General features: G+C 39.1%; 12 protein-coding genes and 1 long non-coding RNA gene across 21 annotated transcripts; 8 read left to right on the forward strand and 5 right to left on the reverse strand.

Moving 5' to 3' along the window:
• The first annotated feature begins 7,832 nt into the window (after nt 1-7,832).
• Nucleotides 7,833-147,770, forward strand: LOC134532749 (monocarboxylate transporter 7). 2 transcript variants are annotated; one of them, XM_063369563.1, is made up of 9 exons: nt 7,833-7,931; nt 107,007-107,328; nt 110,542-110,685; nt 129,243-129,448; nt 130,430-131,194; nt 132,138-132,363; nt 136,605-136,780; nt 139,994-140,216; nt 143,730-147,770. In XM_063369563.1, exons 1-9 carry the CDS (start codon nt 7,896-7,898, stop codon nt 144,131-144,133), a joined length of 2,502 nt encoding a protein of 833 aa, XP_063225633.1. In that variant the 5' UTR covers nt 7,833-7,895; the 3' UTR covers nt 144,134-147,770. The 2 variants fall into 2 exon arrangements, with proteins under 2 accessions (XP_063225633.1, XP_063225632.1); XM_063369562.1 differs by lacking the exon at nt 7,833-7,931 and adding an exon at nt 38,367-38,817.
• Nucleotides 147,771-179,992: 32,222 nt separating this feature from the next.
• On the forward strand, nt 179,993-269,595 carry LOC134532750 (monocarboxylate transporter 3). Of its 2 annotated transcripts, XM_063369564.1 has the most exons (10): nt 179,993-180,217; nt 234,986-235,282; nt 241,824-241,967; nt 250,430-250,615; nt 251,261-251,483; nt 254,433-254,721; nt 261,732-261,951; nt 263,938-264,177; nt 265,794-265,919; nt 266,935-269,595. In XM_063369564.1, the coding sequence occupies exons 1-10, from the start codon at nt 180,199-180,201 to the stop codon at nt 267,087-267,089; spliced, it is 1,899 nt and encodes a 632-aa protein (XP_063225634.1). In that variant the 5' UTR covers nt 179,993-180,198; the 3' UTR covers nt 267,090-269,595. The 2 variants fall into 2 exon arrangements, with proteins under 2 accessions (XP_063225634.1, XP_063225635.1); XM_063369565.1 differs by lacking the exons at nt 179,993-180,217; nt 234,986-235,282 and adding an exon at nt 236,553-236,560.
• Nucleotides 269,596-275,346: 5,751 nt separating this feature from the next.
• On the forward strand, nt 275,347-298,287 carry LOC134532752 (aarF domain-containing kinase 1). 3 transcript variants are annotated; one of them, XM_063369568.1, is made up of 10 exons: nt 275,347-275,985; nt 284,675-284,852; nt 286,485-286,574; nt 287,565-287,768; nt 288,962-289,120; nt 289,269-289,427; nt 290,367-290,633; nt 293,014-293,211; nt 294,668-294,810; nt 295,197-298,287. In XM_063369568.1, exons 2-10 carry the CDS (start codon nt 284,718-284,720, stop codon nt 295,384-295,386), a joined length of 1,545 nt encoding a protein of 514 aa, XP_063225638.1. In that variant the 5' UTR covers nt 275,347-275,985; nt 284,675-284,717; the 3' UTR covers nt 295,387-298,287. The 3 variants fall into 3 exon arrangements, with proteins under 3 accessions (XP_063225638.1, XP_063225637.1, XP_063225636.1); XM_063369567.1 differs by lacking the exon at nt 275,347-275,985 and adding an exon at nt 281,676-281,825; XM_063369566.1 differs by lacking the exon at nt 275,347-275,985 and adding an exon at nt 282,182-282,348.
• Nucleotides 298,288-300,637: 2,350 nt separating this feature from the next.
• LOC134532754 (epoxide hydrolase 4-like) lies at nt 300,638-309,420 on the forward strand. The gene is made up of 6 exons (XM_063369572.1): nt 300,638-301,088; nt 301,549-301,673; nt 303,940-304,215; nt 305,975-306,126; nt 306,842-307,093; nt 308,703-309,420. The coding sequence occupies exons 1-6, from the start codon at nt 300,870-300,872 to the stop codon at nt 308,876-308,878; spliced, it is 1,200 nt and encodes a 399-aa protein (XP_063225642.1). The 5' UTR covers nt 300,638-300,869; the 3' UTR covers nt 308,879-309,420.
• LOC134532753 (solute carrier family 35 member F1-like) lies at nt 307,416-328,520 on the reverse strand. 2 transcript variants are annotated; one of them, XM_063369570.1, is made up of 12 exons: nt 328,024-328,520; nt 326,523-326,638; nt 325,913-326,109; nt 324,470-324,617; nt 322,579-322,735; nt 320,355-320,568; nt 319,381-319,404; nt 318,892-318,995; nt 315,753-315,793; nt 312,996-313,093; nt 310,716-310,965; nt 307,416-308,990 (listed from the first exon to the last, which is right to left on the reverse strand). In XM_063369570.1, the coding sequence occupies exons 1-10, from the start codon at nt 328,500-328,502 to the stop codon at nt 313,029-313,031; spliced, it is 1,545 nt and encodes a 514-aa protein (XP_063225640.1). In that variant the 5' UTR covers nt 328,503-328,520; the 3' UTR covers nt 307,416-308,990; nt 310,716-310,965; nt 312,996-313,028. The 2 variants fall into 2 exon arrangements, with proteins under 2 accessions (XP_063225640.1, XP_063225641.1); XM_063369571.1 differs by lacking the exons at nt 307,416-308,990; nt 310,716-310,965; nt 318,892-318,995 and having other exon boundaries at nt 313,055-313,093.
• Nucleotides 310,402-311,738, forward strand: LOC134532755 (hemolymph lipopolysaccharide-binding protein-like). Its single transcript, XM_063369573.1, has one exon. It carries the CDS (start codon nt 310,588-310,590, stop codon nt 311,536-311,538), a length of 951 nt encoding a protein of 316 aa, XP_063225643.1. The 5' UTR covers nt 310,402-310,587; the 3' UTR covers nt 311,539-311,738.
• A 2,010-nt stretch (nt 328,521-330,530) lies between the features above and the next one.
• Nucleotides 330,531-333,848, reverse strand: LOC134532756 (mitochondrial intermediate peptidase). Its single transcript, XM_063369574.1, has one exon. The coding sequence runs from the start codon at nt 333,645-333,647 to the stop codon at nt 331,440-331,442; it is 2,208 nt and encodes a 735-aa protein (XP_063225644.1). The 5' UTR covers nt 333,648-333,848; the 3' UTR covers nt 330,531-331,439.
• Nucleotides 333,675-343,774, forward strand: LOC134532757 (ras-related protein Rab-39B). The gene is made up of 3 exons (XM_063369575.1): nt 333,675-334,183; nt 334,299-334,408; nt 337,089-343,774. The coding sequence occupies exons 1-3, from the start codon at nt 334,076-334,078 to the stop codon at nt 337,525-337,527; spliced, it is 657 nt and encodes a 218-aa protein (XP_063225645.1). The 5' UTR covers nt 333,675-334,075; the 3' UTR covers nt 337,528-343,774.
• Nucleotides 343,775-350,743: 6,969 nt separating this feature from the next.
• LOC134532758 (tRNA (guanine(37)-N1)-methyltransferase) lies at nt 350,744-358,332 on the forward strand. 3 transcript variants are annotated; one of them, XR_010075177.1, is made up of 4 exons: nt 350,749-351,078; nt 351,268-352,746; nt 356,343-356,475; nt 357,861-358,332. XR_010075177.1 is itself a non-coding variant. In XM_063369577.1 (3 exons), the coding sequence occupies exons 2-3, from the start codon at nt 356,356-356,358 to the stop codon at nt 358,047-358,049; spliced, it is 309 nt and encodes a 102-aa protein (XP_063225647.1). In that variant the 5' UTR covers nt 350,971-351,078; nt 356,343-356,355; the 3' UTR covers nt 358,050-358,332. The 3 variants fall into 3 exon arrangements, 2 of the variants coding, with proteins under 2 accessions (XP_063225646.1, XP_063225647.1); XM_063369577.1 differs by lacking the exon at nt 351,268-352,746 and having other exon boundaries at nt 350,971-351,078; XM_063369576.1 differs by lacking the exons at nt 356,343-356,475; nt 357,861-358,332 and having other exon boundaries at nt 350,744-351,078; nt 351,268-353,082.
• Nucleotides 358,333-359,476: 1,144 nt separating this feature from the next.
• On the reverse strand, nt 359,477-372,383 carry LOC134532760 (PI-PLC X domain-containing protein 1-like). Its single transcript, XM_063369578.1, has 6 exons — nt 372,277-372,383; nt 369,521-369,715; nt 368,211-368,445; nt 364,881-365,105; nt 363,196-363,491; nt 359,477-360,820 (listed from the first exon to the last, which is right to left on the reverse strand). Exons 1-6 carry the CDS (start codon nt 372,344-372,346, stop codon nt 360,471-360,473), a joined length of 1,371 nt encoding a protein of 456 aa, XP_063225648.1. The 5' UTR covers nt 372,347-372,383; the 3' UTR covers nt 359,477-360,470.
• A 10,562-nt stretch (nt 372,384-382,945) lies between these two features.
• On the reverse strand, nt 382,946-439,097 carry LOC134532761 (palmitoleoyl-protein carboxylesterase NOTUM). 2 transcript variants are annotated; one of them, XM_063369581.1, is made up of 12 exons: nt 439,023-439,097; nt 404,545-404,679; nt 403,630-403,724; nt 399,988-400,040; nt 399,357-399,452; nt 398,911-398,971; nt 395,334-395,498; nt 390,838-391,118; nt 387,795-387,933; nt 386,482-386,643; nt 384,153-384,322; nt 382,946-383,593 (listed from the first exon to the last, which is right to left on the reverse strand). In XM_063369581.1, exons 1-12 carry the CDS (start codon nt 439,041-439,043, stop codon nt 383,328-383,330), a joined length of 1,644 nt encoding a protein of 547 aa, XP_063225651.1. In that variant the 5' UTR covers nt 439,044-439,097; the 3' UTR covers nt 382,946-383,327. The 2 variants fall into 2 exon arrangements, with proteins under 2 accessions (XP_063225651.1, XP_063225649.1); XM_063369579.1 differs by having other exon boundaries at nt 384,138-384,322; nt 439,023-439,085.
• On the forward strand, nt 383,098-386,168 carry LOC134532762 (uncharacterized). The gene is made up of 2 exons (XR_010075178.1): nt 383,098-384,362; nt 385,784-386,168. It is a non-coding gene; the product is annotated as an uncharacterized LOC134532762 (long non-coding RNA).
• A 15,750-nt stretch (nt 439,098-454,847) lies between the features above and the next one.
• LOC134533514 (ABC transporter G family member 20-like) lies at nt 454,848-479,665 on the reverse strand. Its single transcript, XM_063371037.1, has 15 exons — nt 479,556-479,665; nt 478,980-479,139; nt 471,523-471,677; nt 470,519-470,720; nt 469,266-469,400; nt 468,771-468,857; nt 468,193-468,302; nt 465,500-465,716; nt 464,797-464,974; nt 461,089-461,204; nt 459,251-459,321; nt 458,502-458,590; nt 457,881-458,057; nt 457,091-457,177; nt 454,848-455,209 (listed from the first exon to the last, which is right to left on the reverse strand). Exons 1-15 carry the CDS (start codon nt 479,651-479,653, stop codon nt 454,995-454,997), a joined length of 2,097 nt encoding a protein of 698 aa, XP_063227107.1. The 5' UTR covers nt 479,654-479,665; the 3' UTR covers nt 454,848-454,994.
• Between the last annotated feature and the right edge of the window lie 54,843 nt (nt 479,666-534,508).

A 534,508-nucleotide genomic window follows, 5' to 3' on the forward strand; every position in this document is an offset into this window, starting at 1 on the left:
GCCTGGGGTTACACGGCGGGTTGACGGCTGGTTGGGTGGCGCCGATGATGGGATGGGTCTCCTCGACCTCTCGACGCAGCTGTTCGGCTGTCAGTAACCACACCGCGTTTGGAAACGGCGTAGGTATCCGTTTCTCCGCTCTCGGAACCCAAGCTCATAACTGGAATTTATTTATTCCAACTTTGAGCATGTAAAAGATCCATCCTCACTCCTTCTTGGGTTTGCCCTCTGGAAATAGTTACCAGGGGAGCGGATGAGCACGGCCCTGTAGAACATTACTTATGCTTATGGTAACTGCTTATGCTTATGTAGAATGCTTATGGTAACTATCTGTATAATACCTTAGATGTTACAGTATGAATTTAAAAAAAAATTAATGTGAGGGCTATCGAATGTATGTTGCATATATATATAGAAGCATTTTATACATCATAACCGTTGTGGTAGGTACTTTTCTTTGTCTCCCCGGTAAAGCCCGCATGCTTATCATAACGCGATATATTTTGCTGTCGCATCGCATCGTTCGCGTCGAGTCCGTCGCGTTATTGTGACTCCAGCGATATTTTTTTTGGCGTGTAACATCTTTATCTCTCGGTATACGGCATTTAGTGGGAGTAGTTTCGTGAATGGAAAGGAAGGCGCATGGAACGTAGGGGAAGTCCGGGCAAAGCAAATAACTTAATTTTAAACTAATATCTGCATGTCACTAAATAACTCAGGTGACTGAAATTTGTTGTGTTGATTCGTTGTTTTATGTACTATTAAGTTTTGCCTAAATTAAATTTTATTTTAAATTATACATTGTTTAAATTATTTATTTTAAAGTATCATACACATTATTCGCTTTGCCCTTGTATAGGTACAAAGCGAATAAGAGCAAAGGGCAAAGTGAATAACAATGATATAAAAAACAATATTAAGCAAGTACAATGTAGCTACGACTTGACAGTTAAAACTTAAGTAGAAAGTTATTTCTCTTGTAAATTGTTTTTTTTTTCCATAAACAATATAGGCTGCAAAGTAACTTTCTTAATGTTAATGTAGGCCCTATTATTTATATTGCAATATAAAAGCATAAAAGTCCCAACTAAAGCATATTCTGAAATTCTGTTACACTTTAAAACATCATGCTTGGGATGTTGCAGCGTTATATTAAATTCTGTCACCTCACTCACACTGACGACACAAATATTGTCCAGTTCCACAATATGAAGTGCAGGACTCATGACTCCAGAGTTTGCACAGAGCACACTGAATCCAGTCTTCTGTTGGGGGATCCTCATATGGTGCTTCACATATTTGACAACTGTATTCTGATTCTGTGCTTTCGACGTGTTTTTCACTCTGCTTCAGTATCAACAATTTTTTCTTTGCTGAAACGTGAAGAGTAGGGCATTTTTTAGCATTTTGTTTCAGTTTAAACTTTTGGTAGACCTTAACTGGAGTGCTAGTCAGTACTTCAGCTTGCTGGTATTTTCTTTTTCTTGTGTTTTGCTTGCGAGATGCAGTTGGCAGGGGTCTAATGTCTCTTGGACTAGTCCTGAAAGCACCAGATGGTCCTGCTTCACCTTCTAAAACATTTGAAGTGCCAGGGACAATGCTGGAACAATAATTGCTATGCACTACTGATACTCTACTACCATTTTCATTTGCATTTCTGTCTAGCACTAAAGCAGGAGCATAATATTCATCACCAAATATATTTGGGTTGTAGGGCCACAAGCCAGCAGACTTGAATCCGCTTACAACATTCTGTGTTGAGGCAGCTTTCAAGTATGCTGGGGAAAGCATTTTAGATTATCGTATTGGTTGATAACTCTACCAACATGGTTCTTCTGAAACGAATTTACTTCTTGTTCAAAGTATTTCTTCAAAGGCCCGTAAACAGCTCGGTCAAGAGGCTGCATTTTGTGAGTGGTGTGTGGAGCAAAAGACACAAAAACCACATTATTTTCAGTGGCAAACTGAAGAGCAGGGTAAAATTTGTGTGATTCGTGGTTGTCAAGCAAAAGCAGAATTTTTTTTTTCTGGTTTAGGGCGGATATGTTCAACAAAGAATTGCAGCCACTGCAAGAATGCTTCACCATTACTCCATCCATTGTCTGTGCACGTTGCTTGTGTTCCTGGTGGCGCATCATCCAGCAGTCTCTCTTGCATGCGCTTTCTAGCAAAAATTAAGAAGGGTGGAATGAAACCTCCAGCAGCATTACAACAACAAATCACTGTAGTAAGTGTTCCTCTTTCTGCACTTGAGATTATTCCTACCTGTTTCTTTCCACAAACTGAGAGAATTTTAGGGGGTTTGTTGTCGTCTGGATGCCTGTTTCGTCCATGTTGAACAATGTGCTTGCACTCACATTATATTTCTCCATCTGGTCCCATAAAATCTTGTAAAACCTATCAACTTGCGGCTGATTAAAGCCCCTTGCTCTAGCGATTGTTGTCGGTTCCGGCTGTCTGAGCGAAATTTCAGGATGCCTTTACTGAAATCCCATAAGCCACTCATTACCAGCACTACGATTCTTTTCCCAGTTTGATGGATGAGCTATGTTGTTCTTCTGGGCGAAGTCATATGCTAGTCCGATAAATTCACGTCTTGTCAAACCGTAAAAGATGCTGTCCATTTCTTGTATATATTCTAAAAGTTCAATTTCTTGTTCATCTGTGAATACAGTTCTGAACCTACCAAGCCGCTTTTTGCTTGAACCTGACTTACAATGTCTATAAAGAGTTGCAAAGGGTATTCCATATTTTGTAGCAACAGAATTTATTGAATTAACTTCACATTCTTCCATCGCTCGTTTCATGGTTTCCTCCGACCAGTTTCCTTGGTTGGTTGTTCTCTTGTATTTATACACCAACTGTGGACAGAGTTCATTTTGATATAAAATGTCGTATACTGATTGTATGGTGTAATATTTATGAGCATTACGGAAACTATGAATTTTTTTTAACTTATTATGAAAACACATAGGCCTAAACTTAGACTTTTTTAATTCATTCATTTAGTGCGAGTTCCTACCACAACTGTATGCTTGCAGTTATAACATTATGCCAGTAAACTAAAAGTTTAAGAACAACAAATATGTGGTAGGATAAAAAGCACTGGAAGATGAGTGTTTAAAATCTTAGTATAAAATAAGTTTTGTATAGAGTAAAAAGTTCCTGCTTCGTAATTATAATACTTATATTTTATAACTCGGTTTTTATACAGTTCAATATTTACATGTTAAAGAAATTTAACCGTTTTTTACATACAGAGAATAATATATAATTTACAAAAATAAAATGAATTCTAACATTGTCAACATTCCACGAACAGCAGTTTCTTTCCACTGTAATTTTCGGTGTTATTCTGCTGAATGATACGACATGCACACTCGGGACACTTTAAATATCACTATGAATCATGTTTGTATAACAAAATTGTTGTCAGGGCAAAGTGAATAGCTAATAATATTAATCCGGGCAAAGTGAATAGCTACTCACTTTGCCCTATTCACTTTGCCCGCTTTGCAGCCATTACAGAACAATGAGAGTAAATAAAATTTACTGACACGTTACTATTTACGTTATATGCTATACATGTAGGCCATTGTATGGGTATCATATGATACAGTAATAATTATTCTGTCGTTAAAACTTCTTGAGTAGTTTTAAACAACTGACCTTTGTAAAATCTTAACAAATCTGGCAAAATCTTTTGTAATTATCTGTATGCGCCGTTCCTGTCGATGTCCATCTCGTACCGAGTTCCTTCGAGGGCCGATAGGTAGCTCCACCTCCTGGGTGAGTAGGCTAGTGCCATCTGTTGTCATTCAGTTAATACTGCCTTTATTCGTTTTACCCGGCCTATTCTCTTTGCCCGGACTTCCCCTAATTGTTTAAGCAGGGTGCTGCATCTCCCAACCAAAGTTCACAAATCCAAAGGGAAAAGTTATTATATTAACTGCTTAGGGTATTTTAACAAGATGGGCAGTATTTTAATAAAATTCCTTGTCGAAAATCGGATCCAAAGCCGGAGATTAGTATTTTTTCAAGCCTTTATAGAATGAGTAAAAAGTCGACGTAACTGCTCCAGCAGCGAATTCTAGAGACTGGTGCGTTAACTACGCCCGATTCGTATCCAGAAATGTAGGTAGTTGAAAAAACACATTTTTTAATATTTTTATCATGCTCGGCATTATGTTTTATAGAATTTTACGTTAAATTTCGTGTCACAGTTTCATATTATAAATGTATGGAATGATTTTGCAACATGGGAGGCTAGATGTTGCTCATCTCTATAGAGACCGAAAAAATTCGCGGATTCATTCGGCGATAGGCTAGAATTCAAATACATATACCTTTATAATGATTTTACTATTGGCTCACTGTTCATCTGGACGAATTTCAACCAGTTAAAAATAGGGACCGGAAAAATTCGCGCGTTCAATGACCTCTAGGATGAACTTTATAGTTCTACGTACACTCGGTCAAATGTCGCCCTTTCATTGGCTGCTGTCTTGTGAAGGTGTCCCAATGTAGCAGCCTGTGATTACACAGCTTCGGTTGAGTGTTTCTCACTGGCCCAGGGTCATCCACAGGTGAGTTGTGAGCCAATAGCCGAGGCAGCACTGAGGTATAACTATATGAATTTTAGGCTGTCGTTGAATGAATCCGCGAATTTTTCCGGTCTCTAGTTATAAACCCTCAACCAAAGAATGAACGAATCACGGACAAGCCAGCTGAGACGACTTACAAGTCAGCAGCCAATGAACTTGCGTTATTTGCCCGAGTGTACAGGGGAATGTGCAGTCTATCCTGAAGGCCATCGAAACCGCGAATTTTTCCGGTCCCTACTCGTCTCTGGCGAGTACTGAAAGACTCAACCTCACACACACACACACACACATATATATTTAATCGCTTCTTGATCGGAGATATGCGCTTCCCTTACGTCCATTTCGATGATGGGAGAGTGGGTCACGTGTTTGCGGGGAGAAGAGGGAAGGGGGAGAAGAATGTTCCGCGGCGTCCTACGACTTTTTATGATTTGTTGGAGGAAGGAGGGAGGGGGGGGGGGTATGGGACGACTGACGCCTTCCAATGACGTCAGAGACGCGGTCCTGCTCGTAAACTCCTCCTCCCTCGTCGACCCCTGCGCACAGCCGACAGGTGGGTCAACGAAGCGCGTGAAGAACGAGTCACCCAGCCGACTGTCGGCGAGTGATGGCTACTCCTCGTCTCCTCCGACAAGCATCTCCCGCTGATCACGCCGAGTCCCATTCTTCTAGTGACTAGCTGCGGTCACTGGCTTCGCTCGGGTTGAACAATGCCAAGTTCCAACTATTCTTTATGTCTTACATCTTAGCTCTCGGTATACGGCATTTGGTGGGCGCGATTTCGTGAATGCTACATAAGTAGAGACCTGAAAAATTCGCGAATTCATTTCGTGCTATGCTAAAATTCAAATAATTATACCTTAGTGCTGCTTCTGCCATTGGTTCAATGTCAATCTGGAGGACTGAGGTCCAATTAGAGTCCCTCACTGATAGAAGTGTCGAATCACAGGCCACCCAGTCGAGACGACTCGCAAGTCAGCGGCCAATGTACAGGTGGCATTTGCCCGAGTGTGCAGAGGATATTGGAGTCTATCCTGGAGGTCATTGAACCAGCGAATTTTTCCGGTCTCTATACATAAATAATAGAAAGGAAATGTGAAACAACCTCGATGTCTCCATCTGTGACGGATGGCGCGAACCAAAGTTCACAAAGACAAAGTAAAGATTCGTAGTCTTAACTATTTAATGAATTTTTAACAAAGCGGACAGTATTTTAATAAAATTTCTTGTAGAAAATCAGGTCAAAATCCGGGGGTTTACTAATTTTTTTTTCAAACCATTTCGCTTTTATCGGAGCAGTTTTATTAAATAGTTTTAAAATTTTCTGTCTGCAAATCGAATGATTTGATAGTTGACGTGACTGCTCGAGCAGCGAATCCAAGCGGCTGGTGCGGAAACTACGCGTGATTCGCGTCCGGAAATACTTTTAAGATTTAAAACTTAAACAAAAAATGTCATGACCACTTTTAAGGTGTAAATAATTGTGGTGTAAATGAAACGTAAAAATTCAGACGGAGGTTACCAACTACGGGCGTGGGCCTCGGGATAACTAAGCTTGCAGCCATTACTGGCGGCAGCTTTGACCCGGGTCATGACCTTTCGATTGCCAGTGGCGTGGTAGCGAGCCGTTACGTTACCTCTCGTGTCGGCCGCCGCAACACGCTCGCCTGGGTTACAGCGACTCTTCGGGAGAGGTCGACCTTCGAGGGCCCGCCGCGAACACCAGGTGAACGTCACGGTTTTTGCATTGTTTTGAATACCTCCTTAAAGCTCTGTCTCGCACAGCTTGTTTTTTTTGTTTTTTGACTTGACAACGTCTAATAAATCGATGAACGCCGGCTGCACGCACGAAAAAGTGTCCCGTTACGCACATTGTCCCGTTACGCTGTGTCCCGTTACACTCATTGTACGCTTGCGCCGCATCTATCTCTCTTCCACTCGATTGGAACAACCATCGATTTGACTTTTTCGAGGCACGTTAAACTTGAAACACTCCCATTCGTTTCCTACTTTTCCTATCATCGTCCTATCCTTAACAGAATAACACAGATTGGAAGAAGTTAAATAGCAAACACGTATAAAAGTTAAGGTTAAAATAATCTGTTCGTTAGAGTAATAAACATATTTGAATTAATAAGTGCAAATAAAAGTAAATTTGTCAATTAAATTGTAGATTTCATTTCACTCCTTGTTTGTATCCATACAAAATAGTGATAATTCAATAAAAATGATTCAATTTTATTCATAAAAGTATGCAATCATTTCATCAATGTTTTTTTTATGACGTTGTCACGTTAAACTATCGTCCGTAAACCGACTTTACAGACAACCAATTTTTTTTGTATAGTTTTGTCATTGCTGGTATTTCGGGGGTTCACCTGTAAATTCACGCTGAAGCACCAGCGAGCGTCGCGCTTATCATCCCGCCTCACTAACACACACACACACGAACAATTATCCGTCGCGTCCGTCCGTCCGCCATTCGTCCGCGCTCACTGGTGATTCCAGTTGAACTGAGATTACAGATCCGCCCTTAGCAAACTGCAAACACAAGACGCTTTAAGCTCAGGAGTCTCGACATTTTTAATAGGTAGCGCTGCAAGCGAAAAAAAAAAAAAAAGAAAGAAAAAAAAACAGCAAAGCAGTAACTTGCGCACGCATAAACGGTTTCCGTTACTCTTTGATTGTGACCTTGAACCAAAAATTCTACAACGCCTACAATTGACACTATTAGAAGTTATAGGCTAGAGAGACATGTAAAATTCGCGGATTCATTTCGCGATAGGATACAGTCCAAATACTTTTGACATTATTTTGCTTCAGTGATTGGGCCACAGTTTATCTGTAAGGACTGGGCCAAATTGAAAAAAAAAACTTCAACAGAAGAATTAGCGAATCACGATCATTCCAGTCAACAGGTTGTTACGAGTCGGTAACCAATCAGCAGATGTAATTTGCACGAGTGCGTAGAGGATCATGGAGTCTTATATACTTTAGGGATTTGAAATCGGGAATTTTACAGGTCTCTAGTCATAGCTGAGTGTTTGCTGTATCCAACTGAGCCAGTGATGAGGGCTGAAGAGGTGTACGGTCCGAGAAGGAAAGGCAGGCGCCCCGGCGCGGCGCTCTGCTAGGTCGGGCGGGCGGCAGGTGCTTCACAGGGCGCGAAGTCCGCCAGCCTTATCAGGCCTCGCGGCGTCTCGCCGAGAGGCGCGCAGTGAGAGAGCAGCAGCCGCGACGGCCGGCACCGGAGGGGGGTCGTCTCCGTGCTTCCCCGAGGGCTGCCCCGCCATGAGGTCCAGGCCGCCGTCGTACGTCCGGGTGCAGGTGAGCGGGACACCTCCGGCGACATCCTCGTCAGTCCGTCAGTCGGCGCTCGCGCGGAACCGTCCCTTCGTCTTCCTTCCTTCATAGTTCCATGACTAGAGACCCGGAAAACTCGCGGGTTCAATGACTAGGGCCATGAAAATTTCGCGAAAAGATCCCGAGAGTAGCTGGAAGTTAAAACACTGTAGCATCGTCTGTGTTTCGTGATTGGGTGAGTTACTTTGAGGTGCATGTCGATTGTTACAACAACCAATCACACTAATTCAGTGTGGAAGCAAACTCGTCCTTAGTGGCTCGTGCAAACAAGGCAACGACTTCTCTTGCAGACGGCCGCCAATCACAAGGAAGAAACCGCTGGTGTGGGTATACCTTGTTGCAGTCTAGTAGGCGTTCAGAATTTTTCGCGAAAATTTCCTGCCCCTATCCAATATCCTCCACACACTCGGGCAAATGCCAACTGTTCATTGGCTGCTGACTTGTGTGAGTCGTCTCGACCGGGTGGCCTGTGATTCGACACTTCTATGAGTGAAGGGATTCCAATTGGCCCCCGCAGTCCTCCAGATTAACATTGAACCAATGACAGAAGCAGCACTAAGGTATAATTATTTGAATTTTAGCATAACACGAAATGAACCCGCGAATTTTCCGGGTCTCTATTCATGACTAGGGACTGGAAAAATTCGCGTATGCAGTGATGGCCAGGATAGACTCCACGATCCTGTGCATACTCGGGCAAACGTCACCTGTTCATTGGCTACTGTCTTGTGAGGCGTCTCAATTGGGAGACTCGTGATTCGATAGGTACTGCTTTGACTGAGGGTCTATAACTGGCCCACATTCCTCCAAGTTAACAGTGAACCAATAGCAGAAGTTGCATAACAATACTACAATTTGCATTTTAGCATGTCGTGAAATGAATCCGCGAATTTTTCCGGTCTCTATTCATGACGTAGTTAAAACCATCAGTAGGGACTGGAGAAATTCGCGGGTTCAATGACCTGCAGGATGAACTCCATAGTTCTACGTACACTCGGTCAAATGCCACCCACGCATTGGCTGCTGTCTTGTGAGACGTCCCAACGTGGCAGCATGCGATTCGATAAAGCTTTGGTTGGGTGTTTCTCATTGGCCCAGAGCCATCCAGGTGAGTTGTGAACCAATGGCAGAGGCAGCACTGAGGTATAACTATTTGTATTTTAGCCTATCGCGAAATGAATTAGCGAATTTTTCCGGTCTCTGACCATCAGTCGATGTCAAATGTTAAATGATTAGTCAGAATAAAAAAATATATCACGGCACTGAAGAACACAGTGGAATGACAGCGACGATACAGTTGTAACAACAGGAGAAAATAAACTGATAAAATACAACCCTCGGACAACACAGCGGTGCACAGGCGAACACAGAGATGAAACTGAACGGATGTTTTGGACAAGAAAACGACGACGGCACAGACGAACACAGTAAATGCTTTCCATGATAAAAAAAAAATGCGATGTTTCGGGAATTGAAATCTGTTTCCGTCGTCAGGCACAAACGGACGTATCACTCCTAGCAGAGTGGCCGGAACACTCCTTCCTAGCAGAGTGGCTGAGTGACACGACGGGAATTCCTCGAAGCGAGCTCGTTCAGTAAGCGGTTAGTACTATAAAGTTTTCCCTTTGGCTTTGTGAACTTTGGTTCGCGCCATCAGCCACAGATGGCAGCACCGTGTTTGTTACACATTTCCCTTACATTCACAAAACTACTTCTACACACCAATACATCAATACATAAATAATTATTTATGCGTGTCTTGCTAATCTTGTTTTTCATTAGTCTGCTTTTGTGTTGTTTATCACGTCACAGTATTAAGCTATCGCCGTCTGAATGTGTGTTGAAGCACCCTGTCCTGTTATAAACGACTTGAAAGCACCGTCTATCCTCTCTCTTATTATATTCTCCATATGGTTTCAAAATGTGTGAAAGACCTATACAGCCTCCTGAAAAGTGTTCGCATCTTAGAAAAGAAATATAGTGTTTCGCAGTAGTGTCACATTACCAACGCGACTTTAATCGTCCTATGAGAATAACACAGTTTTTAGTACGTTGCTGTTACAACCGTACAGTATGCACCTTAGTTGTAACAGAAATCTTCTAAAGTAAAAAAAAAACAGGATGAAAATCATTTTAAATAACGTAATATGTTACTAGTGAAAAATAATCGTTTCTTCAATCAGCTATTAATTGCGAGCAATTCGAATTCAATGCAGACATTAACTAACACTATGTTTTAAATGAGAAATAAATCAATGAACTAGCTTATCAGACGTACAGTCTTAGGTAAAAGTGTTCATGGCAAGTAAGTAAAATTTTTGTGTTTCGGCTGAACTTAAATTTAAATGTGCCCAAAGTTACGAAAATAATTAAAGAAATTATTTCTAAACAAATAATAACTTAAATATTCAAACAGACAAATAATGTTAAAAAGGTTTTCTATCGTACGATATCACATTATGTTTTCAAAACAAATTACAACCATACATTCTCATTAAAAAATTTAATATATAATTGATGCTTGTGTTATATAAATCATGAAAATGAAATTGATTACATGTAGTTAAAATCTTAAGGTTAAAATATATTTAACATTGAAAGACAAGCTCTTAAATAAGATAAATTCGGGTTTTCAAGTCTGTTATCATAAAAACTCGCTTGAACATCTATATTTAAATCAAGCCTCGAGTTGAAGTAATAGGGCCACGAGCAGAACATAATATTTATAATTGCAGCCAGAAATCTCAGAAGTACTATGTTAATTTTTATTTTATTTAGATAGCAATATTATTAGAGACGGTTAAAACGCAATGTTAACCAGTTATAATGCGATATTACCGGACATGGCCTATACTTAGGGGTATGCAATTTTATTTATTACGAAAATGATTTCGAGACTGGTTGAAATTCGTAACACTGTAGTATTGTTTGTGTTTCGTGATTGGGTGTGTTTCTTTCAGTTACGTAGGTATCTACTGCTGTCAGCACACCGATCACAGTAATTCAGTGCGGATGCAAACGCGTCCTGATTGGTGCGGTCAAATTAGGCCTCGCAGACGGCCGCCAATCACAATGGGAAAAAAATTAGCTGTTGTGGGTATGCCTTGTTGCAGTCTAATGTTCGTTCAGATTTTTTTTTTTGCCGCGAAAAATGCTGTCCCTGCCTATACTGTTAAGCAACCACCCCGATATTTCCTGGAGAAAATTTCAGTTGACCACGGAAAACAATAATTCCCCGACCAGGATTCGAAGTCCGGGTCTTGCGGAATGTGAGTTCAAGGTCTCATCACTGCGCCGTTCGTTCGTCAAAATAACGTTCTAAGCCGCAAGAAGACGTTTTCTGATTGCGTCTGCTTGCGGACTGTAAGGTTGTCTTCGCCGTCTGAATGCAGTGGTAAACTCCGTTCCAACAGCAGATTAGTGGACTCGACAAGTTGAACAGCACGTAATCTGCCCGCTTCCTGCGGGAGACCTTCTCCTTATCTCTGGTTATCAACCGCAGCAGACAGAAGGCCGCGCTTCGACTGCACTGCAGTCATACGTGCGTCACGTGACTGTGGGAGGGAGGGAGGGAGGGTGAGTGAGAGAGAGAGAGAGGGGGGGGGGGAGAGAGAGGTAGCAGGGAGAAGGGGTGTATGCGCTTGCGCAAGTGACCCTCACCCTTCCCTGGAAAGCATGGCTCTATGCGCTGTAGCGATACTGTGGCGTCAGTGGCGTATCACGATGTACCACGCACCGCCCATGCGCGGTAATATAGCGCATCTCATTCTGAGATTGCAGTCTGCATTTCATTAGGCATTTAGGTACTCTTTTCCAATGCACGATTTCTGTTATCAGCACTGAGCGCCAAGGTTGCAGACACAGCTTTGTAATATAATGAAAATCTGTTTAATATATCGAAAAAAAAAAAAAAAAAAAAATTGTCTTTTGTAAGGTAAAATTTGGAATGAGAATTTTGGAAGATCATTTTCCTGGTGTATTTCATCAAGAACATAATCTGATAAATTTCCTGTTATTATTATTATTTTTATTTTTTAAGGTGATGTGATTGAAAGACATCATCTTGATTTCAATCATTTTTGTTAACATTTTGTTGATATGATTTAATTTTAAGAAGTTTGGCTCGTTTCAACAATGCACATACTTTCATGGAATGCCCTGTTTTTGATAGTGTCTAACAAATAATTTCTCCTGTGAAATAATAATTGGTGTTTAGCATTTAATATTTTTTTCCCTGTAAAAATGACAACTGTAATACTACTTTCAGTAGACACTATTTTATGGTCTTAGAAAAATCAAAAAAATATTATAATCAATTTTTTAAAATTATAATTAACAACGGTATACAAAAAATACTTAATTTTAACAACCCTGTCAATAGTGAATCATTTACTCAGGACTGCATAAATATTAACCTGAGTTGTTTTTTTTAGGGTTTTGGAAAACCATAACGTTTTATGAATAGTATACACTAAAAATAAATAGTTTGAAGGCGAAGTCTACATACGAACGGTTACTGTATACCACATGATTTCATGCTTTCAGTACATGCTAGGACTGACAAAAAGAAATTAGCCTTTAATTTCATTAAAACAAATGCCTTGGTACAAAGAAAAACCTTTCATAAACATTAAAAAAAAAATTTTAATCAAGTGCAAAACACGCAATAACAGACGTAAAATAATTTAAGATACAACCCCCTTTAAATTTCCAGTGAATACTCCCGTCATGTTGTCGATCCTGCGGAGACGGCAAAGGAACCGCCGCATTCTTGTCCGCGTGTGTTAGTTGGGCGAACGACACAGGAAGGGTTGACGTGATCACGTGTCCTGGGGAAGAAGAAGGGTTTTGCCACGCACTCCGCATCGGAATGGGCGTAAGTAGTTCCGTCGCCCTTGGATCATTTCCCCCGCCCCCCTTCTCCATCAACCGCGACCCACCTTCGACAACCTTACCCCGGCGTCCGCGCGGCGCCGCCAAACGGCCCTCCGCAGTGTGTCAAGGCCGCGCGCGGCGTGCATGTGTCTGTGTGTGTGGGGGGGGGGGGGTTGGAGGGGGGCAGGGGTGCGAGCCCCCCCCCCTCCCCTCCCCCAGACCCAGCCCCAGGGACACCGCTGCGCTGGGCAGGCACCGCGGTCGATACCCGACCCGACACCTCCTGCGGACGCACTGCCATCTGGAAGTCGCAGACGCTAGCCGCTGCTGCTTCCAGCGCCGTACCTTTGAATATATATACTGTACAGAAGTCGCGAGTGGATAGGATTTACTCTACGTTTTTCAGGAGCGTATGATGAGCAGCTTGGGAACTTCACCGCTGCAGTGCGCTGCCGTAACGCCCTGTATCGTCTTAGTTGTTATTTACACGTTAGAGTGCAGCACTGTCGCCCGCTGTAATTCCCCGCACCCCCCACCTATCATCCACTGCAGCTCAAGGTCGTTTAACGGGTGGGGGAAGGGGTGTTTGAAGAGTTCGACACTTGTCCGCTAGGGACCACCACAAGTCGATGCCCTGGAGATGGTGGCGATTGCGGCGGTGAATTAACCAACTACCTCAAAACCGTATTAGAAATTTAAACCTGGGCTGGCGACTTCTATACAGTATATATATTCAAAGGCCGTACAAGTACATACTCTGAACTGGCGCGCACTCTTCTCGACGTGCGTAGGACAACAATGAGATTCAAGGGGTCGTTACCACAACGCCCAACGTACAATAACGCCGAATGCCAAACTGACCGCAACGCCGTCAGCTAGAAAACTGCTGTGTACCACAACGCCGAAATACAGTAACGCCGAAAAATGTTGCTGCGGGGAGGGGGGGCGGGGGCACAGGAGCAAAATGAAAAACAACTGAATTAATTTGTGTGTGTGTTTCTTAAATGTATCTTAACGCCGAAATACCACAACCTAACCTAACCTAGGCTAGACTAACCTAGCCTAACCTAACCTTACCTAACCTAACGTTTTTGGCAGTCCTGCAATCACATTTTTCGGCGTTAATGTATTTCGGCGTTGTGGTACGCAGCCGTTTTCTAGCTGTCGGCTTTGTAGTCAGTTTGGCATTCGGCGTTATTGTACGTTCGGCGTTGTGGTATTTCGGCGTTGTGGTGCGTCCCCAAATTCAAGCGGAAACCAATACACGCGGCAGTTAAGTGAAGACAAAAAGGTGCAATGCAAACGCCCTTTATTTAGTGCCTTCACGTATCTGTACCGGGAGTTTCACGTCTCAAATTAATTCTGGAAAACATTCGTTTTTAACCATTTTCATTCTCCTAACAATACAGTTTTAAAACGAAACACGGAAACAGAACAACTCACCAGCCCTCGGAGTATCCTTTTGAGTGTAATTTCGTAAGCATACACAACTCTGTATCCCGAACAGTTTTTAAATCACGTGGTTTTGCCAGAAGCTCTGCCCACCGAATGTGTATGCCGTAAAAAATTGTTTTAACGTGTAGTAATCAAAATTTACCCTCATTGAAGCAGATATCACACAGTTAGATTTTCAAAAACCACATTTAGTGTATATTTTTAGTCATTGCAGTCATTCCCCAAAAATAAGGCATTAACAAACACAATGATCCCACAGGGGAAACGTTTATTTTTTTGTAGCAACTAGTCACTTTTAACTTCCAGGCATTCCAGAAAAAAAATCATATACTATGCTCTAACGTATACATATTTTTTTAAAAAATTAAACCACAGAAAATAGTTATGGCCTAAAAGAAGTTACAGCCAAGTTTCTACGAAGATCCAATTAACTTGAACTACAATGTCCGCAAAGTCCTGTTTGTTTATTTGAGGCGCCTTCTTCGCCGATCAGTCCTCGAACCGACTGCAACTTGTCGACGGCGGCGTGGCAGCCGGCCCGCCTCGGCGACCCCCGGAGATGCAAACAACGTAATCGCCCGTGACGCTCCGGAGGTAAACACCGAACACGCGTCACCCTTCGACGGCGCGAGAGGGGGAGGGGGGGAGGGGGTGTGGAGGTCGACGTCCGACGACCTCCGCCTCCGGCCAGTGGATCAGTCGACCTCTCGCCCCACCCAGTGGCCCAAGGGGGGGGGGGCACCAGGGGCAAGTGCCCTCCCTCCCTCCCCTTCCGAAAAACCAGTTGTCTGCTACATTCATATTGCCGACAAAAATGATTGTTTCTGAAACCAATAATTTTTTTTTAATATAATTAACGAATTTCTTGTAGAATCGTAAAATCTGGTGGTTGGATGTTACGTGTAGTGTGAGTAGATTAATAATACAAATTTAGTAATTTTAAGACATTTTTTTTTCCTCTGGCTACTCTGAAATCCTAGAGTGCCCCCTCCGAGGTGAACCTCTGGATCCGCCACTGGCCCCACCCCACCCCTTTCCACGGAGTTCTCCCGTCCGAGAGCTAGGAAGTCCCGGACATCGGAGTTTATTAACAAAAGAAAAAGCGGTATCAGGCTCCGTCATCTTGAATTTTCTAACATTTCTCCCTGCGCTCGCTTTTGAACTTTCGTGTTTTTTTTTTGGGTTTTTTTTTATATAAATTTTCACCTTAAATTTACGAAGAACGCTGGTTACAAACAGGGCCATCGAGAGAAACCAAGGCCCGCGGACAAAAATTACGTCTATTTCCCCCCTCCCCTTTCCCCTTTTTTCACAACACTGTTATTCAATGTATAACTTTCAAAAACCCCACAGTTAAAAGAAAATTTCAAGTCTGTAAACGTTACCGTGGCCATAACTGTAATCGTGATCTGTGCGTATCGCATTAAGTACTTGTAGAATTGGCATATTTTCGTCCTATCGGTGAAAAACCCAAGCATTAAAATATATCTTAAACTCAACTGTCCCCACCCCATTCCTTTTCACCAATCAGACGGCCCTGTACCAATTATTAAGGTATCTTCGTCAATTTTACGGATACCTTTTTTTACATTTACGGGCACTGAAAAAACTGAAATAGTACACGAAATCGGCAAGAACCGTCTTGGAGTATAAACTAAGCATTCAAAAACTTGTCAAGTCCACACCATAGCCACTCCTCTGCCACACCCGTGCATGTCTGCCGTGTTCACAACGGAACACAGAACTCTGAAGTCGAAACACGGTGCAGTTTATTTGAGGTGCACTCTCCATCGGAAAGTAGTCTACGTAAACTGGAAGTAATTTCCAACCAGTGTTTCTAAACGTTTTGGCGCGACATGGCGTACTACCTGGCAATCGGCACTTTTTGAAGACAACGCTCTTAGACTGAAGTATTTATCATGGAAGTTGTAACCACCCTGAGTGAACTAATCAGTTGGTCTCTCCAAACAGGTACAGGCTTGTAGCCTGTTGGTAAGTTACGGCTGAAGCATGTATTTTTCGCTTCAGCTTGTAGAATAATCCATGATTCACGATTGATTGATGCCATTTCATATAGTCGTCTACTATCGGCACACGAACACTCGAAGCTGCGAGAACAATGTCGTCCTAGTTACGCCACACCACGCAACAGGGCTCTGGAGGCCTGCCGAAGCCTCGAGAGAGACACAGAGAGGCATCAAAACTCCTTCAGAAGGCTTTGGAAAAAGGGCAAGGGGTGAGCTAATGGAGGGTCGTTGTACTTGCCACGGAGTTAGGCATTGTTAGGAGACGACACGCTATGACGTAGATGAAGTCCCGTTTTAACCTCACCGTCGCCATATTTTCCGCTCAAAATAACGCAGAAATCGTGCTCGATAACGTATGAAGGCTGTAAGTATTTTTAAATTAGAATTTAAATAAACAGTCACTTTCATAAAAAAAATAGTCATTTAAAACTGTTTACACAATGCAAACACTACACTTCAGCCAATGTTTTGGGCGTCTAACCAATATGGCACAACAATTAACTGAAGGAAAAAAAAAACGGCGTTACACACTTGCCATGTAATCGTGCAGGGGTGGCCACTCCCTGAGGCCTGCGCTGCGCCCGCTTTAAGAGTGAGAAGGGGTGTCCCTATGTATCCCGCAGGAAAGCCCCGAACCTGCAGGCCGGCCACGTCCTTAGCAGCCTCGCAACAAAACATTCACTCTAAAGATCTATAACTAACAACGACCCTTAAATTATAACTTGATGTTTGAACTCGCTCCCACTGTTTGTATAGAAAGCTGTGCCGTTAGTTGTTTTTGTCTCGCACAGACGTGATGTGGTGTGGTTGCAGAGCCTACATTAAAGATACTGTGAAATCATGTAAACGGTTTCCTAGCCCTGGATAGCTACATAATAAAAAGTTATTTGCTAAGCAACCATAAAATGATTTTACAGTATTTTTAATGTAGCTATACTTACCTAATATAACCAACCATCCACAATGTTTTAAAGTATTTAAAACGTAGCTAACCTATCCTAATCGACCGCAAAGTTTAATGCCACACCGGTTCATACAATGAGATAAAACGGAATAAAAGTGAGCATGAACTTCGGGGAACTTCGGGTGTGGCTCTCTCGTGTGTGAAATGAAGGCTTCCCGAGGACCGAGGCTGGGGAAGATGGCCGCCTGACGAAGCCAGGCCGAGAGCACACGGCGGCAGATGGTGCGCGGAGGGTCTCCCCTCCTCCTGCCGCAGACAGACACACAGCTGCTCGGCGCGGAACGCACGCAGCCCGCACCAATCAGAAACAAGCCCGGCTGCCCCACGTCCCAGCAGCGGACACTCAGCGAGCGCTCTCGCACCAACAAAGTGACGCGATAAAAAAAATAAAAAATGAAAAAAAAAATTTAAAAATTGATTGTCTGTAAAGTCGGTTTACGGACGATAGTTTAACGTGACAACGTCATAACAAAACATGATGAAATGATTGCATACTTTATGAATAAAATTGAATCATTTTTATTTTAATAATAATAAAAGAATAAAAATACTTGAATTTATACTAGTAATCAGATTTTTAAAATGCAAGAATAATTAACCTTTATTGCCGAAATTGTTGTTGTAATAAGCAATGAAAACCACATTAATTTTTCATTTCACTTTATAAACAGTCGAGTGGAAGAGAGATATATGCAGCGCAAGCGTACAATGAGCGTAACGGGACACAGCGTAACGGAACAATGTGCGTAACGGGCCTTTTTTCGTGCGTGCAGCCGGCGTTCATCGATTTATTAGACGTTGTCACGTCAAAAAAAAACAATACAGAGCTGTTACATAATTGTTTCAAATTATCTCAAATTTCACAAGAAAAAAAAAATCTTTGGTTTAAAATATGGATGTGCCCATCCAATCCTCAAATACCATCACACCCTTAGTAATAGAAGTATTCGATATTCGAGGAAAAAATTCCCAAGAAAAATTTCAGAGTAAATAAAAAAAATAAAAAATTCAACAGTGATAACCTATGAAGTTTACTATGTCAACATTTTTCCTTCATACCTATCCTGAAACTATTACAATATGTTGTATTGATTCTAGGAATTTTTTTCTTCGTGAAAAGAACATTTAAAGGGGTTAGATGATTCAGTGCCCTACTTAATATGTGCAATTTCTTGTAAATTATTTTATTTTTGACCCTTGACATTTAGATTCGGATTCGAGGGGTATATTCGAGGTGGTATTTCGGAAGTGAATTCGAGAAAATTGGGAATTACAGGCGAAGAAACGTCGCCATATTGAAAATAGTTTTGTAGGTTATAATTTGGCAGAATATGTAAGTAACATAAAAACTAGTAAAATAATTTTCAAAGAATATTTAATTGGAATCAACCAATTTATTAAAAAAAATTGTTTTTTAAGGTAGTTTCAACATATATACCTACATGCACATATCTACTGATACGTAGCTTACGAAACAAAGATAGAATCTTGAAGTAGATTGATTTGGATTCTTGTTTCAGTAATGAAGTGAACAAAATTACTAATTTGAGTTCAACAGATTTTTTTTCAATGAAATTTATTTGTCGAAAATAATATATATTAAGTCAACATTTTGTATAGCGCGCTAAATAAGCTTGTATAGGCCAAGACCTGTACAAGTCCGAACTGGTATAGTACCCGAAAGGAGCGAGTGAGGTATGCTGGGTCGAGAGCACATGCGTGAGGACTTGAGCCTGGGTACTTCTGCGACACCCGCAGAACGTGCTCCGATTAGAGGAGTACGTCCTGTTCGCGCCAGGGTTGGCGACGACCAATGGCGATCGACAGCCATAGAGTACCGATTACTAGGGGCATGCATTTTTCGCGAAATAACCTGATCCCTAGTTAGACTGCAACAAGGTATGCCATTGTTCCCTTGTGATTGGCTGCCGTCTGCGAGAGAAGCCATCGCCCTGTCTGGCCGGGTCATTCAGGACGAGTTTGCTTCCGCATTGGATGGCTGTGATTGGTGCGCCGACAGTGGACATGCGCCTGTAATAAACCCAGCCAACCACGAAACATAGCTAATGCTGCAAAGTTTTAACACGCAGTTGGTCTGGAAATTGCTGCTGATTGGTTACCGACTCGTAACACCTGTTGACTGGAATGATCGTGATTCGCTAATTTTTCTGTTAAAGATTTTTCATTGGCCCAGAGTCCTTCAGATAAACTGTGGCCCAATCACTGACGCAAAATAATGTCAAAAGTATTTGGACTCTATCCTATTACGAAATGAATCCGCGAATTTTACAGGTCTCTACTTATAAATTTTATTTACATTTATGTACATGTGTATACAAATGACACAAGTACCTACACTATACTCTTTTGCCAAGATTTACATTACTATTCTGTATTTATTCTTAGTTATTATTAGCAGTTATTTGAAATTAAAGTAAAATTTAAAAAAAAATTGTTGCAGTAGTTTTAGGAACATAGCTCAACATAGTTTTAGGAGCTCAATTTAGTTTAAAAAGCTTAGCTCAAAATAGTTTTAAGAGCATAACTTAATACAACAACATGTAAACCTCTAGAGTTTTACATACTGTTATATTTATGGCATAGTCGGTGATGAGTTTGTGTGAGTGAGGGGTTGAGAGAGTTCGTGTTTTCCTCCAATGGTAGGCGAGTGATCGAACTTGTTAGGTTGTAATTTTAATGAGTCGCATATTTTAATGTAGGTACTAGTCGCTAAAAATATCAAAACTTCCTGCACTGCGACACGGACTTACAGTACAATGTCAGTTATAAAAGCAAGAAAGTCGTTTTAATGTTGGGTTCATAAAGAATTTGCCACAGCGAAGCTTGCACGCGTGGTCTGCATTCTTGCTTATAGTCTGTCCCACGCTTACTGCACAGTGTAAATGTGTAACACTGTTGCCAGATTGGTACTGCCCGGCTGTTAGCATTATTCTTATTTTATACCAGCTTTCATCTGAAAGAAAAAAAATAATAATAATTCAAGGCTAAACATTTGTTATTTCTCAGGATAAACTTTTATAGCAGTCAGTTTCTACTAATTGTTAGACATTCCATTGAAATATGAGCTATGCTCAAAACATCAAAAAAATTAAATAATATTAAAATATATAAAAAATGGTTGAAAAAACAGTTGACACCAAGTTGGCGTCTTTCAATCACAACTCAATAGAAATATAAAATTTAAATAATTATCAGATGATGCTCTTGATGACACACAACAGGAAAAGAGTATTTTCAAAAATTTCTCATTCCAAAATTTTACTTTACAAAATAACATCTTAAGAAATTTTTATTACATTACTAAGTTGTGTCTTGAACTTTAGTATTCTATGGAGTACGTCTGGCAACAGAGCACGCCGGGAGGAGGACAGAGCTAATGGCAGATATCGTGCATTGGAAAGAGACAGAGAGAGTATGAGACGCGCGATGGTTCAAGTCCACGGGGCAGAGCGGCGGCGGGGCGTTCGAGGACATTGGTGTTTGAATAGTGATAATCGAAGGATTGAGCAACTGTTGTGCGCGCTTTATCAGGCGGCGCTATCGACCTCTGTAAATACTGGAGTAGTTTGTCCAAACCCTCCCCCCCCCCCCTAACCCCCCTCCCCCCCAAGGAACAGTTAAGGACGGGATCATCCCATGATTCACGGTTGTGTGCAAGGGTTCCTCAACATCAAGTCTTGTTTGGTGGAAAGAAAATGAACGGGCGTTAAATTAAAATACGTGGGCTCTCCTTTGAAGGCCACGGCTTCACGTCGAAAAAATTGTTCATAATTACAGAAAGGATAAGTATCCAACGTAAATGATTTTGCGTTGCCCGAGCTGAACACAGGGTTATTAATTTTTTTTTGTCCACGAGTTAAAGCAAAATGGATGGTGCTATATGGCAGTGTGGTAGACATAGAGAAATGACACGCAATTATTGCTGTCTATGACCTATGATTTTCTGTGTATCCATGGCAATCGGGTTAACGGTTTGGAAGTTGATGCGCTGCAGCGCCGTCTAGCGGCGAGTTACAAAAAAAACATACACCATAAAAAAAATTTAGATGTTGTATATAATACATATTTATAGATTTGTATTTATTTAAATATATATTTATTTTATATATAAACTATAAAAAAACTAAAAAAAACAGCTTTTATCTATGAATGAATTAAAAATTTAAAAAATCAACTTTTAAAATTAAGTTCTTTGTCCAACAACCAAATAATGCACCACAACTCTGTGTAACTAAAAGCGTGGGTGCTTGATATCATTTGTCTTAAAATTTTTATCACTATTTTTTTAGGATGTAGTAATTACGAAATATGAATATACGAAATTAATAACAGTATAAAATAAAAAATTAAAATGGGGAGCTTGATATAATTTGTCTTAAATTTTCTATCACTAATTTTATGATATAGTCATTACGAAAATTTTAGAATATATTCATTACGAAAATGAAAGAAGGTAGCGCCCCACGCTTTTAGTTATACAGAGTTTTGTGCGTTATTTGACTGTTCCGCAAAAAAATTAAATTTAAATTTTATTTTTAGTTCATTCAACGATAAAAGCAGTTTCTTTCAGTTTTTTTTAAACTATAAGTTTAATAAAAAACTTTAATTTTAAAAAAATGAATTTTAAAACACCTTCTTAGCGGGACACACAGAATTAAAGCTGGTAATGGGAATTCAAAAGGACATAAATACATACGTAACATTTTCTATGCGTCAGAAAATTATTATTATTAGGGACCGGAAAAATTCGCCGGTTCAATGACCTGCAGGATGAACTCCATAGTTCTACGTACACTCGGTCAAATGTTACCCACGCATTGGCTGCTGTATTGTGAGACGTCCCAACGTAGCAGCCTGTGATTAGATAAAGTTTTGGTTGAATGTTTCTCATTGGCCCAGAGTCATCCAGGTGAGTTGTGAGCCAATAGCATGGGCAGCACTGAGGTATTAACTATTTGTATTTTAGCCTATCACGAAATGAATTCGCGAATTTTTCCGGTCTCTAATTATTATTATCAGAGCGATTGCCCTCCCTTCTCCTTTCAAACAATGAACAAACGCGTTCTATCAAAGAAACTGTCATGGCAGCCCTGGTTTACACGGTCGCAGTGTCTCTTGAACAACTTTATACGAGAAGTGGGGTAGAGGATTTGTAGATGGTGCTGTGTTCAGAGCGTTAGACACGAATTTATGTGCGTAGGTACCAGATTTTCTGCCCCTCTCAACTCAGGAAACCCCAGGAAAGGGTTTTGAGTTGAATTAAATTAAACTCGTGGTAATTGAAGGAGCGGATATCCAAGGACGCGAGCCTTGAGTGTTCGTCTCAAGCCACGGGCGTTAATTATTCGCGAGTTGAGGGAGGTCGGGCTCAGGACGAATGGATTCCACCGAGCGCCTTAATGGACGGATGCCAGCGGTTTAAGTGAGACGTCAAGTGTTCCAAGTGTTCTGCGCTCTTCGCTGTGTCCTACTTCAAGTCAGTCAGCGAGGAGGTCGTTTATTTATCTGCGCACAAACGCCCAGGAGATAAACCAGTGGCGTTGAAGCCAAGGAAGTGGAAGATATCTGCGTGATACGTCCCTCCCTTCCTTTCCAATTTTATACATAGTAAAACACGTTATAATAAAGTTAAATAAATAAGCATAATATAATGCCAAAATTGCCATTGAAATAGGTACTTAGATAAACATTAAATGTACACCAATTGTAATGGACAAATTTCTACCTCGTGGACTACCCCGATGTTTGGTCGTTTGCATTTCAAGTTTCATCGAGTAATCGGTCGTGGATGCAAGACAGTGCGCTTTTAGGTCAGGACCAACTAGTTATGTGCGCTGTCATAATTGAGGTGGTCTAGTGCTATGAGTCCCTTTTTTTCCAAGAATATTTTAACTGAATCATTTAAGGGTGTTATAATTGTGCGACCAAAATCATTTCGACTTTTCAACTCCGGCAAAAAGATATTTTTTGTATACTAGTAAGTTGTAAGACGTCCGTTGAAAAATGATTAATATAACAAACACTTTGATTTAATATACACGAAATATTTATAAAAAATCAATTTCTTATAATATTATGCAAATGATAATTATTTATGATATATGAAATGATAAAAAAATAATGAAAAATGATTTTTTTGTTTTAATGAAGAACCTCTCGAAAAACTACATTGCACGTTAATTGTCTCTGGTCATTCAGTAATCTTCCTTGCTGTGGATTCTATTCAATACACACCCAGGTTGACAACCATATTGGCAGTGCGATTCGTATGAAGGTGCTCAATTGAATGGCATTATAATGCTACAATGTGCCTTAACATATATTCGTGATCAATTTAATCATATCATTATCACTGGAAAATTGACACAACAGTGGTTGGTATATTCATATTTGCAAGTGGAGGCCAACGATTTAATTATATCAAATATATGTACGCGACCAAAACGTGGCAAATTAAACCACGTCAGGCTACTTTATCACAGAAATATTCTGAAACTATCGGCCTCGTCAAAACATGACGCTATGCCCCCATGCATGTTATCTTTGCGCCATGGACTTGGCAGCAATGATAGGAGGAACAAGTTAGCATTGAGCGATGAAAATGTTACACTGTAAGCACATGAAAAAAGAATTCATATAGCGTTACAGAGTCAGTAAGTCAGTGATGAGCTTATTTATATCATTATTTATTATGTCGTGTATGGATACATCTTTATGGGGTACGATCATTTTAATCAATCTTGAAAGAAAAGAGTTCGTCTATCTATATGTCCATTTCCCCCAGAAGTTCTCAACTGCATTATCCAGCAATGTTCAAATTTAAACATTTGCTACGTGTAGGAATTGTAAGGAGACGGCTCGCTGTGACGTAGTTGGTCACTTTTTTTTTTACCTCACCATTACATTATTATAATTCCCAAAACATTGCTGGAAATGATGCTTGACCATGTCTGACGATTTTTAGCAAGCATGAATTAGAATCTACGTCGTTAAACACAGTCACGTCCATAAAACATAGTTATTTGAAACTTTTTCCACAATACCAACATCACACTGCAGCCAGTGTGTTTGGCGTCTAGTCGACATGTTGCAGAAAATGGGTGAAAATCTGTAGGATTCCCACACGCATAGGCGTGCCTACAGGGGGGGGGGGGGGGCAGGTGGGCCATGGCCCCCCCTAATGTAATCACTCAGATCGGCATTTTCTCTAATGCGTTCGTTAATATTCGTATATTCCTGGCACTGTGACACTCAAACTGTGTTTCAGTGTTGCAGCATGCTAATAAACAATATTTTTAAACATTTTATCGTTCTGGAAATACAGCCGCCTTAGTTTATTTAAAACATGAGGTCCCTTAAAATGGCCAAGCAAAAAAAAATCTTTTAGGAGGTTTGTTAAAGTTCTGTTGTCTGAATTGCTGTGTTTGCATTCTCTAAAAAGAAGTTCATTTCAAGGTAGATCTGGACTAAGCTATTGGAAATTCGAGGGGGAAAAATGTGTAAGTACATTTTAAACATCGTATATGGAAAAAAAAATATATTTTCAAGATTGTTAAAATTATACAGATATAAATATTAACTAGTAAACATATCTCGTTGATACTGCACAAAAATATAAACAAGTCAATGAGTGAATGTATTTAGGCTATTTAACATTCTAAATTTAGCTTCTGATTTAAAAATTTAGCAGGGCCCCCCCTAATAGAAATGTCTGGGCACACCTATGCCCACACGGTATTACGTTTATCATTTTCATTTTACATTAACGATTTTGCAAGCACAAGCAAGATCCCACAGAGAGGGACATTTTGTTTTATGAAAGATGTTGGGGAGGGGAGGGGGTGTTCGTCCCTCCATTCCCGGGATCAACGCCCATGGCGCAGACCATGAGCTGAAGAAAAATAGCTCCACCCGGTTACCACCTAATCATGGAGACATGGTCACCCCATGGATGCAGCCCAATCATTGAAGTCAGTCAGCAGTAGAAGAACTTCAAGGCTACTAATGAATCCGCGAAATACTTAAAAAAAGAGCCATTAATCACCTAAGACCCCGCTTGTCTGCAGTGCGTCTGGAACCGACGCCAGGAGAGACGCCAGAGGGTCGTTACCACAACGCCGAACGTACAATAACGTCGATTACCATAACGCCGAATGCTAAATTGACCGCAACTCCGACAGCTAGAAAACTGCTGTGTACCACAACGCCAAAATACAGTAACGCCGAAAAATGTTGCTGCGTGGTGAGGGGGGGGAGGGGGGGAAGCACAGGAGCAAAATGAAAAACAACTGAGTGAATTTGTGTGTGTTTCTTATATGTATCTTAACGCCGAAATACCACAACCTAACCTAACCTAGGCTAGCCTAACCTAGCCTAACCTAATCTAACCTTACCTAACCTAACCTTTTGTGGCAGTCCTGCAATGACATTTTTTCGGCGTTAATGTATTTCGGCGTTGTGGTAATTAGGCGCTATGGTACACAGCAGTTTTCTAGCTGTCGGCGTTGTAGTCAATTTGGCATTCGGCGTTATTGTACCTTTGAATATATATACTGTATAGAAGTCGCCAGCCCAGGTTAAAATTTCTAATACGGTTTTGAGGTAGTTGGTTAATTCACCGCCGCAATCGCCACCATCTCTAGGGCATCGACTTGTGGTGGTCCCTAGCGGACAAGTCTCGAACTCTTCAAACACCCCTTCCCCCTCCCGTTGAACGACGTTGAGCTGCAGTGAATGATGGATGAGGGGAGCGGGGAATGACAGCGGGCGACAGCGCTGCGTTCTAACGTGTAAATAACAACTAAGACGATACAGGGCGTTACGGCAGCGCACTGCAGCGGTGGAGTTCCCAAGCTGCTCATCATACGCTTATGAAAAACGTAGAGTAAATCCTATCCACTCGCGACTTCTATACAGTATATATATTCAAAGATTGTACGTTCGGCGTTGTGGTGAGTCCCCGACACCAGCCAGGGTTCGAGAGGTCAGGAAGTATCGCCGATGAACTGACTGTGGTCCGCTGCGCGCGCGCACGCAAGCACACACACGCGCGAGTGCCTGCGTTCCGTTTCCTCTCCGATAGGCGTTTGTTTACGAGCAGGGAGCTGGTAGCGGTCTTCTTCCGGTTCTGCGGGAGCGGGGGTCCTTTCGACCAGGAGTTCGTTCGAGCAACAACAACGAGTTGTGTCCACAGTCTCCAGTTAGTTTAAATTGGAGGAAAAAAAAAAAAAAACTTGGAACTAATATCTGGTTTAGTGACCTTTCTCTGCATTATAGAGCAAATGATGCCACGGGCACAGAAAAAAAGAAGTTCTGTACTCTTACAAAATATTCCATTGGAAAACATTTCCCAAGAAATAGTTTTTAATGCTGCAAGAAATATAGTATTGTTACTTTGAAAATAACACATGGATATGGTAAATAGTACTGAGCAATTCTTACTAAAAAAATTGGCGTAAATCTGGCAACAGGGCACGCCGGAACAAGAACAGCGCTAGTGGTAGAAATCCTGCATTGGAAGGATAGAGCACGTGCCCATTAAAATTGCACGTTGCAAACTAGGTGGCGAGTCACGCTACACCTCCAACCCAATTGCGATGCGGTCAGAAGGGCGAAACTGCAACAACATTGTAGCATTGCAGCAGGTCTCCGGCTGCGAGGGAGCCAGGGGCGCAACTAGGGGGGAGCAAGCGGGGCATACGACCCGGGCGCAAAGCTGTGGGGGCGCCGAAATCGCTTGCATTGTAATTCCTACTACAACTGGTAACTGGTAAAAAGTTTTTTTTAACTTGCATGCCAGGAATGTCTAATCTGATTTACAATATAACGTCTCAACATATTTAATGAACAAGTCTAAGTGATTATACGGACTACTTTATGGACATAGTGGGTTCATTCATGGAAGGTACAGAAGCACAGAAACTGTTACATGTAGGTATGGAAAATGCTTAAATGCTTTATTGGTGTGGTATGTGCAAAAAAAGAGGGGGGGGGGGGGCGCATGAATCCATTCATGCCCCGGGAGCCAGAGACTCTAGTTGCGGCCCTGGAGGGAGCTGTGACCTGCGCGCTAGTCGGACGGACGAGCCCAGGCGAAATTTCTCGTTTCCGGCTTTCGGGGGGTGGGGTTGGTTCGGCCGTTGAAAGGGGGTGGGGGACGTCACACCCCGCACCCCTCGTCTAAACAAGTCCGTCTCCGGCGGGGCGAGGCTGATTGCAAACGTCCTGCAAACACGGAGAGGCAGGAACAATATCTTTTTTTTTTTTTGACGACGCGCGTGCTCTTTGTTTACCAGCCGGAGGTACATCATCGCCGCTAATGAAGTACGAGGACGGTAATTATCATAATCGAGGGAAGGAGTTTATGGGACAGGGAGGGGTAGGAGCGGAAAACAAAACACCACACGAACGCGCGTTTCCTGGTAAACACAGTCGTCGACTTGCAGTGACAGCTACTGGCTCGATGTTTTGGCAACGGAAACGTACTGGGACAAGTGCTGCAAGAGCCCCCTTACCCCCCTCCTTGTTTTTTTTCTAAAGCTACTCATTAACCTAGTTCAAATGACGGATGTGTGACTCAATTTATGGCCGACGAAAAATTAGAGGATAGCCTTCTATTTAATCACGAATTAGGACATAATTGTAAGCAGTGGTATTGTCAGCACCCAACTTTTATAAGTGATACTTTTTATCAGGTTCTCAGATCGCCTATAAATGCGTTTTAAAGCATATTTTAAAACGTTTCCGGTGGAGGACCCCCGGACCATTGCTTGTCTGAAGTGTATTCTATACAGCTTCCCCGCCCCCCCCCCCCCCCCCCCGGCCCAACAAAAATAAAATCAGGAACAAGCCTATAAAGAATTTATTATCATAGCTTCCTTATAGCTTCCACAAACCCTGGCTGCACTTGGAGCCGCTGCCCTGAAAAACTCACCGATCGGTTTCGCGATAGGCTAGAATCCAAATACGTTTGCCCTTTTACTGCCCCAAAGTTTATCCGAAAGCCTCTGGGCTAGTGAAAAACCTTCACAAAAGGAGTATCGTATCACACGCATCCCAGTTAACGACAGGTGTCACAAGCCAGTAGCCAATGAGCAGATGCAATTTGCCCGAGTGCATAGAGGATCGTGGAGTCTATCCATGAGATCATTGAACCCGCGTATTTTTCCACTCCCTGTTCCTAGTTATGTTTACTAGATAAATAAAGCGTATCAGCATATGCTTTAGCAATTATTATTAATCAGCGACTATATGGATTGGCTTTTAAATTCCAGGCCCTTTTCAACCGGGGATTCAACCATGGGATTAGGTTTTATCACGTGGTTTCCCATCCGTATGAGCATGCATATTTCGCGAAAATATTCCAAGACCAGCTGAACGTTAAAACACTGTATATCATCGTCTGTGTTCCGTGATTGTATGAGTTTCTTTCAGTTGCAATTTCGCAAATTCAGTATGCAAACCTTCACTGTATTCATGATTGGACCGCAGTTATTTGGACACGCCCCTCTACGACCGTGAGCCAATGACACCCAGCTAGGAGAGAAGTAAGAGATCAGGCAGTGTAGATTAAAATGTTCTCGCTGAGAAACCAGCCAATGGAAAAGCAACATAAGGCCTGACGCCTAACGAAATCGCGAAAATTTTCGGGTCTCAAGTTCTTAATTTAAATAAAGGATTATACTGTTTAAACTGAGTTTTACGTAGTTTATGGCCAGAAACAAATGGTCGGTTACAAAATGTTCAGATTGGCTGAAATGCACTTAACACGGGGGATGAAGGTTTAAGTCCATACACAAAATCCGTGTGGCGAGACGTGACGATACAGATGATTGAGCTTTACCTTCAAAGATAGCGAAGTCGTGTGACACATTCCCCAGGGGGACAAAAAAAAGCGGGACAAACAAGATAAGTTGTTGGAACTTTCCACGATTAGTCTCCTACAAAACTGAACCACTGCACTGAAATGTTGAGCGACTTAGTGATGGGTACATGAATTATTTTTTTCCGGGGGTAAGGGAAGAAGGTTTGAAAAAAAAAATGGTTTTAAATAATACAATTTGAATTTGCGTATTAAAACAAATTGTTTGTCTGTAAAGTCGGTTTACGGAAGATAGTTTAACGTGACAACGTTGATGAAATGATTGCATTCTTTTATGAATAAAATTGAATCATTTTTATTGAATTATCACTTTTTTGTATGGATACAAAGAAGGAGTGAAATGAAATCTACAATTTAATTGATAAATTTACTTTTATTTGCACACATTAATTCAAATATGTTTATTACTTTAACGAAGAGATTATTTTAACCATAACTTTTATACATGTTTGCTATTTAACATTTTCCAATCTGTGTTATTCTGTTAAGGATAGGACGATTATAGGAAAAGTAGGAAACGAATGGGAGTGTTTCAAGTTTAATGTGCCTCGAAAAAGTCAAATCGATGGTTGTTTCAATCGAGTGGAAGATAGATAGCTAGATGCGGCGCAAGCGTACAATGATAGTAACGGGACAGCGTGACGGGACAATGTGCGTAACGGGACACTTTTTCGTGCGTGCAGCCGGCGTTCATCGATTTATTAGACGTTGTCACGTCAATAATTCATCAAAGCCAAGGGATATTTCGTGTGTGGTTTGTAGTTCCATTACTGTAGAAAATTTTGTACTTTTTACAAGGAAAATTCCTTGGGTTTTAAAAGTGATATCGTTGGCAACTGGGTTTCCAAGGACTATCCTTTAAAAGTACAAAATTTATTTTACAGTGGCAGGTATTGTATCAGCTCACCTCGCAACATACAAATGTAACGTATTGCTTTCAGTGAGATATGCATATACTTTCAAAACTTCAAGGAGCGATCCCCCCCCCCCCCCCCATCAACACCATCCCTTTATGTCCACTACTGATGCGACCTGTAGATGTTTCCAGACGAACGAGCAGTCGAACAACGGAAAAGAAGAAAATGAACAAACAATTATTTTTTCCCCTCTAAGCTAAAACTTTTGAATCGGGGAAATCGATACCAACACAAATCCCTACCATTGTGGTTTTGCGTTATTTCATCAGAAGTTGGACTGTTTAAGCAAAATCGAGACCATTTAGATTCCCTGACCTGGGTCACTCATCACCAATTCTGTACTTTTACAAAAAATTCCTTTGGAAACCAGCTGCCAAGAAATAGTTTGTAATACTAAAATGAATACATTGTAACTTTGTACAATACATGGCTATGGTTATTTTTTGTGTGTATATATATGAATGTGTGAGTATATATATAATACGTTTTCCGAGATAATAATGGGTATTTATTATGATAATTGGCACATAATTTTATGTTTTAATTGATGTTTCATTCGAGCATATATTTTTTTTGGAAAAGATATAGACTATTCAATAATTGGACTTAATTTTGTTTTATTATGCTTATTAATGTGTGCAGTTTTACAAATAACTATAACTTTTTGAGGTTCTGGGACAACACAGTGCATATCTGTCCGGGTAATAATCCGAACCCGGTATTACAAATATATTAATGTAGTAATAACATAGTTTGTTTGTTAAATAATAATTTAGGAGGAACAACATTTCAACAAAATATGTATTTAAACCTAATAATCCCACTTGTTTGGTCTGCAAAACGGTTTTAAGGAGCTGACACACTCACAACTGTTTGTCTCCAACTAATTATATTTGACAAGAGAGTGGGAGGAAATATGGCTTAGATCTTTCGCCATCAAATAAAGTTGGACATAAACCTCTTTATTCGCTCATGAGTTCTTCGCTGTTTCAAAGATTCGTTGTGATGGAAACAGAGGCCATTTCTGTTTTCGCTGGACAGGATTCTCATTGGCTGATTCCGTGCAACATTCAACATGATTTATAACTAGAGACCTGCAAATTTCGCGGATTCATTTCGTGATATGCTACAATTCAAATAATTATACCTTAGCGCTGCTTCTGCAATTGGTTCACTGTTAATCTGGAGTAATGAGGGCCAATTAGAGACTCTCACTCAAAGAAGTGTCGAATCACAGGCCACCCAGTCGAGACGACTCACAAGTCAGCAGCCAATGTACAGGTGGCATTTGCCCGAGTGTGTAGAGTGTAGTAGAGTCTATCCTGGAGGTCATTGAACCTGCGAATTTTGCAGGTCTCTATTTATAACCTGTCCTATGTGCAAAATATTTGATGGAAACTTAAGTAATCCAACTTGTAAAACAACATGAATGCGCTGGTGACGTTTTCGGTGACTTCGCAAACTTCCATTATTATTAGACCTATTTTACTGGAAGGTGTTGGAAGCGCAAGTTTGACAGGGCCATTAGACAAGCATTATTTTAAAATCAACTAAATTTTCCAGTTACGCCGTAAACAGAACAATGTTTAGTACGTGCAAACTGACTTTTCTTTCAGTGTACAGTAGCGAGCAAGCCCAGCGCATCTTACAACACTTCACACAGCTTGTACTTCAGGAAACAATGTTCACCGCCTGCGGTCGAATCCTTGCGGTATAAGAAATGCGACACAGAACGGCAGAAGGGTTTTCACCAGAAATAAATGAGGTCATCAAGAGGAAGAGAAAAAAAAAGGGAGGGGGGGGGGGGGGTAAATTCTCAGAAAAATCTTCCATCACTCCGTCCAGTGTTCTTAGGCGTACCATTATAATGGCACTTGTACCATTACTGAACCTTGTGTACCATGTACTGTAATACAGATATTAGGAATTAAGTTTTATTTTTTTTAATGAAAGGAAGATAAAGAGTATAAAAATTACTTTGAAAAATTGTTCGAATCGTGTAAATTAACGATAACACTTTTTTCACAAATTTTCGCAAGTTTGTTAATCTGGTGTTGTGGGTCGATATTTTCTGGACTATTAAATAATTTCTACGTGCGTGTTAGTTGAACAAAAAATAAAATAAATAAATATATATATTTTTTTAAATTTGCCATTATTTTAAGCTACTGTACCAAAACTGTGTAGCAATATACAACAGATTTCGTACAAACGTACAATTTTAGTGCCAGGTTACAATTACTCCGTAAATCCCGTACTGTGATAGGACACCGACGATATAACTGCCCCACGCTCTGAGTTCAAACGCCTTCGACGGAACAAAAAAGAAAGAAAGAAATTTGATGTGTTTGGTAAAGGGGAGGGGGGGGGGGGAAGTGGAAATGCCACGTCACGAGGGAGGTGACGAGTCGCTTCCTTCGCGCGGAAGAGTTCGTCGAAACCGTCAGCAACTCGCCGCGGCCAGATGGTCGGTGAACCGGCCTCTCGTCAACTCTTGTTAATTCGTCTGATCTGCCGCGCGCAGCTCTCCCTCCTCCCCTCCTCCACCCCATAAACCCATGTCCTTAATTTTCCCTGCGCCCGAACACGTGACGACTGTCTGGTCGGCTTCGCGGGAGCCGAGGACTCTTCCCGGAGAACTCTTTAACTGGAACCGGCGACCGGGAAAAAAATTCTCGGCTTCGACGACTTGTAGGATTATACTCTGGATCGGTCCGTGGAAAAAAAAAAATTGGTTGTCTGTAAAGTCGGTTTACGGACGATAGTTTATCGTGGCAACGTCATAACAAAACATTGATGAAATGAATGCATACTTTTATGAATAAAATTGAATCATTTTTATTGAATTACCACTATTTTGTATGGATACAAAGGAGTGAAATTAAATCTACAATTTAATTGATAAATTTACTTCTATTTGCACTCATTAATTCAAATATGTTTATCACTTTAACGAAAATATAATTTTAACTATAACTATTATACATGTTTGCTATTTAACTTGTTCCAATCTGTGTTATCCTGTTAAGGATAGGACGATGATAGGAAAAGTAGGAAACGAATGGGAGTGTTTCAAGTTTAATGTGCCTCGAAAAAGTCCAATCGATGGTTGTTCCAATCGAGTGGAAGAGAGATAACGGAACAAAGCGTAACGGGACAATGTGCGTAACGGTAAAATGAGTCATCCTTTTTCGTGCGTGCATTTGGTATTCATCGATTTATTAGACGTCACGTCAAAAATTGAGCTAGTCTTTCAGTTCTCGCCAGTGATGTGTAAACACTACTAAACCTCGGTAACGAGCCAAACTCACGTGTTCTCGTGTTGATCTTGTTTCAAATAAACTTAAAATACGAACTTCGGACACAGAGCGTAAACCGTTGCTTGGCACCATCAAACGCAGCTGGCAATTAGCGGCAAGAAACAACCGGAAATGTCAAAACTGTTGGAAACCGGCTCCGATGAAACTCCGGCTTTGTGCCTGCTTTTCGACAAGGAATTTGATTAAAATACTGCCCATCTTGTCGAAATGCACGATATTGACTATACACGGGTTTATGCTGCTACAAGCGAATCCGCCATCTTTGTGACACATTTCCGTTCATCGACTTCCGTTACAGTCTCACAAAATGGCTCCTACCAAATTCCATATACCGAGGGTTAAGATGTTTATACATAAAAAAAATTATTTTTCTTTGGTCATTGTTTTGCATCGACAAAAACGTAAATTCATTTTATTTTTTCTCTCTAAAAAAATTATGTCTAGTGACTATATTGAATGATTCCTAAAGACCTTTGTACATTCGGGCCGACATCATTCGTTCATCAGCCGTTAAATTTGCGATATTCTTGAGAAAAAAAACGGGTAACGGAGGGAAAAGATCTAGCTTCCAGAAACTCTTGTTTTTTTCCCCCTCCGGAAACCCGTAAACGTAATATTATCCGTTGTGAACTGAGATTTGAGGAGTCAGCACCTTTAAAGACTCCCTTTCCTGCTTTCTTGGATCCGCCACTGTTCTGCGGACGAGAACACGTTGTCCGCTGCATTTACCTGGAACGTCAACTGCACTTTCCAGGCCCCCAGTGTCACGTAGAAACTCGTCAGTCAGCAAAGGCTACCGTGCGATGTGTCACATGTTAAGGGGCCCGCCTAGTGTGGGATGTACCTGTGTTAGCGAGGCGGGAGGATGAGTGAGACGCTCTCTGGTGCTTCTAGCGCGGTGTCGCTGCTCGAGGTGGGTTTACACCATTACAATCAGTCGTGTACTTATGATACGACTTTACGCCAAAACCCAAAATTTTCAGTACTCTCACAAAACATTCCTTTTGGAAACCAGTTGTCAAGACATAGTTTGTAATACTGCAAGAAATATATTTTAACTTGGGGAATCCTTCTTTTCACAGACGAGAGAGTCAAACGCCCGATCGTGCATCTTCGGTTTTTTGTTTTGTTTATTGTAAATAAATATGGCGGTGTTGATAAAAGGATACTAATGGTCAATTACGTTAGGTTAGCTACATTATAAATACTTTAAAACATCGTGGACGGTTGATTTGGTTAGGATAGCTACATGAAAGATACGGGAAAAAAGCATGAACTTCGGGGAACTTCGGGTTTTGGCTCTCTCGTCTGTGAAAAAAAAGGCTTCCCTTTTAACTTTGTACAATCCATGGCTATGGGTATTTTTGCTTATATAAATTTACGTTGTTAGAGGTAATTTATATCTCATTCAAGCAAAAACAATATTAAACCATGGAAAAGATAATAGAATATTTAATAATTTGACTTATTTTGTTTTATTACGCTTATTAATGTGCACAGTTAATTCTGGAAAGCTATTCAGGGAACGGTTTTACAAATAACTTATAAATGTCCGGGTAGGAATTCGAATACAGTATTACTGCGAACACTATTTTGTAGTGATACAGTTTTTTTCATGTAAATTACAAATATCTATGATTTAACATGAATATTTCTGTTCCATTTACAACAACAAAATTATAGTGCATGTAATTTGGTGGAATGGTTAATGATTGTCGTGTAGGAGTTTTGACGGGCAGTAGGCGAATCATATATTGACTTAAGATTTAACAGGGATGGTTATATTTTATATTAATCCTTCAGAATTCGCTGAAGCACCAGTTAGATAACAGTAGAATGTGTTGGCGCGTAATAAATTTTCCTTGGGGAAAATCAAGGTTATGGATATAGTACAAAAGGAGTATGAAATGCGAAATTATTAGCATCATGTAAAGAAACTATAGTTTACTTAGAATAAATTTGCACAAATAATTATAAAAATAAGTTCTGATGGGAATCTTTATTTTGTTTTGTGAGTTAGAAAATTATAATTTTAAGGAATTTCTGGTTTATTTGTATTGTTATACGCATCTATAAAAATGTATTTACAATTCACGAATATTCATGAATGGTGGCTTAAAATAAATGGTATTGGCATTACATGATTTTTTTATTTAAAGTTAAATATTTGTGATTCCATTTTGAGTACGAATTCTAGGCTACAAGCTGAAATGTTGCAATTATAAGGTTCAATCGTAGCCTTGTGTTTTTTTTTTTTTTTTGTTTTTTTTTTTGTATTTCAAGTAGGTTTATAACAGATTCCACCCTAGATAAAAATGTTTCGTTGAACTATCAGACGGCAACGATTTATAACCTGAATTCACTTCAAGATACAGATAACAACAACTAAGAAATACAAAAATTTTAGCTTACATAACATGCTGCATTCTCGCACGTTTTCATCGGTTGGACTCAACGACCACTAATTCATTCATAAACTGGAAAAAACCCGATATTACTTTACCGTGTGCTCATCAGCGTTTAGGTTAAGTTTATAATTGAAGGTTTTCACGTGCTGTCATCTCGTCATGCACAGGAAAATAATGAGATCTGAGCAGTAATCGTTAAAAAAAATTCTATGGCGGAGAAATGAAGATAAAGTTGGAAAGCAAGTGACTTTCAGTCAAATACACTAGAGACTGATACCGGACAGCTCCAAGATTTTTGTGTGAAAATCTGGCGTTGTTTTCACGTCAGTCCGATATATGGCAGAAGATATGCCCAGTACGAGCGACACAGCTGTTTAATACGTATGGTACCAACATTATGACAACTAAAAAAACTTTCTTATCTCTTAAAAAAATAATTAAAAAATCATACAGATTTTAGAGGGGTGGGCGGGATAAAGCTCCAGTGCTTCAAATTCCTTAAAAAAAAAGTTAATCGTTTTGACACCAGATAATTATAGTATATAATTAAACGATTTATCTATAAAATATCGTGTGGTCGCACTTCTTGCCACTAGGTTATTTCTCGCACTCTCGCATGTGTTGTTAGTATAGAGCTATCCGGTGTTAGACTCTAGTGTATTTTCTCGAGTTCTGTCAAGAATCTGTACCGCGTGTTTCTTGCCTAATAACAGACACACATATACACTGAAAAAAAAAAAAAAAAAAAAACGTGTATTAGATATTTTCTCTCTTCGAAATATGGAAAAAGAACTACTCATCCGCTCTCAGCGTATTATTAAACGCTTTTCGTAAACAAACACCACTCTGATATATTGAGCAGTTTTTCAAATCGCGAGGTTTTTTTTTCTGGACTCCGTGTGCACATGTTGTTTGTTGTTGTTTTCTGATTTTTTTTTTCCCCGGTGGGCGGCAGCTGCCACTGGCTCGGCGGTTATTCAAGGCCAGCAAGCTCTGCTCGCGTATCACGGGACAACTGACTGCCCGACCAGCGCGACATGTGCCAGCAGGGCGTGGTCCACGCGACAGTCACTGAATCGCCTTCTTTCCCAGCGGCGGGCGCAGGGGGAGAATTGAGGGAATATCTCCCCCGTCATTTTATAAAAAAAAATAAAATAAAAAATAAAAAAATTGGTTGTCTGTAAAGTCGGTTCACGGACGATAGTTTAACGTGACAACGTCATAACAAAACATTGATGAAATGATTGCATACTTTTATGAATAAAATTGAATCATTTTTATTCAATTATCACTATTTTGTATGGATACAAAGAAGGAGTGAAATTAAATCTACAATTTAATTGATAAATTTACTTTTATTTGCACTCATTAATTCAAATATGTTTATTACTTTAACGAAGAGATTATTTTAACTATAACTTTTATACATGTTTGCTATTTAAAATCTTCCAATCTGTGTTATTCTGTTAAGGATAGGACGATGATAGGAAAAGTAGGAAACGAATGGGAGTGTTTCAAGTTTAATGTGCCTCGAAAAAGTCAAATCGATGGTTGTTCCAATCGAGTGGAAGAGAGATAGATGCGGCGCAAGCGTACAATGAGCGTAACGGGATACAGCGTAACGGGATACTTTTTCGTGCGCGTTCATCGATTTATTAGACGTTGTCACGTCAAAAATCAAATTCGAACGGATTTAATAGTGTGCTTATTAAGGGAGATATGAATTTCATCGTCTTTCAACTTCGGGTATATTCCACCCATCCAGTAATGTTTGGTCGTATAGAAAATAATTTCGGCCGAAAGTTATAGATATTATTTTTTTTTATTTTACAGTGAAAATTAATGTTTTTAATAGTGTACAAGGTATGGATATTATGATTTTTTAAAATTTAAAATATATACCCTGTTTTTCAACCCTTTGCAGCAATGGTTCGTGTTATCAAAAGTGTTTCATACACAAGTTTTAGATAAAAATATAATATTTACAAAAACTTCGAACGAATTCGAAAGTGTTCCTACTAACAGAGTTATGATTTTTTTGTCCTCTAACCCTTGTTTTTTCCACCCCTTGCAGTTATGGTTGGTCGTATAAAACATGTTCTTAGACAAACATTTTGGCATTACTCCTGCGAATTACAATACATTCAAATGGATGTGATGTTCCTCATATTATGGGAGTTATAGCGATTTTTTTTCTGTTTTTACTATAGAAACATTTGCAGAAAGTCGCACCATAGTAACGGCTACAATAGATAGTATTTATTCGAAATCTATCTATAACCAAGGTATGAAATTCCCTTTGTGCTTCTCGGCGGAAAAAATACTCTTTGCGACCAAAGAGCACGGACACGTCAGGCTTCTGGCCGCGCCGCGCTCCCATTGCTGCGCTCTCTCGACGAATGCCGAACTCACCGCGCCAGCCCGTGTTGCTACCCGGCGCGGCCGCCAGGCTTCTCTCCCCTCCTTCCACCCCCTACTCCCGCCGCCGGCCGCAGCACGCAAACCCGTTATGACGTCACCGCCACGAGAATCTTCCGGCCTTCCGCCCGCTGGCTGGCCGCGATTCGCGTCGTCGTTGTTTGCGTGAGGGTGCGACGCTGCCAGTTCTCGCCGGGCCGTCGCGGGGGGTGGACGAGCGCGCCGTCTCTCTCTCTTTCTTCCTCGCATCGCGCGCGGCTCTGCGTTCGGGGACCCTTGCATAAGGGCCTCCGACACCACCCACCCCCTCCTCTCCCCTCCCCCCACGCTTGCCGGTAGAGATGAGTGTGCTTAAAGCCTCGGTCGCTAGCCGCAAGGTTAGGATACACGACAGGGACTCTTGAAAGCTGACCACGCTCACCGGGCGGGAGCGCGAACTAGGAAAGTAACGCGATCGGAAAACACCGTTCGTTTCAACGTTTCTGGCAGCTCTCCCCCAAGATGTCGCGGGTGTCGCTGAACAAGCCCGTCGCCAGGAGCAACAGAGTGCGGAAGATCAGCAGGGTGAGTGAATGACCTCTTTATTGATCCCCATTCCCTCGGCTTCCTCGTGTAACGGCCAGGACGTATCGCTCCTTCTGGGACAAAAGAAAGATGGCTTCCGCTTTGATCAGCTGTTCTGCCATGTTTGGTACCGTCGTGGAGAGAACGGCTGGTATTGTATCCCGTGACCGCTTAGTTTATTTCTTTTGGCGAAAAAAGAAAAAAGATATGACGAGTACACGCTTTTTGGAATCAAACATGGCTGTTTTTTTTTTTTTTTTGAAACGGTGAAGGCGAGCGCGAAAGCGAGCCGCGTCGGTAACGAAAGAGTCGCCCGCGCGCATGCGCGGCTGTGGGCCAGCTGATCGCATGGCCGCGTGCGTTCCCTTGTCTGCGCCGTGGTTGGCGGGGGGAGGTCTTGGCGGGGGCTGAGCTGAGTGCAGCCAGACACCTCGGCGTCGCCTGTAGTGACTTGGCGATACTGCAAACAAAACAAAAAAAAAAAAGTAACAGGCCAGGGGTGACTCAGCGAAATTTAAACTTTGCCAGATCGCGAAATAGAAGCGTGTTGCTATGTGGGGTGATGCAGCGACTGTCGCTTTTATGACTGCTCGTTGCTCAGCTTCAACGAATCAAATAAAAAAAAAGTACTAAACATACCTTTTTTAAATGGAAAAAGTAATCTACAACCTATTTGAAAATTAATTATCGTTTATAACCTATAATATAAATACTCGTGAGACGTTAACATTTTATTAGGCTGCAAAAAAAATTCAAGTTTGGTAAAAATTTAAAAATTACTTATTATTTCAAAAATTGCTAACATTAAAAATGATATTTGAATTGGTAGACTGTACTGACAAAATGATAACGTCCTTCTTCCTACTAAATTACGTATAATTCTTTTAAAAAGGAAAGTTACTAAACATTACTATTTTTTTAAAAATTGAAATTATTACATTCTTAATGTGTAGTGAAATATGACCACTGTATATTACTTTGCTTTCATTTTAGCACAAAAAAAAAGTTGTTTTAGTAAGAATAATTCCTAACATACTAAATTTTGTATGATGATTCAGTTATCAAGAAAGTAAATCAGGTGGCTAATGAACTGTAATAAGAGTTATAGTTTGGGTGTTAAATTTTTTATTGACCCTCCTAGACAAAGAATATGAAATACATATTCATTTTTTATTCTATTCAATCATAGCAACAAAAATCATTTAAGTTTAATTAAATTTACTAGGATCTGTGTGAAATTTCACATATCCAGCTTTGATGGTTCTAGATAGCCATTATTACTAAGTGCGAGGTTTTGAAGTTATGCTTCTTTTGGAGCGTTATGAAAAAATGATGAGAGTGAATTTTTACGATTTGCGTGCACCATGGAACGAAATTTACACAGGATAAAAAAAAGGGTAGCCTACATACAAATAAAAATTATATGTGCTTTTAAATAAAATACTTTAGTGATTTATATTGAATACTGGTCTATATCATTAAAAACATTTATTTATAGTTAGTATTAGTGAGAGAAATTGTGTTCATAAACTTTCATAAGTGAGGTATTGTTCCCGAATGTATAATTTATTTGCAGTATAAATGATAAATTATTATATTATATAATAAATAATTAAAACTTTATATTAAAACAAAGATTCAAGATATTTATTGATTTCCATTATTAATTAAAATTTATCTAGGTTGTTTTACTTCATTAAAAAATTAATTTACAATTATATTAATATTTAGTACGGAGTATTTATTAAAAATTTTAATTTGTTTAAATTTGTACTTAACTAACAGTATTTATATTTTTCTAGTCCATTTATTATATTTCTCATAATTATTTGCATGCAAAATTAAAGTTATTTTTTTATCACCCCAAATAGGTATAACTTATAACGCGTGTACTTATGTACAAGCACCCCTTTTATATGTACTTACATTATAAATGCCGAAAATTGAAGTCGATAAATTTAGAGAAATCATATATAAGATGAGCCCTGAAAACTTATCCCCTTCCATTTATTCAGAGGTAGAAAAGTAATCATTTTTATTCAAACTCATTCACCAAATTTAATTTATATATACACACGTCATATTTAATTTTAACGAAGTATACATATTATGTATTCACTAATTTTTACATATGTTTTGGTGGATGCATAGATACTCCTAGCCTTCATTGGACGAAACGTACTTCTTCCTCCACTTTTTTCCTCTAAGTTAGCTTTTAAGCTAACACGCATCGATGGAGCAAGTTGTCGCAGTGGTAAGACGTTGGATTCGCATTGAGAAGTACCAGGGTTCCAATCTCACTCCGGTAATCCTGTTTCCAATTTCTCATGCACAAATTCCTTACACGCGATTTGTAGTATACTAGGATCATTGCTGTCTGACAAGTCGTTAAGCTCTCTCTCTCTGTCTATCTAGACACACATGCGCTTTAATTATCACATCAAGTAATAAAAAAAATTATCATAATTAGGTGTTTATAGAAATGGGATCTCATGGTTATGAAAAAAAAAACAAGTTTTTTTATATCTCCGGTTCCCGTCATCGTAGTTAGATAAAATATACACCAGTCTTTAACTCTAATCATAAGACTTTAAACACAATAGATTTCATCAAAATCGGTCAAGGTGTTTTTTGTGCGATACTCGAACAGACAGAAAAATATTCAATAATAATATATAATTTCAATATACAAATAATTAAATAATCAACTATTTTAATTAAACTTATTTAAAGGAATAAATACATTTGAGTTATTATTTGAGTATATATATCATAGATGAGGATGGGCATAGTCGGAACAGCCCAGCAAACGAACATACCTACCATTGCACTGTGGGCGCATCGAAGAACACGATACTTTATTGATATCAACACGCTAGCAGAATATCTTAGGCTGTGCGTTTTATTTCGACCAAAGTTAGATGTGATCTTTTGACTGGAATAAATTTGAACTGAACTACACTTTTATACGGCTGGCCTTTTGGCAGAAAGAAGTATACTGATATTTAGTTATTGTATAGTTTATTGTTTATTTTGTACTCATTTCTAATCAACATTTCAAAACTGCTCCATAACATTACCGGTAAATGTTACTATTCATCACCTTTTTTTCCCTTCTATTTTTGGTTAGCTGTGGCCTTTTGAAGGAAAAAAAAGTTATCTTCGGATTAGAAGTTTCATTACACCTCTGCGGCTGCCTTCGAATACCTTATTATAGTCCTGTTTCGGCCCTATGTGTGTTTATCCGAGTACTTACAGCACGTTACGTTCTAATATTTTGATTCAGCGTGTTAAAGTGACCCAGCATTATATTACCGAAACTGCAACATTCGTTTAGTCAGTACATGGGCGCTATGGATTAGTCGTTCGCCGATTTCAATAGAGTAGGTAAACTGAACAATCACTTTTAAGTGAGTTGGGAGTTTTTTCGATGGTTTCAAACTAATTAAAATAAAACCGACCAAATGCGAGTGGGACTCGTCTATATACACATACCTAGAGGCGGACACAACTACGAATCTTGGGAGGAGCGATTTGGGAAAGGACCGAGGGGAGGGAATTCGGATGACTGCAGTGTTTTGGGGTGGTAGATTATGGAATACCCCCTAGTTAAATAGGAATCAGAAATTTAGCTCCTTAGGCCATTTTAACGCACTTCTGACATCCTGAAAAGTAATTTTTTTTATGGACAAGGTTGAGTTTACCCACGCTTCGCTCGGACAAAGCCAGTCATCTCCTATCAACGCGAAACCAGAAGTACCTTTTGAAGGTCCAGAACTTTCTGGAACATTCGATGAGATTCTTGAACGTTCTAGAGCGTTCTGAAGAATTATAGAACATTTTCGAACCTTCTGGCAGATTCTATAACATTCTGGAACATTCTCCAGTCCATTGTTGATATACCCTATTTTGCCACTCATGTATACGAACCCGACCCCCGCAGTTTCAAACAGAAACCTTCTTCCTGGATGGGGGATGAAGAGCTACCACGCTATATAACCCCCATGGAGCTGCGTAGGTGGGTTGCGGAGTTATAGCTGCACGCAAGAACAAACAACGCTTACATTTACTATATGTTGATTTGTCTTAAAGTTATTGTTAGTTATGGGGATTCCCATAGGACTACCAGTGCACATACCTACCTAAATAATTATCTCACGTAATAACACATATCTCCAGCCTTTGAGTTTGGTTTGCAAGTATTTTTGCCCCGTATTGCTCTGTTAAATATTTTCACCTTGATTTTTACGAATACTACTTGTTACAGATTATGCAGAGATCTTAGTAAATTTACGGATATCATGCGGTTACTGAGTTTTATATCTTTAAACGTGAACTCACTAGAATAATTAAAAGTATTTAAAAAATACATTCACAAACTAATATCATCTACAAAAAAAATTGGTTGTCTGTAAAATCGGTTTACGGACGATAATTTAACGTGACGTCATAACAAAACATTGATCAAATGATTGCATACTTTTATGAATAAAATTGAATCATTTTTATTGAATTATCACTATTTTGTATGGATACAAAGGAGTGAAATGAAATATACAATTTAATTGATAAATTTACTTTTATTTACAGTTATTAATTCAAATATGTTTATTACTTTAACGAAGAGATTATTTTAACAATAACTTTTATACATGTTTGCTATTTAACTTCTTCCAATCTGTGTTATTCTGTTAAGGATAGGACAAATATAGGAAAAGTAGGAAACGAATGGGATTGTTTCAAGTTTAATGTGCCTCGAAAAAGTCAAATCGATGGTTGTTCCAATCGAGTAGAAGATAGATAGATGCGGTGCAAGCGTACAATGAGCGCAATGGGACACAGCGTAACGGCACAATGCGCGTAACGGGACACTTTTTCATGCGTGCAGCCGGCGTTCATCGATTTATTAGACGTCACGTCAAAAATTCCTGTCTTTATGTTTACTCTGTTTGAAACGGGACACAGAATTCGAAAGTCGGAACACGTTGTAGTTTCTACGAAAATTGTTATCTGGCACTACGAAGTACCCGTCGTTTGAGGTGCATTATTCGTTGGAAAGACCTAAATTAAAGAGGCATATCAACGCATGCCGAGCCATTAGCTAGTTCACAATAATAAAAAACAAATGTTGCTCAACCCCAACTTCAAAGACGTGTACCAGCCTGAGCTCTTTAGACTAGCGGTTCCCAAACGGTGGGTCGCGACTCGATCCTAGAACTATCAGAAACCATCGAATAAACCATCATAAAAGATAAGAAAAATCGTAATAAATCGAATTGTATGCAAACACATATCTGTTGTTAAATAAATAACTGTTTTGCTACAGAGTGCTTATAGGTATTTTGTCAACCATTTTCAAATCAGAACACAAATTGTTTATCAATAATCAATAGGTATCATCTTTAAAAAAATGTATGTATATAGATATATGCACTATATGATGGTAAATAATATATAGGGTAAGGTTGCCTATTTCCGTGATATCCCTTATTCCGTGATATTTTTTTGTTTTGTCTCTCAAGATCAAGCGAGTAGCAGTAGATAGTTGGGCCAGATCTCAAAATATAGCTCGCGATGTTCTCTTTCGTAGGGAAGAGGCGGCTCTTCGTTCGCGCGTTTTTTTTTTCATATGGTGCACAGTTGTTTGAAGAGTGGGTACTATGAAGCAATTATACTCATCATTTATACAACAGTAGAGTGAATTTTGTAATGAAAACTTAAATATACATATAACTGCCTTACGCTTTTAAGGATTTAATTTTCAATGTTTAAGTGTAAAAAGTATGTGTAGATTATTGTAGAGGGCTCGTTTTAAAAATATGTATTTGCTTTCCCGTTTCTCTTTTTTATTTCGTTTTTGGGCAAATAATTTGGAAGCACAAACTAAAGCATGGGAGTAACAAAATTATTTCATTGTTGAAGTATGTTTAATCAGTGCCTGTTTTTTCTTGAAACATGTAAATATATATATTTTTTTAATGTAGAACAGAATATTTCATTTATCATTCTCAAACTACAGACTGTTCATCAATTAAAGACACTTGATATCAGTCGTGTCCAAAATATATCCTTCAGTTTAGCTGTTTTTAGTTTTATTATAATAATAATTTTGTTTTAGTTGCTTTACAGTAAGTTTCTTATTTTACAGCCCGATAATGTGTTTATTTCAGTAGGTAGTCCTCGTTCAACAATGGGCAAAGAAAATGGTAAAACCTGTTGATCGTCTGGAAGTAGGAGGTCGAAGTGCTAAAACAAGCCCTGCAACTAGCTGTCAGAAAAGTTCTTCAGGAAGAGTGGACAGTCTAGAAGGCGTCCAAGCACTATAAAGTGCCGTGGTCGACATTTAAAGAAAACGTTATGAGGGCCAATGAACATCTTGATGGGAGGAGTGATTTTAATCTCGATGTGGTGTAAGTTGGTGTACCATTCGTGCTTGAATTATTTGATGTAGAATGTAAACTTGCTAAGTATGTTGAACGTATGGGGGTCATTGGTTTCGGATTGACTGTTTTTGAAATCAGGAAACTCGCGTATGAAATAGCCAAAAAAACACTGGTAAGCTGAAAGGTTTAATGCAGTTAAAGAATCTGCGGAAAATAAAGCGGTATAGGGGGTTGAAACGTTAAAAGGTTCAACTTCACTCTCAGGCGACCTGAAAACTTATCTAGTTATCGTGCATCATGTGTCAATCCTGTGTTAATACAGGAATATTACAATTCTCCAGAGAAAGTGCTGCTTGAACACGATCTTTTGGATTCGCCTCATAGAATTTGGAATTGCGATGAAACCGGACTTATGTTTGTAACATCTGGCAGAAATGTAGTGACTAGTGTTGTAGAAATACGATCACTGTGTTAGACTTGTAACACTTTATTTGGAGCATGTATTTTGTACTAAATATTAATTTTTGTGTGTAAATAGTACTTGGGACACAATTGTGACAGAATTGCATTTCTTGGATGTGTTTTATATATTTTTTCAATGTATCACGGAATTAGGATACCACTATCACGGAATAAAGGCACCTATCACGGAGTTAGGAATCCATGCTGTGTTAATTTTAGAAAATTATTATGTTGAACTGAGGTTATATAAATTATATACTACAGCATGTGTTAACTGGCTGTCAAATAAACTTTATATAAAAAAATTGTTACACCTATATAGTCTCCCAAGTAGTTCAGTAAATTCATTAGAAATAACTTATCACGGAATAAGGCAACCTTACCCTACATAAGGAAGGGATACGATACAAATAAAGTTTTCTTCTCCACCATCGACCGATGGATCGTGGAGGTTTCCTATAAGGAAAGGTGGGTCGCCAGCTGTAAAAGTTTGGGAACCACTGCTTTAGAGTAGACCATAATTGCATAGAGGTTTTCATCTTATTTCTAAATGATGAACCTGCAGCCGAGGTTTGTTCAGTACAATTCAGAGCCATTGTGGTGTACAGCACTAACTAACGCGTGTCATGCGCATCGAAGAAGCAGTCGTTGCAGCACACGTTATCGGCTGCATCTGGAATCGATGGTTTCCCATCTGGAATTGTGGACACGGACCGCGGAACTCGGGCCGCGATACGCCGTGCGTGCTCCCGGAGTACAGTTGCGTCCGGGACGACGTGGCGACGCGACGTACAGTCCGCGCCGCGCCGTCGCGGTGCCGTCTCTGCGTTCGTCCCCCCCCCCCCCCCCCGCGTGTTCGGGGGAGCTTAATTGTTGCCCCTTGGAAGGGCAGCCCATCAGGATATTTTTAACAGTGGTGTTTTTGAAAGGTTGTCTGAATTGTTGCCCATTGGATGGGCAGACCATCAGGATTTTTCTGACAGTGGTTAGTTTAGGTTATGTTAGGTTAGGTCAAATTTACAAACTAACCACTGTCAAAAAATCCTGAAGGGCTGCCCATCTAAGGAGCAACAATTTAGACAACCTTTCAAAAACACCACTGTCAGAAAATTCCTGAAGGGCTGCCCTTCCAAGGGGCAACAATTCCGACAACCTTTCAAAAACACTACTGTTAAAGATATCCTGATGGGTTGCCCTTCCAAGGGGCAACAATTCAGGATTATAAAATTACGAAAAAAGACACATTTTAAGATACTGGAAGGGCTGCCCTTCCAGTTGCTTTACAAACTAACCACTGTCAGAAAAATCCTTAAGGGCTGCCCATCCAAAGGGCAACAATTCAGACAACCTTTCAAAAACACTACTGTCAGAAAAATCGTGATGGGCTGCCCTTCCAAGGGGAAAGTTTTCAGGATTAGGTATTTAAACACTTAAAGAAACATGTTTTCAGAAATTGGATGGGCTGCCCTTCCAGTCGCTGTAACGATTTGACTTTATTTTGTTGTATCCAGCTTTGTACGTGGGTATTTAATACTGGAAATATATATTCAGGGAACTGTTTTAACTTTTAAGAGGTACTGGGACAGCACAAAGCACGATTGTTCGGGTAAGAATACGAACCCAGTTTTACTTCGAACATTATTTTTTTTGTGTAAATGTACAAATTTGCAAATATCTGTAATATTAAATTTATTACTTATGTTCCATTTACAAAAATAAAATGACAGTGTACCTAGACGTGAGGCGTTGCCGTCGTTGGTTGGTTGCCCGCGCGCGCGTCGACAAAGTTGAGTTCTCTAGAATAATTTGATTTACATTTAATTTAGTAATTGGTTACAACTAGAGATGTAAGGGGCAAAATCTTCCGCGCAAACTACAACCACATGTTTTATAATTTTTTTAAAATACATTATTTATTATTTATCTTCTAAGATTGGTAAAACCAACCACGATTCGTTGGTAGAGAGTAGCATGGGTCCTACCCAAATCTCACATGTTGAGCTAGTAGAAACGAAATGTATGTTTTCATTGGTTATTTTTGTATAAAAAAATTGATAAAATTTAATTGTGGGTCTAGATCGTTGGATCTTTTCCTGGATTTTCTCAAAAATACTTGCCCAGAAATAATAACACATCTGTTTTCAACAAATTTTAAAACTAACAAAGTTCTTCCTATGCCAATTATCTGGCTTGACTCAAATGTATCCATGTGTTCGACTTCTTGTAAAAAAAATTTGCCATAAAATGCGTGTTACTGCAGCCATTATTTTCACACTGCGGCAAGTCTGTGTGAGTTACTCAATAGTATTCGGTTGAACAAAAAACAATTTACTCGCATTTCAGTCGTATGTTGGCGTCCAAACGAATGTAAAATATTTATTCAGTAGGCCTAAATAGCTGTTTTGAAATGTTTTTAACCGTGGCAAATTAATTTTGTTAAAAAAAGTTCACACATTTATTTCGCAAAGTGTTGCTTGCGAAGTATATCCAAGGTCGGCACTTGCAGGCGTGCCTGTTAGGTTCGTGTTTTGGAACGGGTCGCAGGAAAGTTGCCGTGAACGACTCTCAGCTCCGTGGGTCGTTACTTTCACCGACGGGGCGTTATGTAAGGTACAAACTTGTCGGAGCGTTGTGTCTCTGCTCGGCTGAGAGAAGCTGTGAACAGTGGCTTGACGTACCTTAACGTCCGCGCAATTTTTGTTCAAACGTTATTGCTAGAGACCTGTAAAATTCGCGGATTCATTTCGCGATAGGATAGAGTCCAAATACTTTTTAACATTATTTTGCTTCAGTTATTGGGCCACAGTTTATCTGAAGGACTCTGGGCCAATGAAAAATCTTTAACAGAAGAATTAGCGAATCACGATCATTCCAGTCAACAGGTGTTACGAGTCGGTAACCAATCAGCAGATGTAATTTGCACGAGTGCGTAGAGGATAATGGAGTCTATACTTTAGGGATTCGAAATCGCGAATTTTACTCTCAATTTTATTCTCAAAAGTAAGTTTCTCTGGTAACCATTCACCAACCGTCACTTGCAAAGCATCGCATAATGTTCGTTCACCAACCGTCACTTGCAAAGCATCGCATAATGTTCGTTCACCAACACTGACAAGTCATTGTGCTGTCCGCAGAACCTAGGAGCCGGCATGTATGCAACAATGGTGCGATTAGCGGGCAAGGACGTACAACTGCACTTGCCTTAACTGTACAACACGAAGACACGCACGCGTCATTACGGAAGTGGTTTAAGCGCCAAGCATGGTATGCTATTATTTACGATCGTGTGAAACTAACTCCTTCCCTCCTCCTCCTCTCCGAAACGATTTTTTTTTTTTTTTTTACTACAGCGTCGCCTTCTCCCTCTAGCCCGTTGCGTGAAAGACAGCTGCCCCGGGAAAGCGACTGCTGACGTAATGTTCCCGCTGGCAGATGTCATCGTCCCGAGGTCGCGTTCCGACACTGACGGACGGGCCCTGCCCCAGCTGTCCAGTGATCGCAGCGCTCCGCGCGGCGGCTACGCTCAACACCACAAGTCCTCGGGGTCGCGAAAGAGGCGCTGCTTGCTCTAAAAACGTCTTCTTCTCTAATGTGCTCGTCGGGAGTTTACACATGAGTAGGGACCGGAAAAATTCTCGGATTCAATGACCTCTAGGATAGCCTCCATTATCCTCTGCATTTCTCAAGTAAACACGCGTGTTCATTGGGTACTAAATTGTGAGGCGTCTCCACTGGGTAGCTTGTGATTCGACGCTTCTTTGGTCGATAGTCTCTCATTGGCCCAGAGAGCTCCAGTTAAACTGCGAGCCAAGAGCAGAACCAGCAGAATTGTACACATGTTTGAATTTCAGCCTATCACGAAATGAATCCGCGAATTTTTCCGGTCTCTACACATTAGACGTTTCGAGATCGCCCTGATATTTATTCCATCCCCCTTTTCCTCCCTTCAGTGTGTACCAGAGCAACTTACTTTTGAGAATAATTAAATTTTAATCACGTGTCATAACGCAGACTCTGTATCGGCGTGATTTAGACATTAGAGACACCATATTTGTTTCAGCAGTTTACAGGCTGTAATGATTTTTCGCCGTTTGATATACAAAATTTGATTTCGTCGAAAGATTTTCTGAGAATATAAAACTAGCGTTGTAGAAATGAATTCAATGTTAAGGGTCCCGCCTAGTCAGGGGTGTAACTGATAGTGAGACTGGAAGATGGGTGCCTCTAAGCGCAAGGTTGTGGACTGGCGCGCGGTCTTCTCGTCGTGCATAGAGCAACTGTGAGATTTGAGCGGTGACCATAACATTAGGCGGCGGAGAAATTAAGACAAAGTTGTAATGGGCGCTTTCAAGAATCTTTACCGGCAGTTTCATTTCTTAAAAATTATATTCTTTAAAAACGCGTTTGTCTTTTTCACTCTCCTAAAAATACATTTTAAAAAAGAAATACGGAAACAGAAATACACGTCCACCCTCTATGTGTTCTTAAATGCTTTTCGTAAACAGACGCCACCCTGGTAGCGGGAGCATTATTGTTCCCAACCTTATTGGACAATAAAGTGTGATGTGTGGTATGGGGACGAAATATGGCTTTCAAATGGTGTTTAGAATTGAAATTTTTTTCTTTCATAATGTACCTATGCAACTTGTAATAACTATCAAAAGGCGCTATTTTTGGTCTTTAAAAAAATCAACAATCTGGTAAAGTAAAAAATATCGATAGTATACGAAATAATGTTAAGGTTAACAAGCTGGGTGGTATCAATCTGGCAACTATGCTGCAATCTACGAGTGAGACAGACTGTACATGCCTGCCTCCATTCGGACCACAGTTGTTTCGAACGGTCCCAAGGTGGACCAGTGACAAGCAACAAACAGACACAAGAGCCGTCGAGCCACAATTCGGGTCAATCGCAGGACTGGGATGCCTTCTTTCGGAGACAGTGGCCGATGTCAAGATGTCAAGGTGTGCCTGCGTCGGCGAGGCTGGATGCTACCGCGCGACGCTCGCTGGTGCTTCTTTGCGGGGTGCCAGCCCTGTGCTGGCGCGCTTGGAGATACTGCCGAGATTTGAGCGGTAACCGTAAGATTATCTGGCGGGGAAATGAAGATGAAGGTGTAGTGTAAGTCGTTTGAGTGCTTTCGAGAATCTTATACCTGGTATTTCATGCCTTATATATAGAAAATTTACTAAAAGTGATGCGTGTTATGCAATTTGTGTGTATGCATGTATATATATCATGCCTTTAATATATATATATAAACACACATCGCATTACACGCATCGTTTTTAGTAAATTTTCTATTTCTTCACGCACGCAGACACGTCGTCGCTTCGATCAGACGTTGCACAACAGCACTAGTTCGCGCGAGCGAGTGACGTCAGGGGTCGCACCAAGAACACACGTACTCCGGTGATAATCGGCCTGTGACACCGGGTGTCCGAAGTGTGGGTGCGCGCTTGCGTTACACCCAGCGGCCGGTGGCGTATCGTATTTTACGTTTATCCGGCAGGAAATCCGAGTCTCTTCGTGAGCTTCTTGTTTGCTCTTCCTTTCTCGAATGCTACGTTACACCATTGGATGTTTTCAGAAGCGACACCCGAAACGACTGACAGGCGATCCCTTACGTAGAGATCGGAACAGTTCGCAAATTTATTTCGCGACAGGTTGGAATTCAAGTACGTGTAACTTAATCATCCTTCTCGTCTTTCCGTCGACGAGCCGAGCGATTCACACTGTTCCTCACGACAGTCAAATACTTTTAAATTCTAATGCCGCCAACAGACTATAAATCTTAAATACTGTTAAATGTTTATATTGTGTATATATGTATTATATTGACGATCATGACAGTTAATTAAGCACTTAATAAATCATTATTTTTTTCGCTCGGTATTTGCTAAAATATTTTCAGTTATAAAAGAGCCTAAAAATCTTTAAGATAGTAAAGGTCGCCGGCAGTAGGTTATTCCATCCGTCCATCCGTCGAAAGTTATAGCTTAGTAAGATTTTGACGGACCGACGGATGGAATTTTCCGGGCCATCTGACTATAGTAGGTTAAAAATAATTAACCTACAGGTGTATTAAATTCAGAACTTTTTATTAGTAAATTCATGTTTTAGAACGCTTCCGAATATATCTCAAGATAAACTCGCTTCATGTTCAGTTATATAATTTTTGAAAAATCTTATAATGCATTTCCTCAGAAATCATTATCAAATATTTGATCAGCGGCAAAGTTTTTTTTTGCTGGATTAGGGGGGGGGGGGTGTTAAAAGCGTGAATAGAGTTTGTTTTTAAAAGCAACGCCATCTCAATTGCTCCTACAGTTCTCGTGTCCACAGCTCTGAAGACGTGTCTTGTATCAGCGCGCAAGAGCACGCTGTAATTTGAGGCTCTTCTCTCCTCTGACTGCTGTCGCAAGAGGAAACACGACCGGTGTGTTTGGAGAAGTGAGGTTCCGTCCCGCGAGCAAGTTCAAAGATAAAGTTCTTCCTCGGTTCAGCTTATTTCCTTCGACACGCATTTCTGGATGCCAGTCCGCCAGTCAGTTCCGTGTCTGTTGGTGACGTGGTGTTTTGACGGGTTATTTATTGACACAGGTGATTTTATTATCAGCCTTTATGTGGATTACATAAATGTAAATTATGGAAGGAAGAACACCAAAAAAGAAACTACTTTTGTAGTCTATAGTGAGCGCAAGATTTGTTTTCAAAGTATTTGACTGAACTATTTTTTTATATTTCTATCATGGTGAATCAAAGACGTGCGGTAGTGCCCATTAGCCAAGTCTGTCAGGTGCTGAAAAAAAAACCTCTCATCGACCACAGTAATCGCATATCAAATCGTGAAAAATATTAACACAGTGTGCAGGTATATTAAGCCGTAACGTAGTCTTTTTTCTCTCTCGTTAAATACAGGTGTGTGTACTTGACATGTGAGGACCGTGTTTACTCTGGTGGAAGAACTCGATCTGGGTAGCCCGAGGGTAGCTGTTTCGCAGAAATTACGAAAAAAAAAAAAAAAAAATATATATATCGAGTCTTTCATTATTCGCCAGTCATGCGTAACATCTAACCTCGGGCACTAGCCAATTCACGTGTTCTCGTGTTGCAAGCATACACTTACAATTACGAAACTCGCAGAATTAACGCAGAAGTATTTAAATATAATGCCGGGTGTTATAAATATACGCAAAAATTGTGTTTTCAAGTGCATTTCTGGATGCGAATCATTCCTATTTTTCCGCCCCCGCCGCTACAATTCGCTGTTGGGATTGTAAAAGTGTCTTCCGCCATCACGCGCTGAGACCAGCACGTTCGCTACGTCGACTATCGAACTATTCTAGTAGCAGAAACAAATTTTAAACTATTATGAAACGGCTCCGATATAAGCGAAAAATAATTGAAAAAAATACTTAAATCCAGCTTGGGACCTGACTTTCGACAAGGAATCTGATTAAAATACTGCCAATCTTGTTAAAGTTCATTATACAGTTACTGCGATGACGTTTACCTTTGTCGTTGTGAACTTTGCTTCGCGCCATCCGCCATAGATAGAAGACCCGTTGACTCAACAGCAACCTGTTACACATTTCCGTCGCATTCACGAAATTACTTCTACCAAATGCCGTATACCGAGAACTAAGATATTAAACATAAAAAAAAATCGGAAGTCACCGTTTCTGAACCATGCACTTCAATCAGCCTGGTGGCATTATCAGTTCACGGACTTCGGCATGATGCGTGGCGCTGTTTATCGTTTCGCTGCAAAATGACCACTCCCCCTCTTCACTGCCCCAGCCCACTTCTGTATATGTTATCAACAAGTTGGACTCAACATAAGCAGTTTACATTCCCACTAGCTGGTCGGCTGTACATTGGCTGGCTTTTCTGTTTGAAATCGTCCTCGTAGAATTCGGAAAAAAAAAGTATATTTTAGCTTATTATTAATAGATTGGGAAAATTAATGGTTTATTTATGTCTAGGATAGACTCCTATAACGCTTGGACAAGTGTCTTCTGTTTCTTGGCTACTGATTTGTGTGACGATTTAACTGGGTTCCTCATTGGCAGAGGTGGTGATTTTTTTGTTAAACAGTCTGTTTGCTTACTGGATTGCATAATGGTATTTCTGCGTCAGTAATTTCTGCTTTGTGATTGGAGCATGAAGAGCCAGTGCATTATTCGGCCAGGCCATTCAGAACGCGTTTTCTTCCGCACAGAATTGCTGTGAATCGTGTGCAGACAAGTCACGCGACACAGGCAATGCTACAGTGTTTTAACACACAGCTTGCCTCGAAATCGTTTCGCGAAAAACCACTGGCCCTACTCATTGCATTTGTTAAGAGTCCACATTTAATGTTGACCGATAAAACAAACAGACCAATTTATAAGTATTAATTGAATTTTAGCGTTCCCATCGCGAAATGGAACCAATAATTTTATTTCCGGGCTTTACTGCAATAGCGCTTGAATTATTAGTAGGGCCATACGACTTCTCTCGCAGACGGCCGCCAATCAAAATGAAGAAACCGCTGTCGCGGATATAACTTGTAGCAGTCTAGTACGCGTTCAGATTTATTCGCGAAAAATGCCTGCCCCTAATTATTAGTGTGCCAATACCTAGAGACCTGAAAAATTCGCGAGCTCATTTCGTCTTATGCTAAAATTCAAATAATTATACCTTAGTGCAGCTTATGTCATTGGTTCACTGTTAATCTGGAGGATTGAGGGCCAATTAGAGACCCTCACTCATAGAAGTATCGAATCACAGGCCACCCAGTCGAGACGACTCACAAGTCAGCAGCCAATGAACAGTTGGCATTTGCCCGAGTGTGTAGAGGATTTTGGAGTCTATCCTGAAGGTCATTGAACCCGCGAATTTTTCCTGTCTCTACTAATACCTCGAGACAGTCGTATTTCTTGAAAGTGTAATGCGTAAAGATATTTGTCAAAACAGAGTATAACATCTTTACTCCCATGATTTTTGAGTGAGAGCTGTTGTCAAGCAAAAACCACAGACGTTCATTAGTACGACAGCACCCTCATTTTAATATGCCTAGCCACTAGCAGAAACAGCTCCCAGCTGCGATATTAAAAACGTAGTCTATAGGTAGAAACCCAAAAATGCAGCAGATTCATTTGGTCTCAAGTTAGACTGCAAACCTTAAAACCTTTTAGTATTAAGCTGGAGTTATTTTGACACGCCCTTCTTTGGTTGTGGGGAAACAAATACGTAGTGTTTAATTATTAAAGTGAGCGAATCATGTGCAAACCAATAAAAATATATGTTATCCACAAATAAATCAGCCAGTGGTAGACTTGTAAGCGAAAGCTGTTTCCAAACTTTCACGAATGTAAGGCATCATACTGATGCCTAGATAGATACCACACGATTTCGCAGTGTATATTTCCCCATCAGGCTTACTATTAGAAGGATGGTAAACTGTTCACTGTCTACCACTTGACGTTAGACGCAATCTCCGTCTTTCATTAAACCTCGCGGGATTCGCATCCCCGATTGCCTAATGATCACTATTGGCTCGAGGCCTTTTAGTTAGAGACCGGAAAAATTCGCGAGTTTGGCGAATGTCAACTGTTCATTGGCTGCTGACTTGTGAGTCGTCTCGACTGGGTAACCTGTGATTCGACACTTCTATGAGTGAGGGTCTCTAATTGGCCATCAGTCCTCCAGATTAACAGTGAACCAATGACAGCTCTAAGGTATAATTATTAGAATTTTAGCATAAAACGAAATGAACCCGCGAAATTTTCAGGTCTCTACTTAGCTATAGCTAAGAGGCGTACACCAGACTTATAACGCACTTTTGACCAGTAGAAGGTTGTCGATTTAACTCGGGCTCATTGTGTGCATATCGTCGGTTCGTATACGCGTGCCGTACGAGGGGATCGTTCTCGACTCATTGGACGTGGCGCAGGCCGGGCGGCGCGCCCATTGGCTGAGCAATGAGGCGGCCTGATTGAGAGCGACCAACCGGCGACGCTCCGTACTTGCGGGAGGCCCTAGATGCATGCATTGGATTGGCGGGAAGGGGGGATTACCGCCTATCGTCTCGGCCAATTTAAAGAGCAGGAGGTGGAATCCCCGCGCATTGCTACAGGAACCTGCAAAGGGGGGGGGGATAAATATTTAATGACCTGCTAAAATGTGTATAGGATGTTTTTTTTTTTAAATTCTTCCGATTGCACAAGCGTATAAAATTAACATGAGTAAATATACAAACTTAGGGAGAATTTTAATGCCTAAATTTATAACAACTTTTAATTTACCTTTTCACACGTACAAAAAAAACAGTCTTTATATACAAACTGCTTGGTCACACTGTCGAGTGCCCTGAGTAGTAGACGGCTCGCTGCCGTAATGCCGACGGAAATCAAGGGCTGAACAGTTGAAACAGGCTCACATTTGTTGAAACTGAGAACACAAAAAGCTTTTTTTGACGTGACGTCTAATAAATCGATGAACGCCGGCTGCACGCACGAAAAAGTGTCCCGTTACGCACATTGTTCCGTTACGCTCATTGTACGCTTGCTCCGCATCTGTCTCTCTGCCACTCGATTGGCCTATGCGTCCGAGGAGAAGAAAGACAGCGGCAGCACACAACTTACATCTACACGTGAACTGTTTGGTCGACTGTTTATAAAGTGAAGTGAAAAGTTAATGTGGTTTTCATTGCTTATTACAACAACAATTTCGGCAGTAAAGGTTAATTATTCTTGCATTTTAAAAATCTGATTACTAGTATAATTTCAAGTATTTATTCTTTTATTATTAAAATAAAAATGATTCAATTTTATTCATAAAAGTATGCAATCATTTCATCAATGTTTTGTTTTGACGTTGTCAGGTTAAACTATCGTCCGTAAACCGACTTTACAGACATACAATTTTTTTTTTTTTTTTTATGTCGCCGTGTGGTCGCCATCTCTATGCGTTCCGACCGTGCGCGCTGCTGGCAGCTCCAGCCGTCCTGTCACGCCGCGGTGGCTGGTCGGCGGGTCTGCTGTCCGCCGGCTCACGGGGCTGTCCCGTGACGAGAACGGACGCGCGCCGTCGCGTCAGGGGGGGGGGGGGGGGGGGGCGACCGCTCGGCGCTAGTTGTGCGCTTCCCGCTGGTCTCGCTCCCAAATCGTGGCACTTTTCCTCTCTCTCCCCCCTCTTAAATTTATAAGTAGAGACCGGAAAAATTCGCGACTTCATTTCGCGATAAGCTGAAATACAAATCGTTATACCTCAGTGCTGCCTCTGCTATTGGTTCACAATTCACCTGGATGACTCTGGGCCAATGATAAACACCCGACCAAAGTTTTATAGAATCACAGGCTGCTAGGTTGGGACGTCTCACAAGACAGCAGCCAATGAGTGGGCGGCATTTGACCGAGTGCACGTAGAACTTTGGAGTTCATCCTACAGGTCATTGAACCCGCGAATTTTTCCGGTCACTTGTTATAAGTCATTTGGCACTCTATAAAAATAATGTGTGAGAGAGAATTTTTTACGACGCGCGCGCAACATGCGACAAAATTGACAGGATGAAACAAAAATAGGCTACATACAAATAAGAAATTATGTGTGTTCTTTTAAATAATGTACTTTAGTGATTGAAATTGAATACTGGTCCATATCAACATAAATTTTTATTTATTGGGAATATTAGTGATATGAATTGTGTTTATAAACTTTTTTAAAAGTGTATTTATATATAGGATGTTATGTTATCGTATGTATAATTTATTTCTATTATAAATTCTAAATTATAACAATATTATTTGATAATAATAATACAGCATATTTTTATTTTGATTATTAATTTAAATTTTATCTCGATTATTTTACTAAATCGAATAATTTTATACACATTTTCATATTAATATTGAATACTAATAAATAATTTAATCTTATTAATTTGATTGAATTTATTCTATACCAACCTTATTTATAATATCTCTTCGGGCCTTTTATTATTTGATTTCTATTAATTATTTAATGCAAAATTAAAGTAATATTTTTATCATGCTAAGCAATTATAACTTCTAACGCGCGTACATAAAAACAGGTAAATTTTTTTGTATCTTATTTGGTCGAGCATTTGTTTTTAATCCTGCGATCATAGCCACATAGTTTCGTAACTAAAACGTTCTATATAATAATAATTAAAAAAAAAGTATTTGTATATTATCAACATTTAACTCTTAGAATTATAGAATGATTAAGTATTTTATGTGAAATAATCTGATCGCTCATTAGACTTGGTTAAGGTATGCCTGCTTTAGCGATCGTTCCCTTGTAATTGGTGCCCATCGTCCTACTTAGCCGGGCCATTCAGGATGCGTTTGCTTCTGCACGGAATGGCTGTGATAGGTGTGTTGACAGCAGACACGAACTTGAAATGAACCCAGCCAAAATTCGAAACACAAACACACCACTGATCTGTAAATATTTTCGTGAAAAGTAAATGGCCATATCACCATGACGGAAGTTTTAACTGCGACAGTAGCCAGGGAACATCAGGCAGAATCCTGTCTGGGAATCCCGCGTGTAGTGGCGTGAATAAGCGCCGTTATTCTGGATGCTTTCGAGCGTCGGGTCGGTCCGGGATGACGCGACACGTTACGACCACTCCAGTCGGTTCCAGAACCACTGCCAAGGGTATAAAAGCGGCGACGCCGGCCTCAGCGGGAGTTCAGAGAGTTCCTTACAGGCGAGTTGAGTGAAGTGCGAGTTCGGCGAGTAGGACGAGAGACACCCCCCCCCCCCCCCTCCACCTTAGCGAGCGGCGCAGGCGCGGAGCGACGGGACCGTGAGAGTGCGACCGAGTGGCGCGAGACTGTGTGGGTGTGTGTGGACGGGTGCGGGGTGAGGGGCGAACCACTGTTGAGCCTAGCTCCAGTGAGGAGTGTCAACTGTGAACTGGACATATTATGTGTTGAGATATTATTATTAATTAGTAATGCAGGGGTGCCCACAAGGGGGGGTAACGACGCAGACTGCGTCATTAAAATTTCAGGGGGGGGGGGTGGTTGAAAGACGAGAAAAATGTATATATTATTTACATAATTATAGCTTCAATGTGAAAATACGTTTCTGGTGCTTTGATAATCGAAAGGGATCTTTTAAAATCAAATTGGCAACCCTGCACTTTCCTCAACCAAAGCAGTTTGGCATCTGTCGGTTCAGGATGGAAATATTACCTGATATGACCAAAATTATTATTAGAAAAATCAGTTTTAATTAATGCAAAATGTGATAAAATATAATACTAAAAAAGTATAATATTATAAAATAATTGAGTAAATCGTTAAGAAAATGGCATAAAAAATTTCGGGGGGGGGGGGGGGGGGGCATCATTAGGTTAGCGGGGGTGAGTCACAGTGTTTGGGGTACTCTAACCCGGTGTTCCTCTTGCACCGCAAGCTTGGCTTTGATCCAGCTGCGCTACATATGTCGGCTATCGCCATCCCGCCCTGCTCCGTGGTCCCTAGGAGTCGAGAGTGTGTTTTGCCGCGCGCGTTGCGAAATGTGTTTCCGGGCGGAGGTGCCATTGCGTAAGCGCGCATCTCCAACTTCATTGGTCGATGCCAACCAGGTGCCGTCGCTTCGAGACAAGAGCCGCGCGGGCCGCTCCTGTTGTGTGACCATCTCGCAGCGGGTCATTCTTATATCGTGTCTGGATAGTTCTGTTGTTTGTTAACTGGCCGTGCACTGTCAGAATTTGCAGTGAATTAGGGATGAAGTGTTCTTCGAAAAATTTCAAACAACTGAACCTTCGTAGAAACTACGACGTATTTCGACTTCCGAGTTGTACGTTTCGTTGTAAACAACGTTAAACACACACATTGACAAAATAGGAGTGTTCTTACTGAGAAAACCACTAGAAGAGTATTTTAACATATAGATATACTTAAATAAAATCAATTGCCATTAAGAATAGATAAAAACAATCACTTTTCTAACCTGAGAACTGTGAATACGGAATATTAGTTATATTTTACTTGAGAACGATTCACGTTTGCTGTTTATGTTTTATTGATTAAGTAGTTGTGAAATTAGGCCCATATTTTAACTGCGTCAACGTCTACGAAATCATTTAGAAATACTCAAATGAGCTGGTTAAGTGACAACATATCAGAATATTAATTTATGAAAGCCTTGTAATCATTTTATGTATATTTACTAGAGGAATATCTTTTTTTCCGATTTTATATTTCTTCTTATTTTGAAATGCTTGTTTGTCCGTGAACAGATTAATAGCGAGGTCAATGCAGACGGCCAAAAGCAACGCTACAGCAGAGCGACAATGTGAAAGGAATTAGCCATGACCTACAGTAAGGAAGAATCCTACCAATTTTCTAGAATTATTTCAGGAATAAGCAGAAAAAATCGATGGGGCTGTATCGGGATACGCGGTCGTTGGTTTCGCGTGAAACGTCTATGTCAGCGAGTCGCTTTTAGTGTAATGGTTTAAATAAAAACAATAAAAAGGCCGGTACTATCATTACCTGAAATTCTGGTGATGCCAGTATGAAAATGTATCATTTAATTTGACATATCCAACACTACTTAATTTAAGATTTTGTAAACGCCTATTTGTAAACAGTTGTTTGAATAGCTTTCCAGTATTAGCTGCGCAAGTTAAGCACAATAAAGCAAAATAAAGTTAAAAGTAATATAAAAAATTAACTTTTCTGTGGTTTTAAAACCAAATAAATAAAATGTTTATATACATAACTTCATTCTTGTTAGCACACACATATTTTAACTAAATACACTCTTTTAATATCTAGCATTTATTTCAAAATAACTTTACCACCGACAGTGCAAGCTCTTACATATGTGTTTACTAGTCTATATTTATATATAATTATTGTACAGCGGAACTGTAAGTTTGTTTGCAGGAAATCGACTAAAAAATTGCCAGGCAAGTTATACAAATTATATTTCACGGTTATGAAATTACATAACTAATGCTGAACGAACAACATAAGAGCACACAAATTAGTTCTTACTGAGGTTAGATGTTACTGCACGTACTGCACGTGCTGATGACACACGAAACTACAGTAAACTCGTGGAATAACATCATATCAATGTTAAGAAGACTGCAAGTATCCGCTCTACCACTCTGGTTCTGGGGTAGAGCACCTGCCTTATGACTTGTAGGACCCGGGTTCGCGCCCCGGCTCCTCCAAGGTGGATTGCCTAGACAAAATGGTGGCATTTTCTCTGGTAGGAATACAATCCCTTGTAACAAGTCAGGCTACCAAAGAAACGGTAGGTGGAACAGAAAAAAAACCTTCCAGGTGGCTTCCAATTGGGGAGCCCGTTTCTTTTCTTGGGCTCCCCATGCGGTGGCCATTCCGGGGGTTTCTCCGGGGGAACGGAGTTTGCAAAAATATTTTTTGTAGTTTTGAAGCGTTTTAGTTTTTAGTAACTGTAGCATTATCATTCCACCATGTTATAAACCAACATATATTTTATTTTGCTTTTGTACATATTATATTTGAATTGTGTATCAGTCAGTGAGTGGTTGTATACCGATGGTGTGTGTTCAACCATTTATCAGTATATATTTTCTTGAAGTATTATTGATATTTAAATTTTAGTCATAAACTATTGACCAATACCATTGTTATTTAGTATTTTAGAAGATTTCGAAGAAAACTATTTATAGGCACATAAATTTTATTCCTAAAAATATTTCTAAAAAAACCACGTCTTTAACACACACACGCGTATTTTATATATATTGTATTTATTTATATGTGTGTGTGTACTAGTATAACTTCCAGATATAAATAAAATATTCTATTTATTTCAATATGAGCAAACCCTTTGATACTTTCAAAAACAATCTTATGATTAAAAAATTGTTAATTAAGCAATGCGTGGTATATATATGTTTTAATTATCTTTCAAATAGACGCTTTTCAGGCAAAATTTGCAAATGAAATTTCATGGTATTAGGTGTTCCGCAACGTAGTAGTTTTACTCAAATACTCTTTAATATTTAATAAATGTGATTCCAACTGTAACCAGAATTTATCAAGAAAATATACTGATGAAAAAAAAAATATGTTTGTGAAACTATTCAACAAGATTCAAGTTAACAAACGTTATTGTATAACCTTAAGTAAAGGAATAAATCAATTAATCAGAATTATCATACAGTAAGTAATGACATTAAACGTGGTGTCCTCTTTTAAGACCGAGTTATATTGGATGCCAAGCTTTTTTTCAGCAACATATACTTATTAAATTTATAACTTTCTCTTCATAAACTAATTTTAATTAGAATAGAGTTAAAAGTATGCTTAAATTAATATTTAAAAATTTCAGACATTTTAATTATTTTGAATATGCCACATTCCTATATAAACTATTTGCAGTATGTATTTATTATACGTTCAATAAGTGAAGTACTTTTTATAATATATTTTATTACCTTTTTTGTTGGTTCAGACATAATACAAAATTAGTGAAAATTTTAAAACCATTAGTAGTCTAACTATAAAATGTGAAAAAAATTATCTCTTTTTGAATAATCTAGAAACATTCATCGGTAAAAAACTTTTGCAATCTACACTATTTTAGTTTCTGTTTAAGATTTTTGTGAAAACCAAAGCAATCATTCTTTATCTATCTGTGTGTTGTGTTGTTTTGACGTTTTATTGCGTGTTTTTTTGTTATTATTTTATGTGTCGTTTATAGGTGCTGTAAGGCACAAAAAACTGAATTTCAATTTAATCTGACAGTTTTAATGAAGCAGAATAATATGCTACGCATAGTAATAATTTTTATTTCCTAATATAAAAATACTTAAATTTTAGCACGGTTTATTTTTGAAAGACTACCCACCAACATTCGATGTACGAGCCTGTGTCTCCCCTAGAGCGCCTGTGCTGTTTGACCTGTGCCTTCTACACTACACAAAAAAATTATTCCTCGCTATACAAAATCTTAAATATATTTAATATGGATATTAAATTACATAAGAAAACCCTAGAATATTTGCGTTGGATTTGCACTCATTAAATATTGATCTACAATTATTTTAATTATTCCATTGTGGAAAAATGTGAATTGTATGAGTAAGGCCGTTTTCCTCATTCCGTAGTATGTATAAGAAATTTTGACAGAATTCCCCTTCGTCCTTTTACAATTTTTTTTTTTTTTTTACAAATCGTAATAAGAATACAGTGCTGCTCGCTATAATACATTTTTGGAAACATTTATTTCTACTAATGCGCGATCTATGCGGTGATTTGTGATTGCAACTATGACAGTCAGAAGCGTTATCTGTAGACTTTGAAGTTAACCTGAGAAACAGCTAGAGGGTTGACAGCGCTACCTACCGAGTATTCTATACACTACTTCGAGATCAAAACAGTTGTACGCATTCCATGAAGTTTATAAGAAAATATGGCATAAATATGTCTCGTTATGACAGTATTCCGGGCCCCCGTTCACTTCTGTCGCGTGCTCATACAGCTCTACTTAGAGCCTCGCCTACCCGGGCACTCGGGTAAAAAAAAAAATAATCGCAATTTGAAAAGGATCAAGATATCAAGAGTTGTGTCAGTTTACGAAAAGCATTTAAGAGTTCGCTGAGGACCGATAAGTAAGAGCGTGCCGATTTCGTGAAAAGATTTCGATACTAGCTGAAAGTTAAAAACACTATTGCATCGTCTGTGTTTCGGGATTTGGTTAGTTTCTCCCCGATACATATCGATTGTAACAAAATCAATCACAGTAATTCAGTGCGGAAGCAAACGCGTCCTGAATGGACCGGACCGATAAGGCAACGACTTCTCTCGCAGACGGTTGCCAATCATCACAAGGAAGAAACCACAGGTGCGGGTATACCTTGCTGCAGTCTAATGGGCGTTCAAATCTTTTCGCGAAAAATGCCTGCCCCTACCGATAAGTAGGATGAAGTTTTTAAACTGTATTTTTAGAACATTTGAAATGGCTAAAAGGACGTGTTTTCAGGGTATTTTTTAGGCAGATTCTGGACAGGGACTTGCATTACACCTTTATCGTCATTTGTCCACCATGTAATTATCCGGTTACCGCTCAATTTTCGTAGTTGGCCCATGCATGACGAGAAGACTGCGCGTCAGTTCAGAGCCTTGCGCTTACAGGCGATGCTGCGATAGAAGCACCAGCGAGCGTCGCACTTATTATCCTGCGTCACCAACACATGTACATCCCTGACGAGGCGGGCCTTCTTTGACCTCATTCTCTCTCATACACTATTCGTGCACAGAAAAATAATACTTTCACCAAAGTTTCCTTTGGAAACCAGTTGCCAAGAAATAGTTTGAAATACTACATGGAAGATACTGTAACTTTGTAAATGGTCATACTGAGTATTCCTCACGAAAATTGGAGTATAATTTTATATTTTAATTGATGTTTCATTCAAGCAGATTTTTTTTGGAACATGGAAAAGAATCGAATATTCAATCTTTGGATTTGTTTTTATTGATATGCTTATTAACGTGCACAGTTAACACTAGAAAGCTAACGAGGAAACGGTTTACAAATAACGTTATGCTTTATATTGTCCCAGTGCCTCCAATAGTTAAACTATCGGGGAAAGCATCCGAACCCAGTGTTACTGCCAACTCTTAATTTTGTAGTGGTACAGCTGTTTTTTTTGTAACTGTACAAATCTACAGGTATATGTAATTTTCACAAATTTACAAAAAAATATATATATTACGGCGTGTAAAGTTAAAGGGACGTCTTGGACATAATATAAACGACAGGCTTATTACTGGCTTGCGACAGCCACACGTAGCGCGACTCGTCTGTGGAGACGTGATGAAAGTGTGCGCTGACGCCGAAGCACGGTCCTCTAATCAACTGTTTACTGCTCAGAGCAGAAAGTTCCGACGACCAGCCTTCGTGCTGGATGCCTGTTTCACAGTCCACTAACACGCTCTCAAACTCGCAAAGTGTCGTTTCGTTAAGGTTATAGCCTAGAAGTAGCCAGGAGGTGGCATGTTGTCCAGAAGGAGGAAAAAAAGGAAAACCTTTCGATAGTGATAAATTTAGATACGGAAATATCTCGCTTTAATTTAGTCGCAAGTTATAATGCAAACCTTCACACACTCGCACTGTGTTCATTATTGGACCACAGTTATTTGGACACACCCCTTTACGACCGTGAACCAACGATGTCCAGCTAGGAGTGAAGTAAGTGAATCAGGTAGTGCATATTAACAAGGCTAAAAATGCTCTCGCTAAGAAATCAATCAGTAGGAAAGTAAACATGGGTTGAGCACACCTGTGACTTTAAATTCTACCCTGATGCCAGGCGAATTTGCGAAATTTCCGGATCCGTAGTATTAGAATTTAATAATTTCGGGAAAAAAATAAAGGAATAGTCGGGGTTTCATAATATACGGGATTATAATGAAAATACACGCTGTTCAAGATACGCAAGGACTGGGAGAATTCGTGGGTTCAATAAACTGTGTGTGTACACACACACACACACACACACACACACTGCACGTTCCCCTTGCATAATCGTGTAAAAGTCGGTTGGCTACTGACTTGTGACATGGTCTGCCCGTGTTTTGACTTTTTTTTATTGCTGAGGGATTTTCATTCGCTCAAAGTCCTCCAGATGATCTATGAGCCAATACTTGTAGCAGCTCAAAGGAAATGAATCAGCGAATTATCCCGGTCTCTATTTATTCATATATAGGTGCTTCATGACTGATGAGATTACTTATAAAATTAATGAAATAATTATTGATTCATGATTAGTAGAGACCGGAAAATCTCGCGGGTTCATTTAGCTTTTGCTATAGGCTGGACGACTCTGGGCCATTGAGAAACCGTCAACGAAAGAAGAATCGGATCACAGACAAACCATGTACGTAATCAATGAACTGTATGCGTATAAAAGAGGACAGTGTAGGTCATGAAGGTCATCGAAACCGCGAATTTTTTTTTTCCCAGTGCATGATGGTAAGCTAGTCCGGCGCTACAGTATATACGTGTGTTAAGTTTATCGTGTTACGGCAGTGTTCTGGATGTTCGCCAAGGCACCTCATCTTGAGCAGAGCGACCCCGACTCGCGGCCTCGCGAGTTGTTTTCCCTCCGCCCCTGTCCGCGGTACCTTTTGGGGGCGCGCGGACAGCAGTTGCTCGTGTAAACTGCGAGCATATGGAGCGCCTCCCCCCTCCATGCTTTCACCTTCCTTTTCCCGTGTTCGCGGCCCGTAAATTTCGACCACCACCACACCCCCCCCCCCCCCCCCCCCCCGCGGGAAAACGGATCGCTGCAACAGGGGTCTGAACTGTCCTGCGCGTTATGCGGCATTTATTTTGTTGAGGGTTTTCCATTGGCTTAGAGTCCTCCAGATCAAGCATGAGCCAGTAGCAGAAGCAACACAAAAGGTGCAAGAACTTAAATCTTAGCCTACCACAAATTAATTAGAGAATTTCACAGGCAGGATTCGAGAACATTCGTACTTAGGATGTTACCATAATTATGGGGACAGCAATGATGACCGAAACGTCTACTGAAACATTCGCCTTGGAAGCGGCTGAATCCCACAAGCCAAGAAACTTAAATATTGCAAGAAGTCGTTTCCAAAATAGTTGGAATGCACTATACATATTTAGGTACAACAATCAACTTTCTGCAACTCTATAAGGGTGGTGGTATTCCAAGATGTTCGGGTAAGGTAGCGAATAAGCGATTGCCTTGTTGGGATACGACCGTGACCTAACTCGCGGGCCGTATTCCAGAACGTGTCCAAACCGAATCCCAACAAGGGAACAAACGGTGTCCTGTGCGAGGCTAGAAACTAGTTTCAACGCACTAGCGGACGTTTCGCAACCGTCGATACAAATGTTGCGGCAAAATACTAGAGATAGCAGCATCATCGCACAGAAATTGACTCGCCTTTCTAATTTTTCAAGTACTTTTTAAGTTGAGTTTATTTCTTGTTATTACCATTAAAGTGCACAAAACGCAATCCAGGATAGTGTCTTCATCATAAAGCTTCATTTGGCACACCAACAACACGCATGGTACGCCCCCCGATGTTCACAGAATTGTCTACATAACGAGTTGTTAAATGTTGCCAGACGCGGGTGCGCCTTATGGACGAAAATCAACGGAAAAAAGTGAGCTCTGCGCATGCGCGGAAGTTCTGGGGAAACAAATAGGTCACGAATAGGACACCAAAATCCGTTCCCTAAAAATAATAAAGGACTGGCCGTGTGCGTCGGGAATACGGATTACGTAGGGACACCTGTATTTCGCGATTTCATTTCATGTCAAGGTATTTCACAAAACACTGTAGCTTTTTCTAAGAGTCATGGCAAATTGTGAGGGTGCAGCAGTACGGTGACCACATTCTCATTGGCCCCGTCAAGAGCGGGACGACACCTCTCCTCGACCTCAGCCAATAACCACAGGAGAAAAGCTACAGTATTTTGTGAAATACCTTGACACGAAATGTATTCGCGAAATATAGGTGTCCCTACGGATTAGTGTACAGGTGTAGCATATATTCAACACCTGAACCCTTATTTTTTTTGTCGGTATTGGAATGCCGGTCTAGTTGTAACGCCGCGCCGTGAAGAAATGACGGGTAAAACGTGTTCCGACGTGTCCGCGCGGCATGGAGTGTTTCCGCAGCCCCGGGAAGTGGTGTGCTGGGCGCCTCCAGGCGAGGAGACCTAGGCCCGAGGAATAGCCGTCACACGCGCGCCCTAGGTCGCCCGTGCCTGGGTTGTTTGCAGAAGCCCGCGTGTTTGTGTTCGCTCACCGCCGCGATACCTCCGCCCTATCTCCCCGCCAGTGTTGCCAGGCGTAGCACACAAAATTCGGGTACACTTACCTCAAAATTCGAGTACTTACGGGTACGAGAATTTCTTATTTCGGGTATAATTCCGGTACACACACACACACACACACACACACAAAAAGATTAAAACATAAATAAATAGCCATCTTCTTAAACAAAAAAAATTTCATATATGACACAATCTCATAGAAAACTTTTATAGTTTCAAGGCCCTTGTGAAGAATATTAAAACGTGTGGTTTTGGCAGAACGAGGTGGAAGGGGTAGATTAGGTCTCAAATAAAAAAAAGGATAATTTAGAATTCAGGAACAAATAACTTCGATAATATTATAGTTTTTAGTTACCAGTTCAATTATATTATATGATAAAAAGTAAATTAAAATGAATATAAGATCTTTAAAAGCATTACCTATATATATAACTTTTCCTGGTACAGTGAAGAGTGTTTCACACCCAACTACCCCTCGTTTTTTAAACAATACCAGACCCTCTTAACGCATGGCTATGCTACTGCTTCTTTTTATGAGTATTACTGGTGAACAAATGGGCATATAATTTTTTTAAGATTGGTTTGTAATATCAGTTGATATGTACTATTTTTGAGAATACTGTACCTTGGTATCAAGCTTTCCGAATGATTGAATGCTTTGTGAGAGAATAGTACCGTCAATTTTTGTAGTATTAAGACTGCTCTCTCACTTACATTACCTCTGTGTAGTTCTTGACCGTGTGTTTACACTCCGTAATTTTGTAGCATAAACAGGATAAAATTTGGTTTTTTAAGTGTGTGTTTTCTTGTAGTTGACATCGCTTTAAACACCAAATTTTTTATTGGGGTTAAATTGTAATTATGTACATAACTGTTTATATATACACTCGTAAATCGTGGTTTTAGAAGTGCGACAGACTTTCGCAAAAAAAAATTACACAAATTTTTATATGACACGTGTGTTTAACGATTTATAGAAAGTTCAGGGATTATTTGTGGGAAATTCAGTCATCAAAAGAGAAATCGTCTCCAGCAGTGACATGTAGTTGGTTTGATGTCTGTGGTTGCAGGTCTGCATAAACATTTGCATTTGTCGATTAAGTGAAATAAATATAAATATATAAATAGCCAAATAACTCGGACGTTACATACGTTTACCAGGCAATTTCAATTGAAAAAAGACTCATTGAATAATTTAATTCATGTAAACCATGCACAATTAAAAACGCAGGAGTAGTAATACCTACATAAAAACAAGTAACTCAATCAAGTGGTTCTACACACGAAAATATTTCATATTCACTATTAGTTTACCTGTAAATCCCCAATATATTCCAAGTATGTTGGGTCAAACTTAACTCTAGAGTTATCTCACAAAAATTAGCTAAAAAAAGTTACTGTTATAAAACAGAAATATTTTACTAAAATAATATAGTTAGAATTTTTTACTATTGATTTTTTCGTTTTCTAAAATTCGGGTACATTTGCGTACCCGAGCAAGTCTTCTCGGGTACCAGGTACAGACACAGTATTTCGGGTATGCGTACCCGAATTCGGGTACGTCTGGCAACACTGCTCCCCGCTGAGCTCGCGCGCGATTGGCCGACACCTCAGCGTATCGCGTCCGCCTGATCCCTGTAAACTCACCTTACGATATCTTTTTTTTTTTTTGCCCACGGATGTTCGCTTTTAGCTCATGTTGTTTTTTCGTTATTTCCGCGATCCTCTTACAATCCTTTTTAAAAATAACATTGCTTTCTGGTTTTCAATTAATACAGTTCTTGTTTGTTATTGAAGAAAAAAAATTCAAGAATGCAAAAGAAACCCTGGCGAACAGATGGACCCAACGTTGAAACCAAACAGGTATTATGGGCAACACGCCGACAGCACAAACGAACACAATAAAAACGACAGCAACAATAATTTTTTAAGTTTGACTGTGTTAGTCTGTGCTAGCGTCGTCGTTTTTTCTTCTTCCATAAAACCGGTTTAGTTTCATCGTTGGGTCCATATTTTGGTTTTATGTTTTTATTTTTGCAGAGAAACCTGGAAATTTTGAAAAATAAACTTTTTTGAAACAATTTTTTTTTGCCAATCTGGAGTTTAAATTTCGTTCATGGTTTTGCTAATTGGCCTTAAATAATTTTAAATATTCTTTCTTGATAAGTCATACTCGGGTTGGTTTTTTTAAAAAATTCTAACGTTTAAACTCTGTTGAAATTGCGTCATTACGTGAGGCAATAAATATTTGAAAGTTTTTTTCTAAAACGAATTGAAATCATAAAGAAATTGATTGACCAGTACCACCTGAAATGTTACGCTGGCTACTATTTAGTTAGTTGTTGCTTTTTCCCATAATACTGGACGATGCAGGATAATGTAAGTGAAACGGGGTCGGTGCTGGGCCGCAGTCCTGGGGAAGCCTTCTTTTCACAGACGAGAGAGCCAAACACCCGATCGTGCATCTTCTTTTTTTTGTTCATTGTAAATAAATATACAACTCATGATAACTAATGGTCAATTAGGTTAAGTTAGCTACATTATAAATACTTTAAAACATTGTGAACGGTTGATTTGGTTAGGATAGTTACATTAAAGTTTCTGTGAAATCATGTAAACGGTTTCCTAGCCCTGGATAGCTACATATTAAAAAGTTATTTGCTAAGCAACCATAAAATGAATTTACAGTTTTTTTTAATGTAGATATACTTACCTAATACAACCAACCTTCCACAATGTTTTAAAGTATTTTTAATGTAGCTAACCTATCCTAATCGACCGCAAAATTTAATGCCACACCGGTTTATACAATGAGATAGAACAAAAAAAAAGCGAGCATGAACTTCGGGGAACTTCGGGTTTGGCTCTCTCGTCTGTGAAAAGAAGGCTTGCCAACGTGAGTATTCGGGTCTGTGCAATATAGAATGTACATCGTGAGTTCGCTTCGAGCCTTGGCCGAGGACGGACGCGTCAAGCGGAGCTGCGAGATTCCAGGAACAGCCTGTTTGCTCGCACACAGGCCAGGTGGTATTCCCAGGTTTTTTTCTAAGAAGTGTAAGCGTGCAAAACAACCCGGGTTGTAGCTAACCCTACAGCCTAGCCACAACCCGGCTTAATACCGGGTGCGTGGTCAGTGGGTGTTAGTGCGTTGTAGGGTGTAACTAGCGACATGACTGACCAGTTAAGTGACGAGCAGGTGATGCAGGAGTGCATCGATGTGCCCCTGCCGAGCGACGACGAACAAGAAATGTCTAGCGACGACGGCTTTACAACAGTCGTCTCAAAAAAACAAAAAACGGGAGGAAAGGACGAAAGACTGCGCCCCCCACTGACGAACCCTGCGATCGCAAGGCAGCAGGCCGAGCGACTTCGCAAGCAGCCCGTCAGAAGGGCAAACAACTCGGCCAGTCAAACGGCCGCCAACACGCCCGCAGGTTCGAGCCCTGCCCCGCCAAACCCTGCCCCTCAGGCAAAGAAAATGCAGGTGAAACCCCTGTATGTATTTGTTGATTCTGGCCACAGCTACCCGGCCATTAAAAGAGTGCTGGATGCAGCACTGCAGGAGCGCTGGTCGTGCGTCAGTCGCGGCCATGACCAGCTCATGATTCACACTGCCACCGTGGAGGAGTACCACAGGGCAGTGCGTGCACTGGAGCAGGCCGGAGTGCAACACTCTGTGCTGCTGCAACGGGACGAGATCCCGAAAAAGTTTGTGTTTTGTCGAGTGCATAGCAGCACCGACAAACAATTCATTCAGGCCGAGTTCGCCGCAATGGGTCTTCCAGTGCAGAACTTCTGGTTTCTGTACAACAGGCAGACAAGGCAGCCTATAAATAAGTTAGTCGTAGAGCTCCCGAAGGCCGTAAATCCAGAAAGGATTTACGACCTGAAGTCATTCGGAGGCCTCAGCATTCGTGTTGAGGACTATCGACACCCCAAAGGCCCCCTCCAATGTGGCAACTGTCAGAGGTTTGGCCACCCCGCAAAAGGCTGCAGAGCCTCCCCTGTGTGCCGATGGTGCAGCCAAGGGCACAAAACCGAGGTTTGCCCCCAGGGAGGTGACAGGACGAAGGCAAAGTGCGCGCGATGTGAAGGCCCGCATTGCGCCAATTACAGAGGCTGCATGGCCTACAAGAGGGAGAACTGGCGTCACCTCCCGCAACAGGAGCGGAAAGACAGAGAGCTGCAGTCCAAACGCGCATTGCGCGAAAACAAGCGAGCAACAGCCGCGGCTCAAGTCCGCCCACCCCCACAACAAGCCGGCCCCTCAGGCTACTGCCCCCAGCCCCCAAGGCAGCCGTGGCGAGCCCCGAGCTACCCCGCCCCCCCGCAATGGCAGAGCCCTAATCAATATTCAGTGCTGAGCGATAGGCATGAACTGGAGTATCCTGTCTTGGCAAACCCACCCAGGCCTAGAGGCCAGCCCCTGCCCCAGAGGCCCCCGAAGAAACACCATTCGGGGCACAAAAACGGTAAAGGCCGGGCGCAAGGTCAAGTGACGGATCAGCCAGGTACTAAGGCGCCACCCAACTCCACCCCTCCCCCCAGTGATTCCAAGAAAGTCGCGCCTGGGCAACAACAAGCCAGCCCGTTGCAGACTGACTCACCAACAGTAATGCCAACTGCTTCACCGCAGCTAAATCCCGCGGAGAAGCCAGCGATGGACGCGAGCGACTTTCTGAAGCTCGTAGGCCAATCGGATGCCCTTACACAGGACCCTAACCTGGCACACGTCCTGGAACCAATGTGCATTTTAATGGCTATTTGGTGTAATCCGTCCAAGTCAATAGAGGACAAAATAAAAGCCACCACGGGCTTCGTGACAGCATTAGCGGCCAGCTTTAATGCCGCACACCCTTAATTTAGGTTCTGCCATTAATACTACCCCCGTAGACAGTAGATTAAGTACCATCCTTTACTGGAATGCACGAGGAATTAGAAATAAAATAATCGAATTTACCGATCATTTAATTAAACATAATATTAGAATCGCGGCGATAAACGAAACACACTTAATTCCAACAGATCGTCTAACTATCTTAAATTACACTATTTATAGGCGCGACCGCGATACCAGAAGTGGAGGGGTTGCCCTACTAATCCACAGAAGTATACAACATAGTGAATTTCATTTACCTGAATTTAATAAATTAGAAGCTGTGGCAATTACTTTTAAAGTCAATAAACAACAAATTGTGCTTATTTCGATGTATGCACCACCGGGCAGGTCACTAACTGAAAACGAGCTGGACATCTTATATGGCTCAGCTCCCACATTCCTAGCAGTCGGCGATATTAATGCCAAACATAAAGACTGGAACTGTCGGAGCAATACAGCCAATGGCCTACTGCTGCAAAGACACGAGTCTAACAAAAATTATCAAGTACATGCTCCCTCAGAGCCCACTCACGATAGCGGAGTACTAAGGCACAACCCCGATATTTTAGATATTGCATTAAATAAGAGAGTTCAAACGGGATTCGAACTCAGAGTCTTTCACGAAATGTCGTCTGACCACTTTCCAGTACATCTACTATTCGATGACGTGGACACTGACATCAGTCCTCCGAGAAAAATTAAAGACTACAAGAAAGCTGACTGGAGAGGCTTTCAGACGTATTTAGTCGATAATTTGCCTGCAGCCGATGCTGCCAACTTCAAAACAAAAGATAACATAGAATCAGCAGTCACTGAACTTACAGTTAAAATTCAAACTGCAATTAACTCGTGCATCCCAGAAAAGGTGGTTAGATTTAAGCAAGATGAACTGCCGGTGTATATTAGGGATTTAATTTCTCAGAAAAATAGATTAAGGCGCGAATATACTCGACGTAGGCAGCGCGACATTAAAGCGAGAATTAATGAATTACAGAAAATAATTTCCGATGAAATAACTCTATGGAGGAGCAGCCAATGGGAGACGAAAGTCTCTCAGCTACAGGTGCAAGATGGTAGCACCTGGAGTATGACAAAGCGATTCCTTCATAAGATAGATAAAATACCTCCGCTACAAACACGCACTGGGTTCGCTTTTACACCGACAGACAAAGCACAAGCCTTCGCGAATACCCTTGAATTAGCCTTTCAACCTAATATCGAACCCTGTGACCCGCAATTTAATGCCAGAATATACAGAGACCTTACAATTAAACTTAATCAGCCTTTAACCTCAAAACCTTACTTAACTCAATCTCAGGAAGTTAAACAGGCTATCAGGCGTATGAAACCACGTAAGGCACCGGGAAACGATGGCATTCAGGCAGTAGTCCTTAAGAAACTGCCCGATGAAATTTTGGAATACCTAGCTCAATTAATAAATGGAATACTTAAACTACAGTATTTTCCATCGCAGTGGAAAGAAGCGAATGTGATAGTTTTTCATAAATCCGGAAAAGATAAGACACTGCCCCAAAATTATAGGCCCATTAGCCTGCTGAGTACATTGTCAAAAGTAGCTGAATGCATAATTCTACAGCGACTAAATACTCACATTAAAGAAAATGACGTACTGCCGGACGAACAATTTGGTTTTCGCAGCGCGCATTCAACAACGCATCAACTGGTCCGTATTACAGAACAAATAATAACTGCGTTCAATCAGAATAGCTATAATCTCGCAGCGTTTTTGGACATAGAAAAAGCCTTTGATAGAGTACTTCATGAAGGCTTAATTTATAAATTATATAAAACTGGCTTCCCCGATTGTTATATTAAATTACTGGCCTCGTATTTAGAAAATAGATCGTTTAGAGTCACGACAGAAGGAGCACAGTCCGATTTAAAAATAATTAAAGCAGGAGTCCCACAAGGCAGCATCTTGGGGCCGGTTTTATTCAATATTTATATCCACGATATGCCTAAGCCCGCACACCGATCAGTTCAGTTTGGCTGCTACGCGGACGATACGGTATTGTTTAGCAGATCTAGTATTCTAGAACTCGCAGCAGACAGATTACAAACCGCGTTAAATTCAATAGAACAGTGGTGCACAAAATGGCGAATTAAGGTAAACCCTACTAAATCAGAAGCTATAGTTTTTACGCGTAAACATCTCCCGCCACTTGAAGATAGACCACGACTAACACTTTTCAATGAGCAAATTCCTCACAAAAATGTGGTTAAATATTTAGGCGTACACATGGATAGGAAACTACTATGGCGCGATCACATAGAGGCGAAAAGAAAAACAGCTTTCACTAGGCTCATGACCCTCTACCCCGTCATGAGCAGACGTTTAGGTAGCTCTGTTAAAAACGGAATAATAATTTATAACGCACTAATAAAACCAATAATCACGTATGCAGCGCCGGTGTGGGCAACAGCAGCGGAATCTCACTTAATCAAGCTACAGAGAATTCAGAATAAGAGTATTCGTATTGCGACAGATGCGCCTGTGTATTGCCCCGTAAGGGCTATGCACAGAGAGCTCAAACTCGAACTTTTAAAACATTATTATTTCCGAACTGCGCAAAAATTCTATGATAAATGTGCCATAAGCAGAAACCCATATATTTCATCACTGGGCGAACAAGATCCAGAGTTGCATGGAAAATATAAAATGCCAAATTCAATCTTGGCTCACAGACCTCCGTAGTGTGCTGTGGCTGGCTGAGCGATCGGCCAATCAGTCTCCCGCGAGTTGAAACTTAAATTATAGACATTAACGAATAATTTGCTTATTCAAAATGGTCCGAAGCACGCAGGTGTAGGTTCGGCTCCCGGGAGTTCACTGCCTGTTGTGTTAGGGCTGACTCCCTATGTACGATGGGCATGGCCCGCCTGGCAGGCTTCACCTCCAGTGCCGGTTGTGTTTCTGAAAGACATGGGATTTTGAATTACAAGCTTGCAACAATGCCAGAATGCGAATAGGTCTTGACTTAATCACCTGTAACTTTATACACCGACAGTTCCTCTATATTTAACTAGTAGTATAGTAGTAGATATTAGAGATTTGTAAATTAGTAATAAGTCCTAGATACTAAGTAATAGTCATCAAAAATATATATTTCTAAAATAATAATAAAAAATCTAAAAAAATAAATAAAAAAAATAAAAAAAATATATATTTTTAGTTCTTATTTTAGTTTTATCTTAAGCACTGCACGTCCATCCCTGAGTTGGGTGTTTGCATATTTCGTAACGAAATGCCTAGTTTGTAAGTCATTTATCTTTTTTCTGTTTTAGTTTCTTAGTTTTTTAGGTGCTGACTGGCGGCGGAGTGAGTGGTCAGTGCAACCACTCACCACCAGGGGCGCTCGCGTCCCTGGTCACTAAATCCAGTCCTGGATAAAAAGCAAAGCGGACTACGAGTCCAAGTTCCCAACCCCCGCATGGTAGACTCTTTTCTACTCTGTCCAACGCTTCATCCAGACCATCCTCTGTCTCCTGTAAACTCCTACACGTAATGCATGCCAATTTGCATCCCGCATGAATGTGCCCAGGGTTTTCCCTGTGTCTATGCAGGTTTTACCTGGGCCCAACCTATCTCTAGTTATAGTCTAGATTTAAGAGTGAGGGGAGTTAGTCATGGCGCCAATCGCTGCCATGGCTGGCCAATCCCCTCCTAGCACATGATGCATGCGACCCTCTCCTTGCATGGCTAATCCCAGCATGACTAGGCGTATAGGCTTCGGCCTGAGACGCACCTAGGTCCCTCCCTAACCCGGACCCCTCCAAAATACACTTAGTTTTAGTTAGGTTAGGAAAAAAAAAAAATGTACATCGTAGGCTTCCCTCCCCGCGGTCCTGTCGGACGACGGAGCCGCGTGACTGCTAGAGGTGTAAAAGTAAGGAAAAAAAAACGTACCCGTATGTATTCGTTACTATAACAATCAGTACTCGTTACTTCTGATACCGCATAACATGCAACGAATCGAGTCGTATTGCGTACGCGTACAGTATGACGTCGCGTAAATAATAATAAATAGAATATATACAATTAACAATATTTGATAATTAACAGTTATTGTTAACCAAGAAACAATTAAATCTCATTAGAGCGGCTTTATTATATTATCTCTTTTGAGATAATAAAAAAAACGTTAAAATTCGCGATACTAAAAAACAAAAACGTACATATTTCTAATTTGTAAAAAATACTTTCTTTCGTTGTTTCTGTTCCAATCTCAAACTTTGTCTACACACACAATACCTTTAATAAACAGTAAAAAAAACTTGGACGACGAATTTCCAAATTATGCTTTACTTAATAAACAAACATCGTTCTTGGTAACGTAAATTCATCGAATATGCGCGCGCATGCGTGAAACGTACGAAACATGCGAGTAACGAAATGCAGCCGTGTGTAACGTTTCGTTACTCGTATATAGACGGCGCAACCCGTTACTCAGTAACGAATACATACGGTTTGCTACAGCTCTAGCTGACCGCCCTCCGCCGCGCCGGAAGGGACTCGCGGACGTGTACCGCAGCTCGTCCCGAGGGAGGACGAGTCTCCCCGATTGCCCCGCTCGTTACGCCTTCACCCGTCCTCAGCTAATCGCCCGCGCACTGGGAGCTGCCGTCATCAGTGGCAGACTGATGGTTCGCTTTAACTGCCGTCCTGCTAACAAGGATCTCGCGCCCGGTCGTCCGGGAGTTGCTCTGCTTCCGGGTTGTTGTTGTTGTTGTAGCCGCGTCCCAGGGCGAAAGGTTTTCGCAGACGGTTTCGGTTCGGCATTGCAGTCGCCGGTTAAACGTCGGGGAAACATTAAATTTTGCACGATTTACAAAACCCACTTATGAGGATTGGCGTGACCCTAGTAGGATGATACCTTGAGGATGGCGACTGCGAGGTCGACCGAAACGCCGGTGGAATCTTCACATTCGACGCGGCCACAACCCAGAAGCCAAGAAGCTTAAAAGCTTCTTGTCTGTGAGATAGTTAACTTTGGACGAGATTGATTGGTCTAGAGTGCCACCTGTGGTAGCCAGAATTTTTTGGATCAGTACATAATTTACTGCCACCTTAAAGCTGTTGCGATGTTAACAAATTATTATTTTTTTGTATTCCGAACGAAGTCAACTAATATGTAACTATATTGAATATGGTACCATGCCTAACATCGTACATAAAATTACTTTGGAGTTCAAGACACGCTTCGTACTTCAATTACTGTTGTTTGCGCTTTACTGATAAGTTGATAATAATAATTTATTTTTATTTTACGCTTGATTTAAAGTTGAAATATCAACCCAAGGGCTGGGGAAGTGGAAATCTTTCGCCTGGACTTACATAAAACCAACCGTCGTGTCTATCAGGAACAGAAACGATGAAATTGCGAATATGAGTCGCCAATAACTAAAAATCGGTAATCGCACGCTTATACATCGTCCATTAATCTGTCGGCGTTCACAATTATCTACGATGCTATAGAACGTATCATAGGTCCATTAACTGCAACGTGGAGGCCTCTACTTTTAGCCACACTCCATCGTGAGCTCTCCTACTAATTAATTTTTTTTTGGCTGTCAAAAATATTTTGTGTAAATTCCCCCTGCTAAATATTTTTTTTTGTCGCAGTACGTGTTTTGTTATGAGTCTTGGCGATGACACTTGTTGCATATAATTCCTACGAAACATTGGTTAGTGCAGTAGCGACCAATTAAAAGCAAGAAAATCGCTGTTCAACGGTTTGATAAATATAATTCAAACAAGTCAAGTTAACACAATCTCGCAAAAGTTTTGAATTGTAATTTATCATTAATATTGTTGTTGCTGAGAGAGTGGAAAAGGTGGGGGGGGGGGGGGGGGGGGGTGTCCGTAGATATTGAAAAGACCAAGCAAGATAGGTACCCATCTAGATTTTTTTAAATATTTGTAATTGGCATAGACCTGAAAAAGTTTGCGGTTTTCATTTCGTGATATTATAAAATTCAAATAATTACCTTCGTGCTCCTGTTATTGGTTCATTGTTACTCTGGAGGACTGTTGGCCAGTTAGAGATCTTCGGTCAAAGAAGTGTCGAATCACAAGTTACCCAGTTGAGACGCTTCTCAAGTCAGCAGCCAATGGACAGGTGACATTTGTCCGAATATCGCGGAGTCTATCCTGGAGGTCATTGAACCCGCGGATTTTTCCAGTTTCTAGTAATTGTTCCACGCTATTTATAGTTTGGACCACCCTTCGTTACAGTGTTCCTGCAAGATATTTTTTTCATGGTCATAGAACAGTGCTCGGTGCGCACCCAGAGTCTGGCTGGCCGTGTGGAAACCTCCAAGTCCCTGGGACGTGCTAAGTGAGCTGCGAACCAGCCTCTCTTCGTTGTGTTTTCTCTATGGTGCCTGTTATCGCCCCGGTGTTGACCGAGTATGCAGGCAAAGTTCGCTGGCGACCGCGGTGCCAGCCAGCTGCTCTGTTTCCCCATTGGCTTGTGGGTTGGTGGAGTTGGGGGGGGGGGGGGGATACAGGCACATATTCAATATTCACTGATAACCAGGTAGTAGCTTAGTCTGACGAGTCGTGCGCAACCGACGGACATCCCCCCCCCCCCCCCACCTCCCGGGTTGGACATTCCTGTCGCGTGCGCCTAGTACGTGCACGCCCCGACGACGTGGCCGCCTCGGCTCGAAGACTCCCGCTAGGCGACGTGCGGAGCCCAAGGAGGTCGGAAACAGTGGAGTTGTCCGACCTCCTTGGCCAGGCCCCGAAAAAAAGGGAATGAATGTGTCCATCATAAAAAAATACGTTCTTCGAATGATTCATGCAACGGGGGGATTTTGATTTTAATACAATTTCTTTGACCTACGCCATACATTAACCCACAGAAAACAACCCAAAATCAGCTGATGTCAAACAGATAAAACCTAATGAAGAACCTAAACAGGTATCATGAACAACACAGATGAACACAGTGGGCTAACAACGAAAGAGACAGTTTGAACTGTTTTATCGTAGCAAACGTACTGTGTTCGTCTGCTGTCGTCGATGTGTTGTCCATAATACCTGTTTAGGTTTATCGTTTGGTTTATCTGTTTGACATCAGCAGATTTAGGTTTTTTTTTTCTGTGATTTTAGGTTTTAATTTTTAATTTTACATTTATGACTTTTTCCCATGACAAACAGTGCAAAACTGCAGTAGATGGTTGCGACAAGGCATGCCGAAACCTCAGCCGGGCTTATTTTATCACTTATAAATATTATGTTTTGGTGCCATTCGCGTAAGAACAAGCCTCGGTCATGGTGTCTTTATAATCCTTAATCTCTGGTGCCTTCTTGGCTCAGCAGATTCCCGTGAACCCTGATAGCGTCTGTTATTCGCCGGTGAGTATCGATCAAGGATCGACCTGGCCCTTGTGCCGCCGTGCTGAGGTCAACGGTTGGCTTTTCTTAGAACCTGTTCAGCGAGACTGTATCCTCCCTTGCGGCTCGATTCGCTGCCTTATTTTGCTGTGTGCATATAGATCCAAAAGCTGGCGTTGAGTAACGACGTTTCTCCGCGTGGACTTCTGCCATGAACCTATGAAAAATGTATATTTGATAATAAAACACCCATGATAAATTTAAGCCGCAATTTACCGCAGGTACTGCGTGTTTTTTGTTACTACTCGTTTTTCTAAGTCAGAGTCCAATTATCTCCAGCCTATATACGTATGAGACTCCACGGTCCTGTACATTGTCGGGGAAAACGTCTTACGCTCATTGGTTGCTAACTTGAGAGAGTTCTTAGCTGGGTTGCACGTGATTCAATGTTTCTGTGGTTGAGCTCAGCGTCCTCCACAAAGGTAAAAGCTGGCAAAATGTAAAATGTTTTAATTTTAGCCCATCGTGAATCGGACGGCGAATTCTTTTTAGTCCCTAGTTATACTGCTTTGTTTATAGATTAAATACCGGAATAGCTTTCTTTCTAGTATCCACTGAGGCCATCAAAAATTGCTGTGAAAGAATTCAACGTTGGAGCTTTTTGGGAGTACTTAGTGTTTAATGGCGTGTAATACCGTATTCAGTAAATTATTGGACTTGATGCTTTTTTGCAGGCTGGGTTTGTTTCCACACAGATCGGATAAATTGGTATGCTGACAGTAAACATGTACTTACCGGAATTAAACCGAACCAACGAGTTACAGTCAGTGCTACAAAGGTTTAACAAACACCTGGTCTGGAAAGCTGTTTGAGAAAAGTACATGGTCCTACTAATCACTACATATCTGCAGAATTAGCTTTATTATATGTAAAGACAGGCTGGAATACATACTATTATAAAACTGCATTCTCACTGGACCATAAGTAGGGACCGGAAAAATTCGCTTTTTCAGTGACAATAGACCGATAGACAATAGACCCCGAATTATTTGTGGAGACCGGGAAAATGCAATGTTTGCTGCCAAGTCAGGAAAAAAAAAATCATTGAAATGCCTGCATTTATCCGTTACCTTTACTCTATCGGTCTTTATAAATGTTTTAAATTTTAAGGTTCTTAATGAAATTTAAGGACTTAAAGGCCCTTATTCAATTAAAAAAGATTTGAGTACTTTTCAAGGATACTGAAGAGGCGTACGAACCATGAAAACCTATAGGACAGATTGCACATTCCCTTTGCTTGATCGGGTAAAAGTAACATGCTCATTGGCTGCTGACTTGTGATACAGCTGAGCGGCTTGCCCTTGATTCGACATTTAATTTTGCTGAGGGTTTTTAATTGGCTTAGAGTCCTCTGCGTGAACTATGAGCCAGCAGCAGAAACTTCAGAAAAGTTGTAAGAATTTTGGATTTTGGCCTATCGCCAAACTAACACGCGGATTTTATCCTGTCTATAGGAATATATTACGACCGCGCAGCACACTAGCGGCAGCCATCCAGACCACAGGAAAAACACCGGCTGGTAAGGTGCCAACGGGACGAAACGAGACGGAAAAATCGTAAATACAATGTATAAATATTAATAAAAGGAGTTTAAACTTAAAGTGGAAAAAACGAGTCTACGTGACCTTGTGCGGAAGACACGGCGGGTACACAAGGTCGGCTTACACGCTTTCAGTACGCCTCCGTGGCTCGCGAGCGCTGTAATGTCGCTTTTACGAGATGACTTACATTGTTTACAGATATTTTATAGTTATGGGGCATGTATTATTCGCGTAAATATCTCGAGACTATATCTGAGAGTTAAAACACTGTGGCATCGTCTGTGTTTCGTGATTGGATGAGTTTATTTCAGGTGCATGTTAACTGTTAGCTGTTATCTGAAGATTTCTACAAATTAAGATTCCCAATTTTTTTAGACGTTTGAGGAACACGCTTTAGGCGATATTCAAACACACAAAAAAGGTTAACAATGAATTACAAAAAAATTAATGATGCCATAAAAACCTAGTGTTATCTGCTGCACGCAAAACTCAGGGAAATATTCACAGGGACTGGGGAGAATTCGCCTCTAGGATAGGTTACATGGTCCTTTGCACAATCGTGTAAAAGTCGCATGTTGATTGTCTGCCTGCTTGTAACACATCTGAACGTCAGTATGTGTCAGTGTGTTGAATGTTTGACCACTAGATGTAACAGTAAATTATCGGTTAAATTATTTTTGCTTGATACAGAGTGTAATTTTTACCTACACAGCTAATGCCAATAACATTTATTTATTACTTTTGTCGGTGAACTCATTTTTGCATAACACCGTCCAGTTAAGGTAGATTCCGTGAATTCCTTGCCGCAAAGCTTTGAAATGTACTGGGGAAGAGAGAAAATGGGGGGGGGGGGGAAGTGAGATATTTCGCAGTTTTGGTGCTGCCACTCGAATAACGTGCTAAACCTACCCGGGGGGGGGGGGGGGGGGGGGGCTTCTGCGGCCTAGCGGACGCTAAGCACTCGACAAGTGCCTCCCGCGGCCGAGAATAGCACGCGTCCAACACTCAACACTGCCTGCCGGGGTCCGGGTCGCGGCGGACAGCCGCAGCGCCCATTCGCAGGCACACGCACTTCCACGCCGGCTGTGCGTTGGAAACTCTGCAGCGCCGTCTGTGCTTCCGCGGGGTCGGCTGGGTTCATAATCAGTAGGGACAGGAAAAAATTCGCGGGTTCAATGACCTCCGGGATGAACTCCATAGTTCTACGCACACTCGGTCAAATGTCACCCACTCATTGGCTGCTGTCTTGTGAGACGTCCCAACGTATCAGCCTGTGATTCGTATAAAGCTTTGGTCGGGCGTTTCTCATTGGCCCAGAGTCATCCAGGTGAATTGTGCGCCAATAGCAGAGGCAGCACTGAGGTATAACTGTTTGTATTTTAGCCCTATCGCGAAATGAATTCGCGAATTTTTCCGGTCTCTAATAATGAGGCACACGTCCGCTGTCGGCACGCCAATGGCAGCCGTCTTTTGCGGCGGGCAAACTCGTGATAATATGGACCCGGCCAAACGATGAGCAACGGCTTCTCTTGCAGAGCGGTTCGCCAGTTAACAACGGAGCAATCGCTTGGGATTGCGCATAGCTTGTGGCAGTCTTTAAGTGATCGAACAGATTGTTTCGCGGTAAATGCACGCGCCCCTTATTGGAGACCTGCGCGATTATCCGTTTTATTTCCCGGCACGAATAGGAACTCCACATACACACACACTTGTGAGAAAATAAGTAGGGGTCTGGTTAAATTTTGCTGTTCCGATGACACCCAGGATAGACTACACAGTTCCCTGTTGCATGCTCGGGCAAATAGCGTCAGTCCGTTGGCTGCTGACTGTTGAACTGAATCAGCAGGTTCGCCTGTTATTCTGTACTTCTTTGGTTGAGGATTTCTCACTGGCCCAGAGGCGTCCGAATGAACGTTGAGACATAGCTATAGAAAAAAAAAAAAGCAGCTTGAATGTATCTCAACGTCATCAATGGTCGGAGTCGTGTTCGTAATCGCGCAAGCTTCTTCCTGCAGTAGTCTCCACGACCTTCGTTAGTTGTCGTGTCTCGTTCACGACGTGGCCCCCACATTGGATTACGGGTCCCCCCCCCCGCCCCCATCACCACCCGTGCTACATTATAATTGCGTGGTTATTTCTTACCTACACTCTTTTTAGAATTATATTTAACCGGAAAATACAGCGTATGATTATGGCTATTATTTTGTAAGACCAAAATAAGCTTTATTTATAAAATCTTCAATATATATTTTCTAGTTTGTAAAAAAAATTATTATAGTGTATTATTTAAAAATAAACAGGACTGCGCCCGGGCCCCCTCCAGGCCCAGGGGTATACCCGGCCCCACCCTTGTGGGGACCATGGTTCACGATCAGCCCGCCGGTGTCCGTGTACCCGGGGAATTTTTGCCCCCCCCCCCCCCCCCCCCCCCCTTAAAATCCTGTTTTGCCGCTCCAACCCGAGACGTCCCCGCTAGGCACGTGTGCTGGCGCCGATCGGCCCTCTGTGACGCTTGTTCTCGGGCGCTTCCGCCAATGACACGTCGCTCCGCCCCCGCCTTCCCGCGCGCACACACGCGGCGCGCAGAGCGCTAGAAGAAACCACGCTGTCGGGAAAACTGCTCGACATATCGCAAGTGTCGTCTGTTTGCGAGAAGCACTTGAGAATGCGCTGAGGATGTATGCGCTGACGATTATGTAGTCATGATTCCGTATCTCGTTTTCTTTAGGAGAATGATAAAAGGACTAAAACGCGTGTTCTTTCAGAATAATCTCTCTACGGACACATGAAACGCTGGGTAAATATTCCTTGAAAGTACTCGAGGGCCTAGCATAACACCCGTTTATGTATTCATTCATCACGGCGTACAATGTTACGGTCACCGCTCTCGAATTTCACGGTTGTCCGATGCACGTCGCGTAGACCGCGCGCCAGTTCGGAGCCTTGGTACTGTACTGTACCCGCACCCGAGGTACCAGAGAGCGTCGCGCTTATCGTTCCTCCTCAGCAACACGAATACACCCCTGACTAGGCGCCACATATTCACTTCCCTTCCTCCAAACCGCTTCCAGAAACCTACTATTCACTATACCGCGGTCAGGCGCCCAAATTATCTCAGGTTAGATCTTTCACACACACACACACACATATATATATATCACGTAAATATTCGTTCTTTATTTTAATTCTGTGGTTTAGGTTTCGTTCGCATGTGTTGTAACTAAACTGAAATGTTGGTTATGCTAGGTCCGTTAAATAAATAGTTGCATAAAATCTTTCTTGAAAATAACCACCGAAATTCTCTCTCAAACTGTAAGGATAATTTGGGTGTAACACTAAAAAAAAAAAATGCGAATGTTGGGTTGGATCAGCGGTTTTAAAAAATACTCCAAAATCGTGAAAAATTATGACACTCGCAAACTTTTTTTTTTCTTGTTGAATTGTATTAATTCCAGCCGCGAAGCTGCGCGGGCGAGCTGCGAAATCGGGAATGTTCCGGACGGACCGAGGCCCAGTGAACACGCCGCTGTTTCCGCCCGTGAATTATTCAGGACGCCGCGCGCGACGCGCCGGCCGCACGCGAACGACGGCATTACACGAGGCCCGGCGCCGCGACGCCCGGCGTCCAGGCGATTAAACAACTCCCCTGCCCCTCCGCGCCCGCGCGCCCCGAGTCCTCCCTCGGTTCCTCGCTTTGCTCCGAGCACCACGCGACTCTCTCCCGCAGACAAGTTCGTGTGTAACTAGTAGGGACCTGAGAAATTCGCGGTTTTGATGACCTTCTGGATAGTCTACACACTCCTCTGTATACTCGGGCAAATAACGCCAGTTCGTTGGCTGCTGACATGTGAGTGGTCTCAACTGGTATTGCCCGTGATTTGTTACTTCTTTGGTTGAGGGTTTCTCATTGGCCCAGAGTTGCGCAGCTTAAAGGTATACGTGGATGAATTTCAGACTATCGCGAAATGAATCTGCGAATTTTTCCGGTCTCTAGTAACTAGGGATGGGGCCTTTTAAACCCTCAAATACCCGTCAAATCCTCTGCTTTCGAAGGATTCGATATTTGAAGGAAAAAAGATTCCAAGTGTTTTGTGACGTGTAATAACTTCAGTTGTTTCGATGATATAATTTTCCAAGATTTTTGTGGATGTTTAATAACTCCAGTTGTTTCAATGATATAATTTTCCAAGATTTTTGTGATGTTAAGGAGCCTCCCTAGTAAATTTTTTTTTTAGCGCGTTGGGCTACTGGCCACGTGTTGCAGCTAGTAGATGGGCGGAGCGAAATACGTCATCTTGCGAAGTGGTGGGGGAGACGGCCCGGAGGGTTTGACGGGAAGGTTCTCTTGTCATCGTGTCTGCTGGAGTCCAGTTGCTGCTCGTACCCGCAATTTTCCAAGGTTTTCGTGACGTTTAATAACCCCAGTTGTTTCAATTTAATAATTTTTCTGCAGAAACAAAAAATCGCGGTGGTTGTGAAACGTATTTCAGTTTTTTTAAACATAATCCAGACAGTCGGTGTACCATCTTGAACACTTTCTTTATAATTTACAATCTAATTTTTGTTTTGCCCGAACTTCTGTACCAGACTTGGGAAGTGGAGAAAGGGGTCTTCAATTTGTTTTGTGCTGATGGAGTCGATCTGTCTGACCAGAAATGTCGAAATTGTAACTTAATGGGTCAGACAAGTCAGACAGCACCATCTGCATCTGACGGCATGAAAAATATTCACCAATGAGAAGCATCATAAGTACAAACAAACAGTTAAATCAACCTGAGATAATTATTTCTAAACAAACTTTTTAGTTGTACCATTTCATTTCGTCTTGGGCAAAAAAATTTTTTTTAAATTTGTTTCTCGTTAAGTTGTTTTGAAACGGAGAACGTAGTACCGGAAAATGTAAATAAAACTAAAAACGTGCGCAGTCACAAAAGTAACAGGTTTGGGCCCAATATATTATAAACTCTTGATTAAATTACAAAAACAAAAATCCATTAATCCATTAATACACATTACAATTAATCTCTATTTTTAATAAAGCTCTCACGTAAAACTCTCTCTCTCTCTCTCTCTCTAAATATATATAGAGAGAGTGAGTGAGTGAGATGAGAGTGGTGTTCTCTTCGTATTATTGTGAAACCAGATGCAAGAGACAATTGGATGTGTCACACTGCAACAATACACCTATCAGACGACACGGTCAGACACGATCAGATACGCGAATCTACTTCCACTTGGGTAAAGAGATGATGTCATGGTGTTGACGTTCGAGTTCCAAGAAATAAACATTTGCTCTTACATATTTACGTGTTGTTTTCTTCGTATCATAGCAGCGGTGCTCACAACGAGAAATTTCTGCCCTACCTCGCGTAAGTGTAGTACAGCAAAATTTACGGACCGTTCAATAAATTATTCACTTTATGTAAACGCAGCGTTCTTTTTAAAAACCTGGAAGCACAACTGAAAAAAAAAAGAAAAGAAAATTAGCCATAACAGTAGGTCCTGCGGACAAGATTTGACTGCCATGTTTTCGAACCTACTGATTCACAATCGCGCATCGGACGGACGAGTGCTTGGGAGACAGGTCGTGCGCATAGAAGGGAAATGAATATATGTTTCATTTCTGTTATGAACGCATGGCGCAACAACCAATGAGAGTAGAGCAGGAAGCCATTTTGGCGGAACTAAAGAACTGTTTATATATTTAACAATAATATTGTGGCAAAAAATTGTCGAGATATTAGAATTCTCAGGCGTAATTCCCGATTAAAAAATTAATTGATGCTGTTACTTATAAGTCACTAGCAAAAAATGTAAATAATGATAATTTGTCGAGATTATAACGAACTAAAAAAAAGATATATATAACCCTTATTTAGTTATATGTTGAAAAACTGTGCTCAAAACACGCACTTTTTTATAGTATTTTCACTCTAATAAAAATATTGTTTTCGAAAGTCGGGAAAAAAACTGCTCACCCGCCTTCAGTATATTCTTTAACGTATTTCGTGAACAGACATCACTCGGATATGTTGAGCAGTTTTCAAATCGCTCTGCATATCCCAGTTAAACGGGTGCTTGTGTGATTAGCGGAAGGATACATTGCGGACATGAAGTAAAGCAAGCTTACGAAAAGTGCCTAGCTGACCGTCACGGGATATCTTAGACTCTGCGACTGTGATAAACACAAGCTACCAGTTATTTATTACATTGAAGGAGTCGCGGTGGGATTTATTGCAGTGCTGGAGCTTGCTTCGGCCGCCGAGGTCGTGGTGAGTATTTCAAGCAGTTGTGTCATCATGAAACTGAACAAGCAAATAACTTGTACTCCCTCTTTGAAGTTTCAAGGTCTCGTGGAATATGCCGTTCCGCTACTGTTTTTTTTCCAAACATGTTACAACGACTACGTGGGCAGATTAAAATGAAGTATCTTTCAAATTTGACAATACTTAAAAGTAGCACTAATTTCTCAGACTTCACTTAAAAATAGCACCAGTGGTAGTCATATCCCAGACGTCACTTAAAAGTTACACCAGTGGTAGTCATATCCCAGATGCCACTTAAAAGTTGCACCAGTGGTTCTTTCCCAGACGTCACTTAAATGTTACACCAGTGGTACTCATTTCTTAGATGTCACTTTTTTTACGAACTCTTCCAGCCACATTGGGTTGTTTACAAACAGTGGCAGAATAATACGTGGACCATTGGTACTACTTTTGTATCTGTCAATTTTTTTAGACAATTTTCATGACACCGACTGTAGTCAAGACGCTTAATTGATAACTCAAAGGTCCCTGGTTCGAATCTCAAGTGGGTTGGGAATTTTTCACTGGGTTTAAATTTACTTCCGGGGTTCAGGACTGAAGCTTTATCAGGTTTGAAAAATCTAAGCATGAAATTGATCTCCTGTTGCCATCCGCCTAGCTATACAGATACTGTTTGTCCCAGAAGTTTGTTTTTGCCTTAGCTTAGCTGTAAAGTAGTGCATAAAAGAATTAAGGCATAACAAAAGTATTTTTATCAACTAAAAATGTAAGGTATTCTGGATGTGGTAAACCAACATTTGTGAGCTAAATCAAGTGCATGGCGGAGCTAAATTGCTAGACTATCTGTCGTGAGGAAATTATGTTACAGTTTAAACTATTGTATGATATAAAACCTGAATTACAACACTTCCTAAAAATTGGAAATACGTTTGGTTTTATCATTTAAGTTACATTAATCTATTTGTGGATATGTGATTTATTAGTTATTTTACGTAAGATATTTTTGGTTATTTGAGACTGATTTAATTCAGTAAATTGATCTTAACGGGAAATTCTACTGACTGGTAGAACAGAGAATTTGCACAAATCTGTGTTTAAATTTATGAACTTTACTGAATAATGAGTGGAATTAACCGGTAATTCAATGAAAATCCTTTACTTATGATTCAAGGAACTTACTCAAACGGTAGCAATGCACAGATTTAAGTGAAGACCTTTTTAACAGTTTTTCGATAATATTTTACTGATTTGGAACAGTTTTAACTATTAAAAATCCGTTGTGTAGAATTCATTGTAACTGTAAGCCTATCTAACGTTGAATTTTTTTCTTGCTAAGCGCCACTTAAACTCGTGTTGCAGACTGAAATGTTCTTGTCAGCCGGAGAACGTTCTGGATGGTAGACATGGTTTCTTCTTTCTTCGTGATGTGTACAGAAACCAACATGGCCGACTTCCTGTTGGCGGATGTTGCCCGACAGATGACAACGCCAAAGGCCGGAAGTGGAAAAGATACAGTGTCAGGACGGTATCGAATTTGGGGGGGGGGGGGGGGGGGAGAATCATCGAAGATATTCTTGCAGGAACTTGTTTTCCTCCACGCTCATTAGCTTTGGTTTCTGGAGAATATCGGAAAATAACGAAGGGAACCATATAGGGTGGCGATCGTACATGAAGTAGTAACAATATAAGATGGCATGATATCAAAACACGAAGCTCGGTGAATTTATATACCACTTTTTTCGCTCTCATCTGTGACTTATTGATTGAGGCCGGAAAAATTCGCGGTTTCATTTTGCGATAGGCTGTAATCCAAACACGTCTACCTTTTGCTGCTTCTGTGATCGGGCCACTGCAGGACTCTTGAGTCAGTGAATAACCCTCGACCAAATAAGTGTCGAATCGCAAACATTCAAACTAACAGTTCTCAGTAGCCAATGAGCAGGTGTAATTTTCCGGAGTACATAAAAGATTGTGAGGTCTATCTTAAATAGTCATTAAAACCACGAATTTTTCCAGTCTATACCTATTGATAGATAGAGACAGTGATTTTTCGCGAAAAGATTTATAGGCGATCTGTGTGTTAAAACACTTATTAGCATCGCCTGTGTTTCGTGATTTGCTGAGTTCCTTCCAGGTGAATAGCCTACTATAAAGCACACGAATAACTAGAGACCTGCAAAATTCGCGGATTCATTGACCTCTAGGATAGACTCCACAGTCCTTTAAATACTCGCGGAAATGACACCTGTTCATTGGCTATACTGACGCGTGAGACGTCTCAACTAGGCTGTCTGTAATTCGGCACTTTCTTGGTTTAGTTTTTCCCATTGGCTCACAATTCCCCGGATAAAATGTGGACCAATCGCAGAAGCGGTGCGAAGGTATAGTTGTTTTGATGCTAGCCTATCGCGAAATGAATCCGCGAATTTTGCAGGTCTCTACGAATAACACAGCAATTATCTGCGGCAGCTAACACGTTCTGAATGACCTGGCCGAATAAGGCAATTGCTTCTCTTGCAAACGGCCGCTAATTACAAAGCAGACATACCAAAGCGGAGATACCATAATGCAGTCTAGTAAGCGAACACATTGTTTCGCGAATAATCACTGCCTCCATTGATATTCACTTAGTCGCAAGTTAGAATGCAAACCATCTGTTGCACTGTGTTCTTGGTTAGACCGCAGTTATTTAGATAGGCCCCTCTACGATCGTGAACCTTTGACGCAGAGATATGAGAGAAGTAAGCGAATCACATATTTCCGACTAACAAGAACAAAAAAAGATACTCGCTAAGAAATCAGCCCACGGGACAGCAAACATGGGTTGAGCGCATCTATGAATTTGAATTCTGCCCTAACGTCAGATGAATGTGAAATTTCCGATTGTCTACTTACTGACGTAGACAAAACGGTGCTTTTTTACATTTGTGTGGTGGTAGAAATCAGGAAGATTCCATCGTGGATCCGATAAGCCTTAAGATGGGGTCTCACATGCCATGTAATTTTTCATTTTATACTATTAGTCAGGGACTATATCTGTGGATTTAACATTATACCTCCCGTGGATTTGCTGTTTTGTCGCAAATATTTTCAACTGCGGATATTTAGGACGTGTGATGTAATTGCTTTAAAAAGCTCAAGTGATAACAATATAAAAACTTGCGTGACATTTTACACCCATTAGTAAATATCTGTAGATAATATTTGGTACAGAACATCAAATCACGATAGGTATAGTGAGTAATGGCGAGAAAATGAGGAAAAAAATTTACAAGGCGTGTCGGATTCCACCTGAAGTTGTGAGAATATTTCATATTTTATTTTATTATTGAAAATAGATCATCGTTACATTGCAGGCAGACTGACAAACAATCATTTTTTTTAAAATTAAGAGCTATTTATAAAATTTTAACTCGATACCTCCTTTTAATTTTTTTGTTCTACCACAGACATTATTAAAAGATATTCGCATAGTTTAATACTATGGGTGTAAAAAAAAAGCGTTAAACTAAGTGAATATCTGTTGAAAATATTTGTGGCAGGATAACGAATGAAAAGGGTGTATCGAGTTAAAATATTTAGCAATGGCCTTAAAAAAAGTAATAAAAAAATCAGCATGGCGTGTAAGACTGAGCCATAAGCAGGAAGTTTCTAATATGTAATTTGTGTGAAGTATCCTAAAGAAAAACTGAAATTAATTACAAGCAAAAATTCACATGACATTTAATTATTTTGTGTATATTGTATGCTCGGCAAAAAAATCTTTTCACGTCATTTTTTTTTCTTCGTTGAGTTGCTTTCTAATCCTCATTATCCCCAACTCACCCTCCTTCCTCGTGCCCCGGCTAGCAGACGATTCGCCGATACAAGCTTCCAGCTCGCCGTAACAGACGCTGCATGTTCTCGTAACCCCCTCGGCAAGGCTGAGACAGAATACACCGCAGTGTTGATAAATGGCCCCCCGCGCCTGTTAGGAACTACCCTTTTTGGCCTTTTGTGGGGAGGGATATGGGGGGGGGGGGGTTATGGTTGTAGAGTGGCCCGTGCTGACGAGCTTTAGGGGGAGAGCTAAGCGCCGCAGGCCAGCGGTGATGGATGATACAGAGTTCGCCGGGCGAAAAGTTCGGCATCCCAAAATCGGAGTTTTGATGGCCGCACGCTGTAATTCGTCAGTGTCTGCGTGCTTCGTTGTATCGTGTTATTTATTTTTCCTCATACATATTTCTTTCAAGACTGGTCCTCATTGGTTGCTGTGGTTCACTTCCTTACGTTTCCTTTTTACGTCGGAGAGGCGAGCATCGCACGGTTCAACGTTGCACTACGTATCTTACCAGCTGCACTTGTTATTTCTTGTCCTAACTGCATGAACACTCCAGAGCTAATTCAGGTTACGGAAAATAAATTCTGCAGGATTCAAAATATTAAAAAAAAATTTCCGACTTTGTAAGTGCAGGGAATCGAATCCGTGGCTCTCAACGCATCAGCCAAAAAGTCGTGACAAAGCATACCAATCGACTAGGCATCCCCCAAATTAAATACTCCCTTTTATATGAGTAGGGCCACAACTGATTTCGCGTTTCATTTTTAGCGCCAACTGTTTTACACGTAAAACACCCAACTGCCTCACACGTTTCATCAGCGCGCTCGTAGGCCATCACCGAAGTAAGAAACTCTTCATTATTTTGGATGGATCTGATATGATTGGACGACGTTGCATTGCCCAGTTCATTAGTGGCAGCTCAGGTTTGTTCAGGGTGTCTGCAAGGGGGGGGGGGGGGGCGGAAATGGATGGTATACAAATTATCAGTAGAGACTGGAAAAATTCGCGGATTCATTTCGTGATAGGCTAAAATTCAAGCATGTGTACAATTCTGCTGGTTCTGCTATTGGCTCGCAGTTTAACTGGAGCTCTCTGGGCCAATGAGAGACTATCGACCAAAGAAGCGTCCAATCACAAGCTACCCAGTGGGGACGCCTCACAGTTTAGTACCCAATGAACACGCGTGTTTACTTGAGAAATGCAGAGGATAATGGAGCCTATCCTAGAGGTCATTGAATCCGCGAATTTTTCCGGTCCCTAATTATCAGTGTCAAGCAGATTTACTTGTTGAAGACCTCTATATGACTTATTGTTGAAAGTGCTTCCCAAGACTACTAGTATTGAGCGTCTGAATTATGTTCAATTGAATGTTTTTGTATTACCACTGCAAGTTTTGTGGCGGTAGCAAAATTATTTCATTGAAATTGGGGGTAGTATCACATCACAAAAAACAATAATGTGTAAAATAAAGGCGAAACTCTCAATTATTTCAATGAAATAATTTTTATACATACATAAAATTGCACAATAATTAACAATGATAACAATTTTCTCGCTAAGAAATCAACCGATTGGAAATTGCTATAACACGTCACAAAAAAATGTACGTATTCAATAAATGTGTTACTGTGTTACCTGCAGTTATTTCCAGTGAAGTAATTATTATGCTACGGTGACAAAATTTGCGAAGGTTGTGGAACTTCAATCAGTCAAACATTATCCAGACGCTGTGTGTTTCCCATTGAATACCTTTATATATTGTTTACAATAGAACAGTTGTTGTTCAAAGACATGCCAGCCTTTGGGAATTACTTTAGACTGTAAATAGTTTGGATGTTTTCGACTCATTTTTGACGTGACAACGTCTACTAAATCAATGAACGCCGGCTGCACGCACGAAAAAGTGTCCCGTTTCGCTCATTGTACGCTTGCGCCGCATCTATCTCTCTTCCACTCGATTGGAACAACCATCGATTTGACTTTTTCGAGGCACATTAAACTTGAAACACTCCCTTTCGTTTCCTACTTTTCCTATCATCGTCCTATCCTGAACAGAATAACACAGATTGGAAGAAGTTAAATAGCAAACATGTATAAAAGTAATAGTTGAAAAAATCTGTTCGTTAAAGTAATAAACATATTTGATTTAATGAGTGCAAATAAAAGTAAATTTATCAATTAAATTGTATATTTAATTTCACTCCTTCTTTGTATCCATACAAAATAGTGATAATTCAATAAAAAAGATTCAATTTTATTCATAAAAGTATGAAATCATTTCATCAATGTTTTGTTATGACGTTGTCACGTTAAACTATCGTCCGTAAACCGACTTTACATACCAATTTTTTTGTGGTGATGAGCACGCGGCGCTAGTTCGAAAGTCTTCTCGTACGATACGCCTGTGAAGGTGGGGGCCGGTGGAAGGCAGAGGCATAGCTCGACCCTGTCTGGCGCGCCAAAAACCACCCCCCCCCCTCCCGCGGGCTTGGCGGTGCCGCTGTGCGGGTGAGATCACCGACCCTGCCTCGCCCTCCTGGCCGCGGCCAGAGCCAGGATTGCCACACACCGCAGCGCGCCACGTCCCCAGGTGTGCTTGCTCACGAGAAGACTAAGATGTACATCCAGTTCTGTCCCTGCCCGAACGCGCCCGAATATTCACCTTCGGCCAACCTCGGGGATTTGTTTTATATTTTTGCGCAGGAAAAATGAAACTCAAATATTACAAGTGGTCGGTTAGGTTAGCTACATTAAAACACTTTAAAGCACTATGGACGGTTAGTTAGGTTAGTATAGCTACATTAAAATAAACAGAGAAATATAAATATATATAAATAAACCGGAGGTTGGCCGAAGGTGAATATTCGGGCGTGTTAGGGCAGGGACAGGACTTGATGTACATCTTAGGCTTCCCCTTGCTCACAGCCCTGGCTTCGTTCCTGTCTGCGCAGCGGAGCCTTGCGGGGGGGCAGAGATCGCGACGAAAAACAAAATTCGCGGGTTTTTAATTTTGCGATAGGTCGCAATTTCAAAGCACGTCTGCCTGTGATGATCTGACAAACAGTTAATCCAAAGAACCCCGAGCCAATGAGCATCCCAGACAAAAAAGTTCTCATGAGTCACCAGCCAATGAGCAAGGTTTTATTTAGTATTTCGGAGTCTATCCTGGATGCGTTTCTCATGTTGAATGTTTCCACCACAATGTGTTTGTTTCAGGATAGACTGACTATGCAAACGTACACTCTGAACATTCACGCCGATGTCACTTGTTCATTGGCTTCTGCCTAGTGGGTGCTAGTGATTCGACGCTTTTTTAGAGGCGGGTTTGCTATTGGCTCAGAAGTCTCCACATGAACTTATGGGCGAGTGATAATAGAGTACTACTATGTGTATATAAACCAGTATACAACAATATTTTAGAACATATTTATATTTGTAATGTTATAGGTTTTATATATGCTATTATTTTTATGTAGTATAGTTTCGTACTTTTTTATATTAAAAGCATACAAAATTTAAAATTGTGATAATGAAGACAAAACGAATGTACTTTACGAGACAAAAGAAAAGACTACTTAAAATATATAAAAGTCAAAGAATCTCAAAGTTGAATCAACCTACTGTAGGGATTATAAATACAATTTTTTTTTTAAATAAAAAATTCTCAAGATCTGTATAAAAAGGTTTTGTGAAGTAGAGTATGTGTAGATTTATACTCAGTTCATTCAGAGTGGGATACTTAATTTTTAACTTTATAATAAATGAATATTATTTCTTTACTTAGCAATTATTGCAGGTACAATTTACAAGCTTTTAAATATCACGTACTCTTAGAAATTTTTAAACGTTCATCGGGTGGTGATTACGTAAATTTCCAATGTCACTTTCTCTTGGACCAAATGTTCAGGCCCAGACGCTCCGCTGTATTGCTCCACGTGAAGCAAACTGGCTCACGCCACTGGAGACTTGAACCAGCATGGCGTTTGTCTTGGCCTAAGCCGCGCGGTGTCGGAAGAAGAAGAAGAAGTAAAAGCAGTGGGAGGGGAGGCGGGCGGAGCTGGGACGCTAATCAAAGACCTCTTGCGACCCAAGTCATTTCGGCCGGGGGGCGTCGCGACGTCTGGCGAGTCTCCTCCGAAGCCTGGATGCTTCGCCAAACCCCGGACTAATTGGCCGAGGAAGGAAAGCTGCCAGTTTCCTGGTGGGGGGAATTGCGGCAGTGATGATGCAACCAGGACTGTAATTGCGAGGGACATGTGGTAGTATAGGTAATGCGTAGGTTTTCCGCTATAAGTACGGTAATTTTGACATTATATAAATTGTTTTGCCTAACACCACGTGTTTCAATTTATTTTCTTTCAAATTTTAATAAGTTAAACCAAAGTTGTATTCGTTACCGTTCTAACTTTTGAAGTCTTCTTACCTTTAAGAGGTTGTGTAAGGACTGGAAAAAATTCGTAGGTTCAGTGCCCTCCAGGATAGACTCCACGATTCTCTGCATACTTGAGCAAATGTACCCTGTTCATTTGCTGCTGACGATACTTCTTTGATTGAGGATTTCTAATTGGCCAAGAGTCCTCCAGAATAACACTGAACCAATAGCAGAATCAGCACAAAGAAAGGTATAATTATTTTAAATTTAGCATGCCACGAAATTGATCCAAAAGTTTTTCCGGTCTCTAATTAATGGGATTTCCCGGATGGTAAAGCGTTAATATTGAAAATTAGTATCATCCGTTCTTGAGTTGGTACCAAAATCTTTAAATAAATCATTATATATTTAATTTTTTAATCAAATTTAGTTATGTATTTTGTATTAAGTTTTTAAACACTTCTGCCAATTTTTTTAAAATTTTATTTCTCAGTAATATAATGCATGAAGGGTAGGTATCCTTAAAATGTAACTGATTTAATTTTAAGGTGAAGTTAAATGGAACTGTATTTAATTTTGTGTGAGCCTACATTTTAGCCGTGCATATTTAAACTATTGTATTGGTACCTTTAATAATTTAATTATTGTTGCTTGAAGCACAGTTCTCATGTTCGACTGAGTTGTACTTTTGAAAACAATAACTTTTTTTTTTTGGTCACTATCCCTAGCCTAGGGGCATGTATTTTTTTTCCCGCGAAAAAAAATCGCTCATTAGACTGCGACAAGGTATGCCCGCGCTACTGATTGTGATTGGCGGCCGTCTGCGAGAGAAGCCATTCGTCCTGTTTAGGTGGGCCGTTTGCTTCCGCACTGGGTGGTTGTGATTGGTGCGCTGGCGATAGACATGCGCCTTAAATAAACCCTGCCGACCACGAAAAGCAGACAATGCTATACAAATTTTAACACTGCTAGTCTGGGAATATTTTCGCGAAAACTACGTGGCCCAAAGGATATTAACACCCGGTCTTTGGCCCTTGGAAGGATTTTTTTTGCACGAGTGGTAAATGCCTTGAGACCGGAAAAATTCGCGGGTTCAATGACCCCCAGGATAGACTCCAATATCCTCTACACACTCTGGCGAATGCCAACTGTTCATTGGCTGCTGACTTGTGAGTCGTCTCGACTGGGTGGCCTGTGATTCGTCAATTCAATGAGTGAGGGTCTCTAATTGGCCCTCAGTCCTCCAGATTAACATTGAACCAATGACAGAAGCAGCACTAAGGTATAATTATTTGAATTGTAGCATAACACGAAATGAACCCGCGAAATTTTCAGGTCTCTATAAATGCCCGACACGGCCGGGAATCGAAACCTAAGATCGTCGGCTCGTTGTCCTGAAGATCTGGCCACGGAATCGACTGGGAAGAACTGTATCTCCCGTGAGACGAGACCTGCTGGCGGGGAGCGTTGCCGACAAAGACCAGGCATCTCGCCACGCGGATTCTAGGAACAAGATGGTGGTGTGGGAAGGGGGGGGGAGGGGTTGTCTATAATTACGGAGCTGCCGGCGCGCAGGTGAGCAGCCGACACTCCCCAGAGGAAAAGTACCGAAGACCGCACCACGAGGTTGCCTACATCTGCGGTGAAAAAAACTGTGGGACAGTTGTAACAAAATTACCGTACACTTTTCCCCAACTCCCCCCCCCCCTTAAAAATTGTACCATTAGTAGGGACACCTGTATTTCGCGAATACATTTCGTGTCAAGGTATTTCACAAAATACTGTAGCTTTTCTCCTGTGGTTATTGGCTGAGGTCGGGGAGAGGTGTCGTCCCGCTCTTGACGGGGCCAATGAGAATGTGGTCACCGTACTGCTGCACCCTCACAATTTGCCATGAATGACTCTTAGAAAAAGCTACAGTATTTTGTGAAATACCTTGACACGAAATGTATTCGCGAAATACAGGTGTCCCTAACAATTAGTAGGGCCAAAATTTCCAGACCAGTTGTGTGTCAACACTTTGTAGCATTGTCTGTGTTTAGTGGTTGGCTGTGTTGTCTTGTCAGAGCACCAATCTCAGCCATCCAGTGCGGAAGCAAACGCGACCTTAATGGCCTGGGCAAACAGGCCAATGGCTTCTCTTGCAGACGGTCGCCAATCACAAGGTAGCAAATCGCTAGCGCAGATATACCTTCTTGCAGCCTAATGAGTTATCAGATTATTTCGCGAAAAATACACGCCCATAAATGTATCGTTCCTTCGCTTCTATAGTGCGGAAGGCAGCGGTGAGCCATGGCAGTATCAACCTCGCTGCTGCGTAACTCCCGCAACAGCGCGATTAGCAATTCCTCCCCACACTCATGCCCCAAGGCCAACCAAAGGTGAATAGCTTATTCCCTTATTCCCCGGGCAATGTGTGAGTACCATTATAAAGAACACCAAAAATTTAAGTGCAGTCAACATTTACTATCAGACCTACCTAGTATTCCACGTATACATTGCATGTAACACATAAATGCCCTATACAAAAAGAAATATATATAAAACTATAGTTAAACAAAAAATCTAAAGTTTTTATTTTGTCCTGTGCGCGCACTTTCCCGTTTGCTCGCGGCTTATACGGTAGTCCTCATGATAATACGTAAACGTACTTGAACTGTGTCCGTGCACTTCATCCAAATGATGACTATGTGGGACCGAGTGACAAGTTCATTAACTTCTTTAAGTTCATTCATCCACTACAAAAATTATTGCCGGTCCTGAAGAAAGTCAAATTATGTCGCGAATCACAGTCTATTTTAACATTTAGTATTTCACAGCCCCGGCCTTCGCCTATTCTGGCTATAACAAGTATGTGCGTCGACTCCTTACTTTTAGCATGTTGAGTGGGGCCCCAACTGGTGGTCAATGCGCCTCCGCGTCACTGCCACACCGCGGGCCAGACGGTCGCACCGAACCATCCTCCTGCTGTCGAGTCCGGCTTGCAAGTCCCGTACCGCACACTCGCGCGCCACCGCTGAGCGCGTCACTCGGCTACGTCACCATCGAGCTTCTTCGGCCGTCCTCGGGTACACTCGAAACAACGACACGCACACATGACTAGACGGCCGTTGAGCAAACGGATTCACGTTCTTAGAGTCCTCCTAATGCAATTAAATAAAAAAAAAACTAAAAAACATAACTGAATAAAGAAATAACAATAACCAAATAATTAAATTATTAATTACAAAAACAGTTACCGGAAACGGTAACAATTCCCAGGTAGGTGTCTGCGGAATCACGTTTATCCTTCCCGTTTCATAGTTGTGATATTGCAAGCGCAAGCTCTTTCAGTAAGTGCTTTATAAAACCAGGAAGGGGGGGGGGGGAACTCTCCTCCCCTCCTCTCTCCTCACCCGGGATTACCGCATTCAGTTCGCCTCAGTCGTGACATATCAGTAGGGACTGGAAAAATTCGCGTTTTCGATGACCTTCAGGATAGACTACACAGTCCTCAGTATACTCGGGAAAATAACGCCTGTTCATTGGCTGCTGACTTGTGAGTCGTCTCAACTAGTTTGCTTGTGATAACGATACTTATTTTGTTGAGTGTTTCCCATTGGCCCAGAGTCGTCCGGATGATCAGTGAACCTATAACAAAAGCAGCTTAAAGGTATGTGTATTTGAATTTTAGCGTATCGCGAAATGAATCCACGAATTTTTCCGGTCTCTACATATCAGGGACTGGAAAAATTCAATAACCTTTAGGATAGACTCCACAGTCCCCTACACACTTGTCTATACATTTACCGTCTATAACCTGCACTTTTTTGACAGTGATGAAACCTTAAATGGGTGTTTCAACGGACTTTTTAAGGCATGAAAAGTTCTACACACAACATTGTAAATGTTATTAGGAAGTATAAGGAGCCTTTATCTTTGATATTCCACCTAAAAATGATAGGGTCGGCTCTAAAAGTCCCATAGAGGCGCTTTACCGACCCGAAATAAACTCACCCATTCACGAAGCACAGACGATGCTACAATGTTTTAACTTTCAACTTGTCGTGGACATTTTGTTTTGCGAAATATGCATGATGCCCCTAATGATAAAATTATCACTGGTTTTTTGCGCTGTTATTGGAATGGAATGAACAATTATCGTACGCCAATTTCACGCAAACACATGCTTAATTACGTGATTGTTCATCAGGGGGAAGGTAAGGATATAATGACAGGTGGTGTTGGGGGGGGGGGGGGAGGTTAGGTGCTCTGCCAGTTGTGCACACGAAGTGGGTCGTGTGCAGATGTGCCGTCGTGGAAGTGGGCCCCATCAGGCTCTCTCAGCCAGCCAGCCAGCCAGCCAGCCAGCCAGCCAGCCAATATAGCCGCCGCTCAGCTGTTTTCCTCGGCTCCACGTGCCGTTAATTATAGACCCCGGGGGGGGGGGGGTGTCCCCCGCAGTGTTGCCAACTGACTGCTGGCTGCTCCGTACGCCCGCGAACAACTCGGGTGCTATTGTCTCCTGTCCCTGGAGGTACCTCTGTTGCTGATCCGAGTCCTCGGTATACGGCATTTGGTGGGAGTAATTCCCGCGAATGGAACGGGAATGTGTAATCACATCTGAGTGACGGTTGGAGTGAACTTAAGACCCTAGAGACCAAAGGGAACTGTTAAACGAATTTTAACAATATGTACAGTATTTTAATAAAAATCCCTTGTCTAAAAATCAGATTCAAAGCCGGGGTTTTGTGTATTTTTTCAAGTCTTTTTCGCTTTTATCAAAGTGGGTACATTTCGCAATGCAAATCAAATGATTCGATAGTCGACGTAGCTGCTCCGGCAGCAAATTTTCTAGCGGCGGGTGAGGAAACTACGTGTGATTCGCGACACGAAATGTAGTTTAAAAACACAATTAATTTTTCGTTAAATTTCGTGTCCGAGTTTTGTATTTTAAGTGAATTTGTAACATGAGAACACACTAATTTGCTAGTTACCGTGGTTACATTTTTACAGATCTCTGGCGAATACTGAAAGACTCGATCACGGTTTTATTTTATCATGGACTTGCTATATGTGCCATATCCGGAAAAAGTTATAAACGTTGAAACTGGTCTGGGAAAGTCGGGGAATTCACTTGAAATCCTGGAGTGATCATGGAAATTCCCCAGTGATGGTAATTTGAGAGGAAAATGTCATGCTGCATTCTGACATCACACAGACAGTTAAACATTTATTGTCCTGATTGTGTATTAGTGCATAAAATGGCGCATGTAAGATTCTGTTTGAATTCGGGTCAGCTGTGTGGATGGTGGAGGCTGGATTATGTTTTATTTCTTTCAAAAATTTGCTAAATAGATAAAATTATTTTAAACGGTTGTCTGGGTAATGTATAATCTTGGAGATGGAAATTTAGAGAAAACTCAGGGAAATTTTATTAAAGATTTGCGTGGACATCCCATGTATGTATGTATGTATGTATGTATGTATGTAGGAATGAATGTACACAGACTTAAACAATGGAATGTTTTAATGTGTTGTTAAGAATTAAAAGACAACTTTCAAATGTGTGTGTATAGATTCACACGTATATAAATGTTCGTGTCTGTTTCTGCATTCGTTTATCACTTCCTCTGTTATTGTGACAATGATGGGCACGCACAAAAACCACTATTTTTTGATAGTTGATGCGATTCGGGGTAGGTTGCAATATTAAAAGCATCTGATTTAAAGAATGGATAAAGTAGTAGTACAAGTAGTACACTCAAATAAAAAAAATATATTATATGAATTTACTGATTTTTACACAGCGGGGTAAAACGAACATACAATGCAACTGCAGTATAATAAAAAAATTGCATGTGAGCCTTAAACCATCACGGCATTGAATATAATCTAGTCAGCAAAAGTTGTTACCATAAAACGGGATGAATTGGAACAGTCCGCTCAAAGACTCTTTAAATACGAAATTCTCCAATCGATATCTCTTTAAAAATTTTTGTTGAATAACGTTTAAAAAAATACGTACATCAAACTAAAGAATTTTGTGTGTTAAGAATCATTGAGCAGACTTGTTTCTGTTCATCACTATTTTGCGACAACATCGCTGCCAGGAGCGTTCGGCTCTTTTTTTGCGACTTCTTTGGCGAGGGAAAGTTATTCGTCTTCTTTAGTTTTTGTTTTGCGCAGCGTGATTTTTAACGTGAATGCATGCATAAATGTTATTCAAAAATATGTCTATGGATGTTATAGGTTATATTCCTCTATGTCTGGCCGCCTGTAGATAGACTTGAACGGTTCCATTTCTTTATTCTCTGTGGTTTGTTCTGTGGGCTCGCCATTTGCAGTGATCGTTTTGAAGGTTTAGTCAGAAACTCGACGCTCCAGCGAACTGTGCGGACGATGCGAAGTGCGTTGGCCTTGTTCTGGGTGTTGATGGCCGTGCGCGTGACGCAACAGCCTGCGGCGTCCGCGGCCGTCCCAGACCCGGGGGAAGCCTCCAAGAGCGTCGGCAACGCTTACGGGGACTCCAAGAGCGGCGGCAATCCTGACGAAAGTGGTAGCCACCCTGGTGAGGGTGAACAACCTGAAGAGGGCTCCAAGAGTGGTGGTCCTGATGAGAGTGGTAACAGCCCTGACGAGGACTCCAAGAGCGGCGGCATTCCTGACGAGAGTGGTAGCCACCCTGGTGAGGGTGATCACCCTGAAGAGGGCTCCAAGAGTGGTGGACCTGTTGAGAGTGGTAACAGCCCTGACGAGGGTTTCAAGAGTGGTGGACCTGATGAGAGTGGTAACAGCCCTGACGAGGGCTCCAAGAGCGGCGGCAATCCTGACGAAAGTGGTAGCCACCCTGGTGAGGGTGATCACCTTGAAGAGGGCTCCAAGAGTGGTGGACCTGTTGAGAGTGGTAACAGCCCTGACGAGGGTTTCAAGAGTGGTGGACCTGATGAGAGTGGTAACAGCCCTGAGGAAGACTCCGAGAGCGGTGACCACGCTGACGAAAGTGGTAACTATCCGGGTGGGAGTGGTAACCCTGACGAGGGCTTCGCGAGTGGTGGACCTGATGGGAGCGGTAACAGCCCCGAGGAAGACTCCGAGAGCGGTGACCACGCTGACGCAAGTGGTAACTACCCGGGTGAGAGTGGTGACCCTGACGAGGGCTTCGCGAGCGGTAACAGCCCCGACGGAGACTCCAAGAGGGGCGGTAACGACAGTGACGCGGACCTCGGGAGCGGCGGAGCAGCCCTCGCCGGGAAGAGGGCGAGAGACCCTGAAGTCGCCGTCAGAGAGGTGGTCGTGCCGAGGCAGGAGGAGGCGACGGAGGCTCCCTCCGACGGCACCGCGCCGCCGTCTGTCGGCGCGGACATTCTGCTGCTGTGCCTCGCGGCCGGCGCCGCGGTGCTCCGACTCGGCTGAAGACAGCGTCGTCTTCGGACAAGCCAGTCGAAAACAAGTCGACACTCTACGTTGAAACATCTTTTTTTTTTTTTTTGTGGGTGTTAACAATAAGCAGAGTAAGCTGTTAAACATTTTTTCTTGTTTTAAATCTACAATGGATTGTTCTATTGCGCTACAATATGGCGTGACTTCTGTTTTACATTCATAATGAATCAACCACATGCCTCGCGGTTGTAGGCAGGTAATTAGCAAGTCCGGTCTGTTAAAATGTGTGTGAAGTGTAATAAAGAAGAAGTCGGTAGAGAATAAAAGTGTTCTTGAATTGATTTCCAGAACGTATTTTTAAATGTTCAACCATGCATACAGAAAGTGGATTTTAAAAATTACATTTGTATGTTGTTAGTTTTTTTTTTTTGCATGACATTTATAATATAACTAGTCCATTACATGCTCATATGCTAAGTCCTTTTTTATTTCGTGTTTATTTAGGCACACGTGTTTTATAATGTGTTATTGTGACACGTACTCATCTCTTGTAAATTTGAATTGTAACGACGAGAATTTAAATTTACTGCTGATTTTGTTCTTTCTTTGTTTAATGAATCGCAGTTAAGGCTTGCGTTATCGTTTCTAAAACTACGTTTTTCACAGGATTAGAACTATAATTCTGCGCGGTCTCAGAAGTGAACATTTGCTTCATATTTCTCAAACAAATATAAACAAATTTGTCAAATTATCAGGAAAAAAAAATTTGCTTTAGGTTTGTAATGATATTTATCTTGAGTCTGATTTGTCTTCGAGGCGTAGAAAAAAAATGTTCTAAAAAAAAGATTCCTTTACCAAGAAATATAATGTAACTTTTTAAAATATTGTAACTATGGTTATTTTTGCATATATACGAGAGGGGACAAAAAAAACGAATTTTTTAAATAAAAAATATTTATACTTTTTTTTTACAAAATACTTTCGGTGAATTTCAAAGTATTTTCCATTAGATGCGATGCCTTTGTCAAGTCTTTTTCCCACTGTTTGAAGCACCTCAGGAACTCTTCAACTTCGATATCCTCCAGTGCCCTGTTTTCACGTAAATGTACAGAAATGTTCAAATATCTCTAATTTAACATTAATATTTCTGTTCCATTTACAAAAACAAAACACTGTGCGGCATATTCATCAAATACTATGGTCACACAACTGTACAGAACAGATAATTTGCGTGTGCTGTTTTCGAGGATACCTGCATCAGGATGGCGGGACCGGTGCTCTGGAACGCGAGCTTGTGTCTCTCTCTCTCTCTTATTTCGTTATAAATGGGTTCTTTTGATAATTTTTAATGTTTTTTTTTTTCATTTTAATTTATTAAATTACATTTGGGTACAAATAATTTAATTTCTATTGTATCGAGTGATTTTGTGTCACCTCGCTCCGTCGAAACAGTTCGTAACGTCCGCAGAGAGCGAAGGTGCGCATGCGCGCGCGGAGGGTGTCCGAGGCCTGGGGCGCCTCGACGACGCAGCGGGGCGGAAGGCGCGCCGAGACGCCCGGAAATAGTCCCTCGAGGTCGCGGGATCCTCTCCTTCGGGCGCCGCCGTCGTTAGAGCGAGGTCGCCTCCCACGCGTCATGTCCCGCCATCGTGGATGGTATTTAAAAAAAAAAAAATTGGTTGTCTGTAAAGTCGGTTCACGGACGATAGTTTAACGTGACGACGTCATAACAAAACATTGATGAAATTATTGCATACTTTTATGAATAAAATGGAATCATTTTTATTGAATTATCGCTATTTTGTATATTGATACAAAGAAGGAGTGAAATGAAATATACAATTTAATTGATAAATTTACTTTTATTTGCACTCATTATTTCAAATATGGTTATAACTTTAACGAAGAGATTATTTTAACTATAACTTTTATACGTGTATGCTGTTGCACGTATTTGTGTTTATCTGTGTTATTCTGTTAAGGATAGGACGATGATAGGAAAAGTAGGGAACGAATGGGAGTGTTTCAAGTTTAATGTGCCTCGAAAAAGCCATATCGATGGTTGTTCCAATCGAGTGGAAGAGAGATAGATGCGGCGCAAGCGTACAATGAGCGTAACGGGACAATGTGCGTTACGGGACACTTTATCGTGCGTGTAGCCGGCGTTCATCGATTTATTAGACGTTGTAACGTCAAAAGAAAACACTCGTCAGTGGCCGATGCGTGCATTACTTACACGGACACAGCGTGAAGCTAGCTGCATTTTGTCCAGCTGTCGTAGGGGCGGGTACAGGACTGACTTCTGGGAGGGGCACCGGATGTCTGAATACCCCCTGTCCAAGTACATAGGGGAATACTAATAACTTAGTCAAGATATTAGATCCAGACCAAGTTGTCAATAGTTATACATCCGTCTTTAAGAAGTGTACCTACTAGTAGTATTATAAATGTGAAAGTATGCTTGTCTATTTGTTCTTCTTTCACGCAGCAACGAAGCAACGGAACGACATGGGTTTTTTTTCACACAGAAAGTTTATGGGCCGGAGAGTGACATAGACTACATATAATCATAGAATAATTCCATCCCTAATGAAGTGAAAAAAAAGGGGTAAAGTCAGATTTATAATAGAAAATCATAGGTAGGTCATAGACACACAAACAGTAAGATTGTGTCATTTCTCCATGTCCGCCACATGGTCATATAGTAAGGTCTGGCAACTTCCCATCCTTCTCCTTGGCGAAACCCATCCGCTAGCGAACTAAATGCGCTAATAACAGTTTAGTTTAGAACTTCAATAGATGGCGTTCTTGAATTTGTAACGCGCTATCGTTTCGTGCGTCCCGTCACATCATGACTAGGGCTTACCTGCCTTCCCACAAAATGAATCTGAAGATTGGCGTCCCGGTTTTTTTACTGTATCCACGATTCACCGAGAGATTGTGCAATCGATGGGAATTTAAAATTAAAATAAAAAATTTCCCGTTTTTCAAGTGTACGTCCTACAGACGTGGAACTAGCTAGTGATGTTCCTTATGATACGTTTAGCCCAGGGGGCAACGGGCGGGTATTTCAGCTAGTTTAATATAAAACTAGCTTAAAATCTACTTCGTAAGTGTTGTTATCCATTTTTTTATGAAGTGTAGGGATTGAGAAGTGCAGACATTTTTTTTAAAGGAATTATTTTACAGTGGTGATTGTTAGAGTCCCGGAAATTTCGTGGATTCCTCTGGCCTCATGATAGAATTTAAAGTTATATGTGTGCTCGACCCATGTTTACTTTCCCATTGGTTGATTTCTTAGCGAGAACATTTTTATCCTTGTTATTTGCCACTACCTGATTCGCTTACTTCTCTCCTAGCTGGGCATCGTTGGCTCACAGTCGTAGAGGGGCGTGTCCAAGTAACTGCGGGCCAATCATGAACACAGTGCGAGAGTGTGAAGGTTTGCATTCTAGCTTGCGACTAAATGAATGCGCGAAAATTCCGTGGCTCTAGTGATTGTTTAGCGACGGGAACTTTCGGTTCAGCTGGCGTGAAGTGCAGTTTCCAGCAGTGTTGTCGGAATGTTTGGTTCGTGTACCGACGCCCCCCTGGTCGCTGTTGCAGATTTCTCCAATAAATAATAAAGGCATATTTCTATTGCTTCGTTCCTATATGTAATCCCTGTTAGGGTATAATAAGAGATTTATCAATCTAGTAATAGTTTTATCTTCAAATCATATAATCTTTATATTAACTTATTTTCAAAAGGTTTATCGGGGTTAGTGAGAGATTATATTGACTTGTCCCCATAGTTAATGTTATATGCATATTATATGGTCGCTGTTGCAGACGGAGAGCGAGTGCTCGTACTCGGAGCGCGAGGAGAACGCGCGGCTGACGGCGGCGGGGGCGCAGGACGGTGACGGCTGCAGCGCCGCGGGGGCGGACGACGAGTGCCTGTCGTACTGCGAGTACCACGACATCCCGCCGCCCCCGGACGGCGGCTACGGCTGGGTCATCGTGTTCGCCAGCTTCATGTGCAACATGATCCTGGACGGCATCGCCTACACGTTCGGCGTCTTCCTCGGCGAGTTCGTGGTCGCCTTCGGCGAGGGGAAGGGCAGGGTGGCGTGGGTCGGCAGCCTGCTGTCGGGCATGTACCTCAGCGCGGGTGAGTCCCAGGGGCGTGTGCTTGTGTCGAGATGCGTTGTGACCAGGGGCGTAGCCCGGGGGGGGGGGGGGGGGGGTTAGGGGTTCAAACCCCCCCCCCCAGCACCAAATCTTTAATTAATTTCTTATTCATCACTCAAACAAATTTCATATGAAAATTAATAAAATTTTTACCATTATAGTATTTAAATTTAAGTACCGAAAACTGCTAAAATAGCACTATTTTACACCTTAAAATCCAAATTTTCCCGGATCCCCGGGCCCCCCGCTTGAATACGGGGGGGGGGGGGGCATGCTTCTTAACACCCCCCATACACAAATCCTGGCTCCGCCACTGGTTGTGACTAGTCTTCAATAGGCACGTTTTTTTATTGGTTTGGTTGTATCCAACGTCCTGCATGGTTTAGAACCTGTCATATACGTAGAGACCGGAAAAAATTCGCGGATTCATTATTTCGTGACAGGCTGAAATTCAAACACGTGTGCAATTCTGCTGGTTCTGCTATTGGCTCGCAGTTTAACTGGAGCTCTCTGGGCCAATGAGAGACTTATGGACCAAAGAAGCGTCGAATCACAAGCTACCCAGTGGAGACGCCTCACAATTTTTAGCACCCGATGAACACGCGTGTTTACTTGAGAAATGCAGGGGATAATGGTGGCTATCCTAGAGGTCATTGAATCCGCGGAATTTTTCCGGTCCCTACCTACATGCAAAATATTTGATGGAAACTGAAGTCATCCAACTCGTCAAACAAACATGGCTGCTCTAGTGACGTTTATCGGTGACGTTGTAACCCTCAGACTTTTATTTGACACAACGTAATTGGAAGGTGTTTAGAAGCGGTAGTCTGATAGCGTGGCAGGGCCTTATTCCGTCTGGCGATGGTGCCTTATTGTGTGATGTGAAGTGACAACGCTTTGCGAATTATTTTTCATGCTTTTAGTCGCAACGTGACGTAGCATGAACAGTTAGTGTGGGGCAAAAAAAAAAGTGTCTTGTTTTTATATAAAATTACATTTTGGCTAGCAAAATAATATAAAAAAGGGATAAAAGGGTATTGCTGCAATTTCGTTAGAGTGACTTTTAAAATTTATGTTGTTTTTTTTTTTCCCTTGAGAACCTCAGGAAGGTTCTTGGAAAGTGGAATCCTGTAAAAGTCATGATAGTAATTTGAGGGGAAAATTTCATGTTCCAGTCTGCCATCACCCAGACTGTAAAAGATTTTATTTTTTTTCGGTCGGTGTTAAGTCAACTATGGGAAAGGTTGAGCCTGTATATATGTTATTTCTTTCAGAAAATCGTAAAATTTATATACTGTAAAAACTTACTCAACCTAACTTAATTGTGGTAGGGAATTTGTTTAACAAAACTAACCTAACCTAAATGAGCATTGACCAACGTAAGCTAAACTATCATAAATAAACTATTTTTTTTACCTAATGTACCTCCCACATATAAAAACATATTTCATTAAAAAATCTTCCATCTAAGCCTAACAGTTCCGTCATTCTGAATGAGTAACTTATATCCACAATTACCGTCCTATGTTGTGTGCAAGGTATGCTAGGTTTAAAAAAAAGAGGTTGGTTAGGTTAGGCTTGTTTAAAAACGTTCTTTCCTGAGTATGTTTGATTAGGTTATGTTTTGACAATTTTAAAGTGTTTAAATTTTGGTTAAATAGTTTGCAATACATTATGTTTTGCCATAGGTTATTTTGGGTTTGTTAAATCCAAAAGTAGTGATTCTCTACATTAACCAATAATAGTATCAAATATTTAGTTATACAATTAAATTTTTTTATTATATAATGTACTTACAGATGCCTTTTTCCGTTTTTTTAGAGTTTTGTGTTATTGAAGTATGACAATCATCATCACACACAATCATCGTCACACTGTCCATCTCCTTGAGCAGTGAAACGTTTTTCCTCTGATACATTTGTGGATGCATTGCTCCCTGTTTCAGGTACACCCAAACTTGTTATAGTTGGCGAGTCTTTCCCAATTATGTCAAGAACAATGTTGTCAATGTCATTGTACTTGGCATGTGTTCCACCTGCTGCCCCAGTTTGTTTCGCATTATCTACTTTGTTCTGGAAATAAAATATTTTAAACAAATGATAGTAATTTAAATTTCTTCAGTTTTCAGTTCAATATATAAATATGGCAAGAATTTACTGTAATTCACCATAGTTGCTCGTCTCAAATTTGGCCAAAACGTGTCTCAAAGATTCCCAACCCTTTTCTTTATTTTACTGCTCCAATACTAACCGCAAAATCAAATATTTGCTTCCACGCATCACTTTTATCCTTTTTTTTTTGGTCAAAGTATCACTAAACTGTCAGTACAAGGTATCCTTGTTCTCTTTAATTTTTTGCAGTACTGCCGATTTCAAATCTTTACTACTCGTGCACTCTCCATTTTTCATGTGAACAACTTGTGAATAAAACAGGAGACTTGTGAAAAGTTGATACAAGCTAACCAACTTCTACAAGTTACGAGACTTTTTGACGTGACAACGTCTAATAAATCGATGAACGCCTGCTGCACGCACGAAAAAGGATGAGTTATTGTCCCGTTACGTACATTGTCCCGTTTCGCTGTGTCTTGTTACGCTCATTGTACGCTTGCGCCGCATCTATCTCTCTTCCACTCGATTGGAACAACCATCGATTTGACTTTTTCGAGGCACATCAAACTTGAAACACTTCCATCCGTTTCCTACTTTTCCTATCATCGTCCTATCCTTAACAGAATAACACAGATCGGAAGAAGTTAAATAGCAAACATGTATAAAAGTTATAGTTAAAATAATCTCTTCGTTAAAGTAATAAACATATTTGAATTAATGAGTGCAAATAAAAGTGAATTTATCAATTAAATCGTAGATTTCATTTCACTCCTTTGTATCCGTACAAGATAGTGATAATTCAATAAAAAATGATTCAATTCTATTCATAAAAGTATGCAATCATTTCATCAATGTTTTGTTTATGACGTTGTCACGTTAAACTATCGTCCGTAAACCGACTTTACAGACAACCAATTTTTATTTTTTATTTTTATGAAACACGTCTCCCAGAACTTGTGACTTGTGAACTTGTGACTTGTAGCTTGTAGGTTTGTAACTTGTAATGTTGGTGAACTAGGGGCCAGGTGTCCCGCGGTCACAGAGGAGGGTCCGGAGAGAGGGGGGGCTTGTGCTGCCCGCAGGTCCCGTGGTCAGCGCCCTCACCAACAAGTACGGCTGCCGCCCCGTCTGCATCGCCGGAAGTGTGCTGGCGTGCGCCGGCTTCGTGCTCAGCACGCTGTCGCCCGACATCAACGTGCTCATGATCACCTACGGAATCATGGGAGGTCAGCGACCACGTCACCTCATCCCCCCCCCTTAAGGGGCCCGCCTACCCGGGCACACATACGGTGTGCAGAGCTTCAGGAAAAACAACGCGATTTCAAAACTACTTAAGATATCCGAGTGGGGCCTATTTACGAATAGCATTTAAGAGTTCGCTGAGGACCGAAAAGTACTTTTAATTTCGGATTAAGTTTTTAAACTGTATTTTTAGAAGCGTTAAAATGCCTAAAACCCGTGTTTTCAGAGTAATTTTTAGGCATAAAACAATCAGTACAGATTCTTGAAAGCACTTAAGGGGCTTGCATAACACCTTTATCTTCATTTCTCCGCCATATAATGTTACGGTCACCGCTCAAATTTCACAGTTATCCTGTGACGACGAGACGAATGCGCGCCAGTTCAGAGACTTGCGCTTAGAGGCTACACCGTGCTGGAAGCACCAGCGAGCGTCGCGCTTATCACCCCGCCTCACTAACACACATACACCCCTGACGAGGCGGGCCCCTTAACCCCGCTACAGCCAAGTGTGTGTTTTAGCTGGGTGTCAGTCACGCAGAAAGGCTAGCATGCATGTGTAGGGACACCTGTATTTCGTGATTTCATGTCAAGGTATTTCACAAAACACTGTAGCTTTTTTTCTAAGAGTCGTGGCAAATTGTGAGGGTGCAACAGTACGGTGACCACATTCTCATTGGCCCCGTCAAGAGCGGGACGACACATCTCCCCAACCTCAGCCAATAAACACAGGAGAAAAGCTACAGTATTTTGTGAAATACCTTGACACGAAATGTATTCGCGAAATAGAGGTGTTCCTAGTCATGTGTAGAGACCTGTTAAATTCGCGGATTCATTCGTTGAGAGGCTAGAATTCAAACACATATACCTCATAGATAATTTTTCTATTGGCTTTCTGTTCATCTTGGCGAAACTCAACCAATTGTAAACCCTCAAGCAAAGAAGGATCGAATCACAGATAAACCTTACCAGCTGAGACGACTTACAAGTCAACAACCAATGAACTTGCGTTCTTTGTCCGAGTGTACAGGAGAATGTGCAGTCTATCCTGAAGGCCATCGAAACCGCGAATTTGGCAGGTCTCTAGTCATGTGCTTTGTTCAGGCGAATGGCCAGCCATTGCAGTGATTGATGCCATGACTAACTCCCCTATCTTAAACTCTATACTGTAACTAGTTAAGTTGGGCCCAGGTAAAACCTGCATGGACACAGGGAAAACCCTGGGCTCATTCATGCGGGGTTGAATAGGCAGGTTCAGTGCAGGACAAGGAGGATGGTCCAGGAAGTTCCAACCATGCTGGGGTCGGCGGCTGGGGGGGTTTGGGCGCGTGTGGGTTGGTAACAGTGGCGCGTGCGCCCCTGGCGGCGGGCGACTTCATGAGAAGCCTACGATTCACTCGTCCTTCTGGACATACCCGAATACTCACGTTGGCAAGCCTTCTTTCAACAGACGAGAAAGCAAAACGCCCGATCGTGCATTTTCGGGGATTTTCTATGTTCATTGAAAATAAATATACAACTCATGATGACTAATGGTCAATTTGGTTAGGTTAGCTACATAATAAATACTTTAAAACATTGTGGACGGTTGATTTGGTTAGGATAGCTACATTAAAGATACTGTGAAATCATGTAAACGGTTTCCCCCTAATAAATACACCTGTTGTGGTACGGAAAAAAAAGCGAGCATGAACTTCCGGGAACTTCGGGTTTGGCTCTCTCGTCTGTGAATAGAAGGCTTGCCAACGTGAGTATTCGGGTATTTCCAGAAGGACGAGTGCATCGTAGACTTACCGCGACTTCATCCGTCACCCAGCGGCTGCCAGTCAGCGCGCGAGCGCTTAAAACTACGCAAAGGAAGACGGTGTATGAACGCATGCAAATAATGCTGATCGTAAGTTAAATTACGTCAGTTAATTGCGAACTGGCGCATCGGGTCTCACTCCAGAAGTGATTGAGCGGCAGGTCGTCTGTCGCCAGTAAAAGGATACGTCCCGCACGCCTCTTCCGCTATTTACAACTAAGTACTCGCGCGCACAGTAACACGTCCTAGGCTCGCAGGTATGTTGCTTGTACTTATGCGCGCGCTTTACAAGTTGTGTTTACTTGGAGTAGTAAAAAAAAAACTAACTTCAATTTTGCATGCAAATTTATGAAGAGCTTGATTAAAAATATTTTCATGAACATGCGCCATTTTTCTACTAGTGTATTTACACTTCGTTTTGTCCCAGTTTCTACAATAGTTACATTTATTTGTAACCCGTTCCCTGAATAGCTTTTCAGTATGAACTGCGCACATTAATAAGCACGATACAACAAAATGGAGTAAAATGGTCAAATATTCGATTATCATTTCCATGGTTTAAAAAAAATGCTTGAATGAAACATCAAAATAATAAAGTTATGCGCTAATTTTCCTAAGAAATGCCCAGTATTTATCTCGAAAAACGTATTTCATACATGCAAAAATAGCCATGGCCTTTTCTTGAAAACTGGTTTCCAAAAGACATCTTTTGTAAACATACTGAAATTTTTTTTTCTCTTCCGTACAGTGACACGTCTTTTTCTTGCGACGTTCAAGTTCGCAGATATGTCTCGCGCTCTTTTCTGAAAGTTTGCTAGGAGAGAAAGAAAACTCACTAACGGGCCCGCAATTCAGCTGCGGGCCGTGAGTTGAAGACCACTGCACTAGGAGCCCGTTTACCGTGTTCATTCTGCGGTCTGTGGTCCAATTTCCGGAACGTTTCTCCATAAAGATCTGGAACACAGCACGTGTCGTCCAGGCAGAGTGTTCACAAATTTGGATTATCCCCCCGAGACCCGACTAGCTTTGTCGTGTTTTCCCCCCTCTTTTTGTGGAGCCGGCGAGAGGAGGAGATGACGAGGGAAAATGGGAAAAAGAAAGAGAGAGAGAGAGAGAGAGAGAGAGAGAGAGAGATAGATGTCTGGGTATTCGAGGAGTGGCACCAGCGACGCGAAGCACTGAAGCAGTTGCGTAGACACCGCGGAATAAAAGCGGACTGGGACCCCGCCTGTTCCTGCTGCATATCTCGCCGCTACATCGCGGGCCAAAGTACCAGCCGACCCGGATCCCTCCTGGCGGGACAGACTGCGCGTTGAAGAGCTCAGTTCTTCTGCACCCCCCCCCCCCCCCCCTTACTACATCGATGCGTATAAAAGGAAGCTAGGGGAAAAAAACTACGTGATACGCAGCAGACTTGCAGCGGCGATGATACGGACGAATGACGTGTATAGCTGCAGTAAGAACAATTTTTTTCCCCTTCACAATTCAAAAGTCTTTATTTCATCACATCATGTGTACATTGCACACATTGGGAAAGTGGCACCCCAGCACACAGTGCTCTTTTGCCAGTAGAAACAAGATTCAAGACGCTTTATTACATGATCAACAAATACACATACGACATACAATATAAAGAACATTTACAAGGCTCTAAGTATAAACACGAAGGAAAAAAAAACAACGTAAGACCGAAGCCTTTTTTTTGGTGGGTGGAAAACAGTTGGCGAAGGGCAAACATTACTGGAATTATTCTTAATGACGTTTAAAGTACAGGAAGAAGCTGATTCGATGATTAGTTCAATTATCTTGTTTATTATATTCAATTTTTTTTTGTTTCAATAAAGAGCAACTAGTTGACGTGGCTGTTACTGGCGTCTAATGGCACGTTCTTTGATTGATTCTTGAAACGGGATATGTTGATATAAAACGATATTTTTTTCCCCCATACCTACGCCTGTTCCTTTTTTTTTACAGTGCATATCACAGAGAATTTTCACGGACGGACAAAGAAATGAATATACAGACACACATAAAACCTGCCAAAATCAGTCGATGTCAAAAGTTGGCTTGTTTTCTGTGTGTTTGTGTATTCATATCTATATCCGTTTTTTGAGGTTTCTCTTTGACATACAGTGTAAACCAGCAACGGGGTGTGTGTAAAAAAAAACTTTTTTTTAATAATTGATTGGCTTATTTATTCAGTTAGAGGAAGGCAGTGGTAATCCCTTGCAGAATCACCCTGCCAATAATCGTACAGCAATATATCTGCAATATTATGTATGTAGGTTTGCTGTAATGTTATTTATTATGTATTCGCTTTTTTTAAAATCCGGGATGGGAAAAGGAAGGGGGGGGGGGGGGGGACCCCGCTGGCCACGTCTCTGCCAGAGTTTGCAGCGGACCGCGCGACCACCCGCGATCTAGGGGAAGCCTTCTTTTCACAGACGAGAGAGCCAAACGCCCGATCGTGCATCTTCGGTTTTTTTTGTTCATTGTAACTCATGATAACTAATGGTCAATTAGGTTAGGCTAGCTACATTATAAATACCACAAAACATTTGTGGACTATTGATTTGGTTAGGATAGCTACATTAAAGATACTGTGAAATCATGTAAACGGTTTCCTAGCCTTGGATAGCTACATATTAAAAAGTTATTTGCTAAGCAACCATAAAATGATTTTACATTATTTTTATTAATGTAGCTATACTTACCTAATATAACCGACCATCCACAATGTTTTAAAATATTTATAATGTAGCTAACCTATCCTAATCGACAGCAAAATTTAATGCCACACCGGTTTATACAATGAGATAGAACGAGGGGGGAAAAAAGCGAGCATGAAGTTCCGGGGAACTTCGGGCGTTTGGCTCTCTCGTCTGTGAAATGAAGGCTTCCCGCGATCTAGCCCAACCAAGCTGGACGAGAACCCCTCGCGTCGCCCTGGTGGCGAAACCACGAACTACGCGGAGAAAAAACAAACAAATAAAAAAACCAGTTTCCCCTGGCCGCGTGAGTGCGTGTACGAGGCCACGCCGCCACCGCTCGGCAACATTCGTTTATCCCCCCCCTCCCTCTAACACTCTTCTTCTGTAATTCTTCGCTGTCTACACTTCCCCCCCCCCCCTCCACAATCGCTTTTCTGTTGCGGCGGGTCCCGATGACGTCACCAGCGACCTCGCGTCGGACAAAGAATCGCGTCACTTCAAGCCGCGGACTTTCCCCCCCCCCCCCCCTCACCCCTCTAACCCTGCGAGTGTCGATATGCAGAAGTCGCGCGGTCGTTCCGAGGCTTTCAACACGATTTCCTGGACGTGCGTCATTCCAGTTTTACACTTTTTTTTTCCTTTGTGGGATAAAATTCATAAATGCAAAATAAGAAATTATAAACGAAAACATATAACCTACAGAAATCAGGTGACGTCAAGGTATTGCGGACAACGCAGGGGACGACAGCACTTGAAATATCAGACGGCGCAAGAATTCCGTGGAAGGAATTTCTAGTCATGAAAACAAAATAACAGCAGCACAGACGAACACATTCGGCTAACAACGACGAAACAGTTTAAACAGTAACAGTAAATGCATACAGACAACAAAACCCGAACAGCGCAGAAGATATACGAACACAACGACGAAGATAACCAGATATTGTGGATAACACAACAAGACCGTCGAACAGTAGTAGGTTTCCTATGACAAAACAGTTGCGACGTTTGCATCTGTTCCCGTCATCAGGCCAAACATTGCTTGGATCATTTAAAGAACGTATTTTGAGAGTGGCTAACACATTTTCTTAATTTTTTAAGGGATTTTTTTTCTGAAATTTTAACCCAATACCTCCTTTGCATTTTTTGTTATGCCACAAATATTTCCAACAGATATTCACCTAGTGAAATATCATGCGAGTAAAAAGTTGCGATAGTGAGGATAACTACGTAGACTTGCGTGCCTTTTATACAGCCATGGTTGCACTAACTGAAAACATGCGTGGCAGTGCAGCAAATGCAGTGGAGGTACCGAGTTAAAATTTTGGAAATAGCCTTTAAATAAAAGTAATGACTAGAGACACGAAAACATTTGCGAATTCATTTCGCGATAGGCTAAAATACAAATCGTTATACCTCAGTGCTGCCTTTGCTATTGGTTCACAGCTCACCTGGATGACTCTGGGCTAATGAGAAACACCCAACCAAAGCTTTATCGAATCACAGGCTGCTACGCTGGTACGTCTCACAAGACAGCAGCCAATGAGTGGGTGACATTTGACCTAGTGTACGTAGAACTATGGAGTTCATCCTACAGGTCATTGAACCCGCGAATTTTTCCGGTCCCTAGAATGACAAATAAAACGGAACAAATCAAATTGACGTGTGAAGTGGAGCCTTAAGGGCCTCGATAATGCTCAGTTTGTCAGTTATGTCCGGGTGAAACTCCGGTATTTTTCTTATTTTTCTTGGAAGAGTTTCCCATTGGCGGATAATGGAGGTTTCTTTCTTTCTTTTTTTTGTGTTCAAGAAACTTTCAACATCATGGGGTGTGGACAGATACATATTCATTCTCAGAAATCCCACATCGATTACGTCATCTGAACCCTCATTAGACTGTAATAATGTTTGCCCGCGCTAGCGATTGTTCCCTTGTGATTGGCGGCCGTCTGCGAGAGAAGCCATCGTGCTTCCGCACTGGATGGCTGTGATTGGTGCACTGACAGAAGACGTGCACCTTAAATGAACCCTGCCGACCACGAAACACAGGCAACGCTAATATGTTGTAACACACAGCTGGTCTGAAAATATGTTCATAAAAAAATACGTTACCCTAGTCATATTCAATATTATTTATATGTTATGGAAACAACGAAACTTAATGACACGTTGGCTGTGCATTTACAGCAGATTTTTTTTTATGAACTCCAGTTTGGTTTGCTTCAATTAATATTTTTGGATGTGCTACAAAAACCTTTTTACCCCCCTTGACAGTCAAGAAACAAAGCATTCAAAGTTTGCAGTATCAAAAATATAAATCGTGGTAATTATTTTAGTTTTTTATTCATTTAAAAAAAATAATGGTTTAACTCATAACTGTATAAGTTTATCAATTAATGTGTAAAATATAGTATTCGGCGTAACCTTGTTTCGCGTTTGCTTTACTTTTTTTTTTTGCATTCATGAAACTGTGATTACTGAGGGGGTGTGCCTGGAAGTTGGCAGCACTGCATTAATATGGTACGAATATGACGGACGTTCTGAAAACAAATTTCGTCATATCCCCCCCCCCTCCCACACACACACAAGCTGTATCACTGAGCGAGAAAACTCGTTGCTGTAATAAAAGACAATCTCGCCAGAATCCACGACGTGTGGGGTTGGCGAACAGAGGAGGAATGACGCATGCGCAGAGTGCAGAATAACAGAGATAAGCACAACCAGGCTCACACGAGTGCAGACCAGTGTTTTTGGGGAAGCCTTCTTTTCACAGACTAGAGAGCCAAAACCCGAAGTTCCCCGAAGTTCATGTTGTTTTTTTTCGTGTCTTTAATGTAGCTATCCTAACCAAATCAACCGTCCACAATGTTTTAAAGTATTTATAATGTAGCTAACCTAACCTTATTGACTATTAGTATCCTTTTATCAACACCGCCATATTTATTTACAATGAACAAAAAAAAACCGAAGATGCACGATCGGGCGTTTGTCTGTCTCGTCTGTGAAAAGAAGGCTTCCCGTGTTTTTGGGCGAGACGCGCGCCGGAAACGTGGTCGCATACGGAAGTGCGTGCTGTGGGACAAGTGTTCCAGGATAATAGCTTCAACGAGCTGTGAAAAACTTCCTGAAATCGCTTGGCAATGGATTTTTATCAGGAGTTTTTTTTAAAATTGATTTCGCGGCACGACAAATGTTTTCGTGTCGGCGGCCACAAAACAGCCAAACGCGTGTATTTCATGGCGTTTAATTTTTTCCGTTCGTGACAAGGTTTCACTGTAAAAAAAAAAATAAGTTTCGTCACTTGTATTTGCAACGTCCCTCGTAGACCCATGTTACGTCGGTCGAAGTAACAATGTCGAATCAGACGTTGACGGAAGATGACAAGGCATATCCGACGCACCAGCCAGCGAAAACGGCCGCTGATTCGGGCCGTATCAGTGGAAAACTCCCAGTGATGTAAACACAAAGGGATTGTTTGGAACAGTTGGCAGAGGCTAGTGAAACGATAAACAATCTCCGCGCTGACGTAACATCGCACAAGGTCATCGAGGAGTCTGCATTATTTATGTATGCGTGCATGATTAATGGACACACTGAATACTTCAATTTAGATGACTATTATTTTTGGTCTCGTCCAGACAGTTTACTGTATAAATGGTTTCTAAAGGTTTTGGGTAGTGAGTGACCTTACGTGTTTGTTTACTGGGCACGCGTTATTGCGTAATCAATTAAAATTACGCATGCATAAGTATGTGACTAAACTGTATTCCATAAATTAACATTATATGAAAAAAAAGATATAAAATTGACTATCCAAAATGTAGTTTTTTTATAAACCTTTCCCCTCTTCACTCGTGAATTAAAAACGTTATAGCTAGAGACAAAAAAAACTTTCCAGGAATAATCTTGTGATACCTTTGTGTCGCTTGTCTATTGGCTCGTAGTTTATATGGAGGTCTAAAGCTAATGAAAAACTTTCAACAAAGGAAAATGTCGATTCACTAGCAACCCAGTTCAGATGTACCACAAGTCAGCATTTAGTGAACTGGTAACTGCTGCGCGATTATTAGGACGAATCATCCGCCAATTTAAGTATAAAAATATTAAAATGTAATTAAATGCTATCCTAAAACATAATAAATATTAAAAGATAATTAATATATGATACTTTCTTTCTCTCACACAAATTCATTCAGTATTTCCCTGGTTACGTGTCTGAATTTAGAGAGCCAATTTCTTTTCAATAAGGTTTTTTTTTTTTTTAATATTATTGACAAATGTTGAATTTCAAATTCCCCAATGTGTAGTGTGGCCAAGTGTACTTGCATGTCGGAAGCTGGTGTGGGTAACGACCACATATCTGAAAGACTGGTAACGCAACGTTGTTTTTTCTGTACTCGCATACAATCACCGACCACGCCGACAAATGAAGTAACGCGAATGAATGTGCGTGACGATAGAATGTATTTAAATAACCGATTGTCAGTGGGTTTTTTTTTAAAGCTCGAACGGAGGCACTAGATAACTGCCACTCTCGCTTAGTAGAGTATTATTAATAATAATAAACATCTCGAGACTTGTTTATTGCCAGCTTGCCCGATACATTTTCGAAACGCTGAATTTATTTATTTTTCGTTAACGTATGGAATATATTATACCTGCTAGCATTAAGGTGGTAACACATTACCGTAAAAATCCCCACTTGTAACATTATTAAATAATGATATATTTTTAAACTATTTATTAATTAAATTAATATATTTAATTACGTCATGATAGTTTGAATTAATATTTAAATGCAAGTATTGACGATCTCTATGAATTGACAAAAGAACTGGCTATGTAGGCCTATAGTGGCGCCATCCATCGTGCCGATGTGTGCATGCGGTGCTGCTTGAGTCGCCGCGCGCTGGGCGCGGGACCGCGATGTCGGGGCGCGAGGCGGCGGCGGGCGTCGAGCCAGGTCACGTGCCGGTGACTCGCTCCAGCGGCACGTGCCGGTGCCGCCTCCGAGCACGGCGGGCGACCTCGCGTCTCGGCGCTCGTTCTTGCTCTGCTGTGATACGCTCAGGGCGGTATTCCCAGAGGGGCGACTGAAATGCTTCCCCTTGGAAGGGCAGCCCTTCAAGATTTTTCTGACGGTTAGTTTGTAAAATGACCTAACCTAACCTAACCTAACCTAATCTAACCTAACCACTGTCAGAAAAATCCTGAAGGGCTGCCCATCCAAGGGACAACAATTCAGACAACCTTTCAAAAACACCACTGTCAGAAAAATCCTGATGGGCTGCCCTTCCAAGAGGCAACAATTCAGACAACCTTTCAAAAACACCACTGTCAGAAAAATCCTGAAGGGCTGAAGGGCTGCCCTTCCAAGGGGCAACAATTCAGATAACCTTTCAAAAACACCACTGTCAGAAAAATCCTGAAGGGCTGAAGCGCATGGGCGTAGATCCCGGGGGGGCCAGGGGGGCCCGGGCCCCCCCTGGAATTAATGGGCCCCTCCTTGGGGGGGCCCACTTCGTGATTTTAAAGTTAATGGTGTACACAACATATATATCAGATTATTATTTACAACGACGACAGACACTTTGACATGCTTTATATTCCTACCTTTGAGTTACGTAGTTATTTTCCCCTACCCCTTCTGCGAAAGCCATGGTATGGAGTTTTCCAGTGAGAACTTTGAAACCCTTAATTACTAGAAACCGTTCAGGGTAGGGTTCCGTTAGCATTTCCTCCCCATTGATACCCACACTACCTTGTCCTCTGAAACGACAGTATTATAGGTTTCAGGTAGTCTGTTTTTAAAGTGGTTTTGCTCTCGTGTGCGCCAGTCTTCTGCTTTCTTGGCAAACATCAACATGGATAATTTCGTGACGCGGAAGAAACGGAAAACAGAATCTGATTCTCACCTGGTAAGCTTGATTGTTTTATAAGTAGTGACTATTATTTAGGTAATATATTTTATTTAAGTGATTATGTAACGTTATTTTTTCCAGTAAATAAACAACTTAATACTTAAACAGTAATTATAGCAGAATTTAGTTTATTTACGAACTGAAACTTATATACCATTACTGGAATTTTTTTTAGCTCATCTCCATTCTGTAAGGCTAGCTGCTCTGTACGTTACATGTGAATATACAGGGAATAATTTTTTTCCTCGTCAATATGGAATTTAAAATCACTCCCCTTTTATTATCAAACGATAATTTTCACAATTCATGGCCGATAATCACTTTATAACATTTGTTATTTGATAACTGCAACACTGCACGAGTAAACAAAAGTAAGATTGAGAAAGAAGTATTTAAACGTTACACATCCGTATTTAAGTTAATAAGGAAGCAAACGCGTCTCTTTAATAACTAATCAAGCGGTATATTTTAACTAAATAATATTCACTGCCAAAATACTGATTATACTAAAAATAAGCCGAGAAATGTATGTGGTTCAATTAGCTGTAGGATAAATTTCATAGTTCTATCTACGAGATTTTTTATTTGTGGCATTAAGTTTTTTTTTCTTTTTTACCTGGTTGATGCCTTTACTAAATAAAAGAGTCTTTAAGGGTTTTAATATGATTCGATCGTTCATTTGATGTTGATCCGTTTATTAGCTTTGGAGCTTTGGATTTTTACGGCGCATCAAAAACTGTGAACAAAGAATTTCACGAACAGCATTTGAATCGCAGTAATTATGTGATGTGGCATAAAAAACCTGACAAAGTGTGAGTCGAACTCGCGCACGAAGGGTTCCGTACCATTAGGTTTGTTTGACTCGAGCTCTCTCGTGCTCCTCGGGAGTTGAAAGAGTTGGGAGCAAGTTGAGCTGAGGGCAAAAAGAGTCGGTAACTTTTAATACACGAAGAAAACGCGATTTTTTGTAAAATAATGATGGCGGAAAATATAGCAGACATCGTGATGAGAAATTTGTTTGAAAATGAAGATTCATCTGAAGATGAAGTAGCTATTGATTTACCATATATTGGACTACAAATTATGAGAGAGCTTGAAGGTAAAAAAATATATAAATATTGCTTTTTGACTTTAAACCGCCTGTGGTATGCATAAGCTAACCTGTACTAGGAAACTATTGCAAATCTTTTGATTGTTAAATAAAGGACGCCAAATAAGTTATATTGTAATGTTTTTCCGCTTCAATGTCGTCATCTATTAAAATATTACCGTCATCACCAAATGTAGCTTGATAACATATAGACTCCATCGTGAAAGTCGCGCCAAAACAACCAGCAGACGACTTGCCCTCGCAACTCTTCCTGGAGAGGAGGAGCATCGAGAGCATGACCTGAGTGACCTGAGAGCAACTTGCCCCCGCGAGTAGAACGACCTTCCGCCATACTGCTTCCGGAAAAGGGCGCCCCGAGAATTGACAGGTCAAAAAGAGACCTCGAGTCAAACAAACCTATTATCTATAAAAACGGCAAAAAAAATCATGTCTGTTGTATGGGATTGGGAGCCCCTCTTAAATATTTATTTTATTCTGTTTTAGAATTTCTTGTTATAGCGGCAACAGAAATACATCATTTGTGAAATTTTATTCTGTTTTCACGTTTGTTGTATGGGATTCCCCTTAAAAATTTGTTTTATTTTAATTTAATCATTTATTTTAAAGTGAATATATAACTAAATATTCTGTGAATATTTCAAGCGTCTACCTGTTGCCGTTTTCAATATCAAGCAAAAACGAACAAAAAAATCACGTTGGTTGCATGGGAGCCTCCTTAAATATTTATTTTACTATGTTTTTAGTATTTGTGTCTAACTATCACGGTTCATGAGATACAGCCTGGTGGCAGACGGACAGACAGACGGACGGACAGCGTTATATTCACGTATATTATTTTAATAGATTTTTTCATGGATATTTTATGTATTTAGGTTAGCAAATTATACAAACATGTTTGAGAGATCATTTCTTATAGTCATTAATTAATAATTACTAAAACATATGTTGCTCTGCTTTATTGTTAATATCACTTACGTAAAAATAAAGTGTATAACATACGAGCTTATCATCCAGAGAAGACTTGTTTCGGTTGACCTCTAGCGCAAAATTCTTAAACCACAGAATTCACGGGCGCGCCCATGCCTGAAGGGATGCCCTTCCAAGGGGAAACAAATTCAGCGCCCCCTCCCCAGACGCTCGGGTACCCCTTCCTTGTCGGGACGCGACCGTACCCTCAACCCAGCGTGGCCGTATTCCGGAACGTGCCCGAACCGAATCCCAGTGAGGAAACAAATCGGCGACAGTTTCAACAAACAGATGTCCAGCGCGAGGCCAGCATTCGAGCGGACGTATCGCAACCATCGATACAATTGTCACGGCAAAACAGTAGAGATATCGGCTTTTTTTCCACGAATAAAAAGGCGGGTTATTCTAATTTTCGCAAGTACTTTTTTTAAGCTTACGATTACCGATTTCTTTTTACGACCATCGAAGTGTGCAAAATGTATTTTAGGATAGTTTCGCCCCTGCTCGGTCGTTAGTAGAAACCTGTAAGATTCACTGAGTCGGAGCCGGACGCCCGAATGAATCTACAGAATTGGTACAGTTACGTCTTTTAGTTTAGTTTGTAATCATCGCTAAAATTCTTTTTTGTTTTTGAGAGTAGATTTTATCACGTCTTGGTGATCTTGAATAAATTTAAATGTTTGCTATGTTATGTGAGTTACATAAATAATACGTAAAAATTATTCAATTAAAATACTTTTTTTTTTTTTTTGGAGCGTAGGTTTGTAGCACGTCTGTAGAATGAAATGTTGGGTAGGTTAGGTCAGCGACTGTTTTAAATTACCTACTCTATGAAGTCTTGCGAAATGGTGTGCGGGTTTTTTTTTTTTTTTTTGCTCCGACCGCGAGATGTAGTAACGAGCGAGCGGCGAAACTGCCGTCTCCCCGCGGGGCGCAGGGGGGCGCACCGGGCTGCTAGGGTCGTCGAGCACCCTGCGGCCCGTCGCTTGGGGGGGGGGGGAGTTCGCCCCCTCCCTCCCCCCCGTCTGGGGCGGGGCGGCCGGCCCCTGCAAGCGGGTCAGCGCAGCGCCGCGACTTGCGAAACCCCTGCCCTCCCCGCGTGCACAGACACACCGCGGAGGCAGTGCGCGGCGAGGGACTGCCTCCTTGACCCGCCAGAGGCGCCGTCGTCGCCGCACCTTGCGTCACGTCTAGGGTTACCAGACGTCCGGCAAAAGGAGGACTAAAAGGAGGACTTGTCCTCCTTTTTATGTATTTTTTTGCGTCCGGCCGGATTTTCCTTAATGCTCCAAAATGTCCGGCTTTTTTATAAATTGAGATAATTCCTGCAGTTACACTCTGGGCAAAGCGCGCGCTGTCCGCTGAGTCATCCCACTAGTAAGTAGTTCTATGACAGCTTGACAGGTAGCAGCACATGCAGAAGCACGTGTTTTTAATATGCTGTATATGCGTAGTTTGTTTGATTCTTTATACTGAAACTGTATTAAATGCCAAAACATTGCAAAATATTTCACTCCATTGTAATTCATTCGTGGCTTTTTAAAATATATATATATATATATATATATATATATATATATATATATATATATATATATATATTGTCCTCCTTTTTAGTGAAATGCCCTCCTTTTGCGAGGTGAATGTCCTCCTTTTTTGTTATCAGTGTCTGGTAACCCTAGTCACGTCACGTCTCGTCGAAGTGCAGTCGCGTGTGGTCGTGTTCTCTGAACGATCTCTACAACGGCGAAAATTTTAATTTAATGCGATTTATTGGGCACAAACACCATTGCAGTCTTGCTCTGTTCGCCACGGGGGAAAAAAAAATCGCGAATGCAGAATAAGAAATTAAATTAAAAAAAAAAAAATTGCCTGTAAAGTCGGTTTACGGACGATGGTTTAACGTGTTGCACATCGGTTTGGCGGTTCAACTTGATATTAAAATTTCGAAATATTTTTTTAATTCTCTTTTGTGTTTCTTTTTTGTTATTGCACTTTATTTTGGAAAAATGGAAAAATAACCAAAAAAATTAATTAATAAAACAATAGTTTGGTTAAAGTACTAAATTTAATAGCTACTTTTGAAAAAAACCCGCCTTAACTTATTTAATATAATAGTAGATTCATAGGCCAATCGAGTGGAAGATAGATGCGGCGCAAGCGTACAATGAGCGTAACGGGACAATGAGCGTAGCGGGACAATGAGTCATCCTTTTTCGTGCGTGCAGCCGGCGTTCATCGATTTATTAGACGTCACGTCAAGAACCTTGGTTTGAACAAAGAAATGTCTCCACCCGCCCCTTCGACCCTGGTAGTACTTGCAAGCCTCCGTGAGACGTGAGACGGGCAGGCGAGCCTCCCAGTGGCAGCCCGCACCGCCCGCGATGACGATGGCCGACCTGCGTGCTGGCTTGGCTCTGCGGGGGGGTGTGGGAGGGGGAGAGGGTCTCCTTCAGGGAGCAGGTTCGCGCAGCCTCCGGGGAGGGTTTGCATAACAGGTTCGTGCCCCGCATGTCGGTCACGTTCAGACTCGCTGGCGCCCCGCCAGACACCCCCCGTCCGCCCCGCCAGCACTTGCTTCAACCCTCCCCCGTTCATCCTCCCCAACCGGCTAGTGGCGGTTAATATACATATTTATTTATTTGATATTGTGATCGAAACACAGGAAAAAAAAAGGGGGGGGGGAAGAGACCTAGTTTACAATTTTCGATGTGAAACTTCTTTTGCTGCGGGGGGCTACAATTTTCGAGCGTTACGAAAATTCCGATCGCATGAGGGGAATAGTTAGGTACGTGGTGAATGAGGGTACTGGCAAGGAAGATGTAGAAATAACGCAGCATACCTACTTGTAGATTTCCGTGCTTGCTCACTTGCATACTTGCTCTCTTGCACACTTGCACGCAATGCATACTCTACCTTGTACACTTCCACACTTGCGCAATAGCACAATTTAGCGCTCGCGTAACTTGCAATTATTTTTTTTTATCTGCGATCTCAGCCGAAGAGAATTAGGTATGTTTCCAATACCTAATATAATATATGATAAGCAAGAAGTTTTTCACTTCTGTTGCGCGTGGACTCCGCGCACATGTTTTTTTGTTATTAATTTTGGTGTGATTGTGTGTGCTGGGGGGAGGGGGGGGGGGGTTAAGCCTGCTGACCGGAGGGTTCAGCGTGGTATGGAATACCTCACAGCTAAACGGAGTCCGAGATGTAGAACAAAAAAAAAAATCAGGACAGTTATTTGTTGTTCTTAGATGGTATATAAATTGGGTTGGAAAAAGGATTTTTTGGGGGGGGGGGGGGTTGGGTTAGGAGGTAGGTCGTCCCATGGACTCTTCCACAGGACCGCCATTATCATAAAAAAAATAAAAAAAATAAAACATTCATTTTATCGAGGCAGAAGTTTGCTCTTGAATTTCTCGCCAGTAGCCCTATCGTCACGCGACAGTTTCACTCGGTGTTTCCCACTATCAGTGATATATATATACACACACACACACACCTGTGGGTATTTCCTGTTCTTGCGATAGCGTGGCCCCTCGTACGTGCCAGCTGTCTACTGTTCTCTACGCTCCTCTAGTGAAGCTCTTTCATTTCGTTTCGGCCGGGAAAATGTTTTGACGTGACGTCTAATAAATCGATGAACGCCGGCTGCACGCACGAAAAAGTATCCCGTTACGCACATTGTTCCGTTACGCTGTGTCCCGTTACGCTCATTGTACGCTTGCGCCGCATCTATCTCTCTTCCACTCTAATGTTTATAAAGTGAAGTGAAAAGTTAATGTGGTTTCCATTGTTATTACATTATTACAACAACAATTTCGGCAATAAAGGTTAATTATGTTTTAAAAATCTGATTACTAGTATAATTTCAAGTATTTATTCGTTTATTATTAAAATAAAAATGATTAAATTTTATTCATAAAGTATGCAATCATTTCATCAATGTTTTGTTATGACGTCACGTTGAACTATCGTCCGTAAACCGACTTTACAGACAGCCAATTTTTTTTAAAGGAGGAATTTTCATCGCACTGTCAAGAACATAAAAAGGCTCAAGAATATGAAACCTCCGCCAGTGTTCTGTGCTCCTGAGGTTTGGGTTCATATCGGAAGGCGGTCACGAACCATTACTAAACAACGTGGCTCTGTTGTTGTTGTTCTAGCTAGAGACCGGAACAATTCGCTGATTAACTTCGTGATATGCTGAAATTAAAATAATTATACATTGGTGCTGCTTCTGCTTTTGGATCACGTTCGATCTGGAAGACTGTCGGCCAATTAAAGAGACCCTCAATCAAATAAGTATCGAATCACAAGTTACCAAGTTCATACGCCTCACAAGTCAGCAGCCAATGAACAGGCTGAACGTTTGCCCGAGTATGCAGAAGGTTTCGTGGAGTCTGTCCTGGAGGTCATCGAACCCACGAATTCTTCCATTCTCTAGTTATAGCCATAGGATCGGATTGACGCACCTCTCAACGCTTTCCTGTTACTTTTTCCCTTCTCCCCGCATGCATAGCATTTTACAGTATGTTTCTCAAGCTCTAGTGTTTTTAAATACTGGCTGTAGCATTAATATTTGCCTCGGGGTTCTGTGCCCCCGGAGGGCCCCGATTAAGTTTCAATATTTTTTTTAATACTCTGGTTACCCTGATAGTACGAAAATTACAAATATATTGTTAGTAGAATTCATAGGAAACTTTATACTAGTATAATGAAGTAAACGCAGATCAGGTTCACTGCTATGACCACAGTAACGTTTATAGTTCTTTGAATGGTTCTTGCAACGGGCATGATTGTTTTAAGATGTTATTTTAAACACACGCCGTTTCCATAAATAATAACGGTCAAAAATATAAATATTTAAGCACACAAATTAAGCCAAAGTTACAAACATGGCACAGAAAATTCCGGGAAAGGAAAAATTAATACAGCACAGGTAGACACGATGCGAGATATAACTAAGAACAGTGAATGACAGAAAAAATACCTCGAACACAGCGCCCAACGATGTTACTAAACAGATATTATGGACAACAATATGACGAGAGCACAGAAAGTAGTCTTCCTAAAATTTCTTATGTTAGACAGTTTACACAAAAAAAAACATTTTCTGTACTTTTACAAAAGATTCCTTTGGAAACCAGTTGCCAAGAATTAGTTTGTAATAATACAATAAATTTATTGTATATTTGTACAACACATGGCTATGGTTATTTTTGCATACATGAAATACATATTTGGAGATAATACTGAGTATTTCGTACGAAAATCGGCGCATAATTTTATATTTTAATTAATGTTTCATCTAAGCATTTTTTTTTTAAACTATGGAAAAGAAAATCGAATAGTCAGCAGTTTGACTTTCGTTTGCTGTACTTATTAATGTGCGTCGTTAGTACATGAAAGCTATTCAGGGAACGGTGTAGGTACTGGGTCTGGAACAACACAAAGCATAAATGCCCGGTTAAGAATTCGAACCCAGTTATGCTGCGAACACTTTTTTTTTTATATAATGTTCGCAGGCTTGAAGTAGCTTGGCTTCTGGGTTGTAGCAGTCTCCTTGGCGAATAATTCACCGACGTTTCGGTCGGCATTGCAGTCGCCATCATCAGGGAGCAGTTAACCTACTTTTTATTTAGTGATAAAGGTTGTTTTTTTTGACGTGATAACGTCTTATAAATCTATGAACGCCGGCTGCACGCACGGAAAAAAGCATGATTCATTGTCACGTTCCTCCTGAGCCGAGCGTGCAAGAACCGGCCAACCACCGTGCGAATAAAAAACCTTCTATAATATCAAACAGTTTAAGGCGGTCTTTTTGACTAATTGTTCGTGATTATATTTTAAACAAATATTATTTAAATTAAATTTTCAAAAACTGTAAATAATATTTGAAAATTAAAAAATTAATGTTTTCTTATGACGTTGTCACGTAAAATTTTCGTCCGCAAACCGACTTTGCAGACAACAATCCACGTGAACTGGAGTGTGCAGAGCAGCGTGGTCGCCGTGTGTCCCTCAGGAGTGGGCTTCGGGCTGATCTACCTGCCGGCGGTGGTGTGCGTCGGCTACTACTTCGAGACGAAGCGGTCGCTGGCGACGGGCATCGCCGTGTGCGGCTCGGGAGTCGGCACGTTCGCCTTCGCGCCGCTCGCCACCATGCTGCTGGACAACTTCGGATGGCGCGGCGCCAACATCATCCTGGCCGGCCTCATCCTCAACTGCGCCGTGAGTCTCTCTCTCTCTCTCTCTCTCTCTCTCTCTCTCTCTCTCTCTCTCTCTCTCCTCTCTCTCTCCCCCCCCCCCTCTCCGACCGAGATCGATGCTATTGTTTTCCGGGGAAATGTGAGGCGTTCATTGGCAACCTTTAACGTCCCGAAATTCCAAAGTAAATGTTTGGCAACCTTGACTTTTTTTTGAAAGGAAACCTATTTTGGGCGCGATGATGGGAGCATAATTTCGAGGTCAAATTCCAATGCATAGTAAACGTGAAACTTTTTTTGTGAAGAGTTTCCGACGCGAAAAGGGCGTATGATAGGTTGCGGATTTAAAAGTGTTGTAAAACACTTACAACCCCCCCCCCCCCCCCCTCCTTCCTTACCGATCGATGCCATTGTTTTCTTCGGAAATCCGGGGAAATGTGAGGCGTTCGTTGGCAACCTTTAACGTCCCGAAATTCCAAAGTAAATGTTGGCAACCTTGATTTTTTTTTCAAGGGAAACTTATTTTGGGCGCGATGGGAGCAAAATTTCGAGGCCAAATTCCAATGCATAGTAAACGTGAAACATTTTTTTTGAAGCGAAAAGGGCGGATGATAGGTTGCGGATTTAAAAGTGTTGTAAAACGCTTACAACCTCCCCCCCCCCCCCTCCTTACCGATCGATGCTTTTGTTTTCTTTGGAAATCCGGGGAAATGTGAGGCGTTCGTTGGCAACCTTTAACGTCCCGAAATTCCAGAGTAAATATAGGCAACCTTGATTTTTTTTTTTTTTAAGGGAAACTTATTTTGGGCGCGATGTGAGCAAAATTTCGAGGCCAAATTCCAATGCTTAGTAAACGTGAAACATTTTTTGTGAAGCGTTTCCGACGCGAAAAAGGGCGGATGATAGGAAGTGTTGTAAAACACCTAGAAAGATAGTCACATATTGTTCAAATGTTTGATGCCGTTGTTGTGGCAGCTGGAGCAAAGGCGCGCTGGTTGGTGTGCAGGTGTTCGGGGCCCTGATGCGCCCGCTGGAGTTCCCCAAGGTGTCCAAGTGCAAGCCCTTGCTGCAGCGCATGGCCGAGGAGAAGCGCCTGCAGATGGAGCGCGGCTCGATCGGCGGCTCCTACTTCATGGTGCAGCTGCCCGACGGCACCATGGAGCGGCGCATGAAGATGCCCATCAACTTCGACCCGGGCGTGCACTCGAGCTTCAACCTGGACCAGATGGTGCCCGGCACGCCGCTCACGCCCGTGCCCACCGTCGCCACCCTGCCGACCATCTGCGAGGTGAAGGTTCCCGAGAACAGCGGCTCGAGCGGCGCCAGCAGCGCCGGCAGCGGCGACCTCAAGAAGGAGGGCCGGCGCATCGAGGACCTCAAGGAGGAGGAGGACAAGAAGAAGTCCGACAGCGAGAAGGAGAAGGGAAACAGGGAGGACAAGGAGAAGGACGAGCACGAGGAGCGCGAGAGGAAGCTGAACAAGGAGAACAGCGAGTTCACGAACCGCAGCAACATCCCGCGCAACGCGTCCCAGCCGGCGTTCACCACGCACGTGCAGGGCCTGCCCAAGAACGGGTCGGTGCCGTTCTTCGACCGCATCCGCAAGACGAGCGCCGGCGAGCGGTTCCGCCCCACGCTGGACGCCATCAAGGTGTCGCGCTCCAACGTCAACTCCAACGGCGACATCAGGAAGTCCATGCACCTGCGGCTGTCCACCTCTTCCTACATCGGCGGCAGTCGCAACAACAATGAGATGTGGTCCAAGACAGATGTAAGTCCCACCGTTGATGTTTGTCTCGTCGGACCCAGTGGTGGATCCGCCAGGGAGCTCGAGAGCCTGCTCTTTGTGACCCCAACTCACAAGCGCTTCTGGATCCACCACTGATTGGTCCCTTGTCTAAATTCACGGGAAAATATATGGGTAGAATTGTTTATACACCTATAAAATTAAATAGGTACTGGAGTTTTATAGATGTGTATACACACATGCATGCACAAATATTTGGTATTTTAGGATCATAGACCATTTTTATTTCATTTCATGTCATTCATATGTCTTTAAAACTCGTCAAAGTTGAGGTTATTATGTACAGACACACAGGAAGTGATCTTTTTAGTTTCCTGTGCAGCAGGTGTTAAACAAGGGCATGATGTTGCAATTGGGTGAGTATTACCACCAGAAATTCATCCTCAGAACATTAATCTTGTGGACCATAACCTCACTTTTTGTTCGTTCCATGCATGTAAGAAGTGTATTTGATAACATTGCAGCATTTTCCAGATGGCCATTGGCTTGCACGTACCAGTTAATGGTTAATGAATCATTTCATTGTCAAATGGTGAAACTCGTAATTGCATTGGTCCACTCATATTTGATACGTGGTGTGTGCACAGATCTGGTTTATTGTAACTTATTTTATATTTGTGCTAATATTACACAGAGCAGTGCTCATCAAAATCCTGGTGTTCATGCATGGTTTTGCTAACCATGTTTATAATTATTCAATGCAAAACTTGTAGGTGTTACAGGTCAAGACTTCAAAAGCTTGCTAGTTGTTACTGTACAGCCTAAGAAATGTTAAATGGAATTTATAGTTTTTAGTTTGTAATGATATTGTGTAAAACTTCAAGTTGATAGTTTTCTCAATGTCTGTGTGTCGAGTTACCTCGTGCACGGGCGGCATCCAGTTAACCGACAGGGTGGATTGCCGCAGATGGGCGACAACGAGAGTGTCATGTACAACTCGAAGACCAGCATCCCGAGGGAGCGGCGCGAGATGGTGCGCCCCATGTCGCGCAAGGACATCTTCTACTCGGGGAGCGTGATGAACCTGCCCGAGTACAAGTCCCAGAAGTCCCTGTCCAGCTACCGCCAGAGCATCGTGTCGCTGCCGCGCTACGCCCAGGAGCGCTCCGACTTGCCAGACGTCGAGAGGGGGTGTAAGCACCAGTTGCGCTCTGCTGTAAAGTATACTTTTGTGCTCCCATAGCTGCAAACTTTATTGGCTCTCTTTAAAAAATTACGCTCTCTAGGTTACATTTACGTACTTGTTGTTGCAAACAAGATTAGTCGTTAACAGACATTGTGTAAAAAAATTTTTATTGGCGTAGCTGTGTTCATAAAGTTGGGGGGGGGGGGGGGGGGGGGGGACAAATAATGATTTTGATGTCATGTAAACCCATTCCCCTCCTACTAAGACGGGGGATCCGGTGGTCCTCCACCGGAAAATTTTGATTTTAAAAGTGCAAAATAGCGCTTTTTAAGCAGTTTTTGTATCTAACCATTGGATACAACAATGTTAAAATTATTATTGTTTCTTTAAGATAAAATTTGATGAGTGAAGAAATTACAAATAAAGTTGGGCAGAATAATATTATAAAATAAAAATATTACGGTCTAGAAAGTTGGGGGGGACAGTCCCCTCCACCCAAAAATTTCAGGGGGACACGTCCCCCCCTGTCCCCACCAGTTCCTACGCCCCTGAATTTTTTACAGAGAAACATTTAGTGGAACTATGTACAGTTGAACCTACATATTTTTAGTTCATTACATCATCATAACTATTAAATTTAAAAATAGAGGTAATTAATATTTTCTAGAAAATAAATTTATAATACAGTGGTATTTATAACTGCAAATGCATGCTATAAAGTTTTTTTTAATGAAAACACTACAGTGTGACTGAAATCTAGTTATTTTTAAAGTTGATCATTCACATTACATTTCTCATTGTTGCATATTGGCAAGCAAACAATCAATTCCTTTAAACTTGTAGCCTTTTTCTCAAGAACCGCTTTTCTGTGTAGCCATTTTAATATTTCTTCAACAATAATTCATATCAGTTTAAAAAATATTTATATTTCTTCATGGGATAGTGATTGTACCATTATATCATAGACTCTCCTATTATCAAAGTAATAAGGAACTATATTATCTACCAATATGGGCAGATTTTATATCTGCTTTCAAGGAAATAACTTTCATGAATTTGATTGTTTTGTGTTTAAATAGCTCATATTTGAAAGTAGCTATTTTAATAGCTTATATTTGAGAGTAGCTATTTTAATCTTAGAATTTCAAGGGAATGTACTTGGCAACAATTTTTAAGCCTTCTTTCATATGTGATTGCCTATTTAAGTAATGTACCAGTAAATAACAGCAAAAGAAATTAAAAACGATGATGATGATGATGATAATGGTTGCAATACCATTTAGTCATTTTAAATACTGTTTTTTTAAATGATAAATATAAATTTAAATAGTACAAATTTAATTAAAATTCAAACTGCATTTTATCTTCCTAATGACCTACAGTAATGACAACATGTACTCTACCTTACTGTATGCCTTAAAACAATGTTTAACAAAAGTTTTGTCTAAATATATGCATGCAGTAATTATACATTTATTAAGTACTTTATGCTGAGATATGGATAGAGAACCAAAAATTCATACAGTGCAGTTTTGTATTAATTTTGAAATTAATATTTAGTGTTCAGTGCATCTGTAGTAGGTTTTGATAGTTTTAAGTCCAGATATTGTCCAGCTTGACCAAGGGCTATCTTAAAAAACTGTTACAGTCATAAGTGGTATGACTTGATCTATGTCTAGTCACCATAATATACTAAGATTTTCTTCTTTAAACCTGATGTCCGTTTCTAAAATGGTCAGAAACTGACTTGTCATCACAGTTATACCAATTATTGGTAAAGCAAACCAGCAACCAGGAAGTGTTATCACAGAACCCCAACAACTTTTTACCTTTTTTTTTTATACATAAAAACAGCTTCTTTTTTTTAAATAAATATTTGTTATTACACATGATGTACTGGTACCTATCAGATGACCACAGATTTTTCAGAATGTGTGAATTCTACAATGAGCAAATTATACAAGTTTTAATGAGTTAGGATATCTGTGCTCCCTTCCAAAGTTATCATTTGGCATTTTGCTTATTTTGTTTTGATATAAGTGGACTTGATGGTTCAGTGAAGATTACTCTTTAATCTGGGGACAAAAAAAAAATCTATATAGAGTACAATGATATTATGAAAAGTGTTAATAAGCTGCTCTGTGGCAAGAAAAATATCTGAGAAAGCTGTATTTAGGACTACAGCCACCAGGCAAATTTGGCCCATCGTTCAAAACCACTGACTCATCTGACTCCATATCAACATCAGAACCATTAGCATATCCACGTCCATTACCAAACAATTTTTAGCATTCTCCGTCGCTTCTCTTGAGGTAGATGGCTGAGGCTCGCTCGAGCACAAATTTTGCACCTCATTTGGGGGCTCGTTTTGATCCACTGGCTTTTTCTCTCAGCTACTTTTTGCCTCGTTCAATACCTACGACAGTCTGCATTTTTAATTGCTTCTGATCGTGCAATTTCACTTGTTTTCATTCTTTTCTCCAATATTTTTTTTCGCTTAGGCATTTTGCGATTAATGGCTTCAAAACCACAGTTAGTAACTTTAATATTCCACTCAACTAGCACCACTCAGTGCTCACATACAATCAACTTAAAGTTTAAATCATGCAAATCAGAGTATTACTTTCAGTCTCTCACTGATTTCAATTAGATGCTCTTCACCAATGCTCATTACGTCATCACTGCAAATCTTAACTGGGTGTGTTACACTTAACGACCACAAGCAAAGTCTGCTTTACTAAGAGATATTTAATTCAATTCTGTAGCTCTCATATTTTACGAGTTTTTACCCGTTGGTGAATCCTCAGCCGAAGTGACACCCAACCCGAGATTAAAGACATTCATATTCCTGTTGGAAATTCATGTCAAAACACAAGAGCATTACTATTTAAAAAAACTCTCTGCTGTCAAGTTGTTTACGTGATTGGTATCTCTTCTTCAGAAAAATAATTATGTACTATAAACAGATTAACGAGTTGCAGAGAAATTGCTTGCGATCAAGTCGAGAAATGTCCGAATTCACCCGAAGAAATCTGATTGCAATTGACTTGATCGGTGCCAGCTGACAGAATGTGCTGAACCATGTGATACTGAATTAAAGAGTGCCAGCTGTATTTCACCTCATTTCATTCTCATGATACAACAGCCCAATTTTGAATGAGACTTGTTTTTGACTTGGACTTAGATTGGCACTTTATATGCTAAGATTCTCAAATTAAAAGGACAATTATTATGCAAGCAGTAAGATTTGCTGGAGTAAAGCAAACATTTAAATAGAATCTGAATGTAAGTATATTCCAGTAATATAAATTGTTATTGAATTTAATGGGTGGACTCTCCATCACAGACAGTTCCGCTAATCGGAACCCTGTCTGGATCAGTGAAATACCGCTTTAAACGGAATTTGCCATAAAATGCAGGTGATGACGTTTGAGATGGTAAAATTAATTTTTTTTTTAATAAATATAACTTTTACTGCATCTTAATGTTAGTTTTAATACTGTTGTTTACATAGACATAATACATACATAGACCTAACTTTTTAGCCTACAAACTAATGTAGGATTAAAAAAATAAAACCTTAATTGTGTGTGTTTTTTGTTTAAATATTATCTGAATTAATTGATAGACAATATATTACAGTTTTATATTTAGTCTAATTTTGTTTTTAAGATGAGTATTTCGGTGTTGTTTTTATTTTTATAAGAGCAATTTTTTAATATGTACTCCACCTAAATACTAAATAATGGTAAAATTTATATGTTGTATTTTTATTCTAAAATAATTTGTGTTAAATTGGTCTAAAACAGATACATTCAGAAAAGTAAAAATAATTTAGCAAGTATTTGTTGGTTTAAATGTGATCCTATAAGAGATGCACAGTAAAACCAATGAAACTTAATTTTTTTGATCCATGCACTACGGTACAAATTTTTTGACTGGAAATAAAAATATTCCTTGAATTTCGAACATTAAATGATTACTTTTTTTTATGATTTGTGTTAAGTTTTGGTAAAATGCTACTTAATTCCACGATAGAACTTGCATTTCGGCCTTATGGTTTTCGGTGTTATTTCGGTTTAAATGTGAGTCACCGTTCGATCTCGGCCCTGTTGATGGATGCCCGGATCGGCAGGACCCCGCTGTAGTTAAAATGCCGTGGCAGCCACCACGTGTTGGTGGCGCGCGTTCTGCCGGGTTGTCACCCCTAGCAGCGTTGCGTGCAGCTGCCGCGTCCCTGGGTTTCAGCCGGCTGCTGCCCGTGCTTCGCGCTGCCCGAGTCGTTCCGCTCCACCCTGGCCACCATGATGGACATGTCGCTCCTCAAGGACCCCGTCTTCATGCTGATCAGCATCAGCAACCTGTTCGGCATGATGGGGCTGTACGTGCCGTTCTTCTACCTCGTCGACGCCGCCATCAAGGACGTGAGTCCCCGCCTTCGAGGCCCGTTGAGGGGGTGGTTTCCTCAATTATTTCGCTGTTTTGTCCATTATTCTGAGTGACTTCACAACACAAAATGATCTATTGATTTAATAAGCATTATTTGATTTAAAAGTTTTTGAGAAACTTAAAAGGCCAATTTCTATGTCTTCACTAGCATGAAATAACAGCATGTAATCATGTTGTTTACAGTTTTAAATTAATTGTTTGTGTGAAGCCTATGACATGTGTTGCTTCATTTTTGTTGTATATCATTAACTATTGATTAAAGAAATTGGTTTTTCACCACAATTCTACAAACCTGAATCATCAAGGTTTTGGAAAGTTCAAATTTCTATTGATTTGTGAACGATATACAGAAAAATTAAGTGATACATGTCAGGGGCTACACGCAAACAATTAATTTAAAACTGTATACAACACAATTACATGCTCTTAGTTCATGCTAGGGTTGTCATACAAATTGGCCATTAAGTTTCTAAAAAAAAAAAAATATTAAATTATTATGTATTATAATTATCATCAAAAACACAAAATTATTGAAGCAAAATAATTTAGGATACTGACCTCTTTGTCACGATAAGGTTTCATTTCCACAATCTAGCTACTTATTAGAGTATTGCTTTGAAGCGAAATTCACACTGTGCTGGCAAAGAGAAGAACGCGGTGTGAGAGAAAATGTACTAAAAAAGTTACAATGGTGTTGTATTTCTATGTCTATGTTTTTTTTAAACATAGAGTGTGAGTGATTTAAATCAGTATTTTGGTAATATGCCATTGCCAGTGAGCACTGTTTGTCATAGAGAAAACCCAAAGAACAAACAAAGAAAACTGAATACACAAATACACAGAAAACAAACCAAAATCAGCCGGGTGCAGGTGTTTTTAATATTTTTTGTATTAATTATGTTTTAGTGAAAATTTTATCAACATAATGAGTGTTGCATGTTATCAACTACAGTGTAAACTCTATATATAACAACACTTAACGGACTGAGCATTTTTCGGCTTTATTGGTCGTTAAATGGAGAGAAATAAAAGATATCATTTTACTATTCTATAATAATATGTATTTACTAATATAGTACACATTTTACACAAGAACATTAATATTCATACAATTAATAACACTTATTGTGTAGTCTGTTATCTTTGTCTGATGTTTTTTGCTGCTCCAATATTTTAATTGTATTTTCTTATGTTTCTTCTTATTTTAATTATATTTTCTTCATTTTTCTATATTGTAGACACGGTAGAGCAGCTAAATCCAAAGCGTCTTCCAACATCACTGATCTTTTCTCCCGCCTCTATTGAGCGTATTTATAAAATGTTTTCGTCAATACACAAACATTTTCGTTTACTCGCCATGTTTACAGTTCGAAAGTCTGTAAGCAACTGCGATAATGATAACGTGTAACAACTTGACAAAAGTCTAGTGACTGACCTAAACATGTGCAAGTTCATCATACAAAAACAAAAGACAAAATTTCTTAGTATCTCCGGAACATCAATTGAAGTAAACATGTGCTAGATATTAAAGCAACAAAACAGTAAACAAAAGACCTCCTTGTCTAGCTCAAAATTCGGCCTGAAGTGGACATTCATTAACAATTGCAAAAATCATTTGGGCGCTGAAAAAATCTTGTAAGCTCCCAAAAATGTTACTATTGTCGATTAGTTTATTGAAATAATGTCTCTCGGACACAGACTGATATTAACATATTTTTATTAATACTCGTAGAAAAATCACAATCATTGTGGCAGCCATCTTGCTACCACAAAAAAATAGTACATGTAGAGTATACAAATCTTCGCACATAACTTCGTCATAGATTCCAAAACCACTAACTGTTCATAGGTACCGAAGGATGAATATTTGAGTATACATAGTTTGTAGATAAGTCCCGTAGTTACACACTAACTCACGGTACGAAACCGAAAGACTACGTCCTTGGAACAATGGTGCGATCACTCTGACATTGCTGTGGGCAACACCTGCGAACTGTGGTCAAAAATTCTAGACAAAAGTTCCGAAAGATGAAAATGAGTTTATGATAAAAGGTAGCGCCCGGACCACAGCTGCGAAATTCTCTCTTCAACCAAAGAATTATCTGCTTTCGTGAGCCCTTACCTGACCGCGAATCTTTCGAAACCTCATTCAGACAAAGACTGCCTGAGGCTATTGTGCATTTATGTACCACCTGGAGGAAATCGACTGCCTCTTAGGCTTAGCCAATCACAGCACATCCCTCACAAACCATAGCAGGATACAATTTCTGAGCTCTCCTAGCAACGTGTTTTTGGCAAAGTGTACAAGAAAAAAAGATCACGAAAACTATTAACATTATTTTCAGCCAGTCACAAAAATACCTTGACAAATTACTAGCCAATACGGGCGCATACATAGCAACAGCCGCCCGACATACTCCAACACTTTTTCTCACAGCTACAAACACTCTGACCCTCTCTAATTATTACGCAACTGGCCAAACTATTGCATCAGCTTACCTTCAGATAAGGATTATAGCAAGGAAAAAAAAATTCAAAATAAAATTATGTTAAAATGCCATTTACGTACAAAGCAAACCGAAACAATACCTACAAAATATGTTAAATCACATAAAAACATAAATTTACAACCAAACAAATAAAAACAAAGCCTAGAAGCTTATTTATTACAAAGCAAGCAAATCATCAGAATAACTTAAAATCATGAAATAATTTAAACAATGATTATAAATCATATAGCGAACAAAGGATTACTTCTTAACAGCAATAAAAAGCTGTTATTTAAGTATTATCAGCAAACCTAACCAATGTATTGAACATGCGAAACAACTTAATAAAGCGTTACTTAAACCATTTAATAACCGGGAAGGACATAAGCCTGGGTTGTTACAAAGTAAATACATTGTCCGTATGAGGAAAATTTTGGAACTTTGAAAATATGACTTATAAGCTGGTAAACATTATAGGCAGGAACATTATAACAGGGCTCTATTGTGAGGAGGCCCAGTAAAATTATTTGCCTCCAGGCCCTTACTTTTTTGTCGACGACCCTGGATATAATACACTGGCTTCTTAGGCCTTCTTTTCTTATATTTCTTTTCTTTCGTACTTCACTTCAGAATCACTGCATGAGGTAGTCGTGTTACCGAGTCTTATTTTCACAAGGGTCACGGTCCTGTTGCTCGCAGGGCATCGACCCAAGCGCCGCGTCGTTCCTGCTGTCCATCATCGGCATCACCAACACCATCGGCCGGGTGGTGTGCGGCTACATCGCCGACTTCCCGTGGATGGACTCCCTGCTGCTCAACAACATCTGCCTGCTGCTGAGCACCGTGGCCGTCGCCTCGACGCCCTTCTGCACCACCTACACCACCTACATGATCATGGCCATCTTCTTCGGCATCGCCATATGTGAGTGCTCTTGTCTCCCCCCCCCCCCCCTCCATCCACCCCGCACCCCGGTCCTTTGGGCCGGCGACCACCCGTGGTTCCTCGAAGCTCCTGCTCTGACGTCGTCTCTCTACCCACAAGTTGGTTGTATTTGCATTTACCTGTCATCACTGTTGAGTGTTGATAGAGCCAAGATTCAGTGGCAGTGGTTCTCGAAACCTTCTTTTCAAGTAGATTGCATTTAACATTGTACAATATTAATTGTAGACGAACCGTAAACCAATTTCTGAGAAATATGTCATGATAATTAACGCCTTACAAATATATACTGACGGTCAACTCAAGATTTGTTTACAAGCCAAGGTTGGATAAAAGAATGACGGTCAGGCGAGGGCCAATTAAAATTTTCTATTACAATTTTTAGAACATTAATTTAGAATTGATATATTTAGTACATTTTATTTTTTGTTCAAAAACACCCTTTTAACTATAGTACTGCAGTAAAATAACACTTTAGTAAGTTTGGAAAACTATGATTAGGAATTACAAGAAAATATAAAATTATTTAGTGTTAAGGGTGGTTGGAGTAAGGGATTGGGGGAGGGGGGATTTGTGGCTTGCTGATATGGCCAGTGTTACAAACAGTAAAAAAACCTTTATAGCACCTGTTCTGAACTAAATCAAAGCTCAAGCAAAACCTTTAGTGTTGTTCAAATAACACTTAATAAAGATGTGTTAACAAAAAGAGCGGTATCCGTAATGAAATGGTAAATTAGAGTAATTACAATTATTTTTTAAGTAAAACTTCTTTGCTGAAGGGGCTACAATTTTTGAGCATTACAAAAATTCCAATCGCACGAGGAGAATAGTTGGGTACGTGGTGGGGGAACCGGCAGAGAAGGAGAGTGCGTCAGCGGCGACGCCACTCCAACGCATGTGCTAGCGGTCGAATGGGAAGATGGTAAAAAGGAAAGGGGGATATGTACGTAGCGTAGCATGCTATATGCTAGTTGTACGGCCGGATGGGGAGATAGCAGGGGAGAGGTAGAAATGACGCAGCAATGATGTTCTGCTTGTGTTTGTCTACTCCTCAGTTTTCGTAATGGCTATCGATTGACACTACCATATTTCTTTTATTTAGTTTAATATATCTACAATTTATTTATTCATGTGGAAAAAAAATATTGGCTTGTGCAATTTATACATAGCATTATTTTTTTTCATTTGAGATCATATCTGGATCCTAACTATCCTCAATTATCTTTTGTTCAATAAAAAATAGTAATAATTTATCTCTATATATATCTAATGAGCAAGGAGTGTGGACCACATGCACACTTTTTTTTTATATCTAAACACACATTTCTCTGAAATACCACAGGGCGCACCTGGAAATCTTCTTGGGTCCATCATTTAAAAACCACTGTTTTATGGTGTTATAAGAAAAAAGAATTGTCATTTATAAATACATAGTGGATTTTGTCTTTATCATCATTAAAAATTACATTACATGATATTTATGTTTGAAGCAAAATTGCATTTGTCCACTCTTCAAATAAATGTCATAAGACACATAAAATGTGTACATAAAACAAGGCAATATTATATTGATGAGAGTAAACATAAAACTTCTACTAAAACATACATTATTCTTCAATAATGTTCCATAGTTTAAGAAAAAGTTATAAATAAATTAAAAATAACTTTTTTTTAAATTCAGTGTCCAAGCCAAGATTTTATTGTTTTATATTTTGACTAGCTTCATTGTGAAAAATTCACCATTTAATTTTTATCTTTTTTTTTAGTTCCTTATGTTTCAATTAAACTTTTAGAAAGCTGTATATAAAAATTAATTGTGTTCATAAATAATCATAAATACGTAGGCCACCTATTGCCAAAACTATAAAAAGGAACTAATTTGCAGCAGACATTACTTTTTCTGGAGTTTTATTTAATTAATTTTGTGTAATTTTTACGATCCCTGTTTAAACTCGTTACACATTTAATGCAGCCTGCATAGACAACTTTGCTTGTTATTTGCTTTTTTTAAGGTAATGTTAGATTTTTTAGGTTTCAGGGGGTAGGGGACCGTATGCCTCTCGTTATGTCTAAATTTTATTTCATGTAGAGAGGAGGTAGATATCGCACATGGTTCCGTTTAGAAGACCTGGGAATCGTGAATGGAGAACGCGATCAGCGAAACGCGGGGAACGGTGCTCGGCTGGTCAGACGTGTGTTCTGGACGAGGCAGGCGCTGATCCGGGAACGTGTGTTCCAGCCGGCTACATCTCTCTGACTGGCTAGTTAGACGTGTGTTCTGGACGAGGCAGGGGCTGATTCGGGAACGTGTGTTCCAGCCGGCTACATCTCTCTGACTGGCTAGTTAGACGTGTGTTCTGGACGAGGCAGGGGCTGATCCGGGAACGTGTGTTCCAGCCGGCTACATCTCTCTGACTGGCCAGTTAGACGTGTGTTCTGGACGAGGCAGGCGCTGATTCGGGAACGTGTGTTCCAGCCGGCTACATCTCTCTGACTGGCCAGTTAGACGTGTGTTCTGGACGAGGCAGGGGCTGATCCGGGAACGTGTGTTCCAGCCGGCTACATCTCTCTGACTGGCTGGTTAGACGTGTGTCTGGATGAGGCAGGGGCTGATCTGGGAACGTGTGTTCCAGCCGGCTACATCTCTCTGACTGGCTAGTTAGACGTGTGTCTGGACGAGGCAGGGGCTGATCCGGGAACGTGTGTTCCAGCCGGCTACATCTCTCTGACTGGCTGGTTAGACGTGTGTCTGGATGAGGCAGGGGCTGATCTGGGAACGTGTGTTCCAGCCGGCTACATCTCTCTGACTGGCTAGTTAGACGTGTGTTCTGGACGAGGCAGGGGCTGATTCGGGAACGTGTGTTCCAGCCGGCTACATCTCTCTGACTGGCTAGTTAGACGTGTGTTCTGGACGAGGCAGGGGCTGATCCGGGAACGTGTGTTCCAGCCGGCTACATCTCTCTGACTGGCCAGTTAGACGTGTGTTCTGGACGAGGCAGGCGCTGATTCGGGAACGTGTGTTCCAGCCGGCTACATCTCTCTGACTGGCCAGTTAGACGTGTGTTCTGGACGAGGCAGGGGCTGATCCGGGAACGTGTGTTCCAGCCGGCTACATCTCTCTGACTGGCTGGTTAGACGTGTGTCTGGATGAGGCAGGGGCTGATCTGGGAACGTGTGTTCCAGCCGGCTACATCTCTCTGACTGGCTAGTTAGACGTGTGTCTGGACGAGGCAGGGGCTGATCCGGGAACGCGTGTTCCAGCCGGCTACATCTCTCTGACTGGCTGGTTAGACGTGTGTCTGGATGAGGCAGGGGCTGATCTGGGAACGTGTGTTCCAGCCGGCTACATCTCTCTGACTGGCTGGTTAGACGTGTGTCTGGATGAGGCAGGGGCTGATCTGGGAACGTGTGTTCCAGCCGGCTACATCTCTCTGACTGGCTAGTTAGACGTGTGTCTGGACGAGGCAGGGGCTGATCCGGGAACGCGTGTTCCAGCCGGCTACATCTCCCTGACGTCCATCATCCTGGTGGACCTGCTGGGGCTGGACAAGCTGACCAACGCGTTCGGGCTGCTGATCCTGTTCCGCGGGGCCGCCGCCATCGTGGGCACGCCGCTTGCGGGGGCCGTGTTCGACGCCACGCAGAGCTACTCCCTGTCGTTCCTGATCGCGGGTCTGTTCTTCCTGGTGTCGACGGCGACCAGCTTCATGGCGCCGGGCGTGAAGCGCTGCATGGCGCCCGCCTCGCCGCCGCCGCTGCCCGACGCGCTGGCGCCCATCGACGAGGACGAGGAGGAGGACCAGGGAGCCGTGCCCGAGATCGTGGAGACAGGCGCCTCGCCCATGGGCTCCGCCGTGCGCCAGCCGCAGGAGATCAAGCAGATCGAGTCCGTGCTCTGAGCGCCATCGTCCTTCGACTGCCGGCAACGCTGTGTCCTGAACAGCTGTTCATGTCTCACGTTCCGAGCTTTAGTTTCTGACGTCATTTTTTTCAAACTGCGACGCTGGAGCCACTGTCCTTCTCGTAGCTGCCGGCCGGTGTTTAAACACGTGGTTTATTTGCCAAATTTCATCTTACTGATAGTTATCAGAATTACTAAGTTACTACTTTTGCATGATGATTTTTACCATTAAATAAACATATACTTATTTGGTGTGCTAGACATGAATGATATTGTGTTCCACTAGCACAGAAATAAGAATTTCAGTGTTTTGAATATATATATTTTTTTGTTATTGTGTATGTAACTACTCTGTATTTGTTTGTGTTTCTTATAAATTTTTTTTATGTTAGTTGTATTTTTTTTTTGAAATTGTTTAATTTGTTTAATGTGTATCACTGACTTTGATTTCTTTAATTTCTCTTTATGCTGATATTAATTAGATTTTATGCAAACTGATGAATTGTTTTTCTTGGCATTATATGCATAAATGTGTATGGGACTTTTTTTTCTCTCAAGTGCAAAGCTCAAGTGCCATATAGTCTCTTAACAACTTTGGTTCTTGTTTTGCATATTTTCATTCTTCCTCGTGAACATGAAATGAAAAGCCAGATTTGAAGCAAAGAGTGTAATTTTTGACTCTGACACATTTTCTCAGGATTTTACTGTGAAAAAATGGCCTTGCAATCGTTCCAAACATGGCAATATATTTGTGATATAAAAAATGGAATTTAAGAGTTTTAGAACCTGTTAATAACAACAAACACTGTTACAAAATACCATCACTATGATTTGAAAGACTTTGTGATTAGTGCGGGTGATAAAGTTTGAAGATAATTGCCAGGATATATAACAATTCAGAATGATAAATACTTTTAGGTACACAATGAAAATGTTTATGTCTGTGCTGCCCTCACTTGGTGAAGAAGTGTGAAGAGTATTAATAATGTGATACAGTGAATACATTTTGCTTTCTTAGAAAATTTTTGGTAATGTTTTTCCTTCATTAACTGTGATAATATTCTGTACGCAACAGAACACTTTGTGTCAGTGTAAGAAACAATAGTGTATGAATTGTAGCCATCAGATCCAAGTGAAACGAGTCTGTCTATTTTGTTACTGTACAGAGCAAAACTGAGAAAGATTTTTTGTAAACCCATTAAGTCTCATCTGTTTGAGATAACCTGATTGGATTAGAGAAAGAATTTAATGGAAAGTATTGTAAAACTAACGAATTGAGTGTCTGACATGTGCACTCATAAAAGATTTGTAGCGCTGGAATTATTTGTGAATGGCCACGTACCCTACATAACGTGAGTACAAGTTTTTTATTGTGCTTACAGCAATATGATTCATCAACCTGCTGTAGAGGTGCTAATAATCAGATCGTGAAGGTTTTAATTCATGTGTTCATAAGTTGCAGTATATTTGGACCATATTGATATGTTGTAGACTTTGTGTTAACTTTGTTAGATTTAGTTTAAATGGGAAAAAATTTGCCTAGCAAGTTTTTTCCACTGTTGTAAAAGAACTTGCCATTACATTACTGTTCACTCAAGTCTAATTTTGATGTTTGGCTTTACACATGCATCCTTGTTAACTGATAATAACTGATAACTATATTTTAACATGAAAAATCTCTCTTGAAATAAATTTTACTGTTGATTTCATCTGTGACTCATAATTTTAATAATTGTGTATTATTTTCCAATTTCAAATGAATGAAATTTTGAATCAATAAAATGAAACTGGCTCATTTTATTGAATTTTAAAATAATTTTTTATATAATAATTAAGTTTTGAGCAGAAAGGAATATTCTTGTCTATACAAGTTTTGTTCTTGTTTATCACTTTTCCCGAAACTTTTAACAGTTTTATCTGTGTTATGTACTAGTTTGCACTCACACAAAGTAGAAATGCTTTGATCCATTCAGAAATGTCATAGCAGGTTCCAGTATAGTTTTCATAAGAATCAGTTTAATGTACTCTAAGTTTCATGACAATACAGTGTTTAAAATTATGTATTGTTCAGTTTTAAAATTAATATATAATTTCTCTTGGATATCTTACATTATTTTTATTATGTAGAAAAATTTTAATTATAATATTTGAAAGAGATTCTTCTCGTAAATTTAAAATGGTTGGGGAATGATTAAATTGTAAACACATAATGAGAAAAAACCTCATTATATGTTGTTATTATTTTACTATAAATACAAAATTTGTCAGTAAAATAAAAAATAAATGTGAGAGAGTGGACATATTAATAATGGAAAAAAGAACATGAAACACAAATTATAACAAATTTATTTTGTGAATGTTTACCAGTCTCTAAATAACTAGTTAAATTGTAGCTGAATGAATAAAATTTCCACCAAGCACGTTTCTTTGTAGCATTAAATTAACATAACACAATACGGTCGCAGTCAATATCTTGTGACAAAATCACGATGTCTCTGTACACTGTACACATTTTGGGGCCAACATATTGCAAAAAGGAAGTACATAAATTTTGCCATAAAATAAATAAACTCACAACAAAGGATTGAATATGGCTTATAGTTAATTAATTTCTATTTTAATTTCAGGGTATGCAATTAGTTACTTACATAATTTGTGACTAATTCATGCAATTAATATCTTCACAGTGCAAAACTTGCTGTCATTAATTCTTGAATAGTGTGCTGATGGTTATTGTTAGTGCTCATTTTATGAGTTCTGCATGGTAAAAATACATTTGGAACAGCGAAGTGCATTTAGTGATGATCTAACTGTACATATTAAACTATGTAAACTATAAATTTGGTGGTATTTTCCATTATCTTGCACTGTCCACAGCTGTGTGTTTTAGACTAGGCCATGAAATGCTGTGCTACACAAGAGACCCTTTAAAAAATTGTTTTAATAACTATAACGTTAGGAAATGTTGTCCACGTTATAACTCTCATATAAATTTCAGAAATGTTGAGGTATTTAGTGGTAATAGTTGTGTGTTCATAAAGTGTAACAATTTTTTTTTTTTTACTTCTATTTAAAACATTTTATTCCATACGAATGCAGAAGCTAGTTATTTGAAATATTTTATTTTCTCTGATGTATTCATTAATTTTTTTTACTAGAAAAAATATATGTTTTAAGATATATAGATATTCTGGTTTAATAACTGTAGATGCTAATGCTATCTGCAACTCTGGTACAAATCTTGAAATATTCTTTAATGTTATGAAGTTAATTCATAATAAACACTTTTGAATAGAAATATTTATAGCTATGCATGTACAGAAGTGATGCCAGTTCTATACGCAGTAAAACCACTTTCAAAAGTATTTTCCAGAGCTTCGAGATGTATTTTATTAATTGATCTCATTAGATAACCATACTGTAGATTTTTTCATTCTTGAGTTGGGTGTGTTATCTACCATGATAAGCGACCATGACTATAAAGTGGTAATAAATGGAAACTAAAAAAAGTGAATTGGATTTCATGGCAAAGGTTAACAATACAAACACAGTATTGTTTTATTTATTTCTAGCTAGTGAAAGTTGATTTGTTAAACAGAAATTTGTCATGAGTGCAATAAAAATGTCTTCTTGTATTTGCAGTTTCCTTCTTTCTTGGTCACAACATTGTAATATTTTATAATTTTTATTTTTTGTAAATTTTATTTGCAACTCTGAAGTCATTTCCCCAAAATGTTTTGTAAGCCATCAGTAGGAACCTGACAAATTGTTTTCTCAATTCATTATATACTGCCCTAATCAGAATGACCGAATTTCAGGGTTTTTCTAAGTGATTCATTCAGATCTCACAAGGTATAACCTGAGGCAAACATGAAACTACGCCTCGAAACAAGTTTTCCGTGGCGAATCTGAACTTTGCCGGTTCACTTGGTTGGCGACGGGTGTTGCCCTGATGCCACGGCAGCTGGTGATGCTGGCGCACACGTTCAGTATGCGTCGAGACGGCGACGACACAGCATCGGAAGAGCACTTTGCATTCTCCGTTTCGAAAAGTGTTGAGCCAGTGATAACTTCTCAGGGTGAGTTCCGACTACATCACGGCAGTGGACTGACCTCCCACCGTCCGGAGTGTTCGACGGTTGCACCAGCAGTTTGAAGAGACTGGTTGCTCCCGTAAGGGAACATCGACTGATCACCCCTGTGTGCCTGAGCAAGGCGCGAGCATCCTGAATGGTGGGGTCGCCCCCCACGGCCACCAAGGCTGCCTGACCTCAGTGGGGATTCGTCAAAGACTTCCTCCATGTGCCTTCGGGGGAAACTGCAACGCTGCATCGCAACGCAGTGGTTGCCGAATAACACCAAAAATTCTCGCTGAAGTATGGTACAAGTTTGTCTACCGTATGTGTGCATCCTGTTAAGGGAAAATTAAACATTTGCGAAAGGTTAATAAAAACATGGCACGTATACTAAAATACACCCAAAGGTTATATCTCCATTTGTATAAATGTTATAGGCTTGTGATCTGACGAATCATTTAGAAACATCCTGTCTTACAGTCCCAAAAAGACACAAAAGTCACCTAAGATGACAAATAGTTTAAACTTAACCTGATATTTAAATAATATTGCATTTTTTTGTTGTATACCAGATCTTAAATTACTCTTGGGATAATTATTTCACCATGGGGCAGATATATAAACGTTGGTAGATATTTGCTGTGTATAAGTAGTAATTACATGTGGTTATGAAAAACTTGGAAAATTTAAGAAAATGTAAAATAAAATAAAAAATATTTCTGCGATCCAAATTTCAGTTTTCAGATGTTTGGACTTTTTATACAAATTTTAAACAGTGCTGCTGTGGTTTTGCTACCCAAAAAAAAAATCTCATTTACCTATAGATGTACCAGCATATATACATTAATTTTTTTTTATGTTCTTTAAATGATTCAAGCAATGGGGAATTTTGATTTAATACAATTTCTTTGACATTCACATTTGCAGTTTTGCACTGTTTGTCATGGGAAAAATTTGACAATGAAAATTAAATAAAAATGAAATCATAAACCCACAGAAAAAAAAAATTCCTGCTAAGATCACCTTTGCGATTATAGTTCAAGTAGCTGGATCATATTTAGGCGGTCGATTCGACTTGCCGCTCCACTATACCACAACGTGAAACGTGATTGTAACTGTAATCGTTCCCATGCCTACATTCTGCAATTAATACATGATATAAAATTGTAAATATAGAACAGTGGCCAGCAGCAACTTCCTGTTCGAGTCCCGGCGTCATGACACATAACAGTGTTCGAGGCTCGCTAGCTCAGACGTCGCGGGCGAGTCCGTTGCCTTGATGTCAAGGTTGTGGCTATTGAGAGGATAGCTTATAGTGAATTGTGATGTTATATTACTTGTGTGCTAAGGCAATTGACGACTAAACAAAAGGGAATGGATAATTTACCTTTCATAGCATGAGAGAATTGTTACTTATGTTTACCTCTACAGTAAGTAGGAAGTTTAAACAATACAAAGAAAGGGAATACAACAAATTTATTGTGCAAAACAAATTGAGTTTGTTTAATTGTATACAGCATTCAAATTCACAGGTTACACTAAAAGTTTATAACAGGTACAAAACTGTGTGTGTGCGTGCACGTGTGTACATATTCACAGCCATATTAAGACCAGTGTTGTTAAGTAACGAATTACAAGTAATCGGATTACTTGTAACGATTACTTTTCAAGTAATTTATACTTGTAACGAATTACATTTAAAAAATGTAATTTGTACTTGTAATCGGAATACATAATAACAATTGTAATCGATACATTAAGGTAATCGATACTTTATATTTACTTGCCGTTACTTTTATTCTCGGAACGTATAATGAATACAATTAAGAACAAGAAGATCATACACTTTTGAATCAGTAAAGTTTATAATTTTACGCTTGTAGTGCTACGATCGTATGCACAACATCTATGATCAAAAATGAAGAGCCATAGTGACTTGCAGGGTCTCGAACATTACCCTATCCTAAAATCTGCATTTTTTAATTTAACACATCGCTGCCCACAAGTGCTCCCATTGAGCGTCTTTTTAGTGTTGGTAAAGATGATTTTGCCATCAAGAGAGGGAATCTATCTGATGAGAACTTTAAAATGCAATTGTTTTGTAAGGTCAATTCCAAAATTTAAAGAGTGTTACTTTTATTACAGGTAGCTACTTGAATGAAGTCTTTTGATGTTATTCAAACAAGTTTGTCCTCAAATATTATTCATTTAATTAAAGATAATAAATTTAATCATTACATGAAATAATTATTTTAAACAAAACATATATGTATGGATGATTATTAATTTAACAAAGTGTAAAAAAATTGAATCGTAGGTCAGTTTTAAAATGGTAGTGGAAAGTAATTGTAATTGTAATTGTAATTTTACTGATTACTTCTATGTAAAGTAATTTTTACTTGTAATTAGTTACATTATCACCACAGTAATTGTAATTGAGCCCAATTACTTTTTCCGAGTACTTTTAACAACACTGATTAAGACAAACATAAATTGAATACATGCATACCATAAAATTTTTTAATCCTTAGCAATATCTCTCCTATGATCAATTTGTAATTTAAGAAGCATTGTTTAAACCAAACACAACATTTTTTTAATGAATTTCATAAACTGACACCACTAGGATATTTTGAGTAGTTTTTAAATGTTGAGTGTTGGTCACCAATACTTTGCAGCATTTAAAAATTTGGTGTTAGTGCATTTATATTATGGAACTGCTCAAACATGTTACATTAACGACCATTGAGGGGTAGATATGATAAAGACTGTGCATAAATGGATTGTGTGTAGATGTTACAACAACAATTTACTTTCATATGGATGCTGATTATGGTAGGTACGATAGCTGAGGATTTTCTTGTTGCTGTTCAGGAGGAGAGGAAACGGTAATGGATAGCATGAACGGATGTCATAGTAGGTGATGTACACAAAGTAAGTGGCTCGGATTTAAGTTTTGAGACGTGGAACGTATTTTGTACAGAGGGACGTGCTTGATGGCCGACAAGCTCTTGCGTGTGGACTCCTGCTGCAGTGTTGCTGTTGACACTGCCTATCAGTGTTGACACGTCAACAGCCTAGCTGTAGGCCCAGCTTGCTGCAATGTGTCCTCTTTGTTGCGATGGCCTTCGGGATGTCTCTCAATCTCCCGAGTGCAGCATCGCATCTCGAACTTGCTGGGTTTCACACACCGTGTGGATTTTTTTTTTTTTAATTTTCTTGTCATTTCTATTATTTAATGGCTATTTATTATTTTTGGCACTACACCCCTCTTGAAAGACTTTCAACAGACTTTTATTAAGTATAATTACTGGGGGGAAAAATGTGCAAGTGATAATATTAAAAACACAACTTTTTAACACTCATTATATAACTCTCAGGAAATATCTGTTGAAAATATTTGTGACAAACCAACAAATGCAACAGTTGCGTAGTGTTGAATTTAAAGAAATAGCCTTTACTTAACTAATAGCAATGACGAAAAAATGAAAAATCAAATGTTTTAAGACATAAAACATCGGGTACAGGTTCTTGAAAGCACCCAAGGTACTCCTGGCTAGGCGGGCCCCTTGAGAACATTTTACGTAATGAATTAATTATTGTTAACAGTTCCCATGCCCCGAAGTTGGGATCCAAGAGATGATGAGGGGCGATGAAATAAGTACACAGCAGGGGCGTAGCAACCGGGGAAGGGGGGTTGTCCATAACGACCGGACCCCTCCCTCCCATTAAAAAAAAAGAGAGAATAAGAAAATTTTAGCAACCTAGATACATAAGGTAACAAGATATTATTTTGGAAGGAATATTGTAATCCTTACCAGAGCGCTGCAGTAATGTAGTTCCTCCCCGTTATAGCCCGTCTTCTCTCATACACTGAAGCGTCAGGAATTGTTTTACCCAGTAGTCTGCACGTAATGCCGGTTTGCACGCGTGTTTTGTTAAGCATATTAATTTCATACATACTCTACCGTGTGTGTTTCACGTATTTAATAATATGAGGTGTTTTGACTGAATCATCGAACAATTTACTTAAAAACAGAGTATAAGAAGGATTAAATAAAAAATCGAACTAAAAAACTACGTCGTGTAAAACGGTGGGATTCCAAAAGTCCACTGTTCCATAATAGTTCAGTGTGACCATTAATTATCTTCTTAAAAGTCAATTATAAAGATATCTTTCTCATAAAACGTGATATAAAAGTTGCACTGGACACACTCATTCACGAACTCCTGCCTACTGCCTTAAACGTAGCGGTGTGCCTGGGTGGGGGAAACGGAACTGCCCCGAGAATACACACGGGCCACTTGCGGAAAACCCGGGTTCGACCCCGCTGAGAACCGAACCCGAATCGCCTCGGAGGGACGCAAGGGACCTGACTTCTCCACCACCTTCAATAAGGTCTACGAAATCATATGAAAACCAAAACCAATTGTGCTGGATATCATCATGAATATATCTAAAAAAAATTTTTCATACCACGCCGAATGGCGGCATCTCGTATTCTGTCCAGACAGGGTCGATATGCCCTCATTTGAATGTCCATGAATTATTGCATTTCAAATCGAGGTTTCACCACTCCTATTTTATTTTCAGGGATCCCATACCCATACTCTCTTACTTTGGACAGTTTCCCTGAGTTATCCTGCTTGTCCCCGTCTTATAAATCAAGACATCATAATATTAAACTATATATAAACTCAGTTTTAAACTCGCGACCATAAACTCGTTTCCCGCACAGTACGCAGTTTGCAACTGTTATTTCCATCAAAGTTGTGAAGTGTACGTTACCTTACATTCGCAGTACCTATACTAATATAGTTTATTTATAAAAATATTATCCTTAATAACTGCAATACTTCTCAAGGGTTAGACGGCACGTTCATCCAATGTTGTAAGAGATACTCTCACCAGCTCGACCCCTGAAATCATAGTGTGGGGAGTCGTACTACTCCTGACGTCACACACGGAGCAATTGTTTGTGTGTATATTTTTCATATATAAATAATGTTAACTGTTGAATTATATAATTCACACACAGCTATAAATGTTAATTAACCGCAAATGGCCAAGATAGTCCAATTTTTTTTATGTCGGCAATAATTATACGCAACATTATCCGAACGTTTACGTAATTAGCCAAATACGAAGAAGAAGAAAAAGTCACGAGCAAGAGGGTGTCGCTGTCGCAAACTCTGACCTTGTTTTCAAGTCTTTGGCCTTCGCTGGGTCCCTGACGTCACGCTTCAACAAACAGAACAGTTAGGCGGCTTCGCCCGTCGGAAGGTCACTGAACAGCCTCTTTTGAACACTCGGAACAACAGAGATGGAAAACATATGTGTTCTGCGCATCTTTTTTGTAGGTTCTCTATGGAAATGTTATAGTCTGGCCAGGGAAGGTCGCCTCCTCAGCATCACCGATCCAGTCCGAACTCACTGCACACGCAGGACTTGACCGGAAACGAAAGTGACGCGGATGGGAGCTCCAGATGGCCGAGCGATTAGGAAATAAAATTTTTTTGTCGTGGCCCGGCCATTAAATAAGTCTTCAAGTTAACGGAAGTTTCCGAGCAGTGGTTTGTTTGGCGCAGCGGCGAGAACTCACAGAGCGAGGGTCGCGGGTTCGAGACCCCGTGTCGAAACTTTGTTCATTCTTTGGCTTCATTTTTTTAACGGTACTAAAGCCACAAATGTGTTTCATTTATTTGCATTTTCACAAAAGTCACAGGGTGTCATTGTTTTAACAGGTGCATATCTAACCAAGGAAAATTTGGAATTGCGAATAACTTTCCAAGAAGGAACTGGAATCAAAGCGTACAATAGGAATTCGTATATAAAATCAGATACTTTTATCATCACACAGTTGATGAATTGCGTGTGCTGGGGTGATATTTACAACTAAACTACAATTCATTCTCGTAAAGTTATTCGCAATCACAATAATATTTCATGATTATGCGCCTGTTAGCATAATTTCGGTTTATTTATGGCGTAAGTATTGTGAAAATGGAAAATAAGCCGAATAAAAGACGTTTCAGCGCGGACGTGTGATCCTCGCATTTCGAATCCGAGCTCTTGCCGCTGAGCCAACCACTTCTTGGAAATTATGACGACATGAAAAACTTGTGCATTAACCGATGTCAGATAAAAACTTTTATTTCCTAAACCCTTGGTCATATGGAGCTCCCATCCCTAATGAAGTCCTACGTATACCGTGAATCCAGACCTCCGCATGTGAGCTACGGAACTAGCCCCAGAGTTGGCAGTTCTCAAAAGTAGTTCCAGTGGTCTTCGCATCCTTCCGCCACTGTCGTTCCGTGTTTGTAAACAACTCCCTGTGGTTGTCAGTGATCGTAAAAAAATACCATTTAACCAGAGGTGCCCACCCCCCCCCAAACACTATGACTCACCCCCCCTAACCTAATGAATCGCACCCCCCCCCCCCCCCGAAATTTTTTTATGCCATTTTCTCAATGATTTACTCAATTATTTTATAATATTTTACTTTTTTAGTATTATATTTTATCACATTTTGCATTAATTAAAACTGATTTTCTATTAATAATTTTGGTCATATCAGGTAATATTTCCATCCTGAACCGACAGATGCCAAACTGCTTTTGTTGAAGAAACTTCGGGGTTGCCAATTTGATTTACAAGATCCCTTTCAATTATCAAAGCACCAGAAACGTATTTTCACATTAGAAGCTATAATTGTGGGCACCCCTGATTTAACAAGGGAAATACTAGGTAGTTTTATGTATTTTCTTGAAGTATTATTGACGGTTAAATTTTAGTCAGAAACCTTTGTTTTGTAGTAGGTATTTTAGAAGTTTTTGACGAAAAAAATATTGCATTTTAAAACCAACTGTTCTCTTAGGAATCATATACTGTGTTAGTAGTCTGCGCTATCATCGTTGTGGTTTTCAAAATAACTGTTTTTTTCGCTCAACTGTTGCTTACGGTGTTCGTTTGTGCTGTCATCACTGTTTATTCACATCTCTGGGTTCACCTGTGCGTCTCTTTTTTCAATTTGTATCTGTTAAGTTTCATCGTTTGCACCGTAAATGTTCTTTGTAAATGGAACAGAAATATTCATGTAAACTTACATATTTGTTAATTTGTACATTAACATTAAAATAACTATATCACTACAAAAAAAAGTGTTACGGTTTATGCTTCGTGTTGCCCCAGTACCTCCAATATTGAGTTATTTGCAAACATTTGTTTCAATAGCTTTCCAGTATTAGCTGCGCAAGATAAGCACGGTAAAGCAAAAGAAAGCCAAAAGTAATATAAAAAAATAACTTTTCTGTGGCTTTAAAACCAAATAAATAAAATGTTTATACAATAAATTCATGCTTGTAAGCACACAAATATTTTAACTAAACACACACTTTTAATATCTAGTATTTATTTCAAAATAACTTTACCATCGACAGTGCAAGCTCTTATATATGTTTTTACTAGCCTATATTTCTATATAATTATTGTACAGCGGAACTGTAAGTATGTTTGCAGGAAATCGACTAAAAATTTCCAGACTAGTTTTACAAATCATATTTCACTGTTATGAAATTACATAATTCATGCTGAACGAACAACATAAGAACACATAAATTAGTTCGTTTACGTGGTTAGATGTTACTGCACGAGTTGATGACACACGAAACTACAGTAAACTCGTGGAATAACATCATGTCAGTGTTAAGAAGACTGCAAGTATCCGCTCTACCACTCTGGTTCTGGGGTAGAGCGCCTGCCTTGTGACTTGTAGGACCCGGGTTCGCGCCCCGGCTCCTCCAAGGCGGATTGCCCAGAATAAATGGTGGCATTTTATCTGGTAGGAATACAATCCCTTGTAACAAGTCAGGCTACAAAAGAAACGGTGGGTGGAACAGAAAAAAACCTACCAGGTGGCTTCCAAATGGGGAGCAAGTTTCTTTTCTTGGGCTCCCCATGCGGTGGCCATTCCGGGGGTTTCTCCGGGGGAACGGAGTTTTGCAAAAATATATATATATATATATATTTTAGTTTTAAGCGTTTTAGTTTTAGTAACTGTATCATTATTATTCCACCATGTTATAAATAAAGCTCAAACCAACATATATTTTATTTTCTTTTGTACATAATATATTTGAGTTAAGTGTGTATCAGTCAGTGAGTGGTTGTATACGGTATACCGATAGTGTGTGTTCAACCATTTATCGGTATATATTTTCTTGAAGAATTATTGACGTTTATATTTTAGTCAGAAACCTTTGTTTTGTAGTATTTTAGAAGTTTTTGACGAAAAAATATTGCATTTTAAAACCACATATTTTTCTATCGTCTTTAACACACACTTTTATATACATATGTGTGTATAAATCCAGATGTCAATAAAATATTCTATTTATTTCTACATGAGCAAAGCCTTTGATACTTTCCAACATAATCTTATGATTAAAAAATTATCAATTTTAGGCCTCGTCAAGCAATGCGTGGTATATATGTTTTAATTATCTTATTTGCAAATTCATGGTATTAGGTTTTCCGCAAAGTAGTAATTTATCTCAACGACTCTTAAATATTAATTTAATTATATTCCAACTGTAATCAGAATTGATCAAGAAAAGATGCTGATGAAAAAATAATTATGTTTGTGAAACTATTCAGCGAGATATTTCAGCTGTCCGGATCTGATTTTCAAGTTCACAAACGTCTCTGAATTACGATATCATTTATTGTATAACCTTTAGTCAAACAACTTATTTAATTAATTAGAATTATCACATAGTAAGTAATGACATTAAACGTGGTGTCCTGATTTAAGACCTTCGAGTTATATTGATGCAAAGCTTTTTTTCACCAAAATGTAGATAATACTAAGTATTAGCAACACATGGAGTTCTTTAGGTCTTATTAAATTTAAAACTTTCTCTGCATCAAGTGTTTTTATAAGAAAATAATTGAAAGTATGCAGAAAACGTTCTTAAATTAATATTTAAAAATTTCAGTCATTTAAATTATTTTGAATATGCTACATTCCTATATAACCTATTTATTAGACATTCAATAATTTTTCTTGGTTCAGACATAATGACTGTTTAAATTAAGAATTCCAACTTGCAATTACAGAATTGGTTACTCTTTTAAAACCATTAGTAACTATAAAATGTGTAAAAATTATAACTCCTTTTGAATAATCTACAAATATTCATTGGTAAAACTTTTGCAATCTACATAATTATTTTGTATACATAATTTTAGTTTCGGTTTAAGATTTTGTGAAAACCAAAGTAACCAATTGGTTAACATGAACTTTATCAATCTTTATCTATCTGTGTGTTGTGTTGTTTCGTGTTTTGTCGCATTGATGTGTATCATGTGTTTTGTTGTTAATTTATTTTGTAATTCGTTTATAGGTGCTGTAAGGTCAAAATAGACATAAAAATAGTGATCAAATAACAAAAATTTCGATAGACTTGAATTTTGGTAGAGACCTTGGGTACAACAGTAGAAATAAAGTGCCAAAAGTCCCCATATATCCCAGGTGTGCTAAAAACGTTATTCAAGTTCAAAAGTCAAAATGTTCTGTTTTTGGATTTTTCTCAAAACCGGTAAGTTTTATCAAACATATAGCCCAGACTAAAATTGTATACTATAAAATTATCTACAAAATAGCTTTTATAATGGCGATATCTTAGGAATGGTGATTCTTAGGGAAAAAAAATTGTTTAAAACAATGGGCTATATTTTTTAAATATCCGTTGGATACCTTCCACACCATTACTTCATGATTGTGTGAAACTGTGGTGATTTTATACTTTTATAATTTCATGTGTTTATACATTCCTAGTATTTGTATAGTTAGTTGTGGTTCTGTGTTTTCGTTTCGCATGAGTTAAAAAAAATTAAAACAGTAAATGTTAGAAACACGATTGCTACTGGCAATCGAGATAGACATTTAGGTTCATCTTGCAAAGTCGCGACTTGAGCCAAAGGGAAGTAAGTATTCTTCCATTTATTTACCTGACTGTGCGAGCGGGCCTTAGCTCACATTGTCCGGGGACGCTTTCAGCAAAGCTATTCCCTTGTTGATGTGTGACATGTCGGTATACGGCATTTCGTGAATGGAGCAGAAGTCGCATGGAACGGAAATGTGTAACCACGGTGCTGCTACTTGTGGCGAGTGGCGGGAACCAACGTTCAAAAAAACCAAAGGGGAACTTAAAAGTATGAACTGTTTAATGAATTTTAACAAGATAGGCAATCAGTACAAAGACGGATCCGTTTCATTAGGACCATATAATTTTAAATTTCTGTCTGATTCAATAGTCGAAGTTGTTGGTCCGGCAAACGAATTCTAGCGGCGGGTGCGGAACTACGTGTGATTCGCGTGAAGAAATGCAGTTGAAAACACAATTTGCACACACACACACACACACACACACACACACACACACACACACACACACAAACACACACATATATATATATCATGCTCGCCGGTAATTTATAAAATTCTACATTAAATTTCGTGTCCGATGTGTATTTGCAACATGAGAACACATGAATTTGCTCGTTACCGAGTTTAATTGTTACACATCTCTGGCGAGTACAGAGAATACTCGCTAACATATATATTTATATATATTTTCAAATCCCACTCTCGAAAAAATTCCTGGATATCTGCCTCCCGCAGGAGTGTTGGTCTGTCCCCTCCCTTCTCGGGCGCGACCAAGCCGTAACCGGTAGGTTGCGCAACGGTCATCTTCGCTCGCCATACGGACACGTCTGCGACCTTGTCGCGTGCCCGCTGTGGATTACGTGAGTTGCGGCGCCTCGCTCGCACGTGGCCCGGACTTCCAGGGTTATCACGCCTCGCCATCTTGCGATACCGCGCACAGCAAAGCTTCCGTGCTGAATATTTTTCGGTTTTGACTTGCCATGGGACTCAGCTTTGGCTACTCGTTGAAGTCAGCATTAGTTTATTAAATCAGATGTTGACAGTAATTTTCCTTTTAAAAGTCAAGTATGCAAAAGTTAGTGTAGTATCAAAAATTAAAAATTCGTTTTTAAAGGTCAAGTGTGCAAAATTTCATTAATCTCGGAGTAAAATCTTTTAATTTAAAATATTCGGTATACCTTAATTATAAGTTGTTAATCTAACTTATGCTAATACGGTGGTTAATAGGAAATAATAATATCACTAGGGTCGTTATTCTGCGAAAGCTCAGGCAACGCCGGGAAATTCAGCTGATTCTAAATAAACATAGTGTATTTTCAGCCTATCACAGGATTTTTTTTCATTTATGTGTTCAGATCTTCCCAAATACATCTCTGAACAAAAATAAACATTATTTTGCAGCTCATGTAAGCGCTAGGTACAAAAACTATCGTTTGGTGATTTGCATAAAGTAGTGAAACGGTATTTACTTGAGTCCTGAACTAAAAGGGAAAATAATTTCTCCATTAGGAATTTTTTTTTCTGAAGTGGTGGCCGGACTTGGAACCGATGCACGCTGGCGACTACCGGCATCTTAAGGCCCTGCCACTCTGTCATATTTTAGTCTCCGACTACATTTGACAACATAATTCGAGGGGAAATATTAGAACAAATATCATTTAGAATTTTTTCCACCAAATATATTTGGACAGACAACATCAAACATATTTTAATTCTTGTCACACTATCAAAGTTTAGTATTGGTCACAGCTAGTTTATATTTTTTAAATTGTAATCATATTCGAAATCAAAATAGTCAGTTACGTTATTAAATGGAAAATTGGAATTTTCTTATGATTTAGTGTTTTCTTAACAATTAAAATATATGTTAATTTAAATGTTATTATAACTCATTACATTACTCATTACATAATATTTGATTTTTACTTATAATTTATTTTACACAGGTACTACGTTCATATTATAATTATTTTAGTTTCGCCTAATTCACCTTTTAATTTCCTTTGCTTTTCGCCATTTTAAAGATTTGTTGTGGTGGAAACGGACGCCATTTACGTTTTTGTTGTGCACTGTTCTGATCGGGCTGATTTGTTTTAACATCCAACATTTTTAGAAACAGCACAATATACAAACTATTTTATGGAAACTAAATCAACTTGTCAAACAAACAGTTGTTCTCAGTTACAAAACTCTATTGGAAGGTGTTGTAAGAAAAAGTTTTACAGAGTGACAGAGCCTTTTAAAACGGGGATCCGGGACGAACAAGAAGAATAGGGTTCGTCATCCGATACGAGACATTGTCCCAAACGGAACACAAATATTTGGAGTGCCTGTCGTTTTTGTCTTGTTCGTTGCACCGGGCTCCGATCAAGTTGAGTTCGTGTGATCCCTTTAATGACACTTGACTTGCATCAATCTGGCGTTCACGTCTCGCTCCACGAGCTATTATTATCAGTGCAACAAAAATCAGTCACCAGTATTCACCAACAAACAATCGTCTTTACAAATGGAATGTAGTCGTTCGACATTCAAATGAATGACTAACCCATGTTTTTTCATAGCGCAGAAAGGCTGCTCGCTTGAAGGAAAAAAAAAAAAGGAGTGAGAACTCTTTAAAGTGGTTCCCCTTGTGGCAGTTTGAAAACCCGATCTTAGATTATCATATTGCAAAGCTGCTGAAACCGGTTCTTTATCGAACATTGGTGGCTTCCAATTATAAAAAATAACAAATAAATTGGCTTTTTAATGAAACGCCAGAGAACGGGATAATTTAGATTCCAAAATATTTTAAATTCTTAAACGGGCGTTTAAATTTTACTCAGTTACGAGTAGGTATATTTTACAACGTTATTAAAAAAATAAATCCCTCAGTTGACCGCTGCTCAAATCTATACCTGAGAAAGAGCCACAGAAAGTTACCGACAGCACATAGCCCAAATTTTGGTCAATGTAACTACGAGATTCATGTGAATATATAACGTGCCAACTACATTCTCCTCATACCGTTTCATTTCGCGATAGGTTATAATCCAAGCCACAGTTAATCTGGAGGACACTGAACCAATGAATACACACACACACACACACACACACATATATATATATATATAGTGGCCCAAACACAGAATCAGCAAAATGTAAACGTGCTTGGATTTTACATATATTTATATATATCGAATCATAATATTCCCAGATAACAGTCCTCACAAGTCAGTAGCCAATGAGCCGGTGTAATTTTCCCGAGTGTATAGAGGTTGTGGGTTATATCCTGGAGGTAATTGAAAACGCGTATTTTTCAAGTCTCTAGCTATGGCCAGTTCCTTCCCCGGTTTTCCCTACGTAGTATTCATGGTATGCGTGTCCGTCTCTAATACCATCGTTAGGGCCAAAGATTTGTCGAGTAAAGATTTCTATACAAGATGTGTGTTAAAACACTGTATCAGCGCCTGTGTTTTCATGGTTGGTTGAGTTTCTTCCAGGCGCATGCCCGCTGTCGCCACACGAATACACCAATTTTGTGCGGAAGGCAAACGTGTTCTGAATGGCCTGGCCAAATATGGTAAAAAAATCTTGCAAACGGTCGCCAAGAAATGTAACGCCCTGTACGGATTTTCGAAAGCACTCAAGATTACACATTTATGTAAATTCCCTTCGCCCGTATTGGTATGGTTACCGCTCAAACCTCAATAGTTGCCGTACGCACGACTGGAATACTACGCCCTTGTATCGCGCTAGAAGCAACAGCGAGCGACAGTACTTATCATCCCGCCTCGCTGACACAGATACACCCCTAACTAGCTCCGCCCACCCTGGCACACACACACACACGGTGTGCAGAGCTTCAGGAAGAACAACGCGATATCAAAACTACTCAAGCTATCCGAGTGGGGTCTGCTTACGAAAAGCATTTAAGAGTTTGCTGATGGCCGAAAAGTTCTTTTGATTTCGGATTAAGTTTTTAAACTTTATTTTTAGAAGAGTTAAAATGGCTAAAAAGCATGTTTTCAGAGTAAATTTTAGGCGTAAAACAACCAGTACAGATTCTTGAAAGCACTTAAGGGACTTGCATTACACCTTTTTCTTCATTTCTTGGCGAGAAGACTGCGCGTCAGTTTAGAGCCTTGTGCTTAGAGGCGATACCGCGCTAGAAATACCATCGAGCGTCGCGCTTATCATCCCGCTTCACTAACACACATACACCCCTGACGACGAGGCGTGCCCCTTAAGCGAAGAGCGAGTTGAGTAAAAAAACTCTTCTCCTGAAAGCCTCCGCGGAGATATTTGTCAAAGCGAAGCGGAAGAGTCGCTCGTGGCAGGCGAGGTTACAGGCCCTTTCACCGCGGACGCCCGCACGAACTGGGGCGCCGCCGCTTGCGAAAGTGACAGTTGGGGGCGAGCTCGAAGCCCGTCTGTCCCCAGCCCACTGACCGCATGCACGTATGTCCCATTCTCGCTCCTCCTGGTCCTTTCTCGCTTTTATGATCCCTTCTCGCTTTTCTGATCCCTTCTCGCTTTCCCTGGTTCTTTCTCGCTTTTCTGATCCCTTCTCGCTTTCCCTGGTCCTTTCTCGCTTTCCCTGGTCCTTTCTCGCTTTTCTGATCCCTTCTTTTTTATGATCCCTTCTCGCTTTCCTTGGCCTTTCTCGCTTTTCTGATCCCTTCTCGTTCCTCCTGATTCCTTTTCGTTACTCCGGGTACTTTACTTGAGTACCTATATGTTGGTTTTAAATGCTTGATATTTTTTATGGTTAAAATAAATTGATATACTGTTCATACTTTATGCATACTTAGCTGGTGAAAATGAATTTTTGAAATTTTTGTGCATTATGGGCAAGGAGAACCGAACTGTATAAATTACTGGAAATTTTTGGGTTTAAAGGCAATTCTGGTGGCTACAGCGTGATATAGTTTTTTTAATTCTTTCAGAAAATTTTATTTAATATTATTTAGCCTTTGAAAAAATTAAAAAAAAAATTAGGATTTTAAAAGGTTAGGTAATTTTTTTTCTGAAAGAAATTAAACCGTATCTCAAAGTAGCCAGTAAAATTGCCTTTAAACCTAAAAAGAAAAGTTTTAACTTTTATTTCACTCTTATTATCCATTCTGCACGTAAAAGTTAAAAAAAAATTGCAAATTTGCCAGCTAATTAGGGCATGTGGTGAAAGTTCATCTGCTCAGAAAGTCGGCAGGTTTACCTGTGTGGTGTATTACTGTAAAGTAATGGCCTGGAATGGGTCACACACAACTCCCCCACACCCTGTAAGACCCACATCTCGGAATGCAAGTCATACAAGTGACCGCGGACCGCTGCGAACAGCGCTGCAGCCGGCTACTTTGTCCTCGTTCGCTTAGTGGCGGCGACAAGTCAAGGTCGTGCCGGTCACAGCAGGGGGAAAGTACTGCAGTCGACATGGACTTTTATCCCCCCACCCCTCACCTTCCCCCCCTTTCGCTGGCAGCGTTTCAAGTTTACAACATATGTGCAGAGGCAGAAATGATCGCTCGACACGATGAAACAGTTATTTCGAAAGTTGCAACAATGTTAATACTTGTTTCAGGGGGGGGGGGGGGGAATTAGTTTATATAAAGGTTTGTACACAGAACAAAAAAATTCTGGAAACCAGTTGTCAAGAAATACGTCGTAATACTGCGAGAAAGATGTTGGAACTATGGTTATTTCTGCATATATGAAATAGGTTTTACGAGATAATACTGAGTAATTCTAACGAAAATTGGTGCATTATATTATATATTAATTAATGCTTCATTAAGCATAAAGTTTTTAAAACATGGTAAAAATAATTGAATTGTCAATTATTGGACATTATTTTGTTTTATTATGCTTATAAATGTGCGCAGTTAATACTGGAAAAGCAATTAATGGCACGGCTTACAAATGACTTTAACCATCGGATGTACTGGAACAACACAAATCATAAATGCCCAGGTAAGAATAAGAACCCAGTATTACTGCGACCCCTAATTTGTAATGCTGCAGTTGTTTTCGGGTAAATGTAGAAATTAAAAAAAAAATTAAATTGCATGTTACTATTTCTGTTCCATTTACAAAAAAAAAAAATGCTACAATGCAGTGGCCCTGAGGTTCCACAAATACAATACGATGATCTTCGCATAAAATATGTTGTAATCTGTGGAATTTTTCGAGCCTGAAAGTTCGTTGTCTATTAGGGTACATGCGACAGTTGATCTCCTGACCGCCATGAAAAAAAAAAAACGTATCTGCAATATACCTCTCACGCCACTTATTATTGTTGTTTTAACTGCTCAAGACTGGAAGTTTTTTTTTATTTGTGCACTTATAATAGAATGTATGTAACATATTTTAAGTTGGTGGACGTCATTGTGTGACACGAATGAGATACAGTGACTTGAATTTCTTAGGCACGGTATACTTATGCCGTAAAGTGGCCATCGACCTACAGTGTTCTCTTTGAAATCATTAAACCTTTACTTTTGTGATCATACAGATGCCTCATATTTTTCCTCTTAAAAAAAAGTGTCAGTGTTAATTTTTTTTTTTGCGAGAGATTGGCACAGTTTAGAACTTTCGTAAACCAGAACTTTTATTTATAGTTCGAAAATCTTGTAAGCTTGATGAACCAGTCCTATGCTAGAAGATACGGGCGTGATGACTCAGATCTGGTGGTTCTAATGAATTGGTTCCAACATGCATACTGTTACGAGCATGCCAGAGGCGAGGCCACGAGGCAGGCCAGCGGCCCGCTAGTCAACCAGCTGGCCCGTTAACCCGCAACGATGTCTCACTACCCCCTCCCCCCATTCCACCATCCACCACGGTTTCTCTGCGGCTCTGGAGAGGTCGGCGCGTTCCCAGAGCCCCGCCTGTGCGAAGTGGCGTGACTAGGACGCCATTGTTCTGGGAGATTCGGGCGCCAAGTCGATCCTGATGACGCGACGCTTCAGAGGAGTACGAAACCATTCCAGAAGGAGGCTGAGGTGGCGGTCGAGTGAGTGATGCGAGGCAGTGAGTTGGGGCAGAGGTGAGCGGTAAGAGACGAGCAGTTGAGAGAGCTACTGTCGAGCCAAGCTCCGGTGGGGAGAGTAAAATGTGGACTAAACGAAAGAGTGATAAATTTGTAAACAGATATTTCAAAAGTGTTCTAATCTTATTAATTTTGTTAATAGTAGTTAATAAATAAAACAATAGTTAATTAATTGGGCTCTACTTTTCGAACATGATTTTCCACTGTAACAGTAGCTGCATACGAATAAAGAATTTGAGGGACTAATTTGAAGCAATCTAATACGGGGTAAAGGTTTTTGGCGCCTAAAAATCCACGAGTGGCCTTGAAAATCGCATTTGTCATTAGCAGTAATTTTTTTTCAGAAAGTTCATAGTTTTTTTTTATATACGCGCCCATCGTTGCTTTGGACAAACAGAACTGAAACTGTCGAGCTCCCGACATAAATTTTACGCAGTCTTCTACAATAAGCGTCGCTAGCCACGCCCGCTTATCTACTGCAAACACTCGAGGAAAACGAGAAACTAGTATCATCCACAGATAATGTCAAACGTATATATAGTCTGGTGCAGCCGGCTACCATGCAAAAGAGTAACTGTATTCCAGCAAAGGTGGCTAAGCCGTTGAAACATAAATTTTAAATGAACAAACTGAGGCAGCCGTTGGTGATGTCAGTAACATAGGCCACTGTTTAATCTGTACTCGAAGGTGAAAGTAATCAGCATATCAGAATCACGTGTAAAGTTTAAGTTAAAGTTAAAGTTTGACGCCACACAGTATTTTAAAATAAAACGATCTGCCTTTAGTGTTTTGCAGAATTACTTGAAGAAGCATCACCATGCAAGTGTTACGGACACTAAAGAAACTCAATAGTACGTTTCCTCAAGACACTTTCCAGAAACTCATATTAATTTAGCTTAGATTGCGTATTTATTTCAGAAAGTGGTGCAGTTCGGGTACTATTCCTTCTCTTACGCGTAACCACTCAAGCTACACATTTTTGCTTAGGGTTTTTGCACTCCTAATTTTTCTACACAGTTAAAATTTTTTTCCTTATATTTACGAAGAACGCTTGTTACAAATGATACAGGGATATTCGTCAACTTACGGTTATCTCCGTTAATAAACGGGTACTCAGTTAAATTTTTTTTACATAATTCTTCTAGAAAAATCTTGGTATGAAAACAGAACGTCGAAAAATTGTTCAACTGTACAGCAAAGAGACATCCCTTTATTCCACGCGTGTGTTTACCTTGTTTACAACACAGCACAAAACCAGGAATAGGAAAATCGCTGTAGTTTTTTTTTTTACAAATAATCATTTCCCTGAAATTACGAAGAGCTATTCGTGTATTTGAAGTTCTTTATTTGTTTAAATATCAGTAAATTTACTTGAATTTCTAATGGTGTACGCGTTACAATGAAATTCTATAAGAAGAAGAAAAATAAAGACTGGGAAAAAATTTATTCACAAAGACAAAAAAAAAACAACTATTTACCAACAAATGTTTCAGAACTCCATTCACACTCAGTTTTCAGCATCGACCCTCGCAGAAATATACGTGACTTATGTTGCTTGGCCTTTTGGGTTCACAGTAGGTAACTCTACCCTGATGATGGCGAGTGCAATGTCGACCGAAACGTCGGTGACATATACGCCTTGGACGCGGCTGCAGCCCAGAAGCCAAGCTACTTCGGAAAATGGCCGCGAATGACTGCGATCTTTATTATACAGGCTGTCCGTGAAAGACTGCACGTTTTTTTTTTTTATCATATAGAGAATAAATTTCTGAGACAGGAAGTCTTTGCCGATTTTTGATCTGACCCATAGGTAATTAGTAATTCATTAAAATAGTTAACCAATGATGAGAGCGCTCTAAGAGAAAGAAGAAGAGTGGGGGACTGTGCTTACCGGGAGAGAGAGAGAGAGAGAGAGAGAGAGAAGCGCGAGGTACTACTGCTTACTGTCTCTCACGGCGCGCCAAGAGTGTAAGGAGACAAGCAGCAGTAAGCGAGCATGTGAGCGCTCATCATTGGTTAACTATTTTAATTAATTACTAATGTAATTACCCATGGGTCAGACCAAAAATCGGCAAAGACTTCCTGTCTCATAAATGTATTCTCTATCTGATAAAAAAAAAAGTGCGTTCCTTCACGTAACTTCACGATATCGCCAGCTTCTTGTGTGATGAAGGCAGGCCACACAATACAATAAAATATAAGTTCCAAGGCTTTTTATTCAATAAAATTAAATATATAATAGCACGGATATTCAAGGTGATTCCAGGCAATTTACGTCAAGTAATGCTACATTATCGGTACTTAAACATTAAAACGCTAAATATCTGTAAACCCGTTTATCCTGACAAGCTTGATAAGCGACATTCCGCAGTAATTCTGGAGGACACAAAAAACCCTAACTACTATGTTGATGGTGCGAGAGGAAGCCACAAGCGTCTCAGCACGAGAACAATTAGTGCAGTGACGTCATGTTGGCAACGCACGAGGTCAATTGCAATGCATATTAATTCCCGGCGACACACGCTAATTAGCGCCGTGTATGGACGGGAAGTGCCAACGCGTCGCTTGGGCATCTCGTGTCGCCATGACAGCGCCGAGGAGGCTTAACTCAGTGAACATGTATATAACATACTGTTACGAACGCGAGAGACAAGACCGCGATGCACGCCAGGTTCGGAGCTGGCAGGCGGCCACTGGAGTCACGCGCCGTCCATTGAAGCTTTGAATATATATATACTGTATAGAAGTCGCCAGCCCAGGTTAAAATTTCTAATACTGTTTGAGGTAGTTGGTTAATTCACCGCCGCAATCGCCACCATCTCTAGGGCATCGACTTGTGGTGGTCCCTAGTGGACAAGTGTCGAACTCTTCAAACACCCCTTCCCCCTCCCGTTGAACGACCTTGAGCTGCAGTGAATGATGGATGGGGGGTGCGGGGAATGACAGCGGGCGACAGAGCTGCGCTCTAACGTGTAAATAACAACTAAGACGATACAGGGCGTTACGGCAGCGCCCTGCAGCGGTGAAGTTCCCAACCTGCTCATCATACGCTCCTGAAAAACGTAGAGTAAATCCTATCCACTCGCAACTTCTATACAGTATATATATATATATTCAAAGATTGAAGTAAGGCATGCCACACGTGCCTGGCCGGATTACCCCCTCCTCCCTCCGTTCCCCGCGCATCGTCCACCTCGGACTATCACTTCAGCGGCCCGGGAATTCTGGGCTTACACAGGCCGCCGCGTGGAGTGGCGTGAACAAGCGTCGCCATTCCTGACGCTTCGGGCGTCGAGTCGTCCCGGGATGACGCGACTCTTCACAGCTGCTCTCGTCGGTTCGAGAAGGGCGCCACAGGTACTTAAGCAGCGACGTCGGCCTCCGCGGGAGTTCCGGGCGAGTTCCGCGAGTTCGGAGAATTTAGCGAGTGAAGGGAAGTGTGACAAGGGCGAAAGGGCGAGAGACTCCATCGAGAGTGGCGCGACGCGGAGCGACGGAATCCAGAGAGACTGTGTGTGTGTGTGGACAGGCGCCTGGTAAGGGGCGAACCACTGTCGAGCCTAGCTCCAGTGAGTAGTGTGCGAACTGCTAGAACTTGACATTGAGTGAATTGCGAATAAACTTTTTTTAAGTGCCACTTACTGGTGATTGGATTTTTTTAGTACAATTATTCATTAGTAGGGACCCGGAAATTTCACGGATTCATTTAGTCGCAAGCTAAAATGCAAACCTTCACACTCTCTCACTGTGATCATGATTGGCACGCAGTTGTTTGGACACGCCCGTCTACGACCGAGAGCCAACGATGCCCAGCTAGGAGAGAAGTAAGCGAATCAGGTAGTGCCAAATAACAAGGATAAAAATGTTCTCGCTAAGAAATCAACCAATGGAAAGTAAACATGGGTCGAGCACACCTATAACTTTGAATTCTCTCCTGAGGTCAGAAGAATCCGCGAAATTTCCGGGTCTCTATTCATTAGTAATATAAATATTAGTAGTTAATAAAACTCCAATAAAACATAAATGGGCTATCCCTTACGAACCCAGTTTCCCCACATTAAATTGTAACAATACTTTGCCAGTTAATGAATTAGCGATTACCTCCCGTTTAACGCCGAGATCGTTTGTTAGAGGTGATGAAGGTTGAGGCGAGAGAATGGAGAAGCGAAGTAATGCATTGGTTGGAGGGGGGGAACGGGAGTACCTTGAGAAAAAAAAACACCGGTTCACGGCAACGTCATCAGCTACGTCTCCCACTTGCAAAAAGACCGGTGTTCGAATCTTGGTGCGAAACATGTTCGCGATAAATAAATAATTCTACCAATGATTTGTAGCCAGCGCCGCAATATTTTCGCATTTTATTTGCTCCAGGTTAGACTCAAATGTTTCGTACGCAAATAAATCCCATAAAGAAATATATAAATTTATTTTTGTCACTGGGATAACACAATTAAGGTACCCTAGCTTCAACCCCGACAACAGCAAATAAACTTAAATATAGTTGCTGTGTTTGCAATGAACTATTGTAATGTCAGTGATAAAATTCGCGAGAATACTGTCACACAGTCTTAACCTCACGCCATTTCCAAGGTTGGTTGTGATCGTGACGTTGTTTAAGCTCACAGTCCACGCTCTTCGATGCACGTTTGTACACAAAAGTTAAAAAAAAAATAAAGAATAAAGCGGCGTAGAGACAACAGGCCGTGACAGCGTCACATGTTGTTTACCGAGTGCCACAGTTGCCTGCGAATCACGCGAACACAAAATGGACTTTTGACGTGACAACGTCTAATAAATCGATGAACGCCGGCTGCACGCACGAAAAAGTGTCCCGTTACGGTGTGTTCCGTTACGCTCATAGTAGGCCTACGCTTGCGCCACATCTATCTCTCTTCCACTCGATTGGAACAACCATCGATTTGACTTTTTCGAGGCACATTAAACTTGAAACACTCCCATTCGTTTCCTACTTTTCCTATCATCGTCCTAACACAGATTGGAAGAAGTTAAATAGCAAACATGTATAAAAGTTATAGTTAAAATAATCTCTTCGTTAAAGTAATAAACATATTTGAATTAATGAGTGTAAATAAAAGTAAATTTAATTAAATTGTAGATTTCATTTCACTCCTTCCTTGTATCCATACAAAATAGTGATAATTCAATAAAAATGATTCAATTTTATTCATAGAAGTATGCAATCATTTCATCAATGTTTTGTTATGACGTTGTCACGTTAAACTATCGTCCGTAAACCGACTTTACAGACAACCAATTTTTTTTCCTAGGCACGAGGATTTCCCGAATCCCGTTCCCACCCCCCTCACCTACGAGGACACTCTGGGTGACTGACAGCTCACGCGTGCATTCGCCCTACCCCAGCACCGGGTCCCAGAGCAGGCCTGTGACCGAGGCAAAAAAATATTTCCTAACCTAACTAAAACTAGGTGTATTTTGGAGGGGTCCGGGTTAGGGAGGGACCTAGGTGCGTCTCAGGCCGAAGCCTATACGCCTAGTCATGCTGGGATTAACCATGCAGGGAGAGGGTTGCATGCATCGTGTGCTCTGTTCGGCGATTGGGCAGCTACGGCAGCGATTGATGCCATGACTAACTCCCCTCACTCATAAGTCTAGACTATAACTGGAGATAGGTTGGACCCAGGTAAAACCTGCATAGGCACAGGGAAAACCCTGGGCACTGTCATGCGGGGTGCAAATTGGCATGCATTACGTGTAGGAATTTACAGGAGACAGAGGATGGTCTGGATGAAGTGTTGGACAGAGTAGAAAAGAGTGTACCATGTGAGGGTGTTGGGCACTTGGACTCGTGTATCCAGGGCTGGATTTAGTGACCAGGGACGCAAGCGCCCCTGGTGGTGAGTGGCTACACTGACCGCTCACTCCTCTGCCAGTCAGCACTGCGACCGAGGCGGTGACGTCACTCGCGGGGAGGGGGGAGTTATTCACCCCCTCACACACACACACTGCTTCACGCGCTTCACCCGGCTGATTGCCTGATGGCCGTTGCCAACCCCTCTGTCTCGAGGGACACCCTTCCGCTTCACGGCACGTTCAGGACTTAAGGAATTCTTCAAACGGGGTGAACCGACGGAAAAGAAAACGAACTGAATTGATTCTTCTCTTTACTCGCTGTCACGTTTGGTTGATTTGTGCCATGAACTGGAATCAAGTCCGATGTGGCTTGACTCATGCGCGAGGGAATGTACTTTTTTTTTTTTACGAAAAGATTTCGAGACATTCCGTAATGTCCCGTTACAGGTTGTCTATTTATGTTTAGCACTGTTAAAATGGTAGACATTTGAGTGGCTGAATTTTACAAAATGTTATATATATATATATATATATATATATATATATATATATATATATATATATGCCAAAGTGGCATTTTGAACATTTTTTCAGTGCCAATTAGGAGAAACAAATGTAATAAATAACGGATCTTTTTTGTTTAAAGGCAATATGAATGGCTACTTCCTGATAGAGTTTAAATTTATTTCAGGGGGGAAAATATCTTACTTGTCAAAAGTCCTCACAATATTGAAAATTAAAAAAAAAAAGAGATTTTTTTTCTGAAATAAATTTAAATCATATCACGAAGAAGTAAGAAACATACTTTTAAACTTAAAATGTTTCAGTTATCTATGCCATTTAATTCTCATAATCGATATTGTTCAGATTCTTTCGGTAAAAACGTATCCACCCATTTTCACGCGTCTTTACAAATGAATAAATGAAGGAAAGTCAGGTTATTATTTCAGTATTGAAATGGTTGTCTGTAAGCTGGAAGAGACAGCTAAAAAAAAATTAGCATTTGATGCTTTTACTTATTTTTTTTTTAATTTTTGAGGGAAAATTCAGCATGGATACGAGATATGTATGGTTGTTGTGTGGGAATTTGACTGCCGGTTGGCGACACTGAAGCGCTGCGGGGCAGATGGGAAGCCTTCATTTCACAGACGAGAGATATACACCCGAAGTTCCCCGAAGTTCATGCTCGCTTTTTTTTTTCCGTTCTATCTCATTGTATAAACCGGTGTGGCATTAAATTTTGCTATCGATTAGGATAGGTTAGCTACATTATAAATACTTTAAAACATTGTGGATGGTTGGTTATATTAGGTAAGTACCTATAGCTACATTAAAAATACTGTAAAATCATTTTATGGTTGCTTAGCAAATAACTTTCTAATATGTAGCTATCCAGCGCTAGGAAACCGTTTACATGATTTCACAGTATCTTTAATGTATCTATCCTAACCAAATCAACCGTCCACAATGTTTTAAAGTATTTATAATGTAGCTAACCTAACCTAATTGACCATTAGTTATCATGAGTTACAATGAACAAAAAAAAAAAAACGAAGATGCACGATCGGGCGTTTGGCTCTCTCGTCTGTGAAAAGAAGGCTTCCCGGGGCAGACTGTCCGCCGGGGGTGAGACGGGAGGAGGGAGGCTGTCAAGTCTCGCGGATCTGTTATAACCGTCATGGGGCTTCGCTCTGCGACTGAAGCGCCTCAAGCACAGATTGCTGTCGCCGGCGGAGGCCTGCACCTCTACGTGTTGTAACTGGACACAGAAAAAAAAAATCCTTTGGAAACCAGTTGGCAAGAAAACAAATATTTGCAAAAATTGGTGCATAATTTTTTTAAAATTTTAATCGATGTTTCAGTCAAGCATACAGCTTTAAAACCACGGAAAATATAATCGAATTTTCAATAATTGGACTTAATTTTGTTTCATTATGCATGTTAATGTGCGCAGTTAATAATGGAAAAGGTATTCAGGGAACGGTTTACAAATAACTTTAACTTTTGGAGGTACTGGGACAACACAGAGCATAAATGCCCCGGTAAGAATCCGAACCCCGTATTGCTGCGAGCACTGTTTTTTAGCGATACAGTTTGTTTTCGTGTAAATGTACAGAGCTACCTCATCGACGGTGCTCTACCTCCAAAGCCAACGCAGTTTATTTTATGGAAAAATTTTGAAAACTAAAGTTTGACAGTGTGAAAGGGCCTTAAAAGACAATAGGTTTATGGTTTGTTGATGTCACGCTGTGGAACATTTCAAATACCTAAGGCCATTTTGAAATTTACAGCATATTCAATGAGTTACGTAACGAAGAACCCAGCGACCTTGCCGTCGTACAAGTCACGACTGTTTACTACAATCAGCCGTGGTTTCTGTGTAAATAGTACGAGCAGTGCTACACGTACGTGTCAGAGAACGACTGAGATCCCCCCTCCCCTTGCTTCACCGGCATATTTTTGGTAAAGAAAAAGTACGAGACAAATAAAAAGCTTTAAAAACGCGTTAAGTTCAGCGTCCTCGCACTTCAGACGGAATTAGAACACTGTTGGCAGAGCTTAAACGAGATTATTTTGTTCATTGCGCTGACACGAAACATGTCCTCGGAATAGTTCGTGAACTGTGAGTATTTATATCTTGAAATTTACAAGCACCGTAGTCATAAGATGATAAGCGTTTAACGTAGTACAGTATTGTTTGTTGGCGAAAGTACGACGGATACCTTAAAGTATATCGCGAGGTACATAGCAAAACTCACTTGTGAAACAAAATTAATTTTTATTATAATATGCCATAGAAATAATAACAACAAAATGTGTTAAGTATACAAGAGAAATTAAACTAAATAAATTATAAACTTAAAAAAAATATTTTTTGAAAAATTGTTATCAAAACAGTTTTTTTGAATCTAAAAAAATATTTGTTAGAACAATACGTTACTGTTGAACATACAAAACTAATGAATGCTCTACTCTGTGTTGATCATAAAACGGTAAACAAATGGTTTTTTGCTTATTTATTTTATTTATTAGCTGATACACCTCGTTACTATATATGTGTTGTAGAATGTACTATTTTTTTAAGTGTTTCGAAAAATATTTTGGAAACTATTTTCCAAAGCTTAAGTATTTGAAAAATTTGCTTTGAAAGGGCCAGTCTTGTTTATCTCAAACAGCACTGAAATACGAGAACTTATTTTGAACTGAGTTTTGGGAATACGTCGTTCTTTCCTAAAACGCCATCCATGCCGATAAGTCTTTTTTTTTTACTCTTGTGTCTAGATTTGCATGCATATTTGCAAAATTCCCTTATCAAAGATTTTCTCGTAAAACAATAGTGTGATAAAATACTATCCCCTCTCTTCCTTATAGTTAAAAAAATCATTGACAACTTACCATTATTGATATATATGATTAAGTAGATACGAAATGGATCTTTTATGTGACGATATACCTGATGACCGAAATCTGTTTTACTGTTTAATGACCTCTAGCATTGTATTATGGATTATTTGACACTTATAAAATTACTACATTCCGGCAACAAACACAAAAACGTGTAACCCATCAGTAAGGTTTTACCAAGAAAAACGGTACAATGTGGCAGCAGCAAATAAACAAGTGACATATTTGGTAATGGAAAATAACACGACTTCAACATGTCTATAACAATTATATGTAAAAACTATTAGCTACTAGGGACAGGAAAAATTAGCGGTTTCATTTTGTTATTGGTTATAATCCAAACACTTTTACCTTTTGCTGCCCCAGTGATTGGGTTAAAGTTAATCTGGAGAACTCTGGGTCAATGAATAAACCTTTATAAAAGAAGGCTCGAATAGCAAGCATCCAAGTTAACAACTCTCAAAGAATCAGTAGCAATGAACAGGTGTAATTTTCCCGAGTACATAGAGGATTGTGGAGTCTATCCTAGCGTATTTTCCAAGTTCTCTATTCATGAAGAGTAAGCAAGAAACTAAGTGATTGACATAGTACTCCTTACACCTTCGTATATTAATGCATCTTATTGTTGAGTCGAATAGATGGCTTTGTCAATACCAGCCACAGTTACATTATAAGCTTGCTAAAACACAGGTTTGTTAGTATCAAACCGGTCTTCAGTTTAAAGAACACTTGTATGAAAAGAAAAATGTATGTGATGTAATGAATACACGCACATCAACTTAGTTTTAACGAACCGAGAGAGTTATGTTTCCGTTTAGGCACTGCGAAGACTGTGAGGTTGTTGCAGGTCTGGTTTTAGCCAATTTTTCCTTCCCCGCCAAGGCCTCGGCCAGTCACTGTTGAAGGCCTCGGTTCCTTGCGTCATAAACACAAATCATGCTGGGGAAAAAAGAAAAAAAAAATTCCGTTGACTGTCGGTGGTATGGAAGGCCGTTTCCCGCCGAAACAGGAGCTTCCTAAATTGTCAGAATAAGTTTATTTAAAAAAATTAAATATAGGTATAAATCTCCTGGCCGTGTTTTTTTTTCGGATCTCAAAATCATTTTAAATTGTTATTTTATTTTCTCCGCGACTGTAAAGTTCAAACTCATTGGCTGCCGTTTGTTGCGGAAACGTACATTGTAGAAGCGATAGACGGATAGTAATAAACAAGTTGTTGTTAGCGGCAGAGATATTTCGCGAAAGAACCTGTTCGCTCACTAGACTGCAATGTGGCATTTATGCTTCAGAAATTTATGTTTCGTGATTGACGGCCGTTTGCAAGAGAAGCCGTTGCCTTACTTGGCGTTGGCTTCCGAGCAGATATTTGCTGTGGTTCGTGTCCCGACAGTGGGGCATGAATCTGGAAGAAAATCAACCACTCACAAGACACGGGCGGTGCTACAGTGTTTCAGCACACGGCTTGCTCAGGAATCTCTCTGCGAGATGGCCCTAGCTGTGGGATGAAACTGTTGATACCAATACGTAGGGACCGGAAAAATTCGCGAATTAATTTCGCGATAGGCTAAAATACAAATAGTTATACCTCAGTGCTGCCTCTGCTTTTGGCTCACAACTCACCTGGATGACGCTTGGCCAACGAGAAACACCCGACCAAAGCTTTATCGAATCTTAGGCTGCTACGTTGGGACGTCTCACAAGACAGCAGCCAATGAGTGGGTGATATTTGACCGAGTGTACGTAGAACTATGGAGTTCATCCTGGAGGTCACTGAACCCGCGAATTTTTCTGGTCCCTACCAATACAGCGTCTCTCGGTTCATATTTCTCCCTCTCGAGGAAAAAAAACTTTCTGTTTCTCTTTTAGAATAATAATAAGCTGCTGATTGTCGTATTTCTTCGAGTATCACGGTGTCAGTTGGGCGTTCGAAGCAGATAATGTGGCGTCGGTACTTATCATCTCTTCCACGTTTTCAAAGTGTTGCAACGGCGCGGCTTCTGAAAGACCCGTTCTTCAATGACACGGAGGCGGAGACGGATCACGGAAGCGGAGACGGATCTCACGGAACTTAGTATATACCTTGGCGCAAGCGGACCCGGAACCGTACGGATTAGCTCGGCAATGCCCAGCTCTTCCGTCTACGCTATTCCATACGACCAATAGAAGCCGCGTACAGTTGAAATAACGTGATAAATTGTTTCTAGTACAAGAATATATATAGTGATGTATCATTACTTTGTGGTTTATTCAATTATTACAAAAAATTATATTAATATAGTTATAAATCCTAACCGTGATTTTTTTCGGATCTAATTTTTTTTAAAATTATTATTTTATTTTTTCCGCAACTGTGAAGTTCAAACTCATTGGTTGACTTTTGTTACGGGTATGTGCATTGTAGAAGCGACAGACGGATAGTTAAACGTTAATTTATTGCGGATCCGGTTTCTTTTCTGTTTGTTACGTTTCCCTGCCATTGTGGAACAGTCCTAAGGCCTATACTACTACGGCACGGAAGCGGATCGCTTAAACGGGATGGATCTCCCGGAACATTTATCTATCGCGTCTGCTGTTTCCACAATTAATGGAAAATTAACAAATGGCATCCAATGAGATTGCATGTCAAGGTAACGTATTGTTAATTTATGTAATCATCATGAATCGAGATTATAGCACGAGCAGAATTTAAATATAATATAAAAAATAAACCACAAAGTTATAATATAATTTCACTTGAAACAGTTTTTAACGTATTTATATCATAAACAAACGTTCGTAACATAACATAAACATATGGTTTTTTTATACTATTTGCTGTATGTTTAATCACTTTCCTTTTTATGCATATCTATGCTTAATTTTTAATTACTTTAAATTAGTTATGGGAAATCTTTTGGATAGTTAATATTTGAACATTAAGTTAAAATTTTAATTTATTCTCTTAATATTTAGTTAACATATGCTTATATCATGCTTAATTTTTAATATTCCACTATTTGATGTAATTATTGCAGAAAAGTGGTTAAGTGTAAGAAAAGGCTTAACTTCGCCACCAATAAAGACGATAAATAAATAAATAAATAAATAAATAAACAAATAAAATAAACAAACATGGTTACCACCGCAGCTTCTGTAGGTCGCACGGAGCGACGTGAACGGAAGAGCCCAGCGCTGGTGGGACCGTCTCCGTATGCGTGCCGTTGCGGAAGGTCTGTTACGAGAGATCCGTCTCCGTTTCCGTGTCATAGAGGCGCGGACCTAAGAGGCGAGACGGTGGACCGCGAGGGTCAACAATCTGCCCTCCTGGCCGGCGGCCCGTAATGCGTGGTTGGGGGGGAGAAGGTTGAGGGCGCCTGCGATGGCCGACCTTGAAGGTCGCTGGAACCACGCCAGGCATTCCGCACACCGCGAGAGCTTCTGCACGGCGGCTGCGCTGCTACCAGACCACTGGCCTTCTGTAGCTAATCACTAGAGACCTGTAAAATTCGCGGATTCATTTCGCGATAGGATAGAGTCCAAATACTTTTGACATTATTTTGCTTCAGTGATTGGGCCACAGTTTATCTGAAGGACTCTGGGCCAATGAAAAATCTTTAACAGAAGAATTAGCGAATCACGATCATTCCAGTCAATAGGTTTTACGAGTCGGTAACCAATCAGCAGATGTAATTTGCACGAGTGCATAGAGGATCATGGAGTCTATCCTCTAGGGATTTGAAATCGCGAATTTTTCCGGTCTCTAGTAAAAGGTCATCATGGGAAACTCTGGCCAATTAGCACTGGCGAAGCGCGAGAAAATTTACTGCATTGCCTTCAAGCTATATTTTACACTCCACGCCGCTTAGATAGCCACTGCCGTGAACTAGTTTCACGCACTTAAAAACGCTGGCACACTCCACGCCGCCAGGTTGCGCTGGCTTCACCAGTCTCGCGTTCATCTTACCAGTATCCCATATTGTTGCTATCACAAAATTTGCCCTGGGTTTCAGCGTATGCCCCACAACAGAAGTGACCGGATTCATTTCTAGCTGGGCTAAAATTCGCGTACGTTTATGTCAGAGACCTGAAAAATACGCGTTATTTTCTGATTCCAGATTGGACTCCATAAACGCGTCCGTAATCAAGTCTATGCCGTGTGTTCATCGGCTACTACCACGTTTAACCACCTGTCCAGCTCGCTAATGATTACTACAGAGAGACTGGAATAATTCGCGGTTTCATTTTGTGATATATTTATATTATATTATATATACATTTATGATTATTTGTTCTCAATGATTTATCGTAAAAATAAAAGCTACAACTCTTAGAACAGACCCTGAAAATGACTTTTAAGATAATGCATGCAAATTTAATTTTTCTTGTCTTCCTCGGAAATGTTTTAACGTGCGTGTTTGTATGTAGCGGTGGAGGGGAAGGAGGGGGGGGGGGGAGGATTGTTGTAGATGAACGCAGGGTACAAGAACTCTCGTGATTCGAGGAAATAAGAGAAAAACAAGAAAAAAAATGTTTGCTCGACAGGTGAGATGATTTTGTGGAAGCTGCGTTGGGCGATGCCTACACGCTCGAGACTTGGCAACGCCGCGTCGTGTCGAGTGGCTCCAGCACTGGAAGCCTACAACTCACGTATTTTCGGTTCCCTGCAAGAATTTCCGAAGATTTCCGAAGTTTTGTGTTTTGGTATTAACGCCACTTCAGCCGCTAAATCAGAAATTTCCAATGAAAACAAGCATGTTGTGACTGACCTAACCTAACATTCGATTTTTTTAATTTCAATTTTTGAGAGAAATCCGAAGTTTCACGAACGTGGTAGGGAACCGAAACTATGTGAGTTGTAGGCTTCCCCTCCAGCACACGTCCCCGCGACACCCGACCGGAGCGCAACTCAGGGATGTTAGACAGTGGCTCAACGAACCTGGTACAGATGTCACTAAAAGCTGGTATCTGAAGAAAAAAAACTGGTACACTCCAAGATCTTACTTTGACAAAGATCCTGTAGGTTTTGTTTCATAGATTTTATATATATATATATATATATATATATATATATAATGATATTTATATAAACTGCTTTAATACGATATATACTATGGAAACATAAAAGGTTACACAATTGTCAACAAATAAAGTATGATAAGGTTGGTAACCTATTTTTTATTCAATCCGCACGCCATGACGGCAATACGGCATGGCGCTGTGATCAATTTCTACAGAACTAGCTTCTGAAATTATAAGATGGCCATAAAAACTTTAGCACCTAGTATGCATGGTTTCAATTAAATTAGCACTTAAAAATTTCTCTTAAAATGCAGTTTTATTAAACGTATACAGATGGAATTATTAAAACGCAACTATTCGAATTATTCGTCCACGCCTAATGTTAATTGTTAATGCATGGCGCATCGCGTATGGTCGATGTTCAAAGTTGGTATTTCTGCATACCAGCACAATTTATACTTGGTACATGGTACAAGACCCTGAAAAATGGTATGTGTACCAACAAGTTGGTACGTCTAACATCCCTGGCGCAACTGGCGGTCAACAAGCATCTCAAACAGGCGGCACGATCGCTCGGCGTCGTAGTACGCGCGCCCGCCGCGAGGGGAGCCCGCGCGCGCGCGCGCGCCATTGGCGGCGGCGGGAGCCCACGTGACGTCACGACCGCAGCCGGCGGAGCTGCGTGTCGCGTGCGCAGCTCGGCCAGTTGTGCCACGCGGCTGTGCGCGCGAGGTCGTCTCCTCAGCGCGGCGTCTCCCTGGAGCCACGAGCGCGGAAGATGCGGGAACTACGTGAAGGTGCGTTCAGTGCGACACTGTTGCTCTGCGCGGGAACACGTGTATCTCGAAATACTTAGCATGTATCATGCCTACGATTTTATTTCATGACATGCCAAAAAATAAATTTGTACACGTGCTGTTTGTGTATTGACACACTGCACGTTTTTTTAGTATTTAAAATAACACGTGCCTGTCTTCAAAGTTAAAACATGTATTTTACTTATAAATTAAAAAAAAAAAAACACGGGACTTGTCTTCTACTGAAGTAAAAGAGAAAATTTTTAGCTACCTAGGCTAGTCCAAGGAACTTTTCCAAGTTTCCTCATTCCTGTTTTTTTCAGTTTTAATATATTGTGAAAAAATTTACTTTATCGTTGCACAGTTTTATATTACGTAGTAGAGTGAACTATACGTAGTATAAATGTGGCTCGAATGTCGCCTTCAAGTATATAAATTTACGTTTGACGCAGACTTACAAAGTAAGATGGTGAAATTACGGCTCAGTTTTGATAACTTTGTTACAACTTGAATAAATGTGTTGTCACAACTTTTTAGTAATTTAGTAAAACATTAAAATCTACCCCGACAGAAGTTGACTTTGGTTTCCACCATGCCTACTGCGTTTTTTTTTTTGGTTCGTGATAAGGGAAACACATGGTTTTGTAGTAACCGGGTTTTGGTTGAATTTTGAACATAAAATCAGATTCCTGTGATGGATTAGTTGACCAATCGCCTTTGAGATGGCGTACATTTAAGTAAAATTAACGCATATCTGTTTAAAACCATAACTGTGTGTTGTGTGTCCGCGTGTTATATAACTGTGTTTACAAGTTTTGCTTCTCACTGTGACCCTATTGTAGCCAAACGGTTTACTAACAGCATACTGGAATCCCACAACCCACATTCCAAAAGCACGCTGTTTACAAAGCGACAATCAAAGACGGAAGACGAAGCTGTTATCTATAAACAAACAAGCTGCGAAAGTGTTGTTTGTTTTCGTTTGCTCGACATTCACTGGCCAATTTCACGTCCGAGGGTTTTTGTCTACTGCCGGCTGGGATAGTCATAGCTAGAAGCTAGAGCCATGTGATTCTAGCGAGAAAAAAAACCTGAACGCCCATTGGTCTGCAATAAGGTATGCCCACGCCAGCGGTTTCTTCCCTCCTATTGGTGACCATTTGCAAGAGAAGACATTGTCTTCTTTAGCCGGGCCATTCAGGATTCGTTCGCTGTCGCACTTATTGCTGTGATTCGTGTACCAACAGTTAACATGTACATGGGGAAAAAACTCAACCAATCACGAGACACAGACAATGCTACAGGTTTTCTACTCTCGGCTAGCTTGGAATCTTTTCCTCGAAAAATACATGGGGCATATATTTTATGCGAAAAGATTTCGAGACTAGCAGGAAGTTAAAAACACTGTTGAATCGTCTGTGTTTAGTGATTGGTTGAGAATCTTTAAGATAAATGTCTGCATCCAACTCGCGAATCACAGTTGTCCAGAGCGGCAGCAAACGAGTCCTGAATGGCCCGGTCAAAAAAGGCAACGAATGGCTTCCCTTGAAGATGGCCGCGGGTGTACCTTATTGCAGTCTAAAGACCGTTCAGATTTATTAACGAAAAAACATATGATCCTATTAATGAATGACTAACGCTTAAGAGAGTAAGGGAGATAAAATAGAGTTAAACGAAATAGGTAATAGGTAGGGGCAGGCATTTTTCGTGAATAAATTTGAACGCCTATTAGACTGCAACAAGGTATACCTGCACCAGCGGTTTCTTCCTCGTGTCTGGCGGTCGTCTGCGAGAGAAGTCGTTGCCTTATTTGGCCGAGCCACTCAGGACGCGTTTGCTTCCGCACTGAATTACTGTGATTGGTGTTGTAACAACCGACGTGTACCTAAAAGAAACACACCCAATCACGAAACACAGACGATGCTACAGTGGTTTAACTTTCAGCTAGTCTCGGAATCTTTTCGCGAAATATGCATGGCCCTAGTAATAGGTAACTGGGAGTGTTGTCTGATAAACGATATTTCGGATAACCGATCATTTTCGAAAAAAAAAAGTTATTAGGGTTATATTAGCACATTGAAACAAATAAACAGTGATGACAAACACAAATGTGTATGTGTTTTGTACTACAATGCTCACACAAGAACTAATATGAAAACAAATTGCAGAACACAGAGGAACACATAAACACAAGAACAACGAAACAAAGAATCATTTACGTAAGAGGAATAAAATTATCAAAGAAATCTGCCTGCACTGATAATGCTTGCGGCCGCGTGCGGAAATCCTGGCGTGCAAATTCGCATTAGTTTTGCTTTCTGGAACGCGTTCGGTTAACCGGTCGTTCGGTTGAGCGAGTTTCGGATAATCGATTCTCCACTGTAGTGCCAAAGTAGGATTCAAAACACTGTAGCTTTTAACAAGGCGTAGAATTTTTTTGAGACGAATCACAAATTTTAGTAGTACGAGAAACCATTCTGATTGGCTCTGTCTAGTGTGACATTAGCTTCCTTCATCGGGCACAGCCAATAAAGATAGCATATTTGCCAAAAATGAACATAGTGTTTTGAAGACTAGCAGTTTGTAAAATGTTTCCTGCGAAGTACAACTGTCTCTGCAGTTCTAGAACACACGTGTCAATAAAAAAAATTAATAATTACTTTTGTTTGCGGTGTTAGAAACTGCACTTTCAAAATAATGTGATTATTGTGGTTGGACCCATTTATTTGCTTTGGCTTGATTCCGGCATAACAGGCCGTCAAAATGAGGAGGGATGGGGTAAGATCAATTTCCATTGATTTTCTTTTCAAATTCCCGGGCCAACTTTGATTGTATAACCAGTTTGTGTGCGTTATACAACTGTGGAAACCAGCAAAAAAAACTTCAAGTGTGTCACTACAACCGATAAAGTCAGGAATAAACTTACAGTGAGTAACCACAACGGATTAGGCCAGGAAAAAAAATTACAATGTGCCACCACGGTAGATTAAGTCAGGAAAATATTCCTAGTGTGTCACCACTGGCCCCATTGATAGGTTCCCAATCATTCCACCACTCCCCTCTACGACTGTGGGCTAATCAAGTACCAGCTAACAGTAGAGAGAACGAGTCACATAGACCCAGTCAGAAGGGGAGGTTCTACAGTAAGAAATCATCCAACAGGAAAGCAATTGAGGATAAGGTATGCATAGGACTGTTCATTTTAGTCTGACGCAAAATGAGTTCGCGAAAATTCGGAGACCAAATGAGTAGGGCCAGTGATTTTTTTTTTCGCTGAAATATTTCGAGGCAAGCTGTGTGTTAAAACACTGTAGCATCGCCTGTGTTTCGTGATTGGTTTAGTTTTTTTTTCTGTCCGCACATGAATCACAGCAATTATCTGCGGAAGCAAACACGTTCTGAATGGCCCGGCCAAATAAGGTAATGGCTAGAGACCCGTGAATATCGCGGATTCATTTCGTGTTATGCTAAAATTCAAATAATTATACCTTAGTGCTGCTTCTGTCATTGGTTCTCTGTTAATCTGGAGGACTGAGGGCCAATTAGAGACCCTCACTCATAGAAGTGTCGAATCACAGGCCACCCAGTCGAGACGACTCACAAGTCAACAGCCAATGAACAGTTGGCATTTGCCCGAGTGTGTAGAGGATATTGGAGTCTATCCCGGAGGTCATTGAATCCGCGAAATTCACGGGTCTCTAGTAATGGCTAAGGGCATGCAAATTTCGCGAAAAGATTTCGAGACTAGCTGAAACTTAAAACACTGTAGCATCGTCTGTGTTTCTGGATTTGGTGAGTTTCTCACAGATACATATCGATTGTAACAACACCAATCACAGTAATTCAGTGCGGAAGCAAACGCGTCTTGAATGGCCGTGACAGATAAGGCAACGACTTCTCTCGCAGACGGTCGCCAATCACAAGGAAGAAACCACAGGTGCGGGTATACCTTGTTGCAGTCTAATAGGCGTTCAGATCTTTTCGCGAAAAATGCCTGCCTGCCCCTAGTAATGGCTTCTCGCTTGAAAACTGACGCAGAAATACCATATTTCGCGAATACATAGTTTCGCGAAATATCACAACCTCTAAAAATTAGGAAACAAATATGCACCACAGAACGACACCACGAATGAAATATTTATCTCAATCATAAATAAAAAAAAATACATTTTGTTGTAGTCTATCCGGGGGCAAAAAGTATTTCGCGCAAATTGCCATCCCCAGCAATAACCGAGGAAGTTAAGGCCCCAGCCTACACGGGCATACATTCGGAGTGCAGAGCTTCAGAAGAACCAGCACGATAAAAAAAAAACACTGCTCAATATATTGGAGCGGGGGTCTGTTTACTAAGAGCAGTTAATAATACGCTGAGAGGTTGTTTGAGAAGTTCTGTTTCCGTGTTTCGGTTTTTAAACTATATTTTTAAAATAGTGTTCTCAGAATAATTGTAAAGGCACGGAAAACATCTGTAAAAGATTTCTTGAAATCACTCAAAATGGACTTGGTTCACTTCCCCGCCATATCACTTGATGGTCGCCGCTCGGAATCTCGCAGTTGTCACGTGCACGACGAGAAGACTGTTCGGAGGAGACACCGCCGGTGCGCGTCATTTGACCCAAAATTCATATCTCCTAAACGTCACTTGACCTAAAATTAAAAATAATCATTCAGTCATTTGATCTAAAAGTCATTTGACCTAAAAGTCATTTGACCTAAAAGTCATTTGACCTAAAATTCATATCTCCTAAACGTCACTTGACCTAAAATTAAAAATAATCATTCAGTCATTTGATCTAAAAGTCATTTGACCTAAAAGTCATGTGCCCTAAAAGTCATATCTCCTAAAAGTCACTTGGCCTGAAAGTCATTTGCCTTAAAAGTCATATCTACTAAACGTCCCTTGTCCTGAAAATTTTGCCCTACTAGTCATTCGACCTAACAGGCATTCAGCCGAAATTCATTTTAGGTGGAATGACTTTAGGGCAAGTGGAGTGTACTCGACACCGCGCCAGAAGCGCCGGTGAGCGCCGCACTCGCCGCCTCGCTAGCACCAGTCACTCGGTGGCTGGGTGGGCCCGTTTAGGCCCCCGCCCACCCGGGCACACACGCGGTGCGCAGAGCCGCCGCCGATCCATCATATTGCCATCCGGGGCAGTAAGCGTGGGCGAGGCCAGAAACCGAAGTTTCCATAACTCGCCAAGTGCATAGTCATTCAGGTGCACCCCACACTGGTGAAGAATCGTTTGAATCGACGGCGGGGGTGCGTGTGTCTTGTGGGATAGGTTTGGCACACGGGCCTGTGTGTGCGCTGGCAGGTTGTGTATGGTGCGCAGAGCTTCAGGAAAAAAACAACGCGATTTCAAAACTACTGAATACATCCGAGAGGGGTCTGTTTACGAATAGCGTTCAAAAGTTCGCTGAGCGCCGATAAGTTCTTTTGATTTCGGATTAAGTTTTAAAACTGTATTTTTTAGAAGAGTTAAAATGGCTAAAAACGCATGTTTTCAGAGCAATTTTTTAGGCGTAAAACAACCGGTACAGATTCTTGAAAGCACTTAAAGGAACTTGCATTACACCTTCATCTATATTTATCGGCCATATATAATGTCATGGGCACCGCTCGGATTTTCACAGTTGTTATCCTGTGACGACGAGAAGACTGCGCGTCAGTTCAGAGTCTTGCGCTTAGAGGCGATACCGCGCTAGAAGAATCAAGGAGCGTCGCGCTTATCATCCCGCCTCGCTGACACGGATACACCCCTGACGAGGCGGGCCCCTCAATCGTCGTGTGCATGCAGTGTTGTTCTCGGTGTGGACGGTGGGCGTGGTCGCCTACGTGGGACGTGTGCCACACCCCCTCCCCCCCCCCCCCCCTCTGAGAAGTCGTCGGTTCTCCGTGGACCGGTCCGTCGTAAGTGCCTACGTCCGTCTGAGCGAAAAACTTTCTCCCGCCGCGGGAGGTCACGCGCTGAAATCCCCCCCCCTCCCGGCTATTATAAGAGGGGAAAAGGGGTGGGAGTTGTTGTGACACTCCCTCCTCTCCCGCTTACCCCCCCCCCCCCTTACTCCAACCCACCAGTTTTTGATTACACGCCCGATTAGCTCGTTCTCACTAACATCATCACTTCGGCAATAAACCGCTGGAGGCGGCTTTGGGTAGTTTAGCTGATTTGCGACCAAGGGGAGATAATATGCTAATCTTATTCGATACAGCAGACTACTTCAGTAAACCATGGAAATTATCGTTTCATGTCGAGAAGAGAAAAAAAAATTGTTTACGTCTGCTGACACCACAACATTTTATTAAAATTGTTTTATTAAGTTTGCTTAAAATGTTCGCCACACAGGATTATTTACTGCGAGAGCAAATTTATGTGCATTAAAATACTGATACTAATGTTTTTACGGGGAAAATTTAACCCTCGAATTACATAATGGAACTAGCAACTATTAAGATAATGACAATGAAACAGTAAATTTACATAAATTAAACAATTATATTCATATAGAAAGTAATAAAGCTTAGTGAATATTCTATAAATAAAACTAAATGTAGGCTAATCTGATTAATTTTTACTGTGTTGGGTATTTAAACAGCAAGAAAGGTTTTCAATTTTTTTACATTTAGCCTATATATTATATGCAGCCTAAAAAAGTGTGCAAAAGAAACACAAAACTGATTTTATTATTTATATTTTTATTACGAAGGATTCGGCAATTATTGAACTTAGCAGTCAAAACTACAACTGTCAGATACACACATAGATCGAACATAAAACAATTTATTCCTCTTTGATTAAATGGTGATGTTGGAAAACAATAGTCAGGTCACAAAGTCATTATTTTTTAATTTTTTTTCAATCCATATAAAATATAAATTGGAACATTGAACGCACCAGGTTGCCCCCGGTTATAGGTTTCAAGATTTTTTTTTTAATGCTTGGGTTCACATTTATATAACAAAAATTACAAGTCTATTAAAAGAATTAATATGAAACCTTACAAGTAATGCGACACGTACATATCACGTTTACAGTTATGGCTACTCTAACGTTTTACAGTCTTTAGTCTTGGGGTTTGAAAAGGAAGGGGGGGGGGGGGTCGACATAATCATTTTCTCCTTTAGTTTTTCTCAGTGGCTCTGCAGGAGTGTACAAATAATTTCATTTCGTAAAAGGGTTGGGGGGGGGGGGGGGGCAGAACCACTTTGCCCGCTGTTTGTTTTCAAAATGTTTTCCTGTTGTCGGTGGAATTTTATTTAATTTTTAATTTTATTTTTAAGATTTCAGGGGAGGGGTTAAATAAACCCCCTCCCAATCCAACACACTGCGTGCGTCACTGGTCATCGTCAAACATCACGTGACGCTTTTATTTTACGAACACTGACAACCACATGATGAAGTTGTTTGCAAACACCGTGGACAGAATGACAGAGGCAGAAAAACACGTATAGACCATTGGCATAAGTTACACGAAGTAGACCAGAAAACCGCGTCCCTCACCCGTGTTGTGTGACGTGATCCGCGCAACAGCGCTGTGGCGCCGTCGCGGCCGACTAGTGAACCAGAGGAGCAAACATGGCGCACGGCCGTGCAAACACTAGCCAGCTGCGCCTCTCAGCTCCGGTCTCTTTCGAGTACACCGCAGCGGCTGAGAGGTGGATGGATTCACAACTGCTGGAGGAAGGGGGGGGGGGGGGGTTATGACAGTAACACTATATGGCGGAAAAATGAAGTTGAATGTACAATGAAAATACCTTAATTGCTTTCAAGAATCTCTATCGGTTGTTCCAAGCTTTAAAATGATTCTGGAAACACGCGTTTTTACCCATACCGTAATGAATTCACAGGGAAAGCGCTCAAGCAATAGAAAGAAGAAAATGAAATAAGCGATGTAGCAAGCGAGCACGGGCCTTGAGCGGGAACACATGTGCGGGCAACAAGACGGAAAGACAAAAAATAAAAAAAAGAACCGAATAAACCGGGGTGGGGGAGAAGGAGGAGGGGGTGGGGGGTAGGGTTTGGTATTAATAACTGTATCCTGTACCGTTTATCCGCTCTCCCAGCAGGCGGCGATCAAGCCGCGACGCCTGCTCGGAGAACACGTTCTTCGACAGTGCGGGGTTTACAGTGACGTCACTGCACCGCTCGACAGCTTCGTCTGAAACACTCGGTGCGCGCGCATCGAGACGCCTCCAGCCTTCCTTTCCCTCGAGTCCGCGAGAGTTGTCGTCGGAACTTGCAAGCACGCCGATTACAACTTTGCAATTCACGCCAATCCTAACTTGTGTGTAGGGGCACGCATTTTTTTCGCGAATAAACATGAACGCGTTTCAGACTGCAAAAAGGTATACCCGTACGATTGGTTTCTTCCTTGCGATCGGCAGCCGCCTGCGAGAGAGGTCGTTGCCTTGTTTGACACAGCCACTTCAGGACGCGTTTGCTTCCGCGCTGAATTACTGTGATTGGTGATGTAACAGTCGACATGTAGCCTGCATGAAAAGAACTCACCCAATCAGGAATCATAGACGATGCTACAATGTTTTAGTTTTCAGCTGGTCTCGAAATCTTTTCGCGAAATATGCATGCCCTTACTTATGTGGTTGTAACTGGTGATAGTTCCAAGGTCTGTGTTTTCTAACCAATGTCAGTTTAAGTTGCTCTTAAGTAATCATTATCCAAGTTATGGTGTTTCTGTGTTATTTTCTAATTTTTGGTACTAAGTTGATAATTTTTTTTTTTAGGTTATGATGGTTCTAAGTTGTTATTTTTGAATTTATAATAAATTTACGTAGTGTGTTTCAAAGTTACGATCGTTCTGGCAATTTAAAGTTATGAGCATTTTTGTGGGAATTATAAGTTATGACTTCTTAAGATGTGAAATAATAAGTTGTGATAATTGCCAAGAATCAGTAATGAAGCGGAGGAGAGGGGGCGAATTCTTTCCGAAGATTAAAAAAAAAATTATGAGAGTTCACATTCCACCCGCCACCAGAGATATATGTCTTAATTGCATATGCAGCTCATATCACTCTTATAGGAGGTGGGCAGGTGCGTAGCAGTGCAGTTCATTATGGTCGAGTCCAAGATAATTGTTTGTTAGGATTAAAGACACCAAGACGCATTTTTGAATGAACACAATTTGCAGATCAGATTTGTGAACTACTTTGCGGTTCAATGCTGTAACGAGGGCTTTTAAAGTTTAGTGTTGCCACGACCTCTGCTATTACGTATCTGACACAAATTGCAACATTACTAACGAAAATACGCGCACAAAATGCTGTCAAGAGCATCTACGAAACGTGCATTAAGATAAAAGAAAATATTATACAGCAGAAAGAACAAAAAAAGTCAATTGAACAAACAAAACACTACATGAGAAATATCAAGCTTAAGGTAGAGTGATATAAATTAAAAGAAACCTTCTTGGTTTCAACAGTTTTTAAGCCATAATAATTTTTTATTGCTAGATTTTAAAATTTTTGGCTTCGTTAAAGCATGATATACATTTTAAGGAATGATTAAAGTTAATAATGACTACCTGATATAAATAGTTTACTCTGTTAAGTTACGGACGTTTAGAATGTAATGTATTTTTGGAAATTACTACAACTGTTATAACACCGTTCAACGACACCACCCTATATATGGTCTTTGTAAGTTTCTTACTGTCTGGTATATTCTTTAACGAAGGCCAATGTTCAATATTAAACGATAAAAAATAACATGGCCTACGTTTGTTGATACTAATTTACTTCACTATCTATACTGACTAAAAAATAAATTTTAATTTTTAGTGTTATTAACTTTTGTTGTTGATGTTCTGTAGTAGTACAAATGTCTGGATTTTTAGTTCTTAAGCTATTGGTTTAGGTTAGTTAAGTTTATGAAATATGATTTTTGTGTAAATGGTGTAGGACTATGGTTAAGTGTAAGATGAGGCTAAAAGCCATTAAGTCAGTATATATAAATAAAATAAATGTAGGGTTCATAAATTATGTTCACTTGCATGCCCTTATACAGATCAAAAATTCGTGCGGCGACAACAAATGCAAGGAACCAGCCGTCAAGCAACAGCAATGACGAGGAAATGAAACAACCCACTCGGGCTGTGAGGACGGTGTCGGCTCGGCTGGACAGACAGGGCCGCTTGCTTCTTCTTCGTGAATGGCATTCCAGAGAGCTGCTCGGGGCGGGCCCGTGGGAACACTACCGTCTCCCCCCCCCCCCCCCCAGTGACCTCGCGGCAGGAATGCTGTCCCTGGGCCAGGAAGGGGCGCAGCCCCGCCTCCCTTCCCTGGCGCCACACCGCTCGCTCGCCCTTGCAGCCTGCCGGAACACGAGGGACCGAGTCGGGAACGCTGCAGCAGACCGAAAATCACTAGACCCAACAGTCTCTAGACCGAACAGGAACCAAACCGAAAGGCTCTAGATCTAAAGGTACTTACTAGACCGAAAGGCCCTAGACAGGAAGGTGCTAGATCTACAGGTACTAGACCGAAAGGCACTAGACCGAAATACATTAGACCGAAAGGCAATAGACAGGAAGGTGCTAGATCTAAAGGTACTAACCCGAAATACATTAGACCGAAATGCATTAGACCGAAAGGCACTAGCCAGGAAGGCGCTAGATCGAAAGGTACTAGACCAATAGGTACTAGACCGAAAAATTGGAAAATGTATTTCGCTGGGAATAGATACGTTTTAACTCTGGCAACACGCAGTTGACCTTAATGCACCAGACCGAAAGGCACTAGAACGAACAGGCGCTTACCGAAAGTTGTTTCTCCGAAATTTCGGTAGTTTGACTTTTGGTCTGTTGAGTGCCAACCACGTGGCGGCTTATAGTTTTCGTCGCTCTCCACTTCCACGAATACGCGAACATCGAACTCAACTGCCTTTACAATTTTCCCGCGTTTGGTAGCACCGCTACCTGTTGGGAAACATACACTATTGTTAGAGACCGGAAAAACTCGCGAATTCATTTCGCGATAGGTTAAAATACAAATAGTTATACCTCAGTGCTGCCTCTGCTATTGGCTCACAACTCACCTGGATGACGCTGGGTCAATGAGAAACACCCGACCAAAGCTTTATCGAATCATAGGCTGCTACGTTGGAACGTCTTACAAGACAGTAGCCAATGAGTGGGTGATATTTGACCGAGTGTAGGTAGGACTATGAAGTTCATCCTGGAGGTCATTGAACACGCGAATTTTTCCGGTCCCTAACTATTGTCTGTGTCATGTAAGTTTCCCCCCCCCCCCCTTCAAATTTGACGGTTTCCAAAGTATTATCAATGGTCTAAGCATCGTTCAAGTGCGGCTCCAGAAAAGCCTCTTTCGAGCCCCAACTTTAATTTGTATTTTTTATTTTGTAGCGTTGATTTATGTTAACTCGAATATACTTAAATCCGTGTTAAACTTTTCTTTCGTCAAAGGCCGTATACTATTTTGAGACCATGAATTTTGCAGATATTCCAAGCTTATCTCTGACTTATTTAAAATCATGTTCTGCAACTGCGTCATTTCTTTGTATGATAGCCCCTTTCCGCCCAAAAAAAAAAACAAACAGTGAAGTCTTCCTGGAGCCACCGTTGATCCTTCTGCCCCTGTTTTCCTGTCAACAACTTGGTTTCAACCATGTCATGTGGTGGCCGGTCTTCTAAAAACAATAAAATCACGCGTTGCTTTGCAAGTGATGGTTAGCGAATTGGAGAACTGATAAGTTAAAAAGACAAGTTAATGTGACGCGGACTACCGCCCTATTGAATGAGATGTTACCTCGTTATAACACCACCTCTTGTCTCTTTGTTTCAAGATGGACTATCTTCAGTTACTGATTCAGTGTTTTCTAGCTTGTTCTTCAAACCAATTCGCAGTAACGAAACAAAACTTTCGCGTCGCACTGCAGCGCACGGGGTGTGCCGAGTGGATACGTTACCAGGAAGAAGTGGGTTCGAAGTTCACGCTGGAAACCCCCGCGTCATTGCTTGCACGAAAGGAGTAAGTTCACAATTTAAAAAAAAACCAACACAAGCGAGTGCACAGCAGGCCATGCTCACGACTTGTACGAAGTCGGTTCACGACTGAAATATTACTGTTAAATTCAGCCAATGAAATTTCGCGATTTATCTGACATCTGTTGGCAGTGTTAGCATTGAATATATATAACTTATAGAAGTCGCGAGGGGATAGGATTTATTATTCCAATTTTCGGATCCAAAACTGTGGTAGTTGTTAGCTCCGCCGCTAGACAGCTCTTCTTTCCACAAGAGGGTACTCGTAGTTACCAGCTTCCACGACAGGGCGCTGTAGCGTCGCTTTTTTCAAGGTCGTGCGCGTAATTCTCTGTCTCACTCTATCGAGAGGCGGTGCCTTTTGAGGAAATCCGAGCGCTTAGATACGGGCGGGCGCAACTGAATTGGAGGAGTACGGCCACCGAAAAAAAAAAAAGTGCGGTTAAAAGATGCCAACATCAAAAATTAAGTTTTAATTATAAGAAAACTACAGAAATTTCTTAAACGTAATAACGTAAAAAAAAATACTGACATTCGTAGTTCAGAATTTATAAAATGTTGTGTTAACGGAGTGGCGCATTGAGTAAAATGGCAAAACATAATTTGGAATAATTCTTGACAACGTTGAATGATTTTGGTAGCTATGAAACAACTATGGCTGCGATGACTGTTCAAACGCGTGCACGTGTTGTTATTGGTAACTGAAACTAATGGTATGATGTCATACTTTGTGGCTATGCAGTTTATAAATTTTTTAACATAAGATGAAGCATTTTTACATAATGTTTTGGTTGTTTCGTAATTCAAAATAAATAATCTTAAACGTTATATGGTGAATATTCCCAGTAACGAATGACCACAAAAAAAATCCATTTTGCCAACATAGATCTGAAAAGTTAACGATTTACTATGTTAAGTTGCTTATAAATAACGCACATTTCCCGGATCTCCAAAGAAAATAAGAGTTTGTGTTATAGCATTGAGTTGCCACTCTTTATATTCCTTGCTTTGAGGTTAGATACACAAGTTATGCCCGTAAAAACGATGCGCAAGTATTTTGAATACAAATATATTTTATTTTAATAACCGAAAGGTAAATATTATTTCCATGAAATATAATACAATTCTTTAAACACAGACAACATATAAGAGCTATTTTTTGTTTATTATTTCATCTGGCGTGATAAATATTATATTTTAAAAACAGTTTGTGGATTTTTAATATAAAATCAATATTTATTTATGACATCAATTTAAGTTGTTCAAAAAATTCACTTTAGTATGAATTCAACCAAATTCATGTTATTCAGGGCAGAAAATTAGAAACTACCAAAAAAAGATTATTTACGTTGCTGTTTTGTGTAAATCTGTGCACGGACTTAGTAAGTGATATATTTATAATTCCTAATTTTAGCAACCCATTTTAACACAAGATAAAAAGGATTTTATACTAAAAATTATTATGTTAAACCATTAATTAAAAGGAAACATGTATGAATAATCTATTTAAATTTGCATTTGAACAGTGAATATTATTTTGCAATAATAAATATATTTTATCATCGTATATTACGGATGAAAAATTTGTATTTCCATCTAATCCGAAGTATTATGACACAGTTAATTAAATTGCTTTACAAGTTTTTATTCACATGAAAATCATTAAAAATTGGTTGGGAAGTTATATAAATATACAAAAACAAATCATTATACATACAATTTTATTATCTTAGTGGATTTAAATTAATGGTGTCCCAGTGACTACTGCGAAGAAAAAAGTCTTGCGAAAGGTTTCCTCGTAATTGAAATTCGTCAAAAAAAATCTATCTCTCATTTTTGGTGACATTTCTGACAAGTGGTACGATGAAATTTGAGATTGACAAATGAATGTTGTGAAGCAATAAACAAAATATCACATTCGTGAACTACAAAAGTATAGTTGTTTTTATTTTATAGTAAAAGTGTATCTAATAACCCGTGGCTTTGCTCACGTAATTTCCGGGTATTGCTGATATTCTACCATTTTAAGTAAAGTATGTATTAAATTCCAAAGATTATTGAAGAATTATACACAAAGAACTGTCAAGTAAAGAACATATTTAATAAATAAAAATATTTTTACGACTTATTTTTAATTAGTTTAGCGTAAGCCTATTTTAACTTTTATTTAAAATTAAGAACCTACTTATTTTCTATCTCCCGGTTTAGTGACTTTGAGAATATATTTTTCCTTGAGAAATCTCAACTCTTTTCCATCTGACGAAGAAGCCAATTAAAAAATAAACTAAGACTCGCGCACTTATTGTATGTTAAGACTGCCATCGTTTTAAATTACTGTAATTTTTTTAGTTATAGTCATGCTTAGGATAATAAACATAATATGTCTTATTACGCATACATTTCAGTATTCATGAAACCAATGCATTTTTTTTGAAATGTAGAGCAGTTACCAAATTTCTTATCTCGCATATTGATTTTTTTGGTATGGCTAGTATTACTTAACTAAATTTTTGAATTTTCACTGATGTACTCTTTTCCCCTTTCTATGTGATTTAGAAAATATAGCAATATACGTAAACCAATTAAACCAAAATCATCCTGAATTTTTATTACCGAAAAAGTTAAATACAAAAAATGTTAATATGCGTATTTTAATATTATATATATATATATATATATATATATATATATATATATATATCTTGCCAATACTGATTTAGTGGGTTCCATATTTTTTTATTTAAAAAAATAATATCTACCCCTTTTACTACTTAATAGATAACATTGAATAAGAGAAGGTTGTTTAAGGTATGTTGATTTTCCTTGCCAATATCTAAAAGTAAAGTTGTACAAACGCGAAATATAGTTTAAATAAGTATTTTACTTTTAAAATAAAACCATATTTTGAACGGAACACTGACTATTGGCCCAATACAAAGTTTTAATAGCTAATTTTCACTTCATTGGGTACAGAATCCCATCATTCAGTGATTTCCGTGGCTAGCTTCTTTTGGGATTTCATCATTCTCAAACGACGGTAAGGGAAGCTCCTCTTCAAGGTCGCCTAACGATGCTGATAAGACCTGCCGGGTAATTTGAATCGTGGGTCTGGGATTTTCGCAGGGGGGGGGGGGGGTGAAGGATGATGTCACGACTGGGCTGGTTAACCTAGTTCTGCCAAATACCGCCAGGGGCGTATACGGCCGATACACAGCGATGAAAGCGATCGCAGCGGCGGAGCTTGGAACTACAACAATTCTTCTGAGAAACCGGACAGAAAATTTAACCTGGGCTCGCGACTTCTATACATTATATATATTCAATGGTGTTAGTAAGTAACTAACTACGTTAATACACAAATGATTATCCCGTGACATCTGACCAGCGATTTGTGAGCACAGTTTTTCAACATATAAACAAATAAAAATGTTTAGCTAACCATTCTAACCACAACACATATTTTTTTTAAAATTTTTTTCTATTGACTCATAACAAATAGCATTAATTAACGTCTCGACATTTTCTTACCACAGTATTATTGATAAATATAAACAATTCTCTAGTCCCACCAAAATGACCTCCTCCTTTACTATCATTGGCTGTGGCGCCATGCGTCCGTAAACAGAAATAAAATATATTAATTTCCGTTTAAAAATCACCACCATCCTATACGCTGTTGTGTCTAAGTATGTTGGAAAATATGGCGGTATAATTTTGTGCGCACCAAGAGCGCAAAAAAGTAAATGCAATACTCTACGAAATGATATGGTCTTTACTTATGCATTCAAATGCTTATACTTAATAATGGTGTTACCGATAAACTTCGGCCGCAGGGTCGTTGCTTAAAAAAAATAATAAAAAAAAGTAGAAAACGAATGTATAACTAATGATCTAAAGTGCTTCTCAAGGTTGGTATACGGCATTAGGGGTGGAGGAACAACATTTGAATTGAAAATAATAACCTTAAGAGGCCACTCCAGTGTTTCAGGGGCACTACGCAACCCGCGTTAACTTCATAAGATTCAATGCTATTTTCATTTTGCTTATAACTAATTAACTAATATAGATTTAGAAATGATGCTTGCTTGATATGTAAGACAACGATGCTCTTATAAAAGCCCCTTTCTTCAAAAACGTGCATAAATTATGGTTCAAACCTAGACAATACACTTATGCATATTAGTAAAGATTAGTATAAAACCATAATTTATGCACTTTTTTGAAGAAAGGGGCTTTGATAAGAGCATAGTTGTCTTACATATCAAGCAGCATCATTTCGAAATCTATATTAGTTAATTAGTTATAAGCAAAATGAAAATAGCATTGAATCTTATGATGTTAACGCGGGTTGCGTAGTGCCCCTGAAACACTGGAGTGGCCTCTTAAGATGGAAATACACATTTCTACAACCACCGCGAAACCTGTCGCTGTCGTAAATTTCATTTTTGAAATAATTGGGGTAGCAAAACGTCAGAAATTTGTATTACAAATAAAGTCGCTTCCACCCCCCCCCCCCCCCCCCCCATCTAAAATTATTTCAACGAAATCATTTTACGACTGCGACAAGTTTTGCTGAGATTGCAGCAATTTGTACAAGTTAACATTATCCAGCATGCTAGTCCATAAATCGTATACGCCCTACGTACATATGTTTTCAACTTACGACTTACTTCCGTGGTGGTGGACCTGCAACTGAATATTTTGTAGGGTCGAATTCTGACTCGTCCTGTACATCAGCGTATTAGGCGAGTGTTAATAAAATGGACAGGATACATACGGTCTAAGCCTGGAAGACACCTGGAATAATTCCTGCTCATTTTGAAAGTGTTTTCTTCCAGGACGACGGCGCTGACGTGCAGGATGAATTAGAGACCGGAAAAATTTCGCGAATTCATTTCGCGATAGGCTAAAATACAAATAGTTATACCTCAGTGCTGCCTCTGCTATTGGCTCACAACTCACCTGGATGACTCTTGGGCCAACGAGAAACACCCGACCAAAGCTTTATCGAATCACAGGCTGGTACGTTGGGACGTCTCACAAGACAGCAGCCAATGTGAGTGGGTGATATTTGACCGAGTGTACGTAGAACTATGGAATTCATCCTGGAGGAGGTCATTGAACCCGCGAATTTTTCCGGTCCCTAAAGATGATATAAAACTAGGGGCAGGCATTTTTCGCGAATAAATCTGAACGCCTATTAGACTGCAACAAGTTATACTTACACCAGCGGTTTCTTCCTTGTGATTGGCGGACGTCTGCCAGGGAAGTCGTTGCCTTATTTGACCGAGCCACACAGGACGTGTTTGCTTCCGCACTGACTCACTGTGATTGGCTTTGTAACGATCGATATTGACCTGAAAGAAACTCCCCCAATCACGAGACACAGACGATGCTACAGTGTTTTAACTTTCAGCTAGAGCCTCGGAATCTTTTCGCGAAATATGCATGCCCCTATATAAAACACACGTGGTGGCTGGGGAGGTGACGGAGGGGGAGGGGGAGGGGAGCGACCACGCCGACTGGCCAGTGTTTGTCGCGGTCAGTCGGGCGTCGGGCGACGAGTACAACCGCCGACACAATCGGCGCGGCCTTGACCGCCAGCGCGCGCGCGCCGTGGGTCTCCCGGGAGGAAGACGCTACGCGATACCCCAGATATCTCGCCATTGCGAAAAAAAAAGGGCTCAAATATTCCCCCCCCCCCCCCCCAACCCAAATTACACGCTCGGTTTATCTGTCGGTTCACAAGGATCACGGTCGGAGGAATAAACTGAACGGTTCATGTGCTGTATTTATAGAGACCGGAAAAATTTGCGGATTCATTTCGTGATAGGCTGAAATTCAAGCATGTGTACAATTCTGCTGGTCCTGCTATTGGCTCGCAGTTTTAACTGGAGCTTCTCTGGGCCAACGAGAGACTATATCGACCAAAGAAGCGTCGAATCACAAGCTACCCAGTGGGGACGCCTCACAGTTTAGTACCCAGTGAACACGCGTGTTTACTTGAGAAATGCAGAGGATAATGGAGGCTATCCTAGAGGTCATTGAATCCGCGAATTTTTCCGGTCCCTAGGTATTTACGATAGCGCGATTGCGGCGACACATCTACGACGTCAGCGCGAACAAAATGGCGGGACGCGACAGACTTCCCGTATATAAATATATTTTCCATTTCCATTCGATCGGAATTTCGTTTTCGAAAGATGGTTAAACTGGCGTTTAACTACTAAATTTACGTGTTAAATCACTGAAAATGTGTTTACTTCCACAGCAAAGTGATAATTTTTTTTTTGTAATTAAATGTTGAATATCAATACAGTGTTCGCATTAAAACTGGGTTCGGATACTTACCCTGGCATTTATGCTTTAGTGCCTCCAATAGTCAAAGTGATATGTAAACTGTTCCATGAATAGCTTTCCAGTATTAACTGCGCGTATTAATTGCACGTTTAAAACAAAATAAAGTAAAAATTTTGAATATTCGATTGTAATATTTTAACGGTTTGAAAAAATATATGCTTGAATAAAACATCAATTAAAATATAAAATTATGTGCCAATTTTCGTAGAAAGTAATCATAGCCATATAGTGCGCAAAGTTAATTTTTTTTCTTGGCAACTGGATTCCAAAGGAATCTATTGTGAAAGTACAGAATTTTTTTCCCCACTACAGCAGCACATTACTTGGAACTAACACAATTTATAACTACTTACATGACGGAAAACTGGTATAAAATGTGATAATTCTCACTCATTTGTTCATCTCAGTTGTTTCTCAGTTGTGTTGTTTCAAGTCGTGACAGTACCTCCTGTGTAGAGCAAGTAGCGCGTGTATTGTCGCTGCGTGTGTCGCTTGTGTCTGTGGTTAGCGCCGAGTCGTCGACGGGTCTGGCGTATTTGCGGAAAATGTCACCGCCTCCGTCGAGCCGGCGACGCCTGGGCCTTTTTTGTCGTCCAGTGCGATCTGCCCCTTTCCATCGTCAGCGAACTGCCTCCCCGTCGCACCATAGTGAAGCTGTGTGTTGTTATACAGCGTGTCCATGAAAGAAATGTCCCAGACAGAAAATGTAACAGTATCAACTGTAAGCGTTGTAGTATGTTGGTTCAAGGTCAGAAATCAGGAAAACACAAAATACAGTTTTAGATAGGCGCTTGCGCGCCAATGCTGCTTTGCTGTTTTCTCGCTTGCAGCGCGAAAGAATGGCTCTTTCTCCCAATTAGTAAGAGGACGAACTTGTAAAATTTAATTTGGCAACAGGATGGAGCCCCCCTCCTCATCGAAATCTCTTTGTACGAGAGTGGCGTAACGTCCGACCGTTGGATTGGTCGTAATGATCGAGACGAAACTTCATAGAATAAACGTGGTTAATGAATTTTAAACAAGATGGGCAGCATTTTAATAAAATTCCATGTCCAAAATCAAGTCCAAAGCCGATGTTTGGTATTTTTCGTTTTTTATCGAAGCTGTTTCATTGTACAGTTTAACTTTTCGCTCTTAAAATATAAATTTTCGATAGTCTACGTAGCTGCTGCTCCGGCAGCAAACTCTAGCGGCGGGTGCGGAAACTACGAATGATTCGCGTTCAGAAATGTAGTTTGAAAACACAATTTGCTGACATTTATCACGCTCGGAATCATTTCAAAGAATTCTGCGTTGAATTTCGTGTCTGAGTTTCGTTAGCACAAGTGCGTTTGTCAACATGAGAACACGGGGAAGCCTAATATGATCATCAAGTTCTGTCCCTGCCCGAACACGCCCGAATATTCACCTTAGGCCAACCTCGGGTTTATTTATATATATTTATATTTCTCTGCTATACTAACCTAACTAACCGTCCATAGTGTTTTAAAGTGTTTTAATGTAGCCAACCTAACCGACCACTTTTAATATTTGAATTCATTTTTCCTGCGCAAAAATAAAAAAAATCCCGAGGTTGGCCGAAGGTGAATATTCGGTCAGGGACAGAGCTTGATGTACATCTTAGGTTTCCCGAGAACACGACTTGAATTTCGCTCGTCACCCAGGTTAGATGTTTACACATCTCTGGCGAATAATAATAATAATAATAATAATAATAATAATAATAAAGGAATTATGTGCAGAAAACGCGAAAAACTATAAATGAAATAAAGGGTAGTATTTTTGGTTGTTAGGAGATAGAGTTGGCAGTGGCCGGGAGGTTGTTCTCCTTGAGGGTGGAGGGGGGGAGGGGGGAACCGGACGCCCTTCAACCGACGAGTCCCGCAGGATACGCGCTCCGGGAAGCGCCGTGCGTGACACTGCGTGACACGCACCTTCTCCCCCCCCCTCCTCTCCCGTCCGAAAAGGAAACTGGCCGCTCAGCCCAGCCTCCGCCGTGTCCGGCGGCGGTCAGGGAGCCACAGGCACACATTGGAAAAAAAAAATTTCCCTACTTTTACAAAAGATTCTTTTGGAAACCAGTTACCACGATATACTACGAACAAGTTATTGTAACTTTGTACATCACGTGGCTGTTGTTATTCCTGCATATATAAAATATTTCCTTCTTTTTTTTTTCGAGTTAATACTGCGTATTGCTTACGAAAATTATAATCGTAATTATTTCAAACCATGAAAATATATTCGAATACTCAACAGTTTGACTTTATTTTGCCGTGCTCATTAACGTGCGTTGTTAATACTGGAAAGCTTTTCAGGGAACGGTTTACAAATATCTTTAACTATTGCGAACGCTATTTTTCATGTAAATGTAGAAATTTACAAATACATGTACTTGGAACATGAACCCACAAGACTAATCTTGGTACATAAGAAAAAAAAAAATTTGAAAACTGGTTAAGACTCATTCGTAAAGCCACTTATATCTTCCTCGTATGCGTTTACCGTGTTTATTCCGGAAAAAAAATTATGGGAAGTGGAAATACGGCGTAGTTTCATCTAAGATACAGTTACCTGAAATTATGAAGAACTATTTATTTTTCTGAAGGTGAATTATTCGTTGAAAAGTCTCGTAAATTTACTGTAATTCGTAACAGTGTAGTTCGACGCCGCCCTTGGAACAGTTCTGCGGCGTTAACGGAACAATACCCGTCAATGTAGACAGGGGTGGCCACAGGGGAAGAAGGGGGAATAGGCGTGTGTATATATATCCCTACCGAAGTTATAAAATAAAATGCGATATCTCGACGAAGACAGTATGTTGCTTTGGTTGATGCCAGGTGAGTGGTTACAACACCTGGAATCACGAACCACACCTGCAGTGACGAATGCTGAGAATGATAATTGATGTAACTGTCTAAACCCCCTTTTTGCTGACGTAATTTTTTCGAACACAATTTTTTTAAATTTTTTCCCCCTTCAAAATCCCCTCCCGAAGTAAATTCCTGTATTCACCAATTAATATAGATCATGAACAGAAAAAAAAGTTGTATTTGGACCTGAATTCCTTTTTTTTTTTGAAAGTACAAATTTTTGCAAAATTTAAAAAAAAATCTGTAAACCCGTGTCTTCTGTTCAGTTACAAACATAGTAGCAGTGCTGTTACGAAATAACTTTTGTATTATGTAATACAAAATTTAACAGCATTTAAATTGTAATTTTACAAAAAAAATAATAATTTCTTACCAAATAAAAAAAATTGTGACGTTAAAATATTGTTCTTTACTGTGTTCCTAATATTTCGTTGTTCATAATCAATCGTTACGTTTTGAGTCTTAAAAAAAGCTACATACTTCGTTTTCACCACAAAACATTTGGTAGAGTGTATACTATCAAAACTACTTTTTTTTTTTTTTTTTTTTTTTTAGCACGCATTGGAGATTTTGTTTTTGTAACTATCCAGGGATCTTCGTAAGTATACTGATATATTTAAGTATATTTGCGAGTGCTGAGTTTAATTATTGATTACGAACTCACAAGAATAATTTGATTTAGGAAACGAAAAAAATAATGAAAATATTTTTTTGGTAAACTTTCCATACAATTTGGAACGTTAATCAATTTTTTTTTTTTTAATTGTAATACCTCCTTCTTGCGGAAACCTGCAGATCTTACAGGTCCGAAGTCACACCGGTGATTTTTCAATGCACAACTTTGCGCACTAGGCGTTTTCTTTCGTTAGGAAGACCACAGGTAGGCGCTCTTACAATCACTCCTATATGAATGGTTGATAGAAATACTTTGTAAAGGAGAGTGAGTGATTGCATTTCCGCGCGCACGGTACTCACGCGATATCGTGTTCGATAAGCTATTCGCTCCAATTTTCATTTCTGCAAGCAAACTGATACAGATTTTTTTTTTTAAATGGTGGTGCTATCTTAATGAATATCGGTACCTGCCGTGTTTTACCTCGTGGAGTTGAAAGCAACAGGGAGTTTTATCAGCCGCGTAGATTATTAGTACGCTGCTACTCGTGTAGATAAGATACAGCGTAGACCTTCCGAGCCCCGAAAATCTCTACGTTGACCCTTCCTCGTCAGATCTCAAAAACCGGAGACAGCGTTGCATTAAAACTGCTGTCACGTATTTTTGAATTAGCTACTTACAGGGCCGTGTACTTTTCACGGAGAAATTTCCAGACCATCCGTGCGTTAAAACTTTGTAGCGTTCCCTGTGTTCAGTTGTTGACTGTTTTTTTTTTCAAGTACGGGCCTTCTATCGGCACGCCAATCACAACCATCCAGTGCCGAAGCAAACGTGTTCTGAATGGCCTGGCCAAATAAGGCAATGGCTCCTCTTGCAAACGGCCGCCAATCACAAAGCGGAAATTACTGACGCAAAAATACCATATTGCAGTCTAGCAAGCGAACAAATTCTTTCGCGAAAAATCATTGTCTCTGGTTACGGATCTACAAAAAAATAATTATTGGACCTTGAATGTATAGCCTATAGGATTTAGGTAATACAACAGCAAAAGCAAGTTTGGTTACTGTACTGTGTCAAATAGGTTTTTAATTGTGTAGTTTAACATTGTAACTCAGTTAAAAATATTTATTTTTATTTTCTGTGTTTCCATCGAACCTTGAACACTATAAAATTATTATATCTATAAATACAGCCAGTGAAGTAAAACGTGCACTTAAGGTTACACAGGGTTTGATAATATTACATTTAAAATTTTCACATAAAATGTGAAATATACATGGTTGAAACTACGTTGTGACTGACAATGTTCTTGCTTTTTTTTTACGAGGGAATTGGGGGAGAGGGAGGGTGATAGTCACAATTTATGCCCCGGGCGAAAGAAACCCTAGATCCGTCCCCGATCACTAGCTATGCCTAGGGACCGGAAAAATTCGCGGATTCAATGACCTCTAGGATAGCCTCCATTATCCTCTGCATTTCTCAAGTAAACACGCGTGTTCATTGGGTACTAAATTGTGAGGCGTCTCCACTGGGTAGCTTGTGGTTCGACGCTTCTTTGGTCGATAGTCTCTCATTGGCCCAGAGAGCTCCAGTTAAACTGCGAGCCAATAGCATAACCAGCAGAATTGTACACATGTTTGAATTTCAGCCTATCACGAAATGAATCCGCGAATTTTTCCGGTCTCTAGCTGTGCCCTTCGGCAAACAATGGCAAACCGAAGTTAGGATGACCGGTATTCGAAGCTGGGCCGCCTCGGCGGGAGTCTCAGGCGTCTCACAAGACAGCCAGCAGGCAGGTGGCACTTGTCCGGGAACGCTCGCAAAGATCCACGGAGTCCCTGAGGTCACTGAACCCGCGAACCACTTGCAGAGGACGAATATCGCCGGTACACGATAACAACTACGGGCATGTATTGTTTGAGAAGTTATCTGATCGCTCACCAGCCTGCAGTAAGATAATGCCCGCGATAGCGCTTGTTTCCATGTTGATTGGCGGCCGACAGCGAGAGAAGCCGTCGCCCTGTTTTGGGCCGGACCATTCAGGACCCGTCAGCTTCCGCTCTGGACGGCTGTGATTGGTGCGACGACAGGAGACGTGCGCCTGAAAATGAACCCTGCCGACCACGAATCACAGACAGTGCTACAAAGTTTCAACGTAAAATTGGTCTGGAAATCTTTTCGCTGGAAATACACGGCCCTAATAACAAATAACAAGGAGTACATTTTCGGAGTGCGCAAATGCCGTTTCCATATTCCAAATTCCCTGTGATTCCAGCTAGGAAAAATGGACTAGAATTTTATGCAGATGAACGTAAGAGCAAATCGAATATGGTTAGATATGGGGAAACTTGGTTTTTCTCTTGCTGTCTGGCCGACCTCAAGAGTGACATAATTTATTTTGATAGAAGAGTTAGTTTTTCCTGGACGCTATACCATGAATGGTCACTGTAGTGAGTGAGGACATGGACGATTTGCACAGTGGTTAGACTTGAGCGATAACACGCATAACAAGCGCTGTCTGTCTACAATTCGTGCTAATCGTAGAAGTTCATAAACCAGAGCTAGGGGGAGGGCATACCTGTCTGTGACTGCATAATATTTAACTTGTTGGTTTGTGCATATGCGGTGAAGTTACACTGTTATCCAGGGATCTTCGCAAATCTACAGGTACTAAGGTCACTTACTTTGAACATGAATCTGCGACAGTAATATTATTTTATTATTAAAACATTAATAAACTTGTAAATACTACTTCAAAAGCACTCATATTTCTTCAACGCGTGTTTTCTCACTCAAAACAAAATTCGGAAGTCGAAATACGGTGTGTTTCTACGAAGGCTCAGTTAAATGCCAGAAATTACGAAGAAATCTTTTCTTTTTTTTAATTTGAGGTGGATTTTTAATCGGAAAGTCCGTAAATTTACTGCAATTTCTAACAGTGTAGTAGCGATCGAAGCAAATTGTCACGATCACAGCTATTGTACTGTGGGAATCTCTATCTTATCTACTCAAGGAATTTCTGTTTTCGCTCTTTTCTTATTATTTTTACAATTATCTTAATAAATGTGCTACACACCTTTCCTAACTTTTAATTTTCAAAAAAATTATATAAGAATTTTTTTTAAAGCAGCTAATTGAAAACTAGCTCGCAGATGTTTTTCATGTGGACGGGACTCAAATAATTCTTCGATGCATAATCAATGTTTGGAAGCAAGTTTTTTTAGGTTTTGGAACCATTCATTTGTGGCTTTCCTTGAAGTATCGGCTTGCTTTATTGCAGCTATATTGAAAGACGGTCAACATCTGAAGTCCTAATCTTTTAGCACTCGTTTTGTTTATTTTTTTATTGTTTACATTTTTTATTTTGTTTTCACCGTCAGCTTTGGCACAATGCACTAGGCTTGCAGTTGTCAGTCGCCGTTAAAGACAGCTGAAGCATGGCAAGAAGCAAATTCGGGCTCCCGTCTCTCGCTTCCACCGACGGACGTGGAGCTGAAGCCAAGCCAAGGAAAGACTTACATACGTCGGAGAAATATACGTCGGAGAAATCAGCACCGGAACGTACCGTCCAACTGGGCTGCACTCGCTACGGGATCCCCGCAGGACGTGTTGGTAGGGACCGGGAAAATTCGCGGATACAATGACCTCTAGGACAGCCTCCATTATCCTCTGCATTTCTCAAGTAAACACGCGTGTTCATTGGGTGCTAAATTGTGAGGCGTCTCCACTGGGTAGCTTGTGATTCGACGCTTCTTTGGTCAATAGTCTCTCATTGGCCCAGAGAGCTCCAGTTAAACTGCGAGCCAATAGCAGAACCAGCATAATTGTGCACGTTTGAATTTCAGCCTATCACGAAATGAATCCACGAATTTTTCCGGTCTCTACGTGTTGGTAATGTGGTCGGCTGGTCAAGGCTTGTCCCCTGGGGGGCGGGGAGGGGGCGTGTCCCGCAGCAGACGACGTGTTATCAGCGACCACGCGCGCAAACCTCGCCCCTAAGCACCCACGGCTGTGTTCCGCACACAGCCTACACGCGACGTCAAGCTTCACGTTGTTACGTGGTTCCAAGGGGGAAAAAATCAAACCGGACAGCTCTATATATGATATCAACACAGGCGTGAATAGGACAAATAAACTAGTGGCATGGAGTGACTCTTCAATATGTTTTTCTTAGTAGTTAGGTAATGTACTATCTGGAGACAAACATTTTTCACTTCTATTAATATATTTGAAGCACTGGAGGTGTGTGTATGTGTATATATGTATAAATCTATATTTGCCATCTAAACAATTAATGTCTGCAAAAATTCAACATACAAACACAAGGGGTCCGGCTAGTCGGGAGTGTACTAGTGTAAGTGAGGCGGGATGCTAAGCGCGACGCTCGCTGGTGCTTCTAGCGCGGTGTCGCCTCTGGACTGGCGCGCAGTCTTCTCGTCGTGCACGGGGACAACTTTGACATTTGATTCACAAAATGGAATGTTGACCCCTAACATTATATGGCGCAGGAATGAAGATAAACGTGTCCCCTGAGTGTTTCCATGATTCCGTACCGAATATTTTTTTTAGCCTTAAATTTATTCTGAAAACACACGTTTTGGCCATTTGCACTCGCTTTAAAAATGCAGTTTCAAAACGAAATCCGAAAACAACTAACTTATCCGCACTCGGCGTATTTTTAAATGCTGTTCGTAAACGGACACTGCAGTTCTGAAGCCCTGCACGCCGTATGTGTGTCCAGGTAGGCGAGGCCCTTAAACTGTGAAATTTATTACTGTCTCGTATTCGTGTTTGGATTTCACCGTCGCCAATTCAGGAGGAAACAAAACTTGTTTCCTCAGAAACATCGCCGTTCGTCTTGTCATGCTGCGCGGAAATTTGAACTGGTTCTACGACCATGGCCGCTCTAGGCTCGGGACTCGTCTTGGCGTGTTAGTGTTTGCAATAATTTCGCGTCTGCGCACACGATCACTTGTTACGTACATGTTTCCAAGCGACTGAGAAACAACCGCGAGAAGAGCGCAGTCTCTCGTAGCAGACAGTGTATGTAGTCTGTGCCGTGTTTCGTGTCCCGTATTGGACGGTTCTCGAAAGTAGCACTTGTGGTCTGCGTATCCTTCCGCCAAGGTTGTTCGGTCAACAGTGTTTTAAGTATTCGGCAAGCCCCCTGCCTACCCGCGCACACACACGGCGTGCAGACCTTCAGAAGGAAAAAAAAACCACGCGATTTGAAACCTGCTCAAGATATGAAATTGTTTTTCTGTTCACGAAAATAATTTAAAAATTCGCCAAGGGCGGATGGGTAGTTCTGTTACCGTATTTCGTTTTTAACTTTATTTTTAGAAGAGTTAAAATGGGTAAAACGTGCGATTTCGGAATATCCTTTGGACATGAAAAATCCGGTACAGATTTTTGAAAGCTCTCAAAGGAATTGCGCCATACCTTTATCCTCATATAATGTTATGGTTACCGCTCAAATTCCATAGTTGTCACATACACGCCTCACTAACACATTTACACAACTGACTGGACGTGATTCTTCTAAAAGTGTCGGTTGGAAAATGGGTACCACCGGTGCTATTTTTGAGAACTTAAAAAAAAGAAAAATTGTTACAAGTTACGTGACGCAGACTATACCATCGTGTAGAGGCTATCGCCTACGTATGTATAACTCACCGGGTGTCAGCTTGCACGACAACCCCTCTGCCCCTTCGCCCGATAACGCAGATCGCTGAAGGATCGAGATCGGAGTCGTGCAGATCTTGTATATGAACGGACGTGGAGTATTCAGACATTTCTTACAAGCATTAATTCTCGATGCACTCGTCAAATTTACGGATACTGAATTTACCTACTTCGGGCATGAACTTACAGTAATTCATCTTAGAATTTCAACAAAACCTTAACGCCTTTACCAATAACTTTCTTCAGAGCCATAGGGTGCGAGCACGCCTGAATATAAAAAAATCCAGAACTGGATAAAAAATATGAAAGCGGACATTGTGTCCAAACCTCCCTCGTGGTAGATAGACTCTCTTCTACTCTGTCCAACTCTTCATCCAGACCGTACTCTGTCTCCTGTATTCTCCTACACTTAATGCATGCAAATTTGTTCCCCGCATGACAGTGCCCAGGGTTTTCTCCTTTATCAACGAAGGTTTTACTCGGGCTCAATTTAACGCAGTTTTAATAAAGTTTTAAGATAGAATGTTTAGTCATGGCTTCGATCACTGCCATCTCTGACCAGTCCCCGCACAAAGCACACGAGCATGCGACCCCCTCCCCTCCTACGAATACTCTTTGTTTTAGTTAGGATAGGAAAAACAACTTTCTTATTTTTTGACGTGCACGTGTATCCCTGCGTGCGATGGAATGCAGATCTCACGATGGATCCAGTTATCTTAAGCTAGTAAGAAACATTCGTTTCTTTATAAAAAAATGTTTTATAGATGGGAAGGGGAAGGGGAGGATATTTTCACGAAAGGGTGGCCAACGTTTGCATTATCAAATGGTGAGTGAAGCGCTGTTTTCCTTCAACTAATTGTTGCGCCATGCTGGTTAGACGCCCAAAACATTGACTAAAGTGTACTGTTTACGTCGTGGAAACAATTTTAAATGAATTTTTGTTTATGAAAGTGTTTTTTTAACGACGGAAATTCAAATTCATACTTACTACCCTAACCATCATCAGAAGTTATCAAGAACCATTTCCTGAATGTTTTAGGCGGAACAATATGGTGATGGTGAGGTTAGAAAGTGACAATTCCTAACTCCATGATTCTAATTAATACTTAAATAATTAGCATGGCGAAAAGTGCACTTTAATAACTTTCTTTATTCTATAGAGTGCACACACATACTCCCTGACTTCTTACCTCCATGATTACCGTATACCTACAACCTCCTTGGCTTGTGTTGGCGCCTCTCGGCTCTCCGCTGCGTCTGTTCTCCTTGGCGTTACGTGGTTTGCTACGCGCGGCATCCTAAGGGTAGAAACACACATACAGCGGCGCGGCGCGGCGCGACGCGGAGCGACTGCCGCTTTGAAAACAAACTGTCGTATTAGCATGAGTATTATCATACAGGCAGCGGAGCGTGGCGGCGCGGAGCGGAGCGGTGCGTAGCGGCAGTTGAAGAAACAAATCATTTTGTTTCTTGCGAGCGGCAGGAGCGGCAGAGCGATGGATGTAGAGCAGCTAATTGTTGAAGTGTTCGCCAGAAAGCCTTTGTGGCAAGTGAAAAATTGCCAGCATCACAATCGAGGTGTGATAGATAAATTGTGGGGAGAAGTTGCATCAGCTTTGGAGTCTGATAGTAAGTACACTGCAATCATATTTTGTGTAAGCTTGAAAGTCGTAATATTTGAATAATTTTTTATGTATACCTATCTGCACTAAACATTACATAATAAATAAACGGTTTCTTTGTAATTAGTTAATATTAGGCATATGTAAGTACGTTCACATTATAAATGCACTGCTTAGATAAAAATTATGTCAAAAAGATTTTACTCTTCCGCAACAATTCATTATAGTGCAGTGAGTGAAACGCATACGTTTGTGTGCAAACCATTGCCATTTTCCACGAGTAAATTAAAAGTATTATTGCCTTTTTTGACTGAATATATTCTAAATGTTTGCCTTTAAGCATTACACTGAGTTAACATATAAGATACATGGTTGCATACATTTAGTTGTAGGCAAGACAGCAATTCCTTCTTATTTATGTACTAATGGCTGCGGAAACGTACATGAAAAGTTTTCCAAGTGGAAAAAAAAGATGTTAATAAAAAAACATTAAATGTTATTCAATGAGTTATTAGTTAGCCTACCCCTATGTAGATTGTTTACAACACTTTTTAACATTGTTTGTTAACAGCATATTTTTTGTAATTGCCTAGCATATTTCGACACAAATATTAATCTAGGTGTATGTAGGCTACCTATAGTCAACCTACGTATTATATATTGTATATAGATACCTCGAGTATACAGGGCATTTTATGACATTCCAGATAAATATAACGAATGATTCGTGCACTGTACATTGTACTTTGTTGAATTATTTTATAAGAGCCTATGTGACATGATGTAATCTTTAAACACTTCGCGAATGTAAAGTGAACGTCGGGTTGCTCTGTTATTTCTTCTGTTTCTTCTCTCTCTTCCGTTATCTTCTTCCTGGATTGAAAATTGACTAACTTCCTTGAAAGTAGGATCATTTTCGCCGTCTCTTTCTCTCACAACATTGTGAAGTACACAAATACACTTAATAATGTCAATAGCTGTTTCTACGTTCGTTTCGATTGCCTTACTTAACACTCTCCATTTGGCATACAATAAGCCAAACGCACACTCAACACATCTTCTCGCTCGAGACAGACGATAATTAAACATATTTTCAGCAGGGCCAAGATGAGTTCGGGGAAATGGGCGTAAAAGGTAGGGTTTTAGAGGGTACGCTTCATCTCCAATCAAAACCACAGGCAGTTTCACATTTGAGTTTGGAAGTTCTTCATCGGGAGGCATGTTGAATGTATTGCTTTCCAGGCGCTGGTACAATGCTGATCCTGAAAATGTACCCCCGTCGCTTTGATTTCCTCTTCCTCCTACTTCAATAGATATGAATCTGTAGTCTGCATCAGCTAATCCTTGCAGTACAATTGAAAAAAAATGTTTGTAGTTGTAATAAAGTGAACCACTATGTGGTGGACATTTCACCATACAATGCTTACCGTCAATTGCAGCTACACAATTAGGAAAATTCCAGCGGTTCCAAAAAGCTCTTTTGCTGGCATTCAATCGTTCTTGTGTGGGTACAGGCATGTGAATCGGAAACAACTGAAGCCAGATAGCTTTGCATGTGTCTATAACTATACATCTTACTGTTGAGGCTCCCATTCGAAATGAAAATCCGAGTGATCTGAAAGAAGCGCCGGTTGCTAAGAACCTGTAAGAAATCAAACATTTTAGACAATTTTGACATTTTACATTGTTACAGATTATGCTTATCATATGCACTGCCATTGAAAAATAAATTATCTCAACTATATGTTTTGGCTGCATGTAATGTAAATGTGAAAATTATTGCAACAGAAATATATTTATTCGTCTCATACTTTCTTTTTTTTTGGTTACAGCAGAAGAATTGCGTAAGAAATGGAAGAATTTGAAAGACCGATTCAGGAAGGAGCTGAGAAAAATAAGAGATAAGAAGTCAGGTGCTGATGGGGCTACCCAACAGGAAAGTGACTGGCCATTTTTTCCATTGTTGCACTTCTTACGGGATCAGATGACTCCAGCACAGATGAGCGGTAATTTGCAAGAAATGACAGCTTCTGAAATCCATGATACAGCAGGAAACAGTGATGATGAGGGAGGACAGGAGACACAAGTACGGTTTGCAAGTGAAAGAACAGTAGATCGACCGCAAACACCTCCAAACACGTTAGTTCGGACACCAGATACTCATGAGCTTGTTCGAAAAAGGAAAAGAGACAATTCACAGGACGTGGCCACGCAGAAGCTCTTACAAATAGAGGAGAAAAAACTGGAATTCCTACGAAAGGAAAACGAGCAAGAGAAAAATGATGACTACCATTTTTGTATGAGCATTATTCCACATATGAATAACTTCACCTCGCGACAAAAATTGCGTGTGCGTAACAGAATTCAAAGTGTGATTATTGAAGAGTTAGATAAAATAGAAGGCACACAGACTAATCAAGGTGGGCTAACAGGATACGTGTACGGGGAGGACGGTCACTATACACAATTACCAATTCACAACAACCAGTCATGCCTCCCAGGACCTTCTCATATTTAAGTTGTTGAAGTTTTTAGCATGGTTGCAGTGTACAACAATTTTTTATTTGTTTTAAATATCAAGCAGTGTTTTTATATTTATAACTAATGACTATATTTAATATTTCTTTGTGAATTCCTGGTTATAATATGACAACGCAATTGTGGTATGTAGGTATCTATGTAATGGTATTTCACGTTTGATTTTCTTTTAAACGTAAGTAGTAAAACTTGATTTACTTTGTTAAGGCATATAATTTTTTTTTTGTCGTTCTGTCCCTACATAATGATTCATTTCTTGTCACTCCACATGAGTAACAACGTTAATTGTTTCAAATAACATTTATTTAACAAAGAAAAGCAAGAACTGTGCCATACGAATAATTTGAACCTATTGAAAATTTGTGAGATAACACTTAATAGTTAAAGTAAAAATAACGTCTTAATCACCTTATAGTTACCACCAATCTTTCTTCAGCACATATAGGTCTCCTCCAGTTTGTTTCTTGTTTCGTAATAGTGGAACCGACTTGATCAAGTATGTACATAAAAGTTTCCAGCGACATTCTCATGTACTGGAAAAATCTGTCCGGATGTCTTTTCACTACCGCGAAAAGGTGATGATATTCACCATTATAACATCTACTTTCACATATTTCATGTATCCACAATCGTCTCCTTTTTTGTGTTAATACATTGTACTTCAAAACAGTATTTTCAACGAGAAACATACGGCGACGCACCTTCGACAGCGACATTATGATACCAATGAATAGGTGTGTGATTGCACTCCGCTGTGGTCTGTTCTGTCTGGAACACTAGCGCTGCTTGCCGCTTCGCTGCGGAACGCTGTCTGTGTGTAGCGCCGTCGCTGCGCCCCGCCCCGCCCCGCGTCGCGCCGCGTCTTGCCGCGTCGCGCCGCGCCGCGCCGCTGTATGTGTGTTTCTACCCTAACGAGGCGAGCGGTCTGCGGCTCGAGTTCGAAAACCGATCAAGTCGCAACGCACGAGGTGGTAGCTCAGCGACCGCGCGATGCCAAACGACAGTTAATTCTGGACTCACAAAAGCGCGACAGTCTCGATGTGATGGACGCAACGCGACACCATAATGTCATAAACGATTACACATCAAATGTTTCTTGCCATTTCATATGCAGCCAAACATACGACAGACATCAGTGTTTACAGGATTTATTTTTTCAGTCGACATGTTTGATCGAAATGCATTTAATTATAGTTTAACATTCAAACTCGGAAAGATCGCATTCAAAATTAAACGAATAATAATATTGTTTGTTACAAATACACCAGTCCCACCATCATTCGAAAAAAAAAATTGACGCTAATTTTTCGATAACGTCGAGCCCGCGATGCGATGAAAATATAAGACCTTTATAAAAGGAAAAGCTGTCACACCCGCGAAATTTTGTAGCCCTGATGTCACTGATGTGTAGAAAGTGATTCGTTAGAAAATAATTTTATTCGCGTCGCGTACATCGCGCTATTGCGATTCCAGCATGATTGGTATTCGTAGATGGCACCAGCGTACGCATGAGTGCTTATCGGTGGCATGTCTTTTTAAGGAATCAGATTCAAAACTGGAATAATAAAGAGACACCTTTTCCACCTGAAGCATTGTTCTTACTTATCTTATCGTTCTTGTCGAGTTCCCTCTAGCACACGCTGAGTTTTTTTTTTGTGTAATTAAAAAAAAAATATTATGTTCCTAAATTACAGTCAAACACTCTTCGGTGTTCTTGGAAAGATGATTTGACGTTTGAAAAACTTCTTTCGTACTACGGCACTACTTTCAACGTGCGATTAGGGCTGAGAAATACTTTTCGCGAAAAACGTTTTCCAGGCCAGCTTGTGGTAAAATCTCGTTGCATTGTCTGTGTTCAGTGGTTGGCTGTGTTGTCTGCTGTCAGCGCACCAATCAAAGACGTCCAGTGCGGAAGCAGACAACGTGTACTGAACGGCCCAGGCCAAACAGGGCGATGGCTTCTCTTGCTTACGACCACCAATGTGAAACAATCGCTACCGCGGGAATATCTTGGTGCGGTCTTACCAGCTATCAGATTGTTTCGAGATATGACGTGCCTCTACGCACGATGACCAGTTACGAGGCTGGCTCGAGTCACAAGAACATGACTAGAGACCTGGAAATTTCGCGGATTATTCTGACCTCAGGATAGAATTCAAATTTATAGGTGTGCTCGACCCATGTTTTCTTTCCCATTGGTTGATTTCTTAGCGAGAACATTTTTATCCTTGTTATTTGGCACTACCTGATTCGCTTACTTCTCTCCTAGCTGGGCATCATTGGCTCACGGTCGTAGAGGGGCGTGTCCAAACAACTGCGTGCCAATCATGAACACAGTGCGAGAGTGTGAAGGTTTGCATTCTAGCTTGCGACTAAATGAATCCGCGAAATTTCCGGGTCTCTAAACATGACCGTCGAGATGATTAAGCGGTGGTTCTTTTTCCTTTGCTGTCCCGCGGTGGGGAGGTGCGATGGCGGCACGAACACAGCAAGTGAAGTAGCTCTTGGCTTCTGGGTTGTAGCCGTGTCCTTGGCAAATAATTCACCGACGTATCGGTCAACATTGCAGTCGTCATCATCAGGGAACAGTTACCTACCATTTTGACACGGCTACAACCCAGAAGCCAAGCTACTTCGGACAATGGCCGTGAAAGCCTGCGAACATTATTGACAGCAGGCGAATGTTTGTTTCACTGGTGAAAAAACCCCAACACAGGGATCGAGCTCAGGACATTGGGCTAACCAGCTACGAGTCCTGACATCTAGGCCCCCACACGTACGGTGTACAGAGCTTTAGAAAAAAATTAAAAAAAAAAACACGCGATTTTAAAACAGCACATGTGTTAGCTCTCGGTATACGGCATTTGGTAGCAGTAATCTCGTGAATACGTCGCAAGACGCGTGGAACGGAAAAAGTGTCCCTCAAAACGGCTCTGCCATCTGTGGAAGTCTCAGAAATCTCGAAAGACGGCGGACCCGCGCGATTCATCCGTTTATATTATCTTCCGCGAACATCGGGGTATGCACTGAGCCAATTATAATGGTATAACTATCCTTTAATACTTTATGTTTAAATTTACAGTAATAAAAATAAATGACAACTTAAAAAAAATGCATTTCAACGCTGAAAGGTAATAACATAAAATAGCAATAACTTAAAAATTTATGATATATAAGTTGTTTACAGTCATTCTTAATATAAATTTTGTTTCAAAAATCTTAATTTACTCTTACGAAGCCGGGTACTACAGCTAGTATCGTGTATTTCACCAGCAATATTTGAAATAATTGTCTATTTGTATGCTTTAGGGCAATTTTTTTTTTTCGTAAATATTAACTATTTATTCGGTTTACTTTTCAATAATTTTCTTACACGTAGCATTTTTCATAGAAGAAAGAGGCTCATAAAAAAACAAGAATGGCAGACTTGTAATAAAATACAGTTTGTAAAAATAAAACAAACTAGCAGCACCGTCAGCGAATCCAATTAAAATCAAAGGTTTTTTTTTACTCACAGTGCTAATAGATTACACCTATTGGTTGGCAAAGTTTGTTGTCATGGCAGGAGACACCCAACAGACCCGCTGCAACCGAAATGAAGGTATGTCGACATGATTTCTGAAGCTCTATTTTCATTTTCGAATATTTTTATATATCCGTCACAGTTTCTATAATGCAAGTAAACTAACTTTACGACGTAACATCCACCAGATGCTAATTGTGTCTTCTTAATAATTTAATTAATTTTAACATTATAATTCACACATAACCTAAATGGTAGTAGCATTTGCTAAGAAGTGTGTTACGGCAAAACAAATTTAACGATGGCTTGCAAACAATTGCAAGGGGAAATATTTGAAATTTTCTGGTGAGTTATTGCAAATACGTCAGCACAAACTCCGTCATATTACAGCTCGGCTTTTCCGCAAAGTATAACTACAATTTCTAAATTTTTTTTTTTTTTCAAACATTAGAGACGTTCCTGTATTTATTCTGAAAACAGATTTTCTGAATTATCTCGCGTCGCGGCTTTTCCGTAAATAAAATAATAAAATTTGGAAAAATACCTTTTTCGAACACCAAAGTCATTCCTCTATTTTACGTGTAAACAGCATTTCTTAATTCCTACTAGTGTCTGAGAAATTACCGTTTATAGTTCACATTTGACAGCCTATGCAGTGAAGCGGGCGCCACAATGTTGTGTTTTAATTGCGTTGCCGATCCTGTGGTTTTCCATACATAAGAAAGTGTTTATTTTTGATTTGAATATTGCAACGCAATATAACGTAAAAAATAACTAATATATAGGTGTGTGTGTGTGTGTGTGTCCCTACTATGAATCCAAACCCTAGGGTCAACCTTTTTAGCAGTACGGAGGTGCGAAGTCCCGACATGTTAGTGCGATAGCGCGTTACCTGACTTATAAAAGGAATTGTCATTGCGTGTATGCACGATGACTAGTTACTCCATTTTCTCACCAGAATTCCCTGCAAACGCGTATCCATTTCTACGTCTGGTGTGATTGGTGCATCGTTTATTTTGACACGCGCCAATGGTCATAATTTAGGCATCGTTTGAACGAATAAAAAGTGTATCGGTGATGGATAGAGACCCTACCATATCTTGGTGTATATTGGACAACCAGGCGAAACTTCACAACACTACGCATGGGCGTAGACCCCGTGATCCAGCCAACCACGTAACACAGGCAATGCTGCAAAGTTTTAACACACATCTGGTCTGTAAATCTTTCCTTCCAATATTCATGATCCTACCCATACTACCTTAGTAATCACTAGAGACCTACAAAATTCGCGGTTTCGATGGCCTACAGGATAGACTGCACATACCCCTGTACACTCGGGCAAATAACGCAAGTTCATTGGCTGCCGACTTGTAAGTCGTCTCAGCTGGTTTGTCTGTGATTTGATCCTTCTTTGGTTGAGGGTTTATAACTGGTTGAGATTCGTCCAGATGAACAGTAAGCCAATAGCAAAATTATTTAAGAGGTATATGTGTTTGAATTCTAGCCTATCACCGAATGAATCCGCCAATTTTGCAGGTCTCTAGTAATCACTTTTAATAAGAAAACAGTTTTGTAGATGAACGTAAATGTTCGAGTAAAAACCCGTTACTTTATACTTGATATAATTAACCACATCCCAATGCTAAGGGACTGGAAAATTTCGCATGTTGATTTACCAATAGGATGAACTCCACAGTATTCTACGTACACAAGCACACGCCTGTTCATTTGCTGCCCATTCGTGAGATGTTTTAACTAGGATGTCCTCGATTGGACAGTCGTTTGTTTTTGAAGGATTCAAAAACTTGCGAGCCGATCACAGAAACAGGCCTAAGGTAAATATGGTTTGACGTTTAGCTTCCCGCGAATTCGAACCGCGAATGGGCTAACTCATCGCGAAAAAATATTTTCGCGATAAATCATTAATTCCCCCAATTGTGGAAGTGTAGCTAGCGCCGCGCTTATTTCGCATTTGGTCAGGGACTGGCGAAATTCGCGGATGCACAATGAACTTTAGGACAGACTCCACGTTCCTCTACGCACTCGGACAAACGTCACCTTTTCAATGGCCCGCTGATTTGTGACACATCTGAACTGGGTTTCACGTTGTTCAAGGTTTATTTTGTCGAAGGTTTTTCATTGGTCCATGGTCCTCCAGACGAACTATGAGCCGACAGCAGATGTTGCACGAAGGCAGAGCCCGAACACCCCTTATTCTCTGGGCCCGTATCTAAAAATACTAGAGCCCCACAGATGTAAACGGCCCGGAGCCATGAAAAGTCCACGGCCACAGCTGGAAGCAAGCCTGTTTATACCGTAACGACTGACTGAAGGAAGACTGCTCTCGTCCGGGTAAAGTTTCTTTATTGCATTTATTTTATCATTTACACAATTAAAAAAATCAGTACTTGGTCGGTTAAAATTTTCCTCGTGTTATTACACAGTACAAAAAATAAAATGTTAGTTTAGCACTGAACCTTCAAACCATGCTATAGAAATAACACCGTTAGAGAATCTTAACGAATAATAAAAATTCAATGAAAACCATTCAATAAATAAAATAAGTCTGATCAAATTACATATATAATGTATGCCTAGAGACCTAAAAAAAATACGCAGACTCATCTCGCGATAGGCTAGAATTCAAATACATATAAACCTCTAAGCTGCTTTTGCTGTTGGCTCACTGTTCATCTGGACGATCCCGGGCCAACGAAAAAAGCCTCAACCAAATGAACTGGCGTTATCTGCCCGGGTATACAGAAGAATGCGTAGTCCATCCTGAAGGTCTTCGAAACCGCGAATTTTTCCAGTCCCTAGTTACGTCGCATCTCATGGATCATCTTAGCAAATATTGACTTGAGGGGGGGGGGGGGGGTCGCACTTCCCAAGTTAAAGTGGCGGTGAGTCAGCAGACTGGAGGACAGCCCTGTCCGACGCCCGCGGCCCTGGAAGCTAAGAATATCCGCGGAAAAACAACAGCGGCGGGAATGTCTTCCTCGAGGCTTCACTCCCCTCCCCTCCTCCATCAACCCCGTTCCCACCTTATTCCCCCACTCCTTCTACCGCTTTCCCCCCACCGCTATCCAAACCCACTAGCGTTCTTCCCCCTTTAGGAGACTCGCCTGCGCGCAGCCGAAGGGAGCGGTTGTGCCGATGGCTCGATGCCCTGCTCGCGACCGCAGCTCACACAGCGTAGTACTGCAGCTAGGACTTTTCAATGACAGATGGTGGCAATTTCTCTAACTGACCGACAGCCTTTTACTGGCGACAGGTCGACCTGAAGCTATGTCACCACTCTGGAGTCTAGTCCGACGCCACAGTTCGCGACCGCCCCACTTACACGATCATATTACACAGCCACAATGAGTGCTAACTGGCAGCACGACGGGAAACGGCATAAGCCGCCCCCAAAAAGACCAGACCTGACCAAACCAATGCGGACTAAAAGTCCAAGTGCCCCACCCCTTGCATAGTAGAACTTCTACCACGCCCCACTCTTCTTCCAGGACCATCCTTCTATTCCTGTAATCCACCTGCTTGTAATAATGCATGACCTTTGCATCCCGCATGTATGTGCCCAGGGTTTTCCCTCTGTCTATGGAGGTTTTACCTGGGCCAAACTTATCTAGTTTTAGTCTAGAATTAAGAGTGAGGGGAGTTAGTCATGGCGAAAACGTCTGCCATGGCTGGCCAATCCCCTCCTAGCACATGATGCGCGTGACCTTTTCTGCATGGTTAAAAACCCGCATGTTTAGAGCGTATAGGGCTTGCCCTGAGACGCACTTAGAGTCTTCCCTACCTAGACCCCTCCCTTACACACTTAGTTTTAACTTAGGTTAGGAAAAAAAAAACGTTCCCCCTTTACAACTCATTACCACCCCTCCATACATTCCCTCCTTTACTCTACATTCCCTCTTCACCCCACCACCACATTCACTATTCACCAATCTTCTTCTTCTACCCCATCCCCTCCTCTTCCAAAACCAGTGACTCTCACTAAGTAATTCTGCAGGACACATTGTAGCCGATTAATGCGTAGAAGTTGAGGCTAGAGCCTAGCGATGAGGGACTGGATAATTTTTTCAACCGATCTCGGTCAACCTGCAGCTCTATCCACTCCTGAGCGTAGCCCGATGCACCAGCTCGCGAGAAACATATTGTTACCTGACATGTCACATTAATTAAATAACTCGTAAGCTTGCGAATTATTAATGTTACCAAATAAAAAAACATTTCTTAATTTTAATGTTTAACTGTATAAATTATTTTATAGGCGTACACAAATAGGCCTACCTTTTTTTGCCCTTATAGTTTAGTATAGGCTGGTTGGCAGCCTGGCGGGAAACGACACTTAGTTGGCCCCCGAACAAACCAGCGCCCAACCCCCGCATGGTAGATTTTTTTCTACTCTGTCCAACTCTTCTTACTGAACCATCCCGCTGTTACCCGTAACCAACATGCTTGAAGTTAATGCGTGAAATTTGGCATCCCGCATGTAAGTGGCCCAGGCTTTTCCCTGTGTCTGCGAAGGTTTTACCTGTGCCCAACGTATCTACATTTCAGACTAGAGTTAAGAAGTTAGGGGAGTTAGTCATGACGCCAATCGCAGCCATGGCTAGCCAATCCCCTCCTAGCACTTGATGCATGCGACCAGGGCCGGCGCGTCCATATAGGCGAACTAGGCAACCGCCTAGGGCGCCAAGTAGCTGGGGGCGGCGCAGCACGACACATAACAGCTGATATCATATGTTTAAAGATTATTGAAACTAGATGAAAATGGATTTTTGTAACAATTTGGAATGTTTATATTGATGTAAGTAAATTATTTAAAGTCCACGGTGACCTGTTTATGATTTGTAATAAGTACAAAAGTAAAGATAAAAACACAAGCCTGCTTACATTTGATTGTTGACAAAATATTATGCTTACGTGATGTATTTTGAGGCAAGGAAATGTTTTTTTGGGGTGTCCGGCCGGGGGGGGGGGAGGGGGGACATTAAGGTTTTTCGCCTAGGGCGCTAATTTACCTTGCACCGGCCCTGCATACGACCCTCTCCCTGCATGAATAATCCCAGCATGATCAGGCGTGTGCCTGAGACACACTGTCTCCCTCCCTAACCCGTAACCCCTCTCAAATGCACTTAGTTTTTAGTTAGGTTAGGAAAAAAAATTGGTTGTATGTAAAGTCGATTTACGGACGATAGTTTAACGAGACGTCATAACAAAACATTGATGAAATGATTGCATACTTTTATGAATAAAATTGAATCATTTTTATTGAAATATCACTATTTTGTATGGATACAAAGAAGGAGTGAAATGAAATCTACAACTTAATTGATAAATTTACTTTTATTTGCACTCATTAATTCAAATATGTTTATTACTTTATAACGAAGAGATTATTTTAACTATATCTTTTATACATGTTTGCTATTTAACTTCTTCCAATCTGTGTTAGGACGATGATAGGAAAAGTAGGGAACGAATGGGAGTGTTTCAAGTTTAATGTGCCTCGTAAAAGTCAAATCGATGGTTGTTCCAATCGAGTGGAAGAGAGCAGATAGATGCGGCGCAAGCGTACAATGAGCGGGACACAGCGTAACGGGACAATGTGCGTTACGGGACACTCTTTCGTGCGTGCAGCCGGCGTGCATCGATTTATTAGACGTTGTCACGTCAAAAAATATCTGCAGGACAGGAATAGCCCCGGGAGGGTCAGAGTCGCTCGCGTCAGGGAAGGGCGCGGACGTGAAGAGTAGCGTCGGCCACCTGTTGGTCGGCGTCTTCCCTCCTGCACAGTGGCACGTAAACGGAGACGTGTCGCGCGAGCGGAGACGGATCTTACGCAACAGAGTTTCTACGACAGCACGCAGATTACGGATTAGCTCGGACCAGCGCTGAGCTCTTCCGTTCGCGTCGCTCCGTGCGACCAATAGAAGCCGAGTAGGCTACTTGGCTGCGGTGGTAGCCATGTCTGTTTACGTTATGAATACTTTGAGGCTTATTTTAATCATATTTACAAATTTTCTGCCCGTGCTATCATCTAGAATCATAAAAAAATATGTATTTTAAATTAAATTAGCATTTCGTAACCTTGAAATGCAATCTCATTGCGTAGAGACCTGTAAAATTCGCGATTACAAATCCCCTAAAGGATAGACTCCACGATCCTCTATGCACTCGTGCAAATTACATCTGCTGGTTATGGTTACCGACTCGTAACACCTGTTGACTGGAACGATCGTGATTCGCTAAGATTGTTCATTGGCCCAGAGAGTCCTTCAGATAAACTGTTGGCCCAATCACTGAAGCAAAATAATGTCAAAAGTATTTGGACTCTATCCCATCGCGAAATTAATCCGCGAATTTTACAGGTCCCTACTCATTGGTGGTAGTTTGTTACGTTTCCGTGGAATGTGTGAGCAGCAGAGACGCGGATAATGAAATGTTCCGGGAGATGCGTCTCCTTCCACGCGCCACTGTGTTTTCTTCAGGCGAGTTCGGACACGTCCTGAATCTTGGTTTCGCCCGCCTCCCTCCCCCCCCCCCAAACACACCCGGACGGGCGAGGGCCGGTGGTGCCGAGGACCGGAAGTGGCGGCGGGAAGCGTGGCGCCGCCGGAAGCGATAGGAGCGGGGCTCGCCGCACGGCCCCTGGCTGTAGCCGCGGGGCGCTTGTCGCGTTCTTCCCCCCCACAAGCGCCGCGCCGGTTTCCCGATGATTCGTCTGGCGAGCGTCCGCGTCGCGGTCGTATTGCGTCTCGCCTTCGAAAACTAACGGTCCTGTTCCTCCTCCCCCCCCCTTCCCCCCCCCTACAATCTCCCAGACATTCAATGGCAATGAGAGTTGGAACGTTAAATTTGAAAGTATGGGAAGGAATAATAATCTCGGTTGCTGGGTGGAGGGGAAAATAGAGATATATAGAGATAGAGAGAGAAGGGAATATCCCCCCCGTCTCCCGGAGTTAGAGAAAAATTTGCAAAATATCAATGCAGGTGGTTTTCTATCTGTTAAACACCTGCATTTTCAACTGTTAGAAGCCGCTTTGCTTACGACTACTACTATAGGATCATATGTGTGTTAGTTTCCATAGATACGAAAGTATTTTTTTACACGTGTGTTCAATAATTTATTTTATTTTTTCAATTTTTTTCAAAAATTCCTTTAAAAAAATGATGTATCCGCCACTGGGAATAACCATCACAATTCTGGTCGAGTGAGGTCACATTCCTAGACACCTACACGCAGCATCTCTCTCTCTCTCTCTCTCTCTCTCTCTCTCTCTCTCTCTCTCTCTCTCACACACACACACACACACACACACACACAATTATATATGTATAGATGGAGAGGAAAATGGGTTAAGTCAGGGCCTTCCCCTCCATACTGTATTTTATTTGCTAGGACAGAATTTTCGCGAGGAAAACTTATAAAATTACTTAAATGTATTTCCGCGACTCAATTAATCAGGAAAACATTCTAAATATGTATATTTTTTTGCTGGATGTTTAATAATTAAAATTTCACGTATAGCATACATCTGGTGACAACAAAAAAAAAAACACAAACTGAAAATACTTTTTTTTTTGTCGAACGTCCGATGACCTATTCCTAGATTAAAAAATAATTGCATGTAAATGCAGATACCCAAACATGGCACGTGAAACCTTATGGAAGAGCAAGAGCGAGATAGAGAGGTTACGTTTTAAAGGACAAAAGAGAGTATGCGCTAGAACCTTCCAAGTGTTAGGAGAAAAGGCTTATCGGCCGTGATAGTGACTGTAGACCTATGTATTTGATGTCGGACTAAAGCTCAAAGTTCTCTGTTTACTGCACCAATATGCTTTTTCCATTAGCTGATATCACTGCAAGAAATGTCTTGTTCTTTTCAGTGTGATGTGATTGGTTTTACTTCACCGATAAGTGGCTGATAACTGGCTCACGGTCGTGGAGGGTGTGCCACAAGAACAGAGGTCCAATCATCACATTAGTGTTAGAAGCATAACATTCTGCACTGTGAATTACTGATCGGACGAATCTACGAAACGTACTTGCCTGGGTGGTGTTGATTTAATCGCGGGGAAAATTGACTGTTTCTTAGATCACGTCTACAAAAAGTTTTTTTCCAATTAGCTCTGATCAGCGAGAAAAGCTGCTGAATTGATAAACCTATCTTGGTTTGCCAGAAACTACTGCGCCACTTTAGAAAATAACTGATCGAACAAAAAAAATAAAGGCAAGAACAAGTTTATAATAATGTGCAAACTATCTCGACACAGTAATTCGTTTTTTAAGATTGATCACCGCTTTCCAACCTATCGGATTCCAGCTCGCAATTGCTATTCGAGTCATCGGGTGTCCAAACCGGTCTGATCCGAATCTACATATCTGTTCTCATGAATTTAAATCGCCACTGATGAAGTAAAAAATTGTAAATTTAGAAAAAACCTGAAATTTACGATAAAACGTCACACATTCTCCAAATAAATATTCCAGATTCTCATAATTTTAAACTGCAATCGCGTTTTAAGCCTACAGCCTGCATCTGGTAGATGTTATCTGGATCCCTCGATGATCTCGAGGTAACGTAAAGCGCTAACTACGCAAAAGATAGTGCAAAATCTTTTCGTGATTGTTCGAGTGTCTTTCAGGTGCAACTGTCGGCAAACCAATCGCAGCCATCCAGCGCGTAAGCAAACGCGTCCTGAATGGCCAGACCAAATAAGGAGATGGCTTCTCTTAACAGAAGACCGTCAATTACGAGGAAGTTACTTTCAGTCTAGCGAAGAAAAAAAAACTGCATAAAATTAGAGGAGATGAACCATAGTGTTTTTTTTAATGATTATAAGAATACCACACAGAGATAGAAATTAGTCCTCTAGATTTTTTGGTTTTAGTAAAATTGTCCCTCCCTATTTATTTGTTGACCACCCCTGGTTCAGTCAAATGGGGACTGGGAATTCTCCCACCGCACCGGTTGTAGCCGATGGGAAAAGAAGTGAACCAAACGCGAGAACAGCTTTTCAAAGTTTAACAAGCGGTTGAAAGTTCCAGCTTGTTTAAAACTGGTACATTAGGTACGTCTCGACAACAACGTCATCAGAGAAGTTAAAAAAAAACAACCGCATACATAAGGGATGTCGGAGAAGCAATCGGACATGATTCATAAGTAAGGAACCATCCCAGCGGGCGGCACTCAAATTGCCCGATGTGTACCCGAGTGGTGTTCTAAATCGACACGCTAGATACCGCTACTATAGATAGCTAGTTCTTTCGAAAATTCATAGAGAGCGTTAACTTTTATAGTTAAATAATAATTGAAATGTTTATAAAGGAATAAAATGTATGAACTAAAAAAATAAATGGTAGTATAAATCATAAATTATTTAAAATTATTGTTTATTAAATGTGGTTTTCTTTAAGGTAATGTGTTACCAACTGATCGCTTCTTTAATAACTGAGGACAATGAAATTAGCAGGTATAACACAGTCCATAATATCAAGTAGAACTGTTATTATAACGAGAAAAAAAAACCTTTCAGCGTTCTTAAATTCTATCGAGCATCCTGGGAATAATCAAGTATTGAGGAGTTTATTATTATTATTATTATTATTTAGAATTTACCATGCAATGAAACTGATAGAGTTATCTAGTGCCTCCGTTCCTGCTTAGAAAAAAACCGTTGACAATCAAATTTTTTTTTCAATACATTCAATCGTCACGCACTTTTCGATGGCGTTAATTACGTTGTGGATTCAAAGATGGCAGTGTAGTAGGTGGTTGCATGCGGGCACAGAAAAATAAACAACGTCGAGTTGCACTCTTTCAGGGCATGTGGTCGTTGAGCCAGCCCTGAGTTGCCTGGAGCGACTGGGAAACCGCAGTTGACGCGTCTTCCGGGACGCGAGGCCAGTGTGTTACCGATGTCCCGCTAAGTTACAACCGTCTCCGCTGATCAGCCCTCAAATATTATCTTTGAAAGATTTGTGCAATGGGAGTGCATGACTTGATGTAGGCTTTTGGACATACGCCATTGCTTAGAAGAAAACTACAAAAAAACACAAATGACAAAAAACACAAATTAAGCAAAAAAATTTCTGTTGTCAGGATTTAACGCCACACAATACTCCACAAAAGGAATATGGTCAACAAACAAAGATAAACAAAGAAAAATGGACTAACAGAACGAAAAAAAAACCCCACAAATGATGACAGCACAAAAATACCGAACCCAAAAAATTCAGCACAACAGTTGAAACGAGACAAAAACACAGCAAAACGAAAATACGAAACAAACACAATAGTTTTCCGAAAACAAAAAAAAAAAAGAGAAACGAAAAAAAAACCCACAAATGATGACAGCACAAAAAATGTTGCCGACTTGGAGGTAGCCACGCGGTTCGAAATACAGCGACGGTAGGATCCCCAGCCGCGACGCCCGACCCGCGAGAACACAAACAGCCTTAGCAACCAGCACACGTGGGTTATGTAACCCCGTGCGGTGGTCGTAATTCATCACCGCGGCATTGTTCCCGATGGACAGGCGTGCCGCGACTTCTGGCGGCGAGGGGCGAAGTGTTTGACGTGTTTGTTCGGTCTTCTTATCATGACAGATTGCGCACCTAGTGATCCCTGCTCTGGGTGCGATCAACTCTGCTGTAAATACTTCGCTCTACTTATCAACTGTGTTGATAAGTTCCCCTGCTAGTTCGCCCTCTCCTTAAATCATGTTGGTGCAAGTATCGGCATGATGGGGCTACCGGAGATCAAAATGATAATTTTATACTGTGATATACCTTTTAGTGATCGTTAAGTGCATCATGTTTTGTCCGCATTGTTTTCCCTGGAGTGGTTCGGAGAATTCTCGTCCTATATGTGTCATCGGTGTTTATTTGGACGTTAAGAATAGGCACTGAAGGCGACCTTTTGTCAGATGGAACTTATTTGTGGACATACGGTCGATCATGGCCGCGATGGACGAGCAAAGACACCCAGCTTTCAGAAAATAACAATTTCCTCCTCCTCCCCCCCCCCTCCAATGTTCAGCATCTTGCAACAATCGATACATCGCGGTCGCGCCCTTGACCCGTGCGATTCGAGTCGCAATCGTCGGTTGGCAAGCAGCCATCCGCTCTGCGACACGCGGGAAGATTTCTCTCTCCCCCCCTCCTTCCACCAACCCCTTCTCTCAATAACCTTTTCTTCCTCGCACGCAAATTTATGTATTGTCCACTGCTCGTCTGTCAAGTTGGCAACAGTCCAAGGCTCGCGTTGGGCGCGTGCGTGGTGTGTGGCTGGCTCTGGACGATTCCTGCTCGGCCTTTATCAAGAAATATTTAAAAACAGTAAACTACAGAAGTAAATTTTTACGTATTCACCAGTTGTTGGAAGTCAAGAAATTTACTTTCACTGCGTTCTTCTGTACTGTTCTTTTTTCCTGGCTAAATTTTTTTCTCGGTATTCTCTGTGCTGTCCAGGCATGTGCAATTTTTCCATCGGCTATCTGCTTGTTCTCCGTGTGTTTGTGTATTTATCTTTGCTGTCCGTTCTCGAGGTTTATTCTTTGACAACCAGTGCAAATCAGAATGAAGTATTATTTATAATCAAAATATTCACTTATAGTTAGTTACAATGATGCAATTATGCCAAGTTATGGAAGAAATGCATAAACTCCGGACCCTATTCGAGAACGTAAAATTGACCCAGAAGTACGCGTTGCCCCAATTTTGTTGGTAATATCATAGCGGGAAAGACCTCCCCTCATCAGCGTGACCGACTCGTAACGCTAGAATCACAATAGCGTGACAGCAAAATATCGCATTATTTTGAACATTTTTTTTAACCACGCGAAAAACAAGAACAAACAACTAGATATAAAATAATTATTTTCATTGCATTCTCACTATATATGTACAGGAATTTTATTTTTCCGAATTGACATTAAATTTGGATTTAGCAGAATTTCTTCAAAACATGACGATTTAATGAGTAAATAGTAAACATTGATGGCTGGTGTATATGTATTGCGTACGTACGGCCCAAAAACGTTTTATATTCTGTACCTCGGAGGCATAAGACACTATTTCCACTTGTGGGCAAAATGCACTTTTAACCATAAACTTGACCACAGTTTGACGTTCTTTCTAGTGGCATACAAATTTAAGATCTGCGATGTGTCAAAATTTCACATTTTTTGGGTATAAAATAGTTAAGTAAATAGGCGAGGGACTATTTAAAATTCCTTAAACGGCTCTCATGAAAAATATGGTTTTTGTGACATCGTGTCTTATGCCTCCTAGGTACAGCTATAATCGGTTTTTATAATTTTCTGTTATAGAAATTAAAGAAAAAACACACGCAGTATAGACTTAAAAACATCCGCGATGGAGTCAGTTGTCATTTTACCACTTTATGTTTATTTGAGTATGCGGCGCTGTTAATTTATGTGCTGGTTTCAGTTGAATATTTTTTGCAGTGTTTCACAGCAATGCATCATGAAGTGGAATTATCAGCAATCGATCAATAATCATGCGCCAGTCATCCACGATTTACGTACTTAAAACACATTAGATAAAATTGATCTCATTCTTAAACACAGCTTTCCCTGGATTAGATAAATGTTTCAATGGTAAAAACGAATGTATTGCTGTATTTTATAACCAGTCGCAAGCTGTGACCACTAACATAGCCCGTTGTGATCTAGTTGTAACGTTTTCGACTTAATATTTCCTAGCCAACAGTGCCTGTCTATTAAACGAACTGTCCCAGTTAACTACTTGGGCATTCGTTTATATTGTTACAACGGTGGCGTAATCTTAAAATTCCACGCAAGAAGGCTTGCTAACGGAAACTGTCCTTGTTAAATCTGGGTCACGACAGATCGAATTAATGAAGCTATAAACTAATCATTTCTCCCCTCCAAACATACTGAGTCATAATAATCAAAGTATTTTATTATCATACTAGTCGTAGGCCTATGTCCGATGGGATTTCCCAAACTTTCATCCCCTATTTAACCCCCTTAGAGGATGAATTTTCAAAATTCCGTTCTCAGTGCTTACCTAAGTAATATAAGGAACTCCTACGCAAATTTTCAAGCTTCTAGTCCTATCGGTTGAAGATGTGCGTTGCCGCAGTCACTATTAAAGTTTTCTTAAGTAGATGGACGCAGCGCCAACACCATTTCGTGCCCATATGTTAGTATACATATTATTACTCGATATTTCCCGCGATGAAAACGGATAAAAATGAAAAAAAAAATGCTTAATTAGTATTTACGGTATGTCGTATGAACGTACGAGAATTCTAACATGGTGGATGCGGGTTGAATGTTTCACCGGAGCGCCTCGTGCCAGCTCGCTCGGTCCTGGCGCCGGGTACCGGGGTGTCGGAGTGCAGGCACGCCTCGCTGCCAGAGCGCAGAGCCAACACCGACTAGATTTCAAGTCGTTGTTGGGAGTGATCACGCGAGCTTCGTGCTGGCGCCACGGCGGCGCCACGGGCACGATGCGATGGAAGCGACGCGAACCGTTAAATAATCTCCCAGCCAATCACGTTCGTCACGTTTGTCTTTTATTTCCGTCTTGTCGCAGGTATGACTTTACCGAAATCAGCAGAAGAGAAATTTTTTTCGCTTTGTAGTTAGACTGGTGCATTGGTAATGCCATTTACATTACTATTAGTATACCTTTAAAGTTTTTTTTTTTTTTTTTTTTTTTTACGAAATTAATCTATGAGATTTTTTAAATGTGTGCACGCCCAGTGAATTTTCTTTTCCCGAACGGACGTTAAAATTGGGCTAGACAAAATTGCTTCCTAACACGATGATTCAAAGAATACGCGTAACCATTGATGGCTGTCGTATGTGTAGTGCGTACGTAATCCTCAGAAGCATTTTATAAAGCTATGTTTTGCACCAGTGTCGAAGTACGAAATATTACACTCGGGCACGAAACAGGGCGGTGATCCTTCAATTAGTGTAACCTGTCCTTTCATGCCAGCCCGCGACCTTCAAACGTCGGGCTGTTATCGCGTTTGAACAGCGTTTAGTGAGTACCATTGTTTTGTCCCTTCTCGTCTTCAAGCCAGACAGACGTCGGAGCACGGTGCGAGTGCAACACACAACTTATAACACGTAACTTAGAAACGCACAACGCCAAACCACATAACTTAGAAAAACACAACTTAGACAGAGGTGCCCACCCCCCCAAACACTATGACTCACCCCTCCCCTAACCTAATGATAACCCCCCCCCCCCCCGAAATTTTTTATGCCATTTTCTCAATGATTTACTCAATGATTTGATAATATTATACTTTTTTAGTATTATATTTTATCACATTTTGCATTAATTAACACTGATTTTCTAATAATAATTTTGGTCATATATCAGGTAATATTTCCATCCTGAACCGACAGATGCCAAACTGCTTTTGTTAAGGAAAGTGAGGGTTGTCAATTTCTTTTACAGGATCCCTTTCAAGCTATAATAATGTAAATAATATATACATTTTTCTCGTCTTTTAACCACCCCCCCCCCCCCCTGAAATTTTAATGACGCAGTCTGCGTCGTTACCCCCCCTTGTGGGCACCCCTGACTTAGAAGTCATAACTTAGAGTTCTAGAAAAATCCATACAACTTATAACTGTCATGAGTTATAAAGACATAACTTAGAAACACGTAACTTACTAACACATAACGCCGAAACACACAACAAAAAAAATGTGATAACTTAGAAAATCATTACTTAGAACGATCGTTAGTTATAAATACACAACTTAAAAATATCGTAATTTAGAAACACACAACGTTGAAACAAATAACTTAGAAGCATCGTTACGTAGAAACACGCAAATTAGAACTATTGTAACGTAGAAACGCACAGCTTATAAATGTCATAACTTAGAAAGCGCAACTTAGCACAGGCATAATTAAGAAAAAATTTCTAAGTTATGATAGGTTTAAATCATTATTTTGGACATACGTCATTACTAATTTGCACTGTATGCCATAGCTAAAACTTGAATAATGGACAAAAAAAGATGAATAAACAAACATACAGAAACAAGCCAAGTAAAGCCTATGTCAAAAGTTAAATGTAAAGACAGCACACAGAATTTCTCTGAAGGAATTAGAACACACGAACACAGTGGGCTGATAACGAGGATACAGTTGCAACAACAACAAAAAACTAAATACAGACACACTACAAGTATGGACAACCCAGCGACAATACAGCGACGTCTGTACGAATCCATGCGAGCCCTTGTCGGGTCCACAGCTGACACGCGTTTTATTACTCTCGCGTGACCGTCTGCAGCAGAACACCACTCGGAAGCCGGAAGTAAGCGCACTTTAGACGAAGATCCATTTGCACGAAACTTAGAAAAACCGTTAATGTGTATTGGGAGCGTTCTTCGATAAAAAAAAAACCCTTCTTAAATCAAGAGTAATTTATAAAAAAAAAATTCTGGTTTATTTTAAATATGAGGAGAAATTTTTAAAGCTTCTGTTTTGACTGTTTAAGCAAAACACTGTTTTTACACGCTTTATATTATCTTCACCTGTATGTTTGTAACCGACTCCTTTGGGTGCGATTTTGACCCACTTTAAACGGCCAGATTTCATTCAATCTTTGTATATTTATCGAGGACCGATGACCATACACTAATTTGATGAGATTATTCCATTATTCAATTTTAAAAATAAGATTTTTGTCAATTTATATAATTTCACAAGAAAGAGTTTGCACATGAGCAAAATGGTTTTCTTTACAATGTGCGAACTCTTTTCTTTCAGTTTGTCTTTGGCGCGATATAAACAAAGCCTACTAAATATTGTGACATTTAATTAAATGAAAAGTGAGAATGGGTTATGATTATTGTGAACAATATACTTTCTTGAAGAGAATAATATCTATATTTGTAAAAATATGAAAAAAACCCTGAAATAAGGGCTTTAAATGTTGTTTCTTTCGTTGAATAGAGAAACACAATTACGTATTTGTTTCATTTTACTAATTAACCAAGAGTTAAACATTATTATAAAACAACATTTTCTGCAAATATTTCACGAAACACGGAAAAATTGAGGTTTGATTTTGCTGTGAAACCAACAGCAGATGGGAAATCAAACACCATATGCATAACCTCATTAGCTACACCTGATGGGCAGATTTTTCAAATTCCACTCGAACACCAACCTGCAAATCTACACCAAGCAGTTACAAATACCTACTCCAAACTATGCCAAGGTCAGTAAATCATGAAATAAAAGACATCAAACACGGAAAATATGGCTAAGTTTGACAGATGATATATCAAAACCATATTTGGATAGAGAGCAAAACTTACAGTTTAAGGATTTTTACCTGGAAGGAATTGAGGAAAAAGAAGTGCTGAATCCAAAGCTAGTGGATCAAATAAAAAATTGGAAAAACTGTTAGAAAAATTTCTTGAAGAAAAAAACTATATCTGAAACTCAAAATTTAGGGAAAATTGCAAAATATTTCATGATTGAGATATTCACGGGCAGAAACTCAAATTCTTACCAGTGGATTAAAGATTTCAACAAAGAATGTGAACGTTTCCTAATCAAAGAAGACAAAAAGAAAATAGAAATTTTAAAACATTTCTTAGAATACTCCAGTGTAGCTTGGTACAACTGCATGCAAATGAAACTTACAGTGGAATCGGACTGGAACAAATGGGAGAAAATTTTTAGTGAGACATTTGCAAACAAAGGATGGATGGTCACCCATCAGATATGCTGAATTAGAATAAACATCAATGGCTTCCCGAATATATTGATTTTCATAGCAGGATATTGAAATTATTGAGTACAATAGTTCTTCAACACGCTATATTGGATATATATTTTAGAAGCAGCCAATATCTACTCAAATTCACTTTAATAGCAAAGTCATGTAATAAACAAAAAATTGAGCCACATCTAGAGACACTTCTGAGATAAAACAATATTTATCGATTTTATTTTAACTGCAGCCAAAATCTATTCAAAACCTTCTTTAATAGTAAATTGATGTAATAACTATAAAGTTTTTTTACATTGTTATAAAATTTCTTGCATACGTCAATAAAGAAAATCACTTTAAAATATAAATAAACCAAACTAAAAAGTAGAAAATAAATAAGAGTTAAAAAAACTAAAAAACACGCTTTATATAGAAAACCAAACTAAAAAATAGAAAATAAATTTTAATAAATTTGAATTAAGAATAGTGTAAATTTTTTTAATAAATATAAATTAATAATAGTGTGTATAAGAAAAAAATGTATTCTATTTAAAAAAAAGCGTGGGATCAATGGTGTTAATAGTTATAAATATTTCATTGACATATATGAGTAGAATAATTATAATTTCAATAATATCTTAAAAAACACCCCACGCTTTTTTTAAAAATAAAATACATTTTTTTATTATTTACACTATTATTAATTTATATTTATTAAAAAAATTTACACTATTCTTAATTCAAATTTATTAAAATTTATTTTCTATTTTTTAGTTTGGTTTTCTATATAAAGCGTGTTTTTTTAATTTTTTAAACTATTATTTATTTTAAGTAAATTCACCAAGCATGGTAAATATCTAAATGTAAATCGGTTACACTTCTAGTCACATTAATGTATATGATTGCATTGGTGCTACACAGGTACAAGCTCATGCGGTTAAAAGACACTCCGTATTGATATTATACTATAGAGGTTTTAAATATACAAGTTCGGTTGCTGAAGTTACAGAGGTTCGAAGAATGTTGGATCTTTATACTTAAAGTGTGCCTTGTATGACCCCTATGGCATGCATATAGCATAACGCACCGAGTATGGTTTTTTGGTATGTGTTAGTGCGTAGCCAAAAGTACGATCTGAAAATCGCTTTTGTAATAACATTTCTACAGCGAATGTAAAAAAAAAAATGCACACGTAACTAAACAAAGTTAATTCTTGAAACTGTACGCTCTGGATGGAAGAGCAGACTACTTGTATTCTGAAACGAAAATAAGCTAGTAAGTGGAGCAGTGTTTGTACAGTCGTCTCAGTGAAGTAAAGTAATTGCTGGTAATTGAAAAAAAACATTGGTGTTGTCGACCGAACGGAGATGAAAAATAGGCTCGTCTCACTCGCTTTAAATACTTCGTGGGATGTGAGTTTTCCCCGCTTGTTTTTTTCCCCCCCAAGGCAGTGTTTTTATGATTCGTTTTTAACGACCCGATAGATTATCTCGACTAGCGTAATTAGGCGTAAAGTGATACAGCAATACCAAATGAGTGTTGTTGATAGAAACAAAATGTCTCGAGTTAGGGTAGGTTCTTGCTGCGTGCTTCTGCATGCCGGTGATGCAAGGAGACGTGTTTACACAAGTGTGTACGAGAGGCCAGACGCTGTTATCATAGTTGGGTCCCGTCGGGTGTGAACTTTGCCACTGGACCAGAACACATCTCGAAGAGACTGGTTCAGTAGAGACCTCTGCTTACACACGCATGGTTCACGCACCAGTTACGCGCATGATCCTCTATTTTTAATTCACAACTGATAAACTCTGGTGGGCTGATAACACTGGCAGTAGAGTAATTGCAAAAGTTTCCGAAGACTTTCCTCTCCATGAATTTGCGTAGCATTTGGCGATAAGTTTAGACATAGTACCTACTTGTAACTGCTTTGGGATATCGGGATAAATAAATGAAACAGAATTGTTTTTTCTGTTATTTCCTAATTTTTAAATAATACCTATATTTTATTCCAATTTTAAAAATTACATAAAAAATCCAAATTAAATCAATTTTTGTCTATCTCTTCGTATGCACGAAGAGATTAAACAAAAAAAAAATCCTGTTGCTATTGACTTGAAATTATAACGTTTTAGATAGTAACACCGGAATTTATTTAGTTACGATTTAATTTGTGCTACTTATATCAAACGGCTCCGAAGATATGATGACAATATTACGCCAGCAATTATTTCCGCGAAACACAATACGGAGTTTTACGTAGCCATGGAGGGATATATGTACGTAGCGTGTTCTCGAGTTCGCGATTACACTAACTAATTTGTTCTTGCTAACAACGTGAGATTTGTCAAAATGCGTATTTTTTTTTAGTGTAAATACATTAATCTGTGCTTGATTGCATTAAAATTTATGAAAAAAAACAACATAATTTACATAATTATTTTATATTTAAGGCTAGTTAAGACTAGTATTATTTGAGACAGAACGTAGTCTGGAATCACAGTGAGAAAATCGAACAATAAATTACTTAAACAGGAACAACTAAAATTCGTAAAAGAATATTCATTCTAATTCAGTCCACGGGGACTCATGTGTGGTCTCAATATTGTGTAGGATTTGGCCATATATTGGCGGAGAAACATGTTTTACTTGATTTAACACCGTTTTCTCGCAAAATCACACTTTTTATTGCGGGGAAAGAAAGGATTGCGTGATATTGGCCGAGACTGCTACTCCTTCTCCCCCACGAGAGACCGGATGACGCTGTGTGCAGGCAAGGCGACGTACGGCTCGGCGCCGCACCTGCACGAGCGCAACGGCGCGGCGCCGGCGCGACGCAGCGACCCCCCGCCGCCCCCCGACCCGGCGCCCGTCTACGCCGTGGTGCCGCCCGACGGCGGCTGGGGCTGGGTCGTGGTCGCCGCCTCCTTCTGCTGCAACCTCATCGTGGACGGCATCATCTTCACCTTCGGCGACACCTTCCTGGAGCCGCTGGCGCTGCACTTCGACGTGCCCCAGTCGTCCGTCACGCTGGTGGGCTCGCTGCTGGCCGGCTTCTACCTCATGGCGGGTCAGTGCTTCCACCTCTGCCTCGTGGCGGGTCAGTGCTCCCACCCCTGCCTCATGGCGGGCCAGTGCTCCCACCTCTACCTCATGGTGGGTCAGTGCTCCCACCCCTGCCTCATGGCGGGCCAGTGCTTCCACCTCATGGTGGGTCAGTGCTCCCACCTCTGCCTCGTGGCGGGTCAGTGCTCCCACCCCTGCCTCATGGCGGGCCAGTGCTCCCACCTCTACCTCATGGTGGGTCAGTGCTCCCACCCCTGCCTCATGGCGGGCCAGTGCTTCCACCTCATGGTGGGTCAGTGCTTCCACCTCTGCCTCGTGGCGGGTCAGTGCTCCCACCCCTGCCTCATGGCGGGCCAGTGCTCCCACCTCTACCTCATGGTGGGTCAGTGCTCCCACCCCTGCCTCATGGCGGGCCAGTGCTTCCACCTCATGGTGGGTCAGTGCTTCCACCTCTGCCTCGTGGCGGGTCAGTGCTCCCACCCCTGCCTCATGGCGGGCCAGTGCTCCCACCTCTACCTCATGGTGGGTCAGTGCTCCCACCCCTGCCTCATGGCGGGCCAGTGCTTCCACCTCATGGTGGGTCAGTGCTTCCACCTCTGCCTCGTGGCGGGTCAGTGCTCCCACCCCTGCCTCATGGCGGGCCAGTGCTCCCACCTCTACCTCATGGTGGGTCAGTGCTCCCACCCCTGCCTCATGGCGGGTCAGTGCTCCCACCTCTACCTCATGGCGGGTCAATGCTTCCACCTCTACCTCATGGCGGGTCAGTGCTTCCACCTCTACCTCATGGCGGGCCAGTGCTTCCACCTCATGGCGGGTCAATGCTTCCACCCCTACCTCATGGCGGGTCAGTGCTCCCACCTCTGCCTCATGGCGGGTCAGTGCTCCCACCCCTACCTCATGGCGGGTCAGTGCTCCCACCTCTACCTCATGGCGGGCCAGTGCTTCCACCTCATGGCGGGTCAATGCTTCCACCTCTACCTCATGGTGGGTCAGTGCTCCCACCTTTACCTCATGGCGGGTCAGTGCTCCCACCTCCACCTCATGGCGGGTCAGTGCTTCCACCCCTACCTCATGGCAGGTCAGTGCTCCCACCCCTACCTCATGGCGGGTCAGTGCTTCCACCCCTACCTCATGGAGGGTCAGTGCTTCCACCCCTACCTCATGGCGGGTCAATGCTCCCACCTCCACCTCATGTTGGGCCAGTGTTTCCACCTCATGGCGGGTCAGTGCTTCCACCCCTACCTCATGGCGGGTCAGTGCTTCCACCCCTACCTCATGGCGGGTCAGTGCTTCCACCTCATGGCGGGTCAGCGATTCCACAGAACACTCATTTGGAAACATATAGAAAGAAACTGTAACTTACAACACACAGTTATTTTTGTGTAGGCCTACATGAAAACCGTTTTTCGAGATAATACTGAGTATTTCTTACGAAAATTAACTCATAATTTTGTACATTAATTAATGTTTCATTCACGCACAATTTTTTAAAACCATTGAAAGTATAATCGAATATTTAATAATTTGACTCTATTTTGTTTTATCATGTAGTTTATGTGCACGGCTAATACTGGAAAGCTATTCGGGGAATGGCTTCCAAATAACTTTAACTTTTCGTCGCATGTTTTGTCGCCAGACAAATGCTTCTCGCTAACAACTGTTCGTAAGAGATTAAGGTAAGTCTTCATTCCTAAAACGTTTTGTTTGAATAATACTCTTTCGGTTTTTATGCAGCTGGGAAATGCGTAAAACATTTCTCCGTCGTTCTGTATTCGTAATGCATTTTTATTGGCAACCTCGGTTCACTGCAAAAACAGTATTGTGTTCACTACAAAATATTTCGAGAGCATGCGCCATAAGTCGTGATGACAACAAAATAATTTTGTAATGTCCAATAGGTGGCGTATTATTGTCAGTAATATTTGGTAGTGTCCGATAATTTGCATATTAGTGACAGTAAAATTTGGTAGTGTCCGAGTGGTGGCTCACTAGCGACAGTAAAAACATTTTCTGTAACAAATATGTGTTTCTTTTTCACCACAAATATTTTTTAGGCTGTTATTGATTAAATATGTTACGGCAACCACAAAACAGCGTGAAATTTTGGTTGGATCACCAATATCAGCGCGAAGGTGCCTGGGATTTGAATTCCGGAGGCACGCATAGACACTACTTAAATGAACTCTGCGTTAAATTTCGTGTCCGAGTTTCGTTTTGTAAGTGTATTTGTAACATGAGAACACGTGAATTTGCTAGTTACCAAGGTTAGATGTCACACATCACTGGTGAGTGCTAAAAAATTCGTTAACTTTTTTTTTTTTTTTTTGTTTTTCTTGACGAACCTGCAGCCGAAGTTCTTCGCTAGAATTTCGACACACATTGTATAATAATTGAGATTGATACTGTGAGCGTTTTCAATACTGTCGATAGCGCCTTGAATAGGGTCCGGTGTGGCGTCTCGTTGCTCAAAAGGCTTCATATAGCTTTGCATTCAGTTCTCGTGGGTCCAAGAGTCTCTGAATCTCTCAGAAAAACACCATCGATTATTAATTTAATTTTGAAATGCCGCAGGCTTTCCTGCGGCGCGAGACGATCTGTTGGACTGCGCGTGATCATGTCGCAACTCTCTCTTCTTGAAAGGAAGTAGGTAGTGATGGGTCGTTCGTTAAAGATTAGTTCAAAAAGAACGAATCTTTGAGAGAACGAAATCTTGCGATTCGTTCGCGATGTAAAGAACCGGCTCTTTGAGAGCCAGTACCTTGAAAGATTCGAAAGAACGAAAACGCGGAAAGAACGAGAGAACGAGAGAACGAGATGAGAGAACCGGTCACGCGCCCGGTCTGATTCGTTCGTAAAATGATTCATGACGTCAGGAGTCTGAAGAATTAGTAATCACAGCGTGCGCATGTTCACAAGAGCAAACGATAACTGATCAAATAAAATAGGGTAACATGAAAAGTATCTATACCTGAAAATGTCAACTGTTAAGTAGTGGTTTAAAATTGCTTTTTCACATTCACATACACAAATTTGGAAATAAAAAACTAAAAAAAACAAAAATAAAACCGTATGAATTAAAAATTAACAGGGAAAGTAACTACAAATGTTCACACTTACCATTTTTGGGTTAATTAATGTACTTCATTTGTTTCTCTTCATACTGAATTGCAGTAGTATTAAATTTTTGTCTTTTTTCTCTAAATGTGTTGGTCTACATGTAAACACTTTACTGTCCCTAGAGTGTAAATAGCCTATATATTAATATTTGTAACTTAAAAAGTAATAAAATATAAATAATCTTGTTTCATATACGCAACTGTGATTCACTGGCTACGGAAAGCAATGTTCAAATTCAAATACAAAAACACGTACGTAATACTCTAAAAGATGAACGAGTTACGACACCTGATAAAAGAGCCAGATCCCATACACAGAAAAGAACGAATTGACCGAGATGAACGAATCGTTCTGAACGAATCATCTCACGGAACTGATCCAAAAGAACCGATTCGGTCAAAAGATCCGTTCTGCCCATCACTAGAAGTAGGCCGTAAAGATAAAGCACGCAACGACGCCGTACAAGTTATCGATTTATAACTAGTTCAAACAAGTGTCACACTGGAATGTCTTGACCTGGGTATTTACGATAAACGTTCTTAGCTGGTAAATGTATAGATCAAGCATATTTTTAGATGACATTGCAAATTTTAATGGCTTGACGTAGATGTTAAGGAGGTAAAGCTTCTCTATGCTGGCAAAGGAAAAGAGTATTTCAGTAGAGAAAACGGTAAACCACAACGTTGAATTGCATCGCTTCGGGATTCGATGCTGTTTTGGGGCTTGTACGGCCACGCCATTTGGGAAAGTTGAACTGCTATTGTTAAGACGTTAAATAAAATCAACGTATTTAAATAAATACAAAGTTGAATGTGATATTGATATTTTAGTAGTAATAATTTTACCATGCAAAATTTATACTAATTGCGATAAATTAATAACATAACTTACTGTGAGTTATTATTTTAGTTACCAATATTTATTAATTTTAAATGCACGTATTTATCTTGAATATTAAATAACCAGGGGGAATTCCCGCGGTACACCGCGAGAAGGGTAATCACAACGCGAACAACGCTCATAGAAGATAAATATATAAATATATAAATACATAAATACATAAATACAACTGTCCTTAATTTCTCTGCTGGAATGGTCAGACGTTACCTAACAGCCTTGGTCATAATTCAAATAAGGTAATGGAACATCGACCTTATGTGCATGAGACAGAGCGATGATGGTGCTCTCTAGGAACAAACAGCAGAAATAAATATGTCGTTATCCAATATGACGGCCTCCGACAGAAAAAAAAACAATATGGCGGTCGTTACGTCATACAAGATGGCGACCTTCAGCAGACGGAAACAAGATGGCGTATATGATGTCAGAATAGAAAAAAAAAAATTGTGGTGTCAGATCCAAGATGATTTCCATGACATTAGAATTCAAAATGGTGACCGGAATGGAAAGTGCAACGTTAGAGGATTGGGGCGTTAGATTTCAGGATAGTTGAATTAAAGGTGGTGGCCACAACGAAAAGTGCAACGTTCGGAGAGTGGTACGTTCGATTTAAAGATGGCAGAATAGAAGATGGCCGCCGGGGTCTAGGTCGAAAGTCAAGGTCATCCAAGATGGCCGCTGTGAAACCAGAGTTCGGTCGATCATTGACCGGCATCTTCACTTCACACCGATACCAGGGCCAGAAACCCCTTTTAAATACCTACTACTACTACTTGAAAAAATACGAAATCCCGGCTTTATAACTAAATTCATTAAATTGTTAATACTAAAAGTTTCCCTTTGACATTGTGTACTTTTGTTAGCGCCATCCGCTACAGATGGCAGCACCGTGGTTACACATTTCCGTTCCTTGACTTCCGCCGCTTTCACGAAATTCCTCCCACCAAATTCCGTATACGGAGAGCTAAGATGTTACACATCAAAAATCACCTATAAGAGTTAAGAGAGATCTTCATTTTCTATAAAAGAAAACTGCCAAGGAAAATGTAACTGTCAAACTGCTTAACGTCTTTCATAGTCTCTTAAAATGTATCATGTTCGCAGTATTTATAGCTTCTCTTGCTCGAATGGTTCCAAATTATGTTAGAGATCGTGACCAGAGCATCAAACAGGAGTCAGTTTTTTTTTTTACTCTCACGTGGAAATAAATATTTACATAATGAATACCAGTTTTCAAAGCTGTTTGCTTTCACCGCGAGAGAGCTCGATCGAAGTAGATTCAACTAGCACGGACAGTGCGAAGTGAAGATCGCGGATGCAACCTTGCATACGAACACATTGAGTTTTAAAGTATTGAAATGTTTGTTTAACCAACTCTGCACACTAACTGAGTTTAAGGCACAAAAAAAAACCTGAACTAGTCTTTCAGTACTCGCCAAAGATGTGTAACATGTGTAACGAGCAATTGTATGTGTTCTCTTGTTGCAAATACCTTTATACAACGAAACTCGGACACGAAATTCAACGTGTAATTATTTAAAATAATTCCGAGCGGGTTAAATATACTACAATTATGTTTTAAACTACATATCTAGACGCGAATCACTCTCACACGTCAGACTATTGAATCATTCGATTCGCAGAGCGAAAAGTTAAACTAAATACCTAATATAAATCCGATAAAAGAGAAAAAGATTTGAAAAAAAAATACTAAACCACGTATTTGGACCTGGCTTTCGACAAGGTATTTCATTAAAATACTTCCCACCTTGTTAACATACTCTAAGCAGTTAATATAATAAATTTTCTCTCTGGCTTTGTGAACTTTGTATCGCGCCATCCACCACAAGTGGCAGCACCGTGGTTACACATTTCCGTTACATGCGACTTCCGTTCCGTTCACGAAATTAGTCCCACCAAATGCCGTAGATCGAGAGCTAAGACGTTACACATCAAAAACACGCCGGGGTTGCGTAAATTGGTGAGTAGTATAGTAAAGGAGATCCGGCGCCAGGTTCCGACCACCATCTGACGTCACGGCGACCATCTTGGATGACCTTGACCGTGAATTTTTCAAAAATTGCCAAAAAAAATGACTCAAAAAATTTGTCAACAATTCGTCCAAAGATCCAATTAGTAGGAAAATATTCCTCCAAAAAATCTAAAAAAAAAAAAAAAAAAAAAAAAAACAACTCAACATTCAAAATTTCCCTATTTCGAGGGCAAAATTCCCGTTTTGAGGGAAAATTTCCTGTTGTTTCACCCAAAAATCCAAAAACTTGAAATACTAAATGCCTCAAAATATAATTGCCTTAAAAAAAACCATCGAAAAGACTCCAGTAAGCCACCGCTAAATAACGTTATAATACTTGTGTACTGGATACGGTAGAAACATATGTATTAAATATGAACACTGTTTATACACAAATGTATTAATTAAACAGAAAACAGTGAGGTCAATTCTGACCTTGACGGCGAACTTGGAATGTTTTGAAGTGCCGGATTGTGACGGGGATGGTGTGCCGCAGGGCCCTTCGTGAGCGCGCTGGCGAACCGCTACGGCTTCCGGCTGGTCACCATCGCGGGCAGCGCCATCGCCACGGCCGCCTTCGTCGCCTCGCTGTCCGCCTCCAGCCTGGAGCTGCTCTGCCTCACGTACGGCATCGTCGGCGGTGAGTTGGCGTCCCTGCTCGTCCCCGCCGGCCCCGGCGACTCGTGCAGTTCCTCGGACATGCGCCACTGCAGTCGATACTATTCATCTGTGCTGTTATTATTATTATTTTTCCCCCTTTGAAGTGAAACATCTTTGGGCACGATGGGAGTAAAACATCAAGGCCTAACTTCAATTCAACGTTTTCATGAAACATTGTCGTGAAACCTTTTTTTTTCTTCCTAACCTAACTAAAACTAAGTGTATTCGGGAGGGGTCCGGGTTAGGGAGGGACCTAGGTGCGTCTCAGGCCGAAGCCTATACGCCTAGTCATGCTGGGATTAACCATGCAGGGGAGAGGGTCGCATGCATCGCGTGCTAGGAGGGGATTGGCTAGCCATGGCAACGATTGAGGCCATGACTAACTCCCCTCACTCATAAGTCTAGACTATAACTGGAGATAGGTTGGGCCCAGGTAAAAACCTGCATAGACACAGGGAAAACCCTGGGTGCTGTCATGCGGGGTGCAAATTTGCATGCATTAAGTGTAGGAGAATACAGGAGACAGAGGATGGTCTGGATGAAGAGTTGGACAGAGTAGAAAAGAGTCCACCATGCGGGGGGTTGGGCACTTGGACTCGTGGTCCGCTTTGCTTTTTGTCCAGTACTGGATTTAGTGACCAGGGACGCAAGCGCCCCTGGTGGTGAGTGGCTGCACTGACCACTCACTCCGCTGCCAGTCAGCACCTAATACTAGAGAGGCAAAAGTGAATAACAAGAAATGTGTTACAATAAAATAAACATGCCGCCTTGCAGGGCTATTATCTGAAGAGTATTCTATAAATTGAAAACACTGGCAGCGCTGATTGAAAATGCTCCCACAGTGACCGACTTAGGGACAGACCATGCAAGGTCAAGGGACAAATCAGTTTTAAAGCCTGTGTCTTGTTAACTGGTCTATAATTTGACATTTCTCAGAGGTAGTACAAGTTTTCGCTATTCCCCAAACGTCTCTTGCAAATCAACACCTGATGTTTGTTTACTAACACCGACAACCACGCTAAGTTGTTTACAAACACTGTTGATGGAACAGAGGTCTTTTTTTGGGGGGCGAAGTTCAGGCGATACAGCTTTTCTTGCGCTTAACCACATAAAATGATTCTCTGCGATTACATTGTATATTAAAAACAATAAAACATAACCAAGATATATGTGATGATTAAGTAGGTAAAGTGATAGAAAACAAACTTCAATGCTAACTAAATGCTCAAACATAAAAGTTTAACAGCGAACGAATTTACATGTAGTCTAAATCAAAATCGTGCACATCCATACACCTGCTGGAACGTAATTAAAGACCAAAAGTTGATCGTTTTTAATATAAGATTATATGAGAGTGTTGCATATACACCAGGCATTAGTAGCGGATAAATATATTTGTGTGTGTGTGGGGGGGGGAGATTAAAAATAGATATAAAAATAATTTTTATATTAAAAAAAACTTTGTTTAGAACATTCTTAACACGCGTCACTGCTTTTGCGGTTTGTAGTTCCAGGTGTCGTAACATTTCACCTTGCACCGCCCGAAGTAACACACTGCCTTCGACTAGATCACGCGGGTTTTTTCCCCTCGTAACTTCAAGGGGGAGGGGGGGATATGTCCCCACCTGCACACCCGCGCGCAGAGTCGCGCAGACTGAGTCACGTGACACGGTCCGTGGAGCGCTGCCGGGGTCGCTGACCCCGGGGGCTGCGCGGGTCGTTGACCCCGCGGCGTCCCTGGAGCGGGGCAGTCACGTCACCTGCAGCCAATCAGGTGGCGCGGAAGATCACACCCGTCCGCCCGACAAATTCTTACAAAGCTTTGACTTTTCGACGGACGGTCGGACGGATGAAATTACCTTCCAAGATGTCAGCAAGCAGTCGCCGGAAACCTTTACTATCTTAAAAAAGGTGAAGTTTGTTATTTCGTTTGGCTGTTTACATTAAATAATTTTCAAACTTACTTTTGAAAACGTTTTTTAAGTTTGATGTTTTGATACAAAAAATTGTCCGAGGCATTGAAGTGCAAGAAAATACGTACGTAAATCGGAAAAACAATTATATTAATAAATATCAAAGCGAAAAAATAATAATTTAATGATTTAAAAGTGCTTAAGTTTAATGATTTTCAACCTTGACGGACATGAGGATCATTGTGAATTGCTGAGCAGGTTAACAGACGGACGTATTGCAGGATGGACGGACATATTACAAACGGTAAACCATACTTTATTTTTGAAATACAACCTGACTCTTATTGCGATCTTTTTTTTTTTTTTTGCTCTCAATCTTTCTAACAGTAACTTTTAGCAAACCATATTTAATGAAGAAAAAAACTATCAATTTATACAATAAATTCTACTGTACTTTACTTTTTTACAATGCCTTTTACTTTACTGCTACTGTATAACCTATAATATTTTTGCAATGAAAATATCTAGCCGACAAAACCAACTCCATCGAATTCTGTCAAGTCGTTTGCATTATAATATTGTTTGATTTTGCATTCTCTACATTCGTGCATGATGTGACCTTTCCTATCTCTTGACCGAAATGCAAAAACGTTCCTGGCCCAGTTACATCCCCAGAGAGAGAAGCGTAGGGGGCTCATAGACGCTGATGAATCCAACAGTAAATAATTTTGTCGGTCCCTCCTCCCCATTACTTAACGTACAACTTCTCAAACCCTACAAATTAAAAAAAAAAATTAAAAAAATGCAAACGCTACCGGGGTTGTAGTTGTAACAGTAGTCTGCGCGTATCGTGTAACTTGTAGGGTTTCCGATGTAGTAGTAAGACTTTTAATTTTTGTTCAACTCTCTGTGTAAACTCTGGCAGCAAAACAAAACAAAAAATCCTCGACTTGAAACTCAGCTGGGGCCACCTGACACCTGGGCCCTACCCCCCCCCCCCCCCAAACCTTCCTGGATCTATTCCCAACCGTCACTTGCCTAGCGGCGCGGGATCTTTACACTATCAACAGATAATTAATTGATTAATCAGTAGGGTGTGATGTAATTTCACGTTAACATTTAGTCTGATTTTTTCAAAATTTAGAGTTTAATATTTTAATCTTAGCAAGGTCTTATGTAATCTTTCATGATTTTTTTTCCACTTGAAAGAGGCAATAACTAGGTATTTTGTAATTTAGAAATAACCTTAGCTTTAGTAGCAATTGGTTTACTAGGCTGTGCAGCATGTTAACATTACGTTTTTTCTGTAGAGATGGATGTGGGAACAGGAAGCAATTTGCAGATCGGTCAGTAGTTCGACAGAAGAGATATTTTGTCAGAATATGCGTTCGTCGGAACAGGAGCGTTGCGTGGCACGCTTTTGTCAGAACGGAGACTGGCAAAGATGGCGTATGGCACCAAGAGGTTTTCAGGCAAGCGTTTGCCAGAGTAAATGTAGTGAATGTTAGACAAGACTCGACAAATATGGCGTAGGTCCACATTTAAATTAAGACAGGCATTTTGCCAAAATGGGCGAATAGCGTAAAATTTTCCCCGTAAACGCTCACGAAGGGCGTTTCACAGAACTTAAAGTTTCTGGACTAGACTAGACATTTAGCAGAACATGTGCTATATATATATATATATATATATATATATATATATATATATATATATATATATATATATATATATATATATCTGTTTGTGTGTGTGTGTGTGTGTGTGTGCCAGAATTATTATTGGCTGCACGAACTTAAAACCAGAAAACTAAATGGAAACGCAGTTAGTTCATCTTACAGGCGTTGTTTACTGCAAATAACACAAACGTTTTGGAATGACCGTCGAACAGCATCTACACTTAGAGAAAGGTTTGTTTGCCTCAACAAAATATTTGTTTGTATATAGCGAAATAAATATATTTTGTTAATTTAAACAAATATTTTGTAGTAGGAAAGATTCTGTTGACTCAACAAAATTATTTGGTCAACTCAACTGTATATTTGTTTAGGTGTAACAAATCAATTTTGTTACTTACCAAGTTTGGTTAAGCTAACAAAATATTTTGTTACAGCAAGTAAATATTTGTTTCGCCATGTACATATAAACAAATATTTGTTTGATTCAAACAAATCTTTTTCTCTGTGTAGCTTTCAAAAAATCATACCTAAAACTGACGCTCTTTTCAGTCACTGCAAAATATAAACATTATTATTCAGGAAATATGGTAGCTGATAAATATATATTTTACAACTCATAGTTTGTAAATTTTGTAAAAAGAAATAAATCCGATATTGCTGAGTGCAGTATTCCTAGGTATTGACTTTGGAACAGACCATGCAAGTTTAACAGCGTCAGGAATACCAACTGCAGTCAGCACATTGTGCAGGAAGAAACAGAAACTATTACCATTCGAAGACACGTAATTTTAAAAAGTGATAAATCGTACGTCCATCCTTACAATTCACTTTAGGGTATGCCCGTTTATAAAGCTTTCGAAATATTTTCACATGAAAACAACAGCAAGGTCTTCCTCAGTTTTCTTTTTCCATCATACTTTAACGTTAGTAAATAAGCACCCATCCTCCAGTGGTAGGTCACAAACAAGGCCTATGTTTGTCTTCAGACTCGTACAGGCGTTGTTTGTTACTGATAGTGCGGGTGAACCAACTTGTCCTACGCAAACAGTTCGCTTGCCAAGATAAACGTGGAACGCAGTTAGTTGGTCATTTGAACTGACAGCTGTTGCTTCTGCTGTTGGAACGTCGACACTAGTAAAAAATTTATTTTTTTGATTCAGTTTTTTTCATCTTTCTCCTCCCGGCCCCCGCCAAATTATTTTAATAATATGTTAATAAGTTAATTTTGATGTACATTTAGTGGACGTTGACTAAGTCCAGATGTAGGCCTACGCTTTCTTGGTCAGTCACGGGCAGCCCTTGAATTTGGATGATACACGGCATTCCAAAAACATCGGGGTACAAAGGCCGTTTTCACCATTAAGCCAAGAATCACTTCATAAAAATTAACTGTTAAAAATACTTTAATCATATAGCATTATTATTGCGAAAAAAACTTCTAATATTGTAATTGAAATATGCGACTGGATGGGGTTACAGCGACTGAATTTTGTTCGTTCAAATTAATTTCTAGTACGAGTGTTTGCCAGCGTAACCAAAATTAAGGGAGCCCGATACAAAATGTGAATGTGGTATGGGTGTTTGTTTAGCCAATATGCAAGTCTGACTGTAAATCTACTCACTCGCTAAGACGTCATGAGGTCAGTGGCGAGGCGTGAGGTTTACATGAGGGGAAGCAACATTTCCGTTCACATGAATACATGATGGGGGGAGGGGGGGGGGGGTCCGGGGGCCCTCCCCCGGGAAAATATGGATTTCAAGGTACAAAATGGTTCTATTTAAGTAGTTTTCTTAACTGAACATTGACTATTCCACAAGTAGAAAAATTGACATTTTTTTTAAATAAATTATTTTTAAAAAATAATGTTTGACTTACATTATTCTGATTGTAAAATACCTACTCTACATTACTTATATACAAAGTGGGAGTGTAGTATCATCGATATCTGGTACAAAATATATAAACAGACAACACATGGCAAAGTAAGTACTTAAAATAAAGAGAAGAACCTATAAAAATGTACTACGTACTAGAATAGTAAAAATTAAATCTTGGTATTTTTCGTACCAACACAAAATAAATTATCTTCATACGTGATCAGAAACTCTGTTAACTGGTACGTGTACCAAGAAACTGGCACGTCAATCATTCCTGAAACGCCACGATTTTTTTTCCTAGCCTAAATTATTCTAAGTGTGTAAGGGGAGGGTCCAGGTTAGGGGAGGACCTAAGTGTGTCTCAGGCCGAAGCCTATACACTCTACCATGCGGGTTTTTAACCATGCGGGACAAGGGCGCTTGCATCGTGTGCTATTGGGGTTTACTGGCCAGCCATGGCTGCGATTGGCGCCATGACTGACGCCCCATTGGTCGCCTAGCTTAAAAGATAGCTAATGTGACCCAGGTAAAACCTGCATAGACACAGGGCTACCACTGGCTCCAACAGGGCCCCAACTTAAAGGCGCCGCCATCTCTTCCTTCAAAGTTACGATGCTGTTCAGTTCCGTTGCGCGCGCGGCAGATCACAGCTCCGTAATTTCCAGCCCGCAGTTCGTCTACACTTCGCATCTAGGGCACATCGAGCTCACCCAGTGGGGGATCCAGGATTTTGGTTTGGGAGGGGCTTGTCCCAGCTGAGGCTAGGCTTTATCAAGGCAAACACTAAAACAATAGTGGACCCAGATGCTTTGGGGGGGGGGGGGGGGTCTGAGCCCCTTAGCCCCCCCTCTGGATCCGCTACTGAGCTCCCCTGCGGTGCCTTCGCCGACGGAACTGCTTTCTGCCACGCGCCGAGCTGCATTCAGGCTACATTTCACCCCGATAGCCGTAATAACGACTCCACAGGCCGGCCATTGGTCCGCGGACTGCTATTGGTTATTCACAGTCACCCCAGCGAGATTGCAACTCTCGAGCTGGGATCCCGTATCCGCCACCCGCGGGACGCGTACGCCCACAAATCCCCCACGCACTGCCAGCCAACAGCCCGCGGGAGAGATGCGCGCGCCCCGAGAGACGACCGCTGACTGAAACGCGACGATTTTTTTTTTCCTAACCTAACTAAAACTAAGTGTATTTTGGAGGGGTCCGGGTTAGGGAGGGACCTAGGTGCGTCTCAGGCCGAAGCCTATACGCCTAGTCATGCTGGGATTAGCCATGCAAGGAGAGGGTCGCATGCATCATGTGCTAGGAGGGGATTGGCCAGCCATGGCAGCGATTGGCGCCATGACTAACTCCCCTCACTCTTAAATCTAGACTATAACTAGAGATAGGTTAGGCCCAGGTAAAACCTGCATAGACACAGGGAAAACCCTGGGCACATTCATGCGGGATGCAAATTGGCATGCATTACGTGTAGGAATTTTCAGGAGACAGAGGATGGTCTGGATGAAGAGTTGGACAGAGTAGAAAAGAGTCTACCATGCGGGGGTTGGGCACTTGGACTCGTGGTCCGCTTTTATAGTTGTCCAGTACTGGATTTAGTGACCAGGGACGCAAGCGCCCCTGGTGGTGAGTGGTTGCACTGACCACTCACTCCGCCGCCAGTCAGCACCTAAAAAACTAAGAAACTAAAACAGAAAAAAGATAAATGACTTACAAACTAGGCATTTCGTTACGAAATATGAAACGCGACCTCGCCACCTGCCCTGCCGAACTGTGGCGGACATAGCCGAAGCAGTCGGCGGAAGAATTCCACCGTCTGCTTCGGCCATGTTCGCTTCAGTTCGGTAAGAAAGCGCTACCTTCGTAGCTTCTACCACGTGTTTTTACAGCCAATCCCCTCCCTGAACATTTGTACCATGCCACCCCCCCTTCCGAAAGGAAACTACTGCGGCAGTCTTCCTGCTGAAAGCGGTCCTACCAGCGCTTCTAAACCTAGCAACGCTTCTAAAACAGCATGTTTTGTGTGTCAACGAGTTCTTTTCTTATAGCGCACAGCGCACAGTACTGGGTCCCAAGAAGATAGTGTAAAAAATACATACACCTAACGGCACGAGCCAAAGTAAAATACTATTCTGAATAAAATATTTATATAAAAAATACAATGTCTGGAAACTGCCTGGGCAAGCACTGCTTGCCTTGCTTGCCCTGACGAGACGCCACTGCATGAGGTAAGATTAAACTTGCAATGACCAAAATCGTCTAGCGCCTTGACCGCCCTCGTGTATGTAACCACGCTGTACAGTGTGTAATGCGGGACTACATAACACGCCAGGCGGCAGAAAGACTTCTCATGTTGAAGCGAGTGTCTGCGAACCTTGAGGTCGTGGGTTCGAGTCACGCCTCGGGCTAAGCCCTTTCGGGAAGTTATTGACCTGTAAAATATTTGAATAAATTATTAATCTTTTCGATTTGAGCTCCTTTAGCACGCATTGCTTTCCAGCCTATGTGACCACTTCAGAATAATTGATTAGCTCCTTCTTAAAGTAAAAACGTTAACATATAACACTTCTTGCGTTTGATTATCCTAAGTATAAGTATGAACAAAGCGCCAAGCTAATTCCTTCTTTAAAAATAAATCACTGCAATATATAGATAAGTATCAAACGATAAATATACATAAAAACACTTCAAATGGTGTGAATGGTGTTTATATCCTGACAACAGCAATTTTTTTGCTTAATTTGTGTTTTTTTCATTGGTGTTTTTTGTAGTTTTCTTGTACAGACATACCTGTGCTTAGCAATGTTGTATGTCCAAAAGCCTACATCAAGTCATGCACTCCCATCGCACAAATCTTTCAAAGATAATATTAATTATTTGCATGCAAAATTAAAGTAAGTTTTTCTTTATGACGCCGAGTCGCGAAGGCATGCTCTAGCGCAGGGTGGCCGGTGGCTTGTTCCGCACAGGGATCGGGTTCGGCATGATCTACGTGCCGGCGGTGATCACGACGGGCTTCTACTTCGAGAAGTGGCGCGCCATCGCGACGGGCATCGCCGTGTGCGGCTCGGGCATCGGCACCTTCATGCTGGCGCCCGTGGAGGGCAAGCTGCGCGACCACTACGGCTGGCGCGGCACCATCCTCATCCAGGCTGGTGAGTCCGCCCCCTCGTCCCATCCCTCCTTCCGCCCCGTTCACCCTTTCTCATCACTCCCCCCCCCCCCCCCCACCTTCTCACCCGCGCCGCGTGCAGGGTGAGTCATGGGGAAATCAGACCAAAGTCAAAAGACAATCAGAACAAGGTCAGGGTAAATAAGGCAGAACTCAGGGAAAACCGGGCCAAATTCGGGGAAAATCAGGTGAATGTAGGGAAAATCGGGTAAAGGGTAGGGAAGTCAGGGCTAAAGTTAGAGAAATCTGGTAAAAAAAAAATTGTCAAAATTAGAGAATTCATAGGAAATCACACACAAAAATGTAAGGGAAGTTGGTACTGATCAGGGAAAGTATGAGGATTTATTTGAGATCCTGGATTATGGACTTTATTATACCGGCTCATTTCATTTTCATGTCATTAGAGAAGCGATCTGGTGCTAACACGTTACCGTATTAAAAAAAATAAACCCTTTTGACAATAATATTAAATGATAATTTATTGTTTTTACTACTGTTTATTATTTAGTTCATGCATTTCTTTCCGTCATAAATATTTAAATTAATTGATACTTGAACATAAGTGTTGACGCTCTGTGTGAGTTGACAAAAGAACCAGCGTGGAAGTGAGACAGCACCTGGGGCGCAGGGCTGGTGCTGAACTGCGCCGTGTTCGGCTGCCTGTTCCGGCCGCTGAGGCCCGTGCCGGTGGAGGCGGGGCCCGAGCTGGCGCCGCTGGTGGCGCCGCGCGACGGCGAGCTGCGCAAGTGCCACTCGCAGGCGAGCGTGGCCAGCGACGGCCGGGCGGGGCGGCGCTCGGCCAAGACGCACAACAACAACGCCTACCCCACGGCCGCCGAGGCGCTCGCCAGGTGACCGCAGTCGGGGCGACTCTTAGGGCCGTATTCCAAGACACAATAATAACGGTTTAGATGTTGAATATGCAATATCTGTACCCCAACCATATTCCAAGTGCACGATATGACACATCCAATCCCTTATTTTTAGGGCACTGTTTTTTGGTGTCCTATCTGTTGCCGATTTGATCCATAACTGTATATATATATATATTTTTTCCTTTTTAATGAACTTTAACGGAACTTTTACGATTACAATTTCTCCCCTAATATCTTAAAAAACAACAAACATAAATACGGCCAAAAATTCATCGTTTATTCATGTACAACCAAAATTAAATATTTTAATTCACATCATAATTCCATGGTTTTAAAAAATAAGCTAAAATTACGATGGATTCCACGAAGTACAACTGTTTATAGCCTCGCACAAGTCCTCGTTTATTAAAACGGCTGCCGATCTGATTCCTAACAGGGCTTCAGTTAGGACACGTTTTGGAATATGACCCGAGAGTTATGGTACGGCAGTTGCCCAACAAGGCAGTGCATATTCGCTACCTTACTCAAACATCTTGAAATACCGTCCTTACAGTGGCGCGACACGTGGCGCTATCTGTTGGGTGGGCTCGTAACTACTTGCAAAAACAACTCGGAATAGAGGTTCCAATACAAAGTTTTAGGTTAGTGACACAAGTTAATAATGTTAATTTATCTACTTGATGACTAATTGTTTTTTAATAAAATTAATTTCAACTGTGCGAAAAACAATGCTGTTTTGTAATTAAAAAAAGTCATGTTTTCTATATAAATGAGTAGGAGATGCGAAAATTTCTAGTATGCCACATCATAAAATATGTAAATATCAAAATTGATTGAATTAATTTTCACTGTTTTTTTTTTGCCTGATAATAGCTTATGCATTACTTCTCACAATCAATGTAGCTATGTTAGCAATATATTATGAAAGCTACCATCTAGCGGGCGGGCCCAAAACTACTACAAAAAAACTAGGTCTTAATCTCAACAATTCGAGTTTCTCCCCCATGGACGCAACTGAATTAGGCGGAATATGGCTACAAAAAAAACTGTGCGGTTCAGATATACCAACACCAAATATTGAAAATATAGACATGAAAAAAGTATCTCAAATATAATTTCTTAAATAAAAAAAGTAATATTACAGACATTTATTATTTCATAATTTATGGGATGGTCGATGGTGTATCAACAGAGTGGCGTACTGAGTACCTATAATGGCAAACAATAATAATTTGTATTTTTTTTTGTTGACATTGTTGAATTATCTTGGTAGTAATGAAATGATGTATTTGTTTCGCAATTAAAACTGAGGTTATGGTTTTCAACACCCGAAATTTGTAGTTATGCGGTTTTTTAATTTTTGAAACAAAGTATAAAGTATTTTAACATTGTTTTTTGATTGTTCCGAATTGGAAAATAGATTATCTGAAACATCAATGGCGATTATTTCCAGGAACGAAAAAAAAAAAAAAAAAAAAAATCAAACATATTCTCTCGTTAAGGTAATGACTTTTGAGTCGTTAGGTAGCCGATAAATAACTCACAGTTCGGTGATTCGCAAATAAGATAAGAGCGTTAGTTATAGCACTGAGTTGCGACTCTATCTTCCTAGCCGTGTGAGCGCATGACGTATAGTCGTATTTGTCGTGACGTGTCCGTCAGCTTTAGGCCACACCGGTGTCCGTGTTGCCGCACGAGAACTGACAACCACTTTGTGCTCATTCATACATTCTCGCCTGGGCTCCGTAGTTGCATGCACGCAGGCTTTCGGTGCTGGGATAGGCGTCACAAACATGTCGAAGTCAATGAAACTGTCAGCGAGTCAATGATGCAAGAATTTGTTGGTCAAAAAAAAAAGTGGTGTGGTTCGACAACCGGCGTGGTCACGTTCGTAATTTTCACAAGTGTGAAATATGGCGGACGTTGCCGTTTCCCCCAACAATTCATTCCATCAACGTTCCAATACCATAATTTCACATTTCACCGTCTCCAATGACACCGATGTCAATTCAATCATTCAGTCATTTTACCCAGTGCTCACTTATAGATAACATTTAGGTGTTTTTTTTTTTTTCGCGAAAAAAAAAGTTTATACGTGAACACTCGTTAGACTGCAATTTCTTCGTTGTGATTGGCGGCAGTCTGCAACAGAAACAACTGCCTTATCTGGACGGGCCATACAGGACTATTTTTATTTTATATTATAGATGTGAATTACTCACGAATGTTTAAATTAAACGATTCACGTAGAACGTACAGTATTGAAAAATCTGCAGTATAGCTGGTCCCGAACGTTTTATCTGTAACTACATATATACGAGTTAATGGCGCCAGACGCGGGTTCGCCGTATGAAACGAAATAAAAGGGAAAGTGAGCTCTGCGCATGCGCGGAATACAGGCGACAGATAGGTCACGGATATGACACTTACAAATGAGGTACCGTACCGGGAATACGGCTAGGATACAGGTGTAGCATACTCAACCACCTTTTTTGTGTCTTGGGAGTCCGTAAATTCACTGTGGTTCCCAGCAGGGGCGTAGCCAGGAGGGGGAGGGGGGGGGGGTTAGGGGTTCAAACACCCCCCCCCCCCCTCTTAACACCAAATCTTTAATTAATTTCTTATTCATCACTCAAACAAATTTCATATTAAAATTAATAAAAAATTTTACCATTACAATATTTAAATTTAAGTACCGAAAACTGCTAAAAATAGCACTATTTTACACCTTAAAATCCAAATTTTCCCGGGGGAGGACCCCCGGACCCTCCGCTTTAATACGGGGGGGGGGGGGATGCTTCTTAACACCCCCCCCCCCCATACACAAATCCTGGCCACGCCAGTGGTTCGCAGCAGTGCGGCAGGCTGGTGGTGACTTCTGACGACGTGTCTGGAGCTTGGGGGCGGTGTCGGCCGCATGCGCAGGAGCTCGCGGTCGCTGGCCGGCTCGCACCACGCCGACGAGGCGCTGCGGCCCGTGGAGGAGGAGGACGGCCGTCGCGAGGACCACGAGGACGAAGACGACGCCGCCCGCGCGCTGGTGCAGCAGCAGCAGCAGCAGCACGGGCCCGCGTCGAGGCGCGGCTCGCGGCGGATCCGCACCGCCTCCGAGAGCAGCGGCGGCGGCGGCGGCGGCGGCGGCGCCAAGCCCTTCTACCGCGACGACATATTCTTCAGCGCCAGCCTGGCGCGCCTCCCGCAGTACACCTCGCAGGTACTCAAGTCACTAGCGCCTGTGCTGCAAATAGCACCGTAGTCCAGGGGCGTAACAACAGGGGGGGAGGGGGGCCAAGGGTATTTTGCCCCCCCCCCCTTCTGAAACCATGAAGTGGGGGCAAACGGGGGCAAAAAAAGTGCTGTGTAATTCAATTTTTAGATGATAAAACTGCTCAAATAGCACCATTTTCCACGTTGAAATACAAATTTTCCCGGGCGAGGATTCCCGGACCCCCCGCTTCAATAGGGGGGGATCGATGATTCTTTATAAAAAGGTATATTGCCCCCCACCCCCTTTTGGAAATTTAGTTGTTGCGCCCCTGGTAGTAGCCTACATACACCATACACTGTCATTTTTTTGAAACAATTCAATTTTCAAGTGTTACGAAAATTCCGATCGAATGAGGGGAGTAGTTGAAGTACGCGGCGGAGGAACTGGTAGAGGAGGGAGAGTGCGTCAGCGGCGAACGCCACACCAACGCATGCTTAGCAATCGAATGGGAAAGACGCCAAAGAGTAAAGGGAGACAGGTACGTAGCGTAACATGCTACATGCTGGTTTTTAACGGCCGGAAGGGGAGAGGTAGAAATGGCGTAGCAGTGATGCTACGGAATTCTCGTAGCGCTGCTTGTGTTTGTCTACTCCTCCGTTTTATTTTTATTTTCTATTCGAGATCATTCCAGGATCCTACTGTTCTCAATTAATATCTCTTGTTCAATAAAAAAAATACTAATAATGTATTTCTATCAATACCTAATAAGCAAGAAGTTTCACATTTGTCGTGCGTGAACTCCACACACACAGATTTTTTTTGTAAATGGTACAGAAATACTCATTTAAACTTACAGATGTTTCTAAACTTGTAAATTTTCATGAACACAACTGTATCATTACATCGTAGTGTTCGCAGTAACACTAGATTCGGATTCTTACTCGGGCATGTATGCTCTTTGTTGTCTTAGTATGTCCAACAGTAAAGCTTTTCTGTGAACCGTTCCCTGAATAGCTTTCCAGTATCAACTGCGCACATTAATACAATAAAATAAAATAAAATTGTTCAATATTCGTTTATGGAGGCTCATTTTTGACCCGCAAAGCCTAAGTGTTATTTTTCTTAACTTAGCAACCTAAAAACTATATTTTACATATAAGCTATGAGAAACAGGGCCGTAACTAGACTAGTTTCCACCCGGGGCAAGAACTACCTTTGGTGCCCCCTTTTTTTCAAACCAACCAAACCAAAACCTTTCCCAACACCACCTCATGTTGCAACCACAAATTAATCCCACTATTCCAAATATTTTTGATTCTACTTAGATGGCAAAAAAAAAAAAAATTAATTTGTAGTTACATATTTCATTTCTAATTCATCACAGGTATGATGGTATGTGAAAAAAAAAATGGTTTTTACATATTTGACTATATACATGTGGGTATATTTCAATACAAATAATTCAGTTTATCTGCCCTCCAAACATTTTAGTTGTGTTCTAACACTGTGATATTCAAGTTAATATCTATAGTGATAATCACTCTGCCAGTTTAGCGCCCCCCCCCCCCAAATGCGACACCCGGGGCACAAGGCCCGTCTGCCCCCCTCTAGTTACGTCCCTGAGGAGAAACAAAATGTGTTAAAAAAAATCATTTTAATTGTGGTTTCAAAATAACAGGGTAGGCTTACCATTATTCTGATTATTGTTTTTTTTTTTTTGCGGATTGGTGGTGGTGTTTGTGTGTGTGTGTGTGTGTGGGGGGGGGGGAGGGGGTCAGCGAATCGCAGGCTTCCTGTGTGTTGGTTCACGACCCAAGTATGCGAGCAAACAAACTCGGCGCAAACAACTTGTCAGCCAGGCGATGTTGGCCGGCATGCCGCACGCGAGTTGTGCAAACAGTCTTGTGTTCTCATCTCCTAAGAGCTTCCTCCGCCCTCTGTCGCCCTTGAGGGCCCAACACATTCTCTTATCCTAACACACGCTTCCCGCGGGCGAGACCCTGGGAACTCCTCCGAGTCGGGGATTGTGGCTGACGTAGTTTTGAAAACACGATGAAGTTAGCAGCTAAGACCGGTCTATTTTTGAGTTTTTTTTTTATTTTTTTTAAATTTTATTCTTCAACAGGTCAGTGATGATTTATGGTAGGGTATTTTCCATTACGAATGTGATCTGATGTGGATAGATAGTTTATTATCTTGAAATTTAACGGTTAGCAAACAAATATTTGTCTAAATATAATATAAAATAGGATGTTGGATTGGTTGTTGGATGTTGGTGGAGGGGGGGGGGGGGCGGGCGTAACTGTACAGGTGGAATATGGCCACTAAAAAAACTATGCGGCGAAGAAATGCCAACATCAAGTAATTTAACAAACAAACATTATTAGTTCAGAATTTATGGCGAATTGAGTACATTTGCGAACTTGGAAAATCTTTTGACAATGTTGAACTATCTTAGTAGCAATGAAATAAGCATGGCTGTCATGTGCACATGTACTCGTGTGTATTTTTTTTTTTTTTTTTGCAATTGAAACTGAATTTATGATTTCCAACACTCATACTTTGAGGCTATGGAGTTTTTAAGTTTTGAAACAAAATGTAAAAAAAAATAACTTTAACATAGTCAGTGGCGTAGCGTGCCATCTCGGCGCCTGGGGCGGGAAACCCATTTTGCCGCCCCCATTCTATAGGTGCTTAATTAAAATTAAATTTCACATACAATGAGGTACCTTTTATTGAAGTTAAAATAGGATGAGCGGTTTTACAAGCGGATTCTACGGGCCTTATGAGCAGCGAAGTCAGAAATAACTTTGTCAAAATCAATATTAGCAGCCAATTCTTGTTCAATCGACAATATAGTCAAGTTTGATAGTCTAGCGGAGTTATGTTCTTATATATTTTTAATGCCTTTTTGGTAATTATATTTAATTTTCGGAGCTCCGAAGTATATGATCAAATTATAATTTTTCGGGGGAATTGTTAAAGTATTTTTTTAGTATTATTATATAGCTATTTTTTATAAGTAGTAATAGGTTATGTATTTTATGATGGATGCACCGATTTGTGATGAAACGATTTTATGATATATATATATATATATATATATATATATATATATATATATATATATATATATATATATTAGGGTGATGCTTAAAAGACCAAAAAAAAATTTATTTTTATTTTTGCTGTAGTTCACCCCACCGTTTTGTTCTACCTGATGAGAGAAACAAAATATATTTTTTTCAATTTTTTTGACAATTTTTAGGGGTTGCTACCAAGCTTTGAAGTTATAAAAAATATTGCAAAATTAAAATTTTTCAAAAAAAAATTTTTTTAGGGAATTAATATTTTTTATCACAACCCAGTTGTTTGTGATTGTTCAGCATAAAAATGTTATTAAAACCTAATTTAAATACTAAAATTATCTCAATTTGGTTTTTAATTACATAATAAAATAACTGGTAAATGGTAAAAAAAAAACACAATTTGGCAAATTATTATTTTTCTTTTCTTTTCCTTACAAATTTATATCAAACATGGTCTTGTAATACAGTGATGAAATTATATACATATTTTAAGTATATATTATGTGTCTGAAATTATATATATATATTTTATATTCTTAACGAAGAGTATAATTTTTTGTTTTAACGTAATGATGCAATAAAAATACGTACAGACACAGTCTTTTGAAAACTATTCAAATCAAACCTAACCAACTGCTATAGTCCACTAGGCAGACAACAATGTGGATTTTTTGTAGTCTGGATACTTCTGCCTGAATGATTTTACAAGTAATAAAATGTACTGTTTCTGGTATTCATTAGGAATAAGAATTTTATTATATTCTTGTATAAGGGACACTCCTCTCTCTGCAGTATCATTTACTACCTTGAATGACTTCACTATTTCTTTCATATTGACATATTCTTCGTCTTTATTCCAATCTTCAATGTTTTTTTCAATAAACTTTGAATCGATTCCGGCGATGGAAAAGAATCGTTTTGTTTTACTGCTGACAAAATCCTTCAGCCCTTTCTTATTAATAGTGTCCAGGTCAACAGTGATGCGCTTTGGAGAGAATTCAGCTCCTTCTTTATTCAGTGCTTCTACCATTTTTTTCTTTGTTGTATTTGCAACGTTATCATCAAAAAAAGATAGAGCAATCAGTTCTTCAGAAATGTACCATAAATGGCCACAAATTTTGTTCAATGCCTTTTTTGCTAAAACACTGTTGACTTCCTCATATTTCTTTCCCTGAAACTAAAACTGGAAGACGATCGACTACTTCCTGTCCTGTAATATCTTCTAACATTTTCCCATCCCAGTGCACAGTTAAAGGTACAGCAGCTGAAAACTCCTTTTTTTATATATTCTGCTATGCTCTGTCTGCATTCAACTCGCTGGCGGCGTATAGAAGAAAAATTTAGATTATATTTTGTAGGATCACGTCCCAGCCGATTTAAAGTGGATGTAAGGACAAGAGCTGCTTTGCGATCACTTATTTTTGCAACATCCAAGCTTGTAGTCAATTCTCTGTTAAGCAGATTTTTTCTTTCTCTTTTCTTTAGTCCTATGTTTTGTATTTCCCCAGATTTAGATGTTGAAGGGCCCTCAAAGTCACTGTCGTAATCATGTGAGGATTCATCATCGGAAAAAATGCTAGGAATTTCTGATTTACACGTGATTGCCTTAATACTATCACATTCTTTTGCCTTAAGCACCTCCATTCGAGCCTTTTTACGCTCTTGCTCTTCTTCCTTCTTGGATAGTTTCTTGTCAATGCCACCTATTTTCCCTGGACGTCCTTTTTCACGCTGCAACACTAAAAAGTCTCTATCTTCTTGAATTTGAATCATTTCCAGTGCCTTTACATGTGCTACATCAAATAAGTAATCTAAATTGTAATTCCATGTTTCTTCTTTTAGTCTTAATACTGCTGATCTTTTAGATTTGTTCTCTTTATTTTTCTTCAGATTCTGCCACTCTTTGAATAACTTTTCTACTTTATCAACAACATGTATTTGCTGTCTGGTAGGTATCCTAGCCTTATTCCAAACGGCTAGCAAATCTTTAGAGGTCGAATAAGCAGCTTCACGAATCTTTTGCTTTACCGTTAGATGAAAGTATGGTATGAACGAACGTTTCAGACATCTGTCCGACCAACCATATTTCTGTCTTTTTCCTTGTAGAAATTGCAGAGTTTTTACTATGTTCCATGGTAAATACTAATAGTTATAAAATTAGTAACCATAAATTATATGACTTTTCAGTTTAAATTCATAAATTTGCAGCATACATAGATAAAAACTTTTCAAGTAAATAATATTTTTTATTTTGTTGTGTAATTATTTGGTTTACTATTTAAACAATGAATGCAAAAACACTTACTATGAATTCACAAACCAAAATCACTTTCAATAACCAACTTTAACCACACACTCACAATCATAATTACTTTTAAAAACACTCTGGATAAGCTACATGAACAACTGCACAGATCAGACAGGCACACTGCCCAGACAGGTACTGACAGGCCACTCACACATGACCTCGGCTGTGGGTTGGTTGGAGAGGAGTAAATGAGGGATTTTGAGGAGGGGGAGGGGTGATGTGGCTTGGAGGGGAGGCTCAGCACGACAATGTTCCCTTTAACGTGTTAAGTGGTGGTTGGTTGCTCAAGTATTTTAAAATTACTTATTTCCTTATATTAAAAATTCATGTGCTGCAATATTGGTAATTTTATAAACTTTAAATGCTGGTAGCGACCCCTAAATTCACTTTAAATAGAGCAAAAAAAAATTCTAGACCATTTTACATGTGGGAGAATAAAATGAGAGGGTGAACCATTAAATTTTTTAACCTTCATTTTTAAGCATCACCCTAATATATATATATATATATTAAATGTTGTCATATAAATTTTGTGTCTTTTTAACTTGCTGCCTCCTCTCACTGTTCACAACCTTATTAGTATTTTTTAAGCCTGCTATTAGTTTGGGTTTTAATATTTTTTTGGGTTTACCTGCGCTCGCGGTACGGGGCAATATAGGAGTTTTACTGTGTCCCGGCTTGCGGAAGTTGTTTGGTTTGCCCTGGGTTAAGGTCAAACTTTACAGTACAATGCGTAGTACTAAATTCAATGAGTGCGAAAGAGAGGCATCGACACGGGCCGACGCGTGAAACAAAAGATTTTGTATGAGTAATTAACATAATAAGGAGTGCCGCTCAACTCGGCACGCGCGCGCCGGGCGGCGCGGCGTGATGCGATGTTGCTGTTCGTATGTAAACAAACAAACGTTATAAAGAGCTCTGTCAGTGATTTCGCAGTTTTTATTTTAAATAAATATTAAAAAATAGTTGGTACGCAAAATTTTAGATAAAAATGGAACATTATAGTGTGTCTGACACATGTAATGAATGAATCATAGATCAGATCTCAACCCACTTCACTGGCGACCCGCCCCCGCGGGCTGCCGCCCGGGGCGGGCCGCCCCCTCCGCCCCACCCACGCTACGCCACTGAACATAGTGTTTTGGTTGTTCCGTATTGGAAAAATACGTATGGTAATCTGAATCATTTATGGTGAAGCAACGAACGAAAAAGAAAAAAATCAAGGTAGCCAACATTTTCTTTTCTTGAAAAAATAACGACTTTTAGGTTGTTAAGTTTGCCGATAATCATGCAGGGGGGAAGCCTACAACTAACGTAGTTTCGGTTCCCTGCAAGAATTTCCGAAGATTTCCGAACTTTTGCGTTTTGGTATTAACGCCACTTCAGCCGCTAAATCAGAAGCTTCAAGCATGTTGTGACTGACGTAACCTAACCTAACCCTTTGATTTTTTTTTTTAAATTTCAATTTTTTGAGAGAAACCCGAAGTTGCACGAACGTGGTAGGGAACCGGAACTACGTGAGTTGTAGGCTACCGTCCTGCAGGGTTGTCTGATTTTCCTAGAAAACAAAAAGAGCGTCGGTCGTGGCACTGAGCTGGTGTTGGTGGTCTCGCCGGCAGACCTCCGTGTCGTACCACGTGTCGGTGACGCGGCTGCCGACGACGCAGGACCTGGAGGAGCAGGAGGCGGGCGACGGCCGCGTGTGCACCGAGGCGCTGCGCCGCACGCTCGCCACCATGCTCGACTTCTCGCTCTTCAAGTCGCCCACCTTCCTCGTGCTGGCCGTGTCCGGCTTCCTCACCATGATGGGCTTCTACATACCCTTCATGTTCCTCAAAGGTACCCCTTCACCAGGGCCGGCGCGTCCACACAGGCGAACTAGGCAACCGCCTAGGGCGCCAAGTAGCTGGGGGCGGCGCAGCACGACACACAATAGCTCATATCATATGTTTAACGATTATGGAAACTAGATGAAAATGGATTTTTGTAACAGTGTGGAATGTTTATATTGATGTAAGTAATTATTTAAAGTCCACGTTGACCTGTTTATGATTTGTAATAAGTAAAAAAGTAAAATAAAAAAAAACCAAGCCTGCTTACATTTGATTGTTGATAAAATCTTAGGCTTACGTGATGTATTTTGAGGCAAGGAAAATTTTTTTTGGGGTGTCCGGCTGGGGGGGGGGGGGGGGTGGCAATTAAGGTTTTTTGCCTAGGGCGCCAATTTACCTTGCACCGACCCTGTCCTTCACCCTTCCCCTGGCCCCCTTCAAACTCTTGGCACACGGAAGTTGCGTGGAGCGGAAATGTGTAACCACCGTCTGTGGCAGGTGGCGCGAAACTAAGTTCACACTTTATATTACCACTGCGTACTGAATTTTAACAACGTGGGCAGTATTTCAATTAAAATACCTTTTTCGAAAATCATGTCCAAAGCCGGGAGTTTAGTTTTTTTTTTAAAGCCTTTTTTCGTTTTTATCAGAGCCGTTTCATTATTTAGTTTAATATTTTGGTCTGCTAATCAAATAATGAAATAGTCGACGTAGCTGTTCCGGCAACGAATTCCAGTGGCGTTTGCGGAAACTACGCGTGGTTAGCGTCCAGAAATGTAGTTTATAAAATATTTATCATGCTTGGCATTATTTAAAAGAATTCTACTTTAAATTCAGTGTCCAAGTTTAGTATTATAAGTGAATTTTTGCAACATGAGAACACATGAATTTGCTCGTTGCTGAGGTTAGATGTTACAATTCACTGGTGGGTACCTACCGTAAGACTCACTCACATTTTTTTAAAATTTATATTTGTACAGTTTATTTACATTAATTTAAGTACTTGTGATTTTATATGACTTAAATGTGAAAAAATAAGTTACATCCTCTTAAAGTAACATCATTTTAAATTTCACCCGGGTCAAATTTAAAACAAAAAGCCAATGATGACTTAAAAATACAAAATTTGTCTACATGCAGAATTAAAGTGAACTTTGTGTGCTCTGTTCTTAAACAAATTTAGATTTTACGCTAGGCTAAATTTAAGTATATTAAGTTTTGGTGGAAAAGAGTGCTAGGAGTGAAGTGTAGTTTCTGCCCCCCGTACAGAGATTGATGCCCCTGCCTGAGTGTGGGGACATAGCCAGGAGACAGGTCCTTGGGGTCCGGACCCTGCCCTTCCAAGATTTTTATATATATATAAATTACAGCAAAGTTACCACATCATATTACAGATTGATTAATTTGGAATGACTATTGTAAACCTTAGTGGGAGCTGCAATACTGTATTTCCTCCCCATTACAGTATAGCCCGATATGCCTCATACACGAAAGCCACAGTAATATAGTTTCCACTTAGTCTAAATTTAATGCCAATTTGCATGTGTTGCTGTAAGTGTGTCTTTCATACAAACATGAAATGTGTGTTTAATGTACCAAATTTAATAACATTAATAAAAAATGTATTCATTACTTGTTTTAACGAAATCATCAAACCCTCTTGACTTAAGAACCAAATATTAAAAAATAATTAAATGAAAACCAAAATATAAAATGCTCAGTTTTTTTTTTTTGGACAAAATTATTACTCAAATTTCTACGTGTAAGCGTTGGAGTTCTAAAAGTATACTGTTCCCTGTGATTTTAGTGTGATATTTAATTTCATTTTTTTAATTTCACCTACAAAGAACACGTACTCAAGAAAATGATATGTATCCCCTTCTTCACAGAATCCTGGTGACAGGCATGGCCGAGTGTTGGTGTATTCGTTGGAAGACGTCCGACCACCGATTGCACACTCACAGGGAGGGGGTGAACTCTTGACTGTTTGCAGAACGGGCGGCGAAGAGCGGCATGGAGGCGACGCTGACCATGTTCCTGGTGTCCAGCATCGGGATCACCAACACAGTGGGGCGCGTGCTGTGCGGCCTGCTGTCCTCCGTGCCGGGCACCAACACGCTCTTCATCAACAACCTGGCGCTCACCGTCGGCGGGGTGGCCACCGTCCTCAGCGGGCTGTCCATGTCCGCCGGCTACCAGTTCACCTACACCGTCGTGTTCGGCCTCGCCATAGGTGCGCTCCGCCCCCTTCCCGAGGGAAGGCCTACCCCGGTCGCGCCTGCTCTGGAACGACCAGGCGTGGTCACAAGCGTGGTTAGACCTCTCCGAGCTCTATTTTTAAATTTTTTTTGTGACGTGACGTCTAATAAATCGGTGAACGCCGGCTGCACGCATGAAAAAGTGTCCCGTTACCATAATTGTACGCTTGCGCCGCATCTATCTCTCTTCCACTCGATTGGAACAACCATCGATTTTACTTTTTCGAGGCACATTAAACTTGAAACACTCCCATTCGTTTCCTACTTTTCCTATCATCGTCCTATCCTTAACAGAATAACACAGATTGGAAGAAGTTAAATAGCAAACATGTATAAACGTTATAGTTTAAATAATCTCTTTGTTAAAGTAATAAACATATTTGAATTAATGAGTGCTAATAAAAGTAAATTTGTCAATTAAATTGTAGATTTCATTTCACTCCTTCTTTGTATCCATACAAAAGAGTGATAATTCAATAAAAATGATTCAATTTTATTCATAAAAGTATGAAATCATTTCATCAATTTTTTGTTATGACATTGTCACGTTAAACTATCGTCCGTAAACCGACTTTACAGACAACCAATTTTTTGGAAGGTATATCTATGTTTACTTAAATATTTAAATTCATGTGTCAAACTTTTCTTTAATCAAAATTTTTAAGAAATTATTAAAGTTCAGTATTTAAGACCATGAATTTTAAATATTTCAAGGTAAGTCTCTGACTTTTAATGTCATGTTTTGCATCTTGGTTCCAGTAACCTTGTTGTCTGAAAGGGGTGTCCTTGTGTCAGATCCAGTAGTTGTGATATTTTGCTGAGTTGTTTATGATGTTGGCTGAATGAATAATCCAAGTTTTCAAACTCAAGCACTGAATGCAAAATTGTCAAAAATTAAAAAAAAAGTTCAAAACCACAAAATTTTCTAATTCCATTCGGTTTTTAAAAATTTTAACCCTGGACTAGTTTTCGATGATGACAACTACGCATACTTTTTAAAGTAGACTGAATTTTCTACAATTTGAGCTTATAACTGTCTCTGTAGATACAATAGTTTCCAAAATACAGCATTTCTGTATTTATAAAATTTTTTAAAATCAGTAATTTTCAGCAATAATTAACTATTCGGATCAATAAAAATAAATTGGCAAGTGTTTTATTGTTTGCAAAATGTACAATCATAATGTAAATTGAGTTACTAACAGTTACAAGATAAAAAAAAAAAAGTAAAAATTATTCCAATCTTTTTTGTACACACATTTTGGTACATATTCTTTGTTAAATAAATTACATTTATTGAATTTTCTGTATTAAAAGATTAGGTTTTTGTGATTTGAGTTAATTTATTGGTTATAACGTTATAAGTGCTGATTGATTTCATGATTTTAGTTGCATTTTGGTTCTTTATGGTGGTATATTGTGTATTGACATGGTTTTTGGTGTTATTTAAGGTTTATCGCAATTCACCATATAATCTTGTCCCTAGTCATTACTATAAACACGTGGTTTTTTGGAATCTATACACACTGCCTTTAAATGTTTTAAAGCTTGAGGCTTAGTATTTGTCTAAGAAGTCTCATTTATTTTTTAGCATGCTTCGCATCACTACGTTCGATCATCATTGTCGACTTGATGGGTCTAGACAACTTGACAAATGCCTTTGGCCTGCTGTTGCTTTTCCAAGGAATATCTGCAACTGTAGGATCTCCCATTGCAGGTAATAATTTTGTCTTTTCTGTGACTTGTGTTTTGAGACCAGAGTTTGGAAAATGGTGAGCCAAAATAATCAAGACATGATTATTTTGCGTATTCTTTCTGCTACAGGCTAGACCCAACTGTCGTGTGCATTCTCGCCCTCCTGCAGCATGCTGATTGGCCACTGCCACAGTCGGGGGCATTTTATTTGCTGTGCTGGGTTGCACATGATTGGGTCACACTGCTTCTTCATGTTATTCACTTTGTTTCGGAATGAATATACGAAGCCCTAGTGCCTTTAGAGATGTTATGTGTTACCAACTCTTGTGTTTTGCTGGTTCTGTAACCACAAACTTTGGGACTCGTCATTCCTGATGTGAAATGTGACCTTAGGACAGAACAGTAGCAGAAAGTGGAAATCGGGGTAAACAGGGGTGCTTCGAGAAAACTTTATGATTTCACTATTGGAGTTCAGTCGACCTTGAGGAAGGACTGGCGACATGTTAGCAGACACATTTACATCCTTAGACAGGGACGTAACTAAACATTTTTCCACCCGGGGCAAGAACTGATCTTAATTTTTCCCCAAACGAATCAACCGAACAAAACCTTTCCTGACAATACGTCATGCCACCACCACATATGAATTCCACTATTCCAAATATTTTTTATTCAACGTAGATGACAAATAAATGTTTTTATTTGCAGTCATTGCATTTGTAGTAAAAGATGAAATACCAAATTAATTCTAAGATATTTAATTGACAAATAATCTAAGAGTAGCATGTTTGGAAGAGGGCTTTTGGGGCTGAAGCCCCTCTCTTACAATTGCAACTTAACACGGGGTGGAATGAAATTTTCAGGGGAAAACTGGGTAAATAGTTTTTGAACTCGATCCGATAACGTCAAAGAAGCAAATTTCATGTGTAAGCACATATCATGTGCCTGCGTAAATATGCATTTGTGTGAGAGTGTGCATGAGAAATTGCATGTGAGTAAAGAGTAGAGTAACCATTTGTGAATTTATTTTACCACAGGCAAATTCAAGGAAGCTACAGGGAGCTATGACGCAGCGTTTTACATGTCAGGATCACTCATCCTTGTCTCGGCGATCTTGTGCTACCCTCTCAACAGGATAAACAAGTGGGAGAAAGAAAGAGCAAGTGGTCGGAAGAAGGCAGAGTGCATATGAAGAGAGTTCTAAGCAGGTCATGCCTATGACCTGTAACTTTTGTTTCGTGGACACGAGAAGTCTCCTTGTTAGTGGAGCTGTGATATGTTTGTAAGTTCTCAATGCTTTTGCACCGGTTGGATGCCATCTCGGCGGCACGACTCTACCTCGCCTGTTTAGCAGATAAAGTGAAATATTTTGGTGTTGGCCTTCTAAGCTAGACATGTTCATTTGTATGAAAGGAACAGCCGTGGATTGATCAGACTGATAAGTTAGAATTCATTGAGGAATATTTTTATGGTGTGCTCAGAAACAAAGTAAACATGTCTTCCAGCAGCCATTTTAAGAAGGGTAACTTAAACATTCCATTAATTTCCAAGATATGTTTAGTCAAGTGATAACTTGTCTAGGTACGTGTAAATTTTCTAGTATGAAATGCTTTTTGTGACATCTGAATTGTAAAGAACTTTATAAAAAATCAGAATTTATAATTTTATAATATAAATATGTTCAAAGAGATTATAGAGTGACTTAGGGACTGAAATAATTCTGACTAATGCAACTAATGGTTGTCTATCTTGCAGACATTACACACATTAAGTACTTATTGAACTTTGTGTAGGTACTATAGTTTATTAATATTTTGGTAATATGCTGAGGTGATATTTATTCATGTTATCTTGCAAATTTGTTGCATGTAAATAGCATAACAGAAATCGATCTTATATTTATGAAAACGTTAACCTAATATTGTTGACATATTCTAGTCACATCAGTTTGAAAGAGAAAGAAATAAATATTTTTGACCACAGGTTAAATATAATACATAGGTAAAAATCAATAAACTATTTTAATCTGTGGAGTTTTTAATTTTTTTTGGTGCAAAAATTTGTTAACATTAGTACAACTTATGTGTTCAAAGTGTGCCATCATAATATGTACAGAAATAAAATTGCAGTGTTAAAAAATAGTGAAAATTTTTTGTTAACATAAATGGTTGAAAAATAACCTACCGGTTATTTTATTGTCTCTGATTGTAGGTACCGTACATATATTATTTGGATCTAAAAACAGTAAGAATGTTCATTTCTTGTGTGTGCAAGTTTCTCGGTGTGTAAAATGTGGAAATACCTATTTCTACAAAGTATATTGCGTGTGTATCATTTCCACATTGCCTATTTTAAAATGATTGCCTGCAATTATTAACTCTTTTCTTTTTTTTAAGACTTTTAACATCATTATGGTGAAAATTTATGTTTGATCTGTGTTAGCTCTACAATAATAGGCTATACAGTTTTAATTAATTACAATTTTAATCCCAATATAATATAAAATACAATACTACATTGATTTAAGACAAGGCTAAGATTTAAGTATGTACAAAATGTTAGGAGGAGTCATTAAATGTGTTTTAAAATGTTTTAAAAAACTCACACAATGACTTGTCATTAAGTAAAACCAGCATGAACTTCTTAAGAACACAACAAAGTTATTTCTTTAAAAATATCTCCCTGTTATTTTATGTCTTTGCAGAAAAATTACCGTAAGTGTTCCGTTACGTAAAAAACACCATAATTTTGGAGTTTCCTTAAGAATCGAGGGCGTATTCACAATTCATTCTAAATATTATTTCCATAAAGGTTGGTTCAGTTAAAGAGCAATCAAATATTTATGGTGTGTTTAGCCTTAGGAAGGACAATTTTCCCTCAAAGTTGTCCTTTGAAATTTCCTGCAATTCCTTTGTACATTCACGTTTGCTGTCTTGGAGAATGTGTCTTATAACAGACTAAACAGTTAAACGGTCATAGGTAAAATTCACTGAACAAAGAGTTTTGCAGAGAAACCTGTACCTTGTAATATCAATTTCTAATATTAACTGGCATAAATTTACGATGCTCACCACCAAAGACATAGTAGATGCTATGCTCTCATTTATTAAAAGCATATTGAAAGGAACTGAATTCTACAGAAGTGTTCAATAAAGTAGCTATTTCATTGTTCCAAGTTCTGAATGAATTAGCTCACTGAGTGTTACACAATCATGTACAATAATCTGCATGCTCAAAAGGTATGTCGGCCTATTAAACTGTCATAAAAATAAGCTTATCACTTTTTGAGAGGAGGAAAAAAACATGATTTGAGAAAGTTACCTATGAAATGTACTTCATTAGGTTCAAGAAGGGTTAGTATCCTATAGTTACAACTTTATTTTCAATTTATAACCCATTTTAATTAGAATAGTTAATTTTTGTACTTAAATAAAAAATATATATAAATCGTGGAATGTTTAAATCTGATATATTTCAAACATGCATTGTATTGCCTATAATTTTATGTTGTGAAATGTTTTAATGTGAACATATTTTTGTATGTCGCTTTTATGAATTACATAGTGTTGATAGACAATTCAATAGATGTTACAATAATTGTATATAAAATGGATTTTAAAATGTTGTTATAAACAGTTTAAAAAAAAAAGTTACAGATTAACAGAAATATTTTTTACAATAAATTTGTTGCTTCATTATGGAAATGATTTTTATTTCTTATAACAATGAAACCCAGTTAAGTTATAATAACCCATTGTTCGTTACCAAAGTCTGTACGATCAATCTTGCCAGAGGTGAGTTGTGCGCGAGGTGGTGAAAGTCTTGTGAAATATTGCGAGGCCGCTCACACATGAAACACAAAGTTAGGCAGCAATATTCATTCAAAAGTACAGTTCAATTATCTTAATTTTGGGGCACAGGTTTTCTGAATGTAAAACTTAGGCTCTCAGCTTTAAATTATATCTGTTTGGTAGCTTAATATTTTCGAGCATTTAGCTGTTTATGAAGAATTCATAATAAAATTACAGTGTAAATCACTTTTCAGCAAAACAAACATTATGGGATCAAAATTAAAAGAATTTAAATTTCCTATAAGTTTTGAAAAATTCTACCATAACAAGAAATGTGTATGTACCTACTAAATGTTTCATGAAACCCTTAACAATGTATTAGTGGAAAAAGCTTCTGACAATGTTTAATTTTCTTATATTTTTCCTTGATCTATGAGTATGACTAAAAAGTACATCAAAAGTGTCAGTTAATTATTTAGATAATGTGTCACTGATAAATTATACGTTATTGTTTTTTAATTCTGCAAAAAAAAATCGTGAGCAATTTGTGAAAAATGTAGGTACCAAGTAGATGAAGAATGCATGACAAAAGAGCAGTCGGCCCCCCTCGCTCTGACCAAAGGGGGTAGCTCCTTACATCAGGAACCAGTAGTGGTCAAAGATTAGGAATTGGGCAGTACTACACAACTGTGTGAGTTGAAAAAAAGGCTTTACAAGCTGCTGGTCAAATTATACTTATGCTGGGAAAATTATACTTAAGGCGCCCGCCTACCTGGGAGCACATCCCGAAATTTCACTCGCTGGCTGAGCGACCTTGCCGGGCGACAGTGGTCGGTACTGGAACTAGGCGGCTGCAGCAGTGTTCGCACAGCGGGAGTGCTATCCATTTCCCCCCTCCAAAGGAGAGTCACCACCGTAGTAGGGTGTTTCCAAACCACCAGTACTTCTGCTCTCACGGCGGAAAGAAAGACAGATGATACCGCGTGCATGCTCCTCTCTCCACCCTCTCCCCCTTCCAGCTTCCACGCCACCGCTCCTTGGTTGCAGACGGAGCTCTTATTCCAAGGCTATCCATTTCATTTACGTCTCGCGAGGACCTTTCTGATTGTTGATGTATAATCGTATGAGCTACATGTAGTCAAGATGCTAGATTATGAAGCGTACGGATGTCACAGTTTCTCCAAACATAATAAATATTATTTAATAAAATATACATTTCTCCTTTCCAAAGAATAATGATATGTGTAGTAAATTGGTGAAAACATGCAATAGGAAGGACAAATTCTGTGTAAGTGGAAGCAAGTTAAATAAATTGTGGTTTCCTTCGTAGATGAGTTACTCATATTAGAATAATCATTTTATTTTTGTTTATTATCATCAATAGTAGGTTATGTTCACGTCGAGCGATATATTTCGTACAAAATATCTAGTAGTTAGTTATAATAATGAACTCTTTCATAGTAAAATATTATTCATTGCGTCGATTTGCGTAATATACAATAGAAAAAATACAAATTAACATTATTCAGAACCTAATAGTTGTAAGTACAGTTATTTTACATATCCATGAATGTTTTGAAAAATGATATTGTAATCATTTAATACATTTCATTTATTTTTAACACAGTGTAATCTTGTGAGTAATTGAAAACATTTATAAGTGTATTCATGTGTCATTTATCCTATATAAGACAAATACCGTTGCTTTGTTAATACAAACAAAAGGTACTATGTGTACTAAATTCAACGAAAGCCCTTCAATATTGTAATTTTATTACAAGTTATCATAATAAAAATTTAGGCGACAATATAAACAACATAGATAAAGGTAAAACTATAACTTTTAACACAAAAGTTTTAAATTAAATATGGATTAATAAAATATAAAAAAAATCGTTTGACAAAAAAAGGGCCCAAAGTATCTAACTACAGCAACAGCACTTGCGCGGCTCTAGTTTTTATAATTCAATCTAGATATTAGCTTAAATTTTCCTAGTTGTATCAACTAGTTTTTAAATTTAAGTAAATATTAGTTTAATCTATATATATTTTTTATGAATTGTAATATAGGTGTCTCGGCATTTTACTATTACCTAGTTGAACAAGTTTGCTAAGATTGACAATAGGCCTACGCTCTAACAAAAATTATTTATGATTGCCTTTCAAGTGTAAAAGACAGTCGAATCAATATAAAATTAACTACCAGAACTAGTTATAACAAACAAAAAAATTTAAGTGGACAAAATATCATGACACACCCACACACACCTACACACACCTACACACACACACACACACACACAATGATCGCACTCAAATTATTAAACATCAGTTTCAGTTCAGGACTGGTGTAAATTAAGTTACTGACAATATCTTATTTTCCGACGTGTATCATCGAGTATTTTATTAAAGAATCGTTTTAATTTAAAATTTATGGATAAACAATTTTGATCACGTATTATCTTTGTATTGCGAGCGAAAATGTAGCATATTCCTGAGACTCGCACTGCATCAAACGAAGTCCGCTTACCCGCGTGAAATGGGCTATCACAAACTCGCAGCTAATAGTGAATCGTTTTCAATCATTACGGCGGCATTAATAAATTTGCCATTTTTTTTTAAATTTTATATATTTACATTGAAAGTTCGAATGGAAATAAAATGTTGTGTAGATTTTTTTTAAAAAATTCATCAGCTATACAATGTTAATTTTCTAAGAAACATACCTATTTGAGACTGCCTAGAACATATTTGTATTTTTATGCTGTAATTTATGAGAAGTTTACTTAAAAGTAACCTTAGTTCAAACAAAATATAAAATGCTTTTGTATAAGTTAAGACATTAGTATTTATAAAAAATTAAATTATTTATAACAAATACATGAAATAACAATATGTATAAAACATGTCCACAACAAATATGCACACAGGGGAAAGAGCGAACACACCAAGTTCATTACTCAGTTGTAACAAATGTAACGGAATTAAACAATAAGTACAGAAATGTAATATATGCAAATGTTTAGTTAGAAATAAATCATATGTGACTATGTCTTGAAAATAAAATTCCATACTTCAACAAAATACAATTTGTCAAGAAACTTTTGTTTCAAAACTGTGTACATTATTTTTTTTATGTCATGCACAGGTAATCCTTTCGGCTATTGCGGATCCACAAGTTCAGGGAGCATAAATTCTATGTAAAAGTCGTTTAACTTTTTTACCATTTTTCCTTCCCAAAATGATTTACTTCGCTCAATTTTTTGGACAAGCATGCCCAAGGGAGTCCACACTACGAAATAACACGTCTGTCTTTGAGCAATATGCATTTTTCCCTGTACTTGATACATATACCTGTCGTCTTCTTTCAGGCGTAGTTCCCCATTTTCAAGACGACAGAATTTTATTTTATTTTGTTGTATACCCTCTTCTGGAGTAAGGCGTGATTCTGAAAAAGGGCACTTCACCTCGACAACTGAATCTTCGCCAATTAGACCATCCGGGGTAGCTGCTAACCAAGGCATCTCTTGGTCAACAAACAATCCTGATGCTGTAATCGTTTTGCCGAGAGTTTTTTCTAGCTGTTCTAGGGCTATAGGTTCTTTGGCCAATCCGTATTTTGTAGCGAACGATCCTTGAAATCTGCTTTAAATTAAAGATATAAGAGTTTTTGATCTTGGTGTTGATGATTTAAATTTACAAATACGGCCGAAAGAAGATGCTGTTAATCGTTTATAACGTTCTGCCAACCAAAGCTGAGAGTTAATTTGAGCTGTCGTGTTAGCCTGAAGAGAATTTCTTTCACATTCATCAAGGCTAAGTTTTACCAAAAAGTTTTGCTTTTGTCTTTGGAATTCTTCTTTAGTCATTTCAGGTTCTGCATTCACATTGCCATAGTGACAATCTGGCCCAGTCATTACTAATCGCCTACGTTTAATTTTTTTCGGTTTTTCTTGGAGCCGCTTTCTCCTTTTTTCTGCAGATCTTTGTTTGTTCTGTATGTTGCTTAACACCATATTATCAAAGCTACAGTCAAAATTTTTACTGTGTCTACTTATTCTTGCTACTTCTGAAAACAGGCGATTTTTATAAAAAATACGACGCCCCTGAATGATTGCTCGTACTAGTGTGGTAGATGTTTCAGGAACTAATACAGTTGCATTTTTTCCACTTATTTCTGTAGAGGCGGGATACTCTGACAGGCCATTGCTATTGACTTCACTTGCTGGTGATAACGGTAGAACACTAACATCTGATTCATCCCAATAATGGTCAGGTATGGCAGCGTGATTTACTTGACTTGTAGTGGACAGGTCACTGTGCACGTTACTGCTCTTTGTAGGGGTTGTCACTTCAAATGACACATCAGGCCAATGAGAGCAACCTGGTTGAGTGTTTTCCAAAGAAAATGTTGTCAGTGTGGTTAGTTGGATGGGTGATCTGAAACAAAATGTTTGATAACATATTACAGCAGTTGTACAGCAGTGTCAAATCTACATTGTTATTTGAGTACGAAGCACAGAAAGATCTCCTTTAATGGACTTCACGACGCAATGGGCTATTTAGAGAATTAATGTAAAATAAATTAAATTCAAATTAAGTAAGCTTGGAAAGATGAAGTTTAATTAAAGTGTAAGGTGCGTATAATGAAAGGTTAATGTTGTCTGCGTGACCTGCGTGATAGGCAGACATATCATTCCTTATCATACAAAATATTTTATAATCATTTTAAATTAAATGACGACATTATAATAATTAATTAAAAAGGTGAGAAGAAACCGCAGCATCTGAGTACATTCCAAATTATAGCTGTAGTTTAAGCACTACCAATCTTACAATTCCAGTTCGTATACGACATAAGTATTTAAAACTCAAGTAAGCGTTCGTGTGTGGACCTAAAATATTATATATCTACTTAATTGTGTTGAAATATGTTATATCATATTTAAAAAAATCATCAGTTTTGTTTTCTAAGTAAATGTTTCATTTGTTTTCCTTCAAATTGTTTTAATAAATTCATAGACTTTTTAAAATCTTCATCTGTTCTGCCCCTTACTTTGACTCGTGAAAACCCCCCTGCTAATTTTTACCCTCACACATCGTAACAAATTCAGCGTCAAGATCTCTCATCTCCAAGAAATACAAATCTGTTTACTTACCCATCACGCGTCTTCGCATAACTGTTGCCACAGGAGTCACCCTGCAGATCGTCAGTGCAAGGGATACACGGATTTTCCAAAACTGCTGTTTTTGCTCCATCACAGTTCTTAATTTTCTTGAGATCTTCTGGCTTTATTAATTTTGTTCTGCGCCAAATAAAAGTTTAGGTAAGTTTACCACAAAAATTTAAATGAATATTCAAATTGTAAGTTTTCCTGTACTTTCGGACAGATTTATTATAATATGTAGTATAGGTAACGTGACCATACGTCCTACTTAGGGCGGGACAGTCACGCTTTCAGGCTGTCTGTCCTGCTGTCCCCAGCGAGGGCAAAAATTCCCCGCTTTCGCAAACAAAATGATAATTCAACATACCTAATGAACAAAATATGAACAATTGACAAAACACAGTTAAGTGTCGCAGTACTGAAAGCCATTTTGATTACCAAGACTAACATCAAAAAATCATATAATGAACTTCATTCCTACTTGAAACTAGACCCGATATTTTGAAACAGATTTTTTCCGCCGACAAAAACAAAACTCCCTAGACGTATGATGTCATGTCATAAAGGTTTATTTGATTTATCAGCTCAGCTGGCTTAGTAACTCAGCTAACATGGAAAGCTGGAATCACAGTGCCCCGACGGCCCCGACACGACAGGCCCGAAAAGTTCAATAGCCAATTAAATACAAGCTCGCCGTGACGTCACCCCGGCAAAATACGCACCCCGAGGGCCAGCAAGGAATAGATTATATTTCTAATTCCGTCGTGTCGTACTGCCCGACAGATAAGAAAACGCCAACGGAAAAGAACCAGTACAGAACTAAATTTCAAAAATATTTACCTACTTGGTGAATATTTTTGCTGGAAAGTGAAATTTCGTTTTACGTGTTGATGAATTTAAAAATTGGTAGCTTCCCTTCGTCTGTTTGCGGTTAAAGACGTTATTTTAGAATCGTGAAGATTGGATTTAAGAATGGACGAGTTCAACGAAGAACTTCTAATTAGTAAAGTCCAAGCTTATGCTATTTTGTATGATATTGGTGTGAAGGACTACAGAAACCAGCCAAAAAAAAAAAAAAAACCTTGCTGGGCTGAGATAACATATAGTTTTTCGGGAGAAGAAGTTGACGGTAAGTTAACTAAATATTTATCAGTTCTGAATGCAGTTGCTTCGAGTTTTTGGCTTGGTTATTTAAAAAAAAAATTGTACTTTTTAAATTATTTGTAATCCACATATTACCATTTGCCGAAGGCCAAATTGAAAATCGTCGGGTTATTTTTGTCGTGGTATTGTGACCCTACGCTTTTAAATCTGTCGTGCTGGAACGCTGAACGAAGGTTTGTCGGGCCTGTCGTGTCGGCCTCGTCGTGGTATTGTGACTCCAGCTTAATACAACATAAAGTTATGTAATAAACTCTATCTCTATCCTTCTTTACGAAATTCTGCAGACATTCTGCTCTGACGGAAAAAAAATAAATAGCTACATCGATTACCAACAGTGGACGTCTCTAATCTAAGAAATAATTCTAAGATATTTTATTATCCAAGCATAAAAGCTATGTGGCAGAAATTAAATTCTGTCCACGCAGTACTGAGAACATGAGAAAATTTAGTTAAAGTTAGTCCGTTCGCAAAACATGTCAGTTTTTACCTTGAAGCATTAAAATAGTACATAATATATATTTAAAATATCAAAATTATTTTTAAATTGAAGGAAATGGAGTTTAAAATTCACGCCTTGTTTATGTTTATGTAATAAATATTTTAAATACCTATAATGTTCAATATCCAATTCATGCCGTTACCATTTATGAGCAAAGGTTTCCTGGTTATAACTTACTAACGATAATGAATTTACACGTACGAGTTAAAGAATGCGTTCCATTTATTTACTGATGCATAAAAACTTTTATCATCGACCTTCTAACTGGTAAATAGCATGTAATAGCTACGAAAAATTGCACTGTAAATTGGTTTCAGTTGTTTGTTTGTATCGTGGTGAAGATTTACCGTCGCAACTACGCGATCATTTGGTTTCGTACCATTTTATCTCGTTTTTAGCTTTCACGCTCTTGTATCTACATTGTGAGTTGTATTGACCTAATACATATACAGTACAGGTTTAAAAAGGAAAATTTTTACTACTGGCATCTTCTCTTACACAGTTAACGAAACATATACATCCATCAAACGTGACGCATTTAACATCACTCGAATTTTGTTTTATTTAACTTCCTACATTACGCCGGTTAAACTAGCGAGAGGATTATATTATTTACTAAACCTTAACTTACTGCTACTTGCACGCCTCTATTCGAACTCAGAGCCTATTGCTCCCGCGCCATAACCGACTACGCTATCAGAGACCGTCTGTGAACACAAAAATGAAGTTATAATATAAAAATTAAAAATAAATTAGTAAACACAATAGTAATAATGTAAAATTATACCTTGTGCCGTCGAAATATCTAACTTTTCCTTTTTTCCAGATTCGTTTCTTCCGAGTGGCGTGTAATCTCAACCTTGATTTCTTTCCCTTTCTTCGTTCGTCGTCGACAGCTTTCATTTTAAAACAAATATAACATATATATTCAAAGGAAACAGCTGAACATAATGATGTAAAATAAAAACAATCCGGCCACGTCCAGCGACTCCACCCCGCAACTGCGCTTGCTTACTGCACGCCCTGTGTCGAGAGTGGAGGGGGCATCAGGCGCGCCAACCTGACTCATCTTTCACCTCCCCCCGCGGAAACGAGCCGATTGCTGTTCTACGGCTGAGAGCGCGCCACGTGATGGACTGCCAACAAGTGCAAAACATGCCGCAGTAATACAAGTGCCTCTCGGAATTCAATGCGGTGACCCTATAATTTTATTGGTGTATATTTTGTATCAAGGTCCATTGCATGTCTCTATATTAGTGCCACATAGATCCCGTGAATAGTTTGTAAGATACTGCAGCCTGAAAACCCCGTTTTTGGCCATGTTGAGGGATTCTAAAATATGTTTTTTATATGAATAATTAATTTCTAATAAAAATTAAGCCTATACCTGAAGTGTGTGTTCTTTTCGTACGGAAACCAATTTCGAAAATTTTCCATAGCTTTCTGTAAAAATGTGTATTTCAAACACACTGCAATGTTGTACACTTGCTAGGTAGGCGGGCGCCTTAAGATACTTATTTACTATCTTTATCAACAGATGTTCCAACTCACATTGCAAAATTTTACTGGCTAATATTTATCATGTATACCATCCTAACCTTTGGTGTACAGCATTTAGTGGGAGTAATTTTGTTAATGCAATGCAGGGGCGCAACAACTAAATTTCCAAAGGGGGGGCAATATATATTTTTATAAAGAATCATCGATCCCCCCTAAGGGTAAGGGGGTCCTCTCCCGGGAAAATTTGTATTTCAAGGTGGAAAATGGTGCTATTTAAGCAGATTTATTATCTAAAAATTGATTACACAGAAATTTCTTTGCCCTCGTTTGCCACCACTTCAAGGTTTCAGAGGGAGGGGCAAAATACCCTCGCCCCCCCCCCCCCCCCCACCGCCCTTTTTGCGCCCCTGAATGGAAGTAATGCAGTGAAAATGTGTATTAATGGTGCTGCTATCTATTTTCGCTGAATCAGGTACAAAGTAGTGGTTTAGTAATTTTTTCTAGCCTTTTTTTTGCTAAGATTATAAAATTTACTAAGATTATAATATTTCTGTCGCTAATCAAATAGCAAATGTGCTGTTTTGGCAGCGAATTCTAGCGGCGGATGTGGAAATCAAGTGTGATTCGCATCCATAAATGTAGTTGAAAACACATTTTGCATATATTTATCACTCTAAGCATTATTTCATTATTATTTTAAAGAATTATTCATTAAATAAAGTGTTTGAGTTGCATATTATACGTATATTTGCAACATGAGATCACATAAATTTGCTCATTACCGAAATTAGGTGTTACACATCACTGGCGTGTACTGAAGGACTTGCTCATATTTTTTAGTACTTTTGTAAGTAGCCCTACTTAATTTCGTGAGTAACCTAAATAGATAGTTAAAATTATTTGATTTTTTTTATTGCATTTGCCATCACACTTGCCTTTGTTGCTGAAACTACAGGAATAGTGGGAAGACTGCTGGTGGATGTTTGAAATGTATCTGGGAGGGCACCAGTCTAGCTTGCAAACAAACCAATTATGGTTGGGTGGATCATTAGCCCCATTGTAGTCCACTAGGTTCGAGGCTGTTGGATGTTGCTTAAGTTAATTATTAATACAGGTACAGACTCCCTAAATAACATAGAGGGCTGATTGCTGCCTATCGTAGATTGCAAAGCACTAAATTAAATACGTTTAGAAGAAGACGTGGATTTAATCGCGCATTATTGTTTGTACAGTTACAAAATTTGTGCGGACAAATTACAGTAACACTTGAAAAGTCAAAAAATGTTGCACACTCGTTAGTTATGAACTAGAATTAGACCTGCGGCAGTCTGACTGGGGCAAGGTAGTTTTGATTTGAGCTGGAAAATCTCGTAATTTGCTTAATTAAAGAATCAGTTATTCTGCTAAATATGCATCATGAATCAAAACAGGAATTTACAACACGAGCCATGATTATAACATAGGTTTTGCTGGAATAAATTACATTTGAGGTGGGTAGGCATATGCGCGGCTTAATTAGATGAAGTTCTGTTTCCTGAAGTTGGCCAATGCCATAAGAGATAAATCACGCTGCGGGCGAAGTTAGCGAGGGCCGGGTTATGCCCTGCACTGTAGTAAATGGTCCGGGGTCACATGGGGAGTATGAAGAGAAAAGATTTTAGATCTATGAAACATATTTACCAAAATGACTGAACACATACTTATTCTGTTTCTTTGACCATCTGTCAACCATATCAACTTCCCCTTTTCCTACAAAATTTGATGCCAACACCACTGTTTTATTATCTACCCATTTTACTAAGGTTACATTTTCCTCTCGATTTATGATTTATTTAGAGTAGCCACTGTCTTTCTTCATGGCATCCTTGTCTGGTGTCAATGGAGGATATTTGAATCTGTTAACCCTGACTGTTCCAGCTGCATGAATCTTCTTTTCTTTCAGAATTTGAAAGAGGTTGTACGTGGAGAAAAAATTATCAAAATAAAGTTTGTGGCCATGTTGATTTTCAATACTTTTCACCAAATGTAGCACCACAGATGCACCAAGACCTAGCTCCTTCAACTCTATTGGATCGATTTATGGCATTGATCCTTGGTAAATAAGAAAATTGTATGCTAAGCCAGACTGTCCACACAAATAAAATATTTTTATCCCCCAAGGACAAGGTTTGCCTTTAACATATTGCTTCAGGCTAAACCTGCCTGTAAATGGGACAATCTGTTCATCAACAGAGAATTCTTCTTCAGTTTCTGACTCAAAACTTCTTGAAAGAATTGAGTCATACAAAGGTCTCACTCTGTAGACCTTATCTTTGCATTCAACAGGCATTTCCAAACTATTCACTATGTGTAAAGTTGACCTCAACTCAAAGAAGCGGTCCCTTGACATGTTTTATAGAAATATATTGATTCCCAGTGCTTCATCCCAAAACAGTGGTGCTCTTGGAAATTTCAAAGTTCCTGTACAGCTAAATGGAAAGCAAACAACTTCTGAATTTCCTCCGATGATGTGTTTGAAACGTGTTTTGTTTGGTTGCACTACGTACAAATTGGTCATCTCTGCCATTTTTTTCAAAGATTGAATCAGGCAAATATTGGTGATAATATCCCACAGGTGATAATAGTTCATTCACATCAGCAGTGCCAGAAACGTATGGTTCGGGCAAGACTGAAATTGGTTCACGGGAAAATGCAATGTTTTTCTTGTTGATGATTGTGAACTGTGAAGTAGTCTGTTCATTTTCATTGCCACCTGAATGGCTTGTGGATGTTTCATCTACTGAGTCATCAAGATTGTCTGTTTGTGTAGCATTCGCACTTACCCTACTAGCACCAACACGTAACTGTCTAGGGGCAACCACCGCAGGAATTTCATCTTCTAAACCCTCATCACCTGACAACCACACATCAGAAATTTCTCCACTCAATAACACATCCAAAATTGAACCAGCATTTTGAGTACATTGTGAATGTCCTTCCATTGAAATAAATACTAAACTGTCACAATTACAAATAGAAAACTTGAAAAACCACTTCTTATTATTATAGGTTATGATTCCCACATGTTAAGTCCACAAACCCTGGTTTTTATTGTTCAGAAAGGTATGAATAATATGAGAGAAAATATTTTGTCACAAAATACACAATAATTAAGTATTTTTCTCAAATAATTTAGAAAAACCTGGAACTTGGTGGTTTATTTTAGCATAGCAGCAAATATTGTTGATATTCTTCTACAATATTTGATAGCAGCTTGAGCTTCCCCAACCTTTTAAATTTTTTTTGCCTCTTAGTAACCACCATAGATAACAACGAACGATAACATTGTCATCGTACACTTTATTTACTCTATGTTGTCATCTATGCACTGTGTTCAATCGTACACAACAGGCAACAATTGTTGGAAAATAATTTTTAAATAATAAACAAGAGAAATTTAATGTGTACAGTTGTACACAGTGCGTCCGAAAGGATTTTAAATTTAAAAGTAAATAATTAGTTTAAACAATAAAGACAAAATTGAGACTGCCTGTTTCTTCTCAGAACTACTCCATTTATTACTATAGGCTAATTTGTCATTAGGATATACAATTGACGGTATGAATTAAATTAGGAAATTAAAAGGAGGATTAGGAGCAAACAATACACAGCACTGATAGTTACTTGCTTATTGAGAATTATTGTTTTGGACTAGGGTGGCCACCTTTTTTTTCTATGGGGCGGTTGGATTGGACATTGGAGGGTGCCATCCGCCAGTGGGAATTGGTACTGGTAAGATGGGGGCCCGAGCTTAATTACTACAAGAGGTATGAACTATGAAGTCACATTAAAAATGATTAACTATTGCCAAAATGCCTCATTACTCTTTTCTGTTTTCATTTTTCACTTATATGTCCTTGGCATATTGCATTATTGCGTTCTTTGCGTTCTTTGCGTTGTTTACAATGCATATACCCTTTAAGAAAATGAGAAATATATAGGTTTTCAATAAACATGTTGTTGGAATGCAAATATAAGTTGAAATAAAGAGTTTTAAAGCTGCTTTTATGTACATGCTGAATTCCCCATTATTTTGTTTTCTTAAAGGATTTGACATGTGTTTGTAGGCCCAGCAAATGTTAAGTTCGAAAATTCATCACTCCTAGCGATTTTGTGCATTCTTGTACGGTCAAATCTGTGCATTGGAATCTGTGTGTACATAAATTATTGAGGTTAATGTTTGAGCATGGTAATTTAGCGAACGTCAGCGGTGACTTTTGTGAAATGAATTCTTGTTAAAGTGATGTGGTTTTTTTTATTAAAATTGGGTTGGATCAGTAGAACAATGAGGTAATTATTTTCACTTTAATTCAGTAAGGCCGCTGCAGTTGGGCACAAGCCCGGTGTTTAGAATTTTAGTCTACTTTTCTCTTAACTCTTTTCCCACACTCCTCATCCAACACATTCCCCCACTCATTCATTCTCTCAGTGCTCCTTTCCCACCTTTTGACCCCTCGTCATCTCTAGACACCCAACGTCTGTGAAATGTTAAGCCGTTGGTAAATATTTACTTGGGCGGTATTTCCGAAAAAAAATGTTAAAAATCCGAAAATACCTTTATTTTATGCTCTTCAACTTCCTCCTTTCATTAAAATCGGCGGAGATTAGAAATTCCAAATACTTTAGGAGATATCAATTTTTAAATTTCTTCATATGTAGTTGAGCGGTATTTGCGAAAAAAAATGTTAAAAATCCGAAAATACCTTTATTATATGCTCTTCAAATTCCTCTTTTCATTAAAAGCGGCGGAGATTAGAAATTCCAAATACTTAAGGAGATATCGAATTTTTAAATTTCAGCACAAAACCAGCGCATTCCTGTGGCGTGCGTGCACCATTGTTTCTTGTTTACGTACGAGTATCTATTTTTTTATTGGATAATAATGTCACGTGATTGTTCGTGATAGGCCAGAATTCAAATGAACTAATACGTGATTATTTAGTTCAATTATTGTTTAAAACGGTGTTTAATTACCGCCTCCAACTTAGGTGAGTTTTTAACGTTTCTAATTTTAAAGTCTTATTTGTTATTTTGATATTGTTGCGCAAGTAATAAGTAACAAAAAAATTTACGTGAGTTGTTACTGTACATCCTTTGTTACGGGTTTGTTATGTAAGGTCAGTTACATTATAAATAATTTAAAACTAAAGAATAATTAAAATTAATTCACATTATTTTTAATATCACCTTAGTTTGAAAGTATTTATAATGTAACTGACCTGACCTAATCGACCATTTTAGTTTACTGTTCACCCTCTGTCCGGGTTTGTTTGGTCAGGTCAGTTACATTATAAATATTTTAAAACTAAACAGCCATTAAATTTAATTCACAAAATAATTTTTAATGTCGGCTTAGTTTGAAAGTATTAATAATGTAACTGACCTGACCTAATCAACCATTTTATTAATTACGCATTCACAATTCACGTATTCATGAACACACTGCAAAATAACAAAAATGGCGCCGCTCGAATGGTTCCACAGGTCTTGTATTGCAAAATTAAAAAATTCGATATCTCCTAAAGTATTTGGAATTTATTATCTCCGCCGCTTTTAATGAAAAGAGGAAGTTGAAGAGCACATGATAAAGGTATTTTCGGATTTTTAACATTTATTTTCGGAAATACCGCTCAACTACATATGATGAAATTTAAAAATTCGATATCTCCTAAAGTATTTGGAATTTCTTACCTCCGCCAATTTTAATGAAAAGAGGAAGTTGAAGAGCATAAAATAAAGGTATTTTCGGATTTTTAACATTTTTTTTCGGAAATACCGCCCAAGTAAATATTTACCAAGCCGTTTTTAATTCATTCACCGTCAAGGATAGGTACATTTTTCTTATTGCTATGTCAATATTTATTATTTAAGTATTAAATGCACTTCTGTACTTTTTTTTGCCCTTTCTGTGTCTTAAATGTACACACAGACTTTTATAACGGAGCGAAGCAGTGGAAGTCATCAACGGTCTCAATGTGCGGTGTGTTATATCGTTTTACATTTATTTGCTTGTATGCTGTATAGTCCTCTTGTAATAAAGCTTCTATTAATTATATTTCAGTGTGCTTTTTACCTTGTAAAGTTATATGAACTTAAATTATGCGGAGCCAAAAATTGCATAAATTTTAGCAGGTGATGAAAAGAAAAATCTACATAACATTAAAATAATGTACACATTAATTAAACGTAGTTACTTTCGGTAATTATTCCGTCACGTATTCAAGTTTATCCCTTGATCTTGATTGCATGATCATTTACATATTGATCAGACTATGGTATTCCCAACATGATGCTTGCTGTTTTAATTTAGTACATCAACAGATCCTGGGCAAACAAAAACTTGAATATCACAATACAACAAATTAGGCTGTCAGTCTTTGTGGAAATGTTTTTTTCATATTCAACTTTGTATTATAATGCATCGTTATAGAACAAGTTTTTGTTATGTCCAGGTTCTTCTAAATTATGATAGATTAAAACAGCAAGTATCAAGTACCACAGGATCAATGTATATAGGATCATTGATCATGTCATCAGGATGAAGGGATGAACGTAGATATGGAACTTTTACCTTGCTTTCCGATGTTCAAAAACTGCAATCTGTGTAATCATGTAGGAGTTTCTTCGCCCCAACGGCAAGCAAATAGAAGTAAAGAGAGATGTGGACAACACGAAGGTTGCTCAAGCTGGGCGTGGTCGCTGGCGCGACCGTGGGCACAGTGTTGTCGCTAAGGGCCAACCAGTACGACGTCAACTCGATTGGGATCGTTCGGCTGGGCAGAGCTGCAACCACGGTAGGTGCTAGTCGGAGGAAGGGTTTATTCGGAGACTACATTCTGCGAGTGGCTCTTTGCCTTAGGCTGTGCTTTTAGTTTGGTAACTACAAACTGTATTTTTTTTTTTTCGGTGTTTTGGTATGTTTGAATCCAGATGCATCTGACATTCACTTGTTTTGCATTAGTGGCAACACTGCAGTGTTGTCGCTACCGCAAAAGTGAGATGTGGTTGTTACTAAATTTTGTTAAGGGCTCCGCCAACCCGGGCACACATACGGTGCGCAGAGCTTCAGGAAAAACAACGCGATTTCAAAACTACTCGAGATATCCGAGTGGGGTCTGCTTACGAAAAGCATTTAAGAATTCGCTGAGGGCCGAAAAGTACTTCTGATTTCGGATTAAGTTTATAAACTGTAATTTTAGAAGCGTTAAAATCGCTAAAACGCATGTTATCAGAGTAACATTTAGGCGTAAAACAACCAGTACAGATTCTTGAAAGCACTTAAGGGACTTGCATTACACCTTTATCTATCTTCATTTCTCGTCCATATAATGTTATGGTCACCGCTCAAATTTCACAGTTATCCTGTGATGACGAGAAGACTGCTCGCCAGTTCAGAGCCTTGCGCTTAGAGGCGACACCGCGCTAGAAATACCATCGAGCGTCACGCTTATCATCCCGCCTCACATACATACACCCCTGATGAGGCGGGCCCCTTAAGTTGATGGCCCTTAGATTTGAGTCTTTATAAATCTGACCAATTAAATAGGACCAAAATAACAAAAAAAAAATTCAAAGAAGTATAGCACTTAATTCGAGAGAGAGAGAGAGAGAGAGAGCGAGCTGAATTGTATAAATATACACATTTTTTAAATTTTATAACGTAAATATTGCTTTAATTGGAGTTAAATTGTAACAGTACTTTGAATAAGTGGTTGTTTGCTGGAACTGTTCATATGTTTCAAGGCTGTAAATATACTTCAAAGGTGTTTTATACAATATACAATTAATTTATGTAAGTATGTTGTTTTGAATTAATTTTGATTGAATTCTCCATCCAACTCAGATTTTTGTTCATCCCGGATCAACTCCAATCCCATATGATGTGACTGTAAGAGTCAAATATTTTGTATAAACATACGTACTTGACTCCAACATTAGTATTTTAAAAGTAGTATGTTGATTCTTTTCACCAAGAAAATATTAATAATTTAAAGTACGTATTATAGCTATTTACATAGGCTATACATAGTATTTTTGTCGATTGCCTAGGCTAATTTTTTATTTAGTCAATTTACATTCATATTGTGTATGATGTGTAAATGTATAGGCTATGGAAAAATGTAATTATAATATACATTATTCAGTATATGAGCATAATATTTGTTGTTTTATTAGTACAGTATGTGCAAGTTACCTGTTAGTAACCTACATTTCATTATTCATTTTTTGCCATGACAGCCAAACTAATATTTCAGTTACTCCACAGTATATTTATTTCTGTGAATATGTGCAAGTTTTATTAATGTTTACACACTTATATTAGTAGTAATAGTGATTAACAAAGTCTCATTTTAGTATCTTGCAACTACAGTAGTTTTGGTAATGAAAATGTACTGTACTTAATTAGCTTTTGATTTTTTACCCAGGTATTTGGCATAGCTTTACACTACAAAACAACTCTTTATGCAAGTAACCTTGATGTCTCTTCTCCAGAATACTTGCAACTTAAATCAGAGGTAATGTATTTTGCTTCATATCCGTGTTTGAAGTCTTTTAGTAGAATTTTGTCTGTATTGTGCGATGCTATAATCCAGCTTGCCTAAAAAATATGTGTACTTACATTTGAAATGACCCATCAAATTGTGTTTATTAACATACTGACACAAAGTAAATTACTCAAATTAATTAATTGGGATTTTACGTTTCTTCTTTCAGAATGACTACAATTATAATAATATTGTCAATAGACACAATTTAATGGTACATATTAAAAAAAATACAGTATGTAAAAACAAAAATGAATAATTATAACTCATGATAAAATATGGTATAAAATATTTAAGGTTAACATTTTGGGTGTTATCAATCTAGCAACTGTATATTACTCTGTATTGCAAAGTAAGCGCACTAATGCTAACGTGAGCAAAGGAGTAAATTTTGTATACATATTTTGGTCGTCTGGTTGATGAGATAGCATTGCATGATATAACTTGGTGGCTAGCAGCAAGAAAAAACTGGAAAATTTGGATTTTTCAGCAACTGGGAAAAATCTGGGAATTTCTTAATTAGTCAGGAAAATTTTTAAATAAAGAGGTTTCTGAAAAATTAGAGCTACAGCAGAAATGTATTTTTATTTGTACTGGTTCCACGTACACACCCTTTTCTTCCCCCTTTCCAACCCTTGTCTAAATTTAAAAAAAAAAAAAAAAAAATCCTTCCATTCCTTTGACAGCGTGCATTCTTTCAGTGTTATCAATATAGCCTGTTGCAGTAGTGAGGTGTGGTATAAGCTTATGCGTTGTGATTTCGAACGTTAGTTTTTGGTAGTTATTGTCCGTAAAACTAATTTGGTGGTCAGAGAAGTGTTTTTTCCAAGCTTGAAAAAGTCAGGTTGGCTAGCCACCCTGTGTAAGTCGGGGAAATGGGAGCAGTCAGCCATGGCCTGGCGTGAGCTCGGGAAGCCGTGGGTAACTGGGCCCGGGTGTGGGTGTGGCTCGGCGGGGCAGGTCCACCGGGCGGCCGCGGGGAAGCTGCTGGCGCTGTGCCGCACCAACAAGGGGGTGTACATCAAGGTGGGCCAGCACATCGGGGCCCTGGACTACCTGCTGCCCCAGGAGTACGTGCAGACCATGAAGGTGCTGCACAGCCGGGCGCCCTGCTCCAGCCTGAAGGAGGTGGAACAGGTCCTGCGGGAGGACCTGAAGCGAGATGTGAGGGCTCCCTCTTCCTCCCGGTGGTGCCGGAGCCCGTCCTCGCGTGCCTGGTAGCTTTTCCTCTCCTTACCTAACAACCTAACTCGCATTCAAAACCCTTTATCTCACCATATGGCTGGTCTCTGGCAAGGCTAAACCATCTTGCCTTCTCACATTTCGCAAGGCAGCACAGTTCTCTGTGCCGACGATACTTCGATACTAGTGTAGGGGAATAAGGTAAATGATGTCGTACCAAAAGCTAATTTAATTCTTGGACATTGATTTAAATGTTTTGAAGCTAACTAACTTGTCCTAAATACACCTAAAATTAACTGCATGAATTTCAGAAACATAATACGCTACTTTTATTGTATAAAGTGATAATTTTTTTTCTTTATAGTTACTTAAAATTATCTGAACCCATTATCATGTATGTAATTTACAGTAAATGTTTGTGAACGTGTACTGTATTTGAAGGAAATTAATGTATTTGTAATTTTTTTTTAAATTTATGTAAATAGCAATGCATGAACATATATATATTTTACACTGTGAAACTGGACATGTTCTATATCCTGGATCCATGTGGGATCCACGGAATGGAAAAAAAAAATTCTGCAAAGAAAATTATTTTACTTTATTTATATAACAGTGTTTAAAATTTGCCTCTAGCTGTATAACTGTATTTTGTGTATATAATTTCAAGTTAGTTTTTTAGTAGTGCAAAATTGTAGGATAAATTTGCACCTTCATAAATATAAGACGTGAGACCTCTTGGATGTAGAGTGGTACAACCTTTCTTATCCACACGTGATCTCAAAAAATTACGAGACCATATCATAAAGTGAATCATGACAGATACAGAACACCCACACCATTGGCAGATGTAGTAAGTTGTCAGTGCAACAGCAACACAGAGAAGCCTTTTTAAGCTCTTCAAATTTGCATTAAATTCTCATCTTTTGCCACAAAATATAGCAAGAAATTTGTCTGTTTAACAAGTATGAATTCTTGTCCCTTAGGAAACTCAAATTTCTTAAAATTTATGGAATCCAGAATGTCTTAAACCCAGAAAATAGTAAAACTCTTAATTTATTATTTCTGTTAGAAGTTATTTTTGGGAAACAAATGAAAGTGAAAATTTAGTAACTGTTATTATTGCTCGAGAAGACTAAATAATTTTTATTGTGTTTTTTTTATTTTCTTTCAAGCCACTGGAACTTTTTGATGAGTTTGAACCGGAGCCTCTAGGAACTGCCTCACTCGCTCAAGTCCATAGAGCCAAGCTGAAGGATGGCACAGTTCTGGCTGTGAAAGTACAGCATCCCTACGTGAAAGGAAACTCTATCGTCGACATGAAAACAATGGAGGTGAGTATTATGTGCAAAGTTTCGTAAGTTCAAGAACTTATTGCATAAAGTTGAGAAGTACTGTGCTCTTTTTCCACTGGTTTATTTGTGCAGGCAGCCTACTAGGAATATTTGAAGCCTTCATAATTGATAGTCTTCTTTGTGTTAGGTTCTTGTAAAACTTGTGGCGTGGGCTTTCCCAGACTTCAAGTTCCTTTGGTTGGTGGACGAAACCAAGCGGAACATCCCGCTCGAACTTGACTTCACACAGGAAGGGCACAATGCAGAGAAATTCAGAGACATGTTCCAGCACTTCTCGTGGCTCAAGGTCAGTATCCGAGTTTGCTGTTAGTAACCAGCTAGAAGGCTTTTGCCATGTGGGAAACTTTTGAGTGTGTGTGTTCTCATTTGTAGATCACATCATCTACTTCTCTTATCGGCAGTTTGTAAGGCAGTTTATTAGAACAAAAGCACCAAATAGTAAGATAAGGCAAGAACACTGCATACTTTTGGGTCTCCTTGATAGCTCAGTTCTCTGTTCACAATCAGGTTGTTCTCATAGTTTGCTGCGGTGGAGATGAACTATTTGATATGTACTGGTAGTTAGCCTATTCTCTAAGTATTTGCTTGCTGTCTTTACTTTTTTCCCCCCAGTGCATTTCCCTTCTCTAGGGATCCTCGTCAAGCTCATGTTTTTTTTTTAAGGTTTGGTGGATTTGTGCCATCCCTAGGCACTTGTCAATTCATTAGCAATGTTTTAACATCCAAGTGGTTCAAAACACCACTAGATACTTGGAGGTCCCATCATCCTTAGCCTGTCATTAATTGGCTGTGTAATGTATTTTTGATGTTAGTACCTTATTTATAATTTATTTTTTCGAATTTATATGTGTGTGTAATAAGTTTTGCTTGGTATTATGTCTGACCTGCATAAATATTTTTAACTAGATGGTATATTGATGACCTTATCACAGCTGTGATGGTTTCTAGTAAATATAACTATAAAGTAGCCCATCACCCTGCTTTCCCACAACCATTCTTTTTTTAATGGATTAATATTTTAATGAATGTCGCTATGTGAAGGCTCCAAAAATTCAATACTACACCCAAACCAGACATTCTACCAATATATTTGTGAATATAATTTGCATAATCTTTTCGTGAAGTGTATTAGCGGTAAACAATTATTCACAGTTTAAAATCATCACAACGTCCACAGGATGTAACTGAATGTGTTTGTAATTGCGGCGCGGGTGTGACGGGGCAGGTGCCGAAGATCCACTGGGAGCTGTCGACCAGCCGCGTGCTGGCCATGGAGTACCTGGAAGGGGGCCAGGTGAACGACCTGGGCTACATCAGGCGCGAGGGGATCGACCCGTACGAGGTGTCGGACAAGCTGGGGCAGCTGTACTCGCAGATGATCTTCCTGCACGGCTTCGTGCACAGCGACCCTCACCCGGGGAACGTCCTGGTGCGGAGGGCCACGCCCGGCCCGGGGGCCGAGGTCGTGCTGCTGGACCACGGCCTCTACGCGGTATGCTGGCCGTCACTCGTGCCGACCGTTTGCACAGTCCGTCAGCTCGCAGCACGCCGTCGTAGTTTCGCAAATCACTGCTGCCGTCCGATGTTGGTGTGGGCTAAGCAGTTTAATCCATATAGGCAAATAATAGTGGTGTTTGATCTATTTGTATTTGTCTCCGAGCACTCGTATGCAATAAATTGGCAGAATTCAAAACACTTTTAGGAAAAATTTTGTCTCTTAATTAAATTTTTTTTTGTTTCTCAAATCTTGATTTTTATTCAAACATTATTAAAATAAGTGTTCTACAAACAATTAAAAAACCAAAGACTGCCGGAGTTTACTGGCATTGCCATATAGTAAATGTTTTGGAGGTTTTAATTTAATCCGTCTGTGCGTCCGAAGTTGAATCTTTATGAGCTTTGGACAGACTGACAGATAGAATTGTTCTGACTATCTGATTGGCTGCAGGTAACGTGATTGCCAGAGGCTATGGACTGTGCTAAACCCTGCTTATGTCTACAATGAAACCTCTTTTTTTATACTTCTCAGGGTACCAGGAAAAAAATTTTGCTACTAAATACAGGAAAGTGGAAAAATTTGGAAGTTTATACTGCATTAGCATTACTGTATGAGACCAGAGAGAAATGTAAATAGGAATGTAAAACCGGATCTCTGTAGTCGGTGAATGCATGATTTATCAGATGTGAAGTTTAATATCTCTCTTTCTTTGTGTGTGTATGTGTTTACGCGCGTGCGCACACACACACACACACACACACACACACACACACACACACACACACACACACGCTCGTACACGTGTGAACAGCCCCTAGGGAACTGTAAGACCTGCAGACTTGAAATTTGGCAGGTATATTTATTTTGCTATTTATACATCCAGTAAGTAAAGATTTTACGAACATCAGCTTCCAAGGGTTGTTGAGGGGGCATTAAAATTAAAATTTCCTTTTTTTGAATATTGCATTGTTTATGCTTTCTGCATCACCGGTGATGATAGTTCATGTTCAGATCTTAATCAGCTACGAAGCGGAATTGTGAGGGCATTAATGATCTAAATTTTTCATCTTTCAAGTATATGTCCTACAGACTTGACATGATGTGTAAGTCCAGGCAGCGCCGGCTAAGTGAAAGCTCATTGTGATAATTTTTTTTAAGAAAAATATAACATTTTCGAAACAAAAAAAACTTTTAAGGGATTTTCCAATTTGTTTTGACATCAATATGTCCACAATAATGTATTTTAGGACTATTTTCTCATTGGTAATACATACAAGAATAGCATTTCAGTAAAAACTGAATGCAATTTAATACAAAATTAGTGTGTGTGAAATGTTGTTTACTGTTTCTTCCTTTTATTACAGTCACCTTTAAGTTAAAGGGAAAAACACCTGGAATATATGCTTCAACTCTTGTTACTGAATACAGTGAGGTTTCATTACAATATATCTTTAAAAAAAAGTTTTGTTACTTAATAATAGAGTACCTTATACTGAATTATCACAAATGTTAAACGTACATATAAGGATCTGGAAATTTATATTTGCACGAGTACTTTTAAGTGGGAAATAATATTTGCATTCGGCTATTCGTCTGCTGAAAACACACCTAACTGCAACCAATGAGATTGTTGGAAAATGTTATGACCAACACTGTTGTAACTAGTGATGTGTCATTCTACTTTTTTCCAAGGTTCTCGGTTCGGTTCCGGTTCTTAAAAATTCGTACTTGGTTCTAGGGTAACCACCAAAAAATTTCCAGTCATACCAAAGATACAGAAGAATCGGTGGAACCGAGAACCGGGACTGACCCATCACTAGTTGTAGTGAAGTTACCTGCGTGTATTAAAAATAAAGTTTAATTGCTAATTTGATAATACAGTACAAAATGTGTGTATGTTTGAAGTTCAAAAGCCTAGAATAGTATCTGAAGTTATGAAATACAATCTTTAAAATCATGGTTACGATAAAATTTAGAAAATAAGTAAATTATACATCATCACTAATCATGTTAAATATTGTTCTTGAAAGAATTTTTAGCATATTTAAAATGTTATCAAACACGAACAGTGGTGGATCCAGGATTTTGGTTTGGGAGGGGCTTGACCAAGCTGAGGCTAGGCTTTATCAAGGCAAACACTAAAACAATAGTGGACCCAGATGCTTTTGGAGGGGGGCTTGAGCCCCTTAGCCCCCCCCCTCTGGATCCGCTACTGAACACGAATACCACGGCAGCCGAATACTCTGCTGCTGTTGGTCGCGCAGAGTAACGTAAAAGGAAGAGATGGGAGGTGCCCAGGTGATGCGTACCGTCCCTGTCTGCATGCGTGTCATCGGCGAGACGCGTGGCGTTGCAGCAGCGCCTGGGCCCACAGGTGCTGAGCAGCGACTTCAGGTGCGACTACGCCAAGCTGTGGCTCAGCATCCTCGACTCGGACAGGGAGGGCATGAAGCGGCAGTGCGAGAAGCTGGGCGTCGGCGACCTGTACGGCCTGTTCGCCTGCATGGTGGCCGGCCGCACCTGGGACGCCATCGTCTCCGGCATCGACCGCACCAAGTTCTCGTCCACCGAGGTGCTTGTTGGCTGGGAGGAGTAGGCTGGATCCACCGGCGCTACGTCTTAGAGCCACTGCGTTTCTGGTCGTTTTGTGTGATCACCACACCGACCCCCCTGGTGGACGTTGCGTTTGGCTGCACTGCCGCATTCCCCTCCCTTCTTCACGTTTGGGTGTTGCTCATTATGACTAGGGACGTGGTTTGGATCATAACGCACATCCACGGGAACGCCAAGCACCTGTTGTAGTCCTGGTGTGGTTTACTTCACACTCCCGCGAGAGCAAAAAAAGCAAGAAAGTGCAGCCTGTTTCGTTTTTGTCTTGTTAGCGTACACCTTTCATCTGTGAGATGAGAAAATCAGCATTAAAGATGGTAGACAGTTATTTTTTTTGTATTAGCTCAATTGCTGATAAGTCGTGTCAAATATAAATTAAAATAATTAAATGAATTAATAGTGTTACATGTTGTCCTAGAGTGTAGGACCTAGACAAACAGAAAGTATGAATATAAGGTGAGTCAGGTAAATGAAAGTCTACACGAAGGGTTGTTTCTTTATAAGTGTAAGAATATACATTTTCAAAACTATCAAAATATATGTAGCAGTATGTCACATTTTATAAAGGATATTTTTAGCTAATTTATCTAAAAAAAAAGTGTTTATTTTGATAATAAACTAAAAAAGCATTTATGCTGGAAATTAGCAAAAAATAACAACTAAAGTGTAAATTAGCAAAAAAAATAATAGCATCTATAGCAAGGTGATAATTTTTTGGCCCTTGTTAATGACTGTGTAAAGAATGTTTTGTAATATATGGAATATAATATTTATTTGACATTGTAACTGTGTTAGCCTTTTCATAATTTAAAATCATCTCAGACCCTTTTGAGTGTAAAAAGACTAGAGACGAGTTAATGGTTTTATTTTTAGTCCAATTTCTTTTTTAAAACAGGGGACTTTGGTGTTATTGTTTTTATAAAACCTGTTTTGTAATCCTTACTGCACCAAAATAGTGGTAACATTTATATATTTTGTTTTTTTTACAATAATATATTTGTAATAAATCAGTTTGCAACTGATACATTCAGATATTCAGAACATTAAAAAATAAATAAGCGAGCATTTGTGATTTAAAAGTGATTCAATAAGAGATGTACAATCAAACAAATTAAATTAATTTTTCTGATCCATGCACTTTGGTACAATTTTTTGACCCAGAAATGACATTCCTTGAATTTCAAATATTAAAAATTTGCTTTTTTATCATTTGAATTAAGTTTTGGTTAAATTCTACTTAGGTAATTCAATGATATAATTTGCATTTCGGTGTTATACAGTATTTTAACATGCTTTCAGTTTTATTGCAATTCACCATATAATCTTGGCCCTAGAAATGACATGTAGACTTGCACACAACAGCATGTGCTCAGCACTTTCGGGACGGTGGGTTAGAGACGTGATTTGTGTGTGTGCAGAAGGAAGAGTTCAGCAAGCTCATCCCATCCCTGCTGCCACAAATTTCGGATGTTCTCAGCAGGGTCAACAGACAAATGCTGTTAATCTTGCGGACCAATGATCTCATGCGAGGCGTGGAGCACACGCTCGGAACACACTCGAGGTTTGTATTCGCGACCTGGCTTGATCGGGTTAGTCTCCGACGGCCAACATCTGGCCGACGTATTGTTTCAAGTTGTGTGCGGGTTTTTCTACACTTGAAGGAGGCCACAATGGCTGTGTGAGGGCTGAGTTTTTTGGGACAAAGTTTTTGAGCAGTAGATAAATTAATGTTTTATCATGAATGCAATTTATGTATAACAATGAATGACCTCGATTCAAAGTTAGTATGAGACTCAATTATTCAGTATTAAGTTGTTATGTTCAAGCAAAATAATAAACCAAATAAAGCAACTAAAGACAGTAATAGTTAAACACGTTTCTATTGTAGGTAGCGAGTGTATGTTGCTGATGCTTTACACCTAAAAATGTTACAATTGTCTGTTTCAGGAAAGCTTCGTTCTTGGTGATGTCCAAGTGCTGTATTCGCAGTGTGTACGGTGAGCGTTTGAAGGAGTGCTCATCGTTTGTGGCCCGCTGGATGACCCTCCTGGCCAGGAACTGGGCGCTGATGAAACTGTCACTCTACTACGCTTTCCTCAGCGTACGTGGCAAGCTGTCCGTCTCCTCGGTGGCGTAGCGGCCCTCCCTGTGACCAGAGCGTCGCCCAGCTCGCAGCACAACGACCTTGCCTTCCACCGACCCCGGAGCTTGTTTCAGTCACAACCGTGGCAGTTGTTTTGTATATATTCTAGTCAAAGTTATTGACTGCAGTTCATTTTCAGGAAGGTGTTAAATGGATGAACAATATTTAATTTGTTAACTTTTACCATTTATACACATTTTTAAAGAAAGTTATACAGTGAATTCTCTCTTTAATGTCACCCTCATTCCTCATATGTACAATTCGATATGACATACAAAACTGCCAGTCTTTAGAATTGCAAGCGCAAATCAATGGGCATCGTTAATATAATGTAGGGATTTCGTTATCAATACTCATGTTAATCAGTAATATGTTCATATTTATATCACATTAGAACTATTTAACAAAGTTTTTTAGGTCATGGACATTACTTTTAGTATTCTTAGTTATTTACCCCTTTATATGGTAGTATCCAATTTTTTGGTATTATCAAATACTTTATAAGAGAATTCACTCTAACTTTTCGTTATTTTAGTGCCAAGAAATGTATTTTATATAAAAAAAAACTTTATGCTACCTTCTGTGAAACAAAATAGTTGAAAATTAGTATATGTACATTAGGTTTTGTTATCATCTGCAGCTGTTTTATTACCATTGTTTGTTCACACTTTGATAGCAACAGCAGGTTATAAGAAGTGCCAGACATGTGGTTGTTATTAAAGGTTGTATTGTACATAATAAGTTTATACCTTTACTACTATTCATTTTCCAATAGAGTATGAATTTATGATTAAGAGACAATGCTACAAACATCAAGGGACAGTGTTCGACGTTCTGTGGTAATCCAAGTGGTGGCACAAGCTCTTAAATAGGAGTAGGAGTAGAAGGGGGTTGGGACCATTCAACCCCTCAAGCCCCCCTTGGAGCCACGTTTAAATTTAATTTTGATATTGTTAAGTTGTTTGAATTAATTTTCATTTACTATTAAAATAATTACCTCTTGACACTTGGTAGTCAAACAAAAATGCTTTAAGTTTTTTGAGAAACATATACAATGAAGTGTATATTAACTAGATTAATGTAAGAAATAATGAAAATTGTTCGGCTACTTTTTTCTTTTTTTTTTTTTTATAGGAAATAATGGTTTACATATTTAGAACAGTAGGTAACATGTCATATTGAATTATTGTGAAATTATGATGAAATGTTAATTATTCAAATTACCAGCTTTGCTTTCATGTACAGAACTGCCATAGATATGCAAAGAGACATGAATGTTTAATGCATATAGAATGTGACTACATATATTACGTATATTTTATTACATTTTTTAGAAATTTGTGCCTTATGTTCTTGCATCAATAGTCTCTACATATTGCTAAAAGTGGCAAAAATGGGTCCGAAAAGGATAGCCCAATTAATTAACCAGTTTTATTTATTAGCCAAGATTAACTTACCATATTTACTAGGGGTGCACAAGTAGCATATTTTAATGTAGAGTCGAGTAGTGCAAAAACTAGAGTTTTTTTGAGTTGAGTTTGAGTAGTCAGAAATTTAATTTTTGGCATTTTTCTTTTAAGCTCAACTAACAGAACAGAAAATAGTGGCACACAAGTACTCATTGAACATAGTATCTCGTGATTGTTTTTTTTTTGTTACTATCATAGTCCCTACCTTCAGTATCTATATGTACAAAATAATTTTACAACTGTATAATTTCATTTAAGTTAGCTATTTGAATTTTCATTACAAAAAGTTTGTAAGCAACTACTACCAATTAATAAAAAAATAGAATTAACTCTTTTAAATTATATTACGAAGCACAAGGACTAAAATAAGTTTATCCAGTTGCATCGCAGGTGACTTTAAATTTAGAATGTTGATTTGGAACATTAATGTGAAAACAAATTTTTACACTGACACTATCATTTTATTGCTATTTTAAATATTCAAGTTCTTTATTGCCCTATACAATATACGCCCAGTACAAGAATATTGAGGGTGTACGTGTGATGATATTGTGCTTGTGCTCTGTGGGTGAGGTAGTATTGCAGTAACATTTAATTTCCCAATATATATTTTGGTTGTTTATGGTAACTGTGGTGCATGTGTGGTAGTTACTGTGCTTTTGCAGTAACTGTGGTGTTTCTCTATTAACTGGAATACTTTTTATGGTAATTATTTTATGATAACTATTGTGATTTTGTGGTATCTATGGTGCTTCGTCCATGGTTTTTTTTGTCAGTCGTCGTTCAATTGTCTCTACTTCATGTTTACGTGCGCCATTTTTATTTTAAGCCAGGCGGACTTTAAATTAGATGTTTATTTATGTGGTTGAATTTGGTTTTAATTAAATTACAACAATTTAAATGTCTGTCCACAAATTAACCACACTTTCATTAAGTCCGCAATTGACTCTCCCCACTAGAGCTCGGCTCAACAGTGGCTTTCTCTACTGCTCGTCTCTTACTGCTCACCTCTGTTTTGACACACTGCCTCGGTCTACTCACTCGTCTGCCGCACACCCAACACAGTCCCGGATGCTTTGGTCCCAAATGCACCAACCTTCGCAACTCCATTACTCAATTTCCCGAATTTCCCCATTATTCCAGAAAACATTCCGAACCTGACATCACCTTCCAAAGGGCAGTGGCACGACATCACGTAACCTGTCAAAATTGTGTTTTTGCCATATCAGAAACAAAACTAATTCCTGTTAAACTAAAAAATAAATGAGTAATTGATTTAGTTTTATGTAAAAAATATGTGACCAAAATAAATATTTGATGAGTTATTTTTATCTATTTTATTGACAACATTTAGTGATTGAGTTATATTTTTAATGTAAAAGTGTTTGTAAATTTTGGATTTAAAGATTAAAAAACCATGAGTGTTTTAACTGTTTTATTGTGCCTTTTTAATTTATATGTTAAAAGTATAGTTAAAGTTATTGGATCATGATTCTCGAGTGAGTGAAATGCAGTGGTGATTGATTAAATGTGTAATAAATGAACTAAAATATTCATTGGTGCGGCCATATACGGTCTGTGTTGGGATGGCTGCGGGGCTAAAATGAAATTGATTTATGTTACACTATGGATGAAGATTGATCAGTGCAGACAAAGGTGATGAGACTGCGGTGCAGTATAGCGTCCCTCCTTAAAAAGCACAGGGTCTGAACTGCCAGGAACTGCTGCCTGGGCGGGAGAGACCTCCGCCAGGCGTTGGTTTACACAGGAAATGGACATCAAATCTAGCTGGATCTACATCACGTCTGCATAAGTACAAAATTTTTTTACGTTCGCTTTCATACTGATTAAAAATTATATGACAGTTTAAGCTGTATTATATAATAAAATTCTGTAAATGAAAACACAAAACCCTTTTATTAAATCATGCAGATCGACTGTCGACACGGCGGTTGTTCATCGCTCACGCCCACTGCTCTAGCTTGATGTGGTTGTGTTCGGCCCGTTGCACTGCCCTACCCTTCATACAGATGCCTGGTTGAGGCACCGACGTAGCATAGTGGACTGTGGGTCAAGAGGAAGCGCTGCTGGCCTGTGTCAGTATAATATTATTAGCAATAAAAACTCTACCTACGTATGTACTTGGTTTTTGGATCAACTGTGCTACAACTGTTGCCAACAGTCTGCTGTGTGGGTCGTGATGGCACTGATAGTGAATTAGGTGCCAATTAGCCTATTTTTGTGTGATGTGTTGCTAGACCACAGAGTGAGACACACTTGGAACCTCGGTGTGTAATGTCATCACGTGGTTAGTACGCAGTAGGGGTTGTACACCAAAGAGTGTCACCCAATGGGATGCCACTAATGTCGAATAACTCTGTTTTATTATGTTATATGTGATGTTTATTCAATAATATACTCTGCTGCTCCTTGAATGTAGCCTATCTCAGTTAAGAGCTGGAGCTTGCAGCTATGTGATTTGTCCAGGTCAAACACCAGACGACCCCCAAGAAGAATATTTGGTGTGGACAGTTAAACTGAAAGCTAAACTGATTAATTTGTAGTGGGCTAGCATTTCTGGTACCTAACACTAAAGACCCTCAGCCCATGTTAATTAAAACATCTCAATGCAACATGTATCAAAATTGCCCATAAAATTACCCTTTAGGCAGTTAAGGCTATTAGGTGAATAGCCATGTGGACACACAGTATTTGATACCTACTAAAAGTCTTTAGTCTGTAGTATTTAAGACTCTCCGCCTCAATGAAATGAGTCACTAACTGCATCTGCTAGTGGGGTGAAACCAATAAAGAATTGGCGAGGCAAAAATAGATGGGGTCAGGGCTATCCCTGATGCCCGGACAAGTGAATAACATTGACACGGTATGGTCTCCGACAGAGTGGTGGAGATGTATCAGACATCTCTCGGTAGTGTTGCTGTTAGTTGTCCGACACCAATTCATTCGGGAAGAGCAACCTGCCATAGGAAGGTGAGTCGTGGACCGTTTGACTCTTGTGACTTACCGAGGGACGTCATAGGCGCTGGAGAACAATGCTGTGCAACCTAGCCTGAACACTCACCAACTCAAAGTTTTGCAGGTCCACGGGTACGCTTCAAGCTTGGCTAGACACACTTATGTGAAAAATCATCTTAACAGGATGACTGGGTGAAAACAATACACATTAGGTAGTAGTCACATTCAGATTTAATGTTATGATAAGTACAACTGCACAAACACTCCTCACTCTTTGATAGAATGTTAATTCAAATGATTGCAATGAGATTTGCTCTCAGAAACATTGTGACTAGCACGCGTCCATGAATGTTGGTTATTTGAAGAAAATGCCATAGTCGGCTAGTCCCGTATGCGTGGTACTTGCCAACATGCCCTAGGGTGCGGGGTTTAGATCCCCGCTCACAAAGCATAAAACATTTGCGCAGATCTCCAGAAATAAGAGGAAAAAATGTTAAAGAAATTCTTAAAGAACAATGGTGTTTGCTTATCAGTTAAAGCAATGATTGGAAGTTCTGTAATGCTACATACCGGTGGGTCGCGCAGTATTGGCGCAAGGACGCTCTTCTGCTCCATGGGAGCGGAAGAAGTCATCAACACAAACGCAAATTTTTGCGTACAAGTGACGTGAAATTGAAAAATACCTAAAGTACTATTAGTCCATACCATCTTGGATTTTTTTTCTAATATTTTGCTTTATTTTAAGTTTTGTTTAGTTATGTTTTCATGGTAGTAAATAAGTGAGTTCAAGTCCATAAATTATGCTCCAAGTAAATATCTCTATCTCTTATCTATGGCGTATGTCAAAGTCGATGACGATATCAACTCGTGTGTTTGCGTTTTCCTCTCTGTTTTCCGTGTACCCGTGTTTCCTAACTTTGTGCATGGAGTGAAGTCGTGACGTGTGGACATTGCTCGTGGGTCACTCGATTTTTTGTGAAGTTCGGGATTAGAGGCGTAGGTAGTTGACTTGTTGGATGCTGAATTTTAAAAATGTTTGCTTCTGACGAGCAATGTATAGTGAATATTTCACCATGGGAAACTTTACAAATTCACGCCTTCTCTTTCTTGTGTGGCTTATGGGTTGTCGTGAAAAGTGCCGCAAAGTGGGGTTGGAAGTCAAAAAACAGTGGTCATCAGCAGAAAAGAGACACACCACCACCGTGTTTGGTTGACACATCATTAGGCAGTCATTTATATGTCAAATTAAAGGTAATAAATAAGCTACGTTTCTGTTCAGAACATGATTTGAAATTTGAACACGCTGTGGTCACATGTCAAGAGTTGTGTGTTACTTCTGTAGTAAATACATTTATTAATAACAATTCGAAGAAATTGCATTAATTAAAATTTTTCTTCAGAGATTTTATTATGTTGTGTACTCAGTTAAGTGTCAAATGGGGACATACGTGATTTAGTTAATTTAATGGGTATTTTACATCCTGATTCGTCAATTTAATCAATTGAGCGATTAATCAGTTTGGTGGCTTTACTGAAAAATCACTGGTTTAGGCTTTTAAGACAGTATTAGTAAACCTTCCACCTTCTCTTCTAAAGTATACATTAGCTATTATAAGCAGTTACCAACTGGGTAATATGTTTTTAACTACTAGAATTTATTTGTCATTTTGAAAAAAATGAAATTGTGTACTTCCATTGACATTGTTTTCAGGGTGTTAAGTTACATTATGTTGAAAGTGGGGACAGGACAAGCCCAGTTGTATTGCTGCTACACGGATTCCCAGACTGCTGGCTAAGTTGGCGGCACCAGATACCCGTCCTAGCAGACCACTTCAGGTAGGGTTCTCTCAACTGTCTGCTAAACGTCCAGCCAGATGACTGCAACAATGTTCCGTATCACGTATCCAAGTGAATCCCTTGATCCTGTATACATAAATCCTGTGGTACACGATGCTTGCTGTTTTAAGTACTTGCACTGGTCCTGGACCTGTAATATAAAAATTAACCATAATTGCAAGTTGAATACAAAATATAATTCCTCAAGACCTGACATAATTTGTTTGTACTATGATATATTTGTTATGTTCAGAATCTGTCAATGTACTAAATTAAAACAGGAAGCATCATGTACTACAGGATCAAGGTATTTGGTTACATTACACAGAACAATAACCCAATGTTGTTGGGTATAGCCTGTTTGGGTGATACCTCATAGTAGCTGCTTCTGGGAAATTTGGTGAATAATAACTGAAGTGATAGCTTGGTTAGGTTAAAAATATTAATATATTGAAAGGTTTTCCATCTGCCATGTTCAGGACCACTTTCATAGCAGATTAGCAGAAATATCTGTAGTTTTAATGGGGATGCCAGAGTGAAATTAAATCAGTAGGTACAATGTTATTTATATCAGGTTTAACTAGCTACTTTATAGGAAGAAAAAAATATAGGTCTGTGATATTATGGTGCATCTGTAATTCAGATTTTGTCTTAAAAAAATTATCATGGAAATATAACTCACTAGAATACAGGAAACATTAATGAAATGAAAACTACAGTCTAAATAAACTCTGAGCAGACTAACAAAGGTCAGCATCACAAGGTCAACAGCCAGAATCCACTTGGAAAAATCTGAATGTGAGCGGGTTGATTGGTGCCGGAATACAGAACTGAAACGTAAACCATGGAATTGCAGATTTAAGACCTTATATTACTATATAGAATCAGTTCAAAAACATTTAAATTCTAAGATTCTATGTACGTATAATTAATGTAGCTGACCTAACTTAAACATTTTACTTAAATTATTAGGTATTAAACTTGTTTTCCAGATGCCATTTCTCTTTTTATTACTGCCTAGGGCAATTTCAAATATACACTGAAGTGAGTTGTGCAGCATATCAGCATTTTAAATATACTTTGGAGCACCCTTAGTACCTATGAAAAGTACATTTTTAAGTTAATCCTGATAGGTTGTATTTAAAACACAATTTTCGTGGTTCAAAGTGCAGTAGGCTTATACATGAATTTATCATGGAGCTGATAACTATTGTGTTAGTAGTTCAAGGTTCACTTAATCTCAGTGTGGTACTGTTTTATAGTTTTTAGGTATTCTTGGAACTTATTTTGAATACTTCTGCGAGAAACCTAGTGTGTAAAATAAGATCGCAGTAGGGTATGTGCATTCCTAAAGTGGAATGAACAGTGAATTAGTGCTTTTATATTGGTTTGATCTGTTTGAAGCTACGCTTCAAAGCTAAGTTATCCTTGGCCACTTGTTAGAGATCTCGAGAAATTGCTCAACAGTTAGGTTAGCTGCAAGACGATTGCGGCAGAGCAAGGAGGCTAAACAGACCTTTATAGGTGTGAAAATATAGCGAGAAGGGAAATGTGGAAGGGAACTAAACAGTAGGGATGGTTAGAACAGGGAGTGAAACAGTTATGGGCCGAGGTAGTAAGTAGAGTGTAGGCAGAAATGCAATATCCTTAAAAACTCCTTAATAAAGACTGGTAGTGTGCAAGTAATAGATAAATGTGGGTATTTTGATATTCTGTTGTTTCATACTTGACAGCGAACAACACTTTGCGATGTGCATACAATGGCAAATATTGGGCCACATGATTAGATTATGTGCACAAAAAAAATATTTGAAATTGGCTTTTTTGTATTTTGTATCTCACCTTTTTCAATTTTTTCTTCTGTTTTTGATTGCAAATCAAGCCACTCAGCTTCCTGGAGCAGGAGTAAAGTAAGTGCAGTACACCTGTCTACCTGCTGCATTTGTTCTTTAATTTATTATTTAAAATAAGAAATTTGAAAAATAATCTGCACTTTGCATTTCTTCCACTCATGGTCCGGGAAGCCAAGTTTTTTTAGCAGTTCAATATCACTAAAAAAAAAATTGTATACATAGTCTGAAATAATGAGCACACCTTATGGAATGATTACCATAGGTTAGAAAAAAATCCCAAAAATTATGGTTTTTTTAAAAATTTATGCAATTAATTTAGATCATATTGATTATGTACACCTAGCTGTTAGTAGTAACAGAAGTAATATGGATTAGATTTTTAAGCTTTTGTTTGTGAATTTCACATTTCTCAGGGTGGTAGCATTGGACTTGAAAGGATTTGGTGATTCTGACAAACCAGCATGGAGGAGTAGCTATCGTGTCGACACACTGCTGGAAGAGCTGAAAGACTTCATTGGTGCGCTGGGAGTGAACCGCTGCACTGTGATCGGCCATGACCTGGGAGGCCTATTAGGGTGGTACCTTGTTCATCGCTACCCGGAGCTGGTAGAAAAGTTTGTTGCAATATCGTCTCCACATCCGAATGTTTACTGGGGCAGCCTTCCTTGTGCCGGTACTTTCAACAAGCGGTAAGTCACACAAACTGTGTTGCTCAGTATTGCTGGATGACGGTTATTATCTTGGTGTGAGGTGCTTCCGAAAATAAAATAAATATCGGATACAAAATTTTATTACTTCCTAACATTTTTGCTATTCATTCTGTAAAACAGCAAAGCTTTAATTATATTATTTCATTACTTAAGACAGAATTATTTTCCAGAAGGTAGCTTGTTCATGTAAAAATATGTTTTACACAATGTTGAAAACTTTAAAATAGACGTTTACATGTTGTGAATGGTTGTAAGTCGTGGCGAAGGTAGGTTATTTAATGTATCTTCATATTTCTTAGAATTAGTGACCGTTTGATTTTATTAATGTTTTTCCAACTTTCGATGTTCTCATGCTTTGCTGATTATTGCAGAAAAGAAAGGTATTATGTATCTACATTAATAAAAAGTATTCACATTAATGAATAATGAATTCTATGTAACTAATGTAGCTGACCTAACATAACTGACTATTCATGAATTTATAATATTTTATATTACTACAAACTACAATGCCATATAAATATTAATTTTCATATTTTGATTTTATTTTATACACCTTTCCCCTAGATAGCAACTTTTTCTAAGGTAAGGAAACATAATTTTTTACTATGTTCGTAGTATATATAACTATATTGTCTCAGGATTAAATTAATGATTTTTTTTCACTAAGCCAATTCGTTGCTTTTCGGGCGGAGGTTGGGTCATTTTGGATCTAGAATGTGGGTCTCTGCTATGCTGAATTTTACCGGCACATGTGGCTTAATGGAGCCTTGGGCAGCTGATGGCGCTTTTGCATCATGAGCTCCTGAGAATTTAGTGCACAGTCTGGCTTGTATATGGCACAGCCTATCTCGCTAGTCTGCGCAACTGTTGTGCGCAGGTGACTGCTTTTACAGGATATCGTAGATAGGCTCCAACAAGACATTCCTTCCACATCTCAGAAAATTTATTCGGGTGATATTGAAGACTATGACGTACTTGAAACACCCAGAGAAAAAGTCAAACCAATGGAGGCAGTGGACATACTTATAACCTTTTTTGAGCATGAAGATTTTGATTACCACCATGTCATAACTTTAAGGAATATGAAAACAGAAATAAGAAAGGTTGTTTCCAAAAGTAGAAAGCAAAACTTTGTAAGATTACTTTACTTAAACGTAACTAGTACATACGTATGTACATATTCACAGAATTGTTTGTTTAATCAAGGCAAGTTATTCGTTAAATTGCAGGAACCTATGGATATCAAATTGTCAATATAATTAATATTTTTCATCAAAACTGTGTCTTTTAGGTCATTACAAATAATTTAATTCATACATATTTTTCAAAATTAATGATTAGTGTCGGTAATACATGTACATTTGTTTTGTATAAATTACATACAAAAATTTGCTGTATTGTATAGTATAATCTAAATACATTTGAATTTGATTATTTGTAATTCACTTATCCTTGATGACATTTCCCCCCATTACTCCGGTTAATCAAGGTTCTACTGTACTTTGTGTGTTTACAATTTCCAATTAAGGAACTCCTTTAAAAGAATTACAGAGCCAGTATAATATAGTACAGTTATTACCAGTTAAAGGTTGAGCTGGCAAGGCAGGGAAGAGAAACTAGTTTATTGTTTCTGTTGCTCACTGGTATAACAAGAAATGACAATACATTTTAGTAAAATTAATAACCTGCAGTTGGTTCATTTTGATTGCTAACTTGAATTTTTTTCCTGATGTAGTTGGGTCCAGTTTAGCCAGCTGCCATATTTACCAGAGATGGATGCTTTGAAGGAAGATCTGAGCATAATAAACCAGTGTTTCAATCATCTCCACAAAACTGGCAAGACGGAGAGCTACGTTGAGGCGTACAAATATGCATTCTCTCGCAAAGGTAAACAAGCTTTCGTTAACTGTAAAATATCTGTATGAAGTTGGTACCAGAGTCTTCTAAAAAAATGTACGAAAATGCAGGGCCATCAAGTTGGAGGGCAAAAATCCCCGCAGCCCAGGCACAAAGGGACCTTGGTTGAGTTTTGGGACTTTATTTAATACTTGGTCTTAAGCCTGATTAGACAAAAATTTCAAGTCTGTTGTTGATATAATTTTTAGGAAATCTCACATTCAAGATTAGTTATGGCAATGGCAATGTTTACAACCATAATATTTTTGGTATTGTGGAGTTTAACATTTTTTTCATTAAATAAAATTATTTGCCCCGTGCCCTTGGTTTTCTCGATGGCCCTGCAAAAGTGTAGCGAAATTAATGTTTTATAGTTCAAAAGAATCATAAAGTTGTGTGGAAAATATTACAGTAAATTTAGTGGACGTATGGAATACGTTTTTCTATAAAGAGGTTCGTTGCTGTGTATTATTGATGACTAATATTGAATTTATAATTTCATAAAATCAAACAACTGATAGTGTATAATAGCATTATGCGTAGTATGTAATAATATTTTCTTTCAAATTATTTACATAAATTCTTTCAAAGTCAAGTAAGTGCCGTGGCAGTAAGTAAGAAAGCAAATTCCGATAACTTGAATTATTTTACCTGAAATCATAGTCGTTCTCCGTGTGTGTTGTGTGTTGACACGTGTGTTTCCCAGAGGACTGGACGGGGCCCATCAACTACTTCCGAAACCTCCCCTTCAAGCGGGTGCACACGGACGGGGAGCCCACCCTCGCGCCGTGCCTGCTGATTGTCGGCAACAGGGATGAGTTTGTGAGCCTAGAGAGCATGGTGAAGTCCACGGACTACACCTGCAAGTTCCTCTTGAAGATCGTGGACGGGGGCAGTCACTTCCCCCACCAGGAGCTCCCGGACGTGGTCGACAAGATGCTCCTGGCGTTCCTAGTGGGTGAGTGGTTGGAGGATCCCTTGTGACAGTGGGCTCTCAACGCAAAGTACCTCGCTAACACTTTGAAGACGAGCAAATTGTGCGCTGTTTTTAACGTGCCGTACGTTTGACTACAATATTTAAAAGTTTAATTTTTTTAATTATCAGTAAATAAATATATATAAATATGCTACATGGTTACCAAGCTTAAAATTGGTTCTTTTGTCATGTTTTACAGATTAATATCTTGGATTAGTCAGCAATGGTAGACAGTGTGGTAATATATTCAATATTTATGTCTATATAGCTAACATGTGCTGATTGTCATAATAAAACACTCCGCTCGTATCACGTATATATTTCAGAGCCTTACAAGATATTTAGTAACAATTCAGTGTTAAGTACTGGCATTATTAAGTATTTACGCTGTGAGGTTTTCCAGGTACATTGTAATAAGAGTTCACTTTAAGTACAGATATGCATTGACTTAGGAAACTCAACGTAGGGAAGACCACCGTTACAAATGTTCTTGAACTGGTGCAAGCTTGAGCACCACATTTTGGTTGTTTGTTTCTCTGTGTGTCTGAAACCTTGCCCTAGCAGGACTAGCTTGGCTATTGGGGCAAATTCTTCCTGCCATTATGAATGTAAGCTTTATTACTGTCCACTCCCCTTCTGATTAGAGTAAGTCAAAATATTATGCACACAGTAATTCTACATGCATCTACAGTGTGCCAGAAATATGTGCAATATGTGATGATTACTTAAAAAATTTTATAATGCCAATGAAGTACAGTGCAAAATTTTTTTATTTATAATAGCATGTTGCTATGAGCCAGGACTGTGATGTAGACATGGGTATTTATTTGCGTACTCTATTAAAATGATCAAAACTGCCTTTTCCATGCAGTTTTAAGTAAATATTATATATTTTAAAAATGTTTACTTTTGGGAACTTTTACCAACTCTTTCTCTCTTATTATATTAAATCATAAGAAAATAAGTCAAAACATTAAGATCATTTTACTTTTATACATGTGAATTACTAAATTTATGATGACATGACATGGCATAATAAGGCAAAATATTGGGAATGCTATTAGACGTTCTTAAGCCATTTATATAAAATCCAGAAATTCAAAAAGACACAATATGTTTGGATAGGGACCTTAAATATTCCTGATTTCACCCATTATCACAAGTTATATTGTGTGGTGAAGTTACATTTCTTAATAAATAAAGTTATCAAAGAATATATAGTATGTATGTAGCTTTCAAAATCCTGCATTTCCTATCAAGGGCTTATGAATCTGTATTTAGCCTCGAGTTCTCTACATTTCACCTGTTTACTCATTGTCATCACAATCAGTTTTATCTTTCCTTTAAATGATATTTCTATTACCATTCAACTTATCACAAAATCTTAGCTCTAAATGCTCTTGCCCATCTTTTTACTATGTCATTCTTCAAACACATAAAGTCCACACTCCATTTATTTGTTGAGCCAGTCATTGTGTTACTAGTTCTGGTCTCCTTTCTATTTCATTTTAAATGCAGACTTCTGTTACACGTATTTGTCGAGCAGAACAGTATTCGGAGCGGTGGACCGGAGTCGGTGCGCGTGTTGCAGCTCCGCCGATTCCCGCCCAGCGGCGGGAGAAGTCCCCGTCGAAGAGCCTGGTGAACCGGATGTTCGGGGCGGTGAGCTCGACGGTGAAGTACGGCAACCAGGTGCTGGACTCGGTGCAGCGGAGGACGAGCGTGGTGGTGCCCCTGGCCCTGCAGCTCGGCCAGGCCCAGAGCTGACCGCCGGCCACCGTCGTCTCGCCCGGCGTTTTGGACCCTCGTCGCGAGTGTGTGTCTGCAGTGCGTTGCTGCGCTCCGGCAATCGAGGAATACTGGAGAGTTCGTCAGTCAACTGCACAGATTCACAGGACTCTTGTCGGAAGTATTTCAACAGACACATGGGCATCTTATTTGTAGTTCTAGTTGGGTGAAAATAGTTTATAGTTAAGATAATTTATTACCATCACATTCTATAATAAAGAGTTCAGTTATTTTATACATTTTATTATAATATACAAAATCTCAAATGTGTTACAGTATATTTTAATGAATCTCTTTGGTAATATGATTTGTTAGTAATAAACTGTATTTATATTGTGTATTAATTTTTCTTTAAACTTAGAAGGTTTTTAGCTATATGTACACGAAAAATACAAAGAAAAATATATAAATGCCAAATACTCATATTAAGACTGATGTTGATAAAATTCTGAGAATATTATTGTACGTTGTTTTACAAACTATAAATTTGTTGATACAAATAAAAATATTTATATGTTTCAGTCTTTTTTTATTTTAATGTCTTTCTTTGTGCTTTCATTGTTTAATATTATCTCATTTCACAATAATTTAAGATGAAATATGTGATAGGAATATAAGGTTTTGCAATAAAACAGAACGGATTTAATAGTGTACATGGTACAGAAATTATGAATTATTTTTTTAATTTTACCCTTTTATTTTTTAAACTCCTGCAACAATAGTTCCCCTTATGAAAAGTTGTTTCCAGCATACAAATTATAAGATAGGTATACAAACAATTTGAAAGGTTCTGATAGTGAGCCTAGTAAGGGATTTATGATTTATTTTATTTTAAATTCTACCCCTCATTTATTCAACCCCTTCCAGCAATGGTACGTCTAATAAAAAAATTTTTTTTTCAGACAAAAGTTTTAAATGTAACTAATAAGATTAACACACAATTTGTATGAATTTGATTGTGCCTACAAAGGAAGTTAAGATTTTTTTTGTCCTCCAACCCTCATTTTTTTTACTCCTTGCTGTTATGGTTGGTTGTATCATAAATTTATCCCTGCAAAAGATTTTGGTATTACTGCTACGAGTTATAATACTTTGGTACGGATGTGATATTTTCCATATTATGGGAGTTCCAGCGATGTTTGTTTTTGAAAATAAACCTTTTTCCATTTCTACCCCTTTAGTCTGATATTGCCCATTAATAAACTCTAGGTGAGAGCAGTCACCAGAATACTGTCCATGTCCTTCCCCTCCCGACAGCAAACAGTCTCTGGCTTCTCTCTCTCTGTCTCTCTCAGGGAGATGAGTTCATTTTTAGAGTACTATTAACTTCATTTCAGTTTTCCCTGCTGTATTGACTTCGATACACATCAGCTTAATTTATGGTTTATTGCAATACACCATAAAATCTTATTTCTAGTGATAACTAGAAATTCTTCAGGGAAACATACATTTATAATTTTCAATAATTGTTTGTAAACAAAGAAATTCTATTTTAGGTGCATGCGAAAAACCGTTCCTATTCAGGTAAAATAAGTAATTTATTTGAGAAGAAAAACGTCAGAAATTTTCATCGCAAGAATAATAAGGTAATGATTTTTGTATGTATTAACTTTTAACCTTGTAGCAATATCAAAATATAATTTAAGAATGTTTTGTTTCCTGTTTTGCATAAGCCTGTTCGCTAGACAATGTACAGCTGGATTTACCGGCATCACACTAACTTCAAAGCCTCATCTACATATTCCATGAATAATCAGTGGGTCAATCCACGTCTGGTTGTCCCCGCTAAGCTGCTTCAAATACTCTCCCTACGTACACAGACACGCTGGGTGCACGCAGGTGGAGTCGAGATGACGACGATGGCTGTGGTAGCGGCGTTTGCGTGCATGCTGTTGCTGTTGGCGGCAGGCGGACGTGCAAATCACGCACTGCACTGCCCGTCGCCCGCCCGGTCCCCGGTCGCCAAGCTGTCCCTCCTCAGCTTCCGCGGTCCGGACGGCGAGTGGACCTCCCGCCTCAACCTCACCCGCAACGCGCTGGGCGACGCTCCCGCCTGGGACGTCGACCTGGAGCAGGAGAAGGTGTCGTGCGGGGAAGGAGCGGAGTACGTCGTGACCCTGCTGACGCTCGCGCCGGTGTCTGCCTCGCAGACTGCCTTCAAGCCTGGCCCGAAGAACGTGTCTGCAGGCGTCGAACCGACGCAACGGACCGAGCTTCAGACGACCACCCTCAAGCCAGGCTACCGACAGGTGCCGGGCGTGGGCATCTGGAAGCTACACGGGACGGCCAAGACGTGGGAGGAAGCAAAGGAAGTTTGTTCCGAGGAGGGCGCTCACTTGGCAGTCATCAACTCTGAAGCGGAGGCAAAGTACTACAAGAGTATCTTGGACGACCACCAGAAGTTCAACCACAGCTCCGACGATCAATACATTTTCCTTGGATTCAAATACTCTGTGTCGGACAGTAAGTTTGTGACTGTCCAAGGAAATGAGCTTGCAAGTGCTGGTTTTGTCGTGTGGGGTGCTAGTCAGCCTAACAATATGGGTGATAATTCTTATTCTTGTGGCGGTATGGACAGAAGTGGAAAATTGCATGATTTACGCTGCCTTGCAAAGCTTGGGTTTTTTTGTGAGCTGTAAGTAACAGTATGTCTTCACTTTTATACCTGTAATAGGGAGCCTGTTTTAACTTACGGATTAATAATGCTGTTCCAGAAGGTTTTTCTGCTTTTAAACTGAAGAGTTCTGCAGTAATTCTTAATTCTTCATAAAAGTTTTCACAAACACACTTGTTTCCATGTAATGGGAATGCTTAAATACATTAATATACAGCTGAAAAATTTGTTTGTGTGATTCTGTCAGTACTGCCTGCAGTGCTTATCCATTTGTTCAAACTCTGCCCCAATTCATAAAAAAAAAATTTGGGGGCTTGGATTCACCAGTTAAGTGATTTTATTATTATTTATTATTAATTATTATTATTTATTATTAATTATTATTATTATTTTTGGATAGTTTTCAAATCAAAAAATGAATTGCGGATGGTTAACCACAATTATATTAGTAGGCAAAAAGTTATATTAGAATATTTGCCAGTATATTTAGAAATAGCAGATGAATTACAACATACATCTGGAGACAAATTTGGCTACAAAAAACAAAGGCAATGCTTAGAACATTCATCCACAGAAATTGTCCTTGGTAAAAAATAATGCATTAAAATATATGTGTATTTGCAGGATTTAGTTGCAAAACTCCTGTAGCAAAATACAGTTCAAGCCCATTCCTTAGATATTCAAGGAATCTGCTAAACTATATTTTTATGGCCAAATACCACATTTTGTATTTTGTACCAAATTGTGTCTTCAGATATGTGTTGTATTTCATCTGCTGTTTCTAAAGAGTCTGGCAAATATTTAAATTGCAGAGAATGGATATCAAATTTCTTATCTAATTGTTTAATTAATTATTAGCTATGCTTAGTATTACTTATAAAAAATTCCCAAATTTAGTCAATATGGCAATATCCGGTAACAAAGTAAAACCACTAATCCCATTTTGTTTTACTGCAGATATGATACAAAATATTTGATAAACTTACATTTATATTCAATTTAAATTTACATTGCCAGTACAATTTACTAGATTCCATCAATTTTTTTTTAAAATATATATTTGCCTTTTTTACTATGTATTTAAAATAATTTCTTAAACAAGGTCTGTTTTTAAGTAGAGAAATATTTTAAAAATAATATATGTATTACTTTATATGCACCATATCTTACCTGCTGATATGAAAAGTTACTTAAATTAAGATGTTTTATGAAATTGGTTCAATAATTAAAGAATAATTTCAGTTTTAGCATACATGCAGTTTATTTAAAACAAAATTAAAAAAAAAAGTAGGCCTACTTAAAAACATATTTCAGTTTTAATTAATTAAAGACTTGCTACATAAAAATTAACATCATTGTAACTTATGAAAATGGCAGTATTACAGCAAAGACATAAATGATGCTTAACTTTTAATGATACAATTATTTTTTCCAGCCACAGTAAAATTGTACAAGGCAGCAAAAATACGAGATCAGTTTTACCTCTAAAATTAGACTAAAAATATATTCGCTGAGCTAGCAAGTAGGCGCCAGCTTGCCGTGCCGGCTCTGGCGAAGTGGTGTCGTCTCTTCAGGTGGCTCTGAAACTTTCACAGTCTTGACCTAGTTCAAAATTTTAAACAACACGAAGTAGGTAATAACGCACTTTCTAAACCTGTAACAGGGAGTATTTATTCCCTTTGCACCCATTTCCGTGGGTCAGTGAACATGAACCTTCCTCGCACCAGGCCTGAGCTGTGTGGACAGCAGACTAGGAGTATGCGAACATTTATTAATAATATGGAGAATAAGCTCGAAGGTGTGAATTTCGTCTTGAGCAGCTTGCAACAGCAAGGTTTAGACTGTGCTCGAGTGAACTTTGAGAACAAGGAAAAACATTTGGGATAAAAATGATGTCACATATCAGGAATGTGTATACAGAGGGCATGAATCAGATAGCTATGAGATGCCTATCTGTCAGTAACTTACAGACTTGCAGTAAACACAACAGTAACCGCCAGACGAGGGGGAAGTTGTGGGTACAAGTACCTAGCGAGTGGGGAACTCTGTGGGCAAACTGCCTTGTAAAGGCTGGGGTTCACAGCAACCACGAACAAGTCGTAGCAAGACTCGCTGCCAGCGAGTGCGTGGTTCAGCACAAGATTCCACAAGGCACTATAAGATACCGATGAGCCCTGAGTGAGTATCGTCTACCAGCGAGAATCCAGACTCCATCGCACCAGGAGAACGGTGGACCCACACTGAAGACAAACACCGTCGAGGAGACGAGTAAAGACACCCTTTGGAGCCATGCATCTTGGTGTAAAGATCCTAAAGCCATTTAAGATTCATGTAGAGGAACTCGTCAGTAACAAGTAGCCATTCTAGCATTTTAAACAATTAAACTTAGAGTGACGCTTGTTAAACTATTCAGTTTATGTATTTTTGAATACCATTTCTAAATTTGTATAGTATTACTTGTGACTTCATAAAACTAGTGATGTGCGAGTCTCGGCATCATCGAGAACGAGTCGAGACAGAAATTTTCTCGATCTCGTCTCGAGATAAATTTTTTGGCTCGGAATTTTCGAGAATTTTGTAAACAAGAAATAGGTTAGGTAATATAATATATTGAGGCAGCATTTTGCGTTGCGTGTTGAAATAATTAACATATCTTCAACGTAACGTAGATCGAATAATATAAAATATACTTGTTACGATAGTATACACGATAAATTATTAAAAAGTTAAAAACGAACAACTTCCGTTCACAAGTCACTACATGAAACGGTAAACGTAAACAATGAATTGTGCTGTGGTTATCACATTAAATTACAGAAGAAAATGATTATTTTCCGTTAATAAAACCAACATTAAAGTTAAAAATAAATCATTTTCGGTATCAATATCAAGTATCAACGTAAAACGGTACGGTAAAAAATAAAAATATAAATATGACTGCAGAATTCTTCCGCGATTGCATTTTGTTTTATGGCCTTAGGTTATACATACGGCCAGCAGTATATAACAAGCAACATGATGTTTAAATTGCGGTCCGTATCGATAGTGACATATCGATAGTGGTGAATGTTCAGACTTTCATGATCAAGTACCGTCCATGGCTCAAGGAAACTGTATAGACTATGGAGTCAATAACGTATGTTTACATACGACAGTAGGCAAATAAACTGTTGAGTGTTAAGGTAAAGTTGTAATTGCAATTGCAATTGTGGATACGTGATAAAATTATTGAATAATTATGTATGTTTGTCAGATTATTGAGTTTTACTTTTTTGGATCATATTATCCTGTTAACTAAAGTACAGATTTCTCGATCTCGACTCGATTCTCGAGAATTTTTAAATTGCTTTCTCGATCTCGTCTCGAATTCAAAAAAGTCTTTCTCGCACATGCCTACATAAAACTGTACACATTTTACGTGAACACCAATATTAATATTCGTCTAAAACTAAAGTTTAGCAGTGAAAAGTGGCGTTCACATTTAATCAAGACTTTTTCCGTCAGGACAAATGAATGAGGCTCAGTATAGTGAGGAAACTAATTAAATGCTGGTACGTAATCAATTTAGTGTTTTTGGCATTCATCCTCAGATTGCAGAGAGAGTGGTCTACTCCATCAAAATCTGTCTGAGAGTCCATGTGAAACACGAATTGTGTGGTGGTATTTTGAAAATTAAGAATTATAACATCAGAGAACAGGCCTGATGTGTTGTTGGTTCAGATCCATGTGCATTCCTTTAAGTCATCATGCTCACACAGAAACAAACCAATCCACGCACTGGCCACATTCTTTGTCGTTGTGACCAACAATACTACAACTACAGATTGCTAACTTCGTGTGTGAATTTTCAGTCTTTCTTAAAAATAAATTTCATGAACAGAGAACAAATATATGCTAACAGTGAAAGGCCTTTAATCCGGCAGATTTCTTCTGGTGGATTCCAGCTGTCGACTTAGGCCATCAGGTAGCATCTCTGCGCTGCCTGCGTTTTTAGTTTGATAAGAGTTTATCATTACCGCCAGTTTCCATTTCAGTGCAGTGTCCTGTTTTCTACCGGGTTATATCACACACTTGGAATACCTGTAAAAATTATATTGATAAATAATCTATCAAAATCACTAATCTGGCATGGCTGTAGTCCTGAATGCCCCAGATTAGAACTCCAGCAGTTTGTAAGGGGTCTACGGAATGAAATGAATAAATAAATAAAATAAAATAATCAATTTAGTAGACAATTACCTCTCAAAGTTGAGCTTCCAGATGATGAATCAGCTGGAACACTGTAAAAAAAAAATTTTGAGATATACTTTTTTGTTGCTAAAAAAAATACATAATGTTAATAAAAAAAATTTAAAACTTCGGTTAAATGGCTCAATTAATTTACTTTTTTTTAAATTGGAAATTTAAGAAGGTTGTGCTGTATGTATTATTATATTAGGTAGGTACTGACGTTATAAATTCAGATAATTCTCCATGAGGTAGATGCAAAGCCACATCTGATTACGAATCATCCCAGAGCAGGATGTAAAGAGGTTATATTGGGTGAGGCTGAACCTTGTTCAAGGTGGTAATATCGACCCTCAGGACCTCTAAGACAGTTTAGGTCGACTTTCATGGCCCTTAAGACGATTTTGGTCCGCTGAGCTTTCAAGTCACACGCACGAGTGCAGTACAGCACGACATAGGAACATTCCTCCGTACTGGTACTCTGATTGATTATGCTCACTATCCCTAGCTGCAGCTCTGCCAATTGACATTCTGCTGTGACCGAGACTGGGTGCCGTCGAATATTCTGCGAGGCCTGCACTCTCTTTTTCCAGTTAGCTTTTGATCACAGTGGTGTAAACATTCTGCATTCTTTGTTGTTATGTCCCTGTGGCCGGTCTGTCACATACAGTTTTTTAAAAGTACAGTAGAGTCCTGCTAATCCGAACTAATTAGGTCGGAGACCTGTGTGGATTACCACATTTTCGGATTAGCCAAATCATTGCCGTAATACAAGAGCATGTAGTAAAATACATCTCTACAAGCATTAAGTTATCCCGTAACACAGACTAAAACACTTTTAAAAGCACAAAATCACTAAACGTGCTGATAATTGGGTCAAGACATCAAAAATAATTTCTAAAATACAAAAAGTAATTTTTTTGTTTATTTTCACACTAAACTGGTTTGGATTAGCTGTATTTTAGGATTAGTGGGACTCTACTGTACTCATTTTACATTAAATTTGAGTCCAAACATGACCACATGTTTGCTTTTCAGTCTGTTTACATCTCTGAACAAGATGCTTCAGTTAAGCGAATCGCAAGTGTTCTATGACCACAAATATCAATGTTAATCATACAAATAGCTTGAAAACATACTTACCGTATTTACTCACGTAAAGGCCCCCTTTTTTTTTTCCAAATTTTCGACTCCAAAAAAGGGGAGGAGGCCTATATGCGAATTTGGAGGAAAAAATAGATTTTTCTTTTTTTCAGGTATGAAAAACTAACATTTAATAAAAGCAAAATGAAATACTGCCACAACTTATTTAAATGCCAATTAAATTTTGAGTAAATGAAACAGCTGGAGGAATGACTGGCAAGTCGTGCGTCTTTGTTCTAATGAGGGAGGGTGGGGGAGGTAGCGACGCGGCATGGGGGAGAGGCAGCGCTGCGGCAGGGGGGGGGGGGAGAGGCAGCGCTGCGGCAGTGGGGGGGGGGGGGGGGAGAGGCAGAGGCGTGGCTTAACCTCCCTCCTGCCAGCTAGCCAGCCAACCAGACAAAGGAGTGTTAGAAATACCACTTCCCTTCCTCCTTCACTTCCCCTCTTATTCTCCGACAACACTGCACATCAACACAAGCGCGCGAGTCCAGCTTTCGCTTTCTTTATCTTTATGTCGTTTGAGATACGACTAACTGCGTACCTCTGTCACGCCTCACGACAGTCCTACTGAGAGCGGACAAACTATAATACCAGTCTCTGTATCACTGCCGCTTACAAAATCACCTCCCGCCGCTCACAATACATGGCTTGCTGTTTGATGCATGCCAAGCTGCCCTGCCCTCAGATAAACCCAGAAAAACACGTTTTTAAATTTTTTCTCCAAAATGTTAACAAAACAAGGAAGGAGGGGGGGAGGGGGGGGCGTATACGCGGGCGGGGCCTTTACGCGAGCAAATACTATTACTTATGGCATGGGTTATGGTGGCTGAGTGGTCACATCACTCAACTTCTGGTTTGATTCCCGGTACGATCAAACCTGGGTTTTTTTTGCCAATGGTACACCGTGACGGACATTCCCCCTACCCATTCATTCTGACAATGCTCCATTAGCATTTAATTACATTTCATCGTCTCTGATGACCTCTGCGTTGACCAGACAATTTCATGATTTCATACTTAACTATGTATAGGAAATAATTGTACATAATTACAATGACAATAGTATTACATTTTATTCTAAACCTTGTAATTTAAATAGGTTATTACTTAGCTTAATACAATCCCATGCAATTTTTATTTCTGTGCACAATTTTATTTTACTCTATTACACGTAAATTGTATAAAAATTTTGAACCTAATCTTAAACACTGAAAATGACTTGCTATTGGCTACAGTCGCATGACGTCATGGCACTTGCTGGCTAAACAATTGTCATCTTTCTGGCATTAGCCATGACATGACAGTATGCAGACTACTCGCTCACAGTAAAGTAATGATGAACTGTAGGCATTGGGTAGTGATTTATACTATGAATAACCAAACACCAGTTATAAACTGAAAGGAAAATAAATTTTGTTAATGTAACTGTAAAAAAAATATAAAACTGTGATACTTATAATAAAAATTATAAGGAATCTATAGTCCTAGCAATAACTGATGCTTAAATTTGAAAAATAACACTTAAATCTGGCACTGTATTTATACTACTATTTAGGTTCAAATTTAGAAACGTGGTGCATGGCTGCCGCCTAAAACTATTTGAAAACAATGCTGAACATCTATGCTTCAACTAGGCTTGTGAGTGCTATCATCAGAGTGGAGCTTCTAGGGGCCTAGTGATGTGGTGTTTTAAGCAAAATAGAAGATCCTTTCACTCTTGCCACAAAAATTTTCTGGCAGTTGTGAGGTGGCCGCTTAAAATACTGAAAGCAGACGTGTCTTTCGGTCATGAGAAGATTGTTGACGCAAAAACCTGAATCTACTTTCCCCAGTTACTCACAAGTCTATTGGAATGAAGTAAACAAAGGATTTTCGTAACCGTTTATGATGACTGCGGGCAACAGGTAGTGGCAAGAAACACAGACACGAGACTTATAAAGTTATAGAAAAGTAGGTAAAGAGCCTTCAGTAACCACAGTCACGTTTGATCTGCAGTGACGGTAGTCACCTGTAAATATCTGCCTGCTCTGACAATATCGAGGTTCTCCTCACAGAGTACACCAGCAACCCAGTCAGCACAAGCGCGAGGGACACGTACTGCTTGCTATCCATCTGAAGTTGTAAAGAAACACATCTCATTTATTTGTACAGTCCATAACTCTATATGAACCTAATTGTAATAAGTAATCTGATTCCACGGCCCAGTAGTCGAGATCATCTGCAGTTACTCATCACATCACGCACTTCGTTTAACTGCTCTTTGCCCACAATACAGCCACTGGCTTTGTTAAACTCAACTAATAAAATGTCTACAATATTTTTTAAATGCATACTTATAAAATTGCTACAAATGGAAATTATGAGTTGAGGATAGAAAGGCAAATACTAGACCATTAGTGTGATGGTGATGGCATGACTTTGCCAAATTAACTTAATTTAGTACCTACCCACATTACACAAAATGTGCAAATAGTACTAATACGTTAGTATAAATTACCTTAAATTCATACAGCACTTGAACCTGCAAGCAAAAAAAAAAAAGAAATATTGTAACATATGCATAACTACATACACTGTTTGGATATATGCAAAACAGAACTTTACTTTAAAAAAAAGCAATCTGAGCAAAAAAGTCATTCATATCAAAATATAAATATGTACTGTATATGTAACTAAATGGCAAATAATTCATCATAAAAATTGGAAAGATTTTATGTTTTGGTCTATACATTATATATGTGTGTGTCCCTACTAGACAAACTTATTCTACACAGCTTTTTGTTTTTCTGTTTACACACTTTTTATTACAGCTGATCTATGCTTGTTATCTGTTTGCGTGCTATTTTATAATGAATAATACATATTTCTTTAATGCAAATTACAAGATGTTCTGTTTTTATTTTTTATTTAATGAAAAGTAGAATGTATTTATGCAAAAACATATTAATGCAGCAAGTATGCACAGTAGCAAGACATTGGACTCTTATTCAAGGGGTCTCGGGTTCAAATTCCCATTCGGCCATCCTGATTTATCCGTGATTTCCTGAAATGCTGGGGTAGTTTCTTTCTATAGATCTTGGGTGACTCCTTCAACAATATCCCTGATTTGTATTCTGTGTTTCCATCTCTAATTACCTCGCTAATGAGACAACATAGCGAGAGAGAGAGAGAGAGATAACATTGTTTTGCATTGTGCCATTTGGAACGAGTGCGCAACATGATTCAAGATGAAGTTATTGTGGCGTGGTGGCCCGATGACCTGGCTTCTGCAAGGTTTGAAAGGTACCACGTGACACTGTGGCAGCCACTGACGGATGTCACAAGTGGTGCGAGAGGGACCTCACGGCAGGAGCTCCTCAACACGGTGTTGCGACTCCCTGGTGGCAGAGAGACTCTCGCTAAAGGAAGCGGGCCTGGCTTCACTAAAGAGCGAGGGAGAGGGAAGGACAGCGACGGGCGAGTGAACCTCACGGGCTGGTCCCCGGCCGAGTGCAGGAGCCGGCAGAGCAGGAGTGACGCGACGGGGAGGTAGACACCGGCGGTGAAGAGGGAGAGCAGCAGCGCGGCGGCCCCGCCGTCCCCCAGCACGGCCAGCGAGAGGCTTTGGAGCGCGGCGAGGGCTGCCACCTGGGCCACGGCCACCGGGAGCCCGTCCTCCGCGCGGGGGAGCCCCACGAACAGCCACCTGCGCAGAGGCCCGCGGGACGGCAGGGTGGCGGAGCGAGCTACTGACACACCGCCGCCTGCCCCACCAGACGGCGCAGCTACGGCTATTAGCGCAGCTATTTAAATCACAACCTCGGTATGAGAAACAAAAAAAATAACTGTGTAATTTAATTTATACTATGTAACATTTGGTAATTTCAGAGATGAAGAAAATGTATGAAAAAAAAAAAAAAAAAGAGGGCCTCTCCCTTCTAGCTACTGCTGCATTCCATATAGCAAGCATTAAACTGTCTGCTCAAAATTGTCTTGGTACGAGAAGACACTGATGCCTCCATAGCAGAATAATTTATCCTTTACCCAGCATCCACATTTGTTGTGCACACAGAGGAAAAGAACCAAGCAAATAACTACACCAAATTCTACAGCTTGATTGTGGTCTTGAATTTGTCAGCTGTCACAAGGAAAAAATATTTCGTACCATACTAGATTTGAAAAAAAAAAGTACTAAATTATAATTTGTTATGGTTTTAACAATTTAGGAAGTTATTATGACATTGCAATGCTCTAACTTAAACAATATCACACCAAACACACACATACATTCCATAGTTTTTAAAAATAATCACGCTTAATAATAAAACATATTGGAGTTACTGTAATGATATTATATTAAAGAAAAAAAGTTACTAGATCTGTACTTGACCACTAAAAAACTTATAAAAGTACTAGATCTAGTACGAAAGTACTAACTGTGGACACCCTGAGTGGCCTCTGCCTGCAAACAGAATCCAGCAAACTGCTGATGTTGAAGTGAGGGTAGTATGAACATTTAGATAGTATACAGTACCTTGAAAGTAGCAGAATGAAAAAAAAAAATAATCAAAGAATTATCTTATGCCGAAATGCTGACTGCAACATTTACTCCCATCTGCCTTGAAACACAGACAAGAACATGTGCAATGTATTTACAATGCCACTGCTCTGTAACTGAATTTGTTCAGTAGACACAGACAGTTTAAATATTATTTCTGATCATTTTCACTGCTCTGCTCACGCCATTTACTGATACTGAACAAAAAAAAATTAAAAAAAAAAACTGCAATTGATGACTGGGTGAAAATAATTCCTACCAAACAGTTTATTACTACTGCGACCCGAGATACAACAGAATTCAACAACTTGTTTTACTCAAAAGAAATTTCTGCATAGCTGCCAGGAATTCATCCTTGCAACAAACATACTAATTCCATTTAAAACCACTTCCATTCTATTATGTTCCAGACAGATGTGATATACATCAACCATGAATCTGCCCCTCTATATAAGGCTGGTTTATGTTACTACATATTTTTATTTTTTTCAGATACTAGATAAATGTCAAATTGATACCTATTTGTTTTAAAGTGCAGCAAGTAGGTTCCAAGAATGTTAATATATGGCGGCACTATACAGCTTTATGAAATTCATTTCATACTGATTAGATAGATGTGTACGTAATTTAGTTTATGAATGGCACAGGGACTTGATGATAATGATTTTTTACGACAGAACAGCAGCATATCCTATTGTAGTCTTAGAACAGCAACCTGAAGGGTTTTGTGCAGCTGGTATTGGGGCAATTTCCAGACTTTTCCCTGTCTGTGGGGTGTGTGCTCTCAGGGCCGGTGCAAGGTAAATTGGCGCCCTAGGCCCGACACCCCAAAAAAATTTACCTTGCCTCAAAATAAAATACATTACGTAAGCCTAAAATTTTGTCAACAATCAAATGTAAGCAGGCTTGTGTTTATTTTTTTACTTTTTTACTTATTACAAATCATAAACAGGTCACAGTGGACTTTAAATAATTACTTATATCAATATGTATAAACATTCCAAACTGTTACAAAAATCCATTTTCATCTAGTTTCAATAATCGATAAACATATTATAACAGCTGTTATGTGTCGTGCTGCGCCGCCCCCAGCTACTCGGCGCCATAGGCGGTTGCCTGGTTCGCCTGTACAGACGCGCAGGCCCTGTGTGCTCTTACACTTGAAGGGCGGCGAAGATGGTCCCGAACAAGCCGAGTGCGCCCAGCAGCTCCGCCCAGTGCCACACCTTCACTGCGTACTCCTCCGAGACGACAACGGCGGAGCGAAGCACGGCCCCGGCCAAACCCAGCACGATGCCCCGGGCGTTGTCAGACCCTGTGGATGACGATGTCCCGGCACCCAGCCCCGTCCACGCAGGTTCTTCTGCCACAACTGCCTCGCCTCGTCAGGAAACAAACATGTTTGTTAAACTGGCCAGATGTGCATAGCAGCTGTGGCAAGCTTCCGAGAGTCTTACCACGATTACATGAATGTTTTGAGCAGAATTATTTTATAGTGTCATGCATGCATCTTGTGGCAACTTCTAACCAATCATTTAAATACAAATGGGTAACATATGAAAAAATTACTATATTGGTATGTAATCCATGAGTTTCTCAACTCTCTCTCTCTCTCTCTCTCTCTCACTCTCTCACTCTCTCTCTCTCTCTCTCTCTCTCTCTCGAGAGAGAGATAATAAAATCCAGAGAATTCAAAAAGTACACAATTATATAGAGAAAATTTGTGGCATTATAATAAAAAAATATGGTAACAAAGTTAAGATTAGTGCTGTTCCGATACTGATACTGGTATCGGATATAGGCTGATATCAATGTATCGGAAAAAATACTCTCAGAACTTAGGATTTTTTGAAAATGTTTATTTGTATTAGTTTTAGAAATATTTTATTCTCAAATTGAATTATTTTAAGTACATTTTTAAAGGCAATTCAGAAAAACTATTGACAACACTTATGACACTGCTATAGGCATCTTTCACTCCAATTTTTCTGTAATTTAAGGCTACATGTACTTGAATGTTGTAGTTGTTAATTAGATAAAAGAGTAATTTGTTTTGTGCTATGCACAAATTCTATGGTGCAAATTTTTTTTATCAACAAAAATCCTTTTAATGAAAAATTTTATTAAGGTACTGACTTATTACTTAGAAATATTCATTTCCTGAGACTTGTACTGTGTTAATATACAAAAAGGTATTGAATTAGTTTTTTATCCGTTATAAGATCTGTTAAAGAAATGTATTGATAATTGAATTGATTTTTTTCATCCTTATCAACCATCATTAATGTTTACCTAATAAATAAGAGATCCAGAATTTTCCATAAACTTGCCTAGATTTTAGATTTACAAGAAAATTAAATTTCCAAACATATTTATAATAAATTATGTTTCAACTAGGTACTTATTTATAAAGTGTGGCCAGTAATTATAAATTTTGATTGTAGTATCTATCAGGTATTGGTGGTGGTATTGGAGTATTGGTATTGAAAAAGGATGTATCTGAACAGACCTGTTTAAGATATAATCATGGGCAACCTGGCTAGTATCTTTCCTTGTTTATAACTATCATCCACGAATAATTCACAGTTGCTTTAATTTGAAACTTAAGTAATAAGTCTTGTAAAAAAAAAAAAGTGTGAGCGTGAAGTCCACACGAGATAGAAGTGTAACGTCTTGCTCATTACATTATTAGGTATAGCTGAGGTTGCAGATAAAAAAAAAATATATGCAAGTATGTGAGTGCATAATTATGCTATCGTCCAAGAGTGAATGAGTGCAAGTGGCAAGTATGCTAATGTGCAAGCATGCAAGTGTGAAAGTATGCTGTGTCATTTCTACCTCACCCCAGCCGTCTCCTCCTCTACCTCCTTGTACCTAACTATTCCCCCTAATGCGATCACAATTTTCGTAACGCTCGATAATTGTAGCCCCCCCCTCAGAGCAAAGACGTTTCACTTCGAAAATCAAAACGGTGTTCGAGCTTGTTGAAGATGCGCAACGCCGGCAGCGAAACTCGGTTCCCCCAGGACACGCGCGGCTTGACCGTTACCTCCCAGCTGCTGGAAGTTGGCCCACGCACTGCAGGCGAGACCCGCGAAACACAGAGCGGCTCCGAACAAGTGCGCGGGCCTGTAGTGGACATCCAGCGCCCTGCAGCTGATCACCATGGCGGCGGGCACGGCCGCAGAGCCCAGGAGCTGCAACAGGTCGGCGCAGTCTCCGGTGTGACATCTTCCCACTAGCATTATCTTCGAAAGATTCGTGCGATGGGGGAGTGCGTGACTTGATGTGAGCTTTTGGACATACGCCATTGCCATGCACATGCATGTCTGTAGAAGAAAACTACAAAAAAACACAAATGACAAAAAATTAAATTAAGCAAAAAATTGCTGTTGTCAGGATATAACTCCACACAATACTCCGCAACAGGAATATGGTCAAACAAATAAAGAAAAACAAATAAAAATGGACTAACAGAACGGGAACCCCCCCCCCCCCCACAAATGATGACAACACAAAAATACCGATCCCAAAAAATTCAGCACAACAGTTGAAACGAGACAAAAACACAGCCCCCCCCCCCCCCAAAAAAAAATTATGTTTTTGTCATTTGTTTTTTGCAGTTTTCTTCTACAGACATACATGTGCATAGCAATGGTGTATGTCCAAAAGCTCACATCAAGTCATTTTCCCACTAGCTTTGGGGGAAAAAAAATCACCCCATGTATACGAATTGGTCACATACCTACTTTGGCAAATTTGTTAGAGTAAGCACATACTTTTTTCTATTAGTTTTGAAATCAATCCTGCCTTTGATGCAGTCAGGGCTATCGTGCAAAACCAGGCAAATATTTTTGTCTGCCTTCCTATTATTTAATGCACAATTTAAACACACTTATAAGGGTTCCTGTAGACAGGAAAAATCTGAAAAGTCTGGGAAATAACAGATTTTTTTTATTGGTATCTCGAAAGCCTTAAAGAAAATACGGAAATAGACAAAATATTGGTTACAGAACAGTAGCTATCATTAATTTTACATACTATACTTGATACTTTTAATCATAAATTTGTGAGCCATTAATAAATGGATACAAACAACGGTGAAATAATTTCAAACACAATAAAATATCAAAGTTTGATTGAACAAATATATTTGTTATTTTTCAGACTAGTAGTTGTCCTCACAACTCCTTTAACAGTGCTAACTGTTTCTTGTAGTATCTTGCCACATTGACTGATGATATTGGGGAGGAAAAAAAAATTAGAATGGTCAGAGAAAACAGGGAGAAGCCAGGGAATAAAGAGAAGGAAGAGTGTGGGAAACCTGCCTATGTAACTGATTTATGAAACACGGCATCCCTTGGGCTGAATTCGGGTACCGCCTGATATCTTTCGTGGGGTGTATGATCCGGGACGTGGGTTACAGATATCGTAAGTTAGAAGTAGTTATTTTAAAGCATACCGATACACTATATGACAGAAGCACAGGCACCTGAACACTGTGGACACTCGTGTAGTACGCCGACATGGCAGAGAGGTAACGTGCTTCCACGTCAGTTAGGGCCAGCAGCAGGTAGCACCAACACCTGTGGCGCATGGCCGCCACGATTCCAGTGCGACGTGGATGAACCACTGCCCACGCCATGTAAACCAGGCACAGCAACACATACTGCGCCACTATTTTGAAACCTACAATCACACATAACACTCTTCATCACAGATTTTAAATAAAGGAACACAAAAATGAAGTAGTTTCTTTACTATTAATTATGGTTGTGCAATTGACATTAAAACATTGAAACCATTAATTTTTTTTACTCTGGTAAGAAAACTAATATTTTCGAGTTAAAAATGATATTCAAGTGCCTTACAAATGTTACTTAAAACTTATTTGTAGAGCAAGTTTGAAACAACATGACCATTTTGCTGGCATATACGTGAGCAGGCAACCTCCTCTCCCCCTTATGTAGTCCGAGCACATAAGGTCTTTTAACACTTAAAAAGAAAATCCTGATTAAATAAAGGGTTTTAAAATGATGGTTGTTTGGCAAATGAACCTTTGTAATCAGCTGGGAAATGCAAAGACACTCGCGATCACTCACCGAAGAATCCAAATGCGGTGTGGGCTCTGGTGTATTCACACCGGCTATCGACGCCACCGCAAACAGCCGCCAGCAGGGACACCACTTGCCCCAGCAGAAGGCCCCGCCACGCCGGTCTGCAAGCACAGCCCTTCAGCTCCTGCTCCACTCAGTGGCGTAGCCAGGATTTGTGTATGGGGGGTGTTAAGAAGCATGCCCCCCCCCCCCCCTCTGTATTAAAGCGGGTGGTCCGGGGGTCCTCACCCGGGAAAATTTGGATTTTAAGGTGTAAAATAGTGCTATTTTAGCAGTTTTCGGTACTTAAATTTAAATATTGTAATGGTAAAAATTTTATTAATTTTAATATGAAATTTGTCTGAGTGATGAATAAGAAATTAATTAAAGAGTTGGTGCTAGGGAGGGGGGGGAGGGTTTGAACCCCTAAACCCCCCCCCCCCCCTGGATAAGCCCTGGCACCACTATGACTTGCATACAAGATTATAAAACACTGCTGCACGAATACAATGCCCTACGACTCCAGTTTATTCGCTTGTGATGACGAATTTGACACTAAATAAAAAGAATTAGACGTGTCCATAATTTTAACTGCATTACACAATTTTTTTTTTAAATATGAAACAACACTATAGTAATAAACAAGATCTCAAATAAGATAAGATAGAAAGATTAGTTTTTCACAGAATATGTATTACTTGGATCCCAACACTAAAGAAAGTAGTACCTATATATTTTAACAAGTTGTACTTAAAACATGTGTAGGAAAGGTCACAATATATTTGTTGTACTTCAACATTAAGATTAATTCCCACTTAGAAAGAAATCACTTATTTTAGAAAATTCAGAGTTATTTTGTCATGTATGGCTTTAACTGTAAAACATTGGTAACGAAGCAACTACTCTGAGATGCAGATGCTCATGAACATGGGTATCAATCCCTGAGGGGAGAGGGGGAACAGCAGTGCCTGGCCCCCCTTTGGGATTCAAAGGCCACTCTGCGAGGGGGCCCGCTTGCACTTGCAAAATCTTAACTGTGAAATGGGAATTATAATATTTTTCTGCCCCCCCCCCCCCCACCCCCCTGGGAGTTCTATAGATTTTCGCCCCTGCACATGGGTTTATTTAAACCTACAAGATGATTCTCGCATGATACGAGCGGAGTTTGTCAGTTGCCAATTGTACGCTAATCGGGCAGTAAATTTCCTTAGTATAAAATATGTTTGCTTGCACTCCATTAAACTGTCACCTGTTCCGAGATGTTTTTTTGAAATACACGACTGAGAAGAACAAATTGTAAATTTTTTTAAACACGTTGCATGCAGAGATGAGAATAAATATAAGACATTTTAAAAGTAGCTAAAAAAAAGGTCAGTCCTGGAAAGTGCTGTTAAAACAGGATCGGATCCACGCAGTCAAGTGAACGTCTGCCAGTCTGCACAACTGTAGCAAAGGTGCGGTACCTCAAGGCAACACGAGCACCATTCATTGCGCCGTGCGCACGTACCTGGGAGAGACTATGTACTTCCAGACACTAGGTCTGTCTGCAGTCGAGACATCAGGAAGCAGCTGGTACGAGCCGGAGACGAGTTTTGCCGTTCGACACGCAGCTTCGGAGGACACGGCGGACAGCTCGGAGGTGTCTATCTCCGTGCTCGCGTCGGACCCGTCCCGGCTCGAGGAGGCGTCTCCGGGCACCTGCAGCCTCCAGCGGTCCGCGCTTGGCGCGTGCGTGGGGAACTCCACCAGGGACAGCTGTCTGCGCACGGCGTGGCCGCAGTCCAGGGACGAGCGGCGAGACGACCCCGGGAATCCGCGTGCCGAGACACAACATTGTGTTTGGACGCTGGGCGTCGAAAACCTTCGCGAGAAACCACCGTTTTTGGGAACCGTGCAGCAGCAAGCGTTCATTTTGAAAGTAACTGTCGCCAGAACCAATAAAAAAAAAAAGTCAATCCGTTGGTGCAAGAATAATTTCCATAACATATGCTGCTTGGATTAGAGGTTCATATATAATGCAAATCTCATATCAGCTTACGATAGTGACACAAATACACACACCAGATGTGCTCTTTGTACAAATGGCTTGGGGATTACATGAAAAGTAAAACACGTAAAAAAAATTACACCACCTAAAAATTGGTGATACAATGATTTCAATAAACTCAAGTTATTTAAATCACAACCTCGTTATGAGAAACAAAAAAATAGCTGTGTAATTTAATTTATACTATGTAACATTTGGTAATTTCAGAGAAGAAGAAAATGTATGTATGAAAAAACACGAGAGGCCCTCTCCCTTCTAGCTACTGCTGCATTCCATATAGCAAGCATTAAACTGTCTGCTCAAAATTGTCTTGGTACGAGAAGACACTGATGCCTCCATAGCAGAATAATTTATCCTTTACCCAGCATCCACATTTTGTCGTGCACACAGAGGAAAAGAACCAAGCAAATAACTACACCAAATTCTACAGCTTGATTGTGGTCTTGAATTTGTCAGCTGTCACAGCCTCATAGGTAGCCTTTGCGGATAGGAAAGAAGCAATGTACAGCTTGGAGCCATGCGTCGTACATAATACAGATAAACATCACGTCAGAGTACAAACCAGATATTACTCTAAGGGGCTTGGCTACCAGCAGTAATTTTGTCTATTTGAGAGCATTTTTATCACACGTGACAAACAATGAATGTTTAATTTATGTACCTGCCATAATTAGGTGGTCTAAAAATTTACTTTCATTATGTAACAACCAAAAAATAATATTTAAGCAGGTTAATACTAATAAAAAACTACTTTGACCAGCATTTAAAAATTTTGTATTGATTGTCAATAGAAGCTCATAAAGGTGGCATCCCTATTAATATTATAAATGTGAAAGTGTGTGTGTCTGTCATTCTTTCACACAGCAACGAGCAACCGCTCAACATAATTTTTTGCATACAGATAATTTATGGGCCAGATAATAAAATTATGAAATTCCATCCCTCAGGAAGTGAAAAAGGAGTAAATTCAGTTTTATAATAGAAAATTATAGGAGGTAAGTCATAGACACACAAACATCAGTTTGTATCAGTTGTCTATGTCCGCCACACGGTCATACAGTAAGGTCTGACAACTTCCTATCCTTCTCCTTGGCAAAACCCATCCGCTTAGTGAAGCTCACGGCTGATAGCCAACGAGAGGCTCTTAACAATAGTTTAGTTCAGAACTTCGTCAATATATGGCATTGCTTTGAATTTTTAACGCGCTATCGTTTGGTGTGTCCGTAACGTCTTACCTAAGGGTCACCTGCTTGCCCACAAAATGAAGTTGAAGATTGGCGCCCCGGTTTTGCTGACGCATAGCCTTGATGCACTGAGACTGTGCAATCAACGGGATTTTAAAATCAAAACTTTTAGTTTTTCCAAAGTATGTCCTACATACTTGAAATTCTGTAGTGATATTCCTTATATTATGACGTGTTTAGCCCGGGCAACAACAGGTACTCCAGCTATATGTCAAAATTGTATAAAACAAATGTTAGTGAAAAATATTGAATTTTTCGAGATGTATGTACTCTTCTATAGGATTCATGACTTTCCAAAAAAAATTTTTAATTTTTTTTTTTGCAGAAATTACAATTTCACTAATACTGTATATGTTGTGTGTGTGTGTGTGTGTGTGTGTGTGTATATATATATATATATATATATATATATATCCCCCATAACATAATTTCCTCAGACTTTGGAACATGAATACAGTGCATGAGACCACAGTAATGTATAATGAAAAAATAAAAATACCAAAAATCTCATCTCTGAAGTCCCTCTGAGATGGCAAAACAAATACTGGCTCTTCCCAAGGTTGAATGGGTTTCGCATGTATCCTTGCAATTACTCCTGTGATTCCCTTTCAACTCTTCATTCTTCACATCCAACTTCATCTACATTTCCTTCTCAATTTCTAATGAAGAAAGCATGTTTGATGAGACAAATGGCACATTGATCATGGGTACTAGAGAAAACAATTCAAAATCATTTTAATTATTACAGTTCTTTGTAAAATAATTAAGAACAGTTCTACAAAAATAAAGTTCCCTGGGGCATAAAATAAATAATAATTTATTTGTGCAAGGTTTAATTAAAACATTACAAAATTTGAAAAATTTGTTGCTTTCATATCTTCAAGAAAGCATAACAACCACGAACTTTCTTTTGTAGAAAAAATGTCCAAACTTTTCTATTATAACAACAAACTTCTTTCTATTTTACCACAGCAATTAACTAGAAAAATAAATAAATAACATCTGCCAAAATTAAAAGTTTGTTCAGAAAAATGTCAGTAAAAACACAATATGTAATTCTTCTAAGTCTCTGAAGCGATTAGGTGAGAATGAGAACATTCCAATTTAAAACTGATTCAGTTCAATCTGCGACTGTCATGGTATGTAAATTATCTTTATATCTGTACATACAGATTTTGTACACAGCATAAAAATTTTTTGTTTAGTAAAAGATGTACCTACATTTGAAAAAAAAATGTTTAAAAACATGAGCAAACTGCAACAAGCAAACAGGAACTACAACGAATATATCATCCTTTCATAAGGATGTTACAGCTGCATTAGCAATGCAAACATGAAAATGAGAGCTATAGAAAAAAATAAAAAACACCTTTTCCGCAAACTAAGGCCAACATAGTAAACAGACGTATTGCAGTCTTTAATAAAGGCTGGCTGGTTAAAACATTTTTCAGAATACTTATACTACGAGAGCATAACATTCAAGTAAAAATGTTAATCAAACACTGCATTATATATATGAAAAAAAAAACTATATTGACTATTTTATAAATAAAAAGACAATGCTACAGATTTGTACAAATTTTCAGTAGGGTGATCACATTATAGTACAATACAGATGTATTCTTGAGAGGGCTACGTTAGCGTCTTAAGCGACTCAATCTTTTCTTTCTGCCGGTGGATTTCGTTGATCAAGCTTCGAGATAGGTTCGCCGGGGTGACCTGCTTGCCCAGGAAGTCTGCCACGAGCTCGTGCTCCGGCTTCCCGCCGCCGTGCGCGAGACACTCCCGCCTGTACCGCTCCCCTGCGGCCCTATCGAGCGGGTCTCCCTCGAAGTGCTGCTGCCAGATCCACGAGGCCACTGCCTGCGACAGCAGGTACGCGTAGTACTTGGCCCCGTAGCCCACCAGGTGGGAGAACCTCTGGTACCACGCTGTGCCGGGCACCGGCGGCACGCTGTAGTACTGCCTCTGCAGGGAGGACATGGTGTCAGCCGGGCTGCTGCCCAGCGCCGACGCACCGTGGTACTCCTGGTCCAGGGCCGAGTAGAACGCCTGCGCCTGCATGTCCGAGGCTGCCAGCAGGTGCTTCGAGCTGCACATCCTGGCCAGCATGCCCGCCGGCATCTTCTCCCGCGTCCGGAAGTGGTGGGCGAACTTCCCCACCACCCTCGGGTCCATGGAAAAGTACTCCATGAGGATGGACGGCACCTCGGCAAAGTCGGTGCTGCACCGGGTCCCGGTCACGTGCTGGTACTTGGTGCGGCCCAGCATGGAGTGCATGGCGTGCCCCATCTCGTGAAACAAGTTGTCCATCATGGCCGGCGTCAGCAGGCTCGGACTGACCCACGTCGGGGAGGGCAAGTTCAACATGAGGACCACGACCGGGTTCTGGTAGCTGCCGTCCCGCAGCTCTCTACCGCCTCGGATGGTGAAGTGACAGTCCTGCTGCGGTTTGCCGGGACGACCGTAGAAGTCGCAGTACACGTGTCCCAGCAAGCCCTCCGTTTCGTGAACAACGGCCAGTTTGTACACGTCGTCCGCCCACGCTTCGCCGGGCTCTACCTGCACGTTCTCCAACGAGATTCCGTAGATACGTCTCAGCAACAAGTCCAGTCCTTCCATGCAAGCCCCGAGGGATAGAAAGTGAGAGTAATCTGCTGTTCCTACTTGCAACCAATCCTGCTTGGCTTTACAGCCATAATATGCTACGTCCCATGCACGCAGATCATCTTGGACACCATCAGCTTGTTTCATTTTCCTCAAGCAACTATAATCTTTTTCAGCTTCTTCTTTTAATTGTTTGCAAAGGTTGTCTAAGAAGTTAAATACCATGTCTGGAGATTTCGCAATACTTGATTTTAAAGCTCTTTCACCGTACGACCGGAAGCCACATATCTTTGCCAACTCGTAACGAGATGCCAGTAAATCTAAAAGCACTGATTCTTGCCGTTCATCTGGACTAAAATAAACCTTATACGACAGTTCACGAACGAACTGGTTAGGTGACTCTGCAACCAAGCCAGTTACCACAATTTGGTTCCCACTAACTGAAAAATGTTTTCTAAGGTGTTCTGGGATAATTGTTTTGGAGAAAACTCGGGGGGAAAGTGCACCGGATACAAACTGCTGACCTAGCTGGAGTATTGCATCATTGAGCTGCACAACCTGATGTCGTTGATTTTCAGGAAGGTGAATCCCACACTGCTCAAAGTCAAAAAGAAACAAACGAGAAACATGATCATCAATTGACGTTGTTGGAATCTTGTCTCCATTATCAACTACATTTCTTAGTGCTGCATACAACTCATGATTTGTGTTAAGCTTTTCGACAATGCCACTGATACTGATGCAAGTATCTTCTGCTGCTCTGGCAAATTCTTCTCGAGGATCTGCTATCCTTATAAATTCTGCAAGATCTGCTACCCTACATAAGGTATCAGACAGTTCATCAAATAATTCAACCATCTTACGTTTCCTATCGGACTTACAACATTCAAATACAAGATTCTGGGCTTCAGAGATTGCTTTATTTTTGAGCTCATAAAAACCTTCGGGACAACAAAGTTCGGGAATACCAAACAAACCAGTGTTATTAGGTGAAAAATTAAGGCTCATTTTACATTTTGGCCTAGTATTGAACGCTGATGCTAAAGGTGTCCATGTACTGACAGACAATCTTAAAATACTGCTGCCTTTTGCAAAACAAAGAGTAGGAAAAAGAGATTTCCCCAATAATGTCATTTTTACAATATACGAAATAACAGTTATAATTTCTTGACTAGAAGATACCAAATAAACAATATATACACCCGAGGTTATGTTGAACAACCACAACAACATACGTCATGCTCGTCATGCTGTTGTGGTTTTAAAAACAAAATTCAGGGAGGTCAGAGATTTTCAATTGTTCAAGCCGTACTCGTAAAAGTAAACACGGTAATATTCTATTCTACCATTTTAAATACCGCTTAACATCGGTTTACCATTTCCCATCAGATCTGTCGAAATAAGATATTATAATATTATATTCACAAGAATTTTTTCTCATCACTAGTAAACAACGGTAGTGAAGCTATTTCCAATATCAAAACATTATTTTCCTGATGTTGGCTAACCTTATGACATTCGTCATTGTCAGCTGATCTGAAGAGGTTATGGTACGGAGTAATGCGTTGTTTTGTGGAATATTAGCGCTTGGCTGAACTAGTGTGACCATGTCAGATATTGAAAACAGTAGTTTGCGAAATATCATTTAAACAAATTTTAAAATGGTTGAACCTATTTTTGACTATCAGTTTCGTCTGATACTTATAGGCGATAGTACCGTGGGAAAAAGTTCACTTCTGAAATATTTTACAGACGGCAAATTTGCAGAGGTTTGTTGCATGCTTTTGAAAGAACATATATTTTTATAAAAATCTGTCTTGTTTTTTAATTATATCATGATCTTGCCTTGGTTTAATCAATGACTAATGGAGTTATTCATCTTAGCTTTCAGATCCAACAGTAGGAGTTGATTTCTTCGCAAGACTAATTGAAGTTAAAGATGGTACTCGTATTAAACTACAGTTGTGGGACACAGCTGGACAAGAAAGATTTAGGTAATTTTGTTTTTGTGTTTTGCTACATGTTTTGTGTAGTAATGAAATTGCCATTATTCATGCTCTTTCCTTAAAAGAGCCAGCATCATAGTAGGTTTAACTCATTATTGGTTTCGGAAACGTTTCTCTCCAACCAACGACATGTACATAATAAAGATATGAAATCTAGATTACCATCATTCTCCTTCCCTTAACAAGTCTTAAATAACTTTTCTGTGGTTACTGTGCAAGTGGCAAAGTTAAGTTTGCACTAGCGATTCTGTAACACTTTGAATTATTCTTTTCAACAATTTTCAAACACTTGTGACAGTTGGAAACTTTATTGTTATATTAGTGTTAATTTTATGTTATTTATTTATTTATCAATGAGGTTATTTGTTGCCACAGTACTGTCAAGTTAGACAGACGTACATATTTTTTTCACAAGACTATCAATTTAATTAAATACATGGCAATCTCTATAGATTTTATCTATCACAACAATGTAATGTGCTTAGAGAAATTTTAAAATTGTTCAACATATACATTTACTAAAACATACATTTTTACCAAAAATCTTTGAATTTGTACTTGTTTTTCAGCAATAGAAATTCAATAGTTATGTACAGAATGAAAGTAATCTTTTCTGCAAACGCATTTTGTCTTTAGTAAAATTTACACTTGAAGCTAGGTGGCACAGTGGTAAGCCGTGGAACTGTCTTTGATAATATTCTTACATTGTGGCTTTCACATAGTGCAGATGGGGATCTGGGAACGTGCCGAACCCTCAAGACACAGAAATCTCTGGGCTAACGGCAAAGTGCTGGGGAAGAGGGTAGCGAAACACCACTGCTTATAGGATTAGATGCATAGTAATAATGGTGGGATATGAACTACCTGCATTGCCCCCCAACTGCAGGCAGGCACGCGGACTGGATGTCCAGCCGACCAACTAGAGTTTTTATTTTATTTTCTTAAATTCAAAATTAGTAAAACAACGTTATTATTCAAATAAAACATTATTTAGTGTTTATAAGGTGGTATGAATTTCAGGTTCTAGATTGTTATATTTTGTCTATTTTTAAGAAAGCTGCCGGTATTTGACGTGTATACATGTTAATTTTGTTTGTGAATGTGGAATACATAAACATGCATCTTATAATGATTTTACAAATTGGCTATTGTGTGAATTTGCGATATTGAATATTTATTACAGTATTTCATCAGATTCATGGTAAATTGCATTTACTTTCCCCAATAATATGATTATGTTTCATAATGATTTTGGAAAAGTCTATTTTTTTTTGTAGTTTTACAATTTTTTTGTCATGTGCAAATTTCCACAAAGTTTGTGTGTTTATTTAGTGTGATTTTATTCTAGAATGCTGGGCGATTTAGAGATGCTAAGTGTTTTCATGTTTAGATGATTATAAGTGGCTTTGAAATCAGAAAAAATTAAGCATTTGAAATCAGAAAAACTCGTAAATATACCTACAAAATGACATTAATCGCATAAAATAGCTGCTCTCGCAAACGATTAATGAACATTTTCTCAAATGAGTTTAAGTTTTATACTTTTCATAAGCTTCCTATTGAAATTTTGCCTTTTAAGAAACTATGTGCAATAAATAGCCTCATTTTGATATTATTTCTAAATGAATATTACATTGTTACCTGCATTGTTTGAAACCTCAGGTTATAAAGTGAACATTTATGCAAAAATATATTTATCCAAGCCTTTCTAATATGATAAAAACACCTGTTACTATGAAGTTTTTCATCTGTTAGGCCTTATTAGTATTTTTGCAGTTTTAAAATTTGTGAACTTTTATTTTAACTTTGTGTTTGTGAATACCTACTACTAAGTTTTGTATTATCCTGTACAGGTTCATTCACCCAGTGGTATTGGATATGTTGCATTTATTTTATTCAAAATACTAGATACAAATCACTGCAACATGAAATGATAAATACTGGTACACAGTGTCCAAAACTGACACAAACATGTTTCACCAAAAAGCTGCATTCTCTTAACATGAGGATAAAAAAAACTATTTGTAATTAATGGTTTACCTTGTGATTGATGTATCTCAAAATACAGAAATCATTTGTAAATCCCTTTAAACCTTTTTGTAGTAATAAATCAAATGATTTCATTGCCTGACTTGCTGTTCTCTTTTGCTCCAACATTGATGTTAAGCGCTCCTAGTGGCATACACACAAAAAAACATGTCTAATGTGTAGTTGTGGACCCAGAGACTGTGAAAAACTTTGTGGTGTTTGTAGAAAAAAATCTGTCCCCAAAGCTTATGCTAACTAAACCATCAGGCATAACGTAAATATTTTAAAGCTGCAGGATTGCAGAATGTGTGTTAAAATTAATAGATAAAATAATATCTGATACAAACTCTTAGAAATCTATATATATAAAAAAATTAAGAAATGTTTTTATTACATGTGTGAGATTTGACTTATCAATTCGACAAGGCAAAACAACTCAGCCTCAGTATCGTAGCAACTTGAAAAGTGTCTTAAATTTGGAATAATTTGTAGATATGTAAAATGGAAAAAAAAAAATTATATTTATTTGTTTTAAAAGTAATGAACAGAAGAATCTGAGGTTGAATAGTTACATTTTATTTTTAAACGTCGTCAATGTTTAGCTTCACTGTCCTCTCTAACGTGTCGGCGCACGTGGCAGGTCCATCACGAAGTCGTACTACCGCAACTCGGTGGGCGCGCTGCTGGTGTACGACATCTGCAACCGGGCGAGCTTCGAGCACATCCCGCTGTGGATGATGGAGGCCAAGCGGCACATCGACCCGCACCGGCCCGTGTTCGCGCTGGTGGGCTGCAAGCTGGACCTGGCCTCCGCGGGCGGCCGGCGGGAGGTGTCCCGGGACGAGGCCCGCTCCTTCGCGGAGCAGGGCGGCCTGCACTTCGTGGAGACGTCCGCCAGGACGGGGGTGAACGTGGAGGAGGCGTTCCGCGTCGTCACCCAGGAGATCTACGCCCGCATCCAGTCGGGCGAGTACAAGGTGGAGGACGGCTGGGACGGCATCAAGACGGGCTTCCAGCGCGCCAGCGGGCTCGACTTCAATCTCGTCGAAGCCGAGGCCGAGAAGTCCACGTGCTGTTGAGGTTTTATTGTTTTTTTTGTTGAGCTAATGTTTTTTTAATTGCAATGACGATTGTGTGTAGATATTAATGTACTGTGTGGTAATTATGGTACAGTTCATAGACGAGCTATTGTTTCGTATGTACTACATGTACATAACTATGTGAATAAGAAAAGACGATGCTCCTTTTACATGATGTATAATTTCTTGTAGAGTGCCTTTCCTACACATCAATTGAATTCAGATGTCGTTCTCTTCTCTAGATTCTTTTTTTTTTTCTCATGAAACATTTTATTTGGACATACACTGTTCAGTGTGTTCTATTGAGTTTTAAGTAAACATTTCTGCAATATAAATGCTATAAAGTAATCCTTAAAAAGCTGTGTCATAGCAGGTCCAAACGTGTTATGGATGTGAAAGACAGAATAAAGTTAGTCAAGCCTCATTATTTGATCTCTTTTGATACTAAGTCATAATCACTTTCTATTCTGCACGCAGCAATTCTGTGAGCTTAGACTCTTACAATACGCTACAAACCTGTTCAAAGTGTCCTGTTCAAATGATCGCTTGCAATTATTTTTCAGTGACAGTTGGGAACGAGCGAGAAATCTTAATAACAGTAACAATTAACTTAATAACAGTATGTTCCTATGAGGTGGAACCAATATAGCCTTTTTTGAATTATCAAAACATTTCCTCTTTTACATCTGAATCAGGTTGGATCCATTGCAATAAATAGCTTCTGTGAGATTGTTTGACTTGCAAATGACCTACAGTTGATCGGCATTTGGCGAAGCTTCTTGAGTTAATGTTAGTTATCTACCTATGTATTTTTAATTTATGTGTCCAAAAAGAGAAAAAAATTTAACTTTCCATCCAAGTTTGTCATGTTAAAAGATGAGTATGTGTGTGTGTAGTTGACTTCATCTAAAACGTTTTACAGGAATACTCTACTAGTCATTAATTGGACATTCTGTGCATAATTGACGGAATCTGGAATTGCATTGTCAAATAATAACAAACGTTTGATTTTTTTTAATAATAAAGTGAGACTATGAGACTAGTTAATTAAACAAAAATTCAACTCTATGAAAGATATGTACTACATTGGTACATACAAGTTTCCATGATCTTAACATTAATCGTCATCAGCGTTTAAAGTTTATTTTGTACCTTTGTTTTGAGACCATGTAATATGTTCATTTTAATTCGGTCATTTTGCATGAACCTTTTAAGATGGTTTTGCCTTTCTTCAGCTCTGTGTAGGTGTGTTCATCACCGAGGTGAAATACCTCTTATTTACCATTGCAAATTGTTAAATTCTTTTGTAATTTTAGTTATTTTTAATTATTTCACTCATTATTCTAGTTTTATTTACATCATTCAAAAGTATTTTGTATGTAATTTCTTAACCATTTTGCCTAAAACAAATTATTTGAAGTTGTCTTTGTGTTCTTTTTTTACTCTCCTTTTAGATAGTACGTGAGTTGTTACGATATGCAACTTAAAGCCCATTACAGATATACAGATTTTGTTTTATAAAGTAACAAATATTTTTTTAGTGTGTAAATTTTGCTTAACTTTGTTAGAAGTTAAATTTTTTTCTATGTGATACTTGCCAGAAGTGTACCTGACTAGAGACTACTAAAAGAAAATATTTAATTCATATTTGCAAATGTTTATATTTAATTTGTTACTTTAAGTACATTTTTGTAAGTGACAACATTTTTAATGTTCATTGGTTTTAAATGAAGAAAAAATAATTGGTTACATAAAGTTGAGATTTTTGGTAGTAGCAACAAGTTGCTGTCAGGTACCTCGTTAATTTGTTTAGCGATTCTTATAGATCTTTTATAAACTCCCTTAAAAACTATACTGGTTAGAACATATAGACTAAATAATATATGAATATTTTATATTAATTTGTCACACAGTTTAAATTAACGAATATAAGCTGCTTGTGTGTTTTAATTACTAAATACATATACAGTTACAAGTGAATTGATCTTAAATTAAGCTACTAGTGATGAACATAGTGTTAACTAGGTCGAACGGAAGTAGCTGGGTAGTAGAAGTTTCTGAACATCTCCTAACAATTACAGTTACATCTTTGAACAAAGTAAAATACTGTATTATTAAGCTGCATGTGTGATTATAATAACTTAGTGTACTCTATTATTTCTTATTTAAATTTTTTTATAAGAATAAAAATTACTTTTAGAAGGTGCTTATAATGTTATACTATAAATCTATGTTGAACAGATAAAAAAAAAAAAAGGAATTCTTTTTAACAATGTTAGCTGCAAGGAGTGAACAAATTTTTTAATAATAGCATAAACTGTTAGTATCATTTAGGTTACTTTTTGTGTGTTTTATTAAGCCATTTGATATTTTAGTTGATTGCAACAATCTTTATCCGATTGTAGCAGTGCTAAGTAATCTTTGACTATCTGGAAATTTAGTGAGATTTTATAGCAGAATTATTTGACTAATTCTGTTTCTTTCGCGGTTAAGTTATACTGTAGTGCTCAAAACAAGGTTATTCACAATCTGAGAAAGTATAGCATCTTAAAGTTTAGTCAAAGAACTACACAGGAAAAGTCAACTAACTAAAAGCCAAAGAGTGATTTTGGACGAGTAGCAGAAACATTTACATCTCTTGTACTCGTTCAGAACTGGCCTAGAAGTTATTTTTTTCCGCCTTGTTGAATTGACTGCCAATGTCATGAATGACATACGCATGTATTAATGTAAAAATCTTAGAGGGTGTGTATTTTTCCTTAATGCTAATGTGTTTTTCAGCCCTTGATGTAATTTTCTTTGAGAAGTTTATGATGTACGAAGAGACTTGATGCATATTTCTGGTGTGGTAAATGGTGAAGATTGATCTGGTCGAGTTAACTCTGTAGTTGACTGTAAGCAAATTGTTTAGTTCAACTGACTTAAAAAAAAAAATGTTGAATGAAATCTATGTCTTTTGTCACTGGTACCTTTCTTTTTATAAATAAAACTTCTGAAAATTCCTAAAAAATATAATTGATTGGAAACTATTTTATAAATATTGGCTGCTTGTCTTAGATTTTACATGTCCATCAATTTTGAGGGAAACATCATTAAAGAATTACATAATTGTATATGTCATGTTATATAATAGATTGTGCTGATTTATGTAGAAGTTGCGCTTATGAAGGAAGTTGTCACAAAAAGTAAACAACGAACAATACTTTGCAGTCTCATGAAAGTATACTAGCTGTGTCTCAAACTGCCATTGACGACTCACTGGTAGGTCTGATAGCTAAATGCAACTGTATATAGCTATATAAAATAAATAATTTTTATCACTATTGGGTTATGGTTGAAAATTTTGGTAACTTCCACCCTGGTGGATATTTAATGTAAGTCCTTTTCAAAGATAATCTTATGGAATAGTGATATTGTGAGAATTATTAGATAATACATATCTAATTGTGTGTAAATATTGTATGTATTATATGTATTTTGTTTGTATATTGGAACAGTTCCTTTTGTAGAAACAATATTTTTTTTTGTTTGTCAGAATGGGAATCTGCATACATGACTGTTTTGGAATCATGTGTTAAATCAAATAGTTGAGTAAATGATTAGGATTTAAAACACTGTATCTCACATGTAAATTTGTGCAACATTGTAGTTTAAGCCCTGCTACGCTGTAATGTTTTATATTGCCTAAAACCCAGTGTACTTCATTCAGCAGCTAGTTCATACTCCCAGGATGTTGACGATAACTGTCATTCAAGGTAAAAATTGCAGCAAGTACTTTTTTCCCCCCACATGATGCATTACTTGAACTGTTTGAAAATACCTGATATAATTTTTGCTTACCGTGCTCTAAACTTCAGAAATGTCTTAGCTGTGCTATTTTAAAAAAGGGAATAGTAAAGTAAATGCAAGAGCAGGATTATGTTGATTCATAGAGAAAAAAAAAATATTAAAAATCTTCCCAGAACCCTGAAAAATTAGTGGAAAATGTGAGGAAACACTTGCTTCAGCCACTAGTCTTGGCAGCATCTCGGTGTGTGCTGAAACATGTTATGGGATTATGCCCATACATGCAGCATACTTAAGTATTTACATGTATTGTACAGCACAGTTACGACTTGTTAGCTTCTACTCCAGTCACTGATTGTAGTATTTTATGCTTGTGGTTTTCCAGTGCCACTATTTGCAGAGTCAATGTTGTCAGTTGAAAAATTAAAAAAAATTTTTTTTATTGAAATTTTTTTGTAGCCATAGTAAAGCATGTCCCTAAATTGTGGTTGATATATAGTGATCTGATCTGAAAATTGTGAAATTTTATATTTAAAAAAAAGGGTGGTGAGTTGGTTAAATGCCTAGTTTTTATGGTTATTAATTACTAAACCTGTGCGAATATGCCAGTTTTCGGATACGAACACGAATAGTTTATTATTTGTATTCAATTCATCATCAAATACTAACACTTCAAAATAATGAATATTTAATTGCCTACAAATATTTGACATAGTATATCTCGTGAGTTTGTCGTATAACAACATTCACTGTTGAGGTTAAGTCATTTGTGGGATGTAAATACCCACTTTTTGATGTTTTAATGGACTTCATAATCAAAAACAATAATTCATGTTTTAAACATGCAACAAATATTCAAAGATTTTCCACTATTATCTCCGTAAACAGTAGTGAAAAATCGTGTGAATGATTAAAAACACAGAATATTTGTGACATTTAAAATTTGAAAACAAACTATTATTTGTATTTGCCATCGCAACGTATCAGTAGTGGAAAAAAAAAAATTATCGTAGACAGCCGTGGACTATAACATCACAAATCACTGACACACTACCATGCAACATGGTAGCAACTGACTTGCTGTAAGTTATATTACAAAACATATGTTGAGACTCAAAAATAAATTAAAAATGTAAATAATGTTTTCAGATTTCAGATGAAATTAGCAGGAATTGTGTTTATACAGTTAAATTGACTGCCGTTAATGAAAGCACGTGATTAAACTACGTTTTAAATATGTTATTACAAGTTTATTTAATCACAAATTAAAAAAAAATAATTATGAAATGGATTGGATTTCACAGTATTTTGCAGTTCATGAGAATTTTTTTGGATAGTATGCAGAATAGCAGATTCTGTAAATTAGGCAAAAAGTAACTGAATGAAAGGTTTGTTGGTTAGGTTAACTGTATTTTTTCTTTAATTTTTTTTATTTTTAATATTTGAACAAACATCTTATGTATTATTATTGTATCTGACTTAACCTAATCAACCTTTCACTTCAGTATTATTTGTCTAATTTCCCAGAGGACACAACACTTCACATATGCTTGTTCTTTTCCTCTGTATTTTATTTATGATGCGAAAAAAATTTTTTTTTAAGATATTCTAGTTCTCAATCTTACTATTTGAATTCTATATTTGTATTTGATTCTAACAAAAAAAAACTTAAATTTGCACAGGTCTAGTTAATACTGTTAATTTATATTCAAAACACAGCTTATTATTTAACAGCCCATAGTTCATTGTACATTTAAGACAGTTACTTATCATTTAACATACCATGCACTTCAATATTTGTGTAATTCTCAATAGGATTAATATAAGGGGAACAGATGGTCTGGAAGTTGTGTTCCAAATCTAATGTTTGCAAAAGTGTTTGCCCAACAATTCAATACTTAACTGCACCAGAACTGAACTCTTAAAAAAGAGTAAAGTTATTTAGAAAGTAATTTACACCCAGTTTTAAACTGAACTTTTTAAAGTGGTAGAGAATTTGTATCAGTAGGATAGGATATGAATCACAGGTCATCGTAAAATGTCTACGTGACGTAATTTTTTCCCCCCTTGTGAGCCAGTGCTGGTCGCTGGACCACAAACCAAAATAATGCAAGGTCAAGTGAACTGCCTGATGTCATAAGTAATTCATTATATAAAACTGTGGAAAGGTGCCAGAAGAAAATTGGTTGACTGAAGTTTGTTAACAATGAAGACAAATTTTGTACTTGAAATTTTATAAAAATATGTTGTGTGTCGACATAGATATGTAACTGTGGAAACTTATAATAACTCCCTACTATTGCATTACATTTCTTCATTTATTAGAAATTCATACAATAAATGAAGTTCTGATAGTGTGAAATTGCTATCGAGATTAAAGTTTCTTCTCACCATTATATTTACATGTACACTACCTGATTGTGTAGTGTTTTGTCAAATACATTAAACAAGCTTAAAGATATTTATCATGGCTTTTTTTTTTGTTTACCTTTTATTAGTTCAAATTCACGTGCACTTTAGTATATACCTATTGTACAGGTTAGAAATACACACTAATCTTCAACTACTTTATGTTCTGGAAACAGTAAACCTGTTATTTTTAACACAATTTTTTCTTCATAATCTTATATCAGAATAAATTATATCAAACTTGTCCTTTTTGGTGCTAATTGTCTAACATATCTTCCATTTATTATCTATTTCTAGTACTCTTCCACCTGAAATTTTTATTATCCATTTTTAGTACGCGTTAGAAAATTTTTGGCACATTAAGTACCTCAGTTCAACGAATAGGAATCGGTAAAGCAACCATATAGAAAATGTACCTGCAGACTAGGTCTGTGTAATGCTAGTTTTTTTTTTATGCGAAGCGAATATCAAAGTGAACGTTTAAAATATTCTGGAAGCATAATTATTGTTCTTGGTTAAGCTGTATTACACTTATTTTATTAAATACAGTTTGAAGTAAAAAGAACCCTAGTTACACATTTGTGATGTTTGAACTCATTAAGGACTAACCAATTGGGCTGTATGTGATCTTTATTACAGCAAAACTTACAACAACAAAAAACTAAATATTTCTTTAGGGTTCCAATGTTTTAAAGCTTTGCAACAAATATGAAGCTTCATCAGATGCGAAACTTTGCATCATAACCAAAGCGTCAAATAAAACGAATAGCAAATTAGCTGACAAAGTCGAATCAAATATGAAAAAAATTTTGATTTATTCAATTAGTCGAAGCTTTGGACAGCATACTGCAGACATGTAATTCAAGGAGAAAAAAATTATATTTTTATTTTTCATAAATATGAAAATTTGACATTCAAGTTCTATGCATTGTAAAAGGAAACAAAACTATATTTTTACGTAGAAGATAAAAGATCATCAAATACTTTTCACAAGTTGCTGAAAACTTAAAATATGGCATTGGTCTCCACTGCTATTTTTGCACCTGCCCTGCCTCAAGACAAAGTATGCCGTGACAGAAAAACAGTAAGACAGCTCATCATCAGAAGACACTGACCAATGCGAACACTACCTAGTCTACCAACTGCCACATCACAGTGTTCCAGAGACAGTATTTTACAAGCTGAAAGACAATAGCCATGTTACAGTACCATATAGAGGTACATTACATCTTGAACAAAAATGCAAAGTTATCATAAAAGCATAAAAAGAGCAAACATATACTACTTACTACAAAAAATTCACATATGTAAGCATGTTGGGTTAAAAAAAATATTCAGAAATTACAAGTAACAACTTGAAAATTGTGGTGTTATACAGGCCTCAGTCAGACCTAGGCAAAAAAGCTGATCTTAAGTATACAGTGATTTGAAAAATGTATACATATGAAAATACAAACCATCACTGGATTAATGAGTAGGGGAGGTTGGAGTTAACTGGACCGGAAAATTTCTTTCCTCGTTATTTTGCAGAAATAATGTCAATTCTTACAATTTTATTTCATGAACACTAACATACCTATGCACACCAGCTTTAGTATTGTCATTGCACATTTATTTCTTACCCCATTTCAGAAAAAAATAATAAAATAAATTTCGGTACAGTTAACCCCAGTGGGTGGGATAACTGGACCACACATTGGGGTTAACTGAACCATTTGAGTGAAAGGGTAAACATACAATCTCATAGCTTCAAATGTAACATATATAACACAAATCATTCTAAATTGAGTTAATTATTTAAAAATAACCAAAGTAAGGTCAACTTTCTTCAGTTCTAGTGGACACTGAATTTAGTTAGGTACATCAATTGGGAACCATATCATGTTCTTGTAACGAGCTCTTGTGCCATGCATTGGGCTAGGTAGCTAAGCAATTACTTCGCTCGAAGCAATGAAGGTCTCTTCTTCATTTGCAGCTTCAAAATTGGTTGTGGAGACAACCGTCTTGTAAAACTGAACTGGAAGTCCATCATCATACATTTTCACAACTTGAGCAACATAACTGCGGCTGCTAGTTGGAGTTTTGCCTTTTACTTTAACCACAATAGTGTCTCCACTTTGAACTGATTCAATATCTTCATCGCTGTTGAACAAATCATCAGAAGAATCAACATACTGTAATTGATCAGGATCTTCTGAGTCGCTGCTGCTTTCTTCCAATATTCGACGTGCTCTGTATGTCTTGACTTCAGTCCTGTTTCGTTTTGTTGACAATTTCTTTGCTGCTCTGTTGTTTGCTGCTTCCTGCAGCTGTCATTTTACAGGTGTGTCTGTGAGGACAGTTGATTTTTCTTTCCTTCGACCTTTTTTTGTTTCTCCTCTTTCAACCTTGGGATATGGCCAAATGTCTTCAGGAGACCGAATTGTTGATTTCAGTTCCTCAGAATGAGGCTCAGTATTCCCTATGTTGTCATCTCTACATGTGCTGCCACTGGTCTGTGTCGCGCGCTGGGCCGGAATGTTCGGTGGGAGTGGGGTTTGTTGGGCCCCTTTGTTTGCTCACTTCGTCGCGCCGGCCTGTCTGACCCTAATCCCCTTTTCCTGCGCAAGGTGGCCGTCCCGTGTCCGTGCTGTGACTTGGTGTGGACGAGAAAAAAAATGAACAGATAGATGGGCTAAAAAAAAAATGTTTCTTTTTCGTGAGAGTTTTTGTAAAATGAAAGTGAAGAAAATCTTGATTTTTCTTTCTTCGCCCCACGGAGCGGGCGCCAAATGCCGTCGTCCGGGTTCTTGTGTTAAGAGTCCGGCGTGGTTCCTAGCAAGAAGGCTGGTTTTTAGTGAAAGTGTATCCGGGAGGGCGTCAGGCTAGCTCTGTGTCTAACCAAAAGTTGGGTCGGTGGGTGCGAATGCCCCTGCGTGGCCCGCTAGGACTGTCGGCGGTGGTTGCGGTTGGAGGGATCCCTGGCTATTGATACGTTACAGGCCCTGCACAGCATAACACGCTGATTCCTGGCTGAATTAGGGAGGTTCACACAATAATACACACAAATTCGGTTTTTTACTGTCGGTGACACGTCGCGCACGGAGTGTGCGGAGTGGACGTTTAATTGGTTCGAACAGTTACAATTACAGTTTACACTTACACAATGCACATTGAATTACCCTACGAAATTACATTAAATTAACACTGGGCGCTCTGATGCGCCGTCACTAATCTTAAACCCTCACGCCAGTCGAGGTTAAGGGGGAGGTCGATTGGAGGCGGCCAATCCCGAAAATTGCTAAAGCAGCGGTACCCGGGTCCACCTGTGTGGACCGCGGTTCGCAGTTAAATTAGTCTCAAGTCCTATGCATCGTTGTTGCCGTTGCCTGTGCACTCGACGATTATCAAAAAGTCATTTGTGGCGGGAGTCGGCCCGTACCGTATACTGAACTGCCCCGCGTAAACTTAAGTGCGGGGAGTTTATACATAAGCGGCTGGGTTAGGCCCTAAACCGTAAAAAGGACCGGGTACGCAAGGGGAGTTTAAGCAATGAAAAGGATTTGAATTAATGACTATAGTTACCAGTAGTGAATTTCATTGGAGACAAAGGATGATGACTCCCCGTGGAATTCACGTCCACCCCAGTCCGCGATTCGCTCGGTACTGGCGTCTGGCCTTGGCGCGAGGGGAGGTCTCAGCGTCCTCTCGCGCCCAAGTTTCTAAAGTCCCGTTATTCGGAAATTATTTAATTAACAAGAGATTGAAAGCGGCTCTAAATTCGTACATTAAATAATAAAGATTAACTTAGTTTGCAGATACTCTCTAAGAATTAGATTTAACAAGTTACATAAATTAAGTTTGAATAATACCTACGAGTCACACCAGAGACTGTTCGTCACTTGTTGACTGCTCCAGTGGCGAGTTATACACAAAAAACGGGGAGATCATAATTACGTTACACAATACTCTAATTAATTTAGGCTGAAGGCCGCAAGGGAGACACAAATGTATTCACATAATTTCACACGTGAGTGACCCGGGCACTCCTACGTCGCACTTTCCTTGGGCGGGGTTTTTAATAAAAAGTGGCGTTACCATTAAATTATGTCTGATTTCTAAAGTACTGGGGTCGAGGTGGCTGATTAATTAGGGCATGGTCCTTTATTCTACCTGTTGCTCCAGTGCTCACCTGACTCAGGTGCAGTGTTGCCAGGTCTACCACTCACCAAAGCAGGAGATTGAACAGTGACAAAACAGTAGAAAGAAGTAGATATCCTAAACATATAGCTTTCCTTTACAATTAATTTAGTAAACCTATTTTTACACACATTTACTTTTAAATTAGTAAAAAAAAAACTTATTTCATACACATTACATATTAAGATACACAAACCACAAGAAAAAATTTTTATTTTCACTGACCATATAAAAAAAACAGATGAAAACAAAAAGTTGCTTGTAGCCTGCTCCTTATTCAATTACCAAAACGTCAGTCATCATTATTATCATCATCATCATCATCATCATCATCATCATCACTGACATACATTTTGTTTTGAACTCTCTTAATTATTGTACTAGTTACATCAAAAGAAAAGCATTCGGATTTAGAAACTAGTCTCTTGGTGTGTAACAGACCGCATACTGTCTTTGAAGATAGCCTGTTCCTGGTTTTCGTTTTCATCAAATTCACTGCTGAAAACATTCGTTCCGCTGTAGCACTCGAATGGGGTAGACTCAAAAGACTCCAAATAAATTTGGCTAGTAGAGGAAATACCTGGTTGGAGTCTGCGTATGATTTTTTACGGACACTATCCCAGAAATCCTGTATTGTGTCTTTACTGCCACTACTACCACCTATTTCCGTATTACATAGCAATCGCCATTCTGTATCAAGTTGTTGGATCTCATTTTCTTTTATTAATCTTGGAAACAGGGAAGCCAATGGTGCAATAGATTGACAAGTTGATATTTTAGTAGGATCTAGCACTTCAAGCATAGTGAAAATAGGATCATTGAAAGGAAAATGATCTGTAATCTGTTTCACAGATTCAATGTAGAAATCTAGGCAATGCAATTTGATCAGTTTCACATGCTGCTCAGAAAGTTTTTTTTGACAAAGAAATATTAAATTTTGCCCCAAAATAGACATTTTCTAATGGCAGAAAAACTCTAGAATCTTTATAATCAACTTTATCTACATCTATGGATCTTACAATTTCTATTTTAACAGAGCACTCGAGGAGAGTTTTTAATACAGAAACTACACATGGCCTCAAATTTTGAATGTGTGGTTGCTCACTCTGCATTTTATTGTTCAGGATATTGAACATATGCAAAACAAACTGAAGAAATCCAAGATACAATTTGTTGAAGGGTGATTTTATTTTTGAAGAATGGGATCTGATGCTAATAACTTACCTTCAAAGGCAGCCTGGGTGAAAAAAAGTATGAGGGCATCATACTGCTCCAAAACCCGAGATTCAACTAACTCAAGGGATAACCATCTTGTCTGACTTGGATGCAACAGCTTATGTGGCTTTACATTCACAAAACTTTGGAATTCTTTAAAGGATTCAATACATTTAGAACTTGAATGAAAATAATTTAAAATATCACGGACCAAATCTTCTGGTTCCCTTGGAAGCTTCGCACAAGCATATGATGAACACAAATGGAATGAGGTCGGGCATGTCGTTTTTCAAAAGAATATATATAGAATGACTTTTACACATCATTACGTGAGTGGGAAAACGAAGAGTTGTTTAAGGGTTGGTTACAGTCTAGCAAGAAAGGATGCGGTTTTGCATATTGTAAGTCATGTAACTGTGATATGAGAATTGCTTCTGGAGGTAAAGGTACATTAATTAGACATGTAGAGTCTGATAAACATGTGCAATGTGGGAAGGAACTTGTTGGTCAAAAAATGTTAACTTCATTTACATCTGAAGCAACCAATTTAAGTGATCAAGTCAAAGAAGCTGAAATTTGTCTTTCTGCATTTGTAGCAGAACACAACATTTCATTTAATATAATTAGTCACTTGACACCCCTTATTAGATCAGTTTGCCCTGATTCTGAAATTGCAAAAAAAATCAAGTTTGTACTTCTGAGAATACTTCACCTCTTTACTCATAGCAAATCATTAATAATAAATTCAGCGTTATCAAAATCCATTCGTGATAAACGACTGCACACTTTGTCCGTGACACCACATCGTTCAAAATTATTACAGGCGACCGCGAGACAATAATAGAAACATAAACGGTTTCACTTCAAAGCACACAAATCTGATGACTGATAAACCGAGTACCGACAGGCGACAGTGACACGACATGATGATGACACTCGACAGACGGACAAGACGAGTCACGAGTTACGACTGACGAGAGCTCTATCTCAAATCAAAAGGATGACTGGGAGGGGGGGGGGGGGGAGGACTCCCGGAAAACGAAACGCTCATGCCACAGCCACACACCACTAACGAGGGGAAAGTCCCTTGGTAACTATCAGAGATTCGATTTAAATATATCTCGCAGTATATCGATATATCGCAGTCTGACACTAAAATTTGAACTGTTACAGGCTAGAAAACTCAAGAACATAAAAGTATACACTTTTTAGTTAAAATTCAAGCCGTTTTTGTTAATTTTAATAAAAAATTTGTCGAGGCAGGAAAAAGCAGTAGATTTTCTTGACTTTTCGCTTTTTAGCAGTAGAACAGTAGATTTTTTAAAAAGCAGGAGATCTACTGTAAAAACAGTAGACCTGGCAACACTGCTCAGGTGGGCCATGGCTAGGGGTGCGTTCCGTTAGCGGGGTCGGATACTGGCGGTTGCAGGTCGGGCTTTAAGGTGGCCTTTGGTCGAACGACATCAAATTAGTGTTGTGCTTTTCGCCATTTTTTGGATTCGTTTATTGAGACGGAAACGGACGTCCTTCCAGTTTTTGCTAGACACGATTTTGATTGGCCGATCCATCCAACTTCCATATTATTTTAGAACCCGTCCTTTAGGCGAAATATTTGATGGAAACTCAAGCCATTCAACTTGTCAAACCAACATGGACGGGCTTGTGATTTTTTCGGTCAAAACCCTCCAAATGTTTTTGACACAACATATTTAAAAGTGTTGAAAGAAAAAAATTGACAGTGTGACGGGCTTTTATAAAACCTAAATGATGTGGCGTATGGTTTGTGTGTAGGTCGTAACATATGCACTTTATAGTTTTAGGTGTACACAAGTGCAATCCTCTGGACAACTCTAGTCATTGGTTTGAAATATATTATAATTCATTTATCCATGGTACTTGGAAGTTGGAAGCTTTGTTTTGTTACACACATGAACTATTTTAGGTTATATCATAAATTCTTGAGTAAGTTATAGTTTTTTTTTACATTTACGTCTTTGAGGTGTATTTACCTAATTTTTTTGGGACATGTAGAATCGTGTCTTTATTCCTTACAGTAATATTATTCTCACTTATTAGTATATTTTATTGATAAGTTAGGGTACCTTGTCTTTAAGAATAACCTTCCATAAAAGTTTTTTCTTCTTCTTTTAGTCGTAATTGGAATGAAGAATTTGTTGATTTCACAAGGAAAATATTTTTGGCCATTAATTTGTGATACACGGTGGGTTGTCAGACAGCCTATAATGACGTCGTCAAGCTGTGTAGATCTGGAGAAGCTGCTTGAACCACCCTCTTCTGTTCGTGGCATGAAGAAATTGAATCGTGAGTTGTTTACAAAAAAAGTTAATATTCCGTGGTTGGAATTGGAATCATCAAAACTGGATAATGCTAGAAAGTACTTAAAGCCATATTTGCTGAAACTGCCTAAATTCAAGAATTTTCACTCGATTGTAAATGGCAGTGATGTAAAAAGTGACACTAAGGTTTCGGGAGAGCGTGCTTACTTAAAGAGAGTTGCACTTCAACCTGTGTTAGTTAGGTCGTTCGAGTCCATTCGAGAAATTGACAGAGAACATTTGAAAGACTTGAACATCACCAAAGAAAACTTTTGTTTTAGTGAAATAAATTTAACATATGAAAACTGGAGAGCAGATCAAATTCTGAATGCTGTCTTGCCAGAAGAGAAGGAAAAAGTAACGAGTTACTCTTTGGTTGGTCACATTGTTCATTTGAATTTGAGAGAACATGTCCTGGAGTATAAAAACATCATTGGAGAAGTCCTGCTCGATAAAGTTGTAAATGCAAAAACTGTTGTTAACAAAACTGACATGATCGATAATACGTATAGAAACTTTAAGATGGAATTACTGTGTGGGGAAGACTGTATGGTAGCAGAAGTAAAAGAGAACCATTGCACATTTAAGTTTGATTTCTCAGCCGTGTACTGGAACCCAAGACTGGGAACTGAGCATGAAAGAATTGTAAACATGCTCAAAGAAGGAGATGTATTGTACGATGTGTTTGCGGGAGTGGGGCCATTTGCCGTTCCCGCAGCAAAAAAACGATGTTCTGTTCTTGCAAATGATTTGAATCCAGAGTGTTGTAAATGGCTGCAACACAATATGAAAGTAAATAAGGTTGACAGTTATTTGCAGCTCTTTAATAAAGATGGCGCAGAGTTTATTCGGGACAATGTTAAAAAACACATGCTTTTTACATGGCAGGCTGAGAGCAAGTATCCTGACATTGCAATGCATATTACCATGAATCTTCCCGCATTGGCAGTTACTTTCCTGAAAACATTTGTTGGTCTTTTCACACTTGAAGAGATTGGTTCAATAGAAATACAGAGCTTGCCGATCGTCCACGTGTATTGCTTTGTAAAGGACGAAAAGCCCTTGGATGCAGCCAGAAGATTGGTCGAAGATAGTGTAGGTGTTGACTTGGGCAGTGCGGTGAAGGATGTGATTTTGGTTAGGAATGTGTCTGTGGGGAAAAATATGATGCGTGTGACATTTTTGCTGGAAAAAAATCTCCTGTGTAATGTTGGCCAGAAGCTTGGAGTCAGAACTGCCGAGGAAAATGTGTGTGGGGAACCAAACCACAAGAAACAGTGTCTGGGAGTGAATGGTGAGAATGGTATTTGAAAATGGGTTCTAGAATAGTTCAATTTTATTTGATCATAATAACATATTTTAATTGGCTATTTACTAGCTTAGCTCCTGGAGTTTTAGGGAATTTAATTTGTTTGATTTTCTTAAGAGTTTGCATTTGGCATATCAATTCTCTTTGTTACCCAAATAACTGTAGGCACAGCTATTCGCTACATGAGTAGCAACATGTCATACTATATAATGTCTCTGCAAGAAATGCATGTTGCACAGTTATAATACACCAGCATGGTTTAATGGACAAAATAACTTGAATGAGAAAATAAAACGATACCAAATAGATTCACTTCTAAAACAGAGTTTGATCTTGTGGGATTAGTCACTATAGCTTTTGTAGTTCACTGCTGCTTAGAAGTCCTCCCACTTGTCACACCTTTTCCTATTAGTTGCCATTCCGTGTGGGAACAATAATTCTGATGTTGACTTTTTGTAGACAAGTTTCCAAATTATTAAATGTAATATTTGCACTGTAATGTGTATTAATGGCCTCAATTCACTGTTCTTGCCAACTTATAAAGAATAATCTAGGTACTTTAAATTATCAGGGAAGAAGAAAATGCTTTAAACTTTATATTATGCAATAAAAATTGTCTAAAACAATGATTACCTAAGTTAAAATTTGTAATTTTGATGTTTTAAAACAAAATCCTCTTTTTCCACAAGGAACTTATATACCCAGAGTATTTTATTTTAAATTAACTTGTGAAATAATCAATACATGCAACTCATCAAAATAACTTTGGCATTTTGTGAATTCAGCTTATCGCTGTTAGATGTCAGGTACAAACATTGACAAGGTGTTAAGTATGTAAAATACATGGAATATTATCAGTGATAGCTGAGACTGAGTTCTCTGTGGCATTGATGGTGTGTACATGTATTTACCGTTAGTGAATATATTTATTTATAACTACATATAACTTTGGGTACATGGAGGTAGTGACAAAATTTTCGGTAGGTAGCCTATCGAATGTAAAGAAAGCTCTTGCGCTATTTTTTTTCATTCCTTAGGTAAATATTTACAATCGCGGTAGATGCCAAAAAAAATGCTAAAAATCTGAAAATACTTTTATTCTGTGCCCTTTCACTTCCTCTTTTCAAAACAACCGGCGGAGGTAAGAAATTCCAAATACTTTAGGAGATATCGAATTTTTAAATTTCATCATATGTAGAGTCGCGGTAGGTGCCAAAAAAAATGCTAAAAATCTGAAAATACTTTTATTCTGTGCTCTTTCACTTCCTCTTTTCAAATCAACCGGCGGAGGTAAGAAATTCCAAATACTTTAGGAGATATAGAATTTTTAAATTTTCATCACAATACCTGTGAATTCAGGCGGCCACCATTGTTTCTTGTTTACGAGACGTAGGTGAACGACTACATTGTTGCTTGTTTAGGAGTATCTATTAAAATCTGAAAATTCTTTTATTATAGTTATGTTATGTTAGGTTAGCTACATTAAAACACTTTAAAACACTATGGACGGTTAGTTAGGTTAGTATAGCTACATTAAAATAAACAGATAAATATAAATATTAATAAATAAAACCGAGGTTGGCCGAAGGTAAATGGTTCGGGTGTAATCGGGAATGGCAGAACTTTTTGTGCGTCTTGATTTACCGTTCGTGAATGCCTAATTAATTAAAATGGTCGATTAGGTCAGGTCAGTTACATTATTAATACTTTCAAACTAATCAGACATTAAAAATAATATAAATTAATTTTAATGGTTGTTTAGTTTTAAAGTATTTATAATGTAGCTGACCTGACCTAACAAACCGGGACAAAGGATGAACGGTAGGAACTCACGTAATTTTTTTACTTATTACTTGCGCAACAAATAAAACATTAAAATTTGAAAAGTTAAAAACTCAGATACGTTAGAGGCGGGTACATTCCTTTGCCATTAGTAGAAAATGATGTAGTCGTTCTACCTACGTCGCGAAAAAAAAAAATCATAAACGTAAACAAGCAACAATGGTCGGTTCACATACGCGGAAAAAAATCATACTCGTCTCGTAAACAAGAAACAATGGTGGCCGCCTGAATTCACAGGTATTGTGATGAAAATCTAAAAATTCGATATCTCCTAAAGTATTTGGAATTTCTTATCTCCGCCGGTTGATTTGAAAAGAGGAAGTGAAAGAGCATAGAATAAAAGTATTTTCGGATTTTTAGCATTTTTTTTGGCATCTACCGCGATTGTAAATATTTACCATTCCTTATTTTATTCACTCCCGTACCCTCGTAATATATTTTGTAAGATTGTAATGAGAGAATTCCTCACACTACTGGACAGCTTGTGCTTTCTGCTGAGGATATAGGGAACCCCATTGTTTTGTTGCCTTTGTGCCTCAGTGGGAAAAGTAAGGTTATAAGCCTGAAGGCTTGGTCTCACTCACTGATTTTTTAAAATTAATTTTCTTGTCATTACTGTTAATTAAGGGGTTTTCTTGGGAATTTATTCTGATTTCTCTCTTGCATTTGTTGTTGAGTCACAAATGTTCTCACCAGATATTTACAAGGGTCATTCAAATATAAACTGGAAATTTTTTACACAGGTTTATTATTAAATGCCTTTTTTTTCTACATAGTTTCCTTCAACAGAACTACATTTTCACCATTGATAGGAGGCTTTTTGATCCCTTCATGTAAAAAAAAAATGAGGTGGTTGCCCTAATAGCCAATTGTTCTATCGCAGCATTGTCTAAATCTTTTTTTTACCTCTTAATGCCTCCTTCAGTGGACCTTTCACAAGCTCACGGCCGACCTAAATATTATCTTCGTTGATGCTGGTCGTTGGACACCATTTATGGCTTTGATTTTCCTCTTTTATCATGGCCATTTCAAAACTTCTGGGTCAAATCAAACACACTGGTTTTAGTCAGAGTAGCATCTCTGAGCTGTGCTTGGAGTCTCTTCTAAATTTCACTCGATTTCACACCTTCGCTGGCTAGAAAACGAATTATAACACATTGTGCAACTGGCGCTGATAATTCTTTTTCGCTCATAGCGATACTGAAATGACAGATTTTATTGTGAGGGCCATGTGCATGTATCCCCTCTCCATTCTCCCGCCACAGATTCTCTGGCCCGCTGCACCGCTTACGTCACTACTTGAGTCAAATGAACCAAACTCTGGTTTATATTTGAACGACCTTCGTATTCGAGCTGTAAAAGATCACTCAAGTGATCAAAGATATGAACACTTCCGTGATTTTCTACTGCTCTTAGAAAATATTTCGTAAATATCTTTTGAGAAAGTGAGACACACAACATAAGAACCATGATAGCTATCATAATAAGTTAACAGGAAAAAAGCTCTCAAATAATAGAAAAGTCAAGAAAATGTAACCAAAATTATGTATGGGACTGAGCCTAAAATACAGGCCTGTGTGGTAGCTCAGTGTGACAGTTTTTCTCATGAGTTCTCAAAGCTAGATTTTTTTGTGAGATCAGCCCTCACCTGCCACCTCGCAGCTGCTTTAAAGGGGGTTAATGTAACTTATCCTCTGCTCATCGTTGCTTGTTCATCGTTGCCTTTTGCCTTGTTGCAGCCAACTGCTGAAAATGGGGAAGAATAAAGGAGGCAACAAGCATAAGCCCGTCAAGAACGTCTTCAAAGTTGCGGGTGCCAAAAGCCTGAAGATAAAGAACAAAGCAAAGGCTGTCTCGGGTCAACTGAAAAAGGTGAGTTAGCACAGTTGCTTTACGCTATGTTTACCTGAAAATACAGTGCTTATTATTTACTTGGTTTTTCTGAGAGATAGGTTGCGTGAAATAGTGCTGATTTTTCGTCTCCGCCATTGGTAGGGTCAAGATATGGCGGGTTGCAATAAAACAGAAATAACGCAGAGATGCTTCTCAATACACCATGTTCAAGTAAATACAACCTAAAACACCAAAATTCATTTGAACAAAACTTAAAAAGTAAATTAATTTTTTTAATGTATTGAATTCAATGAATATCATTTATTTAGCTTGAAGTTTGTAACAAAATGGATCATAAATTTATTTATTTTTTTACTTTGATTGATTTTTAATTAGTAACTCAAGTGATGTTTGATGTTACCAAGGATGTACTTCAATTAAAGCCTTAATACATTTTAAAATTTTGTTTGCTCATTTTCAACATTTAAATGTGTTATCTTTTGTATGTGCAATTTTTAGGGAAAATGCTGTTGCAATTTTTGCGTTCTGATGAAATGATAAATGCTCATTCAGCAGTGAGCTTTATCTTCATTTATATTTACCATAGCTCAAATATTTGCTGATTTTGTATAAAAGTTTTAGTGCATCATATTCACATGTTTACGTTGGCTTAAACAATTGGAGAGAGAAATTTCAATAATTAATGGCTTCTAAAAACTGATGATAGTAGCAAGCGGAAGGAAAGTGTTTGGAGGGCCATTGCTTCAAATGCACTATGATACCAATATGAGCTTCTTATTATATCAAAGATATGTGAGACAATGTCTTGCACTTATAAAATATTAAGGGGACCGGTAGTGGAGTGGTCTGATCACTTTCCTCCCACCAAGGCTATCGGGTTTGACTCCCGGCTGGGTTGAACTTGGAATTTTTTTTCACTGGGAAAACATGGCTGATGTTGCCGTAAGCCAGTGAGTTTTCCTCAGGGTACACCCGTTTTCCTCCACCAATTTATTCTGTCAGTATTACGTAAATATTAATTTGGACTTGCATTTCAAACAGTTCCGTTAGGATTTTGGGCACATCCATTTTGGCAGTCATGGATATTTCACTATTGACAGCACGAGTTGCTGTCGATCCTGCTGCTCTCTCATCTGCTGCAGGCGAATTGCCAGTCTGTTGATGTAAAAAAAAAGTTAACCAACAAACAAACATGTGCTGAACGTGGAGACAAAATTTAATTATTTTATTCATAATGCTGAAATATATATATCGTTAAGTATCACTTGGAAACTATTCCGTATTAACCATTGAAAATAGTTACTTGGTGATTTTTGCGAAACTTTATTCAACAGTTGTAATGATGGAAGCAGAGTGGAGGATGTGTGTTTTCTCAGAGAAATACATATTTTTATTGTAACTAGTTGAACGAAGTGACTCGCAAGAAGACTGCCGAGGTGGACGGGCAGTTGGCGGCACTGCGAGATGAATTGCTACAGCAGACACGCCCAGTGATGAAGAAAACGGACGTTCCAGCAGCAAAGAGAGAGGACCCAGTCACATGTCCTGACCCTGCAGAAACTGCGGACAAACTGTGTCAAATGAAGATGTGAAGTGCTCAAACAAATAACGTGTTCCATTCCTTGGTTTCTGATTTTGTTTGTCTGTTGTTGCATTATCTGAACACATTTAAGAGGACTTGGAGAACCCTGTTCTCTCTCATAAACTTGGAAAAAATTAAAAACTTTTATTGTTAAAAACTGTAATTTTAATTTAATGAATGATGATGGAGACTGTCATATTCATATTAAATAATTATGTGTACATTCGGGTTAGCTTTTACTACTTAGACGGTTGATGTTATTATTTATGGAATAAATCAAAACTCCTTGTTCAGTTTTGTGTACTGTCTCATCTCATTTGTCAGCTGAAGGTTTTAAGTAAAATTCTAAAAAGTTACATCTGATGCAGTTACAGTTAAAAATTACTAATTGTATAGTTGTACTAGTTATGTAGTTTATCACATTTTGCAGTGCGCTAATAATTCTTTAGTACCAATATGTAGTAGTCACATTTTTCAGTGTGCTAATAATACCTTGGTATCAATTAGAATAAAAGTAATTAATATGACCACACCTATATAATTATTACAGTTCTCATAAATTAAATGGGAGATGTATGCGTAGCATTACATCTGAGTGTACCAATTTTTCAAATATAAATACATCTATATCGTACAAATTGTTTTGAATGAATCCTGATATTTTGTAATTTCTATGAAATTCCAAAGTATGCAAAAAAATTTTAGTTTTTCCCAGCATTTCGTTTAAGCTGGTTATTAACTTAGTAAAGTTCTGTTGGGTTGGGTTTTATGGTATTCACTCCTACAATCTTGAATATTGCCATCTAGTATTGTGCATTAGAGTTGATAAAAAAAAGGTATTAAAACAAAGTAAAACATTATTTAGTTTGTTTGTGGTTTTTTTAAATTCTGTTAAAAGTTGCTAAAATTTCTCCTTGAACATGTAGTCAATTTAGATACTAATTTACCAATTCAATATTTCATCTATAAGTTAAATTTAAATTTTCTGCTTTGGACAATGGTCAGCAAAATTAGAATGGCTTTCATTTTACACACTTTGAAGATAAACTGTGATAATCCTTGGGAAAATGTAGAATTTATATCTTTGAATGTTTTTAATGATCCTTTTCCAAAGTATTAATTTGTTCTATACATGTTTATTCGGGTTTCATGATTCAGTTGTGGTAACCTGCATATTTCTTAGCCTTTTCCTATCGTAACTGCTTTGATAATCAAGATCTATTTTTGAGTAAAGGTAAAGCAGAATAAGGTATTTATTCATTCTCTCTGGGAATGGCTTTTTAAATAAAGTAAGTGTATAGAGCATACTACCTATCATAGCAACTTATTTAGGGTGTGGTGTGTGTTCATTCTGTTAAATAGTTTTGGAGTAATTCATGCAGAAACTAAAGGGTTTTCCTCCTTGGAAATTATCTTATCTAGATGAAAATAAAATAGTTTTAAATTTTAGTTCACAACATACTTTATTATCATGCTAATTTTTATTCAAAACCATTGAATAGGTTTTGCGGTTTGCTGGAACTAATTTTCAGACAGACAAAAAAATTGTGGAATTATCTGTTTGCCTTTTTATCACTTTTTGTTACCAAATCTTCCATTATTTTAAGAATGTATTCCATGTACAGATACAGTTTCATTATAGATTTATTGTATTTATAGAGTATAGGCATAGTACAATTTTGTCAATTGAATCATTCGTATAAGGTTACAGTTGCTGTACGTCAAGTACAGAAGTTTAAAAATTATTAGATTCAAAACAAAATGTTTAAATTTTTCTAGCTTTCCTTAACCTGCATAGAATCACTCAGCAGTGTAATATAAACCAATTTAGTTCATTGAATACAAAAACCTAATGTACTGTCTAATTGGTTAAAAAAAAAATGTTTTTAGACTGCAAAATTTTAATTTTAGAAAAAAAAAATATATTGAGTCTAATAATTTTTACACCTTCTAGGATGATCATAAATCAATTACAATTTTAACCATGCATAACATTATTGAAATAATTACATACCTACATTATCTGTAATAGTTTAGGAGAAAAGGATGTTATGCACACAGTACGTGTATTCATGTGCAAACTTATGGCTCAATCTTACACACAAAAATTGTGGTTATATCATTTTCTTGTCATTACTATTATATAAAAAGCTTTTTCTGTATATTTGTCATGAAAACTTGTTTTTCATTACAAATATTTCCACCATATAGTTACAAAGTGTTATCTCACAGGGGTAAAAAGTCATCCATGTGTTAATAATTATTAATTAAGATTAGTTGTGTCACATTTTACATCTTGCAAATACATTATGTTTTATTTGTATCTGGTGAAAAAATTATGCAACCAAACATATTTTGATGAATGGTTCTCGAAAAAAGAGTGACAAGAAAATGAAATAACGAACGGAGCCGTGAGCGACGTCCAGCGGGCTCAGCGCTCGCCGGACGCTCTCCTGAGGTTGGCTTCCACCGCGACGCCGACGATGTCGTTCCCGAGGAAGAAGTCCGTGGCCACGACGTTGGCCTCGCGCCACCACAGGCGGCGGAACCAGGCGGTGACGTTGCGGTTGACGGAGTCGGCCATCTGGCGCAGGCTGCCCGACTGGCGGAACATGACGTCGACGGGCGTCGGCGTGAGCTCCGCCATGACGGCCCACAGCTCGGAGTTGGCTCGGTGGCCGGGCGACTTGCCCATGACCTGGCGCAGGTAAGTGCCGAGGTCGCTCGGCTCGTGCTGGTTGCCCCACACCTGGGTCAGGGGTGGCCACAGCCAGGCCGATTCTGAGAACAAGGACAGTTCAGACCCTGCTAGTCCAGACATCTGCTTCAGTTCATGGGTCTACTTATGCAATAGTATTAAAACTAGTATTAAGCTGTAGTAAAGGGTATTTAAAATAAAAGTTATTAATTTAATTGAATATTTGCATATATGCATATTTGGTTCATGTTCTCTAATATGCAAATAAGAATATTAACACAAAAATATGAATATGTACAGCTTTATTTTTAAAAAAATACGAATACTATATTTATATTCATAATTGAAAATATAACTAAATTCCTTAAAAAAAATTTTTTTTGCAAATACGTACATATGTACAAATACAAATATAAGCATCACTAATAGCCACCATTTATTCTTTATACAAACAAGTGGGGCATTGATATTTGAGAGATATCCTGAAATTATTTCTTTACATGTCTGAGCATTTGTAAACTTTGTTCCAAATTTTGTGTATCATCGCCGAGGATATTAAAGATCTTAGTACACCGTACAAGTGAGGAAAACTGGAGAAAGGACCAGCCCAGCATTTTAATTGTTGTGATTTTGGAAGACTGGGATACCAAAAGCAGGACGAACTGGAATCCAAACCCGAGTGAATGCAAGTCCAACCTTTTACCTTGCTCGATTTCAGAGGAGGTACAAAACTTTGGGAAATAAAACCCCCAATCACAAGATTAAAAAGCAGTTATGCTGACCATTGTGGTGCCAGGGATTATGTTTTTTTAGTAAACAAACATTATTTTGTAGACCTTAAACACAGCCATATCAGCATTTTCAGGCTGCTTTATCTGTGAACAAATTAATTGAATGCATACAAATGAACCTGTATTGGACCTTGCAATAGTGTATTTGTGAGTCCTGTGGAGGTGAATCTAATCCTAAACATATCGGACGAAACAATTTGTAGGTCAGTGGGTTATCCAGCCAAGTCTTTGGCGACTATCGAGGAAAAAACTCATTGCTGTGTCATTTCTAATTTTTTGTTCAAATTTTACGTTCTACATGCTGTGAAATATTCCGAAGCAATTCACTTTGCCGATATTGTGTATACAAGTCAGTTATTTCTCTTATTGACTTGGACTTATCTATGAAGATAGAGTTCAATCATGGATTGATCCGTATATTGAGATTGAACGCTTGGAATGTGCATTTTGTTTTCTTTGTTGAATTGGGGGATTTATGTATATTTGTAGGTGGTCACAGAATCGAGAAAAAATTAGTGTTGGCAATGAGAGCCTTTGTATTGTTTTCCTGAAGTGTCGGTCAGTGTAGGTCACTAGACTGTGGTTGTGCAATTTAACAAGATTGCACCAGTAGGACGGATTGTCTCTCTCCAACCAGCTAGTGTAGTCTAGACCTGCCAAGTAGATGTGGCTGGTTGAGTTGTTGACGGCTTGTCAGTTTGCGATGTCCAGTCTTCAATGAGCATTTGTATTGTTTTCCTGAAGTGCCAGTCAGTATAGGTCACTACACTGTGGTGGTGCATTTTAACAAGATTACACCAGTAGGACGGGTTGTCTCTCCCCAACCAGCCAGTGTAGTCTAGACCTGCCAAGTTGAGTTATTCGTTGAGTTGTTAACGGCTTGTCAGTTTGCGATGTCCAGTCTTCAATGAGCATTTGTATTGTTTTCCTGAAGTGTCGGTCAGTGTAGGTCACTAGACTGTGGTTGTGCATTTTAACAAGATTACACCAGTAGGACGGGTTGTCTCTCCCCAACCAGCCAGTGTAGTCTAGACCGGTCAAGTTGATGTGGCTCGTGGAGTTGTTGGCGGCTTGTCAGTTTGCGATGTCCAGTCTTCAATGAGAATTTGTATTGTTTTCCTGAAGTGTCAGTCAGTGTAGGTCACTAGACTGTGGTTGTGCATTTTAACAAGATTGCACCAGCAGGACGGGTTGTCTCTCCCCAACCAGCCAGTGTAGTCTAGACCGGTCAAGTTGATGTGGCTCGTTGAGTTGTTGGCGGCTTGTCATTTTGCGATGTCCAGTCTTCAATGAGAATTTGTATTGTTTTCCTGAAGTGTCAGTCAGTGTAGGTCACTAGACTGTGGTTGTGCATTTTAACAAGATTGCACCAGCAGGACGGGTTGTCTCTCCCCCAACCAGCCAGTGTAGTCTAGACCTGCCAAGTTGAGTTATTAACGTTGAGTTGTTGACGGCTTGTCAGTTTGCGATGTCCAGTCTTCAATGAGAATTTGTATTGTTTTCCTGAAGTGTCCAGTCAGTATAGGTCGCTTGACTGTGGTTGTGCATTTTAACAAGATTGCACCAGCAGGACGGGTTGTCTCTCCCCAACCAGCCAGTGTAGTCTAGACCGGCCAAGTTGATGTGGCTCGTTGAGTTGTCGGCGGCTTGTCGGTCTTCGCGCTCACCTTTAGCGACCTGGCGGTCGCCGTAGGCCACCACCAGCCGCCGGTCCTGGCTCCAGATCTGCTCAAGCGTGGCGGAGCGGAGGTCGGCGGAGGAGGGCAGCGCGTACGGCCCCAGCTCCTGCTTCAGCAGCGTGACGAGGCGGCGGTGGCGCCCCTGCCGCCCGTAGAAGCCGACCGGGAAGCGGTGAAGGTCGAGGATCACCACCTCCCGCTTGGTGGCCGTCAGGAAGCGCTTGATGTCGCGCAGCACGGGCAGCAGGGGCCCGATCCTGATGAGGTCGTGGTTTATCCAGAACCTGGGGTGGACACACAAGCATTTGAAGACAACGCTTGTGATGGTTTTCCACCAAAATTTAACTTAAGTTAGAGCTAAACTTCTTGTTGGTATTGAATCAGAGAATTTGGAATTGGTCAGGGAATTTGGGGAATTTACTTGCAATCCTGGAAAAGTCGTGGAAATTCTCCAATGATAGTAATTTGAAGGACAATGTGATGGTTCAATCTGCATTCAACCAGACTAAAAGCAATTTTTGTTTTTTTTTTTGAATGAGTTTTCGTGAATAGTCATAAACACTATTATATTGGTGTATGCAAAGTTATATTTGAACTAAAGCAGCTGTGAGATTGGTGGAGGTTGGATTTTTTTAAATTACTTTAAATATTCTTCATTGAGTTTTACATAAAACTTAAATTTGTATATAAATTATTTAGAAATTATAGTCAGGGAAATTCATTATTTTGGTCATGGATCGTCAAGGAGATTTTATTACAGATTTGTGTTGGACACCCTGTTAAGGGATACATGGAAGGTTTTAAAAATAGAATGGAGCTTTGACTCATTGGCCCACAGCAATGTCTGCCACGTTTTCCTTGTGAAGTGACTCCACGTCTGTCCATGCCAGGAGTCAAACCGGATCTTCTTGGTGGGAGACCAGTGGTCTAACAACTGAACCACTGTGGCTCCTAAAGGGACTTGAAGCTGGCCAATCAAGAGCCAGCGTGCCAAAGCAGCGAGAAGGTATTGCATTGACAATGACATATACTTGACTACCAAGGCATTGGCGTCTGTAATGAGGGATCGGCCAATTGGAGTGATCTTGTGGCACAATCAGCCAGGGTCGAGTGAGGATGTTAATGAAGCTGTCCCTGATGTCAGTAACAGCATTTTTGTCAGAATTTTCTCTTGACGCCTGCCCATTTGTTCGCGGTAAGCCAACTTTTAAGTGCTCATTTGAAAATGGCGTGCTTCATGCCCCATTGTACAAAATAATTTCCACTTATTCTGTTGTGTGTAACCAAGCACAAATTTACAAGGAGAGTGTACAAACCTACTGAATGAAGGAAAATATGTTTGCCACTTTTTTCTTCAACATGCCATTTTTTTTTACCAGTCATTCCACAGCATGCACTATTCCGTTATTATTTATTGCTATTGAATCACTGGATACAATAACCCTATACTTCCACGTCCGTATGTTTAAAAAGAGATTTGTGTGTCTAGAGGTCCTCACGTGGCACCCTAACTCCCTCCTGCCTTATAAACTAGTACTTGTGTGCAACCACACGAAAGAGAGAAATCCTTAAAAATTAAATTCCCGAGCAGTATCGTCTCTAAACGTGGAATGCAAGCGTGGTGGAAGCTCGAGAGACTGCACGCGACACACGTGCTCGCGGGGGGCAAGGACCTGTGGTCGGCACCGTGCGTCTTGTTGAGGAAGGGGTAGTAGGCGACGCGCAGGTCGAGGTAGCGGACCCCGTGCACCAGCTGGCCCCACACGTCCGTGTCCTGGGTGAGCAGGTAGCGCGCCAGCGTGTCCCGCCGGGTGAGCGTGGGCCCCTGGTGGTGGCTGGCGGAGTTGTGCGTCCCGGGGATGAAGAGGGAGGTCAGCGTGGCAGACCCCAGCACTTCCCTGCACTCGGGTAAGGCATTGAACCAGTGGTGTCGGACGTAATTCATCCGATGCGTCAGTTCGTAAATTACCAGATATATCGGCAATCGCTTGCCTTTTTATCTGTGGTATCGAACAAACTCACAGGTATAAAATATGCAAGTACAGTACACTCCCGATTATCCGCGAAATTAAATGGCAGGGCCACCGCGGATATTGAAAATCGCAGATAATCCGCAAAAGAGCCAAAAATGGGAAACAAAAAAAAGGAAACTTTACTTAAAAAAAAAAACCAAACATTTATGTACAGTAAAAGTTACAATTAACAGTAAAAAATTTTAAATGATGCTAAAATTTTAGCATTTTACTGAATAATTAACATACAATACATTTCAGTAATGTAAACATAAAAGTGCTCAACGATATGACTAGAAACAAAGTGCGACAGAGACAAAAATAGCAACGCATGACAGCCTACTGCGTGAGTTCCGAGAAGGCCTGTGGCGTTTCACTGTATATTGCACACAATACTCTCGTCAGTAGAGTTTAAATTTGCTCACGTGTAATAAAATACAAATTTACACACTGTATGTGCTGTATTTTTTCGTAGCAGGCGCGGATAATAGGGAGTTTACTGTATAACCAACTGTATGCAGGCAGACCCTGATTTCAGGCAATTATGTTCTGGGCAGATAAGTTTTAGTCGCCCTCCTTCATTTTCCAGTTACACATAACATTTTACATCTTCAAGCTCATTTATCATCAGTTTTAAAAAAAAGCACATTACGCAACTAAATACTAAGGTTTTTCAAAGACATAGGCTGCTTGTCTTTGTTCGTATTTAAATTTAATAAATGGTTGTTGCAGTTTTATACAGCTGTTATAACTACTGTGATAAAACATGAGTTATAGTATACTGTATATTGTTAAACAAGTTTTTAATCTATTTCTAAAGTATTTGTTTTAAGGCATAATATTTTTAAGCACGTTGCAATAGTTAGTATAAACTAACATTTCCCCAGGGACTGGAAGTAACGCGCTACTAGTAACGACGTTATTTGTAACAGTTACTTTTTATGGTAACGATCGTGGTAACGCAATATATTAAGTTTTTAGTAACTGTAACTGAATTACATTTTTTCGCCTTAAAGTAACGATAATTGTCGTTACTTATTGCGTTACATTTTTTAAATGTATTTCTTATGAACGAACAACGATTTGTTGATTTTTTCAATCCCAGAACGAAAATCCCGACAAGCATTATTATTTGCGATGGTATTGCTTGTACTTGTAAAACTGCTGTTGGCTAGCCTGCGCTCGCATTTTGATTGTCATGTGATGAGGAATAAGAGGATTTCTTTGGTTTAAATAAGAGGAGCCCAGTGGAGGATTCTGGGGAACAAGAGCTACAATGGTTTTTGGAGTGTAGGAATAAGGACATTTCTTCACTAAATGACTATCCTCAAATCAAAAAAAACTTTTCATTAAGTTGAACACAGCAATGCCAACAAGTGCTGCAGCTGAAAGGTTGTTCAGCTGTGCAAGTTTAGTTTTACGCCCAAATAGAGGCAATTTAAGCGATACAAATTGTGAGAAGCAACTGCTACTCAAGATCAATAAGCAGTGGTTAAAAAAGTGGTGATTTGATATCAGTGTTATTGTTTTGTAGTGTGAACTTATTACTAAATGTAATTTAAGACCTAATTTAAAAGTATTAATTTTTAATAAATATATATCTTTACTAAACACAATATGTTTTATTAGCTTTTAATTATAACAATATTACGTATCACATTTTTAGTTTTTCACAAAGTAACTGTTAAAGTAACTTACAGTTACTTTTTACAGATCTGTAACTGTAACTGGTTTATTTTCAGCAGTGTAACTTGTAGTTGTAACAGGGTTACATTTCCAATGGAGTATTTGTAACTGTAACTGAGTTACTTTTTAAAAGTAACTTTCCGGTCCCTGCATTTCCCCTTGACTAGTATGTCCATGGCAAAGTCATATTTTTTTTGCACCTCAAATTCTCACGCCCCTCAAAAACTGACGCTCTGGGCAAATGCTTGGTTGGTCAATTTGTAAATCAGGTTCTTTAATCTGTCAACAATTGAGCAGCTCAGGTTCAAATTTTTTTGGGTGGATTCCAGTTGTTCAACTTGGCCTCCAGGTTTCATTACTGGCTGCCGGATGTTTTTTAGTTTCCTCAGAGCTGAATATTACTGTTATTTTGCATTCCAGTACAGTGTTTCCTGTTTTATAATCGGTTATATTTAACATTTCTATAATGAAATGAGTTTTTGAAGAAGAGCTCTGAATCACAGACAATGGAAATACAAATTGTTTTGAAAACCATTGTACTGAATGTTAATTTTTTTTGGTATTCACTGTAACACTATATTTATTTGAGATAATCTGGCAAAATTGTCAATCCAGCAAAATTTTAATCTAGCATAGCTTATAGCTTGGTCCTAAAGTGCCAGATTAGAAACCTTTCACTGTAATATTTGAGGAATGTGTTCAGGGTTGTAGCTAGGATTTTGTGAAGGAGGGTGCCCAGTACAACCAATATATCACTATACCAGTTTTATGTGTGAGTTTTACTTATAATTGAATTTTAAAAGAAAATTATTGTCATATACTTAAATCTCAAGCTTCAATGCTTACTCGTAGAAATTTAAGAAATGATTTTACTTGAGAAAATAAATTGATTATTTCATACTGTGGCTTTCATTTAATTGTTTTAATACTTTACTACAGTATCACATGTGTAAACCATTGTTAAATATAGGGTTCTTGGAAAAATAATTTCTGCCGTTTTTGGGTATGAGGCATGTTGGGGAAATGTGGAGGAAATACATTATTGGAGCTCACTAAGGATTACACTAATCCTTCCACAATAATATATCTGTAATCTTATGTATGTAAATTGCTGTAATTTTATCATGTCTTCGCCTGTATTTTTTTTTTAATCCGGGAAGTGAGTGGTCCGGACCCGTAGGACCTTTCCCCTGGCTACGCCACTGATGTGTTAAAATTTTATCCTCGCAGGGGCGCGAACATAGTAATTTGTCAGTGTGCCGACATCACAGTGGTCTAGGGTTCCAGGTCTAGCTGCCCCCTTGCCTGTTGTCGCCCATCCAGGTCGGGCGTATCTTGAAGCAGGCGGACTGCAGGAGGGAGTTGTTGCGAAACGAAGCGACCCAGAAAGGGAAGCAGTGGTCGCCATCGGCCCGCGCGCTGTCCGCGTCTTCCTTGTTCCACCCGCCAGGGTACTTGGGCAGCCCGAGACTCACGTTGGTTTTGTAGAACCCTTCAGGCAGGTCCTTTGTGTCCACTCTCACCAAGGGCTCGGGCCTTTCTGAAAAAATTGCAGTCTCAAATTACAAATAGGTCCATTATTAACTACTTCTTGGCTTTTGATTCGAGACCACAGCAGAGGATCTCAACCTAAAAGCATACACTCAGGATTTAAGTTTTTATGGGGAGAAGGTAAGTTGCTGATTCCAAATAACTGTGTGCGGAGTATTCTTCTTTAAGTCAAGTGATTGTAGGAGAATAAATACACATTTATGTTTCAAAATAACAGCTTATCTATGTTTTGGATCTTTTGATTTTCAAGTTTTTCTTAACAACCAATGACCTGTCATTTGAATGCCGTAAGTAATCAATTTCATCCGAATATGAAACACACAAACTTAAACACACATCAATATTATCAATTTCGTCCTTTGAATAATTCTTGTCTCTTGGACGATATAAACAGACTGTCTGTACACTCCGTTCAAGATGAGGTGAGACATTTTGTGACAAGTGCTGCAAGGAATACCTATGTAGATTTTGACAGCTGAGCATTGTGAACGTAGTAAACAAAACAAACACAGTTTTCGTGTAGTGCCAAACTAGCTAAACAAATTAAATAATTATGTTCAGTGGCATAGCCAGGATTTGTGTATGGGGGGTGTTAAAGAAGCATGGCCTCCTCCCCCCCTCCCCCCCCTGTATTAAAAGGGGGGGGGGGGGGCCGGGGGTTCTCCCCCGGGAAAAATTGGATTTTAAGGTGTAAAATAGTGCTATTTTAGCAGTTTTCGGTACTTAAATTTAAATATTGTAATGGTAAAAATTTTATTAATTTTAATATGAAATTAGTTTGAGTGATTAATAAGAAATTAATTAAAGATTTGGTGCTAGGGGGGGGGGGGGGTTAGGGGTTCAAACACCCCCCCCCCTCCCCTTAGCACCAAATCTTTAATTAATTTCTTATTCATCACTCCCCTGGCTACGCCCCTGATTACGTTACAGAAGTATTCAGCTGCTGGAGTCTGATGGTTTCTTGCAGCACTTGTCGAAAAGGCCCTGTTGTCTTGGGTGGAGCGCAGGAATCGCGGCCGGGGGTCTCGGCCCGGGTGTCGGCGAGGCTCGTCGAGTGTTTGTACCTGGGTGCGTGTTGGAGTGCGGGTGCGCGCCGAAGAGGGCGATGGAATCGGGCACGGCCTGGGGGGGACAGCCGGAGGCGTCCCAGTTGAGCTCCAGCTCGCGGTCCACCAGCCCCCGGCCGTGGGGGGCCGGGCGCCACAGCGACGAGACCGTGATGAACACGCGGCCGCAGTCCTCGGTGCCGCCCACGAGCTCTGGCACGTCACGCGGGGCGTCAGAATACATACTGCCACGCTACCACTCAAAACAACCCGGTGAGTCTGGGCATATTTAAATTCCTACAAATAATTGCAGGTGCACCGTAGTTAAATGTCTGAGAAATATGTTGTAATGATTAAGTCAAATGTTAAAGATACATACTGATGGTCAACTCGAGGCTTGTTTACTAACAGCAAAGAATGACTACAGTGACTACATCGAAATTACATTTTGAGCAAAATTTTTATAGAGTCATTCAAATAACACACAATGATGATGTGCCAACAAAAAGCAATTGAATGGAATAGTAGAGTGGCAATATATTATATTTTCTTATCTGGCCACTTATTTGTCTGGAATACCACAGAGTGCACCCCAGAAATCTTTTAGGGTGCTCACTTTGAGAACCACTGCTCTAGCCCCACTACGTTCAGAAAACTGCAAGTCTATATCTCAAGCCCTCTTTAATGGGTTTCACTATTGTCACTTAGCATTATATATCTGTAGCTTCAAAATAGTGTGATAATTATCACCCCAAACCAAATGAGCTGTTGCAATATTAAAACATTGGACTCTCAGGAGGACCCGGGTTTTTAATGCTGGTCGAACCGTCATGATTTCAGTTTGCAGTGATTTCCCGAGTTCACTCCAGGCAAGTGCTGAGATGTTTCTTCACAGTGTGCCGGACCAATATCTTTCCAGTTTCCCTCAACTGTCTGGAGTTTTTCCTTCCAATGAACGTGTTGTCGACAAGATGTAAAAAACCCACTGTAAGCAAGCATTAAATTTTCACCCAAAGGGAGGTTAATAGTTACAGAAAATTAATTTTTTTTAATTACCCTTGTATATTTATATTGCGCATCTTAAAAAGTTCTATCTGGTTGAAAAATTGTCCAGAAAAAAATGCTTGTTGAATGTTAGTACTGTAACAAATGTTTCTTCATTGATTATTTTAAGCTCTGTTTACCCTTGAGTTTTCCTTCAAGCGTAGCTAATGATATAGATATTACAAACAGGATAACGTTATTTTAATTTTGTTACTAATCTAACAATATTCTTAAGTGCTCAGCTTAGCTTTTTCAGACTTGAAAGTCACTAGTCAGGAAGCCTGCAACTACAAAGTGGTAGTCCCATGGGAGAGCCAATGAGGGTTCTCCCCCTCCCTCCAATCCAATTACCCCTATTCCTAAAAAAAAAAATAATTTGAGATATAGAAATGACTTCTCAAGACTTCAGAAATGCATAAAAACAGCCTAAGTGTCAATTATATTTCCCAGTTTCTGACCTCCTGTTTAAGTATTCCATACCTACCACCCAAATTGTCTGAGGTCATCCACTGTCCCACAAAATTGCTCCTCCCAAAATTCGAAGTTAGGTAAGTTCGCCCTTGCTATCACAATTCGCTGCTCGTGACAATTTTTTATGTTAAATATTTTCATTGGGCACTTTGTAGTTATGTGTTATTTATAAGTACATGTGTGTAAAAAAGTTTTTTTTTGAAGTGATTGATATTTCTTTGCTGAGGGGGCTACAATTTTCGAGCGTTACGAAAATTCCGATCGCATGAGGGGAATAGTTAGGTATGTGGTGGGGGAACCAGTAGAAGATAAGGGTGTGTCAGTGACACCACTCCAATGCATGCACTAGTGGTTGAATAGGAAGACAGCAAAGGAAGGAGGGTAGATACGTAACGGAGCATGATGTATGCTAGTTATAACGGCTGGGAGGGGAGAGGTTTAAATGAAGCAGCAGTGATGCTATGAAATTCTCATAATGCTGCTTGTGTTTGTCTACTCTTCAGTTTCTTTAAAGGCTAATGATTGACACGACCATATTTATGTTATTTAATTTAAAGTAGGTATCTACAATTTACTTTTGTTAAAGAATTATTGATTTGTGCAATCAACTGTGTAAGTATCATTTATTTTTATGTGAATAGTGTGGTTGAAAATGTAAAATAGAATTATGAATTTAAGTTTAATTTTTTTTCCGGGATTAGAACATTGGTTTAAAATGTCAAAAGTACTTATAGACTTGTGATATAGACTTTATAAGTGTAAATTATGTTCGATTGGAGTGTTTTTTAAAATTAAGATCTTACCCGCATATTTATTGTTGTCAATTTTTCTCTCTTGTTCAATGAAAAAAAAAAAACTAATAATTTATCTGTATCTAAACCAAATAAGCAAGAAATTTCACTTCTGTTGAACATGAACTCCACACACACACACACACCTTTTTTTTGGAAGTAATTTGTTTACAAAATTTTTAATCTTAACTTTTAGTTGTGTTTATTCACTAACTTATTAACTCACAAGTTGCAATAGTGATGTCATGCTTTGAACACAAGTGCATTGGGATATTTTCAAATTGTCAGCATGCTCAAGCAAATCTTTTAGATGTCTACAACTGAGCTTTCGTATGACATCATTTTCATCTGATCGGAAGAGATCAGTTATGCTGCCCATTGTATTGAGGCTCTTGTTTCTGGCTGCGGCGTGTATCGTTGTCCTAAACGTGCATGATTAGTGGAAGTGTCTGCCTGTGGGTTACTTACTGTGCGTGAAAGCAAGCAGTGGTGTGAAGCCAATCAGGAGCGCTCCCACCATCTGCACTCCGGTAGACATCTCTCCGCACTCTGATGGGCGTCCCCCCTGTTAACAGGTCAGGATTGGAAACTCTGTGAATTGGATAATGGTTCCCCCTCCCCCCAATCCCTCCTTTCCCCCCCTCCGCAGCTTCCTGTGGCTGGGCTAAACAAGGCAGCGCCAGCTAGCGTATGATAAACAGGAAGCGCCGTGGCTTCGAAGGGTCGCGAGTCGGGTGTAGAACCCCGCCCACGGCTATGCAGCCTGCGTCTGGGCTCGCTGCGTCTTCTGTATCTCAGAGTACCTGTGCAGTACTTCAGTGTGCTTGTTGTAATTCCGGACACTTGCCAGACGTGTCTTGCAGTCCGAAATCATTTCAAAATGGACTTCAATTCCATTGTGACACTTCCGAATAATACCCCACAGCTTGTGTGATCATCTCTCTACGTTAACTGTTAGTCAAATTTAAACATTTTCAGGATTATTTCTATTTCTAACTATAATTAGCAATATTATATTTAGAATTACTGTACTCTACATTTATTAGTTATCTAGTTAACATATTCAGGTCCTTGCTCAAGCCTCTGCATAGTATTTTAATAAAATAACTCTAACAGACTTTTTCATATAATGAAACAATTTTGCTAGAGTGAAAAAGATAGTGTTTTGGTTGTCACTAGATGCCATGTGCGGTATTGTATTGTGTGTGAAGCTGCTTTGCGCGTGCTGCATCGTTCTCTGAGAATTACTACAGCTTTGTGCACCACACATTTTGTTATGGTGAAGGTGGTGATAATATCCCGTGTATCTACCAAGCAAATGTTAAGTACTTTGGTATATATTATCCTGGCAATATGATAATATGCGAAGATTGCCTTCCTCGCTTTAAATTATACAAAAAACATTGGTCATGGCCGCCACACGCATCAGAAGTGCAACTTCACTCATAAGAGGGATAGGAAATTTTTAGGGCACTCTAATATTTGAAACACTTCTAATCATGCATTGAAAGTAGACTTTTACTCGTGTCTGGCCATGTTTTCAATGGAATCTGAGAATGAATAAGTGGGTTTATGATAGTGAAAAATATGATTAATAATCCTATTGGAAATCAGGTTTATTCATATTAGTTAGCATGTCATATTTGAACTTATCCTGTAATGGATGATTTAAATTATTTTTATTACAGATGAAGATACTAGTACGAAAAGCATAAAACTACTGTTTCATTCACTACAACTGTATCAGTTAATGATAGTGTTTAATTTTTTTTTTTTTTTAATGAGTTGAAAATATGTTTAAATATGTAATTGCTAATGTTACATTATATTTTTTAGACATAAGTGCCTTAGACAAAATTTCTGGTAATTTACTCATCTTCCACGAATGTTGTGTTGCTTTGGAGTTAGATTGTGCCGTTTATTGTTGTAAACACAAAAGTAAAGCGCTTACGCAAATACAGCTAGCAGAAATTGTGATTTTCTTTTCAGATTCCGATACAAGGATGCAAATACCAGCAAATAGAAAATTGTTTGATATCACTGGACAACCAACCATAGCTGCCTGTTTATGGTGATTCGCCTGGCATTCTTACTGACATTGATGAAACGTCCTATAAACTTCTGTTTTTTTTCTCGCAGGTGTCACAAAGAAAATGAGGATTGGAAACCAATTAATTCGTAAGTACCAAATAGAACAAAATGAAACATGCAAAAAAATTGTAGCCAGATTCATTTAGCAGCATTTGACTACTGCCAGACTTTAGGAAATATAATAGTTCTTTGCTAATGTGCTTAGTAAAGAAGCCAAAGAAAAAATTTATTACTCTAATGACAACATAATGTATTCAATTTTTGATTGTGTGTATGATCCTTTTATAAAGGACAATGTGATGTACATTTTAACCGAGAACGTGACTATTGATGAAGGATATGTCTTTTTTTGGGAGTGTTTAGATTTCCATGTTAATGTAAATAATAAACATCAGTGTATTGCAACACCAATAGAAAACAGTAACTACTAAATTGTAATGTTAATACTTGCAGTGCTGAAAGTCTGGAAAACACTATTCGGAGTCTTGTTCGGAACTTGTCACAATTATTTTGGCAAGGCACACACAAATTACGTAGACAGATTTTATACCTCTCCATCCTAATAATATTAAGTACTTTGGTATATATTATCATGGCAATATGATTATTTGTGAAGATTGCCTTCTTCGTTTGAAATATAAAAAACACATTGGTGCGTTGATACCACACGTGTCAAGTGCAACTTCTCACATAAGAGGGATGGAAAATTTTTAGGGTTCTCTAATACTTGAACCACCTGTAATCATGCGTTGAAAATAGATCTTTGTTTACTAGTGTCTGGCCTTGTCTTTAATGGAATCTAAGAATGAATCAATGGGTTTACAATAGCTAAAATATGATTAATAACAATAACCCCTTTTGGAAATGTCTACACAAATTGTCATAATTTTAATGCTAAGAGCGGATCCAACCTCAGAGTTGAGCGTTTAGTTGTGAAAGTAGGTGAAAGCATGCAAAAGTATGAGACAGTATGTAAACATTTACAAAAGTATTTTAAAGTATATGAAATCGTATGCTCTTATTGCCATCAGTAACCCCGCACTATAGAGAAATATTTGTGTATCGAGCAATCGCTCAATGGCTATCTCTCTCTTTTCCCCCTCCATAGCAGCATTAGAAAGTAATGCAAACGATGAACACGATGATCTGTTACTGTTAGGTACTGTTAGTAAGTGTAAACTCTGAAGTTTATTATCAAATAGTGAATATTTAAAGTTTTAAGGGTCATAATTCACTGAGCTATGAACACACTTTAAATCCCAAAACAGATCCATAAAGTCCTTTCTTACCACCCCTCCTTTTCTAATGAAACAGTTTAGAATTTTATAGTAGTCGTACCATATCCCTAATTAAAAACTATGAAGTGATAAGGTGCTGTAACTTTGCCCAGTCAACTCCTTTCATACAATGATCTGGGCTATGCCACTATCATAGATTGAATAATTTGAGAGAGACCTAAACCAGTTTGGCAAATTTGAACTTTTATTTTAAGAGTTACTGGGATTCCACGTATCTACTGATTGCAGTTGTATTAAAATTTTTGAAATCAAAACTTACCTGTGATTTTTTTTTGTATAAAAAAAAGAACATATTTTTTAATGATTTTTTTGAAAGTGTTTTTTCTTTATAGCAATAAAAAAATTAAATATAAAGTATAAAGTGTGCTCAAAAGCCTATTGTCACAAATTTAACAAGTGATTTCTTAACATGACACATGTATGCAGTCACAATTAATTAACTCAGTTGATACTGAGTAACTAAACATAAGTCTAGGGTTCTGTAGCATGAATACGAGTGAACATTTAAGCATTTTATTATGTAACCAAATCTAGCTGAAATGTCCTTGTTATTTTGCAGAGTATAGGTAACATTCAGGTTATGTTGTGAAGTAAAAGTACAACTGCATAAAAATATCCAGTTTATTGCAAACTTTGCCACAAATTGAACAAAAGTTTATAGAAATCAGATTTACACTTATGATTAAATTTGTTTTTATCCGAGGTAGATAAGTTACAACTGCTTTGTAAAAGTTGTTTTGCAGTTCAAAATAATAAATAAACATTCATTTACAATCTACAGTTTACTAGTACAATTATTTACAGATGAAAATGTAATACTACATCTATTTGTACATTATCATACTATGCTAAGACCTTTTTTTTAGCCATATTTCACGTCATATATATCCTGTTTTATTGTTTGTTGCTAAACTACGTATTACAAATTTTATTTAAAAAAATTTAAACAGTGTTTGAAATTAATTATTTTAATTTTATTCATCCAAAAATTATAAACACTACTTTTTCAGAAGCATAGACAAACCAGGGGGAGGGGGGATATATCTCCTCTCTCCCCAAAATCTTAATCTTCCGAAATGAAATTCTGTGTAGGCTTCTGCTACTGTTGGTGGCTTCAGAAAAAAATAGATACACATAATAAGTTGAATCTATTTTAAAAATGACTAGATATTTTTTGAATTATTGAAGGATTTGATTTAAAATATATAGACAAAGCAATTATAATTTAAAAAAATTGGGTAGCTAGCTCATATTATTAAAAAAATAAATTTCAAAAACAAAATATTTTTTTTTGTGACTAATACTTTTATTTTAAAATGTCTTAAATATGATAAAATGGCTGAACAAAAATTTTGGGCTAATGAGAAGTGAAATAAGTCCCAATTAAATTCTCATAAATTATTTGATGGAAGTTCAGGTGAACTGGTGAACCTTCACAGTTTATAATTGTACATTAAATAAATATGCATATTAGGAGATGGTCCACTTAAATCATGTGGAAATAATCTCTGAAAATTTTAACTTTCCAACAAAAATTATTTTGCAATATTATGCGAATATTTGATCTATTTAATTTTACTTGATATAAAAAAAATTATCCTGTGATACAAATAAGCTGTAAGAAAATTTGACGTAATGGTTCTAAAATTGATTCCCTAGATCATTATTTGTTGACATGCTGCACTAACTAGACTTAAGATATAAAAAAAATGGTAGTAGCATGCAAATTTAATTTAGATACATCTTTTAGCTTTTCTGGTTCTCATGGTACATATATTTGAGAAAAAGTTTAGGATATTTTAACTAGGTCACTAGTAAGTTCTGGTTTTCAGTTGCTTATCTTAATAAAATTTTAAATTTATTTTATTTTTGCTTGAGCCAATGAATACATAAGTAATGTATTTATTTTCTTTGTAATAATATTGGGAAATCAGTGATAATCACTTATCAGAACTAGGTTAAAATCTTAAAATTCAAAGTATACATTTATTTTGGTATATTTTGTCTAGTGTTAATAATCTACATATCAGTAGCATTTAGAGACCGCAACAGAACTTATGTAATTGTGGTAAAACTATTTAAATATTTCCCATAGTCTTGAAATTTCATGTTACTGTAACACTTTTTGACAAATGACAGTGAAATATGGCCATTAACTCACTCATTATGGGTGTTTTAACACATGTGAATATTGTTTTTCAGTTAATTTTTGAGTCACTAATATCATTACACAATATTATATTGCTGTAGTATGTGACAGACAGTACAATTAGCACAATTATTTAACAAGTAACTTTCTTTGAAATACGTATAATGTATTTTATGAACTTTTACTTAAATAAAAATGAATGGGATATCTTGAAGGACAGAGAAACAGATTTTTTTTTAGATAGGTACACAAGAATTTCATGAATAATGGATTCTACTGTAAATTGGTTTTAGTAAAATATGAATCACATAACCAAAGTCTGGGAAGTGTCTGTGACTGGTGCACGTTTACACCTAGAATAATTTTTACATGACTACTTGCTGCCTATATATTAATATTTACATATTGAAAACAATATATAAATAATGTTAATGGCATAGCATACTAGGTAGAAAACAGTTGGAGTCTAATGTAGTCCAACTACACATTAATACGTTACCACTTAAGTTAACTGCCGCAAATAAGTAAAGAGACAAAAGGGTCACCATGGATGTAGAAACATCCATTCAAAAATAACTAGGTTATGTTTGATTTACATCAGAATAGAAGCTATATCGGTATGTCATGAATCTGCTCTGTTTCAAAATGGCTAACTGTACATATAAATAAATTATTTACCCCAAGAGCTACAACATTTGAAATACACATGTTATAGCACTTACCAGGGCCATCGAGAGGTTGAAGGGGGGCAAAATCCTTGGGAGCCCAGGCTCTAGGGAGGGCCCGGGTAGTTTCGAGAATATTTTTAATGCTTGGATTTACCCTGATAGGATGAAATTTACAAGTATATTGTTAGTAGATCTCAATATAAACCTTAAAAGTAATGTGATACGCACAGATCACGTCTACAGTTATGACCAAATTAACGTTTACAGTCTATTATATTATTTAACTGTGGGGTTTAAAATGTTTTAGATTAAATCAAAATTATTTGTTCCTGGGCCCTTGGTTTCTTTCGACAGCCCTGGCGTTTACAATAAATATGCTTTAAAAACTTAAATTGTAGCACTGACAAAAAAACTATGCCCCCTCAAAACCAGGATAACCTACCAACTCCATGCATTGGTTTCAACACAGATAGCTATGGGAAAAATAGTAGTTATTTATAATTTACATACTTGCATGTTGTCAAAGATACTCTTAAATTTACATTACAACACACATAACAGTTCTTTCGTTAGTCCAACTACTGTAAAATATTGAACTAAGATTAAGTAAAACATGATTGTACTCAAGTTTAAAGAACATTTCATTAAGTCTTCTAGCTGGCTAAGGTTTGTAACAAATGTGCTCTGTCTCACGGTTTGAAATTAATAATCTCTTATTTCTCTCTAACATTACTGGATAGAGAAGCAAGATTTACTGAGGCATTGCTCCATCTCGAGCTAGAGAGTGTCTTTTTTTTTATATAAACCAATTTTTTTTGCTGCTTTTCTATTTAGACACCTACACTAGTGATAACTTTGGTGTTTGTGTAAATTTAAATTGAAATATTTGCCTGTATTTAAATTAGGTAATATTATTTAGCGGTGGCCTTGTGTGTGTTTCGACTTGTAAACTTTTACTTATTTTAATTTTAGTATAATTTTTGGCTCGTGCAGTAATGCGGAGAGTACCATAATTACGTGGATTTGTGGCTGTTCAGTGTACCTATCGCAAACAAATGGGTAGGTGAGGTTAAACTATGGGACTAATGTATCATAATTTTGGTATGTTGCATCAGCACGTGCGCAAAGTATTGGGGTGCGGGCTGGAAGAGCGCTGCCTCAGTAGAGTTCCTACCACTGTTGGCTGAGCGGGGTGCTCAGGTGATGTGGACTACGAGCCTGGACGAGCAGAGGAAGGTGGCTGCCAGCCCGCCCTTCCAGAGCTACGGACTATCAAGTAAGACCAGCTCTGATGTTTCACTGCATCATGCGCAAGTCTGTGAACGAAGTCATTTTGGCCCATTAGGGATGTAACATATACGTGGAACAGTTAAAACATTTTTTGTTGCCCATAATGTCAGTTACTGTAGATGAGTCAATCTCTTATTTGCAAGCCGTATAATTTTTTTTTTTAGCATTTCGAGTGTGAACCACTCCAATTATTTGTGCCGAGACTGAATATTTAGTTTGCGTGGATCTTTACATTACTGCTTGGCTCAGTGCAGTAGTGTGCCGCGCAAGCTAAGCGCTCAACTTCACAGCAATCACGCACAGCTCTCTCTGCTTGTGCGAACATTTGACCAAGGCAGCTACGCTGCTAGGGTAAGCAGGACTTGCAAACACCACAGGTCTCTCAGCACGGCCCTGCTGCGTCCAAGACGAAGAATAACTTTTTCAGCTTGCAGGACTGATTTCGCAAACTATTCGTTACGTTCTGTGGACGAGTGTTTTCTGCTTGAATTTTGTTTAGATAACGAACAAGAAGTTTGTCGAGACTTGCAGAAATGACACTTAAGTTCAGGAGTTTAAAAGTTTCGTTAAAGAACATTAAAACTTTTTGCTAGTGCTCACACACAACCTCTGCACAGGTGGAGGAATATTACATGTACTGGGGCATTTTTGTTGTGTCACTCATACTTGTGATATATGCCCAGAGATTACGAGAAGCAAATACGTTTTTCACTGTTACAACATGGTACTCCCCGAAGCCATTAAAATCTCATGAAAACTTTCATAGTGGGACATTTAAGAAATTCTTTTAGATTTAGCGGTATTCTTAATAATACCGTTTTGGTATTGTTTAAGCAAACTTTAGAGAACTGTGCTTTGTCAGGATATTTATATTTTGCGGAGAAATAGAATGAAGCCCTGTTATTTATGAAGTTCCTTGGTAATGTTTCTCCCTGTTTTTTTTTTTTTTTTCAACTGTAACCCGAGTAGAAGTTTGGAATGAGTTTAGGTCACTTAAAATGTTTTGCATTTTAGTATTTCAGTTTTGGCCGTCCTACTCACAGTGGTGTAGGGGGGTGGGGAGGGGGGGGGGGAGGGAGTTACACTATGAGAAAGACAAGATTTTAAAACTTATAAAGAACAATATGGACTTATGTTAATTTAACACTTACTTTGAGAAAAACAAAACACTTTAGTAACACATTTAATGGATACAAAAGTCTCAATTCTTAAGTGAATTAGTCCAGGAACTTGAAAATGTTCATAAAAAAATTAAACACATACGTTTCTGCGGTTATCATTTTGTTTGAATAGATCTTAAATAAATCACTATCATTTTTTTAAATCTTAAAAAGAACATCAACCCAAGTTTTCTTACCAAATTTTCTTGGTGAATTTTCTGGATGGTTTTACATTGAGTGTGTACTTGCAGTCAGTTACCTATACTTTAAGGAAAAAGGAAACAGTAGCCTACCGCGAATGATAACACACAAGGAACTGCCACGGAGGCAAGAATGCGAGCATAGTAGTTAAGACATTGGAAGAAAAACTACCTACTGTAGGTTATCACTGGTTTCATTTGTAATCTTTGTTAGCCAAGTGAGTCTTGTTGGTTTGTTGCTTGTATGTGCAGTGATGGAGGATAAAGTTCAAAGTTTTGATAAGATTCCAACACAAGTTGTGTGTAAAGCATGTTAGTTTTGTACTATGTTGAAATTTCAAGATAAAAAATGAAGCATGCATATGACATAGTGCTTAGCATTTAAGAAGATATGAATTTTTTTGTTGCAAAAATTATAGAATTTTTTGTTCTGAATATTTTTGCTAGCATAAATATATTTTTGACTCATTAGATGGAGCTTGCTAGTGTTTAATTCTGCATTACATAGGCATGCAACTCATCTGCATTTAGACATAAAAAACATTAATTAGTATGTACATCTTGATACCATTTGATGATATTTATATGTAGTAGGAGCATAGTGAAATTGTGAGTATACTTGACCTTTACACTCACTGTTCACCTCAGTCCGCACTGATCTACATTTACCATGCACAGTAAACCCTCACCCCCTCCATCCACATGTTAATCTTACACCAGTCTTACATTAAGTCTATTAACTTCTACTGTGCTTTGGACAGATTTACGCACTTAACTCAAACCTAACTGTATTCAATCATTTTTATTATATTTTCACTTGTTTGCATGGAATATATTTGTACATTTGAGGATCCTGAATGGCAGTGATCACTGAGGTTTCACTTCAGCCACTGGCATGGCTCAGTCTATGAGCACTTAAGTGTACCATAGTGTGTAGGTAGCATTGTAGCTAGTTGCTATGGGTTTAAATAATCTACCTTTGACAACTGTTTTTATAAAATGTCCATACTCTTTACAAGTATCAACTGATGTTATGTAAATATTTAATGACTAGAAATCAAACATGTTTTTGACTTTATATTGTTGTAGCATTTCCACGATACTGTATAACAATAAATAGGAAATTGAAATCTGGAGAGATACTATGAAAATACATAATAAAATCTGGTGTGTCCTAGTATTACGTAGTTTACTTTGTAATTTGTGTCTAAAAAAATGAATTAGGTTGGCGAGGCCTAGATATGCACCCAAATCCTATGGAACGTGAGTCCTGTGAGATTAAATCATTTTCTTGTTACATATTAAAGTTATGTACCGGTACCTAACAAAAAAAATACTGTTTAATTTAAAACATATATTTATAGTTTCTGGGCATTTACTAGTTTTGTATACCTATAACCCATCACAAACTGGATATACAGCAGCTCTTACCTGCAGTTTAGCATGAACATTCTATGTTTTCATACTTAACCGTTTTGCAGGTGGCAAATGTCAATACAATTTCTTAGGAACCGTACAGGTTTCCAGAGTCTATAAATTCAGGGATTATGAAGTAGCCCCTTTGAGCTGATCACAGTATTTTTTTTGTGCTTTACTAGAAGACCACACTTGAACATGACAACAAACTGCCAGCGAAATATGGCTCACAAATAGTCTGTATGTTTTTAGCTGTAAAATCTAACAAAATGGAATACTTTTTGCAAAAATGGGTTTTTTAAAATCTTTTTATAAATACGTAATATTTTTTTAACCTTGAGTTAGCTTTCACACATTAAAAACCTTTTTAGAGGTTATGTACTATGTTCTCTTTAACTTTGTTTGATTCTCTTAGCTTTTAGTTTTAACCAACTCTCAGCACCTTTACACATTGTATGATCTGATATTTGTTTAGTAACTGTATCAGTTATCACGTTAAATTTTTCAAGAAAGCTAATTTTTGTGGGAAGCCTACAACTCACAGTAGTTTCGGTTCCCTGCAAGAATTTCCGAAGATTTCCAAAGTTTTCTAGTTTTGGTATTAACGCCGCTTCAGCCGCTAAATCAGAAGTTTCCAATGAAAACAAGCATGTTGGGACTGACTTGAACTAACCCTTTGATTTTTTTAAATTTCAATTTTTGAGAGAAATCCGAAGTTGCATGAACGTGTTGGGGAACCGAAACTACGTGAGTTGTAGGCTTCCCAATTTTTGTACTACTCAGTAATATCTTTGAATATATATACTGTATAGAAGTCGTGAGTGGATAGGATTTACTCTACGTTTTTCAGGAGCGTATGAGCAGCAGCTTGGGAACTTCACCGCTGCAGCGCGCTGCCATAACGGCCTGTATCGTCTTAGGTATCATTTACCCGTTAGTGCGCAGCACTGTCGCCCGCTGTCATTCCCCGCACCCCCCATCCATCATTCACTGCAGCTCAAGGTCGTTCAACGAGAGGGGGAAGGGGTGTTTGAAGAGTTTGACACTTCTCCGCTAGGGACCACCACAAGTCAATGCCCTAGAGATGGTGGCGATTGCGGCGGCGACTTCTATACAGTATATATATATTCAAAGGTAATATTTGTTGTTTATATAAAAAAAAAAAAAAAAAATTGTAAGTACAGAAATAGGTTTTCTAAAATGTTGACCCGCACATCGAGGAACCCCGGTGGATGGCGGCGCGCGCGTCAGTTGGCCTGCTGCGTCAGCAGGGTGAGCAGCTCCTCGTGGTCCATGTTGTTGAGCGTGTGGATGTCGATGCCCAGCGCGTTGGCCACGCTCGCCATGTCCAGCCCGAACGACTTGAGCAGCTCGATGAAGTCCATCTCCTCGCCGGTGAAGGGGTTGTGCAGCTTGGGGCAGGAGTGGTTGCACTGCGGCCAGGAGCACCGCTCCACGTGGCGGTACTGGCACTGCACCGACCGCTGCTCCCGCCGGCGACTCCCCTTCCTGCCTGCGGGGGCCAGACACACCCCGCTCGCTCACGCCGTTCTACCGACGCACACTTTCAGCTGAAGACGCTGACACAACCAGGTGTATGAACTAGGAAATACATTTTTCACATTTTTTTTAAGTTAAAAACATACTGTCGATCATTTTGCATAAGATAGCTTAAATTTAGAAGACTGGTGTGCATTTATATTTGTTAAGTTGATTGTGCTCTTTTTTAAGATTTTCAGCCGAGATGCAAATTTTTGGAGAGAAAAAAAATCTATTGTAACCTTCAGAGAATGTTTGTACTGAGAACTTTATTGTACTTTTAGAGGCTAGTGATAAAATACACAAATTTTAACAGTTTGCAGAATAAAACTTTTTTTGAGCTAGGCAGGGCCCTTGATGAGGTTTTTTAATTAACAGCATGTAAAAAAAAAATGGGTGGTAGCATTTAAAAAGCAAAGCCCTGCCATCTGTAGTGTCGTGCTAGCTCTCAGGAATTTTTCACCAGCCGCGTCATAAAATCAAGTGCGGGAGCAGGAAGGTCAGTTGAAATAACCAACCTTTTTTCTTTTTACCCCTGTTCCTTTCCGGCCTGTTCTTGTTCCTGTTGCCGTTGTGTTTCTTCCTGCGCCGCCGCCGCCTGTCGTGCCTGCTGCCGGGGGCCGAGGTCGCGTTGGTCCGGTAGCTCATGCGCTGCAGGCTCTGGGCCGCCGGGGGCTCGTCACCCAGCATCGGCACCGCCAGCCTTGCAGAGACGGGACAGATGCTATCACCGGTGCCTTTCGGTCTGTTCGTCAGCCCATGTGTATCTCACTGATGCATGGATCAGTTAAACTTTCACTGGTGTAGCCTTCATTCCAGTCAATATCATTCTTTAGGGCTATGAAAAAAGTTACATGTTATAATTTAAAAATTATATATTTATATGTATTATATTTAGAACTTAAAATTATCAGTATATAAAATATATATAAAAAAACAGGTTACCTGGTTAAGGTAAAAATAAAGTTAAAATGACATCTTAGGAAATGACAAAGTGTGACTGAAAAGTTTAAGGCTTTGTCTCTCCAATTACTTTTCATAAATGCTGTTTCTTAAATTTGAAATCAATTAAACCTTTTATTTGTTGTCCTGACACAGATATTTTCAATAGCAAGTAAGTCTTCGTAATTATTATCACTTGTGCAAATATTTACATCCATGATATTACTCTAAAATATTTGTGGCAGAAAGACGAATGTAAGAAATATATTAAGTTATAATTTTAGAAATAGATCTTAAATAAAGGTAACAAATAAAAACAGTGATTGCGTGGAGGTCACGTGTGACAGAAGTGAAACTTCTTGCTTATTATATTATTAGGTTTAGAAAACATAATACACTTTAGCTGAGGTCACAGATCAAAAATATATCTATGCAAGTAAGCGAGTGCTAAATTATGCTATTGTATAAGTTTGAAAATATGAAACCATGCAAGTGTGCAAGTATACTGTGTCATTCCTACCTTTCCCCTGCCGTCTCCTCCACTACCGGTTCCCCCACCCCGTAACTAACTATTCCCCTCCTCTCTCGGTTCCCCACCACATGCCTAATTATTCCCCTCCTCTCTTTGTTCCCCCACCACGTACCTAATTATTCCCCTCCTCTCTTTGTTCCCCCACCCCGTTCCTAAATATTCCCCTCCTCTCTCAGTTTCCCCACCACATACCTAACTATTCCCCTCCTCTCTCTGTTCCCTACCACTTACCTAACTATTCCCTTCATGCAATCCAAATTTTTGTAACGCTTGAAAATTGTAGCCCCCTCAGCAAATAAGTTTCACTACAAAAATGTAGGGGGAGGGGGGGAGAAAGAAAAAAAAATTCATGTCATGCAAGTTAGAACTTTAAACCAAACAATCTTCTATAGACACACATGCCATCCAGTGGAGAATCCAGAGGTTCACTCAGTAGGGGCTTTCATCAACTGTAGTGTTGGAGGTTATTCACACTTAGCCTGCTTTTATGACTAATGAAATTGCTGTATTTCAGTGTCGAACTGGGTTTAGGTTATATGTACATACCAAACACTAGCCTCTTTGCCAAAAAAACTGTTTTTAATGCTGCAACAAAATTATTTCAAAGGACTTTGTACCTATACATTGTTTGACTTTTAGTAGTGTTCTTTATATTGTGACAATTATGAATTTGAACGACTGATGTTTCAGGGTGGTCCCACTCCGAATGCTAACCTAAATTACTGCATTTGCAACAGGCTCTCATCAATGAAGCAAGAAGGCACAGTTATAAGTAAAATGGTCTCACATTTCAGAGGACTCTAATCCAGCCATTCATTTCAGTTTTTTTGTTTTAGCTAACCCAAAATCACTCCAGGCAAATGCTGTGATTGTCACTTTCTACTAAGACTTTTTTTTTCCTTTTTTTTTCCATCTTTAATAACCTTGGTTCTTGAATACACTACTCAAACACAGTTCTGCTACACCCATTTATCTTGCTAACATAATATGTACAATTTACAGGTTTCTGGCTCAGTTTTGGTAAGGTCTGTACAGTAAGATACGTGTTTTAGTAAAATAAAGTGTGTATGTACTTTTATTCATTGTTTGCATTAGAAAGTTGGTCATGTGTTTGCACATAAATACAGGTAGTGCAAAACTTTAAGTGGTTTACCTATATAAGGCAATCTGAAATCTATGATGACCTCTAGCAGAATATGACCACGAATGTAAGACGAGCTGAATCCAAAATGATCTCAACTATAAGACGTTCTCGAATCCAAAATTTTCTCAAATGTAAGACGAGCTCGAATCCAAAATGATCTCTAATTTAAGACGACCTCTTTTAAATCCATGATGAGTGACACACTCGCATGTTTAAACCGTGGTTGAAGAAACTGTGCGCTCACCTCTCAGGTGTGCCGGCTCTCATGAGGCTGAGCTGCGCCTGGTAGGGCTGCTGCTCCCAGCAGTGCAAGGCCTGCGGCAGGGACACCTCGTTGATCCTCACCTGCAGCCACTCCTTCTTGGTGAGCACGGTGTGCGAGATGCAGGACGCAGCGAACACCGCCCTGCGACACCGGGGCACCCGCCTTACAGCGACGTCCTCTGGCAGGGTTCAGTAACCATGCAAGAGCATGCGAAACAAGCAAGTCGCAAGCAGGGCCGTTCAGTGGGGGGTACAGCCGGGTGGAAGCATGGGGTTCGAGATTTTTTGCTGCCAGAGTTTACCTTGATAATAGGGGAAAAAAAATTAAGTCATTGGAAACCATACATACTATGCAATTCGCGCAGTTCACGTTTAGAAATATGGCCATGGTAATGTATAGAGTCTTTAGATTTTCGTTAAATTTTGGATTTTTGAAAAGTTGCACATTAAATATTTGGGGTCAGGGGGGGGGGGGGGGGAGGGAGGGCACTTAATAATTTTCCCTCGGGCCCTTGGTTTCTCTTGATGGCCCTTCTCACAAGACATTGCCAACCGTACCTTTTACTTGAAACTGTAATATCTTGCGGAAAGTATTTCATCAGGCTTTTTATACGAAAAAAAAATGTAAAATATTTTATAATTTGATTTATAAGCGTTATTTTTTTCCTTTGCACGATAGTCTAATAAGCAAAAACCGTAATGTGTGTGATATGAATAAAATCATGCCTTCTATAGCCTACATATTTCGATTGCATATTAAATTTTTTTTGGAAACACTTCACTTAAAATGTAGTAGTAGTAGGATACGCAAACCAAACGCCACAAGTTGAAAGTTGGCCTATGCTTGCGTTACGTTTTTACTTCTAGAGTAATTTATTAACATATCTTTAAAAACATCTTTATTTAACTGTTTGCATCATTAGAAATCTTACACTATGCGTGTACAATCCTGCACAAAGATATTGGACACATGTTATACGATAATGCAATGTTAATGACGAGAGAGACCATATTTTCTGAAACTTTATTAATGACTCTGAAGTGATTGTAACTGGTTAGCAATCTTCACATGTAAAAAAATAAAATGCACGGAACACTTAATTCACAAATATGAACATGTGTACATTTATTAATAACCAGAGTATAAAGAATGAGCAATCAAGAAATTATTACTACATAAATTGTGACAGGCAGTTCGAAAAATCACCCCCATCCATCAACATTTAAACATGCCCTCACATACGAGCACACGCGTCATATTTACGTCAACCAAACAGATCTGTACTGACTTACGATACATTTTGGAATGAGTTCCGAAGGCTGTCGCCCATCTTGTGGATGTAGTCCCACTGCTGCTTGGTCACGGGTGCGCCCACGTTGTCGGCCGCCATCTGCGCCTCGTCGAACAGCCATTGGAACACGAACAAGGGAGCTGTGGAGACGAGACAGACAAAACACTGTGCACCGCGACCATCTTCGATTGTTTCAGTACGGTCTTTGCGTTGTTGATGTGTAACGTCTTAGCTCTCTGTATACCTACAACATTTGGCAGGAGTAATTTAGTGAATGGAACGGAAGTTGCATGGAACGGAAATTTGTAACCACGGTGCTGCCATCTGTGGCGGATGACGCTAACCAATGTTCACAAAGCCAAAGGGTAACTTTATAGTCTTAACCATTAATGCAATTAAAAAAAAGATAGGCTGTGTTTAAATTTCGAAAATCAGGCCCAAAGTCAAGTTTAAGTTTCTTTTTTTTCACTTTTATCGGATCAGTTTTAATAGTTTAAAAATGTCTTCTGTTTCGTGCTGCCATCTGTGCGTGATTGCGGCAATAATTCAAGTAACACATAGATAATATTTATTTGCATGATGAGAACACTTGAATTTGCTCGTTACTGATTAGATGTTAACACATCACGAGCAAGTATGGAAAGACTCACTCACATTATATTTAAAGGTTGATCCAGATTTGGCATTCCGGTCGGGCAGGGAGCAAGGGAGATAGGGATTTGTATAAAAACTGCAGGATGACCATAAAATAATGTCCCAGTTTCAATGTTGTGTTATAACAGCTTAATTTAGACTATTTACAACAAACCACTCATCAAATTGTAAGTAAAACAATCTTTTTTTTTATTACAAACGTTCGATATGCGCACCTTCAGTTATACGGCACACATCCAACCTAAAGTCCAATTCACCCCACATTTTAGTAAGTAATGGAGTAATGGAAGCAATAGCCCCTTCAATTGCGTGTCTCAACTCTGGAAACTCATTGGGTAGCGGCGAAACATAGACACAATCTTTTATGAAGCCCCGAAGGAACAAAAAAAATTGCATGCCATTATGTCGGGTGAGCGTAGAGGCCTACGAAAAAAGGAGCTCTGTCGTCTCGCCCATTACAGCCAATCTCGTACAAAGAGACTCCAATGGGGAGGGGCTCCATCCTGTTGCTAAATGAAGTTTACAGGTGCACCCTCTACTAATCGCCATTTTGCGTAGGTGGCGCTGCAAGCGAGAAAACAACAAAGCAGTATTGGCACATGCGCCCATCTAAAATTGTTACATTTGCATGGCCCCCACATACGATTACGGGCCCTGGACCCAGGATCAGAGTTGGGCCCCTTCCCCCTCCCCAATTTTACAGTCACATGCTACATCATAATTGCATGGTTATTTATTACCTAAACTCTTTTTAGTATATTACTAGCTGCCCGACCTGGCTTCGCACGGCTATACTAATGGAAAAAAATTAAGCCACATCTCCCATTTACAGTAATGGTAAATTAAAAAAAATTCAGTGAAAATTTATTACAATGCTGTATAATGTACCGGAGAGAAAATGAATAGCACCGATGGTTTCCCGACTCGTGCACGCAACGTACAACTAATGTGCCCGTACTTCGCTACGGCAGTCTACAGGCAGATCACTCTTGCGCCGCTCATTATACATGCCCCTCCTTGTGGGTACGCCACTGCCGCGCGATGCCCATTGCCATGGAGACGCAGAAGGCATGAACAATGCAAAATCCTGTTCTCATGCAGACAAAGTACCCACTGTTGCCTGGTTTTAACCACCCATGGGATCTAATTTTCGGAAAATGTCATCCTGCGTAACATAAGGAACATTACTGTGAAGTTTCAAGTCTGTAAAATATATATATACTTGAAAAAAGGGCAATAAAAAAACAAATTAAACACAGGAAAAAAACAATAGTTTAGGTTTGCGATTTAAAGTGATAAAATGTATTTAAATACTAATTGAACTCTTATGAGGGTACTGATTGCTTCGTTGTTAATATCACATGGGTGTTTTTTACTTGAATGGGGAAAATTAAGAATGATAAGGCATCTAGTGCGTGGCAACAATGTTAATAGGCAATAGGAAATAAACTTCTAGCACCTGCGGCATTGTCAACACACACTTCTTACGTGTACTGCATGTTGTATCTAACCCTCTTCAACGCATTTGATTCTAAATTGGACTTTTAGTAAGGATCCCTAATGTTATTGACAATATAGCCTATAGCCTTCCTCGATAAATGTACTACCCAACACTGAAAAAAATTTTCTAATCGGACCAGTGGTTCCTGAGATTAGCGCGTTCAAACAAACAAACTCTTCAGCTTTATAATATTAAGTAGAGATTTAACCTGAAAATACAGGGTAGGCCTATAATTATGGTTACTATTTTATAAGAACAAACTAAGCTTTATTTATAAAATTATTTTACTTTAAAATAACACAGCGAGTACATATGTATATTTGTTTCACACACTGAGATAAAAATGAAAATAGTTACAGAAAAATAAATTTATAATCTATGTAAATCATAGACACTGGCTACAAAATAAGACTACTTAACTTAATAACAGTTTTTCGAGCTTTCTTCGGCCTAAAATCATCAATTACATCAAAGATTCGTGGCCAATTAATTTTCAATTGCTAAATTATAATAGTTAAACTTTAAAAAATAAACAGGCCTTGGCTGGGCCCCTCCAGCCCCACCTTTGGGGGGGAAGCCTACAACTCACGTAGTTTTGGTTTCCTGCAAGAATTTCCGAAGCTTTGCGTTTTGGTATCAACGCCACTTCAGCCGCTAAATCAGAACTTTCCAATGAAAACAAGCATGTTGTGACCGACCTAACCTAACCCTTCGATTTTTTTAATTTCAATTTTTGAGAGGAATCTGAAGTTGCACGAACGTGGTAGGGAACCGAAACTACGTGAGTTGTAGGCTTCCCTTTGTGGGGGCCATGTACAGTTGGTACTATTAAAATTGATACCCGGGTCATTATTTGTGTTTAGAATGAGGAACAGAGGGGTTAACGCACCTGTGAGCGTCGGGTAGGAGCGGTAGCCGAAGTAGCAGCGCCACGGCTCAGCCGGGTAGCGGTGGTGGCAGTGCGGCGACACGCGGCCCTGCCACAGCTCCAGGCCGCGGCGCACGGCCTCCGTGGGGCTGAGCAGGCGCGCGTCGCGCGAGTAGGGCGCGCGATCCAGGAACCAGCCCGAGTCGGAGGCGCCGCGCACCGCGATGCCCCGCAGCCCCAGCTGCCGGTGCAGCAGCTCCGTCACCGGGTCCAGGTTCACGATCACGCCCGTGCCACCTGCGCTGCAGCGAGCCCGACCGACCTTCCTACCTTTCTGCCTTCCTGCCTTCCTGCCATCCTGCCATCCTGCCATCCTGCCTTCCTGCCTTCCTGCCTTCCTGCCTTCCTGCCTTCCTGCCGTCCTGCCTTCCTGCCTTCCTGCCTTCCTGCCTTCCTGCCGTCCTGCCTTCCTGCCTTCCTGCCGTCCTGCCGTCCTGCCTTCCTGCCGTCCTGCCTTCCTGCCTGCCTTCCTGCCTTCCTGCCTTCCTGCCTGCCTTCCTGCCTTCCTGCCTTCCTGCCGTCCTGCCGTCCTGCCTGCCTGCCTGCCTGCCTGCCTGCCTGCCTGCCTGCCTTCCTGCCTGCCTGCCTTCCTGCCTTCCTGCCTGCCTGCCTGCCTTCCTTCCTGCCTTCCTGCCGTCCTGCCTGCCTGCCTGCCTGCCTGCCTGCCTGCCTGCCTGCCTGCCTGCCTTCCTGCCGTCCTGCCGTCCTGCCTGCCTGCCTGCCTGCCTGCCTGCCTGCCTTCCTGCCTTCCTGCCTTCCTGCCTTCCTGCCATCCTGCCTGCCTTCCTGCCTTCCTGCCTTCCTGCCTTCCTGCCTGCCTGCCTTCCTGCCTTCCTGCCTGCCTGCCTGCCTTCCTGCCATCCTGCCATCCTGCCTGCCTTCCTGCCTTCCTGCCTTCCTGCCTTCCTGCCTTCCTGCCTGCCTGCCTGCCTGCCTTCCTGCCTGCCTGCCTGCCTTCCTGCCTTCCTGCCTACCTTCCTGCCTCCCAGCCTTTCTTCCTTTCTTCCTTCCTGCCCTCCTGCCCTCCTGCCCTCCTGCCTACCTTCCTGCCTTCCTTCCTACCTACCTTCCTACCTTCCTACCTTCCTGCCTTCCTGCCTTCCTGCCTTCCTGCCTTCCTGCCTTCCTGCCTTCCTGCCTTCCTGCCTTCCTGCCATCCTGCCATCCTGCCATCCTGCCATCCTGCCTGCCTGCCTTCCTGCCTTCCTGCCTTCCTGCCTTTCTGCCTTTCTGCCTTCCAGCCTGCCTGCCTGCCTTCCTGCCTGCCTTCCAGCCTTTCTTCCTTCCTGCCCTCCTGCCCTCCTGCCTTCCTTCCTTCCTACCTACCTTCCTGCCTACCTTCCTGCCTACCTTCCTGCCTGCCTTCCTGCCTGCCTTCCTGCCTTCCTTTCTGCCTTCCTGCCTCCCAGCCTTTCTGACTTCCTGCCTTCCTGCCCTCCTGCCTTCCTGCCTTCCTGCCTTCCTTCCTGCCTTCCTGCCTTCCTGCCTTCCTGCCTTCCTGCCTCCCTGCCTCCCTGCATTCTTGCCTGCCTTCCTGCCATCCTGCCGTCCTGCCTTCCTGCCTGCCTTCCTACCTCCCTGCCGTCCTGCCGTCCTGCCTCCCTGCCGTCCTGCCGTCCTGCCGTCCTGCCGTCCTGCCGTCCTGCCTTCCTGCCTTCCTGCCTTCCTGCCTTCCTGACGGTTGTTTTCTGGTTGGCTGGGCCACCCAGACTGCAGGGTGCATCCTCTGCACCAGCCAATCAGACTTAGTCTACCTGATCATGGCAGCTGCAATGACTGCCTAAACGTCGCAAGTCAATTACCCTGACAAGGCCTACAACCAGAAGCCAAGAGAATGCAGACAATAATTTGATTTCGTAGATTTTACTGCTAACTTACTCTTGTAGCGGAATAATTTGGTAAAGTTGAATCAAGAAATCAAATAAGGATAATCGGGGGCAAACTGAAAGAAGAGAATCAACCGGAGTATTCCAGTTTTCATTCCGAGGTCCCAAACCACGAATAATGTGGGATTGCAGCAGCTAATTTTGCAGACCAGCTCGTCCAGGGACCTTTTAAACTCGTTTGCAGACGTCGGAGGGGCACCTTTAGTTTGCATTAACCGAGTATCGCAAGTACATCGAGTGAGATACAGCGTAAATACAAGAAAATACTTCGAAGAAGTAACACGTTTCTAACAGCCTTTTTTTTTTTTTTTTTAAAGTAAAAACCATTTAAAGATATCACTAATCTCTTTTAAATACTAAATATCGATTTGCTGAGTTTTATTGTTAGACTGCTAAATGAATTCATACTACTTGGGATGCCTATTTAAAGATAGTCATTTTGTTTGGTTCATCTGAGTAAATGTTATATGAAAGCACTATGAACTCAGATTTGTTTTGATAGTTAGTTTTGCTAAGCTGTAATATAATAGTTTAATGTTTAGAGTCCCACACAGTCTAATCACTTCGTTAATTTAAGGAATTTTTCATTATTATGTTGCATTAACCAAGATTCAACTAAAGAACCTGGATCTGTGAGAATCATTTTTTTATTGTCAAATTATATTTTGATTTCAAGTTTTGAATATAGTTAATAATTTTGACCCTCCAAATATAATTTGTTACAACATTATGTTCACGTGTTGGATTTTTCAGATAGTTATAGCATTATTATAAGTCTGCTTTAACTTGTTTATTTCAGTTAGTTATTCAAACATATGCTTGAAGGTGTAAAGGCATCTATAAAACTGCAGAAAAGGGAGTTTTTCAACAGTAAATACACATTTTTCCTTGTTTTCAACAAGGTTCTGATTAAGAGTATTCTTTTAACTACACACAGTTATTACAGAATAATACAATTAATTTTTAGCATAAATATATTTAAAGTAACTGCATGTGTGAAAACTTTACCATTCACAAGGGAAAAAATAAAATGTGAAATTTGTGACAGCTAGCCCCTGTCTCCCCTACTGACATACTCCCATTTTTTGTAAATCACCATCTATAAAAAAATTTATAATACCCACCAACGAAAGGGAATAATTTGAAATAAAACAGCAGGCAAGTTGGTTCTATCGCCCCCTCCCATCACAAACCAAAACGAACCCAAGAGAAACCTCAATATTGATCTGGCGTGACAGAATTTTTCTAAGAAACCATAGCGTAAACCAGCATTGTCGAATGTGTACGAATCTTCCCTAATGAAAGCATCATTCAAAAAACTTATTGATCCAAAATATCATCATGATGTTGAAATATTGATTGGTTTTGGTGAATAAATTAATGATTATTTTTTTTAATATGTGATGCTATCTAATAATTTTTAAGTCGTTAGGTTATAAATGTTTACTTTAGATTTAAGAAGAAGAATGCTTGTTACTGATTGTACAGGGATCTTCGTAAATTTGCTGTTACAAAGTTCTTTTACTTTGAGCAAAAATCCTCAGGTTTGACATCAGATAATTTAGGCTTGTTTTCTGAGGGTTTATGTATTCATTTTTATTTCTTATTCTGCATTTACGAATTTTCCCCATGCCAAACAGTGCAAAACTGCAATGACGTATGCCCAAGAAATAGTGTTAAATAAAAATCGTCAATTGTACGAACCATTTAAAGAACTTTTCAGCCTGTGTCTCCACCACTTACAATTACCTTATATCGGTATCAGTGTGTCTGCGGACGGTTAAAAGATCACGCGGATTTGTTACCACGATCCTGGCGAAGAGCGACGCTATCGGAACCCGTTCGCCAGCGTCGACTCTTGTAACTGTGAAACAGGCTACCTCACACCCTGCGTAGGTACGTTGATTGTGAAACTGATTCTTTTTTTTCCTAACCTAACTAAAAACTTAAGTGTGTTTGGGAGGGGTCCGGGTTAGGGAGGGACCTAGGTGCGTCTCAGGCCGAAGCCTATACGCCTACTCATGCTGGAATTAGCCACGTAGGGGGGAGGGTCGCATGCATCGTGTGCTAGGAGGGGGATTGGCCAGCCGTGGCAGTGATTGTTGCCGTTAACTCCCCTCACTCTTATCTCTAGTCTAAACTACTAGTTAAGAGGCCACTCCAGTGTTTCAGGGGCACTACGCAACCCGCGTTAACCTCATAAGATTAAATGTTATTTTCATTTTGCTTATAACTAATTAACTAATATAGATTTCGAAATGATGCTTGCTCGATATGTAAGACAACAATGCTCTTATCAAAGCCCCTTTCTTCAAAAACGTACATAAATTATAGTTTTATACTAATCTTTACTAATATGTATAAGTTAAATGTCTAGGTTTGAACCATAATTTATGCACGTTTTTGAAGAAAGGGGCTTTGATAAGCCTATTAAATCATTGTATCTTATGATGTTAACGCGGGTTGCGCAGTGGCCCTGAAACACTGGAGTGGCCTCTAGGTAAAACCTGCACGGACACAGGGAAACTGTGGCACCGCTGAGGGAAACTGGAGCTCGGCGGGTTGGCTCACCTGCTCCCGGCCAGCAGGAGGGAGGTGGCGTTGCGCAGGCCGAGCGGCAGCAGGTCCTGGACCACCTGCCTCACGATGGCGGCGCCCATGAAGCTGAACCTCACGTCTCCGCCGGGGCGCGTGCGCGACCCGCTCCACGAGTCGCTCGAGCAGTACGGCACGAACCTGCGCCACAATTACCTTCAGCATAGCAGATACCCCATACATACTTCTTTATTGTTCCACGTAAAATAACAATTAAGCACCCTTCTTTTCAGTCAATTCTATAAGGATTTTTTTTCTCGTCTAAACTGTGTTTTGATATGACAAATAGTTTACAAAATATTTCGTTCAAAACGGTTTTTTTTTTTTTTTTTGCAATTTTCAACCGATATTTTTTACAGATTGTTAATAGCATTTCAAAAAATATATATTAAAAAAACCATATGTTCTTTTGAGTATTGCTCATTGTTTTATGGGATGACTTGTTATTAATAGCGATGAAGAGTTAATTCAAATTGTTTTTTCTGTGAAAATAATTATTTTTTTTTTTTTAGCATTGAATCATTTATTGGTCAGATTGGATACAACTGTCAATGTACACTAATTTACAGCCTTAAAAAGGTCAAAAAAACAGTAAAGTAAAAAAAAGTATGTTAATGCATAACTATGGATGGCATATATATATATATATATATATATGTATATATATATATATTAATGTTAAACTGAGTGGCATCTATCTATCAACAGAGGTCGCCATACACACTGAACTGATATCCAAGCGTGAGACAGACTGCAGTGACTGATAATGTAGTGAATTATAGCTTAACTCCATGAATGCTTAGGAGTCATTAGAGGCTATAAAGAGCATTGGGATGTGAACGTAGCAATGACTAAATGCGCGGGAGGGGGCACGGCACGGCACGGCACGGCACGGCGCTCGGAAACATCCGCCATGTTCCCCACTTGCAAGAAATCCAGACTGACCTCGCCCCTCCTACCCCAAACGTTTTCCTTGCTCCCTAACTGAAATTGGAAGACGTGGCTTGAATTCGTACAATTTGTACGTACTTAAGGCTCGGTCACACACATCATGTTGATTATTTTTTTTTTTTTCGTCATTACTTTTGTTTGAGGGCTTTTTCTGAAATTTTAACCCGATTCATCCCTTGAAATGGTTTTTCTGCCACTTATAGTGTCAACAGTATAATATCATAGGTGTAAAACGTTGCGCAAGCGATGATAACTGCGAAAACTTGCACGATGTTTTACACCCAAAATTTTACGCTTGGTGAATTTATATTTAAAGTATTAGTGGCAGAACACCAATTACAAATTTTTTTTCGAAATTTCCCTTAAATAATAAAATAAAAATTTGTCGTCTGTAAAGTCGGTTTACGGACGATAGTTTAACGTGACAACGTCATAATAAAACATTGATGAAATGATTGCATACTTTTATGAATAAAATTGAATCATTTTTATTGAATTATCACTATTTTGTATGGATACAAAGAAGGAGTGAAATGAAATCTACAATTTAATTGATAAATTTACTTTTATTTTCACTCATTAATTCAAATATGTTTATTACTTTAACGAAGAGATTATTTTAACTATAACTTTTATACATGTTTTCTATTTAACTTCAAGATCGTCGAGAATGTTTTACGCTTTTTCGCAATTACACATTTAAGACGAAGTTTGTTCGTCGTGAAATTAAACATAGAATTTAATAAAAATGCATTTGCAGTTAATAAAATAAGTTTTAGTAAATTTAAGAAAGAATTTAGGCTTTTATCTCCAACCCAGACGCTCGTGGTGCGCTGAGGCCGAGATCAAAATTTGTCGAGAATATTTTACGTTTTTATGTCTTCCAGTGCTCAAAATGATATGCAATTGTGGCCCCGGGCACGAAATTTTATTTATAATTCATAAATAATAACACCCCTCGCGATAAACAGAGGAAAATATGTATTAACGAGTGCCTGGTTGCAGCGGAAGCGGGTAGATAGCGCGATTCGTTCGGTTCGCGTCCGTCACCATAGATTGCAGCACCGTAGGGGAATAATATTATTTCGTTTTTATAATACGATTTTATAACAAATACGCATCCTAAATACACCAAACGTATTTATAATGTGTTACAATATTTTTTAAAACATTGTGCAAGATCCCGGGTGTAATTAGAATTATTATGTAACTGTATAACACCATTGCTCGTACAAAAACGTATTTGAAAATTCAACATTACTTTTAAATAACCGTACCGATTGTGCTGAAAATCGGTGGACGATCGTTATATTACATAATATTAATAATTCAAACGACGAAAACATGATTGAAAAGTCAAATCGATGGTTGTTCCAATCGTGTGGTAGAAAGATGCGGCGCAAGCGTACAATGAGCGTAACGGGACACATCGTAGTGGGACAATGTGCGTTACGGGACACTTTTTCATGCGTGCAGCCGGCGTTCATCGATTTTTTAGACGTCACATCAAAAAAATCAACATGGCATGAGAAACCGAGCCTTATATGTTTATGAAACGAAACCACAAATTAATTAGGAAGCGCGAATTTCCAGACCATTTATTCGAACCTGTAAGAGTGTTAAGTCGTGTGTTGCTACCACTCTGGTAGCAACGTCAATCGTCGCGAAACAATTTCTGGATTCCTGGCAGGTAGGCATTTCGCAATTCGCGCAAGAACTTCATGCTGCTTAATCTTGAGGTCAGGTCGCCCTTGTTAAGTTCTCAGTTTCTTTCAATGATAACCTAATTAATTACTGCCGTTTTATTTATCAGCTAATATTTAAACCATTTAAATATGTGTCTACAAATTAATCACTCTTTCATTAAGTCTACAGTTTACTCTAACCATTGGAGCACGGCTCGACAGTGGCTATCTCTACCGCTCGTCTCTTACCGCTCACCTCTGTCTCAACACACTGCCTCGCACTACTCACTCGTCCGCCGCACACACAACACCGTCCCGGTGCAACAATCCTCGCACACGCAGCGCGTCACTCGCCGCCCGCTATCGCTCGCCAAGGGAGGGTCGCTAGCCCTCGTCACTTCACTAGTCTCGCACTCGCTCGCCGGTGTCGCCACCTGCCTCTGCCACCCGCACACTACTAGCCGCAGGCCGCCCTCCGACTTGAATACCTGCCAAGTCCCGACCTGGAGAGGTCTTGAAGCCCTACAAAGTGTCGTGTCGAAGCCCCGAGAAAGATGTCGTCCTAGGTACTCCACTTCACGCAGACGGGGCTCTGGGAACGTGTCGAACACTCTAGAGACAGGAAGAGGGACGGGCGCTACCTGTCAGGGAGGTGGGGCTTCCCTCTTGGACCCGCCCGCTGGCCGGCGCGCAGGGGCCGACTGGCCTGTCTCTTTGTCTCATCTCTGGTGTCCTCGTAACAGTTCTTTGGAATCTCATCACATCTTGTGCGTGTGGCTTTCCCATCTTTAATGTCAATATTCCTTATAACAAACAAGTTTTGTTTTGACCATGTTTTGTTGTTTTAAAATAATAGTTGCTTAACTACCATTAGAAAATTATGTTTCAGTGACATATGAAGAAAGTATTCTACTTACACATGGTTCGCATCCCACCAGAAGGGGTTTTCTTCAGGATTTGCTGAAAGGATTCCACCAACTATAAAAAAAAGGAATATAAAAAATAAAAATCACATATAGAAATAGTACATGATCTTACTACGAAATTGATATGTTATTTTATTTCATCACGGGGAATACGATAAAAATGTGCTGGATTGGCTAGTACTTAAATGAGTACCTACACATTTTCTTAAAATTGATAGTGTAAGCTGAAGAACCAAAGATTTTTCTGGAAACAAAGGATTTGCTTCCCGAATCAAAGATGATGCAATTATTTACTCTCAAATGTTTAATATTTTACATAATATTTTTATTTCATCATAATCTTTTTCAAATAAGACTGATTTCACAATGCCCTACAATACTACTGGTGAATACTATAATGTCCGTGACAATAATTATCTTTGTAATAATGTACTAGCCTGTTTTTGTATCCGCCCATTGCTTTGACGTCATCAAATGGCGTAGTCTCATCCAGCGATTGTGACAACTTCGTTCATCGTAACAGTACCATCCTCCTGAAAATATACCACAATTTTACGAAGAGTTTGGGGAAAAACCATTTTTTTATTTGTATTCTTGCATGGGTGGTTACAAACAATTGCTGGTATTCGAGCATCTGCATTCAGTGGAATGGGGTTGAAAAGTTATGCATTATTACAGTGCATGAAATAAAATATTGGAATAGGGCAATATGGGAAACTGGCCAACTTTGGGTAGTTAACATCCGTTGACTGGTGTTTAAATTTTTATAGTAATAGTCAACTGCGTAAAATAAGCAGTTCTTTTTTTTTTCGGTGGTAAGTATTTATCGGACTAAAACAGTATAATAGCTTAGTCAGATATTTATATCCCCTAATATCCCATAATGTGGATAAATGACTAAAATGAAATAATAACACAAATTGAACAAGTCAATATTCTGGTGCCATGATAACCATCCATCACTATCACCATAATTATATTTTTCCTTTAGTTGGTTGTATGCAAAGGCATCGCAAATAATCACTTAAGAACTGATTTGTACGAAGAAATTAAAGACTTACACCATACCTTCAAGAAAGATAATCCATTTTGTACTTGTTTGTGACCGCCTCAAGTAAAATCTGAAACACACACAGCTATTTTAGGGTACGTACTTAATTACATGAAAACACTATTTTGTGATTTCTATCTATGCAAGGATATATTTGCTATGTGTATATAAATACACACACACACACACACATATATATATATATATATATATATATATATATATACATATATATATATATACATATATATATATATATAGAGCTTTACTCTTATTTAAGTGTTAAAACTATCATACTATTGACTATTGAGTCAATTTAAATTATTAGTAAAAATACAAAATTACACACGCAAAATAATTTATGGAACTAAAGTAAGAGCTTTTTAATCCGAAATTATTTGGTTGGGTGAATTCTGTAAACCGGCAAGTTTGGGTTCAGATTTTTTCAGGTTTGTTGGCCATTATTGCCAAGTCGCTGGCTGCCCGCGTTTTAAGGTAATTCAGTGTTCATCGTATTTTTTCTTGCCATAGGGAAGTTTATTACAACTTGTTTGGATAGCATGTACATTAATATATATGTATCTAGCTATACACGAGGGATATTAGTAAAGTAAAATTCGTTTTGTCATTAAAAAAAACCGCGAGAAAAAAATTTTTATTGACATTTTTAGTTTACTACAGACCTACTTTACATTTTCACATAATCGCCATTCAGTTCCAAGCCCTTTTCGTAACGCTGCACCAGTTTCTTTAAACCAGGTGCACAGAAGTTCGCCGCCTGGAATTAAACCAGTTGACAATCGTAATTCTATAATTTTTGCTGTAATTGTTTAACCACATTTAATTAAATCAACCAAAATGACGCCCTTTTCATCCCAAAAATAAAAAATAAATAAAAAATTGTAGCCATCATTTTCCGACTCAAGAACGGAGATTCCGGAGACGTTAACTAAGCGCCTGTAGTCAGGCTACACGCTTTGCGTATTCAAAGTCCATGATGCCTATGACCAAGGCGTCACGTTCCATTCCCAAACGGCGAGCTTCTATGGAGAGAGGTTAAAGAAACTGGGTTTGGAACTGAATGGCGATTATGTGAAAATGTAAAGTAGGTCTGTATTAAACTAAAAAAAGCCAATAAAAACTTTTTATCACGAGTTTTATTTTTTAAAATGACTAAACGAATCTTAAGCTGGACTCCCAATCATCCGTTTCATCCGTCCGTCACCCGCCCGTCCGTCAATTTCGGTCCGTTATTTTCTCTCGGCAATTATTACCGACTCTCAACCATCCGCCATCCGTCCGTCCGTCCGTCCGTCCGTCACTATTCTAAAATATCAGTGCTACAACTTTCCGCTACATACTTTCTCAATTGTAGGTAAACGTTTGGTGAAAATAATTTACTTGGGATAATTAACTTTTGTTTTTATGAATGTGATAATAAGTTGACAGGTGGGAACCGTGCTTTGACAAGCGGATTAAACAGTGGCCGTCTTAAAAATAACATTAGCCAGCAATAAATAAAATTATGCTTTTTTTTTATTACTGCGTCAAAGGAAACAGAAAGAAGCTATTTCAATCCAGGCTTTTTCCCTCAGTTGCTTATCCCGATAGTCTTTGCTATATATATTATACAAATGCTGGCTTTCCCGGACGTAAGGTATCAGCATTTCTGCCTAAAAGCTCATTCTCCTAAGCAATCTTTACCGTTATTATGACAATAATAATCGGTCAATACGACACAGCCTTCTATAAGGAACTTGTGGTGGTTTTCTCCGTGTGCTTATATTGCAAATTAAAAAAAATCGAACACTGTTTTCGGAAAGTCGTATTGAAGACGATCGACTTAACAAGGCGGTGGACCATCCGTTGGTCCGTCAAAAGCTAAAGCTTGGCAAGGTTTTGACGGACGGACGGACGGACGGACGGATGGAATTTTTCGGGCCATCTGCAGGTCACGTGATTGACGGACGGACGGATGAAACGGATGATTGGGAGTCCAGCTTTACTTTACGAATAGCACTCGTATAAGCGAAATACCACTCACTGACAACACCAGACCTAAAATCTTTAAATTTGGCAGATATGTTTCTTACGCTATACAAGCATTCACTAAGTTATGATTTTAAGGAAAATTATCTCCCAAGGGGGTGAGTTATGAAATTTTAAAATTCGATTCAGTTAAATTATTAATGTACCTATGTAACTAGCAGTGAGAGAAGAACGGGTGCATCAGCTAAAGCGCACCTAATCCTTACATTGCAGTGTCCGTTTAAACGGGCATTTACTTTCTCTTTCCAATGTACCATTTATGCTATTAGCTATGTCCTTGTTTCGGCGTAGACACAACTTTTGTTTGAAAATTGGTTTTATTTATCAGAAAAATTGTATTTTGTAAGGTAAAATGTGGAACGAGAATGTGGAAATAAATTTTCCTTGGTGAATTGCTTCAAAAGCATCGTCTGATAATTTATTTTTATATATATATATATATATATATAATTATTTCCAGGAAGATGTAACAAAGATGCCATCTTGGTTTCAACCGTATTTATTAACTTTTTGTTTAAGAAGTTTGGCTTTTTTCAGCATTGCACACATGGAATGTATTTTTATTAATAGTAAGTGACTTTTACAAAAATGATCTCCTTTGAAATAATCATTGGTGTTTTGCATTCAATTATTATGTTTGTTTTTTCCCTGTAAGATTGACTACAACGGTATTAATACTGTCAGGAGACACCATTTTAAAGTTTCGGTAAAATAAAATAACAAAAAAATTAAAAAAAATGTATTAAAATGATATAGAAAAATGCAACTAAGATACACATGTACATTTTTGTTTTAATCTGCACCACACGGTAACGACTGCAAAATAGGCAATTTGACTTCTAAATGTACCTAAAAGTATAAACTTGAACGAAAATTGTGTGGCTAAAAATCATGACAATATTTTTAGCTTCTATTATAGGCTCATCATTAAATGCACTATTAGTTGTCAACAAAAAAATTGGTTTTCTGTAAAGTCGGTTTACGGACGATAGTTTAACGAGACAACGTCATAACAAAACATTGATGAAATGATTGCATACTTTTATGAATAAAATTGAATCATTTTTATAATAAAAGAATAAATACTTGAAATTATACTAGTAATCAGATTTTTAAAATGCAAGAATAATGAAACTTTATTGCCGAAATTGTTGTAATAAGCAATGAAAACCACATTAACTTTTCACTTCACTTTATAAACAGTCGTCGAAACAGTAATTAATTTTAAAAACTGGCGTTTAGCTACAAAGTTTCAATATAATTATGAACAAGTTTTCATATAAATAAACTGTAATCAAACATCTATCATGAATTATTTATGAATCACCATAATTTTTTTAGTAAATTGTAACATAACCTATTATTACTGCACTCGCCGACAGCGTAACGGGACACAGCGTAACGGAACAATGAGCGTAACGGGACACCGCGTAACGGGACAATGTGCGTAACGGGACAATATTTCGTGCGTGCAGCCGGCGTTCATCGATTTATTGGACGTTGTCACGTCAAAAAGACATGTTTCAACAACCCGGGTGGTACCAGTGTTGCACTGTGAGCGTGAAACAGACTATAGGCACGCAGGCGGACATAGGGGGCGGGCACCTCACCCCGCAGGCGAGCCGTCGTTGCACGTCACGTTGGCCACGGACAGCTGCGCCCTCTTGAGCACTCGCTGCTCGTCGGCGGCGCGCGGCTCCAGCATCTGCGGGGGCAGGCAACCAGTCCACCTCTCAAGGCACTTTCTGGAACTGCACTATCATCCCCGAGCAAACGTAGCTAGGCCTACACTCGGCAGCGAATGATGACAATTCAGATCCTCGATGTAAATTTGTTTCCATTAAAATCATGGACTCATTCATTCGTGGAGGATTCATTCATTCCAGATAAATGCAGCCATCATGCATGGTAGATACATTAATGGTAGAATCATTCATGTCAGTCATCCTTAGTATATCATTATTTCGTTCATATATTCACCTATTCGTTCATTGATTCATCATTCGTTCGTAGGTTAATTCATTCGTAGATACATTCCTTCGTATATTAATACCATCGTAGGTTAGTTATATCGTACATTCATTATATCGTATTCATTCTATCATATATTCATTTGACCGTATTTTCATTTGTTACTTTATTCATTCAATTAGTTAATTTATTTGTTTATTTATTCATTCCTACGATCGGTCGGTTGTCGGACGATGTTGGATACACGCATTAACTACCAGTCAATGTGTCCTCCCTCTATAAAAGTAATGGCAAACCACCACTAAAATGTAATTTAAACAAAAAAAGTAAACGATCCCAAAACTTAAAACATATTAAGCTATACTTGTGATTCGTTTAAAACATAAACAACATCACTATTGATTCTATAATCATACATCTTTTAATAAATTACATCCGCTATCTGGCAAGACTAAGAGTGTACTACCAAAACCCGAAACATTGTTTTTTTTTTAAGTTGTGTGCAATACAAAAACATTGATCGTTTACAAGAAATGGTCAAGTGTGCGACCGACCTTCATGAACCTCTGAATGGTGCTGAGCGGCGGGGTGCTGTACTCCGACACCTGGTTGGAGGCTACACCCTCGGTGCTGAGGTGCTGCTGCGACCTGCTCACGGTCGCGGCGACCACCCTGAACAGCAGTACCACCTGCCGTGAGAAATTCACTCTTAAGGGGGATAGGGGCGTAGCCGGGGGGGGGGGGAAGGGTTTAGGAGTTCCAAACCCCCTCCCCCTCCGTTAGCACCAATTCTTTAATTAATTTCGTATTCATCACTCAAACAAATTTCATATTAAAATCAATAATTTTTTTACCATTACAATATTTAAATTTAAGTACAGAAAACTGCTAAAATAGCACTATTTCACACCTTAAAATCCTAATTTTCCCGGGGGAGGACCCCCGGACCCCCCGCTTTAATACGGAGGGGGGATGCTTCTTAACACCCCCCCCCCCCCATTCACAAATCCTGGCTACGCCACTGTAAGTGAGTACTTTTCTCAACCATCTTGCTTTTTGCAAATTCTGCGGTTTATGCCCCACATGATTAAAACTGAATTCCTAATGTAACAACTGTTTGTTGCCTGTAATTAGTTTCATAATTCAAATAATTGGTAATATAGTGGTTTTTTTTTTGTTAACTTTAAAGGTTGATTTATGTTTCAACTCTAGCGTGAACTTAGTGGTATACAGTTTTGTAATTAGCTTCCCCCCCCCCCTAAAATTGTTTATTTACAGTTTTACCATTTATATATTTCAATAATCCCTAAAAATAAAAGTTTACCCCAAATACTTGAAAACTGAGTTTTAAGAGTTTTCGGAAAAAATTTTTTTTTTTGTATATTTTTAACTAAATCATAAAACTAAACCGTTTTACGTGAATTTCTGCCAAAAAAAATCTGTATACCCCCCAATTAAATGCTCTTGATTAATTTTAGTGTTAAAACATAAATGTGCCCTTAAAGTTTATCAAAACATTAAAAAAACACTCGCAAACTTTATAAAATCGTTATGAACATACAATCATGGTTAATATGAATTCAATTCAAGCCACGGGTAAAATTAAATTGAAATCATAGAAGCAAAATAATAAGGAACATACCCCCTTAACACTCCTTACATGGAGGGGAAGAGAGATACAGACATTAGTTTTAAGGACATAAATTATACATATATGGGCACGTTATCCATAATTTAAAACCTAAATTTTTAAAGCTTAACACACAATTTCATGCACTGCTATGTAATTTGATGTGTTTAGGATTTTCCAGTAATGCATTCAAAACTGTAATTTTATTATCAATACCTAGCCATGCTATAACAATTTTATAATTTGTTGTAATGTGTGACCTGTGTCTTAACAAATGCGAATGTTCAAATATCGACGTTGAAAACTTTTAAGGCACAATGAAACATGTTTGAATTCAAAATCACAATGGTCTCACCACTTTAAAATATATGGAGTCTTATATTGTCACCCTTAACTAGGGGATACTTTCTCAACTAGAGCCAACTCAGAGGCGCTCATCACTGCAATACACATTTTTCATTAAATGGAACAGAAATATTCATGGAAACTGACATATACTGTATTTGTAAATTTGTAAATTTACATGAAAGCAACTGTATCAGTACTAAATAGTGTTCGCGGTAATACTGCGTTGGGATTATTACACGGGCATTTATGCTTTGAGTTGTCCCAGTACCTCCAATAGTTTAAGTTATTTGCAAAACGTTCCGTTATTAGCTTTCTACCATTAACTGTGCACATTTATGAGAACGGTAAAACAAAATAACGTCAAATGGCTGAATATTCGGCTATCTTTTCCATGATTTTTAAAAATTATGCTTGAATGAAACATCAATTAAAATAAATAAACATGATACGCCAATTTTCGTTAAGAAATAGTATTATCTCGGAAAACTTATTTCATATATGCAAAAATAGCCATAGCCATATGTTGTACAAAGTTACAATATCTTTCTTTTAGTATTTCAAACTATTTCTTGGCAACTGGTTTCCAAAGGAATCTTTCGTAAAGGCACAGAGAATTTTTTTTTTTATTTCAGTGCACGGTCACAGAGAATATTGTCCGTCATCGAGTCGTAGGGTCGAGTGCATACAAGACGCGCCAGTGGAAGTGAACCTTATCGCCCGGTCTCCCCTCGCACGGGCGGGGGCCCGAGAATAGTCCTCGGGGAATCCTGGTCATTAGCGCGTCGCGCTCGTATGTCGGGGGTCACGCGATCACGCGTCACTCAAATTTCACATTCGATCAGAAGGCACTGAATTAGTGCTCAGGTGGTTCGGAGATCCCGTCGCCTCAACCAGGGTATGCCCTCGCATGCATCTTACTGCACTGATGCTGCGTTTAGGACGCTTTTACTCCGCTTATGGTTCGTTATCACGCTTCCGAATACCTACCACATTATGCTCTGACGTGCAGTGTTCGCTCTGTGGAAACAGTAATAAAAGACAGGATTTCGTAGCAGTGCCTGTGTTGGTGAGGCGGGCTTCATAAGTGCGACGCTTGCTGGTGCTTCTAGCGCGGTATCTCCAATAAAGGACCCCCCCCCCCCCTTTCCGACACACACACACACACACATACACACAAGATCAGTTCGGACTGGTCAGCTCGAACTGACGGTTAGGATTGAACTGAGGTCCCCTGCACACACAATCAGGCCAGGTGCTCTGCTCGGGCCTAACAGTTAGAACTGACACTTTGGACTGAACGGATGAAGTCTCCCAAACGCACGACCAGTCTTGTGGTTGCTGTTGCTGTTGGATGTATCGTTTTATCGTAGAATATGCTGGAAGAAACTTTGGTTGCTGTTGCAGTTTTAGCTAGAAAAAAAAATAGCAGAAGCGACCTAAGAGTATTAAAAAAAGATGTATGCCACGACTCTCAGCTGATGGACTGACGGTTTGGACTGGCGAGATGCTGTTCCCACACACGGCAGTTTACAGTCCATCAATTACAACTAGTCAGTTGACGGTCTTTGCACACACACACGGTAGTTCCGATCGTTCAGTTCGGACATAATTCTGAACCGTCAGTTCTGACTGATCGCGCGTGGGGGTCTTAAAAAGCGCGAGGCTCTGAACTGGCGCGCAGTCTTCTCGTCGTGCATAGGACAACTATGAAATTCGAGCGGCAACCATAATATTACACGGCGGAAAAATGAAGATATAAGTAGAATGCAAAAGTCCCTGGAGTTCTTTCTATGATCTGTACGGGATGTTTCAAACCCAAATATTATTTTGAAAATACGCGTTTCAATTCTTTTACCGTTTTATAAAAAATTATAGTTTAAATACGAAATACGGAAACAGAACTGCTCATCCACCCTCAGCGTGTTATTAAACGCTTTTCTTAAACAAGACACTGCTTTGATATCTCGAGCAGTTTTCAGATCGCGAGGTTTCTTCTGTAGCTCTGCACATCGTATGTGTGCCCAGAAAACACACTTCGACCATTACTACGATAAAATCTTAATTGTCTAAAATTTCCATTTAAACTATATAATAGGTATTTTATGTAGTAATATCTTACGTTTTATTATATATTAAGGTGTAATTACTATTTTAAAATATATAAAATTAAATGTATTACTTTATATCCATGAAGTATGATGTCCACTAGAATTTACACCATGTTCTCACACATTTAAAGTTTGATAAACTCCAAGTAAGTATCATTGAGATATATATTTTCCACTTCAGTTGTAGGAAGTGACTGAAAGGGTTAGCCGCTGTGCATAACCACGTGACGTCAAGTCCCATCGAAACCAATCAAACCATCGAAATGAAAGGGGGGCGGGGCTCCAAGAGAAGATTTCTTCCGCACGTACAGGACTCTTGTGGTCTCGGAGGGGTCAGAGTTTCTGTCGGGTGGCCGGTTTATGCGCGGGGTGAGATTCCTGGTCGTTCTGGACGGATACCGCTCTGTAGCTCCTTCCAACCTCATTCCTTTTTTTCCTACCCCTTCCCCGCAACCCAACATCGTCGACAGGGATATTTTGACACGTCTCCACACCTGTCAGATGCTCGTAAAGTGGGGGAGAAAGAAAAAAACGTTCCTCGACCATGCCGCTCCATTTTAAAGGTTAATTACGTAAATTATGTTTTTACGAGGTTGCACATGGTACACACAAAAGGAGGCCGTCATTATACGCGATAAAAATCTAGGTATATTCCTCCTCGCGAGGTGTGTAGAAAGTCGAGGGGGGAAGGGTTGGGAAGGGGGAAGAAGCGAGGGCGAGATAATGTTGAACCGGCGCGGCGGTAAGGGACGAACGAAGATTGTTGTGTTACATTAATTTGGTTCGGCGAGAAGAAGGCATGGAAGAAAAGAAGTTGGATGGTTCCAAGGAGGAAGGGGGTGTGTGGAGCGGCACGGTAGTTGGTGGTTATTGGGGAAGGGAGAAGAGGAAGGAGGACGTAGAAGGGGGAGGAGGTTGTGAAGGGGGGAAAGGGAAGTGGAGGGGGGACAGGAGGTAGCGAGGCAAGGCGAGGCGCGCCGGGCCATAAATCTCGCCACGAAATGGGCTGGTGTCGGTCAACACGGGCGCAATCACCGCTGTCAGCGGGGCCGGCCCCGCGCGCGCGCGTCGCCGGCGCGTCTCAGGGCGCCGCCATCTTGGATCACTGGTTCCTTGCAGCGCCGCAGTTGGATGCGCGCCGGCTCTCGAGGCGAGATGACCCGAGCTTAACATGCGTGTGAATTTGCATCCCTTTAATTGCTATTAAATATGCCGTAGTCAATGAAAGTAAAAGTAAACTGTCAATAATTAGTCATTAAAAATGATTGCAATAGCCACACGATTATTTTTAGCGCGGTTACATATATTATTAATTAATTTTACACTTGAGGTGGTAAAACGAAATGATTTTGGTTTTATTTGATCAACGGATGTTAATCTGAATCAATAATTCTGAAATATCATTCATACGCACTAAACATTTTAAATTAATGTATCAGTAATGAGGTGAAAAAGGGGAAGGTTCAATGTTCATTATTCTATAAATACAGCATACGTAAATGTAAATGTGAAAGGAGGCACAATCTACATTTAATATAAATAGGCATGCGTTTCACCATTTTGTTTTTCAAAATACGCTCCCTCATGAAGTGAAAACAATGTGAGTTGATTTCATCAAAGTAAAAAATATCTCTGCACGCACTAAATGTCGAGTTTTAAAATTGGCACACGTAATATCTATACTAATATTATAAAGCTGAAGAGTTTGTTTGTTTGTTTGAACGCGCTAATCTCAGGAACCACTGGTCCAATTTGAAAAATTATTTCAGTGTTGGATAGTACATTTATCGAGGAAGGCTATAGGCTATATTATATTATCAATAAAATTAGGGATCCTTACTAAAAGTCCAATTTAGAATCAAATGCGTTGAAGAGGGTTAGATACAACATGCAGTACACGTACGAAGTGTGTGTTGACAATGCCGCAGGCGCTAGAAGTTTATTAAGCGAAATACCAGTCACTGACTCACTCATCACGAGATCTCTAAAACTATACACCCGACTGACTTGAAATTTAGCAGTTACTCATTTTGTGATGCAGACGCTCACTAAGAACGGATTCTGCGGAAATCCGATCCCAAGGGAAGTTTCGGGGGCGTAATATTTCAAATTTCCAGTTTTTGGTAGGAAATCACCATGGCAACGGCTGTTGCTTTGTTGATGCTTCATTCATCTCTACGAGAAAGACTATTTAATTGTTAGTGCAGTCTTCATCACCGTTGAAATTTTGCGGGTACTTTAAATATAAAAAATTGCCCTTTTTTTCAAGTATATATATTTTACAGACTTGAAACTTCACAGTAATGTTCCTTATGTTACGCAGGTTGACATTTTCCGAAAATTAGATCCCATGGGTGGTTAAAACCAGGCAACAGTGGGTACTTTGTCTGCATGAGAACAGGATTTTGCATTGTTCATGCCTTCTGCGTCTCCATGGCAACGGGCATCGCGCGGCAGTGGCGTACCCACAAGGAGGGGCATGTATAATGAGCGGCGCAAGAGTGATCTGTCTGTAGACTGCCGTATCGAAGTACGGGTACATCAGTTGTACGTTGCGTGCACGAGTCGGGAAACCATCGGTGCGATTCATTTTCTCTCCGGTACATTATACAGCATTGTAATAAATTTTCACTGAATTTATTTTTATTTACCATTACTGTAAATGGGATATGTGGCTTAATTTTTTTCCATTAGTATAGCCGTACGAAGCCAGGTCGGGCAGCTAGTATATGTATATATGTAGGCTTGTTTATTTCCACTTTAGAAATTCTAAATTTAAATGGTTTTGTTGTGAATGAAATCCTATAGACACCTTACAATTTTTTTGTATCTAATGCTTCAGTAAAATCGTATGGAATAAATCCCATATTTTTCTTACACTGTTACAATTTTAGAAACATTTTGAAATCTGCGCGAACGAAGCCGCTGGTGACGAACTAGTAGCTAGATATACAAATGCGTACATAACTATGTGCGCGTCAGATTTATATAACTAATTTACAACTTAATGTATCTAATCGTTTGTACGTTAGAAGCTAGACGCTCGTAACAGACTCGGCAAGTCATCACCGTGTATAAAGAACTTAAAACACACAAGTGAAATCGTTTAGTTAAAAATAATTTTCAAACAAAAAAAATCTCTATTAATCTTTGGTTGGATAATTTTCTTTCCTCTGGTAGATTTTGATCGTAAATTTATTTTTTATATAATATTGAAACCAATTGCTTTTTTTTTAAAAAAAAATTGCATTTAAAATAGTTAAGATAATATTTTTATGATTATTTTAATGATAATGGTTGCTGAAGTTAAAATACAGTTTGTAGCGTAAATAGACTAGTAACTCACACACACTCTTTAGTGCGTGATAAATTTCCTAACTGTAAATGATGTAAAAAGGTAAAAAAAAAATAAATAAGAATAAATTAAAAAAATTGGTTGTCTGTAAAGTCAGTTTACGGACGATAGTTTAACGTGACAACGTCATAACAAAACATTGATGAAATGATTGCATACTTTTATGAATAAAATAGAATCATTTTTATTGAAGTATCACTATTTTGTATGGATACAAAGAAGGAGTGAAATGAACTCTACAATTTAATTGATAAATGTACTTATATTTGCACTCATTAATTCAAATATGTTTATTACTTTAACGAAGAGATTATTTTAACTATAACTTTTATACATGTTTGCCATTTAACTTCTTCCAATCTGTGTTATTCTGTTAAGGATAGGACGATGATAGGAAAAGTAGGAAACGAATTGGAGTGTTTCAAGTTTAATGTGCCTCGAAAAAGTCAAATCGATGGTTGTTCCAATCGAGTGGAAGAGAGATAGATGTGGTGCAAGCGTGGGACAATGTGCGTTAAGGGACACTTTTTCTTGCGTGCAGCCGGCGTTCATCGATTTATTAGACCTTGTCACGTCAAAAAACTGTAGGTTTTATCTCGCCAAAACCGATGCAGTTTGAATCAGGAACGACAGTTAACGGACGAAATGTAAACAATAACCACCTGGTATCCGAGCTTCTATCGCGCCGACCTGCGTCCTCGTACGGCGATGTGGAAGCGACGGGCGCTCTGGACGACCGGAGAAGCGGGAAGAAGGCCCTCTGGTGGTCGTTGATGATGATGATGACCGCGGCAACGTCGTTAAGCGGGCCGGCATTTTATTTCATTTTTTTTTATTTTTTTTTTTTTTTTTGGCGGTGGTCATTACGTGGCCCCGCCCACGCGCGCGCGCGCACCAGGGGGGCGTGCGTGTGATAACAAGGCGGCGGGCGCCCGTTCGAGTCGCGGCTCTGTGATCATCGGCTTCTACTCCTTCCGATCCCCCCCCCCCCCCCCGCCGCCGCCGCAACGAACACGCCTTCCAGCGGGCCGACGCGACGAGCCGGTAGACGGAGCAGCGCATACCCGCCAGCCTGCGCGTGCGCGCGAGTCGGCCGTTCGTTCCCCATTCTGCCCGGTCTTCTGGAGCACACCTTCTTGCTATACGTTGGTCCCCCGAGCTATACGCCTTTGACAGTATGCGGTTGTGCGTGTGTATGTACATATAAATTTATATATATATACTTATAACTTTATTGTAAATCAGAAATATAAATATAACACTGAGGGCCTGGATTATGTTTAATTCAATGATATTCTAAAATTACCGCCAATTTTGTCGCCGTGGTGAAATAATTGGGTGTGACACACCTTGCTGATAACCCGCTTAGTGGACTTTACAATTCGATTTTTGATAAAGAATACTTTGTGGCTCGTTCTTGGAATGTTTCTTTCAATGGGGAATGAAATTAATTTAAATTATTAATTTCACGGACATACGCCATTTGCTGGTTTTCACCGGCTGTCACAGAAAGGACAACAACGAAAATGAACTCATAGACGCGGAGAACAAAACCAATACCAACTTATTTTAAATGTTAGGTGCCTGGACATCAGAGATAGTTGCGTGGAAGGAATTGAGTCCAAACGGGAACGCGGCTGTAGCCCGAAAATCACTAGACCGAAATACACAATAGACCGAAAGACACTATTCCGAAAGATACTAGTCCGAAAGACACTAGTCCGAAAGACACTAGTCCGAAAGACACTAGTCCGAAAGACACTAGTCCGAAAGACACTAGACCGAAATACACTATTCCGAAAGACACTATTCTGAAAGACATTAGACTGAAAACTTGAATATTTATCTCGCTGGGAATATGACTTAACTCTGCAACAGGCAATTAACCGAAAGGCACAAGACTCAAACGGCACAAGACTCAAACGGCACAAGACTCAAACGGCACAAGACCGAAAAGTCAATAGGCCGGAAAAGTACTGGACCGAAAAGGCACTATCCGGAAATGCACTAGGCCGAAAGCAGTTTCTTCGAGATTTCTGTCATGACTTTCTGTCATGACTTTCTGTCATGACTTTCTGTCATGACTTTCTGTCATGACTTTCTGTCATGACTTTTTGTCATGACTTTCTGTCAAGACTTTCTGTCTATTGCCTTTCGGCTACCCGTTTGACATCATTCCAGAACAATACAGTGTGGTGTGGCGGAACACTGAACTGCTCGCCGAGACGGCCGGCAGCTGGGGACGAGGGAAGGTCCGCGCCTCGTCGCTCGACCACTGGTCCACTGGTCCACTGGTCTGGTCCCCCGCGCAGGGGGGCGGGGCGCGCGCGCGCCAGAGATCTCGGGGGGAGAGACAGCGCCTGTCGGACGCTGTCATTAGTCAGCGGAGGTAATGACGCGCACCCCATTATTTCTCGGGCCACGGGCCGTAACTTTAATTTCACGGCGCGGTCGGCGGAGGGAGTTGCGCGGTAGCAGGCCCCAGTGACACGGCGCGGGGAGCGCGGTTCGAGAGCCGTCTAAGCGACAGTCGCGGCGGCTGGGGCAGTTCTACCTAGGGACACCTGTATTTCGCGATTTCATTTCATGTCAAGGTATTTCACAAAACACTGTAGCTTTTTCTAAGAGTCATGGCAAATTGTGAGGGTGCAGCAGTACGGTGACCACATTCTAATTGGCCCCGTCAAGAGCGGGACGACACCTCTCCACGACCTCAGCCAATAACCACAGGAGAAAAGCTACAGTATTTTGTGAAATACCTTGACACGAAATGTATTCGCGAAATACAGGTGTCCCTAGTTATACCTGGTCACAGCTGGAAGCTCCTACACCTTCCTGATAAAAAAAAAAAAGGAGGAGCAATCCCCACACAGTTCTGGTTATAAAACGGCTCTGGAATGTTTAAACAAAGTTCTGTGGGCTGACTCCCAAACTATCCTGTAAGGGCGTTGATTTGGGAGGGGAGGTTAGAGGATCAGTCGGTGTCTTCGGGTTGGAAAACTTTGTCAGGTCGAGTGGACACGCGTACAAGCATTTCGCGAGGGAAATGTGATACATTCCCAAACGACTGGCACAATTTCTTACGCATAGATGGGGTAACTTAACTTGCAACTTTTAATACGTTCTTTAAATCATTCAAGCAATGGGGAATTTACCATTGCAATAATCATTTAAAGAACGTATCAATGCCCGGTATTGACCCGGTATACATAGTAAAATTCTGAAAGTGGAAAAGAAAAGGATCCTTAAATCTCTTTGTTCAAATAACTTAAGTTCCTCTGCAGATGTCGCAGCAACTGTGTCATCCCCAATGGACTAACCGTAGCGTTGGCCAGTACTGTTGTTGTTGAAACTGTCTCCTCGTTGTTAGCCCTCCGAGTTCGTCTGTGCTGTTATTATTTTTTCCATGACTAAATTCCTTTCACGGAATTTTTGTGCTGTTTGATATTTAAGCTTGAATGTGCTCGTCTGTGCTGCCGTCATTGTGTCGTCCGTAATACCTGTTTAGGTTCATCGTTGGGTACGTCTGTTTAACATCAGCTGATGTAGGCTTTTTCTCTTTGTGTTTTTAAGTTTTCATGTTTTTATTTTGCATTCATGAACTATATAGGACTATATTTTTTACGAGCCTGTTTCTAGGAGCCGGTGAATCCTATATGTAATACTCCTTTCCCCCCTTCCCGCCGTTGCAGGTAAATTCTTAAAAATAAAATAATATAATACGCAAGTTGTGGCTGTCTAAGGAAACTTAAGTTATTTTTAAAACACCTCAAAATTTTGGAATGAAAAGTTTTACTGATAAAAGGTAGATACTTTTGATCAAGTCCTCACGTGGGTTCAAAAAGACTTCACTTAAATTGTGCGTACTCGGTGGCCATAAATAGAACCATGCGTACATACAGTAATTTTAAGCTGGTTAATGAGCTGCAGTGTTTGAAAGTGTGTATGTGTGGGGGAGGGAGGGTATTGTCCAGCCCTGACTACGCCCTGTCTGCGGCCGTGGGCCCTGGACTTGGACCGCGCACGACACGGCAACTCTCGACGGGGCCGTATAGGCGGGAAGACGACGAAGACGCCGCGGTGTCCGCGGAGGTGTTGGTTTGTGAGAGGGGAGTGGAGGGGGGGGGGTTGGAAGGGGGGAAGGGGGGAAGGAGGGGGAAGCAAACGCGTCCGGCGAGGAAGGGTTTAATAAACGTGCGCCACGCGTAATAAGGAGGTCAACACTCATTCATAAAGACGCGGGGTGCTCTCGCTTGTCGGTTGGGCGCTGGTGGTGTGAGGGAGGGAGGGGAGGGGGGAGGCGCACAGACGTACCGGGCGCCGCAATCAAGTCTCGACTTGCCCCGCGGGCTGGGCGAGCAATTACTCGTCCGTCCGCCAGGGATCGGCCCAAGCGCTTTGTCCCTCTCTCCTCCTTGGAGATGAGTTAGGTGTAAAAGGAGGTTGGTGATGCGACGTAGGTACGTGATTAAGGTGGATTCACAATTGAAAAAAAAAATAACGAACATATTATTTTAACTATAACTTTTATACATGTTTGCTATTTAACTTCTTCCAATCTGTGTTATTCTGTTAAGGATAGGACGATGATAGGAAAAGTAGGAAACGAATGGGAGTGTTTCAAGTTTAATGTGCCTCGAAAAAGTCAAATCGATGGTGGTTCCAATCGAGTGGAAGAGAGATAGATGCGGCGCAAGCGTACAATGAGCGTAACGGGACAAGTGAGTCATCCTTTTTCGTGCGTGCAGCCGGCGTTCATCGATTTATTAGACGTTGTCACGTCAAAAACGTGAGCTAGTCTTTTAGTATACTCCAGAGATGTGTAACATTTTGTTACACATGTGCTCTCGAGTTGCAAATAAACCTGTAAAAATGAAACTAGGGCACGAAATTTAAAGTAGAATTTCTTTAAAATGACGTCGAGTGTGGTAAATACGCGAAAACTGTGTTTTCGACTACAGCGTTCGCGCCATTCGCTCCGTACTGTCGTCTAAGCGTGAGACAGACTGTATATACTCAGCGACGCAGCCGTAAGCCCGGAAAGGGGGGGGGGGGAGGTATTTACGCCGCAACCCCTTGTACGCGCGGGGCGACATGTGTCATGCGGGGGAAGGAGGGGTTGTAAGAGGACTCTTCGCTTCTGCAGCCTCGTCAAACAAACTACCAGCTCCCCCCCCCCCTCTTCTAGCGGCCGGGAGAGCGCGCGCCCCGACGCCATTTCTTCCACCGCACGTGCTTCTCATGCGACTGCAAGCCTGGGCTGCTAGGGAACAACTGCGCATCGAACTACATGCGATCAACGAACGGCCTGCTAACAAACCTGACAAATTAACTTATTCGAGAAGTTGGGCGGTAGGTGTGTCTCTGCTGTCCGCCACCTTGTACGTCGGCCATTTTGTGTGACGACACAGTCGCCGGGTGTTTATCTAGAAGAAATCACCGAGTAGAAACCTACAACCGCCCCGATAAAGATTCTGACAAAATTTACTTCCATCATTCTCGATAGACCTTGCGTTGTGCGTTTTAAGAAAGGCAGGGGAAGAACATTCAGCCAAACACACGCTGCGGAAGTTTTAGCCGCAGCTGCAGAAACGCATAGCCTCACAACAAAGCCTGCTGATGTGTCATCATTTTCCAATCCCTATAGGTATTCTTTATCGCTGGCAGCCAAGAATTAGACATTAGACTGTGGACAAGGTGCACTAGAAAAAATAATTTTTCTTTTGCTAGTAAAAAAAATCGAGGAACGCATAAAATATATTGTCATACTGTAAAACTTCCGCTCCAAACATATTCCAATAAATGTTGTCAAATAATATCGAAGTGTTAGAACGACTTAGATAACGACACTAGCGCAGCAATGATATTTTGACCAGTTGGATGACTTGAATTTCCATCAACTATTACGGTACATATGTCTGGTTCTAAACAACGTGGGATTTTTTGACCAAATCAACCAACCAGAATCGTGCCCGGCGGCAAAATAAATGGCTCTTATCTACTTCTTAATTAATATTTAAAATGGCGAATGGCACGCGGGAGATTAAAGAGATTCTAAAGGTAAAAAAAAAAAATACAAGTGATTTGCCCAGTGGCGAATCTAAAGGTATCTGAGGTCAGGTGAATGTAGTATACGCTGTTTGAAATATTATGTTATTCCCAGGAAGCTTTCGAGGTTAATCTATTATACGCGTGTATTCGGAATTGGAACGAATACATTGCAAGAAAACATTTTTTTTTTAAATTAGATTTTGGCTATCGCGCGTTTTCCTACAGGATTTCTTGCGAAGGACATTGTTCATGAAAATCTTAGGTTTTATAAATTGTGACACTTATGAATTTAAAGAATGACTACGCGTGTCCACTATACGGACAATAACGGTGTCCCATTATTTGAGACAGAAATTTGTTTGTTTGTTTAAGAGTAGATGTTCTCCCTCTGTGAGCTGTTTAGATTTCTAAATATATTCCGCCCTTGTTGATTGATTCGATTAAATGGCAGCACTACCACATCACAAGACTGGGTGGAAACATTCCGTTTTTTTTGCCGAGATCAAAGTCGGTTCACGCCACTGAGGATGTAGAGAAGTGCGACGTCCATTCTACACACGTTCTGTTATTTTCACAAGTAAACAATGCGTGAGTTCATTGACAAAAAAAAAAAAAGACATTTCTATAATTGGACGCATTTGGGAAATAAGGGTACCAAATGCCATGTCTTGAATTTGAGATCTTGGTTAAAACTATTTGTTTTTTAAATGTCAATTACTTTGAAAATGAATTAAGAAGAAACAAACGACCCCAGATTATGCGGCTGTGATGCAAGTGTAAAATTTGATTCGCTAAGTTTCGTGAACTTGGCTTTAGACCAAGAAACGCGTGCCTTTGTTGTTGGTTTCTGATTGCGCACCTGCGTTTAATTAGGTATAAGAACTAATTAACCTTGTGTCCACGATTGTTTAAAGATTATAAACGGTTTAAACACAGTCAAGAATGTGAAAACTGCTGGGGACAGTCATTACGACAGTCATAAATCTTCCGGGCTTGGAGCGTCAAGTATTGCTGTGAAAATCGCAATGGACTCGTCTGCCACAAGATGTATGTATTCTGCCATGTCCACCTCAGCTGGCTAGGTTAGCCTCTTGGGGGACACAACAGGGAAGCCCTCAGGACCTTAGGCTCGATGACATTGTTCTGTATGTGTAGATAAATAAATAAGCAGGGAAAACATGCGCCGACTGGCTCATCACTTGGCTCTTACAACCAACAGATCTTACCAAGAGGATGACTAGTTAAATAACGAAAGGAACTGATTTTATATATATATGTATATATATATATATATATATAAAATACACACATACTTCGGTTCAGACCATTTTTATTTTAAATAATATCATGCACATACTTAACTTACAGATATCATAAATGAATATTTTAGTTGACAATATTCGTTCGTAAATACAAGCAAGCAAGGGGCCCCGCAAGAGAAAGTAAACATTAAAAAAATTATTATTAAAACATGGCTGGTTGACCATAGTGGCAATTAAAATAACAAGAGCAACATTTAAAATATTTAGAAGATAAATTAATTTTTATTTTGTCACTTAAGTTGATTATTAAAAAGAAGAAAAGGTCCTTTCTATTGATGGATTAATTTTTCGACGCGATGATAGTTTTGCAGAAGTCCAAAACATGCTTGAGGCCGAAAGAGAATTAAATAAGTGACTTTCCTGAAATAGTAGGCTGCGTCCCGGTGCCAAAAGAGGATGAGAAAGGCTCACTCCAGTCCCGTACTTAAGAGGCCACTCCAGTGTTTCAGGGGCACTACGCAACCCGCGTTAACCTCAAAAGATTCAATGCTATTTTCATTTTGCTTATAACTTATTCACTAATATAGATTTCGAAATGATGCTTGCTTGATATGTAAGACAACGATGCTCTTATCAAAGCCCCTTTCTTCAAAAACTTGCATAAATTATGGTTTTATACTAATCTTTACTAATATCTATAAGTGTATTGTCTAGGTTTGAACCATAAGTTATGCACGTTTTTGAAGAAAGGGGCTTTGATAAGAGCATCGTTGTCTTACATATCAAGCAAGCATCATTTCGAAATCTATATTAGTTAATAAGTTATAAGCAAAATGAAAATAGCATTGACTCTTATGAGGTTAACGCGGGTTGCGTAGTGCCCCTGAAACACTGGAGTGGCCTCTTAATGGACTAAACAAAGCGTGTGTCGTGTCACGCCACACAAGGACCGCTAAAAGAATTTGAAATTACAAAAAATAACAAATATAAGACATTGGCCAAAAATAAATACATAACATGATTCCGGCGGAATAAAAAGAAAACTCACCCAAAAGGCGGCAACCGGTAATCAATTCACCGCATAATCCAGCGGATTTATTCAGTTACAAAGTATTGCGATGTTCACATAATGGCTGACCGACAAAGAAGAAGAAAGGGCAATGTAGGTCTACTCTTAAGAAGCTACACCATAGATAGTGACACAAGATGTCAAACATGGTAAACAAAAAATTAAACAATACAGCTTTAGTTTCAAAATGACCAATAATACATCTAAAGTAATTAAAAAGTTTAAGGTATTTAAATATTAGTTTTAAAAAAGTTTATTGTCCATACATATATTTAGATTAATGTTTTTTCATATATATCTTGAATCACTTCACTTTAGATTAAAAATAAACTTTACAAACTTACATTAAGATATAATTAGATAAAAAAACAAAGGAATTATTTTCAATCTTCACAAAATTGAGCCTGCATGATCAGTTTGCAAAAAAAAAAAACCTCATGAAAACAGGTTGAGTACATGCAACGTTAGGAAGTGCAACGGCACAGTATCTGTTCTTACAGGAAATATTTATTTAAGATTTTTTTTTACATACTGTATGTCATAATAAACCACGGAATTTTCTGTTTATAGCTATTAAGTTTTGACTTCGGCGGATTTGGGCTTGTTTTATTTTGTGTTTATATATTTTTTGTCAGTTATTGAGGTTTATAATGACATACAGTGTAACCAGCAATAGTGTATGTTCAATAAATAAATAAATTAAATGTGTCTGATTGGAACCTTAAGGTGTTAGTCACTTAAAAATTTTTTTGCATCTTACATTTTGTATTTCCCCCCTCTTATTAAAAAATTTTTAATAAACAATATATCTGTATTTGATAGTTCATAAATGGTTTTAACCATTCAATAAGTGCTATTTTAATGGTTTTGAGAACCATAAAGGTCAATAATTTATGTTTCAATCCTAGCATGTACAATTTAGAATTAACCGCTTGTATGTAGCCGTTTTCATATAAATATTTTTTTTTTTTTTTAGGATATCATCCGTAAGTACGTAAAATTTCATATTCCCAGAACCCTAAAAATCTCAGGTGTGTAGGTTTTTTTGAAAAAAAAAAAAAAAACTTTATTAGGTTAGGAATTATACCTATATTAAATATAAAGAGTTTAAAGGCTACATATAAAAATATCCAATTCAAAAATGTTTACCACATGATTGGATGCTCATTCGCATGCTACTATTTAAATATAAATTTGCATATATTTATCAAAACCATTAAACACTTATTAAAATGATTAAATCTTCATAAAAAATATTTACCATAATTTATTATGAAGTGAATTGAAATTACATACAAAAACACGAATTTATAGAAGCATAGTAATTTTTCCTGCTGAAATAACCAGAAGTAATAAAACAAATTAAACTTTAGGTCATTGTGAACGCTTGAATGGTTTCGGGGAGGAATTTCGTCGACTTCAGCCATATTTTATTATATTTCACAAGTTAATTTGTTACAATTAATTAAACATGAAACATCGTACAGAATACTTTTTTTTATTTCCCCCTCATATACAAACGTTGTCAAGGCGATGGTTAGCCGACCCACGTGACGCAGTTTGTTGAAGTAGGGTCCTGTGTTAGAATCCTTTTGCAGGCGTTTTTAATTGTAAGATAAGATATAAAGTTCAGTTTGTTAGTCATCCTCCTGGGTTTGCTTCACTTTTCAGGTCACTATTTTACATTAACTTTTAAACTTACTACATTTTGTGAGAGTATAACTAGGAAAACTAAATGTATTAGAGAACAGATTTTTAAAAATTTTTTTAAAGGGAATACTACCTACCGTCTAATAATTCATGATATGGTTTGAATTTCTTAAAATATATAAAAAAAAATTAAAAACACTTTTTTTCCCTAAACTAAATCTAGTTTGTAAAATTAAATTTTTTTTTTCTGAAAGAAATTCAAATCATATCATGAATTAGCCAGTAGCATTGTTCTTTAGATCCATAAAGTTTCAGTTCAGTAATCCATTTAGTTACCCTTATTATTACTACGCCCCCAAAACGTAATTTAATGCATCTTTGGCTGTTCATTATGCAAAAATGTATAAAATACAATAATATGTTTAATTTTGTAAAAGCTAAACCACTCTGAAAGTCTAAAAGTTTAGTAGTGTTTTAAGTAAATATGAACTGAAATGGAACCAACCTCCTTAAAAATCCAAATAAGATCAAAGGAACTGACATTATTATTATTATTCCGACTCATTATGTGTAACATAATTAACCAGATTTTTAATTATATATAATCGAACTTATAATTTATGAATATTTATTAGTCTTTTTTTTGTCCTTGTCATGTGTTTGTCATAACCTTGATGTTAATATTTATATTATCCTGTGCTATGATTAGCTATATATATATATATTCCTGTATGTACTCATTGTATTAATGGTTAAGTGCATACCTTTTAAAGGCTTTGGTTTTTGGCAGGCCATCAAATTCCAAATAAATAAATTTTCAAAAACATGTGAGTGAGTCTTTCAGTAGCCCCACAAATGTGTATCATCTAACATCAGTAACGAGAAAATGCATGTGTTCTCATGTTGCAAATACATTTATAATACGAAACTCTGACACGAAATGCAACGGTGAATTTTTTTTTAATAATTCCGAGCGTGATAAATATATATACACAAATTGAGTTTTAAACTGAATTTCTTGGCGCGAATCAAACGTAGTTTCTGCACCCGCCGCTAGAATTCTTTGCCTGAGCAGCTGCGTCGACTATCGAATCATTCAATTTGGAACACGAAATTTTAAACTGTATAATGAAACGTTTCCTGTAAAAGAAATAAAAAAAAGGAACTCGAAAAAAATTCTAAATCCCGGCTTTGGACCTGATTTTCGCCAAGGAATTTCATTAAAATACTGCCCATCTGGTTAAACTTCATTAAGCAGTTAATACTGTGAAGTTTCCTTTTTTTCTTTGTGTGAACTTTGGTTCGCGCCATCCGACGCGGTGGTTACACGTTTCCGTTACATCAGGCGACTTCAGTTCCACTCACGAAATTACTCCCACCAAATGCCGTACACCGAGAGCTAAGATGTCGCACGTCAAATAATTACAATGATACTAGCTGCAGTACCCGGCGTTGTCCGGGCTAAACACATGGAGCTTTATTGTCTGCGAGTTAACGCAAACTGGATAGCGCTATATGACAGTGTGTTGGACATAGAGAAATGTCACACAATTACTGTTTGTATGTTTATGATCTATGATTTTTTGTTTACCCGTGGCGATAAGTTATTTATTGTTAATTATAAATTATTAAGACCATTAATCGAAATAAAAACAATCCTATCTCTCAAGTTGGAAAAAATTACACATAAATGCCCATTTTCATCGAAATCGGTTGACTTGGTGAAGAGTTCACTGGAAACAAACATCAGGACACTGGATTTATATATATTAAGATTTTCCATACTGCGCTAGGCACCGGAGCCCAGCCGAAGGCCTTGGCCGTGGTGTTGGGGGGGGGGGGGGGAGGGGGAGGTCGGTGCCCTTGAACGAAAGAGGCACGCGATGACGATGAAAGGGCACACGACATCAAAGGCGGCGCTGGAAATGACAGAGGGAAAGCAGTCCGCCAGAAGAGACCACGTGATCCGACCATACGGCTGAAGCGAGCAAGGGGAGCTACAGAAAGGAACGAAAGGAAAAGTGGTTGTGGAGAGAGGGAGGGGGAGGGGAGAGAAAGAAGTGAAATAAGGATGCCATTATGTTCCAGAAGAACACAGAACACCCTGTGTTCCGAGACTACCTACTACCTATAAGGACGAAAACGTCTTCTAACGATGACCGAAAGAAAGCGAGCTTGTGTTGGGAGTTACTGCTGTTCTAACCGACGAAGTATTTCCTCGTGTTGAAAGAGAATATGTAGAAATATGTAGAAATACTCCAAGGTGTACTTAGAAAAACAATTTTTTTTCAATAGCTTCTTCTTTTCTTCATAATTATATTCTTCCGAAAGTAAAGGAGTAAGATACTCCGCCATCTTGAAATCGTCAATATTTGTTTTGAATTAATTTATATGTTTTAAAATATTTATCCTAATGATGGCATGATGAAGCATAAATAAAATCTTTTCATGCTTTTTTTAACGCTGTTATTGTCTGAATAAATATACTACACGATCTTACGTGCAATCATCGAGTATAAAAAAAAACTCATGTATTTTGCGAAGCCGTTTCAGATTACGTAGGGGACTAGTCCACGAATACCGACTTCAACAAGAGTGAAAATCTAGATTTCATGTTTTATATAGCCATAAAAAAGCTAAAATTAAAATTAAATAATTCATCTGGAATTATGTGGAATTATTTTTTGTATGCTTCAGCATTTGATCAATGCCGCTCGAACATGAAAATAAACTTGCTATATCCCGTGCTGTTGAGTGTTTATTCCCTGATGCAGATCACTGCTTCCAATATCCCTAACAGATTTCACAGTAGTTTGCCTGGAACTTTGTGATTTCGAAGATAAGAGTGAAACTAATTCGAATATGAATTCACTTGCGAGTAAATTCTTAGTAGTTTATTATTTCTAAATTTTCAAAACAAAACTGTGAAATAAAATACTTGGATTCAGGTAAACAACTGCTTCTGTTAGCAGTAGCTGACAAAATAATTCAAACATTAGACACTGAAAATTTCGACAGAAGTAAATGAGGGAAAAATCTGATCGAATGATTCATCTGCCGTGCTGTGCGCGAATGTGGTTCGACTTGTGTGCTGCTTGCTTGCTATCGCGAATGTAGCCTATATAGGCTTAAGTTACAAGTGAGGTTACGTCGCCAAATCTAGTTGGTTTCAAGTGTACCAACTTACCAAACTTGTCACACAAAAACAAAACTTTTAGCTTGTCGGTGACATTTTTTCAGACTACGTGCCTGTCCGTGACACGTTTTGTGATCACAAGTGGGTTATTTGTTACAGGTCGTTACTTACAAGCCTTTTACCTTTGTGAAACGGGGCCCCAAGACGACAACTTTTCCACCGCGCTTCTCCGGACACCAACGGACTGGAACATTCCACGGGGAACCCGGACGCAACCGGCACAGCCTTCTTTTGTCGGCGTATGACAGGCGGTGAAAACGGACACTGCGCGAAGAAGAAAAAAAAAATGGGTATAAAATATAAAACTTTCCCCCCACACGTTCGTGTCGTTTCGTCGCCCACGCTCGCTCTTCCGCGAGGGTAAACGACCGTTCCACAAGGTGGGCAAAAGGGGGGGGGGAGGAGGAGAGGGAGGAATTATCACGTTATTTACGTCGTCTCTGGCGGCGGAAATGTCCGAACAAACACGAGTAATTACTTCTGAAGATGTCGTGGAGAAGGAAAGGAGGGGGGGGGGGGGGTGGAAGCAAGCACTTCCCCTACTTCACCGCCGCCCCCCCTCCGGTCGCAGGGGAAAGGTGTGCGCGTAAAACGGACAGGTCTACCTCCATCTCTCCCCCCCCCCTTGCTCAAAACCGACGGAGGAGCTTGTACGTCTCGCGACACAGGGGCGTGTGGCGCAACCAAATCACCGGGCGAACCCAATTAGGCGAGCATCAAAGGGAGCCGCCGCCTCGCTTTATCTCGCGTCCAAGCGCTCGAGAGACCATCCAGCCGTCTCTCCCTTTCTCTCTCTCTCTCTCTCTCTCTCTCTCTGTCTCCCTCCGCCCGTGTGTTGCTTTCTTCCTGCCGCCGCGTCCGCGCTGTCAGGGCGCTAAATTAACTCTGAGAAGGGAGGCAAGACCCCGGGGGAGTGGGAGGGGGGAGGGGAGTAGGTAGTTCCGCTCCTCACGAGCGTCCCGCCAGCGACGTCTACGTTTGATTCCGCCGACCACGTGAGGATCTGGACAGCCGCGGCTGCCGCCTGACAATCCCATTAAAAGAAAAAATTGGTTTTCTATTAAGTCGGTTTACGGACGATAGTTTAACGTGACAACGTCATAACAAAACATTGATGATATGATTGCATACTTTTATGAATAAAATTGAATCATTTTTATTTTAATAATAAAATAATAAATACTTGAAGTTATACTAGTAATCAGATTTTTAAAATGCAAAAATAATTAACCTTTTTTTGCCGAAATTGTTGTTGTAATAAGCAATGAAAACCACATTAACTTTTCACTTCACTTTATAAACAATCGAGTGGAAGAGAGATAGATGCGGCGCAAGCGTACAATGAGCGTAACGGGACACAGCGTAACGGAACAATGTGCGTAACGGTACACAGCGTAACGGAACAATGAGCGTAACAGGACACTTTTTCGTGCGTGCAGCCGGTGATCAACGATTTATTAGACGTTGTCACGTCAAAAATAAATAAATAAAAATCATTCCATGTTTGAGGGATCACACTATTAGTATTATTATAAGAGGCAGAAAAATCATTTTTTTTATTTTATGTGCCTGAAAACTGTTGAAATCAAGATGGTGTCTTTCGTTTCCTATCTCTCCCCGTTAGGCCATGTACGATTTCACGTGAAGTACATACTTACTTGTATGACCCTTGTCCCCGGAAGTGTCATCACGCGAGCGCTGTCCGAACCGGAAGTGAAAGTATTAAAGTCTGCAAATTAACGAATCTGATACTTCTCGCATACTTCGACTAAAAAAAAGTCGCCATTTTGAAAAAAAAAAGTTTTGTAGTTTATACCTGATAAAACATTTAAGTAATTGAAATAATCGTAAAATCATTCTCACTTTAGGTATATTTGAGTTGTATTAATAACTTTATTTAAAAAAATTTTTAAACTAGGTATTTATAAGGAGTGTCACTACGAATCAAAGATAGAATCATAAAGTAAATTGCCGTAAGTTCGTGTGACACTTCTGAAGTACCTATTACATTTACTAATTTAAGCCTAACATTTTTTAAATTTAAATTTAATACAATTTCACGGACATACGCCATTGAAGTTTTGCTCAGTGAAAAAATGCAATGGTGGAGTGTGTCCAAAGAAATCGAATCAAAATTTCTGATTGCATGAATCCTTTAAAGACCGTATCGTTTTTATGGTAATATTTATTAGTTGGAGATAGTAAACACTGTGAACAAACTTTCGGCTGGCTAAAACCGTTTCTAAGACACCGAACATTGAACCCGCCCGGATCAGACAAGTTGCCAACTCCGCAAAGGCAAGCGAAGTACAGTACACTCCCGATTATCCGCGAAGTTAAGTGGCAGGGCCACCGCGGATAGTGAAAATCGCGGATAATCCGCAAAAGAGCCGGAATGGGAAACAAAAAAAAAAAGGAAACATTAATTTCAACTTAAAGTTCTAAACATTTATTTACAGTAAAAGTTACGGTTAACATTAACATATTTTTAATGATGCTAAAATTGTAGTATTTTACTGAATAATTAACATTTCAGTAATGTAAACATAAAAGTGCTCAACCATACAACTAGAAACAAAGTGCGACAGAGACAAAAATAGCAACGCATGCCAGCCTACTGCGTGAGTTCCGAGAAGGCCTGTGACGTTTTACTGTATACTGCACACAATACACTCGTCAGTAGAGTTAAAATTTGCTCACTTGTAATTAAGTACAGATTTACATATGTGCTGTTTTTTTTTTTTCGTAGCATGCGCGGATAATAGGGAGTTTACTGTACGAGAGATCGCAAGTGCACAACTGCGTGCTTTTAATTCGGAAGCAGTTAAAAAAAAAAAAAAAAAAAAAAAAAAAAAAATGCGAAGGCCCATTGGTTTCCGAGAAGTTGTCGCCACCACAGCGCGGCTTTTTTTTCCTCTTCTTCCCGGTAGCTGGGGACGCGCTGTTCTCGAGAAGCGGCTGCTGCGAGACGCTCGCTCCAGAGAGAAACAGAGCCCGTCGTTCACGGAACGCGACTCGGAAAGACGCGGATTTATTCTGCGATGCGCATTCCACACCCCGACACGTCGCGTCGGTTCGCAATCTGGGCGCGGCGGCCCTGAACACGTTAAATTGCGCCAAGCACTCCGTGCGGAAAGGGGGGGGGGGAAGAAAGCCCAATTCACTCAGTATATAGAATGAACGAGTTGGGGGGGGGGGGGGGAACGCGACTACCCCGAGAAAGCCCACCCGCAACGTCCATCACATTTCCACGTGAGGAAAATGGCAGATATTTCGACACTTAACACTCTGAAACCAGCGGGTCAAAGAATTTTAATCAACTTTCAATTCTTACGTAACTCTCCGCTAAATGTGCCAGTTATTTTTTTAAAACGTTTTTTATGCCAATTTTTATTCTTAAAACAATCGGATCGATATCGCTGAGTTCACCTTGAACTTCCAACTACTAGCATATCGACAGTGTGATAAAAAATATAACTTAATCAAACCAACAATTGGCCGGCGACAACGCTATGCGATGCGATCACGTATCTATACATACGTGTCTGTACACATATTTGCACATGCATTTGTGTAACTTCACGTAACCACGCAGGCTGCATGAACATGCACATTCGTGCCTACTAGTACATTAGTGGCGGACACAGGAATTTATTTTTGGGGAGGGATTAAAAAAATTGAACTAGTGTATTACAAAAAAAAATTGGTTGTCTGTAAAGTCGGTTTACGGACGATAGTTTAACGTGACAACGTCATAACAAAACATTGATGAAATGATTGCATACTTTTATGAATAAAATTGAATAATTTTTATTGAATTATCACTATTTTGTATGGACACAAAGGAGTGAATTGAAATCTACAATTTAATTGATAAATTTACTTTTATTTGCACTCATTAATTCAAATATGTTTATTACTTTAACGAAGAGATTATTTTAACTATAACTTTTATACATGTTTGCTATTTAACTTCTTCCAATCTGTGTTACTCTGTTAAGGATAGGACGATGATAGGAAAAGTAGGAAACGAATGGGAGTGTTTCAAGTTTAATGTGCCTCGAAAAAGTCAAATCGATGGTTGTTCCAATCGAGTGGAAGAGAGATAGATGCGGCGCAAACGTACAATGAGCGTAACGGGATACGTAACGGGACACTTTTTCGTGCGTGCAGCCGGCGTTCATCAAATTATTAGACGTTGTCACGTCAAAAACTTACATTACTATTTACATTAACACACTGACACGTGGACCTACATTAGTAGCAGTAGGCGGCTTGGCTTCTCACACAGTAACAACCTGTATTCACTGACTTCCCCCCCCCCCCCCAATTGTTTGTATCCGTTCCTGACGCATAAATATCAGTGCTTTATACAACTATAGGTATCTAAAAATACGTTTAGTACCTATTCGTACATAACGCATATCTATACGTACCTACTGAGGAGCGAAAATCTGTAGGATTCGCTGGGGAGAAAAAAATGGGGGGAGGGGTAGGTACAGAGACTGCAGTACCGAGGGACCAAGCGACTCGTAAAAATTCACTCTCATAATTTTTTATATATCATAACGAGCCTAAATAAGAATAACCTGAGAAATTTGAAAGGGTATTTCCAGAGCCACCCTAAAACACCAACCCCCACCCCACCGCATCGAGGAATTCTGTAGCTACGTGAATTTTATTTTGACGTCAACACGTCTTTAAAATTGTTTTCATAATGGAAGGCAATTAGCAAAAACGAATAACAAAATCGGGGTAAACAGTTGGGTGTTGCAGCTACATATCTATCATCTCCACCCAAAATTTAATTGCACCACTGGATAAAAGAATTCGTTACGCTAAGTGAGGATTGCGACGCAAAGCGCGCGGTGGAGGGGGAAGCACCGCCATTTTGAGGTCATTTTGCTGCGTTTAGTGATTTCTACACAGTGCAAAATAATTGGATCTTAGTTAAATCTAAAAACCCATATGTGCAATTTTACTCACTAGCTGCAGTAATTAAATATGTACGTATGTTCGAGTATTCTAACCGAGGTACATTGATCAAATTATATTTTCTAAAACGTTTGGATAAAATTACCGAGATAAACTGTAACACTTTCACAACTTTGTATACGTAATTTAAGTAATTATTTCTTTCAATGAATGGTGTGGGTCTATGTATATTATTTTTCATACACCGTACACACTACTTTTGATCACTTATTAAAAATTATCATAGCTCAATTAATGCTAGACAAGTATTCCAAAATAGCCGTCAATTTAAAAAAAAATGGGTGCGTGTACTTATGTACGCGCGGGAGAAGTTATACGTCTTTGGCATCATTCAAAAATAGTTTTTAATTGCATGCAAATAATTAATTACAATAAAATAATAAAAGGGCCGAAAAAAGATAGCCAACACAGTCAATAAAGTTCAGTTTAAATTTGAAAAATTAAATAAATAAAATTTAGAGAATAATAAATATACATGACATAATTTGTACTAAATATTATAAGATACTTAACTTTAGATATTTATTATTGATTATTTAATATTTTAAAGAAAATAAATTTAATAATAAATTTAAAAAAATAATTTAAGTTAATTAATTTTTTAAATACTTATTATTTTCTTAATTTAATATTCACTTTTCATTTTTATCAAAAAAGTTTTCATTAAATTTGTTCATTTATTTTTATAAATATTTATTATTTATTCAATTTAATAATAAATATTAAAAAATAATATTTTTATTTGATGTTCGATTTTAATTTTTATCACAAATTTTTATTATATGTTTTATTTAATTAATTTCTTTATTTTGTATATATTAAATAACCAATAATAAATATTTAACATTAATAATTTAATAATATTTCGTAATAATTATATTAAATTGTAATATTTTAATTTATATCAATAAATAATACATACGGATAGTTAACCTCAATTATATTGGAGCACTTGAAAAAGTATAAAGGCACAATTTTTTTTCACTAATATTTACGAATAGTAAATAATATTAATCAAAATATTCAATTTAAATCACTACTGAATAAAATTTATTAGCACATATAAATTCGCACTTGTATGAAACTAAAACACGTGTTGTGAATGTAGAAACTAGAAACATGTGGATAAATATTATAAATATGAAAACAGTGATCAGAGGCGACGAGCGTGCCAACATGGGCGACTAATAGAGGTTCTATTTCTATTTCGTTGGTAGCTTTTGTTCGAGACTTAATGAGTGGTTTAGCGGGCAGCTTCAACCTGTTAATTTTGTGTTACAGTGATGCGCGCGCATCTTAAAATTTCACTGTCATCATTTTTTCATAACACGCCTAAAGAAGTATAACTTAAAAAAAAAACTACCGCCGAGTTTTGAACCACGGCCCTTCAGCATATTGACCGCGCAGTATAACCACTGCTCTTACAGAAGGTTACGAGGAAAATGTGTATTATATTTGATGTAATACCAAAATAATGTGTGTTTTTTAAACCTTGGTATTTACTATTTACTATGACTATTTTAGTTTACCAAAATAAATTCCATGGTAATTTCACTATAATAAAGTTTCATTTGGCACACCAATACGTTTGGTATGTCCCTTAATGTGGGTTTATGTTCATACACGTGGGTCCGCCATTTTCCCGTGAAAATGTCGTCACATGGTGCGCGCGCAGCTTCAACCTGTTAATTTTGTGTTACAGTGATGCGCGCGCATCTTAAAATTTCACTCTCATCATTTTTTCATAACGCGCCTAAAGAAATATAATTTAAAAAAAATGTCTGGCTACAGGAATTTCTGTAGACAAAATACCAACATGTAACCAACGTGATAAAACAATAATTACTGCAACACACAAACTACTTTAATTTTTCTTACGCCAAAGAGAATGTGTTTTTTTTCTTCCAGTGGACGTAATGTGGTGATAATAATAACAAAAACCTGCTTTAGAAAAGCACAATCCTGTTTATTAATAAAGGTACTCTAAGTACACTTTACGTCCTCTGTTTATCAGTTTCATACGGGAAAAATTTTTTTGTACATGTCTGACCTGGCAACTTTTGGATTGTGTCCATAAATTTGAAAAGCTGAGAGAAAAGCGAATCCAAAAAAATAGGAAGACTTACCGAACAGGAAATTCCCGAAAGCGAGCGAACCTTAAAGAGCGTCAGGACCAGAGTAACGACAAATTTTAACTTGAAGTAGATAAGCGATGAATAATGACTAAGAGATGAATGATGGCTTCAAGAGTGCTGCTGGCAAAAAAAATATTTTGTGTTCGAGTTTTCCAAATATAAACACAAAAAAAAAAAAAATCCAAAAATGTGCTATGGCTCGCTTCACAGTACTGGGTACTCTCCATTTTCAATTTAGCATAACGATTAAAGAAATGATCTATTTTTTATGGCGTTTGATTTTGCTGGATGATTATTGCTTGCGGAGACAATCAAGAATAGAAATGTATGTAAATATGATGAAAAGTTTTAACTACATATTTCTTTTAGTTGTTTACAAAATAATTCTTGGATGGCATAAAATTATATTTATATATTACACAAATGTTTGTCAAAAAAAACACTAATTAAGTTTCTCTGTATGGCCGTGATTTTTTCACACACATACTTTCAAAAACAATTTTACTATTATTTTGAAACAAAAACTACATGTTTTAAAAGTTTCTAAACTTTTGATGTCTGCAAATAAAATATTCCTGGAAAAACCAATAAGATAGATGAGAAGTTTAAAGTTTGTAATTAATCAAACTATACAGTTTCTTCAGCACTTGGTTAGTTACCATTTGGCCCTATCTTCTGGTATTGCCAGGGTGAGTAAAGTGATTAGTAATAAAACTTATATGATTTATATTATTAATGTAGTGAATTGATTTTACTAGGGAATGATATGTGCAAATCACTACTTGCAGCTAGTGGCTTTCCGTCGAAAAAAAATTAATGGGATGTCTAAACAAATCTTCAAATAGCTGTATTACCTGGTTTTCTTTGTCATACGTTAGTGTTCAAATAAGCATGTTTGCTTTTCTGTTGATTGCACTGTGTGTCCATTTGTGTATTTGCATGATCATTTATTAGAGTATGTGCTTATAAAACAATCTTTGCAAGGTATTTTAATAAAATAAAGCAGTTGTGTAAAATGTATTCTTTTGTTTAAAAAAAACTTTTTATGAAAACCATGCTAGTTTTAAATTTATACCTCACAGCGGGTTCAAACATTTTCAAAGTTATTTAAATCGACGTTCATATTGTCGATAAATAACCTATCCAAAATGTTCAACCTGATTGGTTAGAAACATTTGTACAGACCTGGCCTCAATCAGAAGCCAAGAAGTAGTAGGTGTTGAAGTAGCCGATTCCAAAAGATTTTAGGTGTCGTCGATGGCTCCTAAAGCTATACATAAAATCCATAAAATAACGTCCCCGTTTCAATGGGTTATTATAACAGTTTAATTTATTCTATTTACAACAAATCATACGTCAAATTGAAGGTAAACTAAACTGGATTTCTAAAAATGTTGAATATGTGCCTTTAGTTATGCGATACACATCCAACCTAACACTTTGGTTAACCGGTACAGGTTAATGGAAGCAATAGCCTCTTGAATTCTCTGTCTCAACTATGGCAAATCATTAGGTAGCGGCGGAACTTTAGACACGATCTTTTATAAAGCCCCAAAGGTGTCAGGTAAACGTGGAGGCCATTTATAAATTTAAAAAAAAAACTCTTTACAAAGATATTCCAATGGTGAGGGGGCTCCAACCTGTTGCCAAATAAAGTTTACAGGTCCACCCTCTACTACTAGGAGTGAAGAACCATTCTTTCGCGCTGCACGCGAGAAAAAAAAAATACAAAGCAGTATTCGCGTACACGCGAGTTACTTATTTTTTTTAAATTGTGACCTTGATCCAACACTCTACAACCATCGAAGTCGATAATTTAAAATTGTTATAACTGGGACACTATTTTGCTGAATTATCATGTTGTTGTTTCCCGCTGAGTGCTCAAGACGCGGGTATTCGAAACGTCGAGAAAGAGAGAGAGAAAGAGATAGAGAAAGAGATAGAGAAAGAGAGAGAGAAAGAGAGAGAGAAAGAGAGAGAAAGAGAGAAAGAGAGAGAAAGAGAGAAGAGAGAGAAAGAGAGAGAGAAAGAGAGAGAGAAAGAGAGAGAGAAAGAGAGAGAGAAAGAGAGAAAGAAAGAATAAAATAGAGATAAAGGAGAGAGAAAAAGAGAGAGAAAGAGAGAGCGAAAGAGAGCGTGAGAGAGAAAGAGAGATAGTGGTAGAAAGAGTGAGATAAAAAGAAAGAGGGAAAGAGAGAGAAAGAGAAGAAAGAGAAAAACTAAGAGAGAAAAAGAGAGAGAGAAAGAGAGAGAGAGAAAGAGAGAGAGAAAGAGAGAGAGAAAGAGAGAGAGAAAGAGAGAGAGAATGAGAGGGACAAAGAGAGGGACAAAGAGAGGGACAAAGAGAGGGGACAAAGAGAGGGAGAAAGAGAGGGAGAAAGAGAGGGAGAAAGAGAGGGAGAAAGAGAGGGAGAAAGAGAGGGAGAAAGAGAGGGAGAAAGAGAGGGAGAAAGAGAGGAAGAAAGAGAGGGAGAAAGAGAGAGAAAGAGAGAGAAAGAGAGAGAAAGAGAGGGAGAAAGAGAGAGAGAGAGAAAGAGAGAGAGAAAGAGAGAGAAAGAGAGAGAAAGAGAGAGAGAAAGAGAGGGAGAAAGAGAGAGAGAGAAAGAGAGAGAGAGAGAGAAAGAGAGAGAGAGAAAGAGAGAGAGAGAGAAAGAGAGAGAGAGGAGTCAACGACTCGACCCAGATCCGCGCCGATTGGCGAAGGGGGCGTGGCGGCGCATCGACCAGTCTTCTCCCTCTAGCACGTGACAGCGCCGCCGCAACCAGAGAGCAGCTCTGCCCGCGGCCTTCCGGCGGCGGCTGCCTGCTCCGCGTGAAACACGAAAACACGCTTAAAATGAAAGATAAAAAGAAAAAAAAACCTCCGGGGCACATAAAGCCAGAAAATGCTACGTTGTAGTACGTGTTTACGAAGTTTTGGAGTCCATTAAAATGTCGTCCACCTCGCTTAGATGTGTTCTCCAGCAGCGCCGGGTGGAAGCAACTGAGGACTCTTCTCACTTCGACACCGGCTTGCTACAAACACACGGCGGACTTCACTCCTGTGGTTCAGTTCAGTACTTGGAGAGTTGTGTAAATATTACCAAGACAAACTGTAACACTTTCACAACTTTGTATACTTAATTTTAAGTAATTATTTTTACAATGAAGGATGTGGGTCTACGTCTTTTATTTCTCATCGACCGTACACAATCCTTTTGATCACTTTTTTTTTTCAACATCGTAATTCAGTCAATGCTAGAAAAGTCCTCCGACGGTTCATTTAAATTTTCCATGCCACTAAATTAACCGACCATTAAAATAAAATATTATGTGAGAGCAGTCTGGCTACAGGAATTTCTGGAGACAAAATGCTTACTTGAATTAGTCTTACTCGGTTCAAGGTCGTCGTCCATGGGCGCACAATAAAGATAACAAGAAAAAAGAAATTGTTACAATTTCAGCCAAAGCCATAGTACACAAAAGTAACTGCTAAGATGAACAAAACTTTTCATTAGCTACAAGTACTTCAGGAAACTAGTTTGTTTTGTCAAAAAAAAACAACCTATTTACCATATTTATAAGGTTGCTTACTACAAAATAAGCGTAATTAAATAGTTTTTAAAAAATACCCATTCTTGTCTTATTTGTTGCGTCGCTAAATTATTTTATCTTTAGATTTTTTTGTTGAAAATATGGTATTTGATACGAAAAAAAATTGCTATTTTGTAAAGGAGGTATCGTACAAGAAGTAAAACATTTCAAAAACTATATTTACATCCCTTGTTGATAAATAATAAACAATAACCAATAATCATTAGGACAATAATCGTTTTTTGGTGGAAACCTAACAAAAACTAATAACTCGAAATGTATGATTAGTTGTATGATATTTTTATCGTTATTAAATACGACTCGTTTGATTTTGGTTTAAAGGTTTACTTACAGCATAGCACATGTTTGAATAGTAAAAAAATCTGGTTGCAATGTTCACACTTTACTAGCAGTCCAGCCAAAAAATTATTAGTTACTACTGTGTATAATAAACAGTATTTTGAAGATCTCTACATAATTGTGGAAAAAGTACGGCAATCCATACTAAACAATGGTCATTCGTACATAAACTTACCAAGCTGAAAATTTAGCATTAAAATGTAACAAAAACAAATTGCAAATGAAAATAACTGTATTTTTTTCAATACTCATGTACACAAGTTAACATTTTATTCAATAGAAATGCAACTATTGCAGTTTTAAAAATAAATTTCTGTGTTGATGTAAAAAAAAAGTAGCGCGAGTTACAACACTCCTTTAAGAAAACTTGAAGGTAAGCTATCTCTTGTCGAAATTATTACCACACTAAACACTCGCGATGACATACCATCCGTAGCAATTATTCGGAAACTAGTTTAAATGTTTATAGTTGCATTAACAAAAATCTAGGCATGTACTGTTTGTTGCTGGTCTCACGATTAGGCCTCTAAAGTTACAAGGGGCAGATGTGTTCCTATAATTCTCCAAACAACTGAACACATGAGACAGTTTGTGCCTGATGTCAGTTACCGAAACATCGCAACTGTTTTGTCACTGTCTCTTTCCCTCTGTGTTCGCCTGTGCTGTCATCGTTGTGGTGTCCAGATCACCTGCTATGCATCGTCGTTGGGTCCGTCTGGTCACTGTGTTGTCCAAGGTCCGTTTTTGTCTTCATTTACTGTTCTTGTTGCAAATGTCTCGTCATTTTACGCCCACTGTATTCATCTGTAGTGTGATATTTTTTTGCCCGAATTTTTTTTCCTCCTAATTCTTTGTGCGGACTATACATTTAACCTTTTTGACATCGGCTGATTTTAGCTTGTTTTCCGTTTTGTTTTTGTGTTTTAATCTTTATCGTAGCTTATTAAGGTTTCTCTTTGACATTCAGTCAAAACACAATGGCGAACGTAAAAATTTTTTTTAATCCTCTCTAATGCAAATATCATCCTGAGAACGTAACTGAACACCAATTAAAAAAAAATAGCTCACACTTAAAGTTTAAAAAACGTGTTATCTTGAAATTTTAAAAACAAACTTAATACGATTGCTTAGAAATTGTCTACTGTACCAGTCTCTAGAGTAAAAAAAGGCTTATCTTCGTTACAATTGTTTTTTTAATGACTACTAACCTTGATTTAATTTATTCTAGGATTAATTGAGCACCCATGCCCAAGAAGAGACTTGAACCGACAACTTATCCACTCTTAATATAAAAATGTAAAAAAAAAAAAGTTATGTGAAATTTGATTGAAAACTGTTCAAAGTGCCCCAATATGAATCAGTTAGGAACAGCTTTAACAGCTTTCTAGTGAAATTTCACTTATTCGCAGGAGTCTAAGTTTTATACTTTGAGTATGCGGATAGCAAGTAGGCTCGTTGAACAGTTTGTATGTTTACTTAATTCGCTATTGCAAACCTTGCCAGGATGTGTAAAATATATTATTTTTTTGTGTTCAATCAATGTCACACGATTGTTCATACAATGTCAGCACTGTTTCTAATTTTTCTTTTCTTGATGGTACAACTGCAGCTCTCACACGTTTACAAACGTGACAAACCAAAAATATGTTTTTGAGAGTATGCAGACCTAAACGAAGCTTTGTCTGGTAAAAAAAAAACTTGTTTAAGCTCCGTTTATGATTTAACAGTTTATAAATTTTAAATGTTTGGTATGTTAGAAAGTAGAAAGTATTTTTTCTACTTGCAGGTTGCAGTTGGGAAGAGTTCAGCTGTCGTTTTGTTAACCAACGAAATGAACGTGTGGACTATTTGCCTAAGCAAATAAAACAATATATCGTCATAATTCGTTACACAAATTAAAATATCCAAAAAACAAATTACTTTACGTTCCCAGGAGATATTTCAGCTACGGTTTATCGTTAAATTCCACTACAAATATGAATTCAATTTCGAATAAATACATCCCAAACTGCGCCATAGAGAGAACCAAGGCCCGATAGCAAATACTTTGTTGGGGCCCCTTCCCGTTGTATAAAAAATTAATATTTAAACACTTGATAAGGAAGTTTTAGCAGATGCATGCGCATGCGTACAGATCGTTACTAATAAACAAAGGCAGAATCGTAAAGTAAATATTCATAAACTCGCGTGACACTTTTAACATCATGAGTTAAAATTTACTCATTTCAGTTAAACATAATTTTTACAGTAAAATTGGTTGGAATAATTAATAAACTACCTGTTCATCTCAGTAATACAGTTTGAAAAGGCAAAATATGGAACCCGTTTGTATTGTTAAGTAAGGTTGGAAGTACACAACCGCGGACTTGAATTAGGATTAGGTGCCAACAGTTTTCCAAGTATAACAGTGGGTTTTAGTAGAATGATTCATAATTGTATAGTCCCTATGTGTAAAAACTTGACATATACTCATTTATCCTTGGCAGATAGAATTTGTTGTTGTACATAATTAAATCATTCAATATTAGCTCTTCATTTTTTTCCTTGAAATAAAATTCTATAAATAAGATATTTATAATCTAGAGAATAATTTACTTGATCTACACCTGGCAACTGATGTTCTCCCTGAAGTACACATAACGCATAATGTACACAATGCAATTTATAGTGGGTGGGTTGCCTATGTATATATATATATTTATCTTCTGTGTCAAAAAGAGAATAAAGCATATGTCACATAACCTATTTCGTTATCTTAACGAACGCATATACATATGCACAGATTTACTGATAAAAATAGTTTGTGACAGTTACACTAAATTTTTTTTTTTGAAATCTCAGCAAAACCACTTGTTAATGACAACTAAGTTTTCCTGTTGCTAATAAGCTACATACTTCATCAACGTTACAGATTTTATTATTTGTATTTTGTGGTGATAAAAAAAAGTTTTCTTTAACAACGATGTATCAGTGGATCACACGAATCAGTAATTATCTTTTAAAAACAATTTGCTCATTTTTATAAATTTTGAACCCGATTTAAGCCCAAAATCATCGCTACTTTCAGCCGACATCTGACATCTGGCGGCAGCTCAGGACACGCGTTGACGAGCTGTCCGACCGACGAGACGACGAACCGGCGTTTAAGCAAAGCAAACACGCGCATTATTGAAGCCCCGCGGAACATTCAAACACACACTCGACGAAGCACCGTGTTTGCTTTTCGGCCCCGGAGTGTGGTCAAAGGCGCGTGCAAACAAGAGGAGGAGTAGGTAGTAGTCGCGGGAAAGGTTGGCTCACCTGTACGACGCCGGGCAGCATCGATGACGGGCTGGCAGGGGGAAGCGAGGCAGACGCGGCGCGTGCTAGCACACGACTGGAAACAGTCCCGGCGACCAGCGCGCGCACGTGGAGGGGGGGGGGGGGGGCACAGGTGAGCGCGGGAGATGCGCGCGCCACCCCACGGCGCGAGGGGGGGGGGGGGAGGGGGAGATCCCAGGCAGCAGCTGGCTTTAACGCAGGGCGGCCACTTCAAAGGACCACGTTGTTTACATAATAGTGGTCTAAGCAAGGAGGCCCCTTCCCCACTGCCACCCCTCTGCCCAGGCCTCCCCCCACCAGACCAACCCCCAACCCCCCTTTGGCGCTCGGGCACCGCGGAAACAATATGAGCGTAAGGCGAAAAAGGTGGAAGAAGGGGGGGGGGGGAGTGATGGGGGAGAAGTGGGGTTGCGTTCCTCCCTTCCCTGCCCCCTCTTCCTCCTTCACTTTCGCTCCTCCAGCCCCTTCTGCCCCACTCACCCTCCCCTTCACCCACTTTCGCGACTTCAAAGAGCCGAAGCCGCCGCTGCCAAACCAGCTGCTATTCAGTCACTTCCTAGCTCGGGGAGTGAGGGGCCCTGTCGCCACGGGGCAACAAGCGGCTATGTCTGACCGCCTGCACCTTACACAAACTGCTGAGGTAGTTTTGCCGTTAAAAAATAAAGCTGTTAAACTAGCGAGAGTTGAATTTGAAAGTATGATCTCTGACGAGGCGCTGTCCCTCTCGCTAATCTTGAGAAAATAGGGAGATAACAACGAAAAAAAAAAAAAGACACCATCTAGAATTAGACAGTGCTTTTTATTAATGCGTTTGTATTTAATTATTGAAAATTTCCCGTCTTTGAAGCAGAGAGCACACGTACGTAAGTTTTTTTTTATTTCGCTAAATGTCGACGCCTTTTTTTGCTGGCGACCGGGGGCCTGCCAGCTCGCGATTTAATTAATTACACGTCAACCAATCTTAGAAAATCAAAATTAAGTTAACTTGAATTTTAGTATCCCAATAATTGTTTTCTTTATTCATAAGTTTCAGGAACTCACTGGCAGCCGGGTGGGTGACGTAAGTTCAGTGGCCCGCCACCAGGGCGCATGCCCTCATGGTTATGTCAAATTCACAAACGGGTGGGTACGAACCTAATGCGAACGCAAGCACTCAACCATTGCACGGTAGAACATTCTCTATAGTCATGTACTTAACCTGCTGTTTTTAATGCATCACTCATTGCACCTCGCACGACTGAGCCCAGGGTTTTCTCTCTGTGTCCATGCAGGTTTTGTCCTGGGTCCAACTTAACTAGTCATAGTCTAGGGTTAAAATTAAGGTATGGAGATAGACATGGCATCAATCGCTGACATAGCTGGCCAAACGCCGACTAAAGCACACGATGCAAGTTACCCCTCCCGCATGATTGAAACCGCGCGTAATAAAGGCGTGGTATGTGCTAACCCGGACCATTCCCAACCCAGTACACTTAGAAATATTTAGGCTTAAAAGAAAACAAAATCGGGAATGGTTCGCACGTTTCCCCCCCCCCCCCCCCATTTAACCCTTGCACATTTACCCCTCTAAAACCACCCGTTTTTTTTAATTAGCCCCATAAAAAATTTTAAAAGGTTCTAGAAAAGAGTTTTACAGTTAATTTTATTCATCACATAGACATACTCTGAATCTTTAGTTATTAATCACCTATTTCCGATTTTTAATTAGGAAAGCTCTACTTTGATGCGAATAAAACACCCGACCAATGAATGAATATTGGTGTTTAACATTTCGTTGAAATCTGAGTCGTTAAGAGACGATAGAGGGCTGATGGGATAATAATGACTGAAGGAATGGGAGGGGTGAACGGGAGTGCCTCGATGAGAAGCCACCGGATCATGGCAACGTCCGCTACGTTTCCAACTTACTTTCCCGCCACGTGTACCACTTTCAAGGGCGTGACCCTGCCGGGATATAATAACCAAAGCTGTCGTAAAATATTTGACGTGACATCGTCTAGTAAATCGATGAAAGCCGGCTGCACGCACGAAAAAGTGTCCCGTTACGCACATTGTCCCGTTACGCTCATTGTACGCTTGCGCCGCATCTATCTCTCTTCCACTCGATTGGAACAACCATCGATTAGACTTTTTCGAGGCACATTAAACTTGAAACACTCCCATTCGTTTCCTACTTTTCCTATCATCGTCCTATCCTTAACAGAATAACACAGATTGGAAGATTTTAAATAGAAAACATGTATAAAAGTTATAGTTAAAATAATCTGTTCGTTAAAGTAATAAACATATTTGAATTAATGAGTGCAAATAAAAGTAAATTTATCAGTTAAATTGTGGATTTCATTTCACTCCTTTGTATCCATACAAAATAGTGATAATTAGATAAAAATGATTAAATTTTATTCATAAAGGTATGCGATCATTTCATCAATGTTTTGTTATGACGTCACGTTAAGCTATCGTTCGTAAACCGACTTTACAGACAACCAACTTTTTTGATAAACTTTGATTAGCATGCTTTAGTAGTAAAGTATGTAGATCACCAAAGTAGTGAAATATAGCTATTTATTAAGAGCGCTGTACCTATAACAAAGTTTATAATCTCTTTCCTGGAAGACTCCGCACGTCTGTAAACGTTTCGACGTCTGCTGATCGTCAAAGATTGAAGATGGGAAGATTTTTGTTTGCAATCAATCACTGTCAAACTTCTTCCATTCAGTTGAATAGCGTGCTATGTCCTAATGAGAGAAAATGTCAGTATCAAAATAGAAATAATATTATTATTTATTAGGTATGATTATTAAATAAATAATAAACATTTTTGTGAGCTAAACCTGTTGACTCCAATATTGTGACTTTCTGTTTAAAAATATCTTTCTTACATACTCTAAAAAAAAGGTCTTATTTGTAAAATACAGCCGAAAAAAGTTATACGATACGTAATGAAAATATTTGCGTTATGTTAACAATCGGGCATTTAAGGTTTTTGCTATCAGCTTACAAGATTAGCATTTGCATTCGCAAATAAATTGCTGGTTTACAAGGTACCGGAGAGTTTATCGGTTTTAAGACATTTACAATTATCTATTTTTTTTATAATTTTAGCACGCTGTGGGAAAAAACTCAATAAAATACCTGAAGTTGACCTTGACTAGCTGCTTTAAAGATTTTCTCCTATGAAATTTTTAAGAAAATCAGATTTTCAACAACTGATCTTAAATGAAATAATGTAAATGAATAATTTTATATATACAAACATAATTCTGCAAAATCACTGTATATCTTACAAGCTAACAATCCTTCTACAAATGGCATGTTATATTAATGCTGGAATCAAAATACCTCGACTACCACGACTTAACAGCCCTGATACGACGGAAAAATTAATAGCCGATTGAAAGCAAGGTAATTAAGACGTCAACCCAACGAAAACGCAGCCCCAACAGTCCGAAAACAAATAGGCTTTAATCATAAATTATTTCGTGTCAGGCTGCGACAAATTTTATTAACACCTATAATAATTCAATCATTAAAGCCGATATATTTCAAACGAACTTAGAGAACTCTAGTATTTGCCCAAAAAAAAAAAAATATTATTCTGTGGCTTCGTTTAGATGATTTTTACAATATAAATATTTTAAATTTATTTCAATTTGGAAAAATTTACCTAGCCACATTGTTTACACGGTATTTACTAAATGCTTGTGCCAACATTTTATATGGTTAAATGGCATACTTGAATAACATAATTAATATGTTTCAAACACAATACTTTTTAATTCACAGCCTTTATGTTGACAAAAAGCATTTTTGATTTTTTTGCTTATTTGAAATATAATGCAATTTAAATTAAATTAAAGTTCAAAGTAAACTTTATATTAGTGAAAATATCCTGGAATACAGTTTGTAAACAGATATGATCGCAACTTAAAAAATACTTATAATTGATTAGTCGGGAAAATAGTGTTGGGACAAACATGGTTCTCTAAAGCATTACGAAAGTATTTTCAAACATTAAAACAAATTATCCTGAAACATTTTAAAACAAATTTTATAACATTAAGTATTTATATGGATTTTTTTTTACTAAACGACAGAAATTAATCTGTAAATACTTCTTACAAACAAACCTTATTGAGCTGATTCAACATTTAAGATTCAACAGTAAAAATTTAATCACGAAATTCATTCAACAAGGCAGGCGTCGAATATATGCAGGCTAAAAATTTGTTGTGTCTCTAAATTATGCGTTATCTCTATATATCAGTGTTTACTAAGGGTTGTCAAAATTGTAATGTCAACTTTTTAAGGTATTTTTTTAAGTTTCCGTTATTTATTTTTATGATATAAATGATAACTTAAAGTATTAAAGTATATACTATTATAAAGTTTAGTTTGGCACGGACCAGTACACGTAGCACATCCCCCTATGTTCACGAAAGTTAAGGGGGTGCCTCCCATTTCAGGTCATGATTTTATATTTATATTAATCACTGATAAATTTTTAGACTTTTTCAATTGTTTAATTTTGACGAAATGAAAAATATAAACAGCGCATACTTTTTGCCTTATTAGCTGCCAAAGTAACATTTTTAACGTTTTTGGTTTGTACAAATACGGAGAATTTAATTTATTGCAGAACTGAAACCTTTTAAGGTTTAACTGTAATGCCACTAGCTACTTCATTATACGGTTTGCATTTCTATCACAAAACCTCATTTCATGTTTCTTGGCTGTCAAAATCGTAACAAATTTGAGAATTTTGAAATGCCAGGTAAAATTAATTAATATTTTCTGAAAGAAATTCAAACCATTTTTTGAAGTAGCCAGTGGCATTGCAGTTAAACATAAAAAGTTTCAGTTCTGCACTAAATTAAATTCTCCTTATTTGTACCACCCAAAAATGTTAAAAATGTAACTTTGGCAGCTAATTATGCAAAACGTATGCGCTGTATAATTATATTTTTCATTTCGTGAAAGTTAAACAATTGAAAAAGTCTAAAAGTTGATCAGTAATTAATATAAATATAAAATCTTGACCTGAAATGGAAGGCACCCCCTTAAACATGTACGGATGAATCACCGCGGGTCCACTATCATTTCCGAGAATTCCGAGACTTCCACAGATGGCAGCACCGTGTTTACACATTTCCGTTCCAATCGACTTCCCGTTCAATTCACGAAATTACTGCTACCAAATGCCGTACAGCGGGAGCTGAGATGTTAACACGTCAATGAACTGACGAATCACGCTGCGCGTATCAAACCTGCCATGAACTCTGCTACGTTGGAGTTTACACGCACACGTGAACTGCAGCAACAATTCAATTGGATTTGCGAGTCCTGCTGCATCTCGTGTTCGTCGAAAAGGGAAAAAAATCACCTGCAAAAAAAATACCTTCTTTTCAATTGCACCATGCTCTCTGTAAAAGCCACGATGATAAATATAATTTCCACGTTTTATGTTTCTTGACTAATCGTCGGTATGTCCTCACTAATCGAAATTGTAATTTCAATCAAACAGAACCAACCCTCTTTACCAAGGCCACACTTTAACGACTAATGAATCATAAACCGACTGATAAAAAAAACGGAAATTCTATAGTCTTTTAGATTTCTCTTCTTTCTGGAAACAATTTCTGGATTTCCTTGCGGAAACCGCATGTCAAAATGAGCCTAGTATCAAAGCGTTGATCACGCAAATTCATGAGAATGTAAGAAAAAAAAGTATGTACCTATATGAGTAATACGACACTCATTATTTAAATTTTTTCATGTGGCCAACAATTTAAATATCATAATCTGAAGATGTTGAGACACGGAACTATGATGCGTTCCAGTTAAACTTAATGCTTATTATTTTTTTAAATCAACTTCTGATTATCATCCCTGTCCACAATTGCAGAATGAACCTTTTTCCAATTTTCGAAATATTTAAACAGTAAACGAAAAACACGCGGCCAGGTTAACTGAAATGCACCTACAACGCTCATCAGCTCATCGCCGAACTTAAAATGTGTGCGAATATAGGACGTTAGTTGATCAGCGAACGCAAGTGCTGATTTCAAAAGCGTCCTAGATTAGAGCGAACGCAATAATTCCGTGTTCCCTTCGCGGTGGAGTTAAGCTGTTGTCGCATTGAATACTCTACGGACACCCGCCTTCCCCCCCTCCTTATCCTACCGCCGTGCGAGGTTTATAAGCGGTTCAACTTTTCTTAGCGATTTGATTTCAAAGGAAACATTTTCCACTTGAAGACGCCGTTGGCAGAGGAGAAAGGGGAAGTGGGTGGGGGTGGGTGGGGTGGGGTGGGGTGGGGTTGGGGGTCGTATGTCCGTGGTGCGGTGCTTGGGGGTTGGAAGTCCCCCACCATTTCCCCCCCCCCCCATCTTCCCCAACTGCGACCCCACCTCGTACAGTGGAGCACTCTGGCGGTCGTTTGAGGCACGCCGCGGCCGCCACAATGCGGAGCAATTACAAGGGCAGCTCCCTCACTTCATCTGCCGCCGCGAGGTCTCGCTTTGTGCCCCGTTTAACCGGCACGCACGCACACGCACGCACGCACGCACAAAAAAAATGGGGTGCGGCTGTGTCATGGACACGGCCGTGTGTTGTACGCGAATACGTGGACGTAACATGTAATAATTTTCTATACAAAAATATATTTTATGTATGTTATAATCATGTTTGAACACTAATAAGTCCTACGAGGTTTCCCATGTTTTGTTTATGATAGAACTATTTCCGTTCGTCGGGTTCAGGAAAGAAATCAAGTAAACAAATAATTACCGTGTTATAAGTTTATGTGTTAACACTACACACACACACACACACACACACACACACACACACACACACACAAACACATATATATATATAGTCTATATATATTCACTGTAACTATTTTACACTTATGTTTTATGTATTGAACAGCTTATGTGTAGGGCATTATTATGTTATTATCTTCATCGTCTTTATTTGTGGTGAAGTTAAGGCCACGCGCCTTGTCTTATCATCAGCCACGTTTAATTAACACTGCATGTTACAAAAGAAAGCAATAAGGCATAACATAAAAAAATGGATGCGTATACTTATGTACGTGGGTTAGACGTTACACTTACTTGGTTTAATAAAAAATCATTTTAATTTAGCATGCAAATAATAGAAATATAATAATAAATGGAGTGGACTGATATTAAAAATAAGCCTGGTAAGTATAAATTCATTAAAATTATTTTTTTAAATAAATACTTAGTATTTAATCACTTCATGGTATAAAACAAAGTCGCTACCCGCTGTCTGTCTGTCTGTCCCTATGTATGCTTAGATCTTTAAAACTACGCAACGGATTTTGATGAGGTTTTTTTTAATAGATAGAGTGATTCAAGAGAAAGGTTTATATGTATAATACATGCATAATATATTAGAGAAATACTGATAATTTTAGAGGTTTCTAATGTAATGTCGTAAATAAACACATTTTATTTTGCGCTTACATTGCAAACGCTGGCTAAACCCTACGAGATAGATCATGTGATTGATAATTGTTGATTATCTTTTGTTTTTAGTCGAACGAATAGTAAATAAAATATTTTTTTATTTAATTATCGAAAATCGTAGTTTAAGGTAAGGTATTTAAGTTCAAAAAAGAACTGAATAGAATAGGTAGGCTATCTTTTGTTGTTGATATTTGTTGATTATCTTTTGTTTTTAGTCTATATTTATATTTATAATAATATTTAGTATCAGCATTGCACCCGTGCGAAGCCGGGGTGGGTCGCTAGTATTATACTGTTAACACATTTATACAATTAATTTAGTAAAATAATCGAGATAAATATTATTAATAATGAAAATCATTAAGTATGCTGAATGTTTATTCTAATTTAAATCATTTTAATTCTTTATTTGATAATAATGTAATAATTTAAAATGCAAATAAATAATACATACGGGATCATAATCTCACAAACACTCCCATGAAAATGGCCAGGCTACTAAACCTTCCACAGACACTCCCTGCCAACGACAATGGAAGCTTACAAGCAATTTGACATCGTTATACATATGGGAACATAACCTCACTTATATAAATCCACTTGAAAACGTTTATAAATACAATTTTTATCACTAATATTCACAATATATAAATATTTTTTATGGTATGAGACAGTATTCAATATCAATCAATTAAGTATAAGCTTTAAAAGCACAGATATAATTTTTATTTGTATGTAACATTTTTTTCATCCTGTAAAAATAAATTTATTTGCATCGAAAAAATCTCTCATAATTTTTTCATAAAGCGTCTAAAGAAGTGTTACTTCAAAAACTTGAAAATAAAGTATTATCTATGATAGAAAACAAACTTTAATGTTAGCTTGATATACAAGGATGAAAGGTAAACAGAAAGCTAGCTCACGTGCGAACTCTAAATTAGCATATACCTTCTGGAATGTAATTAAAGGTTGAAAGTAATCAGTGTCAACATAAGATAACAAGAGACAGAATTAGACTAATACCATTTACTCACGCATTCTTACAGTAGATAAGTCGCGAGGTGATAATGCTGTGTAGGTGTTCCGTAGATGCTTCTTCAGCCGGTACTTTAAGGTAGCTAGGTTATGAGATTGGCTTGTCGTCTGGTCTAGAGTCTGCTACTCGTGGCTGCTATAGATCATGATGAACTCTGGGACGAATGTACGTGGATTGCTGCTAGCATGGAGTTATTGTGGATCGTGGCTATGGTAGCTGTGCAGGTGATTTAAATGGGCCAACAGATAGCGAGGAGATCCAGGCTGGCGAACACAAAAAAAAAATCTGTACTTTCACAAAATATTACTTATTATGAAAACCATTTGCCAAGAAATATTTTGTAATACTACGAGAAAGATATATAAGATTTTGTAACTTTGTACAACACATGGCTATGGTTATTTTTGCATATATAAAATAACGTATTTCGAGATAATAATATGTATTTATTACGAAAATTGGCGCATAATGTTATATTTTAATCGATGTTTAATTAAGAATATTTCTGTAAACCATGAAAAAATAATATAATATTCAAACCATCAGACTTAATTTTTTTGTAACTTGCATATACCTAGTGTGCGCAGTTAATATTGGAAAACTATTTGGGGAACGTTTTACAAATACGTATAACCATCGGAGGTAACTGGGACAACACAAAGCATACATGCCCTGGCTAGAATCCGAACCTACTACGCATAGGTACCTGCGAACACTATTTTGTACCGAGTTTGTTGGCATCGTGATTTGAGGTCAAAAATAAATCTTACACGGCAATTTCAGAACTCCAGAAGCCGCTTTGCTAGTTTATTCCGCCATATCATCTGAATGCTTGTTAGATTGCAATGAGGTATATATGCCTGCGCCAGGCGGTTTCTTCCGTGTAATTGGTGACCGTCTGAAAGAGAAGCAACTGAAAAAAAATTAAAGCTCCTTAGATTAAATTCGGTACAAATATCAGCAAGGTTTTTAGATACAATTTTTTTTGAAGTGAAACTTCTAATGCGACTTCCAACAAGGTTGCGTCAAAAGTTTAACGCTCCTGGGGAGGGGGAATAGAAAGAGACAGAGCTTGAGTTTTGCTATTGTAAGGAACTAAGTAGAGAGTAAGAAAAAAATAAAGATCCTGACAGTTTGTAGTGTCGCCATATTTGTTTCAATTTTCAATACCCTTTTTGTATAATACAATTTAAATTGCAGAAAAAAAAATCATGTTTCATAGACACATAAATAGTGAGTGTGTGTCATTTCTCTATGTCCACGAGGTCTCGCCGCGTCAATTTTCTCCTCGGGGCGAACCCGTCCGCTTAGTTAAATAAACAGCTTTTATCGTTGAATGAGTTCATGATTTTATTTTAGTTTGATTTGATACAATATGATTTCACAAAAAAAATCAATTTCTACCCCTTCATATTTTCATTTCCACATTACGAAGTTTCACTTCTTCCGCGCGGAGGGACTCAACACACTTTTTTTTTTTAATTTGTAAAATGAGCTGAACGGAAAAATATGCGGTGATCTGAAACGACGCCTTCCACTCCTGTACTAGGTATTTTTTTTTATAGTTTGAATGGTTAACGGCTTTCGCCCACAACCAGAACTAAATCATTCCAATCTTTATCATTTCGTAGCAATCATATCTCTTACTGTAAATAAACATCCATGCCTTACCCGGGACTCGAACCCAGAACCCCTCGCACCGTAAGCCGGTGTGCATCCGACTACGCTACGGAGATCGGCGCTCCTGTACTAGGTTTGACCGACGTCTGTGTCTGGCCCTGCCGCTGGGAAGAAGGGGACCCCCTCCCTCCCCAGCCAACCCCCCGCGACGACACTGCTATTTCCTCGCTATGGAGGGGTGGGGGGGGGGCCGTGGGTAGGGGAGGGAGGTACAAGCGCGATGGTCCCGCGGAGATAGCCCCGCCCGGTTCCTCGCCGACAAACATCCTCCTTCCCCCACTCCCTCTACCCCAGAGGCGATACGCATCTCGGCCGCATAAATACAGCCATTCCTTCGACTTTCCCCCCATTCCCCTCCCCTATCACCCCCTGCCGTGAAGCCCACCTGAACGTCCGACTTTACTGCCCGCCGCGTGGCGTGTGTGTGTGACTTTACGGCGACAAGGGGGATCATTTGTATACGCCCTTCCTTCTACCTCCCTCTCCCCTCACCCTACCCCTCGCGCAGGGGGGAAAATCAAAGAACTTTGTCACAGATCCCGCCCGAAGGAAGTGCACTTCTTTTTTTTTTATTTTCCGGAGCTACCGATCGAATCATTCAACTCGAGGGGCAGGGTTACGAAAATGTTCTTAAAAAAAAACCCGTCGTTATCATCTATGGCATGTCTCACGCTTAGAGTGCAGTACAGAGAAAATTGATCCCGCTGTTGCCAGCTTGATGCTATCCGGCTTGCTAATAATATAATTCTTAATTATAATAAGATTTAATATATTTTACATTTTACCTTTCGTTGATTTCACAGAACAACGAGGAAGATATAGAAAGAACTACGACTCTTACAGTTGAAACTGAAAAATTGTTTTTCTATCTGTTTGGTGGGGCCCATAAAAGGTATTCATTTTTTTTCTTCATAATTTTTTATGTAATATATAAACTTACTTCTCAGAACAGTTTTACTATCAGTATAGATAAGTAGGATGTAATGCATATTAGGCGTGTTAAAGTACGCCACCTTTTGGTCGGTTCCCACAACTTATACACTAATGTAAAATTGGCATAAATAGCTTATGCCAGCATATACAGTATGTATGTGGCTGAACTCGACCTACAATCTCGGCTAGGTACAGGTCCATCAATAAAAAAAATAGTTTAAAACATATATACGATTTATTGCCTTTGAAGTTGGCACTGAACAACTGGGTTATTGTAATAATAGATGAAGTAAAAAAAAAGAAACAAAAAAAGTCTGGATAATATTTTATTGAACATTTTTACACCTACTGCAAAATTTGTCGCTATAATAAAACGATTCCATTGAAATAATTGAGTATAGCACACTTATTTTACCTTAATTTGTTTTGAGAAGCGGAAGTATAATGTGATATTTAAAGAGCCGGATATTTAATCCACATGTCAAAACAAACTTTTATTATTGTTGTGTTTTTTCTTCAAAATATCTTCAAATGTATCTCGCTCATCAGCTATTGCCCCTGATTTGTAGCCGCTTTAGATTACTGGGTGTTGTGCGTATTGCGTATCTGCTAGGCGTTACAGTTTTTCCGTTCTAATTTTATTCTAGCAATTCTCTTAAAACTATAGGGGTTAAAAAAGATACCACAGTGTGTTTTTTTTGTTCCATTCAAAATTATCTGGTAGCTTTGTGGTTATTGCTTTTCTTTTACATTTTAAATACTCACTATAGTATTTGTAAAAAAAATAACCAGTTGTTCAACTTTAACTTAAAAACAAAAACAAGTCTGGAGAAGCACTTCAGACGATGAGTCGTGTATACATATATATTCAATTCATTTTTTCGAGATAAAACCGCAGCCGAAGTAAGTCGGTCGAATTCAGAAGACACATTCTGTAGAAAATTTTGAAGCACATACACACCAACCTGAGTGAATTTCAATAACGTCCAGACTTAAGGATAGCAAAGAAAAGCGCACAGTGAAAGTGAAAATAATATAACCTTTTTCTTTGACAGTTAGTATAATCGTGAAATATCTAAAGCAATTACCGTAACAAAGAAAAAAATAAATTTGTAAACTGAAAAGTGAGAGCACCAATAGATGTGCATTACCAATAGATGTGCGTTGCTAATGTTTTAATGCCATATTAAATGTGAAAAGGCTCTCTTTTCCTCAGATTTAAACCAGGGACCTCAGTGCCTTTAAATACCTACGTGCTTTAAAGGCATAAATGGAAGTGTTTTTCCAGATTATTCTGTAGCAGCCAAAAATAATGCACGAGCTCTTAGCAAGAGAATAGTATAACACATTGGCGTAGCCAGGATTTGTGGTAGATAATGTCCGAAGGAAACTATCAGTATAAATTTTTGCTAAGCCTGTTTCTGGGGATCAGGAGAAAAAAAAAAGGTGGAAAGTGTGCGGGGGGGGGGGGGGGAGAGGCTGTTATGAAATACCCACCCCACCCTACCACAGATAATCTATGAGATCCTTCGAAAAATTTTTTAAGGCTGTATGAGGACCCTAAGTTATTTTAAATAACCTTGAAATTCTTAAATAAAAAGTGCCACTTGTGACTATGTCCTACGAGATTGAAGTCAAGGCTTCTCTATAATAAATTGTGCATATTCATGGGCCATAAATTGAGCCATGCATTAGTTAGTGATTATATAAGCTGGTTAATAATAATGCCCCCCCCCCCCCTCCCCAAAATACCCCGAGGGCTAAACTTCACCCTTGATTGATAGAGGATTATTTTTGCTGGTTACGTCTATGCCGTGGTCCGTGCGGTCGCGCCAAGAGGCCACGCACGGAAACTGGAGGGTGTCTCACGGGCGGAAGGGCCACAAAGGGAAAAGGAGACGCTGGAATGCGAAAGCCAGGCGAGGACGGGCCACAGTGATCCGTCTCCAACTGACAGCGCGGCAGGCTCGTTAGCCCCCCTCCCCCCCCCCCCCCCCACTCCCCAAAGAGCCGGGGAAGGCATCCGTCAGTGCCCCGCCGGCGCGCGGATAAAGACGCGCCCCCGTCTCTGGCACTGCGCCCATTGAGGTGTTGGCCGTCAGAGGCAGTCGGTCGCCGGCCGACGCGCTCTTTATTTCAGCTTCTTCTTTGTGCTGTCGCCGTCTCGGGAAGAAGGGTGCGACCGCGCCTTCTTCCCTGCCCGCGACTACTTGGGAGGTTCCCGCTTCGCACACCCCCTCCCCTCCTGCGGCGGCGGGTGGGACGAGAGTCGAAGCCCGCTGTCAAAATAACCACCGCCCAACCCCCCCCCTCCCCCCCCCTCAGCGGCCAACCCTCCCCCCGGCTAATGGTTTCCCCCGCGCCGGACACGCGAGTAATTCCTGTCAAAAAGGAGGCTGCTCCGGCGATACATCTTTCGTTTTGTTCTTTTGCCGGCGTCAATCAGGCCTGCTTCCTCCACCGAGCGTCGCGTCACGTGTTCTTTTTGAACTTACACTTCTGTAAAAAAAAAAAAAAAAAAAAATTGACGAGTGAATTTTTACTACGCGCGCGCACCGCCTACATACAAATAAAAATTATATATGTATTTTATAATCTTATAATTTGGTGGTTGATTTAAATCCTGGTACAGTTATTTAAAACCTTTGCTTTTTAATATAAGTAAAATAAATTGTGCCTATAAACTTTTTCTAGTGTATTTATATAATTGAGGTTAGGTTATGGTTTATGTACGTTATGAAAAAAAAAAAGATGAGAATGAATTTTTACGAAGCGCGCGCACCATCCAACAAAAACTTGACATGAAAAAAAAAGGACATTAAAAAAATAAAAATTGGAGGCTTTAGTGACTGATATTGAATACTGTTCCATATAATTTTTTTTGTTCACATGCGTTATTTTTCGGCAGATCACTATGAAAAGCATCTGCGGGGTGCTGCAGGGGCCGAGATAAGAGTTTCTCTTCTGCCCCCCTACCCCGGCGTGGACACATTATCTCGGCGGCCATCCGAGGGCGCGGGATGGGTCGGGACGCCGTTGTGCGTGTTTATGTGCGAGCTCCGGGCATCATCCGGTTTCCCGGGAAACGACCGCCATAACGCTGCTCCCCCCCTCTCTTCACCCACGCACCCCCCCCCCCCCCGCGGGGCAGCCACCTGACAAAGGGATCGCGACTACCTGACTCCTAAATCCTCCTTTTGAGGAACGGGGGAGGAGGAGAGGAGGAGGAGGGCAGAGAGATGGACCAGGGAGGAAGTGGGAGAAAAAAAGGGGTCAGACGCAACCCCCCCCCCCCCTAGGATGGATGCCAGGCAAAGCAAACACCATAATAACTCACTAATATTTCTGGCACACAAAAAAACAAATAAAACCCCGCGCTACAGTATTTTCCTGCAGGCTCGAGATTTTTTTTTGTGTGCGGCAAAGTGAAAAAGCAAATTTCTTTAAATACATGTATACTAATGGATAAATAAATAGGTGGTTGATTGATCTCCAGAGTATTTTCCTAAATACAAGATGCACGCACAGCCTATAATAATTGGGAAATTTTAGATTCTTGTTTCTTTTCCCTTATTAGATACTTACGAACAGTAAAAAAAAAGTAATTTTTACTCATTTTAACTTTTCAGCAAACTAATATAGTACTGAACAAAATTTATCTTGTAAATATATTTCAACTTTGTTATATTTCTTTCTGATAATATTTGTTAAGTAAGTTGCTTTATAAACAACCCACAGAAAAGGTAAAATAAAACTTTTCGTATAACGATTTTCGTCATAAAGTTAAGTGAGTGAGGGGAAATGTTTATGTAATAGCCAAACTATAACACTTTCTGGTTCACGCTGATTTAGTGTTCTTTTACTGTAAATTTAGAACCCCTAGAAGTTCTAAACATATATCATCCTAAAGAAATATTCTCACTAACAAATAGGAAGAATTTAACCGCAAACAGCGGGAAAAGTGGTTCTATCACCCCTACAAAAATAAATTCTGCACTCGCTCCTGATATGAGTCACTTCCTGTGTAGTTTCTTGTTCCAGGCAACATGACAGATCACCTTACACCGAAAATAAAATACCGCATTCACTGAAATATCACAAAATTTTGTCAACTCTAGTGCGATTGTTGGGGGGGGGGGGGGGGGGGGAAGGCATATATCCCCAAAATTTCCCCCCTCCTTTGTGACAACCGCTGTAGGTGGCCGGTAGGCATAAGAAAAATGACCCACTTAGAATTACTTATGTACTGCTTAGTAGCATCCAGAACATTGTGATTAATTCGTCTCGCATCGGGTAGTTACTGAACAATAACTTTTCAGCAACTGTAGGATACTTCTGGGGTCTGCCTTTCTTAAAATGTAATACTAAGAGTTTTTAACTGTTTTCACACTACTTGTTTACAATCACTGTTATTGTGATATTATTCTTGATCGGATTATTGTAAACTGAGAATATGATTTTATCCAATATACTTTAGAGTACAGAATATGCATCTCCTGATTCTTGCATGGGTTAACTGCTGGCAGCATTCCTCTTTATGTCACTTTATTTCTGCAGCGAAAGGGTTTTGAGAACATGCGTATCTGTGTTATGACGTCCCTTCGCTCTTCGTGTCTATTTAGAACAATCTACAGTAAACTTATAAAAAAGAAAACACTCAAGTTATTTTTTTATTATTTATAAATCCACCCCAAAAATTCATTCTAGTGGCACATCAGTGTTCGTATATGCCAAACACCACAGTTGCAGTAAAATCTTCAACGAACTTCCAGCTGCCTTCGTAGGGGCAGATACAGGATGACCTCAGAGTTTCTTGAACCTGAAGACGACCATGCAGGCGACCGAGAACACAGCCATCCAGCAGAACATTGTGAGGAAACCTACCAAGACTTCCGTGTTTCTCAAGGTCCAACCACGGACCATTATCCATCGTAAGGCCCTGATGGGCAATGTCAACGGCATCACCATGCTGAGGTAGTACAGATACCTGTTCATTCCTTCCACAGGCCATATTATACCTGTTAAAAAAGAAAGCAATTTTGGTAAGTTGGCTTTGTGTGGTTCACTTTACACTTTAGAAGGCCTAAAAACACCCTAAACTACTTTAACATCATAACTTTTAAATGGAAGAAAATACCATTATAGGCTACCAGCAACAAAATACACCATCTTCTTTCATGTCACTAAAAATGGCATGCAAATTTAGTTTTTATAAGAAGCATGCTTATTTTAGGCATTTTTTTTAACTACACACAATTTTGTCATGACGTCACGATCATTTGGAGCATTAATAGTTTCCATGATATCCTTTGTTGGTTTGTTGTATTCGAGCGGCGAGGAATTCTATTAGGCAGCGATGTTGCGGGTAAGCGAGTGAAGTTTCAAGCAATAACTTTACTCCTGTAATACTATGTTCTCTTTTATTAAACTCTACATCGGTGTTATCTTACAATAATCATAAACTTCTTAATTCATTATTAAGATTACTGATGGCAGCCAAGCCATGGCGGTTGCGAAGTATCTACCTTAACTGCTTCCAGTATTATGAAGACTAACTAATCATCGCGCTTCCTGCCAAGCGCTCTGACCCTGCTTCGTCCCTACTTTGCGACTGTTCTCCTCCAGCTTCTACGAAGGACTCTCTCGACCCGATAACTTCATCTGCCTTTATTCTTACTCTGTCTCCACCCTGTGACCGAGAGGTCACTCAACCTCATGATTGAGAGGTCAGTTCCTGCCCTCGTTCTGTAAACATGGTTGGTCACATGTTTGTACTTCCAGGGCAAGAGGCTGTGTGTTATTTAACCAAGTTCCGCTACTGGTTCGTGGCACATTTCCTGTTGTCCCGTGGCTTTAGGCTCCCGCGGATAAACTATTGACTCTGTACGCACTCAAGTCATCTCGACAATATTCGCCCTGGCTTCGCTTGCCTGACAGCCCAAGTAGCTAATACATTAACTAAAATTAATACACATAACTCAATACATACAGTAAAAGTTTCACACATATCACAGGTTAGTTTTGTAAGAGTGGTTGTGTATTTTGTCTAGCTTTCACAGTGGTGTATGGCTGATGCTGGTTTTGCTATAGCAGGAGCAAACAACGTTACCTCTAAATCAAATGTATATTTCGAATGTACGCGTTAAATACAAAAAATCCTGATGAAAAAGGCATACAACTATAAAAAAAATTACCTTTACGAACGATAAAATATAGATGGTAATGGCATACAAATGTTATAGATGATAAATAAACACGATTTTATTTGTTGTATCCCGAAAACTTTTAATTTTCGAACTGCAACAATTACTTATACAAGTGTTCATATAAAAATATTTTTCTAATTTTATGGTTTTTTGTAACATATATTTTATTGTAAGAAGTACATATTAAAACACAACTATAGCCATCAACTGCAACAATAGTTATAATATTTGTGTTTTGTTCTTTATTACAACTGTCTCACAGTTCCACCTGCTTGAACGTCATGTGACTTAATACTATGTTAGTTGTTCGTGTCGGAAAAACAGAGTATCTATGTAGCTTTCACATGTAACCTAGATACATGCATTTATTAAAATTTTAAAATGTTAAACATATATTAACTTCAATAAAATATTACATTTTCCTTAAACCATAAAGCGTTATTTCCAGAGTTCCAATGAAAATTTATATAAATGTTTGTAGCTAGTAAAAAAAATGAACTGCCACAAATTAATAACTTATATTTCAAAATTTCAGCAAAAGCATTTAGATTTTCAAATATAAAATGCAAAAAAATTGCATTTTTACAACAGCTGATTTTTACAGTTCTGTGAGCAAATCGCAAGTCAATGATGGAATATTGGGCAGGATATGATAAACAGCACAGGTCATTATTACTCTATGCTAGTACTCACCACCAAAGACAAACAGTGGGCACAAGCTTCCTGTAGCACTGTAGATAGCTATACCTTCGTTGTTGCAGCACGTTGATATCACGAAACCTTTGAACACATTAAAAATATCAAACTCCTATCGTTGATGAAAAATGCAGTATACAAAAAGTGAAATTAAACCCTACCGTAAACCAAAATTGCTTCATTACGTCATGATGCAAAAGTAATAAGCATAGTCTATGTAAAATTTATTCTTTTATTATTTACATCAAATATAATTCAAACCGATTTTTAATCGCCATTTTTTAGATGATATATATAAAAAAAATCTGTATTTGAGTACCTATACACCATGATAAAAACATTGACTACGTTATAGTCAAAAAAGATGCCGCATTACAAGTTCCAAAACGTATACTTAGGAAGATTCCTTCAACTTAGGCTTACATCGTGTTAATGGATATCAGTTCCCTTATTTTTTAATAAATTACTATTCCACATCTTGCAGCAAATCATATTATCATTCATTCGATGTCTTGACAGGACGCAGATCCTAGCTTTGGGCACTCATTGATGTCAAAATTCTAGAATTGAGAAAAAAAAATTCTGTAGTTCTATGAAATATGTAATTAGGTGTTTTCTCTTGAGGTTCCATACTAGGATATCGGAAAATAACAAATGATTAAATATTGGAAAGATATTATTTATTTCCTGTCGTGTCGAAATTTGAATAAACACCCTAGAAACATAATTAAATATATATTTTAAACTATCCAAGACGACGGGGACTGAAGGTGTAGGCAGAGCTCACCGTACAAGAGGCCGCAGGTGCCTTGTGCTATCAGGAACAGACTGATCAGCGCAAGGCTGCCGACGTTGTAGTAATGGAACAGGAGGAACGCAAAGACCACAATAAGGCCCGCCTGCATGCAGATCATGACGAACATGCACACGAAGTAGGAGAGCATGATTTCGAAGGTCGTCACTCCTGGAAACAAAGGAGCAAAAATATTCTTATCGCGTGGCAAATAATAACTTCAATCGCAATATTCCCTGGCTCTCCCTCACCTTATATTACTTAACACTCACAAAATAAGAGCTTGATTATTCGAAAGAAAACACATCTACTATGGAACTCTATCTGCTTTTAAAAGAGTTTACTCATTTTGTACGTGGATTTTAAGATAAAATTATAATTATTTTCATTCCAAGATTTATGAAAAATTACATCTTTATTTATAATAGGTTATGAACAAGGTTTTAAATAAATACACACAAAAATGCCTGCGCAAATATAAAAAAAACCGTTTAAATACAATGTCCACAAATTAATGCACAGACTCATGCAATGAATAATCTTTATGAATGGGATTACTTATGTTACAAAAGAATGCTGGAGTAGTCACTGAAAGTAAGTAAAAAGTTTAGTTACCTGAGACGATATTTCTGGTCAGAAGTCCTTGCACACGTTCAAGCACGACAGTCCAGACAGATAAGGAAACCCCGAGAAAGAAATTCAAGCTGAAAAGTAAGAAAGAAAAAATGCCGGCTCATTACGTAAATGAAAATTTTAAAGCTACCCACACCATAAAACTTAAATGTACGCCCATTTTTCGAAGTTAAAAATATGTTCGTTATTTACTGGGTGGTACAAAGCAACACTGCTTAGTGTGTTGTGAGGTGGAGGAAATTGATCAATTTTCGAGAGGGTGTCTATGACAGGTAGAGCTTTCTTTGGGGGCTGTTGCAGGTGTTATAAATTGAAAACTTTTTCGGATGTGTTGATAGAGGTTAGTTCCACATTTCATCAAGAAACACAACACGATGTTTCTAAAATTTCGCAGAAGGATTACCATATTCTTAGCGTAATTATGCTAACTACAATATTGTAAACAAGTGGCAGTTAAATTTTGTATACTCAGAAGAACTCATCCAAAATATCTGCACTTATTTGAATGGTAGATAGCTACAGCTAGCCAGACAGATACAGGTCCCATAATATGTCTAACGATCCACGGCTATTATAAACACCATAATTAATTACCATACACAGTTGTTTGCTACACATGTATGGGAGTCTATCGGTTGAAATGAACTGTAATCTTCACTAACACAAAAAATAGAACAGGAATGTATCCTGCTTTCAAGTCAACTAAAATAAAGATGTCTACAGATACTTACAATATTAGCAGACCCGGACTGGCTGCGTACAGGAAATCAACTTTCGATTTACCAAACACAGGCTCGAAAATCTGCGAAGGGAAAAATAAATTTGTAATATTACTTCCAAAAATGCAGAAGATATGCTCTTCGCTGTTTGGAAATACGAAACTCTCACTGAAAGCTTCTTCATAAGGCCTACTTTTAAAATAAGAAAATTAAATTTGTTGCATAGTTTCAGGCTATTGTTTTGTGATATATTTTTTTTTACACATAATCATTAAAAGAACTATCAAAAGAAAGTGGAATATGTTAGTTTAGTGTTGGCAGAATACTATGTGAAGTACATATATATGTATAGTATATATACCACATATATATAAGGAAAATTTATTCGCTGAAAAGAAAACATGCAATACCATGCCTCACATATTTAAAAGTTACTTACTGAAAATAATGTGTTGCTCTGCCTCAATGTCAAGACGCTAATTTGGATAATAGCCTCATATCCTTAAATCTATTAGAATGAACGTGGAGTCACACACATCTTTATAATCATACCTATATTTAGACATTTATTTATAAGTGATAACATTTTCGTCCAGGTTATTTTGTACATTATGCTACTCATAACTTTGGTTAGCATCAGTGTCTTAGTTATATTAACATTTCTATTAAACAATATTTGTACTAATGTGTTAATCATAGTAATAAATTTCTCACTATCTATATAACCAGTTGTTGATGGAAATATGATAGAGGGGTTGATAGCAAAAACCTGAGTAGTCCTAAAAGAAAAATAATGATATTGACTGTAGTCATGAACATCACAATGATTGTTATATACACGCTATGAACTGAAGTTTAAATTAATGAATATCTTCGAGTTTTAATAATTCATATATTAAGGACATATACACTTTCTTTAATTAAGGTTTTTTGGAGAAAGAACACAATCAGCTGATAAAATTCTTCATGCTGCACACACCAAAATAATAATATAACAATTTTGGATTTTTGGACTATCCTGGTTTTTGCTATCATCACCTCAGTTAGATTTTGTTACCAAACATTCCAATATATTCAGTTAAATTGGGTGGTATTTTGTGGAATTTGTATTTTTTCCTTTCTTCAATTTTTGGCTTTTTATAGGCATTGTTGTTGGCAAATCATGCAAAATATCGGTATAAAAGACTTGTGAATTTTCACACCAATGTTATTTAGACACCTATTTTAATTTGCCTTGCCAGCAATTATCTGAAACAACATTCCTTCACTGCCTTGCACCGGCTATCGCCGGGTTGAATCGACATCTTGTGAATTTACTTACCTGTACAATGTAAACTTAGAATTTAAATCAATTCTAAACATGTATTCTAAAAATGTATATATACACGTTAATTACAAACTTTGTGAATTAACTATTTATGCTCATTAAATGCAAAGCAACAACGAAGGTTTTATCTCCTGTTGGTTGTTCTGAGAAGAGATGATTATGGTCCGACGAGATCGTCTCACACCAATGGATACTTTATAAATATGTTATGATTAAATGTCAATTGCTATAAAATTTTATTAAAATATTTATCACATTTTTTTAAATTTTAGAATTACGTATTTTTATTAATGAGGATATATTTTGAAGTTATATGATGTAATAGCATAATTGTGTAATGAGTGCTCATTAACGTTGAAACCACCTTAGGTAGAATATGAGGATTATTTTTATGTATGTTATTAAGTTCACATATGATTAGGCTGCTTTACCATCACACATTTGCATTCGCATCGAACAAATCTACACGTAAGATAATAAAACACCTTCCTGCTGACTGTTGCAGACTATTAACAAAATTTACCTTCATCGGTAAATCGCCGTACTTGGGGTTGAAGCCACGTGATGCCAGAACTTGACGTGAAAAATCTCGGTACTTGGTGTAGAGCTCATCCTTTACAGCCCAGCTGATGATGTCATCTAGCAACAAAAATAAAAAGTTTACTTCTAAATTCATATTAACTCATAAGGCAAATGTGCTACATACATTAACGCTACAGTGCCATGTTTGATTTTAATTCCCGTGGGGGCTTAAATAGACTTGATATAAACCATCATTTTCGAATTCGGAAATTGGTACTTTGTTAGGTACATTTTTATTTGACTATAACATCGTCTTAGCCATCAATTGACGTTTCTCTCATTGGCACCGTCCTCTAAATGAAAACTTGCACCATTTCGTTCCTATTTATGTTTTTTAATTGTTTTATGTTTTTATCCAATGTTCGCAACCGCCAAATAATTATAAATGGTTCTCGATAAAATTTAGTACTTTACTTGCGGAAGTTGCCTATAAATACAATTGCAACTAATATAAAGTCTAGCATTCATGTGTAGATACAGATACACTGAAACTATGATAAAGTAGAAACACAAAGTTGTAATGAGCATGCCAATCTTGGTAACTAAGATTAGATAGATTAAATAAGTTAAGCAGTCTTTTTTTGTTGGATTGACTATTGTAGATATATGCTAAAAAACCATATTATAAATATTTTTCAAATGTTCATATATAATTTGTATATGAAATTTTCGGATTAAAATATGCCAACTATGTTTTTCACATCACACGACTGAAGTTAGTCATAATGGGTATTGATAATGGACTGCGAAACAAGAGTTGCATCCCTAGGCAGTGGATATAAAAAAATGGGAATCTTTCCAGCGACATAGGAAGCTAAGCAATGTGGACACTTCCGCCACAATGGAGTGTGACACTTAGGCCCGTTCTACATTCACCTAGAAGCAGACACGGATCATGTAAATGAAAAAAAAAAAAAAGTTACTCTCAGAGCAGAGTATGTACAAGGGCACTCATGCGGACACTCATTCACACGGAATAGCTGGGCAACTTCCATCTCTTTCGTTTATGTTTATCCATACGACTAACTGAAGCTGAGTATTTAGCCATGTTTGTATATGATTTAAATAGTTGCAATTATATCTGAGAACTGGTGTTTATCATTACTTTGTGGTTTATTTTTATTGTACATGCAAAACTTGACGGTAGTTACGTATCCCAAAAAATGTTTGCCATTAAGGGGCAAGGATATAAACCGAAATACGTAGTAATGATTTCAATAGTTTTCATGTCAACTATTTTTTATTGTTTCATATTAAAACAAAAATCTTCTTTCATTCAGGGTTGTATCACGCACTTACATATTTACAAAGGCAACAACATAATGTCTACTGACAGTATTATTACATTTTTTGTGATTATCGAAAATGGATTAAATTGCAAGTGCCAATGGGCGACTTGATGTAACCACACTCTGATGTGCTGTCACGTGAATACTGTGGAGAGGGAAGGCGATTTGGGACACAAAGCTGTCGGCCACAAGTAAGCATTTAAGGTATTTTTGTTCAATTGTAAGAGTACATTTTATACGCCTAGAACACCATTTCAATTATTAAAAAACACGAATATTTTAAATAATGACAATTTAAATTCGCAAGGATGATAGCTCAAGTATAATTCTCAGCATTCATGCATGTGTGCTCAAAAACACTTAATCGTTACAGATTACAGAAAAAGTTTATTGCAGAAGAATACAGTACCATTACTTTTACGTTCACATCGACTAGGAAACTAACCTCCTTCCCACCGTTCAATGCAGGAGAATTGTGTTAACAGATCAAATGTATGTAGGTCTATAACATGGAAAAAAAGAAGTGCTCATGTCCGAGAACTATTTAATAAGCAAAGATTGTTTCAGGTTTTAAGGGAAATAAACATTTATCTAAATGAAAACTAAACAAGTAAGATTGAAACCATGTATTTATATGGACAGCTCAAAGGACCTGCCACATTCGCGCAGTCGCGTCTGTACCTACTATCTAATTCGATATAACACAACTTTGTAATAGACAAAACAAGTGTAGCAAATTAGTTTGTAAGGTTTTTTTTTCGTATTCATTTTCCTAGATCCTATTATTATTCAATACACAAGCTGCATAAAACCCAGCTAAATCGAGAAAATTGTACACGACAACACCTGCAGCACGGCATGGATTAATAATTATGAAGGGTGGCGGTTTTTCCGTAAACAAAAATATATACCTAAAGATGGTATTTCTGAATTCAATATTATAACAATTTTAATTATTATTTTATTTTTAAATATTTTTTTTTTATTTTTTTTTTTTACCTTATCATTTCATTGGGCCTTCCCCACTATTATTCCATAATTCAGTAGATATTTCGAAATTCCAATCTTGGGGGAAACAAGAACATCAGAAGTACTCAAATAGGTATTACATTTATTTCATTCATGGGAAGGCCGCGACTCTCCTGAATTACCTTATAAAATTATGCGAGTGCCGGGAATGCACAATAGACAGGAGGTAAAAAATAAATTGTTTTTTGAAGGAACATGCACTTCTCAGTAAACAACATTTGAGCAGGCAACATTTTTAAGTAAAAAAAGTAAATAGCTATATCCAAGTTATGCGAGTTAAAATTAAATTCAGATACCTGTGTGGGATGGGAGTTCTTCAAGCTGTTATGCTGAAATCGGGCGAGATTATTTGAGGAAAAATTTGTTTTAAATAAGCATAAGTTTAATGTCTTTATAAAAACCAAAATTAAACTCTATATAAATTTTTTTTTACTTACTCGAGAAGATCATTGAAAAGTTTCTGAACACTAACAATACTCAGATAAAAAGCATCTCCCAACGACTCGGAGTGGATTTGGCTCTGGGACATGTCTTCAGGCTTGCAGGCAGCGGCGACGTGAAGTGAAGTCTTCGACAGAAGGCACAGAAGTGATGCTTGGACTCCTTGGTGCGAGTACATATATCATTAGGTTTTTCCTCTCTACAAGTAAATACATCTTGCCTTTTCATTTTCTTTGCTGTGGATAGCAATTGACGTTTACAAACATGTCCTTCCTGCATGTGTTTGTCCATAGTTATAATACGGAGATAGAGGTATGAAAACTAATTTTTAAAGCCTCTTGCTATCTAAGTCCTTGAAGAAAATAAATCCATATCCAACTTCGAATGAATTCAAACTAATAAGGATTTAGTACACATAAACTCTTTCAACAAAGCTATATTCCATTATCGGCGACTGTTTACATTTTTTGTCCCACAGTTGACAGTGGCACTTCAACCGGTCGTTACTTGAACAACTAGGCTCCACGCAATTCTAAGTCATCCATTACTTAATCAGATAAAATAGTAGTTAGTCATTATTAACTTCAGATATTCCATTACATTAAAAGCTATAACTTTACAAAGCCAAATGTTAAGGCAAAAAAGCTGTTGAAACCAAGATGGCATCTTTTCGTTATATCATTCCCTTGAAGTTAATGATTAATAACAGGTATAGTAAATCTCATCACTTGCGAATTGTTGCGTTTCTGTGCACCGTGGAAGCCGCAGAAAGAAAGTTATAGGTAAATATATTACACTTACGTGTCTAAGTTCCCGGATTGTCGTGGAACGGGCCCTGGGAATCAGTTCTGACCTGCACTTGGAGCTGCAGGGTGTGTCTGCCGACTCACCTGACATGTCGAGCCACGTGAAGATGCTGCCTTGCTCCACAGCGTCATCGGCGACGCGGATGCCTCCCTGGATCCTCTCCTCGAACGCCTGGGTGAAGTTCTCCCCCAAGTACACGGCGCCCCATGCCTTCCCCTGACCCACCGCCCGCTGCGCTTCCTCCGGGCTGTCGTAGAACTCCTGCCGACCAGCAAGTAGAACAACCTTAACTGCTACAAGTCTACTGGAGCAGCACCTGCTATCCTACAATATCTTGCCTTTTTGATAAGCAGGGGGGAACATAGATGGAAAGAAGGTTAAAGAAAATAAGAGGTTCCAGCTGGTAGACAACATAAAACCAAAAGAGAACTATGACGACGTTAATAGATCTGATGAAGACTCAGAAATATGGATGGCAAGACCATGCCAACTTGCAGAATAAGACATGATGACAGTGGCGGCTCGCAAGCTGTTGCGAATGGCAGGTACTATTATTTGATGTGATCTGTATTGTTCTGAACAGTTCTGCATTCGACTACAACGCTGAAAATTTTGCCTCAATGCTTGCCCATGAATGGTAATTACAAAGTTCAGAGTCCATCATCTGATGAATATGGTGATGGCAGTGGGTGATGGTAGCGATGGTTTTGGTGATAGGATTATGATTAAAATGGCAGTGGTGATGATGGTGGTGATTTTAGTGATGGCAGTGACAATGATGAAGACCTTCCTGAATACGGGACCCCCGATGTGGTCGAGGAAGAGGCAGCTGAGGTCAGTGAAGTTGCAGCCACCAAGTGCCCTTGGTCCCTGACACAAGCGGCTGGGGGACGTTGCATCGTGGTTGACCACTGCAAGCGCCAGGTCCGAGGGGTTGCCACTCAACGCCAGGTAGAAGGACCCCACCATCAGCATGCTCTGCCCGAAGAAGAACAGCATCAACCTGCAATTCCGGCATGAGAGCACTCCAGGTCAGCGAAGAGCTTCTGCTGGTGCTTATTTTACTATTTCAATTCAAATAACATCTTAACGGAATGTGCTGCCTGATCTAGAGTGCAGAGTGATGTAAAATGGCATCACGGTACTTAGCAACATAATTTATTATGGCGAAGTCAGGCTATCACCTATTGTCATCGACCACATAATTACATAAAGTAGATGCAATGACAAAACTAATGGTATAGAGGATACAGTGGCAATACGCTGAATTTGTATTACAGAGGACCTAGTTCCAAATCTTGGTCTGACTAAAATGTTTTCGGTTTATCACGGCTCATTGTAATAGTCCAGTCTTAATTGTCATGGTTTGGGTGGTTGTGTGTAAGCCATCATTTAATTACCTCACTGTGAGAAGTAAAGAGCAATAATAAAATGGTGGCTTGTCTTGTACCTAAAATTTGTACAGATTATTGAAACACTGCTTATTTATATTTTTACAGCTGGTAAATTACTCTGCGGGGAACTATTATTTTGTTTGTTTACGTTTTTAATAGCGTCTGTGCAGTGATATATATTTTTGACATTATTTGTTTATTCGTTCAAGACCCTGAGAACGTTTATTTTGTTTAGATAACACGGTGTTATGTATTCAAGGCCCATTTACAGCTTCAAAAGCATTTTTTTTGTTTATGTGATGTGATTAGCTGCTGCCTTGGCGGCGCGGCATTCAAAAATTCGATTGTTTGAATTTTTTGAGCGTCCGGATCGTTGCATCATGGGATTTTGAATGCTGGAGAAAGTTAGGGTCGCGGTATGGGAAGTTCAAGCGTCTACTGTGTCAGGTGGGGTTTTACCTGGTCTGATTTACAGTTAAAAAGTTACTATTCCACCTAAATTAATGTACTGTGGGGCTACATCAAGAATTTGTGTATTTGTGTGATGTGTTTGGCTTGTGATGCAAAACTATTTAATCAATTAGATGGTCCATATAAGCAGCATCTGAAGGTAGGCCATTTTGAAAAGTCGCTGGACTCTACTGGTCACAAAATATAGTGACACTAACATGATTTTGTGCTTATATCACTTGTTTAGTGATATGAAACTTGATTCCACGTGTAATTAAAACTTCAACGCACATTTTGACACTGCCTAAGTAACAAACCATTCAATGCTAAAACAGTCACTTACAATACTTGTAATACTGAGTATTACAGGTCAAAAAGTCAGAAGTATAGGATTTTATTACAATACTGGTCTGAACTTTGATGGAGCTTTTAATAAAATCACCCGGGTATACATTTTTATGAAAATTGAAATTTTTAATTTTTATTTCGAGAATTTTTCGACCAGTAAGAACATTTGTTTTATGTGTACTCATCATATGTACTGGCCACGCTAGTAAGATATTTTATTATTCTACCTAAATAATTTTTACAAGGAAAAGGCTGGAGTAATTTTCTGATTTTATTATGTTGTTTCATAAACTTAAATAATTACCAAAACCGTATTTATGTATGATTGTAAAGCGTTCATGTCTTCCTACGTAGGAAGTCACAACTAGAGATTGGCGGTTAGTGTTGGTGGTTGATGTTGGTGAATTTGAAATCTTTTGGAATTGTATCAACAAACATAAAAAACAGAATTTTCTACCTCTGATGAAACAGTCCGTGCGAATAAATATAACACGATAACACTATTTCATGTATTTTCTAGCCAGTCCGTCGGCACGTTATTTCTTCGTAATGTTGTACAAATAGAGCCTGCGGGATATCTTGTTAACTACCAAATTATTGTAGTTTTGTTTTGTTGAATTATTTATATTTTAGGACATAATCAAAACTGTCGGTTACTTTCTGTTTTCCAACACCAACTACCTACTGAGACATTGCGCCAAACAAATTCTTGAATAACTCCCAACACCAAACATCGATTAACTGTGCCATACGCTTAGTGCTCAATCGCAATATTCAGGGGAACTAGGAAATGAATCCTTCGGGAAGCCTTCTTTTCACAGACGAGAGAGCCAAAACCCGAAGTTCCCCTAAGTTCATGTTTTTTTTCCGTATCTTTTATGTAGCTATCCTAACCAAATCAACCGTCCACAATGTTTTAAAGTATTTATAATGTAGCTAACCTAACCTAATTGACCACTAGTATCCTTTTATCAACACCGCCATATTTATTTACAATGAACAAAAAAAACAACCGAAGATGCACGATCTGACGTTTGGCTCTCTCGTCTGTGAAAAGGATTCCCGTATCCTTCACTGCCGCACCATCCCAGAAGTTGGCTGCAATGGTCCGGGAAACAACGGGGAAAAAAAAAAACACACACACACACAAATGCCGATGCACATCAGGATTCAGACCGGGACCCTCTCGAATGACAGTTAGGTGTCTTGCCACTGCGCCGTCTCGCTGTGAGATCATGTCCAACTACTGTCCCTTACTGTTTTCGTGAAAGAAATAAATTTAATTACATCGTGTCTCTCCCGATGCTTAAGACGTTCCTGTAGAGCAGGGCAACGATCTTGGCGGTAGACACCTCGGAGAAAATGCACTTCTTTCTTGGACCTCTGCACGCGCCATCCTGGTGGGGATACAAAAGTGCTCTCAGTCCGTAAACAACAATATTCAATCCAATTAAATAAGGCAAACATGCACAGATGTGAATGATTCGCATGAGTTCATTTCATTCGCGTTAAACTTATGAGAAACACCAATACTATGTGCAGTAGCTGCACTGACACGTTATTGGCTAGAGAAGAAGGCCAGATTAAAGTCTGTGGCTGTGGTGAAAGTCGTTGACTCAAAATTTCACCTTGAACAAAATACACCCATGTACAGCCTCATATGATTTATCAAATGAAAATAATACAAATCGATTGCGTATTGTCCATTGATGGATTCACATTATAATTTTTGTATTGATAATTTTGACATTTGGTGGAAGGATATCAGATGTATATTTAGTGTAAGGATTCCAAAATAATTTATTAAAATATTAATCATCCGTGTAAAGTTTAAAAATTTTGTTTTATACAAAACATGTACTTACTTCTGATGAGTTAGTCTTATTTTGGCCTAAAGTCTCTAGCTCATAAATGCCAGAGGCACTTTCTTCCTCGTGCACATTTATGGACAGCTGAAATGTAAAAAAATTTATTTTAGTGATTTTTGAAAAGACATAAAATTTAAAAGAAAATTTGCAAGATACAGTGCTCTAAAGCTATTTCATGTAACACATTACAAAACATACAATTAAATGTGAACCGTTGCTGATATATTTATTTATACTGGAAATCTATCTGGATTAATAGGCTATGAAGAAGTGCATTGGACAAACGAAACGTTTGAATTTTATTGATTTAAATATATTTACAATTGCAAATATTAAAATAATTGTAAAATATTTTATATCGGACAAACGTTTTTGTTCAGTTAACAGTTAAACCAAGAACGTATTACTAACACAAAAATTTTAATGATAATTTGGGACTGCAAATATAACTTTAAATTTTAATAACATGCTATTAGCTAATTTAGTACACACAGATGGATCCAGTTTTTCGTCTTGTCGTGTGCTAAGCAAGAGAAAGACCTCCTCTAGAGATTCGCATCCGTATTTGTCGAGCAGATCAAGTGGCGATGTTTCTTCCAAGAGATATCCGTTTCGCATTAGACCCACCTGAAACAGATTACTGTGAGTTTTATTGAAAACCAAAATTATTTCACTGATTTAATTGGAACAAAAAAGCTATCACACATTAATTACTTTACACCTAACAAATAAAGTAAGAGTAAAATTCACCAGAACCCTTGGAAAATGTTTTTTATATAATTTGAATGAGAAGTTACTGATTAAATAAATACATTTACTTGAACTAATTGACAAAGACAAATTAAGACTACACTTCCTGAGAGATCCATAAATGAAATTACAAAAATATAACTGTTAAAAGAATTTTGCTGTTCTGCTTTAATACACTTTTAGGATATATATTTTGTAACAAAAATTACAGAAAATAACACCCGAGGAAAGAATATACCAATTAATAATAAATCATATAGATAATTAATAAATATATAATTTATGTATAAGTAATTTGTATATCATACAGTGCTTTTTTACAAACTTTGTAAAATGAATGAAAAATTTGGAAATATTTTTTTTTTCATTGGAAAAAAATCACTAGTAAATATACGGAAATGTAAAAAAAAAGTGTCGGAGAGTCTAAGAAGTTTTGTGACTAAAGTTTTAAGGTACCTAGTTATTTATATACAAGTGATGCGACAAGCAAAACACCGCATTATTTTGAACATTAGGTTTTTTAACAACAAACAATTAGGTACAACAAGTTTCTGTCCAATATATTCGCACTATACATACGACAGCTATCAATGTTTACAAGTATGTTAAATCAACCTATATGAAACAAAAAAATAATTTAAAACCAATTAAATATTTATTCGGGAAAATAATTTCACGCGAGCAACATAAACCAATTAGGTAAAAAAAAAAAGTAACAAGTCCCAGAAATACATGAAATATAATTGTATTACCAACGCACAAAATTATACATAATTGCAAAAAAACAAAATTCATATGATCGTCTCAGTAACATCGCACCCGCGACGCAACAGAAATGGACGAACACTTTAATCGGAATGTCTGTCGATTCCGCAAAGTTTGCGGCGCTGCTGTCACAGACGTGTCAAACGCGACTGGTTCTGGTATTTTAGTCGCGACGTGTCCATGCCCACGTGGTTCTGTGCACAAGGAAGGGGGTGCATAATGGAACTCACGGTGTCGGCCTGCCTGGCCTCCTCGATGTAGTGCGTGGTGATGATTATCGTCTTGCCCCTGGCGCGGGAGATCTCCATCAGATACTCCCATATGGTGAGCCTCAGCATGGGGTCCATGCCCACGGTGGGCTCGTCCAGGACTAGCAGATCCGGGTCGTGGACCATGGCCACCACGAGAGACACCCTCCGCTGCTGGCCTCCGCTTGGGGCAAGAGAACTAGGCGCTAGAGCCACGTGGTCCCCGACTGAACTATCCAGTCCGGCTCAACATCCTGGAATCCGCTCAAGACAGCAATTCCTGGCGCCAACTCCATGAATCCACTTACTGCTTCTTGGCTTCTGGATTAAGGAAATGTCCATGGAAAGGAAGCTGTGCTCCACGTTTCGGCATGCCAGGTGTCAGTCATCTTCAAGAGCGATGAACAACAATTAAATTAACACGTTGTGTGTATGGTCCTGAAGATGACTGCAACAAGGCATTCCCTAACGTAGGACACACCATTAAAAAATAAAAAAATAAAAAAACGCGGCCTCAACCCATATAGAATCTAGAAGTAGATAGTGATACTGGTCACGATTGCCTACGATATAGATCTAATCAAACTTTACCTGTATTATACACGTGCCAATCGTATTTAAATGCAGGTATTTAAATGTTTTAACTCGATCTTGTCTAGCAGCAAACATTCCTACAGCGAATACTAAAATGTTCACTTTACTAGCTGGAATACATTATCCGTGTTTCATTCGGGTTGAAAGGCGTTAATTTCAAGAAAATTCATTATATGTATAAGTTTTGTTTTCCACAATCTGTGATGAAAAATATTTACATTTAATTTTTAGAAAACACCACAGGATTGTTTTTAGGTATATTATAATCGTTATCTTTCAAAAATTATACAAAAAAGTTCAATTCCAACAGAAAATGCGGGAGAAAGTTACACATGAACCACGAACAGTTTATAATTCTACCTGTAGGTAAAGTTTCTTTAAAAATAGCTTACCTCAGGTTGTTCACCCTGGTGTTACTGTCGGGAAGATCAAACAACTGCACGAGAAACTTCAACTTTTCCTTCAGCTCTTTGTTTTTCATGTCGAACAGCTTTCCAAAGTAGATCACATTTTCTTTTATGGTGAAGTTGCAGTAGAGAGATATCTCCTAGGAATCAACAAAACCTATTTAAGAAAACTTACTTAGTAAAATTACCTGAGGTGCGCTCATTAGAAGCAATACCAAATAAATATTTTTATAAAATTACAAGTCATCGTTTCATTTTCAATTAAAAATCGCGGTGTTTTACACCCCTTTCCATCATCGGTGAATTAAAAACTCAAGTTTATTACCTTGTGTATATGTTACGTGTAAATATAGAAGAAGTAAATTAGGTTAGCCCGTGTTATATTAGCATTATCCAAGTTTGATAGGTAAAGTTTGAATAACAACTCTGGTGTACACCTAGGCCCACCCAACGCTGGTTGGGTAGTGTTAGAAAAACCAAATGATTGATAAGTAGGCTAACTTAAGTTTCATTGCTAACCTAAATCACCTCACATAACATGCTCAAAAATGATGCAAGACCTAACATCACCCGGCCTACGTTGAGTAGACATAGGTGTACACGGGTAATCTCCAGATTCAAATTCATTTTAGTGATTATTCGGACTTTACCCTACAACCTTGGATAATAATAAGTTCACCCCGGTTAATATAGGTTGACTTCTTCTAGTATCACCTGTGACATAGGTTATACACAAGAAAATAAAACAAGTAATTTGTGTTTGGAAAAATTAAACGGTATTATAGTACATTTTATCATAGGCCTTGGTGATCTTAGGAAACCATGGGAATTTGAAATGATGATGGCACAGAATGGTATTCCCTGATCGTTTAGAATACGAGCTCGGTGACCTAACCACTATGCTACCTCGCTGGATTCAGTTTCCAGTCAACCCCTCTCTTGTTTGAAGGCAGTGTATATGTTAGCAACCAAGGCTATGGGCCACCCTGTTGGTCAAACACCATTTAACCAACAGAGACGCACAATGTCGTCGCTCTCTGTCTGGAGTCGCGTCCAAAAAAATTATTATGATTTTAATAATAAAATTAAAACACTTTGATAACGCAACTCTCGTTAAGCTACAGTATCAAACAATCTAGTGTCTCGATCCAAAATTTTCAGAGTACAAATCATGCAAAAGGAAAGTTGCATGAATGCAGGATAAAATATGTCATCTAAGCTTACCAGATGAAAACCCCAAGCAATTTTACTATTATCTCAACTAGCATATTTACTAAGATCAAATGCCTAGTGTAGAAGGCACAGCTAATTACAATTTTTTTTTCCAAATGTATGTTATACAAAACTATAATCATGATATCAGGTGCCTGACTTATTGGCCGACGGTCTGTAACACCAAGTTAAAAATAAAACCTCCTATAAAATTCCATATAAAAGTTTTATGCATAACAAAAAAAAAATACGGCAGCTTCATGACTAAAAAAATTACTGGCGTACCCGCAAAGCTTATTATACAAATATAATTATAATATACAGAATAAAAAATTATAAAAAAGGTCACTTTCCAGCTATAAGGACAGTTGTATTTACTTTCGCTCTAAGTTTGTTAGCGCAAATGCTCATATCACAGTTATGACTTTTCCACGCGAAAATCCAATCAGAAATATCCTTAAGACGTAGTTAAAATTCGCTAAATAGTATCTTTTTCCTTCTTGAAAATAATCCAAACTCACGGTTAAATGGCTCACCTCGCAGTTCTTAAGCACCATGACCAAGTTTTAATTTACCTAACATTTCCAAACGTAAAATTACAAGTTTCGGTGCAAAATAATTTTATAACCCGAACCAAATAATCCGGACACAGTTTTAAATCGTCCCATCGGGGATACGCAAACCTACAACATATGTAGATGTCCTCGTGATCCATCGGCAGTGTCATGCTCGAACGATAAAAAATTGTAAAAAAAAATTACAGTTTACCCTCGCCGTTAGGTAAACATTCACAAAAAATTTTTTTTTGGAAGTCATTGTTAAATTTTTGAGGATTACTAACGACCATATTAGCAAACACAATAAAGACTAATACCGGGCAGCTTAAAGATTCTTGTGTGAAAATCTGGCGTTGTTTTCATGTCAGTCCGATAGATAGCAGGCGGTAAGTCCAGTATGACCAATATAGCTGTTTGATACATACGGTACCAACATTCTGACAACAAAAACACATTTCTTATCTCTTAGACAAACTTATTTTAAAATTATACATATATATGGCGGTAATAAACCTTCCGTGCTTCAAATTTCTTAAATAGAAGAAACTCGTTTGACACCAGGTAAAATGATTTATAATTTAAATATTAATCTACAAAATATTGTGTAGTCACACCCAGTGCCAGCGAACCCATTAGGCAAGTCAGGCAAACGCCTAAGGGGGTAACATAGTGAACGGTAATTTTAATTCTCAAAGGTGGTCACCGTAGTTATGGGAGTGGCGGCAAATGTTATTATTTCCTGGAGTGGCAGACCTGGTTGCGCCGGCTCTGTTCACACTTCTTGCCGCTAGGTTATGTTTCCTCACTACCCGGTATTAGCCTCAATATGGTGTGCAGTGGCTGCAGGGCATCGCGTGTCCGATGACCGTTACAAAAACGGCTTCGAAGATCCACGGCACGCGGTCAGACTCACCATACGCTTGCGCTTGCCCGCACAACATTCAACTCCCCTACGGCCGATAGACGCGCCCCTCTTCCACGCCATTTCACAGTCCCGCTGCGCTGTGCTGCCATCTAGCGGATCAATTGCAAGGTAATCAATCTTGTAGTTTACACAACAGTGCGCAACTATCGAAGCTAGGGTGGCTCACTCAAATTAGTTCTGCCTTCTCTCGCGATTCCTTTGACTCTGGTTTGACTACAACCAACATAAAATAATAATATTATCAACAATGCAATTACATTGAGTCTGTCAAGTACAAAGTTAAGTTTTATTTCCTACTTAATATTGGAGTGGCTTCATAAAAGATAATTAAGTAGTACATGAAGAAATAATCTGTCTTTTTCTATCAGCTAGCCCAGGGACACAAAACCTCCGATAAAACCGTTCCACAAAACAATATTCTTAACAGGAACAAAGTGTCGTCGAGAGAGGAGAGTGAGGTGGTTACCTGCGGCATGTAGCCGACCCTCCTGCCAGGCACGCCACTGCCGCTGCTGCCATCTGTGTGTTATCAAGGGAACCAGATGAACAGGGCAAGTCTAGAGAGGAGAGGGAGGTAGTTACCTGCGGCATGTAGCCGACCCTCCTGGCAGGCACGCCACTGCCGCTGCTGCCATCTGTGTGTTATCAAGGGAACCAGATGAACAGGGCAAGTCTAGAGAGGAGAGGGAGGTAGTTACCTGCGGAATGTAGCCGACCCTCCTGCCAGGCACGCCACTGCCGCTGCTGCCATCTGTGTATTATCGTGGGAAACAGATGAACAGGGCAAGTATAGGGAGAAGAGGGAGGTAGTTACCTGCGGTATGTAGCCGACCCTCCTGCCAGGCACGCCACTGCCGCTGCTGCCATCTGTGTGTTATCATGGGAACCAGATGAACAGGGCAAGTCTAGGGAGAAGAGGGAGGTAGTTACCTGCGGCATGTAGCCGACCCTCCTGCCAGGCACGCCACTGCCGCTGCTGCCATCTGTGTGTTATCATGGGAACCAGATGAACAGGGCAAGTCTAGGGAGAAGAGGGAGGTAGTTACCTGCGGCATGTAGCCAACCCTCCTGCCAGGCACGCCACTGCCGCTGCTGCCATCTGTGTGTTATCATGGGAACCAGATGAACAGGGCAAGTCTAGAGAGGTGAGGGAGGTAGTTACCTGCGGAATGTAGCCGACCCTCCTGCCAGGCACGTTACTGCCGCTGCTGCCATCTGTGTATTATCTTTGAATATATATACTGTATAGAAGTCGCGAGTGGATAGGATTTACTCTACGTTTTTCAAAAGCGTTTGATGAGCAGCTTGGGAACTTCACCGCTGCAGTGCGCTGCCGTAACGCCCTGTATCGTCTTAGTAGTTATTTACACGTTAGAGCGCAGCGCTGTCGCCCGCTGTCATTCCCCGCACCCCTCATCCATCATTCACTGCAGCTCAACGTCGTTCAACAGGAGGGGGAAGGGGTGTTTGAAGAGTTGGACACTTGTCCGCTAGGGACCACCACAAGTCGATGCCCTAGAGATGGTGGCGATTGCGGCGGTGAATTAACCAACTACCTCAAAACCGTATTAGAAATTTTAACCTGGGCTGGCGACTTCTATACGGTATATATATTCAAAGGTATTATCGTGGGAAACAGATGAACAAGGCAAGTCTAGAGAGGAGAGGGAGATAGTTACCTGCGGCATGTAGCCGACCCTCCTGCCAGGCACGCCACTGCCGCTGCTGCCATCTGTGTATTATCGTGGGAAACAGATGAACAAGGCAAGTCTAGAGAGGAGAGGGAGATAGTTACCTGCGGCATGTAGCCGACCCTCCTGCCAGGCACGCCACTGCCGCTGCTGCCATCTGTGTATTATCGTGGGAACCAGATGAACAAGGCAAGTCTAGAGAGGAGAGGGAGATAGTTACCTGCGGCATGTAGCCGACCCTCCTGCCAGGCACGCCACTGCCGCTGCTGCCATCTGTGTATTATCGTGGGAACCAGATGAACTGGGCAAGTCTAGGGAGAAGAGGGAGGTAGTTACCTGCGGTATGTAGCCGACCCTCCTGCCAGGCACGCCACTGCCGCTGCTGCCATCTGTGTGTTATCATGGGAACCAGATGAACAGGGCAAGTCTAGAGAGGAGAGGGAGGTAGTTACCTGCGGCATGTAGCCGACCCTCCTGCCAGGCACGCCACTGCCGCTGCTGCCATCTGTGTATTATCGTGGGAAACAGATGAACAGGGCAAGTCTAGGGAGAAGAGGGAGGTAGTTACCTGCGGCATGTAGCCGACCCTCCTGCCAGGCACGCCACTGCCGCTGCTGCCATCTGTGTGTTATCATGGGAACCAGATGAACAGGGCAAGTCTAGGGAGAAGAGGGAGGTAGTTACCTGCGGCATGTAGCCGACCCTCCTGCCAGGCACGCCACTGCCGCTGCTGCCATCTGTGTGTTATCATGGGAACCAGATGAACAGGGCAAGTCTAGGGAGAAGAGGGAGGTAGTTACCTGCGGCATGTAGCCAACCCTCCTGCCAGGCACGCCACTGCCGCTGCTGCCATCTGTGTGTTATCATGGGAACCAGATGAACAGGGCAAGTCTAGAGAGGTGAGGGAGGTAGTTACCTGCGGAATGTAGCCGACCCTCCTGCCAGGCACGTTACTGCCGCTGCTGCCATCTGTGTATTATCTTTGAATATATATACTGTATAGAAGTCGCGAGTGGATAGGATTTACTCTACGTTTTTCAAAAGCGTTTGATGAGCAGCTTGGGAACTTCACCGCTGCAGTGCGCTGCCGTGACGCCCTGTATCGTCTTAGTAGTTATTTACACGTTAGAGCGCAGCGCTGTCGCCCGCTGTCATTCCCCGCACCCCTCATCCATCATTCACTGCAGCTCAACGTCGTTCAACAGGAGGGGGAAGGGGTGTTTGAAGAGTTGGACACTTGTCCGCTAGGGACCACCACAAGTCGATGCCCTAGAGATGGTGGCGATTGCGGTGGTGAATTAACCAACTACCTCAAAACCGTATTAGAAATTTTAACCTGGGCTGGCGACTTCTATACGGTATATATATTCAAAGGTATTATCGTGGGAAACAGATGAACAAGGCAAGTCTAGAGAGGAGAGGGAGATAGTTACCTGCGGCATGTAGCCGACCCTCCTGCCAGGCACGCCACTGCCGCTGCTGCCATCTGTGTATTATCGTGGGAAACAGATGAACAAGGCAAGTCTAGAGAGGAGAGGGAGATAGTTACCTGCGGCATGTAGCCGACCCTCCTGCCAGGCACGCCACTGCCGCTGCTGCCATCTGTGTATTATCGTGGGAACCAGATGAACAAGGCAAGTCTAGAGAGGAGAGGGAGATAGTTACCTGCGGCATGTAGCCGACCCTCCTGCCAGGCACGCCACTGCCGCTGCTGCCATCTGTGTATTATCGTGGGAACCAGATGAACTGGGCAAGTCTAGGGAGAAGAGGGAGGTAGTTACCTGCGACATGTAGCCGACCCTCCTGCCAGGCACGCCACTGCCGCTGCTGCCATCTGTGTGTTATCATGGGAACCAGATGAACAGGGCAAGTCTAGAGAGGAGAGGGAGATAGTTACCTGCGGCATGTAGCCGACCCTCCTGCCAGGCACGCCACTGCCGCTGCTGCCATCTGTGTATTATCGTGGGAACCAGATGAACTGGGCAAGTCTAGGGAGAAGAGGGAGGTAGTTACCTGCGACATGTAGCCGACCCTCCTGCCAGGCACGCCACTGCCGCTGCTGCCATCTGTGTGTTATCATGGGAACCAGATGAACAGGGCAAGTCTAGGGAGAAGAGGGAGGTAGTTACCTGCGGCATGTAGCCGACCCTCCTGCCAGGCACGCCACTGCCGCTGCTGCGATCTGTGTGTTATCATGGGAACCAGATGAACAGGGCAAGTCTAGGGAGAAGAGGGAGATAGTTACCTGCGGCATGTAGCCGACCCTCCTGCCAGGCACGCCACTGCCGCTGCTGCCATCTGTGTGTTATCATGGGAACCAGATGAACAGGGCAAGTCTAGAGAGGAGAGGGAGGTAGTTACCTGCGGCATGTAGCCGACCCTCCTGCCAGGCACGCCACTGCCGCTGCTGCCATCTGTGTGTTATCAAGGGAACCAGATGAACAGGGCAAGTCTAGAGAGGAGAGGGAGGTAGTTACCTGCGGCATGTAGCCGACCCTCCTGCCAGGCACGCCACTGCCGCTGCTGCCATCTGTGTGTTATCATGGGAACCAGATGGACAGGGCAAGTCTAGAGAGGAGAGGGAGGTAGTTACCTGCGGCATGTAGCCGACCCTCCTGCCAGGCACGCCACTGCCGCTGCTGCGATCTGTGTGTTATCATGGGAACCAGATGAACAGGGCAAGTCTAGGGAGAAGAGGGAGATAGTTACCTGCGGCATGTAGCCGACCCTCCTGCCAGGCACGCCACTGCCGCTGCTGCCATCTGTGTGTTATCATGGGAACCAGATGAACAGGGCAAGTCTAGAGAGGAGAGGGAGGTAGTTACCTGCGGCATGTAGCCGACCCTCCTGCCAGGCACGCCACTGCCGCTGCTGCCATCTGTGTGTTATCAAGGGAACCAGATGAACAGGGCAAGTCTAGAGAGGAGAGGGAGGTAGTTACCTGCGGCATGTAGCCGACCCTCCTGCCAGGCACGCCACTGCCGCTGCTGCCATCTGTGTGTTATCATGGGAACCAGATGGACAGGGCAGGTCTAGAGAGGAGAGGGAGGTAGTTACCTGCGGCATGTAGCCGACCCTCCTGCCAGGCACGCCACTGCCGCTGGTGCCCGGGGCGACGCCCAGAACCGTCACTTGGCCGGAGTCCAGGCGTCGACGCCCGACCACGCAGCTCAGCAGGGTCGTCTTGCCGCAGCCGCTCGCCCCCAGCAGACCGTAGCTGCGCACACGGACAAGCGCGCTGAAGCCTAGGTTAACATTGTACTAGTGAAGTATATGTGTCATGCTCACCCTGTAATGGGTTGGATGAATGTTAGGTACGAGTCGTGTTCCCGTCTCGACTCAGTTGGAGGACAAATTCCCCCCACCCCCATGCTTTCGAGTAGACAGTGTAGTTGGACGATGGCCCTGCAAGTGGTTGCTAGAAGTAGTGCCAGAGAGTGGTAGCATGAAGAAGGACTTGCGAGTGGTGTCTGAACGTAGTCCCTGAGTGTGTAGCTGGACGATGGCCCTGCAAGTGGTAACTGGAAGTAGTGCCCGAGAGTGGTAGCAAGAAGAAGGCCTGCGAGTGGTGTATGAACGTAGTCCCTGAGAGTTTAGCTGGACAAAGACCGCACTACGGGTCCTTCGACTCACATGCTGCCCTTGCTGACGGCCATGTTGAGGTCGGCGAGGACCGGCGTGTTGCCGTAGCTCTTGTAGCCGCGCCTCACCACCACGGCGCGAGGGTCCATGGCTCTGCTCCGGGCTGACTGCGGACAACCACACGAGAACCACCTACACTAGGGTGACCAAACGTCCCGTAAAAACGGGATTGTCCCGTTTTTTAACGATCGTACACGGGGTCCCGATAAAGTCTCCCGGGACGCCTAAATGTCCCGTATTTACGTTGGGTTGATGATACACTTTTGTCGCGCCTCTCCTCGGACCGTCTTCCCCTCTTCTCGATAGTTGAACTTACCCATTTTAGTTACCTTGTTTAATTATGTTTTTAAGTATGTCAGACATACTTATAATAAATAATTATTCACTGCAAAATTATTGTTTTTATTTATTATACGCCTCACAATTTAAATTAAATTACATATTCATAGGTAAATTGAAAAAGAATTATAGGTCTCAAATTAGCAAAAAAAGAGCATGTTTCAATGATTACGTCTCGATGGAGGCGCCTCGGACTCCCCTTCAGCTGGAGGGTATCGCCCCCAAACCCTCCTTGGATGTGTCCCGTTTTTCCAATTTTATGATTTGGTCACCCTAACCTACACGACAATCGCAAACTACTTCGGTTACGTACCTAGAGTAATTATAAATTCTTAGTTTTCAATACTAAACCCAACTGAAGCTCGTCAGTTTGGAAATGTCTCGCTCGTGAGTTTGTCGTTGTTTATCCTGGTCACGGTGGCCTAACGAAGTCGGCAACGCACCAGGTTTCATTGCGGGTGCTCTGTGTTCGAATCCCGCGTTAAGACATGTATGCAATTTGTGCTGACCTGTTCGTATCGTTGGCGCTTACCATAAACATCAACCACAATTACTCATTGACACGGATTTACATATGAATTACAACATTAAGGTTGGCTCACTAGTGACTATCAAGGGTGCCAAACGTTAGTGCTTCATTCTCATCTAAACGTTTCTAATAATCTAGATATCAACGAGATGTTAAGAAAATTCGCCCATCTTTGAATTATTTATTCATACACTCATTTCTTGTTTCTTCATATTCAAATGATTTAACGTGACGTATTTGTAAATATGTTGGCAGCCATGTGAGCCTAACACAAGATGTTATCTCATCAGGTCGAGAAATTTCAGAGCTCGATGGTCTTCCCGATTCAAAATTAGTGATATCATTCACATCAGGTAGGTAATCTGAGATAAGTTTTTTTATAAATTGCCCTGCCTGTCACTCGTTTAGCCATAAATGCATCGTACATGCATGTAATTGGTTGCACAATAAATATTAAATAAATTCGCGAAAAATACGAGAACCCACTCATCCATCTCAGTTAATGTCACAAAAAATATTTTAAATTAAATTGAAAATTATAATCATTATTTTGGAGCCTCTCAACACAACAAATACAAAACCTGCACTTAAAATTATTATTTTTTCGCAATTCATGTTGTTTATTTTAGACTGTAATAAATTAGTATTGTTCAGTACAGTGAAGTTAAAATAAATTGATCCGTAAAAAGTCTGAGTACGACCGTAAATTTTTGCAGACAATGCGACATAAAATTCATGATGATTAATAGCAAGGTCATCTTTGATGGTTAAAAGCTTTGTTAAGTGGATTTGGTACTGCATTACAGGAGCCAGCGAGAGTCGCCTTTGACGCGTTATTTCTTCACAGTTGAACGCAATCCAGCGAAGTCACCCTTAGAGCCGGAGGGAGAAGCTCCAACAGCACTGGGGTCACCTTGTTATAACACCGGGTTCCACGTGACTGCAGCCAAACTCAGGCCGCGTCTGAACTCGCACGGAGTACATACTTACACCTGCTCCACATCACGACAGTGTGTGAACTGGAAGTTAAGTTAGCAGACGAATTCGTGTACGCTCAGGCCCGTTCCGCGATGGCACGGAAACGAAGACGGATCACGTAAACGGAACATTTCACTATCGCGTCTGCTGCTTCCACAATGCTCGGAAACGTTACAAATAACAACCAATGAGATTGCACTTTCAAGACTACGAAATATTAATTTAATTAAAAAATATATATAATGTTTTGAAATCATAGCATGCGCTTAATTTACATAAATAATAAAAACTAAACTAGACGTTCTTGTACTTGAAACAAAATTTCAACGTAATTAAAAACATTAACAAATATGGCTACACCGCAGCCAATTGGTATTCTATTGGTCGCATGGGGCAACGTAAACGTAAGAGATCAGCATTGCTGAGCTAATCCGTACGGATCAGTCAGTCTCTGTCTGCCTGCTGTTTGTGGAAACTCTGTTACATAAGATCCGTCTCCGCGTCCGTTTTCATGTCATTCTATAACGAGCCTTAGTATACTTTTGGTAGGTTTAACTTGATTAACGTATAAGTAATTGAAATACTAATAAAATGATTTTATTTCTACATTTGACTATAGTTAATCAATCGAATGGAAAATATTTTTTTACATTTTTGTGAGGAAGATTCAACAAATACATGCACATAAATACCGATCGCAACTAAGAAGCCAAAGTAGAATTACAAAGTAGTTTGCTGTCAATTTCTGTGATATTAATGACGTGTTAAAAATTACTAATTTCATTTAAACATTGTTTTCTCAACATTATTTAAACAACCTATTCCGTTGGCTAATACCGTTTGAAGAGGCCAAACACGTAACCCGTCCGTATTATTCAAGTACGCAAAGTCATAAGCACACAACTGCGTACTTGAATACGGACAAGGCCTAAGCCTTCGTCTCGCGTGTGCTAACTTGTCGCGCCAACCAAGGGCACAATTTTGAAATAAAGGCATCAAAGCTTAACCACGGTACCATCCCTTCCAATACTAACTTATAAATTACTTATTTACAAACACAGCAATACATGACAGCTCGTAGTTTCAACTTAGGGCTAGAGTAGAAATTGGTGTGATTCTAGATAGGTAAATACTTATTATATATATAATGATCTGTCAACAAATAATTTTATTTTAGAGAATCCTAAGAAGCAGAGAGTTATTTTTGACGTGATAACGTCATATAAATTGATGAAAGCCGGCTGCACGCCGAAAAATTGTCACGTTCTAACCTGAACCGAGCTTGCAATATCCGGCCAACCACCGTGCGAGAAAATCTTCTATAATATCAAACAGGTTAAGGCGGGTTTTTTAACTAATTGTTCGTGGTTATATTTAAACAAATTATTTAAATTAAATTTGCAAAATTGTAAATAATATTTGAAAATTAAAAAGTATGCAATTTTTCATCAATGTTTTCTTATGACGTTATCACGTAAAATTATCGTCCATAAACCGAATTTACAGACAACCCCCTTTTTTTACTATAAATGTGTATATCGATAAAAAAAGGAAGATACCATTGTCATAATGTTGGTATCATAAACTTTTGAAAAATAAAATGCAGATAGCGAAGTGGCGGATACGAGCATTTTCAATATAAATGTATATATTTGGTATGACAAATGCTGTAAACATTTTTGGGAGCTCCACAGGGACTCGACCTTTATTTATACGTCACGAAATGGTAGGATCACCTGTCAGTCCCATTTTGGCGTCCTGCAGACGGAAGTACTGCGCCGCCAGTCCAGACCTCTGTACCCTTCACGTGCACCAGCTGGCGTCTCTCCTGTGATTGAGCCTCACATAGCCAGCCTCTGTGTACAACTTCCCGCAGTGAAACCCCAGCCTTACCGCTGCATTCACAATCCACACGTAGCGTGCGTGAGTTAAGGGTGTTCAAGGGAGTCGGACATGTCATTAAAGGCAATGTTATGTGAGATATTAGTCATATATATGTAACAAGTATGTGTTAAGAGCATGTTTAATAACATTTCGAAACCAAAACTACTTCTATTAAACTTTTTAATTTAAATTTAATGTCCAAAATACATTCATACATATCGATATACTTATATTTCTTTTTAGTAATGTTTAAAGATATATTTATTGTAAATGTTTTCAACATTATCCTCTGAAGATTTAATTTGGTTGGAGCCAGAAGATTATTTTTTTTATTCTATTAAGAATTATGGTCATTTGAACAGAAAAAAAAATGGTTGCAGTTTACTTAGAAAATGAAATTATAATAGGGGTATTATTGAATCATATTACCAGAGGATACAGCCATGTCTGTTCACTTTACGCTGATACATGATTTGTATATATACGATGAAAAATACAGCTGTGGTGTAAGAATACATGGAGACGTGTGTCGCTCTCGCGCGAGTAACCGACTTCGTGTTTCGTTCCTGCGCAACCTTCGTCCCCGCGTGTCCGTCCACTGGCGCTCGTGGTGGCATTGCTTGGAACTACGTCCGGGAGCTCCCACCAGCCGCACCGCGCTACTGCGCGTTCGTCAAACACTACTATCGCGCGCATTCTGTGTTTTCTTTAGTGAAGTGCATTTGTTAGTCGTTGAAAATATTCTTCCGTGCGCCATGCCGAGGTCTAAACCACCTCCGAGCCGCTCTCACAAAAAAAAAAAAAAAAAAGCAAGAAAGCAAGGATCAAAAGGAATTTTTGGCTGGAGAAAAAAAGCTAAGGATACCGAATCTGAAAAACTTTCACATATTTTCATTGCGTGTATTTAGTTGTGTCTATTGGTATATCCTTAGACAATGTGTAGTTTTAAATGTATGTGTGCATTCCCACACTCTGTACTCATTATTTTTTATTTTCAGAAATATATAATCACCTACATCCAGCCCACAGTGGGGCTGTACACAATTTCTCTTTCAGTCGCCTCTACTTGGACCCTTGTGTCCTATTCCTTTGGTACCGCCCTCATGAAGTGATATCGGGACCTTGTCTCCGGGTTAGAACCTTTCGGCAGAAATTAACTTTTATCTACCTTTAAAATTCTAGCAGGAAAATGTCATAAACAATTATTAGATTTGTGACCTTGTAAACAGCGTCATGTAATGGTGGACTGTATCTGCTTTCGTGTGATTCTTCAGATGTTAAAGATTATTCATTCATTTTGCTTTCAAAAATTGCTTGCTTTAATTTTAAGTATACAGTGTAATTTCTTAAGTTTTAATTTCACAAGGAAGGTTATTTATGATCGTATTATATTTTTTGTGTTTGGAGTTATTTTAGGTATTGAGTTGATCGGGAGATTGAAATGTATTCAAAGTTTATAGTATTTCTTTTATTCTTAATTAACTGCACATATTATTTAAGTAAATGTAGGTGTGGGTTTTAAGTATAGTAAAAGGTTTCAATAACTATGACTTAATAAGTTTTTATTAAATAAAAATATAAATTAAGTATGAGACTTGTTTTATTGACGAAATGTAACATTGCAAAACCCAGTAGGTCTTTTAGTTTTTTAAGGTATACTAATATGTTTTATGTTATACAGAAGATTTGCTGATCATGTCAATCAAGGTCATGTTAATTAATATTTGCTTTACATTTTTACTTAAAATGTGTATTTACACTATTTACTAAATTTTTCGAATTTGGTTAGGAGAATGTTTATGGATAAATATTTTACAACATACAATTTAAATGAATTTTTTTTTATGTGAAACGGCCCTCGTGTCGAAATGTGCCGAAATACCTAATTTCCGGCACATATGGATTTGTGTTATATTAGCGATGTTATAAAAGCTATGTGTCGTTTCTGCAATGTTGGTGCATGTGCTAGTGAAAGAATATACGACAGGCAGGTGTGCACCGCGACTAGCCGGCGCTAAGACATTCTGAGGCCTACTGCATGTATTGTTATGATGGGCAGTTGAACCAGTGAACTCTGGGGACACACACGGGGAGACAGTAATTTCATCCATATTTTGTAACAACCAATGTATTTGTGTATGAAAAGTGTTTTGTCTCTCCATTTTCTCCCTCTGTGATTGGAGGAGTTGCGCCATCTTCCTCAATTTAATATTTAAATTAATATACTAATCATTTTAATTGGTTGTGCTAAAAAAATAACTGAAATAATTTTTTTCACATATTTAAAAATTGCGTTCTCTGTTTTGCAAATATTGTTTGATGTTTTTCTGCGATCTAATTATTTCAGGTTTCATTGCCAGTGGCCATTGTACTTTGTTGATGGTGTTTCCAGGATTTGGTATTGTATATGTTATTTTTGATGAATACTACCAGACAGCAAACAAGACAAAACACTAAGATGTGTTCATTATATTTGTTATTAATTTATACACTGATGATAAGAGTATTTTGTTTTATGATTAAAATTTGATATAGTATTTTGTTTTATGATTAAAATTTGATATAGATTATATTTTTCGTTTTTTTTTGTCTATTCAGTTGGAATGAATTTTGTGTGTTTAATTTTTTGATGAACGTTAACAGTCTTATGATTTATTTTGAGAATTATTTTACTGGCTCTCGTCCTTGAATACTCAACCATCAGTTCTCCTAGCTTGGATTAAGCTCTCAGTTATTCTTGAAATGTCATTTTAAAAATAAATAATACTTAGTTCTTTATCTGAATTCTGGTCAAATGAGTAACTTTCCGAGTGAATTGGTAATAATCATTACGATTTAAAAGGCACTTGAATTTAAGAATAGTTCTACTGAAGTAGTTCTAATATTTATCTATACGACTGTAACACTGCTTGGTCTGAATCGTTATTAGTTAAAAAAAAATTGTGTTGTACATTTAGGGATATCATATAATTTGACAAAGTACTTATAGTTAAGAAAATAAATTAATATTAAATTGCTAAAAACAGAAACACTCATTAAAAATCGTGCCAAAATCGTTTACATGAATCAGCCTACATAAATTTCGGGGAATACCTATATATTTTTCTAGTTTTCATTTGCTAGAAATAATATATATATATATATAATTTCGATTTTGTTTATTACTTTAGTCAGAGGAGACGTCAGACGATTTCCATAGTTTCAACAACGTGTGTATACACATAGTCTACATACATACATACATATACATACTTCAACAGAAAAATCGTAAATTTACAGAAATTTACCTAATTGTTATAATAATTTGTCAGTATATTCACGGAAATTTCAAGATAAATATTTACCAATATTTTCCATAATATAACAGGATTTTTTTTAAACAGCATACCTAAACCATAGTCGATCATCATTATATACTTTATCAACTTATATATATATAATTTATAGACATGGGGCTTGTAGCTGATTATTTAGTGGGAAAATGCACGAGTTTGTGTGTTTTTCCATGATGAGGCTTCTACAACAATGGTACAATGGCCGATTGCCATCACGATGCTGCTATAACAATGGACGATGGCCTGGCTTGGTGGGGAATTTAGACGATTTTTTTATTGCGACGTCAAGAATAAGAAAAAATTCAACTTTTTGGAATTTTTCCGCCGGTCACGGGACGAGATCTATTTCGTGTGAAAATTTCGAGTTTCTAGCGTTTCGGGAAGTGGGTTAGAATTTTTATAGGTCAGTTCAGTGAGTCGCACAAGGGGTTGGGTTGTAAATATATTTGGATTAAAAAATTAATGCATATAGGCCATACAAATTTTAAAGTATTAGCGTCACACCGCTCACCGAGTCTCAAACCAACGCAGGTTCTGCTCATCGCCGGAATTTGGTTACGTCTTCTGCTTTGTTTCAGAACATAAGGGATAACAGTAAAAATATTTCCATTGTATAAATATTTGTCAACAAAATCTGAATCAAATCATAGCTACCTTATGCTTGCAGGTTCCGTGATGTGTGTAATGTAGACAGTGCTAAGAGTTTTCTGTTGAGATAAATCAAGAAAGTGTTAATAATTTGATACAGAAATAACATAATGGTGATCTGAGTAATTTAAGTATTGAATCAATTTTATTTCTTCTTATATAATGGAACGGTTTTATCTACCATGTCTTTTCAGATAAATACGCCAGTCTTAAAAGAAATATGCACTGCATATGCATTGTGTCTTTGAGTTATAAAATGCAATACCTTATACCAAAATATTTTAGAACTATAAAATTTGTTTCCGCAATCATTGTTCAATCTAGAAACATATTGATATACTTTAACGTTGAATACAGACAAAAAGCTAAGAGAGTTTACACCTATATAAGTATAGCTGAGTACATGTGATAGATATATATAAGTATCGGCATGTGTATGAAGCAACAAGAAAGATAATCGAGAAAGGATATTAAATGGCAGCCATATTATTCGCTGTGAAAGTACGCCGTTGCTTAGCATGAACACGCGAAGCTACGCTCCGTGCTGGCACAAAAAGCCTGGCGGACACCAGGCGAATACGACCCGGCGAGGAGTGAGTTCTGGTTGTGATATCCCAGCTGTTTCTTCCGCCCCCTCCATCCTACCTTTGAATATATATACTGTAAAGAAGCGCCAGCCAAGGTTAAAATTTCTAATACGGTTTGAGGTAGTTGGTTAATTCACCGCCGCAATCGCCACCATCTCTAGGGCATCGACTTGTGGTGGTCCCTAGCGGACAAGTGTCGAACTCTTCAAACACCCCTTCCCCCTCCCGTTGAACGACCTTGAGCTGCAGTGAATGATGGGTGGGGGGTGCGGGGGAATGACAGCGGACGACAGTGCTGCGCTCTAACGTGTAAATAACAACCTAAGACGATACAGGGCGTTACGGCAGCGCACTGCAGCGGTGAAGTTCCCAAGCTGCACATCATACGCTCCTGAAAAACGTAAGAGTAAATCCTATCCACTCGCGACTTCTATACAGTATATATATTCAAAGATCCTACCTGCTGCCAGCCTACAAACGGTTAGCTAAACCCCCGCTTGGAGCGACAGGGGCGACATTCTTACGCGCATCGACCTCCCGCTGTTCAGGAGCCGAGTGACACAACCTCCCCCTTCGAAGGCCCTCAGGCGACTGAGCGCTCAGCGGTGAGACCCAGACTCTTATACAGAGTGCTATTAGGGTGTTTAGAGATCAGTTTTTATGCTATTTTGAGTGATGTATCAGTTTGAAGTCATTCGGAAGTGGGGACGTTTTTTTGGACCACTGGAACACCCTTAAGGAACCGAGCAGACAATGAAAGCTGGTATCTGAATACATATTAGGTCTCCCATAGATTTAACCGATAAGATCGAAGATCCAGAGATCCCCAGATATCCCAATACAATATTGAACTTCCCACCTATCTTCTCTATCCCATTCCTTTTCAGAGTTTACTATGGTGGTGTCAGAACCTCGGACCACTACAGTACGGGGTCAAGACTGATTTTAGAATCCATACATACATACACACTTACACACACATATATGTATATATATAAATAATATGTTATGGGTAATGCCAGCCAGCGTTCGGCAGACCTAGGTGTACACGGGTAAACGTCGAACTCAAATTTATTTGAGTGAATATTCGGACTATAGTCAACAAACTTGGATAATTCTAAGTTAAGTTAACCCGGGATGAACTTAGGTTGACTTATTTTAGCATTATTCGTAACACACATATACACTGTATTAATGATACATTAAATAAATTATTAATTTCCGATCAGTCTGCAATCTAATTCGAGACCTCCGGCACTGACTGAGTGGAAGGGGGAGGAGAGTGAGGGGGGGGGGGGGAGGGCCGGGTAGTGGTAGGAGAGGGGGGGGGGGGGCTGAGCATACTCAGAGCGAGAAATCTCGCTCCTACATTCTTCGCAGGACGGCTCTGTTGAGCGACAGCGATGAAGAAAAGAAATCCTCGGGAACCAAGCACTCGTTAATAAGTATTTTCCTTTGTTTATCGCGAGGGGCGTTATTATTAATGAATTATAAATAAAATTTCGTGCCCGGAGCCACACTACAAAATATTAGAGACCGGAATAATTCGTCGTCCATTGTAGTCCGGCCTCCCCTGCCGGTCGCCCGGGCAAGCGAGGCATCGCCTCCCACTATCTGAATGAAGGCTGTGATCAGACAGGAGGGATCTCGCAGCCCGCCCTCTGCGCGCTCCTTTGTTCCCGCACGTCAGACCTGAGCGCCAGCGTCAGAATAACAATAACAAAAAAAAAAATTGTAAAGAGGGGTTAAGCCCGAGAATTGGGCAAGGCCCAATGTGCAGGGCGTTAAATGGATGCAAAAAATATGTATTGGACAGGTAAAACCCACTTAATGGCCCCCCGCCCACCCGGAGACACGTACGGTGTGCAGAAGAGCTCCAGAAAAGAAACTACGCTATTTGGAAACAGCTCGCGATACCAGACAATCATCTGCTCACGAAGAGCACTTGAGAATGCGCTGAGGGTGGATGAGTAATTCTGAGTCAGAAGAACCAGTGGGTGTCGCACTTATCATCCCGCCTCGCTGACGTTAACACACCTATGACTGGTCGGGGCCCCTGGAACTTCATAAATGCAAAAACCAAAACATTTCTGAGTTCAATTCAAAATCATTTGCATGGACGTGGGGCAGTTTGCAGAAGTTGATTTAACATCAACGTAAATATTACACAGTTACGAATGCGACAGACCAGACCGCAATGCCAGGTTCGGAGCTGGCTGGCAGCCCCGCACGGTCACTGACGTCACGCGCCATCAATTGACGTAAGGAATTACAAGCGTGCCTGGCCGGATGCCCACCCCTACCCCCCCCCCCTCCTTCCGCTCCCCGCGGATTGTCATGGCTCGGCGCTGCTATCTACCGTTGAGCGGCCTTGGAAATTCCGCGGGGCCGCCGCGCGGAGCGGCGTGAATTTACGCCGCCCTTCTGGATTGTTCGGGCGTCGGGTCGGCGCGGGATGGCGCGACTCGTCACAGCCGCTCTCGTCGGTTCGAGAAAGCACGCCCAGGTACTTAAGCAGCGAATCCTCCGGCCCTCCGCGGGAGTTCGACAACGGAGTCCCGCGTGGGAGTGTCGCGTTGAGTACCGAGTTCCGCGACAGTTGCGGAGTTCCGAGCGGTTTCCGAGCGAAGGGAAGTGCGACATCGGCGAAGAGGGTGAGAGAGCCCCCCCCCCTTCCCCCCTGAGAGTGGCGCGACGTCCCGGAGTTCGACTGGATCGTGAGAGTGCGGCGACCGAGTAGCGCGACACTGCTTAATAATTTGAAGTTCATACAAATTATCTTGCATATAAATATCGTAACTTCAGAATTAGAATTACGTGAATATGATTGTTACGTGAAAGTTCTCAAGACAATTGAAACCTTCGGAAATATTTTCGCAACTAAATTTGCCGACGAAAGCTTTTGCAAAATAAAATGGGAAGCCTCTCGCAGATATGAGGTAGATGACGTTGCTTCTTTACCAGCTGAGTTTGTTACGGCCACTTTTATGGTGTTTTACCACCTCAAATTATTTAAATGAAACAGTTTCGCTACAAAGGCAGAATTCTTTAAAATAATGCTGAACTTGAGAATACACAAAAAATAAATTGTTTTGAACTACATTTCTTGGCGCGAATCGCACGTAGTTTGCGCAACCACCGCTAGAATTCGCTTTAGAAGAAGCGGCTACGTCGACTAGTTTGCAGAGTGAAAATTGAAAACTATATTAACTAAACGGCTCCGATAAAAGTGACAAAAATACTTTAACTTTGTGGATTACAAGCAACGCTTTTGCGAATTTTTCCGTTTTCCACGCGACTCCTGTTTCCAATTCACGAAATCATTGCAATGTCCGAGAGGTGAAGACGTTGCACGTCAGTAGTTGTGACCTGGGTCACTCTTGCCCGCTGGCCGTTGGGCGAAATGCGTCAGCGAGGCGGGATGATAAGCGCGATGCTCGCTGGTGCTTCTAGCGCGGTGTCTCCTCTGGACTGGCGCGCAGTCTTCTCGTCGTGCACAGGATAACTGTGAGATCTGAGCGGTGACCGTAACATTATATGGCCGATAAATGAAGATAAAGGTGTAATGCAAGTCCCTTAAGTGCTTTTAATAATCTGTATCTGTGGTTTTACGCCTAAAAAATTACTCTGAAAATATGCGTTTTAGCAATTTTAAGTGTTCTAAAAATACAGTTTGAAAACTTAATCCGAAATCAAAAAGTACTTTTTTGGCCCTCAGCGAACTCTTAAACGCTTTTCGTAAGCAGACCCCAACTCGGATATCTCGAGTAGTTTTGAAATCGCGTTGTTTTTTTCTCCTGAAGCTCTGCGCACCGCGCGCGCGCGCGCGCGCGCGTGTGTGTGTGTGTGTGTGTGTGTGTCCGGGTGGGCGGGGGCCTTAAAAGGAAGAACGTAGCGCGGAGTCGAGAGAGTGTGTGACGGCTCGCGTCAAATGGGCCACGTTGGAGCGAGTCCGCACGCGCTGAATCAGTTAGTTTCAGTTGCGCTGCTGAGACGGGGGGAGACGTTCCACAGGTGAGTGAATCTTTGCGGTCACGCCACAGCGCGTTTAAGCTAACGGGAAGCCTACGATTCACTCGTCTTTCTGGACATACCCGAATACTCACGTTGGCAAGCCTTTTTTTTTTCACAGACGAGAGAGCCAAGCCCGAAGTTCCCCGAAGTTCATGCTCTCTTTTTTTTTTTCGTTCTATCTCATTGTATAAACCGGTGTGGCATTAAATTTTGCGGTCGATTAGGATAGGTTAGCTACATTATAAATACTTTAAAACATTGTGGATGATTGGTATAGCTGCATTAAAAATACTGCAAAATCATTTTATGGTTGCTTAGCAAATAACTTTTTAATATGTAGCTATCCAGGGCTAGGAAACCGTTTACATGATTTCACAGTATCTTTAATGTAGCTATCCTAACCAAATCAACCGTCTACAATGTTTTAAAGTAGGTATTTATAATGTAGCTAACCTAACCTAATTGACCATTAGTTATCATGAGTTACAATGAACAAAAAAAAAAAACCGAAGATGCACGATCGGGCGTTTGGCTCTCTCGTTTGTTGAAAGAAGGCTTGCCAACGTGAGTATTCGGGTATGTCCAGAAGGATGAGTGAATCGTAGGCTTCCCACAGTGCGTTTAAGCTAACACTAACGCGTTCCAATCATTCTCTCTCTTTTTTTTTCTGAAGTGAAAACTTCTTTAGCCGCGTTGAGCTTTTTTTTTGTAGGGGGCAAAACTTAAAGGGTTCCGACATGCTCGTGACGTGTTGCGCCAGACTGGCGAATCGCAGCGGCCTGTGTACATGTATACTCATATATACACTAATACATCGTATATACTCGACTGTATCATGTGCGTGTTGGACTCTGTTTGTATGGGTAAAATCTTGTGAGCTCGCATCACCGACATGCTGTAGTAGCAGTAAGTGAAGTTAAAATTGATTGCGTTGAGCGATTTTCTTTTGTTCAGTTATTTACGAAGTGAATGTTTATTTTATTTGTGAGTTAAGTTCATAGATTTTTTAATGTTAAAACTTAATTTATTCTAATTCAAAGTTATTTTTGGTACGTGCAAAACTTACGGGTTCGCGTCACCGACATGCTAGTGACGTTTATATATATACATACACACACACACAGATATGGATATATAGAACGCTCCACACTCGACGGCCAAAGACGAAAATTACTCGCTAACGCGTGAAAAAATAGAAAAAGAGAACAAACGGTTTCGTCTCACTCGCACTCTCTAGTAAAGACAGATAGGTCCGAGAATAGCCGAAGACCCTTCGTTTGTGTTCAGTTCACACGTACGCTCGCATGCACACTAGCCCCACTTTTACAATTACGCTTTACTACTTTCTCTCCAATATTTCTCGCTCATGTTTGCAAATACGAAGATGGACCTGAGAACCTTTTATTATGTATTTTTTAAATTCTCCGCAACATTTGTTTGAAACGTTTTTCGCTTAAACGCCTAAATTAGGAGAAAAACTGAGTCGAACCAATTTTTAACAACCCTTTTCTCTAAAAACTTCACGTCCGATTAAAAATAATAATAATAATAACACCATTCGATTCAGCATCCTCGTGTGGCCGGCAGGGCCACATTTTTACTTGTAATTTATTTTTGTTGCTGGTCTCTAGTTTTATATGGTTTTTTATTTCACGTATTTTTACGCCTTTTTTAATTAATGTTAATTTATCTGTAAATTTTTTTAAATTATATATGTTTCTGTTAATTAGTTATACGCCGTTTGGTAGCTATCGATTATGAGTTTAAGAACATCGATTGTGTTTCACGTAAATACCACTTGGCGAGCGCCCGGCGGTTGGCTGATGACGTCAGACATTCGGCTTGCCGGGAGTGAAAATCAGCTGGGGCCGCGTGAGAGTGTGTGGCGAGCGACCGTCGAGGACAGAGCCATGTGACGGCGCGGACTGGTGTGCCGGACGGCAACGGGCGACGAAGAGTATGGGGGTGGAGGCTCCACGCTGGGTGACAGGGCAATGGTTTGCCCTGTGATACTGAACTTATCAAGGTAAAGAGAGGCCGCAATTTTGATTTTTACCCTCGTGGTGCTGCACTGGTTTTTGGCAAACCTAGTGAACTGTGTATTTTCCCATACTAAATTTTATTTGGACGGAACTTTTATTAGCCTGTTTGGTGAAGAGGCCCATTCGTTTCACACGTAGTTCCAGTGTTGGGATTTTTTAAATTGGTCGCCCGTTTGCCTGTAGTTGTAATAAAAGTATAAGTTTGGAAGAAACGAACATTTTGCAATTTGTTTTTGAGACTTTGTCTTCGTAATTGCGTACTTAAAGTTGGCTTTAGCTAATATAATCAGCTTGTGCAGTATTATTAAAAGTATGCGATCTGTATTGGACTACATGCGCAGCCTGATGTTGGTTGGTGCGGCCATTCTACGTTTTTATGAAATCATTGGCAAGTTAATAAAGAAGTAAGACTTTGTTTGAAGTATATGATAAATACTTCTGTGGTAACATAGTTATGTTACGTGAAGAGTTTTTGCTACATTTCCCTTAAAAATAAGATAATTTTTTTCTGAGCATCGTTCACGCCTTTGTGAATTCGTACCTATGGCCCGGCGTAGCATTAGACTCTGGAGTTGGTGAGGAAGGTCAGGAAGCCAGCGCACGCCTAGGATATTAACTTTGTTTTTTTGGCAAGTCTTTAGCAACGAACATCTGAAGAAAGACTAAACCGTTGATTGAGAGTTTAAGAACTTTATTTAAATAAATTTTTTGTACTTCAGTTTTATTATTGTAGAATTTTTATATATTTGTATTGATTGTCTTGTTTGATTTTTGGTATTAGGGCAGTCAGTAAATTTTGATATTTTATAGTGGCCACGCCTCACGCCCTTATATATTTTTATACTTGTTGTTATCAGTATTTATATTTTTATGATGTTTTAAAGGTTATTGTTAGTATCGCAAATGGGGATAAGATGCTGCCATTATTAACGTCAGCTTTTGTAACTAAGCTTGTATGGTTATGTATAGTAAATACTATTTTTGCAAATTTCTATTTTTTTAATAACATACGTCCAAAGTCTTGCCTCTTGTTCGTTTAATGGTTACTCTGCTATTATATCCTTTGAAGTTTTTGGCCTGACCCCTGGGCAGTGGTGTGGGGAATTTATATTGTTTAGCTTTTTATGCCTGGTTTTAATATTTATTTTTTCCCTTCGCGCCCAGAGTGAGTCGGGGACGCAACCCCTCTTCCAATTAAGGAGGAAGAAGGGTTACACTCGAATTACCCTTATTTCAAGTTTTCAGGTCTGCTGGTGAAAAGTGCTTACTTTGCCTCTTGTTGACTGGCCTACGCTCGCGTAATGGAGGAGCCTTAAATTCCAACGACCCTCCGCGGTGCATTGCTGAACAAACTGCAAGTCTCTCGCGCAGTTTCGCTGTAGGAATAGCGCGTTACAAATTAACATTTCCTTCTGGTTTAGAGACACTGAACTATTTTTAAGTTTACTATAACAAAAATTAAAGTAAATACATACTCAGTATTAAATAATACAACAAACATGTGTATAAAACTAATTATTTAATTTGGTAAAATAATCGAGATGAATTTTAATTAATAATGAAAAGCAATAAATAATTTATTAAATGTTATTATTTATAATGTAATAATTTATAATATGCACAAATTAAACGTACATACAGTAACATACACTTGAAAAAGTTTATAAACACTATTTCTATCACTAATATTCACAATAAATTAAGATTTTTTTTTTATTATTTTCGTACACGTGAGGTCCACCGTCTTCCTGTGAAAATTTTCTTTGCAGGTGCGCAAGCATCGTAAAAATTCACTCACTTTTTTTTCATAACGCGCCTAAAGAATAACAACTTCAAAAGATCAAGCACCATTTGACTAGTTCCCCCCCCCCTTTTTTTTCCATTTAAGAGTAACTCAAAATCACTTTTTTTATGACCAAACTTCGTCAATACTAGCGATAACTACACTACTAAAAATTAAAAAAAAAATAGTTGTCTGTAAAGTTGGTTTACGATAGTTTAACGTGACAACGTCATAACAAAACATTGATGAAATGATTGCATACTTTTATTAATAAAATTGAATAATTTTTATTTTAATAATAAAAGAATAAATACTTGAAATTATACTAGTAATCAGATTTTTAAAATGCAAGAATAATTAACCTTTATTGCCGAAATTGTTGTTGTAATAAGCAATGAAAACCACATTAACTTTTCACTTCACTTTATAAACAGTCGACATAACAGTTCACGTGTAGATGTAAGTTGTGTGCTGCCGCTGTCTTTCTTCTCCTCGGAAGCATAGGCCAATCGATTGGAAGAGCGATAGATGCGGCGCAAGCGTACAATGAGCGTAATGGTACACAGCGTAACGGAACACTTTTTCGTTCGTGCAGCCGGCGCGGCGTTCGTCGATTTATTAGACGTTGTCACGTCAAAAATAGTTTAGACTGTATCGGTACGAAGCCGCAAATTTTTTAACGTGAGTACGTCGTGTAAATGGGAAGTTCAAAACTAGGCAAGGTGACGTCCGCCATTTTGGCTTTCAGAGTCTGCACCGGTGAATATCACAAGCTGTCCTTTCTTTAATCGCCGTTTCTTGCAATTACGATCGTATATATTCGCTGTGTGCCCTGACATTGTAATTTTTGGTACAATTTATTTCGTAATTTATTTTCTCACAGTTTTACCAATAAATTTTATTTTTAACCTTTCAAGCGTGGTTTGTGTTCTAATAACTCTTTATGCTGCTGGCCCCTAGTTGTGGTAGCCACTGTAATAAAACCTCCTTGCTCTATAGTATATGGTGTTCAACTCTCTCTAATTATTGGTGTGTTCTCACGGGGTTCTTGGCGCCTACCCTCTTCGCAGTAAATATCAGGAACGCTGCTACTGGATGGTCTGCCCAGACTGATAGTCCAGCTAGCACGTCACTGCCCTGTGTTACTGACCAGAGAGTAATTATAAAAAGAAAATTTGGTATTGTTGTGTGACTAGTAGAAATTTGCATATAAATGAAATAATAATAACTGAAAAACATATGATTTTAATGGGTTCTTGAATATGGGTGTGAAGTTACTGTTAACCTGTGATTAAGCGAGAACAACCAAGGTGTCAAACCTAGGTGTCGGTAATTGGATGCAAATGACGTCACTGGAACACATTGAATACCATGCCGGGTCTAGCTATACGTTGTCGGAGGCTTGAGGCTCTCTTCACAGGACCTCCAGGTGGTCTGCTGCTACACTGGAACACTGGATGCTGTAAGCTGTAATTAGCGAACTACAGAAGGTCTGAGGTAGCCGGGTATCTGCTGAAGACTCGACTTCCCTCTCGTCCTAGAAAGTCTGGTTTAATCTGGATCGGTCTCACCAATCGTCGTGGCCGATCGCACCTGGCGCTGACCTCAGTTGTCTGGAACCACTACGGGACGAAAACGGGACCGACGCGGAAGTTGGCACTCGAAGTCGCCGATACTCCCTATCTAGGACTTATTTAGTCCAGATACAATTCTCTCAACTCGTAGAGCGGAGAATTCTAAGTAGGACACGATCGCGGATGACGCGAATCTTCTATTTCTCGGGCGGCAACCAAGGCTTTGGTTCGCCCCAGCCCGAGAAACGTCTTCCCGCTGCAAGATGGCGATGGCGTCTCCCTTCTTCCTCCTTATAACTATTTACTTTTAGTCCCTAGCAACCAAGGGGCTATCGATATCAGCAAACAGAATAAACTGCATAGTGAAATAAAAACTTGGATGTTAGAGTGTAAGAGTATCGAACTAAGACCAAATGAATAAAGTTTCCAAAGAATAATTCTTAGAAGACCCTGAAGTTGAAAGTGTGTTGTCTATGGCAATAAGATGTGTTATATCTGTTATACCTTGGTTGTCCTCTTTACAATCAAAACAATTAAATACATAATATTCGCTCATGAAATATACAATTAATGTTATAATAATAAAAATAATAATCATATAACTGTAAACAGTTGTACTGGTTACAGTGTAGTTCTTTATTTTTATGTGCAAAATTTATTTTATCTCGTTCAGTTTGGCTAACGCGTGTGTCAAATATCAGCTGTCAAATTATATGAGGCAACCGGACACGATCGTTCTAGAAACTTGCCTAATACTCGTGCAGACTTATAAGTATACCAAATCTGTTTATAATGGTGCATGAAAAGCCATGAATCGCTCTCTCTCTCTCTCTCTCTCTCTCTCTCTCTCTCTCTATGTCAAGCCCGGTTTATTTTTATAATGTTTAAAAAACCATCGTTATATTTTATTTTAACTTTGAGACTGGTATCCCGATTTATATAAGACGTGGTATTGAAGTCTAAAAAGCGAATTTTGCCGAATGTGATGTTTATGCTACAGGCCTTACCTAACCTACCGCTAACCACATAAAAACAACAAAAAAATCCGCCTCTTTCGTTTTTTCTCGTAACGGTTTTCCCCGTAAAAAAACTCTTCTCTCGTCCAGATCACATTATAAAACAAATCGTGAGGCAAATATTTTACTGAACCATCATACGAAAGCTTTTTTGAACATATTAACCTAAATAAGTGTATATACAACGATATTTAACTAAATGAAATACAAAATGACTTTCATTGTATTTTAGCGCGAACATCAAATACTTTTCCTAATTTATATCTATAGAAGTATTGGTTTTAACGTTTAATTATTTATTTCTAGTTAAGTTAGTTTTTTAGCACATATAATTTTTATATATTTTTGCCCTTTTAGCTAAGTAAATTTTTATGTTAAGTTATAATTTTTTTTATATGTAGCGATTTATCTGGAAACAGGCTAAGAAAAGGAAGTAACTGTTAAGTTGGCAATACCTCACGTGATCCGAAAGCTACGAAAACTTTGTGGTTTGTTACAAATCGTGTTGTAGGGTATTTAGTATGCTTAAAAATATTATTTACATAAAATTTTAGCTTGAGATTTTTAATACTCATATATTACTTGGCTACCTGAGTTATAGGCACGAGTTATTATAAAAGAAGGGGGGTTTGAACTATTTTCGTGCCGTGTGCGCTGACGTCAATTTGGTCACGTGTGTTCACGTGTGCTTCCGGAGAAGCCTAAGATGTACATCAAGTTCCGTCCCTGCCCGAACACGCCCGAATATTCACCTTCGGCCAACCTCGGGATTTGTTTTATTTTTGCGCAGGAAAAATGAATTCAAATATTAAAAGTGGTCAGTTAGGTTAGCTACATTAAAACACTTTAAAACACTATGGACGGTTAGTTAGGTTAGTATAGCTACATTAAAATAAACAGAGAAATATAAATGAACCCGACGTTGGCCGAAGGTGAATATTCGGGCGTGTTCGGGCAGGGACAGAACTTGATGTACATCTTAGGCTACAAGAGTCTACAGGCAGCACCGCTACTTCCTGCAACTGGCTGCAAATGCCGCACCGCTCACGCTCGTTCCGGGGCCGGCGGCGAGATTCCGCAACGGGAAGCCTTTTCACTGACGAGAGAGCAAAACGTCCGATCGTGCATTTTCGTTTTTTTTTTTTTTTTTTTGTTCATCGTAAATAAATATGGAGGTGTTGATAAAAGGAAAGACCATAAACAAGGCAATGGTATTTATTTGTAATTGTTTTTAGAGGAAAATACCTAATTGAAGACACTTACTTCGTGGATTTATATATTTTTCATACCGTATAAATTCTAGGAAGTCTTTGTCTTCCACAAATATTCTCGGGGCGCCCCATATTCCCTTGCAATTTTACGCAACTTGTAATTTTCAAGTGAGGACATGATAACTAATAGTCAATTAGGTTAGGTTAGCTACATTATAAATACTTTAAAACATTGTGGACGGTTGATTTGGTTAGGATGGCTACATTAAAGATACTGTGAAATCATGCAAACGGTTTCCTAGCGCTGGATAGCTACATATTAAAAAGTTATTCGCTAAGAAACCATAAAATGATTTTACAGTATTTTTAATGTAGCTATACTTACCTAATATAACCAACCATACACTAAACAGTCTATGGTGGCTTTTTTTTATACTGGAGAGAAAAAACGCGCGCGTAAAAATAAAAAAATAAAAACATCCAGGGGGTAGGCGCTCCCGATCGGCCAACTTCGGAAAGGCTCGGCATTTGCAGCCAGTTGCAGGAAGTAGCGGTGCTGCCGCTAGACTCTTGTCTTAGGCTTGCCGTGCTTTCGTACGTTGGCGTGTTGGTGGGGCGGGAGGGCGGAGGGTGAAGTTGACAGATAGCCAATGGCCGCCGCGGATGACGCGTTCGCTGCTTCGCGATTATAAGTGTGCGTTACGTTTCGGGATGGCAAACTGGGCGGTTTTTTTTTACCCCGAAGTGACGAGCCTTCAGAATCGGCGAGAGCGTTGACTTGCGTCCTACAGAACTGGGTGCAGTTGGTGCTACATCAGTGTGCTTGCTGCCCTGGCAAGCAAACACCCGGAAGAAGAAAACTTCTAGAAGCCACAGACTCGAAAGTAAGTGTTGGCCGGCCATTTCATATACAAACCCCCCCCCCCCTAGTGCTTTGCCTGATCGTGTCTGTTCCGAATTATTTGTGATTTCACAAGTACACTGAAGAGAAAATCGACACGGTTTTTTTGTCTTGGTTTCGCTACGCCGTCGTGGAGTGTATTTAAAATTCCCCCCGGAAATGGACTTGAACGTAATGATCAGCAAAGAAAAGCCGCCATTTTCCGGACCTGTTTAACGGTATTTTTTTAAAATAAACATTTTCTTTTGCACACGCGAAAGTTCAAATGACTTGATTTAAAAAAAAAAATCATGTATTTGTCTCCGCCTGGGCGTAATTAATTAATTCTTAATGTCTAGTATTTTAACAAATTGCCGTAATGCTTGGTGTTTTTTTTTATATTTTCTGTAGTCATATTTTAGACGCAAGTTTATAATGGGTTTAAGTCTTATTAAAAAGTGTGTGTTTCAGAACTATTCAAGGCCATTTGCATTTTTTTTGCTGTAAGAGAAGTTATTTGTTTTATAGTAAATGTTAAAAATATAATTTTGAATTTTTTAAAATGCTGTTGCTTATCCGTACACCCAATTTTGTCTGCTGAGATTTTTTAACATAAATATCGATTTCAGGTATAGGTTTGCTGGCACCCTAGAAGACTCTAGAGATAATTTTTTTTATTTTTGCGGCAGTTAGAAAAAATCGGTTGATGTGTGCGACGCCATTGCGTAATGTAGATTCCCTCAAAGCGCTGCAGATTTTAGCACTGCCTCAGAGAAAGAGCAATGGTAAAAGAAGGTTTTCTTTACATTATCCTTGAGTTAAATACGAATAAATTAAATTTAAATAACGTCCTATGTACTAAGCATGATTTGCCTACACATTCTGGATGCAAGCCATACAAATATCCTGCTTCCGTCAACAAAAAACGTATTTGGAATGATTAAATGTGCATTACTCAATAACGTTCTATTACTGAAGCAGTTTTAGATGAAATTTGGATCAGAGGTAGGCCGTAATCTGGATTTAAGTAAAGGCTATGATATCGTTACGAAATTTCACTCCTAAGGGGCAAGTAATTATAAACATAAAGGGGCGTGGTCATAATTATTTCATAACATTCAATTCCTTTTAGGCTATCTTGGAAATTTGCTATTTTGTGAATCAAGGCGTAGGTACTCTTCATCTCTTTATAAGACAAGAATTCATTGAATTACAAATATGACATTTCATTTACAAAGATAACCCATGTTAGCCCAGGCCACAAAAAAAAAAGTTAAAACACTCATTACTCGCCAGACATGTGTAACATATAACCTTGGCTAACGAGCCAATTCATATGTTCTCACGTTGAAAATAAACTTATAATATGAAACAATTACTCAAAATTTAATTATTTAATTTTATGCCGAGTGTGGTAAAAATGTAAAAGCCATTTCCCCGTTTTAAAACTTGACTATAATTACTGTTAACAAGATGATAATAACCTTACCTAACTGAAACGAACCTAATCCCAACCACCCAACCCAGTTTATGTTAGGTAAATATATATTTTTTATATTCCTACAGTTTTTCTCAAAGTCAATACATCTGATGCGCTTCGGGTGGTTTCGTAACAGCTACGATGCTGTTCTTCCGCACGGTGTGAGCAAGTGTGTAGTGGCTTCATTGTGGTATTCAATTCCGTGCGAAAATTTACTCACATACCACCAAGGACGGGGAGAAAAAAATTATTAAAAATAGCGCAACTACAGAAAGCACAGTAGTTTTCCTGAAAAAAAAGACCATTACGTAAGACATAAGTAATAAAAACATGCAAATTAATGTCAATCGAAAAGAAAAAAAAATCTGACTTGCGTCAAAAAACAGAATAAAAATAAATGTATGTTTAATTGTAGGTTATTGTGTCAATCTTGGTAATAAACATAAAAACATATTTATACGTGGGTCCGACCTATTTTCAAGATTTATGAGACTTCCCGGCAGAAAAAACACCCTGATTACGCATTTCCAATCATTTCACTGCCGTTCCATTCACGAGACTACTTCTACCAAATGCCGTATACCGAGAGCTGAAATGTTTACACATCAAATTCGAAAGCAAAAAAATTGGTTGTCTGTAAAGTCGGTTTACGGACGATAGTTTAACGTGACGTCATAACAAAACATTGATGAAATGATTGCATACTTTTATGAATAAAATTGAATCATTTTTATTGAATTATCACTATTTTGAATGGATACAAAGAAGGAGTGAAATTAAATCCACAATTTAATTGATAAATTAACTTTTATTTGCACTCATTAATTCAAATATGTTTATTACTTAAACAAAAAGATTATTTTAACTATAACTTTTATACATGTTTGCTATTTAACTTCTTCCAATCTGTGTTATTCTGTTAAGAATAGGACGATGTTAGGAAAAGTAGGAAACGAATGGGAGTGTTTCAAGTTTAATGTGCCTCGATAAATCAAATCGATGGTTGTTCCAATCGAGTGGAAGAGAGATAGATGCGGCGCAAGCGTACAATGAGCGTAACGAGACAATGTGCGTAACGGGACACTTTTTCGTGCGTGCAGCCGGCGTTCATCGATTTATTAGACGTCACGTCAAAAAAAATTAGCCTACTGTAAATGTTTACGTTAGCATTATTGAATTCCGTAACAAGACGAACATAAATGTTTTACTTTACTCGGTACAAGACGAATATATATATATATATAAGTATATATTTTTTTTTACTTTTCCCGGATTCTATATGGCGAGGATAAAGCGAGTATCAGGTGTTATCATAGATACAGACGTGCATATATGATGCTGAGAGCAACAGAACGCCGCATAAATGAACATAAATCAAACGCAGTCAATTATGGGTACCACAGCGAATTATTCATTAAATTAAAATAAAATAAAAATAAAATTAAAATTAAAATAAAATTAAAATTAATATAAAATAAAAATAAAAATTAAATAAAAATTAAAATAAAAATAAAATTTAAAGTAAAATAAAATTAAAATTAAATTAAAACATTTTTATTTAAAAAAAAATTTGCACCAACGCTGTCGCCAAGCTACAGGCGTAGAGAGAGTGAGTGAGTGAATCCCATGCATGAGTGATGGGGGTAAGTACCTGCGTACGCAGAGCATGTTCGCGAAGCATGACCTCACGAGAAGCAATGCAGTGGAAGCATTTAGCTGGGGGCTTTGTTCTACGAGGACGCATGGCACGCAGCGTGTCCGGCGACACGTCTGGACGCATGTACGCACTCGTGAAACGCAAAGACCCCCGAACAGCTAAAACATGCGAGTAACCGCGCTTCCGTGTAACCATCGCCGAGCGATTCATGCGCTCTACGCTTGTCACGCCCATGCAAGGTCCTGGTGCATGTGTGAGTGTGTGAATATCGACTGCATGAATGCTCAACTTTTTAAAGAAAGATTCACATAGTTGATTACGCGACGCGCGACGTCACACGATGCGAGTGCGCTGACGCACGTTGTCTTGCGTATTTTTTAGTTAAATATACGTAAAAAGGAAGAAATTTAAGTGTTGTATATTTTTTTTTTTTTTTTTTTTTTTTACATTTTCGGTGGTACCCAACGTTGTCGGTTTAGACTTACGTTTAAATATTCTTTTTTAAAAAAATAAAGTTAAGTACAATTCAAAGGGAATATTATGTATATTATGCTTAACTGCACTAATAGTTAACTTAAAAAAATATGTATTATTATACTTATTTGAAAAATTGGGTTGTTTACCCTCTCTAGAAGACGGACTACGGACTGACTTAAATTTTTTTTTGTTCGGTAAAATAAAAATGATTTAAAATTCTTGGTAGTGTAGTACTGTAGCAGGAAATATATCCTTTAAAATGTGTCCTACACTCGGGTATCCTGCGAAACTTCGCGTCACACTCGATGCAGAAGGGGTGAAGTGTCGTGAAATTCTCTCGACGAGTATGTCGACGAAACAAGCGGTGAAAGGGTGTGAAAAAAAATAATAATTGCGCTGTCATGGCGCGGGATTGAATAGATTCCGGTGGGTGGTCCAATTTATCTCCCCTCGATGGTATTCATCCATTTCGGTCTCCGTCTCGTGTCTCAACGTCTCGCGACGCGTCTTGATACTTCTCCGACAGGCTGTATCCTTAGAAGCGGAGTCTGTAGGCATGGTCCTCTGGCATATCTTCACCTCCGACCAGCAGTCGTCGTCCTAGCTGTTTCACTGTGGACACACTTATTATAAAAAAAAATGGAAGTAAAACCGTTTGATGTGTAATACTTCAGCTCGCCTTACACGGCATTTTGTGGGAATAATTTACTGAACGTAAAGAAAAATACGTACCCACGGTACTGCTTTCTGTGGCTGGCGGCGCGAACTGAAAGTTCACAAAGCCAAAGGTAAACTTCATTTCATTAACTGTTTGATGAATTTTTAACAAGATAGGGGCGGTATTTTTTATGAAATTCCTTGTAGAAAATCAGGTTCTTAGCTGTGATTTATTATTTATTTATTTTTCTTTTATAGGAACCTTTTTATTATACAGTTTAATCTTTTCGTTCTGAAAATCGAATGATTGAATAGTGAGGTAGCTGCTCCTGCAACGAATTCTAGCGGCGGGTGCGGAAACTACGTGTGATCAGCGTCAATGAATGTAGTTGAAAAAAATAAATTGGCGTGAATTTATCAGGCTCGACATTATTTTGAAGAATTCTACGTTAAATTTCGTTTACGAGTTTATATTTATATAGTGTTTTTGCAACATGTGAACACATGAATTTGCTTGTTACCAAGGTTAGATGTTACACATTTCTGAGGAGAACTGAAAAAAACTCTCTCCCCCACCCTTTTTTTTTTTTTTAGATTTAATCTTTTACTATTACACCAACAATTCTCTCGTGATTAATGGCTTTCTAGAAGTGTTATGGATTTAGTTTATAGCATATTTTATTTCGATTAGTATAACCATTACTGCAAGGGGTATAAATAACAGGGTAGAATTTAATATATATATATATATAACTCCATTAGTAGGTACACTATCAAATTCGTTCAAATTGTTTGTAAATCTTATAATTTTTTATTTAAAACTTTTGTCTGAAAATTAAAAAAAAAATACGAACCATTGTTCCAGGGTGGTTAAAAAATAAAGTTGTAGAATTTTAAAAAAAGTCATAAATTACTTACCGTGTACACTGTTAAATCCGTTCTGTTTAATTGTAAAACCTTAAATTATCTACAGTTTTCGTCTGAAATATTTTGTATGTGACCAATCAATGTTACTAGGTGTAGAATAAACAAGGGTTGGAGAAAAAAAAATCGTAACTCCCTTCGTAGACACAACATTGAATTCGTTCAGATATTTTGTAGAGAACAGTTAAAAAAAAAAAAAGTTGAATACAAAGTTAGGCATAGAACTGTGGAGTGTACATTTTCTCTTTCTTTACTACCTGATGACTGGCTTATTTAATTTGGTTACGTTTGTATAAAACTGCTAATAAAAATTTTTTAATGTAGCTATACTTACCTAATATAACCAACCATACACTAAACAGTCTATGGTGGCTTTTTTTATACTGGAGAGAAAAAACGCGCGCGTAAAAATAAAAAAATAAAAACATCCAGGGGGTAGGCGCTCCCGATCGGCCATATTCGGAAAGGCTCGGCATTTGCAGCCAGTTGCAGGAAGTAGCGGTGCTGCCGCTAGACTCTTGTCTTAGGCTTGCCGTGCTTTCGTACGTTGGCGTGTTGGTGGGGCGGGAGGGCGGATGGTGAAGTTGACAGATAGCCAATGGCCGCCGCGGATGACGCGTTCGCTGCTTCGCGATTATAAGTGTGCGTTACGTTTCGGGATGGCAAACAGGACGGTTTTTTTTTTACCCCGAAGTGACGAGCCTTCAGAATCGGCGAGAGCGTTGACTTGCGTCCTACAGATCTGGGTGCAGTTGGTGCTACATCAGTGTGCTTGCTGCCCTGGCAAGCAAACACCCGGAAGAAGAAAACTTCTAGAAGCCACAGACTCGAAAGTAAGTGTTGGCCGGCCATTTCATATACAACCCCCCCCCCCCCCCTAGTGCTTTGCCTGATCGTGTCTGTTCCGAAGTATTTGTGATTTCACAAGTACACTGAAGAGAAAATCGACACGGTTTTTTTGTCTTGGTTTCGCTACGCCGTCGTGGAGTGTATTTAAAATTCCCCCCGGAAATGGACTTGAACGTAATGATCAGCAAAGAAAAGCCGCCATTTTCCGGACCTGTTTAACGGTATTTTTTTAAAATAAACATTTTCTTTTGCACACGCGAAAGTTCAAATGACTTGATTTAAAAAAAAAATCATGTATTTGTCTCCGCCTGGGTGTAATTAATTAATTCTTAATGTCTAGTATTTTAACAAATTGCCGTAATGCTTGGTGTTTTTTTTATATATTCTGTAGTCATATTTTAGACGTAAGTTTATAATGGGTTTAAGTCTTATTAAAAAGTGTGTGTTTCAGAACTATTCAAGGCCATTTGCATTTTTTTTGCTGTAAGAGAAGTTATTTGTTTTATAGTAAATGTTAAAAATATAATTTTGAATTTTTTAAAATGCTGTTGCTTATCCGTACACCCAATTTTGTCTGCTGAGATTTTTTAACATAAATATCGATTTCAGGTATAGGTTTGCTGGCACCCTAGAAGACTCTAGAGATAATTTTTTTTATTTGTGCGGCAGTTAGAAAAAAATCGGTTGATGTGTGCGACGCCATTGCGTAATGTAGATTCCCTCAAAGCGCTGCAGATTTTAGCACTGCCTCAGAGAAAGGGCAATGGTAAAAGAAGGTTTTCTTTACATTATCCTTGAGTTAAATACGAATAAATTAAATTTAAATAACGTCCTATGTACTAAGCATGATTTGCCTACACATTCTGGATGCAAGCCATACAAATATCCTGCTTCCGTCAACAAAAAACGTATTTGGAATGATTAAATGTGCATTACTCAATAACGTTCTATTACTGAAGCAGTTTTAGATGAAATTTGGATCAGAGGTAGGCCGTAATCTGGATTTAAGTAAAGGCTATGATATCGTTACGAAATTTCACTCCTAAGGGGCAAGTAATTATAAACATAAAGGGGCGTGGTCATAATTATTTCATAACATTCAATTCCTTTTAGGCTATCTTGGAAATTTGCTATTTTGTGAATCAAGGCGTAGGTACTCTTCATCTCTTTATAAGACAAGAATTCATTGAATTACAAATATGAAATTTCATTTACAAAGATAACCCATGTTAGCCCAGGCCACAAAAAAAAGTTAAAACACTCATTACTCGCCAGACATGTGTAACATATAACCTTGGTTAACGAGCCAATTCATATGTTCTCACGTTGAAAATAAACTTATAATATGAAACAATTACTCAAAATTTAATTATTTAATTTTATGCCGAGTGTGGTAAAAATGTAAAAGCCATTTCCCCGTTTTAAAACTTGACTATAATTACTGTTAACAAGATGATAATAACCTTACCTAACTGAAACGAACCTAATCCCAACCACCCAACCCAGTTTATGTTAGGTAAATATATATTTTTTATATTCCTACAGTTTTTCTCAAAGTCAATACATCTGATGCGCTTCGGGTGGTTTCGTAACAGCTACGATGCTGTTCTTCCGCACGGTGTGAGCAAGTGTGTAGTGGCTTCATTGTGGTATTCAATTCCGTGCGAAAATTTACTCACATACCACCAAGGACGGGGAGAAAAAAATTATTAAAAATAGCGCAACTACAGAAAGCACAGTAGTTTTCCTGAAAAAAAAAGACCATTACGTAAGACATAAGTAATAAAAACATGCAAATTAATGTCGATCGAAAAGAAAAAAAAAATCTGACTTGCGTCAAAAAACAGAATAAAAATAAATGTATGTTTAATTGTAGGTTATTGTGTCAATCTTGGTAATAAACATAAAAACATATTTATACGTGGGTCCGACCTATTTTCAAGATTTATGAGACTTCCCGGCAGAAAAAACACCCTGATTACGCATTTCCAATCATTTCACTCCCGTTCCATTCACGAGACTACTTCTACCAAATGCCGTATACCGAGAGCTGAAATGTTTACACATCAAATTCGAAAGCAAAAAAATTGGTTGTCTGTAAAGTCGGTTTACGGACGATAGTTTAACGTGACGTCATAACAAAACATTGATGAAATGATTGCATACTTTTATGAATAAAATTGAATCATTTTTATTGAATTATCACTATTTTGAATGGATACAAAGAAGGAGTGAAATTAAATCCACAATTTAATTGATAAATTAACTTTTATTTGCACTCATTAATTCAAATATGTTTATTACTTAAACAAAAAGATTATTTTAACTATAACTTTTATACATGTTTGCTATTTAACTTCTTCCAATCTGTGTTATTCTGTTAAGAATAGGACGATGTTAGGAAAAGTAGGAAACGAATGGGAGTGTTTCAAGTTTAATGTGCCTCGATAAATCAAATCGATGGTTGTTCCAATCGAGTGGAAGAGAGATAGATGCGGCGCAAGCGTACAATGAGCGTAACGAGACAATGTGCGTAACGGGACACTTTTTCGTGCGTGCAGCCGGCGTTCATCGATTTATTAGACGTCACGTCAAAAAAAATTAGCCTACTGTAAATGTTTACGTTAGCATTATTGAATTCCGTAACAAGACGAACATAAATGTTTTACTTTACTCGGTACAAGACGAATATATATATATATATAAGTATATATTTTTTTTTACTTTTCCCGGATTCTATATGGCGAGGATAAAGCGAGTATCAGGTGTTATCATAGATACAGACGTGCATATATGATGCTGAGAGCAACAGAACGCCGCATAAATGAACATAAATCAAACGCAGTCAATTATGGGTACCACAGCGAATTATTCATTAAATTAAAATAAAATTAAAATAAAATTAAAATTAAAATTAAAATAAAATTAAAATTAATATAAAATAAAAATAAAAATAAAATAAAAATTAAAATAAAAATAAAATTTAAAGTAAAATAAAATTAAAATTAAATTAAAACATTTTTATTTAAAAAAAAATTTGCACCAACGCTGTCGCCAAGCTACAGGCGTAGAGAGAGTGAGTGAGTGAATCCCATGCATGAGTGGTGGGGGTAAGTACCTGCGTACGCAGAGCATGTTCGCGAAGCATGACCTCACGAGAAGCAATGCAGTGGAAGCATTTAGCTGGGGGCTTTGTTCTACGAGGACGCATGGCACGCAGCGTGTCCGGCGACACGTCTGGACGCATGTACGCACTCGTGAAACGCAAAGACCCCCGAACAGCTAAAACATGCGAGTAACCGCGCTTCCGTGTAACCATCGCCCAGCGATTCATGCGCTCTACGCTTGTCACGCCCATGCAAGGTCCTGGTGCATGTGTGAGTGTGTGAATATCGACTGCATGAATGCTCAACTTTTTAAAGAAAGATTCACATAGTTGATTACGCGACGCGCGACGTCACACGATGCGAGTGCGCTGACGCACGTTGTCTTGCGTATTTTTTAGTTAAATATACGTAAAAAGGAAGAAATTTAAGTGTTGTATATTTTTTTTTTTTTTTTTTTTTTTACATTTTCGGTGGTACCCAACGTTGTCGGTTTAGACTTACGTTTAAATATTCTTTTTAAAAAAAATAAAGTTAAGTACAATTCAAAGGGAATATTATGTATATTATGCTTAACTGCACTAATAGTTAACTTAAAAAAAATATGTATTATTTTACTTATTTGAAAAATTGGGTTGTTTACCCTCTCTAGAAGACGGACTACGGACTGACTTAAATTTTTTTTTGTTCGGTAAAATAAAAATGATTTAAAATTCTTGGTAGTGTAGTACTGTAGCAGGAAATATATCCTTTAAAATGTGTCCTACACTCGGGTATCCTGCGAAACTTCGCGTCACACTCGATGCAGAAGGGGTGAAGTGTCGTGAAATTCTCTCGACGAGTATGTCGACGAAACAAGCGGTGAAAGGGTGTGAAAAAAAAATAATAATTGCGCTGTCATGGCGCGGGATTGAATAGATTCCGGTGGGTGGTCCAATTTATCTCCCCTCGATGGTATTCATCCATTTCGGTCTTCGTCTCGTGTCTCAACGTCTCGCGACGCGTCTTGATACTTCTCCGACAGGCTGTATCCTTAGAAGCGGAGTCTGTAGGCATGGTCCTCTGGCATATCTTCACCTCCGACCAGCAGCCGTCGTCCTAGCTGTTTCACTGTGGACACACTTATTATAAAAAAAAATGGAAGTAAAACCGTTTGATGTGTAATACTTCAGCTCGCCTTACACGGCATTTTGTGGGAATAATTTACTGAACGTAAAGAAAAATACGTACCCACGGTACTGCTTTCTGTGGCTGGCGGCGCGAACTGAAAGTTCACAAAGCCAAAGGTAAACTTCATTTCATTAACTGTTTGATGAATTTTTAACAAGATAGGGGCGGTATTTTTTATGAAATTCCTTGTAGAAAATCAGGTTCTTAGCCGTGATTTATTATTTATTTATTTTTCTTTTATAGGAACCTTTTTATTATACAGTTTAATCTTTTCGTTCTGAAAATCGAATGATTGAATAGTGAGGTAGCTGCTCCTGCAACGAATTCTAGCGGCGGGTGCGGAAACTACGTGTGATCAGCGTCAATGAATGTAGTTGAAAAAAATAAATTGGCGTGAATTTATCAGGCTCGACATTATTTTGAAGAATTCTACGTTAAATTTCGTTTACGAGTTTATATTTATATAGTGTTTTTGCAACATGTGAACACATGAATTTGCTTGTTACCAAGGTTAGATGTTACACATTTCTGAGGAGAACTGAAAAAAACTCTCTCCCCCCCCCCCTTTTTTTTTTTTTTTAGATTTAATCTTTTACTATTACACCAACAATTCTCTCGTGATTAATGGCTTTCTAGAAGTGTTATGGATTTAGTTTATAGCATATTTTATTTCGATTAGTATAACCATTACTGCAAGGGGTTTAAAAATTACTGGGTAGAATTTAAAATATATATATATAACTCCATTAGTAGGTACACTATCAAATTCGTTCAAATTGTTTGTAAATCTTATAATTTTTTATTTAAAACTTTTACCTGAAAATTAAAAAAAAATACGAACCATTGTTCCAGGGTGGTTAAAAAATAAAGTTGTAGAATTTTAAAAAAAGTCATAAATTACTTACCGTGTACACTGTTAAATCCGTTCTGTTTAATTGTAAAACCTTAAATTATCTACAGTTTTCGTCTGAAATATTTTGTATGTGACCAATCAATGTTACTAGGTGTAGAATAAACAAGGGTTGGAGAAAAAAAAATCGTAACTCCCTTCGTAGACACAACATTGAATTCGTTCAGATATTTTGTAGAGAACAGTTAAAAAAAAAAAAGTTGAATACAAAGTTAGGCATAGAACTGTGGAGTGTACATTTTCTCTTTCTTTACTACCTGATGACTGACTTATTTAATTTGGTTACGTTTGTATAAAACTGCTGATAAAAAATTTATTTATATGTTTCTGTGAAAGTGTAACTCGTTGGAAAATTTTCCGATTTAGCAGAAGCTTTTCCGGTGAGTTACAGTAAAAATATTTCCACAAATAATTTTTTTTTTAACTGTTATCTCTAGTTGTAAGTCAGATGGAGGCGATGTCCTCCGAAAGTAGATCTACGATAGAACAAACGGGGCGGGGGCACCTTCAGGCAGAGACACACATCGCTAAGGGGCTCCGAGCACGAATCAGGTTATAGGATTGAACATTACATCACAGCTGGATACCTCCCCCTCCCCCCCCCCCCCTTGCTCGACCCTGACACGAGCCACTCTCTCCGGAGAATGATCGAATTACATCGAAGCTTTGAGTATATATACTGTATAGAAGTCGCGAGTGGATAGGATTTACTCTACGTTTTTCAGGAGCGTATGATGATAAGCTTGGGAACTACCACCGCTGCAGGGCGCTGCCGTAACGCCCTGTATCGTCTTAGGTTGTTGTTTACACGTTAGAGCGCAGCACTGTCGCCCGCTGTCATTCCCCGCACCCCCCACCCACTGCAGCTCAAGGTCGTTCAACAGGAGGGGGAAGGGGTGTATGAAGAGTTCGACACTTGTCCGCTAGGGACCACCACAAGTCGATGCCCTAGAGATGGTGGCGATTGCGGCGGTGAATTAACCAACTACCTCAAAACCGTATTAGAAAATTTTTAACCTGGGCTGGCGACTTCTATACAGTATATATATTCAAAGGTCGAAGCTGCTGAGGTCTATGGAACAGGTGGAGGGGTGAAGGCGAATGAAGGTGTTGGGGGGGGGGGGGGTAAGGGAGCGTGAGAGGGTGCACGATGAAGTTATAAAGAAATCATAAACGATGCAACGCGGGTCCGTAGCGATGTGACCTTCGGCATGAACCTTCTTGTCCCGACGAGGCCCGACGAGGTACTATCTCCCCTCTTCCCATAGGCCGAGCCCACTCCACGATGAATAAAAGCATAACGACAAGTTATTTCGGGCCGAAGCCCGGCCTAGCCTCAACAACCTCCACCTCCTGGGACTGAACCCGTCAGGGTGTTCCCAGGAGCACTAACTTTTCTTCTTTTCCTCCGGATGTCACCGGATGTACGATGGCATCTGGATGTTTGGCCTTTTGATGTTAACATATGCCGTGATTCGGATGGTTTTATACCATTTCTTTAGCCTCAACCAGAAAACAACTTAAACCTTTCTGTTTGAGCCGCCGTGCCCGCAGCCAGAATATAGCTTTGTCCAGTTGGTTATGAATCCTTGGCAATTGCATCAATGCTTTGTTAAAACACGACGGCTGTTGGTAAAAACACTACTGTCACTCCGCGTGGGGAGTAACATGACGACTATGATTTCCCTTCAAGCCGGGGGGGGGGGTGTAGGGGGGGGGGGGTTCAGGGCATTAAGGCAACCTTGCTCACGGGCTACTTGGTCTCTTGTCTCACCACACAGTCGCATGAATGAGCCGTCACCACGTGGCGCCCCTGATGCCACCTCTCGGTTGCCCGTGTGAACGAATAAGCCTCAAGGGTGGAAGTAGTTCGACCACGGCCATCACCAGCCTATTGGAACAAACGTTCCACTTTAAAAATAGCACACGTGCAGAAATTCTGAGCGTATCTGGTTTTGTACTTTAAAATGCAGCATCCACGTCAACAAAAAAAAATGAGACAAAACAATTTGCTCTCACACCTTATCACCCGCAAACCTTCCCTCGTGACATCCTGTTGAAGTAAGGCACCGGAAGTGGCGTGTGGACAGCCGAGTCGCAGGAACATGCGCACGAAGCAAGGAACTATGTTGTTAGGAACACTAACCGCATTACGTTTAATGTAAATTTATTTATTTTTTCACTGCGTAACAACCAAAAACATTACTACCATAAAAATGATGTATCTTTTGTTACCTACAAATATTACAATCATGCATAGCAGCAAATTTATTAGTGCTGAAAATTTTAACGTCAGTTTCTATTGCAGAAAAAAAATAATTGCACACGAGCACATGCTTATTTAATTGATAAAAAAATAATTTAATTTCAGCATAAATTATCCCAAAGTATATAATATTTTGCCGTTCTAATCAAAACGCCACTACGTTAATACACAATTCCATAAATTCTTACCTAAGGATGTTCGTAAATATTATTATTTTTTATTTATGTTATTACTTTTAAGAATTGTTTTATGTTTCCCTCAAATTCGAAACTTAAATTTCGATGTTGGTATTTCTCAACCGCGCAGTTCCTTTGGTGGTCATGTTCCGCCCGTGCAGTTGCGTTGTGTGTGTTGTGTTTGTGTTTATTATTTTGTTTTTGTTGTTGTCAGTGTTGTGTGTTTTGTATTGTTTTTGTTTTTCATGTGTTGTTTAGTTTGTGTTATTTTGTGTGTGTTGTTTTGTGTGTGTTGTTTTGTGTGTGTTTTGTGTGTGTTGTTTTGTGTGTGTTTTGTGTGTTGTGTGTAGTGTGGTGAGGATAAGGTCCAGTGAGTTTTGATGTGTTTGTGGTGTTTTTGTGTTTTATGTTGTATGTTTGGTGTTTTATCTTATGTTTTTGTGTTATGCGTTTTGTGTTTTGTGTGTTGTGTGTTCTAGGTGTTGTGGTGAGTGTTTTGTGTGTTGTGTGTGAGTTTTGTGGTGAAAGGAATGTGGTGTGATGTGTGCGGAGTGTGATGTGATATTGTGGTGTGCGGAGTGTGGTGTAATATTGTGTTGTTTGGTGTGATGTGGTGTGTGGTGTTTGTTGTAGTGTGTATTGTTTGGTGTGTGATGTTTGTTGTGGTATTAGATGTGGTGTTGGTGTTTGATGTGTTGTGTGGTAAGGTATGTGGTGTCTCGTGTGTGTTTTGCGTTTTATGTTTTGTGTTGTGAATTTGGTGTCTTTTGTGTTTGGTGGTTTATGTTTTTATGTTATGCGTTTTGTGTTTTGTGTGTCTTGTGTGTTTTAGGTGTAGTTGTGGTGTGTGTTTTGTATGTTGTGGTGAGTTTTGTGGTGAATGGAAAGTGGTGTGATGTGTGCGGAGTGTGGTGTGATATTGTGGTGTGTGGAGTGTGGTGTGATATTGTGTTTGGTGTTTTTTTTTTGTGTTTCGTGTTGTGTGTTTTGCATTTTATATGTTTTGAGTTGTGTGTTTTATGTTTTGTGTTGTGTTTTTGTGTTTTGTGTTGTGTGTTTTATGTTTTATGTTTTGTGTTGTGTTGTGTTTTGTGTTGTGTTGTGTTTTGTGTTGTGTTGTGTTTTATGTTGTTTTGTGTTTGGTTTTGTAAGTTTTTTTGCGTTTTGTGGTATTTTTGTGTTATTGAGTTTTGTGTGTTGTGTGTGAGTTTTGTAGTGAATGGAATGTAGTGTGATTTTGTGTGCGGAGTGTGGTGTGATATTGTAGTGTGCGGAATGTGGTGTGATATTGTGCTGTGGTGTGTGTTGTGTGGTGTGATGTGATGTTTGTTGAGGTGTGTGTTGTTAGATGTGGTGTGGGTGTTTGAAGTATGGTATGGTGTGTAAAGTATGTCGTGTTTTGTATGTTTTTATGTTGTGCGATGTATGGTATTTTTGTTAGATGTGGTGTGTGATGTGTGTGGTGTGTGGTGTGGTAAGGAATGTGGTGTGTGTTGTGTATGGCGTGGTAAGGTATGTGCTGTCTTGTGTGTGGTATGGTGTGTGGTATGGTATGTGGTATGGTATGTGGTGTCTTGTGTGTGGTTTGTGGTGTGTGGTCTGTGGTCTGTGGTGTGTGGTCTGTGGTGTGTGGTTTGTGCGTTTTATGTTGTGCGTTTTGTGTTGTGTGTTGTGTGTTGTGTGGTGTGTGGTGTGTGATGTGTGATGTGTGATGTGTGGTGTGTGGTGTGTGGTGTGTGGTGTGTGGTGTGTGTTGTGTTTTGTGTGTTGTGTTTTGTGTTTTGTGTTTTGAGTTTTGTGTTTTGTGTTGTGTGTTTTTTGTATGGTGTGTTTTTTGTGTGGTGTGTGTTTTGTGTTGTGTGTGTTTTGTGTTGTATGAGTTAGTGTCTTATGTGTTAGTGTCTTATGTGTTTGTGTCTTATGTGTTTGTGTCTTATGTGTTTGTGTCTTATGTGTTTGTGTCTTATGTGTTTGTGTCTTATGTGTTGTGCGTGTTTTGTGTTGTATGTGTTTTGTGTGTTGGTTTTTTGTGTGTTGGTTTTTTGTGTGTTGGTGTTTTGTGTGTTGGTGTTTTGTGTGTTGGTGTTTTGTGTGTTGGTGTTTTGTGTGTTGGTGTTTTGTGTGTTGGTGTTTTGTGTGTTGGTGTTTTGTGTTGTCTGTTGTGTAGTGTGCTGGGGTGTAAGTAGTGAATTTGGTGTGTGGTGTGGTGAGTGTTTTGTGGTGTGATTTGGTGTGTGGTGTGTGGACTGATGTTTGATGTGGTGTGTGGTGTTTGCTGTGCTGTTGGATGTGGTGTGTGATGTGGTGTGTGATTTGTTTTGTGGGTGTTTTTTGTGTTTCGTGTTGTGTGTTTTGCGTTTCGTGTGGTGTGTTTTACATTTTAGTGTTTTGTTTGTTGTGTGTTTAATTTGTTGTGTGTTTTTGTGTTATGTTTATTTGTGCTGTGTGATTTATGTGTTGCGTGATTTATGTGTTGTGTGTTTTATCTGTTGTGTGATTTATCTGTTTTGTGATTTATCTGTTGTGTGATTTATCTGTTGTGTGATTTATGTGTTGTTTGTTTTTTGTGTTGTGTGTTTTTGTGTTGTGTTTTTTATGTGTTGTGTGTGGTGTTTGCTGTGCTGTGGATGTGGTGTGTGATGAGGTGTGTGATTTGTTTTGTGGGTGTGTTTTGTGTTCCGTGTTGTGTGTTTTGCGTTTCGTGTTGTGTGTTTTGCGTTTCGTGTTGTGTGTTTTGTGTGGTGTGTTTTACATTTTAGTATTTTGTGTGTTGTGTGTTTAATGTGTTGTGTGTTTAATGTGTTGTGTGTTTAATGTGTTGTGTGTTTTTGTGTTGTTAATTTGTGCTGTGTGATTTAAGTGTCGTGTGTTTTATGTGCTATGAGTTTTATCTGTTGTGTGTTTTATGTGGTGTGTGTTTTATGTGTTGTGTTTTATGTGTTGTATTTTATGTGTTGTGTGTTTTATGTGTTTGGTGTTTTATGTGTTCTATGTTGTATGTGTTTTAAGTTGAATGTGTTTTATTTTTTATGTGTTTTGTGTTTTGGTGTTTTTAATGTTGTGTAATGCGTTTTGTGTTGTCTGTTTATTGTGGTGGGTTTATGAAGTAAGTTTTGGTATGTGGTGTGGTGAATGTTTTGTTTTGTGATGTGGTGTGTGGTGTGTGGACTTATGTGTGATGTGGTGTGTGGTGTTTTCTGCGGTAATAGATTTGGTGTGTATTTGTGTTGAGTATTGTGTGGTGTGTGTTTGGTGTTTCTTGTTGTGTGTTTTGTGTTGTGTTTAGCATTTTATGAGTTTTGTGTGATGTGTTTTATGTTTTGTGTGTTTTGTGTGTTGTGTTTTTTGTGTTGTGTGTTTTATGTTTTTGTGTTGTATGTGTTTTTGAGGTGTATGTGTTTTGTGGGTTGGTGTTTGTAGTGTTGTGTAATGTGTTTTGTGTTTTATGTTTTTTTTTGTGTTTGTGTTTTATGTATTTGTGATTAAATGTATTTTGTGATTATGAGTTTTTGTTTTTGCTGTGTGTATTGTGTTTATGTGTTTTTGTTTTTAGTTTTATGTGTTTTGAGTTTAATGTGTTTGTGTTCTAAGTGTTTGTTTTTATGTGTTACTGTTTTATGTGTTTGTATTTTATGTGTTATATGTCTTTATGTATTTTGTGATTTATGTAATTGTTTTATAAGTGTTTTGTGTTGTATCTGTTTGGTGTTTCGTGTTGTGTTTTTTGTTTGTGTTTGTTTCAATTTTATGTGTTTGAGTGTAGTTTTTTTTTATATTTTGTGTGTTTTTTGGGTGGTGTTTTATGCATTTAATGCATTGTGTGTTTTGTGTTGTGTTTTGTATGTGTTTAATGTTTTTGTGGGTTGGTGTTTTTAGTGTTGTGTACTGTGTTTTGTGTTTTTTGTTTTTGTGTTATGTGTTTGTGATTTATGTGTTTTGTGTTTAATGTGCTGTGTGTTTTATGTGTTTTGAGTTTTATGTGTTTGTGTTTTATGCGTTACTGTTTTATGTGTTAATGTTTATGTGTTTGTGTAATATGTTTTTTGTGATTTCTGTATTTGTTTTATATGTGTTTTGTTATATATGTGTTTTGTTTTGTATCTGTTTATGAGTACATGTTTTTTGGATGTGTTTTATGTGTTGTGTGTGTTGTTTTAATTTTTGTGTAATGTGTTTTGTGTTGTTCTTTGTGTAGTGTGGTGGGGTGTATGTAGTGAATTTGGTGTGTGGTGTGGTGAGTGTTTTGTGGTGAGGAAGTGCATGGTGTGTGGGCTGATGTATGATGTGGTGTGTGGTGTTTTCTGTGGTGTGTGTGTAGCATTTTATGTGTTTTGTATTGTTTGTTTTATGTGTTGTGTATTTTATATGTTTTGTTTAATTGTTTTGTGTTTAATGTTTTGGTGTTTTTAGTTTTGTGTTGCTTTTTGTGTTTTGTGTGTTTTTGTTTTATGTGTTTTATGTGTTTTGATTTGTATGTGTTTTGTGTTGTATGTGTTTTGTGTTGTATGCGATTTATGTTTTATGTGATTTATGTTGTATGTGATTTATGTTGTATGTGTTTTGTGTTTTTTGTGTTGTGTGTTTTTGTGTTGTGGTTTTATGTGTTGTGTGTATTATGTGTTTTGTATTGTATGTGTTTTGTATTGTATGCATTTAGTGTTGTATGTGTTTTAAGTTTTATGTGTTCATGTTTTAGTTTTGTGTAATGATGTTTTGTGTTTTATGTGTTAGTGTTTTATGTTAGTGTTTTATGTGTTATATGTTTTATGTGTTATATGTTTTATGTGATTTGTGTTTTGTGTTGTAAGTGTTTTGTGTGGTAAGTGTTTTGTGTGGTAAGTGTTTTGTGTGGTAAGTGTTTTGTGTTGTATGTGTTTTATGTTGTATGTGTATGTGTTTGGGGTTTTTAGTGTTGTGTAATGTAGTTTTGTGTTTTATTTGTTAGTGTTTTATGTGTTAGTGTTTTATGAGTCAATGTTTTATGTGTTAATGTTTTATGTGTTTGTGTTTTATGTTGTTTGTGTAATGTGTTATATGTTTTATGTGTTTTGTGATTTATGTATTTGTTTTGTGTTGTTTGAGTTATGTGTTGTATATTTTTATGTTATTATGTGTTTATTTTTACGTGTTTATTGGTATGTGTTTATTTCTATGAGTTTTGTGTGTTGGTGTTTTTAGTTTTGTGTAAGGTGTTTTGTGTTGTCTGTTGTGTAGTGTGGTGGGGTGTATGTAATGAATTTGGTGTGTGGTGTGATGAGTATTTTGTGGTGTAATGTGGTGTGTAGTGTGTAGAATGATGTGTTAAGTGTGTGGTGTTTGCTGTGGTGTTGGATGTGGAGTGTGATTTGGTGTGTGTTTTGATTTGTGTGTTTTGTGTTATGTGTGTATGTTTTGTGTTGTATGTTTTAAGTGTTGTGTTTTTTGCAATTTATGTTTTTTATGTGTTGTTTGTTTTATGTTTTGTATGTTTTATGTGTTATGTGATTAAGTGTTCTGTGTTTTATGTTTTGTGTTTTATGTTTTGTGTGTTTGTTTTGTGTTTTATGTTTTGTGTGTTTTATGTTTTGTGTTATATGTGTTGTGTGTTTTATAAGTTGTGTTTTTATGTGTTGTATGTTTTATGTGTTGTGTGTTTAATGTTTGTTGTGTTTATTGTGATTAATTGTTTGTGATTTATTTGTTTTGTTATTTAGGTGTTTTGTTATTTATGTGTTTTGTTATTTGTGTTTTGTGTTGTATGTGTTTTGTATGTGTTTTGTGTTGTATGTGTTTTGTGTTGAATGTGTTTTGTGTTGAATGTGTTTTGTGATTATGTGTTTTGTGACTATGTGTTTGTGATTTATGTGTTTGTGTTTTAGGTGTTTTGTGTTGTATGTGTTTTGTGTTTTATATGTTGTGTTTTATGGGTTAGGTGTTGTGCATTTTATGTTGTGTGTTTTATGTTGTGTGTTTTATGTGTTGCATGTTTTATGCATTGTGTGTTATATGTGTTGTAAGTTGATGTTTTAAGTGTTATGTTGATTTGGGTTTTGTGTTGTCTGATGTGTAGTTGTGTAGGGGTGTATGTAGTGAATTTGGTGTTTGGTGTGGTGAGTGTTTCGTGGTGTGATGTGGTGTTGGATGATGTGTGTGATGTATGTGTGTTTGTTTTGTGTTTTGTAGTGTGTGTTTGGTGTTTAGTGTTGTGTGTTTTGTATTTTATGTGTTTATGTGGTGTTCTTATGTGTTGTGAAATATGCGTTGTGTGGTTTATGTGTTTTGTAGGTTGATGTTTTAAGTGTTGGGTAATGTGTTATGTGTTTTTTGTGTTTTTGTTTTATGTTTTTGTGATTTAATGTGTTTTGTTATTTATGTGCTGTGTGTTTTGTGTTTTATGAGTTTTTGTTTTATGTGTTTTGAATTGTATGTGTTTGTGTTCTATGTTTTTGTGTTTTATGTGGTATGTGTTTTATGTTGTATGTGTTTTATGTAGTTTGTATGTTGGTGTTTTTAGTGTTGTAATGCATTTTGTGTTGTCTTTTGCTTAGTGTGGTGGGGTGTATTTAGTGACTTAGGTGTGTGCGGGTGAGTGTTTTGTGGTGTGATGTGTGTGGTGTGTGGACTGATGCATGATGTGGTGTGTGGTTTTTACTGTGGTTTTTGATTTGTTGTGTGTTTTTTGTTTCGTGTTGTGTGTTTTGCATTTTGTGTGTTGTGTGTTTTATGTGTTTTGTTTTATGTTATGTGTGTTTTATGTGTTGTGTTTTATGTGTTGTATGTTTAGTTTTTAGTGTTGTGTTGTTTATGTTTTTATTTTTCTGTTGTGTAGTGTGGTGGGGTGTATGTAATGAATTTAGGGTGTGGTGAGTTTTGTGGTGTGTGGATTTTGTATGATGTGGCGTATTTTGTGGTGTATGGTGTTGGATTTGGTGTATTTTGTGGTGTATGGTGTTGGATTTGGTGTATTTTGTGGTGTATGGTGTTGGATGTGGGGTGTGATGTGGGTTGTTTTGTTTTGTGTGTTTTGTGGTATGTGTTTCGTATTGTGTGTTTTGAATTTCGTGTAGTGTGTTTTGTGTTGTGTGATTTTGTATGTGTTTTGTGTATGTGTTTTGTGTATGTTTTTTGTGTTGTGTGTTTATGTGTTGTGTGTTTTATGTGTTGTGTGTTTTATGTGTTTTGTATTGTATGTGTTTTGTATTGTATGTGTTGAGTTTTGTATGTGTTTAGTGTTGTATGTGTTTTATGTTTTATGTGTTCGTGTTTTAGTTTAGTGTAATGATGTTTTGTGTTTTATATATTAGTGTTTTATGTGTTTGTGTTCTATATTTTGTGGTTTGTGTTTTATGTTGTATATGTTTTTCTATGTGTTTTATGTTGTTTGTGTGTTGGTGTTTTTAGTGTTGTAATGCATTGTGTGTTGTCTTTTGCGTAGTGTGGTGGGGTGTATTTAGTGAATTAGGTGTGTGCGGGTGAGTGTTTTGTGGTGTTATTGTTGTGGTGTGTGGACTGATATATGATGTGGTGTGTGGTTTTTGCTGTGGTGTTTGATTTTTTTTGTTTCGTGTGGTGTGTTTTGTGATGTGTTTTGCATTTTGTGTGTTGTGTGTTTTATGTGTTGTGTGTTTTATGTGTTTTGTGTTTTATGGGTTGTGTGTTATGTGTGTTGTGTGTTATGTGTGTTGTGTGTTATGTGTTGTGTGTTTTGTGTTGTGTGTGTTGTGTGTTTCTGTGTTGAGTTTTTATGTGGTATATGTGTTGTGTGTTTTAAGTGTTGTGTATTTTAAGTTATGTGTGTTTTAAGTGTTGTGTGTTTTATGTGTTGTGTGTTTAATGTATTGTCATGATTTATGTTGTGTTATTTATGTGTTTGGTGTATTATGTGTTGTGTGTTTTATGTGTTTTTGTTTAATTGTTCTGTGTTTTGTGTTTTATGTGTTTTATGTAATATGTGTTAGTGTTTTTATTGTTGTGTGATGCGTTTTTTGTGTTTTATGTGTTTGTGTTTTTAATTTTGTGTAATGTGTTTTTTATGTTTGTGTTTAATGATTTTGTGTTTTATGTGTTTGTGTTTTATGTGTTTGTGATTTATGTGTTTTGTGATTTATGTTTTTTGTGATTTGTTTTTTGTTTTGTATGTGTTTTGTTTTGTTTGTTTTATGTGTTGTATATGTTTTGTGTTGTATGTGCTTTGTGTTGTACATGTTTTGTGTTGTATGTGATTTGTGTTGTATGTGATTTGTGTTGTATGTGATTTGTGTTGTATGTGTTATGTGTTTTATGTTGTATGTGTTTTATGTTGTATGTGTTTTATGTTGTATGTGTTTTATGTTGGTGTATTTAATGTTGTGTAATGCATTTTGTGTTGTCTTTTGCGTAGTGTGGCGGGGAGTATTTAGTGAATTTGGTGTGTGGTGCTCTGAGTGTTTTGTGGTATGATGTGGTCTGTGGTGTGTGGACTGATGCTTGGTATGGTGTGTGGTTTTTGCTGTGGTGTTGGATGTGGTGTGTAATGTGGTGGAGTTTTGGTTTGTGTGTTTTGTGTTACGTGTGTGTGTTTTGTGTGTTTTTTGTTTAATTGTTCTATGTTTTACTGTGTTTTATGTATTATGTGTTGGTATTTTAGTGTTGTGTAAAGCGTTTTATGTTTATGCTGTTTTGTTATTTTTATGTTTTTATGTGTTTGTGTTTGTTTTATGTGTTTGTGTTTTAAGTGTAATTTGTTTTATGTGTTTGTGTTTTGTGTTGTATGTGTTTGTGATTTATGTCTTTTGTGTTGTATGTGTTTTGTGTTGTATTTTTATGTGTGTGTTTTTATTTTTGTGTAATGTGTTTTGTGTTGTCTGTTGTGTCGTGTGGTGTGTGTAGTGAATTTGGTGTGTGGTGTGTTGAGTGTTTAAGGTGTAATGTTGTGTGTAGTGTGTGGACTGATGTGTTAAGTGTGTGGTGTGTGTGTTTTGGTTTGTGTGTTTTGCGTTACATGTGTGTGTTTTGTGTTTGTTTTCTGGTGTGTGTTTTGCATTTTATGTGTTTTATGTGCTGTGTGTTTTATGTTTTTTATGTGTTATGTGTTTTATGTGTTGTTTGTTTAAGTGTTTTTTGTTTAACTGTTCTGTGATTTGTGTTGTATGTGCTTTATGTTTAGTGTTGTGTAATGCGTTTTGTGTTTTGTGTGTTTGGTTTTTTATGTGTTAGTTTTATGTGTTTGTGATTTATGTGTTTGTGTTTTAAGTTTATATGTTTTATGTGTTAAATTTTTTTAAGTGTTTTGTGTTGTATGGGTTTTGTGTTGGAATTGTTTTGTGTTGTAATTGTTTTGTGTTGTATGTATTTTATGTTGTATGTGTTTTGTGTGTTGGTGGTTTTAGTGTTGTGTAATGGGTTTTGTGTTTTCTGTTGTGTAGTGTGGTGGGGTATATGTAGTGAATTTGGTGTGTGGTGTGGTGTGGTGAGTGTTTTGTGTTGGGATGTGGTTTGTGGACTGATGCTTAGGTATGGTGTGTGGTGTTTGCTGTGCTGTTGGATGTGGTGTTTGATGAGGCCTGTTTTTGGTGTTATGTGTTTTGTGTTTCGTGTTGTGTGTTTAGTAGTGTGTGTTTTACATTTTAGTGTTTTGTATGTTGTGTGTTATATGTAATGTGTGTTATTTGTGTTGTGTGTTTTAGGTGTTGTTGTGATTTGCGTTTTGTGTGTGTTGTGATGAATGGAATGTGGTGTGATGTGTGTTGTGTGGTGTGAATTTGTAGTGTGCGGAGTGTGGTGTGATATTGTGTTGTGAGGTGTGTATTTTGTGGTGTGTATTTTGTTTTCGTGTATATTGTCTTTGCTTTTTATTTGTTTTGTGTTGTGTGTTTTATTTGTTTGGTGTTTTTTGTGTTTCGTGATTTGTTTTATGTATAATGAGTTTTCTGTTGTGATTTTGAGTTTTGTGTTGCATATGTTTTTTGTTGTTTTGTGTGTGTTTTATGTACTGTTGTGTGTGGTTTGTGGTGTGTGTTTTTGTGATGTGTTTTGCATTTTGTGTTTTATGTGTTGTGTGTTTTATGTGTTGTGTGTTTTATGTGTTGTGTGTTTTATGTGTTGTGTGATTTATGTGTTGTGTGTTTTGATTTGTGTTTTATGTATTGTGTGTATTATGTGTTGTGTGTATTGTGTTGTGTGTATTATGTGTTGTGTGTATTATGTGCTGTATGTAGTATGTGTTTTATGTTTTATGTGTTTTATGTTTTTTGTTTTATGTGTTTTATGTTTAATGTGTTTTATGTTTAATGTGTTTTATGTTTAATGTGTTTTATGTTTAATGTGTTTTATGTTTAATGTGTTTTATGTTTTATGTGTTTTATGTGTTTGTTTTATATGTGTTTGTATTATATGGGTTTGTATTATATGTGTTTTATGTGTTTTGTTATTTATGTGTGTTGTTGTATGTGTTTTGTGTTGTGTGGTGTGTTTAGTGTTGTGTTTTTTGTGGTGTTTTTTTTCTGAAGTGTTTTGTATTATGGATTTGTGTTATGTGTTTTAAGTGTTGTTTGTTTTATGTGTTGTGTGTTTTATGAGTTGCATGTTTTATGTGTTGTTTTTTTATGTGTTGTGTGTTGGTGTTTTTAGTGTTATGTTGATATGAGTATTGTTTTGTCTGATGTGTAGTGTGTGGGGTGTATGTAGTGAATTTGGTGTGGGGTGTGGGGTGTGGTGAGTGTTTGGTGTTGTGATGTGGTGTGGGGACTGATGTATAATGTGATGTGTGGTCTTTGCTGTGGTGTTGGATGTGGTGTGTGTTTGTTTTGTGTATTGTGGCGTGTGTTTGGCGTTTTGTGTTGTTTGTTTTGTGTTATGTGTTTTGTGAATTGTGTTTGTATGTTTTGTGTGTTATTTGTGTTGTGTTTTATGATTGTTTTGTGTGTTTTTTGTTTAATTGTTCTGTTTTTTATGTTATACTGTGTTTTATGTATTATGTGTTGGTGTTTCTAGTGTTGTGTATTGTGTTTATTGTCTTTTGTTTTTATTGTCTTTAATGTTTTTTGTGTGTTATGTGTTTGTGTTTAATGTATTATATGTTTTATGTGTTTGTGATTTATGTGTTTTGTGTTGTATTTGGTTTGTGTTGTATGTTTTTTATGTTGTATGTGTTTATTTGTATGTGTTTTATGTGTTTTGTGTGTTTTTGTTTTTATTATTGTGTGTTGTGTTTCACGTTGTCGTTGTGTAGTGTGGTGGGGAGTGTGGTGAATTTGGTGTGTGGTGTGGTGAGTGTTTTGTGGTGTAATGTGGTGTGTAGTGTGTGAACTGATGTGTTGAGTGTGTGGTGTTTGCTGTGGTGTTGAATGTGGTGTTTGATGTGGTGTGTGTATTGGTTTGTGGGTTTTGTGTTATTTTTGTATGTTTTGTGTTTGTTTTCTGGTGTGTGTTTTGCATTTTATGTGTTTTATGTTGTTTGTGTGTTGGTGTTTTTAGTGTTGTAATATGTTGTGTGTTATGTGTGTTTTGTGTTGTGTGTTTTATGTTTTGTGTGTTTTGTGTGTTGTGGGTTTTCTGTGTTTTGTGTGTTTTTGTGTTGTGTGTTTTATGTGTTGTGTGTTTTTGTGCTGTGTTTTTATGTAATATATGTGTTGTGTGTTTTAAGTGTTGTGTGTTTTAAGTTTTGTGTGTATTAAGTATTGAGTGTTTTATGTGTTGTGTGTTTAATGTATTGTGTTGATTTATGTTGTGTTATTTATGTGTTTGGTGTATTATGTGTTGTGTGTTTTATGTGTTTTTGTTTAATTGTTCTGTGTTTTGTGTTTTATGTAATATGTGTTGGTGTTTTTATTCTTGTGTGATGCGTTTTTTGTGTTTTATGTGTTTGTATTTTTAATTTTTTTGTAATGTGTTTTTTTATGTTTGTGTTTAATGATTTTGTGGTTTATGTGTTTGTGTTTTATGTGTTTGTGATTTATGTGTTTTGTGATTTATGTTTTTTTGTGAATTGTTTTTTGTGTTGTATGTGTTTTGTTTTGTAAGTTTTATGTGTTGTATATGTTTTGTGTTGTATGTGCTTTGTGTTGTATGTGCTTTGTGTTGTACATGTTTTGTGTTGTACATGTTTTAAGTTGTATGTGATTTGTGTTGTATGTGATTTGTGTTGTATGTGATTTGTGTTGTACATGTTTTGTGTTGTATGTGTATTTAATGTTGTGTAATGCATTTTGTGTTGTCTTATGCGTAGTGTGGTGGGGAGTATTTAGTGAAGTTGGTGTGTGGTGCTCTGAGTGTTTTTTGGTATGTTGTGGTCTGTGGTGTGTGGACTGATGCTTGGTATAGTGTGTGGTTTTTGCTGTGGTGTTGGATGTGGTGTGTAATGTGATTGAGTTTTGGTTTGTGTGTTTTGTGTGTTTTTTGTTTAATTGTTCAATGTTTTACTGTGTTTTATGTATTATGTGTTGGTGTTTCTAGTGTTGTGTATTGTGTTTATTGTCTTTTGTTTTTATTGTCTTTAATGTTTTTTGTGTGTTATGTGTTATTGTTTAATGTATTATATGTTTTTATGTGTTTGTGATTTATGTGTTTTGTGTTGTATTTGGTTTGTGTTGTATGTTTTTTATGTTGTATGTGTTTATTTGTATGTGTTTTATGTGTTTTGTGTGTTTTTGTTTTTATTATTGTGTGTTGTGTTTCACGTTGTCGTTGTGTAGTGTGGTGGGGAGTGTGGTGTGTTTGGTGTGTGGTGTGGTGAGTGTTTTGTGGTGTAATGTGGTGTGTAGTGTGTGACTGATGTGTTGAGTGTGTGGTGTTTGCTGTGGTGTTAGATGTGGTGTTTGATATGGTGTGTGTTTTGGTTTGTGGGTTTTGTGTTATTTTTGTGTGTTTTGTGTTTCTTTCTGGTGTGTGTTTTGCATTTTATGTGTTTCATGTGTTGTGTGTTTTGTGTTGTTTGTTTTATGTGTTTTGTATTGTATGTGTATTGTTTTGTATGTGTTTAGTGTTGTATGTGTTTTATGTGTTCGTGTTTTAGTTTAGTGTAATGATGTTTAGTGTTTTATTGGTTAGTGTTTTTATGTGTTTGTGTTTTATTTTGTGTTTTATGTGTTTTATGTTGTATATGTTTTTCTATGTGTTTTATGTTGTTTGTGTGTTGGTGTTTTTAGTTTTGTAATGCGTTGTGTGTTATGTGTGTTGTGTGTTTTATGTGTTGTGTGTGTTGTGTGTTTTGTGTTTTATGTGTTGTGTGTTTTTGTGCTGTGTTTTTATGTGGTATATGTGTTGTGTGTTTTAAGAGTTGTGTGTTTTAAGTTTTTTGTGTTTTATGTGTTGTGTGTTTTATGTGTTGTGTGTTTAATGTATTGTGTTGATTTATGTTATGTTATTTATGTGTTTGTTGTATTATGTGTTGTGTGTTTTATGTGTTTTTGTTTAATTGTTCTGTGTTTTGTGTGTTTTATGTAATATGTGTTGGTGTTTTTATTGTTGTGTGATGCGTTTTTTGTGTTTTATATGTTTGTGTTTTAAATTTTGTGTAATGTGTTTTTTTATGTTTGTGTTTAATGATTTTGTGTTTTATGTGTTTGTTTTTTATGTGTTTGTGATTTATGTGTTTAGTGATTTATGTTTTTTTGTGATTTGTTTTTTGTGTTGTATGTGTTTTGTTTTGTATGTTTTAATGTGTTGTATATGTTTTGTGTTGTATGTCCTTTGTGTTGTATGTGCTTTGTGTTGTATGTGCTTTGTGTTGTATGTGCTTTGTGTTGTATGTGCTTTGTGTTGTATGTGATTTGTGTTGTACATGTTTTGTGTTGTACATGTTTTGAGTTGTATGTGATTTGTGTTGTATGTGATTTGTGTTGTATGTGATTTGTGTTGTATGTGTTATGTGTTGTATGTGTTTTATGTTGTATGTGTTTTATGTTGTATGTGTTTTATGTTGTATGTGTTTTATGTTGTATGTGTTTTATGTTGTATGTGTTTTGTGTGTTGGTGTATTTAATGTTGTGTAATGCATTTTGTGTTGTCTTTTGCGTAGTGTGGTGGGAAGTATTTAGTGAATTAGGTGTCTGGTGCTCTGAGTGTTTTGTGGTATGATGTGGTCTGTGGTGTGTGGACTGATGCTTGGTATGGTGTGTGGTATTTGCTGTGGTGTTGGATATGGTGTGTAATGTGGTGGAGTTTTGGTTTGTGTGTTTTGTTTTGTGTGTGTGTGTTTTGTGTGTTTTTTGTTTAATTGTTCAATGTTTTACTGTGTTTTATGTATTATGTGTTGGTGTTTTTAGTGTTGTGTAATGCGTTTTATGTTTATGCTGTTTGGTTATTTTTGTGTTTTTATGTGTTTGTTTTATGTGTTTGTGTTTTATGTGTAATTTGTTTTATGTGTTTGTGTTTTGTGTTGTATGTGTTTGTGATTTATGTCTTTTGTGTTGTATGTGTTTGTGATTTATGTCTTTTGTGTTGTATGTGTTTTGTGTGTGTTTTTTATGTGTTTGTTTGTGTTTTTATTTTTGTGTAATGTGTTTTGTGTTGTCTGTTGTGTCGTGTGGTGTGTGTAGTGAATTTGGTGTGTGGTGTGTTGAGTGTTTAAGGTGTGATGTTGTGTGTAGTGTGTGGACTGATGTGTTAAGTGTGTGGTGTTTGCTGTGGTGTTTGATGTGGTGTGTGTGTTTTGGTTTGTGTGTTTTGCGTTACATGTGTGTGTTTTGTGTTTGTTTTCTGGTGTGTGTTTTGCATTTTATGTGTTTTATGTGCTGTGTGTTTTATGTTTTTTATGTGTTATGTGTTTTATGTGTTGTTTGTTTAAGTGTTTTTTGTTTAACTCTTCTGTGATTTGTGTTGTATGTGCTTTATGTTTAGTGTTGTGTAATGCGTTTTGTGTTTTGTGTGTTTGGTTTTTTATGTGTTTAGTTTTATGTGTTTGTGATTTATGTGTTTTTTTTGTTTATATGTTTTATGTGTTAAATTTTTTTAAGTGTATTGTGTTGTATGGGTTTTGTGTTGGAATTGTTTTGTGTTGTAATTGTTTTGTGTTGTATGTGTTTTATGTTGTATGTGTTTTGTGTGTTGGTGGTTTTAGTGTTGTGTAATGGGTTTTGTGTTTTCTGTTGTGTAGTGTGGTGGGGTATATGTAGTGAATTTGGTGTGTGGTGTGGTGTGGTGAGTGTTTTGTGTTGGGATGTTTTTTGTGGACTGATGCTTGGTATGGTGTGTGGTGTTTGCTGTGCTGTTTGATGTGGTGTTTGATGTGGCGTGTTTTTGGTGTTATGTGTTTTGTGTTTCGTGTTGTGTGTTTAGTAGTGTGTGTTTTACATTTTAGTGTTTTGTGTGTTGTGTGTTATATGTGTTGTGTGTTATTTGTGTTATGTGTTTTAGGTGTTGTTGTGATGTGCGTTTTTTGTGTGTTGTGATGAATGGAATGTGGTGTGATGTGTGTTGTGTGGTGTGAATTTGTAGTGTGCGGAGTGTGGTGTGATATTGTGTTGTGAGGTGTGTATTTTATGGTGTGTATTTTGTTTTCGTGTATAATGTTTTTGCATTTTATATGTTTTGTGTTGTGTGTTTTATGTGTTTGGTGTTTTTTGTGTTTCGTGATTTGTTTTATGTATAATGAGTTTTCTGTTGTGATTTTGAGTTTTGTGATGCGTATGTTTTTTGTTGTTTTGTGTGTGTTTTTTGTTCTGTTGTGTGTGGTTTGTGGTGTGTGTTTTTGTGATGTGTTTTATATTTGGTGTTTTATGTGTTGTGTGTTTTATGTGTTGTGTGTTTTGATTTGTGTTTTATGTATTGTGTGTATTATGTGTTGTGTGTATTATGTGTTGTGTGTATTATGTGTTGTGTGTATTATGTGCTGTATGTAGTATGTGTTTTATGTTTTATGTGTTTTATGTTTTTTGTTTTATTGGGTTTATTTTTTATGTGTTTTATGTTTAATGTGTTTTATGTTTAATGTGTTTTATGTTTAATGTGTTTTATGTTTAATGTGTTTTATGTTTAATGTGTTTTATGTTTAATGTGTTTTATGTTTAATGTGTTTTATGTGTTTGTTTTATATGTGTTTGTATTATATGTGTTTTATGTGTTTTGTTATTTATGTGTGTTGTTGTATGTGTTTTGTGTTGTGTGGTGTGTTTAGTGTTGTGTTTTTGTGGTGTTTTTTTTCTGAAGTGTTTTGTATTTTGGATTTGTGTTATGTGTTTTAAGTGTTGTTTGTTTTATGTGTTGTGTGTTTTATGAGTTGCATGTTTTATGTGTTGTTTTTTTATGTGTTGTGTGTTGGTGTTTTTAGTGTTATGTTGATATGAGTATTGTTTTGTCTGATGTGTAGTGTGTGGGGTGTATGTAGTGAATTTGATGTGGGGTGTGGTAAGTGTTTGGTGTTGTGATGTGGTGTGAGGACTGATGTATAATGTGATGTGTGGTCTTTGCTGTGGTGTTGGATGTGGTGTGTGTTTGTTTTGTGTATTGTGGCGTGTGTTTGGCGTTTTGTGTTGTTTGTTTTGTGTTATGTGTTTTGTGAATTGTGTTTGTATGTTTTGTGTGTTATTAGTGTTGTGTTTTATGTGTGTTTTGTGTGTTTTTTGTTTAATTGTTCTGTTTTTTATGTTTTACTGTGTTTTATGTATTATGTGTTGGTGTTTCTAGTGTTGTGTATTGTGTTTATTGTTTTTTGTTTTTATTGTCTTTAATGTTTTTTGTGTGTTATGTATTTGTGTTTAATGTATTATATGTTTTATGTGTTTGTGATTTATGTGTTTTGTGTTGTATTTGGTTTGTGTTGTATGTTTTTTATGTTGTATGTGTTTTATGTGTTTTGTGTGCTTTGTTTTTATTATTGTGTGTTGTGTTTCACGTTGTCGTTGTGTAGTGTGGTGGGGAGTGTGGTGAATTTGGTGTGTGGTGTGGTGAGTGTTTTGTGGTGTAATGTGGTGTGTAGTGTGTGAACTGATGTGTTGAGTGTGTGGTGTTTGCTGTGGTGTTGAATGTGGTGTTTGATGTGGTGTGTGTTTTGGTTTGTGGGTTTTGTGTTATTTTTGTATGTTTTGTGTTTGTTTTCTGGTGTGTGTTTTGCATTTTATGTGTTTTATGTTTGTGTGTTGGTGTTTTTAGTGTTGTAATGTGTTGTGTGTTATGTGTGTTTTGTGTGTTGTGTGTTTTGTGTGTTGTGTGTTTTGTGTGTTTTTGTGTTGTGTGTTTTATGTGTTGTGTGTTTTTGTGCTGTGTTTTTATGTGGTATATGTGTTGTGTGATTTACGTGTTGTGTGTTTTAAGTTTTTTGTGTTTTAAGTGTTGTGTGTTTTATGTGTTGTGTGTTTAATGTATTGTGTTGATTTATGTTGTGTTATTTATGTGTTTAGTGTATTATGTGTTGTGTGTTTTATGTGTTTTTGTTTAATTGTTCTGTGTTTTGTGTTTTATGTAATATGTGTTGGTGTTTTTATTCTTGTGTGATGCGTTTTTTGTGTTTTATGTGTTTGTATTTTTAATTTTGTGTAATGTGTTTTTTATGTTTGTGTTTAATGATTTTGTGGTTTATGTGTTTTGTGATTTATGTTTTTTTGTGAATTGTTTTTTGTGTTGTATGTGTTTTGTTTTTGTAAGTTTTATGTGTTGTATATGTTTTGTGTTGTATGTGCTTTGTGTTGTATGTGCTTTGTGTTGTACATGTTTTGTGTTGTACATGTTTTGTGTTGTACATGTTTTGTGTTGTATGTGATTTGTGTTGTATGTGATTTGTGTTGTATGTTATATGTGTTGTATGTGTTTTATGTTGTATGTGTTTTGTGTGTTGGTGTATTTAATGTTGTGTAATGCATTTTTGTGTTGTCTTATGCGTAGTGTGGTGGGGAGTATTTAGTGAAGTTGGTGTGTGGTGCTCTGAGTGTTTTGTGGTATGTTGTGGTCTGTGGTGTGTGGACTGATGCTTGGTATGTTGTGTGGTTTTTGCTGTGTTGTTGGATGTGGTGTGTAATGTGATGGAGTTTTGGTTTGTGTGTTTTGTGTTATTTGTGTGTGTTTTGTGTGTTTTTTGTTTAATTGTTCAATGTTTTACTGTGTTTTATGTATTATGTGTTGGTGTTTTTAGTGTTGTGTAATGCGTTTTATGTTTATGCTGTTTTGTTATTTTTGTGTTTTTATGTGTTTGTGTTTTATGTGTTATTTGTTTTATGTGTTTGTGTTTTGTGTTGTATGTGTTTGTGATTTATGTCTTTTGTGTTGTATGTGTTTTGTGTTGTATGTGTTTTGTGTTGTATGTGTTTTGTGTGTTTGTGTTTTTATTTTTGTGTAATGTGTTTTGTGTTGTCTGTTGTGTCGTGTGGTGTGTGTATTGAATTTGGTGTGTGTTGTGTTGAGTGTTTAAGGTGTGATGTTGTGTGTAGTGTGTGGATTGATGTGTTAAGTGTGTGGTGTTTGCTGTGGTGTTTGATGTGGTGTGTGTGTTTTGTTTTTGTTTTCTGGTGTGTGTTTTGCATTTTATGTGTTTTATGTGTTTTATGTGCTGTGTGTTTTATGTTTTTTATGTGTTATGTGTTTTATGTGTTGTGTGTTTAAGTGTTTTTTGTTTTACTGTTCTGTGATTTGTGTTGTATGTGCTTTATGTTTTAATTTTTGTGTAATGAGTTTTGTGTTTTGTGTGTTTGGTTTTTTATGTGTTTAGTTTTATGTGTTTGTATTTGTGTGTTTGTGTTTTATGTTTATATGTTTTATGTGTTAAATTTTTTATGTGATTTGTGTTGTATATGTTTTGTGTTGTATGTGTTTTTTGTTGTAATTGTTTTGTGTTGTAATTGTTTTGTGTTGTATGTGTTTTATGTTGTATGTGTTTTGTGTGTTGGTGGTTTTAGTGTTGTGTAATGTGTTTTGTGTTTTCTATTGTGTAGTGTGGTTGGTTATATGTAGTGAATTTGGTGTGTGGTGTGGTGTGGTGAGTGTTTTGTGTTGGGATGTGGTTTGTGGACTGATGCTTGGTATGGTGTGTGGTGTTTGCTGTGCTGTTGGATGTGGTGTGTGATGTGGCGTGTGTTTGGTGTTATGTGTTTTGTGTTTCGTGTTGTGTGTTTAGTGGTGTGTGTTTTACATTTTAGTGTTTTGTGTGTTGTGTGTTATATGTGTTGTGTGTTATTTGTGTTGTGTGTTATTTGTGTTGTGTGTTATTTGTGTTGTGTGTTTTAGGTGTTGTTGTGATGTGCGTTATGTGTGTGTTGTGGTGAATGGAATGTGGTATGATGTGTGTTGTGTGGTGTGAATTTGTAGTGTGCGGAGTGTGGTGTGATATTGTGTTGTGAGGTGTGTATTTTGTGGTGTGTATTTTGTTTTCGTGTATATTGTTTTTGCATTTTATATGTTTTGTGTTGTGTGTTTTATGTGTTTGGTGTTTTTTGTGTTTCGTGATTTGTTTTATGTATAATGAGTTTTCTGTTGTGGTTTTGAGTTTTGTGTTGCGTGTGTTTTTTGTTGTTTTGTGTGTGTTTTTGTTCTGTTGTGTGTGGTTTGTGGTGTGTATTTTGTGATGTGTTTTTCATTTTGTGTTTTATGTATTGTGTGTTTTATGTATTGTGTGTTTTATGTGTTGTGTGTTTTATGTGTTGTGTGTTTTATGTGTTGTGTGTTTTGTGTTGTGTGTTTTATGTGTTGTGTGTTTTATGTGTTGTGTGTTTTATGTGTTGTGTGTTTTATGTGTTGTGTGTTTCGATTTGTGTTTTTATGTATTGTGTGTATTATGTATTGTGTGTATTATGTGTTGTGTGTATTATGTGTTGTGTGTATTATGTGTTGTGTGTATTATGTGCTGTATGTAGTATGTGTTTTATGTTAAATGTGTTTTATATGTGTTGGTTTTATATGTGTTTGTTTTATATGTGTTTGTTTTATATGGGTTAGTTTTATATGTGTTTGTTTTATATGTGTTTGTATTATATGTGTTTTATGTGTTTTGTTATTTGTGTGTGTTGTTGTATGTGTTTTGTGTTGTGTGGTGTGTTAGGTGTTGTGTTTTTGTGGTGTTTTTTTCTGAAGTGTTTTGTATTTTGGATTTGTGTTATGTGTTTTAAGTGTTGTTTGTTTTATGTGTTGTGTGTTTTATGAGTTGCATGTTTTATGTGTTGTTTTTTTATGTGTTGTGTGTTGGTGTTTTTAGTGTTATGTTGATATGAGTATTGTTTTGTCTGATGTGTAGTGTGTGGGGTGTATGTAGTGAATTTGGTGTGGGGTGTGGTGAGTGTTTGGTGTTGTGATTTGGTGTGGGGACTGATGTATAATGTGATGTGTGGTCTTTGCTGTGGTGTTGGATGTGGTGTGTGTTTGTTTTGTGTATTGTGGCGTGTGTTTGGCGTTTTGTGTTGTTTGTTTTGTGTTATGTGTTTTGTGAATTGTGTTTGTATGTTTTGTGTGTTATTTGTGTTGTGTTTTATGTGTGTTTTGTGTGTTTTTTGTTTAATTGTTCTGTTTTTTATGTTTTACTGTGTTTTATGTATTATGTGTTGGTGTTTCTAGTGTTGTGTATTGTGTTTATTGTCT

This window comes from Bacillus rossius, chromosome 6 (assembly GCF_032445375.1).
Source record: "Bacillus rossius redtenbacheri isolate Brsri chromosome 6, Brsri_v3, whole genome shotgun sequence".
In the NCBI taxonomy this organism is placed as follows: Eukaryota; Metazoa; Arthropoda; class Insecta; order Phasmatodea; family Bacillidae; genus Bacillus; species Bacillus rossius.

What these genes read in the sequence shown, in the direction of transcription:
- LOC134532749 (XM_063369562.1), top strand. Translation starts at nt 38,755, where the DNA reads ATGTCGCGGGTGTCGCTGAACAAGCCCGTCGCCAGGAGCAACAGAGTG. An exon ending in GCCTCATCCTCAACTGCGCC is followed by an intron (nt 129,449 to 130,429) that starts GTGAGTCTCTCT and finishes GTTGGTGTGCAG; the next exon opens with GTGTTCGGGGCCCTGATGCG. An exon ending in GCCAGACGTCGAGAGGGGGT is followed by an intron (nt 132,364 to 136,604) that starts GTAAGCACCAGT and finishes CCTGGGTTTCAG; the next exon opens with CCGGCTGCTGCCCGTGCTTC.
- LOC134532750 (XM_063369564.1), top strand. An exon ending in CGGCTTCTACCTCATGGCGG is followed by an intron (nt 235,283 to 241,823) that starts GTCAGTGCTTCC and finishes GGTGTGCCGCAG; the next exon opens with GGCCCTTCGTGAGCGCGCTG. An exon ending in GCCGCCGAGGCGCTCGCCAG is followed by an intron (nt 251,484 to 254,432) that starts GTGACCGCAGTC and finishes CCGCATGCGCAG; the next exon opens with GAGCTCGCGGTCGCTGGCCG.
- LOC134532752 (XM_063369568.1), top strand. Translation starts at nt 284,718, where the DNA reads ATGTGGACAACACGAAGGTTGCTCAAGCTGGGCGTGGTCGCTGGCGCG. An exon ending in TGGGCAGAGCTGCAACCACG is followed by an intron (nt 284,853 to 286,484) that starts GTAGGTGCTAGT and finishes TTTTTTACCCAG; the next exon opens with GTATTTGGCATAGCTTTACA. An exon ending in AGCACTTCTCGTGGCTCAAG is followed by an intron (nt 289,428 to 290,366) that starts GTCAGTATCCGA and finishes GTGACGGGGCAG; the next exon opens with GTGCCGAAGATCCACTGGGA.
- LOC134532754 (XM_063369572.1), top strand. Translation starts at nt 300,870, where the DNA reads ATGTTTGCTTCTGACGAGCAATGTATAGTGAATATTTCACCATGGGAA. An exon ending in ATATGCATTCTCTCGCAAAG is followed by an intron (nt 306,127 to 306,841) that starts GTAAACAAGCTT and finishes TGTGTTTCCCAG; the next exon opens with AGGACTGGACGGGGCCCATC. An exon ending in GCTCCTGGCGTTCCTAGTGG is followed by an intron (nt 307,094 to 308,702) that starts GTGAGTGGTTGG and finishes CGCGTGTTGCAG; the next exon opens with CTCCGCCGATTCCCGCCCAG.
- LOC134532755 (XM_063369573.1), top strand. Translation starts at nt 310,588, where the DNA reads ATGTACAGCTGGATTTACCGGCATCACACTAACTTCAAAGCCTCATCT.
- LOC134532753 (XM_063369570.1), bottom strand. Translation starts at nt 328,502, where the DNA reads ATGTTATGGAAATTATTCTTGCACCAACGGATTGACTTTTTTTTTTTA. An exon ending in ATCTTCGCCGCCCTTCAAGT is followed by an intron (nt 320,569 to 322,578) that starts GTAAGAGCACAC and finishes GCCTCTGCGCAG; the next exon opens with GTGGCTGTTCGTGGGGCTCC. An exon ending in TGGAAGCTCAACTTTGAGAG is followed by an intron (nt 313,094 to 315,752) that starts GTAATTGTCTAC and finishes TGAAAGTTTCAG; the next exon opens with AGCCACCTGAAGAGACGACA.
- LOC134532756 (XM_063369574.1), bottom strand. Translation starts at nt 333,647, where the DNA reads ATGTTGTTGTGGTTGTTCAACATAACCTCGGGTGTATATATTGTTTAT.
- LOC134532757 (XM_063369575.1), top strand. Translation starts at nt 334,076, where the DNA reads ATGGTTGAACCTATTTTTGACTATCAGTTTCGTCTGATACTTATAGGC. An exon ending in CAGACGGCAAATTTGCAGAG is followed by an intron (nt 334,184 to 334,298) that starts GTTTGTTGCATG and finishes TATTCATCTTAG; the next exon opens with CTTTCAGATCCAACAGTAGG. An exon ending in GCTGGACAAGAAAGATTTAG is followed by an intron (nt 334,409 to 337,088) that starts GTAATTTTGTTT and finishes CGCACGTGGCAG; the next exon opens with GTCCATCACGAAGTCGTACT.
- LOC134532758 (XM_063369576.1), top strand. Translation starts at nt 351,006, where the DNA reads ATGGTACTTGGAAGTTGGAAGCTTTGTTTTGTTACACACATGAACTAT. An exon ending in GTTATATCATAAATTCTTGA is followed by an intron (nt 351,079 to 351,267) that starts GTAAGTTATAGT and finishes TTCTTCTTTTAG; the next exon opens with TCGTAATTGGAATGAAGAAT.
- LOC134532760 (XM_063369578.1), bottom strand. Translation starts at nt 372,346, where the DNA reads ATGTCTACCGGAGTGCAGATGGTGGGAGCGCTCCTGATTGGCTTCACA. An exon ending in ACTGCTTGCTTTCACGCACA is followed by an intron (nt 369,716 to 372,276) that starts GTAAGTAACCCA and finishes GTGACGTGCCAG; the next exon opens with AGCTCGTGGGCGGCACCGAG. An exon ending in ACGCACGGTGCCGACCACAG is followed by an intron (nt 363,492 to 364,880) that starts GTCCTTGCCCCC and finishes TGTCCACCCCAG; the next exon opens with GTTCTGGATAAACCACGACC.
- LOC134532761 (XM_063369579.1), bottom strand. Translation starts at nt 439,043, where the DNA reads ATGCTGCCCGGCGTCGTACAG. An exon ending in TGCTGCCCGGCGTCGTACAG is followed by an intron (nt 404,680 to 439,022) that starts GTGAGCCAACCT and finishes TTCTCACGGCAG; the next exon opens with GTGGTACTGCTGTTCAGGGT. An exon ending in ATGGGCGGATACAAAAACAG is followed by an intron (nt 398,972 to 399,356) that starts GCTAGTACATTA and finishes TTTTTTTTATAG; the next exon opens with TTGGTGGAATCCTTTCAGCA.
- LOC134533514 (XM_063371037.1), bottom strand. Translation starts at nt 479,653, where the DNA reads ATGGACCCTCGCGCCGTGGTGGTGAGGCGCGGCTACAAGAGCTACGGC. An exon ending in ACCAGGGTGAACAACCTGAG is followed by an intron (nt 470,721 to 471,522) that starts GTAAGCTATTTT and finishes TCTTGCCCCAAG; the next exon opens with CGGAGGCCAGCAGCGGAGGG. An exon ending in GGGGTCCCGTATTCAGGAAG is followed by an intron (nt 464,975 to 465,499) that starts GTCTTCATCATT and finishes GCTGGTCGGCAG; the next exon opens with GAGTTCTACGACAGCCCGGA.